This window comes from Mustela lutreola, chromosome 16 (genome assembly GCF_030435805.1).
Source record: "Mustela lutreola isolate mMusLut2 chromosome 16, mMusLut2.pri, whole genome shotgun sequence".
Classification (NCBI taxonomy): domain Eukaryota; kingdom Metazoa; phylum Chordata; class Mammalia; order Carnivora; family Mustelidae; genus Mustela; species Mustela lutreola.
Window position 1 is genome coordinate 16,701,027 of NC_081305.1, and position 507,438 is coordinate 17,208,464.

A 507,438-nucleotide genomic window follows, 5' to 3' on the forward strand; every position below is an offset into this window, starting at 1 on the left:
AAAAAAGGCAATGGCCGAGATAATTCCTAACAACCTTACATTCCTCTCACCTATCAGTATGTATTCTCTGCTCAAGCTATTCTCTTACTGTTTCTCAGAACAATGCAGGGATCGTTGCTACTTATTTATTTATTTATTTTTTTAAAAAGATTTATTCATCTGAGAGAGCACACACACATAGAGTTGGGACAGGGCAAGGGGCAGTGGGGAGAGAATCTTTAGCAGACTCCCCTCCCAAGATCCGAGCACAATGCAGGGGGCTTTATCTTACCACCCTGAGATCCTGATCTGAGTTGAAAGGAAGAGTCCTTTCAAATGACTGAGCCATCCAGGTGCCCCTCTTTTTCATTACTCCTTTAAAATGAGGGGAGTGGATTAGCTTTTTCAATTCTGTAATTTCCTACAGTTCTATCACTTAGGCTCTGATTCTATGCTCTCTCAAAACCCAACGGTCTTTTTCTCCCTTTTCTCCTTCATAGTAGCAGTATATATCACACGGTAATTAAGAGCATAGGACTCAAACTACAGTCTGGTTACTTACTACTATATGGCAACCCGCAAGGGGCTGAGGTCGTGAGCCTCAGTTGTTTGTTTGTTTTTAAGATTTTATTTACTTGACAGACAGATCACAAGCAAGAAGAGAGGGAGGCAGAGACGGGGGTGAGAGGTGGTGGGAAGCAGGCTCCTCGCTGAGCAGAGAGCCAGACGTGGGGCTCGATCCCAGGACCCTGGGATCACGACCCGAGCTGAAGGCAGAGGCTTTAACCCACTAAGCCACCCAGGAGCCCCGAGCCTCAGTTTCTTATTCGGAAAAATTCAGATACCTTCTACTCTAAGGATGGTTGTGAGGGTTGACCAGGAGGTCGCATGTGAAGTGTTTAAAACAGCAGCATCGTACCTGCCTTCCTGAAAGACTTGAAAAAAAGGTACCTGCTGCTGTTATTACTTGTTGAGGTGCAGCAGCAGCAACACTGAAACCTCTGGTAGGAGTCTCAAGTGTAGAGTCTATGCTTTATCTAGAAATGAGTCTGCCATAATTAGCTTTTGATTCCAGACTTAAAAGGCAAATGGCCAAATTAATTTTGGTGACAAACAGGTCTCGTATAAAGCTACATTTCGGCTGAAAGGGAGTATGCATTGCCAAGAGTCCGTCAAAGGAAAGAATTAGTGGATCTGGGGTTTGTTCCAAGGTTTGAATGTTGTGTAATTTCATAAGGAAGGAGGGCCCCCGGCAAAATTGCAGCCCTTAGCAAGCCTGAAGGTCACCACCACAAAGGTGGCCTAATGCCAGAGGAACAAAAACAAGAGCTGCTCAATTACTACTAAAGAAGAGACCAAAGGAAGAACCAAGCGTGTAAGATAACCAATCCAACATCCAACTTTGAAAATTTATCCATGCATGACTCTTTCCCAGTTAGAAGACAGATCAATTGTCCCTTTCAAAGGGCAGTATTCCTTTGCCTTCCAGCAGAAAGACCTTAAAATATATCTTTCTTTCCAGCACAAACATGAAGTGAAAGAGGGAAAGGTGAATATATCCTTTAGCTTATACAAGCACATTTGAAAATTCATCCCGCCAAGATAAATCACTATCTGAAAACCCACAAAAATGGATTAACTATTTCATGCCTTAGGACTACGAAAAGCCACATCTGCTAACCACATTCCTAATGAAAAGCAGCTGTGTGACCGTTTTGTAGCTCTGTGACTTTCTTCTTAGGAAAATATTAGCAAGTAACAGAAGGTTAGTTTCATTGAATCCACTTAGTTATGGAAAATCACCAGTGTTTTTTTTTATTGTCATGGAAATCACACACTTTGCCATGAAATTCAGATAAGTTCCCCAAATAAAAATCCCCTTTCCTTCATTACCAGTTCCAAAAGAATTTTTAGTGCCTCACCGTAAGACCTGGAGTCTTGCAGTCAGCTCCACCTCTCTTCTTTCAGGGGCCATTAAACCCCAAATCATGTTTATCGATGCACATGGTGTTTTTCGGCCTTTGTCCCATAGCTTCAACTCCCTCCTCAGTCGATTAATGGAATAGGCCATTGGAGGGATCATAGAACCCTCTGAGAATCTGCTGCATGTTGTGGGCACGTCTCAGATAAATGCTCACTTATGCAAAGTAGAGTAATCAAGTTTGGGAGCTCACAAAGCCCCTAAAGCCCTTCCACGGACTCTTTAATGGGCTGAATTGTGTCCCCTCAAAAATGTATAGGCTGAAGTCTAACCCAGAGTACCTCAGAATGCATTTGAAGATAGGGTTGTGGAACTATTGGTGGTCCCTGGGACAGGCTATGCTTTCTCTTGCTTCCACTTTTATACTGAGAATGATCTAGGAATGCCTCTTTTCTTCCCTTTTTCCCCTTGACTATTACCACACAATTCCAACTGCTAATTTCAGTGAGGTGCCCCTTGCCTGTACTCACCTCTAATGGTGCCTTCCCGATATACCTGCTTCTTTCCCCAACTAGGCTGTTCTGCTGAAATCATCTTTCACTTGTTGGTGGTGCACGGCAAACAGCAGGCCCTCAATAAACGTCTGTTGAGTATTAAGTCCTATAACTTCCTAAGGACAAAGGGCTGACACAAAGCTAAGCCTTAATATGTACATCTCTGCTGTCCATATATAAAAGTCACTAGCCACATGCGGCTATTTAAATTATAATCAAATAAAATTTAAAGTTCTGTTTCCTTTGTTGCACTAGCTGCCTTTCAAGTTCTCTACAGTCACATGTTGCTAGTGACTAACTATCATACTGTACAGCACAGACACAGAACATTCCCAACACTGCAGACAGTTTATTGGACAGTGCCGACCTGTATCTGTATATACCTTGGACGATGGGAAAAAACCCAACACATTAAGAAAAAAAGGAAAAGAGGTTATGAATATGCAATTTACAGTTAGCTCAAGAGCCAAAACACATTAAAAAAGCAGTATCTTTACTAAACAGACAAAATGAGATACTATTTTTCACCCATTAGATGGGCTACAACTATCTCTATCTCTACACTGGCAGAGTATTAAGGAAATGAGTACTTTCAAACACTGTGGATAGAAATAGAGCCAATCCAAAGGGATGAAAAGTGAAAGAAAAACAAACACTGTATGAACTAGCAATTCTACTCCCCAGAGGAAACACCCCCATGGGAGTACTACTCTGTGATGTACTAGGCCGTTCATTACAATGCTTTATGATTTACACACAAGACTGCCCACAGCATACAGTATTATAGCTAAATCAAGTGCTCATCCACAGTGAGAAATGCTTAAACACTGTCACTGCAGCCTGTGAGATGGAAAAATCTTTGGTGTCTCATGCCTGCTCATTATACTTACAACCGGGTCCTTACAACCAAGAGATAGCAAGGGAAACGACTTTAAGAATGCCACCTTGGCCTCTTATGAACTGTTGTATGACCTGGTCTCTAATTCCATGAGTATAAAAACGAGGCCAGAGGCAAATAGTTCCTTTCACAAATCTGTTTTCTCCACCTCCAACCCCAACAACAGTTGGAACAGCTCCACTTTTAACTGTATCATGTATTACTGTTCAGAATGATGTTCCATTTGAAGAAAGTTTTGATGCTTAAAAAGCCACCAAACTAGGTCTCTTATTTTCAATATTCCAAGATTTCCGTTTCTAATTTGCTGTCATCTTCAGGGTAGAGGGTACATTATCCATTCAGAGATCAGATTACCAACTACTATATGAGAAAAGAGAATTTTTAAAGCATTAGAGTCAGGTTAGCAAAAAGGTAGGTAGTCTCAGATCAAAACTTTTCTGTAGAATCCAGGTAGGAGCCAAAGTCTGCAAAATGCCCGGACCAGAAACATGCAGCTTTTAGGTTACATAGATCCCTAAAAGTAAAAGCACCCCGGAACACATGCTCTGAACTGTTCCTTCTCATTTAATACTGCTTTGCCTTCCCTTCCCCCAAGTTCTCTAACTTGCCCCAATCAGTTTCTGCTTCATTTGTATTCAAAGTTCCTCTACGAAGGAAGAATTTCAAGGCCCAAAGATCTTACTTCCCATACCATTTATGGAAATCCAAATCACTGGCTGGAAATGCTGCAAAGGAATGCTTTCTACTTTCAAAAACTTTTACTTCTTCACTCATGATCTGCAAGCCTTTTCTGGCAGAATTACACCTTCCATAATCCACAAGAATATGTCTCAGTAAATCAAGTCTTAAACTAGACTCCCATTAATAAGGACTCTCTGAATTTATAGCTCTACAGACAGCAAAAAGCAAGTAAGTTAGTATTTAAAGCACCCAGCCTCCCTCTGCTCATACGCAATGAAGATCAGTGACTTGAACTTTATTTTTAATCACGCCAAAGAAGATGGAAAACATTTCTTAGGAAGGGCAGAATCTTAGAGTCTACTGTAAGGTAATAATCCACACTAATGCAGATTGGGAAAATACGCCTCACTAAGAAAATTTATTCAAGTAAGAAGAAAAGTAAATTATTTTACATGGAGGGCCCAAAAAGCTGCAGTTATTTGTTTAAAGTACTCCCATTATGGGAATGTCCATCTATGTGGATTCCCTATATATATGCTATTAAATGTGTTTTTCTCTTGTTAAAAAGAAATAACTTCCATTACCGTAAGGAAACTAAACAGGCAAAATAGAGAAGTGGCATCCATTATAAACCCTGTTTTATCTGTTACCTCTTAGCTAACCTGAAATAGGCTGTCCTATATGTTAAAAAGTACTGGGCTTTGTTTCTCTCTTATTACCTCTCTCTTAATTCTCTTCCTACATATCTACCTTAAATCATCACTTATTATATGCTCTTTCCAGACTGGAGGATAGGGTTCATCTCAGCAAAAAATGTTTTTTGCCAGCATTTTACTCATGATGTCGTCAGAACCCATATCCTTCTCTGCCTATACCATGGCCCTCCACCCCCAAAACAAACAAAACCACACATACTGGGTTTCCACAGGCATGCAACACAATACCTTCATTGAGATGGGAAGGAAATCGATCTGCTCAGTTCAGGTTAACTAGGGTTCTTCACCTTCTAATTTAAAAGATTACATTAAAACTTGTCAGTTGATAACTCCCATGGGAATAACACAAAGCAAGTAGAAGAGAGAAAAGGTAAAATATATGGCAAGCTTTCTGGTTCTGTCCTCCACTTCTACTGTTTACAAAATCCCCGCCCAGTGTTTCTTTACTCTTTGACACTGGCATATGCATATGTATATATAATTTTTATATTAGTATATAACTATAAAATGTTAACACGTATAAGATATATTTTATATATATTACTATGTATATTTATCAGGTGAAAGATGGTTAATGAGATAGATAACCCAAAACCAGATTTTTTTCCCTTTAAATAAGATAAATAGCTAACTGCCAGAGGCCAAAAGCATCAATTTTTGAGATGAAGTATGGCAGTTAAAATTCTTCCTTGAAAAAGGCTGACGATTACTACTGGTAGTGAGGCTATCTTGAGGAAACAAGCGGAGTTCCCCTGCCCTCAAGGGCAATGGTGGGAGGGTCCCACGCCTCTGCACTGGCCCCAGGCTGGAGGCTGCAGACAGTGAAGGTCATCAGCCCTCTGAAGCCTCAGGCTTGTGTTAGGGGAAGAGAAGATAAGTACCATCTTTTTTATTTTTTCCCTGAGACTGTGGTCTGAACAACAGGACCCTGAAAAAGCTGTATGAAATTTGTAGCTGCTTAGAACATTATCCCAACTACCGATACCTTGGAGTTTCTATTCACTGCAGTAGATGAAGTGAAATTACTGTCCCATTATTTTGGAAGGTATCATTCATAATGACTAGTCCTAAAGAATAACTTTGTTTTATTATCATGATTTGTGAAAACAAACAGGGCAGACAGTTCAAGGAAGGACACAGACAGTGCCCTATTTTAAGTCCCAAATTTCTTCTTTTTGATGGGTGGTGGAAGCTGAGCGATGATGTCATCCAGGGGCCGTTCTACTGCCACCAGTGTTCTTTCATCCAAAAGATCCATGAAAAGCAGAGGCTGTAGAGAAATGATAATGACTCTACCAGGAGTTAGGCTCCAGAGCCAGTCCTAAACAGACTGACTAGAGCTAAATGGCCAGCTCAGTTCAAGGCTGAAGGGTTGAATCTCTGACAATCCTTCCTCCCCTAGGACTCAAAATGGTTGGTCAAACTGGGAGGTGTTTTGTTTCGTTTTGTTTTGTTTATTATATCTTATCTATCTATGTATCTGTCTATCTAAAGTAATCTTGGGGTGCCTGGGTGGCTGATTCAGTTGAGTATCTGACTCTATCTCAGGATGGTAAGTTCAGGCTCCATGCTGGGTGTGGAACTTACTTTATTTTTTAAAAGATTTTATTTATTTATTTGACAGAGACACAGTGAGAAAGGGAACACAAGCAGGGGAGGTGGTCAAGGGAGAAGCAGGCTCACCGCTGAGCAGGCAGCCCGATGTGGGGCTCAATCCCAGGACCCTGGTATCATGACCTGAGCCAAACGAAGGCAAACAACTGAACCACCCAGGTGACCTGGAGCTTACTTTAAAAAAACAAAAAAACTCTACACCAAATGTGGGGCTCAAACTCACGACCTTGAAATCAGGACTCATATATATGCTCCAGTGACTGAGCCAGCCAGGTGCCCCAAGGTTAGGAACTTATCTTTCTTCTTATTATTATTATTTTTTTAGTAATCTCTATACTCACTATGGGGCTCAAACTCACGATCTTGAGATCAAGAGTCATATACTCTTCCGACTGAGCCAGACAAGTGCCCCAAGGTTGGAAACTTTTAAATGAGTTCACTAATAAAAGACTTCAACAAGATTTTTCATGTTTTTCTATACAGAACATTTGTTCTCTAATTTCTTAGGAATCAGTGTTAACCAATGGCTTTGGAGCCTGAATTCTTGGCAAACAGCAAGTTACAAATGCATAAAGAAACTAATCATACTTAAATGATTTACAGATGTCCCTCTTTAAAAGAAAAAAAAAAATTCTTGCAGACCCCTGAGAAAATGTTTCAGGACATCCAAGGAACTCTAATCTGAAAAGCATCAATACAGAACTTCCAAGTTGGCACAAAGAGCTCTAGTATCATAAGCTTAACAAATATTTGTTTCATATACAGCGAAAAGCTTAGCCCAGAAAGGGAAGTCACAACAAATTCAATGACTTCCACTTGCTTCAAATTTATCTTATGGAACATGCTGCAATTGTAAGTCACATTTAAAGGCCAGCTTTAAGACAAAGACACCACTCAAGCTCCAACATAATCTCTCAATACCAATGTATTTCATTTTGGGTACGTATGCTGTGCATGCCTCTAATACACTGAGGCAAGAATAATGAAATGCAAACATAAGGAACAGAAATCCTCAGAAAGGGACCTGTCTCCCAAACCAGGTTCTCTGAATATAAAATGAAAGTGCTCTTGTCTGCCTGTTGTGGAGCTTACTACATTTTGATAATATCCCAAGGAACCATCTAGAATATAATGCAAAATGTTTTACCTTATATATCTTAGAAATTTTAAAGGCATGGGCGGTACGCCTCCTGATAACATCTGATTCCTTCGTGGGAGGAAGTGGATTGTAGAGTAAGGTTTTGTCATTTGGAAGAGGCTAAAAAGACAAAGACATACTGTTTAAATCGTTATTTTTATTGGGCTTCTCCAGAACAAAGGACTACTGATTTTTCAAGCAAATACCACCTTTCAACCATCACATTAGACATGACTCTCCCTACTTCAGGAAGAGAGCCATGGCCACTTTTCCAGCTATACCGTCTGGCATATGCAGGAGCTTAGCCCATGCAGGCTCTGCTTTCTAAACTATTCCCCAACCAGATCACAGACAGGCCAAGTGACTAAAGTTCTCCCCAGGCAAAAACCGAAACCACCCCCACTGATCTCACTGACACCTCGAGAGATGGCCTCTGGCCAAGCAAGTGATATTTCATCTCTGACTTCCTTGGGAAATAGCTCTGCCCAGCATGCGGAAGTGATGGACTTATCTCCAATGCTTAACAAAAAAATATGGACGGCCCTGGGCTGAGTTACAGAGCGGCAAGCAAGTGGGAGGGGCCCTTCCTGTCTCACTCATCTTGCAGAAGGCACTTGTCAGCCAGCTCTGATTCCCACGCCCAGAGGACACAGGGCCTGCGAGATAAGTTCCAGTGACACATCATGCACACCACTTTGAGAGCCATCTGCTGCTCTCCCCTTGGTTCCTTCCACCCCCACCTTTACAGAAAGACCAAAACATTGTGTGTTGGTTGCAATCTAAGCCCAAGCACATTACAGGCATGGCCACAACAAATACTGCTCCTAAGAAACAAAGTACCTGCCCAGAGAAGACATGTAAATCTGGGTAAATCAAAACAGCAGCTGGCAGAGGCTAGAATCTAGAACTGAAAAAAATGCTCACATTCCACCTAAATCATAGCCACAAATAATGGAATTTTCCTGTCTGAACTTTTTTTCTTGTTTTTTAAAGATTTTATTTATTTATTTGACAGAGAGAGGGAGAGAGAGAGATCACAAGTAGGCAGAGAGGCAGGCAGAGAGAGAGGGAGAAGCAGGCTTCCCCTCGAGTGCAGAGCCCGATACGGGGCTCGATCCCCGGACCCCAAGACCATGACCCAAGCCTTAAGGCGGACGCTTAACTGACTAAGCCACCCAGGTACCTTTTCTTTTCTTTTTCAAGGATTTTATTTATTTATTTGAGAGAAAGCAACAGAGCAGGAGCTAGGGCGTGGGAGGGGAAACAGAAGTAGACTCCCTGCTGAGCCAAAAGCAGACACTTAACTGAGTCACCCAGGCACCCCAGGCTGGACTTTTTTCAAGCCATTAAGGCCAACTCTTCAGGCTTACAGATACTGTTTCAGCATTTTCAGGCGAGGGGCAAAGTGGTCAAAACCTCAGCCTGTGTCCCCTTTAATAAACCCGTGTTATTCAGTCACCCCAAGGTGCAAAGGTGAAAATAATTCAGCCAAATTGATGGTATTCCCCATGAGTGTTACCTTTCCTACTCAAGTTTATGTGTTCACAGGCAAAGCAGAGAGATAATCAAATCAGCAAAAACCAGGACACAAAGGTCTGCCCATACCCTGGGAGCCTCAGGGGCCTGGGAATGAAAATGAGGAAACTGGCAAAACAAAAGTTCCTCTCCTCCAGATAATTGGTCAGGAAGTTTTATTATGATTCTCTTTTCTCTTAACTCTTTGTACATGTTGATTTAGAACTTGAAAATTCCTAAGTACAGAAAAGTCAGTGTGAGCGCAGGTGGTAGTAGTGAGGAACTTACCAATGACTTGTCAATGATGCAGAACATGTAGGCATCATGAAGAAGGATGTGCATTGGTCTCTTGGGATGAAAACTGATGTGTGTGATGGGAGTATCCCTCTGGAGCCAGAGGTAATGAAACCCCTGCTTCTGGATGGTCCGGCTCCACTCTGTATACTGTTTGTCTGGGATACTGTACTCAAATACCTGAAGAAGGGTATGATACACAAGAAATGTAGGCTGGTACCCAGAAAAACTGGAAGAAATGCAGGCTTGTACCCAGAAAAACTCTCACCCCTAATCAGAAAATATCTGTACAAACTCTGACTGTATCATATTCAGCCTTATGCTTTCTACTTTTTCTTTTAAGTAAAAAAATTTCAAGGTAAATTACAGAATGTAAACAATGAAATTAACACAAAAGGTTTATGAAGTCACCCTGTCGTCTTGACATCTCTCTTCCCCAAGACAAGAGCAGTCTATGTCTTACATCTTTTCGATCTGAATATAATACAAGCTATTCTGCAAGTTTCATTTTTAACTTAGCATTTTATCATGGAGACTGACCCATGTCAGTATCAATAACTGTAGCTATATATCACTCCTGTCCCCTTAAAGAACACATAATAATCCATTCACATTTTGGATGTACCATGATTTACTTATCTAGCCTGTTTAACGGACACAAGTTATTTCCAATCTTTTACTGCTACATACAATGCTGCAATCATTATCTCTGTCTTTCTGTACCACTCAAAGCATACATCTACAGGAAGAACTTTGTTTTTTTCCTTCTTAAAGATTTACTTATTATTTTAGAGTTGGCAGGAAGAAAGAGGGAACACATGCGCGCACACACGAGCAGGAAGGGCACTGGGAAAGAGAACCCCAAGAAGATTCCACACTAAGCACAGAGTCCAACACAGGGTTCAATCCCACAACCCCAAGATCAGACATTTAACCAACTGTGCCACCCAGGCACCCCAGGAGGAACTCTTAAAATTGGAACTTTTGATTCAAAGAGCATGTGGATTTAATCTTTTTTAACGTATCTCAAGTGTCCTCTAAAGGGGTCATACGAATTTGTGCAGGGTACCAAGTGGTGTTTTCCTATATTTTCACAGCATTGAATATTATCAACTCTACAGATCTTTGCTAATGTAACAGGTACAAAAAAATTTCCCACCAGATGTCATGACTGAGGCACCTAAGGGCCAACAAAAGGCATCAGATGGACATTATGTGTGGCAAAGACAAGACTAATCTTCCAGTTTCTGGTCAAGAACACATAACCAGCAAACCAAAATGAGAAATTTCATTTTCTGGATATAACATTTATAGGTCGGCACATGTGAGGGTTAAAACTGCTTATCAAAGCAGCAAGCATTATTTGCCCAGCAATCAATCTACTTAAATGTGCTTCTCAGATCACAATCTTTTCGACAGCTCAGTGAGGAAGGTATTATGCAGATTTTACATATGAGGATATATAAGTATTTATCATTTCACACAACATGTACCATTTCACAATATCTGTAACTCAGATATTTTAAAGATCTTCTTGCAACTTGGTATGGAAAAAAGCACTAGGCTATGCTACTCATTTTGATAACCGTTACCTCTCTAACAGGTAACAGATTTCACTAGGGACTAATTTCCTTATCTGCAAAAGTGAAGGCAAATTACATAATCTTTTAGTCACTTCCAACCTCAAGATCTTATTCCATCCCATAGCCAGTCTAACACCTGGTCCATGTCATCTCTCTAGTCAAAAAACAATCAGTAAAATGAGTACTTCAGAATTCCTCCTCCTTCCACTATCTCCTTACTCTATAATCTCAGAGCTTCATTATTTCATTGTGTCCATCAAGCCAAAGGCTATTACTGCCCTATAATGTACTCAGGCTATACATGCAATCTTTACTTCACACAGGAGAAAACTATCTGTATATCATCCAATATTTTCAAACAAAAGCTCCTCCAAACACAGGCAGCAACCTCTTCAGACCTCAGCCACAGCAACTTCTTCCTAGGTAACATCGCCAAAGGCAAGAGAAGCAAGGGCAAAAATGAACTATTCAGACTTCATCAAGATCAAAAGCTTTTGCACAGCAAAGGAAACACTTAACAAAACCAAAAGACAACTGACAGAATGGGAGGAGATATTTGCAAACAACCTATCAGATAAAGGGCTAGTATCCAAAATCTATAAAGAGCTTATCAAACTCAACACCCAAAGAACAAATAATCCAATCATGAAATGGGCAGAGGACATGAACAGACATTTCTGCATAGACATCCAGATGGCCAACAGACACATGAAGAAGTGCTCCATATCACTCGGCATCAGAGAAATACAAATCAAAACCACAGTAAGATACCACCTCACGCCAGTCAGAATGGCTAAAATTAACAAGTCAGGAAATGACAGATGCTGGCGAGGATGCCGAGAAAGGAGAACCCTCCTACACGGTTGGTGGGAATGCAAGCTGTGCAGCCACTCTGGAAAACAACATGGAAGCTACTCAAAAAGTTGAAAATAGAGGTACCTTATGACCCAGCAATTGCACTACTGGGTATTTACCCTAAAGATACAAAGGTAGTGATCCAAAGGGGCACGAGCACCTGAATGTTTATAGCAGCAATGTCCACAATAGCCAAACTATGGAAAGAACCTAGATGTCCATCAACAGATGAATGGATAAAGAAGATGTGCGCACGTGCACGCGCGCACGCACACACACACACACAGGAATACTATGCAGCCATCAAAAGAAATGAAATCTTGCCATATGTGATGACCTGGATGGAACCAGAGGGTATTATGCTTAGCGAAATAAGTCAATCAGAGAAAGACAACTATCATATGATCTCTCTGATATGAGGAAGTGGTGATGCAACATGGGGGCTTAAGTGGGTAGGAGAAGAATCAATGAAACAAGATGGGATTGGGAGGGAGACAAGGCATAAGTGACTCTTAATCTCACAAAACAAACTGAGGGTGACCGGGGGGAGGGGAATAGGAAGAGGGTGGTGGGGTTATGGACACTGGTAAGGGTATGTGATATGGTGAGTGCTGTGAAGTGTGTAAACCTGGTGATTCACAAACCTGTATCCCTGCGGCTAATAATACATCATATGTTTATTTAAAAAAAAAAAAGCTCCTCTAAAACTGTCATTATCTTAGCTTCTTAGTTACTATCCTAAAAAAAGGAATTAGAAAGCACTGGACTCTCTTACCTGCTGGTCAGAATGAGCAATGACAAGGTTGTTGGTATTGGGAGCGATGGCCAAAGCAGTCACAGGGAAATTATAGGAAGGTACTGTGCAGTGAAGCTGGGAACAAATAACAGACACAAAAGACAACTCTATACCTTCCCTCAGGAAAGACTGGATGGTCTAGGTCTGTTGTTTTTAAGTAGCGTTCCTTAGAACTCAAAGAGTTCTGTGGAAGTTCCTAAAAACATCAGGTAGTACCCCCAAACAATAAACTTTAATTAAAAAGAAAAACATGTTTAACTGCTTACAAAACTGACAGCATTTGCAGAAAAGTTCAGAGTAAAGCTTGTGCTACTATCTCTACATCTGTATGAATTGCTCATAAATATGTCATTAATCAAGGAATCGACAGCTCTACAGTTTAAAAGAAACTAATGCTTAGTCATGGACATTTATATATAGTTCCAAGACATGTGCACCACTACACAGGGACACTCTTAAATGCCAGGCAAGGCTCAAAGAGCAGTGCATGCTTCTGCCACAATGTCATAAAGATTAAGTTATGCAGTTAATAAGCAAATGCATTAAATGTTGCAGTTTGGTGTTGTTCTATAAATGCTTGATGCTTATTTCAAGTTTTGGGTACTTGTATGGTTTTCATAATGAAGATGAAAATTTGTAAAGATCATTAGTAATCCAGTGTGTGAAGAACAAGATCATTACTAATTAGTGAAAAATATTTGCCTATTCCTCTGTCAAACCTCTGTTTAATTTAAAAATACCTTGAGATTACAAGGCAAACGTTTAAAGGAAATTGTTACTATCTGCAACTATTCATCTGGGTAAATTAGAATTTTCCTCCCCACAATACAGAAATAACCTGGATGTGAGGTCATCACTCATAAATCCTTAATTTCACATTTCCATAGAAGGATACTTTCACAGTTCTCACTGACTGATTTTAATGTTGTAGATTACAGTTTTGGGGCTCCCGACAAATAAAACGGGAAATATTCTTAGTTTGAAAAACAACAACAACAACAACAAAACCACCTCAGTAATTTTCCAGGTCATACCAATCTGCCTTGAGTCTTGTAACTGAAGGGTTAACTTGCTCCTGTTTCCTACTACTTAAACCTATGCTCACCTTTAGATGTTTTATGTTGTACACATGGACTCCAGCACTGGTACCTGATGAAGCTAGCCAATTCCCATCAGGACTGACAGCCAAAAGACACATGGACTCCACCGTCCCTGCGCAGAGAGAATAAGTTAAGTCTCTGCATTCAGTGTCCACAGCCAGCCTTGGCCTGATTGCAAAAGCCAGCAATCACAACTAGATAATCTGAAAGTTCTGCAAGCAAGTTATAGATGTAAGTTTACTATTCATTTCTACATTCATTAGCCATCCTTCATGTACAGAGGAGCTAGAGATAAGCCTGAAGGCATCACTTGCTCAAGCCTGACTACTATAGGAATGGAGAATCAAGGTAGCAGCTACCTAAGTCTGTATTTTAGTTGTTTCAAACTCCTTTTCCTATCAAATGCTTTTTGCTTGTTTAAGATTTATTTATTTGAGAGAATACAAGCTAACGTGCAGAGTCAGGGTTGGGGGGTGGTGAAAGGGAGAAAGCAGTCTTAAGCAGACTCTGCGCTGACTATGGAGCCTGACACGGGGCTCAATTCCACAACCCAAAGACCACGATCTTGAACCAAAAACAAGGGTCAGACACTCAAATAACTGTATCACCCAGGTGTCCCCTACAAATGATTTTTATTATTTATTTTTTAAATTTTATTTTCTATATATGTAACATATATATATATGATTTTATATTTAAAAATTTTATTTATTTATTTGACAGACACAGATCACAAGTAGGCAGAGAGGCAGAGCAGGCTCCCCATGGTGCAGACCCCGATGTGGGGCTCAATCCCAGGATCCTGAGATCATGACCTGAGCCGAAGACAGAGGCTTAACCCACTGAGCCACCCAAAAGCCCCTACCAAATGGTTTTTAATCAAAGTTAAACAAACAGCAAGTTTAACAGGCCTGAAGCACATACTTAATTTACTGGGTAGCTGCTGTACATGTGGGCCATCTTTGTCAACAAGGGATTTTTTTTTTTTTAATTCATTTATTTATTTGACAAAGAGAGAGAGACACAGAGATAGTGAGAGAGGGAACACAAGCAGGGGTAGTGGGAGAGAGAGAAGCAGGCTTCCCACTGAGCAGGGAGCCCAATGTGGGGCTCGATCCCAGGCCTGGGATCATGACCTGAGTTGAAGGCAGACACTTAACGACTGACCAACCAAGGTGCCTCCGTCATCAAGGGATCTTAAATCTATCTGGCAAAATGAAGACTCATGTGGTTAAAAATGAAACAGCAAGGCTACATGCCAAAATAAGTGTTGCACACAATGAAAAGGCTTTCTTTATAAGAAGACATATGACAGGTGCTGAAGGATGGGTGAGGTGAGCAGAAAAGGATAGAGAACAACATGAGCTAAGTGAAAAGAACTGGAATACACAGGTTTGGGGGCTGTGAAGAAACCAGCCTGACTATAAGACGACAAGAGATGAGAAAAGAAGAACAAATAAAGTGGTATCTATAATGCAAAGCCTAAGTTTAAAGGGTGCTAAATGCAAAATACAGAGTCTACATTTTTTTAATAAAATCATATACAGATAATCAATACACACTGTCACTTATTTTATCTAACTCTTTACCTGTGGGTTTCTTTTCATATATGCTTCTGGAGCAGCTCAGAACCCTGAGAGTTTAAGTTGAAAGAGCTGAATTTCTAGGCTGATGGAGTCTAAATGACAGTGAAGGTGCTACAATCCAGGCCAAGGGAAGAGCAAAAAGGCCCATGGGAAGTACTGGGTACCAAGTTCTCAATCATGAACTCAGCAACAGCTATACACAGTTACTTACTCATGCATACTCATGCTCTCAAATAATGTTGAGAAATTCAATCATGAACTTTGTAAGTAATGCAACTGCGTGTATAAGTTCAACTTTAATAAAAACAACCAGGGCTGTGGTGTGGTTGGGCGGGTGTGAGGGGGTGGGCGTGCCTGGGTGGCTCAAGCAGAATAAGCATCTTTCTGCTCGGGTCAAGATCTCAGAGCCAGCTGTATCTGGCTCCGTATTCAGCCCGGAGTCAGTCTGTCCCTCTCCCTCCTTGTACTCTGGCTGTCTCTTGTAAATAAATAAATAAATCTAAAAAACAAAAACAAAAAAACCACCACCAGGGAGCCTGCTTCCTCCTCTCTCTCTGCCTGCCTACTTGTGATCTCTGTCAAATAAATAAATACAATCTTAAAATAATAATGATAATGATAATAATAATAAGGGGCGCCTGGGTGGCTCAGTGGGTTAAGCATCTCCTTTAGGCTCAGGTCATGGTCCCAGGGTCCTGGGATGGAGCCCTGCATTGGGCTGCTTGTTCAGCATGAAACCTGCTTCTCCCTCATCCTCTGCCTGCCACTCCTCCTGCTTGTGCAAATAATAAAATCTTAAAAAAAAATAAAAACAACCAACAGGGAAATTAACATGTTCAAAGAAATACCTATTTACAGGGGCGCCTAGGTGGCTCAGTGGGTTAAAGCCTCTGCCTTCGGCTCAGGTCATGATCCCAGGACCCTGGGATTGAGCCCCGCATCGGGCTCTCTGCTCTGTAGGGAGCCTGCTTCCTCCTCTCTCTCTCTCTCTGCCTACTTGTGATCTCTGTCTGTCAAGTAAATAAATAAATAAAATCTTAAAAAAAAAAAAAAAATAGAAATACCTATTTACAAACATGTATCAGAAGTACACAAAAATATTAATGGTAATTATTTCTGGGTGCCAGGATTACAGATGATTTTAACTTTCTCCTTGCCCTGCTAACAAAACTCTGAGAAGGGTGATGAAACTTCTGGCCCCAAATAAGGAATCAAAAACCCAGTGAGAAAAGAGTAGGTGTAAAGAACATTTCAGATCTCATCAAGCGTTTTCACTTGCCAGATATCTCCTCCTACTTTAAATTACAAACATGTGAGTATTTGCAGGGTGGAGAAGAGCATTAGGGAAATCCAACAATGAATGAGGTTTAAAAGGAAAAAAAAAAGATACATCAGAGTCTGACAACTCTCTCCATTGGCCAGTTACCAAGTTCCCACCTGACTGAGGCTGGAAAGTATGCAGGTGCTTGAAGCTTCCTTCCAAGAGCCGAATGACATGTAGAGACCCTTGATTTGATGCCACAAAGAGTTTTGTTGAATCTTCAGAAAACAAAATCTGAAGGGCAGAGCGAAGGAACGCTGGCATTTTGGAAACCTTGGGGTAAACAGGTAATAAAAAAACAGTGAGAAAAGTGACACCTAGAACCCATCAAAAATAACCATAGCCAGGCTTATGAGGCAGTAATGCTTCCTGTATCTAAGGAAGTCAACTGACCAAGGGCCTAGAACAATGATGTGCTACTGTAACGTATCTATCCCTGCCCCCCACTTCATCTCTTTACTGCCACTTTCTGGCACTTCCCTACACCTCCAAAAATATAATTAATTCAAAATGGAAATAAAAGACTGTTTTATAACAGCTGCCTCCAAGTAGTTTTTCACTGAGCAAAGAGTCATACCCAGTATCTTCCACTTCACACAAAAATCACATACTTGTGAAATTTCTTAATGTTCAACCAGACACTGGGTTATCACTTACCCTTTGGAGACTTATGTTGTCATGTTCATAATTCAACCGATAAAGAAAAAACCGAGAAGTTGTAGAATAGGCTATCCAACTTCCACAAGGAGAGATACAGCTGCAAATAATGTTCTCAGGACCCTGGGAATGTTAGGTATCAGGATGAATAACCAGGAAAACTTCACATGATAAGGTTCACTATAACATGAATCCTCAAGCTACTGCCACTGTGGACATAATCACAAATAGCTACACATAATCCCGACACTCATATACTATCACTACAATTATTTCAGAAGTACAGCACCTAAATGGTGTGGCTTGATTTCCAAAACCAAGAACAAAGGTCTATGAATACTATGAACTTATCTCAGCCCTTCGTGTATTTTTTTTTTTTTAAGATTTTATTTATTTATTTGACAGAGAGAGATCACAAGTAGGCAGAGAGGCAGGCAGAGAGAGAGAGGAGGAAGCAGGCTCCCCGCTGAGCAGAGAGCCCGATGTGGGACTTGACCCCAGGACCCTGAGATCATGACCCGAGCCAAAGGTAGAGGCTTAACCCACTGAGCCACCCAGGCGCCCCCTCTTCATGTATTTTAAAGATAGCTTCATTCTAAAGCCTAACTTTAGAAACCTGAGAAGAAAAGCACTTAATGTGGTAAAGTTTTGCAGGGCACGTGACTTGGAAAACTCATTTTCTGGGTTTTGTTTGTTTGTTTTGTCTATGACACCTGCCTTACCTATCTCTAAGAAACAGTAAACAAAAAAAAATCTGCAAAACCAAGGAAAAGTTTAATGTAACATTTATGTAATTTAAAAAACTCACAAAATATCTAAATATATGTACCTATGTACAGACACACACACACACTCTCTGTCACGCAGAAAAAGATCTGGAAGGAGATATAGTGGATCGATTAACAATAATTATTCTAGGAGAGCAGACTAAAATTAAAGAAGAGGTCAGGAACATAAACTATAAATATTGTTTGAATTCTTTCCAGTAAGACTGTATTCACAAATATTTGTGTAATTAAAATAAAGACATTTAGGAGCGTCTGGTTGGCTCAGGCAGAAGAGCACATGACTCCTGACCTCAAGGTTGTGAGGTCAAGCCTCAGAGTGGGTGCAGAAATTACTAAAAAGGGTAAAAACCTGGAAAAATAAATAAAATGGGGCACCGGAGTGGCATAGTCAGTTAAGCATCTCCCTTTGGCTTAGGTCGTGTTCCCAGGGTCCTGGGATGGAGTCCCACATCAGTCTCTCTGCTCAGCCACGAGTCTGTTTCTCCCTCCCCCTCTGCACCTTCCTCTGCTCCTGCTCTCACTCAAATAAATAAATAACGTCTTAAAAAAAAAAAAAGACAATTAAAAGGAAGTTATAGAGCAGTTTGCATATTAATTTTCATCACTGTAGAAATAAAGGATATAACCATATATACACGGGTGGAAAATTTTTTCTGGAAGGGTATACAAGAAACTATTGGCAGTGATTATCTATGAAGAGTGGGACTGGGATTTGGCACAAGGAGGTGGCTCCTTTTTCACTGCATAGTTTTATACCATTTTTGAAATTATTTAAAATTTTTTTTCTAGAGAGTGCATGCAGGAGGTGCAGAGCAGGAGGGAAGTGAGAGAATCTTTTTCTTTTAATTAATTTTTTATTTTTTATAAACATATATTTTTATCCCCAGGGGTACAGGTCTGTGAATCACCAGGTTTACACACTTTACAGCACTCACCATAGCACATACCCTCCCCAATGTCCATACAGAGAAAGAATCTTAAGCAGGCTTCACATTCACCACAAAACTTGACATGGAGCCCTGATCTCACAACCCTAACATCATGACCCAAGCTGAAATCAACGGACTGAGCTGCCTGTACATTTTAATTTTACAAACTATACAAATATTTACATATTAATGCCAAAAGAAATAATACAACTTCCTGTATTCACTCATCCAATAAATTCTGAATGCCTAACTTCGGAAACCCAGTCCTGTTCACACAGTACTTCATTCAAATCATTTAAGATTTTACAGTTTATAATATCAACCTAGTAACCCTCAAAATGCAGAATAAGAGAAATGTTCTGGACTTCAGAGCCTGAATACACAGTTACACTTCCTTACCTTTGTTTTGAGGTGCAGCAAATGATCTGCATTTCTAGAAAGTGGAAGGGTATCCCCATTCTTTCCTGGAACAAGAAATTTCCCTGAGGTTTTCCTTCTCAAAGAAAGATTATTTGTACAGTTTTCTTTTTACTAAAAAGTCATTCCTGAGTAGAATGGAATCTTTACCCCTGGGAAATCAGAAAAAATGCCTGACTTAGTAAACCCATAGTTTCCTGGGTTCATATGACGCAGAAAGCACTGAGCACTTTTTGAGCTCCTATTTGGGTGCCTTGGCTATGGCCCACAGTGTACACTAATTCTTCGAAGCTACAACCTATAGCCAGGCATGCAGGAAGGTACAAGTTTGTGGGACCTCGATTTCAACTTCATTTGCTCATGTTGAAGCCCAAAGCAAAAACCTCTCGTCTACTATAAAACAACAGAGCCCAAACATTTCCTGAACAGGCTGTACAAAAGGCCACTAGGCCATCACCCCAGTAAGATCCATGTGACCTCTTCTATGCAGGGCTGTCACTACCCAACATGAAATCTTCTCACTTTCAACAGCCTGTTTTGATCCCAGGCAAGGCAGGATAAACTGATTCTACAACTCTTACCTCCACTACACCTCGCACTGCACCTTAACAGAATCAACTTTTAACATATGATCCTGCTAATGATTCTAACACTGAAAAACTCTGCTCTGAAGACACAGAAAAATCTACTTCCGTTTTTCTACAATCAGATTTTCACCTACAATTCTAATTTTTTGTTTCTCTCTCCAGTTTTCTATTGGAAAAGACTTTCTCCCCCATTGTACCTGTTGCAACTGTAGATCCCAGTCGCCAAAGTTCCAAGTGATGAGTGAACTGGAAAAGGAGAAGCTGCCTCTTCTTTGAACAGGAAATGAGACGTCGCTGTAATAAAAAAATTGAAAAGTGATAAATAAGCCAAGGTATCCTATCGCCTCAGTGCAATATAGTACAAACATCCCAGCACAGTTTTTACTGTTGAAATCCATGTACTTTATTAAAATGTCCTAAGTACTACCATATGCCAGCACTGTCCTAGGATCTAAGGACATAATGATAAATAAAAAATAGCTACTGTCCTCAAACTTGGTAGTCTAAAAGGACTGACAAAGAATTCAACAGGCAACTGCACTACATGTGTTAAGAATTTTAACAGGGCTAAGCACAGTATGTAATGGAAAAAAGTAAAAAAGATATCTAATCTAACATCGTGGGGGTAAAGACAGGAGCCTTGATTAGGCACATTAGTAAAAACTAGTCAGGCAAAAAAGGTAAGGCAGGTGGTTCCAAGCAGAGTGAAAGCATGTACAACTGTTACAAGTTAATAAGAAAGCATTAGAGGGAATACAAACACTCTTTCCACACACTGAACTGGGAGGGGGTAGAGATGAGATGCAGCAAGGGTTTGACAGGATTTAGTAACAGAAGATGCTGAAGGACCAGGGCCAGACCAAGACAGGTTTCATAGGCCATGCTGATGAATTAGGTCTTAATCATGAAGGCAAAAGGGACTAGCAAAGGCTTTTAAGCATGGAATGATGAGCAAAGCTGTTTTTTAAGTGGATCAATGGAGACTAGGCTGGAATGACACAAATGTAAATAAAAGGAGATTATTTTTTTTAAAGGTTTTTATTTATTTGGCACAGAAACACAGAGTACAAGTAGCCGCGCAGCAAGCAGAGGGAAAAGGAGAAGCAGGCTCTCTGCTGAGCAGGGAGGCCGAAGTGGGGCTCGATCCCAGGACCCTGGGATCACTACCTGAGCTGAAGGCAGATGCTTAACTGACTGAGCCACCCAAGTGCCCCAAAAGGAGATTATTTAATAAGTGAATCCAGATGAGAAGACACTGATTCAAACTAGGATAATGGCAGTGGAGACAAAGAGAAATGACTAAATTCACAAGACAGTGAGGAGACACTCAGTAAGGTTTACTGGTTGAATGGAATGTAGAAGCAGGTAGCAGTGAGAAGTTTCTAGCTTGGGAAGATGTCCTTTTACCTAGGAAGGAACACTGGAAGCCTGGATTTTCCTAGCCCCACCCAAAATAATATAATCCAGTCTTAAAAACAAATGAACTCCCCATAAGCCACAATTATCTGGAAAAGTGAATGATTTCTCCAGAACAAGAGACAGGAGTGCTACTGTAAATCTCTTGGTGCCTGTACAGGTCTTTGTGAGAGCCTTACCTCAAAAACAGAAGGAAGAATGAAGAAAGTAGGCAACAACACAAGTCCTATAGATTTGCCCAGGAAGTGTGAGCTATACACTGTCTTACAGGACAGAGGGACAGTGGGGGCTACGGGGTGATACTTACATGGGGAAAAGTGATTTTTCGGAGAGCAGCATCATAATTCTTAACCTCCACTTTTTCCATGAGAGGACGAATGACTAAATGGGTGTCAGTGCCTAGGGCAGGAGGGGCAGGGGTGGGGAGAGAAGGTATCAGAATTAGAAAAAGTCTTGCATGGACAGGTAAAGCAGCAGCCTAGCAGAGTGCCACCTACCTCCAGATATCAATGCTGTCGGGCTGTGGGCCACGGCTCGAACGTCATGTGTATGATGCTGGAATGGCTTTGTCCGCACCCACTGCTTCTCACTGCTGTTGGAAGTCACAGAGACCAGCTGAAAATGGAATACTGTCCCCTCGGCTGTGCCCACCACGAAACTGTCTTCTTGCTGAGAAATTAAATCATTAGGGAGGTACATTTAAGCAAAACAGGGCCCAGTATGAAAAATATTCCCTGAGGTTTTCTGTCTGCACAGCCTAAGGAAAAACTTATGCCCAGAACTGAAAAGTAAGTTATAGGGTCTTTTTCCTCCAAAGCTGACAATTCCATGGGAGGAGAAAGCTCACATAGGTAATAATGTGCCCCCTACTGACAAAATCAACAATATGTACCTCAAACTCTTATAGTGCTTTCAAATACACAAATTAGACCCCATCAGAAGAGCAACAAAAAAGATCGCCTAGGAATAAATTTAAATTAATAGTAACAGGAATTATCCTCAAAAGATTTGGAAAACAGGGACTCAGAAATGAGTACACCAGTGTTCACAGCAGCATTAGTCACAAAAGCCAAAAGATGGAAATCCAAATGTACATCAATAGATAAATGAATAAGTACAATGCAGTATATATATATAAATAATGAAATATTATTCAGCCTTAAAAAGGGATGAAATTCTGGTAATTGTATAATGTGAATAAAATTTGAAAATATTATGCTAAGTAAAATAACCCAGACACAAAAGGACCATTATTACATGATTCCACTTATATGGAGTACCTAGAAGAGCAAATTCATAGGGACAGAGAGTAGAATAAAGGTTACAAGGGACTGAGAGAAATAAGGTGTTAATTGTTTAACCAGCAGAGTTTCCGTGTGATGAGAAAGTGGTGATGATTGCACAACACTGTGAATGTACTTAATGTCACCAAAATGTACTTTAAAAAGGTTAAAATGGGGGTGCCTGAGTGGCTCAGCTGATTAAGCAACCAACTCTTGATTCTGGCTTAGGACATGATCTCAGGATCATGAGGGCTCTATGCTCAGCTCTGAGTCTGCTTCTTCCTTCTCCCTATTCGTCTGCCCCTCCACACACACACATGCGTGCACGCATACTCTCCCTCTCTCAAAAATAAAATAATTCCTTAAACAAAAAAAGGTAAAATGGGAAATTTTATGTTACGTACATTTTACCACAATAGAAAAAGTTTGGTTTTTTGGGGCTTGCTTATTTATTTATTTAAAAAAGATTTTATTTATTTATTTATTTGGCAGAGATTACAAGTAGGCAGAGAGGCAGGCAGAGAGAGGAGGAAGCAGGCTCCCTGCAGAGCAGAGAGTCCAATGCGGGGCTCACTCCCAGGACCATGAGATCATGACCTGAGCTGAAGGCAGAGGCTTTAACCCACTGAGCCACCCAGGCACCCCTGTTTTGTTTTTTTGTTTGTTTTTTAGATTTGACTTATTTATTTGACAGAGAGAAATCACAAGTAGATGGAGAGGCAGGCAGAGAGAGAGAGAGAGGTAAGCAGGCTCCCTGCTGAGCAGAGAGCCTGATGCGGGACTCGATCCCAGGACCCTGAGATCATGACCTGAGCTGAAGGCAGAGGCTTTAACCCACTGAGCCACCCAGGCACCCCTGTTTTTTTTATTTTTTTAAAGTAAAGTCAGGGCGCCTATGTGGCTCAGTCAGTTAAGCCCCCAACTCCTAATCTTGATCTCAGGTCTTGATCTCAGGGTTATGAGTTCAAGCCTCTTGGGCTCCAACAACAACAAACAAAACCCCCAGTAAACTACTGGGAATGTGGGAGGAAAAAAATGCAGAACTGAAATTCAAATGCTGAAATTTTCAAATTTTCAAACCCTGAAATCCTTTTTCTTTAGGATGAAGAGAAAGCAGGCTGAGAAGGGAAGTGGCCTGGTCAGTATCACACAAAGACCCAAGTTCCTTGGTCCTCAGTTTAAGGCTCTCTTACAAGTATGTTGAGCACTGTGACTTCTCTTAGTTTTAAAAGGTCTCGATGTATCTAGGACACCTGGGTGGCTCAGTCAGTTGAGTGTCCTACTCTCGACTTCAGCTCAGGTCACGATCTCGGGACCCCAGGACTGAGCCACACAGTGGGCTCTGCGCTCAGCAGGCAGCCTGCTTGAGGATTCTCTCCCTCTGCACACCCCGGTTCACGTTCTCTTTCAAATAAATAAATAAATCTTTTATATACAAGTAAATGGTCTTGGCATGTCTGCAATTTTTAAAATTTATTTATTTATTTGACAGAGAAAAGAGAGAAGTCCCAAGTAGGCAGAGAGGCAGGCAGAGGAGGAGGAGAGAGGAGAGAGCAGGCTTCCTGCTGAGAAGAGAGCCCAATGCAGGGCTCGATCCCAGGACCCTGAGACCATGAAGCTTTAACCCACTGAGCCACCTAGGCACCCCTTCCTATGTCTACAATTTAAAAAAATATTCCTTTGTAGTCTCAAAACCATCCTCATTTTCACTCTGGGGGCTCATATAACTTTGAGCAAGGGGGAAAAAAAAAACAAGATGGATGTTGGATAAGGAAGTGAGAAAAGCCAGGAACCTGGATCAGGAGCAGATAAACAGTCAAAGAGTATTAAGATTAGATCAGCCAGTTAAGAGACATGAGATGTCCAAACATGCATGAACATGTAAATGCCACCAACTACATACTAACTGGGCTAAGAATTATATATGAGTAATCTGCAAGGTTAAGTATCGTTTGCCCTATCAGGAGAAACTGAATGACTTTGAAATGGCATAGAAAATACTGGTATTCTTGTCCTGTGAGCCCTGTGACTATGTCAGAGCTATTTTACAACTCTGTAAACTGCAGTAATGAGAGTGATGCGAAAGAATTTTGGCTGGTGGAATGCAGCCACTAATGCCCTATGGACATGAGTTCAGCAAGAATTTGTTAAGTCAATTCATTTCAGCATTCCTGATGACCTTATAGAACTGCGTTTGTTAAACTGTCCTTTGAACTACCTATAACATCTTAGTGGTTTCCTCATTAGTTAATGAGTTACAGAAAATCTCTGACATTTCCATTTCATGTTTGTATGAGTCATGACCTTATCTTGTCCCCCCCCCCCCCAATCATCATTTAATAGCTCTTTACACAGGTAAGGAAACTGAAACTTCAAAAGCATTTGCTCTGGGTATACCACACCACCTCAACCTGTACCAGTTCTCTTTGAGGTAACTTGCAGGCATATGATGTTGAGAAGAAAGGATACAATATTAGTTATACCAGACCAGTCTCTCCCTCATCTCTAAGAATACTATTTAAAGTGCGCCTGGGTGGCTCAGTGGGTTAAAGCCTCTGCCTTCAGCTCAGGTCATGATCCCAGGGTCCTGGGATCGAGCCCTACATCAGGCTCAGTGCCACTGCTCAGCAGGGAGCCTGCTTCCTCCTCTCTCTCTCTCTGTCTGCTTCTCTACCTACCTGCAATCTCTGTCAAATAAATAAAATCTAAAAAAAAAAAAAGGAATACTATTTGAAAATCATTATCCCAAGGAAAAGTGGAGATGTTGAGCAGCTTATGAATTCACAGACTGTACCTCATCTCCAACTAAACAGCTCATTTGTGGGATGCCTGGGTGGCTGAGTTAGTTAAGTGTCTGCCTTCAGCTCATATCATGATCCCAGGGTCCTGCAATGGAGTACCACACTGGGCTCCTTGCTCATCGGGGAGCCTGCTTCTCCCTCTTCCTGACGCTTTCCCTGATTGTACCCTTGCTCTCTCTCTCTGGCAAATAAATAAATAAATAAAATCTTTGAAAATGAATAAAAAAATAAACAGTTCATTTACCACAAAAGGGGAGGACAGTTTGCACAAAATCCCACCAACAGAGGGGGACTAAGAAGGCAACACTAAGGGACACCTGGGTGGCTCAGTCGTTAAGCATCTACCTTCGGCTCAGGTCGTAATCCCAGGATCCTGGGATCGAGCCCTGCATCAGGCTCTCTGCTCGGCAGGAAGCCTGCTTCTCCCTCTCCCACTCCCCCTGCTTGTGTTCCCTCGTTCACTGTGTCTCTGTCTGTCAAATAAATAAATAAAATCTTTAAAAAAAGAAGACAACACTCACTCACTCCACATCATCTTTTCCTGAGGTGGAATCATAAAAGAACTGAAAAGGAAATGAAAGAAAACGGCTCTCTTAGGGTGCAGAGGGAACAAAGCAAGGGGAAAGCTGACCTGGAAAGGGAGAGGGGAAAGTGTCCTAATTCAATTACAGAGCAACTGTTTCACACAGAAAAACAATCTGAAGACTGACCTCTAATGAAAGCAAATGTTCACTACAACTCCCTGCAGGAATCAGTACTCGCCTACTTGATAAGGATGACAGACATCTAAGAAGATCAAAGGACTGGGTACTTGCCACCATTCACTCTTCAGTCAATGAAAATCCATTAAAAAGATATCTAAAAATAATCAGCTGTTCTGGCAAGAGAGTATAGTGGAGAAAAGCCTTGAAATTAGGATCAGTTTCAAAAGAGATGTGAAAATAATGCCAATAACACACTCACTGTGCCAGATACTGCACCTAGCACTTTTACATGCACTGCCTATTTAATCCTCCTCAAGCTCCAGAAGAATGTATTACTGGTCCCGTTTTCACAAAAGAAAATGAGGCTTAGAAATAAAGAGCCTACCCAAAGAAGACGAGTAGCTTTTTAAGTGCTACAGCTGGGATTCAAACCCAAGTCTGCCTTAGTCTGGAGAGTGTGATAAGCATTTTGAAGGCTGGAATTTGTACAATTCCATTTTTTTCCCTTAAACAAACAAACAAACATCACATAGTTCCCTGATTCTCGGGAACATATCTGCCCACATTTAAACATCTCTGAAATGAGGATATCTTATAGCTGTCAACCTGCGCATGAGGGACATGTTCAGATAAAGATCAAACATCAACATTTGCAGAATGGGGGGCACCTGGCTGGCTCAGTCAGTATAGCATGCAACTCTTGATTTCAGGGTCGTCACCTCAGCCCCTGCTGGGTGTGGCACACATTTAGAAAACTAAAATAAAAACAAATTTTATAAAACAAATAAACAAATTTGTTTTATTCAAAACAAAATAAAAACACAACTTGCAGAATGGTTGTCAAAAAAAATCTTGGGACTATAGTGGAGCAGCATGGCTGGCTGGGAGGCATGTGTGGGAAACACGGACCCTGATGACCAAGTTAAAAAGTGAATCAGGGGCACCTGGGTGGCTCAGGGGGTTAAAGCCTGTCTTCGGCTAAGGTCATGATCCCAGGGTCCTGGGATCGAGCCCTGCATCAGGCTCTCTGCTCAGCAGGGGACCTGGTTCCTCCTCTCTCTCTGCCTGCCTCTTTGCCTACTTGTGATCTCTATTTGTCAAATAAACAAAAATAAAATCTTTAAAAAAAAAAAAAGTGAATCAGAGTCCACTTGTGCATGTGAAAAAGTTTTAGGAATACCTTACTCACTTTATGTCACTTATAACTTCCTTGTTATATATGCACAGAGGTGATATAACAAATTTATGCTTAAGTCTCAAGGACCTCTTCAATAAATAAAATATAAATACTATACTTTTAAAAAAAAATTATAGGGGCACTTGGGTGGCTCAGTCAGTCAGACCACTGCCTTTGGATCAGGTCATGATCCCAGGGTTCCAGCATCGAGTCCCCCATCGGGCACCCGGCTCTCCCCACTTCTACCTCTTACCTTCTCCCCTCTCGTGTTCTCTCTCTCAAATAAATTAAAAAACGAAAAACAAACAAAAACAAAAACATTGTAGGGGCACCTGGGTGGCTAAGTTGTTAAGCGTTTGCCTTCAGCTCTGGTCATGATCCCAGGGTCCTGGGATTGAGCCCTGCATCAGGATCCCTGCTTGGTGGGAAAGCCTGCTTCTCCTTCTCCCACTCCCTCTGCCTGTGTTCCCTCTCTGTCAAATAAATAAAATCTTAAAAAACAAAAACAAAAACAAAAAAACATTGTAGAGGCGCCTGAGTGGCTCAGTCGGTTAAGTCTGCCTTCGGTTCATGTCATGATCCCAGGGTCCTGGGACTGAGCCTCAAGCTGGGCTCCCTGTTCAGTGAGGAGTCTGCTTCTCCCTCTTCCTCTGCCCCTCCCCCAGCTCATGCTCTCTGTCTCTCTCTCATGCTCTCACTCTGTCTCAAATAAATAAATCTTTTGTTTTTTTAAGATCTTATTTACTTATTTGTCAGAGACAGAGCACAAATGGGAAGCAGAGGTAGAGGGAGAAGCAGGCTCCCCTTTGAGCAGGGAACCCAATGCAGGGCTCAATCCCAGGACCCTGGGATCATGCCCTGAGCGCAAGGCAGATGCTTAAATGACTGAGCTACCCAGGCATCCCAATAAATAAAATCTTTAAAAAATAAAATAAAATAAAAAACGTACTTCCAATTTATACTATAATAGTTTGTATTACATACTGATAAAATATAACTTATACATTTAAAAAAAGCACTGTCATAGTTTAATTGGTATGGTTTCTTCTTTCCCATGATAACAAAACTATGGCATGTCCTACAATCATTTGTATCTAAGATGCAATACAATATCGTAATTACAAGCACATGGTAAAGAAAGACCAGACAGTATAAAATAGCACAGAGCACAAATTAAGCCTGCCCTCTGCCTGCTCCCTACAACTTTCCTCTCTAAAAATTACCATTAGCATTTTTAATCTTTTCAGATACTGTAAATACATATACTACCAAAACTACAATATACAGAAACTATTAAACATGTAAGTATCTACAAATGCTGCAAACACTACAAAATCTGCCTCTTCCTTTTTTTTTTTTTTTAAAGATTTTATTTATTTGAGAGAGAGAGAGAGAGAACAAGCAGGGGGCGTGGCAGGCAGAGGGAGAGAGAAGCAGGCTCCCAGTTGAGCGGGGAGCCCAATGCAGGGCTTGATCCCAGAACCCTGAGATCATGACCTGAACAAAGGCAGACACTTAACCAACTAAGCCACTCAGGCACCCGCCTCTCTTTTTAAAAACTCTATATTAGGGCGCCTGGGTGGCTCAGTGGGTTAAGCCGCTGCCTTCGGCTCAGGTCATGATCTCGGGGTCCTGGGATCGAGTCCCGTATAGGGCTCTCTGCTCAGCAGGGAGCCTGCTTCCCTCTCTCTCTCTCTGCCTGCCTCTCCATCTACTTGTGATTTCTCTCTGTCAAATAAATAAATAAAATCTTAAAAAAAAAAAAATAAATAAATAAAAATAAAAACTCTATATTAAAAGGAAAATTTCTTGGGGTGTCTACGTGGCTAAGTTGGTTAAGCTACTGACTTTGGCTCAGGTCATGACCTTGGGGTCCTGGAACTGGTCTTGTATCGGGCCTTGCACTCAGTGGGGAGTCTGCTTCTTCCTCTCTCCCTCCCCCTCTGTCCCTCCCCAGTCCGTGCTAATAAATAAATAACATCTTTAAAAAACATGGAAAATTTCTCCTACTTATTTCAACTTATTCTTCATTATAGTTACATGGGACATCTAAATGTTTCACAAGACTTTAATACCCATCAAACTGTTCTCATGGAAAACCTGTTAAGTGGGACAGAAACAACTTATAAGCAAGAAAAGCAAGCATGATTGATCTCTACACTAGATTGCATGTCCACACTTAAGAGAGCAAACAAGTCTCAAACTAAGATGACTAAGAATAAAGGATCTAGTCGGCAAATCTCAGTCACTTTCCATGCCCCAGTGCTGAAATACCCCAAGGTTTCTAAGAATTCATGTTACCAAAATGGAAGAGGCACACTTTTTCAACACAAGTCTGCTAAAGTCATATTAAAAAAGGAGAAATTTATTTTTTTCAAAATTACTATAAAATTATTTCCTAATTTCCTAAGATAGGAAGCAGAAGAGTTACATAAAGAGTGAAAAATAGCACTTCTTGGGCGCCTGGGTGGCTCAGTGGTTAAGCCGCTGCCTTCGGCTCAGGTCATGATCTCAGGGTCCTGGGATCGAGTCCCGCATCGGGCTCTCTGCTCGGCAGGGAGCCTGCTTCCTCCTCTCTCTCTCTGCCTGCCTCTCTGCCTACTTGTGATTTCTCTCTGTCAAATAAATAAATAAAAAAATCTTAAAAAAAAAAAAAAAAAGATAATGAAAAATAGCACTTCTCAAAATTCTTCTAGGGTACTTATGGCCTATCTAAATCAGACTGGATTTACTGGGGGTGGGGGAGTATCTGAAGAAAACTTCTCTGCTAACTAATATTCTAGAGGATATCCTCTAACTAGTTGTTAGGAGAATAAGAGGGTTCAAAGAAATTATGTGGGTTTCAGATGCATTTTTCTGAACTCATCTTCCTCCATAAAACACTGAGGATTAGGGAACATCATGCCACATCACTGATGTGGCCCTCTCTGTTCATCCCCCAGGCTGTAGAGGAACGGCTCCAAACAGGGACCATACTCACATCAGATACCGCAATGGACTGCACATCAGCATTTGCAATGAGATGGTTCTTCACAAGCGTCCCAGTAGCTGAGTCCCAGAACTGCACCTTCCCAGCAGAGTCCACACTTATGACAGTTCCATCAGACAAGAAGGCCACGCCCCATATGATACACTTCCGCTTAGACACACCCATATACTGCCTATCCACCAGCATCTTATGAACAGCGCTCCCTGAAAAATAAGAAAAGCCCAAATTTGAATAGCACTTCTTTTGTCTGCAAAATCCACCTATGGTAGGCATCTATTAAGTTAGCTGCCTGAGCACAGACCAGTGCTATTTAAACAACTACTAAATAGTAGTTATGGTGAACTCAGTCTGGGAACACAAAAATGGTTACCTAAAAAGACTGTGGGGGAGAAGGGAGAGGGGTGGTTGGAGACTGAGACTGGCAGGGGGAAGAGGTGCAACTGAAAGGAGACATTTGGGACTTCACTTAAAACTGCCTAAAAGCAATGTGTATTACACTTGGCTCTTTTCTAAAACCCCAGAAAAAAGGGGAGAGAAGACAACATTTGACAAAATGTTGGGAATGAAAAAGGAAACAGTAGTAACTGACATACCAGAGCCCTGAAACTAAGTCTCAAGTCAGAGTGGTAAGACCAAGAAGCCACTTGATCTATACCATGAAATCCTCAAAAGACTCAGGAACTGTGGTGACCCCCAAAATTGGAAAAAGAAGTGAAAATAGAACTAAAAAGAGAAATTGGTTGAAACTATGTTTAAGAAACTTATAGAAAAAAAAAAAAAAAAAAAGGGACGCCTGGGTGGCTCAGTTGGTTGGACGACTGCCTTCGGCTCAGGTCATGATCCTGGAGTCCCGGGATCGAGTCCCGCATCGGACTCCCAGCTCCATGGGGAGTCTGCTTCTCTCTCTGACCTTCTCCTCGTTCATGTTCTCTCTCACTGTCTCTCTCTCAAGTAAATAAATAAAATATTTAAAAAAAAAAAAAAAAAAAAAAAGAAACTTATAGATCTGGGGCGCCTGGGTGGCTCAGGTGGTTAATTGACGGTCTTCGGCTCAGGTGATTAATTGACTGTCTTCAGCTCAGGTCATGATCCTCGAGTCCTGGGATCGAGTCCCCATCGGGCTCCCTGCTCAGCAGGGAGTCTGCTTGTCCCTCTGACCCTCTCCCCTCTCGTGCTCTCTCTCTAAAATAAATAAACAAACTCTTAAAAAAAAAAAAAAAAACACCACTTATAGATCTTTCAGGTAACTATCTGCTAACTGAAAAGTCAGGCAACTCCCAAACTTCACCTCAAGTAAGAATGGAGATTCATTCTCCGAAGAGAGAGATCAGGCACAACTGAGAGTGGGATTACTATATGGAAAATAAATAAAGTGAAAATTTATTAACTGAACATTGAGAACACAAGTTTTCTTCTCAGAATGCTGATGACCAAGCTTACTATCACCAGGACATTTTTGGGAAATATGACCAGCCCAAGTAAAAAGATCAAAAAAGCCAATGTCTTTGGAGGTTCCCCAAAATAAGACTCCAGCCAAATCATCCTTCAGTGAAGCCCATGAGCAATCAGCTCTACTCATGTGGAAAGGAAGGTGCTCAGAGACACGTGAGCAAAGCCTGAATATGAAAGGCAGAGGCCACAGAGACTACCAGAAAAAAATAAATACCAGGGAGAAAACAGCCAGAGTGAAGAATACCTGACAAATATCCTGAATAACCTCAGAAAGAAAAGTCCGTATACAATGAAACAAAGAATGCTAGAAAAAAGAACCCTCAGGAAACAAACAAGAACTCTGAAAATGGCAGAACTGAAAAGCTCAGTTAACAGGATTTACAGATAAAGACAAGTGGATGCCTAGCGTGCTGAGTCGGTGGAACATGTGACTCTTGATCTCCATCCTGAAGGTTTTGAGTTCAAGCCCCACAATGAGTACAGCAATTGCTTAAAAAAAAAAAAAACAAAAAAAAAAAACTAGGGGCACCCGAGTGGCCCTCATTCCGTGAGGCTGAGTGGCTCAGCCAGTTAAGGGGCTGCCTTCAGCTCAGGTCATGATCCTGGGGTCCTGGGGCTGAGCCCCACATCGGGCTCCCTGCTCAGTGAGGAGTCTGCTTCTCCCTCTCCCTCTGCTGCCCCCTCTTGTTCATGCTCTCTCACTCATGCTCTCGCTCTCAAATAAATAAATAAAATATTTAAAAATAATAATAAAATCTAAATAAATAAGGAAAAGATAAAAATAAAGATAAACTACCAGGAAGCAGAATAAAAAGTCAAAGATATGAAAAATAAGAAGGGGGAAAAAAGACAAGAATATTAAAGAGCCAACATCCAAATAGTAAAATTTCAGAAAGAGAAAATGGAGAAACTCCTTTACCAAATAATTTAAGAATTTTCTCCAGAGCTGAGGGGCACTGGGATGGTGCAGTTGGTTAAGCATCTAACTCTTGGTTTTGTCTCAGGTCCTGGGACTGAGCCCTGTATTAGGCTCTGTACTCAGCTCAAGAGTCAACTTAGGACTCTTTCTCCCTCTGGCCCTCCCATCGCTCCCTGTCTCTCTAAAAAAAGTAAATAAATCTTCAAAAAAGTTGGGGCGGGGGAAGCACCCGGGTGGCTCAGTCGATAAAGTTATCTGCCTTTGGCTCAGGTCATGATCCCAAGGTCCTGGGATCTAGCCCCACGTAAGCTCCTTATTCAGTGGGGAGACTGCTGCCCCCCCCTTTGTGCTGTCAAATAAATAAATAAAATCTTAAGAAAAAAAAAAAATTTCTCCAAGAACTGAAAACTGGGTTTTTGGATTAAAATAATCTACCAATGGGGCACCTGGGTGGCTCAGTGGGTTAAGGCCTCTGCCTTTGGCTCAGGTATGACCCCGGGGTCCTGGGATTGAGCCCCTTGTCAGGCTCTCTGCTCGATGGGGGGCCTGGGTCCTCCTCTCTCTCTGCCTACTTGTGATCTCTGCCTGTCAAATAAATAAACAAAATCTTTAAAACAATAAAATAATCCACCAAGTATCTAATACAATTGATATTAATGGATCCACACATCAAGAAACCTAATTATTACATTTCAGAACAGTAAGTAAGTAAGATCCTAAAAGCTCCTTGGAAAAAAAAAAACAAAAAACCTATACAAAAGATCTTCCAGAATGACATCAGATTTTATAATAATACTCCATACTGAAGTTCTAAGGAAAAATAATTTCTGATCTAGAATTCTTTCTCATGAACCCCTTCTCATGATCTACCAAACAGAGGAATAAACCAGGAAACTGAATGAACAGGGGATTCTACCTGAGAGAGAAGTAAAGGAGATCCACGGAATGACAGAAATCAGGGTTCAAGACCTACAGAGGTACAGCAGGACCAGAAACTGGTACACTAGACTGGAGGTCAGAAGACTCTGGGGAGAGAATCGTTCAAGATAAAAGTGGGAGAAAGAAAATCAGATCTATCCGAACCTAATTTATACAACTGGAAAAATCTGAGGATGAATCTGTAAGACCGATAACATATATACATACATATGTGTGAGTGTGTGTGTGTGTGTGTGTGTGTGTGTATGTGTGTGTGTATATGTATGTATATATATATATATATATATATATGTATATATCAGAAATATCAGAGAAATTAGCTATAGATGGTTGTCTTTGAGGAGTGAGTGAAGGAATATTGGGGGACTCCTGCTTCTTTCTAACAACCCAAAAAGAGTCCTTTGACTATGCATGTATAACACGTAACAATAAAAAATTTGTTTAAGCATGGAGGAAAAAGAAAAATGAGACAAACCTGACCTGTTTTTACTTCCCATGTTTGGATTGGCATACAGATGGGCCCACCTAACAAGCTGAACTCATCACTGAAGTATTCCATAAGCCAATTCTGCAGGCCAAGAATTAAGAAAGTATATGGTTCTCTGCCTTTCTGATTTCATGCCTCACCAATTATGCCACTAAGATCTTATGTTCCTCATAGAGAGGCATCTACTTTTACCAAGATCTGGTATATATAAATAGGTATTCTAACTGGTCATTTGTAGTAAATGTCATTGCTCAAGGGTGAATTCTTAGTAGAGAAAACATACATATCCCATGGAATAACCAGGATTCCCCCAAAACCAGCAGTAGCAATCCAAGAAAGGCGAGAAATTCATGGCTAACATCTCACAAGGTTAATGAGATGTTAGGCCCTAAAGGTCACTGAAAGCACAAAGGCTTAAGGTTTTGGAAACCACCAATGCAAATCTGACAAACAAGACCCAAAACCCAAACGAACTTAAAAAAACAGTCACCTGATTTGACATCAAACACACTAATGTAGTCTATGGAGCCAGCTGCAACGTGGGTACCAGAGGGATGCCAGCAGAGACTCAGGATGCGACCTTGGGAGTTGTACAAGAAAAAGAAAGGGGTATACACATAAATATACAGTAAAAGGTACCTGAGTTCTCCTTTGACCACTATCTATAGGGCTAGAGTTCTACAATCTTAGCTCTCATCTCCTGCACTCCTGTTAAGAACGTTTTATAATGTTTCATAATAGATGAGGAACAACTCTACCTTGGAACCATAACAAAATATATGAAGAATATTACTTTAACAATGTAGAAATGGTTGAAAGGAGTGTAAAAAACCACAACTTTTTGAGGATGATCTGTCACTAACCTAATAAAATTTAAAGTTGCATATTTGGCTCAGCAATTGCACTGGAAATTAATCAAGGAGAAACACTTGCAGGAGTGTTCAGAAATATGTATACTGGAATATATATGCATTGCTGCCCTGATTACAGGGAGTTTGGTTAAATAAATTATGGAACACAATAAAATGAAATGCCATGCAGACTGGCATGATTGACATGGATGGATATCTGTGCTACCCCAAGTGAAAAAACAAACACAAGCACTCCCGTGTAGTTGTTCATACAAATATACAAGATTACTTCCAAAATCTTTGGGAGAAATCCAATACTTCCAAAATCTACTACTGCTTATGAAATAGAAGAGATACTTATTTTCTCTTTCACACTTGGCTAAACACAAATTGTGAATAAGCATTATATCATTTTTGTAATTAAAAAAGAGGGGTGCCTGGGTGGCTCAATGGGTTAAAGCCTCTGCCTTCGGCTCAGGTCGAGGTCCTGGGGTCCTGGGATCGAGCCCCACATCGGGCTCTCTGCTCAGCAGGGAGCCTGCTTCTTCCTCTCTCTCTGCCTACTTGTGATCTATCAAATAAACAAATAAAATATTTAAAGTTAAAAAAAGACCCAAGGGGCACCTGGGTGGCTTAGTTGGTTGTGTCAGTCTCTTAATTTTTGGCTCAGGTCATGATCTTGGGTTTGTGAGATCAAGCCATATGTCAGGCTCCCTGATCAGCAGGAAGTCTGCTTGAGATTCTCTCTTTTCTTCTGCCCTTCCCTCTGCTCATGCGCTTTAATAAGTAAATCTTAAAAAAAAAAAAAAAAAAAAAAAGGAGGGAACACCCACACCTGGTTGGCTCAGTTGGTAGAGCATGTGACTCCTGACCTTGAGGCTGTAGGTTTGAGCCCCATGACAGGTGTGGAGACTACTTAAAAATAAAATTTTCATAAATAAATAAATAAATAAAACAAAACAGAAGGAATCAGACTAGCAGATAATCAATATTACTAATGGACACAGAATACGTAAGACAGGTACTATTCTCTAGAAGGTTCAGCAAGCTATGGTCCAACAGCCAAATGAGGCCCACTAATCATTTTTATAAATAAGTTTTGCCAAAGCAGAGCCATACCTATTTGTTTAACTACTATCTACGGCTACTTTTATGGAATGAGAGTTGACAAGAGTATATGGAAGGCAAAACCTAAAATACTTACTACCTGCTATCTTTACAGAAAAAGTCTGCCAACCCCTGCCCTAGAAGTCAGTGTCAACTGGTCTAAATGGAACATAGAAAACTGTTTAAAAATTCCAGTTTTGGGGGCACCTGGGTGGCTCAGTGGGTTAAAGCCTCTGCCTTCGGCTCAGGTCATGATCCCGGGGTCCTGGGATCGGGCCCCGCATAAGGCTCTTTGCTCAGCGGGGAGCCTGCTTCCTCCTCTCTCTCTGCCTGTCTCTCTGCCTACTTGTGATCTCTCTCTGTTAAATAAATAAAATCTTTAAAAAAAAAAAATTCCAGTTTTAAGACTTTATGTACAACATTAAAACTTCAAAATGAAAATAAGTGAGAATTAACCAAGTGACTTATACAAAACACTAGCTTTCCTATTTTGAATCTCTAGTTTTCTGTAATACTAAAGCAGGTGATCATAACTATGCTACAGGATAAAGAATGCCTGAGTGAAGGACAACTTTGGGCACATACCCTATATTCAGATAAGTCAGCATATGGATAAAATATTACTTGGATGCATGGGAAAACAGCCTATCCCCAGCAGCACAGAAACCTAACTTCTTAAGGCCACTCACTGCCTCACCAAAAATGACCCTTACTTTTCTGCCGATCAAAATTTCTTTCAAACTGGATTTTGTCTGGAGTGATTTGAAACAGCTTCACAGATCCATCTTCACAGCCAACCTATTAGAGAGAGAAATAGAAAACAGAGAAGACAAGCATTTTGTCTAAATATAAATATAAACTAAATATAAATATAAAAATTCCTTCCCTAAAGCTGTCACTTGCTGTGAAAGAGAAAAATACTATGTGAGAGAAGAAAAAACTTATTGGTACCAAGAAATTGATAGTGTATTCCTGGCAGCCTTCACGTCCTAGCTAGAAAACAGGCTAATCAGTGACCTAATTCCTGTGGAGAAAATGGAAAAGAAGTAGGATTTTCACAGCACATATCTTCTAGAGACCCATGGCCTAAATAAAAGACCCATTAACTATACAACCTAAATAGAGACACATCAAGATATTTTATAAATCAGTGCAAATCAAACAAGAATCATAGACTTATCCCAGAAAATGAAATATCTAGAAGCACACGCTTTAATAACAGTGGGGGCGGGGGGGGGGGGGCATGTCTTCTCAGTCTGCACTCAAACAATTTTTGAGAAACACTGTGGCAAAACATAGTTCCGAAAGTTAACTTGTGGAAGGACCTCCCAGAACTCTTAACAGACACTAGTGTGTTGTGAATCTACAGAGGGATCTCACATTAACATGCCATATTCTCAAATGATATATACAATAAAACATAAGGCACAAGACAACAAAAACCAGTCTCCACAGCTCCTAATTCCAACTACAGTTTGAGAAATGCTGAACCAAACTAAGCCTCTCATTTCATAAATGAATAAATGAGGTCCAAAGTAGCAGCAGAAAGGATGCAAAAGGACAAGTGATTTTTAACTCTCAGTATCAACTCCAATCTTTTATTGGGGCTGCTGGAATCTACATCATATTCGAGTTGCTAAACATCATAATATGATTTAACTTTACCCTCCTGTGAACACAGAGAGGAAACTTTAAGTAAGCACAAGAGAAATCTTGCTTAAAATTACTAACAGTTGGGGGCACCTGGCTGGCTCAGTCAGTAAGCGTGGGACTCTTGATTTCAGGGTTGTGAATTCAAGCCCCAGGCTGGGTCACAGAGATTACTGAGAAATAAAATCTTTAAAATTACCAATATTTGCTTACTGACCAAAAGCTGAGAACCATGGGGACTGACAGCCATGCTCCAAATGGGTCCTCCAAAGGCATCCACGGCATACTTGATGTTTAATGCCTGCAAATCATACTCGATAATTTCTCCATTGAGTCCAGCACTAAAGAGTCGCTGTCCTTTTGCCCAACACAGAGCTTCTGTAGCCCGAGACTCATGACCTGGAAAAAACTACAGAAACATCATAACTTGTCAACCCACCATGAATTAATCAGCTAGCAGCACTGAGTGGTCATAGGCAACAAGGTAGTAATTAAAACACTTCTGTAGAAATAACTATTGTGGGGTCTTATTTTATCAGAAGATCATATTAATTAAGATTTTGTTTTTAGATTCAAATTTTAGTTACCTATACAGTTGGTTTTGTTTCTCTAAGAATTTTTCTGCAAAACCTTTCCAGTAAGATAAAGTTTGTATACAACTCTATTTGACATATCCAATTAAAAAATATATGTAACTATCTTGACTGGGTGATGGTTTCAAAGGTTTATGTATGTCAAAGTTATCAATGTATATAATTTTTCTTTTTAAGATTTTAATTATTTGAGAGAGACAGGGAAAGAGAGGATGAGCTGGGGGAGTAGAGGGAGAGGGAAAAGCGGACTCCTCTACTGAGCAGGGAGCCCAATGAGGGGCTCCATCCTGGGACTTTAGGATAGCAACCTCGGCCAAGGCAGATGCTTAACCAACTGAGCAACCCAGGCGCCCCAATGTATATACTTTAAATTCATGCTGTTTATAGTGTCAATTCTACCATTAAAATTTTTTTTTAAGATTTTATTTATTTAATATATAGAGAGAGAGATAGCGAGAAAGGGAACACAAGCAGGGGGAGTAGGAAAGAGAGAAGCAGGCTTCCCGCTGAGCAGGGAGCCCAATGTGGGGTTCGATCCCAGCACCCTGGGATCACAACCTGAGCCAAGGGCATACAGGCACTCAGGCACCCCTAAAATTTTTTTAAAATAAAATAAATGAGGGCACCTGGCTGGTTCAGTCAGAAGAGCATGAGACTCTTGATTTCAAGGTCGTGAATTTGAGCCCCACATTGGGAGGATGTAGAGATCACTAAATTAAAAAAAAAAAAAAAAAAAGGAATAACCTTTTAAAATAAAAAATTTAAAAATAATAAACAACGTAGCTCAATCCAGTGTTTCATTCAAGTCTCGGATTTCTAAGTGTTTTCTTAACACTTAAAAGAGTTTTCAGAGTTGGGGTGCCTAAGTGGCTCAGTGGGTTAGGCCTCTGCCTTCGGCTCAGGTCATGGTCTTGGGGTCCTGGGATCAAGCCCGGCATCGGGCTCTCTGCTCGACCAGGAAGCCTGCATCCCCCTCTCCTTCTGCCTGCCTCTCTGCCTACCTGTGATCTTTCTCTCTCTCTGTCAAATGAGAGAGGGGGAAGCAGGGTCCCTGCCAAGCAGAGAGCCGGACGTGGGGCTCGATCCCAGGACCCCAAGATCATGACCTGAGCTGAAGGCAGAGGCCTAACCCACTGAGCCACCCAGGCACCTCTAAATAAATAAATGTTTTTTTTTTTTTTAAGATTTTATTTATTTGACAGAGAGAAAGACATCAAAAGTAGGCAGAGAGGGAGGCAGAGAGAGAGAGGGGAGGAAGCAGGCTCCCTGCGGAGCAGAGAGCCCGAAGTGGGGCTCGATCCCAGGACCTGGGATCATGACCTGAGCCGAAGGGAGAGGCTTTAAGCCACTAAACCACCCAGGCAACCCAATAAATAAAATCTTTTTAAAAAAAGTTTTCATACACATCAAGGCATTTTATTCTTAAATCTGCTCAGCACGAAAGGTACAATTTTTCCTCTCTGTTGTTAACAATAGTTGGGAAGAGACTATGGAGAAAGCAAAAGATAAGAATGAATTAATTACTGCTGAAAAAAGAAGAGTTAAAAAAAAATAAGAGACACTCAGTAAAGAATGACTGAAATACTCTTTAAACAAGTATTAACTCAGGAGTGGCTCTGTACTAGGCCCTTACTAAATGATGGGAATACAGATATCAATACCAGTGACATAGTCTCAATTTGAAGTTTAGTGGGGAAGAAAAAGATTAAACAAACATATGAACTATTATATAATTTTAATCATCATAATGACAAGAAATATCCAGAGTGCAACAAGCAAGTAGCTAATAGCACATTTTTCATAGTATAGAATCTGGCCTATTTGCGATGATGACCAATTTTTTAACTTTTTCGGTTCTTCCAGGGTCAACTCCATTAAGTCATCCCTTTTCAGGATTCCTAAACCCACATCATCAGAGTAAGGCAATGCTCCACTAAGATTCTATGTCTGTGCTTAGCTTTACCATAAAATTTACCTACTGTTTGGAAACTGTATACTCATATTTCCTCCACTGGACACTGAGCTCCTTCAAGGTAGGGCCTCTGACACTTGTCATAATGCCTAATACTTGCCACTCACTCATTTAGAAACAATTGCAGAATGTCTAAATTCCAAGTACTAGGCTGCTGGGCACTGAATTCATCTATCTATCCGTTCACAGGCATCCACTCAGTGCCTAGGATGCATAACACAATAAATGTGAAATGAATTATATTGTTGCACCCCAAATCAGTAATCAGTGCCTTTGAAGAATGTGCTGCTCTAACAGCCCTCTGCATTCCCCCAAACGGTATTTTCCTCTTTAATCCCACATATAGGCAATTAGATCTACATTCTCTCAGACAGATGAACTTAGAAATCAATCTTCCTACCATCAAGTCACCAGAAAGTTTGATACTAAGACGTTTCATGTTTTTTTCTGAATTGACAATGAAATGGGTACTGACAACACCAGCAGAAAATGTCACCTTATCAAAGTTGCAGTGGTGCAGAGACAGATATAAAGCAATGGTCCTAACAGCTTCCCCCCCGGTTTTTTGTTTTTTTTTTTAAAGATTTTATTAATTTATTTGACACAGAGAGAAAGACAGCTAGCAAGAGGGAACACAAGCAGGGGCAGTGGGAGGGAGAAGCAAGCTTCCTGCTGAGCACGGAGCCCGATGTGGGGCTTGATCCCAGGACTCTGGGATCATGACCTGAGCCGAAAGCAGGCACTTAACCAACTGAGCCACCCAGGCACCCCAACAGCTTCCTTTTTTGTTGTGCCCAAAAGATCCAGCAAATCTGTTTCCAGATGACAGTGAGCCACCACAACCCCTAGATAGTATCTTTCTGACATTACACAGCTCAAAACTTTGAGCTCAGACAAGAGACTGCATATTAACTACACAAGTTACATAGTTCTAAACAACTCCAGAGAGAGTCACTTACTTTTGATCTCTTTGAATACAAAAGACATGAGAGGTAGAACTGAACTTAAGAAAATTAACTCAGCAACAACGAATCAGGCTTCCAAATGACTTACTTTCTCCTGAAAGTAGTTTGCTGACAAGTTATAAATTTCCACAGTGCCATCTGTTCGAGAAACAGCCAATCTGTTTGACTGGTTATTGTAAGCCACGCAGCGGATCCCTGATGGAATATAATTAAAGAAACGTACTCGATGGACCTTAAATTCACCCATTCCTGTTGAGGGGGAAAAAGAGTCATTATTGTTAAATGTTAACAGCAGTAAATCACATGTATTGTTTCTTCTTAGTGTTAACAACAGCATCTCACGTGTATTATTTATTATTATCACCATGCTGGATGGAAGAGTACAACTGTATCTCACTGAGGTTCACTTCTAAATAGCTAAACAACAATGTTTTCACACCCCACACAAGAATCTATGAAACCATCCCCAGAAGCACAGGATGCTTCCGCTAAAAATGAAAAGATCAACAACATATAGAGCATGTTCCAGACTCTTAACAATGCTGCCAATGACCTGCCAATTACCTGAAGAAAGTACTCTGGGAAAGAGGAGTGACATAAAACTGAAAATAACCTCGTTCTCTAATTGGGAGTGCACACATAAAGGAAGGGAAGCACATCGTGCTGACCAGTTTTGGGCACAGAAACTAAGATACTCCTTTCTCTTTTGTGTGTGAGCTTTCTTGGCGGGGGTGGGGTGTGAAGAGGAGGGTGAACACCATTAACATTCTCAAGAAGCAAGAAATACTGACAGCCTAACTAAGTCTCTCGATATCCGGGCCGCAGAACTCCATCAAAATCAACTGGAAAACCGTTTTTGTTTTTGTTTTTTTAAATGCAGGATTCTGGGCCCCACTCCACAGCTCCGGAGTTCCAATCCCTTGGTTGGGGGAGAAAGGGGGTGGGGGAGGAGGACTAGGCATCTGCATTTTAGCGAACACTTCTCCCTAACTTTACAACACGTTTTCAAATTACAGACTCAAGCTAAAGTAGTGAAGTGAGGCTGACGGGGCAGGCAGAACCAAGAACCCCTCAAGGAATGGAAGCAACGGGACTTAGTCTGGCATCTGTCAACTATCCCCTCCCCGACACCGCAAACACACGCATACGACGAAGACAGGGGCCGACTCTGGTTCGGCCCTCACTCTTCCTTCAAGGTTAGGAAGCCGCGGGCAGAGCAGACGCGTTTGGCCCGGCCCGGCCCGGCTAAAAGGGCGTCGGAAGCCCGCGCTACAACTCCGCCGCCCCTTCCCTCTCTGGAAATCTACGGAGTAGCCTCCATCAGGCCTCTGCACAGGGGGAACTGCGAGCTCCACCGGCGCCGGCCTAGGGCAGGCTCCACCCCATCAAATTCCTTTATCTCCCAACAGCTTCCCAGACCCCTTCCCCAACTCACCTACCTACGGATGGGGACTCGCCTCTCAGCCGCGGCCCCACGTGCGCGCGCGCTCGCGTGCTCTGCCCCGGAAGTGCTTGCGGCGCAAGGCCGGAAGTGCGCAGGCAGTGCTCGCGGCGGCGGCGACGGCGGCGGGAGGTTCGGTTGTCGCCCGTTGGCCGCGCGGCGCCGCGCTCGGCGGCCGCCATTGCAGGTCAGGCCGCGGGCGGGGCGCGCGGGAGGCCGCGGGGAGCGAGGGCTGAGTCGGGGATGGGGGTGAGGGTGCGAGGGAGTGGGAAGCTAGGGAGCTTGGGCCGGGTGGGGCGCTCGGCTCGTGGAGAAGAATGGCGAGCCGAGGGGCGGGGAGCAGCGGGCGGGGGAGGGGCGGCCGGGGGAGGGGCGGCCGGGAAGGGGGAGGGGAGGCGGAGAGCCGCGGAGAGGTGGGGGCAAACCCAGAGGGGCCCCCGGGGTGGGAGGGCCAGGAATTGTGGGGGGAAGGGAGTGGTGTAGAGACGGAAGGCGGAGGGAAGGAAGGGAGTGAGAGGGGCGGAGCGTGAGAAGGGCGGAAAGGGTGGCCGAGCGCGGGCGGAGGACGGAGAAGGGGGCGGCGCGGGCCGGAACCTCGAGGTACGTGCGGGAAGGGGCTCTTCCCCGGGTGGGGAGGGAGTCCAGAACGTGAGGTGTGCGGGAATGTGGTAGAACTGGAACCCAGGAAATAGCGGGAATATCAGAGAGGGGACTTGGAGAGGGGGGCCTGGGGGTTGTAGGAATGTGAGGTTTGTTTGAGGGGACATTTTAAGTCGCGGAGGGAAGCTGCTGGGAGAGATAATTGGGAAGGTGGTTAGGAGGAAGAGTGATCCAGGTTCTTTTGTGGGCGGAGTGAGAGACTAAAGAGTGGGGACGGTTCGGGTTCTGGAGGCGCTAAGTACTTGAGATTGAGGAGGGAACGGAACAATTTGGAGAGTGAGGGTGTAGAAGAACGTTTAAAGAGTAATCTTTGGGAGGAGGGTGGACGGTTTGAGGGGTGTCGAAGAATGCAGTTTAAAGAATAGTTTATTTGGGAGATAGGAGAAAGGGTTAAATAGATTGGTAGGAGGTCCCAGCGAAAGTCTGGGGTGAATTGGAGGGGGTTGGGGAAGAGAGGGGAGGCGGATTGAGAAGTCCCAGAAAGTGGGCGGGACTAGACATAGGAAGTGTTTGTAGCTCCAAATGAAGGGATGGGAGGGGGCCGGGGGAGAGGGTGGAGAATATGGGGGTCGGTGGGAGGAGAATCCAGAATGCTGTGAGACCTCAAGCCAGGCTAGAAAGGAGGAGCGGGGAAGATAGGGGGTCATCGCAGTTAGAGAAGGAAGGGTTGAGATGGGGCTGCAGAGTAGCAGAAGATGGAGAAAACTGGAGTTACTCAGATCGACTGAAGCCATCTTTTCCACCCATTGTCTGCAAATACCAGTAATTGATTCCCCGCATCATGGGAATCCTAAAATGTGATGGGAAAGTATCACGTGTATGCATAGTATCCACACATGTTTTTGAACACACTCTTCACTAATGAAAAGTTTGGAAGCATTCATTTCCACCTACCCTTCATAGCCCCTTTTTGGAGGGGAGCAAGCTTCTCATTTGGAAACAGAATTTTAGTACTTAATGACATATGCCTGTCAGGAGACAAGATTTTCCCTTTGAAACTTAGACCATCCCCTTGAGTAACAAACCACAATAACACTGCTAATAAAAATAATCTGATTCATTTGTATATGAAAATTTCCTGAATTGTTCATTTGGTGAAAAGGCACATAGAAATATAGTCATCTTTAGAGAAAAGAGAAGAAAACTTTCAGAACTTAGTCCTTGAAGCAGTTTGGTGAAACTTGACTGTCCTGTTTGAATTGTTCTCCCATCATGTAAACCTGGTTTTACTCTGATAACCTGCTGCTTTTGTAGGAAGGTTTAATGTACTATAAATATTAAAGTGATTATTCAGTATAGAATTTAGACAACTCTTTTGAACATACAATAAGAAAATGCCATGTTCCCCGCCAGTAATAGTTTGATCCTAAAGTCTTACCATGTTACCATGTTTTAGGCACTACGCTGAGGACTTTCCATTCATAACCTCATTAAGTTTCCACAACAACCCTTTGGGATAGTTTCTTATGCCCAGTTGATTAGTGGGGAAATTGAAACTTAAAAGGTTAGATTATTAATCCCATGTCACACATAGGCTAAGTTGCCATATTATGGAGGGGTTAAGGTTCCTTCCCATCAGGTCTGACAAGTTGAGCTCTCAACTGCATTCCTAAACAACTGACCCTGGGACTGAATAACAGCTCAGTAAATGTTAAGTGTGGGTTTAGCAATGTGAAAACTTTTTGTCATATGTTTAATTTTTTTAAATAAAAAATGAATTTTTATGTTAAGAATTGTAAAGTTAACCCCTTTATTTGCTATCTTAAGAAAATACAAGATGAATTGAAAGGTCGTAATGAAAATTTATAAGCTATTACTTAGCTCTAGTAAAATTTGTTTTTAATCACCATTGAGTCCACTTGTTTGGGTAAAAGTTGTATATGTTTTGTTTAATTGGGTCCATACTATACTTCTGCCACATTATATTTTGGGGGCAGTTACCATTATGAGGATCATTGCTCATTAATTCTGTTGTAAGACATTACTAATCTTTTAACAGTTCAACATTTAACAATGCAGAAAGCAAATTCTAAGAGACTGAATTTTGTTGAAGATTAAAATGAATCAGTGACAAAGAATGTTCTCTGTTCTTTTGGTTTATTTTGCCTTATACTTGGTTTTCAAAATCTAAATCTCATCAATTGAATATGATAAAAAGTCTTGTTTGTTTTTTTGATTGCCTACCCCAGAGATGCAATAGGTACTTTAGCTGGTAGTTGTATAGGTTACTTACATGCCATTTTGTAGAAATGAGAAAGGCTGATCTTTGTAATCAGAAGTTATACAGAAATGTGTTTGAGGGGCTGTGGGAGAAAGACTGCTGGAGATGCCATATTATGGAGGGGTTAAGGTTCCTTCCCATCCCACTTCCTAGGTACGTGACCAGTTACTTAACCGTTAGTGCATGTTTCCTCATCTGTAAAATGGGAATAAGAGTGCTTACATCATTAAAATTGATCTCAGCAATGAAAGGAGAAAATCAGATTAAGTGTCCACAGAAGTTTAGCTATGGGAGAAATGAAATTTTTGTATTATAATGCTCTGCCTGGGTTTTTCTTCTCAAATTGTATTTGTACTCTGATTTTTTTCGGGCTTTTTTTTCAGGTTTTTCATAATAATTATAATAGTAACTAAATTCAAAACAGAGGTAGAAGTCAAAGGACAGTTAAATAAGGTATGTCCCAGATTAATACAGTTCCCACTTCAATCTTTTGAGTTTTGGGTAGGGTTCCATTGTGACTCTGGTTTGGTTTTGAAATGCTGATTCTTTTGCTGTGCTGTAGTTTGTTTGGGGTCTTACAGTTACTTGGACCACTGTCCTGAGAAGCAGTAGTGTGTTGACTTTATGCAGGACCTCCATATCTTAAGACAGGATGATCTGGAGCAAGCCATTTCTACAAATTTGAAGCCCCAGAAAAGACCTTTTTTTTTTTTCTTTAAACAGGAAAATATTGAGTGTTAGTTAAGATATATAAAGTACGTTAGGAAAAGTTTGCTTTTGACTAAGTTAAGACTATAAAACTGGATTGTTTATTTGGTGATGTGAAGGCCCAAAAAATTAAACAGGAAAAAATGTCCTCCTTTTTTGACAGATGGGGGTGGAAGGAGTTGAAATCATTTCAGGAGAAAGAAGTTTGGGGGTTTTCCCCCACTTTCCTTGCTCCAGGTCTCCACTAGTTACAGCCGGTGAGACTCCACTCTGAAGTACAGTGAATTAAATGTCTTTCAAAAAGTGACATTGCCAAATTTTTTCCTTGGCTCTACAGTTACACATACTGTCAGCCTAGAGTTAGTGTTCTTTACCTGTGGAGAAGTTGGTCATCACCAAATCTGGGATTAAACTCTTGAGAGAGGTGCTAAGCAAACTCTTCCATTGACTCCTTTTAGTTTCATGATTTATTTTTCAGGCTGTGTCTTCATATGTTTTTAATCTGCAGTTTTTGTACAAGCAGTATCTTAGAACGAACATGTAGAAATTGTTCTACTTGTCTTCATTGTTGGACTTAGCTGAGACTGAAGACTTAGGATTTTTGTTTTGTTTTGTTTTATAGGAAATATAATGTTACGTTTGTTATTACTAGTAGGATTTGATTTGTATTACGCGCTACTCCACCTCTTCGTTTTCCTACTGCCTACCTACTGACAAGGGTATAGGGACAGATTGGGCTGCATGTTACAGATTCTTCTTAGTCAACTCTACATTAAGTGAAATACACATTCGCTGTCACCACCATCAGGTGTGTTCTCAATGAAGTACCCAGGTATACCTACCTACTCTGGCCCTGAGAACAGTTGCCTAGAGTAGTACCTCAAGGAGCAAAAAAAGGAATAATAAAATTCAGGTGATAGCCTATTTTAAGGCATTAAAGTAGAATTTTGAAGATTTGTTTGAGAGAGCATGCATGCATGAGTGGGAGGGGCAGAGAGGAAGAGAGAATCTTTTTTTTGGAAGGGAGACTCAAGTAGATTCTCTGCTGAACATGGGGCTCAGTCTCACAATCGTGATAATCATGACCTGAGCTGGACATTTAACTGCCCTACCCAGACACCCCTAAAGTGGAATTTTAAAATTTGCTAAAAGAATGCCTTCTGTTCTTTCTTACTAACTCAGTAAATACACTCCCATGTACATTAATGTAGCCAGGCCGGTCTACAGGTTCCTGTGAGCTAGACCCTTACAAGTGGGTCTAAACTTCATTTGTGTTCATAGCTGCAGCTTCCCAGTGGGACTAGCATAGGTCTGACCACTCTGACTAGGGACAGCAGCAGAATGGTGAACATGTAGGCCCCAGAATTTGTATTTTTAGGAGCGTTCCTAGATGTTTGCCAGTATCTAGAGATCTTCTGAGGCAGGACCTCCTATATAAGTGGGTAAAGCTCTTCTGATCCAGCTCTCAGACATCTGTTTTCCTTTGCCCCCTTGGGCCACGTTGTGAATTCCTGTTCCAACAGGAAGCTGTCCAGGAAATGTGGAATGCACTGAAAATATCTCTGCATCGCCCTTAAACAGTCTATAGGTACTCCTCTCAGACGTGTTTCCAAAGGCCTTAGAGATTGATTTCCTTCCCTGTTGTGGTCTTCGTAGAACTTGTTTATCTGTGTGAACACTTAATTGCTTCTCAGAAACTACCTGTGTATTACTATAACTATATCCATCAAGAAACATTTAGTGCATTATCAGTCATCAGGAGCTTAGATATAAGAACCCTTGAGTCTGTATGCATTTGTTAACCTTTAGAAACTTTCCAACTTCAGTTTCTAGTTACTGAGGTTTGATTCATGGCTAAAACATACCTACCATTCTCTAAATTACAGTCAAAATTATAGTGTGGAAATACCAATTTGCTTTTTCCATTCTCTTAAAAAAAAAAAAAAGCTGCTGTCTTTAAACCATTTTGCATATACATGGTCTTCACAGTAGTTTGATGAGTCAGATAATCTAGGTGTTAGCCCTATGGTCATTAAGTGACTTGCGTATGATGACACAGTGAAAAGTTCTACACTTACAGGCTGGAACCTGACTTTTAAGTCTTCTGATTTTAAATTGTAATCCTTTTTTCAAGAAACCTTAGAAGAATTTTAAAAGTGCTTTTGGTTCAGTTGATGGTATTTTAGGGACTCCCTATCTTGTCACAAGACCTTTGCCCTTGAGCCCCCATATTTATTCTCAAAACGTCTGACTTACAGGGATGTCTGGGTGGCTAAGTGGGTTAAGCCGCTGCCTTCTGCTGAGGTCATAATCCCGGGGTCATGGGATCGAGTCCACATTGGGCTCCTTGCTCGGCAGGGAACCTGCTTCTCTCGCTGCCTCTGCCTGCCTCTCTGCCTACTTGTGTGTACTCGCTTTCTCTCTCTCTCTCTCTGGCAAATAAATAAAATCTTTAAAAACAAAACAACAACAACAAAAAATCACGTCTGACTTACAGATGCCTTCTTGATCCACCATTGTGCTTCCGACCAGCTCTCCTGTCTGCAGTGCCTGCCTGATGCTTTGATGTATTTCATTCTCACTAGTGCTTGGTTTTCTTTTGGGAGTGTAGGTTTTCTTTTGGGATACGTTCTTTTGGGAACATATTGATTATGAGTATAGATAAAGACAGGTGGTCTAGGTTCTTAGACCTGTACAGCATCTGATTCATAATAAAAATTCTGCAGGTTTTAGCTACTGTTTATATTTGAATTTGAAGACCAGTGAATTGACTGACCTTGTGTTCCCAAGGGATATTTGCTGCTCAAGAATAGAGAAGTTCTGCTGTCCTGTAAGCCAATATACTTTTTCCCTGGAGATCCAAAATGAAGGTTAACATTATCAGTCAAGAAACCTGTTTAACTTTTTAATCCAGTGTTTGCTAAGCTTGTGCACAATTACACCTATTAACATACAGTGCTACAATTGGCAGACATTAGACTAACAACTTTCCACTGAGTTCCATTGATTTATTGGAAACACTTATACAGTACGTGTAGTTTAGATCCCACATCCCTCAGGCCCCTGTGAATCCACCGTTCCTAGAAAGACAAGTGAAGCCAGTTGTCTCAGGCAAAAAATAATCTTTTTAGCCATTTGTTTAGAGTACCACAAACTTGCCACCAGGTGGTACTGTTGCATAAAATGAAAGTTGAATGTCTGAGTATACCTCAATGAAAGATAGTCAAGGCATATAATGAGAGTCATGTTAGATAGCTGCTTACCATTCACCAGAGTTGCCTGAAGGACTTTGCTAATTGGCTTTTGTTAAAGGAGGTCCCTTGAACCTTGAAAGACAACTAGAGTGTTAGAGAGGAAGTTTGAATTTTTATAATACCAAAGGGAAAAGTAAAATCTAAATGAATTTTTTGTTTTTTGTTTTGTTTTTAAAGATTTTATTTATTTATTTGACAAAGATCACAAGTAGGCAGAGAGGCAGGCAGAGAGCCTGATGCGGGTCTCGATCCCAGGACCCTGAGATAATGACCTGAGCTGAAGGCAGAGGCTTAAAACCCACTGAACCACCCATGTGCCCCAAATTCTTTTTTTCTTTTCTTTTTTTAAGATTTTATTTTTTTGACAGAGATCACAAGTAGGCAGAGAGGCAGGCAGAAAGAGAGGAGGAAGCAGGCTCCCCACTGAACAGAGAGCCCGATGTGGGGCTCGATTCCAGGACCCTGGGATCATGACCTGAGCCGAAGGCAGAGGCTTTAACCCACTGAGCCACCCTGGTGCCCCAGTGCCCCAAATTCTTTAGTGTGTGTGTGTGTGTGGTTTTTTTTTTTTTTTTTTTTTTTTTTTTTTTTTTTAACATGCAGAATAGAAAATAAAACATTCTTGAGAAAGGCAGATTAGCATAGTGGTCAGCAGTGTGGGCTATAGTGTTACATTTTATGTTCAAGTTCTGGCTCCTTGACTAGTAAGTACATGACCTTACTTTCCATAGCATTATTGACCCGTGGTGATCTTCAGCAATGTTTTATCAGTTGTATCAGTGTCAAATAAAAAACATCTACTACTTATATAACATTTTTAGGGAAATGAAATAAAATCTGTCTAAAGCACTTAGAAAGCTGCTTCACACACAGTACATGATAAGTATTAGCTATCATTATTATTATCCTAAATTTGTTTTTCCTCTACAGCTTACTTTCAGTTGCTTTTTAAAGACGGAAAGCTCATGGTGCAAATTGTTATTTCCAGGTGAGTACGTTTTGAGACTCTTTTGTTTAGCTCGAATGATGAGGGTGTTACGTAGGTTTGACATTTTCCTAGAAGAATCAGGGTCCTCAGGTGCATTGCACACATCCTTGCATTTCGTCTGTAGATCAGTGCCTAGCACTGCCTAATTTCCCAAGAACTTGTGCTCAGCAAGGAGTTCCTTTGGGCCTTGAATGGTGGTGTAGGACACTATTCATCCTTCACCCCTCAAAAATATTGTAACCGCCAGCCCTTTGCTTGCAGTGCTGGGGCTGGAGGCCTGGCAGAATGGGTGCTGATGGAGCTACAGGGGGAGATCGAGGCTCGCTACAGCACTGGATTAGCTGGAAACCTCCTGGGAGACCTACATTACACCACTGAGGTGAGGGGACTTTTCTTTCCCTGCCTAATGCCTCAGGAAAGCAAGCTACACCAAGGTGGTGCTCCCAGGACCCAGAGTGAGGACTGCCCTCAGGTTTGTTATTCGAGGTCTAGCTAATCTAAGCTCTCTGCTTGTTCTCCCCTGACCCCTGCAATGGCAGGGAAACTTAGCTTTGGGGAATCTGGAAAAATCACAGTTCTAAAAAGAGGAAATTCTCTTACCTGGGGCTAGGAAGAGTAAAAAGGGTATGAGGGTGGTTGTCTGATATGGCTCTTAAACAGCAGTAGAGTCATGCCAGGGAGTGGAGGTGCCAGTATTGCTCGCCAAGAGCATCTCTAGAAGGCACCTGAGTGTTATGACCTTGCCCTGAACCTCAGGCATTTCATTCTTGTTCTGCCAAAGGGAATCCCTGTGCTGATCGTGGGGCATCATATCCTGTATGGAAAAATCATCCATCTGGAGAAACCTTTTGCTGTCCTTGTCAAACACACTCCTGGGGAGCAGGACTCTGATGAGCTTGGCTGCAAGACTGGCACCCGGTACCTGGTGACAGCACTCATCAAAAACAAGATCCTTTTCAAAACTCGCCCCAAACCCATTATCACCAACGTCCCCAAGAAAGTATGAAAGAACCCAGGATTTTCCCTAGAGAGCGGCCAACTCCTTGGACTCGTGCTCAGTTGCCACCTCGAGGACGGCTCGACGGTTCCATGGGACCACAGGGTGGTCCTGTTTTGAACACAGGCCACCCGCTAGGCATGAATTCTGATCCCTTCCTTATGGCATCCAGTTCTCTTGGTGGAAATCTGGCCCCATTTCCAAGGAACCCTTCGCCTTTTCCAACCTCATCAGGCTCATTGGCTTCAAATCCAGCACCTTTCCCTACTGGTGCTCGTGACCCAAGCATGGCTTCTTTTCCAAGAGGGATGAATCCCGCTGGTGCAGGTGCAGTTTCTTTCCCAAGGCCTGGTGGCCTGTTGGGCCCGGGCCCAGGCCCAGGGCCATCCCTAAATCCTAGGGCAGGGGCTCTTCCAGGTCCAGGGCCTCTGTCTAACCCAAGGTTAGGGGGTCTTCCAGGGCCAGGTCCTATGTCTAACCCAAGGTCCGGTGGTCTCCTGGGAACAGGTCCTGACTCCAGAAGTGGTGGCCCTATGGGCCCTGGGTCTGGGCCCAACCTGAGAGCAGGTGTCCTGTTGACTTCTGGGAATGGTCCTCCTAATCCTAGGCCCGTTGGCCTGGGACCAGGACCAAGTCCTAATCTGAGGTCAGGGTTTGTTAGTACAAACCCTGCCCCGAGGTCGGGTATGTTTCCAGGCCCAGGTCTTGGGCCCAGCCCAAGGGCTGGTGGCCTGGGCCCAGGTCTTGGGCCCAACCCAAGGGCAGGTGGCCTGGGCCCAGGCCCTAATATGGATACCAGAGCAGGTGGCCTCCTGGGCACAGGATCTGGTCTTAACTTAAGAATGGCTGGACCTCAAGGCCTAGATCTTGCCCCCATTCTAAGAGCAGCAGGTCTTTTAGGAGCAAATTCAGCTGCTTTCTCACAGGCTTCTGGAAACATGGGCACAAGCCCATCCTCTATGGCAAGAGTACCTGGACCCATAGGCCCAAACTCGGGTCCTGTCTCTCGGGGAATTGGCCTTCCTGGGCCAAACCCGTCTCCCATGTCCAGAGCTCCTGGCCCCCTGGGTCCTAATTCAGCTCATTTTTCAAGGCCAGCTGGGCCCATGGGGGTAAATGCTAATCCCTTTCCAAGGGGGACAGGTTCAGGGGGGCTGAATCCAGTTTCCTTCTCTCAGTCCTCTGGCACATTGGCTTCAAATCCATCTACCTTCCAGAGGTCTGCTGGCCTCCAGGGCTCAAGCCCAGCAATTTTCCCAAGAACCTCTGGGCCACTAGGCCCCAACCCAGCTAACTTCCCAAGGGCCAGTGGCTTACAGGGTCCAAGTCCGGCTGCCTTCCCAAGGTCTACTGGCCCATTAGGACCTGGTCAGGTTAATTTCCCCAGGTCAGCTCCTGGGCCCCTGGGCTCTTCTCCAGCAGGCCCTGTGGGTATCAACCCAGGTCCTTTTGCAAGGCCAACTGGGACCCTGGGTCTAAACCCATCTTCCTTTCCAAGGATGAATGGTCCTGTGAGCAAGACTTTGGTCCCATTTCCTAGAGTGGGGAGCCTCCCTGGCACAAACCCAGCTGCTTTCCCCAGACCAGGGGGTCCAATGGCTGCAATGTACCCAAATGGGATGTTACCCCCTTAAACACCGTTTTCTCTCCAGGACCACTTTGGTTTTCAAGCACCGTGGTTCTGGGCAGGGGCTGTGTTATAAGTGAAAGGGTAGATGTGGAGCTACCGTCTGAAGTACATAGCTGGGGCTCAAGTTCAGATGAGCCATCTTTTTCCTCTGCTTTCTTGACTGAAGGTGAAATGTCCTATGTGGGAGATGGACTACTACAGGTGGGAATGATCCTGGCCTTTAGAGAAAGGATCTCCAGCCCTCCAGAAGCCTGCTGTGCATTTGTCCCACAGCTTTCTGCCCCTGCCCCTTGTTTCTTAACTGGTTTCTTGAATTGTTCACGTGGACTTTTCCTCAGGGATACATTGGCCTGCAGGTCCCAGTTCATATGTAGTCCCCTGCTCACCACTGGAGAATCAGCTCACTGCTCTCTAGAAATGTTGCATTGGTGAACGGACCATGCTTCAGCAGTTCTGACCTGGGCAGCTTGGACCTGGTCATCCTCTACTGCCATACCTTTCCCTGGGGGCTTGAACACAGAACAGGGAGGTGGGCAACCACATTAAAGACCCACCAAATACAATGTCTGCTTGATTGACTGGGCCTGCAGCTTCCTTCTCCTGGGACTTAGAGGAGGCCAGAGTCAAGGCTCCACCGCTCATCTAACTCCTCTCCACTAGTACTCTGATCAAAGAACCTCAAAATTTAAACTGATATGGATGGGAATTGGGGTGGGGGGGTGGGGGGAGAAAGGGGAGAAATCACTGTGCTTCGTTCAGCCTGACGTGAAAGGATGGTTGGTGTTTTTCCTGCTTGTATCTTTTCTTACCGTTTCTTTAATAAATGGGATGACAGGGCTGCCGATGTCACTCCATTTCGTTACCTATTCCCACAGGAAAGAATATTTTCTGCTTTTCATTGTTTCAGCTTGGCCACAGTTCCATGTTATCTGCCAGGTAAAATGCTGTCACTCAAGGAGGAAGCAAGTGCCAACTTTTAACCTTAGCTAGGACTCACTAATCCGCCAGTGATTTCACCAGAGACCTTGCCCATCCTCAGCAATTAAAAAAAGTTAAGCCGCGGGAGGTTCAGTTACCAACAAGGGGAGTCTGCTGTATACTCCAGGTCCAGAGGCAGCTGGGACTACTTACCCTGTTTGAGTTCCACTGCCAACTATCTTGACAGAACTATTTGTATCCCAAGGACCTCTTCTGAAACTGGAATAAAACCAGTTTAAGTACAAGGATAAAGTAGTTCAGAGATAACCATCATTATGTGAGAATCTTTATTTTGACAAATAAGTGCAGTATAAAATATTAGACCTGAAAAGTAAAAAAAAAAAAAAAAAAAAAGTAAAAATAAATATGTTTACAAATTATTGTAGAAAGAATACAAAAGGGTTAAAATTCTCAATGAGGAAAAACCAAAATGTGTCCAGTTGTATAAAGGCTCTTCCCTTGCAAGAAATGGGGATAAAGCTGAAGACCCAGTTTGGTTTCGCTGCTGAAAAAGGTACAAAATAACTTAGAAAAACCAGTCGAGGTCAAACGTTGTGAGCCCACTACTTGTACCTGCCTACTCTTGATTTGAGCAAAGTTGATAACCACAGTGCAAGGCAGAACTGCTGGTAGGACAACGCGGAGTTTTCCATGCAGGAGTCAATCCTACCTTCACCTTCAAGTAAAAGCTGAAGAAAAACAAGCCCTTAGTGAAGTCTGAGCTCTGCAGTTGGCTGACCGGATTTCCTCCATTGTAGTGCTCAAAATAGTTTACTTGGCCAGCAAAAACACGGAAGAGCCTGGAACAACTGCCTTTAGTAAATGCCTGCTGCCTCTTCCAGCCTTAATGGGTCAGGCCCAACACAACCCAGCAGTCTTATCAGAAGCTCAAGGTGTATGTGATGCAGTGGTGTTGGCCGCACCCAGAAAACCCTTGTGTTCATGGGAGATGAAAGAAAGCACCAGGGTTTGCCAATCTGTGGCTCAGAGCACACTTTGTTCCTTTGTAGGAAGCACCTGGGCACACTAGAGGCTTGCCCCCTCAAGTCCTTGTCTACCTTAGTGCTGGTTCTGAGGGCTTAGCAGCCCCTACTGAGAATGGACATTTGGAGAGGGCAAGCAGGCACGCATGCAAGCAAATATCCACTAAGTCAAAGGCTTAGTCGCGATCCCAGGTTTCAAACCCAAGAGCTGAGAATAGTCTGTGGATTGCAAAGCTCTAGAAAATGCCTTCCCTCTTATCCCCCAAAAAGCAGAAAATCAAAGCCTCAAGGGGCATGAGAGAAAGGAAGAACCTTAGGATTTGGGAACCAATTCCATCTCTGAGTTTGGTTTCCGGGAAAAAGCAAGCAAGTGCAATAATGACTTGGCTCTAAGGATTCCCTGGAGAAGCCACTGAGGATAATGCACAGTCTCAAGGATGACCAGCTTGGATTTGAGGCTTCACTTAGGGAATACTGAAAAGCTTTCCCTGGAGATGATTGTCAAGAACTGTAGCCTTAAAGTCATGCACGCTTAGCCAGCTGCTAAGGAATCTGTCCAAGCAGTTTCAAGATTGTAGTTAATTTGGTCAAAGGCTCCTAATCGGTTTTTTCCCCCACCTGCTGAGGGTAGGGGGGCCTGTGGCAGAGGGGCCTGTGAGACCCAGGCTCTGCCTCAGTTACCATCTTGAAAAACTTAACCAATGAGAAAGATGGAAGAGGTGACTGCATCACCTCGAAGAAAGCAAAGGGAGGAAACTCTCTTAGACTCATTGGAGTTTGAGAGAGGAATTCAGAAGTATTCAGGGTGAAATTCCTGAGCCCTCACTTCCTTTCTGAGCATGTTGGGGTTTCACCTTCCTGGGAGATAACTAAAACATTTCCTCTCCCCAGCAGAGATCAGACAAGCTCATCTAGATGTCAGGCAGTTTCCAGGTGAGACCCACTCGGCCCAAGACCTCCTTACAGGCCCTGGCCTTTAGCACCACCGCCATCTTTGTTCCTCCTGGCTGACTTTAGTTTCTAACACAGATACATACACACACTCAAAAACAATTCAGTGCCAGCTCCCTGCTAGTCTAGCTCATCCTTGGGATGTGGAGATGTGGAATGGAGTATGTCCCATAATAAAGCACCATTCCTGGACCCTGTTTTCTGATGCCCAAAGATCAGGCTTCTGGGCCTTGTATCTTAGGCACAATCTTATTGCATTGATAGCTAGATGTGGGGATGGGGGTGGGGACACATTACTAGCTGGTCCAGATCTCAGGAGTTCTCCCACCACCACTAGTTGTGTTCAGATTGTGTGGGAGAACCCCTTGCCACAGGCTGTCACTTACCTATCAGAAGTTGCCACTGATGGGAACTAAATGGTTTAGCACACTTCTGGGTCCCCTTTGGATCCTGGGGAAGGAGATGGAATCTTTCCCAGAGGCCACCACGCATTGCAGAGGCAAGCAGATGGATGGTGTGAAAACAAGTCTGTGGCCCCTGAGCTGGAATGGTGGGGTCTCCTGTAAGCAGAACTGCCCCAGACCATATAGTACAGTCACTGTTCTTTGCACTGCAGACTTGGCCTTTGGACCATTAATACACTAAAACAGCACACCCTCCTCCCTCCCACCCCATCTTTTCTCTTCCATTTCCCTTCCCTCCCTTACCCATTGCACTTTTCCCACTCTGCTTGGGGGGCTGTGTCACACCTCAGCAAAAGCTAAGCTATACTGCTCTGGCTTCTTCCCACATCGCCGGGCAATTATGGCCAGATACAACATGAGGAGGGCCACCCAGTAGCAGCCGTACAGGATGGCCCCAGAAACCAGGAAGGCTAGCTCTGTCTCACTGAACAGATCCTGGCAATAAGCTGTATAGGCCAGCCCCCCTAGAAGGACTGCCACCCAGATGGACACAGGGATGAGGCCAATGAAGTTCACCACAATGGTTTTTCGGCCAGAAGTGCCCCAGCCAGACTTGTTGATGGTAGCAATGGCAAAGATCTTGGCTGGCAGGAGGCTGGACATATAGAGAAGGGAATAGAGGGACATGAAGATCATTTCTGCATTGCCCCGAAGGAAGCAGGCATAGGTAGCCTTGATAATGCCCACCAGCTGCACTGTCAGCAGGAAGAGGAGAATATTCCAGATGCGGCCTCGGTAGAAAAGCTGTATTACCGTGGCAATGAGGAAGAAGGGGAAGAAACCTGTGACCACTGATTCGTAGGTCATCCAGAGGTGGTGCTTATGGAACCACAGCGAGTTGTAGAGCCACTCCCGGAAGTAGGACTTGCTCCAGCGTGTCTGCTGGTTGAGCCACCGGAGGTACTTGGTGGGCGTCTCTGTGAGGCACTTGGAGCGTGCTGTATACTTAGTCCGGTAGCCGAGGCTCAGGACCCGGTTGGTGAGGTGGCGGTCATCTCCAAAGCTGCACTTGCTGCCTAGGAACTTCTGATGGTACCAGTCCTCCAAGAATTGCTGGAGGAGGCTGTTGCGGTACATGCCCAGAGGCCCACTAATGCACTGCACACAGCCAAAGTAGGACTGGCAGGCCCGCTCCACATTGAAGGCCATCCAGTACCGCACACTGCTCAGGAAGGAGATCCACGAGTCATACTTGTTGAGGATCTGCAAGGGAACCAGAGATGCTGGGCCTCCTCACCTGGGGACTTGAGCCCCGGGAGAGAGACACCTGAGGCCCTGAGGCTTCCTTTACCCTGAGTCCTGCAGCCCACTGCTCAGTACCTGGCCATCAGTCCTAACCCAGCCAGAGCTGGAAAACCTGAGGCTCAGAGGAGCCAGCCCTACCTACTCACTCAACCCATGCCCTCGTTCCCCTCTGCACGGACTGTCCCAGTGACACTGCTCTAGCCTTCAGAGCCACCTGCAGTCTCAGGAAACAGCTTGTGGTGGTGGCAGAGAGAAGGGCTTGAGAAGGGTGCACAGCACCCCCCAGGCATCTGTCCTACAGCCAACTGTCTACAGTTGGAAAGCTGCTCAGGAAGACCTGATCTGTTACCAGCAGTACCTTGGGAAGATCTGGCCCCTTAATCTCGCCATACTGCCTTCTCACCATTCAGCGCAACCCTTCCCTAAGAACAAGGCTTTCTCAAGGGTCTCACTTGGGAGGTGCTCATTGCACTACGGTCAACAAGCACCCTCTGTGATCAGTAGCCGCAGAACACCGAGCCCCTCCCAGCAGCATGGGCTCTGCTACATACCTGTTCAGTGATTTTCTTCTTCCTCAGGTTGAAAAAGGCCAGAAAAGAGATTGGGTACCTAGTGTGCCTTTTGATACTAGTGAGAACTATCCAAGAAGAGGCCCTCCCACACACACGTGCACTGCCCTGACACACCACAAACTCATGCACCTCCAAAATAATAGTCAAGATGCTCACTTCCCAGGCATACCCATTGGATTAGGAAGCAGAAGAGTCTGGACCCCACCCCCAGAAATCCCTCGTTACTGCTTACTTGGACATCTCCTCCGACTCCCCCTACTTGGGGGTCCTCCTCCAGGACTCGAAGCATCTCGATGGTGCAGGCCGGATCCAGCACGGTGTCAGAGTCGCACACCTGGGGAGGGAGTGTGTGGTCAGCCCATTTTGACCTCCAGCCAGTGTCCACCGCATGCTGCTCACCTCTTCAGGGCCATAACCACCCTTTGTAGGATTCACTGCCACCACTAGCAAAGAAATCTATGCTAAATAGAATAGGTCAGATGAATAACAAAAAGTAAGGAAAAGGAGAGTTTAGATACCACATTGACAGCCAACTAGGCTGACAAAAGAAACCCTGGAGACTCTGTCAGGGAAACATGCTTAGCGCTGGGCTCATTTTTAGCCTCTATAGGGCCAGGCTCCACAAAAATGGTCTCAGAACATTTCCCTGGAGGAGAAGGAGGTACACACTGAAATCAGATTTCGGGTACAGTGGCTAGACCCGGCTCAGCAGACACACCAGTTGAGGCCAAGAAATGGCTCTTGCCATGAGGCTGCTGTGCTCTCCTAGACTAACATGGTCTTCCCAGTTTCAGCCGCTGATCTCCTGGACAACCCGCAGAGCACACAAGTGAAGGATGTATCCACCCGGCCCTAGGTACCCTGCTAATACCGCTGCAAGGCCCTCTGTGTGCTTTTGGCCAAGTGTCTAAGATCAGGGCATGGTATGTCCAAGGGCTGCTCTCACCCGGTTTCTCAGGAGCCTGAGTCTGGCACCTTAAAGCACTTGGCCACCCTGAACAGCTGCCTCCAACCAGAGCCTAGATCACGTCCTCCCCACTTGCCCACCTTCCCTCGGGAGGCTCATGGTCTGATTCTAGCAGGTAGCTCCCTTATTAGTTGAACCTGAGCTATGAGCACTTACCCTTTTGGCTGACTCCTTATTTCCTGGAATATTACTGAGTTGACCAGGCCCAGATAATCACTGGCAGAACAACAGTATCCACAGATGAGCCTAAACCTTGCTTTGCAAAAGCCTAAAATCCTTTTAGTAAAGTTGCTAATGCCTGCAGGAAGGGGGCTGCCCCCTTCCTTGTTGGGTTTTCTCTTGCCAGGCTGGAAGACATGGTGGCCAGAGACAAGCAGCAAGATGTTGAAAGGGCTCCAGATAAAGCCATCACTCCTGTTCCCTTCTGCCTCCCCACCAGCACACCTTGGGAGAAGGTGCCTTGAGAGCCTCAGGCCAGACTCCCACAGCCCCTTCAGCCAACAGGCCAGGCTTTCCAGTGCTTTTGGTCTCAGGGTTACTTCCTGCCCTGTCCCTAACCCATTCTTCACGCAGCTCAGCTTCCTTCACTCCAGGGTGGTCTTTCTAACAGATCAGGGTAGGGAAGTTAGAGCTCTTGTCCGCCTGGGTTTCCCTACTGGTTGAAGCAGGGCTATCTCCTGTCACACCCACAGCAGGGCTATTGGAAGACAGGCTGAAAGCCACCAAACAGGGCAGAACCCCAGGCTGCCCCAGGCAGTAAGCCCAGAGCCATAAAGAAAAAGGCTGGCTCAGGTGTGTGAGCCTATTTGTTGATCCACCAGAATGAATCCACAGGAAATGATCCGTAAAGGAAGATGTGTGGCAGGTTTAGAGAATTCTGTGCTACAAGGGAGTAGACAAAGTCCCTGTGGCTTGAGCATGTGCCAGGGTTCAAGGGCTTTTCCTGTGCCTGCTGAGTCTCCAGGAAAGCTTCAGTGGCCCTGTGATCCTAGATAAACTGCAGAATCAAATGCCTCAACATCCCTCCGTATAAGGCCCTAGGAAGACAGAAGAAGGCCAATGTACCAATTCATCTGAGGAATGCAACTTTCAAAAAAGCCCAAACCAAAACACCGGTGGCAAGCTAATTTTAGGTGGGTACAGTGGAGAACATTCAATGTCGATATACTCCACATGCCCCCAGCAAGACGGAGCTAGCACACAGGTGGGCTGCCATGACAGCCATTATTCATTCACAGGATGGGCAAGACCCTCTGGCATGTACGGACAAGAAATGCAACAGAGAAGTGGACATGTGGGTGCTGGACCGGAAACTGGGGTTCTCAGTGCAGTTTCTACTTGGTACTGAAGTGTGTGAGCTTTTCATTAGTTCTTTCTAGGTTTTGTTATTTGAAAGTTTGGGAGCTGTGTTAACCTAATAACCTTTCCAGCCTGGTGTCAATGACCTTTTTGACTGGACACTGGGAAGAATCTGTTCAGGGTCCTAGCCGTGCCAAGGACTGCTGCAGGATTAAGCTGCGGGATGAGCCACTGCTGTGTCCCTCCACTTCAAAATACGAATGTGACACTGGGTAGAGTAGGGCTCTCTGGCCCAGAACTGAAACAACAGTCGGGTGAGTTGAAGCATGATTTCTTCTGCTCCTTACCACACTCCTTAGGGACAGATTCTCCTCATGTTACCAAGGGTAAGGCCGAATGGATATGGTCAGACTGCCTAGGCTCAAATCCCACCTCTGCGCCTTACTGCTGTGTGACATTAGGCAAGTTACGTAACTTCTCGGGGCTTTCAGATTTACCTTCTATGAGTGGAAGTAGCAATAGTATTTATCCTCTAGGAATATTATGAGGGTTAAAAGGACTAATATGTAGGGATGCCTGGGTAGGCCAGTCGGTCAAACATTTGCCTTCGGCGCGGGTCATGGTCCTGGGGTGGAGTCCTGTGCATCAACCTCCTTGCTCAGTGGGGAGCCTGGTTCTCCCTCAGCCTGCCACTCCCCTTGCTTGTGCTCTCTCTGACAGATAAATAAAATCTTTTTTTTTTTAAGATTTTATTTTATTTATTTATTTGACAGAGAGAGACCACAAGTAGGCAGAGAAGCAGGCAGAGAGAGAGAGGAGGAAGCAGGCTCCCCGCTGAGCAGAGAGCCCGATGCGGGACTCGATCCCAGGACCCTGAGATCACGACCCGAGCCGAAGGCAGCGGCTCGACCCACTGAGCCACCCAGGCGCCCGACAGATAAATAAAATCTTAAAATAAAAAAAGAATTAATATGGGGTGCCTGGGTGGCTCATTGGGTTAAGCCTCTGCCTTCGGCTCGGGTCATGATCTCGGGTTCCTGGGATCGAGCCCCGCATCACGCTCTCTGTTCAGCGGCGAGCCTGCTTCCTCCTCTCTCTCTGCCTGCTTCTCTGATTACTTGTGATCTCTCTCTCTGTTAAATAAATAAAATCTTTAAAAAAAAAAAAAAAAGAACTAATATGTATGAAGTGCCTACAATAGTGCATGGTATGAATTAGGTCTATCCACTTGGTAGCTCTTATTAGTACTGGGATACCAGGCCAGAGGTGCACACTAAGTCCCACAGGTAGGTAGAGAAGAACCAGGATTCCTTCCCTGGTCTTTATGACCCCAGGACTGCTGTTCAGAGCAGCATTGGCCTCAGTGCCCTCTGAAGTTCAGACGAAGGATGCACACAACACAAAGGACCTCAACCGGACCTAAAATCCCTGCCCAGTACGCCCAGCCCGACGGACACATGCACACCCTTCTGGTAAAGGTGCGCTTACCTGGATGTAGTCCACTGAATCGCCAAGAGCCTTGAAAGCCGTGTACATGACCTCTCGCTTGCCTCCCCATTTCTGCATGATGCACGAAAAGGTGCTGCCTCGCACCACATCCCGCACGCGGTCCATGCCCTCCTGCAGGCTGGCCTCCGTCTCCCCATCCCCCACCTCATGAAAGTTGCTGCGCCACACGAAGAAACCAGCTTGCTCAGTGCCCCCTAGCACCTCGTGGAAGATGTCCAGCATGTAGGCATCCTCCTGGCGATTGCCATCCACCACCATAACCACCTTGAGGTCAGCGAAGGCGATGCGCTGGGCTGAGCGCAGGCACTTGCGCAGGTAGTCAGGGTCCTCCTGGTAGGCGGCGATGCAGAGTGCCACGGAGCGCCGCGACCGCGACGGCACCGGGAGTTTGAGCGGCCGGCCAGCCCGCCGCATCCGCCGGTGCTCCAGGAAGGCGAACAGGCTCTGGATGAGCAGATGCAGGCCCAGGATGGCCCCATACAGGCCGAAAGACAGGTAGTGCTTCTCCGTGTGAATGAACTGGTAGCCTGTCACATAAGCTGCCAGGATGCCGCCCAGCACCGCCAGGGCAAACAGGCTGGTGCCCACCACACGCAGGGCTGTCGTTAGCTGCACCGGCATCTGGAGGGAGACAGAGAGAGGTGTGGAGTCAGGCGGAAGGCAGCAGAAGGCAGCATTTCCAGTCAGTGGGAGCAGGGGCATGTTCTCTGGGCCAGGCCCAGAACAGGGGAAAGAACCCACTCATTGAAACCATTGCCACTGACTGAGCGGGACAAAGACTGTGTGCTGACTCAGAAGCCAGGCCCCCAGGGTTCGAATGCCAGCTCTGCCACTTACTCTCTCTGTGCCTCTGCTCTGCCCCTTAGTTCATTCATCTGTGAACCGGGGACTGCAGCACTAACCTTGTAGCATCTTTGAGGGTGAAATGGATTACATATGTAAAGCGTTTCGAGTAGCATATTTTCTTGTTAGACCAAACCCAGAAAGAGCTATCTGATCCCCACCTGGTGGACAGCGATCCTGGGATCTGCCTGACCCAAAGCTCTTCTAGGCGACCTTCAGGAAGGATGAATCCGAGGCCCCAGGCAGCTCTGAGCACATGCAGGGCCAGGGAGGGGAAACTGGGGGGTGACCAGGGAGGCAGCCAGTAGCCAAGAGCTGCTGCTGCTGCTGCTGCTTTTTTTAAAAGATTTTCTTTATTTATTTGACACAGAGAGAGAGATCACAAGCAGGCAGAGAGGCAGGCAGAGAGAGGGAGAATCAGGCTCCCTGCTGAGCAGAGAGATGGGGGGGGGGGGGGCTGGATCCCAGGACCCTGGGATCATGACCTGAGGCTGAAGGCAGAGGCTTAACCCACTGAGCCACCCAGGCGCCCCTGGCCAAGAGCTTCTACCTGCTCTGTACCCACCAGGGTCCTACACAGAGGGAGAGGAAGTAAAGCACAGCCACCCATGAGGCCCATGAACAAAGTGGGGGAGGAAAAGGTGAGAAACAGCAGGAAACATAAGGGGGGGGGGAGGAACTTCTCTCTCTTGAAACAGCAAAATCACTAAGAGAAAGTTGCCCTGTGTTCTCTGCTATGTCACCTTTTTCTCATTTACTGTAGAGGCAGGAAAGAAAGGGAAAGCAACCGGGAAAAGCAGAGGAAAAGAGGAAATGAGAGCTGGGGTGCTGGTGCTGGTGAGCAGCTCTCCTGGAAACGCAGCGGTCAGGGCACCAGAGGGAACTGCAGCCACCACTGCAGCAGCCTGGGAGAGTGGCTGCTGGGATGCCCCATCCACTTGGTCCTAGTGCCCGCATGGCAGCTCCGTGCTGGTCCACCTGGCAATGCTGCCAGACTCCATCTGCACTCAGGCCTTAGTGCCGCATCTGCCCTGAGGAAAAGAGCTTAGTACTCAGCACTGAAGACTTGAGTGCTTGAGACACAGCTCTCCCCCCTTCTGACTGCTTGACCTCGCCCAAGTGGTCTGAGACTTTGGGTCCCCGCAAGGGGGGGGTTCTAATGGTTTCTTGCTCCATAGGGCTCAGGTAAATAAATACTTTCCCTGTAATTAGAAGCACTTCCTGCTCTGAAGAACTACCCAAGTTGGAAGGCTAATTGGGGAAGAGAGGAGGGGCTGATGATGACAGCTCCCCACTCCTCATTCTGACCCATGCCTTCCCCGCCATCCCCTTTCTTTGCCACCTGCCTGATCTGAAGATTCCCATTTCCAATGCTACCCACCCACCCTCTACAGCCAACAGGGGGTCTCGCTTCCAAGCCAGCCCCAACTCTAGGTCTTACTGGAACCAACCCTTGAGCCCCACTCCAACACAAATGCACCTTCTTGCCAGGGGAACAGTGCCTGTGCCCCTACCACCTGCCACACAGGACAGGTGAGGAACTGCCTAAGTCGGTCTGAGATTCAGGCAGCAGCAGCATTCTAGCAGCTGCGGTCCGGAAAGTACTGTTGGCAGCCTCGCGGCTTCGGGAAGCTCGGCCTCCAGGCGCTCTGCCCCGCCATTCCTGGGAGCCTGCTTCCTCTGCAGGACTCCCCGCCTTCCCTGGTAGCTCCCCACACTCGAATGCGCCTGCGGCTCAGGGGCCCCGAGGCCCTGCACCCCCCTCCAGGAGAGCCCCCTGCCCCGTAGCCCTCTAGACCTTACATGCCAAAGGGGCGCCCCAGGACACCACTGCCCACCTGCGCTCTGGGAGAGGGCCGGGCCGCTGAGGCCAGCCCGGCAACCTGCCGGGTGCTGGCGCCCCGCCTCGGTGCAATGCCGGAGGCGGTGCCCACCAGGTTAATGCAGCCGGGAAGGCACTCGCCAGGCTTCTCACCCCCGCCTGAGCCTCGCCTTCTGGCAAAGGCGGCGCCGGCCACACCCACGTGCCGGTTTCCCACGACTCAGCGGGGAAGGAACGGAAAACCCAAAAAATCAGTCGGACCAGGCCCTGCTCATCTCCTCTGGGCCCCAGCCACCTTGGCAAAGTGTGCCTGCAGACAAAGGCAGCATCTCCGGTGTCGTCGGCCCCTTCCTCTCCCGGGCAGGACCCCCAACCCCGCACACGAATTGGAGGCACTACCCTGGGACCCCGTACCCCACCGAGGACCAAAAATGTCCCGCAGCCAAAACCCCACGAGCAATTAGGTGCTGGTGCGGGCTCTGGCAGAGGCGCCCCAGCCCAGAGAGGGGGCCATGCCACCTCAAGCGGGGAGAGGGGAACCTCGACCACCTCTCACCCACCCCCATTTCGTTCAGAAGAGATCCGCTAGACCTCGGTCCCGTAGGTAATGCGCACCCGGCTTCAAGGACACTACGTTGGGGGGCGCTCCCTAAGACACCTCCCCCCAGGTGACTGAAGGAGAAAACCCTCAGCCAAGGACGCACGCCGCCAATCTACACCCGAAACTTTGCGGGGTTGCCACTGTGCAGCCTCTCCAGCTGACAGGTGTGCCCTGCTACCGGGCCCACACGCGTCGGGATGGAAACTTGCGCACGGGGGCTGGGGCTTTTCCCCTTGCGCCTGGCCGGCCGGCCGCCCTCCCGGTCCCTCCGAGCCGGCTAGGGAAGGGGAGGCCGGGCCCGCAGATCCATGCGGCCGTGGCCCGGCTGACCCGCAGGGCCCAGAGAGCCCGTCATCTTGGTGCCGGACAGGTGCGAACCGCCGGGCGGGAGTGGGGGAGGGAGAGACTCCGACCAACCTCGTGCCCCGCACAGTCGTCCGCCCCCTAATCCATTCACAAAACAGAAGCCGCAAGGGAGGAAGGGAGGCGAGGCTGGAGGAGGAGAGGATGGAGGAAGAATGGGAGGAGGGGTCAGTGGGGAGGGGGCTGCAGGAACCACCGCGGTGAAGCCTGGAGACACCGCAGCCCTCAGCCGGCCTCCCGGCGCCGGACGCAGAGCCCGCAGAGGCTGAGGGCGGCAGGGAGTAGCCGGTAGGGGTCCGCCGGGCTCGGCCAGCGGCACCCCTGGAGCCCGGCGCAGCCCCCGCGCGCCGCGGCGCGGCCCGCCCCTCCGATGTGGCCGGCTGGCCGGGCCCGCGCTCACCGTGCCGCCGGCTGCCCGCGCTCCGGTGCTCAGCAGGCCCGCGGCGGCTCCATGCCCCTCCTCCCGCTCCTTTCCGCCGCCGCGCCTCGCCGCGCCTCTCTCGCCCCGGTGCACCGCCGCCGCCGCCGCGCGCTCCGACTGACGAGCGCCGGCCCCACGGAGCCGCCTTTAAGTACCGAGCGCGTCCCCGCCGGGAGAGGCGCCCTCCTCCGGCCCTAGGGCCGGGAAAGTTGGGAAGAGTGGGAGGGCCCCCCCCCCCCCCGAGGGCCGCGTGGGGCACCCCCTTATTGGCTCAGTCGGAGGGAGCTATAAGCGGCCGGCGCTCGGCGGGACGCGGGGACCCGCGTGCACGCGGCTCCAGCCGGTCTCTGCGCCCGGGGAAGGTGGGTTCTCCCAAGGCGGTCAGAGGACGAGCTCCTCCGCGCTTGCCCCGGGGCCAGCTGCCCAGGAGGAGGCGGTCATTGTGCTCAACCTGGAACCTGGAGCCTTGTTAACTTTCAATATAACCCATAGGGACTTCCAAAACTGTTAACTCACCATCTCTCCATTCCGCCACCCTCGCGCCCGGCTTGAAATCTACTCACTCTGCAAAACCTCCGAGGCGATGGAAATCTTCCCCCGACTGCGGCACGCGGAGGGGCTGTTCGCTGTATAGGGTACTCCCTAAAACCAAGACAGCAGAACCTTCCTGCCCGAAAAAAAAAAGAAAAAAGAAGAAAAAAAAAAAAGCTCATAAGAGTAATTGTCAAATATAAAAAGACTGTTCCAAGAAGGTGTGACAAGCTTAGCTTTAGATTCCGCAGTGGGGCGCTGATGACTTTAAGGGTTTGCAAAAGCTCCAAATGGTTTTGCAGGAATCTTGGAAGTTCCTGTGTCTTAAAGCCAAAACCAACTCCTCCTCCCCTTTTCTTACACCTTTATTTCCGACATCCGTAACCTCCTAAATCCCCAACTGACCTTACAGCCAGTGGTTTCCAGGACCCCAAAAGCTGCTGCTGGACTTGGATGAAATGGGGTGGGGTCAGGGAGAGGTAGGGGAGTTGTCAGCAGAGCAAGTTTAGAAGCAGTTGAATTAGACCCCGATTCCTAAATCTCGGAAAAACTTGAAGAGATAAAGACTAGTAAAAAATGAATTTACATGTCCTCCAAACACACAAAGATAATTTCCATCACTTCTATCCAAGCTGCAACAAATTTATAGCAACATTAGTTGCAGTCTATAAGCTGCTCCTCTTAGAAATCTTAGGGGCTGGGGCACCTGGATGGCTCAGGCAGTTAAGCCTCTGCCTTCTACTCCAGTCCCCACTCAGCAGGGAGTCTGCTTCTCCCTCGACCCCCTCCCCTACTCATGTGCCTATGCTCTCTCTCTAATAAATAAATATAATCATAAAAAAAAGGAAACAAAGAAATCTTAGGGGTTCAGGGACTTGCCTGCCCACCCTTACTCATGCTCATTGCTGAGTTCCTCAGGCACACAAAAACCCCTGGCAAAGACACCTGCTTCACCCCCTCACATCTTGCAGTACAGAAATCAAATCATTTCTTGCTTTGGCTTGAGAAAATCATCACTAATACACTATATGGTTTAAGCATCCTTTGTGTGTGTGTGTTTTTAAAAACTAGTATTGAATCCACAATGGGAATATGTTTTGAACCTGAGATGGGCCCTAAGAAGAGCTAATAACACATATGGAGAGAGGCAGCTTTGGATAAGAGGAAGGCTTTGGAGTCAGTTCTGCCACTAGCTGTGTGGCACTAACCTCAGTGTCTTCCTCCCAAAAATGGGACTGAGTATTTGACAGGGTTGTTACAAGAATTGAGGACACTGGCTGAGAGCAGGTGCTCAGTAAAAATTAACTCCGGTTATCCTCAACCAGAGGACGGCATCTGTTTGCCAGTGTTCTGGATTCTACAAGCTCATTCCTCCAGGATGTGATCCTCAGTGACCAGAAATTCAGAGATCAGTGTCACTGAAAAACACCTTGCCTCCAATGCATGGTGGACTCCCCTAGAGCCCTGATCCACCTCCTCCACATCCAGGGGCATCATCACAGAGCCAGACACTGGAGGAGCTATCTGATCCCACCTCCCACCCAAATCTGAAATCTGCAACATTTTAGATCAGGGAAAACAAGCAGGGTCTTGGGGTGGGGGGACAAAAATGAATGAATCAGCCTGATGGGAGTGAATATCCCATTTGAAGATGTCCCTGTAAGAAGGGTGCAGGTACCCTCTTGTCAAGAGAAATCAGAAATCCAGATATATAGATAGAGAGCACCAGCTGGACGTGGGGAGGGAGAGAAAAGCGGACTCCCCTGCTGAGCAGTAAGCCCAATGCGATGAGGGGCTATATTTCAGAACCTTGAGATCACAACCGACTGAGATACCCAGGCGCCCAGAAATCCAAATTTTTAAAAAAAGTTTTATTTTGGGGGTGCCTGGGTGGTTCAGTTAAGCCACTGCATTCGGCTCAGATTGTGATCTGGGATCGAGTCCCACATCGGGCTTCCAGCTCCATGGGGAGGCTGTTTCTTCCACTGACTTTCTCCCCTCTCATGCTCTCTCTCACTCTCTCTCTCAAATAAATAAATAAATAAATAAATAAATAAATAAATAAAAGTCTTATTTTAGAGGGGGAGAGAGAGAGCATGCAAGCAGGGGGAGGGGCTAAGGGAGACAGAAACAGACTCCCTGCTGAACAGGGAGCTGGACAAGGAGGAACTCCATCCCAGGACCCCAGGATCATGACCTGAGCCAAAATTAAGTCAGCCACCCAGGTGCCCCAGAAATCCAGATTTTTATGTGGAATCTCCTTATTTTTGAGTGTTGGCAACTAATTCAAATGTTGGGAAGGAAAAAAAAAAAAAAAAAAACAGCCCACAGGCCAGGCAAAATGTGTCTGTGAGTCATACACAGCCCACTGACTGCTTATAAGTGACCTGTTTAGAAGCTGAGAGAATGGAGCAGCCAGTTTGGAAAGATCCTGTCTGTCCTCAACACAACAGCATCATGACTTCTCTGGGAGCAAGCTTCCTGAGGTTGTTCCAGGAACATCTCATGCCTAGTTAATTTCTAAGGCTTCAACTTTGTCCCATGGGCTTATTGTCTATCTCACTCAGGTGGCTCCAGGGAGTTTTATAGGCGGTGGGCTAGTCAATTAAAAACTCCTAAATGAACAGCAGGTCCAGGTGCAACATCATTGGCTTGGCCCCCTGACTGGCTTCCCCTGAGAAGCAAATTCTCTTTTTCTGATCTGCAGAGCCAGCGACCCTGTATTATCAGATGGCAAGAAGAATCTTTACCTTTGTGGCCAGTCTGTGCTAGGGAGGATTTGCCTGTAATTAACAGCCAGTTTGCAGTGCCCTATTTGCAATCCTCTCTTCCAGGGGAGGAGGGCAGGCGAATCTTTAAGGGGCTGATACAATAAAGCTCAAGGTTATCTCTGCTTTCCACTGGGGATTGAAGAATAGGACTAATTCCACACCCACTCACTCAAAAACATGAATTCAGATGTTGCTGAACTGGCTCTTACATCGGTTCCGAAGGATAAAGCCTCCCTATTCAGCTCAGCAATAGAAAATGTGTGTTGCATTCCAACATTCATTTGACAAACACTGAACACCAGCCCCGAGAAGGGAATGATGCTTTGGCACCAGGAAGTCTCGGGCTGGTCCCTGTCACCTAGACAGTCATCCATTTTGAAGACAAATACCTTGAAAAGTGGCAGTTTATAATTAGATGTTGATGAGAGAATCCAGCTAGAAGAATTTGAAGATTTCAGGAAAGAGATCTCTGTGAGCTGGAGTGGGCTGAGCAGAGTTCCCTGGAGAACTTGAGCTGACTATGTAGAAAGACAAGAACATTCTAGATGGGAAGAAGAGCTTTAAGAACAAGAGCAGGTAGGGAGGCTTGGGTGGCTCCACTGGTTGAGGGGCCAACTCAGTTTCGGCTCAGGTCATGATCTCCAGTAGGGGGAACTTCCTCATGAGATCGAGCCCAGTGCAAAGCCCCTAACCCCAGCTCAGGCTCTGCACTCTGTGGGGAATCTGCTTGAGATTCTCTCTCAGCCTCTCTCTCTGCCCTCCCCCTGCTCCCACCCTCTCTCTCTGAAATAAATTAATTAATCTTAAAAAAAAAAATGTACACTGAAGAACTTGTAACGGTACCTGCTCCAAGGAGGGCCTGACGAGTTGTAGCTGCTGAGGAGGAGGATGCTAAGGACAGATTCTGGAGCCTTGACTGACTGAATGAGGAGCTTGCATTTTATGTGGCAGTGATGGAGAATTCTTGAAGTCCGTGCAAGGTGGGAGTAAGTTACACGTATTGTCTGGGGACAGCTGAGCTGCGGTTTTGGGGGCTCAGGAGCGGGAACAGGTATCGGAGGTGGGTTAACAAGCCAATAAGCCAGAGCAAAGGGGTGCTAGGGCGGCGGGCACTGTTGGTGCTGTCCTCAGGAAGTGTCCCTGCAGGCAAGCGCTGTCACTCTCTTGGGCACAAGTGAGGGCCGAGATGAGGGGATCATCAAGAGAAAGAGACTTCTATCGTTTGGGGTGTTCAAAGGGCCATTTGCCAAGCTTTGGTGGGTTTGAGGTAACTGAAGCCGACAGGTCCACCAACAAAGATTTCACCTTTCTGCCACTCTTCAAATCTGAACTTGTGAAGGGCTCAAACACCTTGCACCAAGAGGAGTCTGCCATCCAGTGTCCCTTGTCACGGCTGGGGCTTGAAGCTGCAGGACAAGCCTGCCAGGAGTCAGGTGCTGCTCCGCTGCTCTCCTAGCAGAGGGGCCTTCTAGCGCCACAGTGGCCCCCTCAGCCTCTGACCTCACGCTTCAGTGCTCCTCGATGGCGTGCAGCCCAGGGCTTCCAGGGAAGCAGAGGAGACTGGGGGATGGCAGCCAAGCCAGCGCTCCAGGCTCCATCCCATCAACTTCTCTGTGCTGGCCATAATCAAAACCTCTTGAAGCTAATGATGGTGAATTTAAACTGGCCTCCAAAGAATAGCAGGTTTTGTCCCCCCAGCTGACTAAACAGGGCTTCCTCTTCAAGGCAGCTTAATCTGCAACACTAGTTAATACATAATTCCAAGTGGAAAGTATGTGCCTTGACGACAGCAAGGCAGCTATGACCCAACAAAGTTATCCTTTCATAACTTGCCCCTCTTACAGACAAGTACTCTGTAATCAGTACCCTTTCTGGGGGCTCTGTTTGACGAAGCAGGTGTAAGAAGTTTCAGTACCGCAGTTACAATGGTGAGATTTTTAACTCCAGGCTCTCTCTCTCCCTCCTTGGATGGAAGAATCTTTTTCATTTCAAATTAAGGGGCCTCTGCTCTGCTGGCGACAGAGCAGACAGTGCCCACTAAGGGGCGAGGTTCTTTTATGCTGGCTGGAAGGTCAGGATTAGGAGGGCACACCAGAAAGACAACCCCGCGTATCAAACCAGACCTGGAGATGGTTTTCTTGGAATCCTGAACAGCAAAAGCTCTTCCAGGCCATTTTTCCTCTCTCTCCTTCTCCTAGGTGAATGCAGGGGGGAAAAGAAATCCAGAAGACAATTTTCAACCATAATCTCCTTCCTGTTGGGATATTGTGCAGCCACTAAGAATTATGCTCATGAAGAGAACATAGGAATCTGCTGAAATGCTTATGATGCAAGGTTAACTTAAAAAGGCAGGATACAAACTTGTTATGTATGAATGACTACATTTATGTTCTTGTTTTCTTTTAAATCCTATAAATTAAAAGGCAAGAGAGAAGTTCACTCAGATTATCAGGATCAGGTCTTGTCTGGGGTAGTGGAACAATAGATTTTTCTCCCTTTGCCTTTCTCTCTGTAGTCTCCCTATTTTCTATCAATATAATAATTTTGTAATAAAAAGGTACTTTAAAATGATATAAGTCCTGAATTTATACAATTTCCTCCTAAGCTGGGGCTAGGTGCGGTATAGTCTATATTATACACGGGTTCAAGTAAAAAGGGTTTGGAAACCTCAGCAAAGAAAGCGGTAAAGGGGCACCCGGCTGGCTCAGCAGGGCAGACTCTTGATCTCGGGGTTGTTAGCTTGAGCCCCACATTAAGTATAGGAATTACTTTAAAAAAAAGGAAAAAGGAAAGAACAGTCAAGTCAGGAGGGCCAAGATATAGACAGGATTAGTGGTAGTCAAAACATGAGTAATTTGCTTTATTTAAATCCTTCCCTTTGAGAGAATTTAGCAGAGAAGGAAGAAGTATGCATAGCTGTGCTAGCTCATCTAGCACCTTTAGTGAATTATAAAAAGTTTTCTTCCTGGCAGCATAGCTAGGAGCCACGGCACATGTCTTGTGTGGCACACCCCAGCGGGAGTCAGGCCCCATTTATCCCCTCATCCAGGATCGTGGTGATCCTGGGTAAGGGAGGGAGGTGCACGGGAAGATGGGCTCTAGGTGGACCCTGAAAGGATGCTTATCCTGGAAAAAAAAAAAAAAAAAAAAAGGATCTCCAAGAATGATGATGTCAACAGCTTTACACTGAGGCTAGAGGAAGCCCCAGGAAGAGGTTCTGCTCTGGGTGTTATCAAGTGCCCCGCCCCCGCACCAACCCCCCCCTCCAGTGCGCACAAAACTCATTGTATCCAAAATGGACACGTGCACACTTGCTCGTTACACAAGCACACACCCACTTTCTGGACTTCAGTAGAACACAGTCCCAGTCTACCTTCCCCGCCACTGTATCAGCAGCAGGAGAGAAACAGATCCCTTAAGGTAACCTTGTTCCAAATTCACTGAGGTCTGGTTACAATAACATCAACAACAGTGTTTAAATGTGCCGGCATTTCTGCTTCAGTCGTCTTCCACATCCTTAGTCATTGTCACAGAGGAGGTCAAAAGATGGATCTTCCATAAAACCAATTAAAGAAGAGCCAAGGGTGGGGGCAGTTTCCATCAACTCCTTCATGGGGAATGCCCTTCCCCCAATGAAGCATGGCCTACTATCAGATTTTGTCCTTAGCTAGACACCCCCTTAACACACACACAGACACATACTCACACACTTTTCTCACAAGGTAAACTAATGCAGGGGTTTTGGCATCTGGCCGCTGCACATTAGACTTCTAAAACCTTGGAGCTTTTCACAAAACATGACTGCCTGGTCCCTATCCCAGATCAAAAGAATCACTGGGGGTGAACCCCAGGCTTGATTTTTTTTTTTTTTTAAATTCGTTAGGTGATTCTACTAGTTTCCAAGGTTGAGAACTAACACATCCTGAGGATGCTCATCAGCTGAGATCTGCAAGCGCGTCGCTGGCTCCCGGAGGACTGCGGAGAGCCAGCCAACCCCGGAGGCGAGCTCCAGAGCGTGGAAGTGTCTGTCCGTTTTCCTCCAGCACCGTCTTCCTCTGCCACCCCTGTCCGAATTAACTGGCCTTAAAAACTGAACAGTGAATGAATGAGCTACCAAGCCCGAAGGAAAAAAGGAAAAGGAGAAAGGGAGAAACACAGAAGAGGGCCAGAGGGGCAGATCAGTCCCCACAACTCAGCAATATACCTGGAACTGGATTGCCGTAGTCTCTTTGTTGGCAAAGGTGCTGTCTGCCTTTTCGAGGAGAACTGGGGGGTGTGGGGAAGCCAGCCAGACCTTGTTAATGGAAGGACACAAGCTGCCAAAACCTGACTTGGATTATCTTCCAGTTTCTAAACAAAAGAACTTCTGCACTTTGGGGGCTTTTCCTACCCAAAGGATGGGTTAGGGTAACGGATCTGCGTTGCTCTCTTTGGGAGCATGGAGTGCCCATGACCATATCTCTCCCTTGGTCCTGGCCTTGGCCAGGGAGAAATCCCTATGTGGATGACGCTGCAGCCTTCAACTCTGATGCTCACAGTTTCTTTGGGGGAGTTCGCTGACCCCCACCCCCGCCCCCACAGCTCTCTGAGGCATCAGCACCACCATGCTTTCAGCAAAAACAGCCTAATTTCAGGCTGGCCCTTCCCTTGGATTAATATGGTCACCACAGGATCTGAAGTTTTGAAAGTGCTGTGTGGTCTAATAAAGGTGTGTTGTATGTTGGGGTGGGGGAGGGCGGAGACGACTGTTCAAGCTCTAGAGACTCTGCCTGTGCAGAGCAGGTGGCTTTGTGCTCCCCAGCGCCAGACTACCTCCGCGTGCGATGACTGGGGCTGTGCATCAGAAAAGCCCCACCCAGGCACCGTTCAGAGCAGACTTCAGTTCCAAGGCAGAGAGTGAAGATTAAATCTTACATCATTTAATAAGCCACTTAAAGGCCCCCGCCGCTTTCCACAGCCCCGTGGCAGAGAGGGCGCTCCTGCGGCTCGGGAGCTCCCTGCAAACTGCCCTCTGCTGACACCCACAGCTCTCCCTCTGCTGCTCTTGGGGGGAGGCAGGCGTTGGCCGACAGGCTGAGCCTAAGAACTAGGGAACAGAAGAACAAGGTTCTCGGCCCTCGTGCACTCACATCTCCCCTTCCCCTGTCTTTTCCCGTTTGCAAAAACTTTTGTGTCTGGACCTTATTTCTCCCTTCTGCAACAAAGGGCTGTTCATTCCGATCTCATTTTTTTTTTTCTCTCGAGAGAAGGTATGGAATAGAGCTATCAGTGTATACAAGCAAGAAATACAGACGCAACAGATCACAGTTTAAAACGATCCATTGTGATCATTCTGAACAGGCAATCTGAGAACTGACGCCCTGCTTCCAGGAGATGAAAGGGTAAAAGAAGCCAAACCAAAACAACCGCAAACCTTCAAAGGGGATGTATCTGGGCTGTGACTGGATCTATGGGAAGACTTTCCATACTTCCTGTGCTGTATACATCTTGGCCATCTTGGGTGTCTGCTACCTTTGCCACCCCCAGGAAGAAGAACACACCTTTAGACAAGCAAGTTATGACAGCTGTTCAAGTATAAGAGCAGGAGGGCTGGGGAGTTTTAGCAGATCCCATCTCTAGTTGCTGGGTCAACAAAGAGGTCAAACACGAGACACAGAACAAATTCTGGTGTCTGAGCCTGGGTTTGGTGTGCGAGGACACTGCTCAGAGGGAATCATGGCTGATGTTTCGCTTGACATAAGTCGTCCATTTAAACAAGCAGGGAACCACTTTCCTGGTCCTCACTTACATTAAGAACACTTTTTTTTTTTTTTTTCCTTTCACGATTTGGAAATAGATACTCTATGGGGAATAGCAAACACAGTGGTTAAAAGCCCAGCTTCGGGAGCCAGACTGCCTGGGTCCAAATACTGGTTTAGCTACTTATCACTGGGTATGTAATCTAGGGTGAGTAATTAGCCTCTTGGGTGCCTCACTTTTCCCATCTGTAAAACAGGGATAATAATAATACCTACCTCACAGGCCAGGTGGGAGGATTTAGTGGATTAATAGATCTCAAACACACAGAAGAGCACAATAAACTCTTCACAGCGTGAGGATGCTGTTCAGTGATGTGGAATGTGTGGATATCATTTGCTCTGCACGTTACAAGATGAACTTGATGCTCTGAAGGGCCGTCAGACCCAGTGTCCTCAATCTGGTTTGGGAAACGTGGTCCCTATCCTGGGGGCACTGCAAACCCCTTGAGAGGGCATCCCCAAACAACCAGGGTATAGTCTCAGAACTGAGAGTCCAGTAAAAATAATTTCTGGTTTTTAGTAGGCTGTATGCCCAGCCTGGGGCTTCAACTCACAGCCCCTAGATCAAGAGGCATGTCCTCTACCAACAGAGCCCACCAGGTGACCCTGGCAAGAATCCTTTTTAGCAGACCTGTAGAGGCTCAGGATTTCTTTCCAGGAGAGTCCTAATAAGCTAGTGAGTACACCTGCAAAGTGTGTCATTGTGCCGCCATCGGTGGTTTGGGTATACTGAACACTCCAGCCCCTGTGGCTTGCCCAGTCCTTAAATTGTTTAGAGCATGGTCTCCACACTTCTGCTGTGGAGAGTGAACCGGTATCTCATGGGTATTAGAGCAATGCCGACTGAGGAGAGGGGAATGTAGATCAGCACACACTTTCTGGTGGACATGGTGGTACAAACATTTAAAAATGTCCAAAGCCAGGCACCTGGCTGGCTCAGGAGGTACAGCATGCAACGCCTGATCTTGGGGTTGTGAGTTTGAGCCCCACACTGGTTGTGAAGATTACTTAAAAATAAAATCTTAAAAACAAAAACTAACAATGTTCAAAGCAGCACGATCCAACATTGAGACCTCTTAGGACCTATCCTGTAAAAACGCTTCAGTATGCAAAGAGGTACATTGAGAGTTCCTGAAGAATCACTGGAAATTAGAAACAGCTCAATGGACCATCAAGAAACAAATGTCTACACCCGCTGTAGCTCATCTACACTGCAGGAGACATGTGCCATCACAAAGGACAGGGAGCTGTGAGTAGTGACAGGACAGAGTCTCGTAAAGACATAAAACTAAGAAAAAAAATATGTGGGACACTATTTATGGTTCAATCCTATTTTGGCTTTTGAAAGCAGTAATGCAGGCCTGTATTCATTTTCGAGAAGCGTGAGAGGCAAGAAAGATCTGAAGGGACACTGACGACACCGCCAGCGGTGATCCTGGGGTTGGAGTGGAGGTGAAATTGGGCGCATTTTTCTTTTCTTTTCTTTTTTTTTTTGGTTACATGTATTACATTTGTTAGAGTTGATGTATTACATCAACATTATAACATCATATATATATATGATGATGATCAACATTACATTTGTTAGAGTTGATAATAACATATGTGATCGGAAAACACACTCACATACCCGGACACAGCCAGGTATCCGTACTTGAGGTCTCAGTTGCTGGCGGGCATCCTCAGAGGCGGCCCAGGGCAAGCACAGGGTCTTGGTTGGCACCCCTCAGCATGTGTCGGTGGACATCAGACTCTATCTTCATGGGACACACATGCTCGGGCTCACCTGGATATATGAACCGTGAGTTTTCTTCCCAAACTGCAACTATACTCATCTGGAGGTTGGGGAGGAGGCTCTCTAGTATTTAACAAACGTTTGAGAGTCTGGCTAAGACCCAGGAGACCAGGGGTCAAATCCCACCACAGGGGAGTAACAGTAGCTGGCCTCCCTGTTCCAAGAGGCTGTTGTGAGAAGCAGGGGAGGTTTTGGATGCAAAACGGCTTTCCAAATGACAAGGAACGCAGAGCAACTGCTCTTCCTATGCTGTGTCCCACGGGGCCTGCACAGGGTCACAGGAGGGAGGACAGTCCCTGAGCCCTCCTGGCCGCACAGAGCTCCGGAGTCCGGAGGAAGAACCCTACGTAGAGAAGGACAACAGCGGACGACCCTCTGCAGCAGCGGGCACAGCCCCCTCCAGGGCGGGTGGTGAGGGTCTGGGTCTCCTCCTCACCTGCCAGCATGCAGCCCTGAGCCCCGCCAGCAGGGAGGAGTGCCCCAGCCAGCGCCCAGGAAGACAGCTTCCCAGCCCCCAGCAGCACCTCCGTTCCCAGCTGGGGTGGCGCGCACTGCAGTCAGCCGGCGGCATGTGACTGCAGAATGTCTGCAGGACTTGCTGGAGGACACAGCAGCCCAGGTGCCCGCCGTCAGGCACCAGCGGCTACCGTTACCGCTCCACAGCCTGCCTGGAACTCGGCTCTCCTCTCCCCCCCTCGCCCTTACCACCGACATTCCGGCTGAGATGCTGCAATTCTCTGCAAAAAGACTACAGAAGCCAGTTGGGTTTTGTACAGGTCAGATGAATCATCCCCCAACTCCTTCCTCCTAACGGAACCGCTTTCAGATGCCTCAGCCATACCCCTGCTGAGCAACCCAGGCAGCAGGCAGGTGAGGCTCTCCCAGACCAAGGGTGTGGGGAGGGGGTAGACCGGCTTTCCAGAGAAGGGGGGTGGTGAAGAGATGGGGCTTGCCACTTCGTTGTGATGGAGGAAAAAAACCCTTGGGGCTAGAGGCATTTTCCATATTACAGCTTTCAGCCATGTGGCCTTAAGCACTTGACAAAAAGAAGCTGAAGGGGCTGCCCCCGCCTCCTTGCTGAGAGCGGTCTGCAAGGCTCCACGGGTCCCCGTACCCAGCCCCACCAATTCCCCTTCCCTCAAGCTCACTGCCCTGGAGCCAGCCTGGCCTCCGGCCCGTCCTCAAACCTGCCGGACATACTTTCAGCTCCAAGCCGGTGCACTTGTCCTTTGCTTTGTCTGCAATGTTCTTCCGCCAGAACATCTTCCTGGTCACTCCCTCGCCTCCTTCGGATCTGTACGCAAATACCAACTTCCCAGTGAGGCCCTCTCTAAACAACTGATCGAGAGGCGCCTGGGTGGCTCAGTGGGTTAAGCCTCTGCCTTTGGCTCAGGTCATGATCCCAGGGTCCTGGGATAAAGCCCGGCATCGGGCTCTCTGCTCGGCAGGGAGCCTGCTCTCCCCACCCCACCCCTACCTCTCTGCCTTCTTGTAATCTCTATCAAATAAATAAATAAAATCTTTAAAAAAACAAAATACAATAAGTAACTGATCGAAACGTACAATCCGCACCCACCTTCCTGACTTAATTTTTCTCTACAGCATTTACCCTCACTTGACATTCTGTCTCCTGTACTGTTTATCTTCTTTATTATCTGTCTCCTGTACAACAGGAGCTTCCCCCGAGGCAAGTTCAGTCTGCTTTGCCCGCTGCAGTATTCTCAGTGCCTGGCACGGCATCTGGCACACAGTAGGTGCTCAGTAAATGGGTCTCACCGTGGCTGTGATTTGCTCTGCTATCCTCCAGTCCCTGGCACCTTGGCCCTTCTACGTAGATGGGTGAGCAGAGCCACTAGGAAGGTGAAGGGAGGAAGGAGCGAAGTGAAGAGGGGAGAGGAGTATTAGCAAGCGCAGAGAGATGGTACGGAGCCAAGTGACGGTCAGGAGATTTCTGATTAAGGAACAGAGGGCTTGTAGAAGGGCACTTGCCAAACAGGAGGAATCACACGGCAGAGAGGGAGACCCTCCAGAAGACTCTCCAGGAAGGCACCTGAACAAGCAGTCGAAGCTCAGGAAGTAGACGTGGGGCTTGGCTGCAGCCTTGTCTCTTGCTTTGGAGCCATCCTCTGTAGGCCAAGGGGCTACGGACAGCAGGCCTGGAAACAGGAGTAAGAAGCTGGGAAGGGAAAGGAGGGAGATAGGGCAGGACGGGGCCAAGTAAAAGACCACACGGATGGTCTGAGGGAGTCTGTATGGCGGACGGCTGGGCAGTGGAAGGGACCAAAGGGGAGAGGCCGAGGCAAGTTCAGTAGGACTGCAAGGGCAGCAGAGAGAAGGTGGGTGGCCTTGAAGGAGGGGAGAGACGGGAGCAAGCTGGGGGACACTGCTGTTACGTGTTCCAGAGAACCAGACACACCTCATGGGCCCTGTGGAGGGGGGCATCATTGCTGCTCCTCCACGGGCCATGGATTTCTGTCCCTCTTTCCTTCTTTCTTTCCTTTTTTTAGTTTTATGTTTTTATTAGCCCTAAGTTCTTTCTTTCTTTTTTTTTTTTTTAAGTTTGCTTATTTTTTTAGTAATCTCTAGCCAACGTGAGGCTCGAACTCATGATCAAGAGTCACATGCTTCTCTGACTGAACCAGGCAGGTGTCCCTATCCTGAAGTTCTTAATTCTCATGCTCCTTCCTAAGGATGGTAATTTATACATATAAATACTACACACACACACACACACACACACACACACACGCACACACGCACTAAATCTGTAAATATAAGCTTGGAAACTTTTTAATATTTTGGTCATGTTTAGGAGGGTTACATTATGGTGTCTTTCCCCTGAGTTTGGTAACAAGGTCAGAAAAGGTTATTCTTTGAAATGGAATCCATGAAAATCAATAAAGAACAGATGCTTTTAGCCATTTGCCAAATAACTCAAATTAAGAGGCAATTTATAAATGGTGATACAGGGACTAGCATGCTTCCCGAAGCACTCCCTAGGAGAACAGGTTGTGAGACTACAGAGTTTCTCAGTCTAATCAAGGTGATCAGTTAGGATCTATCTTCAGAACTGGAATGCACTTAATGCAAACCAAGTTAATCTAATCACCTAACGTATCCAATCTAATGATCTAAAGTACATTGTGTGGAGTCTAGTGAAAGGCACGCCAAGAAACAAGAATTTTCAGGGTATATCCAGCTGGTCCAACGGAGATTTTTCTCTGATCTAAAAACTCCAATCCTGATTTTCTACATCCTGATTTGGAGAATGGAAACAAATCCAGCTCCCCTAGCTGAATGATACTATTTCTCAAAAACATGTAATCACCTTTGTTCTAATTCTTTGTTTACTAAACTAGCTTATGATCTGTATCTGTAAGAAGGCCACTTTACTTATTTATTTGAAGTATATTTATTTTAAGTAAGCCCCATACCCACCATGGGCCTTGAACTCACCACCCTGAGATCAAGAATCGCATGCTCTTCCGACCAAACCAGCCAGGCGCCCCCGAAGACCACTTAATTTAAAGGAATGCCTACCACAAAGGTTCTAAGCTAAGAACCTCCTCTGTAATCTGGCCAGACAGAATGAGCCTGTTGTTAACTGGCATATGGGCATGCTCGTACACAGCTCCTTCAGTCACCTGTGAGATATGGGAAGTTGTGTTTTGGTTGTCCTAGGCCTGGTTACCCCAGGGAGTGGAGAAAAAATTGTGTACCTAGCTCTGCAAAGCTGAGGACTGGTCGAGAAGCTCCAGGTTAACCTTGTCAAGGTGCTGACATCAGGGAGGGCTTGTCTGAAGCAGTCAGCCTGTTTCTCCTTTTTGTCTTCTCTCTCTCTCTCTTTTTAAAAAAATTTATTTATTTGGGCAAGGGGACGGGGGGAGAATGCAAGCAGGGAGAGGGGCAGAGGGATAAGCAGACTCCTTACTGAGCAGGGAGCCCAATGTGGGGCTCGATCCCAGGACTCTGAGATCATGACCTGAGTCGAAGTCACGCACTTAACCGACTGAGCCACCAAGGTACCACTTTGTCTCCTCTTTTAGCTACAATCAAATTCAGTGGCCACAATATATAAGTGAGTAAAGAGGAGTCCACACAGTGCTACATCTGACATGATTTCAATAAACATGGCACCACGTCACCAATACGCTATCCACTTTCCAGTACACATTTAATCAACCCATTGTCTAAGTGTTCCTCCCTCAAGAAGCAGAGGACCAAATGCAAAATATAAACTCTCTCATCTGAGATGTTTGTGGCTCTTTTGTCCTATAATCAGGGCAACTGAGTGAAAACAGTAGCAGAGGGAGTGAAGAAAATAGCTCAGGGGGACAAACAAAGGGCTTACCCTTCATCTCTGGAAGATTCAACCAGCTTGATGCTCTTTTCTGGAGTTCAAATCCTCCTCAGTGCATTAGCTTTCCATCTCAATAGCGGAAGACCAGATTCAGACCTGTTCTCTCTAGCCAAAAAAATTTTTATTCCATTTTGCATGTTTCGATAACAGTTTCCTTCCCCTCCCTGCCTCCAAATGCATTTGTGTTCTGATCTGCCTCTCGAGCAGCCAAGGATGACCAGCTCTGGCTGCTCTTCATTATTGCAAGGAAGAACAATCTCACCACAGAAGAATAACAAGATATATGACACATGTGCCACTCAGGAGGGTGATCAACCTCTTCAGTTCAAGTGACAAGAATGGCCAATTAGTCAACTTCTACCAGTCATGTTAAAGATACACTTCCATCAAGTAGACTTTCTTCTCTAAATGCCACAGGACACTGAAAAACGTGCAGATAAATAAATGAGATTTGTAATCTTTTGTCTTCTAAGGACACATGCCTCAGGCCAGTTGCAGAATAGCTAAATGGCTGCTTTAGGAAGGTCTCCCTAAAGACACGAATGACCAGAGACATAAAGCCATCCAGGGTCAGCCATATTGCCTGCACCAAAGAGGCAGTGGGGCCACCTGCTGGAACGTCTGGGCACTGCTCTGGCTGCTTGGTCCTCTACCTCCTTGACGTCCTTTGAGCTAGGTCTACGGCAGGACCACAATCTTTTTCTCCAGCTTCTGTGGTGGGAAGAGGAAATTTCTCATTATCTCATCCAGCTCTTCAAGGGCCAACTGGGCATGGAGCTTGGCCACATCATCAGGCTCCAAGCGCACCACGTGTTTCAGCAGGTGGTAGAGATCCTTGAGGACATCCCTCAGCACCTGTATGAAAGAAACAGGGTCATGACTGACTACTGTGCCAGAATTTCTCAGAACAACCCTAACTTTTGCCTGAGAAGTTCTGAGAGGAAACTCACAGTCTTCCTGAAGATTATACATGGCCTCCTCCATGGAAGGAGGGGTAGCTGTACTGAGACAGGCTTCCTTTTGGGCTTCTCATGACCCCTGACACCTCACTACATATGTCTTGGGAGCTGCTACTCCCTTTGATCTCCAGGCCAAAGTAGAGATTCCAGGCCCGTTCGTTCCCTCCCAAAATCAGGATCACAGACAGGTCTTGGTGCCCAGATAGGGTTACCCCTAGAGCAAAATTACCAGCATCTTCCTCTCAGGCTCCCACAAAGCTCTCTGCAGACACCATCTGTGGACATCTATCTTATGAGACCCAGAAGGTTATCTCTTCAATAAGCATGTCTTTCATTGTCACCGTTTTAAAATTTTCCATCCCAGTTCCATTTCCATGCCCTTCCTTAAGTCACTGTAATTTTTTTTTTTTTTTTTTTTTTTTTGCAGTTGCAACGTTGCAACAGGAAACAAGGGAGGGCTGTGTAGATAGAGCCATAGAGACACACCCATCTTTCCCATCCAGTGCTCTCATCTTGGGCTCTGGTATGGAACTGGGAGGGTGCCAAAGCACCTACTCCCAGGAGCTCCTAATTTCCTCCCAAATCCTCTTGGCTTTGGAGTTACAACTTTTAACAGGAAACAGCTTTCAAACAAACAGGTGAACTCAGAGGTAGGGGCCTTAGGGATCATCTAGCCAGACTAGAGACTGAAGCCACCAGGTCATGGGTGTCGTGTGACTTGTCTTCAGCTCCCTGTGAAATTACTTCTGGTCTAGGGCTCTTTGCCTGAAAAGCTACTACTTTTGGATCAGGTACTGTAGGAGGTATTTTTCATATATTATCCAACTTTTATGCGAGTCATATAAAGACATTAGCCCCATTTTACAGATGAAAATATAGAAGATTAGAGGGTTACATAACATCCACAAATTACTCAGCTAAAAAAACGGGGGAGCCAGATTTTAAACATCCAGACTCTGTGTTGTTTATTTTTACTGAAAAGGTAATACAGTACAAAAAAGTACATGTTAAAAAATAAGTCTCGGGGAGGGCTGCCTGGGTGGATCGGTTGGTGTAGAGTCTGATTCTTGATCTTAGCTCAGGTCTCCATCTCAGGGCCTCCTGTTCTAGCCCTGTGTTGGACTCTACATTGGGAGTGAAGCCTACTCAAAAAAAAATTCTCAGGCGCCTGGGTGGCTCAATCCTGCTTCTCCCTCTCACACTCTCCCTGCTTGTGTTCCCTCTCTCGCTGTGTCATTGTCAAACAAACAAACAAATACATAAAACCTAAAAAAACCCAACCAAACAACCCCCCCCCCCCCAAAAACAAAGTCTCTCTTCTACTCCAGGCTCTTAGTTTCCTTTCTCAGAGGGTATCATGTGAGTTCACATAACTGAGAAATGTTCTAGATATTTTTAAGCATATGTATGTACGTGCCTTTCCCCCCTTTAAAACCACAGAACTGTATTTTATGTTATTATATGCCATCATCCCAGCTGACTTATTCTATTTTGAAGATCTTTTGTATAACTGGCACATAGAGAAATACTTTAAAAAAAAAAATGGCTGCAGAGGCGCCTGGGTGGCTCAGTGGGTTAAGCCTCTGCCTTTGGCTCGGGTCGTGATCTCAGGGTCCTGGGATCGAGCCCCATATCGGGCTCTCTGTTCATTGGGGGGTCTGCTCCCCCCCCACCCCACCGCCTGCCTCTCTGCCTACTTGTGACCTCTCTCTCTCTGTGTGTCAAATAAATAAATAAATAAATCTTGAAAAAATGGCTGCATAGGACGAAAGTCACACAATTGATTTTTCTGCCAATGAAACTCATTTTTTTATTTTTGATATTAAAAATATTGCTGCAATAAACACTCTGTTACCTAAGTCTTTGCAGACATGAACAAGTGTATCTATAGGACCAATATCTAGAAATGGAATCTTTGGGTCAGAAGGTGATCCACACATAAAATTGTGACAAAGGTAGCCAGAGAGTTGCAATAATTTACATTTCCACGTCACACTAAATTCGCATCTTTGCTTATCCGCTAAATGAAAAATAGCATCATGCTGTTTTAAATTTACATATAATAAACTCTATTTTATTCTGGTATGTGTAACTGAACTTTACCTTACTGATTTGTAAGAGCTCTTTGTATATAAAAAAAAGGTCTATTATTTAAGTTGAAAATATTATTTGTCATAGTTGGCATTTTTTCTTTGTGAAATTTTTTTCCAGTGGAGAAATCTACATTTTAATTTAATTTCATTTTTAGTTTTTTTATTTTTTTAGATTTCATTTATTTATTTGACAGACAGAAATCACAAGTAGGCAGAGGCAGGCAGGCAGAGAGAGGGAGGGAAGCAGGTTCCCCGCTGAGCAGAGAGCCTGATGTGGGGCTCAATTCCAGGACCCTGAGATCATGACCTGAGCCGAAGGCAGAGGTGTTAAGCCACTGAGCCACCCAGGGGCCCCTACTTTTTTTTTTTAAAGATTTTATTTATTTATTCGACAGAGGGAGAGAGATCATAGGTAGGCAGAGAGGTAGGCAGAGAGAGAGGGGAAAGCAGGCTTGATCCCAGGACCCTGAGATCATGACCTGAGCTGAAGGCAGAGGCTTAACTCACTGCGCCACGCAGGCACCCCCAAATCTGCATTTTTGATGTAGTTAAATTAATTAGTTTTTCCTTTATGGTTTCTGGATTTTGTATTTTGCTTGGAAGAGGATCTATAATCTTAACTACTATGCTATGCTGTATTGCTTCTATTTATTAACAACGCCACCTAACATGAACCAAGTTGGATTTATGTCACTATATGCAAGCATCTCTGACAATAATTGGTCCAAAAGGTCTCTAAAACTTTTCCTCTCACCACTTTGTTTTATTTAGTTATTTTAGGATTGTTTCATTTATTTTATTTTATTTTTTTAAAGTAGGTTCCATGCCCGACGTGGGGCTTGAACTGATGACCCTGAGAGCAAGACTCACATGCTCTTCTACTGACTGAGCCAGCCAGGGACTCCTCTCTGTACTTTGGAACTTCAAGCAATGGCCATACCCTGAAGTCTATGCAATGTATAATTTCCAAAAAGGAGGAAGACCAGAAAAAAAGAAATAGGAAAATGTAGACATTCAATGATTTTTTTCACTTTTGTGAAATCCATGTAAAAAAATATATATATATAATAGCCCATGTACTATCAACATGGACTGTCTCTGAAGAAAAATATATATTACGAAACTGGCTGCTTGGGGCGCCTGGGTGGCTCAGGTTAAGCGTCTGCCTTCAGTTCAGGTTGTGATCCCAGGGTCCAAGGACTGAGCCCAACATCAGGCTCTTTGCTCAGTGGAGTCTGCTTCTCCCTCGGCCTCAGCCTGCTTATACTGTCTCCCTGTCAAATAAATAAATAAAATCTTAAAACAAACAAATAAACAAAACTGGCTGCCTCCAGGGAAGGTAACTGGAGAGGGAAATGGGGGGAATTATATGCCCTTGTCCCTTTTTAATATTGTATTTTATGAAAATATTTACCTACTAAAAAATAAATAAAGCTTTTTACTTCACTGAATTAACTACTAGGCAAAGGTTTTTGTTTTGTCTTGTTTTTAAAGATTTTCTTTATTTATTTGACAGAGAGAGACACCGAGAGAGAGGGAACACAAGCAGGAGGAGTGGGAGAGGGAGAGGCTGGCTTTCCGCTGGCCATGGAGCCGGATGCAGGGCTCGGTCCCAGGACTGTGAGATCATGACCTGAGCCAAAAGACGGATGCTTAACAACTGAGCCACCCAGGCAACCCTAGGCAAAGGTTTTCCAGAACACCATTTGATAAGTAGAAGAGATAAATAGCCTGATCTTAAAGGCTTACTGTCTGGTAGGGAAGGTAAGTCATACACAGAAATAAAGATTACAGAACAAAATACAGTAAGTGTCCTAACAGCACAGAGAGTATAAAGAAAGATCATAGGAAACGTGTCACATTTTAGGAACAGGAAGTGGACTGGAGATGGTGAGCAGAAATGACAGGAACTCATGCTACTCCTGGCCAGTTTCTCACTCAATGAAAACTAAAAATTCTAAGAACATCTTTTTTTCCCTCACCTTAAAGATTTATTTATTTATTTATTTATTTGACAGAGAGGGAGAGAGAGATCACAAATAGGCAGAGAGGCAGGCAGAGAGAGAGGAGGAAGCAGGCTCCCTGCTAAGCAGACAGCCTGATGTGGGGCTTGATCCCAGGACCCTGGGATCATGACCTGAGCTGAAGGCAGAGGCTTCAACCCACTGAGCCACCCAGGCACCCCAAGTTCAATGATCTTATATTTGTATTTAAAACTGGCACTGCACAATATAAAGATGAAGTATATAATTTGTGCTAATAATTTCACATCTAAAATTTTCTCTACTTCGGGCACCTGGGTGGCTCAGTTGGTCAAGTATCTGCTTTCAGCTCAGGTCTTGATCTCAGGGTCCTGGGACTGAGTCCTGCACTGGGCTCCCTGCTCAGTGGGGAGCATTTCCACCATCTGCTGCTCTCCCTGCTTGTGTTCTCTCGTTCTCTGTCTATTAAATAAAAGCTTTAAAAAAAAAAATTCTCTACTTAGAACATTAACAGCAAGTAATACAAAAATGACAAGTTGAGGGAGAGACAAATGGTGAAAGAAAGGAAAAAAACTTGTGGGGGGAGTAGGGGGATGCTATCCTCACTGCCCTTTGGTAACCTCTCTTTCCTTGAGGCTGGCAGTGTGAATAGAAGAGATGATTCCCGAAAGACGATGACTCCTAGAGCTACTGCCTCATGATTACTCACTCATCCAATAATCATTATTAAGGGCCTACTTCGTGCCCAGGCAGTGTGCTGGTGATAAAAGGATGAATAATGCACGAACCCTACCCTCTGGCAGCTACGGCCTAGCAGGGAGAGGGAGGAAGAGAGAGGAGAGAGAGCGAAAGAGAGAGACACACACACACACCCCGGACACTATGATCTCTCTAACGATAAGCTCCACACTTCCGTGGAAGCAAAGGAAGTGATTTCTGCCTGTGGAGGTGGGCGGAGGGAGAGCGTTCCTCACCCTGTGAAAGGGATTTCAGTCTTTTATTTGTAGCCAAAGGGTGGCTGGCACCATGGAGCGGTTTGGAGAAACTCTAGCAAGTCCCTGCAACCTTAAGCCACCTCAAATAAATGCAAATTCGAAGCAAACCTGGCTTGCTTATTATGGGGCTAAAAGACAAGTCTCCTGACATCCGGTCCAATGGCGTTCAGTCCAAAGTGTCTCTTACAGAGAAATTCTAGAGTTCCCACTGTTTATTACAAGGTCATCTTTTTTCTTCTTCTTCTAGAGGAATCTATCTCCTACTCAGAAATATCTTTGAGAATTTTTGCCAGAGCCTCCTAACATTCAAAATAAGGTTAGCTTTTACTTGTTAAAGAGGGAGGTTCTAAGGCATTCTCTTCTGCTAAGGTACACGGCTCCTTCCTGGTGTGGGCAGGAATTTTCCCCTTGGCACTGCCGTGTCCTTAAAATAACAATAATGCTTGTGCAAACACCACTTCATACTTGAGGAGCGCTGAGCTCCTTGTTATCAGTTACCGGATCTCCTTTTTTGGGTAACTGTTAGGCAAAGGCTCCTTCTTAATTAATGGGTCTATTTTAGCAACCCATCCTGGAAAGGCTTCTTCCCAATCCTTGTAACACTGGGGATCCCACACATGACAAGGACTTCCTCTGGACTCCCCAAGGATCAAAGCTTCCTGCCAGCCGGGGATTGTCACCAAATCCCACGGATCAGGGGTTGAATACAAGGAGAGTTCAAAGGTAAAGCTACTCACAGGAGCCACTGTGGTGGGCAGGATATAGGCAATCCCATGGAGGAAACCTTTCATTAAGAATTCAACACACCTGCTCTTCATCCTCCCCACCCCCCCCACCCTCCACATCGAGGCCCAAGGACTCCCAGGAAACGCAGAGGGGGTACAGGTGTGAGTGGGGGTGGGTGCATTTCATCCAGAGGAGATCTGGCTTAGCTTTTTGTAGCTGATGGTTCAAAGAAACATTTCCACCATCCGAGAAGTTCTTAGGCCAGGATATCTTAAGCAAGTACTGAGATGCTTAGTTTGAAAAGTCTCTGGAAAAGAACTGATGCCTGGAGAGGAAGGGGGAGGATAGGAGTGTGTGTGTGTGTGTGTGTGTGTGTGTGTGTGTGTGTGTGTTTGTGTGTGTGTGTGTGTGTGTGTTGCAGAACCACTTTTACAAAGAGAACTTAGGTGGATGAAACTGCTAGTCTTCTGTTATCATGTGGGATCGATAAAACACAACACAAATGGTCCCAAGTAAGACATTTACAGAAATACAAGCTCTGCAAAGATACTATCTAGCAGAGGATTTTCCATCTATAATTTCTTAATATTGAAGGGAAAAATGGGTCGCTAAATACAAAAGGATACGATAGTTAAACGCTAGCATACAATAACTGTACTGAGAGCTTCATCTTCCCACAGACCCAACATGTGAGGCAAAAAAAAGAAAAGATCAGAAGGAAAGAGAGCTCAATTCCGCCCAATCCCATCCCTCACCTCTCGTGGCTCCTTTGTGGCTAATAAATATTGGGCACGAGGACAGAAACAGGGAAGTTAGACACTGAAATAAAAGGGAGGGGCAGACAGGAGAATGGGGGGGCGGAGACTGGAGTTAGTGGTGGGAAACGGCCTGGCAAAAAGATTCTCTAGACTGGCGCCCAGAAGAGGAGGACATCCCAGAATCCGACTAGTTCTGTTTATAACATGCTAGAATAAAAGATCTGGTGTAGTAAGAATCTGTCAGGAAGTCACAGGCCAACTACTAAGGGTCCTCATTTTGACCACTGTCCCTCAGTGTTAAGACCAGTGACTGATTTGGTGGCTAAGGGACGTGAGAGTGGACAGATGGGACTCAAGTAGAGAGAGCCAAGGATCATCAACAGAGCACAACTCAGCCACCTTTTCCCAAAGCGTGTGCAGGAGGCTTTGCTGGACACTCTGGGTAGCAAGGACCTTGGCCCGTCCTTGAGGAGCTCACCTCCAGAGCAGGGAGACTGACGAGCAGAGCTGAACCTAATGGCCCGGAGGCAGGCGAACTGGGCGAGGCGAATCATGGTGCTCGCTCGCAATCACTAGCGGGGGAATCTGGAGCAAACGACCTCAGCTCTCAGAACCTCAGTGATCTCAACTGTAAAATGGAGGAACACTGCCGCCTTTTAAGGATGTTGTAAAGAATGAGAGTTAATGTCTATAAAGATCCAAGCACAGAGACTGGCATGTGGTGAGTGCTAAATAAGTGGGGGGTTGTCGGTCTCCCCATAAGTACTGTAATCTCTGTGTCATTGCTACTCTTCTCTCAGTGAGGCCGAGGACAGAGCCCGGCATGGAGCAGCTCTGCTGTGTACTAAATTTTGGACAAGTAAATGAATGAATGTGTAATAACGATAGCTAAATCTTACATAAAAGCTGTTCCGTGCCAGGTATGGTTCTAGGCATATTCTCTAGGCGCTCACTCACTCCTCACAACACCACAACGAGAGAGGTACCATCATTATTTCTAGCTGCCCCGGTCGCACAGGTAGTAAAGGGCAGAGCCCGGATTCAGACCCAGGCAGCCTCACTTGGAGCCAATGTTCTTTAGGAGCCACTACGCTATTCTGCCTCTTGAAGGGGTATATTACCCTTTGTCAAAGTGGGAAGCAGAAGGCACACTGCCTACCTTACAAGCTGACTGTGGGATCAAAAGAGGTTACGCGTGTGAGGGTGTACTCTGCTATGATAAGCCAAGGGGTGTATAATTCAAAGTATTGTTGGTATTATTATTCCAACACTGAAATAATTGGGGTTACCACCATGGGGCCAAGAAGACGAGAGGAAAGGTACGCCTCTGAAAATGAAAGAGAGTAGAGTCCCATGGAAAGGTGTCAGGAAGATGAATAAGTGGAAAGGAATTAGAAGAAAAGGTGTAAGACGAGGTAAAGAGATTTAACGCAGTCTGAGTGCAGAAGTCAGGGCCAGCGGTGGTCCCGGACGTCTGGGAACACTGAGCATGCGATTTCATAGAGCTGGGGGCACCGGAAAGAACTCTGTGGAGCAAGCAGACAGGAGCCAGGCTCCGAGGTCTAGGATGTGAGCAACCTCTCTAAGATCATGGGCAGGAAAAAAATACATGGGAGAAGCATCATGGAGGTAGACAATTTGGACCTCATCCGGGGAGCTCTGGCCTGAAGAGGAATACGTGCTTTACTGATAAAACCCAAACCTTCACTTTGATGGGTGTGTGACAAAGAAATTAGGGCTGATTCAAACAGAAAGTCTGGGCTTTTGAGACGCCTCACTGAAAGCGAGGGAAAGGTTGGCAAAGAAAGACAGGATTACTAAAGACTAAGAGATTTCTATCCATGCCTGACAGAGAATCTCAAACATGCTGAAGTTCAGGGTAGAATTATTATTAACTGGAGGTTACTGAGCTTTTCAAAACCCTTTTATTTCCAAGGTATTTTTTTCTGCCAGAGCTAGAGATAAATGGCATTTTTACTCTTTCTGGATCATGTCTGGCTCTTAAATGGGGAGGGTCTCTCGAGTGCAAATTGGAGAAGGTGTGGGATGCAGATGCAGGGAGTACCAGCATGATTTTCAGTGAAGAACAAGAAGAAAAACTGTAACCGGTCAAGTGCCAAAAATGCTACAGGTACAAACACAGGTTGGCAGCTGAGGGACAAAGACCAAGCCGGCCAGCACGGTTAACCCCTGGGAGGGGTGACAGCTCAGGAGTCCTAAACAGAAAGCAGGTGGCTGGACTTAGCTACACAACTGGACGCTCCTAGGCTCGCTGAAGCCGCAGCACGCCGTGCAAGGGTTCGATGGGCCAGAGCTGAGCGCCCACAGCGGCTGCCCCTTGCTCGCAGCTGCAGGGCCGGGAGCACCACTGATGGCGCGCGAGGAGCAACCGCCGCAGCGTCTTTCAGAACGTCTTTAAATAGCAACCTGAGGAAGGCAGCAGCCTTCCTTCACCCCCACAGGCACGGAAATAGAACAAAGAAGGCAGGAAAAATGGCCGGAGTGTGTGCAAAGGCAGCGGGCCATCGCTTGTGGAGATTGGGAGCTTTGTCCATAAAAGGTGATTAGCTTTCAAACTGTACTCTATGACCTCGTGTGGGGAAAGGGCTCTGCTTTCCTGGCCCTGGAGGCTCTCTGTGCAGGCACCCTGCTGAGGGAACCCTTGGCCTGTCCCCTCCCGGCGCCTAACGCCTCCCGCGTGGGATCAGACCGGGCCTGCAGAAGACTCACTATGGTCACTGAGTGTTTACTACATTCCAGTCACTGTGCTAAGCCTTTCACATACATTATCTCATTTAATCCTCTGAGGTAGATGTTATTAGGCCCAGTTTATGAGTTAGGGGAGAGGAGGGGTGCCTGGTGGCTCAGTCGGTTGGACATCCGACTCCTGATCTCAGCTCGGGTCTTGATCTCCGAGTCTTGAGCTCAAGCCCTGCACTGGGCTCCAATGTGGAGCCTACTTAAACAAAAAATCAAACAAACAAATTAGGGAAAGGGGTTTTAGGGGGAGGTTCAGTGATTTGCTCAAGGACACAGCTAGAATTCAAACCCACGTCTGTGAAGTCTCACTCTGCAAACTCTGCTTTTAAACTTGTGCAGTTACTAGCAAAACCAATATGCAAGAGGTGGCTGTGGAGAAAATATGACCTTTTCCCCACACCATCAACATTGTTTATCTGGACGGAGCCCGGGCAGGGAGGGGGCCGAGCTGTAACTGGGCTCCTGGCTGGCAGTGAGGTTTGGCTTTTCTTTGGGGCACCAGTTTGCTTTAAGGCATCCTGCACCACTCCAGGTTCAGCCAGGTCACCCAGCTTCAGGACCAGCTTGAGTTGCCCAGAGGGGAAGGACAGACCACTCTCTTGAGGGCGTCTGCTCAAGGGAATTCTAGGTTCTGTGCAAAATGTGTCAGGAAGAAAAGGTTAGAGAACTAGACCAAAGGCCAGAGAAAACCAGTCGGAGACACACAGAGGCACTGGTGGGTTTTGCTTTATGTACTAATAATATATATGGCGTGGACTAGACCAGAAAAAGGAACCCCTGCCATCCACATCGAAGCATGGCTACAAAGCCCAGACTTTGCCTCCGCACAACACCATCATTCTAGTGTAGAGATTCTCCACCCTTGCTGCACAGTACCGTCCCCTGGAGAATGTTTAACATGGCTGGGCCCCCGCCTCACACCTAAGAATCAGAATCAGAGGGGCTGGGACTCAGGACTTTCAAAAAAAGTTTTAATTTGTTTTTATGATTTTTATGCTCTCCACTCTAATAAGCAGCCAGGATGCAGGAGTGTGGGAGGTTAGGAAAAAAACACTGGGTAGGAGATTAAGAGTTATGCCACAGTTTCGAAAGTAACAACATTGCCTGGGAAAAATCTAAGTGCCAGGAACAAGGGTGACGTGAGTTGGATATAACCTATTACACTTCTTGGAATTTTCTTAACTATCAACAATCAGGTTTTTATGTTCCAGAAAGGGAATCCGGTCAGAATCATTTTAAGATTTTATTTTTAAGGGACGCCCTAGGTGGCTCAGTCAGTGAAGAGTCTGCCTTCGGTTCAGGTCATGATCCTAGATTCCTGGGATTGAGACCCATATTGGGCTCCTTGCTTGGCAAGGAGCCTGCTTCTGCCTCTCCCTCTGCCTGCCTCTCCCCCTGCTTGTGCGCTTGCTCTCTCTGATAAATAAAAATCTTAAAAAAAGAAAAAAAAAGATTTTATTTTTAAGTCATCTCTATACCCAATATGGAACTCAAACCCACAACTCTGAGATCAAGAGTTGCATGTTCCAGTGACTGAGCCAGCCAGGCGTCCATCAAAATCATTTTTGATCCACGAACTGGCACTGCATATTTTCTCCAAAATATTTTAAAACTTTGTTCTTAAACATGTGTATACGAAGTGTGATTCTGAAGGAAGAGAAAGTTGTAAGCTATCAACATGCGTTAAGAAAATGAAAGGCTAAAATAAATGCAGCTGCCTCTGTTGCTGGCTTGGCTAGAATTATGGCAGAAACCTCTGCCCAGACGGGAGGAATTAAGGGAAATACAAATGTTAGAATTTTGACAGATACACACATACACTGCTATATATATATAGTACATAGATAGTATATCTATGGTGCGTGTGTATGTGTGTATGTGCACATGCACGTGTGTGTGTGTGTGTGTGTGTGTGTGTGAAGAAGCCAAGTTTTGAAATGCAGAAGGTTCTGGCTGCACATCAGCATTCATCCTGTCACTCTGCTTCAGGACTCCTTCTCCCCGCTGATCTGGGGACAGCAAGTCTGCAACCAACTGCGATGAAAACGTTAGGCGTTTCTAAATAAAGGGAGGTAAAATTCCCTTGAAGTCCCTCGAACTTGTTTGGACAACTTCTGCTCTTGGGAAACATGAACACCGGAAGAGCTTGGAAATCCCAGAATTTTCAGGTTAAGATCTAGGAAATCTATTTATCACAAAGGCAGATACAAAGGGATGAGGAGATGTGTTCCCTGCCTCTCGGAGAAAAGATTTCATGCACTCTCTCAACACACATTCATTAAGCACTTACTTTGTGCAAAGCACCGTCTGAGATTTGAGGAATAGAAAAGTGAATGGAACGAGTAGTCAAATTCACAGAGACAGAGAGGATGGTGGTTGCCAGGGGCCGAGGGAGAGGAAAACGGAGAGCTTGTGTTTAATGGGTGCAGAGTTTCAGTTTCGCAAGATGAAAAGAGTTCCGAGGATGGGTGGCAGTGCTGGAGTGTGAATATGTTTAAAGCTACTGAACTGTATACTTAAAAATGGTTAAGATGGTAAATTCTGTCTTATGTATCTTTTACCACAATTAAAAGAAACTAGTGTCTAGCGTGTTCAGGGACTCACAATCCCCTGGTGACATGAGACATGAACAAATTATTACGATATCTACTCTAGCCCGGAGCTGATATGTGGAGTGCTGCAGAGCCTGAAGAAGGGATTATTATTATTATTATTATTTAAAGATTTACTTATTTTTTTAAGAAAGAGAGAGAGAGAGAGACAAGTGTGATTTGGGGTAGGAGGTGGATGGGACAGAGGGAGAGAAAGTCTTAAGCAGACTCCTCGCTGAGTGAAGGGCATGCCCGGGCTCCATCTCACGACCTGTGAGATCATGACCTGAGCCGAAACCAAGGGCTGGCCGCTTAACTGACCCAGGCACCCTGTGATTACTAATTTTACCTAAGAAATCAGGAAAGGCTTTCCACAGAGTATAGAATTTAAATAGAGTCCAAAAGGATGAATAAAAGCTTATCAGATGGACAGCTGAGGGGAAAAGAAGGCATTCGAGGCATAAGAAATAGTAGGGACTGCTCAGCAGGGAGCCAGCTTCTCCCTCTCCCTCCGCTCTCCTCCCACTGCCCCCCCCCCGCCCCGACTCATGTGCATGCCTGCTCTCTCTCTCTCAAGTAAGTAAAGAAAATCTTTAATTAAAAAAAAAAAAGAAAGAAATAGTAGGGATAAAGATACGGAGGCAATAAACAGTATGCAGGGGGTTTAGGGTTGGCGCGAGGCTGTCAGGGCGTTTGAGAAGGAAGGAAGAGGAAGAGATAGAAGTCAGGGGGATCCAAGACATAAAGAGCTTCGTGCGAAGGAACCTGCTCTTTAGCTCATGGACCAGGGTAAAAAAGTTCGCTGGGGACTGGACCTCAGCAGATGTGCATTTCGGAAGACCTCTCCAGCTGTAGTTCCTCTACTGTGCCGACTGACCGAGTACCTGTCAACCCTGGAGAATTACAGAGGTGAAGAAAGTACAATGGTTAAGGAAACAGAAGTCCTAGGAACACGAGTCTGTCCCAATATACCTGTAAGAGTTCGCCCCTTCCTCAAGTACCATCTCAGGCTGGTTCTAATTAGTTCCGTCCCAACAGCCAAGCTGGCAATGAGGCAGCCTCTATCTGCACCCACTGCTACCTCGGGCTGGCTGTTCGGGCTGTGCATAAATGTAAACATTCTGGACCTCAATTTTCTTGCCTGTAAATAGAGTTAATAAGCATATTTATCTCAAAGGGTTGTTAGGAGGATTCCACGAGATCATGAATGTGAAAACCTGGTGCTTTGCCTGGCATACAATAAGCCCTTGATAAATGTTGTATTATTATTAAATGCTAAACCCCAGAGAACATGCAATTTATTCAGAGCAGATTTGCCAAGAGCAAACAAACCATGGGGTGATGATGAGCAAGGAGCTGGAAGAGACCCCAGGGCATCAATCGTAACTGTCATTTCATGTCATCCTAAGGAGGGTACACTTAGAACTCTGCCCTTTCAGAGGGCAGAGCAAAGACAAGTGGCAACCCACTTCTAATTGCAACCCAGAGGCCCCTCTGATTATCAGAGGAAGAATAAATTCTGATCAGGATGCAGGGCGGAAGGAAAGTCCCAGGAATCTCACTCCCCAGCCTAGCAGCCCTCAAGGTGTTTGGTCTGTTCCCTGCTTTTTTCAGTTCTGTGTACATTATGGGAAGTTTCTGGACGGTGTAGTTGGTGGTTGGCCTGAACTTTTGGCAAGAGATCGTGGAACATGAAGTAGGGTGAAAGGAAGCCAGGGCTGTTTCCTGTCTCTGCTCTCTGAAGAGTTCATTCTGGCAGGTCCTGGGAGGTTAGGGCACCTGGGTCCAAGGCCAGCCCCAAACCCTCTCCTCTCATGGTTCCATCCTTCTCCAGGACAGACAGTAAACAAGCTGTCAGGAGGTAGTCTGGCCCATTTTCCTTTAGAGCATCAGATTTCCAGGATCGGAAGCAGACTTCTGTTAGCCATGATCTGTGCAGAAAACGCCCGAGTGACTTGGTCTCTAAGTCCTTCAGATGACAGTCACTAAACATGGAGTCCTAGAGCCATGCTGCCTGGTTTCTCTACCTCCGCTCTGCCACCTACTAGCTGCCACAAAAGTTACTTCTCTTTTCTGTCTTAGCTTCTTCACACGTAAAATAGGGATATTAATTATACCTAAATGGATATGAAGATTAAGTGAATTAATGGAAAGCACTGAGATATAAGTGCTATCACTAGCAAATGCTCAAAGTATTTTTAGAGTTTCAGTGTACACTGAATTTTTCAGGATTGCAACTACCATATAAACTAAGAGAAGATAGTATTTTCATTTGTTTAGAATTTTACACAAGAGTCATTTACTTTTTTTTTTTTTTAAGATTTTATTTATTTATTTGACAGACTGAGATCACGAGTAGGCAGAGAGGCAGGCAGAGAGAGAGAGAGGAGGAAGCAGGCTCCCCACTGAGCAGAGAGCCCGATGCAGGACTCAGTTCCAGGACCCTGAGATCATGACCTGAGCCGAAGGCAGAGGCTTTAACCCACTGAGCCACCCAGGAGCCCCTGGAGTCGCTTACTCTTTTGAAGATTTTTATTTATTTGAGAGAGAGAGAGAGAGAGCAGAAGCAGGGGGAGAGGCAGAGAGAGAGGGAGAAATAGATTCCCTGCTGAGCTGGGAGCCTAATGTGGGGCTCGATCTCAGGACCCTGTAAATCACAACCTGAGCCAAAGACAGATACTTAACCATCTGAGCCATCCAGGTGCCCCTAGTTTACTCTTTTGGAAAATCAAGTTCTACAATGTACTTCTGAGCTGTTAGCATAAGATACCTGTATGATTTTGTATTTGTAGGTGTTACATTCATTATGGGTCTACATATAAGAGCAACCAGATAGTTCATTGTATCTTAGAGCTAGCCTAGACATTGATGTATTAAAATATATGTTATTTTAGTATAAACAAATGTCCTTTTATTCCTTCTTCATATTATAGTTAGGACATTATATTGATTTTTTAAATATATATGTAGGTTAAGAAGCTAAAATTTCATTTCAGGAGAATAAAGGGAAACACCAAAATATCTGTTATAATAATTTGTTATAAATAAAAGTGTGTTGGGTCTGATATACAGAAAGGGAGATGACAGCAAACATTCCCAAATGTGGTGCTTAACTTGTGCTTCCTTTATGATGTCACCTAAGACACCCTGGAGAAGATGACAAATCTTGTTCCAGGTGAATGAGTGAATAAAGTAGAGGGAAGAGGAAGAGATGCTATCCTTTTATTAGCACTTGGCCAATGTAAGCTAAGCTACCAGGTACAACTGGAAATGAGTGCTAGTTCTTCCTGGCATTAGCTTTGGAAACTTATAACCACTTGTCTCTTCATGAACTTTCTTTCCTCATTCATAAAAGGAGACAGTTGGATTATTTCCCAAGGTATCTTCCATGGAACATTATTACTTGGTATGCTTTTTTTTTTTTTTTAAAGATTTTATTTATTTAACAGAAATCACAAGTAGAGAGGTAGGCAGAGAGAGAGGGAAAAGAAAAGCAGGCTCCCTACTGAGCAGAGAGCCCGATGCGGGGCTCGATCCCAGGACCCCGGGATCATGACCTGAGCTGAAGGCAGAGGCTTTTTTTTTTTTTTTTTTTTAAAGATTCCATTTATTTATTTGACAGAGATCACAAGCAGGCAAAGAGGCAGGCGGAGAGAGGAAGGGAAGCAGGCTCCCTGCTGAGCAGAGAACCCGATGCGGGGGGCTCCATCCCAGGACCTTGGAAACATGATCTGAGCCGAAGGCAGAGGCTTTAACCCACTGAGCCACCCAGGCACCCCAAAGGCAGAGGCTTAATCCTATGAGCCACCCAGGCGCCCACTTGGCATGCTTATAATGAAGAAAGGGTTCCTTGGTAAATGAGTTGAAGAAATTGTTAGTTTTCTTTGCTGAAGGCCTTCTCAGATCCTTTAATAGGTTAACATGTACCTAATCGCCAAGAGGAAAATATATAGTTGTATGCAGCATCTTCCAAACGTATTTGACCATGAAGACCTTATGTCAGAGGAACAAGTCGTAAGGTTAATAAGCCAAGGGAAATTTTTATGAAATACAAGTTAAATGATCTCTAAGGCCTTTTTAACCTTTAACATTCTAAAATTCTCTACACACAAAGAATAATCCAGTCAAGAAATGGGCAGAAGACGGGACGCCTGGGTGGCTCAGTTGGTTAAGCAGCTGCCTTCAGCTCAGGTCATGATCCCAGCGCCCTGGGATCGAGTCCCACATCAGGCTCCTTGCTCAGCAGGGAGCCTGCTTCTCCCTCTGCCTCTGCTTGCCATTCTGTCTGCCTGTGCTTGCTCTCTCCCCCTCTCTCTCTCTGATAAATAAATAGAATCTTTAAAAAAAAAAAAAAAAGAAATGGGCAGAAGACACGAACACACAGTTTGCAAAGAAGACATCCAAATGGTCAAGAGATGCATGAAAAAGTGCTCAACATCACTTGACATGAGGGAAATACAAATCAAAACCACAGTGAGATACCACCTTATACCAGTCAGAATGGCTAAAATCAATGTCAGGAAATGACAGATGCTGGTGAGGATGCGGAGAAAGGGGAACCCTCCTACACTGTTGGTGGGAATGCAAACTGGTGCAGCCACTCTGGAAAACAGTATGGAGGTTCCTCAGAAAGTTGAAAATAGAGCTACCTTATGACTCAGCAATCGCATTACTGGGTATTTACCCTAAAGATACAAATGTAGTGATCCGAAGGGGCACGTGCACCCCAATGTTTATAGCAGCAATGTCCACAATAGGCAAACTACGGAAAGAGCCCAGATGTCCATCAACAGATGAATGGATAAAGAAGATGTGGTATATATCTACACACACACGCATATGTATACACACACAATGGAATATTATGCATCCCTCAAAAATTGACCTCTTGCCATTTGCAATGACGTGGATGAAACTAAAGGATATTATGCTAAGCAAAATAAGCCAATCAGAGAAAAGCTATTCTCATATGATTTCACCTGTATCTTAAGAAACAGAACTTAAGAAACAAGGCAGAGGATCATAGGGGAAGAGAGGAAAAAATGAAACAAGACGGAACCACAGAGGGAGACAAACCATAAGAGACTCTTAAACTCAGGAAACAAACGGAAGGTTGGTGGAGTGAAGGGGGGTGCCAGGGATGGGGTGGCCGGCCAGGTGATGGACATTGGGGGGTATGTGCTATGGTGAGTGCTGTGAATTGTGTAAGACTGATGAATCACACACCTGTATCCCTGAAACAAATAATATATATGTTAATTAAAATAATAATTATTAATTTAAAATAGATAAATAACATTATAAAATTCTGAGTTTGAATAATAATGCTTCATTCTTTGTCTTTCTAGATCAGATAAGAAGGATAAGGAATAGGCTAACCTACAGAAAATAAAACTGTATAGGTCTGATGCAGAAGAGGAAGATGAACCAAGTTCTAACATATGTAGATCTATGTAAATGATTATGCAGAAGAGGCAGAGAGGGAGCAGTCTTAAATGTCAGGGCTTCCAAACTGTCACTTACATTATCACTAGAAAAGGTTGAACATTGATATTTTAGCAGTCGCAGTAAGGTACTGAGTTGTAATCTTTTCAGCTCAATTTCTCAAATCCATCACTACTGTCAAATGGATCTGGCTAAGTTACTATTGAGGAAATCTATGGGACTAACCCCCCTCCTAGGCACTGACCCCCACCTCTTCCCTCATAGATAGGTATCATGGAGGCTGAACACAGTTTTACACAAAACAGCATTTCCACATACCCCACCTGGCCCAACCAAGTTGATGTGGAGATGGGCATCTGATCTTCGCCGCAACATTAAGTTTCTTCCCTGCAACTTTTGCATGTGGGGCCAGGGAGGGACTCTGAGCGTTGGATATAAGAGTAACACTGGGCCACTGTCCGTGGTCATAGTGCTGCCACAGGAGGAAAGCTGGGCTTTAGTGCAAAAGAACAGAGGTGAAATACAGAAGAAGCAGAGGCAAGAAATGGAGCACTTCAATTCCCAATTCTAGGAGTCACGAATAACCAGCTCCATCCCAGCTTTTCCCATGACATGACTGTCAACCCTTCCTTGGATTTGGTAGGCCAACAAGTTCTCTTTGCTTAAGCTAGTTCAGGCTAGATTTCTGTTGCTCAAAACTCAAAGAGTTCTCACTACAGTTACATATATCCTCCATACCTACTTTCTTCATCTATAAAGAAGAAAGAATGGAGGCTGCCATCTGAAAGCTGATGGACTAAACACATGTGTACACTATCGCCCTTTCCTGGAACCCCACAAACGTGACAGTAAAGGGATACAAAATGGCACTAAGGTTTCAGAACAAAAAGCACTAACAAGGCAATAGTAATAAAAGTTTAGATGCAAGAAAGCAGTTGGATGAATTCTAGGGTCACCATCCTGACTTGCCCAGGTTAGTAAGTTTTACATCTGCTGCACTTCCATAATTATTAAGTGTTCTCTTTCACTTTCAGAAGTGTTTTAGTTTGGATGATAAACTGGTTCACTAAATCCAGAAGCAAGCCTAATACAAGCCCAAAAATGTTCCAAAATTGATGAGTATTATCTCTTAAAATGGAGGTGAACAGAAGACCTGATTGGAAGTTTGAGTAATAATCAGGTGACATGGTACCCAGGTGACTGTTCTTCCCTAACCATAACAGAAGCTTAGCGTTTTACCCTTCAGAGGATCCAACCAGAGAGATTCTGGAGACATGCACATTGGGTTCCAATAAGGATGAGTCTACCATGTTGAAAACAGAACAATTAAGTCTTGAAAGTCTACGTACTAAATGGTGAGATTGCCATCCACCTTCTTTCACTCATCTTCCAGAATCCTGGCAGCTAAGTTGGTATCCTCTAGAGAGGAGACAAGACAATTCCACTCTGACCAGCTCCAAAGCAAAGACTTCAAAAGAGTCTTAGAGTCTACCAATGAAAGGAAGTCTCCTGATGAAATGACTTGGCCAGATCATCCTCCTCCTATAAAGCTCACCAGTCCATAAGTATCGCCCCCCCACACACGGCATCATTAACTTTTAAATGCCGTATTCTTAAATCTTGCAGTAAGCTTAGAAAGTAACTGGTCCAGATAAGAGCAAGTGAGTGAAAGGGTAGTAGGAGATACGCCTCTCAGAAGATGAAACTGTTAGAGTACTCGACATACTTGAGCCTTTTAAGAGATTTATGAAAATTTAGCAAGGGGGATAAATTGATAATAGGTTCACATTAAAATAACAAATGTGGGGCGCCTCGGTGGCTCAGTGGGTTAAAGCCTCTGCCTTAGACTTGGGTCAAGATCCCAGGGTCCTGGGATGGAGCCCTGCATTGGGCTCTCTGCTCAGCATGGAGCCTGCTTCCTCCTCTCTCTCTGCCTGCCTCTCTGCCTACTTATGATCTTCCTGTCAAATAAATAAATAAAATTGTAAAAAAAAAAAAAAAAAAGGTAAACCTGAGACATTTATTAACTTCAGAGAAAGCCAAAATTCATACAAGAAAGGAAATGTAATCACAGTATATTATATGGCTCAGCTGTGGATAACAGTTATAGTCATGATAACATAAACACTAAATGCTGTTACAGCAAAAACTGTAATGTAATTATATAGGGAAAATGGGGAAGCAGAATACGTTCGTGGGGAGCATGTTCATAAAAATAATAACACATAATAATACACACTAAATAATAACTAATCAAAAGAATGTATAGATTCTAAGTACTTTACATCATTAAGGACGTTTAATTTTAAAAACAACTACATAAAACGGTACTATTATTCTCCTATTTTACAGATGAGGAAATTGAGGTACACAGATGTCAGCTAACTTGTGCAGTGTCTCACTGCCAGTGAGGTATAATGCCGGGATTCAATCCCAGACATTTTAGCTCTAGAGTCAACCCTTTAAGTCTAAGCCACTATGCTCCTCCGTTCTGTCTCACCACAGGCCAGTCTTCTCCACCTTAGGAACATAATCACTGAGTGAGTCTCACTTTCACCTATTAGATCTAGCAGGAAGTCAGTAAGTGGGGTGAAAAGTCAAGAAATAGCAGTGTAAGCATGCCACTCAGAAATATGGAAGTAAGTATTTAAAGAAATAATCAAGTTGAAAATAGTTGCTGATGGAAAGTGACAATGGTGGTAAGAAAGGAGGATGGGCTATGGATCTTTGAATTAAGTTTTGTAAAACTGTGAATAACATTTTTGGATATAAAAATCAAAATTAAAAAACAAATATGTTAATAGGATGAGTAACCCATTTGACAAATGGGCAAAGATTGGGAACAGACATTTCTCCAAAGATATACAAATGGCTAATAAGCTCATGAAATAATGTTTAACATCTTGAGCCATCAGGGAAATGCAAATTTAAACTACACCACTTCACACCCACTAGGATGGCGATAATCCTAGTAAATGACAGACAATAACAAGTATTAATGAGAATGTGGGGCATCTGGAACCCTCATATATAGCCTGTGAGAATGAGAAATGACACAGCTGGAAAACAGTCTGGCAGTTCCTTAAAAAGTTAAATGTAGAGTCACTGTATGACCCAGCAATTCCACGCCTAGATATATATCCATGAGAATGAAAAAATACATTTGCACAAAAACGTGTACATAAATATTCATGGCAACATTTTTAAAAATAGTCGAATAGAGGAAATAACCCAAATGTCCATCAACTGATGAATGGATAAACAAATACAGTTTACTCACACAACGGATTGTTATTCATCCATAAAAAGTTACGCAATCCCGATACAGGGCTATAATACGGATGAATCTTGACTACATTATGCTAAGCGAAAAAAGCCAGACACAAAAAGGCCACATAGTATGTGATTTCTTTCATATGGAATGTCTAGAAAAGGCAAATTCATAGGTAGAAAGTAGATTTGTGGTGGCCAGAGCTGGGGAATGGGGGTGGGGGCATGGTAGGAGTGACTGCTTATGACTACAGGGCTTCTTTTTGGGGGTAATGAAAGTGCCCTGGAATTAGGTGGTGGTGGTGTTTGAGCAATTTTATAAATATACTAAAAACCCTGAATTGCACAATTTAAACTTCTAAAAAATATTTGTTTATTTATTTATTTTTAAAGATTTGAGAGAGAGAGTGCACGCCCACACACACAAGCAGGGGGAGGGGGAGAGGGACAAGCAGACTCCCCGCTGAGCATGGAGAGTGATGTGGGGCTCGATCCCAGGACCCTGAGATAATGACCTGAACTGAGCCACCCAGGCGCCCCTTATTTATTTTTAAGTATCTCTATGCCCAATGTGGGGCTCGAACTCACAACCCCGAGATTAAGAGTTGCTCTTCTGACTGAGCCAGTCAGGCACCCCTGGACTGCACAGTTTAAAAGAGTGAATTTTATAGATATGAGTTACACCTCAATTTAGGAAATTACGTGAGGAAAAAAATACAAGATATGGCGGGAATGGGGCTCTTGCGCTATTGATGAACACAGCACACTCATTTATCTCCCTTTAGGTAAGCAGCAGAGGCCTGGTGGATGTGTCTTCATCTGCCTCCACCTGGCTTTGCCTTTCTCCTGTGCAACTTCCCTTAGGTTGGCTCTGACTCCAGCCTGGCACCACTCCTCTCCTGACACCTTCTAGCCCTACTCTCTCAGACGCCGGCTCAGATCCTGTGACAAAGACATCCCTAGAAAATGCCCCGGATACTGTCCAGGATTATGTAGCTGTAAACCCTCTTTAACTCAGCGGTTTAAGAGTCTGACTTCTGAGTTGCTATCCCACAAAGAAATCTTGTATTTGACAGACGGTAGAGATCCTTGGAAAAACAAGCATTCATTAATGACTAAACATTTGGTTGTTAATGTGTGGGAATGAACATTTGAGAAGTTGTGCTTCTGGTCTGACTGGGTCTTAGGAAGGAAAAGACAGCAAATTATATTGGGCTTTAACAGAATAAGACAAGCTTCTAAATATATATAACAGGTGTAAAAAATCATCACAGTTTTTTTGGCAACCCCTCGCCACAGAGAAGTGATGAGAACTTTGCTATTTACAGAAAAAGTAGATGGCTGAACGGGAACTAGTACTTGATACAAGTCTCCACTCGATTAACTAAAACGTTACTTTAAATATTCTCAGCATGGGAGAGAAACAGGTGACTGCATAATGGGTATTTTCATCCTCTACTGGTGTAATTATTTGTTTTGAAATAATCTTTATTTGCTCTTTTTCTTTTTTTTTAAAAAGGTTTATTTGAGAGAGAGCACACAGGCACCTGTGAGACAGAGGGAAAGTGGGTAGGGCCAGAGGGAGAGGGAGAGAAAGGATCTCAAGCAGACTCCCTAGTGAGTGTAGACCCTGACATGGGGCTTGACCTCATGACCCTGTGATCATGACCTGAACTGAAATCAAGAGCTGGATGCTCAACCGACTGAGCTACCCAGGCATACCTATTTTAAGTAAACTCTGCATCCAACATAGGGTTTGAATTCCCTTCCCTGAGATCAAGAGTTGCACGCTCTACCAACTGAGCCAGCCACAATGCCCTATTTGCTCTTTCTTTAAAAAAATAAGAAGTTCAGGGGCACCTGGGTGGCTCAGTTGGCTGGGCATCTGCCTTTAGGTCAGGTCATGATCTCAGGGTCCTGGGATCGAGCCCTGTACCCAGCTCCCTGCTCAGCAGGGAGTCTGCTTCTTCCTCTACCTCTGCTACTCCCTTTGCTTATGCTTTCTCTCTTAATAAGTGAAAAATAAAAAAATTTAAATAAGTGGTATTATTATTTGTGGTACTATATCCACTGTTTCATAGTGATAGGGAAGGAAGGGAGAAAACAATACCGCTGGAGGTCAAACCATGTCCAAATGTAGGTTAAATTCTCTGGTTCGATAACTACAAAAGCATCTAGATTCTTCTACGTTTTCCAGTCCAGCTGGTATCCATGAGGAAGAACAAGGTGATATATGCAATCATGAGATCCTCTCACGGAGTCAGAAAGCTGGATTCCACGTACTAAAGCCTGTCCTCCAAAACCTGAGATGACTGATGGTGTGTGCCCGGCATGATAAAGTGTAAGGTTCTGAAAGTTCCAGCCACGAAATGAACTGCCTATTCACTCAGATCGAATATAAACTTATCTTTGGTGGGTTGTTTTTCTTTTTTTTTTTTAAGATTTTATTTATTTATTTGACAGAGAGAGATGACAAGCAGGCAGAGAGGCAGGCAGAGAGAGAGAGAGGAGGAAGCAGGCTCCCTGTTGAGCACAGAGCCCGATGCGGGGCTCGATCCCAGGACCCTGAGATCATAACCTGAGCGGAAGGCAGCGGCTTAACCCACTGAGCCACCCAGGCGCCCCTCTTTGGTGGATTTAAAAAAATCCTTCAAAACCCCAGCAAATCTAAGGATATGATAGTAGCCGTGGTGGTGATGACAGTCGTCCTAACAATCCCACCAGCACCCACGATGAGGACTAATCATCATCACTGTCATCTTCTGCATTTACAATCCTTTACAGTTGCAGAATATCACATGTCATCTCATCTAATCCTCACCACATCTGTGTCAGGGGGATAGGGCTGATGTGCAGATGAGGTTCAGAGAGGTTAAGAGATTTGCACCAATCCCAGAACAGGCACCAAGTCCAAGAGTCCAAAAAATTACTCCATGTGGCTCCTTATTCTTTCAAGTGTCAGAAACAAGTTCTTTCAAGGTAAGGATGTCAGAAACACTGCTTCTCTTGTCTTCCTGAGGCTGGAGTATGTGGTACGGACACTTAAAGGAGAGAGGAAAAAAAAAAAGGAAAAATAGGATGGAGAAGAGATACCCCACACAGAAAAGGCTTCTCAAGATGCAGCAATAATGAACAGGTGGAAAGCATAAGCACAAAAGAGAAGGGACTATGGAATCCTAGGGGCTCAGTATGGGTTAAATTGTGTGTCCCCACTGCTGAAAGATACAGTGAGGGCCTAACCTCTAGTACCTCAGAATGTGACCTTATTTGGAAACAGTCATTGTGATGTGACTAGTTAAGGTCATACTGGAGGAGGGGGCCCTATTCCAGAAAGGAAGAAGGAAGCCATGTGAAGACAGAGACACATGGGGAGAACACACATGATGACAAAGGCAGAGACTGAAGCTATGTGGCTCCAAGCCAACAAATGCCAATGGCCGCCAGCCGAGCACCGGAAGCCAGTGAGAGACAAGGAGGAACTTCCCTACAGGTTTCAGAAGGCATGCGGCCCTGTGGACACTTTGAGTTTGGCCTTCTAGCCTGCAGAAGTAGGAGACAGTAGTTCTACTGTCAGTGGTACTTTGTTAGGCAGCCCCAGGAAATGACTACAGAGTCCGAGTGGATCCTTTCTTCTAAGACTGAAATGGAGCAGCAGCATCTCCACTGTCTGAGAGAGAAGAAGAAAGAGTTTGGGGGGAAGAGACCATTTATAAACCTAGGACTCAGCTGAAAGTCCCTCTAAGCCTCTGTCTCTCTTGGCACTGTGAACAGTGTCCAGCAAAGGCTGAATTCTTATTAAATGTCTTTTAGGAATAATACCAACACTGTAAACAGCCAGGCCCTGGCCAGTAGCAGATGATCGACAGAACTGCTGCCTTGGCCCAGCAGTCGGAGCCCTACGTTCCCAGAAAGGGAGCAGGCTCTTTAATTTCAGTCCTGGAAGGGCTTTCTCTCCCAAGTACTTTTTCAAAGTTTATAGGGAAATAATTATTACCTGGATCTCAGTCATGTTTATATAAATGTTCTTCTCATTTACTCCTCACACAGGGCCTTCAAGCTGTTAAAAAGAGCAATGTGTGAAACTGGCTCCAGGAAGGAAACTGGGCCCGTTCACTGTACTCACAGCATGAAAACCACACCAAATGTTGTCAAAATAACTTTCAGGATAGAACAAAACCAATAAAAGGAAGGAAAAGTTTCCATTCCTTGTGTCCATTTACTTATAACTTGCCATATGTGCTGTGTCAGAGATTAAGGGCCAAGTCCTCCTCGGGTCTCTGTTCTCAGTCTGGACAGACCGGAAACAAGGTGAACCTGGGACTCACTCACCCAATCTTTTGGACAAGACCACAGGTAACTGCTGTATCCAAAAGTGCCTAACATCACACTTGAGCCGGGTTTTTTTGGTTTTTCTTTGGTTTTGTTTTGTTTTGTTTTGTTTTTTTAAGGCCAGGGTATGCATTTTCTCTGACAAAGAACTAGGAGAGTAACCTCTGAATACACAAATGGCACTGAAACCACTCTTCATAATGTTATCAGGAAGAGGCTTAGGTCATCAGAGCCTATCACTGGACTCAAAGAAGGAATTCAAAATCATTCCGGTGGGGGGGGAAGAAGAGGACTCAATTTAGCTCAGAACCTGACTCAGCCATCAGTTTATAATTAATCCCAAACTCTTCTCCCTAAAGATGTTTCCATGGTTTGCTTATTTTCTGAAGACAGGACCGGGTGTTAAGATTTGTTTATCAGGGCGCCTGGGTGGCTCAGTGGGTTAAGCCTCTGCCTTTGGCTCGGGTCATGATCCCAGGGCCCTGGGATCAAGCCCTGCATTGGGCTCTCTGCTGGGCAGGGAGCCTGCTTCCTTCCCCCTATCTCTCTGCCTGCCTCTCTGTCTACTTGTGATTTCTGTCTGTCAAATAAATAAATAAAACCTTAAAAAAAAAAAAAAGACTTATTTATCATCTTGAAAGAATGAATTCTAAAGCCCACTACTTATCTCCTATTAGACACAATATAGACTGTTGGTTTTTTTTCCACCTAAAATGAGTGACTAGAAGGAAGAAAAGCTATGCTCTAGGAATTACCTTTTACTATTAAAAAGTAAGGGAGAGGGGTGCCTAGGTGGCTCAGTGGGTTAAAGCCTCTGCCTTCGGCTCAGGTCATGATCCCAGGGTACTGGGATCAAGCCTGGCATTGGGGGGGGGTGTGTGTCTCTGCTCAGCAGGGAGCCCCCTTCCTCCTCTCTCTGCCTGCCTCTCTACATACTTGTGATCTCTGTCTGTCAAATAAATAAATAAAATCTTAAAAAAAAAAAAAAAAGCAAGGGAGAAAGTTTAAACATAAAATGTTAGCACATTTAAAAAAAAATATTTTATTTTATTTAAGGAGGCTCCACACCCAGTGTGGAGCCAAATGCGGGACTTAAACTCACTACCTTAGATCAACACCTGAGCTGAGATCAAGAGTTGGAGCCTTAAACAACAAAGCCAGCAGGCACCCCTGAAAACTGATCTACATTTTTGGTTTCTGCTTAGGTCATGATCTCAGGGTCATGAGATCGAGCCCTGCATTAGGCTCCATGCTCAGTGGGGAGTCTGCTTGGGATTCTCTTCCTCTCCCTGTCCCTCCCCTACTCCACTGAGTATAGTTTCTCAGTCATACATGAATGAATGAATGAATGAATGATTGATTTTATTTTTCAGTAATCTCTATTCGTATTGGGAGACTTTGAACTCAAAACCCCGAGATCAAGAGTCACATAAATTGCTGTCACATTTAGTCACTGTAAACCCATGTGCAAAGTTCTCAAGTACTTCACAGTTCTTCTAAGAAGTCAACTCTCTGTAAACTGTGTAGAGGACTGTAGTAGTAGCTACCTAAATAAATCTAGAACTACAGTCAGTCCCAAAGTACTCATCCTTTTTTTAGGATCATCAGCTTTTTCCCTACTGCCTACAGCCAATTCTCATTATTTATGGTAATTATGTTCTATAAAGTTGCCATGAACACTGAATTAGTTTTCATGTTCAGTATCAGTGGATACTGAACCATGGCTCCTAGGGGAAATACAGGTTTAGGTTTCTGAGAGCTTCTGGTCACTCCAGATCACTTACCTTTTAAATCTTTTTTTCTCTCTTCTTCAAATTTGATCATCTCTATTGTTCTGCTTTTAATTCTATTCAGTGATTTTTTAAAAAAATCTCAGGTATTATAGTTTTTAGTTCTAGAACTCCCATTTGGCTTTTTTTTTTTTTTTTTAAATTTATTTATTTGTCAGAGAGAGAGCGAACGAGAGTGAGCACAGGCAGACACAGTGGAAGGCAGAGTCAGAGGGAGAAGCAGGCTCCCTGCGGGGCAAGGAGCACGATGTGGGGCTCGATCCCAGGACGCTGGGATCATGACCTGAGCCGAAGGCAGCTGCTTAACCAACTGAGCCACGCAGGTGTCCCCCATTTGGCTTTTTAAAAAACTATTTCTATTTCTTCACTTTTTTTAATTTTTAAAATTTTTTATTTAAATTCAATTAATTAACATATAGTATATTATTAGTTTCAAAGGTAGAGCTTAATGATTCATCAGTCTTACATAATATTTGCTGAGATTTCTATCTTTTTATTAATTATAGGCATTTTTCTCTTCTACTTCATTAAGGATAATTATAATATGGGATGCCTGGGTGGCTCAGTTGGTTGGACGACTGCCTTCGGCTCAGGTCATGATCCTGGAGTCCCGGGATCGAGTCCCGCATCAGACTCCTAGCTCCATGGGGAGTCTGCTTCTCCCTCTGACCTTCTCTTCGCTCATGCTCTCTCTCACTGTCTCTCTCTCAAGTAAATAAATAAAATCTTAAAAAAAAAAAAAAGGATAATTATAATAGCTCCTTTAAAATCCCAACATCAGGATTACCTTGGGGTAGTCTCAGTTTCATTTTCCTTTCTACTGAGAATATTTACATTTTCCTGGTTTTTCATTTATTGAGTTATTTTCGACTATATCCTGGACATTATAAATGTTAAATTAAGAAGACCCTAGAATTCATTCTTCTCCAATTAGTGGTTTCTGCCGCTTCTTCTTTTTTTAAAGTGGGCACTTATCTTGCTCGGTTCAGGGGTCAGTTCTACATGTAGGCAAACAGAATTTGGGATGCCTTTCTCTGGATCTACCCATTCCAGGATATTCCAGGATTTCCCTTCTCTGTCCTGGAGCTGTGGTTTCCGAGATTCAGTGTTCTGGTTTGCCAGGCTAGAAAGACTGTGATAGCTCTACCAGTGCCCCTCCTGCATTGATTGCATGCATTCCCAAATAGCCTTGTCCCTAGGTTAAAAGCCAAGAAAACGGATGGAAACTGACTCTGTCCAGGACCTCTCCTCTGAGCACGGACTCCCTATGAGAGTCTGCAGCTGTGCGCTCAATGTCTCAAGGCGGCTGCTTACTATAGTATGTCCAGAATTTATAGTTGTTATCTGAAGGAGGGCTTGGTAGGCTATTACTCAGCTGTTTCTGCCCCAATTATTCATTATTATCTTTGGAAGGTATTTATGAAAATGGATGTTCTAAACATCTACAATACTTGAAATAAACAAGTCACTTTGCAAAGATCTGGGAAGTTAGTTTGCAAAGACCTGGATAGTTAGGCAGAATTTTTTTCATTCTGTTGCTCAGCTTACCCTCTCCATGCTAGGAGGGCTGCTCTTAATTCTGAGGCCAACAGAAGGCACAGGTCTAAACATACCCCCTCCCCTGGGTACTCCTAGTACATTTAATTTTCAAGAAGGGTAAGGTAGAATAGATTAAAAGGGAGTTCCTTCTGGCTTCTCATGGGCTTCAGGCTATCATGGGAATAAATTAGCAGTTACCAGATATGGTCATAAGGCCAAAACAAGGCTAAGCAGAGAAAATAAGTTTTTCATTAAGAAAATGAATACAAGGGTTGGGGGAACTGTGTGGTGGGTATTAGAGAGGGCACGAATTGCATGGAGCACTGGGTGTGGTGCAAAAACAATGAATACTGTTACGCTGAAAAGAAAAAAAAATTTTTTTTTAAATCATTAAAAAAAAAGAAAGAAAGAAAGAAAGAGAAAGAAAGAAAGTGAATACAGGGGTGCCTGGGTGGCTCAGTGGGTTAAAGCCTCTGCCTTCGACTCAGGTCATGATCTCAGTGTCCTGGGATCAAGCCCCGCATCGGGCTCTCTGCTCAGCGGGAGCCTGCCTTCCTCCTCTCTCTCTCTCTGCCTGCTTCTCTGCCTAATTGTGATCTCTGTCTGTCAAATAAATGAATAAAATCTTTTAAAAAGAAAGAAAGAAAGAGAGAGAGAATACAGTGTCTCCCTCCAGTGTGGATATTGTGTTCATTGCACAAGATTCTGACTGCTTTCAAATGAGTGGGTCTGTGATGTCTCCCCTTTGTGAACCCAATCTACCTCCTGATCTTCTGGACTCTCTACCTCCTCTCTAAGCGGCCAGAACCACAGAGGTCCTTGGCGGGCACATCTACCAGCAAGAGAGAATTCACTGAAACCTGGCATTATCTTTTGGCACTGTGTAACTTCAGAAATAGTGATTAGAAGAGGAAACACACACAGAGACACGCACATACACACACAACTTCATCAGCAAAGTGGCATTTTCATTTCAGCTGTTCCTGAGGGCAAAACAGCAGAAAAGATAAATCCTAGATTGAAAGCTTTGTGGTGATCTCCGTTTCTCATTAAAGTGCCACTGATTATAATCACACCTACGATTACAAGATTTAACACACCTGCTCTTAAGGATGCACCAGGAAAAGGAACTCTACATTCATCCCATCTTTACTCACCGAGCAAGCACAATTTATATATTTCAGTAAGCGCAAGACAGAGCTGGTTTGGAGAACAGGAGAGAGGTTTTCCAGTCACATGGTTTTTTGAAAGTGACAATAATATTCCATGGCCACAATTTATTTTAGCATTGGTGAGACCAGGAGTGTTGCTTTCATTGGCTCCACACAGATGTGAGAAATCTAGATAGAGTTTCTATTTCTTCTTTCACTTGACTAGCCAGATACTTTGCTGTGCACATACACATACACTCACTCTCTCTTTCTCTCACTCATTCAGTAAGGGTGTGTGTACTTATAGAGGTTTTTGTTTGGCCACTTTTGTCAAAATTCATTTTTATTAATAGAAAATAAACATTAATTCCAGTTTTAGTTGTTATACCTAAAGTTGCTAATAAAAAAAAAAGAATTTAAAATAATCACTTGGGGTGCTTGGGTGGCTCAGTGGGTTAAAGCCTCTGCTTTTGGCTAAGGTCGTGATCCCAGGGTCCTGGGATGGAGCCCCGAATCGGGCTCTCTGCTCAGCAGGGAGCCTGTTTCCTCCTCTTTCTCTGCCTGCTTCTCTGCCTACTTGTGATCTCTGTCTGTCAAATAAATAAATAAAATCTTAAAAAAATAATAAATAATCACTTAATCAGGGTGCCTGGGTGGCTCGGCTCAGGTCACGATCCCAGGATCCTGGGATGGAACCCCATGTCACTGGGCTCCCTGTTCAGTGGGGAGCCTGCTTCTCCCTCTCCCTGCCACTCCCCCTGCTTACACATGTGCTAGCGCGCTCTCTCTCTCTCTCTGTCAAATAAATGAATAAAATCTTTTTAAAAATTCACTTAACCATCCTGTTTTGATTAAGACAACTGAAACTGTGGCTTAAAAAAAAAAAAAAGAAAAATTCAGCGGGACGCCGGGGTAGCCCAGTTGTTTAAGCGTCCAACTCTTGATCTCAGCTCAGTATTGTGAGTTCAAGCCCTCCACTGGGCTCCACACTGGGCATGGAGCCTACTTTAAAAAAAAAAAAGAAAGTGGGGGCACCTGGGTGGGTCAGTGGGTTAAAGCCTCTGCCTTCAGCTCAGGTCATGATCCCAGGGTCCTGGATTCGAGCCCTGCATCAGGCTCTCTGCTCAGCAGGGAGCCTGCTTCCCTTCCTCTCTCTCTGCCTGCCTCTCTGCCTACTTGTGATCTCTGTCAAATGAATAAATAAAAATTTCTAAAAAAAGAAAGAAAGAAAGAAAGAAAGAAAGAAAGAAAAAGAAATATTCAGTACCATTTGCTCATAGGCCTTTCAGTATTTGTTCTTAAAGTTCCTGGAACTTTCCTATCTGTAAAGTACAGGGATTACTGAGCTATATGAGGAAGCCTCTCTGGGACAACCAATGAGAAGTTAAGCAACTGTCATAAAAGGAATCAATGTATATTTAGCACGGTGACTTGGACTACACAACGATTCCCTCCCCTCCAAATCAGGAGAGACATGCTTCTAAGCACTGAGGTACAAAGAGTCAGACTGTTATTTGCTGTTAGAATTAGCTAATAACAATTAATCTCTGGCACAGATGCTACTGGTTCATAATATCCTGCGATTTTAGGAAATTCTGTAAATAGTTTGGATTGAATCCACTTTATTCAGAAATTAAACATGTTTAAAAGGTTCACTACTCTGCCAGAGTATCTGTTGGTTTAGTACCCTTATAAAATATATATAATATGTGTCGATAAATCATAGTCTTAAAGTATACTTAGAATACCACATTTTCCAACCCAAAACCTATTTTAAAAAAATGTCTATAATTAAAAGCAGCTGATGAAATGAAATCCAAAGTTATGACAAGGGAGACTCACTCTCACTCACTCTAATCAACACTTGAAGCTGTGTTGCTTAGAGAACTTTGAACAGCATGTGGCCTCAGAGCCATTCAAGGACAGGTTGGGAGACACCCTTTCCTCAGTCTTCACCATAGGACTCCAGGCAAGGATGGGCCAGAAATGAGTACTTCTAAATATTTCAGCAGAATCCACAGAAGTGTTGAAAAGATTTTTAAGAATGTCTCTCTATCTATATCTGTGAGAAGTAATGCTCATCAGAGACAAAAAGAGAGAGGCAAGTCCATACACTCACTCAGAAGTGGGAAGAACGGAGGGACTGTTAGGACATCCTTAGCCGGGGCTTCTGCGGGCTTTTAACTACATGCTGACCACCCGTGTGAGTCAAGTGGACTTTCGTGAGAGAACAGCGTTTGGCGGCCAGGACCTCTCTGGGGCATTTCCTCCTAAGAGGAATACACAACATAAGGAAGTAGGGTAAGTACCACAGGGAAGCTACTCTTCCCAGCTCAGAAGGAGTTGATGAAGCCCGTATATGTATTCAGGAAGCCAGGGGATCTTCTAGCTGTGGACAGTGTTCCTATATGGTGCTCAAAAACCACTGGATAGACATTCATGGGATCCAACGGCCCACAGATAAAACTAATGGGAACAGTTACAGAAGCAAGAGCTCCCAACCAGCATCTTCTAAACTTCTTTCACTGGCTGATGTAGCCACAGAGACTGACAGTAACTAAGTTCTGTCATTGTTGGGTATCCCTGCCTCCATGTTCCACAGCTCCCTCTCAGAGCACTGGGTGGACAGCCCAAAGACTGGGGCAAGTCCTCGGGAGAATACAAAGAAGTTCATCAATCGTGTGAGGATGGGTGACAGAAGGCTTCCATTTTTGAGAAGCTTTTGGAGAAGGAGAGAGCCGTCAACCACAGGCAATATGCCTCTGTTGGATAGCCAGAGACTCTTCACGGTAAGCTGACCCCCTACAGAGCACCCCCTGGGCAGTGATCTCTCTAATCGTGAGCCAAAGTCTGACTCTGTGGTTCTGGAGCCCAAGAGGTGCAAAGGTGCCTCCACAATGCTGACCTGCTCAAATAGGAGGAAGTGATGTGGCCTGATGGATGTCACTGAAGCCAAAGCCCAAGAAATCAAGGGCAATCACTCAACAAAACCTCAGGGTCAGACCTTCCCAAATCTTGTACCGATCATAGCTGGAAGCTGGAAACCCATGTAAAAGCTTATCTCAGGACTTCCAATCACACCCACAGAGTCTTGGTAGAAGTTGTGCCGTCACTTGTAGGCGACAAATTTGCCTGAAGACTGGCATGAGTGGAGAGCCAGAGAAAGTAGGTGGGGGCGGGTGGAATATACGGACAGGCTGTGAGCAGGGGCACAGCAAGTAGCCCCGCCCGGGTCCCCCACTCCCTCATCCTGCGGAGGTGATCCTGCTGCGCCACAGCTGCGTGTTATCCTAAGCAACCCGGCACAACAGTGTGCAGCCCCCAGCTCCCCCGCGCCGGCAGCAGTGCGGGGGCGGCCATCAGCCGGGCACTGCCCGCAGCCCGAGAGGAGTGAGAAGCCCCGGGATGTGCCGGTTGCCGCAGCCCCCTCACAGAGTTGTACAGATATATTTTAATAGTGTTATAACTCACATTTTAAACTCAAATTTTATTTTAAAATAACTTTAGATTTACAGACAAGCTGCACGAGAATTCCTGTATACCCCTCACCTAGTTTCCCCCATTGTTAACAACTTACATAACCATGGTGTATCTGGCAAGAGTTTTGCAGATTTTTTTTTTTTTAAAGTAGATTCCACACCCAGTGTTGAGTCTGTTGCGGGGCCCAACTCACGACCCTGAGATCCAGACCCTGAGATCCAGACCTGGGTTGAGATTGACTCAACTGAGCCACCCAGGTGCCCCAAGAGTTTTGTAGATCTTGACGATGGATGAAAAACACTTTAATTCCCTCTTGTAGAGTAGATTCTCATCAAGGACAGTTGTGAGGATAGCCATTTTTTAAAATTAATCTGTGTTACTGAGTTGTGATCTGTGTGTCCCTACCACCATCAAGGTCCTAAATAATAAAGAGGGGATAACTAATGAGTCCATGCTTGTACAAAAATGGGGTCAGGCACTTGATATGGCAAAGTTCTATCCTGAGTAAAGCCTGAAGGTCTGACAAAACATTCTTCTAAAGGCTTCAGTGGCAGTTAAATACTGATGTGCCAGCCACAGATGAGTACTGTGGATACCAGGAAATAAATTATTAATGTAAACTCTCTCTATAAACTCAGCTGGGAATGAGTTTCCATTAAAATCAAGAGGAAAATTAATTTTGAGGTTACTCATCCTTCACACACATATGGATATATATGCTTTCTTCTTATATTGGCCATACACTGGGGAGAAATCCAGCCAGACCCATTCGGAGGAGGAAAAAAGTTTATGCAGCAACTACAATCTCAGGGATTGAATTCACAGCAAGAAAGGAAGCGTTTTAAGTGAGGTCCTTCAGGAATTCGCTTTGAACAATGAAATGAGACAGGAAGATAAGTCACTGAAGTTCGCGCAGAGGCAGGCTTAATGCGGTCCAGTAAGCGCACGCGGAACCGGCCCCTCTGAGAAGAATGCCAGAACTCAGAGTCGCAACCTAAAAACCAGGGCTCTGGATTTCCTGCAGCAGTAAATGCGTAGTTTGCCTACCCCTACAGAAGAAAATAGGGACTCTGACTAAAGAAGCAAATAGTATTCCTGCTATAAAATAAAAGCTCTGCTGGTGGGTTCATCTGCATGCATCTGTCCAAAGATCTGAGGCTGGAAGACTGATAAACAGATAAAACCCAAAAAGGCAGGGTAGCTGCAAACGGTAAGGAACTGACTCACCTCAGTAGCTTTCTGGCTGAGGCCCCGAAGCAGCAGCACAACCACGTGGACGGCAGCTCTGCGCACTTGAACTTCATGGTCTGTTTTAGCCACAGCTATCAGGCAAGCTGTTACCTAGGAGGGTGAGAGAGAAGTCAATAAAAATCCAGATTGCACAATTACCTAAAGCTTTTCACCTGGGTTCCACTTTCTACACGTTCATCATGAACAATCTGGCTTAGAGAGGGGTGGATAATTTCCCTGTTCTCAATAAAGAGGGAGAGAGCTAGTGGTGGAGATCTTGTTTAGTTTGGTCTTCTGGAAAAGGGCAAAATCCAATTTAGTATTCAGAAGGGAGCATGAGGAAGTTGGAAGGGATATGTATATATAAAAAAGACATGGTAAAATTCAAGTATTTCCTCAAAAATGGGAAGAAATGTGACTTGTCCCCATTTGGGGACACTAAATCGAAGGGCGGAAAGATGGCCCAAACACAAGTGGCTTCTAAGGAACGAGGACCATGGAGATTCAGCTGAGCAGCCTTCCGAGTTCAAGGCCCTGCATGAAGATGAATGCGCCACTGATGAAAGTTACAGCCCAGGGTTAGAGAAATACATAAATATTCAAACTGATCTTCTTCAGCATGTTCAGATGTCCCAGTCTTGCAAGCCTAGTGTACCCCACCGTGTCAGTCACCCGGTGCCAATTTCAGAGTCTCCCTGGGCTTCTGCATGTGTGGAATAGGTCTTTCAATGCTCATTTACTTTAAAAGACAGCCATATGACAGAAAAGACTAGAAATTACTAGCACAGCATGGTGCCAGATATATAGCTAGTAATTATATGTCATAAAATAAGAACGTTTCTGTTAACCACCCTGCTCCCACCCAACTCCTGGTAAGCACAAAAATATTTTTAGACCTCAATAAAGCGATACCACTAAAAACAACGGCAAAAAACCTAGTTGCTAAGGTATTCATCCAAGACTTAAAAATTAAAAACAAAAATCTTCAAAGTGTGGCCAATGGCAGCAACAATCTGAAAGTAAGTCTGTATTATTCAACTGGTCTTTCACATACTTTATTTCATTTACTGTGTGAGTGTACTTCTTGGCTAACCATGGGACGATTCCTAACCATGATAAGAAAATAGCCAGATTGTGTGTTTAGAAACATGTGTAAATACATATTATGTTTAAAGAATGGTTTTTAAAAAGGTTTAAAAAAAAAAAAACACAAGCACAAACGGGGAAATAGGCTTGTGCAGAAATTTTAACCATGCAGGTTGTATTTTTCACAGCTTTTAAATAGTTGGGCATAGTTCAAAGTGTCTAATTAATCAGTGATGGCAGAGAGATTAGAAGAAGTAGCTTGTTCTTAAATATAATTGCATCTGTGATGTATTGGCACTTAATCAAGTTGTACATCTATTAGAAAAACTTGCATCTCGCAAGTGAAGGGAAATCCCAGAAAAGCTCAACTCTTTGGGGGCTGTTTTTCAGTAAGATCCAGCAAGCTGCTTCTGCTTTTGACCTGGGATACCCTGACCCAAGACCATCATCAGTGGCTTCCATGCCTCTGGCATTAACGGTAGAAGCAATCCAGTCCTAAGAGGAATTCCTTGGGTGACCTCCAAACAGGTAACAATATAATAGCTACCTCCACTTGTAGGCTTAGTATTTACAAGGTAAGCGCTGAAATCAGAGAGACAAGTTCGAGCTAGGCCTGAGTCCTTCCTTCTTGACACATGAAGTTCAGCTTATTCAGTCTGGTAACTAAAGCATGAAACCAGCCTGGGCCCACATAATGTGCAGATGCTCCCAAGCCTTTTGCCTGCATCCCTCTGGGTTTAGTTTGGGGCCTCGGTTTCCACATTTAGTGGATCAAGACTTCCTGGCCTAGAACCTTGCTGGTGTCCAGCTTGCCACCTCTGTTCTGCCACACTGGGCTGAGCAGGCTATGTTTGTGCCTCACTCAGTGGCTCTAGTTCTGTTGTCGGGCATTAATTCCACAATTGGGATAGGCAGAAGAATCCTGACTGGAAAAGGGCTTTCCCTGCTAGGCCAATGCCTGACTTCTTGTACCACTTTGAAGGTACGATTGGGAGAGGAGCCCTGCTCTCTCACAAGCCCTGCTGAGATCAGCTGGAATGGCCTCCTGCTTGCTACTGGCTGTTAGTGATGTATGCACTAGAGGGGACACAGCCCATCTGCAACCAGCCATCCGGGACGATCAGGAGGAGGCCTGCTCACGAACCTTCCTCAACACCTATCACAAGAATCAAATCCTATGAACTGTATTATGGTCAATACGCAAAATGTTTTTAAAGCATCAGAATTTTACAATGTTCTTGCAGATACCATTTAGAGACAAGAACAAAACTTCTGTTCAGATCAAGCTCCCATGTCCAGCTTGCAATGTTGCTTTCCTACAGGCCAGTGGGGCAGACCTCTCGTCAAAGCCTCAAGCAGGGAGGATACATGGCCTCTATCTTCCATCTACCCAGTCTGAACAAGTCACTCCTATAGCCAATCTCTCACACCTTCAACCCCAAGGACACACTTAGCATTGCCTTCAACTTCTAAAAGGCTTGGCAAATAGACAATGATGTAAGGTCTTTACTAATTTATGAACTGGTATAATATTTCTATTTTGTTTCTACGTCCTCCCAGAGGGCGAAACCCAACCTATGTGATCTTCGTGTTGCCTGCCTTCAGGATCAGTGCCTATTCTAATAAACCACATTGCGGATATTCTAATAAACTACATTCTCTTTACTAACTAAAATACTTAACTCATATCCACTTCCAAGAGACACATAAAGAGGAAGATGATGATTACTCTGGAAATATTAAAAATCAGTTTAAGCAATTTAACACTTGATAGGAACCAACAGAAATAAGGAAAACATCACTTGCCCAAATGGCTGGCACATACCAAGCACAATCAGAACTATATAAATAAAAATAAAATAAACGGTAAGATTATGACAAACCAAATCCCAGGTGAGAAGGTACCAGCGTTGGTCTACATGTCATGAAAGCATAACTTCAATTTTCAAACTGCATCTTCATCTCTTTTCTTAGAGCTTGCTTTTATTAAAGTTTCAGTTGGTCTGCTAACTTATCTGAAACTAAATCATCTGTCCTTCTATTTTGTAAACAGAGAAACCTTAAGAACAAAAGCAGTACAGTCTCCAATTAATACATGTTCAGCTTGCTCCACTTAACCAGCCATGAAGGAGAACCCTGATGCCTACTGGAGCTTCCCTGGGGTTCTCCAGGACATTTCCTAGAGTCCTCATCTCAGAGGTCCACCTATCTTCAAAGTGCACTTAGGCAACTGCACCCATCACGGCAAGACCGGTAATCAATTTGGATCATTCAGTGGGGTCAGAGGTGATGGCTTTGCATCATACCCCAAAGCTCAGGATTATGGAATTCTGAGCATCACATATAAAGCGGTTTGCAATGGGCTTCTCATCTAGGGTACATCTTACTTGTCATATTGAGGATGGGCCTCTTGCTGTGGTTCCTTTAAATCATATTTACTTCCCATAGAGACTGATAAAGATGGAAATGCTTTTCAAGATTTGGTTTCAGGGGCGCCTGACTGGCTCAGTGGGTTAAGTCTCTGCCTTCGGCTCAGATCATGATCTTAGGGTCCTGGGATCAAGTACCACATTGGGCTCTTTGCTCAGCTGGGAACCTGCTTCCTTTCCTCTCTCTCTGCCTGCCTCTCTGCCTGCCTCTCTGCCTACTTGTGATTTTTATGTCAAATAAATAAATAAAATCTTTAGGAAAAAAAAGATTTGGTTTCAGGGATGCGTGGGTGACTCAGTCAGTTAAGCATCTGCCTTCAGCTCAGGTCACGATCCCAGGGTCCTGGGATCACATTTTCCATCGGGTTCCCTGTTCAGCGAGGAGTCTGCTTTTCCCTCTACCTTTCCCTTCTGCTTGTGATCTCTCTCTCTCTCTCTCAAATAAGTAAATAAAATCTTTAAAAAAAAAAATATTTGGTTTCAAGCAACATAGCTCTTGACAAGAAAAAGGAGAAATAGGGGAAAATAATAATGCTCTTCCAACAGGTTAAATCTTGACATCAACAGGGAGGAAAAACCTGATTTTCCAGTACAGAGACAGATGGGTTGATCCTATCTTTTATATTCCTTCCCTACCAGCAAACACTGTCACAGGACAGACAGTGCCCAAATGTGGACCACCCAGCAGGTAGGACCTCTTTCTTCAGAGGCCCAAGAGCTACAGCTATGACCGCCAATTCAGATCATGTTAGAAGAGACTATGGTTAGTTTGTTCAATTTTATAACAAAACAGATGACATGAGGCACCTGGGTAGCCCAGTCGATTAAGCTGTCCAACTCTTGATTTCAGCTCAGGTCATGATCTCAGTGTTGTACGAATGAGCACAGCAAAGGCTCTGCACTCAGCCCAGGGTCTGCTTAGAATTGTCCCTCCCCCTCCCTGCCCCTCCCCTCGCTGCGCATGCGCACATATGCTCTCTCAGAAAGAAAATAATATAAGTTAGATCCCTTCATTCTTCTGCCTTGGCTTCCCAAATCACTCAAAGTAAGTGCCAAAGTCCTTACAAGGCCCTGCTTAGACTGCCACCACCTGACCCCCTGGCCTTGCTGTTCAGTAGCCTGTCAAGCATGCACCTGCCTCAGGGCTTCTGCACTTGTTGCTCCCGCACCTAGCATGCTCTCTCCCAGGTATCTGCCTGGATTAGCCCCTTGCTTCCTTCCGGTCTTATCTCACTTGTCACTCATCAGTGAAGCCTTTCCTATTCATCCAAGTTCACATACCATAACAAGCTCCCTTTGCGCCCCTTCCCTTACTAGATTTATTTCCTTAGCACTCACTCTATCTGACACAAGATATACCTGTTTACTTCCTTGTTTGTTACCCACGTCTCCTTTCTAGAACTTCACTACGTGAGGAAAGGAACTGTGTTGTGTTCACAGCTGGATCCCCATAATCTGGCACACAGCTTGGTTGTAGTCCCATAACTGGCAGAGAGTAAGTGCTCAATACATATCTGTTGACTGTGTAAACAAAATACATAAAGAACAACTTAAGAGCTGTGCCCAATAGCGCACTTTTTCCATTGGAATGGACATGAGCAGTCTGACTACCAGAGGGCTCAATGGCTGAAAGGCTAAAGCTGTCAGGTGTCCAACCATGTTCAAACTTGTAGTCCACCCAAGGCAGCTGGTTTGGCGCTGATGACACGGCAAGCGTGGGATGCTACATAAGAAGAAACTTCTAAAAAGAAGAGACAGAAATTATGTGGGATGGAAACACCTGGTTTTCCAAGTCAGAGGGAATATATTACCTTCTGAAGTTTCATTGCCAAAAGCAATGGAGCTGCATGACCCTTCCTGTCAGTAGCTTTACTTATATGGCAATACTGCTCCTTTTTAAGGCACAAAAGCATTTTTGGGGGGGGGCACAAAAGCAATCGTATAAATGAACTGAACACATTTATTGGAAGATAATATACAGCACGGTTAAGAGCATGGATGCTGGAAACACCTGCCTATATCCAAATCCCAGCCCTCTACTTCCTATCTGTATGACCTTGGCAACTGATTTAATTTCTCTGTGCCTCAGTTTCCTTTGTGAGAACTGGATCAGTTGACACACACAAGGCCCTCATGAAAGTAGTAAGTGCTTGCTATTATTACTATTTTCAAAACACACAGGAACCAGTCTTCCCCAATAAGCCTTACTCTCCTCTTCATTCAATATTAATTAACAAACAGAGCACCCACTATATGCCAAGCACTGTGAGAGGTGCCAGGAGGATGCCTAGGTAAATAAAAACTAGTTCTGCCCTCACTGGGCTCATAATTTGTTAGTGATCATAAACATGCCTGGGATTTGTGTTTCAGGGAGTCCAGGTCTCAAGAAGCAGGGTAGGGGCTGGCCAGCTGGGTGCCCCCACAGTAGCAGCTCCTCACATGGATGTTAAGGCAGAAACAAAAGGAAGAGCTCTCTTTTTGTGTTAGCACCATGGGAAGCAAACAGCCTACTACCTAGTCACAATTCATTTCTGAAGGCTTAATAAGCAATCCCTGATTCTTGCTGTGAGCCAGGAAGCTGTAAAGCTAACAAGACCCTTCATGATGTAGCCCCTGTCAACCTCTCTTGCCTCAGCGCTGCCACCAACTAGCCTCCCAACCCCGACCCTTCACTCCAGCCTTTTGAATCTTCCAACAGTTCTTCCAACAAGCCACGCTGTCTCACAGCTCGGTGCCCTTGCTGAAACACCTTCTTGGGCTATCCAATCTCTACTTGTTCTAAAGACTCAGGTCCAAGGGTCTTTTCCTCCAGCACATCTTTGCCAACATTCAAACCTGACTGAGGGGCTCCTAAAATGTGTTCCTGCAGCACTTGTCACAAAGGACAGCAACTGTAGTCACCGAGGTCTGTAGCTTCTACCAGGTTACCCAAGCCTAGAAAGCAGGGTGGGATCTTGTAGGGTTTTGAAATCTCAGCCTCTAACAAAGGGCTTGGCACATTGTAGGTGTTGGAGAGATGTATGACTGGGGACATCTGAAGGACACTGGTTACCCCTGTTCTCTCATCTCCTTGCTGTCATGCTTGGCACTGTCATCATCAGCCTCCTTCAAATGACCAAAATGCTCCTTAAAGAAAAATCTTAATTTAAAAAAAAAAAAAACTTCACTCAATTGTCACCTTCCCAAATGAAGTTCACCTTGAATCCCCTATATCACACTGCAGCCTCCCTTCCACCTGACATCATGCTGACCACCATATCCACCTTCCCTTATTTTCCACATATACGTTATCTTTAGATCCTGGTTAAAACTCTGCAGTGTGGGTATTTTAATCTCCTGCCTTTTCTCTTAGTAATCTCTATCCTCCCCGCCTCCGGGGGGGGGGGGGGAGGGGGGCAGGGGTGGGGCGGGGCTTGAACTAATGGCCCGAGATCAAGAGTCACAAACTCTACTGCTGAGCCAGCCAGACGCCCCTTTAATACCATGTAAGCCAGAAACTAAGTTCAGAGTCTAAGTCATGTGCTCAGGTGACCGCAGGTAAATAGGTAGTTTGGAGATAAGTCTTCACTGATTCCCATCCCCAAGTACACCTGGGGGTTTCATCCTCTTTCAACAGGTCAGGTGGTTCTCCAGAGAGATGACACTTCTTGAATGTTATAAAACCTGCTTGAGCTCAATTTTTCTACTCAATCAAACCAAGAATTTTGTCTAATGTCCTGATGGGAAATCCTATGCCCCCAGTATGCTATAGCGTGCTACATTTTCCTTAAGAGAGAAAAGGGGGAGAAGAGTCTAGGGCTCAAAAAGAAACATGGTCTCAGTTTTTTTTGGTCATAGAAGATCATGACGTACTATCTGGGGTCACTGGTTTTAGAAAATGTATGGAATCCTGTCAGACCTGAGCTGATCCACCAGGAGATCTGGGATAAGTTGTTATTCTGTTCGCAGCTCTGTTTTAAAAATTTTGTGATGGCTGCACAACTCTGTAAATAAACTAAAAGTCATTCAATTGTACCCTTTAAATAGGTGACTTATATGGTATGGGACTTCCATCTCAGCAAAGCTGTTATTAAAAACAATAATATTTAGGGGTACCTGGGCAGCTCAGTCAGTTGAGGGTCCAACTCTTGATTTTGGCTCAGGTCATGATTTCAGGGTCACTGAGATTGAGCCGAAGGGCAGGCTCACGCTGGGCATGGAGACTGCTTAAGATTCTCTCTCTTTCTCCCTCTGCCCTTCTCCCCACCACCATGCTCGCTCTCTCTTTAACAGAAAAATGATAATATTTGGGTTTGGTTCAGATCATGGTTTATGGTTCAGTTTGGGTTGAGTCATGTGAAGAGACCGAGTAAATAGAGAAAAAATGCGGGAACCACTTCACTATTTGAGCCAGAGATGTTTTAATAAGCTGAAATCTTTAGCCGCACATCACTACTACCCCTACCCTCTGTGCGGCCCACTGTCCACACAGACCATCCCTGCCTCTCTCGGCTCTGCACCCTCAGCAACCCCTTTCTGGACTGGCCCAGGCCTGGGGAGCCAAGGTGCCTAGCAGGTGCTTCCCTTCTAGAACCAGTGGGAAGAGTAGAGCGCCCAGAAGGCACGCTGGGACCTGGACACCACCCCCAGGAAGACTTGAACGCTTGCAGGGTTCGCTGCAGGGCGCTGAACGACATGGTCTCGCCCCAGCCGAGTCGGGGTGTCCATCCTGCTCATGCTGACTTCCACGGTGCCTGGTGGGGGCCTGGGACAAAGGGAGCCTCCGGGGAGCGGGGAGAGAACACTTGTGAAGAAGTCGGGAGAACTGGTGAGCTACTGCAAATGCCTTCTCTTAAGTGTTACAAGTTCATATATTAACGGACAAGAGATTTGCTAAGCACCATCCAAAACCACTGAAGATCAGGTACCTAACGGTTCACGTACATTAGAGCACTCTAAGGTCTGAAGTTGGTAATGATCATTGCTTCTAAGTTATTTTAAAAAAGGATATATAAATAGGTGATGGGTATTAAGGAGGGCACTTGTAGTGACGAGCACGGGGTATTGTATCTGAGTGCTCAATCACTAAACTCCACCTGAAACTAATATAACACTGTATGTTAACTGGAATTTAAATAAAAACTTTAAAAAAAGAAAAGAAAAAAGAAGTACAAGTTAGACATAGGGGTGTCCCTCATGGAAGAGCTAAAGGAGAGGAAATGACTGATGGATAAATTTCTTAAAAATCTGAAGTTGGAATTTAAGGACATGATTCGCCTTTACTATCAATAAAACAAAGACTATAAAGCTCAGGAATCAGGAAATGCCATAAATTCAAGTGTCTGCAATATCCATGAGTGTATTTCTCTGCTTATTCATAAGACACAATCACCAGACATCAAAGAAAATTCCTTCTCACTAGGAACTTCTTAATACTTGTTGTTCAATATGGTCAACCTCAGCATACTAAATAGTGTAAAAGGAGCCAGAATTATTACAGTTCTTCTGTTTTTGTTCGAGGAAAGTTATGTGCTCTCTCTGGGAAATTTGATCTCTCACAAACAGAAAAATAACACAAACTGTTTTATTTGTATATTTATAATTTATAAGCCAACTTCTTCCAAATGAAGATTTAAGACAGTCATGAGCATTGGCACATGTTAACTGGTCTTTTTCTGTCCAGCATCGTCTTTAAATAGCAGAGTGCCTACCACACAGTAGGGAGTCAGGATATATATTAATATATTTAGGACTAAACAAGCACAAGGTCAAATATAAAATCAAAGAAGCTAGAGGAAGATGTTCGTAGAGGACAACAGCAAGATGCACATTTCATCAACCAGGAGTGTCCAGTGCCAATATCCCGCATGGCTATTGTTGTGGCTGCCTATTCAGCCTTTGTGTACGATGTACCAAGTACTGGGTGTAGAGTGGTGAACAAAACATGGAAGTTAATTTGTCTTTTTGGGTAAATAATCTCATCCCCCTGAACTACAGGGCACCTCTGACCAAAGAGGGCCAATTAGAATATTTGCCTGAGATTTTTCTGTGAACAGAGATGAAACTCACAGATGGCCCACAGACCCAGGGTTTAGTTCCATCTGCTCTTGCTCGAGGTACCTTCAACTCTGTTAGCTATCTTGGAATCTTTATAATAAATCCTCTTGTAATGCATAAGGTAAATTAAGGTGACTTCCTATTACTTGCAACAAAAAAATTCTTTGGTATATAACTTTTGATATACATAGAAGATTAGTGAGGCCAAGGGAGGTTCAATGACTTATCTGATCTGGAAAAAAAACACAGATCTGACTCCCAATCCTATATCATAGGTCCAAGAAAAAAAACAAGCTTTAGAGAAAGGAATTGACATGCATCACCTCATGAACCACGGAGCCCAGCAGGAAATCCAGCCGCTGGCACAGTTCTCCAAGGTTTGATAAGCTGCTGGCTCTGTGAGCACTATCAGGATCTCTTGCTCCCCTCAGGAAGGTGTGGATCAAAGGTTCTCTGTATTTTGAGACCATGTCCCCTACAGGGAAAAAACATTAAAACACGAAATCAAAATCTTTAAAAATAAATTTTCAAGTTCTTAAAAAAGGAATAATGAGGGGCACCTGGGTGGCTCACTAGGTTAAGCATCTGACTTCAGCTGAGGTCATGATCCCGGGGTCCTGGGGTCAAATCCAATGCAGGGCTCCCTGGTCAGCAGGGAGTCTGTTTCTCCCTCTGCCCCTCCCCCAACTCATGCTCTTTCTCCCTCTCTCTTACTCTCTCAAATATATAAATCTTTTTTTTTTTTTTTTTTTAAGAAGGTATGGTGATACTATCATGGTATATAGTATGGTGTTTTATATTTTCAAAGTACTTGCATAACCATTAGAAATCATGCTCAGGGAGAATATTCAATGTCATGTAGGAAGAGGACTAGGAATTGACCATTAGAATGAATGACAATGAGGTCACTGTTGACCCTGATGAGAATGGTTTTGATGGACTAGCAGGGGTGAGAGCAGGAGAGAAGTGACTCTAAGAGAATGCGATAACTGTGCACAGAAAGATCACTTTAGGAGTTTTTCAGCAAAGCAGATCAAGGAAATGTGGTAGCAGCTGGTCAAGGAAGGGGGGGGTCAAGAGAGGTTTTTGTTTTATTTGAAGAGAGGAGAAATAGTACATTAAGACATTCAGAATTGTCATTTTGCATATGGAAACAACTTCTTCCACAGGTTTATCAAGGGCTAAAGATGTTCTGTCTTGATCTAGGTTCTGATCTAGAGCCTAGTTTTGGAACTAGGCTCTAGTTCCAAAACCCAAGTACAAATACTTCACCGTTAGCTTTTTTGTAGCCCTAAGGCTACATGATATCAATAAGGTGACAAAATGGTTTCTGAATAATTGCTTAAAGTCATCTATTCTTAATCATCAAAATGATGAATCACAAACAACAACAACAAAACAAAATACCACCAACCTGGCCTATCAGGCTCAGCTCAAATACCATGTCCTTTATGAAACCTTTCCTCAGTTGGCCTTACGTAGTCCTCCTGGGAAGTCCTACAGTTCCCTGAATTTAAATCACTTTGGCTTAAATCACAAGTGTCACTAATGCCTTGATTCCTGTTTGCAGCCTCTCTCATTAGACTATGAATTCCTTGAGTGTAGAATTTTGTTCCCTTCAGTTCTTAGTAATCTTTGTATGTGCTAGGTACTCAACAAATGCTAACGGAACTGAATTCATTAGTTTATTCAACAAAACAAAATTACATGCTAGGTATCATGCTAATGTTCTAGGGGTAGAATATATAAACATAATCTTTACCCTCTAAGAAGCCCAAAGTTTAGGAGGTGGGTACAAATGGGTAGGTACCAACAGTCTCAGGATTGTGTGATAAAATGCCCAAAGCCATCACAGAATCAAGCAGAGGTTGCCTGCAGAGTCCAGTTTCACTAATCTCAGTCACTCTGGAACGGGGGGGGGGGGGGGGGGATTGCAGGATGAAAGGTAAGAACAGATAACAAACAAGTGAATGTTTACCAACGTAGGAATTTAGAGTTAAAAATGAGTGGCAAAGAAAAGGAACTATGTGCTAGGCACTACGGTAGGCCTGGGGATCCAATCATAAACAAGAAATAGTCCTTGAGAAAAATTTTAGGAAGAACATCGAGAGGTATCTCATTCATTCATCCAACCAATCTTACCTTCTTTTTTTTTTAGTGTTTTTTTTTTTCTTTTTGTTTTGTTTTGTTTTTTAGTAAACTCTGCCCCCAATGTTGGGCTTGAATTCACGACCCCAAGATCAAGGGTCACATGCTCTACTGACTGGGCCAGCAAGGTGTCCCTCATCCAGCATTATTCCAAATTATGTTCTCAGTCTGGAGGTAATAAAACATAAGCAAGAAAGTAAAGGTCCCATCTTCATGAAACCTACTTCTAGTGGGGGAGAAAGATAATAAATGGTAAATAAGTATTCCTGCAGCAGAAACGGTTATGAGGAAAAATAAGGAAGGCGTATGGAGTGGGGGAGACTGAGAGCCAGGGGTGAGGGCGCTCGGAAAAGCTCTCAGAGGAGAAGACCTGAAGGAACAAATCATGAAGGCTGTGGAGGACAGTGAAGAGTAAAGGGACAACAGAAGTTTGATATTCAGTATAGAATCATAGGGTTGTTTCTTATCCTGACATTAATAAAACCACAATTTAACGTCCTGTGTATATAAATTCTGGCCCTGCGTGAGCTTCATTACTACTTTCCAAATGAGCAACCACTTAACTGCAACCTCCACCAATCCCATTCCCAAGAACCTAAGAACCCGGAGGAGACAGCCAGAAGGAAGGTTAGCATCTCAAGAGCCTTGCACTGTACTCCATCACTGGGCTCTGCGCTATGGTGTTGCAGGGTTTGGGGCTAGAAGAGCTGGCACACTGTATCCACTCTGTGTTTCTCAGAGTACGCTGCCATCATGTTCTCTGCAACCCGATCTCCCTCAGGGTCACACACACAGACTCCATTTGTGACACCCTTGCTCGGTCCTGCTCTTCTTCATGGATCTACATCTCTGCTCCCAATTCCTGGGGGCCACTGCTTGCCTCTGATGAAACCTCTGTCCCCTGAACTCCTATCATGCCACACAGCTAGCTTCTCAGGATGGGGGTCACTCCTGACCAGGTTTCTATGTAGAGCAAAATGAATGCATGTAGTCAGAGAATATAGCTTCCAGGGCTGGAATTTGACGCAGGCAGAGATTTTCAAGAGCCTACATAAAGGGTTCTTAATTTTAGTTTTAGGGATCCTTATATGTCACATTTTATTATGCACATCTCATTGGCATTCTCCCATTTTTGCATGTAAATAGCACTCTAATTTTGTTCACATATCCGTCATCTCCCCTGCCCCAATCACCACCCATGTGATTCAGGCTAACGTCTTCAAGGGTCTAAGTGAATCATGGTAGACACATCCCCTTGCCTTAACTGGTTTATGCATGGGCATGTAACCTAGTCTGAACAAGAGGTGTGAAGGAAAATCTGCTAAAGACATTTTATCTCTGCTCTGATAACACCTTAGAGTTACTGCAGTCGACCTGAAACCATAAGGGACCAGAGGATGAAGTCAATAGCTTAGGCTGGCAGAGCAGGAAAATGAAAGGAATGTGAATCTTCAATGTATCACAAAGCCAAAAAATTAACCAGTCCTGGACTTTTTATTTTGTGTAATGATTCATTCCTTATTGTTTAAAGCCAGTTGAGTTGGGAGTTTCTGTTATCTGCAGCCAAAAGCATTCTAACATATAATATGAAAACTGGAATGTTCTTTAAAATTATAGAGCACTTTGGAGCACCTGGCTGGCTCTGTTGGAAGAGCATGCAACTCCTGATCTTAGGGGTCGTGAGTTGAAGTCCCACATTGGGTACAGAAATTACTAAAAACTAAATAAACTTAAAAAAAAAAATTGTAGAGCATTTCTATGTCAGTTCAATGTCTTTAACAGTGCAAAGCCAGAAAAGCTAAATTTGCCAAAACAAAGGAATTTAAGACAGTATATGTTTTTTTAAAGGACTGAAAATAAGTTTCATAACAAAATAAAAAAAATTAAACCCAATAATTTTCTTTCTTTTAATTGCAATTTTAATTGGTACGAAAGTGTAGTACACAGCATGACTCTTAAAATATCAGCATACGCATGTATATATGTATATGACTTTCTCAAAGAGCTAAGTCATCCTTATATATCTGCTAACCTATTAAAACATCAGCATATATATATATATATATATATATATATATATATATCTTTCCCAAAGAGCTAAGTCATCCTTACATATCTGCCAACCTATTTAAAAAAAAAGGTGAGTAACTATTTACAGTAGTAATTTATATGAAGGGGTTATATGCTGAGCATATTTCACAACTACTGACTAACCCATTTCATTACGAACTAAAACCCTGGGCTCTGGGACATCTGCTACTATTCCTCAATTTCTGATTAAGCAACAATACCTCAATGATCCCATCCTGGAGGGGTTGGGTTTAGGGTTTATTTTATTTTATTTTTTAAAAGATTTTCTTTATTTATTTGGGAGAGAGAGAGAGATTGAGCATGAGCAGTGGGGAGAGGGGGAAGCAACTTCCCTGCTGAGCCAGAAGCCCGATGTTGGGTTTTTTTGTGTGTGTTTTTTTGTGCATTGTTGGGGTTTTTTTTTGTTTTTTGTATTTTTCTTTATCCAGATGAGATGTTCTTATTGCTTCAGTTGAAACTTATCTGAACCACAAGATTCCAAAATTCACCTTTCGTCTTTAAGATAGCACATACTTGCGCCCAACAAGAGCAAACAATTCATTACCATCCTGTCACCTTATCCCCTTCACAATACGCATGTTATATGGCTTTTACAAAAAATGGTATTGATTTCTGAATTTCCTCCCCACCCCCACCCCCCCCCATATTCAGAAAGTACCCACCATAGACTACAATATTTGCAGTAAGGGATACCCATGAGGAGTGAAGTGAAGTTAGAGAGACCACCATCTTTTCCTCAGGCATTTCTGAATGGCTTAGGAAAATGAACACAGTAAATCCAAGCTCACTTTTAGAGACTTACTTAAGTAGATGCTAGGCGTTTATCTTAGTTCAGCTCTAATGACTCCTACTTAGTTCAATGATGATGACAACACCTGGCTATTTGCATTTCCATATTCTTCTCAGGAAGTCAGTAATAATCAACCTTACCGAAAAGCACACAGCTGTGTGTTCAAGGAAGCAAGTGAAGGAACTAGATTTGTTTGAACAAACCTGATAAAAATGAGTTGCTTTGGAAGGTGAAAAATCAAGAGTATAGTGAAAAGAGAGATGAAAATTTTTTTAACCTGCCTATGGCTTACTTGTATCAATTGTCATCTATGTGAAAAGATTCTTTTCATATATTAGGATTTGGAAGATTTTTATCAAGCTTTCCAATGGAACTTTCAAGTCCACACTGATAGATTAATTTACGAGAGCCCATCTTCTTTCACAGAAGAGGTGAGATGATTTGCAACGAGAGATACTTATGTAGTGGAAGAACGCTATCAGATCTGAATTAATGCAGACACTTCTGGAGCCGGGGGGACCTGCTGATTTCAAGGGCTCAACCACTCCCCTAGTTAACTGAAACAGGCCTTAACAGTGAAATTGAGAAAAACTGAGTGAGAAAGCAAATGCCACCCCTGGCCAAATCCTTACACCAGCCTATTAATACTCCATTATTAATGTCTGGGGACTCCTCTATTCCTTCTTTCTTCCCTCCTTTCTGTCCTTTTAATTAAAAAAAAATTGGGGGCACATAGATATGAACACAGATAAAACCATTCCTCAGTACTCTATTCTATCTACCAGTAGGAAGTAACTAAGAAATATCCAGTCCCGCTGGCTAAGGTGCTGCTGCATATAATCAGTTACATTTCTCAAAGACCAAATGATCACTTAGAGCCAGCAGCACTCCTTAGGAGTTCATTAGGAAAATGAACTTCTGTGATCAGAAGTTTATATGCATGCTGAATGTTTTAGTCCAGTGTTTCTCAAACATAAACAGAGGCACTGAAATTGTGCAGCGCGACTTGATTGTAATGTGAATCCAGATGATTCAAAATTATCAGTAAGATGAAATCACAACATTTACAAAATTCTTTTAGAGAATTCACAGACCCCTGAAATAGATCAGATTTAATCTCCAGGCTTCAGTTTGAGAAATGCCCTTCCAACTAGCCAATTTAATGAAAACATTCGATATGTACTACTATGGGGAGGGATTCCATACAGCACTAGAGATTGAGAGAGGAAGGACATTTTGTTCTTCTAGTAATTTTTTTTTTTAAGTAGGTTCCACTCCTAGCATGGAGCTCAGTGTGGGGCTTGACCTCATGAACTTGAGATCAAGAGTTGCCTTCTACTCACTGAGTCACCCAGGTGCCCTTGATAATGCTTTTTTTTTTTTTTTTTAAATAGACACTATTTTTTAGAGCAGTTTTAGGTTCATGGCAAAACCATGAACCTAAAAGGCGGGTAGAAAGTACAGAATTCTCATATACTTCCAACCCCTCTTTCCCCAGACTCTTCAACTAGCAACATCCTGCACCAGAACCAGACATGTGTTTCAGTTGATGGACCTATAAAAACACAGCAAAATCCCCAAAGCCCACAGTTTACATTAAGGTTCACTCTGGTGTTGTACACTGCAGGGGTTGACGAAACGTATAAGGACATGTATCCATCACTGTGGTATCATACAGAAGAGCTTCACTGACCTAAAGATCCCCTGTGCTCTGCCTTATCTCTCATCCTTATCTCTCTTTGGAGGCTAACTCCTGGCAACTACTGATCTTATTGTTTCCATAGTTTTGGAGAATCTCCTATTGTTCCAACAATATCATATGGTACATAGACTTGACTTCCTTCACTTAGTAACAGGCTTTTATGGTTTCTCCATGTCTTTTCATGGCTTGATAACTCATTTTTTTTATGTGCTGAAAAAATTCGTCTGTCTGGGTGTACCACTATCTATTCCAATCACCGACTGAAGGACACCTTGGATGCTTCCAAGTTTTGGCAATTATGAATTAAGCTGCTATAAACATACACAGGCGGGTTTGTGTGCAGATATACGTTTTCAACTCAACTGCGTAAATACTAAGGAGCATGATTGCTGGCTTATATGGTAAGAATATGTTTAGTTTTATGCGAAACTGCCAAACTGGCTTTCCAAGTGGCTGAAGCATTTTGCATTAGCAGTTCCCCACTGTTCAAATCCTTAACTTCATGCCCCCTATGACATGACCCTACCTATTTCTGGTCATATTTACCTAGCAGCATACCCTTTGTTACAGTAATCTGGTATAGCTACTTTAAATAATTCAGTGGAATATTATTTGTCAGTAAAAAGGAATGAGGTTTGATAAATGCTGCACCACAGATGAACTTTGAAAAGATTACATGAAAGAACACAGTCACATACCAAAAAAACACACATGTATTATTTCATATATGGAGATGGAAATGACCCCAGTAAGTAAATCCTTAGATAGAAAGTACACTTGTGATTGCTTGACTGGTAATGGGTATAGAATTTCTTTCGGAGTAATGAAATGTACTCAAATGGACTGTGGTGATGGTTCACAACCTTGTGAACACACACAAAAAATCCTGAACTATACACTATAAATGGGTGAATTATATGGTATATGAATTATATCTCAATAAAGCTGCTTTTCTAAAAAGCAAGTTTTGAAAGTAGGAAGGGTAGGAGGACTAGAGAATCTATTTTACAATAAACCTGGAAAAAAATAATATATAAAAATCTCAACATATTAGAAGAGAAGAGGTATGTAGAAGCAGAATCTGGTGTACACTGCTGCTTTCGAAAAGCTCAGAGACCAAAGGCTTGGGGTGAATTCTTCGGACAAATCGCAATGTCTGCTCCCATCAAACATAAGGCGGGAGAGCCAGGTTCTTTGATGATATGCCCACTACAAGAACCAGATTCTGCCCTTGACCACCAATAAAGCAGAACTCAGAACTTTCCCTCTGCTTTGTGAATGGCATTGCTTCTGCCAGCTCTTTGCTTCCTTATTTGTCAGTAAAAGATGGTGCCAATACAATTTCAGTCTTTACTACTTCAGAACTGGCACTTTAAGGAGTGACATTTTTAAAAACCTTCTAAATTAACTTCCAGCGCATCAGTCTTTTTAAAAAAAAAATTCAGTGTAATTCAAAAGTCTCTTAAAAGAAGCAAGAAAAATACTGAAGATTTAAACCTAGAGATCCTTGTATATAATTGGCCATTTGGTCCAATATTCCATCTCTACGCATGGCTGTGCCAAACCACATGTGATAAACATTAACGCAAGATGTCCTGCAAATATTTTAAAACCTCTGTGCTCCAGCCCTTTTATTTTGTCTAAATCAAATCTCTTTTGCTCTTTATTTCCCTGCCCTGTATGGACCCGACTCAAGTGGAGATAGAGAACTGGTCTTTCTCTGCATATCTTTGAATCTTAATCTTATCTTTGTAAGCTCCCAGATCTCAATTACAGTGTTTAAACCCCCTCTGTAATCCAACCAGTTCAAGTACGCTCTTCCTTTCTCCAAGACAATACTTTCTGTATTTTTAGTTTTTATATTAGTTATGTGGGGGAGAAACTGCAAAACAGTTAAATGATACAATTCACACTTAATTTCACTAAATTAGGGTGCCAGGGTAGGGCTCAGTCAGTTCCGCCACTGCCTTCCGACTCAGGTCATGATCCCGGAGTCCCAGGATTGGCTCTCCATTAAGTCTGGTTCCCTGCTTGGCAGAGGGTCTGCTTCTCCCTCTGACCCTCCCCTCTCTCGTGCTCTCTCTCTCTTTCACTCTCTCTCTCAAATAAATAAATCGATCTTAAAAAATTTTTTTTTCACTGAATTAGTTACTGAAAAAGGATAGAGAGAAACAACTTTCCTCGCATCTTGAATTTCCATTTATTCTGGAATGAAAATGGTCCTTAGGGGTGACATTATGGACAGCCACATGCCCTTACAGAAATACTGCTTCTGATCCAATCAGTGAGGAAATAGATAAAATAGAAATCTAATTCTGTTCATGGACCCTATTATGTCTTCCCTAACGTCTATTCCTTTTTCCTCCCCTACCTATTATGTCTTCCCTATCCATTCCAGCACCTAGACCTCTACTTCACTGTTGGAAGCAATACAGCAGAACTCCCAGTTGCTTGTAACACCTCATGTACACACGTCACTGTGCCGTGTGGACCAGAGTCAACAGATTATAATTTCTGTCAAGGTCAGAAGGAGATTCGATTGAAGCCAGGGACTAAGGCCTTAAAACACTGCACAGATCCTGACAGGCAGGATTTCCCCTCCAAAAGCTATTTAGAGAATTAAATAATTTAAATGCAATTAATTTTTGAAGAAATTCATCATTTAAAAACTCATAGGTAAATTTTTATCTATTAACAACAATTACCTTTCGGCCCTGAATTTCCCCTGCAGCTCTTGGGAAATCATCTCTTTTCTGATTCAGGTCTCCCTCCCCCACAAAGCCCTTTATGAACAGGGGAGAGGTTTTAGTGAAGATCAATTATGCAGCTACAGATATAAAATGCCGGGGAATAAAACAGTGTTGAGCACACTTGCAAGCCTTTTATCTGCAAAGCCCTGTGTGCCTATTATCTTGTTGGAGCCTCACAAGAATCTGAGGTAGGCAGGAAAAAAGTCCTATTAACTCTGTATTACAAACAAGGAAAGAAAAGTTGAAAACAGGCTGATCCTGGGGCGCCTGGGTGGCTCTGTGGTTAAGTGTCTGCCTTTGGCTCAGAGGTCATGATCCCAGGGTCCTGGGATCTGGCCCCACGTCAGGCTCCCTGCTCGGCAGGAAGCCTGCTTCTCCCTCTTCCACTCCCCCTGCTTGTGTTCCTGCTATCGCTGTCTCTCTTTCTCTGTCACATAAATAAATAAAAATCTAAAAAACAAACAAAAAAAACCAGGCTGATCCCAGGTCACACAGCTACTGAAGGACAGACAAGTTTTCAAGACCAGGCTCCTGTCTCTAGACAGAGGGTTTTTCCTACTGCCATCAAGATCTTTACTTGGCTCTCCATTAAGATCAGCAGGAACTTCCATTCTGAAACAAAGGACATAAATGTGGTCGATGGATTCCCCCACATCGCTGACATTTCAGTCCTTGCAATTTTGTTCTTTCTCTATTTAACTTTATAAAGCATGGGCAGAAGAGAAGCCAGGGACTAAGGCCTTAAAACACTGCACAAGCTATAGTGTGTGATGGGGATAAGTTCCTCTGGTCCGTGGGCAAACACCAGACTTGTCACTATATTGTCTTGTGCAAGGGTGGGCATCCTATTAATTCTAGCCTCCAGAGAAGGACAAAAAAATTCCCCTCTTCTTCCCCATTTTCAAGGGGGAAAGAACTGAACACTTTCGATTTCCTAACAATAGGAGATGACTGACAGCATTGTGAAAGCTGCTGAACCTCTCAACCTGATGCACATATTAGGGTGCTACAGCGGGCTGCAGCCAAACCCACCGTCTCATCTTGATAGGGCTTGCCAGGGAGGCAGGTCACAGCCGTCACTGGGCAAGAATGCTGGGGAGTCCCTGCATAGATTTCCCCCTACTGGTGCCTACTTGTCAGAACCCATGTTTCTCCCTCAGGCTAATTGTTAATCTGCTGCTTTTGGTTTTTCATTCATACTGTTATCCTTTTTAAGGTAATGTAACCAAGATGTGACCCTGAGCTATGAGCAGGTTAGCAAAGATTTCCCAGGTTCTTGGTCCTCCCTTTCCTGGGTCTAGTTTCATTGTACCGCATCACACAGCCCACAGAAACAGGGATAGTTTACATGCAAACTGTATGTAGACAGACTTTGATAGGCTTACATGTAACCAGAGGAAGACCTCTGTGGGACAAGTTATTAAATTAAAACAAAACTGTCAGTGGGGCTATTGTTGGTGCGAGTGAACCCCCCCCCCCCCCCCCGCCAAGGCATGTCTTAGAGAGACAGAGAGACCCTCTTGTCTCCAAACAGTTCTTCAAATAGCAAACTGTACTGTCTTGGAGTCTACTTAAGGATTAGTACTTCATTTCTTTGGACTACACAGCCTCCTTATTAAAAATGCAAAATCAGGGTGCCTAGGTGGCTCAGTTGGTTAAATGTCTGCCTTCAGCTCAGGTCATGATCCCAGGGTCCTGAAATTCAGCCCAGTGTCAGGCTCCCTGCTCAGCAATGAGCCTGCTTATCGCTCTCCCACTGCCTACTGCTCCCCCTGCTCTCTCTGTCAAATAAATAAATAAAATCTTTAAAAACAAACGAACAAACAAACAAACACAAAATCATCCCAAGAAGGGCAGCCCAATAGAAGGCTGCCATCCATCCCTTAGTAAATATTAATATACCTGCTACCTCCTTTTTACAAGCTGGGAAGGAACAAGAAAGATTTGATGGTGAGATAATTTCTGAAATTTGGTTACTTTGTAGTGATGGTCAAGCCTGAGTAGGGACCTATAAAGGGAAGTTTTAAATCAGAGGGGAGAAGGGAAAAGGAGTTAAGTGAAGTGCCTGGGAGAAGGAGAGACCCTACCTAAAACTTTGACCTGGACACGGATGTTTTCTTTCCTTGTCTTCAAATGACAAACTGATGTGTAAATAAGAACCACAGATTAGTATCTTTGGGACAAAGTAAAACAATGCACAGGAAATGCTTTGTACCAATGGATTTTTGGCAACTCAATGAACTAAAGTAAAATGGAAACAAAGAAAGTTTGAAATAGGGGATGCCAAGACTTCTATAGTTAGATATTAACTAGATTACTCATTCCATTTCATCAGCCCATTGAACTTCAAGACCGGTTTCATCAGCATATTAACTATCAGTTTACACAAAGTCACCCTGGGAGGAAATCTGCAGTAACTGACTCTGCCCCTCTGTATGTTACTAACAAAACAAATAGAGTAGTTTTCCCAAAAAGTGTGCTTGAGAGAGGAACAGATTTCAGAAACTTGGTGGAGTTTTCTGGAAGGGCAGAATTAACCAAGTACAGCACAGAAATGTGACCACAAGGAAGGAAAAGTTCCAGGTTTATGGCAAGTTATTTTAAAAGATGAAAGAAGAAAAAAACTTGGTATTTTAAATGAAGGAGATGCTCTTTACCATTTTGTAATGATGAAAGTATTAAGACCATTCCACTGACTTAATTAATTTAATTTTCTACATAAATGTTCAAACTTGTTAAAGCATGCCCAAGTGTTGGTTAGCCTCATAATATTGACAAACACAAATCAGGAAGCCTGTGGCCTGAGAACACAACTTCATGTTTAAATTATTAACAGAACATTCCTCAAGTGCTACGAAATCAGGTCAAACAAAAGGAAAATTAAATTATAATTTCTTTCTAAAGGGAATATTATATCTCAATTAGATTGCTAGTGTACTCTCTTGTAAGTCCATAAGTCAAAATGAATGCAAGAATCTATTTCAAGATTTGCAAAGAAAGGAAGAGAATCAGGTGCTTCTCTGTCCTGTATCCTTTCACATACACACTGAAGGATCCAAATTAGTGCTTTAATTTGCTCTAAATAGGAATAGGGGAGTGAGATGAGAAGACAGAAGTATTAAGACACTGAAAATAAAAATAGCAGAAGAAAACCCTGAAGCATTCAAGTATACTTAATATTGTTATCTTTGAAGAAAGGACCCTTTTTGCTAATGATACCTTGTATCTTCTGAGCCAATGATTCTCACAGTTGTTGATTTTCACAAATGAAATGCAGTATCTACTCAAATATATTTAAAGAGAACTAATTACAAAAGGTAGTATTTCTGTTGCTTAAAGTAGAATATAAAGCTTGATTTGGGGAGGAAAAGGACTTAAGAATGATCTGGAAGGACAAGCCACTCCCAAAGACAATCAACTGAAAAGCAAGTAGGAAGGTCTGTCAAAGAAACAGATTTATGTCCTGGGATCATAGTTATCTTAGAATAGAGGTCAGCAGACTTTTTCTATAAAGAGTCAAAGGCTTTCAGGGCCATACAATTTCTCTTTTTCTTTTGAAGATGTTATTTTACTTGAGACAGAGAGAGAGAGAGAGAGAGTACGTGCAGGCAGAGGGAGAAGCAGGCTCCCCACTGAGTAGGGAGCCCGATGCGGGGCTCAATCCCAGGACCCTGAGATCATGACCTGAGCAACAGGCACATGCCCAGCCAGCTGAGCCACCCAAGTGCCCCAGGGCTATCCAATTTCTGTGTAACTACTGAACTTTGTCATTGTGGTGCAAAAGTAGCCATAGACTACTATTTATAAGCAAATAAGCATAACTGTCTTAATAAAACTTTATTTATAGACATTGAAATTTGCCTTTCATAATCTTACCATATCACAAAAGATGATTATTTTGCTTCCTCCTCTCAACCATTTAGATTTTATTATTTTTTTTTTTTTTAAGTAATCTCTACACCCAGGCTAGAACTTACAACCTCAAGATCAAAAGATGCAAGCTTCACTGACTGAGCCAGCCAGGAGCCCCTCAACCATTTAAAAATGTGAAAACTATTCCTGCTTATAAGCTGTGCAGAAAGAGGCAATAGGCTGGATTTGGCCTAAGGGCTGTAGTTTATTGACCCCTGCGATCTCCCAACATAAAAGCCACACGATTTTTTTTGTTATAGAAATTAATTCCCCATTGCTACTGCAGTCAACAGAGTACATTCTGCTTCTTAGAGTTCATGCCAATATCAGGCAGCCGGTTTTCTAATTTCACAGTATAATTTGGCTTTTATAGTCTCCATATCAATTAAAATAAAAATTTTGATTAAAGCAAACAACAATTTATTTATGACAGTTGTGATTAAGGGCCCGGACCCAGCATCAACTAGCAGTGTGACCCAGGGAACAGCTTCTAAACCTATTACCTTTTCTATAAAATGGCAATAATATTAAGAAGAATCACCTTGTTGGGCCACCTCAAGCATTGTGTGAGAACATGCACATCAAGTGATTAACAGAGAACCTGTCATGAAAGAAGTTCTCAACTTTGATTTGTATGCTGGAATAAAACAGGATGATCACTTATTTTACTTGTCTGCAGTTTCTACTTTCTCAGGGTTGGCCTTGGGAAATGAACGAATATGATTTACTCACTCAAAAATAACAAGAAGATAATAGCAACCAACATTTCTTCACCCCTTACCATGAAAGACACTGGTTCTGAACACTTTACATATATTATCTTTCATTACTGCCTTATCAGGTAGTTACTATAATTATCCCCATTTTACAGCTAAGTTACAGAGAGATAATGTAAGTTGTGCAGAAAAATTAAAATGTACTCCAAGGTGAAGTCTATATGTCAAACTCTTACTACCTGCCCAATGGGTGCAACTGTCAATTGCCCAACCTCTCTACAGGAATTAATACAGTAGTAGGTATATCTCTGGAATGACACTCAAATATCTGTAAGAAATATCATACATATTATACCATTTGAGTCTCTCAACATTTCTATGAGAGTAATAGCTGCTGGGTGGATTAGAATTCCATCTTCATTAAATGCTAAAAAAAAAAAATGACAGTCTCTTATTTCTTCCTCTGAATTGCCTAAAATATCTACTTCTTCGGGGCTTCTGGGTGGCTCAGTTGGTTAAGCCTCTGACTCTTGTTAAGCCTCTAACTCATGATATCAGAGTGATAAGATCGAGACCCATGTTGGGCTCCAGGCTCAATGCGGAGTCTGTTTGAGATTCTCTCCCTCTGCCTCCACCTCCTGCCCTGCTTGCATGCTCTCTCTCAAATAAAATAAATAAAATCTCTTTTAAAAAATCTACTTTTTCTCACCATTCTCACAGACACCCCTCTAAACGAACTCCTCATCTCTTTGTGCCAAGGAATACTACAACAGCCTCCCAGAGATCTCTCTGGCTCCAGGCTCTCCTTTCTTCATTCATCTTTCATGCCTTTGCCAAGCACACCTACACATCTCTCATGTTGCTTCCTTTCTTATGAATCTATAGTGATTACCAAATGCCCACCACATCAAGTCCAAATTCCTCTGTCCAGCCTTCAGGGCTCTGCCCCACTCCCCTATTTAGCCTTACTTCCCCAAGGCACCAAACACAACTTGCTATAGAAAGACAGCTCTTGGGCGCCTGGGTGGCTCAGTGGGTTAAGCCGCTGCCTTCGGCTCAGGCCCTGATCTCAGGGTCCTGCGATCGAGTCCCGCATCGGGCTCTCTGCTCAACAGGGAGCCTGCTTCCCTTCCTCTCTCTCTCTCTGCCTGCCTCTCTCCATTCATACCACATGCCTTCCACTTTTGTTCTGTTCTCATGCTTTCCTTCCTATCTGGGGACATCTTTTCTCCTCCTTTCTCACATGTAACCCCTAGCTGGGTATCCATCATCAATTTTCTTGCCCAGATTACTCCAACAATATACTAAGCAGGTCTACTTTCTTCTAGTCTTGTTCCAGTTTCATCCTTCATAGGGCAGCCAAAGTGATTTTGCTAAAATGTAATTATGACTAATTCTTTGCTCCTTAAAAATCTTTCAGTGGCTTCCATTGGCTTCAACAGAAGTCCAAATCCCTTAAGCACAAGAAGGTCTTTATGATCTTGGCTTGTTGAACTAAGCAGGCCATGGAACCTTGTCTGAGTCTGAAGAAGAATGAGAATCGTGATTTCCTCTCTTCTTAAAAAAAGAAAAAAAAAAATTATTTTATTTTTAGTTACTTATTTTTAAAAATATTTTATTTATTTATTTTTGAGAGAGAATATGCAAGCAGGGTGAGGGACAGAGGGAAAGGGAGAGAGAGAATCTCAAACAGACTCCCTGCTGAGCATACAGCTCAATCTCACAACCTGAAATTATGAGCTGAAGCGAAATCAAGAGTTGGCCACTCAACTGACTGAGCAACCCTGGTGCCCCATATTTATTGAGCCCAACATGGGGCTCAAACTTAAAACCCTAAGGGCAAGAGTCACATGTTCTACCGACTGAGCCAGCTCTTTTTTTAAATTACTCCTAAATAAATTTAATTTAAATAAAATTAAATTTAATTAAATGTAATTTTCTTTTAACTTACTCCTAAAGAAGCAATCATGCAGGACAAAGATACATGAATAAGGTAAGGATTCAGGTGAGAGAATACAGTCTCCCACTGTCTCTTTTATTTCTCAGGGAGTGTGCTAAATGTGTAGACCAGACTCAAAGCAGCTTGCAGCTAAGGCTAAAGAACTAAAGAGAGATCTGAACTGCTGCACATCACAGGCAAGACGAAGTCTGCAGTTTGAGCCTAAGTTAACTGCCTAGTTAAACAAAAATTTAGCAGTGTTTGGTGGACTACAAAAGAACCATATATAATGCCCATAATGTATAGGGCATAATCCAAATTTGATTGTTATACAAAAATATAACTCATTCTCAAAGAGAAAGATCAATCAACAGAACCCAATACCGAAATGATACAGATATTTTAGGTACCGAAATGGATTTTAAAGCAGCTACTGTAGGGACGCCTGGGTGGCTCAGTTGGTTGAGCAGCTGCTTTCGGCTCAGGTCATGATCCCGGCGTCCTGGGATTGAGTCCCACATCGGGCTCCTTGCTCAGCAGGGAGCCTGCTCCTCCCTCTGCCTCTGCCTGCCATTCTGTCTGCCTGTGCTTGCTCTCTCCCCCTCTCTCTCTCTGATAAATAAATAAAATCTTTAAAAAAAAAAAAAGCAGCTACTGTAACTATGCTCAAGGAGGTAAATAAAGGAAAATAAACATAATAAATGAAAAGATAGGAAATCTCAATAGAGAAATTGAAAGTATAAAAAGAACCAAATGGGGAATAAAAGAACCCAAAATTTGAAATTCTAGAAATGAAAAATACTAAAATAAAAAATTCACTGAATGGGCTAAAGAATTTCTGAACCTGAAGATGGATCAGTTGAAACTGTCCAATCTGAAGGAAAGAGAAAAGACATGGGGGATAAAAAAAAGAGCAGAGCCTGAGAACGACAGCAAAGAATTCTAGCATACATTGTAACTGCAGTCCTAGAATGAGGACTGAAGAGTTAAAACAAAGAAGCAGTACAGCTAATAAGTCAAGAGTGGAGTTTGAAAAGGATAAAATATACTTGATCAACCTAAAAGCAATAAGAAAAAGAGGAAAAAGGAACAAAGAATAGATGAGACAAACAGTAGGATGGCAGTCTTAAACTCAACCATGTCAAAAATTATTTTAAATATAAATAATCATGGGGCGCCTGGGTGGCTCAGTGGGTTAAGCCTCTGTCTTCAGCTCAGGTCATGATCCAGGGTCCTAGGATCGAGCCCCACATCGGGCTCTCTGCTCAGCAGTGAGCCTGCTTCCCCCTCTCTCTGCCTGCCTCTCTGCCTACTTGTGATCTCTCTCTCTCTGTCAAATAAATAAATAAAATCTTTTAAAAAAATAATCTAAACAATTTGAAAAGATAAAAAATTGTTAAACGGGCGAAAAAAAAAAGCAAGATCTAAAAATAAGCAATATCCAATAATATGGTGTCTACAAAAACCCACTTCAAATATAAAGACATAAAGTGATTAAGAAGTAAGGAATAGGAAAGTATATACCAAAAATCCCCCACTAATCTTAAGAAAATGGCAATACTAAAATCACAAATAAGTAGACTTTGGAACAAGGGATACACAACAAGGAGAGATAAAACACCATCAAGAAGAAAGACATAACAATTCTAACTGCCTGCACACAGTAACAGAGGTTCAAAATGGGTGAGGCAAAATTAACAGAATTGAGTAGAAATAAGATGCAGCTACAATTAGAGTTGGAGATTTCAATCTCCTTTCTTAGTAATTGATAGGACAAGTACACAGGAAATCAGTAAGGATACTGAAGATGTTAACAAATTATCAACCAACTTGAAATAAATGGTACTTATTTTTTTTTAAGATTTTATTTATTTGATGGACCAAGATCACAAGTAGGCAGAGAGGCAGGTGAGGGCATGGGGGGAAGCAGGTTTCCTGCTGAGCAGAGAGCCTGACATGGGGCTTGATCCCAGAACCCTGGGATCATGACCTGAGCTGAAGGCAGAGGCTTTAACCCACTAAGCCACCCAGGTGCCCCGAAATAAATGATACTTACAGAACACACTTCCAAGTGCACATGAAACATTCACCTGGACAGACCATATCCTGGACCATAAAAAAGACACAATAAACTTAAAAAAACTGAAATAATATACAATATGTCCTCTGACCACAAAAAAACTTAGAAAGTAATAATAAAAAGCTACCTGAAAAATCAGTAAATATTTGAAGGTTGTTTTTCTTTTTTTTATAAGATTTTATTTATTTGAGAGAGAGAGAAAGAGTGTGTGAACAGGTGGGGAGAGGCAGAGGGAAAGGGAGAAGCAGACTCCCTGCTGCTCAACCCGAGGACCCTGAGATCATGACCTGAGCCGAGACCAAAAGGCTGATGCTTAACCGACTGAGCCACCTAGGCACCCAAAATAAAGCTTAAACAACAAACATCACACTTTTAAGTAATCTATGGTAGAAACAGAGATCATAAGCAAAATTAGACAATATTTTGAAATGTGTAAAAACTGAAACACATCAAAATTTATGGAAGGAAGCTAAAGTAGTTCTTATGAGTTAATCTGGAGTTTTTAATGCTCACTTTAGAAAAAAAGAAAGGTCCACAATCAGTGATCTAAGCTGCCACCTTAAGAAACAAGAAAAGTAAACAAATGTTGAAGGCAACCCCTAAAATGGTACCCTGTGACTTTCATCTCCTAATATTCCTGCCTTGTGTAATCCCCCCCTCTTGAGCTGGGACTAAAGCTAGTGACTCACTCATAACAAACAGACTGTGTGACAAATGTGATGGGATGTCCATTCTGAGATTAGGTTGCAAAATGACTAACACTTCCACCTTGCTTGTCCTCCCTTGTTCTCCTGCTTCCTCAATCGGAGGGCTAACTGCCACGCTGTACGCTGCCCTATGGAGAGGCCCATGTGGCAAAGAACTGAGGGAGGCTGCAGGTCAACAGTCAGCAAAGGACTGAGGCCTTCAGTTCAATAGCTCACCAACAACTGAATCCTACCAACCATGTGAGTGAGCCTGAAAATGGCTCTGTTCTCAGTTTATTCTTCAGATGAGACCACAGCCCAGCCAACACCTTAAGTGCAGCTGTGTGAGAGTCTCTGTGGCTGAGACACCCAGTAAAGCCATGCTTGGATTCCTGAATTATAGAAGCTGTGAGATAAATGTTGCTTTACTCTGGTAAGGTTTAAGGCAACTTGTTTTCTACCAAAAGGTAACAGTGAAAAAAATACTGAAGATAGGACAGAAAACCAAAAGACAACAGAGAAATTTAACTAAAGGCTGGTTCCTTGCAAAAAAAAGAAAAAAAAGTTAATATAATCGATACACCCCTTGCTAGACTGACCAGGTAACGAGCAATGTGTGCATGGCAAAGAGGACAGGATTAAGGACAGAGAACTAGGGGATTCTGACCTTTGGAGATCTGGTAGTGGGGGATGAGCCAGCAAGGAAGACTGGGAAAAATAGCTATGAGGTAAGAGGAGAATCAGGCAATTCTACTGTCTGGAAGGCCTAGAGAGGAAGGTATTTCAAAAAGGAAGCAGTGGTCAAATGCATCAAATGCTACTGGGTAATTATGTAATACAAAGCTGAAGAAGGGGTCAACAGCGTTTTAAATATTTTGGTTGACAAGGGAATGCTGAGGATGAAAGGCACCACTGGACTGACTAAAAAAGAAAATGGTGTGGGAGAAGTGCAGCGAGCAAATCCAGATGACTTTTTCTAAGAGTTTTACTGTGAAAGAGACCAGAGAAACATGGCAATAGTTAGAGATACAGAGCTCAGAGAAGTGTTTTGTTTATATGTTTAAAGATCTATTAAGTAATGTTTATATGAAGATGGGAATAATTCAATAGAAAGAAGAACCTGATGATGCAGGCGACCCGGTTTAGAACAGTTCTGAACAGTTACTTCACAAAAGATATACAAATAGAAAATAAGCACAGAGAAAGACATGTGCTCAACATAATCAGTCATTCAGGGAAATACATATTAAAACCACAACGAAATACCAGTATAGAGCCACTAAATCGCTAAAACAAAGAAAAATATATAGATAGATAGACAGATAGATAGCCAGATACCAAGTGTTGGGGAGGATATCAAGTGACCGGAACTTTTGTACATTGCTGGTCATAATGGTACAACTACTTTGGAAAACAGTTTGGCAGTTTCTTATACACACACTGTATGACCTAGCAATTCTACTCTTAGGTACTTAACCAAGAGAAAAAATACACAGACCTTCACACACAGATTTGTACCAGAATATTCAGAGCAACCACACTCATAATAGCTCAAAACTGGAAATAACCTGAATGTCCGTCAACAAAAATGTGCGAACAAATTGTGGTATATTCATATAAAGTGATACCACTTTGCAATAGAGAGTAGTGAGCTACTGATAGACACAACAATACAGATGAATCTCGAACTCACTATGCTGAGCAAAAGAAACCAGACACACAGGGGTATACATCGTATGATTCCAATTACATGAAACTCTAGAAAAGACAGATCTCATCGATGGTAAGAGAATTCGTCGGTGGTTTCCTGGGGTGGGGTGTGGAATGGGAGATAATCTGGGGACAAAGGAACTTTCTGAGGTGATGAAAATGTTTTCTACTTTAACTGCAGTGATGGTTACACGGATTTCTATCAAACCTCACTGAAATGCACCCTTAAAATGAGAGCATTTTATTTTTTATTTTTTTTTTTAAGATTTTATTTATTTATTTGACAGAGAGAGATCACAAGTAGGCAGAGAGGCAGGCAGAGAGAGAGGAGGAAGCAGGCTCCCCACTGAGCCCGATGTGGGACTCGATCCCAGGACCCCAAGATCATGACCTGAGCCGAAGGGAGCAGCCTAATCCACTGAGCCACCCAGGCGCCCGAGAGCATTTTATTGTATGTAAAGTATACCTTGGTAAAGTTGACTTCAAAGAAAGAAAATTACAAATTAATAGGATGTAGTAATAGTAAGTGTAATAGTAATAGTATTAAAATCTATTCTTGTGAAAGAGTGGAAAAGCCCATTCACATTTGCATACATCTATAGGAGCACAGGGAAAGGTATGACAGAATGTATACCAAATTATTATCACTGTTTACCTTGGGAGGTAAGAAGAGTAACTGTAACTAATATTTGAGAGAGACTGATTTTCCTCTGTTTGTATTGTTAGTGCAGCCATAAGCATGCACTCCTTTCGGTAGTGTGTGTTTAACATACAGATACGGCTGCCACCACACCACCCTTGAACACAATGCTGTTTCTCTCATAAAATATTAGAGGCTACTTCCCTCTCCTTGAACCTGGGCTGGATTTGTGACTGACTTTGGCAGAAGAATGTGGCAGAAGTCATTGTAAAGCCAGTTCTATGTTTAGTTCTTGATAGGCATGGTAGCTTCTGTTTTTGCTCTCTGGGAAACCATTCACCATGCTGAAAAGGAGTTTGGGCTTGATTACTAAATGTTGAGTGTCCGCATGCAGGGACAAAGCAAAGCCACGTGGAAGAGCACTAAGTTGCCCCAGTCAGGATTCCAGCCGAGTGTAACCTCCTTGGGTGGGCCCAGGCTACACCACGTGCAGCAGCTCCGCCAGCTGAGCCCAGACAACACCAGGCGAACCAAGGATGAGCTGTCCCTCCCAAGCTTTACACGTATTACAGAATTCTGAACAAATGAATGCTTGTTGTTTCAAACCATTAAATTCTGGGGTTGTTTATGTCACAAAAGAAGACCAAGACATATATTATGAAAGAAAAAGCCCATAAAGTAAAATTTTTAATCAGTAAATTAAGTTAAACTGTTTCTGGAAACTACCTAATTAGAATGCTCTTGAAGTGAATGATAGAATGCTGCACCTTTAAATGAGTTTTGTTGAGTAAGATACTTCTAAGGCTGACCTGTCATTCCTTGACCAGTTTTGTAAATTACTTAATAGCAAAATGTATTAATAATGTGTTTCTTAAAACAAGACTTTTTTCCCCTTTGCAATGAAGACAAGCAAAATAACACTCCCAAAAGAACCTTCTTATTCTGTTCCCTTTGAAAAAAACAATTTTCAAAAGATATTTTTCTCTGACAACAGACATAGCAGGGGGTCCAAAGAGTCCTACCTCACCAACAATTTTAGGACATAACCTGTCAGTATATTAACAGTTTAAAATAGAAACAGTTTTTGAGACCGTGATTCCACTTAGGCAAATACCAATCTTCCAGAAATAAAGGCCCAGTACTTCAGCATGCACATATATATATGGAATATGCATATATAAGTATTAATATATATTTCTATTGGCACACATCTATGAGAATTTATATTGCATTGCTGCATACCATAGGAAATACAAAACAGAAAAAACTAAGGTCCAAGGGCAGAGGAATGGCTGACTAAACAGTATAAACTGTGGTATATCTATATTCTAATATTAATTATAGCCATTTAAAAGCTCCTCTCCTCGTCTTAATTCCCAGGCCAAGCCAACTGGAAATCAGAGTAGCCTACTAGACAAATCCAACTAGTCCATTTTCCTTTATCTTCTACAACCGGCTAGAAAACGATTGTCAGAGCAGAATCTCGGGCTGAGTTAACTCCTCTCTGGGAATGTGACAGGTTTTCTGTTATTTTATTTATTTATTTGTCAGAGACAAAGCGTAGCAGGTGGAGGGAGAAGGGCTCGATCCCAGGACCCCGGGATCATGACCTGAGCTGAAGGCAAACACTTAACTGACTGAGACACCCACAGGTCCCAACAGAACAGGTTTTCTAAAGTCAGATCATGGGCTACATCGTGGAGCTGGACGGGATCATGGGTTGCTCACCACATGGATGAACTCTAGGGCAGCAAAGTGCTGAACTAAAACTTGAAAATTAAGCAGGTGATATGGAAAAGTTGACAGAGTACATTAAATAAGGATGTTTTACAAGCTTTAAGAGTGAGAAATACAGGGCATCTGGGTGGTTCAGTGGGTTAAGCCTCTGCCTTTGGCTCAGGTCATGATCTCAGGGTCCTGGGATCAAGCCCCGCATTGGGCTCTCTGCTCAGTGGGGAGCCTGCTTCCCCTTCTCCCTCTGCCTGCCTCTCTGCCTGCTTGTGATCTGTCAAATAAATAAATAAAATCTTAAAAAAAAAAAAAGAGTGAGAAATATACCTTCAAGCCCAGGACCCACCCTTTTCTTGGAATATAGAGTAATTTGAGAAAAGGTGCCTTTTAACCTGTAAGTATAAGCTGCTTTGCCCAAGTATTTCTGGGTGAGATTCTACTTGCCATAGCACACTCCATTCAAAACAGGAGCTTTAGGACACCTGGGTGGCTAAGTGGGTTAAAGCCTCTGCCTTCGGCTTGGGTCATGATCTCAGGGTCCTGGGATCCAGTCCTGCATCGGGCTCTCTGCTTGGCAAGGAGACTGCTTCCCCCTCACCCCACCACTGCCTGCTTCTCTGCCGACTTGTGATCTCTCTCTGTCGAATAAATAAATAAAATCTTCAAAAAAAACAAAAACCCAACACACAATAGCTTTAGTTCTCTCTCCTGATTCTTCATTCCAAATACTAATTCTTGATCTTCCCTACAGAGTTCACTGAAGGTAAACTCTTCTTCAGATGGAGCAACGTGAATATGGCTTTCTATTTTCGCTCTCGTTTTTTACAAGTTTCTGACCTAAACTGGAACTTGTCTGAGCTTGCTGATTAGAAGACTACGTTTTGCCTCTAAAAATAATTGAGTACTGTTCTTTGTGTATCATGATGACACTGGCAGATCTGAGGTGCTCTTTTGGAGCAGCGGTGGGTTCACACTGAGTCACGCATCCACCCTCCCCTCCATCAGTCATTCCTTCCCTCCGCTCTCCCGCCTCCCCTCCTGCCCCCTCCCTGTCCCATCTTCTTCCTTCCATCCACCCGCCCACGGACCAACATTCTCTGACACGTTCTTCCATTCATTCTGGGAGCAAAGGTACACATTTTGGAGATGTCCGGTCAAGGTTAGAAGTCTGCTCTGAAGCCACAGAAAACGTTTTCTCTGTGAGACCTTAGCAGTCTCATTCACTACTGACAAGAGTACACATTTCTGGAGGGCAACTTGGCACTGAATATCTAGAGCCTTAAGTGCATGCGTATACTTGGACCCGGTAATTTCCCTTGTAGGAATGAATCCTAAGGAAAGACTTAATGATTTACCAAACGAACTTATGTATAAGAATAATCAATAGCGAACCTCATAATCCTCATAAAGTTCCTCATAAAGTAAGGAACTGAACTGGAAACAACCTAATTAAACAATAATCTTTCTAAAAGATAATTAATAAAACAACCAATAAATCTTATATTTTCAAAAACTACTTAATGACATGGAAAAGTGCTTATTATAAGTAATGTTAAAGGAAAGAAAGCAGTATACAGATGGTATAATTACAATTATGAGAAAGAAAAAGAAACGAGAAGGAAACATCAAAATGTAAACAAAGAGTGATTACTTCTGAACAGTGAAACTGCCAGTGATCACCTACTTTTTTTTAATACTTTTTAATATTTTCCAAACTGTCCAAAATGACCATGTGTTACTGAAACAATTAGGAGGAGAAAGGTCTATAAATAGATTTTAAAGTTACCTCTCCAAAAAAAAAAAAAAAAAAAAAATGACATGAGGAAGAAAAAGAGGAGGAAGATGAGAAAAAAAAAAAATTATTCAGTCTGGGCTTCAACCTTCAAATCTGGCCAGATTAGTATTTCCAATTCACTCAATAAAAATATTTGTTAAACTGAACTATACTGATGCTAATCTAGGCAGATTTGGCAAGAAGCATTTCATCGGATCCTCTGAATTTTGCTGAAAATTTCTCTTTTTAGAATATGAAAACTCTAATCCTGGACTATTGTTTACTGCTGCCGAAATCTGTAAGTGCTCAACTCCCAGACTATCCAATTATTCACTGTCCAACCTATCTTTTTAGTTCACTTCAGACCTATGCCATGAATTGAAAATCTCTGAAAACTATCAGACGAAAGCTATTTCTCAAAAACTGACCTGCTGTGCTGGGAGAAGGATGGGGAACTGAGATAGCCCTGTAGCACACTGCCACACTCAACTGCAGGATCTTGAGAAGAGAAAGGACAAAGGCCATTTCCCCTGTACTCCCACAATCCCCTTCACCAGCAGGTCACTTTATAGATATCTGTGTATGACATATTCTCTCCTTCTAAACTATAAGCTCCTTGCAGGAAGAAGACTGTGGCTTTTTCACGTCCCTATTTCTAGCCCCAGGTAAGGAACGTGCCATTCAGAAGCTAATCAAAAAATGTTTCTGAGGGACGCCTGGGTGGCTCAGTCAGTTGAACGGCTGCCTTAGGCTCAGGTCATGATGCCGTGGTTCTGGGCTGGAGCCCCTGCTTCTCCCTCTTCTTCTGCCTCTCCCCACCAATTCTGGTTGTTCTCTCTCTCTCTTTTTCTCCCAAATAAATAAATAAATAAAATATCTTTTAAAAAGTTTCTGAACTGAACTACATTGATACTCCTATCCTCGAGATTAAGAAAAAAAATTATGTTCAAGATAAACACACACACACACACACACACACACACACAATTTTGAGCATGAGGAAGAGCTGCCAAATAACCCAGGAATTTATATGATTTAGAACTTGAAAAAAGTAGGAAATTAAGTTAGAATTCAGAGAATCTTTGGCTATTACTATGGGAAGAGGTGGAAATTGTTTTTCCGTCAAGGACCTCTGATCCAACTTTGGAATCAAATGAGTGCAACACACAAATAAAAGGCAATTTCATCTATTTTTCTTTCTCTTTTTCCTTAGAATAATGAAATAAATATTGGTAAAATATATAACATCTTCCTTAAACATAAGGGGTAATTTAAAAATATACTTGAGTTCATGTTATGGTCCATTAAATGTCAAAGGAAGGCAAGAAAAGGAGGAGGCATATATTAATAACCTCAACGGTGGCCGGCCACAGACTTTAAGAAGGACAACTTCCAAATTCAGCAGACATCAGAAAAGGTATCACTAAAGCTTATGCTCATAAGATTGGCATAATATAGATAAGATTAGCTATGTGCAGAAGTTCCCATATCCAAAAGGATGCATAAATACATTAGAAGGAAATTAATAACTTTCAACTCTCTCCTATGAGATGGCAACCTAAAAACGTGAGAAGACACTAGAATCTAGTTCAGGCCACCGGGATGGCTGCGTAGGTTGAGTACTGTACAGCTCCAGGGTACACCACTCCTACAATAATGCCTTTTGGAATTTTTAGGGCTGTAAACAACCTGCGTAATTATAAGTGGCAGTCCTCGATCTAATTAACAACGGATAATGTTATAAAGCAGAAACAGAATGGTCCATGTGAGCCCTACAACTGGGTGTATCAACAATGGGCTCTACTGACATTCTGGGCCAGATCATTCTCCATTGCAGGGGGCCTGTCCTGCACACAGTAGGATGCTGAGCATCCCTGGCTTATAGTTATTAAATGCCAGTAACATCCCCAGGCCCCTGGTTGTAATAATTAAAAAGGTCTCAAGACACTGCCAATGTCTCCTAGGGGGCAAAAGTCTTCCCCTACTCCCCTATTTGAAAATCGCTAAGCTAAAGAACAAAGAAGAATGGGGTAATGTTGTTCAGCCCCTGCTGAAGAGAAAGCAGATATTGCATCTGGCATATGTGAGAAAGCCATGTCGTCTGCATCAGATCCGGGATAATGCTCAGGACAGTCTCAGAAGGAAATACCCTCACATATGTATCCAATTCCCTTCACTTAAATTCTACTTTTCAAGTAATGTCTCAATTACCAATTCATTATCTTGCACAAAGTAATTCAATGTCATATTTTGAAAAGAAGTTTTAAAAAGTACATTGACATGTAATGGTCCCCAGGTTATTGTCAACACCAATGTTGGGCCATAGAGGAGTAAATACATGGAAAAACATTTGGAGTGACTGGTAATTTAGCAATGTGTTAAGATTAAATTTCTGGAAATACAATAAAAAACCAAATAGTTCCTTAAATGAAAGAAACTAAACTAAAATCTTTCCACAATATTTCCTACATTGAAAAGCCGAAATTAAAATATATAGATTAATATTTATATAATCTTCATTTGAGAAAGCCTTACACATGAAAGAGAATCCATACAGGAAAAGATTTGTTTATATCAAAATAAAAAGTTTGTGTTTCAAAAACAAAATGAAACAGAAAATTTGAACAAAACTAAAATGAAAACAATCCAAAGCAAATAGTCACAACATAAATTTCAGTGGTTCTTGATTTTTAAATAAATATAGCTTTTATAAATCAAAAAACAGGGGCGCCTGGGTGGCTCAATCGTTAAGCGTCTGCCTTTAGCTCAGGTCACGATCCCAGGGTCCTGGGATCAAGCCCCACATCAGGCTCCCTGGTCGGTGGGGAGCCTGCTTTTCCCTCTCCAGCTCCCCTGTGGTTTGTGTTCCCTCTCTCGCTATTTCCCTCTCTCACAAATAAATAAAATCTTAAAAAAAAAAAAAATCAAATAACAAAATCAATACCCCAGTAGAAAAATGGAGAGGGGTGTCTAGGTGGCTCAGCTGGTTAAGCATCTGCCTTTGGCTCGGGTCGTGATCCTAGAATCCTAGGATGGAGACCTATACTGGACTCCTTGCTCAATGGGGAACCTGCTTCTCTCATTCCCTCTACATGTGCTCTTTCTCTAACTCTATCAAATAAATAAATAAAATCTTAAAAAAAAAAAAAAAAAGAACAGAATCAGATAATTCACAAACACACAATTTAGCCAATAAATACACAGAAAACATTTAACCTTATCAACTGAATTAATGGAAATCAAAACAAGACAGCATTTCTTGATATACATGTGTTTGATTAACAAATACATAGCATATATAGTACTGATGAGGGTACAGACAAATATTCTCAAACACTGAAATTGAGACTGGCACAATCTCAGGGGGATGGGCAAAATGGAGGAGGGAGAGTGGGGGGTATAGGCTTCCAGTTACGGAATGAGGAAATCACAAGAACAAAAGGCACAGCATAAGGAATATAGTCAATGATATTGTAATAGTGTTATACGGTGGCAGATGGTAGTTACACGTGTGGTGAGCACAGTATAATGCATAAACTTGTCAAATCACTATGTTGTATGCTTGAAGCTCATGTAACAATGTATGTCAACTATACTCAAATTAAAATTTTAAACAAGTAAATAAACAAACAAACCAATAAATAAATGGGCATGATCTCCCTGAAAGACAACTTAGCAATAAATATCTTTTTTAAAAAAGATTTTATTTATTTATTTGACAGACAAAGATCACAAGCAGGCAGAGAGGCAGGCAGAGAGAGAGGAGGAAGCAGGCTCCCCGCCAAGCAGAGAGCCCAATGTGGGGCTCGATCCCAGAACCCTGGGATCATGACCTGAGCTGAAGGCAGAGGCTTTACCCCACTGAGACACCCAGATGCCCCAGCAATAAATATCTTTAAAAGTATACACATGCTTTTGGGATACCCGGGAGGCTCAGTCAGTTGAGCATCTGCCGTCAGCTCAGGTCGTGATCCCAGTGTCCTGACATCAAGCCTTGCATCCGAGTGAGCTCCCTGTTCAGCAGGGAGTCTGCTTCTCCTTCCCCCTCTGCCCTCACTCATGCTTGCTTTCTCTCTCTCCCTCTCTATTAAACTCTTTAGGGGAGCCTGGGTGGCTCAGTCATTAAGTGCCTGCCTTTAGCTCAGGTTATGACCACAGGGCTCTGGGATCAAGCCCCATGTTGGGTTCCTTGCTCTATAGGGCCTGCTTCTCCCTCTTCTACTCCCCCTGTTCGAGTTGCCTCTCTCACTGACTCTCTGTCAAATCAATCAATCAATCAATCAATCAATCAATTTTTTAAAAAAATAAAATAAAATCTTAATAAATAAATAAATAAGTACATGCTTTTAACAAGTTCTTCTCTTAGAAATTCTTCCTTGGAGGGTGCCTGGGTGGTTCAGTGGATTAAGCTGCTGCCTTCGGCTCAGGTCATGATCTTAGGGTTCTAGGATGGAGTCCCGCATCGGGCTCTCGGTTCAGCAGGGAGCCTGCTTCCCTCTCTCTCTCTGCCTGCCTCTCTGTCTACTTGTGATCTCTCTCTGTCAAATAAATAAATAAAATCTTTAAAAAATAATAATAGTAAATATTAAAGAAATTCTTCCTTGGAAATGATCATGAATCTGCACAAAGTTTAGCTACAAGAATATTCACCTTAATGTAATTCATAATAGCAAAAACTTGGAACAACCTGTAAGTTGGTCAGCTGAAAAAATTATGGTACATTCAAATGATATATCATGCAATCATTAAAAATTATAGAGGATGTGGAAAACGACCATGTTAATGACAGGAAAAAGATGCTTAATGACATGGGAGAATGTTCAGGATGTAACGGTGTTTTCAGTAAGAGACTGGGTCTGGAGTCAGACTGTCTGGATTCAAATTCTGGATCCACCATTAATTAGCTGTGTGACATTAGGCAAATTAGTAACCCTCTCTGTACCTGTTTCTTAATGTGTAAAAAAATATAACCCCTAAGAAATAATTGATTTAGGCTATAATTATCAATGGCTACTTAAAGCCATAGGAGGAGGGTTGATGGGGAAGTTTGTAACAGATATACCTGACTGGAAACACCACTAATCAATCTCAACATCAGTAAAGTGAGATAAGCAGACATTATATGCCTCCTACTGTGACACAACAGAAAATACAGTATACACCATGCCTAGGAAGTATTCTTACTCTCCAGATTTGAACTGAATTTACCCAAGTGTCTAGATCCCTTAGCATACCATAAATATGGAGATTTAATTCCATTAAAATGAGGTTCAAGAACAATCTAAAGAAACTGATGGTGGTAAAAAGTCAGAATAGTGCTTACCTCTGGGGCAGGTATAGACTAGGAAAGGACAAAAGGAAATTTTATGGGTTACTAGAAGTTTTCTATATTGACATGAGTGTACTGTATAAATTCTTTGCTCTGTCTATGTGATTGCTTGGTTTTTAAAAATGGAAAGAAGAAAAGCTCCTGCTTTTCTCCACGGTCTAGTGGTAAGAAGACAAGTAGGCACGGTGAGGGAACCAGACATGAGGCCAAGAGAAAGCAGCAGGATCCTGTGCCAGGCTCCCAACTGTGGGCCTTGTTCCTTGGAATTCCCTGCTGTTGCCAAGAAGAGCTGGAGGTGGGAAGAGAGCAAAGCTTGGCCCAAAGAAACTAGGGTACTTTTTAGGGAAGTCTTACAGAATGGCTATTCGCAAGGATTTCCACATCACTAGTAAACTAAGTATACTGGCTGTTTTGTAAAAGTGGCCTTTAATTTGCACTTAAGGGATTTCAACACACCACCTCACCTATGCACTTGGACACATGGGTAATGTGAATTAGAAATTAGCAGTTAAGGGGTGCCTGGGTGGCTCAGTGGGTTAAAGCCTCTGCCTTTGGCTCAGGTCATGCTCCCAGGGTCCTGGGATCGAGCCCCACATCGGGCTCTCTGCTCCGCAGGGAGCCTGCTTCCTCCCCTCTCTCTGCCTGCCTCTCTGCCTACTTGTGATCTCTCTCTCTCTGTCAAATAAATGGATGGGGTCTTTAAAAAAAAAAAAAAAAAAAAACAACAAAGAAAGAAATTAGCAGTTAAAAGAATAAATGAAACAAGATGGGATCAGGAGGGAGACAAACCTTAAGAGACTCTTAATCTCACAAAACAAACTGAGGGTTGCTGGGGGGAAGGGAGTCGGGAGAGGGTGGTGGGGTTATGGACATTGCAGAGGGTATGTATGGGCTATGGTGAGTGCTGTGAAGTGTGTAAACCTGGCGATTCACAGACCTGTACCTCTGGGGCTAAAAATACATTATATATTTATAAAAAATAAAAAATTTTTAAAATTTTTAAAAATTAAAAAAAGTAATTAAAAAAAAAAAGAAATTAGCAGTTACAGTTAAGGCAATGTCTTATGGCTGGCTGGTTGGAAATGTAGGCTACAGAAACATTAGAACTTTGAGAATTGATGGAGTTCGCTTTGAAATGCCAGAAGACTGTTTTGGAAATCGGGCTAATTATAGGGACATGTAAAGTTACTGGGACCAAGCCTCCAATGCATTGGGCTCCCCGCTCAGCGGGGTGTCTGCTTCTCCATCTTCCTCTGCCCCTCCCCCTGCTTGTGTGCTCATACTCTCTCAAAATCTTTAAAAAAATTAAAATATAAGAGAGCAATCTTTCTTCTTAGCAAAAAATAAAAATTTACTAAGCCTATACAGTACACCCAATACTATTCTAAATATTACCTTATTTAATCCTTACAAAAAGCCATCTGAGGGAAGTGCTATTAATATCTTCACACTCTATCCTACGACACTGAGGCACCAAGAGATTAAGAAATGTTCCTATGGTCACATGGCCAATAGCAGCCATTTGGGATTTGAACCCAGGCAGTGACTCAAGAGCTCATACTCTTACTACTCTCAGTCTATGTTGTCTGGAGCGACTTCCTTTGAGTTGGAGGGTTCGAATCTTGGCACCACTTTAGTTAGCAGCTGAATGAGTCTTGGACAAACTGCTGAAGGCCTCTGCACACAATTTTCTCATCTATAAAATGGGTCTAACAACAGCCTCTCGACACGATCTGTTGGGAATATTAGATGGATTTTATATGCAGACAGCCTAGCACACAGTAGCCATTCAACAAGAGTTAGCACTATTTCTTCCCTGTCTGACATTCCTCTTCTTTTTATGCTCACTGCTGCTCAGCAAGTGTGAAACTTCTCATTCCAGCTCCAATGAAAGTCAGGTCCCAGCATAGCTCAGGAGAGGAGACCAAGCAGTGGTAGGAAGATGGGCACTACAGCTGCCAATCCCTTGAAAGGCATGTGGACATTTGCTAAATCCCTGAACAGGAAGTAGTTCTTCTCATCCCTGAAACTATCCTCACCAAGCGAGCATAAGAAACCTCCAAGGTACACAGAGTTGGGTTTGAAAGCCACACTGCCCCCTCCCTTTTCCAGATGATGGAAAACTCACCTAAAGCTCTGACAATTCGCATCAGGACTTCCCCAACTTTCATTCTGGTCTCCGCTGTGTGCTTGTCTTTATCACTGTCATACTGAGCCAACAGGCCAAGCAAGATTTTCTCAGGGTATGCATCTGAGAGCAAGGCAACCCCTGGGATTAAAAATAAAAAGAAAGGATTCATTATGATTTGAAGTTGGAAGGCATATAAACCCAGACAGCCTCTGATGAGATGAACGCGGAGATACTTAAACCCATCCCTGCAATTCTACCAGGAAGGGCTGCCCTTTATTTGGAATGACAACATAGTGAGTGCGAAGAACATCGGTCTGGGAGTTCAGACTACTGGATCTTTCTGGTCTCAGTCCTATATGAGCTCTAAGATCATTTCCAACACTGATTCTGTGATTTATGGATCCTAGAGTCTAAAAGCAGAGGCTAGATGATTACATATTGTGGCAGGAATTCACACAGCAGCAGGAGAAAACTGGATTAAATACCCTCTAGGGAGCCCTCCAAGTCTGAGACTCCAAGGTTCTCTGACTACCATCATCCCTGCCAACATAGCAGCCGAAGCACGGTAGCACTTCCTGTCTCTGCGGCAGTTCTCTGTTCCAATATGAGCACTCTCCGTACAACTGTCAACGAGTAGAGTAATTTCCACAAGGAAATATCTTCAGAGGATTCTGGGCATGATCGGTGGAGACCCATGCTTACGGCTGAGTTCCCTGATCAGAAACGGGGAAGGTCCTGCTCTTGAGTCCATATTCCAAGGACAGTAGTAGACCCCCGCCTTATCTGCAGGGAATACGTTCCAAGACTCCCAGTGGATGCCTGAAACTGTAGATAGCTCCAAACACTCTATATTCTTCGTTTCTTTCCCTACATACCTACCTATGACCAAGTTCAATTTATAAATGAGACTCAGTAAGAGATTAACAACAATAACGAAAATAGAACACCTATTTGTGAATGGGATCTTTCTCACTCTCAAAATACCTTATTGTACTCTACACACCCTTCTTGTGCTGACGTGAGATCATAAAATGCCTCCACGATGAGATGAAGTGAGGCGGATGACGGAGGCATTGTGACAGAGTGTTAGGTTACAACCGACCTTCTGGTGGTCAGTCAGTCAGGAGGAGGCTTCTCTGCTTCCAGACCACAGGTGACCTCAGGTAACTGAGACTGTGGGCTGTGGAAAGCAGAACGGCAGGTAAGTGGGGCTGGCTGTACTTGTCGACCCCTTCTGCCATCAAGTTAGCATCTCCGAGTTAGGTCATGGTCCGAGCCCCGCCCCGTACTGAGCAAACTTCACAGGGGTAGAGAGAGGAGGGGAGATAGGACCTAAGATAGAATCAGAAATCAAGATCCTGGTCTCCAAACTATGCTAATACAAGTTCTGTTACTTGGGTGGAACACATTACACACTTCTAAAGAATATCAAGAAGAAAAGAAAAACAGACAAGGGGAGGAAAAACAAACAAGGGTTTCAAAATATATGTAGGGGGAAATGCTTCCTTTTACCACCTCTACCTCAACTACTCTGGTCCATTATTTGCGGCCTGCTGCTTTTCTTCTCTTCCCCAGGAGGCTCTGGTGTTTTACCCGATACCCTCACTGCAGCTGGAACCACCTGGTTAAAACAAGTCAGGCCCCAACACTCTTCTGTGCAAAGCCCTCAGTGGTTTCCCTTCCACCCTGAATATGAGCAACCCCACACTGCCACCTGCCTTTGCTCACTCTCTGACCTCAGCTTTGACCATATCTTCTCCCTTGCTCACCGTCCTCAGCGATTCTGTTCTCCTCACTGTTCTTGGAGTAGACCAAGCTGCTTTGGGCCCATGGTCTTCCCTGGCATCCCCTCTGCCTAGGCTGCTCCTCCTCCAGGCAGGCTTACAGCTTGCTCCCCGAACCCCATCATGTCTCTGTTCAAGTATCACACTTATCACACAGAACATAGAACACAGCAGCCTCCTTCCCCGACCGATCTTTAAAATCCCCTTCACCCTGCTTCCCTTTTCTTCTCAGCACCTATTATTACCTGGCACGGTATCTAACAGTATGTGTTTCTTTACTGACTGCTCTCCTCCTTAGAATGTAAACTTTACAAAGTTATGGATTGTTTTTTGTTGTTCTCTGCTGTAGCCTCAATGTCTAGAAGAGTGCCAGCACATAGCAGGTGCTCAGTACCTACTGTTCTACTCAGTATGTACTTGTTCAATGAAGTCATAAAAGGCTCGAAGATACAGTCCTGATATAAATCTCAGGAATTAAGCAAGAGAAGACAGGGAAGGAGTAATAGAAATGCTTAAGAGAGGAGGCGTGAGGGGATGGGCGAGCCTGGTGGTAGGCATTAAGGAGGGCACGGATTGCACGAAGCACTGGTGTGGTGCATAAACAATGAATCTTGGAACTCTGAAAAAATTAAATTAAATTAAAAAAAAATTCTCAATCATTTTTCATCTGAGTTTACCAATCTCCCATTTTATTTTTTTTTTAAGATTATATTTATTTATTTGACAGAGAGAGAGAGAGAGATCACAAGCAGGCAGAGAGGCAGGCGGGGAGGTGGGGGAAGCAGGCTCCCTGCCGAGTAGAGAGCCCAATGCAGGGTTCGATCCCAGGACTTTGAGATCAGGACCTGAGCCGAAGGCAGAGACTTAACCCACTGAGCCACCGAGGCACCCCAAAATGTGATTTTCATTAATTAATGGTGTTGATACCTTTCTCTCACCTTTTCTTTTAACTTGACACTCATGCAGGCAAAGTCTACATACTATTCATACTATATCCTTTTTTTTTTTTTAAAGATTTATTTATTTATTTATTTATTTGATGGGGCGCCTGGGTGGCTCAGTGGGTTAAAGCCTCTACTTTCAGCTCAGGTCATGATCCCAGAGTCCCGGGATCGAGCCCTGCATCGGACTCTCTGCTTGGCAGGGAACCTGCTTCCTCCTCTTTCTCTCTGCCTACTTTTGATCTCTGTCTGTCAAATAAATAAAATCTTTATTTTTAAAAAAATTTATTTATTTATTTGAGAGAGAGAGTAAGAGAGAGAGAAGAGGGGCAGAGGGAGAGAGAGAATCCTGAAGCAGACTCCCTGCTGAGCGCACAGCCAGATGGACGCTGGCCTGGATCTCAGAACCCCGGGATCATGATCTGTGCTGATAAGAAGAGTCGGATGTTTAACCAACTGAGCCACCCAGGCACCCCTATTTTCTATGTGATAGGTTGTGATTCCATTGTATTATGACTCAGACAGGCACAAAGGCAGTACACCTGGTGAGGGCTGCACCTGTCTGCCTCTTTTTTACCTTCCCCACCCCTATCTTTTCATTGCTTCCAAAAAGCCTGGAAAGTCCCTGCATGTGGTCCTAAGCCACATCTTCCTTTATGTGGCCTCCAGTTTTGTACAAGCAGAAGCTCTGCTCTTAAGGAAGTTTCAGACTATGGCAGAACCTGAATTAGACAGTTACCCTGTTGGCACAATGTGACCGTGCACTTGTAGTTAGCTCCATTATGCAAAATGATGGGGAAGTTCTTGGAGGTCCAAGGTGGAGTTAAAGATATTTTGCCATGGGGAGAATGTCTGTGGCTAACAGAAAGATAAATAAATTGTTTACTAAGGGAGAGAAAGGAAATAGCTTCCAAATCTTCCAAAAAGCGCAAAGCAAAAGTGAATCAGTAGTTGGTAACTGGCGTTCTGGCAGCCATCGTATCACTGACAACTGCAAGGCCTGGTGTATATCAGAGATCTATGGCAATCAGAATCTACTTTTCATCAGAAGTTCCCAAGTCAGAAATCTGGCAGATTTGTTTGCTTTTCGGAATATAGCTGTGATTTTATAATGGAGATTGGTGGGAACATGGGATTTGGTTTATAAAACTTTGATCTATATCTAGCTTTTCTGAAAAACATTTAATTCTAAGTCCCTCCTACTGTCATTTATGCCTATTTTCTCTCATTAATCTTTAGCAGAAAATAGTTATTTACTTCTCACAACATATCCTGCTACATACATCAAAACCAAATGAGCTCTTGATTTCCTTGCTGTAGCAGACATACATTTTGGTTGCACACAGCATCTACTCTGTCTTCTGCTAGCAAAATCTGGTGGTCCTTTGGGAACTATCTCTTTCCTATCCTTAGTCTCTGTGGTGTGAGTGGAGCTAACTACCAGCTTTCTCCCCCTCCACGTGTAAATTCATATCCCAGGCTGGCCAGTTAGGACATTCCATCCCATGCCCACGCAATGATGGGCTCAGGACTGGGCAATGAGACTCAATTCTGGAGCTCACATCGGAACTACTGGGAAAAAGAAAAAAAGCTTTTTCCCCACTTCCCTGTTGAAATTATTAGCCTGGAGCTGCCTGTGACCACTATGGGGAGAAAACCCACCCAAAAATAAAGTCAACACAGAAGAAGGTCAAGCCAAAAAAGGGAAGGAAATAAGGAAGAGACCTGATGTCATGCTTTGAACCTCTGGATCCAACTGTATTTCCACCCACTAAACTCTCTGCATACATGAATCAAAACAAAATCCTTTTATGTATATGCCAGTTTGATTTTTTTTTTCATCCAAAGGAATCCTAACACATTCTTCTTCAGATTAAAAATTTTTTTTGAAATTTTTACTCACTTACGTACTTTTCCTATAATGCCAAACTTTTAATTCCACTAGGGAGTTTTAAATTCTTCCACTCCTGCATTAAAAGGTTGCCAATAGCAAAGCCCAGTTTCCTTGCTTCCCACAGTCCCATGTTAGCAATTGTTTATCTTCTTGATGGCCTTTTCCCCAAACTGCTGCCAAATGGCCCGCTCACTGTTTTGAGTTTTACCTTCTAGGACACAGCTGCTACCTACGAGTTTATAAATCCCTAGAGGACAAGGGCAGCTCCTGCCTTACTCTTACGCCAAAGCAGCAAAGAGAATCACATACGATGGTTAAGACTGTGTAACAATTAAAGAGATGAAATTTTGTGCGGCTGTTTTTGCTTCATATTTGAAAATGAATTTTGACAATGAGGAAGCATGGCCATAACCCTCACATGACCCTTGGTCTCTCGCCCTTGATAATTCCTTTGTAATTTAAAAGTGCGGTAATTTCTGGGTCAGCACAGGCTTCAAGGAAACATGACACATCAATCCCTTTGGCAAAAAGAACCAAATGACTGTGTGAGAAATACCTGTTCCAGCTCTGATCACAGGAAAATGACTACGTATTTCAAGATGTGGCATAACAGATAAGTTGCACAGAAAGTAAAGGTGAACCTAAAACGGCCAAGGTTCATGAAAACATTCTGATCTGGATTTTCAGGCAAAGCATAGGATATAGGCAAATTAACTCAGGTGAAAAAAATATTAATAAAAGCACATTATGCATCAAAATAGAGCCTGACAACTCTGTAAAACCATCATTTGTCTCCCCAAAAGACTTTCTTCACAAAGCTGGAAATGTATTCTAATCCCAACAGTGTTGACTTCCAGATGATTCCCAAAAAGGTGTTCAGTGATTCTGCAGACCTTCGTCAGTAAAAGGAGCCTAGGTGTTGTCTTACCTTACACAACGGTCTTGCATTGCAGGAAAGATAGTTTAACTCTTTGCTAGTTTAAGTCTTTGCTGACTGGCTCTATCCCAAGAACGTGCTAAGCCAATCTCCACTTTAAAACTAACCTGCCATGTTCTCCTGGACACGTAACAACCTATCTCCCAAAATACTCACATCAACCTGGAAAACCACCTACTCCCTCAAACTTCTCAGGTATTTCTGCTGACAAAACTGTAAGAAACACAAAACTCCACATATTGTGATTCCATTTACATGAAATGCCCAGAATAGGCAAATCAGAATAGACAGAAAGTAGATTTAGTGGTTACTTAGGGCTACAGGAAGTAAGAGGAAATAGGAAGTGACTGCTAATGGATGTGGAGTTTCTTTCTGGAGCAATAAAAACCTTCCAAAATTGATTGTGGTAATGGGTACACACTCTGTGAACGTACTAAAACCACTGAATTGTACACTTTAAATGAGTGAATTGGATGGTATGTGAAATATATCCCAAAAAGTTATTATTTAAAAAAATATCAAAAAAAATATCAAAGCTTTTTCATATCTATCCATTTGGGTTTCTAGAATAGAAGAAAAAAGGAGAAAATAATATAGCTCATCTTAAATATAAAGGGAAATCCAGTGCTACAAACAAAAGTATCACCTTCCTTTTGTATCAAATCTATTTTGGTTGCCCCTGTAGGGTGAGGGTGGACAGACAGCAAAGCAAAGGATTTTTTATCTGAATGAGGAGAAAGGTCAAGTACTTCACATTTCACAAAACCTAACATGTTTAAGAAAATATATTATGCTAAAATTCTAAGTTCTATGTTAAGCCAGAAACTCTAGGAATTTGTCCTAGCAGCTATGCTAGCACAAACAGAAAATTATTTACGTACAAAATCATCACTGAAGTACTACCGGTAAAGAAAAGACTGGAAACAAATTAAATATTTATCAATAGAGGACTGATTAAGTTGTAGTCAGTCAAATAATGGGATAGAATGTATCCATAAAAAAATTTAAAAAGCTTTTTTTTTTAAATTTTTTTAAAAGATTTTATTTATTTATTTTTCAGAGGGAGAGCGAGCACAGGCAGACAGAGTGGAAGGCAGAGTCAGAGGGAGAAGCAGACTCCCCGTGGAGCAAGGAGCCCAATGTGGGACTCGATCCCAGGACGCTGGGATCATGACCTGAGCCGAAGGCAGCTGCTTAACCAACTGAGCCACCCAGGCGTCCCAAAAAAAAGCTTTTTTTTTTTTAAAGATTTTATTTATTATTTATTTGACAGAGAGAGAGAGAGACAGATCACAAGTAGGCAGAGAGGCAGGCAGAGGGGGAGGAGGAAGCAGGCTCCCTGCAGAGCAGAGAGCCCGATGCGGGGCTCGATCCAAGGATCCTGAGATCATGACCTGAGCAGAAGGCAGAGGCTTTAACCCACTGAGCCACCCAGGCGCCCATCAAAAAGCTTTTTAAGAACCGTTATGGAATACATTATAAGATCTACTGTTAGGTAGAACGCAAAGTCACAAACTATGTGTACAGAATTCAACTATTTCTGTACAAAAGGGAAAAACATACTCATAAAATATTTCTGGAAGGATACACAAGAAACTCATGGTTTTGGTTGTTTCTGGGGAGGGAAATGGGGAAAGATATGAGAGAAGAAAGTTTTTCTTCTGTATCTTTTTGTACCTTTTGAACTTTGAACCATGTGATGTATTATCTACCAAATATAAATTCTAAAAATGTAAGTTGAAAACAGTCTGTGATAAAGGACGTGGTCTTTTAAAATAGACCATCCTCTTTTAGAGCCGAGAATGTAAAAAGAATTTGCAATCAAGTGTTGTAGAATGACCACAAATGTTTCTATTTTATTCCTCTTGAACTACGAAAGTAACAACTGAGGAGTAAAAAGGGTATAAACCCAAAGACAAGAATAAAGAGAACAGGACAGGTGTCAAAGGCTGAGTCTGCGTAAAGAGAACGAAGACGGGACAACATAATGACACATATTCAATATGGCTGTTAAATCATTTGGAAGAAGTGAGCAATAATTACATAGAAAACTAAACAAAAGGATAAGGAAGACTGAACACTAGGCTCAGCAATGAGTAATACCCAAATAGTCAACAGTAAATACAGCCTAATGAGGTAGCCCAAAATCGACGCGGAAATGGCAGGAGGGGAAGGCCACGGGTGTGCATGTCTACGTATATGTGTGCATGTGTTAAAATCCTCATCCAACATACAGAAAATGAGTAGATAATGCCCAAAGTTTTTTTAAATCAAGAGAAATATGGGATGCTTGGCTGGCTCAATCAGAGGAGCTTATGACTCTGGATCTCAGGGTTGTAGGTTCGAGCCCCGTGTTGGTGTAGAGATTACTTAAAAACAAAATCTTTAGGGGCGCCTGGGTGGCTCAGTGGGTTAAGCCGCTGCCTTCGGCTCAGGTCATGAACTCAGGGTCCTGGGATCGAGTCCCGCGTCGGGCTCTCTGCTCAGCGGGGAGCCTGCTTCCTCCTCTCTCTCTCTCTGCCTGCCTCTCTGCCTACTTGTGATCTCTCTGTCAAATAAAAAATAAAATCTTAAAAAAAATAAAAAATAAAAAAATAAAATCTTTAAAGGAAAAAAAAAAAGAAATACATGTGAACATTCTATTAATAAATGGGAAGGTAATCACTAGAAGAAACTATTCAAAAGGGGTGGGAAAGGAATGGTTATCTTTGGGGACTGGAACAGTGAGGGGGAAGAAGCTGGGCAGGAGATAAGCTTTTTGACTCATTACAAACTATGTTCAAAGTAATTAATGAAAGCAAGTTTATTTTAAAAACTAGAAAGAAGATAAAAAGCATATTAATGTACAGAGGAAGCACAGTGCAAGAACAGTGATGCGTAAGAGAAGAGGTCAGGCACAGGAGACTTTTCCTTTGATTACAAAAAAAATCATCACCGATCTGTACCTGTCCTCTCTTGCAGCTTGATGACACAAAGATACGAAAGGCTAAAACCTGAAGAGAGGGAAAATATCCTTCCTTAGCAGGGTACTTCAGTTGTTACACTTGAGACCTTTCATTATGATGAAAGCCAACAATAATTTCAGCTCCAAAAATCCAGGAAGTTGCACAAACTGGGGAAGTTGGTTATTAAATCAAGGAAGTGTGGGGAATTCAACTGGATGGCTGGTCTGTCTTTGTAATTACAGTAAATGGCAATGTGTCTAGATGCCAATTTGACGTTAAGTTTCTCTACAGCTCCAAAGCTGTGCTAAGTGTGGACAAGCCCCAACAAATTTATAAAGATTCAATATGAGTGAGTGTTATGCAGGCCTGAAGAAAAAACAGGGTTAGACTAATAAACTGTCACAGTTAACAGCTAAAGATCTGGGAGAACCATACCTAGGGTTTATCTCTCTCTCTCTTTTTTTTTTAATTTTTAATTTTTAAAAATTTATTTTTATTTTTTTAAAGAGATTTTTATTTATTTATTTGACAGAGAGAGATCACAAGTAGGCAGAGAGGTAGGCAGAAAGAGAAAGAGAGAGAGGGAAGCAGGCTCCCTGCTGAGCAGAGAGCCCGATGTGGGACTTGATCCCAGGACTCTGAGATCGTGACCTGAGCCGAAGGCAGCGGCTTAACCCACTGAGTCACCCAGGTGCCCTTTTTTTTTTTTTTTTTTAAAGATTTTATTTATTTATTTGACAGACCAAGATCACAAGTAGGCAGAGAGGCAGGCAGAGAGAGAAAGGAGGAAGCAGGCTCCCCACAGAGCAGAGAGCCTGATGTGGGGCTCGATCCCAGGACCCTGGGATCATGACCTGAGCCAAAGGTAGAGGCTTTAACCCACTGAGCCACCCAGGCGCCCCTAGGGTTTATCTCTTTAAGTCATGATCGAAATAATACATTTGAAGTGTGCCTGGGTGGTATAGCCAGTTAATCATCCAGCTCAGGTCATGATCTCAGGGCCGTGAGATTGAGCCCCATGTCAGGCTCAGCATGGAGTCTGCTTAAGACTCTCTCTCCCTCTATCCTCCATGCTCTTGCTTGCTCTAATAAATCAATAAATCTTTAAATAATAAATTCAAATACTAAAATAATGCCAATGTGTTTTGCTTAAATTGTTCTCTAGTTCCCGTTTTTGAGGGGAAATGTTAAAAGGAGTGCATCTCTATTTGCTCATAGTTAACTATACTTGCTGGAAACCAGGTGGATCACAAATTATTACAATAAAAAAATACCTAATAGCAAAGATAGTAATAACATTCCGAATATTTACTCAGTGTTTTCAACATGCCCGACTGTTCTAAGCAATTTTAATGCATTCATCCATTTAATTCTCCCAAGAGTCCTTTCAAGTAGGTATTATTCTTATCCCTAATTTTATGAAAGGAGAAGTTAAGGAACACAAGGGTGAAAAATATGACCCACAATATTTGGCACATGGCTGAGCAGAAGTGCAAACCTGTACTCGGCTATGCTGTGGGCCCCCCAGCAGCAGTGCCTGGGAGAAAGTAACTGCTGGAATAATACTAGCTTTGCAAATCCTAACCCCAAAGATAGCAGACCTTACACTGTCAAGTATATGAAACGGCCTTACTCCATAAAATATATTTTTTACTGAACTCCAAGGTCAGAGGAAAGAGAGGCACTCTGTACTCTGCATCCCATAAGAGAAAGGCCAGAATTCTCTAGACTCTAGTGGGTCTAGTGGGGCTTCATAGGGACTGCTTCATTCATACTCAGTATCTTTATTTAGCCTGTCACAAAGGGAGGTGACTGATGTTAATGAAATTCACAAATGATTCTAACTCGAGATGCTGCTGACATTAGTGGTAACTGAGGAGCTGTACAAAAGGAAATTGAGAACTTGGATTTTCAGGAGTTCCCGTTTTTAACCAGTGATCCTCACACATCTCCATTCTACTCGATACTGAAAGCCCCCTAGATCTCTTATTCTACCCTCCCCGAATGCGCAAAATCCAAAATATCTCTCAAAAGCTTAGAGTCCACCTTGTCAGAGCTGCCTCTATCAGACTCCTGTGAGCGATAGAGAGGAAGGGGTAAGGGAGAGAAAGAGGAAAACGGAGCCTCCAGAAGCCGCCACCATCAAGGGTTCTGTTCTATGTGCAGAAACACGAACAAAGCTGCCTGAATACTGGCTGAAGGCAGAAGTGAGGAAGGAAGGACAGGAAAACAGCAATTACCTCTGCTTTCGGGGTAATCACTGCCCTACTCATTCCAAGAAACCCACATTTCAGCTGTTTCGGGGTGAGAACTAAAGAAGCAGGATGTCATTCATTTAATTCTCTTTATGTAGCTTTCCAAGAGTAAAAAAAAGGACATTAGCATTCTCTTTATTTATTTATTTTTAAGATTTTTATTTGAGAGAGAGAGAGAGAGAGCACAGGACAGAGCAAGAGCGCACAAGCAGGGTTGGGGGAAGGAGAGAGGCAGGCAGAGGCAGAAGGAAAAGCAGGGGGACGCCTGGGTGGCTCAGTTGGTTAAGCAGCTGCCTTCGGCTCAGGTCATGATCCCAGCGTCCTGGGATCGAGTCCCACATTGGGCTCCTTGCTCAGCAGGGAGCCTGCTTCTCCCTCTGCCTCTGCCTGCCATTCTGTCTGCCTGTGCTCGCTCTCTCTCTGATAAATAAATAAAATCTTTAAAAAAAAAAAAAAAAAAAAGAAGGAGAAGCAGGCTTCCTGCTGAGCAGGCCCCCCCCACTCCCCCCCCCCCCGGGCTTGGGACTCAATCCCAGGACCCGGGGATCATGACCTGAGCTGAAAGGCAGACGTTTAACCAACTGAGCCACCTGGGTGTCCCAACATTCTCTTTACGATATCAAACAGTTACTGGTTAAAAAAGAAAAAAAGGCCTTCCAATTTCCCATAAAATAGTGAGTAGTTCCCTTTTAGCTGACTCTTGATAAGAAAATAAAACTCTTTACATCTCCTAAAGACCCCAAGATGGGTGGTCCTGGTGGGAGGAATACAAACTAAACTGCAGACTCATTTTTGCCAAAGTTTTCTACCGGCATTTCACCCCAAGCACATGCAGAGAGAAGCTGCAGAATCAGCAGAGCGGACTGATGCGTCAGGTTCTCCTTCGTCTGATGGAGCCAAAGCCTCCCCGGGGAGTTGTCACCTGGCCTGCAGCTCCAACAAGACAGGGCTGATCCTTCCCGTTCTCCAGTGTCTCAGGGCTAGGAGACTTGCTCTGCGCTTTGGGCACCAAGCAGTGACACAGGCGAGACACCAACGCTAATGAAATTGCTCCTTTTTTCCTGCATTAAGCCTAGCACAAGCCCTGATGAAAGGATTAGGCGAGTCTCTGTGATAGGCACTCCAGGCTAGGACTTGCTTAGAAAGTTGTCTGTTAAGTCAGTAACCGTGACATGCAGAGCTTAAACTGTAGTTTCATATGGAAACCAGGCAGAGCTACTATACATTTCATCCAAAGAGCCCCTTCTCCCCTGATAAAGGCACACACACACACAAACACTCTGCCTATAAACCTAGGCATGGGCCTTCTAGGAGTCCATACAGCCCTCAGGTTAAAATCCCCGTGCTAAGTAGGGCACCCATAAAGCGGAAAGGAGAAACCTTTAAAAAATTTGCTTGCACTATCAGAAGAACGTTTCTTATTCCCCTGGTGGCATAAATAATACATGGTCACACTGAAAGATTCAAATACTAGAGAAAAGCAAAAGAAGAAAGTAAAATAAAAATCATCTTTGGGAGGTATGGGAGCATTGAGGACTTAAGGGGAGAGAATCTCTTTAAGATAATGAAGATGTTGTAAAATTAATTGCAGTAATAGATGCACAACTCTGTGTGTATACTAACAGCTATTGTATTTTACACTTAAAAAGGGCATACTGTATAGTATACGAATCATATTCCAGGTAAGCAGTTTTTTTTTTAAGTCACCTGAAATCAACACAAATATTTTCACACCCTCTCATTCATACACCATTTCCTAAGTCACACACACACACATACACACACTCTCTCTCTCACACAGTTTTTATTGTGGATAACTTCATTTTAACAGCTTTCTTTTTAAAGGGAGGTTGGAGGGGCCCCTGGGTGGCTCAGTCAGTTAAGCGTCTGCTTTCAGATCCGGTCATGATCCAGGGTCCTGGGATCGAGTTGGAGTCCGCTTCTTCCTCTGCCTCGGCCTGTCTCCCTCCCACTTGTGCACTCTCTCTCTGAAATAAATATTTTTTTAAGAAAGGGAGGATGGGGGAGTTTATCACCCCAGATGACATCACTTTTACACTAGGTAACTTGAGGTGGTTCAACAATAACACTGAACACTTCAATAGTAATATTATAAGTCATAGCAATAAGGATGATAGAAAAAGGATTTCTTTCAAATTTTACTTCAGTTAAAAACACGGAGGGGCGTCTGGGTGGCTCAGTGGGTTAAGCCGCTGCCTTCGGCTCAGGTCATGATCTCAGGGTCCTGGGATCGAGTCCCGCATCGGGCTCCCTGCTCGGGGGGGTGGGGGGGCCTGCTTCCCTTCCTCTCTCTCTGCCTGCCTCTCTGCCTACTTGTGATTTCTCTCTGTCAAATAAATAAATAAAATCTTTAAAAAAAACAACAACAACAACACGGAGATAGGGAGGCATCTGGCTGGCTAGGTCAGTGGAGGATAGACTCTTGATCTCATTGTCATGAGTTCAAGCCCCACATGGGTATAGAGATTACTCAAAACAAAACAAAACAAAACAAAAATAACAAAACAAAAACAAAAAACTTTAAAAAAGGTGGGGAGGGGCACCTGGGTGGCTCAGTTGATTAAGCCACTGCTATCAGCTTAGGTCATGATCCCGGGGTCCTGTGATCCAGCCTACATTGGGCTCCTTGCTCAGCAGGGAGCCTGCTTCTCCTTCTCCCTCTACTTGCTACTCTGCCTGCCTGTGCTCTCTCTCTGCCAAATAAATAAATAAAATTTATTTAAAAAGGTGGGGGGAGAGGAGTAAAAAAACAAACAAACAAAAATCCCAAACCTAAATCAGTTATGTAAGAATATATAGAAGTACTCTGCAGCTATGGCATAAACCATGTTTGGAAAACATCTTTAAATAAAGGCAATGGAAAAAATTCTTTCATGCATTCACCTATTAATAGAGTATGTACTATGTGCCAGATACTGTTACTAAGTGATACAAATATAATAGGACAGTGCCTGTCTAGAGAAAGAGACAAATTAGCCAATGATTATAAGACAGTGCGGTTGAGGGGCACCTGGGTGGTTCAGTCACTGTCTGTCTGTCTTCGGCTCAGAGAGCCTGCTTCTCCCTCTGCCACTTTCCCTACTAGTGCTCTCTCTCAATCTCAAAAAAAAAAAAAAGTGTGGTAGATAGTGCGAGTTAGGAATAATGAGAGCTTAGGGAGGGAGGAGTCAAAAAAGGGTATAGGGCAGGGTAGAGCTTGCTGGAGAACGAGCAGGAAAGCTGTGCAGCAAAAGACACTGGGTCCTGCAACTCCGAGCTACGTCTGGGCCCAAGAACTAACAGCATAATTATTCAGTGTGAAAAAAGTTCCAGAGAAGTTTTAGCTGGAACCACACTAGGCACCCACCCCCTACTTATGTCTTAGCGTGGATTCCCCAAACAGAAATAACTGGCTCCAAAGGCATGAACATTTCAAAGCGACATTGCAAAAATGTCCCCAGTAGTTTTCCCACCAAGAGCGACCAAGGGTGCCTCAGTGAGCGCTGGGTAGTCTCATTTAAAAGACAAAACCGTGTTTTTTGAAATGTCACAAAAAGTTACATTTAATTATTATTTTAATCTACCTTTCTTTGCTTATTAGAAAAGTCAAATATTTTACCAAAATTATATTAGTTTTATTCCTCTACCACGAATCGCCTATTTATTTTTATCCATTTATGTACTGGATATTTTCATCAATCTCTATGAGCTCTTTATGCAATGAAGAAATTAACTGTTTGCTTGTCCCTTCTGTAAGAAACAGGTTTACTGAGATAGAATTCCCATGCCATAAAATTCACGATTTTATTTATTTGTTTTTAAGATTTCATTTATTTATTTGATAGAGATCACAAGTAGGCAGAGAGGCAGGTAGAGAGAGGAGGAAGCAGGAGCCGCACTGAGCAGAGAGCCTGATGCCGGGCTCGATCCCAGACCTGAGCCGAAGGCAGAGTCTTTAACCCACTGAGCCACCCAGGTGACCCAAATTCACCATTTTAATGTGTGCAATTCAGTAGTCTTCACTATATTCATGTAGTTGTGCAACCAGCATCACTATTTAATTCTAGGACATCTGGATTACTGCGAAAAGAAACCTCCTACCCATTAGCAGGCATTTTCTTTCTCCACCCAGACTCACCAGCTCTAGGTGACCGCAAATCTACTTTCTGTCTTTAAAGAATGATGCTTGTCCTTTTTGTTGCCTATTTTTCTGTATTATATTTTCATTTTAATAAGGCTGTTTTTGACATAAATGAGTTTTAAACTTCTAAGAGACCAAATCCATTAATCTTTCCTTTTTGACTTCTCCATCACAGACTAAATATCCTCTCTCTGTGTTACACCCAGCCTAATTTTTCCCTTTCTACTTTCTGGTTCATTAATTCTCTCTTCAGGTGTGTCTGTTGTAAAACCCATCCACTGAGTTTTTAATTTTACTTATTCTATCTTTTTATTTTCAGACATTCTATTTGTTTTTGTTTTCCCAAATCCGCTGTATCAGTTTTGGTTGTTTCCTATCCCTGAAGACATTTTCAAGTTTGTCTTGCATTTCTTTTACTATCCTAAACCTGGTTGCTTCTTAATTCGTGTGTAACAATTCTAATACCTAAAATCTTCTTGGATCTGGGATGCCTAGGTGGCACAGCCATTTAAGCATCTGCCTTCAGGTCAGGTTATGATTCTGGGGTCAACAAGTCCTAAGTCAGCCTCCCTGCTCAGTGGGAAGTCTGCTTCTCCCTCTGCCCTCTGCCAACCCCCACTTCTTCTCTCTCTCTCATTCTCTCAAATAAATGAAATTTTTAAATAAATAAAATAAGAACTTCTGGGATCTTGTTTCCTTGTGCTGGGTATTCTGTGACTTTGTACTGATTATTGTTCATACAGAAATATAAAATAATTTTTATGAGGAGTGAATGGGGAATTACTGCTTAACGGTTATAGACTTCTGTTTGGGGTGATGAAAATGTTTTGGAGGGGTGCCTGGATGGCTCAGTCAGTTAAGTGACTGAGCAGGAAGTCTGTTTTGGATTTTCTCTCTCCTCTCTCTGCCCTTCCATCCACTCATGCATGTGCATGCTCACTCTCACTCTCTCTCTCTCGCTTTCCCTCAAATAAATGAATTTTTAAAAAATTTTGGAAACAGATAGTTATGATACAACATTGTGGGTATATATGGTTAAAAGAGCAAATTTTATGTTATATATATTACCATGATAAAAATGTTTTATTACTAAAAAATTAAAAAATAAAAAGAAATTATTGGGGGGGTTTCTTTGGGGTCTAGGATGAAGGTGCCTTCCTCCATAGGAGATATTCTTTTGTTTCTACAAGATACACACATATATTACCACTACAGAAATTTTAAACTCTGCGGCTTCTGGGTGGCTCAGTGGGTTAGGCATATGACTCTTGATTTTGGCTCAGGTCAAGATCTCAGGGTCAGGAGACCAAGCCCTATGGCGGACTCCAATCTGGACATGGAGCCTGCTTTTAAATGCAAATTTGCAGAAGATGTAGTCCATTCAGTGATTACATCTTAGGGCCAGGTTTTCTTTCCTTCCTGCTTCCTCTACTTAGTGCCAAGACAATGCCCTCTCCTCCGATCTGCCTGAAGGTGTATTTTTTTAAATAGATTTTTATTTATTTATTTATTTGACAGAGAAAGACACAGTGAGAAAGGGAACACAAGGAGGGGGAGTGGGAAAGGGAAAAGCAGACTTCCCCCTGAGCAGGGAGCCCAATGTGGGGCTCGATCCCAGGACTCTGGGATCACGACCTGAGCCAAAGGCAGACACTTAACAACTGACCCAACCAGGTGCCCCCGCAAAGGTGTATTTATTTGGGGTCTAAGCTTAAAGTTGGAGGTCTTCTATTACACTCCCCACTTCAAGATGGGTTTGGGCCTTCATCTCTGCAACTCGCCCTTCAAAGCCTAGAAACTCACAGCTTAATTTCATCAAACGCCTTGAGGGAAAATGAAGGTTCTTATGATCAGCTTACCTTTCACGATCCTGTCTTTTTCTTAAGATGTTGGTTTGGGCACATCTGTGCTTTCTTGTTCGTTCTTTAATGCTTTTTAAATATTTTAAATGTTACCCTACATAATGATTGTTTTCAGCTGACTTGTCTTGTCATTATCAGAAATGGAAGGCATAAATACATTTTCTTCTGGGTTTTGCCAACTTTGATTTTAAAATGTAATGTCTTAATTCACCTGACAAATACGGTACATGTTGAGGTTTCTTTGTTATTAGTAATGGTTAGCATATCGTATTTTCCATAAATGGTTATCCTACGAAAGCATCTTCACTCCTGAGGCGCCCCCCTTTAAACTGCTGTCTCACTGAGCTTAACGTGAAATGAAGTTATTTTCACATTTTATAATTTTTGACCCACTGACCTAACTGATCCTCTCAGCAACCTAATAAGTGTTACATGTCTCGGCTCCTAACACATGCCGCTGAGAGATCAAACATGCTGTGCCACTAGAGAAGCACAGTTAAGAGAAGAGCAGGGTGGCTCTCTGAGCTGTCATTTTCCTTGTCTGTCCTTGTTACGAACATCATCTGGACAGACGCATCCGGATGAAATTTTGCTACAAATTTAACCATTTGGTTGCTGAACTGCAAGGCAAGAAACAATGAACATGTTCAATTTCATCTGATTAGAATTCTCAGAATTAATAATTTTTCAAACTGAGTCTCTTTATAAACTAAATATAGAAAAGTTATTATTATGGTCTGGTTTCTAAGCAACCATTTCATTAAGAAAAGCTCCACTTGGGAAAAACATCTGTTTGTCAGTAAGGTTTCTGCTGTCATCATACGATATCATAGTGAAAAAGCCATGGTCACCCTGTGCCTCAGTAATCCCCAGTTGTGAAAAGGTCAACAGGGGGTACTCCAACAGGGGGAGCCATCTGTTTCAATCTCTGCTAGTCCCGGAACCTCGTTACCATGAAACAAGTCAGTTTTTCTCAGCAGCCACATAATTTAAAAAACATTATGTTCTGATTATAAAAGCAATAAATTTTCATACCATAAAATGTGAAAAATACAAGAAAAAAAGGCATGAAGAAGAAAATAAAAATCACTTAAGTTTTCGACACCATATTAGATTTCATTTCAAAAATGGATTCTATTGCTAAAAAAAAAACTATTTGAAAACCACTGGCCACAATTAACTCCATGGGGGTTTTGCCTTTTTCATCTGCAATGAGGATGTTTTTCATAAGGTTAAGGGCTGTGTGCTGAAGCAGAGCTTGGAGATAGACATTTGTTGTTGCTTTAAAATCAACAGAACTGGGGCACCTGGGTGGCTCGGTTGGTTAAGGGGCTGCCTTCGGCTCGGGTCATGATCCCAGAGCCCTGGGATCGAGTCCTGCATTGGGCCCCCAACTCCATGGGGAGTCTGCTTCTACCTCTGACCTCCCCTCTCATGCTCTCTTTCTCAAATAAAGAAAATGTTTAAAAGTAAATAAATAAAAGCAACTGAACCTTGTTTTCACAAGATTTCTAAAGATTTCACAATCTTTAGAGGAGACTCAATGAAATAGAGAAGAAAGCAGAGTCCTCTAGTTAGAGTGGGGCTGACTGGGGGCCCGAGCCCACCCAGCCTACCCCTTTCTTCACTGATCTTAGGGTCCTATACAACACAGGCACTCATGTGGGCCCTACTGCCTGCAGGCTCCTCCCTGCCACAGTACTGTGCCTTTGCTGTTCCCTCCGTCTGGGGCAATCTTCCCTCCCTTCTTTACTAGGCTCATTTGTAATCACCCACCAGACCTCAGCTTATAGGTCACCCTTTTCTTCCCCTCTCTGTCAGGTGAAATGTCCCGAACACAGGCTTTGATGCCATGCTTAACTGTTTCTCCACAGCACCCGTCAAAGCCACACTTCACCTCTGTTCATGTATGAGTGGATTGCTCCCTGCCTCCCACCCTCTCCTCTCCTCCCCACCAACAAATGTAAATTCCACGAAGGTAGGGAATGACTTTCTCAGCAATGACTGAGCGCAGCAGCACCCTCACACACAGTACTTGCTCGATAAACATGAATGAATGAATAAACATCTTAACCCATTAAGAAAAAAAGTCACCATTCTTTTTGCCCTTATCTAAAGTCAGGTTACTAATAATGGAAAATAGAAGTCGGACATCAAGTGCAAACCTGCTTTCAAAAACAGACTTCCCCTATGAAAGAAAACTTTAGCAATCATGCCCTGGCAGGTGGACATGAGGAATGACCTAATTAGGTCTTTGGTAGCTCAGTGCCTGTGATCCATTCCCTGAGGCTCAATTCATTCCCAACGTTCCAGCTTCCTCAGGGACAGCAGAGACACCACTAGGACAGGAAAACCGAGGACAAAGGTCTAACGTAAGACTCTAAAGATGAGTTGCCAAAACCGTATGGACATCATTTACATGCACTTTTCCTAAGTACACTGCCCAAGATCTCGACGTGACCAAAGAAGGAGAAACTGATGCTTCAATCAGTTAAAAACGTTAAACTTATGACTCAGCAACAAAATGAACTATGTCAGGGTTAATAAAAAGTATAATTGGGCTTATTAAGTGTGTGAACAGTTTCAAGGATCATCTTAATCACACCTGGTGAGATTACGAACTTTAATTTGTATTTGAAATAAAGGGGCACACAGGTTGCGTGCTGTCTGGTCTGAGAGGAGCAAGGCCAGGGCACCCTTCTAGCCGCTACCTCAGAGCGGTCCCAGTAAAACAGATGGATTCCTTCTAAGAGTCAAGTAAATCATCCTTAAACATAAGTCTAAGGAGGAACTTGCTATTTTACTTGTGAGTTCTCTCACTACTCATCTTCCTTAACTTGCCTTCAAATTCCAACCTTCCTAAAGACAGGGTGGCTCCAGGGCAGAATTTAAATAGCTGTTCTGTAGAGAAAGTACTTACACCTTCTTAATACCTTGTGAAGTTGACATCGAAACAACTGACTATCCCACGGTATCTCACAACTACCTTCTTGGTACTGAATCCTGCCTTTGTGACTGCTGGCTTGCATGAATTGGGAGGTAAATGAGCCCTGGAAACCAAAAAGTTAAGAAGTATTTACACGTGGGGCGCCTGGGTGGCTCAGTGGGTTAAAGCCTCTGCCTTCAGCTTAGGTCATGATCCCAGGGTCCTGGGATCAAGCCCCGCATGGGGCTCTCTGCTCAGCAGGGAACCTGCTTCCCCCTCTCTCCCTGCCTGCCTTTCTGCCTCCTTGTGATCTCTGTCTGTCAAATAAATAAATAAAATCTTAAGAAAAAAAAAAAAAGAAATATTTACACACTTAGCTGAAAATGTCAAGATCTACTGATTCCAGGGCTTCATTTATTGCCTGGGAGAGCAAAGGCCATGATGATGAGAGAAAGGTGAGAAAACGGAATGGAGAGAGAAGGGAGGTCCCGAGGAGGCAGAGCACTGGGCTCTGGCGTTGACTCCAGTCTCCGTCCCTCAGTGGTTGGCTTTTTATTGATAACAGCTTGGAACTTTGGTTTCTCTGTCTGAAAAATGGGGAGATGGAAGACGTGGACTCACGGTGCTGTGTGTTTTCACGAGTGAAAACAAGAACAAAGGAAGCACAAGTAATAGCCGTCAACAGGCATGGTACTCTCAAATCCGGGAAGCCCGGCACCAAGACATTACTGATGGGGTGCAACGACAGCAAGCCTTTCAAGGCTCCCTAGAGCCCACACAGAGCAGCTCGGATGCCTTGCCTTGGCATTCCAACAGCTTCCGCCTTCCCGTCCGGTCCCACTCTTCCTCTTCACGCTCACTTTGCTTCACTAACAACATGAACTGCTCATCTTCCTCTGTTCTTGCCCCGCTCCGGCACAGCCTCCTCCTGCCTCTGCTTTTCTTTCAGTCGTGACTCCCTCACCCTAGCTCCGCTCATCTAAATCCTGTCTGTTCGTCCTTCAGAGTTCTAGGCGCTCCATGGAAACTATGGTTCCGAATTTTTAAAGTTTATTATTGTGTTTTTAAAAGTGCAGAATTCACGGCTTTTTTGGTGTATTCACAAGGTTGTGCAACGATCACCACTATCTAATTCCAAAACATTTTCATCATTCATTTCTGTTATCAGTCACTCCGACCACACCCCTTACCTCCCATCCTCTGGCAACCACTGGCTGATCTACTTTCTATCTCTATGGCTTTGCCTATTCCCAACATTTCATATAAAGGGAATCATTCAATACGTGGCCTTTTGTGTCTGGCTTCTTTCACTTACCATGTTTTCAAAGTTCACCAATTTTATAGCATGAGTCAGTACTTTATTCCTTTTTATTGGCAAATAATATTTCATTGTGTAAGATGCACCACATTTTAGTTATCCATTCATCAGGTGGTGAATATTTAGGCTGTCTTTACTGTTTGGCTATTATGAATACGGCTGCTATGAGCGTCCACATATAAGCTTTTGTATGGACGTATGTTTTCATTTCTCTTGGGTATGTATCTAGAAGTGGAATTGGTGGGTCATATGGTAACTATGTTTGACTTTTTGAGAGCTGCCAGACTGCTTTCGAGAGCAGCTGCACTATTTTACAGTTTCCACCAGCAGAGTATGAGGGTTCCGATTTCTCCACAGCCTCATCATTTATATCATTTTAAAGTAAGTTATTTTTAAATGTCATTTATTGGAATCAGAAAGGCAACAAATATCAAAAGCTCTAGACAGAAAGCTCCATGTTTACCTGACTCACAATCTCTGCAGATACAGTGCTGAAACAATCACGATCATCAGCAGGAAGAGACGCAGGCAGTTTGAGTCACACACTCACATTCCACTAATGCAAGATGAATTTCAAAGATACACATAAGGGTTGCTTAAAAAATAGTACTGTACACATTGCCAAATGAGCAAAACCACACACACACACACACACACACACACACACACCCTGAGCAAACATGAGATCAGCATATTATTAAGTTACAGAAAGGGCTGATTTATAGTGAAACCATTTCCCATAGGGAGGCCTAGTTCTCCTGTACCTAAGACCACCTGGGAACTCAGCCCTTATACCAAAGTACAAGAGCAATGCGTGCACTGGGACTGATTACTCTTTCTTGCTGCAAGAGCATGAACTTCAGAGCCAGAGAGATTTAAGAATCAGATTCTGATGCTGACCCTTAGTATCAATGTTACTTTGGGCAAGTTTTTAACTGCTTTGAGTCTCAGTTCCCTCATCTGTAAAATAGGGCTAATACGGAACGTGCAAGGTTGTTGGGACTGGCACTTAACAAGTGGTAATGTCTATAATATTTACTACCATGTCTCTTACATGACAATTACCCAGGGCAATCTTGGGGAATGAAAATAACTTATCTCCAAGTACTCAATTCAATCTTTTACTTACAGGTAGAAGTACTAAACTGCTAAATATTTTTCTTTTTTAAACATTTTATTTATTCACTTCACAGAGAGAGAGAGAGAGAGGAAGAAAGTGCACAAGCACTTGACAGATATTTGAAAAAAGAGGCTAATATAAAACTCAAGTGTTCTGGGCTTTTTTTTTTTATTAAGATTTTTAAAATTTGTTTGACAGACAGAGGTCACAAGTAGGCAGAGAGAGAGGAGGAAGCAGGCTCCCAATGCGGGACTTGATCCCAGGACCCTGGGATCATGACCTGAGCCAAAGGCAGAGAGGCCTTAACCCACTGAGCCACCCAGGTGCCCCTGTTCTAGGCTTTGAAATGCAACCTGTAACTGGAGGGAGAAAGAAGGCGATACATATATACACACATATGTGTGTGTGTACACATATATATGTATATGTACACACACACATGTGTATGTATGTGTGTGTGTGTGTATATTTCACCAGGGCTGCAGTAAGAGGAACAGTGGACTGAGACTCCCTATGGAATGGATCTCTACCATCCTTCCGACTTTTGCAACTGTAGCAAAGTCAATTATTCATCTATAGAAGGATTACCATATCTGCTTTTATTATATTTCAGGACTGTTGACAGAGTCAAAGCTTTCTAGATAATTCAGCATTATTCAATTTTAATAAATTGATAATCATAATCATAATATCTGTTTTTAATCTTAAAAGCACAAAAATAGTGTCAATTTCTACCATTATTTCAGAAGTTCTAAAGAAGTAACCAAGTGTACTGGAGAGAAAAAAAGATTTGGAAGCCATGAACAAGGGTTCAAGTTGCTTGGTATGTCCTCTCAGAAAAAAGACTTCCGGGGCGCGTGGGAGGCTCAGTTGGTAAAGCACCTGTCTGCTTTGGTGCAAGTCATGATCCCAGGGGCCTGGGCTTACTCAGCAGGAAGCCTGCTTCTCCCTCTCCCTCTGCCTGCTGCTCCCCCTGCTTGTGCTCTCTCTCTCTCTCTGTCAAATAAATAAATAAAATCTTAAAAGAAAAAAAGAAAAGAAAAATACCACGATACCACAAGATACCACGAGATACCACGGCTATCTAAATCTCAGAATGTTTAGCTATAATGTGGGAATCTCTTCACACTTTCAAATTAACTCACAGAGGATCATGGACCTAAATGTAACTGTGAAAACTATAAAACTCGTGGAAGAAAATCACATAAGTAAATCTTCATTAGCTTGGGCTATGCAGTGATTTCTTAGAAATGAAGTGTAAGCAATAAAGAGAAAAACTGGTAAGCTGGGCTTTATCAAAAGTAGAAAGTTTAAAAAAAAAAGTAAGAAGTTTTGTGTTTCAAATGTACCATTAGTAAGAGAAAAAGACAACCCACGGATATTTTCTGCCATTCATATACTGAATAAAGAACCTGTTTCCAGAATATACAAAGAACTCTTACAACTCAATAAAAAGACAAAATATATAAATCAAAAATGAGCAAAGAATCTAAATAGACATTTTTCCAAAGAAGATAAAGACATGGGCAACAAACTCAAAACAAGATGCTCAGCATCATCAGTCATTAGGGAAAAGCAAGTCAGAATCACAGCAAGATACCACTGCTCACCCAGTAAGACGGCTGTAATGAAAAAGACAAGAGTAGGGGCGCCTGGGTGGCTCAGTGGGTTAAAGCCTCTGCCTTTGGCTCAGGTCGTGATCTCAGGGTCCTGGGATTGAGCCCCTCGTAGGGCTCTCTGCTCAGCGGGGAACCTGCTTCCCTTCCTCTCTCTCTGCCTGCCTCTCTGCCTACTTGTGATCTCTGTCTATCAAATAAATAAATAAAATCTTAAAAAAAAAAAAAAGACAAGAGTAAGTATTGGTGAGGATGTAGAAACGCTGGAACCCTCCTATATTGCTGATGGGAAAGTAGAATGGGGCAGCCACTTTGGAAAACAGTTCGGCAGTTCCTCAAAAGGTTAAACAAAGAGTTAGGATATGACCCAGCAATTCTAATCCTAGGCATAAACCCATGAGAAATGAAAACATATGTACAAAGACTTGTACATAAATGTTCATAAGAGCGTTATTCATAATAGTATAAAAGCAAAAACAACCCAAATATGACATCAACTTATGAATGGGCAAACAAAATGTGGCTAATCTATACAGTGGGACATTATTCAGCCATAAAAAGGACTAAGTACTAATCCATGCTTAATTAACATGGAGGAACTCCAAAAACATGCTAAGAGAAAGGAGCCAGACACAAGACCATACACATGTAACATCTCAAATAGGCAAACACATTGAGACAGAAAGTAGTTTAGTGGTTTCCAGGGCTGAGGGTAGTAGGAATGGAAATTCACTAATACTGGATATGGAGGTTCTTTTTGAGATGATGAAAGAGTTCTAAAATTAGATAGTAGTGATAATTGCACAACTCTTTATTTTATTTTATTTTTTTAAAGATTTTATTTATTTGACAGACAGAGATCACAAGTAGGCAGAGAGGCAGGCAGAGAGAGAGGAAGAAGCAGGCTCCCTGTGGAGCAGAGAGCCCAATGTGGGGCTTGATCCCAGGACCATGGGATCATGACCTGAGCCGAAGGCAGAGGCTTTAACACAGAGCCACCCAGGCGCCCCGCACAGCTCTTTAAATACACTAAAAACATTGAACATTTTAAATTAGGGAATTTAGGTATAAATTATATTTCAAATAAAAAGTTTTAAAAATAGGGACAATTTTCTGCCTAGAACCACTTCAAGAATTTACCGAGACAGCATCTATGAGAGACATTTACTAAATGCTCATTTGTTAATTAGGTGGTACAAAAACCAGGTCAGGACATAAAAGTAATCTTCCCATTTCAAGGACATAAATGGAGATGATAAACTTCACAAGACTGCATTCCAAATTTCAATGCCAGATCCAATTAAATGGTCCTTCAAGGGATAGAATTATTTTCAGCTAATGGTTTCCCAACTTACTTTATTTGAGGTAGAAATCTGAGCATGAGATAGGGAGTTCAGCTTCTGACAAGTTAAGACTTGCAATCCTGCTCAGTTTGAAACTCTGTAAAAACAATTTCACCTTGTATCCACCTTCCTCCCCTTACCGGGCCTTTTGCCTTCCCCTCCCCTTGGCTCTTTCACCAGAAATGAAAATTCTTCTCTGGCGAGAAAGGGTAGAAGAGTTAGTGAGATGTGTTAGGGCATGTCAAAACGTCTAGGTTGTCCTCACTACACACACGGGTATACTTTCACCTCCCATGCTTGGCTCAGAGCCTAGGGTTTTGGGTTTTGGTTTTGTTTTTTTTTGTTTTTTTTTGTGTGTGTTTTTTTTTTAACTTTTTCAATGACTCTGGTAGTTTTTTCCAAAGATCCTTCTGACTGACAGGGATCACTTGGATCCCTGAAATGCATCGGTCTCTGGTATTGCTTTCAAAATGTCCTTGAAATAATTTAAAACGACTGAGAGGATACATGAGCAGATCTACAGTATGATAAATAACCTGACTACAGTATCTTACTAAAAGAATATCACTTATTTGTCATATTCATTATTGAACATCTATTTCAAAACTGAAATGTGAAAAATACCTCAACTATCTAATATACACTATGGGACCCTTAAGGACATATCTTAACTCCTATTTTGGAAAGGAGAACTCCTACTTTTTATCTTATGTACTTCCCTGTCAATTAAATTTTTTAGAACAATGAAAATGCATTAATTTGTGCAACAATAATAATGTCTTAACAAAGAATGAAAAAAAAAAAGAATACCCTAAAAAGGAGAGACACTTAATGGCCACAATCTAAGATTAGGTCTGCTATTTATGAACTCTGACTTGAAACTCAAACTCCGAAATTTGGTACATAATTATCTGCCTAAAGAACTTGCTACTATGGGGCGCCTGGGTGGCTCAGTGGGTTAAAGCCTCTGTCTTCAGCTCATGTTGTGATCCCAGGGTCCTGGGATCGAGCCCCGCATCCGGCTCTCTGCTCCGCAGGGAGCCTGCTTCCCTCTCTCTCTCTCTCTCTCTCTCTGCCTCTCTGCCTACTTGTGATCTCTGTCTTTCAAATAAATAAATAAAATCTAAAAAAAAAAAAAAAAAAAAAAGAACTTGCTACTGAGTACCCACCTCGGAGCAGCTGCTGTGAGAACCAAATCAACCACCATTTTCTCAGTAGGACTAAAAGTAGATGCAAACCATCTTTCATAAAACTAAAATTTAACTCCTAGGGAATTTAGTTCTCAGATTGTTGTGATGCACAGATAATACACACACCAGAAATTCTTACATCAGGTATCGATAAGTATCTGTTGAGTGAACGAATTTATTTACTTCCCCTCTGCTCTGCTGGTAGACTGCAAAGTTGGTGAGAAATGATAAAAGAAATCCAACTTATCAACAAATTAAGCAAAAGATACGTTGTAATTTTCACATGGAGACACTTAGACAGTCTAAAAAAAGAAACTTTAAACACAATTATGCGCATCACACACACACCCTCCCCCACAACTAATTGCTACTCAAACTACAGCCCAATACCCCTTGTACTGCAGAACATTTCCAAGTAGCCTGGTCTTGTCTGACTGGAAGTCCAAATGGCCTGGCTCCTGGCATGCTTTATGCCTGGGCAAATGACATTGGCAATGCAGGTGGGAAAATTCAGCTCTTTCCTTTCTTAATGGGAAATTCACCTAAGGCCTTGGCCTTTAAGTGCATGTTACAAACACCAAAACATCAATTAATTCAAACTTGTCCATTGTGGGGAGCTGAGAACAGAAATTACACCTCTACCTCCCATGTTCTTCATCGCCAAATTAGCTACTAACTGATTAGCACACCTATTAAAATTACTAAAAACAAACATAAAACCAACAGTTGTGATTTTTATAGCAGACCCTAGAGGCTAATGAGCTCAATGAGTTAATCAGCTAAGAAGCTTATTCCAGACACCAATGTTGCCTCATGAGAACCATATACCTCCTCTTCTCCAAAAACGCTGTCCTTAAAAAAAAATTAATCAATAAGAAATAATTTCTTATAACAGTATGACAGTTTCTTGAGAAGAGTACCAGGTAAGTTATTTTCTAAGACTTCTTAATTATAGACATTTGAGGTTCTTGCCTCATTGATTTATCTTGCTTCCATAAGTACCATTCATTGTCCTGTGACTTCCTGAGCCCTAAAAGTTTAATTTATCTCAATCCAAGGCCTCTTTGCCCATTCACCCGCAGATAGTTACTTTCTCTCTTGAAACCCTCTACTCTTTTGGCTTCTGCTCTCACCTACTTGTCCTTTTACTGGGAGGTCATTTTGTCACCTCTGAGGAATCTTCTTTTTGCTTCTTAACATAGGCAGGACAACTCACTGTTTAAGTGTTTTGTATACAGTAGGTGTACAATAAACGTTTGCTGAATAAAGAATGAATTCCAAGGCTCTGGCCTTTATCCCCATATGCTATGCCTTCTGCACTCTCTCTTAAGCTTTAACTACTAAACATGTACAGAGCATACCCAAATTACGCCAAGAACTAAGTAGCCGATTAAGATCTAAGCATGCCTTGGGCTCACAGAAGACCTTGCCTTTTGCAGACAAATAGAACACATCAGTGCGAAGGACTACATGACTGGCTTCGCTTCTTCACCTCTCCCTGAGTTCATGCCCTTTGCTCTATGTCCTGGCAGTTTGTCCCATCAAGGGAAACATCCCTGCCTTATGACTTTTGCTAGGTCACATTGACTTAGGTTAGCCAAGAGAATGAGGCAGAAGTGAGAGGATGCTCGTTCCAAGCTTAGGCCTGAAGAAGCCTCCTGAGTTTATTCTTTACCTCTTCCACTTCTGCCATCACCACAAGACGCCCTGGTTGGGCCGCTGGGCTGGGGATGACCAGGCAGAGGTGCGGCAGATGCGGCAGCGGGCCCACAGAGCCACAGGGAGGAGCACGGCCATCTGCCCAAACCCAGCCTACATCAGGGGAACTCCCTGAACCCCCATCTACAGATGCCTGAGTGGTAACACAGGATGGTGTTTAAACTATGGAGTGTTGGAGCAGTTTGTTACACAGCAATAACTAACTGACAGAGTCTGCCTACTTAAACTTCAGATCTGAGAAGTTACTGTATCACCATATTACCTAGCAGTCTAACAGCAGAAGCAGTAGTGATACGATGATGATGCCAACACTACATTCACAACGGCTGACCTTATTTGAACACTTATTATGTGCTAAGCTCTTTCTTTTTTTAAATTTTTATTTATTTTTAAAATTTCTTTTCAGTGTTCCAGAATTCATTGTTTATGCACCACATAAACAATGCTCCATGCAGATTTTATTTCTGCAAACAGTGCTCCATGCAGATTTTATTTCTGCATGGGAAAGAGAGAGCGAGCGTGTGTGTGCGAGCAGGGAGAAGGGCAGAGAGGGGGAGAGAGAACTTCAAGCAGACTCCATGCTGAGCGTGGAGCAATGCCATGCTTGATCTCATGATCCTGAGATCACACCCTGAGCTGACATCAAGAGTCGGACACTTGACCGACTGAGCCCCTAGGTGCCCCTGTGCTAGGTACTTTCAAGTGACTAACTCATTTAATCTTAATATTAACCTCCCTTTATAGACTTTTTACGATAGAACGGTTTTAGATTTACAGAATTACTGAGAAGACAGCACAGAGAGTTCTCATAAATTCCACACCCATTTGTCCCTATTATTAACTTTTGCATTAGCGTGGTCCCTTTGTCACAATTAATGAACTAAGAGTGATATATTATTATCAGCTAAAGCCCATAATTTACTCAGATTCTCTCTGTTTTTCCTGAATGCCCTTTTTCTGTTCCAGGATCCTATCTACCACATTACATTTAATCATCATATTTTCTTAAGCTCTGACAGTTTTACCCCTCCCCACCTTTATTAAATTTTAATTTTTCTGGTAATAGTTTATTGAGATTTAACTCACATATCATAATATTTGCCAATTTAAAGTATACAATTCAATGGTTCCTACAATACTGACAGAGTTGTGCAATAATCCTCACTGTCAATTTCAGAATGTTTTCATCACCCCAAAAACCAAGCCTTACCCTTCAGCTATTACCTCCCAATGCTCTCCCCTTTCCCACCAGCCCTAGGCAACTACTTATTTAGTTTCTGTCTCTATAACTTTCCCTATTCTGGAAAAAAAGATTTCCCTATTGTGCATATTTCTTTATAATTTCTTATAATTTCCCTATTTTGCATGTTTCTTATAAAGGAATGGTATAATATGTGGTCTTCTGTGACTGGCTTCTTCCACTTACGATGTTTTTCAAGGTTCATCCCTTCCATACCATGTTTCAGTATCTCCTTTTTGTAAGGACTGAATAACATTCCACTGTATGGATAAAGTACAGTTTGTTTCCCCATTCATCAGCTGATGGGTATCTGTGTTGTTTCCACCTTTTGGCTCATTCATGCTCTCTCTCTCTCTCAAAATAAATAAATAAAATCTTCAAAAAAATATTTGGAATCTACAAATTAATGGAGATGGGGAAAAAAGAATCACAAAAGAGAAATACAATTATTGCAAAAAACATTTTGATGAAAAAATTCTATATACTATGAGATTCTTTTATGAGCTTTTTTTTTTTATTATTATTATTTTTTTAAGATTTTACTTACTTATTTGACAGAAAGAGCAAAAGCAAGGGGAGCAGCAGGCAGTGGGACAGGGAGAAGCAGGCTCCTGCTGAGCAGGGAGCCAAATGTGGGGCTCTATCCTAGGACTCAGGGATCATGACCTGAGCCGAAGGCAGACGCGTGACCAACTGAGCCAACCAGGTGCCCCCACTATGAGATTCTTTTAGTTTAAAGAGAAAGCAAGGATGCATTCTAGCAGTAGTCAAGTACATAAATGGTTAAGGTAATGAGAATTCATGTGTGAGCCATTTTTTACCTCCTTGAATGGGAAGAAATGTACTTTAATCTAAAGAATAATGAATGGGGTGCCTGGGTGGCTCAGTGGGTTGAGCCTCTGCCTTTGGCCCAGGTCATGATCTCAGGGTCCTGGGGTCGAACCCCGCAGCAGGTTCTCTGCTCCACATGGAGCCTGTTTCCCTCTCTCTCTCTGCCTGCCTCACTGCCTATTTGTGATCTCTGTCTGTCAAATAAATAAATAAAATCTTAAAAAAAAAAAAGAATAATGAAGACCTCCTCATCATTATCACTGAAATTCTATGAGAACCCTTAGGGAACCATCCAGGAATATTGTTATTATGACTTAAATAGCTAGGGGGCAGGAAGATGGCAAAATGACCTTGTGGTTCCACGACTTTAGAGATTTTGTGCAAACATACATGCTACAATATTTGGTCCACAGACTCCAAGTCCTTTAACCAGGACTAACTTACCCTGAATAGCAGACAGATATACAAAGGTGTCTTCATGCTCCAAGTTCTCCAAGAATATCTGGAACCACAAAAGAGAATAGTGATATGATTCACAAAGAGCAAGCAAGATATGAGACCCCTTAGAGCATCCTCAAAAGAATAAATGCTTTTCTTCTTGTTTGTCTTAGCTAGACATTGGTCTGACTTCACAATCTTACAGGGAAAACAGCATATATGGTTGAAGTCCCATTTTTATAATAGCTAAAGAAGGGTGGCACGTTTAGGGGAGGTACTTCCTGAAGTGGCTAAGTATATACCAGATGTAGGCATGGAAACCAAAATCTGGAAGAAAAATCCTCAACATCTTCTCCACTACTGCCCATGGTAGACAACATTCTCATCTGTGTTAAGATACATTACAAGTCATGACACACAAGATGCCATGTTTGGAGTTAGGTCCAATCGATGGCATATTTGCTATAATTTGATCCTTTTATCTTGCACTCAGAAAGTTTATGGGAATAGAAGTGACAGACAGAGATGTTATTGGAATAAGAATGTGTTCTAATTTATTTTTTTAAACCTTTGCAAATTTCGGTACTTCAATTGACCTTAGGTACATATTATTTTCCAAAGATTATCTCACAGTTTAGGAACACACCAGGGTGTGTCAATTACGGAAGGTACTGTTTATCTAGAAAATATGATAGCAACATGTTAGGTTTAGGCCCTAATATGAGTGCCAGAGAAAGATGGTGGCCATGTACTCAAGGGCCTCCTGCTTGGTATCTGGGGGAGGAAGGGGTATCTGTTTCATTTACAGTGAGGCATCCTTTGCTGGCATAGTGATTCTTGATAGCAAGTTGATGCTGCTAGTCTCCACATCCGCAGCATGTTAGGGAGAGCCTACATTAGTGAAACTAGAAAGAGGGCCAGGTTGGAAGGGGTGGGACCAGGTGAAGGAAGTTTAATCCAGGGTAGTGACCACAGGAATAAAGAGGATATTTTTGATGACTGCTCAAAGGAGATATATACTTTGATGTTTTCAGCAATATTTCAAAGGCAGCAGATCCTTGGCACATTTCTGGGCCTTGGTTTGCTCATCTATAAAATGGGGATAATACTAATATTGCAGCTGTTATGAGGACTGGAGATAATATCTAAAAGATACACGATCTAATAATAAACAGCAGCTGTTGTTATTATTATTACTATTAAGTTATTTGAGGCAGGGAAGGGAAAAGGGAAAGGGATAGAGAAACTCAAGCAGACTCTGCACTGAGCACAGAGCTGGATGCGGGGCTCTATCCCACGACGCTGAGATCATGACCTGAGCTGAAACCAAGAGTCAGACACTTAACTGTGTGCCACCCAGTGCCCCCAACAGCAGTTATTATTATTATACTATTGGTTCTAATACTTTAGTGAGTAAAGATAAATGTTTTCAATCAGAATTATAACTCTTCATCTAATAGCTAAAGTGTACGAAAGAGATGATAATAATAATGATAATGACTGAACCATTACCGGATCCTCATTATATGCTGATCACTAGAACTAGTGCTTTACACAGACTGTTTTTTCTTCTCCATGGTGTCAGCAGGGCTGCATTCATTCCCTCTAAAGTCTCTTACTTTATTTTTATTTTTATTTTTTAATTTATTTTAAGTAAGTTCTATGCCTAACGTGGGGCTCAACCTTAAAACCCTGAGATCAAGAGTTGCCTGCTCTACCAACTGAGCCAGCCAGCGGCCCGCACATGGACTATTTTATTTTAAATCCTTCTTTTTTTTAAGATTTTGTTTTTAAGTTATCTTTACACCTAATACGGGGTTCAAACTCACAACCCCATGATCAAAAGTTGTATACTGTACCGACGGAGCCATAACGTGGGTCCTATTGCCCTATTGTTATTACCCTCACTTTACAGATGTAGAAATTGAGGCTCGGAAAATTTAAATGACTTGTCCAAGAAACTCATCTGGGATTTGATCAGTAGTCTCTAGACCTTGCTCTTTTTTTTTCCCCCCTAAGATTTTATTTATTTATTTGATAGAGAGAGAGACAGCAAGAGGGAACACAAGCAGAGGGAGTGGGAGAGGGAGAAGCAGACTCCCTGCTGAGCAGGAAGCCTGATGCAGGGCTCCATGTCAAGACCCTGGGATCATGACCTGAGCAGAAGGCAGACGCTTCATGATTGAACCACTCAGGTGCCCCCAGCCACTTTGCTCTTAATCTCTAACCCATATTAAGGTCAGGCAAACTCCCTCAAAAGGGAAAAGATCCTCAGCTCAACACACATTTTCTCCCACATACATCTTCCATGTAAAGATTAGCTTCTTCCCCGTGATGGAGGGAGAAGGCAGGGAGGCTTGGGGGAAAGGGAAGGCCCAGTTCTGTATGAGTCTCCTCTTAAAAGGGGCCCAGAAAAAACAGGGGCGCCTGGGTGGCTCAGTCAGTTAAGCATCTGCCTTTGGCTCAGGTCATGATCTCAGGGTTCTGGGATGGAGCCCAGCGTCGAGCTCCCTGTTCAGCAGAGAGTTGCTTCTCCCTCTCACTCCCCCTCTGTGTGTTCTCTCTCTCTCATTCCCCGTCAAATAAATAAACAAAAATCTTATATATAAAAAAACAAACAAACAGGTGGCTTCTTGGAAATATGGTCATGATGTTCCATCCCCTTTTCTTCCCTGTTCATGCTCAACTGAGTGGTCTCAGGTGGTTATCTAAGTCTTCCTTGTGTCTAAGTCTTAACTCATCAGAACAATTATAACTTCCCTCAGGGTAGTCCAGGGCAGTGTTCGATACACAGTCAAGGCTCCTGGAAAGCTGCCCCAGTCTGTGTGCGTGTGTTTTGCCCCTGTGTTCTACTCACCTTGAGAAGCTTCTCTTGCATCTCAAGGGCTTTTGCTTCTCTCTGCTCTATCCAGCAGGAAAGAGTTCGCAGAGCAGCAGCCCGGGTTGGAATCTGAGGATCATAAGCTGATAAAAGAACCTCCTGGAGCTGGTCTGTGGTTACACTTCCAGATTTCTGGTTTGTAGTGGCTCTGGGCTCACTGACCTCCTGAGGAATGAGTGGAGCACTAGATTTCAGGCCCGTTTGTTTGGATTTCTCATGGCCTTGCTGTTGTTTGCGGTGAGACTCATCGTTGTAACTTTCATGACTGGTTTGTTGCTGCTCTTCTATCTTCCCTTCTGGATCCTTTTTGTTCAGGGTACTCTGGGCAGCCACACTGACAGCCTCGGTGGAAAAGGCCCCATGGGTAGAGATGGTGATACGGAGATCAATGGCGAGCTCCTGGATGACAGGGTCTGGGTATACCTTGGAGACCTTCTCCAACAAAGGCAGCAACTGCTTCAGGACAGCAAAATCACTTGACTTCAACTACAAGATGAAATGAAAAAATGCCAAACCGAAATTAATATAACAGATGTTAACAATGCGTGAGCACAGGGAAACAGATAGTCTGAGTTAGAGGGGCAGGGAGCATATCTTATTCGTGGTGTGATCAGCATAGTCTAGCTCTCGGCAACTATGGCTAAATAAACACAGCTAATACTTACTAAATACATACCCTGAGCAGGTACTTTTCTGAGTTAAAAATACACCAGTGATGAATATGATTACACTTAATTTTTACAACCTGGTGGGAAAAACATGGTTATCTTATGGTTTTAATTTTCATTAGCCAGACTACCTACCAGGGCTGTTAAGCATCCTTTCATGTTTATTAGCTGCTTGGATTTCTTTTTCTGTGAACAGCTTGTTTACATCCTTTGTACACACTTATCTAGTACAGCTATTCTTACCTTATCAGATTGTAATACCCAGTCAGATGGTGAAATTCTTTTCTAGATTATTATATTTTGATTTTTATTATCTTTTTTCTCATTCTATTGTTTTTTTCCACTTTTATGTACCTTTTACTATAAAAAGGCGAGTTAATATTAGCACTATTACTTAGTGTCCAACATATACTGCTATGTAAATGTTTTAAGACAAAATATGATAAACAAAAAAACCCACACATATTCATATCCCTATGACCTAGCTATAATTACTATCTACATTATATAAATGGTGGAAACTGAGACACAGAAGAGTTAAGTAACATGTCTGAGCTCACACAACTGGAAGATGGTAAGATATGAATTCATTAAGTCTGGCTCCAGAGTCTGCACCCTTACCTAATCCCCTATACAGTCGCGATTGAATAAATAAAACAGCTCTTAACAACATTTTCTAAAGTAGCTGGTCAGCACTCAAGGACATCATACGTCTGGAAGGGATTGGGACAGTAACTAGCAAGAGGGAATTTCTCCCAGGAAATGAGAGTGAAATTACGTAAGGTTTTATTCTCTCCAGAAGCTCTGTGCTATAATGCCACATGCCTTACTAGGAAAAGTACATGTGCAGTCAGTAGAGAAACAAGAATCAATGATAATCCTTTTCTGTTTGAAAACACTAGGAATATTATCATATGAGGCTTCATTAGTCCCTGATATCTGAAAACCCTGCAGATCTTAAATCCTTTTTAGAACAAGGTGAAATTATTCATTACTTACTCACTCACTTGTTTCATTATCCAACCAACCAACCAACCAACCAACCATCTTTGTGAGACCTATATAATGTTCTCATTTAAACTCTACATGCACAGAACTGTAACTGTTTATTTCCCCCACCACCTCCCTTCCAAGTAAATGAAAACCTGAGGTTCATGTCAGGCTTGTACCTGGAGAATTTCACCATACGCGTCCCTCAGATTTCTGTGTTTAAATAATTAGGAACTATGCAAAATGGACAGACAGTAAAATTTCTAGCTTTGCAACATATGTTAACCTATTTTTAAGTGTACGACAACTGACCATTCCAATATTACCCTATCTTAAAGGAAGAAGAGAATATGCATGTCCAGAATAAAAATATATGTTATCCAAGAAAAGGACCAATTTCATCAGGAATCTGTGGAACTGGGAAAGATATTTTAGTAATAGATAGTAATCATAGACATTTGTTTTTTCTTTAAGCATCTGAAATGGGAGTATCTACTTAAAGCTATAATGCATAGCCTCTTTTTATCTCAACTGTATACAGTAATTTATTCTTTAAAAAAAAAAAAGACAAATAGACCAATGGAACAAAATAGAGAATTCAGAAAGAAACCTATATATAGTCAATTGATCTTTTAAGTTTTTTTAACTGAAGTACAATTGACACACGATGTTACATTAGTTTCATGTGTGCAATTCAGTGATTCCAGCATAGTACTAACAAAAGAACAAAGTTAACAAAAGGGAGAAAAGGCAGACTTTTCAATAAGTGGTGCTTGAACAACTAGACATTCATGTGCAAAAAAATGAATTTTTTTTTCAGTGCAAGAAGGTGTTTTTATTATAGCACAGGGACAAGATCCGTAGGCAGAAAGAGCTGCCAAGAAATGAATTTAGACACAGACTTTACACTATCACAAAAATTAGCTCAAAATGGATCACAGACTTACATGTAAAATGCAAAACTATAAAATTCTTGCAAGATAACGTAAGAGAAAATCTAGATGACTTCGAGTATGGCACTGACTTTTTTAGAAAAAATATCAAAGAAAAAATCCATGAAAGAAATAACTGATAAACTAGATTTTATTAAAATTTTAAAAATTTTAAGCTTTTACTCTGCAAAAGACAATGTCAAGAGAAAGACTTACGGACTAAGAGGAAATATTTGCAAAAGACGTATCTGATAAAGGATGGTTATCCAAAATACACAAAGAACTCTTAAAACTCAACAATAAGAAAACAAACAACCCAATTTACAAGTGAGCAAAAGACCTGAAGAGACTCCTCACCAAAGAAGACACATTAGATATACAGGACACTAAGAGAGGCTCAACATCGCAGGTCATCAGAGAATCGCAAATTAAACCAAGATCCAATTACACACCTCTTAAAATGACTAAAATCCAAAACACTGACAACACCACATGCTGGTGAGGATGTGAAGCAAGAGGAGTTCTCATTCATTGTTGGTGGAAACGCAAAATGGTACAGCCACTTTTGCAAGACAGTTTGGCAGTTTCTTACAAAACTAAACATACTCTCGCCATATGCTCCAGCAACTGAGCTCCTTGGTATTCACCCAAATGACTTGAAAACTTATGTCCATACAAAAACCTGCACATAGATGTTTATAGCAGCTTTATTCATAATTGCCCAAACTTGGAGGCAACCAAGATGTCCTTTAGTAGGTGAAGGGATAAATAGATTGTGGTACATCCAGACCATGGAATATTATTCAGCACTAAAAACAAATGAGCTATCAAACCTGAAAGACATGGACGAACCTTAAATGCATATTACTAAGTGAAAGCAGCTAGTATGGGAAGGCTACATAGTATGTGATCTCAGCTGAGCTACATTCTGGAAAAGACAAAACTATGGAAACAATAAAATCAGTGGTTGCCAAGGGTTTGATGGGAGAGATGAATCGGCAGAGCACAAAGAATTTTAAGGGCAGTGAAACTGTTATGAGTGATATTATAATGATAAACACATGTCATTATCCATTGGTCAAAACCCACAGAGTACACAATACCAAGAGTGAACCATAATGTAAACTATAGACTGTGAGTGATAATGATGTGTCAAAGTAGAATCATTGATAGTAATAAATGTACCACTCCTGTGCAGAATGTTGCTAGCGGGGGAGGCTGTGCTCTGTGGGGCAGGAGGTATGTGGGAAGTCGTACCTCCTGCTCAATTTTGCTGTGCATCCAAAGCTGCTCTAAAAAATAGTCTAATAATAAAAAACCCAATCATCTTCTCTTCCAATTTTCAAACTTCTTAGTCATTGTGGGATTCCTCTTATTCAATTGGGTAACTTCTCTAATCATCATAGGCAAGTAGATGGATTCTCAATCCAGTAGTTTAAAAGGCTTAAGATTAAAGTTGTGCATTCTTTCAGCTTCACAATTCTACAGATTTCCCACTATGAGAATAATCAGGGAGATCCCAAGACTACAGGTGCCAACTATTTTGTTCATAAATGTTCAAAAAATTTTTGAGGTATAAAGTAATATTCATTTAATTGATAGATGAGAAAATGGAACCACTGAGTAATTCTTATTTTTCAAGAGTCACCGAGGACCATATCAAAATTGAGAATTAACCATATAGCCTTCATTTCTAGTCTTGTCACTGCTTCTCAGCACAGATCTCATATGCAGACTTCAGAATTCTGTATAGAAGGCCCTGAGGCCTGAAGCCCTCAAGCGAGTGACAGATTTCCTTTATCTGGCTGTGTTTCTTCCAGAGTCTCTGGAATACTTCAGGAGTGGAATGAGCAGGGCTATGTCAGCCTACGTCTATGATTTCCTTCAGGGTGTCAGGCATGAACCAGTTAGATGGGGAGTTCTGAAATTCTGCAAGTTTTCAAATTAAAGAACTGGGGATTGGACCGGTACGGATGGGAGTGAGAGTCGGGAGTGGTGGGAGGGAGCTTGCTAGCGGAGGTAAACATACGAGAACCAACGGACAGCCAGAGGAGGGCATGTGTCTACTGAAAAAGTCCTACATGAGGCTTTGCAAAGTTCACCTATGGGGCATACAAATTCTCATCCTGCTTTGTCCTGCTCCAGTGAGAATGACGATTTTGGAAGAATCCAAGAATCTCTTCTAGGAATAAAATTCTGACCTAAAAATTCCTAGTTCCAAGAATTACTTATGTTTATTCTTTGTGTTCTCATTTCTTTGTATCATCTATGTTTCTTCAGATATTTAGCTGAGTAGTTTACATGTCCAGTTCTTATTTATAATGTCATGAACTTATTTACAAGTGGTATTTTTGTTTTGGTTCTAAGTCAGCATGCAGTACAGCCTGTTTTATAATGAGCAACACATGAGATACGGAAAGGTGAATTTTTTTTTTTTTTTAATTAAGAATTCACTGGCTTGGGCGCCTGGGTGGCTCAGTGGTTTAAGCCGCTACCTTCAGCTCGGGTCATGATCCCAGAGTCCTGGGATCGAGTCCCACATCGGGTTCTCTGTTCAGCAGGGAGCCTGCTTCCTCCTCTCTCTCTCTGCCTGCCTCTCTGCCTACATGTAATCTCTCTGTCAAATAAATAAATAAATAATCTTTAAAAAAAAAAAAAAAAGAATTCACTGGCTTAATTATAGCCACTAGAAGGTAAACTCCATGAGGACAGAGAGGCACATAATAAATATTTCTTGAATGAGTTCACTCTATGATACTCTCAGAAAACGTAGTATGAGATCTCAAGATTTGGGTTCAAGTCCCAGTCCCACCACCCTAAGCCTCAAGCTCAGATCAGCTCCATGCAGCAGTGCTTTAGGGGACCTGATGGACCCTGGAACAACATTAAGAAACTGTTTCCTGGGGCGCCTGGGTGGCTCAGTGGGTTAAAGTCTCTGCCTTTGGCTCAGGTCATGGGATAGAGCCCTACATCGGGCTCTCTGCTCAGCAGGGAGCCTGCTTTCCCCAACCCTCCCAACCCTCCACCCCCCCCACCCCCGTGCCTGCCTCTTTGTCTACTTGTAATCTCTGCCTGTCAAATAAATAAATAAAATTAAAAAAAAAAAAAAAAAAAAAAAAAAAGAAACTGCTTCCTAAAGGGACAGGAAAGTTACTGATGACCAAGTGTGAAATTTAGAAAATGAGTTTGGAATAACACTTGTCTAGTTAGCAATCCTAGACCTAGGCTTTCTCCAAATTAACTCCTCTTCCCAGACACTATGTTCTAATAATCAACTTAATTACACAAATTGGAAAGGAAAGAAAGGTTTAAATGCTGTTAGATTCTGTTTCATTAGCTAAAACGATGAACTCTAATCGGAGGTAGGTATAATATAATCTAGACTCTGAAGCAAAAGCCTTTGCCTGACAGTGACTGTCAGAAAACATAATTAAGAATCATGACTTTTTCCCCTAATACAAAAACAGAAAACCCAGCATTACTATAGAAGCCCCTTATGAATTCATGGATAAAAGAGGAAAAAAAAAAAAAAAAACCAACAGATCTAGGGCAAAAGTAAAGGGGTAACGTGTTTAAGTTCACTTAACTAAATGCAAAGTCAGAAGAATCCAGGATGTAATCAGTGAGTCAGGATGGCTCATGGAAGGGCAGGGCCAGGTAAGGGATGTACACTGTATCAGTCAGGTGAATCTATCTCAAAACATGACTAATTTATATTGCCAGTCCCCCAACAACGGGCCTCTAGAAAGGGAAATAGAAATATCTGTGTTCCCTTTTCCATTTCGGATGTGACATAAAATTCTAAGTGTTAAATAAGGGAAAAGCACAAAAACCCTCAACTTATGGAAACAAAACTATTCTTAACACTCAACCAGAAAAACAAAAACCAGTCAGGCCAACTAAATCCAATAACAACACAACCTAAGAAAAACTATTCCGATGGTGAATCCCTCCTTGGTAATTCTAACAGCAGGGATATAATAGGACTTGAGAAACAGAACTAAAAATGATTTGTTCAAACTACTTGGAAAATATAAATCTGAAGTACTGAGTAAATCAACCAAGAAATGGGCTTCACCTTACAATAGGCCCAAATAAAATTATTTTTTGTCTTAAGGACAGGCTAAAAGGAGGCAAATTCTAATATATCACAAATCAGTATCAGATTTGAATTTTCAAGTTAAAAAATCCATTCCCAGAGGGCTCCCCTCTCATTGCTAACAGTTATGACCAGTCTGATTTGGGGTCAGATTTTATTATACTTGCACTAAGCTTATTCTGTTTTCTCAGTTTCCTAACACACACACGCACACACGTGCACGTGCACAGCCCCCTCCCTTCTTGTCCAGCACTGCTCTGACCCTTGGTCTCTACAGTTCAGCTACACTTATATCCCAGTATTTAAGGATACTGAACTCTTTCCTGCTTCCCAGCCTTTGTCTGACTGAAAGAGTTGCCTCCACTTGCACCACATATACAGCCCCAAACCCCTACTCATCGTTCAAGTCTCAGCTTAAACTGGTACCCCCTCCGTGAAACCTTTCCAGCCTACGTTAGATGTTAAGCTCTCCTGGTACCCTCCTCTTCTCTTTTCAGGCACTGCATTCAATTCTAAGTATATTTTTTGAATAGTCATTTAGTGTCTGGCTCCTCACTGCCTATAAACTGCAGGGTAGGGAACATGTTTGCATCATCCACGGCAGGATTCCCAGGCCCTCAGCAGGCACATAGCAATAAGCAACAAATATTTTTTGAGTGAATGAATTTAAATATTATAAATTAAGTATGTAAAACGTACATGCACTTGGGGCACCTGGGTGGCACAGCTGGTTCAGTGCCTGCCTCTTGGTTTTGGCTCAGGTCATGGTCTCAGGGTCCTTGGATCGAGCCCTATGTCAGGTTCTGCGCTCAGTGTGGAATCTGCCTGAGATTCTCTCTCTCTCTCTCTCCGCCCCCTCACTTGTGCTGTCTCTCTCTCACTCTCTCTAAAATAAATAAATCTTAAAAAAAAAAAATAGATGCACTGGACACAAGGCTTTAACATGCTGCATGTGGAGTCCCACGCAATCAGCAGTTTACACAAGTTTCCCCCCAAGTACAGCAGGAGGGAGAGGGGCTGAGCTGTGGAGAGCCTCTTATTATTTTTTTTTAATTTTATTTTTTTTATTTTTTTTTAAAGATTTTATTTATTAATTTGACAGAGAGAGATCACAGTAGACAGAGAGGCAGGCAGAGAGAGAGAGGGAAGCAGGCTCCCTGCTGAGCAGAGAGCCCGATGCAGGACTCGATCCCAGGACCCTGAGATCATGACCTGAGCCGAAGGCAGCAGCTTAACCCACTGAGCCACCCAGCGCCCCTGGAGAGCCCCTTTATTAAGGGACAGAGAAGCTAGTATTCTCCAGAGATGCACAACACCGTGCCGAATATTTTCAAACGAGGCTTGTGCCAGGTCACAGAGAGTCCCGCCCTTCTGATAGTCTAGGCAGGTGATAAGGTGGAAATGGTACAATTTTCTTGTCCTCTACTTCGGCGAGAATTCTCATTAACAACCTGACTTGTTTATCCTCGTTCTCCTAAGTGCAACGCCCACTCTGATTTCTCACACGGTGAGAAGGGAAGCAACACGCTTCTCTCTTCTCTTCCCCCTCCATCCAACCTTGGCTCCTGTCTGCCACTCACCTGAACCGCTCCTCCCAGCATGACGGCCACCAGCCCCATGGACATGCTCAGTGTCTGCGACTCCACGGTGCTCTGTGTCTGGTGGGCCAGGCTTGCACACGCTCGCTGCAGCGTGGCTGCTACAAAGTCCACAACCTGAGACAGAAACGGAATTTAGAATTGGTGAGGACTAAGAAAAAGAATGTCGAAGTTCTCTTCACATGTCAGGTCTACATCCTCACCGTCTTCCTCATCAACATCATGAAGGCAAGACCCTGCAAGAACAGGCACGGTGCTCAGTGTCCTGTGCTCAGTGTTCTAAGTGCCCAGTATCACCTACGTATCGTGTCAATTCTAGGAGGTCAATGTTCCTGTCCTCACATTTTTTAAAAAATATTTTATTTATTTATTTATTTGTTTATTTATTTATTTATTTATTTTTAGAGATTTTATTTATTTTATTTGACAGACAGAGATCACAAGTAGGCAGAGAGGCAGGCAGAGAGAGAGGGAGGAGGAAGCAGGCTCCCCACTGAGATTTAACCCACTGAGCCACCCAGGTGCCCCAAAAATATTTTATTTATTTATTTGATGGACAGAGATCACAAGTAGGCAGAGAGGCAGGCAGAGGGTGGGGGAAGCAGGCTCCCCACTGAGCAGAGAGCCCGATGCGGGGCTTGATCCCAGGACCCTGGGATCATGACCTGAGCTGAAGGCAGAGGCTTAACCCACTGAGCCACCCAGGCGCCCTTCACTTTTTTTTTTTTTAAGAGTTTATTTATTTGAGAGAGAGCACAAGTGGGGAAACTGTGGAAGGAGAGGGGCAGAGAGAAGCAAAATCCCCAGTGGACAGGGAGCCTGACACAGGACTCGATCCCAGGACCCTGGGATCCTGACCTAAGCCGAAGGCACATGCTGAACAGACTAAGCCACAAAAGTGCCCCCTCTTTTTTTTTTTTTTTTTTAAGTAAACTCTACTCCCAATGTGGGGCTCAAACTCAGGACCCCATGATCAAGAGTTGCATGCTCGACCAACTACACCAGCCAGGCACCCGCATCCTCATTTTTGGAGAATCTGTGAGCTCGTTAAGGCCATGCAGTCAATAAAGGAGAAACCTCACTGATATTTTCCCAAATGTTTTAATATACTAATCTAACATCCTTGACTTTTATTGAATTTTGCCAGGAAATTAAAATGAAAAATGACTTGATACTTTCTGACCATCTTAGAGGGTCCTCAGATCTGCTTCTCATACTGAGGCTTCCTTCTCAGGGACCCGCCTGACCCAACCTGGTTATGACAGTCTGATTCTAGTAAGCAAAGAACGGGAGAAGAGGCGCTCAATTTTATCCAGAACTGAGTCCCCAAACAATCTGTACAAGTGATCCAGAGTCATTTTTTTTGGAAGTTTCAGATATTTTTTTAAAGGATTAAGATTATTATTTAAGATTTTATATAGCATTTGGCTAACAACTAAGCTTTAAATGGAATTAATTTGGTCAGCATCATTTTAACGGCACTTGTGTTAACCACCTTAAGTAGAAATACCTCTAAATAAAAGCAAACACACACACATCCGGGCGTACATGCACACACACGTGCAAGCATGCACACACGCACACATATTCAGGATTAATGGCTCAAAAGGGAAAAATCATTTTGAAAGCGGTACAGCTGAGATAGGTCATAATAAGCCTCTAAATACCATGCAAGCTTGCATGTTTAATTCTCTGGGCAAATCACAAGCTATGCTAGAGTCTTTATTGCAAGCTTAAAGTCAGGAGGATGGCTTGTTACCACTTGTCTTTGGAGCAAGGCAGGAAACTAGAAAGGTTATTAAAAGTTCCACTTACTGAAATGAACAATGCTGGTTATGGCAATTTTCACCACCCTCTCAAGCCTAAGACTTTACTGATATTTGAAGTTAAGGACACTGGACTTTCTAGAGAAAATGCTACATTTATCATCTTGGGCCACCTATTTTGCCTCCAAAGAGTTTTCTAAAGCACCCTTGATTACAGGAATCTTCTACTTCAGCACAAATGTATTGTTAAATTGCTAGAAAAGAACTATCTAGCCTTTCCACTTTTTCTAAGGCCTTCCTAAAATAAATAAATAAATAAGATGCTGCAAAACTAGCAGTATGATCCTATTTTTATTAAGAAAGAAACTGTTTTGGGGCGTCTGGGTGGCTCAGTGGGTTAAGCCGCTGCCTTCGGCTCAGGTCATGATCTCAGGGTCCTGGGATCAAGTCCCGCATCGGGCTCTCTGCTTAGCGGGGAGCCTGCTTCCTCCTCTCTCTCTCTCTGCCTGCCTCTCTGCCTACTTGTGATCTCTGTCTGTCAAATAAAATAAATAAAATCTTTAAAAAAAAAAAAAAAAGAAAGAAACTGTTTTGGGGCACCTGGGTGGCTCAGCAGGTTAAGCCTCTGCCTTCAGCTCAGGTCATGATCTCAGGGTCCTGGGATCGAGCCCTGCATCAGGCTCTCTGCTCGCTGGGGAGCCTGCTTCCCTTCCTCTCTCTCTGCCAGCCTCTCTACTTGTGATCTCTCTGTCAAATAAATAAATGAAATCTCTAAAAAAAAAAAAAAGAAAAGAAAAGAAAGAAAGAAACTGTATGTATGTATATTTAAAAAACAAACAAACAAACAAACATAAAAGCAAAACACCCAAGGAGCTGTAAACTGTGTATGATAGCCAGCTGTTACTGTCATCCATAATGTGCCCTTTCCTCCAAGCTTTTTTCTTGTAGCAGCAAAACCACCGTACCCATCTGGACAACAGCTCCTCCTGGCTACTACTCATTTCCTGTGACTGGTGGGGCTGCTAGCCACAAGGATAGGTATGTTACTGAAGCATGTTCTAGAATTTACATACGTTATAGAGAGGAGAGAGGGACTTTCACTTTTTTTTTTTAAGATTTTATTTATTTATTTGACAGAGAGGGATCACAAGTAGGCAGCGAGGTAGGCAGAGAGAGAGAGAGGGAAGCAGGCTCCCTGCCGAGCAGAGCCTGATGGGGACACTATCCCAGGACCCGGAGATCATGACCTGAGCCGAAGGCAGCAGCTTAACCCACTGAGCCACCCAGGTGCCCTGGGACTTTTACTTTTTACTTAACCATTTTTGTAATGTTACATAGTCTAAAAAGCCACATATTCCTGAAAGTTTATAATGAAAACCAGCAGTGCCCTATCCCACTTGTGGCTCTATGGAGGTAACCACTTCCAATGGTTTAGGTGCTTAATTATAACATTAGACATTTACTATTTACCAGGTACCATTCTGAACACATTGCAGACAGTAATTCCCTAAATCATCACCCTCTCCCTATGGGATGTTTAACCATGATGCCAACATCCTGGCAGTCGAGTGGGCGCGGGCTGAGGCCTCACTGTCGAGTCTGTAGATAGGAACCTAACCCTCTAGCTCTTCAGCCTGCTGTTGCCACCCAAGTTCAGCCTCTCTCTTCCCAGGCTTTCGCTGGGAAGGGCAGGTATTTGTACAAATTTGAGGATGGAATCAAGGGGTCTACTGAACCTTGCAGAGCCTTTCAACCTGTTTTAAGCTCTAAATTCAGTTGATCTAGCTGATCCAGTCCTTCCAGTATTCTGCAATGAGAAGTAGCTTGTTGTTGTTTTTCCTTTTCAAAATAAAATGTGAACAGCTCCATTGATATATAACGCTCTGCTGCTTGACTCTCCCCGACGCAGGCACATAGCTCCCCATTTTCTGAGGTGCTAGGTCAGCTATTATTTTCCAGTTTCCAAATGTTGTTATTCTCTTTTATCTGCTGTCTCTCCCCTCCTGCTCTGTTGGCCCCTGTGGCTTCCAGAAGGAGCAAATAAACACATGTGTTCAATATACTATCTTCAATCAGGAGTCCATACTTAAGTTATGCTCTTTGTTGTTTAATGTTTCTACAGTAAGCATGTGTCACTTATGTTAAAGTGCTTTTAATATATGAGGAAAAAAAATCACATAAAGCCCTTCTACTCTGCCAAGTGCAGAGATCCAAATAACGAAAGGTGCAAAAGGTAGCAATTTTCTGAAAGGACAAAAAAAGGAAACGCTGCTCACTCCACTCCATTTACACTGGCCTCCTGGCTGAGCGCTCCACACTGGAGACATGCTCCCTCTTGGCTGGAACGCTCTTCCCTGAGGTATCTCCATGGCTCCCTCCTTGCCTGCTTCCAGATCTTCGCTCATAAGCCATTCTGTTGGGGCACCTGGGTGGCTCAGTAGATGAAGCTTCTGACTCTTGATCTCAGCTCAGGTTCCATGTCAGGGTTGTGAGAGCAAGCCCCGGGTTGAGCTGCACGCTGGGTGTGGAGCCTGCTTAAGATCCCCTCTCCTCCTCTCCCTCTGCCCCTATCCCACCCCACCGCTCACACACAGACACACACACGGCTCACTCTTTACAAAAAAAAAAAAAAAGCCATTTTCTCAGTGAGGTTCTCCATAACCACTCCATCTTCCACACTGTCTTGATGTCCCCTTTGATTTTTCTCTCCAGTACTTAATACCACCTAACACACTGTGGGCTGCTGCTTACTTGTTTACTGTCTCTCTCTCTCCCATGTGAATGTAATCCCCTGAGGATAGATACGTGTGCTGTTCACTGCTGTGTCCCTGGTACCCAGAAGAGTATATGGCACACACTCTGTGGATCTTGACTACGTATTTGTAGAATGAAGAAATCGGGTTGGCGGGGGCAGTATGCCTGGGTGGCTCAGCTGGTTAAGTGTTTGCCTCCTGTTCAGGTCATGATCCGGGAGTCCCAGAATCAAGCCCTGTATCAGACTCCTGCTCAGTGGGGAGTCTGCTTCTCCCTCTCCTTCTGTTCCTCCCCGCTGCTTGTGCTCTCACTCACTCTCTAATAAATAAAATCTTAAAAAAAAAAAAAAAAAAAAAAACTAACTAACTAAATAAAATTAAATTTCTAAAAAAAAAAAGGAATGACAGAACTAGGCTGTTGGTACAGGGTTCTGTATCCATACAAGACCACTGAGAGGGGGCGCCTGGGTGGCTGAGTGGGTTAAAGCCTCTGCCTTCGGCTCAGGTCATGATCTCAGGGTCCTGGGATGGAGCCTGCATCAGGCTCTCTGCTCCGCAGGGAGCCTGCTTCCTTTCCTCTCTCTCTACCTGCCTCTCTGCCTACTTGTGATCTCTGTCAAATAAATAAAATCTTTAAAAAAAAAAAAAAAGGACCACTGAGGGGCTCACTCCTCTCTACATCTTCTTGTACGTCATCTGCCAATACATTTTATTGAATTTTTTATCTTTTATCCATAAATACTTCAATATACATTTCGAACAAGGAGATTTTTTTCTTTTTTTAACAGAAGTACTGGAATACCAGGGGCACCTGGCTGGCTCAGTCAGTGGCGCATGCAACTATTGATCTTTTGATTCTAAGTTCAAGACCAAAATTGGGTGCAGAAATTACTTAAAAATAAAAATCTTTAAAAAAAAAAAAAACCCACATAACTACCATACCATCATTACACTCAATAAAAATTCCTTATACCTTCTAATACTTGGCCCATAACTGTTGCAAAAATGTCCTCTCATACAATTGATATGTTTGAATGAGAATTCTCACCATGGCATTTGGTTGATACGTCTCTTAAGTCTCTTTTAAGCTACAGAAGCCCTGCCCCTTTTTCATGCCATTTACTTGATGAAGAAACTGGGTCATTTGCACTGTAGAATGTCTCACATTCTGAAATTGGCTGATTTTGCTTCTTCATGGCATAACATTGCTGTACCCTGAGCTTCCTTTTTGAGATTCAGATTCACATTTTATGGACTTTTTTGTCTTTCATTTGCTTGTTTGTGGGGTTTTCTTTGTTTTTTGGGTGAAGGAACATTCCCTAATGGTGCTATGTACCTCCTACTACACTACATTAGTTCTGGTGATGTTGAGATCGATCATTCCAGGCTGAAAATATGTAGGGGAACATACACTGTTATCTACACTGACCCTGAAATCCACCAAAAATTAAATGGATAGACAGATGGGAAAATATGGAAAGACAGATGGAAACATAGACAAATATGTAATAAAGCGAAGATAATAAAAGCCTAATAATAGAATCTAGGTTGTAGGTATATAGGTATTCACTATAAAATTCTTTCAAATTTGTGAGAATTTATAATAAAATGCTGGGGGGAAGAAGGATCAGTTGATTTGGATGTATTTGGCCTAGTTATATTCATTATACAGTACCTCTAACAGTTTTAGCAAACACTGATTGTCACCTAGATTCATTATTTCATTAGGGGATTGCAAAATATAAATTCGTAGGTCTCTTTTTTTAATGTTTTAGCCATGATTCTTATATGAAGAAAAATTTTCCACCAGCTATTTGTTTACGTTGAAATACAGTGCTGACAGAAAAAGTAAGATAGATGTTTTACTCTTTCATTTATGAATTTACAAAATAATGAGTTGATGCCTTAGCAACTTCCAGTGACATCCAAAAGGGATTTTGGGGGATGGGGGAAGGGGAACAGTGGCTTAGGTTTTTATAACTTGGATGTGTTTCAGTGCATTGCAGGTATTATTCTTTTTAATGCACAAAATGCCCTATCTGTGGCCAAGAGGAGATCTTTCAAGTTATTTCCTGGGTACTACTGACATGACTTCATTAGTCCCGGACACATTCCTTTTATTTAGGCATAACAAGATGTCCTGAGGCTTACAGTGTATAATACCTGCCCTAGACCTTGAATGAACTTTTCCTCCAATGAGTTCTGTGTTCTTCCAGCAGGACATGATATTTAGAAACTACTGTCCAGCACGAAGGATGCTCAGGGCAGCTGGACTGTCACTGCTGCCTGGCATGGACTGTGGAAGGAGCAAGGGAATATCTATTTTTTAAAAAGAAAAAAATATTGTGAGTTTGTATGAATACTTCTCATTGAAATTCAGTATTATAGGAATTTTAGTCAAGTTCTTTGATTTTATATTCATAACTTTTTTTTATACTGAAAATCTTGGTTCCTAATGATATTAACAAAATCACTTATAACATGTATTATTTATAACTTATCCATATGTGTGTATATTTCAAAATAAATACTAAAATTATCACTAGCAGTAAAACTCCTAAATGCAATTTAATAGTTTTTTGTGGTTCTTTTCATCTCGATAGATCTTAACCTTAGCTGGAGGATGATTTAAAAGGACAAGTCACTTTTGTATCAGCCTAAAACCATTATTCTTTAATGAGGAGCAAAGGGAGCTAAGTGTAAAAGCTCAAGCCATACAGTTTTTAGGCCCTTTTCCCTTCACCTAGCATGTTGGGACAAAACCTAAGGTCTGGATGAAAAAGTCTTTAGGAAATGGATATAAACACAGGAGAAACAACACCCTACTGGGTAACACAGGGTCAGTGAACTGAAGGAATAAGAAGCCAGGAAAGAAATCATGAACATAATTCTCATTAAACAGGCACGGTAAGTGGGAGCTGACAGACAGCTGCAAATTTTCTCAGCAGGAGCTATAGTGAAATGCTGCTTAGCAACACCCAAAGGCAGATGACAATGAGGGCGATACAAAGAGCGGGAGGATCACATGTACGCGTGACAATCATACCATCTTACAACGGACTCTTTACCAGCCAAGCAACAACTAATTCCAGTAAGAACAGTAAAAATATGGTGACTACATTGCCTACATTTTATTACTTCTATTTCCTGGGGGTTTTTTATTTTTATTTTTTTTTCTTTTTAAGTAGGCACCACACCCAATGGGGGGCCCAAACTCACGACCCTGAGATCAAGAGTCACATGCTCTACCGACTGAGCCAGCCAGGCGCCCCTTTAATTTCCTATTTTTCAAAAAGCTGGCAAATATAATGCCTGAGCCAACAACATTCAGGCACTGATTCACATCGTTATACTACCCTGCAAAGATTTTTACAAACATCTTCAAAGTTCACAGACTGCTATGGAGGCAGGCGGTCAGGTTGATCTATAAAATTCAAAGCGGTATTATCATTAGTGATTTTTTTTTCAAATTTAAGTATTCTAATCATGTTCAACTTTTGATATACATTAGAATCATTCATGGGGCATAAAAAAATACACATGTCCAGGTGCTAATGCAGACACGCTGAATCAGAATCTCTGTAAGTCGTGGGCCGAGCATCCGTATTTTAAAAAAGGCTCAGACAATTCTATTTGCCCCAGTAGGTGTTGGCTCAAGCCAATCTCTGAAGAACTTTTTTTTTTTAGTAACATTTTTTGGAAAACATGTAAAAAAACTAAAATAGACAAATACTACCAGCCTGGGATCTAGAATATGGCAGCCACTGACCTGAGCGATGTTTGTGAATATCTGCTCGGACATCCTCTCGCACAGAACAGCCAACAGCTGTAGAACCAGCAGCTTCTGCTGCTGGCCTTCCACAAGAGCTTGGTGCTCCTCTGATTCCAAGAGGCTTTTGCTGGAGAAGGGCTTTGTTTTTAACTCTGCTTCATCTTCCACAGCCAAATGAGTCAACTCCTATTAGCATGAAGGAAAGAAAAAGTGAAAGAAAGACTGTAGAACTAAGGGCTTCAACAACAGTGAGAAAACTCTGTTTGAAATGCATACAGAGGGTGCCTGGGTGGCTCGTGGGTTAAGCCTCTGCCTTTAGCTCAGGTCATGATCCCAGGGTCCTGAGATGGAGCTCCACATCGGGCTCTCTGCTCAGCAGGGAGCCTGCTTCCTCCTCTCTCTCTCTCTCTGCCTGCCTCTCTGCCCACTTGTGATCTCTCTCTGTCAAATAAATAAGTAAAAATCTTTAAAAAAAAAAAGAAAGAAAGAAAGAAAGAAACGTATACAGAACTAGTCAAAGCATTCACTGCAGCAATATTTATAATAGCCAGAATAAGAGAATGAATAAATAAATAAATAAACTGTATTTTTTATATCTGAGTGGTTGAAATAAATAAACTAGATATGGACATCAACCTCAAGAAAGACCTCAAAAGGGGCGCCTGGGTGGCTCAGTGGGTTAACCGCTGCCTTCGGCTCAGGTCATGATCTCAGGGTCTTGGGATTGAGCCCCCGCATCAGGCTCTCTGCTCAGCGGGGAGCCTGCTTCCTCCTCTCTCTCTGCCTGCCTCTCTGCCTGCTTGTGATCTCTCTCTCTGTCAAATAAATAAAAAAGAAAAGAAAAGAAAGACCTCAAAAACAGCATTGAGTGAAAAATGGAAATTGCAGAATGATATGTATATTATGATATCACATATATGAAGACTTAAAACTTCACAATAAAAAGCAACATACACAAAGAGAACTAGTTTGATAGACTACTTACTTTCTCAGTATTTTTCAGGATCTAGTCTACCACTAGCCCTGCTTAACTGAGACCTCAGGCCATGTAACATTTCCAAAGCCTTTTCAGAGACTATTAAATGCTTTCAGCAACTTTTCCCCTAAGATATTTAAAACTAAATCTCTACTAATAGATAATTCATTACTGTAGGTTTTGTAGGTTTTTCCGCTATACTTCACAATGTAAATTTCCTTGGGAAGGGAAAACCTTAAGTTCCTTAATAATTAATGCTTTACCAAAGTAAGTCACAGTTTAGAGCAATGGTTCCCAACTGTGCCTTGGAATTTCTGCTCCCCGGGGACAGTTTGCAATGTCCGAGGACATTTTTGGTTGTCATAACTGGGAAGTGATAGAGGTCAGAGATGCTACTAAACATCCTACAAGGCAGCATAGGAAACCCCAGGCCTCCCGGCCAAAATTACCCATTCCAAAACGCCAACAGTACTAAGGTGCAGAAACCTTGATTTAGAGCAAAGGCCTCTGTGTTTTTTTGTTTTTATTTTGTTTTTTTAAGGGTTTTATTTATTATTTATCTTAGAGAACAAGCATGGGGTGGAGAGGACAGAAGGAGAAGAAGATAGAGAATGTCAAGCAGGCTGCATGCCCAGGGTAGAGCCTCACACAGGGGTCAATTCCAAGACCCTGAAATCACAACCTGAGCCAAAATCAAGAGTCAGTCACTTAACCAAGTAAATCATCCAGGAGACCCTGATTTTTTTTTTGTTTTTTAAACAATTTTTTAAAAATTCTCACATTGGGGTGCCTGGGTGGCTCAGTGGGTTAAACCTCTGCCTTGGCTCAGGTTATGATCCCAGGGTCCTGGGATCAAGCCCCACATCGGGCTCCCTGCTCATCAGGGAGCCTGCTTCCTCCTCTCTCTCTGTGATCTCTGTCAAATAAATTAAAAAAAAAAAAATCTTAAAATTCTCACATTAAGAGCACCCTCCTAGGAATATTATTTATAATGAGTGGCTATGTAAGGGGACAGAACGTGAACAGAGGAAGGGACGCCCGGGTGGCACAGTCAGCTGAGCGGCCGACTCTTGGTTTCAGCTCAGGTCGTGGTCTCAGGGTCATGATCTCGGGATTGTGAGATCGGGCCACACTTCGGGCTCTGTGCTCAGTGCAGAGTCACTAGAGATTTTCTCTCCCTTTGCCCCTTCCACTTGTGCTCTCTTTCTCCCTTTCTCTCTCTCTAAAATAAATCTTTTTAAAAAAAAGATGAACAGGGGCGCCTGGGTGGCTCAGTGGGTTAAAGCCTCTGCCTTCGGCTCAGGTCATGGTCTCAGGGTCCTGGGATCGAGCCCCGCATCGGACTCTCTGCTCGGCAGGGAGCCTGCTTCCTCCTCTCTCTCTGCCTACTTGTGATTTCTCTCTCTGTCAAATAAATAAATAAAATCTTTAAAAAAAAAAAAAAAAAAAAAAAAAAAAGATGAACATAAGAGGTGAGAAAAGCATCAAAAAAGTGGCCCTGACTTCAAGTTCTAGAAGCGTTAGCCCTGATTCCCTTCTTGCATTTCCCCATAACCACACCGACCTCAAACTCCACAGACACTTAATTTAGGGAAAATAATGGAGAAGGCAGAGCTGGAAGACAGAAACCAGAGATCCCCCCTGTTTGCCATTCTCAAATGGTGCAAATAAGGAGTACAGTATGGGGCAGAAGTTGCTGTCAGAGATTAGAGCAAGAGGAAACACAATCACCAGCACTAAGAAACAGACCCGGAAAAGGTTTCAGGTGGTTACAAAATGAAATGAGAAAGGCAGAACTGCTAAATCTCCTTTCCAAATACCTGACAAAACAACAGTCAGAAAGGATAAAGGATTACTCCATAACTGCAAAACCTGCTATTAACTTCAAAGGAGTACTTGCCAGTCAACACAGAGCAAAGATTAACCCTTTCATAGATCAATAGTTCTGCTTTGGTCATCTCTTAAAGTTCAGGGCAGATCATCTCAGGAAATAGTTCGATCACATGTGTACTGCTAAAGGTAAGTTTTTTTTTTCTTTTTACCAACCCAAAGGCTTCTAAAATAGAAGTTACTCTTGGATCCTCTGATTATTTCATAGATTAAGACCTTAATTTTAGGAGCTAAAAATTTATGACTGCCCTGAAAATTCAAAGGGGATCCCTGTACTACCCCAGAATAAAGCTGACCATGTCCTTACTACATGTAGTTCTTACCTTCAAGCAGAAGATGAAGAAGTCACCTGCCAAACCGCACTCTTGCCAGTGGGACAACAAGTCCCCGAGATGCTCTACCCGGCTCTGCTCTGAGGACACCTTCTGGTACAGGGCTTCATCCTCATCTTCACCACTGCAACACGGGGTAAGATTTACCTTGGCAGTGTCGCTCAGAGATTTTTTTTTCTTGAAACACCAAAATAATCTCCTAAAGTAACATGGTACTTTCATACAGTAAATCATTAGAAAGATCTCAAAAATTTGTTTATATTACTCTCCTGTCCCTCCATGCTGGAAAAGTGTTTATTCTCAGAAGGCAGGGTACCATGTCCTGTGCACTCATTTGCTCAGTGGGGAAAAGTCTCACGAAGGGAAGTGGCTTTTCAGATGGATGCTGAAGAATGACTATTATTTCAATAAACTGAAAAAGCAAGGAGAAATTAAAGTACAGGTTGTAGGCAGATATTCTGATTCCCAAGGAAGAAGAGAGGAAAAGAAGTGTACAAAGGAAGGTCAGATCATAGAGGGCCATCATGAGCACTCAAAGAAAGCTGGACTTTTTTTCAATGAGCCACTGAAGAGTTCTGGGCAGCAGGAAAAGACACTATCCTTACAGGAGAACATGCAGGCCATCTCAACTAATAACTAACTAGATGAAATATGAAAATGCATAAAGACTTGGGCAAATCTCCAAGTAAAAGCAATGCTACTATTTCTGCAAAAAACTTTAAGAAACTTCTCATGAGGTACTAAGAGTCTCAGTTTTATTGCAGATCAAGTGAAAAAGCAAAGATACAATATTACTATTTTATATCATGTAAACAAACACAGTGGCACAAAGATGTACTAGAAGACAAAAACACTAAAAAAACATGAATAGTGACTAGGATTATAGCTACTTTTTGTTTTCCTCTTTATGCTTTTTTTGTGCTATACAAAGAAGGAATGTACTCTTGTGATTAAAGAAGGAATAAAATATTTTCAAACTAAACTGAGAAAAAAATGACAGATGTTGCTTCATATCATTGAAAAGTATAATTATGAAGTAACGTTGATTTGGCCATCCCATTGGGAAGTAAGTTCCAATTTACCAGTTCACTAATAACATGGCCTGTATACTCCTCTAGTAGAAAAAAATAACCTATAAACTAAACTTAAGGTCCTTTCTTATATTCCCAGAATCTCCCAGCATCCTTCACATCAGCCATGTATCTACACTGCATTTTATATCAGAAAAAAAACTGAAATGGCTAAGAGTCACATCTAAGCCTCTGTAACCACCCTGTCAAAATGAAGTACTAGGGCGCCTGGGTGGCTCAGTTGGTTGGACGACTGCCTTCGGCTCAGGTCATGATCCTGGAGTCCCGGGATCGAGTCCCACATCGGGCTCCCAGCTCCATGGGGAGTCTGCTTCTCCCTCTGACCTTCTCCTCGCTCATGTTCTCTCTCACTGTCTCTCTCTCAAATAAATAAATAAAATCTTTAAAAAAAAAAAAAAAAAAAAAAAAAAAAATGAAGTACTATATTTAAATACTTTTTTAAAAAGACATGACAATAATTACCTTATGTAGTTGTATTTCATTCTTAAAATTTCAATGAAAGTCAGTTCCAAATACTGTAGCTATACTTAGTTCCAGAAAAATTAAAATTCTAGATCCAAAGATCATGAAAGCTAAGCTACTTTTTAGTGTCTAAAGTTAAACAAACTTTGTATTGATAACTGGGGCTCCTGGGCAGAATGATAGGGTACAAAAGGTAAGTGGTGAGACTGACTTGCCCTTAGGGGACTGCCACCAGGAGCAAGATCTTTAGAACAAAAGATAAATCACACACACACACACACACACACACACACACACACACACACTTCTTTAATATAGTGAAAGTCAACTTTCTGGAGATACAGAGTATCAAATGAAAATATCAAATGAAAACTATGGACCCTATTTTCAGGGGAAAAAAAAAATTCAGGTTTGCACACAAAACATTTCTTGTATATAATTTCAAAGGGACCGTGGACACCTAGAAGTCCATGTAGAAACCCTGAGTTAAGGGTCCATTGCTTCAGGCAGTAGATGGAGATTCAGTCAACAACTGTCTACTCAGTTTTCTCCTCCATGAAGATAAACTATAGTTTCAGCAAGAACCGTCAATTCTGGGGGCACCTGGGTGGCTCAGTTGTTAAGTGTCTGCCTTTTGGATCTGGTCATGATCCTGGGGTCCTGGGATCAAGACCCACATCAGGCTCCCTGCTCAGTGGGAAGTTCGTTTCTTCCTCAGCCGCTACCCCTGCTTGTGTTCCCTCTCTCATTGTGTCTCTCTTTTCAAATAAGTAAATAAAATCTTTAAAAAACCTGTCAATTCTGGCATATGTGCACTTACGATGTACACTAGAGGCGTGTCACGATAGCAATTAGTTTTAACTACTGATAAGTTAAATACTACGAATTCTCTATGTGGTCACTGAAGTGGTCCCAGATTAAACTGTTCCAAAGTGTTTTAAAAATAAACATGTGAAGACACTTTAAACTCTTTCAGTACAGGGGCATAGTTATGGTCACAAAGCCCACTAGTGCTCAACAACTCTCAAGAAATTGGGTAGCTTGCATTTGTACTGATAAATTCTGCTTGCAGTCAATGTGTGTTTTCCAGCATATTGAAAGGGTGTCTTATAACTTTACTAAGTTAACTATGAATAAGAAAAAGTATTTACACCTTAACAAAGAGCCACCCTTTGAATGTGATGTAAAAATCTGAACCATCAGCTAAGAACTCTATGGGACTCTGGTCAACAGGAACTTACACTCTGAGGCAATAATATTTACACGTATCACCCAAAAAAGAAAATAATTTAAAATAGATTTGTGAGGCGCTAGAGAAATAAGTGATCCATTCCACTAATATTTAGTAAGCACCTTCTAATTGCTCTCCAGGAGAAAGAAACCCCCACCATAAAATTAACATAAAAGATAGCTATCAGACAATTTCCCTAAGGAGTAAGTCTGACTGTGAACACACACGGAGCATTTAGAGAGTCAGAAAGAGAAACAGATCGTTATGGTGCTGACGGTAAACATGTGACTGCCCTTTACTCTGATTCTCTGGCAAAGACTTTGAGAAGTGGGCTTGTGATGCAGAGCTGTGAGGCTCCAGCAAATTGCACCTACTATTAGCTGGCATCTGGGGAAAAACTGCAGGATTATTTAAGGTGCCCACATTTCATCTAGAGATTATAAATAGCAGCACCTCAGCGGCTTAAAGTTCTAGGTCCCGTTCTATCAGCGCCCCTTAGCGGACAAGTCCGGGAAGGGCCTCTGGGGTGCAATTGTGTCAGAAGACAGAGGGTGAAGGCTGTGTGGACTCACCAATTGGCCTCTTGGATGGTAACCATGATGCCGCCTTGAGTGGCGGCTCTAAACTGACACAGAGAATGAAGAGAGGACGCAGTTTTGTCCAATCCTGCAAATCCTTTCAGGCTGGCAATTGCCTTCTTCCTCTCTAGCTTCCCCAGAATCCATAATAAGATCTCTTGGCAAAGTGACCTGGCAGAAAAAGCAGTTATAAATGAGCTTGTCATCTTACTCTACACATCTAACAAGCTAACATAAAAAAAGAAAGGAAGACTGTCAGGTTCCACGGCATTCTAAGTGCTGGCACAACCACCTAGTACTACTGAAGTGTAGGACTGGAAACTCTGCTTCCTGTGAATTTCAGAACATATCTAATATCCTGAAGTTCAGTGAGTGACTGGCTAATCTTTGGCTCTAGAAGTAACCCTGATAAGACACAGAAGCCTCACACGGTTTTAAAAAATAATCATTTCAAGTGTATCATTGCCTTTGATCAGGCACTGTGAAAGAAAGTTTATACCGATAAAACCATCTACCAATGGGACCAAGAGTTGGTGACCAAGAAACACCACACCAACAAATTCTGGTTGATTCCTCACCCCCTTTTATCTGTGCCAGTCAACTAGGATCGATCGGGATGGAATAAAGGTTTGCTTCTTCCTTCTCAGTCTCTAAGGAGGACATGAAAGTGCTGTGAGGAGTTGGGTTTTGGAACTGTAAGTTATTATATGGACAGTTCTTTGAAGCCAAATTCACATATTTCTAGTCTCTATCTTCTTCTGTGTTCTCTCTTGTCACTGCTCCTGAAGCTGTGGGCTGCAAGGATGTGCTGACCAAAAGTTAGAGTCCAAGGTAGATGGGAGCTTTCCTTCACCAATGATGGTAGCTGTCTACTGAGTTTATGATTTTCCAGGGACAGTGCTAAACTGAACTCTATCATCTGTCTTCATAATAACCCTATGAAGAAGGTACTATTATTGTATATCTGGTCACAAGTGGGGGATTTCCAAACCCTAAAAATCAGAATTCTCTAGGACGTAAAAAAGGATATAAACCCTTACAAGGAAGAAGAAACAACGTAAGTATCTGTGAAAACAGAGGCTGACACAAAATGAAGCCTACTTAAATTCCAATACAAAAGATTATTTTCTGGATGATTAAGAAATAAATCCCTTCATTCCAAACAACACTGAGCAGCACTCACACCAGATCCAAGTCTACATTACAGAGTGCCACATTCAGATCCAGATTTCCCCCGCTTGATTTCTCACTCCCCACAAAGTTCTTATAATCCATTCTCCATTTCCTCCTTCCTAGACATGTAATTCCAGTATTTCTCATGGATCAAACAAGGACATGTTTACACATGTAAACAGGGATTTTGTCTCTGAAGTCTAGGACAGAGGCTGAGGAAAGCCATTCTAAAAATTACATCCAGTCCCTTGAAGTCTGTAAAGCTCTCCTTCTTTTACAGATGAGCCAAGTAAGAGGATCCCTAAACGTTTTATTGATTTTGGAAGAAACAAAATTACAAAGCGGCTTAAGTTTTATTTTCAAAATAAGAATAAGAACATACAATAAAGATTTCACTATAAGGTTCTCTGGGGTTTTTTTGCTTTTGGGTTTTGTTTTGTTTTGTTTTGTTTTTACCTTATGTGAGACACACTTTGTTTGGTAAAACAGTAGAGAGAAAAGAGCACTCCCAGGACGGGAAACAGGGACTCCATTAAAACTGTCACAGGTTCATTCCCGACCACATATACCTAGGGAAGAGAAAATGGTGAGGGGTACCATGAGTGCAAGGCCAGAGCAATGGGAATCAAATACCATACACATCCTAGCAGCGAGGAGAGTCTTATCTTAAGCAACACTTTAGCCCTAAATCGAACAATTTTAGCTCTGAGGCTATGAAAACCATTTGAGATTGGCAGACAGGCTGAGACACAGGGAGCCTGCGCTGGAGCAGCGCCCTTCCGTGTGTGCAGCCTGAAGAACTACAGGGGAAAACGTGTAAATTAACCCATCTTTTGACCCCTTCCTTTCCTGCTTTTGATTACCTTTTTATCTCTTACTAATCTGCCTATTACTCATCTATACACTAATTCTCTAATTACTGAAGGCCCCGCTCTTAGGAATTAACAAGCAAATAATGCCAAATAGAAAAACTTAAAACTAGATTTGAAAAATAAAAACAAAGCTTCCTCTGGGTTTGTCACTCTTCAGATCTAACTGCCATATGGGCATGTCCTATAAATGTTAAAGATGTACACCTAGCTCTGCACTGACTTTATAGGGTTAAGCGCATAAGGATGCTGATTTTTGTTAACGGTAATTGTCCTTTCAAAAAGGACAGCACAAATGCCTTCAACAACATTTATGTGACTACCCACTGGAATCCAAGCATTGTCCTAGGCATTGTAGTGAATAGAAAAATGAGTTTTAAGAGTTGTTCTCTCTAAATTGCTTGTGGTCTACCAAGAAGAATAAAACAAGTAAACCAATTATAATAATAATGCTTGAAAGCAGGCAATTTAAAGAGTTAAGAAGAGCAAAATGCTATTTTTTCCAGTATTCTTTCTGTAAATAAGGGCTTCTTTAAGTTTCCCTTTCCTCATCCTTTAAAATAGGGCTAAGATTGGGATGCCTGGGTGGCTCAGTCAATTAAGCATCTGCCTTGGGCTCAGGTCATGATCCTAGAATCCTGGGACCCAGTTCCACATCAGGCTCCTTGCTCAGCAGGAAGCCTGCTTCTCCCTCTGCCACCACTTCTCCTGTTTGTGATCTCTCTCTCTCTGCCCCTCCCTAAAACACATAAATAAAAATAAAATCTTTTAAAACAAGAATTAATCTCTTTCAGTTCCTCATCTTTTTCCTTTCATCATCATTATCTGTGTCTACACTATCAGATTTTAGTTATTAATTAAATTGTGCTTAATTGAAGTAGAAATCAATGCCGTTTATTTTTTTTATCAAAGCTGTTTATGGAATACTAAAGGTCATGGAGGCACAAGCTGGAAAACTCTCTGTGCTTTTCCAGGGAACCCTGGCCCTTTAAATCAACCCTAATTTCTCATACTCCTTAAGCCTCCCAGCTCTTCTGTGGAGCCTGATAACCGAGGAGCCAGTTTCCTGTGCATGATCTAATCTCCATAAGCCCAGCTAAATGAGGTGCATTGTATGGCAGTGTTCACAAGTAATATGCAGGCCTAATTATGATATCACCAATTACAAGTGGTAAAAAAAGAGATTCACCCAGATAACGTAAGGGCCTATTGTTTGGTGTTGTAGCCTGTGTTCCCAGAAGTAATCCCTGTGGAGCCATCCTTCCTTACCAGCATCTTTTGTACAAAAAACAAAAACCAAACGGAGTTAAATCTCCATTATTTACTGGCTTGACTTGGTCAAAGCACCTCAATTTTTTTTTTTTTTTAAGATTTTATTTATTTATTCGCTAGAGAGACCAGCAGGGAGCCTGCTTCTCCATCTTCTTCTGCCTGCTACTCCACCTGCTTGTGCTCTTTCCCTGTCAACTAGATAAATAAAATCTTTTTTTTTTTAGAGATTTTATTTATTTATTTGACAGACAGAGATCACAAGCAGGCAGAGAGAGAGAGAGGAGGAAGCAGGCTCCCCGCTGAGCAGAGAGCCCGATGCGGGGCTCGATCCCAGGACCCCGGGATCATGACCCGAGCCGAAGGCAGAGGCTTTAACCCTCTGAGCCACCCAGGCGCCCCTAAATAAAATCTTTTAAAAATGAATAAATAAACTTCCTCGATGGGAGGACATTTATTTTTCAAAAGCTTTGGATGGGCCATCTGAAAGTTCTACCTTTTCCACAGGCCTACGATTTATTTGACTGTTCCAAAGGTTCACCCACTCATTCACTGATTCAAGTACTTAGGAAGCATCTGGCCACCACTAATGACTTGTCTCCTCTAAATTCTAATAGTACTTTAAGGCTTATAACATAAAGTCAGCCCATAAGTACATAGTTCTCACTCCCCTCTTCAACTAGCCCCTCTCTTTCTCTATTTCAGCACCTATCAGGATGGATGATTAAACTGTGTTACCTGAATGCCTGGTGACTAAGCAGTTGTTACAGAAGTATACAACTTAAAGGAACCCCACTGCTAACCGTTTTCACAAAGCCAACAGTAACTACCATTTACTGCAATGTCTACTCAAGAATAAACTGGGTTATTCAGCCAAACATTTAATATACAATCAATTCTCACAAGTCCTGAGGGTTAAGCATTTTTATGCCCATTCTAAAAATGTGGAAAACAGGCTGAGAGAAGCGAAGTTAGTTGAGCCAAGGTACTCTTAGTAAGTAGCAGAGCCAGGATGAACCCAGATCGGCCTGACATAAAATCCACGCACAGTCCATAGGGACAAGACGGAGAGCAGATGAGGAGGACGGGAAAATGGGGACGGATCACTTAATGGGTAGATGGTGTTTCCATTTGGGGTGATGAGCAAGTCCTGGAACTAGACACTGATGATAACTGTGTGAGTAAGAATGGACTAAATGCCAGAGAACTGTATACTTGAAAGTGGTTAAAATGGTAAATTTTATGTCATGTGTATTTCACAGTTTTAAAAAGAATAAAGCAAGTACTCCATGGCCTCCCACTACTCACTTCCCCATGTGCCTGTTTTCGTTGCTTCAGTCCCTAACCCACACCAACTTCATCCCAGCCACCTTCCCGCAGAATCAGTGGGCCCCAGCTTGTTGGGCTGTTGATGACTCTAGTCCTGGTACTTCTGCAAAGTCGGGCGAGAGTTCCTGAGTGGCACCATGGACAGCGGCTTCTGCACCACCTCCCCTTCCTCCTACTGAGACTCTTAGGAATCATACAGCCCCCTTGTACCAAGCCTTCCAGTAGATCTCCAGGGACACACTGTGGCCAGGCCTTTCCAAGGACAGTGCCCTCCTGCCAATCTCTTGCCTGGCACTCAACTCATATATGGGTTAACAATTTGGTGTACACCTCACATCCAACATTAGCCTCTATATACACACCCAAAATGGAATCTGGTCACTTCCCACTTCCTGTGGACTCCGCAGATCACCGACTTATACCTGGTGTTTAGTGACCTATAAAGGGACACAGGAGGCCACACTGATTCATCCAATGTTACACTGTCATCTCTTGCTGACTGCACTGACAATGACCAAATGCTCTAGGAAAACAAAACAAAACAAAACAAAACAAAAAAATAGTCCTTCCAATAAAGTCCTACTACATATGGAAGAAACTGTTGGGACCAGTTCCTCCCAGTTTCCTCCACACTTAAGCTGGTGACAGTACCCACTGAGGAAACAGTGAAGGCCCAACAGTAAGCTGTTCCTGCCCCACAGTGGAGAGGGTCCTACAACCCCGAATCGACATCCTAACAGTGGGGTGTTGTGGAATTTCCTTGGACTGTGCTTATTGTAGTCTCCACCTAGTTGCAGTTCTTTCCTGCTCACCGAGAGGCAAAGTGGGATTGGAGTTCAAGTTTTGAAACACAATCCCTGCTTTATGTATTATTTTGACTGATGGAAATTCCCTCTTCTCAGCAGTATAACAACTGGGTATGTTTCAAGTAGGGCTGCTTGTAACACTCCTACTGACCATTTACAAGAATTAACACTAATCAACTGACTTCTCTGAGTCTCAGTTTCCTTACCTAGAAAACAAGGAGGTTAGATTAATCGAGCTTTGGTATCTAATCTACCATCCCCTGACCTGAGTGCAAATTTGCTCTCTTCTTCTGTACCCTTCTGGTACCTCAGCAATTAAGAGGTAAAACTAGTTGCAAAACATGAACCTCCACGATCCCCAAAGTTTTTAAGCACTGAAATTTGACCAAGTTGTACAAATTTCTAACCCTCCCCACATGCTTTCCCTCCTATCAGTTCTGAAGTTAGTACTTTAAAGATGAAATCCTGTTTAGTTGAAAGGTTTTCTTGTTACTTGAGGTATCTGTAGGGTCTAGGGACCACCAAACAAAATACCAAGAGGTGGGAAAGCTGAAGCAGGGAAGGTAGAGACAGGCTCTCAAGGTATGTTTTCAATTCTTTGGTGTGAGAAAGCCTCTCTGAGAGTAAGTGAAATGGCGCTTTGAAGAAAAGATGAAGTTTCAAGTCTACCCGTGACTTTACCGGTATAAATATGTAGGACATGGTTGATGGACAAAATAAGAGGAGAGTATGGGTCTATAAAAATCATAATGGCTCAGAACAGATCACATGAGAAAACAAATGGGTACCAATGACCCTACTGGCAGCTTGGGGATTTCCACAGTCCTTTCCCAACGCATCTTGACTTTCTATCACAGATCCAGCCATGAGAAGAGGTGTCTGCGGTTAGGCCTTACAACCTTCCATTGGAGCTTAGAAACTACTCTTAACAAATAATAGAGACACGTTTCTAAATATTCTTAACAAGAGATCACACACTACCTATAACTGCTTGACTGGGAGCTCCCTGAAAGCAGTAACTGGCTTTTAATGATTTCTGTGTTTGTAAACCTAGAAGAGTATCTGCCATTCTGTATGTACTTCACAAAAATGTTTTTGGTGACTGATTAACTGAATCAAAGAACGAATGAATAAAGTACACTGAATGCTTTTTATTTTCTCAAAAGCTCCGTTTTTGTGGGGAAATTAGAAAGCCCTCTGTACTTTCTCTTCTTCTTCTTTTTTCTTTCTTTTTTAAGATGTAGCTAGAAGCTATTCAATCAATGTTAATTAACTGAAGCATCACAGAACTTCAGCCATGGAAGGGGGAGTAGATTGAACAAAAGGAGGTTTGCTTTTATTGTACTGGCTTACCCAACACCTATGTTCAATATCTGAAAGACTGAATTTCTCTGGAAGGACTAACTAGAAATTTAAATTAAAAAGGAAAGGAAAAACCCAGAGTCCAAATGGTCAGAAGTATTAAAAATAAACATGTGTTTTTGATTCAAAGCAAAACCAAACGGAAAGCAGCCCTCACATCCCCTCTTTCTCATTTACTAGACTTCCATTACATGGTTAAGTACATCCCTCTGGGACCACTGTAGGGTTGAAAGAGAACCAGGAAGGCAGGAAACAGGAAACAGGTATGAATTTTGTTTCTGACACCTACATGATTGCCCAAAATCACGTATTAAGTGAGTGAACATGGGTAAGACATTTAAACTCCTCTAGGATTCAGTGTCCTCATTTATAAGGCAAGTGCTAAGCTTTTGGCTTAAAGACCAGCTAAGATAATTCATGTTAAAATATTTTGTAAAACATACAGCCCTGTGCAAATGTTACATTGATCCCTAAATACCTGCTGATACAGCTATAAATGGGACTGTCTCCTTAATTCATGGCCTTATCTTTTATGGGGATGTAGACGTGTGGAAATACAAACATGAATCAAGCTGACTGAATCCTAACACTGAAATTCAGTACAGGCTGGAACTTGATTGTACCCCTGTTAAAGATTAAACTAGTCAAATGCTGCCTTCTAAAATATCACAGTGATCCTTTTGATAGTCATGTTCCAGAATTTCTAATGCACTTACTGAGTTTAATTAAGACTTGTGAGAAGGAAAAGGACAAGGCAAGTTACCTAATAGAGTATTTTGCGCCGTGCATGCTTTCAGGGTGTATTACATAAAATAATCTTTTTAAAAAAGTGTTTCCTTGAACCAAAAGAGAACTGACAGTTTTCTGAGCCAAATTATTTGCTAAAGTATACAATGAACCTTCCACAAGTTACCTTGTCTCATCCCTACAACTCAAGCGTTAAATAAGTCACCTGAAGTCACATGGATCATCACCCTTGAGCCAGATTCCAACCCAGGTCTATTGGACTCAAAAGCCCAGGTGCTTTTCACTACACTATACCACAGAATCTGAATGTACCATCTAACACTTGGCTCTTCCACAGCTTTGAAGGATACTTAAAAATATTTATTTATGGGACGCCTGGGTGGCTCAGTTGGTTGGGCAGCTGCCTTCGGCTCGGGTCATGATCCCAGTGTCCTGGGATCGAGTCCCACATTGGGCTCCTTGCTTGGCAGGGAGCCTGCTTCTCCCTCTGCCTCTGCCTGCCTCTCTGTCTGCCTATGCTCGCTCGCTCTCTCTCCCTCTATCCCTGACAAATAAATAAATAAAATCTTTTAAAAAAATATTTAAAATATATATATATATATATATATATATATATATTTATTTATTTATTTTAGTCAGGGAAGGCAGTGGGAGAGAGAGAAAATCTCAAGCCAACACCTTGCTGAGTGTGGAGCCCGATATGGGACACAACCTCACAACCTTGACATCATGACCTGAGCCAAAATCAAGAGTTGAATGCTTGCGACTGAGCCATCCAGGCACCCCAAGGATACTTCTTGTGGTCCTCTGCATGTTATTCAAGGTTACAGTTCAATTAGAGTTGGAAACATCCAGAAAGAATGACTGCATTTAGGGAACAAACTAACTTTTTACTGGGAGAAGTAACTAACTTTTTACTGCAAAGCCTTTTGTAGTACTTCTTAAAGGTGTACCATGTACAAATACTATCTTTTCTCAACACAGTGAAAGGGAAGGGACAAAAGAATTGGTTCCTGGACCAGATCTGGCACTCACGAGTATGACTTAGGACAAGTCACTTCACACTCTTCTGGATTTTGCTTCCTTTTACTGTAAAATGAGGGACTAATTTGTCAAACCCAAAGAATATACCACACGAAGAGTGAAACCTAATGTAAACTATGAACTTTGGACGATACTGGTGTGTCAGTATTAAGGGTCCTCAACTGTAACACAAAACCTACTCTGATAGGAAAGGTTACCTGAGGGAGAGGCTGTGCACATGTGGGGGGCGGGAGATACATGGCCCTCTGTTCAACTTTTCTGTGCACATAAAACTGCTCTAAAAAACCATCTATTCAAAAACCAAAAAAATAGGGGCGCCTGGGTGGCTCAGTGGGTTAAAGCCTCTGCCTTCAGCTCAGGTCATGATCCCAGGGTCCTGGAATCGAGCCCCGCATCGTGCTCTCTGCTTAGCAGGGAGCCTGCTTCCTCCTCTCTCTCTCTCTCTCTCTCCGCCTGCCTCTCTGCCTACTTGTGATCTCTGTCAAATAAATAAATAAAATCTTAAAAAAAAAAATAAAATAAATTATTTCTATATTTCCTTCCAGCTCCAAGAGTCTTTTATTTCATTTTACTCTATTAAAAACAATTAAAAATTTAGAAAGAGGAGTCAATTGGCCAGTCTGAGAAAGTAAATTTAATTAGAAATTTGTTAAGATTAAATGGAGGAAAAAAAAAAAAAAGACTTGTATAATTAAAGTCAGGATTCCCTGAATCTGGAAACAGAGAGATAAAATGGAAATAAGAATAAAGTATATAAACTAATTAGGTACCTTCTAGCCTTTCCTACCCTCAAATTTCTTCTGCCTTTAGGAAGTCTCGGCAAGTACTGTGAGGAATACTAAAAGGAAACATCGCCTACACCCTCCCAGTCCCACCTGGTATCAGATTCTGGCAGGTTCTCTTAAAAGCAAGAAAATGTCCAAATTGTAAAGAATTTTTACAATTCTCTTATCCTGCCCTACCCAGAACCAATTTCTATGAAGCCTAGATCTCTCTTTACCTCTGCAAGCACAGAAAAACCATTTATCCCTCTTGTACCAGAGAGGACAAAAAAAAAAAAAAAAGGTTAAGTATTCTAGGGATAGGACCCCAGACATTAAGAGTCAAAAGGAAAAAGAATAGGAAGCCATTGGACTAAAAGTTATTTGAGCTACAAATCCCCTTCTCAGCTTAAGTAATTTTACCAGATGTAAGGTACACACATAGAAATCATGAGAATTATTTATGCACAAGTACAAGTGGCTATGCCAAATTTTCAGTTCAATTCAGTGAGCATCTACATATACACCTGTATTGTTGAGAACTTTCCACCTGGCCACCCAGAACCACACTGCTCCATTCTGTGCTGTATGTAAAGGATGCAAGCATAAAAAGACCTTCTTTTGGGCGCCTGGGTGACTCAGTGGGTTAAAGCCTCTGCCTTCAGCTCAGGTCATGATCCCATGATCCCAGGGTCCTGGGATCGAGCCTCACATTGGGCTCTCTGCTCAGTGGGGAGCCTGCTTCCTCCTCTCTCTCCCATCCCCCAACCCATCAATGAGAAGAAAGACAACCCAATTTAAAAATGGGCAAAGGATCTTAATAGAAATTTCTCTAAGGAAGACATGCAAATGGCCAGTAAGCACAAAACTCCTGTCAGTAAGACTTAGGTAGTTTAACTTGCTTCCTTTTAAAATATATATATATATATATATTTTATTATTCATTTACTTACTAAACTTTTTTTTAAAAGATTTTTTATTTATTTGAGTGCGGGGAGGGGCAGAAGAAAAGGGAGAAGCAGACTCCCCATTGAGCAGGGAGCTAAACTAGGGAGAGATGGTTAACCAACTAAGCCACCCAGGTGCCCCAAGAGTTTAAGTAATCTTTACAACCCAACATGGGGCTCAAATTCACAACTCTGAGATCAAGGGTTTCATGCTCTTCCACCTGAGCCAGCAGGGCACTCCGAACTAACTTCCTAATCTACTACTTCTAATTCCACTACAGTCTTAAACAGAAAACCAATCTGATCTGGATTGTGTATAAAGTAAAGAAGAAACTGGCTCTGAGGAGCTAAGGCGCTCTGCAGTTAGGTGCTGAGATGGCAGCCAGATAGGCGCTAACACGATACAGGTAACACAGAACATCCGACTGGAAATGTCAAATGAGGTTCTGAGACAAAATAAACTGAAGCACAAAACAGGCTTTTTAACATCATTAGTCATTGGGGAAATGCGAGTCAAAACCACAATAAGATACTGCTCCGCGCCCACCAGCAAGGCCATCATAATGGAGAAAAGTTGGGGAGAGATGGAGAAGGGGAGTTGGAGGAGACAAGTGGTCTGGTAGTGGGAATGGTGGGCAGAGACGATAAACTGGAATTTTCATGCTCTGCTGGCAGGAATGTAAAATTGTGCTGCCGCTCTGGAAAACAATCTGACAGAACCTCCAAAAGTTGAGCACAGTGCTACCATATGATCCAGCGATTTCACTCCCAGCTTCACTCTCCCCACTCAAGAGAAACAAAAACATATGTCCACACAAAAACCTGTACATGAAGGTCTCCAGCAGCATTGTTCACAAGAGACAAAATGTGGAAACAACATGTGGTGTATCCATATAATAGAATCCTACTTGGCATTAAAAGGAATGAAGTGCTGCTGCTTCATGTAACGACAAGATGAATCTTTAAAAAAAATCCTGCTGGTAAAAAGTCAACTACGAAAGACCACATGTTGTGTGAGTCCATTTACATCGAGAATAGGCCAATCTATAGAGACAGAAAGTAGATTTTAGTAGTTGACTATAGCTAGGGGCAAAGTTGGGAAAATGGAGAGTGACAGCTAATGGGTATGGGGTCCTTTTAGGGGGTCAATAATATTCTAAGATCAGATTTGCCATAACGGTTACATAACCCAGTGAGTATATGAAAAGCATTGAGTTGGACACTTTAAATGCATGAGTGGTGTGGTATATGAATTATATCCCAATAAATCTGTTAGGAAGAAAAGAAGAGAAAAAGAAAAGCAGAGCTGGAAATGTTCCCAAATGTTTCTCTAAAATTAAACACCCTCTTGTACCCTCCCGCTACCCAGTGTGTTGCTGGATCAATTCAGCGATCCCAGATGTTTTCCTTATTTCCTGCCTTTGAGCTGTGCTCTATAATTTAGTATTAGCAGAAAGTTAATAAAGACAACACATCCTTTGTTGCTAAACTTTACACAGTGTTTACCATTTTCTTCCAACATACACATTTCCTCTGTTTTCCCATTGCAGCTGAGCTGCCAAAACCTTGTAGGGAGAATGATTACCCTTCTGCACCCCTTCCTGCTTTCCTAACAGTCCCAATCTTTTGTGCATAATCAAGTGTTTATAGCAAACTAATGTTCTGCTTGCCTCTCCAGGAGGTTTTAGATTCACCAAACTGTTCACCAAATTAGGAGGGTTTTTTCCCCTCCCCCCCCCCCCTGTTTTGGGCAAGAATAGGAACAATGGCAGGATTCACTATTTCTGGAGCTCCATTTTTTAGAGGCTAATCCACTTGCCAGAAAGAAGTTGTTTTGCTTTCTTTTTCCTTGAAAAGCAAAAGCAACTTTTTTTTTTTTTTTTAATTTCCCAGAAATACTATGCAGGTTTTTTTTTTTACCAAAGTTTATTCAAAATTAGTTCTACCCTCAATACCACTTTCAAGTCTTTCTGACATTCCACACCCAACCATTTAACGATTTTTCATCCTGATATTCCTTAGATGGTATGTGACTGAAGACAACCTTTCTGAAAGTTAGCTGGGCCTTGTTCTCCGATTCAGAACATTTGCCTTCCAGACTGTTCTATATAATTTCTTCTTTCTATAATATAAATGTCCTTGTCTACGCATATGTAGAATAGGATATAAAAACTTCCTTTTCATAAGTCTCTAAATAAGGCATTTAAAAAAACAAAACCAGCATTATATTCAGTAAGTCACTGTGTCATGTTTTATCTATAAACTATTTAATTCTATATTTGTATGCCAGGTCAACCCTCTTAAGGATATTCTCTTTTTTTTTAACAGTGAAATTAAATGAAAGGGTAGCAAACGTCCTACTTTAGTAAAAAGCTGAGTGTTGAAGAGATTGAGTTTTGAATTTTTTCAGCATGCATTTTATATCTACAAATTATCACTTTTTTAAAAAAAAGATTTTATTTATTTATTTGACATAGAGAGAGATCACAAGTAGGCAGAGAGGCAGGCAGAGAGGGAAGGAGAAGCAGGCTTCCCACTGAGCAGAGAGCCTGAGGCGGGACTTGATCCCAGGACCCTGAGATGGCAACCTGAGCCGAAGGCAGAGGCTTAACCCACTGAGCCACCCAGGCACCCAAATTATCACTATCCTACATAAAGTTTAAAACAAAAGAAAAGCATCGGCCTTCTTACCTGAAAGAATATAACTTAAGATTTACTCTATACCCTCAGAAGCTGCTAGAGAGAATGTAAAATGGTGTAGCCACTTTGGTAGTTCTTCAAATGGTTAAATACAGACTGACTATAAGATCTAGCAATTCTACTCAGGTTTAAACAGTTACTGTAAGATCTAGCAACATACCCAAGAGAAATAAAAACATGTTACACAAAGACTCCTACACAAATGTCTGTGGCAGCTTTAATCACAATAGCCAAAATGTAGAAACAACCCAAACATGCATGAGAGGCTGAGTGAATTACAAAATACTGTCTATACCTACAACAGGATACTATTCAGCAATAAAAAAGAATGAAGTCGGGGCGCCTGGGTGGCTCAGTGGATTAAGCCGCTGCCTTCGGCTCAGGTCATGATCTCAGTGTCCTGGGATCGAGCCCCGCATCGGGCTCTTTGCTCAGCGGGAGCCTGCTTCTCTCTCTCTCTCTCTCTGCCTGACTCTCCGCCTACTTGTGATTTCTCTCTCTGTCAAATAAATAAATAAAATCTTTAAAAAAAAAAAAAAAAAAGAATGAAGTCTTGGGGCACTTGGACGGCTCTGTCAGTAGAGCATGTAACTCTTGATCTAAGCGTTGTGAGTCCAAACCCCTTGTTGGGTGTAGAGATTACTTTAAAATAAAAAATAAATAAATAATGAAGTCCTGGTTCATATTACAATATTACAAAGCTAAAAAAAGTCATGCTAAGGAAAGGAGGACAATCACAAAAGACTACATATTGTACAATGCCATGTACATGCAATGTCCAGAATAGGCAAATCCAGAGAAAGAGAAAGTAGATTAAGGGGCTTGAGGGGTGAGAGGGCGGGAGAGTGGAGGGAGGGAGGGGTGGTGGAGGGCTTTGGGAGTAGTATGAGGTTTGTTTTTGTGTGATGAAGCATCCTCAAATCCGTTGTGATGATGGCTGCACAAACCTGTGAATATAATAAAACTCCACTGATTTGCATACTTTCTTTTTCTTTTTTTTTTTTTTCATTTTTTAAAAGATTTATTTACTGAAAGAGAGAGTGTGAGGTGGAGGGGAGGAGGCAGAGGGAGAGGGAGAGAGAATCTCAAGCAGGCTCCCCCACTGAGCACAGAGCCTGATGCAGGGCTCAGTCTCATGACCCTGAGACCATGACTGAGACAGAATCAAGAGTCAGACACTTAACCGACTGAGCCACCTAGGTGCCCCATTTGCACAAATGGGTGAAAAGTATGTGAATTATGTCTTACAAAGCTGTTTCATTTTTATTTTTTTTATTTAACTTTTAGTTGGTTAACGTACAATGCAATATTGGTTTCTGGAGTAGAATTCAGTGCTTCATCACTTAGATACAACACGCAGTGCTCATCACAAGTGCCCTCCTTAATATCCATCCCCCACCTAGCCCATCTCCTGCCTGTCTCCTTCCATCAACCCTCAGTTTGCTCTCTATCGTTAGGAGTCTCTTATGGTGGGGTGCCTGGGTGGCTCAGTGGGTTAAAGCCTCTGCCTTCGGCTAAGGTCATGATCCCAGGGTCCTGGGATCGAGCCCCACATCCGGCTCTCTGCTCAGCACGGAGCCTGCTTCCCCCGCCCCCTGCCTGCCTCTCTGCCTACTTGTGATCTCTATCTGTCAAATAAATAAATAAAATCTTAAAAAAAAAAAAGTGTCTCTTATGGTTATAGACTCTTAATTGTAGGAAACAAACAGGGTTGCTGGATAGGAGGGGATAGGAGGTTGGGGTAACTGGGTGAGAGACATTAAGGAAGGCACATGATGTAACAAGCACTGGATATTATGTAAGCCTAATGAATCACTGACCTCTACCTCTGAAACCAATAATACATTATATGTTAAATAACTGAATTTAAACTAAAAAAAAAAAAAAAGAAAAAAGAAAAAGAAAAAATTTAAAAATTTTAAAAAGTACAAAAAAAAGAGTCTCTTATGGTTTTTTTCTCTCTCCTTTTTTGTTTTCTCCCCTCCCATTTGTTCATTTGTTTTTTCTTAAATTACACATATGAATGAGATCATATGATATTTGTCTTTCTCTTATTTCACTTAGCATAATACCCTCTAGCTCCATCCACATGGCTGTAAATGGCAAGATTTCATTCTTGTTGATGGCTGAGTAATATTTCATTATATAAACATACCACATCTTCTTTGTCCATTCATCAATCAATGGACATCTAAAGTTATTTTTAAAAAAAAGAAAGATTTACTCTATAGTCAAAGGTCCATCAACTAATGAACAAATAAACAAAATGTGGTATATTCACACAATGGAATATTACTTAGCAATTAAAAGGGACAAAAATAGTGATCTATGAAACAATCTGGATAAACCTTAGAAACATCATGCAAAGAGAGGGGCAGGCGCCTGGCTGGCTCAATTGGTAGAGCATGTGACTCTTGATCCCAGGGTTGTGAGTTCAAGCCCCATTTTGGGCACAGAGATTATTTAAAACAAAAGAACAAATAAACAAACGAACACCACTAGGCTAAGAGAGAGAAACTAGCCACAAAAGATCACATGTTGCACGGTTCCCTCCCATGAAACAGCCACAAAAGGCCATTCCACAGAGGTAGAGAGTAGATTAAGGCTTGCCTAGGGCTGAAGGTAGGAACAAGGAATGACTATAAATAGGCACAGGAATCATTTTGGGTAACGGAAATGTTCCAAAATTATATTGTGGTGACAGTTTAACTCTGTAAACTTACTAAAAATCATTATACACTTAAAACATTATTTTATGTTTTAAGTATATAAACAGTCTTGATAGAACCGTTTTATAATAAAAGGTTATTCTAAAAAAATTCTGAAGAGGTAAACAAACTAATTTTTTAAAAGCCCAAAATATATGATGAATAGGCAATTTACAGAAGGGAAAATTATGGATGAGCCAAGAACACAAAAAGATGTTCAACTCACTAATAATAAGAGAACTGTTCATTAAAACCACAATGCACCTTCAGGTAGGAAGTAAGGGAAGTGTGACCAGAGTAGGCAGATCGAAGATTTCAACTGAATTGGTAATGTTTAATTTCTTAAGCTGAGTGGTGGGTACATAAGTATTTCACTATTAATTTTTTTGTATGTTTAAATCATTTCATAAAAAACTAAATATTTACTCTAAAATGTTTAATTTATTGCTATAGAAATGGGAAATGTAGAATTTTTAAATTATTGATGAATAATTCATATGCCATAAAATTTATTCTTAAAATGTACAACTGGCTGTTACTGTATTCACAAGGTTGTATAACTATCACCACTGTCTAATTCCACAACTATTTCCTTATCTCAAAAAGAAACCCTATACCTATTAACAGCCATTTCTAATTCCCCATCTCCAGGTCCTCGCAACAACTAGTCTACTTTCTGTCTCTGTGCATTTGCCTATTCTGAATATTCTATGTAGATGGAATTATACAAAGTATGGTCCTTTGTTTTTGGCTTCTCTTAAAGTTTAAAAATTTTTATTTTTAAATGTTTGTGTTGTGGCATGTGTCCATACTTCATTCCTTTTTAGGGCTAAAAAATATTTCACTCTATGGATATATCACATTTGCTTATCCATTTATCAGCTGATAGACATTTGGGCTGTTCCCACATTTTGGCTTTTACGAGTAATGCTGCAATGAACATCTGTGCACAGGTTTGTGTCTGAACATGTTTTCATTTCTCCTGGGTATATACCTAAAAGTGGAATTACTGGGTCATATAATACTAATCCATGTTTAACTTTTTGAGGAACTGCCAAACTATTTTCCAGAGCAGATGTATCTTTTTTAACATAGAATATAATTTTGAAAGGTGTTTACTACTCTGGATATTTTTAATAGTAAAATACTATTACAAATTTATTGAAATAAACTTTAAAGAATATTTACCCCAGCTCCATCTGGCCCTCACACAATGAATTTCATTTTTTTGTCTCAAAATTCGTGTTTCATATGTATTTATAAACTGTAATCATAGAAGGGGTGCCTTCTATGTGTCTTCAGTGTGGGATCAAGCCCCACAGTGGGCTCCCTGCTCCACAGGAAGCCTGCTTCTCCCTCTTCCACGACCCCTGCCTGTGTTCCTTCACTCAATGTGTGTGTGTATCTCTCTCTGTCAAATAAATAAATAAAATCTTAAAAAAAAAAAAAGACTATAATCATAGTCAGCATACCTTTCTTTTTCATTTTCAGTAATATATTTAGATAGTCATTTGCAATATTCATCTACTCAGATGTTTTATGATGGGGATTACTATCAAAAGATACAAAGTAAATTCAATACTATCATACAGTTTGGGAAACCTAAAGCATTGTAAATGCCACCGTTCGCTTCTTCAAAAGACATGCTTTTATAAGTTGTATGAATCAGTTAGAGAATCTAAACTGTTTAACATTCAGAGTAAATGATGAAACTGACAGTTTCAAAATGTATCTTTTTTTGTTTTTTTACTAACAGCTTATAGTTTTCACAATGAAAAAAAAAATATTGGTCATTTGGAATTCAGGATTAGTCACTCCAGTTCTTGAAGTACTGATTAAAAAGGCAAAACTATTTTAAAAGACTAAGTTTAAGTATTAGCTAAAAACATTAGTGACTCAAATTACCAACCTTAAATACATCCTCAATACATCTAGTAAGTTCTTCTTCTGACACCAAAATGATCCCTGGCACCATGTCACTCTCTGGAATCTCTAGAGAACAAAAAACAAAATTACCCATACTCAGTGCCTGACTGAATAGGACTCATGACTTGAGAAAGAAGATTTTACTAGATAGTTCTATAAGTAACATCTAAAATTAGAGATTTGTCATACATACAATATACAACACCAAATACAGTATTTCATGAAATCTATTACGCCAATGATTATAAACATTCATTATTGTTTTATATATCACTAAAAAAGAAAAAAACAAGTAACCTATGAAACATTGTACCTTGAAATTTTACTTGTAAATTTAATGAATAAAAAGTTGGGGACTGGACTAAATGAAAATGACAGAGCCAATGGTTAAGTGATTGATACAAAGGAATTTATTAAACTTTTCTCTACAGATGTGATTGAAAATTTCCCTTTAAAAAGTTTTAAAACAGGGCACCTAGCTGGCTCAGTCAGTAAAGCATCAGACTCTTGATCTCAGGGTTGTGAGTTTGAGCCCCATGTTGAGTGTACAGATTATTTAAAAATCTTTTTTTTTTTTAAAAGATGTTACTTTATTTATTTGACAGGGAGTGGAGGGGGAGGGAGCACAAGCAGGGGGAGCAGTGGAGGATAGGAAGAAGCAAACTCCTGGCTGAGCAGAGAGTCCGACATGTGGCTTGCTCCCATGACCCAGGATCATGACCTGAGCCGAAGGCAGCCGCTTAACAACTGAGTCACCCAAACACCCCTAAAAATAAAATATTAAAAAAACGTTTTTTACTAGAGTTTTTAAGAAAGTATTAAAAGAGGGGAGGTGGGTAAGGGAAAGGGTGAAAGAGGCGCCGGAGATTAAAGAATATGTTTATCATGATCAGCACTGAGTAACATACAGAGTTGTTCAGTCACCATATGGCACACCTGAAACTAATTTAATGCTGTATGTTAATTATACTGGAATGAAGACTTAAAAACTTAATTAAAAAAAGTATTGAGGGACGCCTAAGTGTCTCATTCATTAGGGATCTGCTTTCAGCTCAGGGCATGATCCCAGGGTCCTAGGATGGAGCCCCTCGTCGGGCCCCCTGCTCAGCGGGAAGCCTGCTTCTCCCTCTCCCACTCCCCATTTATGTCCCCTCTCTCGCTGTGTCTCTCTCTGCCAAATAAATAAAATCTTTTTTTTTTAAGCACTGAGAATTGTTTTAGATTATTTAAACAGTTCTAATATATATCATTCCTTATATAAGCTATATAATTAGGATAAAAATAAGAAATTCTTGAAACTTCACATTAAGAGTCCAGCTCTTCTGAAACATTTGAACGCCATTACTGATGCCCATATTTTGCCAGAATATATCGCCCCTGTGCCACCAAGGGTGAGGGTGATGTGACATTTCTAAGAAGTTCTCCACTCTACTACTGTCTTCATGATTTTTTCCTAAATTGCTGATGTCCATTCTCTAAGTTTTAACATTCATTTGCATTGCATGGCAATGCCATGATTCCTATCTGGCCAACAATAATTGTGAGATGCATCTTTTTTTTTTTTTAAAAAGATTTTATTTATTTATTTGAAGAGAGAGATCACAAGTAGGCAGAGAGGCAGGCAGAGAGAGAGAGAGAGAGAGAGAAGCAGGCTCCCTGCTGAGCAGAGAGCCCGATGCGGGACTCGATCCCAGGACCCTGAGATCATGACCTGAACTGAAGGCAGCGGCTTAACCCACTGAGCCACCCAGGCGCCCGTGAGATGCATCTTGATATCAGAGTTGTTAAAAATGTGAAAAATACTTCCAAAATTAAGGTCTTTTTACGTGAAAAGCATGTGCACCTTAGAATTTATAAAATATGGGTATTCATCATAATTGCCACAGTATTACAAATGTGATATTGGTGGCAATGATGGAGCTAACTATCTAAAACCAGCCAGACTATTATATAGTCCTTTCTGTTATCCATATACTGTTGATGCAAAACATATAGCTGGTGTTACAAATATAATCTAACACATGAAGAAATGCCTGGCAAACAGATGTCCAGTAAATATTCCTAAAATGAATGAAGAAGGTTCAGGACAAAAATAATTGATCCACAAATGGACTGAATCGAGGCCTCCCAAGAATAGTGCTCTTAGACTGGGACTCAAACTTGGACACACAATTGAATTATCCAGAAGGGTCTGTTAAAACACAGATTGTTGGGGCGCCTAGGTGGCTCAGTGGGTTAAAGTCTCTGCCTTTGGCTCGGGTCATGGTCCCAGGGTCCTGGGATGTAGCCCCACATCGGGCTCTCTGCTCAGCAGAGAGCCTGCTTCCTCCTCTCTCTCTCTGCCTGCCTCTCTGCCTACTTGTGATCTGACTGTCAAATAAATAAATAAATCTTTAAAAAACAACAACAACAAAAACCACAGATTGTTGAGACCAACACCAGCATTCATGATTCAGTAGGTCTGGGGAGAGCCCACTTATATTTCAAATAACTAATAATGAAGTTGTATTTCTAATAAATTCCCGGGTGATGCTAGTGCTACAGGCCCTGAGACCACACCATGAGAACCACTGCCCCAGGCTAGAACACCTAATCAGACACAGACTAGAGAATAGATTAGTAATGAGGTATAGTCCCAGTACATGAGATTAGGTATATAAGAATTCCTAGACCCTAAAGCAGAAGGCCAACAGAAATAATATTTCAGGGGTGCCCGACTGGCTTAGTCGGTGGAGCATGACTCTTGAGGTCAGGGCTGTGCATTCAAGCTCCAGGTGGGGTGTACAGAGTACTTAAAAAAAAAAATCTTTAAAAAGAAAGGAAATAATAATTTATTTTTTGAAAAATATACTGATTCTAGACTAGATTTCTATAAAATATATAAAGGAAATTTAATTACTTATTCAAGTATCATGTTTAGTTTGGGCCTATCCATAGATATCAAAAATATATATATAAATAAATAAACACACACACACACACACACACACATATATGATATTTATCATGTCTGAATAATCACAAATTTTACTTTGCCAGGCTCAATTTGGTGAAGTTTTACTATGCACCAGAATTAGACTTTCTTGTCTGTTAAACATCCAAATCTTTTTTTTTTTTTTTTTAAGATTTTCTTTATTTATTTGACAGAGAGAGATCACAAGTAGATGGAGAGGCAGATAGAGAGAGGGGGGGGGGGGAAGCAGGCTCCCTGCTGAGCAGAGAGCCCGATGCGGGACTCGATCCAAGGACCCTGAGATCATGACCTGAGCCGAAGGCAGCGGCTCAACCCACTGAGCCACCCAGGTGCCCCAAACATCCAATTCTTAACCTCAGCTCAGGTCGTACAGGGTTATGAATTCAAGACCCTGGACTGGGCTCCACACTGGGTGTGGAGACTACTTTAAAAAAAAAAAAAAAAAAAAAAGATGGGGCGCCTGGGTGGCTCAGTTGGTTAAGCAGCTGCCTTCGGCTCGGGTCATGATCCCAGCGTCCTGGCATCGAGTCCCACATCGGGCTCCTTGCTCAGCGGGGAGCCTGCTTCTCCCTCTGCCTCTGCCTGCCATTCTGTCGGCCTGTGCTCGCTCTCTCCCCCTTTCTCTCCCTGATAAATAAAGAAAATCTTTAAAAAAATTTAAAATAAAAATAAATAATAAAAAAAAAAGAGCGAGACTTTCTCTATCCCTGGCCACCTCCCTGCCACCACACCAGCTCAGAAAAAATTATAGTACAAGTAACTTTTTGAGAAAGTCTAGGGGCGCCTGGGTGGCTCAGTCAGTTGAGCCTCTGCCTTTGGCTTGGGTTGTGATCCCAGAGTCCTGAGATCGAGCCCCCCATCCGGCTCCTTGCTGAGTGGGGTGGCCTACTTCTCCCTCTCCTCCCCACTTGTGCTCTAACTATTCTTGTCTCTCTCGCTCCAATAAATAAATAAAATCTTAAAAAAATAAAACTGAAAAATTCTAGACAGAATGAAATTTGGTTTAACCACAAGATTAAACTTCTTCATTTATAACCTTAGAACTACTACCGAGAAAGGTTTTTCTTTTTTTTTTAAAGGAAGAATTCTGAAATAATACTCTGTATCCAAGCATTAAATTCAGGAAAGTAAGCGGGGGGCGGAAATTCAGTAAAGTATGAAAACATACTAAGGGAAGTGGTAAAAATGTCAATTTTCTAAGACATTAAAACAACTAAACCCCACCAAATATGGGAAAATCTGAGCATCAAAATGAACGACAGGAATGCCTGGCAGCCCAATGAATAAAAAAGAATCTCTGAGTCTATTTTTTTTTTTTTAATATGGAACACTACACAAACTTGTGAGTCATCTTTGCACAGGGGCCATGCTAATCTTCTCTGTATCATACCAATTTTAGTACCTGTGCTGACGAAGTGAGCACTCTCTGCCTCTATTTGATACTTCAATAATTTGTTTTTTAAAATGAGGTGGGACACCTGGCTGGCTCAGTCAGTAGAACATGAGACACTTGACCTTGGGGTCATGAGCTAGAGCTCCGTGCTGGCAGGGTAGATTGTACTGAATTTTTTTTTTTAATCTTAAAAAAAAGGAGGGGGAATGAGGCAAGAAGAAAGGCTCTTGCTCACAGAAGAATACCAGCCTAACAAATTAGAAATAACAAAAGAAATAGAAAGCCACCTGGCAATAATCATTAATGGTCACCAAACCACAGCATGAAAGACTATCGGGAAACAGAATACATACAGTCAGTCTCAGACCATCATCCCATAGATTACTTACTAATTACAAGTAAGGTATTTTAACAATGGAGGAATATGGCTACTAATGAAATGACCAAATTTAACATCATTAATAGGACAAACTGATAACATGTGTCTCCAATCTGATGGAAACTGAGGAAAAATAACCTTTATCCTATGTGGTACTGCTGCTGAAATGTTTAACCTGGATCTAATCATGAGGAAATAATTAGACATACAAATTGAAGAACATTTTATTATCAAGGCTCTTCAAAAATACTGTGAAGAGATATGCCTTCCCTCCTCAGCTTGGTCTGAGCGCCTGGCCGGACTCCAGCCACGGGGTGTTGCTACAGCGGCGAGAAGAGGGACATGAACCAGGACCTAGAGGAGCGGAAGCTGCTGTAGGACCCTAATGGCCCCCTACCAAAGCCCTCAGTGGAGCTGAGCCCAACCACAGCTGGCCTTCCACTGGCTCGCACAGAAGAGGGGGCCCTGCTCTCCCCCTGCCTTACTAAGACAGCAACAACATCACCAGAGCGTCTGCTGCAGACTGCCAGGGCATGGAGCAGCACAAGCACAGGGACCCAGCACGGCAGGACAGCACCGGCTCAGCTGAGCCCTGCGGAGCAATGGGCTGACCCTCCAGAAGAAGGAGCCGTCGTGGGGCACCTGGGTGGCTCAGTGGGTTAAGCCTCTGCCTTTGGCTCAGGTTATGATCTCAGGGTCCTGGGATCGAGCCCCGCATCGGGTTCTCTGCTCAGCAGGGAGCCTACTTCCCCCTCTCTCTCTGCCTGCCTCTCTGCCTACTTGTGATCTCTGTCAAATAATAAATAAATAAAATCTTAAAAAAAAAAAAAGGAGGAGGAGCCGCCGCACCCATCGCTCACCTGCCAGCCGTGCCAGCCCTACCAGACGCAGGCCAGCAAGCCCCGTCCCCTCCCTGACTTGCAGCAGGCCTCCAGGACAGTTGCAGTTCCCCAGATCAGAGTGGATGTAAGAGGAGCTGGTTGCATAATTTGGGATCCATGAAGACAGGGATCCTGGGATGGCTTTTCTCTCTTCACCCCAATTCTACCCTGCCTTTCCTAGCCCCCAGCCTCACCGTGGCTCACACAGCACCCTAACCTGCCATGAATCACAGAAAAGAATGTAGAGAAGGAGAAAAGTGAGGTCGGAAGCCTGAGCAAGTAAGGACAGAGCACAGGAGGGCAGAACCATCTGGGACTGGCCTTCAAAGCCCTCATCAGGGATAGGGGTGGTCAAAAGGTTAGGGCCTAGTAGTTCTTCACTGTCACTGGGAAGAGGGAAGTACTACCGTGAGGGTGATCCCTAGGGAGCCTGTGGGGACCCCATCCTACCTTTTCTCTTGGCCTCACTCCTGTCCCCTTCTCCCTGCCTTGGTGCTCATATGCATCTCACTAGGGTTTGTGACTGTGGTCTGCACCAGTATAAATTCAAATGAATGGAGTTTGTATTTCTAGCACCCTGGGTTTTTAAATGTTTGAGGTTTAGGGGCTTTGCTTTAGTTTGTCACCCTTGATAAAGGAATAGTATTTATCTGGAAAAAAAATTTGTCATGGTGAAAAACAAAAGACTAGGGAACTATTCTACTTTAACACAAACTAAAAAGATATAACAAGTAAATGAAGTGCATGGTCCTTAAATGGATTCTAGATTTTTAAAAAAATAGCTTCAGAGGAAATTCTTGAGACAATTAGAGAAATTTGAATCAAGTCTTTATATTATTTTTTTAACTTTATATATTTTTAACTCATCTCTATGGTCGACATGGGACTCAAACTCATGACCCCAATATCAAGAGTAATGTGATCTTCAGATGAAGCAGTCAGGTGCCCCGAATCAAGCATGTCCATTAGATGATGTCTGCAACTAACTCTCAAATGCTTCAGAACAAACGTACATGTATAAAAAGAGAAAGATAAAATGAATATGGCCAAAATGGTCAATCCAGGTAAAGTGTATATGGGTGGTTCGATGAACTGTTCCTGAAACTTTTGTTGAGATGGATTTTTTGAAATAAAAAGTTGGGGAGAAAAGAAAGCAAAACTAAAGTCACTGAAAAACTACAGACTTAAATCATTTAAATCTGAAACACTGAGGAAGAACCTTGAGAAGGACACCCAGCCCCCAGACTTCCTTCTTTACCTGCTGTATTTAAACATCGATAGAGAGGAGCTAGCACTGGCTGAAGCAAATACTTGAAAGCCAATTGTGGGCGTTCTCTTGACATTGTTATAAAGGTACTGGTGGCAACTCTTTGGAACTGCCGCGCCGTCAGTTTATCTTGAAAGTGAAATAAATCTAGAATCTACAAGAAAAAGTACATGCGGTAAACACAGGACTCTTTGTAAGAAGCATTACATTAACTAGAGAAAGCACTAATGTCTTTAGACCAAAAAATAAGCTTACTGCAATAATACTGATTCAACAGATTTTTTTTAATATTTACTAACGCAGTATCAGAGGGTTTGAGAATCAAGCTATGCTTTTATCAAATAACGCTATCAAATTTACAAAATACATGTTCATCATAGAAAATTGGTAAAAGAAATTTTTAAGAAGAGGGGGTGCCTGTGTGGCTCAGTCGTTAAGCGTCTGCCTTTGGCCCAGATCTTATCCCAGGGTCCTGGGACTAAGCCCGTCATTGGGCTCCTTGCTCAGCAGGGAGACTGCCTCTCGCTCTAACCCTCCCCACTGCCCTTGCACTCTCTCTCTCATTTTAAATAAATAAAATCTTCTTTTAATTTTTAAAAATTAAAAACTTTTAAAAATTTTGCTATTATAAATAGCATCACTAATATATAGCATCACTAATGAAACTCCTGAATCAAGCCATATAAATATATTTAGAGTCTGAAGAACCTGTAATGCCTGAACTATGCCACAAAGGAATCTATTTTACTCTCAAAGATAAATACAGTTCTCCAGTGCCTACGAGTGGTACGCTCTAGTATGAGCAATGAATAGAAAAGCGCATTTCTAGGGACACCTGGGTAGCTCAGTCAGTCAAGCATCTACCTTCGGCTCAGGTCATGATCCCAGGTCCTGGGATGAGTCCCCCATCAGCCTCCTTGCTCAGTGGGGAGATTGCTTGAAAGATTCTCTCCCTCTCCCTCTGCTGCACCCTCTGCTTGTGCGCATTCCCTCTCTTTCTCTCTCTCTCTCTCCAAAATAAATAAATAAATAAATAAAATCTTTAAAAATATATATATTCTCTCTCTCACTCTGACCCTATCCCACTCTCTCCCTCTCTTAAAAAAAAAAAAAATTTATAAAATTTAGATACTAACTGCAGCATGGTTTGAAGCAGCAAAAGAATGGAAACAATTCAATGTACATTAATAGGAGGCTGGTTAAATAAGTTATGGTACGTTAATATGGTGAAATACTACACAGCCATGAAAAGAATGAGGAAACTCTTTATAAAATGAATCTATATGACATGATCTCCAAGGCACGTTGTTAAGTTAAAAAAACAAAAAGAAAAACAGTGTACGTAGCACATTATCACTTACATAAAAATTAGAATATATATACAGATACATACACATATAATTGGATATACATTAATACATTGGAGAACAAATAAGGAATTGGTAACAGTGACTACTTCCAAGGAACTAGAAAAGAGAAATGAGAGGAAGACTTTTTTTTTTTTTTTTAAGATTTTATGTATTTATTTGTGAGAGAGAGAGAGAAAGAACACATAAGTATGGGAAGCAGCAGGCAGAGTAAGAAGCAGGCTCCTTGCCGAACAAGGAGCTGGATGTGGACCTCAGTCCCAAGACCCTGGGATCATGACCTGAGTTGAAGGCAGATGCTTAACCGACTGAGCCACCCAGGCGTCCCAAGGAAAACTTATTTTTGCTTACTCCTCTATGCTTTTTAAATTGCATACCATGAAAAAAAATGTTAATTTATTTTTATAAATATTTTATAATTTAAAAAAATATAAAAAATATTTTTATAATTTAATACCATATTAATTTTCTTTGTTTTCTTAATACCTGTTTTTTCAAACTAAGTAAAAACACACAGAAAAGATAACGAACAAGATGAAATTTTATTTTCATACTCTAGCTCTGAAAGCAAGCGGGGCTACTCATTTGACAACCGGAAGGCGTTCTCAAACCTAACAATTAGGCAGGTCTCTTCCACAGGTGTTTACTCACTTATTAACAAGGCCCCTCACTGAACAATAAACTTCAATGTTATGTTGCTTTTACCTCCACATTAAAGAAACATTAAAGTCTCCCTTCTGTGAATCAGCATAATAATCCTCACACAGTGAAAAGAAACAAAATTGTTTACCTGGGGGCAGATATCCCTGTAGTAATCTTCTGGTGAAAGAGACTGCTGGGGACAAGAGGCCAGAATCTTGGCAATCAGGTCACACTTCTTCCAGTCAGCAGCCGCTGCCTCGGCGTCGCTCCCGCCAGCTGCCCCAGCTGTCAGAGATGCACAGAGATATCAAAAACTCATACCAGTTTGCCCTCTATGGTCCTTAAAATTTCAGCAAAAAAGTGTCTTTTCACTCCTGAAAGCTGTTTATTTCTTTTATAAAATAATCTACTACTCTGCACTTCCCATCCTGATTTCTGGGAAGTTCAGATGTAAAAGTAGCACCTCATGGTTGTAATGTTATTACTGACATAAGTTGAATACCAGCTTCTTCTCAGTGTTTATCACTTTTATCATTATTATTACCGTTTTGTCTCTTTATATGCATCATGTCATTTTTTAAAAAAGATTTTATTTATTTATTTGACAGGCAGAGATCACAAGCAGGCAGAGAGGCAGGCAGAGAGAGGAAGGGAAGCAGGCTCCCTGCTGAGCAGAGAGCCCGATGCGGGGCTAGATCCCAGGACCCTGCGATCATGACCTATGCCGAAGGCAGAGGCTTTAACCCACTGAGACACCCAGGCGCCCCTGCATCATGTCATTTAAACTACCTTAAACCAAAGGTATGCAGGAATAGGTACCAGATTTATCTTACTACCTTATATTATTAGAAAACTGAACAGAATATATAAACAATGGTTTTCAGACACTGAGCCACAGGCAGCCGAGAACAATGACTCCTGAGACAATAGTAAACAAGGTGAGCTCCATGAATATCCTATCCTACTGCCTACAGAGATTTTTGAGGCCACAACACTGCAAAGGTGAGCCCAAACAAAGCCTAGGATCTTACTGAGTTAAAGAAAGATAGTTGAGAGTTCAGAGAGGCTGAGGCAGCTAGAATTTTCAGGGTAAAATATCAGAGAGGAGGTATGTAAAGAGAGAGTGCCAGAGATCAGCAGAGGAGTCCTCGTTCAAATCTTTAGTAGGTTATAACTTGTGTATATGTGAAAAAAAAACAAAAAAAAAAAAACAAACAAACAAACAAACAAAAAAAAAAACCAAGGCTGAGGCAAGAACCACCAGAAAGAAACAGAGGAAAAATCCCTAGAGTTCACACAGGGCTGGGTATAGTTTGTGTTCCCACTAGTGAGCATGGAAACACCTCCTAATAAATAGGACATCCAGTAAAATCTCAGAATGGTACTGGTTTAGAATTGGGGTCAAATTACCTCAGATTAAAGACTACCCTAGACACATAGTAATAGGGCTTAAAACCCAGGATCAAAGAGCTCATACTGATTCTAAGAAAATTGACTGCATCCCAGAACAAGGCCTAAAAAAGAAATTCAACAAAATGGAGCAGCCAGTAATATAAAAAAAAAGTTCAATATCCATTCAAGAATTTCCAGGCATATGCATACAAAGGAGTATTATTCAGTCATATAAAGTAATAAAGGACTGATTCATTGCTACAATACAGATAAACCTTAAAAACATACTAACTGAAAGAAGTCCAACACAAAAGAGCACATATTGTATGCTTCCATTTGGACTAAACATCCCAAACAGGAAAATCCACTGAAACAGAAACTAGATCAGTGCTTATAAGAGGCTGAAGGAAGGTAGAATGGGGAGTGATTGCTAATGGGTATGAGGTTTTTTTTTGGGGGGGGGGGGGTGAGACAAATGTTTTGGAATTATATTTTGGTGATGGTTGTAGAACTTTGTGAATACACTGAAAACCACTGACCTGTACTCTTTCAACAAGTGGATTTATGATACGTGAATAATAGCTCAATAAAAAAAGATACAAGGCATGCAAAGAAGCAAGAAAGTATGACCTATAACCAGGAGGAAGTATCATAGAAATAGACCCATTAAAACAGAGACAACAAAATTCGGAAACAAGAACACTAAAACAGTTGTACAAATTTGTTCCTTATTTTCAAAAAGGTGAAGAATGATCATGATGAGAGAAATGGAAGATATAAAAAAGACCAATATGGCACCTCTATTAATGAAAAAGAAAATACCTGTAGGATGCCTGGATGGCTCAGTTAATTGAGCATCTACCTTTGGCTCAGGTCATGATCTCAGGTCCTGGGGTCAAGCCCTGTATCTGGCTCCCTGCCCAGTGAGGAGCCTGCTTCTCCCTCTCCCTCTGCCTGCTGCTCCCCCTGCTCTCTCTCACTATCTCTGTCTCCTTTCTGTGTTCAGCTTTTTTGATTTTTTTCTTCTGTGGTGTCTAATCTGCTGTTAATCCCATCCAGTGTATTTTTCATTACAGGTATTTTCTTTCTTTTTTTTTTCTTTAATACTTTATTTATTTACTTGAGAGAGAGAGTGCACAAGTTGGGGGGGTGCAAAGGGAGAGGACAATGTTAAGCATAATATTAAGCACAAATCAAATTCCAAAAAGAGAGAAGAGGGGCACCTCGCTGATTCAGTAGGTAGAGCACGTGACTCCTGATCTGGGATGTCATGAGTTCAAGCCCCACAGTAGGGCTTGTACTTTAAAAAAAAGTTTTAAAAAGACAGAGAAGAGAGGATAGAAAAAAATATTTGAAGACAATGTCTGAGAAATTTTCAATCATGACAGAAACTATAAATTCTCAGCTCTAACAAGCTCAAGAAACATTACACAGAAGAAACATGAAGAAAATCACCCACACCAAGGCATACCATAATCAGATTTCTAAAAACCATTGACAAGGAGAGAAAATTTAAAAGAAACCAGATGAATAAAGATATAGCATGTATAGAGGAACAAAGACAATAATGACAGCAACAATATTTTCAAAAAAGAAGGTGAGATAAAGACTTTTTCAGATAAATAAAAGCCAAAGGAATTCACTGCCAGCAGACCTGCACTACAAGAAATGCTAAAGTTCTTCAGGCAGAAGGAAATTTGAATTAAGATTTGGATCTACACAAAGAAATGAAGAACACCAGAAATGGCAAATGTGTGAGTAAATATAAATTGCCTCAAATCAGTTTTGAGAAGAAACAAGATTTAAATAGATAACAAAAAAATATATACATGCATAAGTAGAGGGGAAAAAAGCTCATAGCAAAAATAGGGCTCTAAGTGTCTTAGAGCAGCTCTCCAATCTGCATGACCTTGGGTGAACTCTAACTTTTCTTCAGAAAAAGATTTGCAAGGACCTCTTTGCACATGGCAAATTCTCTCAGGTAACTGATCATTTTTCACTTCATTGACCCTAGAAGCCAAGGCTGGCAGAATGGAGGGGGGGGTCTCTATCAATGTCTGCCTACCACACTGACCTCACCTTTGTCTGACAGGACCAAGGTACATTTACCACACTAGAAATGGAAAGTCAAGATGGATTCTTCTGTCTCTCCTCCATCTCCCCACATATCTAGCCTTTCATTAAGTTCTGGCAATGCTGACTCTCTTTTTAAATTAACTAATTGAGAGAGAGAGAGAACGAGCACACTTGCAGGGAGAGGGGCAGAGGGAGAGGGAGAAAGAATCTGAGGCAAATTCCACACTGAGTGTAAAGCTCCAACCAGGGCCCAATCCCATGACCCTGAGACCCTGACCTATGACCAAATCAAGAGTCAGATGCCTAACCTGCTGAGCCACCCAGGCGCCGTGGCAATGCTACCTCTTAAATACCTCTTACAGTCATTTATTTCTCTCCCTGTCTATGGCCACTGCATTGATCCAAGCCATTGTGATCTCTCAGATGACTACTTCTTAACTCATCTCCCTGCTTGGGCTCTTACCCAACCAATTCTTCACATGACATCAAGATAGATATTTCTAAAATGTAGATTTGATCACATCTCTCTCCTTCTTAAAACCTTCCAATGGTTTCTCGTTGCCCTCAGAATAAAGTTAAAAATCCTGGACACCACACTCTGCCCTCACTGCTCTACTCACACTATGCTTTTTCTACGTCAGTTCCTTCATACATGCTATTCTCTCTACCTATGTTAGTCTTCTCTCACTCGTCAACTAGTAAATTCTCATTCAGCCTTCAGGGCTCAGTAGAAATGTCATTTCCAGCAAAAAGCCACTAAGTGTGTGGTAACTTGTTACAGTAGCGAGAGACAATGAATGTGCATGGGATACTGGAGATAAGGGACTAAACACAAAACAAAGGCAAAGGAATCACCAGGATAAAGGTGAAGGGAGATCCCAGGAGCTCTGCTGTGCAAGAGAAAACTAATTCAGGTTAGAGAAGACTCAGAAGAGGCGTCCCCAAGATCAAATTGACAGAATATTGGGTGGATTCAAATATGCTGAAAGGAGACTTAAACAACTGGGAGAGAATTAGTCCTGGGGCTCAATCCCATGACCCAGAGATCGTGATCTGAGCCGAAGGCAGACACTTAACCATCTGAGCCACGCAGCTGCCTTGTAAACAGTTTTAGAAAAATACTGTTTTAGAAAAACGGAAAGAAAATGAGTTTCTGTGAAAAAGAAGTTCATTAAGGTTTCCTCTCCAAATTCTAACCTCCTTTATCTCCACAAAGGCAGAGATTAGTCACAATCAGGTTTGCAGCCAAATGATAAAGACCCTGACCTGAAAGAAACTGGAGACCAAAGTAACAGAAATGTTTTATTTCTTACCACCTGCTCCTTCAAGAATGCCCCGGACTACTGCCTGAACACCACTGGGTCTCATCAACCTTTCGGAGAGCAGCTGTCCACATAGACGCCGAAGCCAAGCTGGGGCCTGACACCTCACTTGTGTCTTCTCATCTGTGCAGGACTGAAAAAGAAGGAAAAGGCATGAATTCAGTGTCAGTGAAATAGAGAGGATGTGTAGAAATCATTAAAATATGTAAATATATACTGAGTCACACTGACAATTAACAGTATGATAAACAGACTTAGCAGAGTGGCATTTTTTTCCAAAAAGAAACCTCCTTCAGCATTACTTCTAAGAAAGTGGATATACCAAGAAACTTCAAGTGAAATTTCAAACCCAGGAATAGACACATAGGTGAATAAAGTATAGATCTTAGAAATAGAAAGTTAATGTAACCAATCTCTGAATGCAGTCCTTCCAACCAAATCTAGCTTCCATATGATCCTATGAATGTAACTCACCACTAAGGGTACAGTTCGTGACAGTAAGAGGTCATGCTAGTCTGTGCCTCCATGGTCTCAGCTACTTTGACTCCTTGCAGCACAGCACTTGGAAAAAAGAGTTGAGGGGCATCTGGGTGGCTCAGTGAGTTGGGCCTCTGCCTTCGGCTCAGGTCGCAATCTCGGGGTTCTGGGATTGAGTCCCACATCAGGTTCTCTGCTCAGCAGAGAGCCTGCTTCCCCCTCTCTCTCTGCCTACTTGTGATTTCTCTCTGTGTGTGTCAAATAAATGAATAAAATCTTTAAAAAAAAAAAAAGAAAAGAAAAAAGAGTTGAATTTCTTCAAGCACTCTTTTTTGAGAGCTTTGTGGAGTCACCATGAACAAAACAGACTTGGGGTCTCTTGTTTTGGGTCTAGAGTGTGAACTATGTTGCTGTCAATCATGGTATGAACTATGTGAACATAAAAACCAGTGAGAGAAAACATTTAATCCTAACTAGCCTATCCTCTCTCCTTTATTTAAGGAGGACTAATAATTACCACTTATTGAGGGGGTTATGATTTGCCAGGCACTGCACTAAATAACTCACATAATCTCAAAACGGACTTGCAAGGAGTTACTATGCTATCATTAAGGAAACTGAGAGACGGAAAGGTCTACTAATTCACATAACTGCACACTGCAATGTGCTCACCTCCAGAGTATGCTGACCTCCAGAGTCTCTGCTCTTCATCATGCTCTTATAATGCACAGATTTAATCTGGCAAACTGTGGAGGCATCCGGAGAAGTCGAGTTTGAGGCCAGAGGGGCCCCATGGGAGGCTACAGTAATATTCTAGAGATGAAACAAAAATGACTTCATCTAGGAGATATCTTTGTATGCCCAGCTTCGGCCGGTCCTTCCTCCTGACAGACCACTAACTCCTTTGGCCCCTAACTCTTTACTCAGCTATGGTCATAACTAAACATAGATACTATAAGCAAATAGGTAACTCCATCTAAATCATCAAATTAAAACACTGCAGGTAGGGGCCCCTGGGTGGTTCAGTGGGTTAAGCCTCTGCCATTGGCTCAGGTCATAATCTCAGGGTCCTGGGATCAAACCCCACATCAGGCTTTCTGCTCAGCAGGAAGCCTGCTTCCCCTCTCTCTCTGCCTGCCTCTCTGCCTACTTGTGATCTCTCTCTCTCTCTCTCTGCCTGCCTCTCTGCCTACTTGTGATCTCTCTCTCTCTCTGTCAAATAAATAAAATCTTAAAAAAATAAAATTAAAAATAGGGGCGCCTGGGTGGCAGGGTAGGTTAAGCCTCTGCCTTCAGCTCTGTTCATGGTCTCAGGGTCCTGGGATTGAGCCTCGCATCAGGCTTTCTGCTCGGTGGGGAGCCTGATTCCTCCTCTCTCTCTGCCTGCCTCTCTGCCTACTTGTGATCTCTCTCTTTGTCAAATAAATAAACAAAATCTTAAAAAAATAAAATAAAATAAAAATAAAACATTTCAGATAAATTATTATTTTTAAGAAAATATCTTATACCTACCAGAATATATACTATTGTGTTTTCAAAGGAGATAAAAATAGTCCCAATGATAGCACTAATGTTAATGTCTTGACTATATATATATTCCATTCAAAGAGTAAGATGTCTAAACATTTCTTCCCAAAGAATATATTATCAAACAGCTAAATTTCAGTGTTAAAAAAGAGCTTCAGTTTCAGAAATTTTTTTTAAGATTTTATTTATTTATTTGAGAGAGAATGAGTGAGAGAGAGCATGAGAGAGGAGAAGGTCAGAGGGATAAGCAGACTCCCCAAGGAGCTGGGAGCCCGATGTGGGACTGGAACCTGGAAGTCTGGGATCATGACCTGAGCCTAAGGCAGCTCAACCAACCAAGTCACCCAGGCGCCCAAAGAGCTTCAGTTTCAGAATGAATAAAATACATTTTCAATAAGATTGTCATATTCTAGTTAAATTTTTAAAATGAACAAAAATTCAAAGCAAATAAATAAAAAGGCCATATCCTTGGAAAAAGCGGCCATCATTCCATTAATAGAAAAATCCCTAAAAATTATCCTAACGGCTGGGGTGCCTGGCTGGCTCAGTTATTAGAGCGTTCAACTCTTGATCTTGGGCTCATAGTGTGAAGCCTCACAGTGGGTGTAGAGATGACTTTAAAATAAAATCTTAGGGACACCTGGGGGGCTCAGTCGATTAAGCCGATGCCTTCGGTTCAGGTCATGATCCCAGGCTCCTGGGAACAAGTCCCACATCAGGCTCCTTGCTCAGGAGGGAGTCTGCTTCTCTCTCCACATCTGCCTGCTTGTGCGCCCTCTCTCTCTCTCTTTGACAAATAAATAAATAAAATCTTTTAAAAAAAATAAATAAATGAAATAAAATCTTTAAAAAAATTATCCTAAGGGTCAGTGTAACTTAGTTTTACAAATACCAAAGACTCAACTAGATTATCAAATCTCCCAGGAGAAGACAACACTCTGCACATTATCACTAATGATTCACCCACAGGAGCGCCCAGGCCGGAATACCTGGGGTGGTCCTCCCTGGAGGAGAAGTAACTCTCGGACTGCTAGTGGTTGATATGCTTGATCCAAGATATCTCTCAGGGCCTCTCTAGATAGCGTTTTTTCCTCTTCTGTTAAAACCTAAAAGAAACATATACTTGGCTTTAGCAGGCACTAGAAGGTAATGTTCACGGTACTGTACGAAAACACTGACGACAAGACAGGAGAACAGGCTTCCTTCTCCTGACTCCCTTCCACATGGAGGAAGTAATAACACCAAAACACTCCTGGCACCCTCTGCATCCCCTCACTCACCTCGGGGCAGGAGATTTTAGGCACTTACCTTATTGGTGAATCTAAAATAAACTTAGTTACCTACCAGTGAGCGTTGGCAGGTACAACTTGGCTCATTTGTCTTCTGCGTCTTGGGAGCAAGTGTACATTCTGCTCTGCCCTTCCTTGCTGTGGATTTTACAGGGGCATATCCCCTGCCACGGGGGAGCACAGGGTGCTACAGTTTTCTAGCACTCCTTACAACTGGTAATAGTAAGTGTGTCTAGGGGCACCTGGATGGCTCAGTCGTTGGGCATCTGCCTTTGGCTCGGGTCATGATCCCAGGGTCCTGCGATCGAGTCCCACATCGGGCTTCCTGATCCGTGGGAAGCCTGCTTCTCCCTCTCCTGCTCTCCTGCTTGCATTCCCTCTCTCGCAGTGTCTCCTTGTCAAATAAATAAATAAAATCTTAAAAAAAAAATAGTAAGTGTGTCTAACTCTGGAATGCACTGTTAGGAAGCCCAACTTTCTCCATCAATAAGCTATATCCCCAATTTTGCACTTAGGAGCAGGAGAGATGACATTTTGAGTTTTTAGCTCACTTACTCGGTTAAATTTTAATTCACTCAGAAGTTGGGCAGCAAAGAGGAGTGCTATTTGTTTTTTGTTTTGTTTATTTAAGATTTTATTTATTTATTTGACAGAGAGAGAGAGATCACAAGTAGGCAGAGAGGCAGGCAGAGAGAGAGAGAGGAAGAAGCAGGCTCCCCGCTGAGAGAGAGCCCGATGTGGGGCTCAATCCCAGGACCCTGAGGCCATGATCCAAGCTGAAGGCAGAAGTTTAACCCAATGAACTACCCAGGTGCCCGAGGAGTGCTATCTGTTGGGTCTCCTTGAACCTCAACTACTGTTCCCCTTCAGTAACTTGGTAAAGCAGTCAGGATTGCGCCCAGTACCATTTAGTAACGTGAAGCACTCGCACTGTTTAGAGCAGCTCCTGATGCTGGGACTTGCCCAGCTGTAAAACATGTACCCCCCGTGTTTCCCCTTCTATCAACTTCTCTTTCCTTCCTACTTGGTCCTTTCTGTGTGCTTCCCTTTTCTACCTCCTGCTTGACACCCTGGGGCACTGCTTAGGTAATAGTACTAACACCTGTCAATCCAGGCCCCCCCACCTTATCTTAGAGCCCTGGAAACAGAAGCATGGAGAGAAATGCCAAGACTCACACCCTGTCGTAAAGAGCACAGTGCCCTGCTCCCACAACATGAAGCCACCGGGGGAGCTCATCATTTCATGTCACTGCTCGGATGACAGCAGCTTTTAGACAAATGTTTGTGAACATATGCAGGAGAGAGAACAGAAAAAGGAACAAACAGAGAAGAACTACGATTAGAGCGTGACACAGGTGACAGAGAAACGAGGTGGGTGGGCATTATGAATCTGGCTGCAGGGGCGAAGGAATTAGCCCACATTCAAGACACAGTGACCTTCAATACATTTAGATCTTAAGAGCTCCTTCTCACTAGGCTCCTATGCTGATGCTGGTGGCCTTCTCATGAGGAACTCGGGGTCTCTGCTATGTTGTACTTACGCATCTTGTCTCTTCAGTTAATGTCTTTTGCTTCCTTAACCTCCACAGCACCTTTACAATACAGGTACCAAATCCTTACTATGTCAGCATGAAAAAAACCAGGCCAATACTCCTAACAGGTAATACTAACAATGAACACTGATTGAATTATGCCATGATCCAGTGCTTTACATACTTAATTTCATTTAATCTTTCCAAGAACTTAATGAAGGACAGACGAATAGTTTAAAACTAGTATTAGTAGTAATTACTTTTTTTTTTTTTTTTTTTTTTTAAAGATTTTATTTATTTATTTGACAGAGAGAGATTACAAGTAGGCAGAGAGAGAGAGGAGGAAGCAGGCTCCCTGCTGAGCAGAGAGCCCGACGCGGGACTCGATCCCAGGACCCTGAGATCATGACCTGAGCCGAAGGCAGCGGCTTAACCCACTGAGCCACCCAGGCGCCCCAGTAGTAATTACTTTTTGATGAGCACTACTGGAGATTGGGCTAGGTACTTTACACACATTATCCTTAATCCTCACAACCACCCTCCAAGGCAAGTATGATTATACACATTTTATTAAAAAAGAAACAGAAGCAAGAAGAAGAAGAAGAAAGGAAACAGAGACTCAAGAAAGAACCTGCAATCATTGTCACAAAATGCCAAGAAGAAACAGGTAAAATGAACTCTCTAGGCACGCTAAGGACTAGCATCTAATAAATGACGTGCCAACCTTCTAAAAAGATTCATTTATCCACTAGATATGCTTTGGCATTCAACAGGAATTCCAGGTCTTTCCAAAAGCCCTTTTCCAAAGACCTAAGAATTGTCTTTTATAACCATACACACAAATATACACACATTCACAAAGACACACACACACACTCAATGTGTGTTTACCTCGCCCTCAGGTTTCGGTGGTTTTCTCTTGGTTGAGCAGAATCCCAGCTGGCACAGACCGGCAGCAATATCTCCAAAATGGCGGCAGAAAATCAAGCTCCCCAGAGATGCGTGACGCGCAACATTTAGAAGAACCTTGCAGCTGGTGTACAGGCGCCGGGTCGCATGAGGAGGAGCCTCGTGGCACACCACGTCCTGAACCACGGCCCCAAACTCAGTTCTGCGTCTCAAAGGGACTCCAACTCCAGGCATGAGATAGGGGCAGATACCCAAGGTGACTACAAACTGCAAGGCTGACTGGACAGTCTTCTGCTGAGAGATGCTAAGTGTATCTGGGCTCAGGGCAGGAGCAGCTTCTGGAGTCTTCAGGTTGGGTTTACCTGGAGTGAAATCAGCTGCAAGGTGGATCATGGTTTCCTTCAAGCACAACAGCAACAATAAGGCTTGAGAGGTAAAACTCCAGGTGACATCCACAGAGTTCTGTGGCCATTCTGCGTTATTAGCGATGTCATCCCTTAGGAGTTTCAGTGTCTTCCAGTGAGGATCCGTCAGCAATTTGTCCTCCAAAGCAGACAGGTTAGAATTTAAAGTAACCAACAGGACATCGTGTTTTGTGATCTGTAGCGAACTTGAGTCTGATCCTTTTGAAGGGGGAAAAAAAAAGGGATCACATACACGGGAAACAAATTGTACTTCTCGGTGTGTGGATGCCTTACCCACTCCAGCTCACCCTCTGGGGCCTGGCCTAGATGTCCCTGTCCCTGGAAAACTTTCCCCAGTCATACCACTCAAGCCTAGGCAGAATTCAAGACCCCATTTTCTGCCTTCGCAAAGCACTCTGGAATGTGGGCAGAATGGCATATAACACATTATACTTCATTGAGTTTGTCTCTATTCCCTGTGTGTTCTGAGGGCGGAGGCCATATCTAGTCATCTTACTGGGCTTAAATTGTAGCCAGAACTAAAAAATAAAAGGCTGAATGTTTACCACAGAAGATTCATCCAAACTGTTCTAGGTGCCAGCGATAAAGCACTAAACAAAACAAAGTCTCTTCTCTCATGGAACTTACATTCTAGTGCAGCGGATCACAATATATGGGCCTAAGGGTGGGAGGGATTCATTTAATCACCTCCCCCTGAAAAAATATCTATTTTCAATCCCCTCCACCGAAACCTTTCCTAAAATGGTCTTTTCTGCCCTCTACTGGTAAAGGAGCCTAACATGCTCACAGCAGTATCTGACAGAGCTGACAACTCCCTCCCTGAAACACACTCATCCCTTGGCTTCTGAGACATCTCAAGGGCCGTGTCTCTGCTGCTCGGCCTTTCTCTACCAGGCCTCTACATTGTCCTGGGCTTGTCCTGAATTCCACACTCTCTTCCTCAAGGATCTTCTCCAGGCCCATGTCTTTAAAAACCAGCTCTGAACTACGAACTACAAAATTCGTACACCCAGCTCATGCTGACTCTCCAAGTACCAAAGTAAGTAAAAAGAAAATCACATCTAGGCATATTAGAGCCAATTGTTAAAACCAGAGAGAAAGAGAAAATCTTGACAGCAGCCAGAAAAGTATGGAGTACTATATAAGAGGGACAATGCTGTGAATGACCATGAACTTATGAACACTGATAAAATTGGTAGAAAAACATCTTTAAAATACTGACAGAAAAGGGGCACCTGGATGGCTCAGTCAGTTAAGTGTCTGACTCTTGATTTCGGTTCAGGTCATGAGCTCAGGGTCATGATCTCAGGGTCGTGAAAAGAAGCCTGACCAGGAGCCCGCTTAAGGTTCTCTCTCTGCCAGGGCACCTGGGTGGTTCCGTCCGTTAGACAAAAGTCTCTTTGTTTTCAGCTCAGGTCATGATTTCAGGGTTGTGAGATTGACCCCTGCATCAGGCTCCGTGCTCAGCATGGCGTCTGCTTGTCCCTCTCCCTCTGCCCCTCCCACCACACACACTCTCTCTCTCTCAAATAAATAAAATCTTTAAAAAAATTCTCCTTCTCCCTTTCCCTTTGGCCTTCCCCCGCTGCTCATGACACTCTCTCTAGGAAAAAAATAATAAAATACTGACATAAGAAATAAGATGTCGGGGCGCCTGGGTGGCTCAGTGGGTTAAGCCTCTGCCTTCGGCTCGGGTCATGATCTCAGGGTCCTGGGATCGAGCCCCGCATCGGGCTCTCTGCTCAGTGGAGAGCCTGCTTCCTCCTCTCTCTCTGTTTGCCTCTCTGCCTACTTGTGATCTCTCTCTCTGTCAAATAAATAAATAAAATATTTTTTTAAAAAAACAGAACACAAATTGTCTTTAAAAAAAAGAAATAAGATGTCAACTTGGAATTCTAGATATAGTAAAAATAACCTTTAAAAATGAAAGTAAAATAAAGACATGTCAGATCAATGAAAACGAAGAGAACTGTCAGCAGTCCTGCACTACAAACAAATGGTAAAGGAAATTCTTCAAGCGGAAGGAAAATAATACTACATGGGATCTTTGGGAAGGAATAAAGAACATCAGAAACGGTAAATAGGTAAATATAAAAGACTAAGTTTTTCTCTTAATTTCTTCAAATATATGTATGTCTAAGGCAAAATCTATGGAAGTGTATTGTATTTATAACTTCTATAAATATAATAAACATGAAAATCATAATAGCATAGGGGCACTTGGGGGACTTAATCAGTTAAGTGTCTACCTTTAGCTCAGGTCATGATCTGGGAGTTCTAGAATCAAGACCCATGTCGGGCTCTCTGCTCAGCAGGGAGTCTGCTTCTTGCTTCTCCCTCTCACCTTCTCTCTCCCTCTGTGCTCTCTCTCAAATAAAGAAATTAAATCTTAAAAAAAAAAATCAAAAATAAATAAATATTTATTTATATTTATATTTATATTTATATTATATATTTATATTTATATTATTTATATCCCTTGCTCGGCAGGGAGCCTGCTTCTCTCTCTGCCTCTGCCTGCCATTCTGTCTGCCTGTGCTCGCTCGCTCTGCTCTCTCTCTCTGATAAATAAATAAAGTCTTAAAAAAAAAAAATCATAGCATAAAGCCCAAGTTGGGGTATGGGAGCCATAAAATGGCCCTTATAGTTGCAAGGTTCTTAACTGTTCATGGGAAGTAGTAACAATATTAACTCCAAGCAGATCGTGAAAAATTAAGGATATGTACCATAATTCCAGGACAACTATTAAAAATACAAGGCGGGACGCCTGGGTGGCTCAGTTGGTTAAGTGGCTGCCTTCGGCTCAGGTCATGATCCCAGCGTCCTGGGATCGAGTCCCACATCGGGCTCCTTGCTCGGCAGGGAGCCTGCTTCTCCCTCTGCCTCTAGCCTGCCACTCTGTCTGCCTGTGCTTGCGCTCTGTATCTCTCTCTCTAACAAATAAATAAAAATCTTTATAAAAATACAAGGCAAAGAGGAGGGTTATGGTTAGAAAATCATAATAACACACTGACACTGTAAATGAATATAAGAAGTAACACACTTTAAAACTAAAACACCTTCTAAGAAACACATTAGAAAGAATTAAAATGGGATAACTAAAAGAGTACTCAGCAGAGCATTACTTATAATAGCATAAAATGAGAAGTATATATTCACTAACAGGAGACCTGATGAGTAAATAACCGTCTACCTGTACCTAACATACTACATGTAAGTGTAGTATTTATTTTGTTTATTATTTATTGTCTCTTTGCCAACTAGAATAAAAGCTACTTGCAGACAGAAATATTGCTCTGTTTCATTCATTGTTGTATTCTCCTTGCCTGGAACAAGGCCAGTCAGATAAAGTAGTGTTGATCAAAACAGGTAGTAGATGAACAAATGAGTAATGGAATATTTGTAGCCATTAAGTTATCTCAAGGGACACCTGGCTGGCTCGGTCCAGACAGCATCTGACTCTTGATATTGGGGTCATGAGTCCAAGCCCCAACTGGGTGCAGAGATTACTGCAAAAAAAATTTCACTGAATATTATTTAAAGACATGCTCATTCAATATATTCTAAATAAGGATATTCTAAAGTGAACAGAGGGGTGGAATGACTGGATGGCTCAATGGGTTAAGAGTCTGCCTTCAGCTCAGGTCATGATCCCAGGGTGGTGGGATAGAGTAGCTTATAGAGCTCCTCGCTCAGCAGGGAGCCTGCTTCTCCCTCTACCTGCTGCTCCCCCTGCCTGTGTATACTCTCTCTCTCACACACAAATAAATAAAATCATAAATAAACAAATAAATAAATAAAGTGAAAAGAGATGGCGCCTGGGTGGCTCAGTCAGTTAAGCGTCTGCCTTCGGTTCAGGTCATGATCCCAGGGTTCTGAGATCAAGCCCCATATCAGGCTCCCCGCTCAGCAAGGAGTCTGCTTCTCCCTCTTCCTCTGCCTGCTGCTCCCCTTGCTTGGGCCCTCTATCAAATAAATAAAATCTTTAAAAAAAAATAAAGTGAACAGAGTATGAAATACTATATGAGCAAAAGATATGAACAGTTTATAGAAAAAGAAATGCAAATGACTTCTAAACATAAAAATATGATCAACCTTGTTCGTAACAGAAAAGTAAATTAAAACTATACTGAAATAGCACTTCCCATTTATCAACTGGCTAAAATCCAAAAGTTTTATAACACATTATGTGGCAGGGTTTTGGGAAATCACGCACTGTCATACATTTCTGGAAGAAACGAAAATGGTAACATTCCTGAAGAGAGCAATTTGGCAATATCTAACAAAATTATATATACGTATTTAACATTGGGCCCAGCAATCCCACTTTTTAGGAATCTATCCTATAGATAAATACACAGGCAAAAATGCGAAATTACATATACACAGGCTATTCATTGTAGTGCTTCTTGTATTAACAGAAGACCTGAGACAACCCAAATGTCCATTAAAAGAGACGTGACTGAATAAACAATAGTATATCCAGATAACGGCATGCTTATAAAGGAGGAAAATTGCTGTGAACCATGATGTTGCAATCTCTAAGACATTAAATATTAAAAGTAAGGTATAAGGGGCACCTGGGTGACTCAGTGGGTTGAGCCTCTGCCTTTGGCTCAGGTCATGATCTCAGGGTCCTGGGATCAAGCCCCGCATCAGGCTCTCTGCTCAGCAGGGAGCCTGCTTCCCCCTCTCTCTCTGCCTGCCTCTCTGCCTACTTGTAATCTCTCTCTCTGTCAAATAAATAAATAAAATCTTAAAAAAAAAAAAAAAAAGGTACAAGAGAATGTCTATCACATGCCACCTTTTGTCTAAGAAAGGAAACAAATATAAAATACATTATTTGCTTTTATTATCCAAAAGGAGTGAAAGAACAAATTAAAAAGTAAAATGAGTTATCTACAGAGAGAAGAGAACTGTGGGGAGGAGCTAGGGACAAATTCATCCAGTTTTAGAGTTTTTCTTTTGAAACACTATATGTGTTTTTCTTAGTTAAAAAAAAATTAAGTAGGGCGCCTGGGTGGCTCAGCGGGTTAAGCCACTGCCTTCGGCTCGGGTCATGATCTCAGGGTCCTGGGATCGAGTCCCACATCAGGCTCTCTGCTCAGCAGGGAGCCTGCTTCCTCCTCTCTCTCTGCCTGCCTCTCTGCCTACTTGTGATCTCTCTCTGTCAAATAAATAAATAAAATCTTAAAAAAAAAAATTAAGTAAAAATTGTTTTTCAAAATAATTCCTAAAAATCCATACAAATGGATCTAATAACTCTGTATTTTATGCCCACAGTTGTCAAAGTATAATCTGTAGATCAAATCTGGTGCACCACCTTTTCCATAAAGTTTTATTGGAATGTAGTCATGCCCATTTATTTATATGTTACCTATGGCTGCTTTCAAGCCACAGCAACAGCATTGAGTAATTGTAACAGCCTATATGGGTCACAAAGCCCAAAATATTTACCATCTGCTCCTTTACAGAAAATGTATGCAGACTCCTCCTGCTCTATACCAAGTTAGCAGCATAAATGCAGAGAATTATTTCAAGTCACTTGAAATACAAAACTTCAGGGGCACCTGGGTGGTTCAGCTGGTAGAGTGTGCAGACTCTTGATCTCAGGGTTGTTGACTTAAGGCGCCACACTGGGTAGAGAGATTACTTAAAAATAAAATCTTAAAAAAAAAAAAAGAACTTTATACATCCTGAGGACAAAAAATAAAAATCCCCTAAAATTAGTAGGATTGTAGAGGCACCTGGGCAGCTCAGAAGTTAGGCATCTGCTTTTGACTCACGTTGTGATCCCAGGGTCCTGGGATGGAGTCCTACATCAGGCTTCCTGCTTAGCAGGGAGTCTGCTTCTCCCTCTGCTGCTTCCCTGCCTTTGTTCTCTCTCACTCTCTCTGTCAAATAAATAAAATCTTTAAAAAAAAAAAAAAATATGGGGCGCCTGGATGGCTCAGTGAGTTAAGCCTCTGCCTTCAGCTCAGGTCACGATCTCAGGTTCCTGGGATAGAGCCTGGCATCAGCCTCTGCTCTGTGCAGGGAGCCTGCTTCCCCCTCTCTCTCTGCCTGCCTCTCTGCCTACATGTGATCTGTCAAATAAATAAATAAAATCTTAAAAAAAAAAAAGTAGGTTTGTTGATGATGGTGATGCAGGATTTATTTTAAAATATTATATGCATGTGTGTGAATGTGTTAAGCAAATACCTATATATGTATGTATATGTACAAAATAAGTAAACTACATTAACTTCATTGGAACCCATATTTTCAGATAAAAGAAATATAAATATAAAAATATAAAATATAGAAGAATGGCTAGGTGGACAAATATGGAATGAAGAAAGACTCTAGTTCGGGACCACCTGAGTGGCTCAGTTGTTAAGTGTCTGATCAAGCCCCACGTCAGGCTCCCTGCTCAGTGCGGAGCCTGCTTCTCCCTCTCCCTCTGCCCCTGCTTGTGTTTCCTTTCCCACTGTATCTCTCTCTGTCAAATAAATAAATAAAATATTTTTAAAAACCGAAAGAAAGGGGGCGCCTGGGTGGCTCAGTGGGTTAAGCCGCTGCCTTCGGCTCAGGTCATGATTCCAGGGTCCTGGGATCGAGCCCCGCATCGGGCTCTCTGCTCAGCAGGGAGCCTGCATCCTCCTCTCTCTCTGCCTGCCTCTCTGCCTACTTGTGATCTCTCTCTGTCAAATAAATAAATAAAATCTTTAAAAAAAAAAAAAAAAAAAAAAAAAAAAAAAAAAAAAAACCGAAAGAAAGAATCTAGATCATGGTATATGGGTCACTATAAAATTCTGTCCACTTTTCTATATGCTTGAAAATTTTCATAAAATGTTGGGAAAAATTTAAACTCCATCATATTTCATTTTAATTGGGGTATCAATAAGAACTGTGGATTTATGTTTTGTTTTTTGAAAATCCATATATTTCCTAGCTTTAATAATTGAAAAAGTCTGTAAGTAAGGACACCAGGGACAATGAACAGGCCTAGTATCCATACTGTAGTAGACTGTAGTCTCTAATACCACTTCTCCTTCGGGGCACCTAGGTGGCTCAACAGGTTGAGCATCTGACTCTTGATTTCATCTCAGGGTTGTAGGATCAAGGCCTGCACTGGGTTCTGCACTGAGTGTGGAGACTGCTTGAGAGTCTCTCTGCCCTCCCATCCCCACCCACTCATGCTCTCTCTTTCTCTAATAAATAAATAAATACCACTTCTCCTTAAAGACAGTTGTTTTCAAGCATAGGGCAAGAAATGTGTAAGATGAGTCTGGAACATCTTGTCATGCCTGAAAGCGAGAAGGCTATCAAAGACTACCAGGGTCATGTCAAAGAGCCCTGGAGGGGCGCCTGGGTGGCTCAGTGGGTTGAGCCTCTGCCTTCAGGCTCAGGTCATGGTCTCAGGGTCCTCGGATCGAGACCTGCATTGGGCTCTCTGCTCAGCGGAGAGCCTGCTTTCTCCTCTCTCTGCCTGCTTCTCTGCCTACCTGTGATCTCTGTCTGTCAAATAAATAAATAAAATCTTAAAAAAAAAAATCTTTAAGATTTAAAGAATAATATTTCCCAAAATGCAACCTCCAGATAGTGGAGATTAAGGTCATTTTATTTTTCTTCTTCTAGTTTCCATATATTTTTAAAGATTTTTAAATCTTTGGGGCGCCTGTGTGGCTCAGTGGGTTAAAGCCTCTGCCTTCGGCTCGGGTCATGATCCCAGGGTCCTGGGATTGAGCCCCACATCGGGCTCTCTGCTCGGCAGGCGGCCTGCTTCCTCCTCTCTGCCTGTGTCTCTGCCTACTTGTGATCTCTGTCTGTCAAATAAATAAATAAAATCTTAAAAAAAAAAAAGATTTTTAAATCTTTAAAAAAAAAATTGTAGTCATTATTCTTGATGCTCATATTGCCGCATTTGTGGCTTGTAGGAGTGGCTCCTACAAACCACAAATGCGGCAATATGAGCATCAAGAATAATGACTACAATTTTTGAAACATATCATATATACAAAAAAATCTATTAGCTCATAATAAAACAAAGAAATTACTTCATTGGTTACCTTTGAAGATTAAGACACTATCATTCTGAAAACTGATCAATAAAGGAACACTAGGAACCTGTTATTAAAATATGTACATGGGGCGCCTGGGTGGCTCAGTGGGTTAAGCCACTGCCTTTGGCCCAGTTCATGATCCCAGCGTCCTGGGATCAAGCTCCGCTTCGGGCTCTCTGGTCAGCAGGGAGCCTGCTTCCCTTCCTCTCTCTCTGCCTGCCTCTCTGCCTACTTCTGATCTCTGTCAAATAAATAAATAAAATCTTTAAAAAAAATTAAATATGCACATGTATATACATATGTACACACACAGAAAAGATTCTCAAAGGTTATACTTCAAAGTATCAAGTGATGACCTTTGGGTGGGAGGGTTATGGGTAATTTTTCTTTTTTACTTAACTACATTTAGAAGTTTTTTTCTGAAGTGAATATATATATATATATATATATATATAGTTTCTGTACTTAAAAGAGTTATTTTATTTTAAGGTTATAAAACAGTATGTAGTCTCTCTATGTTTATCAGAAAGAAAAATATTTCCCAAAATGCAACCTCCAGATAGTGGAGATTAAGGTCATTTTATTTTTCTTCTTCTAGTTTCCCTATATTTTTAAAAACTTTACTATAAGGAATATCAACTACTTCTATATTAGTAAAAGGAACATAACACTACTCGTTAAGAATAATGAGAATCAGAAGTAAAAGAATTTTTTAGTACTTCTCTAAAACCATTCAGGGCAAGTGTTCTGATTCAGTAGCATGAGTCTCTGGTTCCTTTAGCTACTACCTAAAAAGGAAAGACGTGTTCTCCTAACTTGTCACCACTAACCATTAAGACCACCAAACAACCTCTAAGTGATTTCCTGCAACTTTGTAAGATCTTTGAACCCAAAATGGGACACAAAGAAAATGATTTAAACAAAAGCTATTAGCTGTTTTTCAAGAGCCCTTTCATAGCATAGTCTTCTCTGCCCTCTGCTGGTGATAAATAATTAAAATCTGCTTGAAAATAACAAAGGCATCCCCTAAGGTGGTTTTCAAAATGGGGTATATGGACTCCTCAGGGACTCTGCAAGTTAAAAATTATTTTCATATTAATACTCGGCCATTATTGTCTTTTTCGGTCTCATTCTCTCATGAGTGTACCTACTGTGAAAAGTTCATTCAGTTCAGATTCCATATCCCAACTAACCTTTAAGAAATTACCTCTTGGGGGCGCCTGGGTGGCTCAGTGGATTAAGCCGCTGCCTTCGGCTCAGGTCATGATCTCAGGGTCCTGGGATCGAGTCCCGCATCGGGCTCTCTGCTCAGCAGGGAGCCTGCTTCCCTCTCTCTCTCTCTCTCTGGCTGCCTCTCTGTCTACTTGTGATTTCTCTCTGTCAAATAAATAAATCTTAAAAAAAAAAAAAAAAAAAAAAAAAAAAAAAAAAAGAAATTACCTCTTGGGGACGCCTGGGTGGCTCAGTTGGTTAAGCAGCTTCCTTCGGCTCAGGTCATGATCCCAGCATCCTGGGATCGAGTCCCACATCAGGCTCCTTGCCCCGCAGGGAGCCTGCCTCTCCCTCTGACTCTGCCTGCCACTCTGCCTGTGCGCTCGCTCTTTCTCTCTCTCTGACAAATAAAAAAAAAATCTTTAAAAAATAAAAAAAATGTAAAAAAAGAAATTACCTCTTGTTCAGTTTCAGTACACTACGAGAAAATATACACAATTATTGGAAAAGGCCATTGAGTTCTTCCTTTTCCAACTACATATCTATGAGGGTTTAGATTTTCTTCATCTATTTCAATCAAAACAACCCATCGTGACAGACTAAACAGTGAAGCGAATATGAAAATCCAGCTGTCTTCTAATAAGCCAGATGCTAAAGAGATTTGTAAAAATCAAAACAATACCACTCTCCCTGGTAAGTTAGCTCTTGATCACTACACTACACGACAGAGCCTCAAAATGCTTCTATGTACCACCTAAAACCATCCCTATCATACTTCGGGAAATGCCGCTCTCAGGCAACCAACGTTATTTATTCCTCCCAATCACCAATTTAAATGCCTATGCTGTGTGACATTTAAAATCAGACTCCACAGTTTGTGTAGTACTTTTTATTATGTTCAAAGTGCAAAGCAATATGGCATGCAAAATTAAGTGTGGTACAGCTTCATTATTTACAAATTATCAAGATTTCCAGCTCCTTCCTGACAATGTAATTCAAATTTAATGACAGAGTTCACTGAATATATATTTAGTATAGAAAAAATTCATAGTCAGGAAAAATATTGCTGAGACGGTTTCCATTTCTTACAAATAAAACTTCACTAAAATTGACAAACCCCTATGTGGCTCAGTCGGTTAAGCTTCCGACTCCTGATTTTGGCTCAGGTCGTGATCTCAGGGTCATGGAACTGATACCTGTGTTGGGCTCTACACAGAGTGTACCTGAGATTCTCTCCCTTGTTCTCCCTCTGCCCCTCCCCACCCCTGGAAATAATAAATCTTAAAAAAAAAAAATTGACAACCCCCTTTCAAATTCTGCTTAACACATTTCCTAACAAAAGAGGTAGAGATAACTATTATGTGCCCCATGACTGAGAATAGAAATGGAAGGCAGAGGAAGAGAAAATGCTTGATGTAGAGTATTTCATGGCTCAAAAGTGAAAGACCACTGGCATCTTTCTTCCTTTCTGTTTAATTCCCATCGAGACTGAATTCCTCTTCCTCTTACAGACCTCCACAGCTCCACTCCTGCTAACTACTCCCCGATCCGGGTGCTATCTGCAGCATCCTTCACCACTAGCATTATCCCGCCATGTTTAATCTCTCTTGGTCTATATGCATAGTACCATCTCCCCAAACAGACAAGATACTTGGGAGCATAAATTTTTATGTAATTTTGTTTCTCCAGTAGCAGTAAGGTCAGGCTACTATATACAGAAGACTCCCAGTAAGTATTACCTCAAAGGGAGTCAAATTTATTTTGTTTGACAGACAAGTAGGCAGAGAGGCAGGCAGAGAGAGAGAGGAGGAAGGAGGCTCCCCGCTGAGCAGAGAGCCCGATGTGGGGCTCGATCCCACAACCCTGGGATCATGACCCGAGCCGAAGGTAGAGGAGGCTATAACCCACTGAGCCACCCAGGTGCCAGCCCTAAAGGGCATCAAATTTAAAGGCAAATCAAAAAGAGTTTAATCCAGCTGGATATAATTTTGGCCACTACTTTCATCCTGACTTCTCAATACCCTCAGTCCATCAGAGACATCTGAATATTCATGATGCACAGAAGTGTTTTCAATTCCTTCAGCAGCTGATATGATAAAAAGAAACAGCAGGCAGAGGCAAACAATACATAACAGACTATATGTGCAACATCTTATCATTTACCACAGTAAACTTTTTCAAAAAGGAATGCTTGAATTCCTGTATGTTAAATGAGTACAAGTATGTATGTTATTCCACCACATATTCTTCGAGATTTAAGCAGAGTCGTACAGCGGAAGCACGCTGGGCCCGTATTCTTCAAGATTTAGAGAGGGTCTTTTATAAATGTGCTTTGCAAGCACCTGGGTGGCTCAGTTGGTTAAGCCACTGCTTTTGGCTCAGGTCATGATCCTGGAGTCCCAGGACAGAGTCCCACATTGGACTCCTTGTTTGGCAAGGAGTCTGCTTCTTTCTCTGACCCTCCCCCTTCTCATTCTCTCTCTCTCTTTTTCTCTCTCAAATAAATAAATAAAATCTTTAAAAAAAAATAAAATAAAATGTGCTTTGCATGTATGTGCTTTGTGACAGATTACTTCCAGATTTTTTGCTCATTTAACCTCGTTGTCAGTCATTTCTAGATTGAGTTGCTAGACAAGTGACCTCTCAATTAACAAGTTTAGACTTTATTTTGCAGTTTACTTCTTCATTAGTGCAAAGTAGTATAGTTATCATACTATAGTGGAAGGCATCGGAGTTCAAATACTGGCTCTATGAAAAAAACAAAAGTATCCAAAATATATAAAGAACTTATACAACTCAACACCCAAAAAACAAATAACCCAATTTAAAATGGGCAGACTCCATGAACAAACATTTCTCCAAAAAAGACATCCGGGGGTGCCTGGCTGGCTCTGTTGAAGAGCAAGTGTAGAATCACTCCCGATCTTGGGGATGTGAGTTTCAGTCCCATGTTTGGTGTAGAGATTACTAAAAAAATTAAATAAACTTAAAAAAAGCTATCCTGATGACTGACACATGAAAAGATATTCAACATCACTCATCATCAGAGAAATGCAAATCAAAACTACAATGAGATACCACTTCATACCTGTCACAACAGCTAAAATAAAAAAACGTAAGAAAGTATTGGCGAGGATGCAGAGAGAAAGCAACCCTCTTGCACTGTTGGTGGGAATGCAAACTGGTACAGCCAATGTAGAACTAAACAGTATGAAGGTTCCTCAAAATATTAAAAATTTTAAAAAGTAAAATTTTTTTAAAAATTAAAAATAGAACTACCCTACAATCCAGTAATCACACTACTGGGTATTTACCCAGAGAATACTCAAACACTAATTCAAAAGGATATATGAACCCCTATGCTTACTGCAGCATTATTTACAATAGCCCAATTATGGGAGCAGCCCAAATGTTATCCATCAATAGATGAATGGGTAAAGATGTGGGGGATGTGTGTGTTTCACTCAGCCATGAAAAAGAATGAAATCTTGCCATGCTCAACAATATGGATGGAGCTAGAGAGTATAAATAATGCTAAGCAAAGTAAGTCAGAGAAAGACAAATACCATATGATTTCACTCCTATGTGGAATTTAAGAAAGAAACTAGCAAAAACAAGCAAAGAGAGACAGACGGACAGACAAACAAGAAACAGACTCTTAGCTATAAAGGAAAACTGATGGTTACCAGGGGGGAGGTGGATGGAAGAATGGGTGATACAGGTGATGGGGATTAAGGAGTATAGTTGGGGTGATGATTCGCAGGTGTTGTATAGAACGGCTGAATCACTACACTGTACACCTGAAACTAATGTAACACTGTATATTAACTATACTGGTACTTATACTGGTACTGGTATTTATTTAAAATAAATTAAAGGGGCGCCTGGGTGGCTCAGCGGGTTGAAGCCTCTGCCTTCGGCCCAGGTCATGATCCCAGGACCCTGGGATCGAGCCCCGCATTGGGCTCTCTGCTCAGTGCAGAGCCTGCTTCTCTCTCTCTCTCTCTCTGCCTGCCTCTCTGCTACTTGTGTTCTCTGTCAAATAAATAAATAAAATCTTAAAAAAAAAAAATTAAAAAAAAATAAAATAAATTAAAAAAATTTAAAAACCATCCTAGCTATAGCCATTTGACTAAGTGGATAGAGCATGCCACTTTTGATCTTGGGGTCTTGAGTTCAAGTCCCACACTGGGCATAGAGCCTACTTGAAAAATAAAAATAAAAAATATCCTGGCTCAGGCACCTGAGTGGCTCAGTCAGTTGGGCATCAGTTCAGCAGATCCCAGGGTCCTGGAATCAAGCCCCCAGTCCCGCTCCCTGCTCAGCAGGGAACATACTTCTCCCTCTGTGTACGCTCTCTCAAATAAATAAAATCTTAAAAAAAAAAAAAAATCCGGACTCTACCACTTACTAGACTGACACTGTACCAACCTGGAAATGTACCTGAGCCTTGGTTCTACAGCTGTTAAAGAAAATACAAGTAATACCTATCTCATGGGACTGTCATGAGGATTAAATAATATACATGTAAACAGCATACTATTGGGTCTGACACTTAGTAGGCTCTCAGTTACTATTATGAATGACCTCTTTTCACTTCTCCCAGGTATGGTACAATGTTTGTGGGAATTTGTGCATTTGATGGCGGGGGGGGGGGGGGCGGTTATCGCAAAATCTGAGACTTTTAACAGTCACCTCATGGCCTTTCATGTACCTTACCCTGCTCACCCTAGAAACCCCTTCCTGCACACACACAGTTGTGTCCTTTCTCAAAGCTTCGGAAACAGCAGAGGCTCCATACCGAATAATCTATCTACCTTTTATCTGAGAATGGAATTCAGCAGACCTCAATTCTGGGTCTGTGTTCTGCCCCTAATTTGACCACATGATCTGAGGCGGGTTACTTAGTATCTTCAGTGAGTCTTAAGTGTCCTCAGGTGTAAAAAGACAGTGCCAGGTTGAACCACTGCTAAGGTCCCTTCAGATTCTAACCCTGGAGGTCTTGTCAAGATAGAAGTGACTCTAAGTCCCTCCTACAGACTATATCCCTAAATACTCTCCCCAAACCCAGCTCAAACACCACTGCTTCCTTTTTTGTACGCCTCGGCATTCTGTATAAATCTGCATCCACATTAAACCCTGCGCATTCAAGAGGATGAACCTCCCGTTCCGCGTCACAAGAGTCTAACCTTTTCTAAACTCTTGCCGCAGTCCCTACCTCAGAGGCTGACAGTAAGGACTGAATGGAACCATGTACCCAGGGCGCTTAATAGTGAGTGCCTGGCACAAGATAAGCGCTCAAGAGACGTCGGTTACCATCAGTATTCTGCGGATCCCATCCCCTTTTTGATCTTGGGCTTCCTCAAGTAAAATGAGGCTGGCCGGACAATGCCCGAAGTCCCCGGGAGCGGGGCCGGGCGGCCTCAGAGCTGGGGGTTCCAGGGAGGGCCCGAGGGGCGCACACTATGGAAGTCAGGGCAGCCCGGGAAGACTGGCGGCCCTGAGAGTGCAGCCCCGCGCCGAGATCCGTCCTCTCACCTCCCGGGCTCAGCAGCAGCTTCAGCGCTTCCAGAATGCTCTCCAGACCGCAGGTACCCAGAGCCTCGCCGCCCGGTGCCTGTCCGGGGGCCGCCATGACTGGAGTGGAACGCGCCACTGGCGACCTGCTCAAGCGCCTGAGCCGACCGCAATGGCCGCCATATTGAATGTGGCGGAGGCGCGAGGGGCGGGGCCCGCTGCAAGGGGTGGGGCCTTAGGGCGGGGCCGATGCTGTAGGATGGGCCTTTTACAAATAGTTTCTCAGGCCCCTTTTTACTCCGCTGGGGGGAAAAAAACAGCTAACGCAACCTGCCTACACGCACAATTTCAGAAATTCAATATGATTAAACACCAAATGAAGAACGGAGAGGACAGTAGCTGATCATGAAATAATACCTATCAGTATGAAAATAATCGGGTACCCAAGCACCAAAAGACATAGTGAAGTAAACAGATGCTGTGCCTATTATAATGAAGTTTGGATACATAAAACAATATTCAACTAAATATTGTTGAATTTCTAGGAACGCCTGGGTGGCTCAGTTGGTAAAGCCGCTGCCTTCGGCTCAGGTCATTTTCCCACGGTGTTGGGATAGAGTACTGCATAGGTCTCCTTTCTCCACAGGGAGCCTGCTTCTCTCTCCGCCTCTGCCTGCCACTCTGCCTGTGCGCTCTCTGTTGCTCTCTCTCTCTTTCTCTCTGACAAATAAATAAACATATTGTTGAATTTCTTTATGAGTGATATTTAAAAACAAGTACTGGGGGTGCCTAGCTGGCTCAGTTGGTAGAGCATGTGATTCTTAATTTCAGGGTCCTGAGTTCAAGCCCCACTTTGGGTGTGGAGTCTACTTTAAAAAAATTAAAGAAGTGCTACACACAAACGCGTCCATTTTGAATAGCTACAAGTATTGCTACTAGTGATATAATATTTGAAATGGGCCAATTACAGTTCCCAATAAAATTTAAATCTTTGTTCTTTTTACATTCTTGGGAAATTCTGTGTATATTAAAATCATGCCCCCCACTGCCCTCTTCAGAATGTTAATGCAGAATGAATGCAGAATGCATTCATTTGAGAGTCAGACCATCAGAGACAGGTTTTCACCTATGTGATTACTGGTGGGACTTTTTTTTTTTTTCCAGACTTACTCATTTTAGAGAGAGAAAGCTGTGGAGGGGCAGAGGGAGAGGGAGAGGAAGAGAATCTCAAGCAGCATCCCATCTGAGACTGGAATCCCACACTGGGCCAACCCTACAAACTTGAGGTCACTACATGGGGCTTGAACCCACCACTCTGAGATCAAGACCAGAGCAAGATGCTTACCTGACTTAGCCACACAGGAGCCCCTGAACAGTCTGAACTCATGTAGTCTGAAAGTCATGCTACAAATCTAGCAGAGTACTTCTGAGGGTAAGACCTCAGTGTGTGCCTGCCTCTCCCTTCACTAAAGGTCAATAATCTCTCAATCATTCTCAAACCACTTTCCGGAAGTTCTCCCAGATGGGCAGTCCTGCCTCTCCTTGAGATCCCCTGAGCTAGGCTGAGTTCACTACTGAGGACTGCCCTTCAACATTTAGCTGCTGGAAGTCTTAGGAATTAGGATGGGCTCTACTGCCAGCCCCTATCACTGGAGAACGAAGCTGGTCCTTTAAACTCCTTTCTCAGACCCCTCCTGGCACTCCCAGGACTTCCGGCTCCAGGCCAAATCCATCAACCATTTCTTCCTCTCTAAAGTGAGCAGATACAGGACTCTTTTTACAAAGCTATCCTAGGGAGTTAAAGTGATACTGTTCTGAGGTATTTAGCATTGTCTGTCATGGAGGGGGATGCTTTAAAAATTGTGCCTGTATTTTACTCTCCATCTCTTCAAATAAAATCCTGTCAAAATATTTTTTAATTGGAAAAACATTTTTTAAAGATTTTATTTACTTATTTGACAGAGAGATATCACAAGTAGGTGGAGAGGCAGGCAGAGAGAGAGGAGGAAGCAGGCTCCTCGCTGAGCAGAGAGCCCGATGTGGGGCTTGATCCCAGGACCCCGGGATCACGACCCGAGCCGAAGGCAGAGGCTTTAACCCACTGAGCCACCCAGGCACCCCAGAAAAACATTTTTGAAGGGCAAATAGATGACCCCTGAAATTATCACATCAATCTTTTCATTGTTGTTGGATATCGCACCCTAGACTGTCAATTTTTCTTCAGTTATGTGTGTAATCAAGTTCATTTTAGGTAATAAAAAATTTAAGGTCTCCCTCATAAGGGCCACTGGAAAAAAAAAAAAAACAACAACAAACCAAAAGCTCAAAACCAAAAACTTTAAGGTCATTTCAAGATACTAAACATTTAGTGAAGTGGGTGTAAAGCATTGTGTAGGAAAGACCTACCCCTAAGATTTGTGGGCATTAGGGTAGAAATACAAGTGGAAGCCTTCATATCATATGCCTAAGTATTTCAAAGTACAAATCAAACTAACGACTAAAATAAAACATCTCCTGTTCTCCTACTTTGTTTTTGGTTTTTTTGGTGGGCAGCAAAGCAAAGTTTATTGAACGGTAACACAAAGCTCCCAAAGAGGGAGGAGATCAGGGAGGGCTGCCCTATTCTCCTTTGGAAAAATGTACCAGGTTGGAATTGAGACTTGTCAGACTTGGCCTCAGAGTTCCATATTAGATGTGGCACTAGGGGGGAAGCCAGCCCCCCACCTCTGGCCCGACCCTGTTTTCTCCTCACTAGTGTCTCCATCCTGAATTCACACAAATGGACACCACCGCCTAGATGTGTACACACCCCTAAGAAACTACCACTTGCCCCCCGCCAGGGTTAGGGGTACACACACAGCAGGCATAGGTACCTCTCAGAGGGCACACCAACTGAAGAGGTTCACACAGCAATGATAGCAGGTTAGAGATGGCTGAAGAGGAAATTCTCAAGTCCCAGAAGTTGGGAGTGAGGCCTGGGAGAAAGGTGAGGATTTGGGGTAGGCAATTACCCTAGGACTGGCATATTCCTGGCGTGTTCATAAAGATACTCATCATGGAGGAGCTCAGGTGGGACCTATAAAGCAGGCGACCCAGGATGGGAACCCTACTAGCCAAGTCTAAGGGTGGTACTGGTGTGATTTACAAAACATGGTAAGAAGGGCCCCCGAGCCGAGAACCCTTTATCCCAAAGCATTATGGCACCAGATTTTGTCACTTGGGCACTAAAGGCTCAGACACCCCAAAATAATACGCCTAATTTCAAAGGCAGTGTCATAAAAATCTTATAAAATTTTTCCAGCAAAAAAAATGGATGCCGCTTAATATCACATAATACCACTTAAAAATAGGATGCTGGAGGCATGCCTGGAGCCTGTAGGGTTATAAATAGGTTCTGCATCTGAAAAAAGGGAAGCATTCTCAAGCTTGGCCTGACTTTTAAAAAATCATTAAAATTGGCTTTTAATTACCCTACATCCTTAGAATCCGGTATTTACACTTCGAGGATTTTAGTTTATAGAACTGGGTTCTGGCAGCCCCTTCCTTGGTTTGCTCTGGGCAGCTTTGTTAAAACACTCAAGTATAGTGGGGAAACTCCCTCGCAATATGCTGTTAAATATCCACCACAACCAACATGCACAAGAGCTCTATGAGAGAGGCTGCTGCTTCCCGGCAACGAACCATCCATCCGGGAATGTTCAAGACATACTGAGGTCTGCATTCACAGAAAGCGGATTCCATTCATTTGAAGTTGACCAACATGAAGTTGACCATTATCAGGGACTTGAGGGACAGCAGTTAAACATCTTACCCAAGCTGATTGGGATCTGCTTGCCTCAACCCAGAGAACTAACAAGTCTAATGGCACTCAACAGTTATCAGTGGCTGTTTGACAGAAACATAATTCCCAGTAAAGACCAGAGCAAATTAAAAGTTCATATGGGTACTTATCTTCTGAAGCCATGGAAGAATTGGAGTGGCTGCACCCCATTTTCTCTAACTCACCCCTAAACTCCTACCCTACCCTTGTCAAAACTTGACTCACTGTGATCATTCTCACGGCTCCACAAAGAAGGAGTCCCGAAGCTCATTAATTTTTCACTTACTTTATTTTTAGGGCATTTTTAAAAATTAAAGATTTTAAGTACTCTCTACACCCAATATGGGGTGGGTGTACATACAACCCTAAGATCAAAATTCTCGTGCCCTACAGGCTGAGCCAGCCAGGCACCACAATTTTCAACTATTTTAAAGGAATGATTTTTTTCTCTGTATTACCACTCGTAAGTATTGATCAGATATTTATGGGAGAGGAAGAACTTACCTCTGTCCTCTTGGCTTCTCAGTAGGGAGGCCTGGGAATTAAACTGACAAAAGACAGATTAGTGAGAGAAAAGACAGGTTTTTATTCACATCCAAGGGAGCTCACAGAAAAAGGTAACTCCAAAGGACAGTCAGAATATGGGGTTTAGGGCACCTGGGTGGCTCAGTGGGTTAAGCCGCTGCCTTCGGCTCAGGTCATGATCTCAGGGTCCTGGGGTCGAGTCCCGCATCCGGCTCTCTGCTCAGCAGGGAGCCTGCTTCCCTCTCTCTCTCTCTCTCTGCCTGCCTCTGTGTCTACTGTGATCTCTCTCTCTCTCTCTCAAATAAATAAATAAATAAATAAATAAATATGGGGTTTATACTCCATATTACTAGAGAAAGGGTGTGTGGGGGGCAAACAAATGATTATAAGAAAAGATGAATGAGATGGGAGATAGGATTTTTGTGGCAACATCTGTTTAGGTGGTTGTTTTTGAAAGAGACCTCACACACAAGAGCAGGGGTGTGGGACAGAGGGGGAGAGAGAGCGCTCAAGGATATCTGAAGTAGACTCCATGCTGAGCAGAGGTGGGGGGCAACACAGGGCTCAATCTCAGGACCCTGAGATCATGACTTGAGCCAAAATTGAGTCAGACCCTCAACCCACTGAGCCACCCAGGTGCCCCTGTTCAGGTGATTTCTTTTCCTGGGGTGCCAATGTCTCATCTCCGGTAGGAGGACTCAAACCTCCCTGCTTATGAAACTCCCTGGGAGGGAACTGACGGCTGATGAATTTGTTCAGGACACTCTGCTTTTAGGCAGATAAGGGGAGTCCAGAAAAAAATCCTCTTTACAGTGCTCTATTCTGGATCCCTTTGTTCTTATTTCAACAGCCAGAGGCTTTCTATTGTCTCAAGGTACCCATCCCCCCACCCCCTCACCCCCCACCACCCGTCAAGGCCAACTCCTCAGTCCTGCAAACGGACGCACCTTCACAGAATGCCACTTTGGGTCACATAGTTGTCCTAATCACACTTCAGTGGTTCTGTCCAACCCACTAAATCCAGCCCAAAACAGAACACTTGGCCTTTACTCTCCTAATACCCTGCGTTTGCTTAAGTGATTCTCTCCACTCCAAACTCCCTCGCTGTGCCCCTTATTCAATAATAAAAACGAGCTCACATTTAAGAGAACACTGCCATGCGCCAGGCCCTCTTCTGAATGCTTTATGCGTACCAACTCAGAGCCCACAATCACCCCATGAAGTAGGTCCAGTTCTCGCTGTGGAGATACGGAAATGGAGATAGAGAGAGATCAAGTAGCTTACCTAAGCCCATAGGTGGAAAGGTCAGAATCAGGATTCGAACTCAAGCTCCCGGGGGAATGTGTCTTCTCCAAAGACTACCTCCTTAGACAGAGTTCGTCAGACCTCGGCATAATGTAACGGCGTCAGATCTTGTCAGACATCGTCAGACCTCGCCAGAACCAGCAAGAGGAAAACAGGCTCAAATCACATTCTCTGTTGTCTCTCACGAGTCACTGGTGTGACTGGTGTAACCCTCTGCATGTAGTAGGTACTTTGTAAACATTGTTTTCTATAGAACCATTTTATTTGATCTCATCGTATTTTGTTTTTCCCTTTTTTAGGATTTTATTTATTTAGCAGAGACAGGAAGAGAGAATGCAAGCAGGGGGAGAAGGAGAAGCAGGCTTCCCACAGAGCAGGAAACCCAACGTAGGGTTCAATCCAAGACACTGGGATCATGACCGGAGCGGGAGATACTTAACTGCTGAGCCACTCAGGCACCACTCATGTTTTTAATTATAAGAAAAGTACAACATAATGCCAAACCCAGCATCATGATGTCTATTTTCCTGAGGGTTTTGTAGGTTTAACCTGTACATTTTGGGTCTTTGATCCATTTTGAGTTTGTTTCTTATATATGGTATAACAATACATCTAATTTCATTCTTTTGCATGTGGACAACCAATGTTTCCAGCACTGTTTGTTGAAAACGCTGTCCTGGGGGGCCCGGGAGGCTCAGCTGGTTAAGCATCTGCCTTCGGCTCAGGGCATGATCCCAGGGTTCTGGAATAGAGCCTGCCATCCAGCTCTCTGCTTCTCCTCTCCCTCTGCCTGCCAGCTCTGCTGGCTTGTGCTATGAAACAAATAAATAAAATCTTTGAAAAAACAAAAAACACTGTCCTTTAGCAGAGCATGAGGAAAGTGGTGATACCGAAATAGCAATAGAACAGGACAGAAGGCAGCTACACTTGTGGTGAACATAGCATAATGCATAAACTTGCCAAATCACTAAGTTGTCTTAGCACCCTTGTAGAGTATCATTTGACTATCTATGCAAGGTTTTATTACTGGCTTCCTTATTTCTCTCCAACTTTCAATTCTGAAATACTTCAAACCTGAAAAAAAAATACTGAAAGGCTAGTACATGAACACTTGCATACCCTTCACCTGATTTAATGCCCTTCAGCTGATTCAGTCGTCATGCTCATTTCATCACACTTGCCTTTGTACTACCACTCCTGACATACTTCTTTGTTGAACCATTCATTTCCACATGTCACAACTTTATCTCTAAATTCATCATCATTTATCTTCAAATGAGGTTCTCCTAGTAAACTATGTCCCCAAGAAAACTTGTATTTATTCAGGAATATCATCTACTCCAAGATCTGTATTAAAATTTGCCCAATTTCTGGGGCATCTGGGTAGCTCAGTCAGTTAAGCATCTGTCTTTGGCTCAGGTCATGATCCCAGGGTTCTGGGATCAAGCCCACCATCACATCAGGGTCCCTGCTCAGCGGGGAGTCTGCTTCTTCTTCCTCTGCCCCTCTCCCTGCTCACGCTTGCTCTCTCTCAAATAAAAATCTTAAAAAAAATTTTTTTTTGCCCCATTTAAAATAAAAAGTCTTTTTTTAAAATTTTGTAAAGATTTTATTTATTTGACACAGAGAGATCATAAGTAGGCAAAGAGAGAGGAAGGGAAGCAGGCTCCCTGCCGAGCAGAGATCCTGAAGCAGGGCTCAATCCCAGGACCCTGGGATCATGACCTGAGCTGAAAGCAGAGGCTTTAACCCACTGAGCCACTCAGGTGCCCCTAAAATAAAAAAGTCTTTTATGGATTTTAAATTTTTACTCCTGGACTGAATCTATGTCTATACATTGGCAGCTTCTCAAACTATACATAGAATTTCCAATATAACCTAGCAGATAGCCAGAATCGAAAACAGCTTTCATATGCTAGTGTTCACTGCAGCAGCATTCACAACAGCCACAAGGTAGAAACCACCCAAGATGCGTAGGTCCGTAACAGGAGGCATACTTACGCATAATGAAATATGCAGTCCTGACGGGTGCTGTAATACAGGTGGCCCTGGGAACCTTAAGGCCGAGTGAAACAAGCCACTTTTAAAAGTGCATGGATCACATGACACCTCTTACATGAAACACCGAGCAGAGTCAAATTCATGACGACAGTAAGCAGAACAGAAGGCGTGGGGGCTCGGAGGGGAGTAACAGGGAGTTATTGTCCAGTTATAGCATTTGTTTGGGTTGATGCAGAGGTCCTGGGAACAGAGGTGATGGTCATACATTTTGAATGTACTTAGTATCACTGAACTGTATCCTTGAAAGTAACATATTCTGTAGAAACTATACTTCAAATTTTGATGTTTTCCTGGGTTTCCTGGGCTCCTGAGATATGGTTGGCTCTCTAGTGATGCTGTCGGTCCTGTGATCAGGAAAAGTACACAACCAACACACTTAAAACCATTCAGTTTCTCACTGTCACTGTCCATATTCAATAAATCACACTAGTTATTCAACACATGTGGTAAAATAAAATGGGTTTTGGGGCACCTGGGTGGCTCAGTGGGTTAAAGCCTCTGTCTTCGGGCTCAAGTCATGATCCCAGGGTCCTGGGATTGAGCCCCGCATCGGGCTCTCTGCTCAGTGGAGAGCCTGCTTTTCCCTCTCTCTCTGCCTGCCTCTCTGCCTACTTGTGATCTCTCTATCCGATAAATAAAAAAATCTTGAAAGAAAAGTAGGTTTTGTGCGAAACGATTTTACTCAACTGGAGTAAAGTAAGTGTTCTGAGCACACTGAAAGTTGGTTACGCTCAGCTATCATGTCTGGTGGATTAGGCGTATTATATGCATTTTTGACATATTCTCAACTTACAATGGTTTATTGGCAGGTAGCCACATCCAAGTTGAGGAAGATCTATACAATTCACCACCACGTAAAAAAAAGAAAGTGTACACACACACACACACACACACACACACACAATTCTACCCCTCCCACAAGGGAAAGTCAGACAACAGGGTTTTTCAACAGAAGCACCACTGACATTTTGACCCTGCTGGTCTCTGCTGTATGTGGCTACCCATGTGCTGCCAGGTTATCAGGTAGCGACTCTGGCCTTGACTTGATGCCAGTAGCACCTCCTCAGTCACCACCATCAAAGTAGCTACAGAAATTGCCCCATGTCTCTGGGGGAGGGGGCCAGAGTCTTCCCTGCTGGTGGACATTGGATTATACAAACTTTGCTGATCAACTGAATGTTGTCTGAAGCTCCGCGGAGCTCCCTCAGCTCTGTTCCCAGTTTTTCCATTGACAAGAGAATTTTAAATGTTTCTCCACATACCACATGGATAGATAGTCTTCAAATAAAGTGACATTCGGAATGCAGTTTCCCCCCCTCTGCCCACAATAGAATGACACCGAGCTCTGAAGGAGTCGTTTCAACATGAAGACTCCTCCACGTTTTCAGGGGATTCAATGACCCCTAGTCTTGCCTGGAACTGTGGTGTAATGAAATAAAACAAGTGTTTGACAATGGTTTAACAAAATTCTTTAATAAAATTTATAAAAATGAATATTGAAGAATTTCCTCAGCCTAAGTTGTTTTCCTTTTCCACCCCAAAAGAAAATACAAAAATTATCCATACCCACACACATATACACTCAAAACTGTAGTAGCATTCTCTACACAGGTCTACACTGGAGTTTAAACTGCTGAAAAATCAAGAGAATTCCAAGTGATTGCAAGGATGATTTTTTTTTTCCTTTGAAAAACAGCTGACAGACAGTAAAGAAATTCAGATAAAATTGTTCTCCGTGGTTGTCAAGTTTCTTGAAGTTTGCATTTCAGTTAGAAGAAGATCCAAATCAAAGTTCTCTCTATCCTCCCCATGCTAACACCCTTCAGGGCACATTTTCTTTCTGTTCCTCAGGGGGAAAAATCGGATTTCCTAAATATTCTTGGTTTTCTACACACGCTTGGAATTTGCGGCAGATGTGTCCAGATGAACCATTTTCTGTAGACATCAACAAAAGCAGGCACTTGGGGATTCTGGGTTTCAGGTACAAACTCTGGCATGAGGACCCTGACAGGACACGCATGCTGACGTTCTTCCATTCTTCAGAATTTTCAGAACAGAGGCAGAGCCACCTCAATCATTCACAGTCTCCGTTTGCTAAATTGCCAGGATCAGTGACACATCTCTCCTGCCACCTCCAAGCCCGTTTCTCGTGCTGCCCTCAGCTGTGACAAACCTCCTTCTGCCTTCAGCTGCGGCACTTGGGCACTATCTTAAATGTCAAAACAGATCACTCTTTTGAGTGATAAATGAACATGAGAAGTTGAGTGGTACCTGAAAACTCATCACCTTTTCTGCTCAGTGCTCCCTGTTGAGAACCAAAGTACCTCCATAAGGACATACACATAACAAACATACTTATGCAGAACAAGTAAGTGGGTGGACACCAATTTCAAGTTATGTACTTAAGAAATTAAAAAGGAGATCCATCAAAGGTCTTAGGAGTCCATGATACTCAGTCACACTATAGCCAGACTAAGACCAAGTCTCCTACCCTGAAAGGGCCCAACAATTTCTCCAACAGAGAACTCTTGTCTGGGGCAACAGAAGTTCAGGAGGAGTAAGAGTGGGTATTACAACAGGGGACACCAGTGCACTGATAGGAGAAAAAAAGAACACAGATTAAAAATAATTACACATATGTACATACACATACACACAAAATAGGGCAGGTGAGTCTTCCCTTACTCTAAAAAAATGAGACGAAAATCTGTAAGTTGCTAACACAATCTCCTGGAGACTGAAGCTATTCTTTTGAAATATTAAACATGTGGGGGGGGGGTCTATGGGCAGCATCACCATTTAAAGAACGATGAAAGAAAAAAAGCTTCAAGTAAGAGGTCAAAATCATTCTAATACACACAGATTAGATCTCTAAAGTGGTAATCCTAACTATTCTAACTGCATCACCGAGCAGTCTCTCTTCCCCGGAAACTCATCTCAAGTGAAGGGCGCTGGAAAACCATTCTTCCCCCTGCATTTTCCACCAATGGCTTAAGGACCCTTCTCCTTCCCCATTTGCCTCAAGTCCCCTAGTCGTCCTCGCCGCCGCCGTACATGTCCGCCAGCTTCTTGAAGCGATTGCCCCATTCGTTCAGGTAGTCATAGTCCTGGTCCTGGTCTGACTCTGAGGAGTTCAAGGAGCTCAGACTAGCAGCTTCGGAGCCACTCCCTTCATAGTCAAACACCAGCAGAGAGTCGTAAGGAGGAGCGGTGGGGTCAGTGTCCGCTGCCTTCAGGTTCTAAAGAAGAAGAAGATGGTAGGATCTTTCAGTGAGAAGAATCACACACCTGTCAGGCAAGATGCCTTCTCTAGGTGACTCCAGCAACGCGTAATGCACGGTAACACGGCCATCCTACAGAACACCAGGGGCAGTCAGCACCAGTAACATAAATGCATACAAACTGGCAGGGAAGACCGACAATACACAGGTGATGAAGAGAGAACATCACGGGTAAAGATGCAAAATGTTTTCCCCTAAACGAACGATAAATTTTACGTAGGCAGGAGAGAAACCAGCCAGTCAGGACAGACAGAGGCTGAAAACAATGAGGACAGTTGTGCGGGTCCATATAGCATTTCCACCTGGAAAGGTCTGGAAGGATAAATGCCAAACTGTTAACTCTGGAGAGTTGGGGGCAGTAAGGAAAGACTTGCATTATGTTTTCTTTATATACATTTTTAACGTTTATTATTTTATTCTAGGTAGCAAACACTATTTTGGTAATTAAGAAAAAAAGGAAACTACCATCCACCAGCTGTGATGACACACAATGAATGTTAATGGAGGAAAGCACCCGGATTCATATTTATCTAAGAGGGAGGTTTTAACTGGCCCTTCCCATTCCCAGCTTCCTAGAAGATCCAGCCTGGTCACTTCCAGCACTGCTGGTTTTGTGTAGTACCTAGTGAGGACTCCCAGAGCAACTAAAGCAAAACCAGCCTCTGCCACAAAGACTCACCGAAGGCCACTGAACCATCAGACAAGCCCTGAAAATCACTGTAGTAACTGAGCAAGGGTTCGGGTACATAGTTTAAGGAAACAGATCCTGCCAAACTATTATCTTACTTGATTCTTTGCTCATCCCGACCACCAATCTGTCCTCATCTTACCCTAAGCTAATTAAACTTAATGCCTTATTTCTCATTCTCCCTTGCAGACAGTTCTGGCCAGTAGCATATAGGGTGAACTCCCATACTTGCATTAACCATTGGCCAGAACAAAGATTTCTGGCCTCTGCTCAGCCCTTCCTACTTCTTCTTGACTGGAATACAGACCCAAGGCCTGGAAGTGCGGCAGCCATCTTGTGATCACGTGACAGCAAACATGAGAACAAGGATTTATGAGGTTAATCTCATAGCTGTTTAAGCTTCTGGAATTCATACCTGAATGAATTTCTGACATAAACAAACTGCTGCTCGACTTCTGGCCCTTAGGCAGCCCTGTGATACACATTTAATATCACTCAACCAGCAGTGGGATGCAGGTGACAAAAAGGCCTATTAGTGAAACCAAACTGGATCTCTTCTGAATCTCTTTTAGTTTCATTTCTACTTCTACTAAATCCTTACAAGCAATTCTCAGTTTCGCCATATGGATACTGCAAATTCACTATGAACAGTCTGAAGTGCTTTTAGTTCTGAAATTCAGATGAGACACAAATAAAAAATAGCACTCAGGGATCAGGCAAGGAGAACACGTGGTAAAGGAAAGAATCTAAAGACATTTTCCTCACTTTCAACTCAGCTGTGCCTGAGTTTAGAGACAAGCTGCACCTTGGCGTTTGACTTTGCTAACTTACTTCATCAATGAAGTTTCCAATTTCATCAGGATTGGCAGGGCGGGGTAGGTAATGGGGCACACTCAGGAGGGTTGGCGCCACATCATTGCGAGTTACTTCCGGCCGAGCTTCCAGGCCCCTGTGCAACTGGCTCAAGTCAAAGTCCTTTGGAGGAAAAGGTAAAAATAGAACAAAGAGTATTAAAAAAAAGAAAAAAGGTCACACAAACCCAGGGCTATATTTGGGTACAGATTCCGTTATCAGATAATGCTCTTTCAACTGTGTGACAGTGTAAGCATGTGCCAATGTAATCCGAAATGACAGTTTTCAACCTAAGAGTTTCCAACATAGCACTAGAAGGAAAAAACACCATGAAAGAATTGTGAGGAACAACTGGGGACCTGGATGTAGACTGCTGTACCTTACTAAGTCTCAGGCGATCTACAGGTTCTGGAGAGCCTTGCTGCCCTAGACTGATCGTCTCTTGCCAAATCCACACACTGAAACCTAATCCCCAGTGTGGTGGTATCTGGAGGGACAACTTTTGGGAGGTGATCAGGTTGGGAGGGTAGATGGAGCCCTTGGGAACAGGATTAGCGCCCGGATAATAAAAGATACACTAGAGTTCCCTTGTCTGCAATGCTGAGTACATGTGAGATTATGTATGACTGTGAGCCAGGAAGCGGGACCCCACCGAACACCAAATCTGCTGGTGCCTCGATCTTAGACATCCCAGCCTCCAGAACCATGAGAAAGAAAATTTCTGTGTTTTTTCAGCAACCTGTCTGTGGCATCTGGTAATAGCAACCCACGAAGGCACTAGCTGAGATAAGCAGTTATCCCACAGATGCCTGAAGAATATTTCTCTATACTCACTAGTATGTTCTACAAAGCAGGAATTGATTTTTTTTTTGAAGATTTTATTTATTTGAGAGAGAGAGAGAGCACGCGCGCGAGCGAGCATGAGAAGGGGGAGGGTCAGAGGGAGAAGCAGACTCCCTGCCAAGCAGGGAGCCCGATACGGGACTCAATCCCGGGACTTCAGGATCATGACCTGAGCCGAAGGCAGTCACTTAACCAACTGAGCCACCCAAGCACCTGGGAATTGAATTTCTAATGAATGGCTGTTCTTCCAGACCACAGAGCTCAGCAAAGATGCTCATGCATGGCCAGAGTCAAAGCAGAACTCTGACAGGGGGCCTGGGGTTCCCTTTCTAAATGGAATACACTTTCAAAATTCTCCAAAAGACTCCTGGCCAGCCCAGTCAGTAGAGGATCCAACTCCTGACCTTGGGATTGTGAGTTTGAGCCCCATGCTGGGCACAGAGATTACTTAAAAAAAAAAAAAAAAAAAAAAAAGTCTCCAGAAAACTCTAGGCAAAGGCAAGACCGTATTCAAAATAAAGGAAAATAAAGAAGGCCTAAAGATTTAACATGTACAAAAAGGAAGAAAAGAATTTTAGCATACCTATAAGCTCAAGGGAAACAAAATATTACAATAGAGTAGTTGCTTTACGGCAACAATAATTTGATGTTTGTGGCCTGAGAACAGCAATGAGAAGACTAGGCTCTGGAGTCCAACTACCTGGTCCTCGCGCTTCCTACCTGCCTCTGTGACTATCGGCAAGTCACTTACCCTTTGCCTCTGTTCATTCATCTGGGTGCTGAACAGAACAATACTATTGCAAAGGCCTACCTTCTCCTGACCATTGCATTTCCCAAATACAGAGATCTCCATTTAGCTTTTTATTTATCATGGTTTTATTTTATTTTTTTTTTAAAGATTTATTTATTTATTTATTTGACAGAGAGAGAGAGAGAGAATATCACAAGTAGGCAGAGAGGCAGGCAGAGAGAGAGAGGAAGGGAAGCAGGCTCCCTGCTGAGCAGAGAGCCCGATGCGGGACTCGATCCCAGGACCCTGAGATCATGACCCGAGCCGAAGGCAGCGGCTTAACCCACTGAGCCACCCAGGCGCCCTTATCATGGTTTTAAAGATGTACCTGATCCTCTTCTCCGCCTCCTTCTTCGTCATAGTAGTAAACGTTGTCCCGGGTGTCATCTTCCGGGGGCAGTAAGGGCTCTTTGACCACCCCTCTCCTCCGAACAAACAGCAGAAGCAGCAGAATGAGGACTGGTGTGGAGGAGAGAGAGCGAGGACAACCACAGGTCAAGACGGCCATAAAAAGCCCCTATCACAGAGCATTGCCGCCCTGCCTACCAGACAGATGGAAGCCACACAACCCATTGCTGATGCTCACACACTGGAAGTTAGTGTATGCGGTCAGTGTAACATCGTGGACAACTGCATGGGAGCTGAAGTGTGGTCTTTAACTAGCCTTAAACCAATCAACCATTTCCCAGCATCTGAGCTAAAATGCTCCCAGCAGAGGAAATGAGGGACCAAGGCCCTGAGGCAGGAGCATGATGGGCAGGACTAAGGAGAGGCGAGGTCAGCGTGGCACACGTAACAGGGTGAGCGAGGGAGGGAGAAGGGGACAGGAGTTTAGAGGGTTGGCAGGAACGTGGCAACTACTGAAAGGTCTTTGGGTTTGATTCTGAACTGGAACCACTGAAGGTCTGTGAGCAGGGGTGGGTCAGCCTAAATGTGGTGGACAGATGCGTATTATTTTTCATCAGTTCCAAGGAATGGGACACAGACCATTCAATCACCTAGTATATTCCTTATTTTCTCTTAAGAATCGCATAAGCAAGCACTAAAATCTGTTTAATTTTCCAAGTTTTCGTCTGACCTTGGGATACTTGTGGGATATATACAATTAATAATTAATTGTTAAAAATTTTTGACTATTTCTTGTGACTGAAAAAAGTATGATTCAGTGTGTGGTTTTTTGTTTGTTTGTTTTTGTTTTGTTTAAATAGGTGCTTGTGCCCGATCTCTAAAGGACACCTACTGAAGCCATCTTGCACTGAAACAGGAGGCTGCATAGATTTGGGGGAAAGATTTCTTGCAAGTATCCAACCTTCCTATTGTTTTTTGAAATCAGCAAGATTCCCAGACTTTCCACAGATAAACAATGTAACTTCACTGACCACAATTCACAAAGAGGAATATGGAGTACTTGCTCCATGGGCCAAGATAGGTCTCAGCACTGACGATCCAGTACCTAACACCACGTAAGATGCAGTCACCATCCTGGTGGAGCTTCGAACCACTAAAAGCACTAAAAGGTTTATTGTTTCCAAGAAGACCCTACTTATCCAACATTACTTAAATGTCACTTAAAGTACATTATCACTCCAGGAAGTACTGCCCCCCACCCTGTACCACCACCTCAGCACTCCCACAGATCTCCATAAAGCCTGGCACCAAGCAAGCAACCTAACACTAAGGGATGCCAAGAAAACCTTCATATCCTGGCGTCTTTCTAATGTAATCTTCGTAAGTTTATAAGTTCTATGTTGGCCCACAGGGAACAAGGAGTTCTAAGTCTGAATGCTGGCACTGCCTCTGCTCTCAACACTGTTCCACATCTGAACATTCTGCAGTGTCACTCTTACCCCTGTGCCTAATGCAATCTATCCCAAACACATTGAGGTAATGCTATTACTCAAAAGTCAATTATTTTCAGTGTAATAACGATCTTTAACATATTCAAGTACTACTTAGTAGCTGCCATCCCCAAAGCTGACCGGCCTAGGTGTGAGGGGAGTCGGAAGGAAACGGCCAGACAGGGCTTGTACAAGGGCGCCCATGACGATGGCAGAGGAAGGGGATTCACCTCATCTCACAGTGGCAATAAAGCCAGGTGAACTCTGAGGAACAGAGGTCCAGAAAGCTCACTGAATTCTGAATGACACTCTCCTTCCTTCTCAGTTTTGAGGGAACACAAGTAGCAGAGGGCAGGAGCAAAGCAATCTGTGAAAGCAGCAAGCAGTGGGATTAAGAACGTCTGTGTTGAGTCTAAACTGAAACCCCAGGGTTTTTGCCACTGCTCCCTCTAAGAACTTTCTTCTACTCCAGCCTCACAGGCCTCCTCTTTGCCCTTCACAGTGCCATCGAGCCTTCCTCTCTGTGCCTTCACTAGTGTGGGAACCCTCACGAATGCCTCCTCTGTCCATCTGGATGCCACCCGCCTCTGTCCCAACCATCCTACACCTTCCATCAAAACTTCCTTGAGGGTTAACTCACATCCACCCTTTCTGATAGTAAAAGCATTCATGAGCTGGACCACCCTTTCCAGCCCCGAAATTATAAACTATTTTTGAAAATTTTCTAAACAACTTGCCATCACCAAGTTTTTAGAAACCGTCACGGCAACCGTAGGGTCCAGTTTCTAGGTGGGACCAGGTGGTAACAGTTTCAAAGACTATGGCAGGAACTGACACAGCTCCCCCCAGTATTTTTTTCCCCATTCTGTCCTTTCAGTCACGGATACTCACTGTTCACCCTTCATTCCACCCCCACCCGATGCCAAGGTTTAAATGGGCACACGGCCATGCACACGGAAATTCTCAGTGTGGCTGTGTTTGGGCCATTGGGATGGGACTGAGGGTGACTCATGTCATTTCCAGGTATGTCCTCCCCACGTTCTCCAGCAACCCTTCTCCAGGATGGAATGTGGACTGTGGAAGCAGAAGTGGTGGAGGTGAGCTGGAGAGCTTGGACCATGCTGATGAGAAGAAGACCCTCAGGCCTTGCTGCTCTAAGCTGGTCCAAGGACCTGCAGCTCCTGCACCACCAGGGAGCTGGTGACAAATGTGGAATCTGTGGTTCCCACCCCAGACCCCTCCCAGATGACCAGCTCAGAATCCTCATGCAGCTGACTGCATGTCCTCTGCATGACTGTTATGTCCTTGAGCATGAGCAGCACTCCCGAGGGACTGACAGAACAACACAATAGAAGGACTGGGCTCCTAATGATCTCATGGAACAGGGCCACCTTCCAGTCTTGGCCAACTTATCTCTGAACCATTCAGTAAGGGACAGAGCTTCCCCGTTTTAGAAGCCCAAGGCTGAACCGCCTGGCAGGCATACGTACTTAGTAAAGCGAGGATTCCTCCGAGAATGCCCAGAATGGCAGGAACCTGCAAGCCTGCCTCGGCGTATGGCGCCACCCTCTTGCAGTTGTTGGTGACCCCTTCGCAGTCGCACACGTACACATCCAGGGTGGTCACCTGGTCCTTGTTCTGGTTATCCGTGAGCTTGAGATTTATTTTGTAGTCACCCAACTCTAAGGTTTTTCTCGGCTTCAAAATTAGAGATTCACGGGCTGGAGAAAGCAACAAAAATGAATGATTGGACAAGGGGAGAAAAAAGCCTCATTCTAGCATAAAATTACTAGGGTCAAGAAAATGGAGCTGCCTGGGTCACAGATTACTGGACAGTACTTAGCAGAATCAGATACCAGAAAGGAAAGGGCTCTTTGGTGCACGCCTCAGATGTAGAAGGGGTTAAGTGCACACACGTCAAACTGAAGGGTGGCGTCTGGAAGTTAAGAAGGGAATTTCAGAAAGGGGGAGGGTAGGAGCAGGGACGGGAACAGGGAAAGCATGTGGTCAAAGTTCCTGAAGTAAGATTCCAGTTCCCACCTTGGTCATTGTACTCAATGGTCCAGTTGACACTTGCCCCATGCGTTAGTTCTGCTGTGAAGGGAGATGTGTTGGGCGGAAGATCTGGGTCAATGATGTTGATGACATGAGGCTGTGGATTCTTCTGGCAGAAGTCCATATTTCGAGGTTCTGGTACAGGGCCATTGTCATTCACATCAGAAAGGATCAGGAGGAGGGTTCCCGTTCCAGTAGCAACTGGAGAACCTAAGAGAAAATACACAGGAAATACTATGGCTCAAGAACATTCATGGGGTACCTGGGTGGTTCATTGGGTTAAGCCTCTTCAGCTCAGGTAATGATCTCAGGCTCCTGGGATTGAGCCCTGCATCAAGCTCTCTGCTCAGCAGAGAGCCTGCTTCCTCCTCTCTCTCTCTCTCTCTGCCTCTCTGCCTACTTGTGATCCCTGTCTGTCAAATAAATCAAGTAAAATCTTTAGTTAAAAAAAAAAAAAATTCATGAAGCTCTACTGCCTCCCATCTGCCCAAATCCCAATCTTGGTTTGACTCCTTAGGGACCCATCAGCAGGCGCCCCCCCCCCCCCCATCACGGGGCATCTTCACTTCAGCTCTGGCTGCTTTCTGACATGCTTTTCCCCTAGTCTGACAGCAATTATTCAAATTATGCTCACACAAAGGACACCCCCTTCCATCTTCTACACATACCTTTACGCACCCATTAAACTTTAACCCCTCTAAGAATTCCTCATTCCATTCCCCCCCACCCCATAATTCTCCCTTTTCAGAGCTTCTATGGCTTGAAGGTCATTATCAAAGAGTTGAGCTTTTTAAATTGCTGCAAGGTGCTTTTGTAAATAGATTGAGGGTGGGGGAAGACCTGGCCATGTCTGTGTGGATTTCTTTTACCTTCTGACATAGCATCTAGCATACGGTGGTTAAAAAAAGTAAACACTCAAGTATAACCATCCATGTTAGATTATTATGGAAAAAAAACACAGGGCTCTTATCTTGAACCTAGAAAGGGTTATACCCGGGTAGCAAGACTATAGTGCTGCTGTTGTGTGTGTGTGTGGTTTTTTTTAACCCTATAAAAAAAAATCGTAGTTAAAACAAACCACATAGTATAAAATTAACCATCTCAACCATTTTAAAGTTCATTTCACATTTTAGGTTCAACAATGTAAGTATGTTCCCACTGCTGTAGAATAGCTCTCCAGAACCTTGTCATCTTGAAAAACTCAAACTCAGGACCCATTTAACAACTACCTACTTTCCTTTTCCTCCTAGCCCCTGGTTACCACCATTCTACTTTGTCTCTATGAATCAGACTGCTTTCAGACCTTAAGTAAGTGGAACCATAAAGTATTTGCCTTTTAGTGACATGGCTTTTAGTTAGCATAATGCCCCCAAGATTCATTAAGGTTTTAACTTGTGACAGGATGCCCTTCCTTTTTAAAGGCTTAACAATATTCCATTGTATGCATATACCATATTTTGTTTATATATCATCAAATCTTTTTTATCTTATCGTATGTATTTAAAAAATAGGTAGTGTCATTTACAATTTTTTTTCTTTTTTAAAGATTTTTATTAATTTACTTGACAGAGAGATCACAAATAGGCAGAGAGGCATACAAACAGAGAGGAGGAAGCAGGCTCCCTGCTGCGGAGAGAGCCCGATGCGAGGCTCGATCCCAGGACCCTGGGATCATGACCTGAGCAGAAGGCAGAGGCTTAACCCACTGAGCCACCCAGGCACCCCTCTTTTTTTTTTTTTTTTTTAAGATTTTATATATTTATTTGACAGAGAGAGATACAGGGAGAGGGAACACGAGGCAAAGTGGGAGAGGGAGAACCAAGCTTTCCGCCAAGCAGGGAGCCCAATGCAGGTCTGCATCCCAGAACCCTGGGATCATGACATGAGCTAATGGCAGATGCTTAATGACTGAGCCACCCAGGTACCCCTAAAATTTTTTCTAATTAAAAAAGAAGCTAATAGATTTTTTAAGAAGCCTCATTCTTCTTCCTCGTAGACTTATATTAAAAAGTACTGAGTCACGCACAAAGTGACACTTAAAGGAATCATTCGCCACCATCATACCTGAGCCACGGTTATGAGGTCAGGGGTCAGCCAACTAAGATCTTCCAGGCAAATTAAGAAACATAGCTGTGCTCATTCCCCCTTTACAGATTACCTATGGATGTTTCTAGGCTGGAAAGGCAATCAAGACCACATGGCCCGTGGACACTAAAATACTTATTCCCTGGCCCTTCGTTTACAGAAAGTCTGCCAACCCATGTTCAGGAGCCATTTCCTCCACCTACTTCCAGGCCAGGCTGGAGAGGCTGTTTCTAAATAGCCAGCCAAGGGAAACACTTGCACGCAGAGGTCATGGACAAGGATGTTTCCTTACGAAACTCAGAGGAGTATCGAGTAAGTAAGTGGAAACCACCCCAAGTGTTCTTTGATGTGTGAATGATTAAAGTATGCAAATCCAGATAACATTAATACAAAGAGATAGATTTATAAGGTGTCAAAATATATCTGGGTCTTTAAGACATATTATCCATAATAATAAACTAAACAGCAAATAAATTCACTTTCATTTAAATCAACATATACAAAATAATGGCTTTTTAAAGTTTTTTGGAAGATGATTTTTATTTACTTATTTGACAGAGAGCGAGCGAGAAAGGGAAGACAAGCGGGGGAGTGGAAGAGGAAGAAGCAGGCTTCCTGCTGAGCAGTGAGCATGATACAGGGCTCGATCCCAGGACCCTGATCAGGATTATGACCTAAGCCAAAGCCGGACGCTTAACAACTGAGCCACCCAGGCACCCCCAAAATAATGGTTTTTGTAATAAAAACAAAACCAGGCTGTAAACTAGATAGTGGCTTTATAATAAACTCTATTTCTATATGCATGTAAATGTATTCAAATACAGAGTCTGGAAGGAGCCACATTTTACTACTAACGATGAGGATAAAAATTACGACAGTCCTGATAGAGCATACTCTCTTCTAGGGCACTTTTACATAAATGAACTCATTAAAAATCCAGATGGGGGTGCCTGGGTGGCTCAATGGGTTAAGCCGCTGCCTTCGGCTCGGGTCATGATCTCAGCGTCCTGGGATCGAGTCCCGCATCGGGCTCTCTGCTCAGCGGGGAGCCTGCTTCCCTCTCTCTCTCTGCCTGCCTCTCCAACTACTTGTGATTTCTCTCTGTCAAATTAAAAAAAAAAAAATCTAGATGGGATATTATCATTTTACCAGATAGAGGAACAGAGGGACATAAGCTTTTGTCTTAGGATCTAGACCAAGGTAGGAAGGGTTCAGGTGTAATTATTTGTACTTTGAAAACCATATGCCTTTAAGAAAACAAGGAAAAGAATGAACTCTGGCCTCCAAAAGCAGGGTATGGGGTAATGGAGCACACCGGCCAGGAGGGTGTGATGGCAAAGGTCACACACTAAGGGCAGCCTTACCATTGTCAATGGCTATGATGATGGCCTCGTACGTGCTGTTCTTCACATGCTCCGTGTCCTCTCTGTCCAGCTCAGCCCGAGTGAAGATGGCACCAGATTCTGGATTAATCTCCAGCCAACCGGCAGCATCCCTCCAAATCCGGTACCTGGGAAGGCACAAACTCTGCCTTAGAAGAGTACACTGGACAGCACCTCGGTGAAGAAGGCTAAGGTTCCTCAGCGCTCATCGGTCCCATCGACAGCCAAGCATGACCACCCATGTCCCCTTCGAGTCGCAGACCTCACGTTCTTTCACTCAGAAATGCTTCAGCGTGTTAGCCCCTAAGAACAGAGGCATTTTCTTCCATGATGATGATTTAATTTCAGGAAACAGAACTTGGATATCATACTCTTATTTAATATATGGCACATATTTAAATTGTCCATTTCCCCAAAACTGTCCTCCAGAACATCCCTGCCCAGATTCTGGATCCATCCATGCCTGACATTTAGACGTCATGTTTCCCTAATTTGGAACTAGTCCTTAGCCTTTCTTTTCTTTCTCAACACTTTTTGGAAAAGTGTAAGCCAGGGGTGCCTGAGTAGGGCAGTCAGTTAAGCACCTGACCCTTGGTTTCTGCTCAGGTCATGACTGGTCAGGAGATCAAGCCCCACATCCAGCTCTACACCCAGCACGAGTCTGCTTGAGGGTCTTTGTCCCTCTTCCTCTGAAGTAAAAAAATCTTACAGCACCAACAACAAAAAAGTCAAGTACAGGCCACTTGTTTTGTAGAAAGCCCCTCAATTTCGGTTGGTCTGATCATTACCCCCTAAGTAGTTTTTCTTATTTTTATTAAAAAAAAATTTTTTTTAAAGAGTTTATTTATTTATTTATTTGAGACAGAGAGAGAGCAGGAGCGGGGAAGCAGAGTGAGAGGGAGAAGCAGGCTCCTCGTTGGGCAGGGAGCCCGATGCAGGGCTCGATCCCAGGATCCCAACCTGAGCTGAAGGCAGATGCTTCATGACTGAGCCACCCCGGCACCCCTCCCTCCTAAGCAGTTTCACATTATATGAGGTAAAGGGAAGCAAGAAGAGTGTGGAGATAATATCAATTATATAATCGTATCAATCAGATTAGGAGGCACGTGAGAGCTATCCTTTTCTTGGTGATGTTCACTTCCATCACTTGGGGAAGTGACAGGCAATCAGAACTCTTTACAGCAAAGGTACCTTTTTTCTCACGGTAATTAATCTATGACCTGAGAGGAGAAAATGTCACAATAGCCTGTTCACCAAAGTTTCATCCAAGAGATTTAACATCGATGGACAATTCTTGCCTGAAGCAATGAATACTATCCTATGTGTGTGTATGTTTGTTTTAAGATTTATTAAGCATAAGCAGGGGAAGCAGCAGACAGAGGGAGAAGCAGGCTTCCTGCTGAGCAAGGAGCGTGATGCAGGACTCAATCCCAGGATCCTGGGATTATGACCTGAGTGGGAGGCAGACGCTTACCCAACTGAGCCACCTTGATGTCCTGAGCTTTTTTGTTTGTTTGTTTGTTTGTTTAATATTTTATTTATTTATTTGACAGAGAGAGAAAGACAGTGAGAGAGGGAACACAAGCCAGGGAAGTGGGAGAGGGAGAAGCAGGCTTCTTGCTGAGCAGGGAGCCCAACCCAGGGCTCAATCCCAGGACCCCTGGGATCCAGATCTGAGCTGAAGACAGACACAACCAACTGAGACACCCAGGCACCCTGATCCTATGTGTTTTCTAAAAGCAGACTCTTCCAGACCAGTTACCCAAGGGGTACGGTAGCTCACAAACAGTGGCAACATGTCCCCCAGCACCCCTACCATGAGCATGAGGAGGTCTGGGTTGACACAGTGGCCCGAGGGTGGGATGCAATACTGGCCTATGTTGGTAGGTGCCAGAGAGGCTCAAGTTCCTTCCGGTCTTACACAGTGAGAAAAAAGTTTTACTCAAAAAATCCTGTTAAGCTACACCTTATTAAGTATACCAGAAACATTCAGTCAGAGAACAAAGGCGTGGAAGACAGAGATGGGGCGCCTGGGTGGCTCAGTTGGTTAAGCGTCTGCCTTTGGCTCCGGTCACGATCTCAGGGTCCTGGGATCAAGCCTGCAGTTGGGCTCCCTGCTCAGTGGGAGCCTGCTTCTCCCTCTCCCTCCACTTTCCCCCAACCATGTGCTCTATATAAATAAAATCTTTAAAAAAAGAAAGAAGAAAAACAGATACACTGCTCAGTTATCTGCCAGGGTCATGGAAAGACTCAGAAAAGGAAACAAATAACTTAAGGACACAAGGACCTTGGATACCCGTATGTACATCCTCACCTCTTTACAAGTGCAAAGCCTTGAACCACAGAGTGGTCTTTACTCCAGGGGTTAGGGCCTCTACACACAATAGTAACACTTGGTCCCTGCACTTAGTCCAAGAGAAGGTTGTTGTTGTTGTTTAAAGATTTATTTATCTGACAGAGATAGAACGCACACACACAACTGAGGGAGAAGCAGACTCCACACTGAGCAAGGAGCCTGATGAAGGATTCGATCCCAGGACCCTGAGATCACAACTTGAGCCAAAGGCAGACACTTAACCGACTAAGCCACCCAGCTGCCCCTCAAACAGAAATTTAAAACTGCTCATCTCACTACTGCAAGCGAAGATGGTGACCTGGCCTTGAAACCACACACTCCAAGGCTTCATCACTGAACAAAAGCCCAACAAAGTTGTCCCTGGTTTTCCACTCTACTTTTCAAGTTTGATTATAAACACATCTTACGAAGGGCGCTTGGATGGCTTAGTTAAGCATCCAACTTTTTTTTATTTTTTTAAAGATTTTATTTATTTATTTGACAGACAGAGATCAGAAGTAGGCAGAGAGAGAGGAAGGAAGCAGGCTCCCCGCCGAGCAGAGAGCCTGATGCGGGGCTCGATCCCAGGACCCTGAGATCATGACCTGAGCCGAAGGCAGAGGCTTTAACCCACTGAGCCACCCGGGCGCCCCAAGCATCCAACTTTTGATCTTAACACAGGTCTTCACCTCAGGGCCGTGGGTTCAAATCCCACCTCAAGCTCCCCACTCAGTGGGGAGTCTGCTTGAAATTCTCTCTCCCCCACTTCTCCAGCGCCTTTCTCTCTAAAGTAACTAAATAAAATCTTTAGGAACATAAAGAAAAGCACACACTATGTTAGTGGGGCACCACGAGTTGTAGCGTCTGTTGCTATCTGGACTGTGGGGTGTGGCTTGGGGCGTCCAGCCGTGGCTCTGCACCACACTATCTCTGTGGGACTCAAAAAAGACCATGGGGTGACTAAGAATGTGTGGAGGCCAAGGTATAGCCGCTGCAGCAGGCGCCCCGTGAGGGACACCAAGTTCGTGCAGGGCAGGACCCGAGAAGGTTGTGCCTCTGGCCTACATGAACAGCGTGCCAGGTGAGTGGCTCAAGGTCTCCAAGAACACGTGCACCCTCAGTTCATCAGGTAAAGGGTGAGGAAACACATCCACACCAAGAGGAAGACAGAGGAGCTCAACCATGTCCTGGTGGCCACAAGGAAAGTGGCAGTCAAGAAGGACTGAGCCCCTCCCCTTTGTATATAATAAAGCCTTTTTGGAACTTGGAATGAACACACACACATACACACACACATTATTGGCCCTTTTATTTTTGACCACTTAGAAGAAATCTTCAGATTATGATCGTATCTTGAATATGTGGATGAAATGAAGTATTTTATGTATTTTAAGATTTTATTTTATTTTTTTAAAGATTTTATTTATTTATTTGACAGAGATCACAAGTAGGCAGAGAGGCAGGCAGAGAGAGAGGAAGGGAAGCAGGCTCCCCGCTGAGCAGAGAGCCCGATGTGGGGCTCAATCCCAGGACCCTGGGACCATGACCTGAGCTGAAGGCAGAGGCTTTAACCCACTGAGCCACCCAGGCGCCCCTTAAGATTTTATTTTTAAGTAATCTCTACACCCAATGTGGGGCTCAAACTCACAAGCTCAAGATCAAGAGCTCCACTCCACTGACACTCCACTGACTGAGCCAGTCAGGCAACCCTGAAATTACAGTCTATTTTAAAGCAAATCCCAGATGCCAAAAGATTTCTCCTCTGGGGATGCCTGGGTGGCTCAGTTGTTAGGCGTCTGCCTTCGGCTGGGGTCATGGTCCCAGCGTCCTGGGATCGAGCCCCTCATCAGGCTCTCTGCTCAGCGGGAAGCCTGCTTCTCCCTCTCGAGCTGCCCCTGCTTTTGTTCCCCTTCTTGCTATATCGCTCTCTGTCATAAATAAATACAATCTTTAAAAAGATTTCTCCTCTAAATATCTTAGCACATATCTTATATAGGAAAAGTTAAAAACAAAAACAAACCAACAATCAGAATGCCACTAACACATCTTACAAAAACAATTACTTAATGTCATTGAATGCCAACTCCATGTTCAAATATCTCGAATTGACTCAAGGGTGTCTTTATAGTTGGACTGTTGAATCTATATTCAAGTGTCATCTACACATTGCCCTTGGACCGCCTGCCTGTTAGTGCTCTCTTCCTGCACAGCAGTCCCCCTACCCTTTTGCCATTCACTGATTTCATGGAAAACATTGCCATTTGTCACAGAGTTCCTACATTCTGTGTTTGGCTCACTGCCGCCTTGTGGCACTTAAGTAGTTTCTTCATTCTCTGCATTTTTTTAAGATTTTATTTATTTATCTGACAGAAAGAGAGAGAGAGAGAGAGAGAGATCACAAGTAGGCAGAGAAGCAAGTTGAGAGAGGGGGAAGCAGGCTCCCCGCTGAGCAGAAAGCCCACTGCGGGGCTCAATCCCAGGACCCTGAGATTATGACCTGAGCCAAAGGCAGACGCTTTAACCCACTGAGCCACCCAGGCGCCCCATTCTCTGCATTTCTTCAAAATCGGATCCTAATGCTTGACTACTTCCTGTCCCAACTTTTGTTTTCTCCAAAACCATTTCCTCAGTGGCACTGTGCGCACACCGCTAATCACATGAGGTGGCTGGCACGTTATGTCATGCTGTCCTTGCCTTTTTTTTTTTTTTTTTTTTTGGTAATAGTAAATGTTAACATTGATCAGAAGGTTTTGGTGTTATTAGTCTCCATTGAAAATTTCCCCGTCACCCTTGATGTAAGGACTCAGTTCTAGCAGCCTTTAGGATCACTACCTGCCCCCTTTGTTCAGTTCATTCTGTAGAGGGCACATCCACCGTCTAGAGGTATTTAGGAGCTCTTTCCCTTGGTACAGAATCGGCAATAAAAAGTCTCCAGAATAGAAGCACCTGGGTGGCTTAGTTGGTTCATCATCTGCCTTTGGCTTCAGTCATGATCCCAGGGTGCTAGGATCAAACCCCACATAAGGCTCCCTGCTCAGCAGGGAGTCTGCTTTCCCCTCCCTCTCTGCCTCTCCCTGCTGCTCGTGCTCTCTTGCTCTCTCAAATAAATTGATAAAATTTTTTTTAAATTCCCAGAATAACCTTAAAAGTTGAAGTCACACTTAAAAAATCTTTTTGTTTGTTTGAAGTTTAGTAAGTGAAAAGCACTGATATTAAAACACAAACACCCCTCAAAATAAGAACATACTCAATTAGTAAGCAAGACGGTACTCCAGATTTGTAGAACGTTTTTTCTAAATAGTTCATTGTTACAGTTTTCCTCTAAAGCAAATATTAACAGGTAGGAACCTCTCTGTGAAGAGGAAGTGGGCTCATTGGCCAAGCCCTGCTACCCCCGGAAATCACACTATTACTAACAAAGACACATGTGTCATGTTGGGATTTGGGCTCTAGTAACTTTTTCCTAGCCAAATCCAGCCCTCAAAAGATGAAGGATGTTCTTTGTCATACATGGTCACGGGTGCTGCTGTTGGTGACCACATGTGTTTTCAACGTGGGTGGGTGTGATTTAGATTACAGAGGCGCCTTCCAGTTTAAAAGGAGAGGAAATCATGAACTACTTTTAACACAACGGCATTCATTTCAATTAAAAGCACATTCCTGCCTCACTGCATTACCTTGAAGAGAGGAAGCACAATAAACCTAGAATGGCTATCTATGGAGGGAATGGAAAAGATGTGAGGAATGGGAATTTAAAAAAATAAAAAAAAAGAAAAGAGCCAAAAGAGAAGGGTCTTGCACAGACCAACGATGATAAAGCTCTATGAACTAAGTATTTTATACACATTCACGCAAGCGCGCACAAACACACACAGAGTTGCTGCCAGTCTGTTGAAAAATTCTCCAACTTACGTTATGCTCTGTTCCATGAACTGGTCTGGGTCCTTGGCAGTGTAAGACGTGATTTCCAGGCCCACACCAAAGTCTTCAGGTATGTTCACTTCCTTTGGGCAAGGCACAAAGACAGGGGCTTCATTCACGTCCTCCACGTCCACAGTGACAGTGGCCGTGGAGGTGGAGAGAATGACCTCAAATGGGGCTACATTCACGACGGTCACATACAGAATATACTGCCGCTTGGCCTCGAAATCCAAGCCCTAAGGAGCAGAAACAAAAGGGGTTAAGAAATACATTCTTTGTTAGTGTTTAAAAAAAAAAAAATGACACGCTTAACTACTGCTGTGGCTGGCACTATGTCATGGGTCTCTGATCTGGCTGCATTAGGAAAAAGTTAACTTGAGAACTTCTGAAGAAAATAAAGGCCTACACCCTGACCCAGGGAACAGTAATCTCCCCCCCCGGGGTGGGGGGCAGGAGGTGATGTTTTTCAAAAGCTAAATGCAACCATATTAAAGATAAGAACCCTAGAGGAACCTGGCTAGCTCAGTCCTTGAGTGTCTGCCTTCGACTCAGGTCACGACCCCAAAGTCCTGGGATCGAGCCCCACACCAGGCTCCCTGCTCAGTGGGAAACCTGCTTTCCCTCTCCCACTCCCCCTGCTTGTATTCCTGCTCTCACCGTCATTCTCTCTCTCTCTCTAATAAATAAAATCTTTAAAATAAATAACAAGAGGTAAGAACCCTAGCAGAGAGTAACAAACTATGTGAAGCCTTGAACAGCACAACCCAGTAAGCAAACACTAGCACCTTAAGTCATCTACTATCCAAGACTAGTAAGAATGTTGGTATGCTATGTGACATGTGGTCTGTGCGAGAGCAGATGGACAGAAGACCCTACTCCTGACCTCGCTGACCTCAATTAAATTTAGCGACAACATGCAGTTCAGTTATCAGCCAGCAACAAGGTCAAAGTCCAGGTGGGCCATTTCCCAGCTGTGTGGTCCAGGCAACTATATCTCTGGGTCTGTTTCCACACCCAGATACATACGAAAAAGAACTAGTAGGTAGAGTTCCTTTAAAGAATAAACTGGAAACTTTTGTGAGGGACTTCGTGTATGGTAGGGGTTCATTTTAGTGGTTTCTTTTGTTGGTAGCATAGACTATGTTGATATCAGTGTTCAGTGGGAGATAAGGTTATGTAGAAAAGGTGCGGCAGAAACGAACAGTCTTGCTCACCTATTCAACAGGAAGTCTATGTTTAGGGGCTGGATCTCTTTTAACCAGAGATCTGCTAACTTTGAATAACTTTAACAAGAGAATCACCCAACTTCTTAGTTTTCAGGTTTCCAAGACATCTTTTGAAAAGTCATGTGTCCCACTTCTAAAATAATCCAGCAAAATAGCAGAGACCAGTAAACCCTTCTTTCTTCTCATTTGCAAAATGGATATGGGGGTAGGCAAATGTTTCAGAGAGAAAGCCTTTTTAAAACAGATGGTACTTTCTCTCTCCTTGATTTCAAGGGGCTGCGTAGGAGCTTCTCACATGTGCCTGAAGAGTTGCTGCAAACCCCAAATGGCTCGCCAGAACCTGGGACAGCTGCCCACTCCTAACCCACCAACACCATGCTACTCTACTTCTGAAGGGACACCGAGGGACAAGGGAGCAGGCAACCGGCTGAGATGTCAGTTTCTGCATCTTGCCAGGCACCATACAAACCTTAGCTGTTTTCAAAATGCCGTCGTTGGTTACTGGGTCTGTGGTGACAACAAACTGCTCATCGTTATTGTTCAAAATGGTGTACACGGCCTGCCATGCTGGGGTATTGGGGACATCGTCATCAGTGACTTTGAGTACGGCGATTTCAACGTTGGCCTTGTTCTCAGGCACTCGCCCCTGGTACTACAGAGCAAAGGAGAAGATGAGTCACTTATGACATCCCGACACCTAATAGATGAGCCAGGTCCATGAGAGCTAAAGGAACCCTTCCAAGCAGAGTCTTGGAGAAAAGCCTACTCCACCAGAAGAGCCCCTACTTCCTGTTGGGGGAGCAGCCAATTCTGCTCAAGGTGCCTCATCCTTCAAGACTACCTGCATCCGTTTTCCAAGGATCTGACTATCTGAGCCCTCAGCACACTCTAGCCCAGCTGCTGACTGTGATCATAATCAAACTCAAGACACTGTGGCTTACCCACTACTCCTCTCCTCTGCCACCATTCCTAGTGGCACCGACAATTTTCATAAAATGGATGTCTGGTCAGTACGGTCCTCTGCTTAAAACCCTTGATGACATCCCCTTGCACCAGGATAAATTCTAAAATTCTTAATTCCATCTCCAAGGCCTGTAGGACCCAACCTCATTTGGTTGACTACGGAGCCTGTTTTTCAGTTCTTGACAATTTTTTATTGATTCGGGGCATTTTGCATATGATGATCCCTCTGCCTAGAACACTCTTCCACTGCCCCCTACCCCACATGGACAACCTCCTTTCAAGTCCTACCTTCCTATTATCATGGCTATTTCATATTTAATGAGACCGATATACATTTCACCACTTCTTGAGATGTAAACCTAACATAGGACTAAGAACGGAGGATACTAAATGGGGTAAAGCAACCACAAATTTACTGAGTAAACCAGAAAAGTACGTAAAACTCTGGGTTGGAACCAAGGGAAAAACCTGTTCACAGCTGAAGGGAGTCCTTGGTTTCTAACAAAAATCTCCTGAAGACTCTACTAATACAAAGGTCATTTTCTAGAAAAACTAGAACTGCACGAAAGCCCATTAGGCAGGAGAAATGGGCAAAAAGGAAGGCCAGGAGCTGTGGGGGTGGCCGGTCTATGGCAGGCATGGCTGGCCTAGCGGGTGCGGCTCGGGCCCAGGCCCTGCAGGTGGGAGCAGGCTGCAAGAAACCTAGAGCAGAGGTTGGTGGTGCGTTCACCCCAAGCCCTGGCTTTCCAGTCAGTCTCTAGGATGCTGATGCTTTCCTCAGACCAGACCTTTCAAGTCTTACTGTAAACATCACTGGCTTTGTGAAGCCTTTTTGTATTCACAATGCCTAGATTAGGGTGGCAGATACTGCTAATTGCCTAGTAAATATCCACTCACCCCTTCTTCACAAATTATATTGTTGGGGGCAGCAATGTGCCCAGACAAAATATTTTATTTCCCATCTTCCTCGAAGACAGCAACTGCTACTAAGAGGTAAAGGAAACTTGTGGGATGGAACTAAGAAGCCTTGACTTAGCAGCAATGCCTTTTGCTCCCCATGCCCTTGCCTCCTCCCTGAATGAAGCACGGAGACAGCTGGAGCTGCAGCAGCCATCTGGGGCCACTGAGGATGGAAGCCATGCCCCAACGATGGTGGGACAGCAAGACGGAGTTTCCTCTGAGAGTGTAGATACTCTAGCTCTAGGCACTTTGTGACACAAGAGAAAGTTTACCTTATTTGTTTAAGGTACAAGAGTCAAGTCTCTGTTAATAACCACTGAGATTATTTCTAACTAACACGGTAAGATTTAGCATTCTTTCATGTGGCTTTTAGTACCTTCTATCCATCTCCATTTAACTGCACACTACAGTTTGTACAGGTTGTCCAACATCTCCCTAACTAGACTATCAACTCCAATGAGAACAGAAATTTTGTCTTATTGTGATAGTATCTCCAGTACGTAACACAATTCCTGTTAAAAACGTAGAAAATACTTGTTCAGTGAATAACCAAAACCTGCTAAGATTTGCCAGCAGGATGCACATCATGAGGACATGAGCGCAACAGGTGCCTTTTTTTCTTTTTAAACTGCTCTCTTGAACTCACAACCCCAAGATCAAGAGTTGTATGCTCCATGGACTGAACCAGGCAGGCGCCCCCAGGTGCCATCTCCAACTCTGCAAACCTGGGTCAACAGGGTCCACGCTGGGAGGACAGAGACGACTCCCTTCCCAATCTGCTGGTGTCTGAAAGCTCACAAGTCTGGGGAAAATCTTCAAAGGGTTCACCCAGGAGCAGCTGCAAAGCCAGGGAGGACCTTTCTCTGGAAACCATGCAGGGGGCTGCAGAATTACCGTGGTGGGCTGGAAGACGGGGGCGTTATCGTTGATGTCAGTGATCGTGATCAGAGCCGTTGCGGTTGTACTCAACCCTTCACCTTGCAGGTCGGCAGCCTCGACCACCAGGGTGTACATGGGAATTTTCTGCAGAGATCAAAACCTGTGAGTCAGGACCAACAGCCACATCAAGCCCAGCCCAGGACATGGAAACATTTATTTGATCATTTGCTTCAATGCCCGCCTGCCTTCTAGGTATAAAACCTCTAGAGAGCTGTTTAGATGCAAAGCTCAAACCGTAAACATAAAGCAGCAAATGGCCTCAGCAGAGCTTTGTACTTTCCATGCGATGTAAGCTGATGTGTTTGCCCTCAATCCCCTCCAGAACCTCTTGACCCCTGACCTCCCGGTCCAGCCCGGTGGTGAGCACGCTGATGACTCCTGTGTCCTTGTTGATAGTGAACATCATGCTGCTAGGCAGGAGGGGGTCTTGGGTGACGATGCGGTAAGCGATGGCGGCGTTGTAGGTGTTCACGTCGTCATCCGCATCTGTGGCCGTGACCTGCATCACGGAGGTGCCTGGAAGTGGCGAGGGAGAGAAGGAGTCGGTTCGGCTGCACTTTGATTCTGGTCAACGGAGCTCAGCTCAGTTCTATCCAGAGTGTTACAAGAGGAGCCCTGGGGATGGTGCTGTGTTATGGCTCCATTCTCTGACTTCCAAAAATTTTTACCAAAGTGGTAGGGGAGGAAAAAAGCATTCCATCCAGTGAGCAGTATTCCAATGACTCTGCTTTTCCAACAATTTTGGATGGGGGTTGAAGGTGAGGACGATGGGGAATAAAGAACCTTCAACTAAACACTGTTCCCAGTCTCCCATAGTGAGTGAATGAGGTGGAAAATAGTGAGTGAGTGAGTGAGGTGAAAAAAAATCCCACCAATATCCCCACGTGGTGTCTGAGGCACAGCTTCACCAGAGAGAATGGTCACTAGAGATCACAGCCTTTAAGGTGGCAGAGAATACTTACAGCACATGTGACGGCCAAAGGACTAGTGCCCAAGACATCAACAAAATCCCTTAGGGCTCCACAGGAAAAGGACAAATAGTCCAAGAGAAAAATGGAGCAAAAGACTTGAAGAGACAAGTCATGAAGAAGAAACCCGAATGGCCAGCAAACATAGAAAATGCGAATAGCCCATTAATAAATCAGAGACATGCGATTTAAAATTGTACAGAGATACCAAGTGCACACTCAACAAAGCTAAGAAGTCTAACAATTCTAGAATATCAACTGCTGGCAGGAATATCTAGTGGTTCAACCACTAGTCACACTGAACAGGCATATACCCCAAATAACCGAGCAATCCGCCATTATGGACACACACCCTGGACAAAGCCTCATGAGTATGCATCAAGTCATATATTAAAGAATGTTCTGAGAACACTATTTCGAATAGCAAAAAACTGAAACAAGCTCAAGTTCCCTCAACAGGGGAATAAAGGGCTTTCTATAAATATAAAAATAATAAATATGATGCAGCAGTGAGAATGGATGACCTTGACTGCTATGGGCACCAACACAAAGAACTTTATGTCCGTAAAGCTGAAGGAGCAAAGCACATCACAGAAATACATGTCGAGTGTGATTCCGTGTATACAAAATCTGAAAACATGCCCAAAAACCCAGATATTATAGAGGGATACATATAACACATGATGCACAAGATAAGGGGAAGCAAAGGAATGACTACCACCAAAGTCTCCTTTACCACGGAGAGAAAAGAATGCATTCAGGAATGGCAAAGATTTGTTTATTAGAGAAGGTTCTTAAACTGATCCTTTTTGTGGGGAGGGGTGAGCTCTATGCCCAATGTGGGGCTAGAATCCACAGCCCCAAGATCAAGAGTCACATGCTCTACCAACTGAGCCAGCCAGGCACCCCTCTTAAACTGCTCCTATATATAAATTATTTTTATAGATTATTTATTCATTTACTTTATTTACTTACTTTATTATGTATTCATTTGACAGAGAGCAAGAAGAGAGCACAGCAGGAACAGCAGCAGAGGGAAGAGGAGAAGCAGGCTCCCCACTGAGCAGGAAGCCCGATGTGGGGCTGGATCCCAGGACTCCTATTTTGTCATACACATTTCTGCAGAATGATGTCACACACACTCTCTCTCTCTCTCTCTCTCTCTCACACACACACACACACACACACACACACACACACACACACACACACAGGCTTCCCAAAAAGTTCTGTTCTTATGAAGGACCTGACCCCAAACACTAGTCCCAACACTTTGAGGTCTGAAGAATCTAAGTGTCATTCTGGGTATTCAGCATCTTGACACTGGCCATACCTGGCAGAGCACCTTCCATGACAGATCCTTCAAAGACCTCCTGGGTGAACTCAGGCTTGTTATCATTCTGATCTGTCACAGTGATCACGATCTCCATTGGGTCTTCAACTGCATTCCCATTAGAAGACACAGCGTGGGAATAGAGCTGTAACAATCAAGTGAGGGTTATTTGGACCCCAACAAGGAGGAAGAAATGGGAGAAGTCATGTGAGGAGAACTCCAGCTGGCCTCCACTCCCTCCCACTCTGCAAGACCCAAGGATGGACAGCCCCCCGGCCCCACAGAGAACTTTTCTCATACATGTGCTGCTGCTTCAGTGATGTCATGACACTGGCTGAAGTCATATTATGTAAAGATTCATGGGCTGCAGAACACAACCACCAGGTCAGAGTTCCCCTTTTCCACAGGAAGGTTGGGGAGCCAGACCTAAGACAAGACCGGAGGCCTAAAACACTCTTATTCCCAGCAGGGTAAAATTTGCTCTGGCTTCTCCCGTCTAGTGTCTCCCCCAGATTTTTCTGCATTTGGCCCCATGTACTACCCACAAGCTCCCCAAGCTCACAAAGCTACCAAGGCTCAGGAATGGCTTTTGCTCCCCAACATTGTAACTGGCCTCTTCGTTTGGATCAGGAACTTTAAGCCCCAGGAGTAAGTTGATATCTTCTGTCTAAACTCGTGTATGGTCCTAAGACTCCCCTCTCTTTAATCCTAACGGGAAAAAATCAACACCCCTCCTTCCCTTTTTCCAGATTCTCCTGTCATCTGCCCTTGTCAATGGGCATAGAGATATCCAATTAACAAGCCTCATATGTCCAGAGCATCTGTTCTTGGGATCCAACATGGGTTGACCAAAAAAATTTGGAAGGATATGACCCCATTATTTGCATGCTTCTGAGAGGTACTCACGATGTACTTGGCGATTTGTTCTCTATCCAGAGGCTCTGTCACCTTCAGCCATCCCGTTTCTCTTTCAATAACAAATACACCAACCGGAGGTGTGTCAGCTCCTTGACCAGTGATGCTGTAGAAAACCTTGATTTCTTTGTCCCTGTTAGATTTGATCTGAAGACCAAACAGAACAAACAGAACTATCAAGGAAGGGTCCTGACATTGGGGTTTTCCCCCCGTTTCCTTCTAGGTCCTATTTTCTGCCAAACTGCTCCCAGAGAAATAGAGAACTTCTTTCTCTACCTGAACCAGATTTTTAGGAAATGGGCCTTTCTCGTTTTCTGGGCAGCTGATAGGAGGGATAACCCAGTCTCTCTTCTGCCTTCTGAGACCACGCTGGGAGCTCGGAAATGTGAGCACTTCGGTCTGGGTTTCAGAGGTAGCATCCTAAAAAGAAAGGGGATGAAGAACAAAATTAGAAAATTCAGGAGAGGTAAACAGGCCAAAACCAGTCCCACCTAACCAGCCAGCATCTCCAGCCTTCTCGGGGGCAGGTAATGGTTTTAACTTAATAACAAAACACAACACAATGAACTTCTCTGACATATCATAAAAACGGTGTTCCCTTTTGATCCTTCTAATGTCCAGAGTTCAAGTAATCATTATGTACACACAATTCTACTTTTGAGAGTTTATTATTATTTTCCAAATTATTTCAAGCTTAAATATATCTATCGTTTTTAAAAGAACATTACACTCTGATGATTTGAATGTCAGAGTTTATTCAACTGAATATGCAAGCGTTTCAATTTTCTTTTCTGTTTTTCCTAGGGGCGGAAGTCCCCAAAGTGGAGTTCTCAGCCTGGATGAGTTAAGGTTTAGAAACTGCTACTAAGAACTACTTTGTGATCGATACCAATTCTATAATCTCATTGTATCATTTTATCTGTTTGGTTTCCATTTGTTTTAATAGAAGCTGTTGGGATGGGAACCAAAAACACCCTTTGAGACTTTTATTGAACAGTTTTCATGTGTGATAAAGAAAACTTTATGCACACACAGGGAAATAAGATAGTGGAAGATGGAAGAAAAATATCCTCCAAATTGTTTAAGTGCTTTAAAGTGACTAGTGGTAATACATAAAGGTTCTAGAGTACAATTCCATCTCCTACTCCCCACATAATCACTGATCACTGTTTGCCGAAGGTGATTCAAGTGCTACTTTGTGGCTTTTCACATCTGATTCAAAATGTACAAGATACAACTGCCAGTGCAAGACTTCTTCCGGGACGACAACTACCCTGCTGGACTACCCGAACCCTCGGTGCCCAGAACTGCCGAGTAGCGGGGACCATCATACTGTCCTAGAGCTCCCCCTGGGCTTTCATCCCCATCCAGGGCCCAACTATCCACCCTTCTGGCCAGACCAGATGCAGCCATAGGTGCCATGGCTCCATTACCAAGAGCCCATGCCCTCCGGTTCCTGTAAGCCGCAGGAGCCAATACCAAAGAGGGGAAGAAGGTCGTGGCCCCGGAAGAGGACGGCCACTCACATTTGTGATTATGTAGGCTGTGGCAAAACCTGTATGAAGAGTCCTCACCTCAAGGCACACACCTGGAAACCCATACAGCTGAGAAGCCCTGCCACCTGATTGACACTGACGGCTGTGGATGGAAATATGCCCGCTCGGACAAACTGACCAGGCACCATGGCAAACACATCGGGCACCGACCCTCCCAGGGCCAAAGTGCAACTGGACCTTCTCCAAGTGGGACCAACTCACCTTACACACGAAGAGGCGCTTTTAAAGCCCAGAAGGGTGGATATGCCCCACCCTACCAGGAGAGAATTCAGTATATATACGTATTTTTTAACCTTTTAAACCGTACCCCCTTCCTCCCCAGGGGAAGGGAGGAACCCACCTGGAAAGCTCTATAACCACGGACAAGTTCCCAACAAGCCAACTTGTGAATAGATGATTGAGAGACACAAGGACACCAAAAGACAAATCAAAGAACCGATGAGGTCTGTGACTGGGTCTTCTATGATTTCAATGCTAAATCCAACTTGAATATTCCTGGACTTTAAAAACACCAAGTTTGGGCGCCTGGGCGGCTCAGTGGGTTAAGCCGCTGCCTTCAGCTCAGGTCATGATCCCAGGGTCCTGGGATCGAGCCCCACTCTCTGCTTAGCAGGGAGCCTGCTTCCCTTCCTCTCTCTCTGCCTGCCTCTCTGCCTACTTGTGATCTCTGTCAAATAAATAAATAAAATCTTTAAAAAAACAAAACAAAACAAAAAAGAAACCCCACCAAGTTTGTGACTGGAAGGTGTGGCTATCAGGGTAATCAGGGTATAAATTAGAGCCATGAGTTGGGGGGAGGAGGGACAACCAGAATTCCTTTGAATTGTGTTTCGATGCAATGTAAGTACAAATATCACCGTGTACTCTCTTTGCCTTCTAAAAGCCATTATGATGATATTAGAAGAAGAGGAAGGAATTCATGTACAGAAAATGGGTTTTTAATAACATAAATGATGATGCCTGGTGAGCTTGGTTCTAAAGGCATCAAACGAGGAATCCCAAGTTCTCAAAGCTGCATACTTTGACAAGCAAAATCTTGTTTTGTCTTTCAACCTACATTTATGACCTAAGTCAGGTAAATACACCCGGTTTACTTCTTTAACAGTTTTATGCAGAGGGGCGCCTGGGTGGCTTAGTCCTTAAGCATCTGCCTTTGGCTCAGATCATGACTGGGATCAAGCCCCGCACCGGGCTCCCTGCTTGGCGGGAGGCCTGCTTTTCCCTCTCCCACTCCCCCTGCTTGTGGGCCCTTTGTCTCCCCCCAGGTCAAATAAATAAATAAAATCTTTAAAGAAAACAAAACAAGTATTTTTACGCAGTCTGTTATGCACTGTGATTTCAGATGTGCAATAATTTGTACAGTGGTTTATTCCCAAGTATGCCTTAAGCAGAACAATTTTTGTCTATATAGTTCTGCTATATAGAAATTTCTCTAAATAGTTCTGCTAATACAAATTTTTAAAAATGCACAATACAGACATGAGTTAAGATGAGGTATCATCTCAGAATCCTTCCCAGTACTGCATTCCCACATACTGGTTTTATACACACACACACACACACACACACACATACACACACACACACTCTCTCTCTCTCTGCGTCCTTGGATTATTAATATTCCAGAGAAGTCGTCCCTCCTGAGCCAAGGGCAAGCTGCAGAACCAGGCTGCCTATCAGTGAATCCTCACTATGGCATTTGCAACTCCTGGGGACACTGTTTTACTCTGTTCCACAGTTCCCTAATATGGGGTATCATTGGAAGGATTAAATGAGTTACTAGTATTGCAAATAAAGCTCTTAGAATAGCTCCTGAGGGGTGCCTGGGTGGCTCAGTGGGTTAAGCCTCTGCCTTCGGCTCAGGTCATGATCCCAGAGTCCTGGGATCGAGCCCCACATCGGGCTCTCTGCTCCGCGGGGAGCCTGCTTCCTCCTCTCTCTCTGCCTGCTGCTCTGCCTGCTTGTGATCTCTGTCTGTCAAATAAATAAAATCTTAAAAAAAAAAAAAAAAAAAAAGAGTAGCTCCTGAAACATATAAATGCTCAACAAATAGTCATAATGACAGTTAGTTTGGCAAACACTGAGCTGTGGTTTTAATGGATGTGAGTTTGGGATTAGATACAACCCAGGAACAAAGTCTTCCAAGGACTGTCTGCAAATGTATCCTAAGCCTAAACAGGGCCATCTTGCACAGCCACGTGAGTGTACAGCATCAGTACGTGAACCCAGGTTCATCTGCCACACTGAAGAGGAAGACAAAGGGCACGTGTTGCTGACATCAGAACTGCGGAGTGTTTTCAGAGAAAAAGAATAAAGAAATGATGAACACTGGCAAGAGGACATTAATATCTTCATGTGATTTTAAAGAGAACCATGCCTAAACATACTGAGCATGGAATTCGTCCCTCAGAAAAAAATCATACCAGACTGAGAAAATCTACCCGAAGATTAAAAAACCAGAAAGTTAAAAAGCGTAACTGACAAAAACTGTGTGTGTAGATATTTATATACATAGTACATAGCATGTTTTGATATATGTAAGATCTATGTATTTCATATGAATTAAAGAAGTGGGAGTGTCACCCTTCCTTTTATTTTTTTTTAAGATTTTAATGTAATTTTTTTTTTTTAAGATTTTATTTATTTGACAGAGATCACAAGTAGGCGGAGAGGCAGGCATAGAGAGGAAGAGAAGCAGGCTCCCCGCTGTGCAGAGAGCCCGACATGGGGCTCGATCCCAGGACTCTGGGATCACAACCCAAGCCCAAGGCAGAGGGTTTAACCCATTGAGCCACCCAGGTGCCCTAAAGTAATTTCTACACCCAACATGGCACTTGAACTTACAGCCCCAAGATCAAGAGTTGCATGCTCTACCAACTGAGCCAGTCCAGGGCCCCCCAGTACCCCTTCTCCTAATGCAGGACCCACAGGGTCTCTTGAACTAGAAACGAACCAAAGTGAACCTCAGCAGCTATGTTGCCACGTACCACTCAATATCCATTCTCCCTTTCTTATTTAAAAATGAACAAACTCCCAAGTATCTATACCTGTCTCTCTCCATATAGATACAGATATAGTTAGTTTTGTATCCAGCACTGTGTTCAAGTAAGAGAGTACATTTTCTTCACTGCATTTACAGCTAGGTATGGCCATGAGGTCAAGTTCCAACCAGTGAGATATAAGCCTTATTTGCTTAAGAATTCCATAGAGGTGGTGGGGGTGGGGGGGACTGGGACAGGATGCCTGGGTGGCTCAGCTGGTTAAACGTCTGCCTTCAGCTCAGGTCATGATATCAGGGTCCTGGGAAGCCCCTGCATCTGGCTCCCTGCTCCATGGGGAGCCTGCTTCTCCCTCTCCCTCTGCCTGCTGCTTCCCCTGCTTGTGCTCTCTTGCTATCTCTCTGTCAAACAAATGACTTTAAAAAAAAAAAAAAAACATTCCACAGCGTGAGTGTCTGGCTACCTCAGTTACAAGGCCAAGCAACGCTAGATCTCGGAGTTCTAAGTTCAAGCCACATGTTGGATGTAGAGATTAATTTTTTTAAAATTTTTAAAAAACGTATTCCATAAAGACTTCTTTAAAAAGGTAGGCAGACAATTGAGTGATGCTTTTGTTCACTTTCTTCCTTTCTCCTTACCATCCAGAATGAAGATCTGATGACTAGAGCACCAGCAGCCATTTTGGATCATGCGGTACCCTTGAGGATGGAAGCCATATGTTGAGGATGGCAGAATAGAAAGGAAAAGAGTAACCTAGGCTCCTAATGACTGTAGAGTCTCCATACTGCCACAACTTACCCTTGAATTTCTTCAACTTGGCAAAGAAATACTCCATTTTTGAATAAGCCACTGTCATTCATCATTTTCTGTAATATGCATTTGAACCTCATCATGATACAACAAAAAGAGAGGCAGAGGCAAAACTGGCAGATGTAGGGAGGAAAAGTTTGAAAAAACCAAGCTCAAAACTTATCTTTTGGTCATAGAAGCCTTCCACACACAGTTGTCCAGCAATAACTCACCATGCTTAACTTACATAAATGATGGAATCAGCTGGAGACTTGAGTCAAGGAGTTATGTTAATAAACTGCTACTAAGTTCTTCATTTTTCTGGTCTACCAGAAAAGAGGTAGATGTGGGAGAAGAGAATGTATCTATCAAGACTATTAAGCTCCTGCAATCTCAACTACCTTTGGGGAGAAAAACAGAAGCCAGCCTTAAAGACCTTGGTACTTCCAACATGTTCTGTATTTTTAAGGCAGTACCAGAATACAACTAGAATGGCCTCCAGAAAGACATTCTGGTAGGAAGCACGATGGAAACAGTTTAGAAACTAGCAAAGGTGTCTGCTTGGGTAACAATACCCAGAAACACTGTTGCCAAGAACTGGGCAGATATATATCCTTTCATTCATGGCCTATTCACCCATCTGTCCATTCAATATTTACAGGGTTCCTGGTGTGAGCCAGGCTGTGGGACAAGCACTACAAATACAACAGGGAAGGATCTCGTGCAGATTACAGTCCAACGGAACAAAAGCTTCCCGCTGATTCTTCTCACCCCATCCCAAGACCCTCCCCAGTAGAAACACAAAGAGTAAAATGAAATGGAAAAAAGAAAAGACAAAAATGTTATCTAAGTATTAAAATAATAAAACAAATAGAATGATCAGAGAATAGATCTCTTATTCATTCTTCCTCTAAGAAAAAGAAAATGAGCAATGACTGAGTACTTACTGTATGCCTAACATATTACAGCATTTCACATGTATTAATTCCTGCAGTCACTCTTCTCCACGTTACAGGTAACCTCTTTGTGATTGAAATTCCTTACGTGAACTCTCCCCCAGCTACTCAGGTAGTGAGTGGCAGGATTGTGATTCAATCCCAGACAGTGTCCACATTTCTTACCCACTAATTTCTATTACTGACAGAAAGATGATTAACAAACTTGCCGTCATTCCACCTGATGCCTCCCTACCCAAACACAAAAAAATTCCCAGCAAGAATTAGTTCTTAGCGCCTGGGTGGTTCAGTGGGTTGGGCCTCTGCCTTCGGCTCTGGTTGTGATCTCCGCATTCTGGGACTGGGCCCTGAGTTGGGCTCTCTGCTCAGTGGGGAGCCTGCTTCCCCACCCCCGCCCCCGCCTGCCACTCTCTCTGCCTACTTGTGGTCTCTCTGTCAAATAAATAAATAAAATCTTAAAAAAAGACAAAAAATAGAATTAGTTCAGTGAAACCAACAGTCTCAACTAGGGGGATTCCACAACACCCCCCACCCCCACCAGCACTGGCACTGGCCATGCCTGGAGACATTTTTGGTTGTGACGTCGAGGAGAGTGCTACTGGTATGTGTCCAGTGGGCTAAAGGCAGGGAGGCTGCTGAAGGTCACAAGAAAAACTCCAGCCTCAGATGTGAAAGGTGCAAATGACAGAGAAGTCAAATTGGGCAACAGACTTCAAATAAGAGTGAACTTCCAAGAAACACTCCAACATACATGATGGTGGTGGCGGTGATGGTGGTCACGGTGCTTGGCTGCCTTCAGCGTGACTCTGGCAGAGAGCTTCCTGCGGCTGGAGTCCCAGGCGTGGACCAGAAAACTCAGCTCCGGTTCATGAAGTTGTAGAGGCCGCTTGACGGTCACCACACCATCTGCGTTCACTTTGAATCGCGTGTCATCAGCATTGTAGGCTGTCCCTGGCCGGCCAGTGCATCCTTCAAAACTCACTGTGGGGCATCAATCACAGGGATTAGGAAATGGGGCAGCGTCAAGACAAAAGCATCCCTTCTCTCCTAAGTGAACTTGGTTTACCCACCAAAAGCCTGACTCACACAAAACAAACACAAGCAAAACAACCCAGGGTGGGGACAGAACAGAAAGATGACAAAGTCACCAATATCATTATGATGTTGCTCAGCATCCCCGGGGGACTGTTAAACATGGTCTCATTTCTTTCTTAGCTGCTTGTAAAATGCAAACAGTAACCTGTTTACTGTTTAGAAAGTTAGAAAAAAAATTAACTTTTTTTCAAAAGCCAAAAAGAGGCCTCTCCTTCAGCTGGCTCCTGACAATATGAAAACAGACCACAGAATCAGAAAGACAGAATACTTACGAAGTTCAATGGATAGAGACTAAAGTACAGTGAGACCTTGTGGAGGGTCTACAATCAAATAAGAGTTTACATTTCAATAAACAGTGGCATAATAAAAGAGAGGCACATGGCATGATGCTTAAGAGAGGAAGAGAGTACCTGTGTTCAAGTCCCAGCTCTGCTTATTATTAACTCTGTGACCTTGGGCAAAGTACTTAACCTCCCTGCGCCTCAGACTACCCAACTACAGAACAAAGGCAACAAGAGTGACTCCTCTGAGACTGAGATTCTCTCTCTCCCTCTACGCCTCCCCGCTACTAGCGTGCACATATGTATACTCTCTAAACAAATAAAATCTTAAAAAAAAAAAAGAAAAAACCTTTAAAAACAAATGTAGCTTTGCTTAATCATTTATTCAACCCTCATGAGTATTCCACAAAAGACACTGATCACCCCAAATACGTAGTGAGTGCTGACTATGTGCTTATCTAAAGCATCCAGAGGTAATTAAAGCCTGCTTACAATCTGCTGGGGGAAGGGAAACTGATCATCTGGGTAGGAGAGATAATGAGTTATCTTCAATCTGATCACGCACAGCAGCAAATAAATGCAGAAGACAGAGAAGGATTATAAAAGAGAGAGAGAGAGAAAAGGACTACTTGGGTGGGGGAATGTTATGACCAATGATTTCAAAACTCTACTTCAAACTTCATAGCTATGGACGTATTAAAACTTAAGAACTACCAATACCCAAAGCTGGAGATGTTGTGGTGAAAAATGTTTACACTAAACATCAGAATCCCCAAGAACTCATTCTACAGGGTTCACCAAGCCAAATGCCAGAAACTGTGCTGAACTCTAGAGACAAGCTTGTCAACAAGACCGACAATGCACCTGCTCTCACTGAGCTTACACTGTTGTGGAAGGTATGAACAATACAGAAATCAATAACTTCAGGTAGTGTTGAGTGACAGATATAAAGGAATTAAAGACAGTGATACAAGAATGATGGGGAGGTGGGGGCCACCTGGGTGGTTCAGTAAGTTAAGCATCTGGCTCTTGATCTCAGCTCAGGTCCTGTTTGTTTGTTTGTTTTTAAGATTTATTTATTTACTTATTTATTTATCTAAGAGAGAGAGTGTGTGGGGGAAGGAGCAGAGGGAGAGGGACAAGCAGACTCTGCGCTGAGCATGGAGCCTGATGTGGGGCTCGATCCCAGGACCCTGAGATCATGACCTGAGACAAAATCAGGAGTTGCATGCTTAACCAAATAAGCCACCCAGGCACCCCTCAGCTCAAGTCTTAATCTCAAGGTCATGAGTTCAAGCCCCATGTCGCACCCCAGGTTGGGCTCCACGCTGAGCATGGCATGTATTTTTTTTTTAATTAAAATTAGGGGCGCCTGGGTGGCTCAGTGAGTTCAGGTCATGATCCCAGGGTCCTGGGATCAAGCCCGGCATCCAGCTTTCTGCTCAGCAGGGAGCCTGCTTCCCCCTCTCTCTGCCTGCCTCTCTGCCTACTTGTGATCTCTGTCTGTCAAATAAATAAGTAAAATCTTTAAAAAAATAAATAAATAAAAATTAAAATTAGAAGATGATGATGAAGAAGTGATGGGACAAGGGGATTCAGAAAGGTGTGACTCTTACTGGATGGTGAGCACAGGCCTCCCTCGGTGGAGGTGGCAGAGCGGAGATCTGAAGGGGCAAGTCTTGCAGAAACCTGGCTCAGGGGCCCAAGAGGCAGAGAGAACAGCCAGTTAAAACAGTTTGTTCCCAGGGCACCTGGGTGGCTCAGTGGGTTGAAGCCTCTGCCTTTGGCTCAGGTCAAGATCCCAGGGTCCTGGGACTGAGCCCCACATCGGGCTCTCTGCTCAGCAGGGAGCCTGCTTCTTCCTCTCTCTCTCTCTCTCTCTCTGCCTGCCTCTCAGCCTATTTGTGATCTTTGTCTGTCAAATAAATAAATAAAATCTTTAAAAAAAAAAAAAGTTTGTTCCGTGAAACTCTCAAGGTGGCCTGTTCTCATCCTTTTCAAATACTTGCCCTTCATTTCTCCAGTGAAATTTCTATTCTGTCCAAGTGATCTTTTATAAAAATTCCTCCTCTTCAATCTATTTTAACACAGCCAGACACTTCTCAATTCATGAGTATGAGGTCTCTGCCAGAAAGTCCTACAACCATCCTCCATACCTGGGTTGCAATTTTCCATTTTTTCCACCAGGGGCCACCCTTGCAAATGTTTCTGAAGCCAACAGCCCCACCCTTGCCAGAGCAGCCAGGGACTGTGGTGACAAGGTGAGCACCACCATCATCATCCCCTTTTGAAGACTGAGGCAAGGAGAGGTTAAGAAATGTGCCTGACATCCGGTAAGCAGGTGAAGGGAAGAGCGGGGACTGGCCCTCAACCTGAGTTACTCAGTGTCATGGTTACAGTCCGCTGCCCTGAAGAGACCCTGTTAGGCCTTGGTTATTTGGAAGAATCGTTTTGCCTCCTAGCTAGAATCCAGGGAAATCTGGGGCCACCTTGTACTGGAGTTGCTATCTGGCCAAACAAAGAGAGAGTTCACAGGAAGGGAGCTGGATCCTCAAACAATCACCCACCCAACCCTCTCTCCCTGCTGTTTGCAAAAACAAAAATCAAAACCGTGCCTTCACCCCTACCCTCATGTCTAATTCTGGTTTTATTTATTTATTTATTTATTTATTTATTTATTTATTTAAAGATTTTATTTCTTTATTTGACAGACAGAGATCACAAGTAGGCAGAGAGGCAGGCAGAGGGCAGGCGGTGCTGAGCAGAGCGCCTGAAGTGGAACTCGATCCCAGGACCCTGAGATCACGACCTGAGCTGAAGGCAGAGGCTTTAACCCACTGAGCCACCCAGGCACCCCTAATTCTGGTTTTATTAACTCACATCGCAAACTTGAAGGGGTGAGGGTGGGTGAGCAGGGGAAGGCTGCAGTAAATGACAGTAAGAGCGACAAGAAGAAAGGGCCGGTCTGAGTCTTGTGGCCAAATAATAAGCCCAGATCCCACCATGTTCTGCTGAGTGCCCTTAAACAACATGTTTAACTTCTCTGGGCCTCAGTCACCATTACTGATGGAGCCGACCTCTTCAGGGTTTTTGTGAAGATTAACAGAGGCAGTGAAGGTGATCACCATTCTGAATGTGGAAGAGCAATGCGAGTAGAAAATGATAATTATTATTCCTGTGCATTTGGGTAGACAAACCTGAAGTATTTGCCACAAGTCAAGTATCTGCTAAACAAGCAGAGAAACCATAAAATGACAAGAGAAGCAAGAAGAAATGCAAAGTCCTTCAAGGATGGGCAGATACTGCCTTTTATGTCAAACATAAGAATTCCATCTCAAACCAGCAAAACAAGATGTTTTTCAAATAACCCTTCCCCCAAACCCATCCCAGCAGAAGCAATGGGGTGAGTCTGGAGGATCTGGGGGCTGTCACATAAACAGGGAGCAAGAGCTGCCCCTGCTTATCACAACAAATTAATTTCTCCCCCCAGCTGGCCCCAGCCCCAATCAGGACAGTGAAAGTTAGGACAGGCAGGACTAGACTTGTCCAGAGGGCGGGAGCCTGAAAAACTGAAAATGGTTTTGCAAATAACTTTGATCCAAGGTGCTTAACCTGTTTGGGGCATCTTGTCTTAATGGTGGCTAAGCCGCGCCCTTTGAGAAATGACAAAGAAGTGTGTGGAACCCTAACTTGAATTTCCAGGTGCTCATTAAGGCCCATTATCTTTCTGTGCAACCCGATCCTCTGGGCTGATAAATCAGAAATTACAGGCAAGATGAGGGAATGAATCTCCAGCTCCGGGAAGGCTCTAGGACGCTTGCTTCACCCCTGACAAAGGCCGGGCAGTGTCTCAGAGCCACAGTGACCACTACCACCAGCCTGTGAAGGCGAAGAAGAACAGCAAAGATTTAAAAGGACTGGACATGGGAACTGGGTATATTTTAACGTTTCACAATAAAAAATTAAACAAAAATAAAACTAGCAAGGAATTAAGTGTTCTTTAAGTCAGGATGATCTCCTTTCCTAAAACCTGTCATTTGGTCACTAGCTCTAGAAACCAATCCCAGTAACAAGAGCTAAGAACCCAGGTGGCCACCTCTAGGTGTGAAACCTTTTTTTTTTTCTTAAGCTCTTCCTTATTTGAGATAAAGAACAAGGTGGGGGGGTGGGGAGGGAGGAGAAGCAGGCTCCCTGCTGAGCAGGGAGCTGATGTGAGGCTGGATCCCACCACCCTGAGATCATGACCTGTGCTGAAGGCAAATGGTTAACCAACTGAGCCCCACAGGAGCCCCTGAAAATCTTTTCACCACAATAATATCATCACCATCAAAAACCACAGCCTCAACTAATAGCTTCAACTACCTCTGACCTCCTGTTCTCTTAATACATTTGAACATTTGTAGAACATATGTGCCAGGCTCCAATCTAAGCCCTTTACCAGTATTAACTCACTTCACCCCAGACCTCTATGAAGTGGGTACTACCAGTGTTCCCTTTTTACATGTGGGGAAACTGAGGCAGTTCCTAAACTGCAGAGCTGAGATTAAAACCCAGGCAGTCTAAGAATTCTCGCTCCTAAACACTGCCTCACACCACTCCCTGCAAGCCATACCCTTGCACTGAAGCTCTTTAAGTCCAATTCCTCCAGCCACCTCCACTTTCTTTGTCCTAACATACATGCTTGTGAGGGGAGGGGCTGGACCGTCTAGCTCCAAGGTGAGTGTTCTTCACCACTGTTTCCTATTGGCAAAATGGGGATATGCTTCCTAGCAATAATAAAAGGAAACATTTATTAAGGGGGGAAAATGTTTAAAAACATCCCAGAGCAGTAGGGAATTCTACCCACCAGGAGGTTAATGGTAATTAGGGTGGAGGCTGGAGGCGGGAGATTCAGAGTGTGGCTGGGTTTTTCCCCCAACATATTTTTCCTTTTTTAATCTTTGTACGTATTATATTGTACATTACGATTAAAGAAAACTTATTTTTAAATGACAAAGATGACTTTTTGAAAGCGTATTTTTTAAATTTTTTTAAAAATTTTATTTATCTATTTGACAGAGATCACAAGTAGACAGAAAGGCAGGCAGAGAGAGAGAGAGAGAGGACAGGCTCCCTGCTGAGCAGAGAGCCCTATGCAGGGACCTTGGGATCATGACCTGAGCTGAAGGCAGAGGCTTTAACCCACTGAGCCACCCAGATGCTCCTGAAAGTGTATTTTTTAAAGATTTTATTTATTTGAGAGAGAGAAAGAGAACACATGTGGGAGAGGGGCGGAGGGAGAGGGAGAGGCAGACTCCCCGCTGAGCAGGGAGCCCACCATGGGGGGCTCAATCCCAGGACCCTGAGATCATGACCTGAGCCAAAGTGAAATGCTTACCCCACTGAGCCACCCAGGCACCCCATGGAGGAGCACAGCGTGGAGAGCACACTGGAGAAACACATCATGATTCTTCTGCGTTACCATCCTGTTAAGTGCCCTATTTTCTAACTCACTTAGCAGAAATGACTTAAGTTCAAACTAAAAATTAAACCCGAGTTCATGAAAAGCTTTTGGTCCCAGGGCAGGGCTTTGAGTGCTGAGCAACATTCTTTGCTTGCAATTGCCATTGTGGCTCAAACAGTCCTTTTTTAAGGATTCCGTTTCTTCTTCCACCACCCGCCCCCCGCCAAACCCCATAGCTGGAATGTGAGTGGGTAGAAACCAGACAGTCTCAAAAGCCTTCATGTGTCTCTGGGAGATGCTGAAATTTAAGAACAGGGACCCACAATCAAAGCCAGCTAACCATAGTTGAGTTATTTGGTAACCAGTGGGATAACCCAGTCTCTTAGCAGCAACTGCTTAAAAGCAGTGTTTCCCCCCACACACACACAAAGGCATGCATTATGGATTGTTTCTCTCTTGTTGGAATACATTTCCCACAGCCAACACCATAGAACCCTGCATTTAGATTTATTTCAGGGACAATTTGAACTTGAGCACTCAGCCTTAAGAGAAGGTCGCACACACAAGATCAGAGAGCCTTCTGAGGCTCCTGGGGGTCGTACAGCCACTGCATACCCCAAACCAAGGACTTTGGTTTCTAACTTAAATACTGAAGATAAAAGACAAGAAGTTTAACTTGATGGACAAAAGGAATCCTGGAGAGACAGACATTATCACTTAGTTAGGCAGGAGCTTCTTTTTGCTGGGTAGGAGTGGTGTTTCTAACCACAAAGCCCTAATTCTCCGCGGATACCACCGCCTATAAAATTTCTTTCTAGATTCCATTTTCTTTGATGCCACTGCGTGACTCTGGAACATCCTCCTTTGATGGGTGTCCATGAAATTACTCAACCTTATAGGTTCACTGAGCACCCCGGATCAGCACGCGTGCAAGGACACACACACAGTATGTTTAATAAAGGCGACTAGGGTGCCTGGATGTCTCAGTCAGTTAAGCATCTGCCTTCAGCACAGATCATAACCCCGGGGTCCTGGGATGGGACTCCAGGGTCCTGGGATGGAGCCCCAGGTCGGGCTTCCTGTTCAGCGGTGAGTCCGCTTCATTCTCTTCCTCTGCCCCTCCTCACCACTTGTGCGCTCTCCCTCACCCTGTCTGTCTGTCTCTCTCTCTCTCTCAGATTTTATTTATTTATTTATTTATTTATTTATTTATTTATGAGAGACAGAGAGAGGAAGAGGCAGGGGCAGAGGGAGAAGCAGACTCCCCACTGAGCTGGGGAGCCCAACACTGGGCTCAACCCGGATCATGACTTGAGCTGAAGGCAGATGCCCAACCGACTGAGTCACACAGGAGCCCATTCTCCCTCACTTTCTTAAATAAATAAATAAAATCTTAAAAAAAGAAAGAAAGAAAGAAAGAAAGAAAGAAAGAAAAGGAAAGGATGATCAGGCCCCCAGGCTGGTTACATTCGGGGAAGACTGGGAGTCAAGTTATACTAGGAAGATGATCTTTTCAGCCCTGATAAGTATCTGTATGTGTCCATTTGCTACCAACTAAGCAGCCTGATATTACAACCTAATAGCCACTGGGCCTGGGTGGTAGGAATTTAGCGGCCCTGGCTAATAAATGAAGAAACTGAAGCTCAGAAGTCTCAGTGCTGAGACCTGACCCAGCCACACAGCCACGAGGCGGCAGAGCCTGTGGTGTGAGGCCACTGTCAGGAGTTAACCCCCTTCAGTACTGATAAGCCACCTGTCACTAGTTCCTAACTGAATGGATGCCTGCAAGTTAGTTCCCACAAGGGAACAGGACAGGTGGAGTATCTGTAATAGTAGTAACAAAGCGTCCCTTATCACGATCTCTCTCTCTCTCTCTCTCACTCACACACACACACACACACTCTCTCTCTCTCTCTCTCACTCTCCCTCTCTGCCCAGTCTCGAGGCCACAGAGAAACAGGGACAGTCAGAGAGCCAAGCGAAAGAGGAAGCTAAATTTCAGATCCAAGAATGTTCCGCTGTAGATCACCACATTACAGAAGCTAAAATAAGTCGAAGTTCCTCTCATCAGTCAGCACAAACCTCAAGACATTTTTCTGGGGGAAGGTTAGCAGCTTGCATTTTCCTGGTAGACGAGCAGGACTTGCAGCTGTGTCCACAAAATCTGGGTGATGTGCTCCCCGAGTGCTGTCGGCTGGGGTGCCCACGCCCCACCCAGTCTCCCAGGTTGACAGGCAGCTCCCATGGGATCTCAGGGATGGGAAGTTCACTCTCATGAAGTCTCCCACATCCATTCTCCCAGCCTCCCAATATGTCTTTACTCAGAACAAATTATACGTGGTCTCACACGTAGATACGGTGTGTCTACACATACACATGATGGAACATTACTCAGTCATCAAAAAGAATGAAGTTTTGTCACCTGCAGTGACACTGGTGGAAAGAGTGCATTACGGTAGGAGAATAAGTCAGAGAAAGACAAATACCCTATGACTTCACTCACCTGTGGAATTTAAGAAATGAAACAGATGCACATAGGGGAAAGAGGGAAAAAAGGGAGAAGGCGGCAAACCAGCAGAGACTACTAACTACAGAGGACAGCTGCTGCAGGGCAGGTGGGGGAGGAGCTAAAAGAGTGAGCTAAAAGGTATTAAGGGGAGCACTTGTGATGAGCACTGGGTGTTATAAGAGATAAATCACTAAGTTCTACTCCTGAAACGACTACTACACTATGTTAACTAATTACAATTTCAATAAAAACTTGAAACAAAACAAATAAACAAATACACGTTTTAAAAAGTGTAGTAAGTGGTCTCTATATTTAATGAACACCCTAAAAACAGACATCAATAATGAACCCCACGTGGGTAGGAAGTTAGGAACCGGCTCCTTCACATGTTTTCCATTAAAACAGGCTATGGGGGCACCAGAGTGGCTTAGTCTGTTAAGCATCTGCCTTTGGCTCAGGTCATGATGCCAGGGTCCTGGGATTGAGTCCTGCATCAGGCTTCCTGCTCGGTGGGGAACCTGCTTCTCCCTCTCTTTCTTTCTTTCTTTTTTTTTTTTTTTTTAATTTTTTTTTTTAAGATTTTATTTATTTGTCAGGGATAGAGGAAGAGAGCGAGCGAGCACAGGCAGAGAGGCCTGGAGAGGCAGAGGGAGAAGCAGGCTCCCTGCTGAGCAAGGAGCCCGATGTGGGACTCGATCCCAGGACGCTGGGATCATGACCTGAGCCGAAGGCAGCCCCTTAACCAACTGAGCCACCCAGGCGTCCCTCTCCCTCTCTTTCTAACAAACAAATAAATGAATTCTTAAAGGTGAGGGGGGGACAGATTGAAGTCTGGGGTGCCTAGCTGGCTCAGTTAGTTGGCTCAGTTAGTAGAGAATGAGATTTTTTTTTTTTAAGATTTTATTTATTTATTTGACAGACAGAGATCACAAGTAGGCAGAGAGGCAGGCAGAGAGAGAGGAGGAAGCAGGCTCTCTGCGACTCGATCCCAGGACCCTGAGATCATGACCTGAGCCAAAGGCAGCGGCTTAACCCACTGAGCCACCCAAGCGCCCGAGAATGAGATTCTTGATCTTGGTGTAAATTTGAGCCTGACACTGGGTGGGAGATTACTTAAAAATAAAATCTTAAAAACAAAACCACAAAAGACTCAGGTGGGGAGCAGGGCATCAGTACAGACAGAAAACTGAGGTTACAGATCAAGGAAAAATTAGCTGAGGACCTTCGAATGGGTGCTAGCAAGGTTAAAGCGGTGACCCATCACCCTTATTTCTCCCACTTTGTTTTAAGGTGAGTCATGCCGCCCGGGTCACTCTGGAAGTGGAATTTTGTTTCCTACTCACGTTGCTGCCCAGGCTGCTGTGGTGTTTTCTCAGAGAGCAAACACCATGGACGCTGATCAGCATGGCAAAAAACGCCATAAATGGCACATCTGGAGTTGGTAAAAAGCTAGTGCAAATACTTTTATGGTTGCACATTTGTGTGAAGGGGGTCAGACCCAGTCAGGTTCAAATCCAGCTTTGATTCATTCATGACACCGTAAGCAAGTTACTCTGATCTCCCTTGAGCACCCGTTTCCCCATTTTGGAAATGGGGACGTCCTCACCTCCTCGGAGGGATTGTTTCAAGGATTCTCTGTTCAGCAAGTATTTACTAGGCCCTGACTCTTTGCCAGGCCTGATTCTAAGGCCTGGGAAGTAAAGCATTAGACCAAGTAAGGTCCCTGCCCTCAAAGGGCTTCATTCCAGCGAGGAAAAGGTAATTACCAAGTTACTAATAAGTACCCTACATGAATCAAAAGTGCTAATACAGAAAAACAAGCAGGTAAGCAAGTTCTAAGGCTTTACGCAGAGCCAGGGTGGAGGGGACAATTTAAGAAAGGGCATTTAGGGAAGGCCTCAAGACCAGGCCTGTGAAAAGATTGTCCCAGTTTCTGGCTGCATGCCAAAGCAAGGCAGGGCGCCGTATGGCAGGGTGGGGGGCAGTCCCGGGAGCCTGCTCAGGCCCCGCACACCTAACACACCTGCGCTGTTCTGGTTCTGAAGACTCAGCCGTGAACACAAAAGAGGACAAGCCCTGTCCTCCCAGGCTGACTGTCCAATGGAAGGAAAATGACGTTAGCACGGGGCTCCCACACAGCCTGAGCACACAGCACCGGCTCCCACTCCTCCGGTCTAGAAGGGCCAGGGGGCCTCCCCGTTCCCCGCGTCCTTTTGATAATCAAGGCCAGAAAAGAACTCAGGTTTCAGTCTTTTGTCTTCCCGGGCGGGCGGGCCCCCACTGGACAGTGCAGCAATGAGCCAGGAAACCTCCCTCGGTTTCCTCTCAACACTCCTGTCCTAATGGGGCTCCAGAGCTCAGCTGGAGAGGCTGGGGCTGCTGCTCCGCTCTAGCCGGAGGAAGAGGGCTTGGCTTCAGTGTTCCAGGGTGAACACTCACCAGCTACAGATCCCGACTCCGCTCACTTCAGAAAGGGAAGCGGGCAAACACTGAACTTCACTCTCACAGGAGCCGGCTGGCAGCTTGCCGGCTGTGAGGTGAGGCAGGGACTTCTCCCCTGACCGAGGGAGGGAAGCCAGTCTGGTTTCATCAAAAAGAACAAAGAGAATCGGGGGGGGGGGGGGGGGAGGTGGGGCAGCCCTCCAGCTCCACACGAGTTTCCTTCTGGCTGTAGGTAACTGTGCAAACACCCAGCCCGCCTGCCCCAATAGTGGGGCGGTAATTGATCATTCACACAGGCCGCAGTCCAGGATGCATTCCTGTGGCCGGCCTGGGCAACTCCAGGAACTGTTTGCTCATCGATTAGAAAGAAAAGGCGCCCCCTCACGCCACAGTCATTGCCCATTCTTCCTTTCTGCTGCTTTCCCTGAGGCCAGGGAAGGCCCCATGTTCCAAATTCCAAAGCAGCTGAACCCTTCCTCCCTCTAGCTCCTGCTGACCCCTCACAGGTAAAGGCAGATGACAGGCCTGGGGTGGGGGACCAGATCCTAGGCCTAGGTCCTTAATGCAGCAAGAAGGGTTCCCTTGGTCTTAGCTGCCCACCTGTGCAATAAAACACCTTGACCAAAATATGCCTAACATCATCTCCAACCAGGGTCTAACATGCCCTACACACAGATTCTCTGGGATATTTTTAGAAATACCGAGGCCTGGGCATATTTTAAATCTTCCCCGGGTGCTTACAGCACCCAGAGGGAGCTCCCTTTGTGCAAGAAAAGAGATAGAATATGCACTTTTCATTATCACAACAACCAGTTAGGGAAGGATCACTTCCCATGTCATCAGTAAAGGCTCAGAGATACTAAGTGTCTCTCCCAAAGTCACACAGCAAATACAGGTCTAGCTGAACCCTAGGACCACAGTCTTTTTTTTTTTTTTTTTTTTAAAGATTTTATTTATTTATTTGAGAGAGAGAGAGAGAGAGACAGTGAGAGAGAGCATGAGCAAGGAGAAGGTCAGAGGGAGAAGCAGACTCCCCATGCAGCTGGGAGCCCGATGCGGGACTCGATCCCGGGACTCCGGGATCATGACCTGAACCGAAGGCAGTCGTCCAACCAACTGAGCCACCCAGGCATCCCATAGGACCACAGTCTTAATCCTTGCATAGTCTTGCTTCTCCACAGCCAAATCTGTTTTGGGACCTCCTCTTTTCTCCATCACTGTCTGACATAGGGTATGGGCAGATGTAGTGAATTCCCTTCCATTTATACTGGGCCATCGGATGCTAACATAATGGGGAAAATGCACACAGCTCACGTTTTCTCAATCACTTTTGGGGAGTTTTCTTGTTTTGTTTTGTTTTTAAACATTTTATTCGTTTATTTATTTGAGAGAGAGCATGAGCCGGGGAGGTGCAGAGGGAGAGGCAGACACCATGCTGAGCACAGGGCCATGCAGGGCTGGATCCCACCACCCTAAGATCATCGAAATCAAGAGATGGACGCTTAACTGACTGAGCCACCCAGGCACCCCTCTTCAGTCACATTTTCTATCCTCTCCCCAAATCCTAGTTGTTGTTGTTTTTTTATTTTCAAAAGCAGCACCTTATATCCCTCAGATGAAGAAATTAACCGAACACACATGATGTCACAGCATTATTCATAATAGCCAAAAGCGGAAACAACCTCAACTGACGGATGAATCAAATGTAACCTATCAGGGGCCTGTTTGTGTTCCCTCTCTCGCTGTCTCGCTCTCTGTCAAATAAATAAATAAATAAAATCTTTAAAAAAAAATGTAGTCTATCCCTGTAAGACAGTATCATTCAGCAATAAAAAGAAATGAATTACAGATCCATGCTACATCACGGATGAACCTGAAAACGTCTCACTGAGAGAGAGAAGCCAATCATAAAAGCCTATGTTTTGTATGGTTCAATTTATATGAAATGCACAGAGTGAGTATAGCTATAGACCAAAAATCAGTTAGTGGCTGCCTAAGACTGGTCTGGGGGTAAAGACAATTGAGAGGTGACAGCCATGGGTGAGAGATTTCTCTTTGGGATGATGAAAATGTTTTAAAATGATCTGTGATTGCACAACTGTGACTATATTGAAAAGCCACTGAAGCCTACACTTGACTTTTTTTAATCCTACACTTTAAATGGGTGTAATATATGATCTGAGAAGTATATCTCAATAAAAACTTTTAATTTAAAAAAAAAAAAGGACAAGCCAAAAGCACAAAGCCCTCAGGGTCTCATCCATACAGAGAAGACAAAGACACTCTCTATGCTTGTAATGTATCCCTCAGACTCTGTTCTATACTCCTCTCCTAATTCATTTATGTGCCCTGTCCTGCAATCCCGATAGCCTGTTTTTTCTAAAATTAAAGTACGGGAGTGCCTGGCTAGCTTAGTCAAAAAAGCATGCAAGTCTTGATCTTGAGGTCATGAGTTTGAGCCCCATGTTGGGTGTAGTAGAGATGACTTAAATAAAAACTTAAAAAATGAAATAAAATTAGGGTATGGACACTACTATTATTTTTAAGAACCTTCTTTCCTAACTTTCTTCTTTCTCTCCATTTACCCATTTAAAAAAAAAATTAACCTATGCATGGTATAACTACTCTGCAACAAAAGGGAACAACACACTACCAAGGGCAAAAGCATGATGAACCTTAAAAGCATTACACTTGGGACACCTGGGTGGCTTAGTCGTTAAGCATCTGCCTTCGGCTCAGGTCATGATCCCAGGGTCCTGGGATCGGGCCCTGTATCAGGCTCCCTGCTCAATGGGGACCGTGCTTCTTCCTCTCCCACTCCCCCTTCTTGTGTTCCCTCTCTCGCTGTCTCTGCCAAATAAATGAATAAAATTTAAAAAAAAAAAAAAGGGCTTTACACTCAGTGAAAGAAAAAGACCAAAGACTCGAGAAGATCACCAGCCGTGGAGATCCAGACTCAGTTAGTTTGGGGCATGGCATTAAAGAAATTTAAGAAAGAAATTAAAATTTCATTATTATATGAAAATCCTAGAATATAGGAGAAACCAAGCAGATCAGTGGCTGTCTAATGCTGGGGGTGGGGAGTGGATTGCAGTGATGCCCCACAGCTGGGTACATTTATAAAAATTACCTCCCTGTACACTTGCAGTGGTAAACTGCATGGTATGCAAATTACATTTGCATGAACCTGCAACAAAAATAAGTTACTTGGGTCTCCTCTGGGTCAAAGTCCCATGATTCAAAAAAGATGCAATCCATGCATCCAATAATGCCAAGGTCATAGTCACAAAAAAGTGGGGAGGGAAAAGAGAAGCCATAAATAATTCTTAATTAATAATAATTAGAGGGGCGTCTGGGTGGCCCAGTGGGTGAAAGCCTCTGCCTTCGGCTCAGGTTGTGATCCCAAGGTCCTGGGTCAAGCCCCACATCCGGCTCTCTGCTCTGCGGGAAGTCTGCTTCCTCCTCTCTCTCTGCCTACTTGTGATCTCTGTCTGTCAAAATAAATAAATAAAATCTTTAGAAAATAATAATTATTATTATTAGAATAAACACTCAATGTAAAGACAGTCATTGCGTGCAGGCATTGTGCTGAGCATTTGTGCGGAGCCTTCGAGAAACCTCGACTCCCAAGCTGCTATCAAGCAGGTGAGGTTCTTTAATCCCTTGATGCTGATGAGCCAGCCAGAAGCCCAGAAAAGCTTCAGTCAATTTGCTCAAGGGCACAGAGTTGGTCAGTCTCTGAAGCAGAATTCATACCCAGGACCAGCCATCACTGGCTGAGCCACCAAGCTAGCAGTGCTCTGCCTTGAAGAAGGAGAGAAGCTCCAGGGGCAGAGGAGTGACGTGAGCCGCTGCAGACCCAAGCTGGGTGCAGAGGCAGCCCGCTAAAAGCAGACTTGTTCCCTGTAATGAACACAACCTGGATAGCAAAATGTGCCAACCTGGGGCAGCATTTCCCAAGCCCTGAGTGACTCAGAAATGTGCTGACTCTGCTTGCGGAAACCCAGAAATCTGCTGTGGGGTTCGGAATGTGCAATCCTTCAATGAACTCAGGAACAAGGGCTGGAAATCTCTTTCACAACACAGAGAAGGCTTGCACCTTTTCCAAATGTGGGCTGTGCTAGAAAAGCATGGGGCCTTTCTCTGACATTTGCAACAAAACTCCTCTAATGGTTCCAAAGATCAGCGGGAAGCCAAAGCTGTAGAAGCTGGGCATTTCCCAGAGAGTCTCTCGGTCACATGCGTTTGCAGATGACTCCGAAACAAGTGCTCACTTGTCCAATAAAGCTTACAAGGGGAGGCTTTCTCTTTCTTAATAGATGCTAGCATCATTTTTCATTATCAAGAACAAATAAGCATTGATGCGAAAGGCCGCAGCTTCCAAGAACATTTGCTAAATCTGCTCAGCGGGCCCCAAAGGTAACTGCTCAGCCCCCGTGGGTCCCTTTGCACGGGACCTGAGAAAGCAAGCCCGAAACCCATCCTGCTCCCCTCCACATGCCAGGAAAAAGCACATGTACCTCTCAGATCGGGGTGCTTACTCCAGGAATTCCAAGCAGAGAAAACAAATGAAAAGGACACGAAGACCAACCCATGGGCTCCAGATGTAGGCTCTACCATCAGATGTGGGCTCTACCATCAGATGTGGGCTCTACCATCAGCTGCAGCATGGCCATGGGCGCCATAGGCCACACGGTCTCCTCTCACAAGATGTATGCTTGCCGCTGCCACAAGGACCTGTGGCACCTCTCCCACCAGCACTTCCCAGACTTTTCATTTTCCTGGTTGCAACTCTTTCAAGACGCCATGGAATGTTTACTCAGTCTCTTCCCATTTTCCACTGTGATCAAAACTGGAATGCTGTGCACACACTAAATGACCTATGTACAAGGTTACTCACTACAGCATCATTTGCAGCAGCAAAATCATGGGAGACAACTCAAACAACCATGAACAAGGGATTAAACTGCGGGGATTTTCTCAGTTTCCAATGAAATGAAATACTACTGTGGCTATAAAACAAATGAGAAAGCTCTTTATGCACTACCATAAAACAAACTTGAAGACACATTACTAGGTGAAAAATGTGCAAAGCAGCGCAAGGGATCAGACTATATATTCACGGGCACCTGGGTGGCTCAGTTGTTATGCATCGTTAAGCAACTGCTTTCCGGTCAGGTCATGATTCTGGGGTCCTGGGATCAAGCCCCAGAATAGGCCTGCTTCTCCCTCTCTCTCTCCCCCTGCTTGTATTCCCTCTCTCGCTGTGTCTCTCTCTGTCAAATAAATAAAATCTTAAAAAAAAAAAAAAAGACTATATGTTCATATTTGCTTATGTTTGCATACAGAAACCTTGGAAGAAATCAATAGGCAAAATGACAGTGGTGGGAGATGGGAGGTGTGACTGGACCAAAACAGGACAGGGCAGGAATACAACTTTTCACTGTATATACCTTTTATATTGGTTCATTTTTTTCGGCCATGTGAACATATTACTCATTCATAAAAAAGAAAAAGAATTGTAGGGCACCGTATATAAACTGTTTTAGTAGAAGAATTTCTATTTTGGCAAGTGCTCAAAAGACTTGTCTCCAGGAGACCAGAACTCCCGAGAATCTCAGCAATCCAGGAGGCAGGAAACCCTAGGGAGGGGTCCACATGGGTCTGGGACAGGAGGAGATGACCCACACATGACCAGAGAAGGAAGGGGGCTGCAAGGAAGAACTCCAGTCAGCTGGTCTAGTCAGAAGGCCGGACGCCAAGTCAGGTGACCAGATTCTCTGGGGAGGGGGTGGTCAGGAACACAGCACTCAAGGCAAGTCGTCTACATTCTCCCTATGTTTTCCCGTCACACACACACAGTCTGAACTTTATCAGCAAAGATGTGGGCTTGAAGGCCTTCTTGTTAGACCTCACGGCAAGGAAAACCGCAGTACGCCTTCTGTGGAAGGCATTCTGACCACGTTTGTAGACTTTTCATTGTTACTACTTCTTGTCTAGCAAAGCCCGAGGCTATGACTTCATCCCACAGCTGGACTCACACCTGTGAACAAGGACAGATATTTAAAGAGAGGCGCTACAGGCGTGGTCAAGTGGCAGGAGACAGAAACAGCACTGACAGAGGAATGGTGAAATGAACAAGAGGCATCCACTCGAGAGAAAATCAGGCAGAAATGACAAAGAACAAGACAGTCGTTAAAAAGAATCAAGTAGGGGTGCCTAGGTGGTTAAGTGGTTAAGTGACTGCCTTCAGCTCAGGTCATGATCCTGGGGTCCTGGGATCGAGCCCCACCTCAGGCTTCCCCTGCTCTGTGAGGAGCCTGTTTCTCCCTCTCCCTACCCCTTACCCTGCTTGTGCTCTGTCAAATAAATAAATAAAATCTTTTTTTTTTTTAAAGATTTTATTTATTTATTTGACAGAGATCACAAGCAGGCAGAGAGGCAGGCAGAGAGAGAGAGAGAGAGAGAGAGAGAGAAGCAGGCTCCCTGCTGAGCAGAGAGCCTGATGTGGGACTTGATCCCAGGACCCGAGATCATGACCTGAGCCGAAGGCAGTGGCTTAACCCACTGAGCCACCCAGGTGCCCCAAATAAATAAAATCTTAAAAAAAAAAAAAACATAAAAACATGAAAATCTACCTTTAACAATAGGGGAGGAATTTGTCTTTAAATAAACACAAAAAGCAAAATGGGCTAAAGAAAACACTTAGAATACCTTAGAAAGATACGAAAGACTGGTAAACTCAGGTTGTCTCCAGAGGCGACCTGCGAGGGGAAAGCAGCTGGGAGACTGGCATTTAGGTCGTTTTGTACCACTTAAACTGGTTCATGTTTGCTTTCTATCGTCACATAAACCTGTATTTCTCTTTTCTTTAATGAGAGACTTAGGCTGAAGGAGGGACGGTGTTGAGTCGACTAACTTCAAAGGCCAAGACGGGCATGCATTCAGCCCTCCCTAATGCAGCCTTCAGCTACATTATCAGAAACAAGACACTCAGGAGATGAGAGGCTAGCTGGTCCTGTTCTGTTCAATTCCATCTGTGGTTTGAGAAGTACATTCTCAGGGTTACCATCTAATGAGCAAAATGATGAATGCTTTTTTTCTTTCCAGAAGTCATGCTTTCAAAGGGACACTGACCCATGGAACCAGTCCAGAGGCAAAGTGGCAAGGATGGCAACTTGCCCTCTCAGAGGGAGGAAGAGGCCGGCTGTCCCCAAGATGTGCGGGGTCGGGGTGCCTGGGTGGCTCAGTGGGTTAAAGCCTCTGCCTTCAGCTCAGGTCATGATCCCAGGGTCCTGGGATCGAGCCCCACATCGGGCTCTCTGCTCCGCGGACAGCCTGCTTCCTCCTCTCTTACTCTGCCTGCCTCTCTGCCTACTTGTGATCTCTGTCTGTCAAATAAATAAATAAAATCTTAAAAAAAAAAAAAAAAAGATGTGCGGGGCTGACTCCTTCCCTAAGTGTCCGTGACAATGGCACCAGAGGGCAATGGAAGGGCCAGCGGGAGAGTAGAAATAGGGAAACCACTTGAGAGAAGGGAGCTGTCTTAGGCTAAGAGCTACCCAAAGAGAACTGGGCTGCCGGCCTCCCGAAGGCCCCTCACTCGCTCGAGCACCAATGGCTCCAGCCGGTGCAGCCTCCCCCAGAGCACGTGGGTTCAGGGCATAAGCCTGGCGTTGAGAGAGATCTGGATTCTAATCTCAATGATGCCTCTACCTGGCGGCATGACTTAAGGAACATTAACTCCGGAGTCTCCATTTCCTTGATTTTAGAAAGAATGGTCCCTACACACCATGCCATCTGTTGGGAAGAGTTCTCCTCAAGGGCTCCATCAGTCTCCCATGTAACTGACCCTGGGGACTCTGCAGGGTTACTGCCACATACAGATACACGGACCTGCAAGTTCATGCAGCTGCCTCTGAGGCCACGGGGCAGGTGAGGCAGGGCTGTGGAGGCGACAAAGGCTCTGGGGCCCTCCCAGGAAACTCAAATCCCATCCATGCCTCCCGCTGGCCTCAATCATACCCCTCAAGACCTGCCGTTCCTGCTTTTGGGTGTGGGGCCCCCTTGCCTGTGGGCAAAGTCTAAAGTTGAGAAAATCAATCCTTTCCTACCTTTTCTGAGGAAAGATAGGTCACATCGGGAGCAGGGTCTCTCCCTTCTCAGGCCACCTGGAAACATCTCCATGCCAGTGAAAACAATCTCCTTTACCTGACCCAAACCTAAGGACACAGCAGTGACCACCTCTGAACTGAATCAAGGTTCTGGGCCAAGAGGCATCAGGGGAGGTGTGAGCCCCTGGAATTACCAATAAATATGCGGACCCCAGTAGCAGGTTCCACGGCCTTTGATAATTTCCTCAAGGGACCAAAGATCCCCAAAGCAGAGCTCTGGCCTAGAGACACACTAGGGGAGTGCTGGGAGGGAGAATGGGAGAATGAAGGGGCTCAAATATGGCCACGATGACTGTTTCCAATGCCACCCAACCCAACCCTCCCAACCCCACAGAAAAAAACCCCACACCTCCTGCCTGAATGCTCTGAGAGCTGTGAATAATAAAAAACAAAGCACAGGTGAGGGTTTGGGGCAGGAGGTGAGAGAAGAACCCAAGACAGCCAAACAACCCTTATTTACCCACAGATTCAATCCATCTTTTTTTTTTTTTTTTAAGATTTTATTTATTTGTCAGAGAGAGAGAGAGAAAGAGTAAGCACAAGCAGGGGGAGCAGCAGAGGCAGAGGGAGAAGCAGGCTCCCCACTTAGCAGGGAACCTGATGTGGCACTCTATCCCAGGACCCTGGGATCATGACCTAAGCCAAAGGCATACACTTAGCCAACTGAGTCACAGGCGTCCCCCAATTCATCTCTTAATGCCCAGACCAGTGCAGTAGCCTCTACTAGGTCTTCCTAATTCTGGCCCAGGTCCCTAGCACCTCTGCTCTACCCAACGGCCTGTTAGAACCAGTCAGATCATGGTCTGTTGGGTCTGTCAGATCATGGTCACCCCTTGTGATCTACTCACAGTCCTCCAAGAATCCCCATTTCTTCCCCAAGTAAAAGCCCAACTCCCTACTGTCAGGCCCCAGTTACCTCTCTGACTACCCTGACCTCATTCATTCTGCTCCAAGCCAACATGCTAATATGCTCCTGCCCAAGTCATAGGATTTGCTCCTCCCTCTGCCCAGACAACCGGGCTTCTCAGGGCTCCCTCCCTCCTTCCTCCACTCAAAGGTTAAGGTGAAGGTCACTACTGATGCAGGCCCTGAACATTTTACTTAAAATAGCACTCCACTGCCTCTAGTATTCCCTCTATGCTTCTTCTCTGCTTTATTTTTCCCTTATAGCATTCCCCACATCGTATTTACCAGACCTATTTACTTATTTATTATTTATCTACTACCCTCCCAGTAGAATGTAAGTTTCATGAGGACAGGAGTTTTGCCTGCCCCTGAAAAATGTTTACTACTATATCTCTACAGCAAGTACATCACTGCCAAGCATTTAGTAGTCAACGAACATATGTCAGGTAAATAAATGGTGCCTTTGTCTTCCCCATACATTGGTCAGATCCTACAGCCCAGATGGCCCCAAAGCCAATCTGAGAGCAAGTAAACCCTGAACAAGTAGATCAACAGAGGTAAACATCCTTTCCAGAGACCACGGTGAAGTGTGGGAATGGCCAGTAATTAAAGGCTTTGAATCCTCAGTTTTGACACTAAGGGATCTGGGGTCAGCCCCAGAGTTAAGGGAGACAAAGATGCTCATGAGCCAAGAGTACCGACCTTAACTTCACGAGTCTTCCCAAGCAGGCTAAGACAGCATTTATCATCATCATGATTTCACGCCTATGGTTACTAATTAAGTGTTCCAGTACTAACCCTCTCATAAGCACCGTACACATTCTTAATCATCACAGCCCTAGGAGGTAGATACTGTGGTCCCATTTTACAGGTGAATAAACCAAGACTCACAGAGATGACATGACTTGGCCATGGTCACACAGTTAGCTAACAGACAAAGAGGAAAACTGGACTCAGGCCAGCCTGACCCCAAACAAAGCCTTTAAAACTTCCATTTTTGCCCCACCTTTCTGATCTGTTCTGGTAACGGGTCTCCTCCCTGGTTCTATCTTTTCACTTCCTGCACAAGGTCTCCAAATGGGAGTGCTGGACAGGAACGGTTTGTTTCCCAAACAAGCCACTGGGACATCTTATTAAATCCGACACTCTAGGTAGAGGCTAAGTGCTGATAGGGCAGTCCATGTGTTGACATCTGACAAGGTCCATTTAGACAAGGTCTTTGGGGAATTCCAACAGCACAGGAACCGGCTTTAAGAGCTGTAAATAAAGTTGGCTCCCTCAACACCTTGGCTGGTAATAGGGTTCGCTGACCTTGGCAAACCTGGAGGGGCCACCTGGCCATCCCCAAAGGCTTAAATGAGAGTGCAACTTTCGGATATTAATTCCCAGAGAACTTCTTTCTTGTCTTTTGACCTAAAGGAGGCATGCCATGCCAGAGGAGCCAGGAAGAGAAGAAAAACCTCCTTACCTCCATCGATAGCATGAAGAGCTGTGTGTTAGCAAATCCTGTACAAGGCAAACACATGCCGCTGAGGCCAGCTTTAAATACTTCCCCTTCTTGCTCTTAATGCTGTTTCTGCTGACCGGGCAGCAGGAGTGCAGACCAGTCAGGATGCCACTGTAAACACCCTTTTAAGCCATTAGCTTATTAGGCTCATGTGGAGAGCCTGCCCTCCTTTTGATTACACAATACATCAAACTGATATTGGGTGTTCATTCTCTTCAGCAAGTAGGGGGCTGTGGTTTCCCAGAATCTCGTGTGTTTATGAGATGCCTGCAAACCAAGCTTCTTCAGGGGACGGGGCCGTGCGGAGTAAGAGGCCTACTACCTCAAACTGGAACTGTTTCACTAATTAATGATCTCATTTTCTGCCCCTTGGCATTTTTTAAAAACCCAGATATAATTCAGATATGTATAAAAGCCACCCATTTGCATTTGTACATAATTTCAGTGGTTTTTAGGTTATTCCCTATGTTTTGCAGTCATCACTACAATCTAATTCCAAAACATCTCCATCACTCCGAAGAGAAAACTGCACACATCAACAGTCCCAGTCCCCTGGCAGCACTCATCTATTTCCTGTCCATATTAATTGGGTTATTCTGGACATTTCATATAAAATGGAAGCAGACACTATGGGGCCTTTTGCGTCTGGCTTCTTCCACTTAGCCTGTTTTCAAGGTTTATCGGTTCATCTGTGTTGTACCAGACATCAGTGTGCTCTTTTTCTTGGCTGTATACTATTCCATTGTATAGAGCGCCCACATTCTGCTCATCCAGTCACCAGCTGATGAACACTAGGGTTGGGTTTTGTTTTGTTGACTACCAACAAACACTGATGTGCAAGCTTTTGCATGGACCTATGTTTTCAAGTCTCTATGGTCTATACCTAGGCATGGAACTGCTAACTTGAACAGTGATTATGCTCAGCTTTTTGAGGAAATGCCAGAGGTCTCCCACAATTCTACATTTCCACTAGTGCATGAACAAGTTTTAATTCCTCTACATCCTTGCCAACAGCTGTCATTTTCCGGTTGTTTGTTTTTTAGAGATTTTATTTTTAAATAACTTCTACACACAATGTATGGCTTGAACTCACAACCCTGAGATCTGGAGTCACATGCCCTACTGCTTAAGTCAGACAGGAGCCCCTGTTTTTCAAAAGATAGCATCCTAGTGAGTGGGAAATGATATTTTACTGTGGTTTTGCTAATGATCTTTTAAGGAAACCTGTCATCTCCCCTAGAAAATCACAGCCTCACAGGGTTGTTTTGAAGGCAATCCTGGCTAGAGCGTTTTGGTGGTGGTTTAACAGCAACTAGTACTATTATTTCTACCACCAATGCTTTCTACATCATGAACTATGTGCCAGGCTCCTTATATTAGACACTTAACCTTCACAATAACTATAACAAGTGCTATTCTTATCTCCATTTGACAGGTGGGAACATTGAGGCACAGAGGGGTTGAGTAACTTGCTCAACATCACACAGCTTGTAAGTTACTGACATGAAACAGGAATTAGAACACAGGGCAGCCTTGGCCCCACAGCTCTGGACCACTATGCTTTCACAGATAGGAAGCACAATGCCAACAAGCCTGAACACCACAGCCTGTTACACACCTGCATTACATTTGTGACAGGGCTATTCATGGGAGGTGGGACCACCTGGTGGTAACAAGTGGTAATAAGTGGCAGCTGGAAGTCGCGAACACCGAGGCTGACCATTCAGCTCTACCACTCAGACCACCCGTCCAAGTGAGGTCATTTGCCACCCCCATTCCTCAGTTTCCTCATCTGGGAGATGGGTCTAATGGTGATCTCTAAATCTGAGACCTGGGGTGATGATTAAATGAGAAAGTGTGGACGAGAAAAGATCAGCACTCTAGCTGACGTACAAGCCTGTAAGACTTGGATCTTTTGCACAGGTTGTTTTGCTAAAAATGGTGCATAACTGGGGGCACCTGGGTGGCTCAGTCAGCTAAGCACTGGCCTCCAGCTCAGGTCATGATCCCGGGGTCCTGGGAGTGAGCCCCACATCGGGCTCCCTGCTCAGTGGAAAGCCTGCTTCTCCCTCTCCCACTCCTCTTGCCTGTGTCCCCTCTCTCGCTCTGTCAAATAAATAAATACAATCTTTAAAATAAGAAACTTGATTTTTTTTTAAAAGGTGCATAACTCAAAATGTGCTGAGTTTTTCTGTAAAAGTAGATGTGAAGGATTCCTAGTCTTTTAAAGTTGCAGACAAAATGAGACTTTACTATGTAAAAATATTATAGTGCTATTTCCACTTTGAATGAGTCAAACCCGCACGTGAGCGCACTGTACAGTGGCATGGGTTGTACTCTGTACCCGTCAGGCATTATGCTAAGCACTTTATCCTCCATGTCCATAGAGAGCATAATTAATCAAAACAGCAAAAATGGATGAGCTGTCCTTGCTACCTGCTACTACATTAAAAGAAATCGAAAATAACTATTTGGGCACTTAATAATTTTCACTGCTCAATTCCTCCCCTTTTGGAGGTCTGTGGAAGATAGATAAAAAGTGGAAAGGGGGTGCTCAGCTAATGCTAAACACCCAAGGATCACGAGTGAGTGTTTTGGAAAATGCTCACACCGGATCTTACACTGTCTTGACCTTGAGGTCTAACTTACTTCAGGGCTTATTAAAACATAACCTCTATTCCTTTTGAATGCAACATGCTGACGCCACCACCTCAGTTTACTTCAGATCTAGAAATGCCAGCTCTGCTTTATTACAGCGGAAAGAAATATACTAAGTCTTTTTAAATTACAAACTTGAATTCCTTGTGTGGCTGATACAGCTTACATGAAACTCATGTGCTTATAAACACAAAAACAAAAACTTCCATCCTCTCAAACTTTTTCAAGTTCTATTCCCACAGCAGGACAACAAAAGGAGGCCAGTGGCTCTGATCAGAAGAGAAGAATGCCACCATTTCTTCTCACATTCCCTACTGCATACACTGTGATCACAGAGGCCAACATTTTAAATGGCTTGCATGCAAGATTCTATAATAAAACACATTCCTGGGAAAGTTGGGGCTATTTTGAATACAGAGTGACTATTAGATGAGACTGTACATTTTCTTTGTTGGGACAATGGTGACTTTTAGTTGTGGTTCAAAAGGAGACTGTCCTTACTCTTAGGAGATGCAGGCTAAAATATGTGATGGTGAGAGGTCTTATGACATACTCTGAGATGGCTCACAGGACCAACAAACCCAACAAAGCCCAAGTAGGACCATTCTGATAGTAAAATAAAAGTACTCGAGTGTTCACTGTGCTATTTCTCAACCTTTATGGATGTTCTCAGTTCAGTTTTTCATAGTTGAAACAAGTTGTGGGAGTGGGGGAAGGTTCTAGAGGAAGACCTAAACTCAACACCCCAAGACTGGGTCCCAACTAATTGACCATGTATTTACTGTGGATGGAACCAGGACCGCTGTTCCGCTAGGACTCAGGACACAGCCACACCCACAGCAGATTAGCTGACCAAGTGCCCCATCCACGGGGAAGCAGCCTCCCTAGTGAGCCTCCTGGAGGCTTCCCCCATGTCCACCCTCCAGCTGCTGCTCAGGATCTATCTGTTGGAACACGAAATGCCAGGCATCCGCTTTGACTACAAAGGGTCCATATTGTACCACTCATCGTTCAACATTTTAAAGCATCCACTCCCGAGCATTCGTAACTACTGGCCATTTGCCAAAGACCATTCTTTCTCCTTAGCTTCCGTAATCTCTGCTCTACGCTACCTCGGACAGCCTAACCTGCTTCCCTTGCCTGAGAACAGGGAGAGCCCTGTGGCACAGAGGGTTAAGCTCTGATGCAGACTTGAGTTCAAATCCCAGCGCTGTCATCTCCCAGCTGCATAATCCCGAGCCAATCACTTTTCTCCTCCAGGACTCGGTTTACTTCACAGCAACACTGAGATATAGTCAGTTCTACTTGTTTCAAAAATGCAAATGTGTTCCAACATGAATGACTTATTAGGGAACAATCTGAGCGTAACTCAAATTTCAAGTTTGCTCATGTGTGTAATTTTGTCTGTGAGAAACACTAGGCGAATGCAGAGCAGTGTACTCTGCTGAAGGGTAGGAATGCACAAAACACACACAGATCTCCCAGCCACACCCATCCCCATCTGGTGTTACCACTTTCCATCTGACTTCACCTTAGCCTCCTTCCACAAGAACTCACAAGACGCAGCCCCACCAGACTTACTCCCACAAGCAAACTTTTTTTTTTTTTTTTTTTTACGTATTACAATGAAGTTATTGAGTGCCGTGCTCCCAGTCATTTCCCCACAAGCCCTGTGGCGTTTTCCTGGGCGATTCTGCAGTGTGGTGGTTTTCAGGAAGGCCTCTGTCCCATTACAGTGCAGTTGTGAGTGCAGTCGCTCCCCCCAGAGTGTGGTGAGATGGATATGAGACACAAGCCCCCGCCGGCGGGGGGAGGGGACGACAACTTGGTTGGAGGAGCATGGGACCCAATCTTGGAGTGTTGAGTTTGAGCCCCACATTGGGTGTAAAGATTACCTAAATAAACTTTAAGAGAGAGAGAGAGGAAGGAAAACTAAAAAAAAAAAAAAAAAAAAAAAAAAAAACCAAACCCAAAAAACAACTTAAAAAAACAACTTAAAGAAAAAAATCCACACAGGGAGAGGGGAGCTCCACGCTGGGCACACAGCAGTATTCGATAAATGTTGGCTCATGGCGGTCTCTCAGTCTGAATGCAGAGTCCAGTGCATTAAAGATGCTCAGGTATATGGTCAATTAATCTCAGTGGACTAATTAAAGAGACTTGTCCTTCTCTCCCGAGAGGTTGGGAGGGGCGGCAACTGTCAAACTGCAAATCAGAGATGGGGCTTCAAAGAACTAATGGAGCCCTTCCCTTCATGACAGGAGTCATGAAGACAATGACCCTCCCTGTCTGCAAGGAGTCCAGGTATAAACTCTTGGCCATCATCGGGCAGTGTAGTATTAAGTGATTAAGAGCCCAGGTGAGAGGTCAGGTGACTAAGTTCACACCCCGACTACATCACGCCCACGCACTTCCCTTACCTGCAGAGCAGGGAGCACCACCGTCCCTGTCTCCTACAGGGGTGAGAGGATTCAACACGTAAAGCCCTTAGCACAGGTGCAGACACAAGAGAAGTTCAATGAACACCAGCTGCTATCCCAGGCCTATTAAGGCAAAGCCACATGCGACCGGCCACAGAGCTAGAGCAGGAAACCATACACATGTACAGCAGCCAGGGGAGGCTGGTTTTAGCTGAGAGACAGGATACAGTGGGTACAAACTACTTTTCATCAACCATCCACCCCAAATCCCCTCTGACACACAGCCTGCACTTAGCTAGCCGCAGTCACTGAATAAAACTTAATGTTCTGGTCTCTCGCACATCATTTCCTAAAGAAACAGACCGAGCCTCCTCCAACTGAGGACAAAGGTTCCATGATTAGCCAGAAGGAAAAATCAGTTGAATGGAATGGTTTAATCACTTCATCTGGGTGGAAGCTGACACAGTGGTATTTATCTGTCTTTCAGAAGAGACTCTTTATTCAGTCATAACAGAAGAATGGTATCTTGGGGCACCTGGCTGGCTCCGTCGGAAGAGCAAGGGACTCCTGATCTCAGGGTTGTTGAGTTCAAGCCCCATGTTGTAAATAGAGATCAAAGAGGGGGGGAAAAAAGAGAGAGAGAGAAATAAATAAATAAATCTTGCCATTTGCAACAACACAGGATTTAAATATATATTTAAGTGTGGATGAATGAATGAATGAATGAAGAGGTCATCTGACCAAGAAACAAGATCTGGCCTCTGCCTTTCCCTCCAGGGTGTCTCTCACCTGTTACCACACTGCATCCAGCAGGCCCTTGCCCTCAGGCCTCTTCCTCCCCTAGTAAACTGTGCTCTTTGCTGTCTTGGGCTCTTGGTCCTGCCTGTTTCCTTTGGTTCCAGCAGTTCTTTTTATGGCACCTGCCCCTGCAGCACTACCCAGAACACGCTTTTCCTCATGACAACCCACCTGACCCACTCAGCTCCATTAGCCCACCTCCCCACTCTAGTTACTCTCCACCCCATTTCTCTGCTTCATTCCGTGAAATCCTATTCATTTACATGTTTCATGTCTATTTACTTATTGTTTGTTTATATATTTTATTTATTTATTTATTTATTTTAAGATTCTATTTATTTATTCGACAGACAGAGATCACAAGTAGGCAGAGAGGCAGGCAGAGAGAGAGAGAGGAGGAAGCAGGCTCCCTGCTGAGCAGAGAGCCTGATGTGGGGCTCGATCCCAGGACCCTGGGATCATGACCTGAGCTGAAGGCAGAGGCTTTAACCCACTGAGCCACCCAGGCGCCCCTGTTTGTTTATATTTTAAAGATTTTATTTATTTGACAGAGATCATAAGGCAGGCTGGGGGGCGGGACGGGGGAGGGAAGCAGGCTCCCTGCTGAGCAAAGAGCCCAATGCTGGGCTCCATTCGAGGACCCTGGGATCATGACCTAAGCCAAAGGCAGAGGCTTTAATCCACTGAGCCACCCAGGTGCCTGTTTCATGTCTATTTAGACACTAGAACTGAAGTTCCCTGAAGGCACAGGCCTGGTATGCTGTCCCTTCTGTGGTACCCCAGTATGAGCAAAAGGCAGGCCCAGGATAAACATGGATTGACTGATGCCCACCTCAGGGCAGATGTGGAGTCATTCATCCATCTATAAATGCTCCCTGAGTACCTACTAAGTGCTGAATATTGTGTTCGGAGCTGGGGGGTCAAGGTCAGATAGAGAAGAGACCCACATCCTTACCTCTGGGGTCCTTGCAGTCCCACGGGGAGGATATAGGCAAAGGGAGCCTGGCCAGGGCTGTCATCCATGGAAGTAGGCCCAAGTCCAGAAGGTGACATTCTTGGGACAGGAGGCAGAGCTCCCTGGGGCACATACCTCATGGTAGCCAGCAAGACTCTCAGGCCAACAGGTAGGAAGCTTAGCTTGACCATCTAGGCCAGGGAAAGGACTAGACTAAGATGCCCCCAGGAGTCCCTCCAACTCTGGAACTACTGATCTTCAGGCAAAGGTGAATAAAACATAATAGTGGCCAAGACAGTCCTAAAACCTGTCTGGAACCACAGAGGACCCCTAAGAGTCAGAGCCATCTTGAAATATAAGAATAAAACAAGGTATCACAATCCCAGATGAGATATCCTACACAAAGCTATAGTCATCAGAAAAGTATGGTACTGGTACAAAAACAGACACACAGATCAATGGAACAGTAGAGAGCCCAGAACTAAACCCAGCGTCTCATGGTCCATTAATCTACAACAAAGGAAGAATATACAATGGGAAAAAGAAAGTCTCCATAAATGGAGTCGGGGACACTAGACAGCTACATGCAAAAGAATCAAACTGGACTCCTTTCTTACACCCTACACAAAATAAACTAAAAATAATAATAAACCCAAAACAGACTAAAGACCTAAATATAAGACCATAAAATTCCTAGAGGGAAATACAGGCAGTCATGTCTCTTACATCAGCTGTAGAAACATTTTTCTAAATACGTCTCCTTTGGCATGGGAAATAAGCAAAATTACTGGGCCTACATCAAAATAAAAAGCTTCTGCTCAGCAAAGAAAACCCACTGAATGGGAGCGATACCTGCAAATGATACATCGAATAAGGGGTTAATATCCAAAATATAAAGAACTTCTAGCACTCAACACCCAAAAAACCAATAATCCCACTTAAAAATGGGCAGAAGACATGAACAGATATGTCTCTAAAGATGTACAAAGGACCAACAGACACATGAAAGGTTCTCAAATCACTAATTATCAGGAAAATGCAAATCAAAACCACAATGAGGGGGCACCTGGCTGGCTCAGTCAAGTGAAGCCTATTGACTTTTGATCTCAGCGTTATGAGTTTGAGGCCCATGGCAGGTGTAGAGGTTAAAAAATAAACATTTAGAAAAAATGTAGAAGGGATGATCCAGTTCATCAGGTACGATCATGAAAAGAACAAAATGGCCTTAAGACTTTCTAAGCAGCAGATCTACAGGTTATAGTGAACCACACACTAAGTGAACTCTGGGCCTCAATTTCCTTATCTGAAATGGAGCAGAGAACCTACTCCTCCCACCCAACGATCAGGAGAATTTGATGTTACTGTACAAATACTTAGGGCAATGCCTGGCACACAGTAAGAGCTTTATCAGTGTTAATAATAAAAACAGTGATTATGTTTTACAGTTATCAAGAACAGCATAAGTACTACTACTTCTGAATGCCCAATGCATGCCTGACATTCTGTATTGCTCCCGTTTAATCCCCCCAATAATCTCTCAAGTAAGTACTACTAATCCCATTTTTTAAAAGATTTTTATTTGTTTATTTGACAGACAGAGATCACAAGTAGGCAGAGAGGCAGGCAGAGAGAGGAGGAGGGGAAGCAGGCTCCCTGCTGAGCAGAGAGGCTCTGCTCAGCAGGGAGCCTGATGCGGGGCTCGATCCAGAACCCTGGGATCATGACCCAAGCAGAAGGCAGAGGCTTTAAGCCACTGAGCCCCCAGGAACCCCTAATCCCAGTTTTTGAAAGATATTTATTTGAGAGTGAGAAAGCACAAACAGGGGGAGGGTCAGAGAGAGAATGAAGAGCAGACTCCCCACTGAGCAGGGAGTCCAGATTGGGACTCAATCCCAAAACCCTGAGATCATGATCTGAGCCAAAGGCAGATGCTTAACAGACTGAGTCACCCAGGGTCCCCCTATTAATCCCATTTTGCAAAGGACCAACATTTAACAGAAAGAAAAGACTCCCTTAAAAAAAATCTTTAAGAGTTTCCCAGGATTAGACCTCCTAGAGCTCGGACAGCCTAAGGACAGCCTTCCCTTCTCAAGGAAGGGAAGCTATGCATCCCAGCAATCAGATGAAAATTGTGAATCCTTGCCCTGTCACCAAGCAGCCAAGGGGACCTCACCTCTTTGAGTTCCAGTCTCATCTATAAAATGGAAACTATTAATAGGATTAGTGCACAAAATAAATGAGCTTACAGATGTAAAAGCAAGTGCCTGTCAATAACTGAAAGCTTCTCGATAATGGTCTTCAATTATGGACACTTCTACTGAGGGCGATTTCCTGAGAAGAAGGCACAAAATATAAAGAGAAACCAGATCCAATTGTAATAAGGAAATTCCTCATGAGAGAAAAATAAATCTTTAAAACGTGTTAAGTGTCTGAAAGTCCTAACGTGTCCAGAAATACTTTTTTAAGGAGATAAATCACCTTAAAGCCAATCTTTTTAATAACCCACGATTGTCCTCTAAAATATCAAAGAGTGCATTCAGAATCACATTTCTGAAATGCCTTACACATTCACTGGTCCCTGGCCCCCCACCCCCAAAGTCGAAAAGCACCTGTACTCCCTGTGCACAGTAAGGAAAGTCCCTAAAATTCTTTCTTCCTTGGCCCAACCTTAAAACTGAAACTGCAGCTGCCTTATCTCCATGTTGGATCTGTTTTCTGCTAGGCTTGAGTTTCACGCCAGCTTCTCCAGGACAGCCGCAGGGCTCCGCCATGCATCTAAATATTGGCTGGGCAACTCATTTAACTCCTCGGTCCAAAACCAAGTTAAGTTATTTGTCAAATTACCCACTAGTCTGGATTATCCAGGCTACCCTTCTGGGCCTACCAGTCTGGAAACCCCAGATGCCCAGTGACTCCCTGAAGGTAAGAGGGGACCATGAGTGAGAGGGAGGAAGGACGGGAGGGAGGAAAAGCTCAGTGGGCCATCCCAGCTCTCCACAGACAATAGAATTCTTGCTCTGCCAAGAGTTTTTGTCATTCCATCCACATGTCTTGCATATTTTGCTCATATCTGCTTCTCCAAGAAAACACGGGGAGTTCAAAGAGCTCAATGTAATTCCTCTTGCCCTCTAACTTGACAGATGCAGGCAGGCCTCTGAATGCCTTTTCAGGGGGAGTTGGAGACCTCAAAGCCTGATGAAAGCTCTGGACCCAATGAACCCAAAAAAGGCTTGCCAGTGCGCTATGTGAACCCTCCCCTTGTTCACATCCCGGTGGGTTCATGGATTCATGGATGCCCCCCTCCCACCAAGTCCAATCAAGAATCTCCTTTTTTTTTTTTTTTTTAATGCTGCTGTTCCTCTCAGACCTCTTGACTCTGGATCTCTAGCAGGGAGGCCCCTCCAAGTCCGTATTCCCTGCTGTCTGGGGGAGCCCAACTGTAGCCCAGGTTTGGGATGGGAAGGTATGGACCAGCTTCCTTTGAAGTGCAATCCCGGGACCTCCATCCAGGCAGAATGGGTTTATTTAAAAATGCCAGATTCTCAGACCCCACCCAGATTTACAAAAGGGGGTCTCTGAGAGGGATGGGGCCCAACAGTCCACATTTAATTACACAGGTGGTTTTGAGGCACCATAAAAACTGAGGAACTGTTCCCAGAATTACAGCTCAAGACCTGTAAACAACTGCTAATTAACGAATCAGCATGTCAAACGGCAGAGCACTGAGGGTGTCCACATTCCGAGGAGGAGGGAGAGGCGCAGGGGACATCCCCCACTCCAGTACCGACGTCCCTCCCCCACTTCCAGGTCCCTCTCCTTTCCTCAGCCTCCCAACCACATCCTCAACTAACCCTCTGCACACCCTTGCATTGCTAGCCGCTTCCCTCTCTAAACTTGTCATCTGTGTAATCGGAATGGGGAGTGGGCATGATGGGACTACAGGAGCAACACCACCACCACCACCACCACCACCACCACCACCACCACCACCACCACCACCACCACCACCCACCCCCCCCCCCAGCCCTATCCCTCCCCACCCTCCCCTGCTTTACTCCGGTCTTTTCCCCAGACTTCCTTGTAACATAGTACTTAACTCAGTTTATTGTCCCTCCACCTTCTAGAATGGAAATTCTGCACAGGGGGTGGTCATTTTCATCTGAGGCCCTGGCTTCCCTGGAGTGCCTGGCAAAGAGCAGGCAGGCTCAGTAGGTTGAAGAGTGACAAAGTTTTGAGCTAAGGTGCTGCCTGATGCCAAACGCTCTAGAAAGTAGTAGATATCACCGCAATTTCCCTTCAATGTAAAAAGGGAGAAACTGAATACCTTAAACTGCTTCTTATTATACCTGATTTATCTTTTAGAAGCAAATAGGGGGCGCCTGGGTGGTTCAGTGGTTTAAAGCCTCTACCTTCGGCTCAGGTCATGATCCCAGGGTCCTGGGATCGAGCCCCGCATCGGGCTCTCTGCTCAGCATGGAGCCTGCTTCCCTTCCTCTCTTTCTGCCTGCCTCTCTGCCTACTTGTGATCTCTCTCTGTCACATAAATAAATAAAATTCTTTATTAAAAAAAAAAAAAAGAAGCAACAGCAGCAAATAGTAAGTTGGCAGGGGTGGGGGGGGATGCAAAACTTTTTAAATGTCCCATGACTGTTTAAAAGAATGGCCAGAGGGATCCTATCTAAGGATCCCTAAGGATCCTATCACTGCTTACTGAGTGCCAACTACATTCCAGATGCCATGCTGGGGACACTTCATGGGGCATCGAGACTGCTGGAACAGAGAACCTGGGGGATCCCAACCTAAAAAGGGGTTGGGGGCAATGTCCTGACTATCGCCTTGGGGGCAGAAAGTCAGAGAAGGCCTCCTGGAGGCAGCACCAACTGAGCTGGCCCTCAGAGATGAGTGCGCGAGGCAGAAAGCTCAGGGAAGTTGCTGCTGATGGAGGGGACAGAGTCCGGCTACTCTGCAGATGGACCAGAAGCACCATTAGAAATCTGAATCCCTGGGCCTTACCCTGGACCAAGGTCTTGAAACTGAGCAGTCATGGGCCAGGGTACAAGCTTCTGACCACCAACGTAATACTCACCCACTGAACAGCCTTTCATCAAACAACTACTTACTGAGTATTGCACTACCTGGAATGGAGAAGGGAAGAGGCAAAGCAAGAAGACAGGAACTGGTGGGGGGATCTGCACTGAAGGGGTGGAGAGGAGCCAGGAGTTAAAAACGAAGTCCTCACAGGCCTTCCTCTGGGACATTCCCCTCTGCCCTTCCATCACCCTCTCCACCTTGGTCACTCAAATCCAGGCGCACTGGCCTTCTGCTCTTCCACTCCACTTCAAGGCCTGGGACCTTCTGTTCCCCTGATCTAGACCACCCTTCCCCACACTGCCCAGCCCTTCACCTCTCTTGGATCTTCGCTTGAATGTCCCTCTTCAGTGAGACTTTTCTCAAACAACCCCAACTGCTTCCCAGCAAATACTTACTCAGATTCACTTTTCTTAAACATCTGTTGCCACCTCAACACCCTAAATGCTTTACATGTTTATTATGTTTACTGCCTGTTCCCACCAATATCGGAGACTATAAACTCCACCTGGGTGATCTGTACCTGGCTGGTTCTCTGCTGCATCATCCCCAGTCCTGGAACAGTGCTTGCCACACAATAGCTCTTAATCATTATTTACTGAATGAATGAATGAATGAATGAATGAGGAAATGAATGAATAACGCAAACACGGACAGACAGGATGGGAGGTGCCGTCTGCTGAGATGAGCCCCTGGAAGAAGCAAGGCGGGGGAGAGCAGAGTGGACTTTGGATAAGCATTCAAGTGGGGGGAGGCTGGGTGAACGCCCCGGACCGGATACTCCAGGCCAGACCACGCTGGCCTCTCTCCCGGGGCCATGTGGATGGTATAGTTCTTTCCTGGTTCTGTGGCCCACTCCACACTGCTCCAGCAGAGTCCAGGAGTGACTCGGTCAACCAGCCCCAGGGCAGGCAAAGAGAGGAGAACCTGCTGCTCCTGTTCTCCGAGCTCGCCTGGTCTTTGCCAACACGGCCCCACCCAGCCAGCCAGCCAACGGCAGCCGCATTACTGTCCTTCTATGGTCCTGTTAGGCCCCATCAGCCCGGAAGGCCAGGCCCGATTTGTCAAGGGGCTGTTTCCTCATAGCCCCCCCACCCTTACAGTGCCACTCCAGAGCTGGGAGCCAAGTTTCATCTCAGCTCTCTGAGACACCAAATACCCGCTTTGTCATGTTTGTAGCCCCCCCAGAATCTGCATGGGAGGATCCCTCCCCACCGACCTTGGCTAAGGGTACCCCTCTCTCAGCCAACAGGCTCCTCTCCACCCTCCTGCTCACATGCTACCCAACACCCCAGGCCCAGCTCCATCAGACTCCCCCTGCACCCCCAAGAAGTTCTGCCAGCAGCTCCAGCCCACACAGGTCTTACCCCACCTGGATTCTGAATGTGCCTATTGTCTGAAAACCTGGCGTCTCAGCATTTTCTGACGCTCCTGGACAGCTTACCAAAAACCCCACAGGACAAGAGAATCCTTGTGACGGACAGATCACACAGTAGGCCCTCAAACACCGTACTGAGGGAACGTGATCGTCTTCTAGGATGCTAAAAATACCTTCCTCAGGTTAAAGAGAAGGGGGGGGGGGGGGTAGAGTTCAGCCACAGATGGGTAAAATTTTCCAGGACATATTTAAAAAGGATGAGCAGGAGAGGATTATGCTTTGCAGGACAATTCATATTTCCATTTATGGAAAAACTCTAAAAGGGGGAAAAAAACACAAATAGGGCACACGTGTTCTGTAAGTGTTTAGAAAAATATCTGGGTTAGGGTACACACCCAATCGCCAACAGCAGCCACCTGAGAAGGGGAGAGAACTTTGAAAGATGTTTAAATTTTCTATTACAGATTCTTCAGGTTTTCCTTATAGAATGTAAGCTTTATAGTAGGGAATTTCGAACATGTCCAAGAGTCGAGGAAACAGTGTGATGAGCCCCACAGATCCAACGCACAGCACCAACAATACCCAACGCGTGATTTCACGTATACCCCAACCCCCAACTCCTTACCCATCCCAGATGGCTCCTTCCATCTGTAAATAAATCCTTGTCAACCACTGGAGGATTAAGATTGCTCCCCACCTCAAAAAAATGATCCCTAGGCACAATTACTGTTAAGGTTTTTTAAAAACAAAATAACTTTCCGTTGGATCCTGATTCAGAGGAAGATCAAGGAAGCTGCGGCCCTGTTCACACAGTTAACAGGTTTAAAACCTCTCCCCGCCCCCCCCCCCACCAAGTGATTAAGAAGAAACTTTAAGTAGAAAAGGAAAATGTAATAATTAGCCTAAGCAGCTCTGAAATGGTGGCTTGCAAACCTGTTGGTTTGCCGCACTGGACGGTTCAGATTTAAAAGGGAGCTCAAGAGCAAGGGCAACACCCCCTTTCATTCTGAGCTTCCAAGGGGGAGGGAGCTTGAAGTTTCATTTACCCCAAGGGCTCAAGCTAGTCAAGGCTTTTGAAGGCTGCAGTGGGTGGACCTTGAGTCTCCTTTTTAGGCCACAGTGAAGAATCTGGAATGCAGATATTCCCAGAAACCGATATGAGTACCGTACCAGTAGGGTTAAAAGCTGGCCAGGCCTCTGCCTCTAGCTCTTGTGATCCTGGGCTGGTCAGTAACCTCTAGAGGCTTCCGTTTCGCTATCTGAAAATGGGACTGTCATACTACCTACCTCGATGGTTAGTATGGGGATTAAAAAATGAGATCCCACATCAACAGCTGAACTCCATCAATACATGGGTGCAAGGATTAGTAGGGTATATATAGTCTAACAATTGTTACTTTCTGACACTACCAGCTGTGTAACTCTGGCCCATTCAAATAACCATACAGAACCAGCCAATTCACGTATAAACTAAGAAACTAGAGGATTCCTGGGGCACATGGCTGGCTCAGTGGGTTAAGCGTCTGCCTTCAGCTCGGGTCAGGATCCTAGGGTCCTGGGATGGATCCCCACGTTGGGCTTCTTGCTCAGCGGGGAACCTGCTTCTCCCCTCTCCCTCCCCCCACCTTGAGCTCTCTCACACACACTGTTTCTCTCTCAAAGAAATAAAATCTTTAAAAAAATAAGTAAAGGAAAACATCTAATAATAAAAACTCAGCACTTCAAAGCTTTTGTTATAGGCCAGCCACTGAAAACGCTTTAGACATGCTAATCACAGCATTCTCTGTCAACCCTGTGAGGCAGGAAATATAATTTCATCCCCTTTTTAGAGGTGAGAGCACTGGGGCACAGAAAGGTAGAGCAACCTACCCAAGGTCATAGGGCAAGTAAGACATGAGTCAGAACCCGAACCCAGTCAATCCTGCTTCTCCTGCCTTCCCCAGATCATCTTTACTCCCCCCACTCAGGGGGCTCAAGGAGACTCTTTCCTTCACTTCACAGGATAAAAGAGAAATAAATGCTCAAGATTAAAGTCACAACCTTGACGTCAAATCTCTGTTGAAACCGGGAGCGCAACCTCACACACCTGGTAAATGAAGTTGGGTTTCCTTGGTTGAACCACCCCCCAGGTATTTAATTCCTAAAGTTTTTAAGCACTCCCGAGGTTCAGGTGAGAGGATTAGCAGAAAGGAGGAAGAAAAGAAAAAAAAAGGGTGAGAAATTCTAACTAGATTCTAAAGTCCAAAGAAAAATCAGCACAATTTACATGAAAGTTTCCAAATCAAAGACTCTAATGACAAGCTCTGAAACAGCCATCTGCAAGGCACGCGAGAGTGTTTCTTTATCAAGGCAGACTTAAGTCAGAAGGCACAGGAAGTACACCCACAAATTCTAATTTCTCCAGAAAGATTAAGTCATTACAAGCCCAGAAGCCAAGGTGGTAATGAAATTGGTCACGTGAACTTTACCAAGCAGCTGTGGAGCCCTGTCATTTCTGCAAAACCTCGGGTCCCTGCTCGCTACGAGGAGAAAGACCTACAGGCCAGTATCCTGGGAGTTATGACTAAAAGCGGGCACAAGTACCTGCTCCTAGGAGGATGAGGTCACAGATTCCAGCGGCTCCTGATAACCTCACCAGGAGAGGCAGCCTGGCCAGTGATTCAGAGCTCCACCCCACCTGGCAATAAGCAGCCAGGCTATTGTCCCAGGGCTGACTCAAGAGGTGACGTTTTCTACACAAAACACACTTTTCCCACAAATAACCTGGTCCTCTTGTTCCCTTTTCAAACACTCCTACACAACCAGGATGAAGAATTTGCGGGGGAGTTAGTTTGCGGCCTTTGAACGTCCCCATACTTCGTTCTGACTAAGCAGGTCTTGGGACACCGATATACCTGTGACCACCCCACCCCCAACACCCAATGTGCCCAAGAGTCATGATGCCTTTAGGACAATTTCATCCCCCTGCATGAGGTTAAGAGAACCAGATTTCAAGCCCTATTCCCCTCGGGCAACACACCAAGGATGGGTGGCATGGAAAGCACATTAGATCCTGGTTTCAATCTGATACCTTTTAAAGAAGATGTAGTGACAACTAGCTCTTGAGACTATTCCTCCAGAAAAATACCTGCCCAGTGATTAGCCACCCCCCATCTTTTTTTTCCCCTCTGGGGTGTAGTTGACATACAATATATTCTTCTCAGATGTACAACATAGTGAGTTACATTTAAACACTTCTTACAGAGAGATCAACAGATAAATCTAGCTACCATGTGTCACCATATAAAGTTGTAAGCTACTATTAACTATATTCCCTATGCTGTACAGTGTATCCTATGTCTTATTTTAATAACTGAAGTCTGTACCTTTTAAGAGAATAGTCTTTTCTTTTTAATAGACTAGTCTTTAAACTACATCAATATGGACTTTTAAAATAATACGGGAAGCCCTGCTCCATCAAAGACCTAGGCCAGGGGCGCCTGGGTGGCTCAATGGGTTAAAGCCTCTGCCTTCAGCTCAAGTCATGATCCCAGGGACCTGGGATGGAGCCCTGAATCAGGCTCTCTGCTCTGCGGGGAGCCTGTTTCCTCCTCTCTCTCTTTCTCTGCCTGCCTCTCTGCCTACTTGTGATCTCTCAGTCAAATAAATAAATCTTGGGGGAAAAAAAAAAAAGACCTAGTCCAATCTAACACCTCTTGAGCACACACTTCAAGTCTTCACATAAATGTGGTTTAGTGAGGATTCTCCCAGAACCCTCCACTCCGACACTTTTAGTTCTGTCCCCTTTCCTCCTGTATTGTTCTCCTTCCACAGACCACCATGCTGTCTCCTCCTGTCTCCTCTGACTAGAAGAGAAGTTACACAAGGGCAAGGATTTGAGGGTTTTGTCCTGCTATATCCTCAGTGCCCAGCTAAGCACAGTACTAGTGTTGGCAAGTGCCCAACAAAAATTTGTTCGGTGCTCAGACAGATGACCGCCATCTGGAAGGACTTCTCTTCCCCCTGAGACCTTCAGAGCAAGAATTACCTACCCAACCTCCACACTTGGTCGATCACAGTCTGGTTAGTTGCCTTGTCTTGCTGTAAAGAGCACAGGCTTTGCTGTGCTCTGGAGTCCAAAAGCCACCGGAACACCCAGCCACAGAACACCCAGCCAGGCTCTCCCCTTTCATGTCTGCCGGACCTGCACTAGCTTATCCTCTCAGAGCTACAACGGTCACTTCTCACGGGTTGTGGAGGTTTAAGGAGACAGACAGCACATGGGAAGATCTGGACACAGAGTAAGTACCTGTCAGTGCAATGTTATGTATGAGATCAGAAGATGAAACAGTAATGATTTTTTTGGTAAGTATATCTCAAATATTGCATGGGACATAGTAATAAAAAATTAAAACCACTACTTCTCTGAAATTCAAATATAACTGGGCATCCTGTACTTTTATTTGCTAGCCCTGGCAACTCTACAAATTAGGTTGCTACCCTCCTGAAGACAGGGTGATGAATCTTATATAATGATTTCTAACATTCTCTCTGACAAATAAATAAGTGAAGCATTTTAAAAGGTTTTACTTACTTATAAATAAATATATTTGAGAGAGAACAAACAAGAGAGTGTGAGAGAACTCTCTTGGTGGGGGTCAGAAGAGGGGGAAGCAGGCTCCCCTGAATAGGGAACCAATCCCAGGACCCCGGGATCATGACCTGTGCCAAATGCAGATGCTTCACTGACTGAGCCACCCAGGTGCCCCACCTTCTCAACATTTACTGATTCGATGGATTTTGTAGTTGTGAGATTTGTATCTTGGCCATGAGCTAATTAAGATGCCTTGAATTTCTGTATTGAGAGGTTTTTTTCTTTTGCATTTCACAAGTTTCTCCCAGGTTTCTGTGCATTGCCAAGAACCAGAAGAATGGATACCAGGTCTTTAACAATTAATGGCCCTGAAGGATGCTGCAGATACCCAGGAAGAAGGTGTTGGGTGCATCTGGGAGTCTCGCTCAAGGAAGGTGTTACCCAGACAATAGGAAACGAAACAGATGGCTCTGCTAGGCTCAGATCTCTGTTCAGATTTTGATCTGGTGCTTCCTTACACCCAGAAGTGTGGGGCAGAAATGGCTCCTCTGACCTTTAGACTCTAGATTGCAAGCTGTTTTGTTACAAGACAATTAGGTAAGGTTACACTAGGGGTGTGCAGGGCTCAGAGAAGCAGGGGAGTGCCAAGCAGAGACACATGCCCTGTGACTATCCCCTCCTCCTGTCCTTCTATGGCTCATACTGACAAAGTTATAGCTTTTCTTTAAAAACAAAAGCACCCCAGAATAGTTTGTTTTTGTTTTTTAAATTAACATATACTGTATTCTTTGCCTCAGGGGTACAGGTCAGTGAATCATCAGTCTTACACAATTCACAGCACTCACCATAGCACATACCCTCCCCAATATCCATAACCCAGCCACCCTATCCCTCCCCCATGACCCTAGAATTGTTTCCAAATACAAAAAGTATGTATAGTTCTATACACACACTCTGAAACCTCCTTTACTCATTCAGCAAACACTTACTGAGTACCTATTATGCGCCGGGCACTGTTCTAGATTCAATAAAGCCTGAAACTAAAACATGAAATTCCTTGACCTCCAGGCGCTTCTATTCTCCCGGGAGGAGAGAGAAAAATGGACAAAAGAAATAACTTGAAATACATAGCATGCCAGATGATGAAAAGTGCTCCAGAGGAGAATAAAGCAAAGGAAGAAGAAGGGAAGTGCGCGAAGGGGTAACTATCTCAAATAGTTTCAAGGGTTTCAAGGAGGTGACGTGTTAGCAAAAACTTGGATCTAGGGGTGCCTGGGTGGCTCAGTGGGTTAAGCCTCTGCCTCTGCTCAGCAGGGAGCCTGCTTCCTCCTCTCTCTGCCTGCCTTTCTGCCTACTTGTGATCTCTGTCAGATAAATAAACAAAATCATTAAAAAAAAACAAACCTTGGATCTAAATGAGTAAGCCATGAGTGTCTGTCAATAGAGCAAACAACTCTTGATCTTGGGGTCATGAGTTCAGGCCCCATGTTGGGCATAGAGCTTGCTTAAAAGTAAGTAAAATGAGGGGCACCTGAGTGGCTCAGTGGGTTGAGCCTCTGCCTTCAGCTCAGGTCATGATCTCCGGGTCCTGGGATTGAGGCCCACATCGGGCTCTCTGCTCAGCGGGGAGCCTGCTTCCTCCCCTCTCTCTGCCTACTTATGATCTCTCTGTCAAATAAATAAATAAAATCTTAAAAAAAAATAAGTAAAATGAGCGAGCCAATGTGGATATCAGAGAAAAGTATTATAGACACCAATAACAGCCAGTCAAAGGCCTTCAGGTAGAAGTGTGCCTGGTGCATTCTAGGTACAGTCAAGAAGAAATGATGGTAAGGGGTGGGGGGAAGTGCTGGGGGTGGGGGGACATCATGAAAGTTTTGCACATCACAGAAAGGACTTTGATGTACATTCTGTGTGAAATGGGGAGCCACTAGTGGATTTTGATTTTTAACTTTTTTAAAGAGTTTTTTATTTGTTGGAGAGTGAGCAAGCAAGAAAGCACAAGGAGGGGGAATGGGAGACAAAACACGCAGAGGGAGAAGCAGGCTCCCCAAGGAGCAGGGAGCCAGAAGAGGGACTCTGATCGAAAGGCAGCCACTTAAGCAACTGAGTCATCCAGGCATCCCTAACTTATTTTTTTGATTGAAGTATAATTTGCATATATTTTATTAGTTTCAGGTGTGCAACATACTATTCCCTATTTGTATTAACTTAAAATTTTAAAAACCCATCACTCTTGGTGGCTGGATGAAGACTGTTGGGGGAGAGGCAGAGGACACAGGGAGACCAGAAAGGAAGCTGTGGCATTAACCTAGATGAACACACTCTTAAAACTTCTTTTGGGAAAACTCTTCTGGGAACAGAAAAGGTGTATGAGTATGTCCGAATGCCAAACCACAGAAACAGGTGTTTTCCCTAGCCTTCAACTTGCCTAGGTACCATAAATCTGAAAGGCTTTCGGCTTATTACAAGCTCTCCTAATTACAAAGCCCACTAATTATTATCTAGGCCTTGGCCAATTATCTCACAGGGTCCTGTGCTGGCCACTGTTTATGATTTTGCTCAGGGTGAACAAGTTCAACCCTTCCAGTCGGGCTCCATTAGATCCCAGCAGTAACACCTGAGCTCACAGGATCCAGGCCCAGATCTCACTCACACCCTGAAAAAGTCCCAGTTGGAACCTTGGTAAATTTAGGACGCTTTCCCTCCCAACCCCTCAATCTGAATGCCACCTGAATTCCATTTTCAGAGACCCAGAAAGTTGAAGACACACAGAAAGGAAAAGAAGTGCACTTCAGCTAGCATTTATTTGGAAGGGGGAAAAAGGGAAACAGGACGGAAATGACCCACATGTGAAAGACAAGTGCCCCTTCAAAAGCAAAAGCAGCTGAAATCCAGCATCACAGTTAAAATTAGTGAGATCAGGAAGGTGTAAAGACACCTCTTCCAAGGGGAAAGGGAATTCCTTACCCTCAGATAGGTGACTTGGATTCCACTGGAGATGCAGCTGGGCAACAAGACATAGGAGGGGCATGATGAGTGTGGGTTTTGAATGATAAAAGTGTAAGACCGTTGCCCCACCTCTGCCACCTCCTGGGTCAGGGTGATAAGACTTTTTTACTGTAGACCACATATGTATTAACAAATAATAATAATAATAATAGAAAAGTAGGAGGAATAGAAAGAGAAAAACCAGGGCACCTGACTGGTTCAGCAGGTGGAGCATGCAACTCTTGATCTCAGGGTCGTGAGTTCAAGCCCCACTTTGGGCACAGAGATTACTTAAAAAACAAACAAATAAACAAACAAACAAAAAACGAAAGAGAAAACTCTGTTAACTGCAGACTAAAGTCCAAGGCCTTGGGATACTCTGACTTCAGCCTACATAGGCAGTCACATCCTGGGGTCCTCTCCTGCCAGCCACCTGTCCAAGAAAGCACAGCTCCAGCCTGGCTCCTTTATGCCCCGCCATGCCTTTGAGCACCCCAGTCCCAGTTCCTGGACAGTCTGTTCACCTTCTCTGTCTGGCTGAAACCCTCTCACTCACCAAAGTGATTGCTGAACACTTCCCCACCACACAGCCCTTCTCAGAAGGTAGAAGGTACTCGAATTACCCTCTGCAGGGGTCTCAAGAGATTTTTGCAATTTCCCTGAGAGCAAGAGCTGGGTCTTAAGTCAGTAACCCTAACACTGGCTACACAGTGGGGAGGGGCATGTGTACTGGCTACTTCCCTGGGTCCCCCATTCCTAGCCCATCAGCCCTTTTCTATACCCACAGAGCAGTCCTTTGCCAGCACGGCAGAAGGACCAGCCTTATCCCTTCTGGATCCACGGTGCCCATGAATCCCTGGCCTTATTTAAGCTGGACAGTCAGATGTTCAGACCCTGGCTGGCACCAGGTATCTACTCATTCAACATTTCTGACCTAGCTACTTGGTTGTCAAGGGCAATGAACCTGGTGGCAGCAGCAAACACCTGGGGAGCTTTTAAAAAAAAAAAAAAAAAGCCATATCCAGAACCCCACTCTCAGAGACTACAGCTCAGTGAGTGTGCAGGAGGGCAAATCTGCATCTTTGAGGTGTTCCAGGCGATTCAATACTTAGCCATGCAGGCGAGCCATACTCTCAGGGGCCGGGGCAGAGCATTTCTGGCAATGGGGAAACAGTATCCTCAAAGTACGTGTATTATGAAATAATTTTATTTTTTAAAGATTTAAAGTAAGCCACAACATGGAGCTCAAACTTCCAACCTGATATCAAGAATCCCATGATCTACCAACTGAGCCAGCCAGGTGCCCCATGAAAGAAATTTCGAATCAGAAGGGGTGTCTGGGTGTCTCAGGTAATAGTCTGCCTTTGGCTAAGGATGTGTCCTGGGGGGCCTGGAATTGAGCCCCATGTCATTGGGCTCCCTGCTCAGCCAGGAGTCTGCTTCTCCCTTTCACTCTGCCCCTCCCCCAATGCTCTCTCAAATAAATGAAAAAAAAAATAGAAGCTGACGATTTCAAGGTCATTTTGATCTTCCCATCCCAGCTGCTCCTTGCCCGACTCCTCCCACTCCAACTGCAAACAATATTCACGAGCAGGTCCACAGGCAGCCCCACCCAGGACACTGCACAGCGGCAAACGCCACAGAACTGCCTTTCCTAGCAAAGGGCATTTTGGTCTAGTCACTGTTTGCAGAGCAGTGTTTGCTTTAATGCAGAGCAGGGAGAGTGAGGAAACTGGTTTGGCTGGTTTACTGGGTGGGAAGAACAGAGGGAAAAGTTTGAACCGAAGGTAAAACACACAGTAGAGACTCCAACAGAAGGCACCGAACACTCCGAGGGCTTCAATATTTAATATTCATTGTGCACCTGGTACTACTGTGCCCATTTTATAGATGAGGAAATGAAGGCTTCTTTAGAGGGTAAAGTCATTGGTCAACATCTCAGCCGGCAAGGGGCATTCCTTAGGTTTCAATCTAGGCAGTCTGACTCAAGAACCTTCTAAATGATGGAAATGTGCCTGGGGCGTGGTGGGGGAGAGAGGAGGACTGGAGGTAGATTAAAGGAAGGAAAGGGAAGAGGAAATGTGCAAAAGAGTGGCTAAGCCCTCCCAGTGGTAGCAAGCATGAGCTGAGGTGTATGAAAGGTAAACTTAAATTAGTAAGAGAGAGACAGGAAGAAAGGCTACCTGGAGAATTTCTCTTAAATGACCAAAGATGACAAACACTTCAGAACGACTGCCCTTCCCCTTTCAGATTCAGGTTTGAGGGCTCCCACCTCTGTGCTCTGCCTCTCAGATGGAAGCACTCAGATGGAAGCACTTAATGAGGCAGTCCAACTTCCAGAACCACTAAAAGGGTGAGCAACCCTCACACGAGTCTTAGAAAGTTCACAGACTCACCTCTAACCAGTCCATTTGGATCAACATCTAGGGCTGGCCTGAGGCCAAAGATTTTAAGAGGTGGAAAAAAAATAAGAAAATGTATTTATTAATTCACTCATTTGTTTAAAATATCTGCGCGCCTACTCTGTCCCTAAGAAATAGGAGGCACCGTCTCATGGATCTTGGTGTCTTTGTATCATCTCACCTGCTTTATGTTCAGCCCACATCTGCTGATTCATTACTGCAACTCCCAAGTCTAGCCCAGGGCTTGCACTCTTACTTGTTGCCTAGCCAAATACACAAACATACACATTTAAGTCTCACAACAAACCACTTAATATTATTGCCCCCCCTTCACAGGGGGAACTGACGTTCACTGAAGTGATCTACCCAAGGTCACACAGCTAGAAGCTGAAAGGCAAACCTGGATCTTCCTTTTTTAAGATTTATTTACTAGAGAGACAGAGAACAAGTGGGGGAAAGGGCAGAGGAACAAGCAGACTTTCAGCTAAGCATGGAGCCAGGCTAGATCCCACCCTTGTGATCATGACCTCAGCCTGAAGTCAGACACTTAACCCACTGAGCCATCCAGGCGCTCCACACCTGGATCTTTCATGTGCTTACTCAAACTATCCTGACCAGCCAAACAGACTTCATTCCCCTCCTTGAAAGCCCAAAGCCCTGAAAGGAGATGGGAGTTGAGGCAGAGTGGAAACCCAGAAAGCCTGAATGGTGACAGGTGCCTCTCGGGGATTTAGGGTTTTGGCAGCTTCTGGGAGATGTGAGAGCGGACTGCTGGCTTATCTGGGGCTACACTTGGAAGGGATGTGTAACAGACACCAAGGTGAGCATTTCGGAAGAAAAGACTCACCCAATATAAAGCCCCAGACAGCGGAAAAAGGGATTTCCATATCCACCTGGCAGAGGCAGGGTGCCCCACGGGGGTGGGGGAGCAGCAGGCAGACTTCCTTACATAGGAAGTATGTAGGGAAGCCTCCCTCACAGACACAAAGACAAGAACAGGAGGAGGCAGGTCTCCTTCCTCAGTGAGCTCAGCACCAAGCCTTATCACCGATGTGAGTAATGGGGAAGTGAGTCCGAGGGGCGGGAGAGAAGGGATCTGATGATGTAAGGGAGATCCCAAAGCAGGTTTCTGTATTTGTATTTTTTTTTTTAAGCCCAGTTGAATTAGAAGGTTTGTACACGGTTTCTACCACCTTTCAGCACATCTTTGAGAAACGGGAAATGGATGTACTTAATCCACACACGTGGGTGCTTGCAAGCTAGGTCAATCCGTCTAGCAGCCAGAGCCCAAACCCAAAACATAAACCCTGTTTGCCCAAAACCAGGTGGTAGAGGAAGCAAAGCAAGGAAGTCATCGGTCTGAACATCTGCAGGCTCCCCCCGCCCCTACCCGACGCAGGCCTCCATCAAACTAAGGGCACTATGATGGTACTTCTCAGATCCCATACTGTCTAACGGCCTGGGTTTCTCAAACCAGTTTGTGCTAGGAAAAAGAAAATCAGAAATTCTAGAGAACTGGGTTATAGTTGTTTTTTCAAATACTCTCCATTCTAGAACCTGGAGAGAAACCAAGGAAATAAATATAAGGCTGAGACTATAGGGTCAATCATCTCACAGAGCACAACAATCACCCCAGCGAACCACCCCAGAGTCCCCGGAGTTTGGTTCAACTCTATCTGTGACACTCTATGGCCACTGGTGGACAAAAAGGAACAGGTTCCTTGTTTTCAAACTCCCATGAGGCAAAGTGTTTGTGGAGCCAATGTTTAAACCCGGTGCTAATGTCACATCCCTCCATTTCCTTGGATTCTCCAAAGACTGAGACCACCACCTTCCTTAGGTGCCTTTTTAAAATCACAAAGCTGGGACGCCTGGGTGGCTCAGTTGGTTAAGCAACCGCCTTCAGCTCAGGTCCCGATCCCAGCGTCCTGGGATCAAGTCCCACATCAGGCTCCTTGCTCAGCAGGGAGCCTGCTTCTCCCTCTGCTTCTGCCTGCCACTCTGCCTGTGCTCACTCTCTCTGACAAATAAATAAAATCTTAAAAAAAATAAAAATAAAAACACAAAGCCAGGGGGCGCCTGGGTGGCTCAGTGGCTTAAAGCATCTGCCTTCTGCTCAGGTCATGATCCCAGGGTCTGCATCAGGCTCTCTGCTTCCCTTCCTCTCTCTCTGCCTGCCTGCCTACTTGTAATCTGTCAAATAAATAAATAAAATCTTTTAAAAAATAAAATAAAAATAAAATCACAAAGCCAGTTCTCTGAGGTCGCACATTGATTTTACCAGAAGGGCACTCCTATCCTGGGCTAACTGGGTCATTCTACACAGGACTGGTAGGAAAGCCCAAAACAGGGAAATGTCAGAAAATCTGTTGAGTGGGGTGGGTCCTGGTTAGAAAGAAACTGAAACCAGCCACCCTACCGAGGAGCTCGCAGAGGCGGTCTCTCCCATCAAGATCGCCAGCTGCTGACTCCCTGCACTTCCTATGGAGTGTGACCCATCTCCATCACCACTACCTCCTCTCCTCCGGGTCCTGCCACATCAACATCTCTGCTCTCTCAGGCACACAGTGAAGATAACATCTACTTCACAATGGACACTACTTCCCCAAATGCCATCTTTCTCTCTCTCTTTTTTTTTTCCCCAGATTATTGAGCAGGTAATAGAACAGAAGACCAGCTGCGTGTCTCTGAGCAGATTACTTAATTGCCCAGTTTCCTAACCTGCAAAGTCAACCAAATAACGGTGCCTACCCTGCCCCAGAGTTTGGTTCAAAAGGAATAGGTGCCGCTATTAATAATAATGGCAGGGGTGCCTGGGTGGTTCAGTCGGTTAGGCGTCTGCCTTTGGCTTGGGTCATGAACCCGAGGTCCTGGGATTGAGCCCTGCATCTGGCTGCCTGGTTAGTGGGAAGCCTGCTACTTCCTCTCCCACTCCCCCTACTTATGTTCCCTCTCTTGCTGGGTCTCTGTCAAATAAATAAATAAAATCTTTAATAATAATGGTAATTTTTATATTATGTAGTAATGTTAGTGGGACAGACCAAGACCAAGACCCCTTGTCGGGGGAAAGGCAGGGTGCAGGAGCAGTGAAAGCCAGATTAACCCACATCTGGAGCTACCAAATGTCCTGAGGTACAGGAAAACAAAGTGACCAGCTCTTGTCTTGGACATCCCCATAGAGAGAAGCACTCACACTCCCAGTTTCTAACCCCTGCCTCAATCTTCAAGGCTGGGTAAACTGCCTCCTCCAAGAAGCCAGTCCTACCCACTGGTAGCCATCAAAACATCCCACGCCACCCACATTCTTTGGCACCTAAATGCCCACGTCCCACAGTGCCCTCTTAAGTGGGTCCTGGGACATTCTCCATAATCTGCTGGAATGTGACATGCCAACAGGCTGGAGTGTCCCTCTATCTCTTCAATTCATTCCTGGGTGCCCTGAACAGGGGTGGGCAGAATATCAACCATCGGCTAATGGCGGACCCACTGCAAAACCACACAAACACTTCCTTTCTGACTCAATAGAGAGCTCCACACAACACCAACAGGACCCAGAAAAGCAAATATGTTTAATCAATAAAACTGCAGTTTCTGTTTAAAAAAATGCCACCCACTGTTGGAACAACTTCCAAAATTCAAACAATCTTCACACAACAGCATGACTGCTGCTGTTTTCACGTGACCAAAGACTGGAAGAAGAAATGCAGTGAATTTCCTCTGGGAATCGTGGGTGATTTCTCACTTTAACAAGTGTTTTATAGTTACAATACTTGCCCCATCAACTAAAATCAAGAGGAAGGAGAACTCGTTTGGTAGAAAAGAAGCATCTGGGAAGTTAGTGAAACCAGAAGAGAAACCAAGCTTCCCTTGCTCTCTCACTCCTGCGAACAGTGAAGTGAAATAAAGCAAACCCTATAATCCTGATTATCATGGTGATACCGCCCAGAAATACATTGTGTGCTTTTTCATTCCCGGAATCAGAGCTATCTGGCTTTAAAAAAAAACAAACATTATTCCTTAGGGGAATGGTACCTGTATCGAAATTTTTCACCTCTTTGGGCAAATGCCAGAACCTAATAACCAGGACAGGGCACTTCGTAACTGAGATGGTGCAGAATGGGGCCTGGGAGTCAATTCAAATTCCTGCTCTCTGACCTTGGGCAAGTGGACTCCACCCTCTGAGCCTCTATTTCCTTATCGGCAAAGGGGAATTACTAAGCCCTCACCACCCTCCATCACACCAGGTTTCTGCAGTCTCAAATGACAGACTATCTCACAGGAAAGGCCTCTAAACGTTCCCTCCCCAACATCCCCATACAAGGGTAGCCCTCTCACCCACAGTGCTCAATCATGGCTAAAGTTGAGATCCCTACATCTGTGTCAACTCCAAAGGGGTATCTTTTGAACCAGGTAAAAGGGGCTTTGCCCAGGGGTGTGGGAGTACAATTTCCCAGACCCTTGCCACTCCCACCACACCCTGCTCAGGACTTACCTCTGCCCAGGACTCGGCCTCTCTCTAAATGTCGCCGGGGCACTGTGAACGTGTAACTGTCAGAGCCAAAGCCAGGACGACAGGGCCCTGGCTCCTGGCAGAGCCACGATGAGACCTAAGTAGGGAAAAGGTATGAAACCAGGGTGACCTGGGCGCGGCGGCGGAAGGGGGGGGGGGGGTCCCCTCCTGCCCACACCGAAACCAACTGCGCCTCCCCTCCCTCGCTCCCACAGTCGGCATTGTGGGAGGGAGCCACCCGCACCCCCAACCCCCAGGGCAAGTAGCCTCGCCAAACCCCTTCATTCCGAAACCTGCTGCCGCCAAGCCCCCAGGTACTCCCGGGAGAGGGGGCTGCTCTGTCAGCTGCTCCCCACCAGGCCACCAGGTGCCCCTTTCCTTCCCGTCTCCTTTTTCATTTCACTGGAGGCATCTTTACCCTACCCCACTTCACTTTCCACACACCGGGAACGCCCCCACTCCTAAGTCTACCTCCTCACAAGGAGGGGCTCTTCAACACCTTTTGAGTCCTTTATTATCCCGGTGGCGCCTCCAAACCTGTTTACAGTCTTTTCTTTGCACGGCAGGTGCCTTTATTTCTATTGATTTCCCTTCCCTTACCACAGGGGTCGTCCCCTTGACTTGCACTGGGACTCCTCTTCTCCGTATCCCGACGCCCCACGTCCCTCCACTGCCCGCCGCCAGCGCGGACTGCGGCCAGCCCGGGGGTCCCCCGAGTCCGCAGCGAGGGTCGCCCCCGCCCCCCACGCCTCGAGTATTTGCGGGAGGGAGTGGGCAAAGTCGCGCTCGCTCTCCACCCGCTCCCACTCCCACCTCCGTGGAGCCCAAGAGCGCGGCGCAGCCTCCAGGCCGTTCTCGAAACTAAACTTTCTTGGAAGAGGAGGGGGCGACAGGAGAAAGGAAGCGCCGACGACAGAGAGACTGGGGGCCGGGAAGCGTGGCGTGGGGGCCGGAAGGCGTCCCCCGCCCAGCCAGGGGACGCGACGTACCTGTAGCAGCAGCAGGAGCGCGGAGACGCTGGGGTACCGAGGGCCCATGGCGGGCCGAGCAGCGGCCGGGTCCTGCGGAGCTTGGCGGGGCGAGAGTGCGGCAGGACTTCCGCGAACTCACAGGTGCTCGGCAGCTCCCGGCGCGGACCAGCCGGGTAGCGACGCGGCCTCCAGGTGAGCCTGGACGGCACCGCCCCCGGCACCGCTGATTGGCTGAGGCTGCACCTGCCGCCCACGGCCAATGAGCGGCGGGGCTTAGGCTCGGCTTCCTCCGCGGATTCGGGGGTGGTCGGCTTCCACCCTCTTCAAGCCGCTGCCGCCCACTGACTCGCTACCCGCACTTGCTAGAATCAGGATGTGGGATGGGGGTTCCACCATCCCTGTCACCTCCAAGTTCCCGCCCAGCTTCCTGGTGCCTCACAAACACCTGGGGACAGAAAGGAATTTACTCTTTATCTAGTTTTGGCCTTTTTTTTTTTTTTTTTTTTGAGTAGACTCTGCTCTCAACGCGGGGCTTGAACTCGTGACCCTGAAAACGAGTCACTCCTACAGAATGAGCCATCCAGGCGCCGCGTTAGCTGTGCCTTTTCTTTCTATCTTTCTTTTCTTTTCTTCTTTCTTCTTCTTCTTCTTTTTTTTTTTTTTTTTTTTTTTTTTTTTTTTTTTTTTTTTTGACAGATTGAAGAAAGGGAAGGGCAGGGAGAGGGAGAAGCAGGGTCTCTGTTAAGTAAGCAAGGAGCCGGATATAGGCAGGAGCCCAGGGTCCTGGATCATGACCTGAGCTTAATCGACTGAACCACCGAGGCACCCCCCCATCCCCCCCCACACTTTTTTTTTTTTTTTAAGAGTTATTTATTTTAGAAAGAAAGATCAAGAGCAGGGTGGAGGGGCGGAAGGAGAGGAGGAGAGTCCCAAGCAGGCTCTGAGCTAAGCACCGAGGCGGGGCTGATCTCATGATCCTGAGATCAGCACCTGAGCGGAAACCAAGAGTCGTTTGCTTAGGTGGAGTAGCTTAGGTAGCTTAATCGACTGAGCCACCCAGGGGCTCCTAGTTCTGTCGAAAATTTTTTTAACTCCAGGTTTCCATAGGTTGTGAGTGTGCAAATCAATCCACTGGGTGGGACCCACATTTCAAAAACCTCAATATCTCCATCTTCCAAATGGCATGCCAGGCTCTATGTTAAACATTTAACATGCACCCTCTCCTTTAATCTTATCTCAAAACAACCCAAGAGCTGTTGTTATTCCCGTTTGATAGGCCAGTAACTGACGCATAAAGAATTGGAGACCAGTAGGAGGTGGTGGAGGACTGGAACCCACCCCCTCTCATTCCAGGACCCTTCTTGATGTTAGCTTCACCTCTTGTAGACCCCAGACCATCTTGCAGCTGGAGTGGTAGCTTCCTTTTTCTTTTTCTTTCTTTCTTTCTTTTTTTTTTTTTTAAGATTTTATTTATTTATTTGACAGACAGATCACAAGTAGGCAGAGAGGCAGGCAGAGAGAGAAGGGGGAAGCAGGTTCCCAATCGAGCAGAGAGCCTGATGCCGGCTCGATCTAAGCACTCTGAGATCACTATCTGAGCCGAAGGCAGAGGCTTAACCCACGGAGCCACCCAGGCGCCCCTCCTTTTTCTTTTTTTTAAATTTTATTTATTTATTTGACAGAGAGAGACACAGTGAGAGCGGAAACAAAAGCAGGGGGAGTGGGAGAGGGAGAAGCAGACCCCCCCACACACCAGGAGAGAGCCCCATGTCCATGGGATCATGACCTGAGCCAAGGCAGATGCTTAACGACTGAGACACCCAAGCGCCCCTGGAGCGGTAGTTTTCAATCTTCGATGTTATCCTGGAAAAAACCTTTTAAAGATCATCCAAACCTGTTATCTGCAAGTAAGTTTCAATGTCCCATAGCAAGTCAGTATCAAAGCCAAGACTGGAGCCTAATCCCCTGATCCCCAAATTGGGGCTCAACACCACACTATTGTCTCCACTGCCTTCTCTAGAGAATTCTGTCCTTAGGTAAATAATTTTAGAGTAAAAAAAAGATTAGACATGCAGATGTTTGATCAGAGAGCTTCTGTGTCTGACTGCCAGAGGCCAGCCTCGTCTGCCTGGTTTGGCTATCCCAACATCGAAACTATGTTTCCCTCACCCCCCAAGCATGTTCAGAACTACTAAACACTGTGAAGCAAACTGCTCACCAGCTGCATGACCTTGGGCAGCTAGGGGCTCTTATCTGTGTAAATGGGCCAATGGGAACTATGCAAGAAAATGACTAAACAGAATACTTGGCACCTGGTAGTGCCCACTCAGTAAATGTTTGGTGTGTTGGTTGTTCTTTGGAAAGAGCACTCCCTTTCCCTCTTCCTTACGGGGAAGGCCACTTTCAGCATACTTCACTAAATATTCACTAAAGGTGAATCTGGGCTCACTGAGGCTACTTTCTTAACCCAGAGGAGGGGTATTGCTGCAAACCAAGAGAGTGTTTTGAATCAGCCCAGCCATCCTGCCCCACATGTCCCCTCAGTTTTAAATGGGTTTCCCCACCTGTCCCCTCAGTTTTAATGGGTTTCTGAGTACACGCCCAGGCCATTTGGATTTCTGCATTTTGGCTCTCTCTGCCTCTTAACCCACCAGGAGGCTCACAGGGAAAGGGCTCCAGTATTTCCTCTCCCACTGAGGCTCCTGCCCGACTGTGCATTAAACAAGATAATGGAAATACAGAAAGAGGCGTTTCCCCCATGGGGCAGCTGGTCCGTTTATTTTTTTTCTCCCAGTTATGTAAAAATACATATTTTATACCATTGCTCAGCCCAGGGAGCCTTTAGGGCTTTGCTTTTCTCCACCCAGCAAGCCCTGGCCTTGTAACTTTGAAGCAGCTCTCATCGACTCTTCCATTACACTCTGATAATTCAATAAAAAGGATTTTAGAAAACAATTAGGGGCAGTGAAGACAGGTCAGCATGATGCTCTCTTCAGACTTCTCAGCAAGTCCTTCAAGTTCCAGAAACAGTCGTGAAGGGCTCCCGGCTCTCAACGGTCCGGAGTGAGGAGGGAACACCCAGGAGGTTGGAGGTAGAACACGGAGTGACTATGGCTTGGTGAATTGCCTCAGTTTCCTCTTCTGTCAAAAAAGGTTTCCTTTGGGGCTCCTCCGTGGCACAATCAGTTGGGCATCTGACTCTTGGTTTCAGCTCAGGTCATGACCTCAGATCACACCACGCATCTGGCTCCACCCTCAGCGGTCTGCTTGTGACCGTCTCTCCCGCTTTCTCCGGGCCCTCCCTAACCCTAAAATAAATAAATAAATCTATTAAAAAAAAAAAAAAAAAGGATTCCTTGGGGCACCTGGGTGGCTCAGTTGGTTAAGCATCTGCCTTCTGCTCTGGTCATGATCCCAGGGTCCTGGGATCGAGCCCCCGCATCGGGCTCCTTACTCACTGGGGAGCCTGCTTCTCCCTCTCCTTCTGCTGCTCTGCCTGCTTGTGCTTTCTCGCTCTGTCAAATAAATAAATAAAATCTTAAAAAAAAAAAAAAAAAAGATTGTGAGAATCAAAGGAGCTGATACATTGGGCTATGCTGCTGGTGCCCTTTGACCTCAAGTTGATGGAGGCTTTACATTCTCCGCTAACTGGGGAGGGGGTAGCAAGTGTCTTGATCCTTTCCAGTCTCCGTTTCCTCTTCCATATAAAATGGGGATGCTGGGCGCCTGGGTGGCTTAGTGGGATAAAGCCTCTGCCTTTGGCTCAGGTCGTGATCCCAGGGTGCTGATCTCTGCTCAGCGGGGAGCCTGCTTCCCTTCCGCTCTCTCGGCCTACCTGTGATCTCTGTCTGTCAAATAAATAAATAAAATCTTTAAAAAATAATGATTAATAAATAATATAAAAATAAATAATAATAATAAATAATAAAATAAAATAGGGATGCTGATAGCACTTAATTCACAAGATTCTTGTGAGCACTGCATAAAGTCAGCCCTTAGCACTCTCGGCTCAATACATCCTCTTCCCAAACTCTGAGCCGGTATGAAGCCTCCCCACCGCCACCATTAAAACCTCATAGGCTAACTTTGGCTGCTGCGCAGAAAAAACTCTCTGACACCGTCTGGTTAATCTTTTCAACCTTCCCAAGGGTCATTTGCATTTTAAAGAGGGCTCTAGGGTGTGCTTCTTTCAAATGAATGAGAATTGGGGAGCTAGTAAGCTCAGCCCAGGGTTCTTGGAAGGGGGTCTGTGGAGGAGCCGGCCTCTGGTAGTTCCAAGAACCGCAGAGATCATCTGCAATCATGTCTGCGCAGGTCCACCGCATTCATTAGCTTCTCAACTGAGGGGAAGAAGAGTCACAGTCTTGGAGTTAGATCTCTCTGAGGGCCAGTCCAATGTTAACAGTACAATTTCAAGTATCTACAGTGAAAAGAAAGGTTGGCCAGGGGCCTTGCTGGTGGGTGACAGCCCCCACTGCTGATGCAAACCAAGCATGGGTCGCTGGGATGAGAATTCCAGGTTTCCTTATTACAGGGTGTGTCTCCGATGAACTTCCATTTCCTGGGTGTCCCGGCCCCAGGTCAGCCAGGAGGTTAATGATGACTCCTCTGGGTAGTCTTTTCCCTTTCATTTCCTGCAATAGGGTGGCAATAGCGGTGCACAGACCAAGTGGGATACCGCCTCTCTAAGCCTCTCTGAGAAGAGCTTAACCCCTACCTCGCTGGAAAGGCATCCCAGGGAAACTGAAATTGCCAGGGTCTGCAGTCAGATCAAGCTCCCAATGGTGTGGGGGAGAGGAGGCTCTGTACTAGCTGCTCCTAGGGGCTCCTGAAACCTCTGCTGGCCCAGATTGCCTGCCAGCACATAGGGGAGGGAGCTGGATATCCAGCTTCAGCTTCCTGTGAAAATAACGGTAACTGAAAAAAAATAACGGTAACTGATAGGGGAGCCACCCTGGCCCCTGCAGCTCTGCCCCTCATGTCTGCAAAAAAAAACGTTGTTCTTTCAAACACAAAGAAAACAGTACACTGCGTACCATGTAGGGTAGAATGAAACACCACATAGCTATCATCTAGCTTCAATAACTGTTTTTCGCTATTTTTTTTTTACAGATTTTATTTGTTTATTTGACAGAGATCACAAGTAGGCAGAGAGGCAGGCAGAGAGAGATTGGAGGAAGCAGGCTCCCCGCTAAGCAGAAAGCTGGATCCCAGGACCCCAGGATCATGACCTGAACCGAAAGGCAGAGGCCTTAACCCACTGAGCCACCCAGGTGCCCCATTTTTCACCTTTTTATAATTTTGTCATTTGTAAAATCTTGTCTCATCTTTTCACCCTTGCATTAAAAAAAAACAAACAAAACTATTTTTAGAGCAGTTTTATGTTCACAGCAGATTTGAGAGGAAGATACAGAGATTTCCCCAATACCCCTTGCCCCACCCCCATAGAGAGGCTCCCCCAGCATCCCCCACAAGAGTGGTACCTTTGTTACAGCTGGTGAACCTGCACTGACACTTCATAATCACCTGAAGTCTACGTTACAGTTCTGTGGGTTTGTACAAACGTCCAATGACATGTAACCATTATAGTGGCACACAGTCATTGCATTGCCCTAAAAATCCTCTGTGCTCAAAACAAACAGAATCCTCTGTGCTCTGCCAGCCTACCCATCCCTCTCACCCTGCTAACTCCTCAACCATTGATCTTTTTTACTGTCTTGTAATTTTGCCTTTTCCAGAATATCTGGGGCACAAGTCAGCCCCCCAAATACACCATTTTGGCATACTGATTATTCTGAATTACTTAAGAAAGAGCCAGTGCAAAAAAAGCCTCTCTGGCTCCCACTTTGTGCTCTCTCTCCCATGTGAAATGTTCCCTCCTTCTACCAGGAAAGGGACATCCTTATGGGAGGACGCAGAGAATTCAGGGCCAGGGAAGCTTTTATAAATAAAACTGATCGGTTTTACTAATTTACTACCCCCAGCCCAAAATCTGTTTAAAACCCCCTACTAATTGGTACTCTCAAACATAAGTTTTCTTTATCCTGTCAGTTCCTCACAATGTATATGTCTTAACCTAAAATGTGTAAAAGCTTGGGGTGCCTGGATGGCTCAGGCAGTTAAGTGCCTGACTCTTGATTTTTGGCTCAGGTCTTGATCTCAGGGTCTGAGATCAAGCCCTGAATTGGGCTCCAGGCTAAGTAAGCATGGAACCTGCTTAAGATTCTGTCTCCCCTTCTCCCTTGGCCCTCCCCACTGCTCACATACTCTCTCTAAAAGAAATACAATAAAATAAAAGAGGGACGCCTGGGTGCCTCAGTCAGTTAAGCGTCTACCTTTGGATCAGGTCATGATCTCAGGGCCTTGGGATTGACATATAAATAAACAAAATCTGAAAATAAATAAATAAAAGATTGTATATATTTATTTATTTATTTGATAGAGAGACCACAGAGGGAAAGTAAGAGGAAGAAGCAGACTGCCTGCTGAACAGGGAGCCCAATATGGGGCTCGATGCCAGGACCTAAGATCATGCCCTGAAGCCAAAGGCAGACACTTGACTGAGCCACCGAGGCGCCCCAAAATCAATCCATTTTTTTTTTAATCTTTTTTTTTTTTTAAGATTTTATTTATTTATTTGACAGAGATCACAAGTAGGCAGAGAGGCAGGCAGAGAGAGAGAAAGGGAAGCAGGCTCCCTGCTGAGCAGAGAGCCCGATGCGGGACTCGATCCCAGGACCCTGAGATCATGACCTGAGCCGAAGGCAGCGGCTTAACCCACTGAGCCACCCAGGTGCCCCCCAAAATCAATCTTAAAAAAAAAAGAAAGATGTGGAGTGTGTGTGTGTGTGTGTGTGTGTGTATATATATGTGTGTGTATACATATACACACATATACATATATATGTATATATGTATACGTATATATGTATACAGTGTGTGTGTATACATATATATGTATACATATATATGTATATGTGTGTATATGTATACACACACACATATATATATATGTATACACACACACACACACACAATGGGATATTACTCAGCCATAAAAAAAAGAATGAAATCTTTTCATTTACAATAACGTGGATGGTTCTGGAGGGTACAATGCTAAATGGAATAAGTCAGAGAAAAACAAATACCATATGATTTCACTCATATGTAGAATTTAAGAAACAAACAAAGAAAAAATATAGACTCTTACATATAGAGAACAAACTATTGGTTACCTTGGGGAGGTGGTAGGGGAATGGGTGAAACAGGCGAACTGGATTAAGAAGACACAGTGGTGAGCACTGAGTAATGCATAGAGCTGTTGAATCACTATACTTCACAGCTGAAACCAATATAATACTCCATGTTAATTATACTGGAATTAAAATTCATAAATGTATAAAAGCTGCATTCCTTGATCATTTCTTTGGGTCTCTATTTTATGACTGAGCCTCCATGTACATGTAATTAAACTTTGCTTTTCCCTTGGCACTTTTTTTTAGGTTCTTTAATTTTTTATTTTTTTAATTTATTTAAGCAATCTCCACCAAACATGGGGCTTGAACTCACAACGGCAAAATCAAAAGTCACGCTCCCTTCCAACTGAGCCATCCAGGAAATCGCTCCTTTCCTTCTGTTAATCAGACTCAGGTCAATTTGATTCTTAAACCACCTAGAACCTTGAAGGATAGAGAAAAATACTCCCTCCCCAGCTGTTGGAATGATAAGGTCTATAGACTTTTCAGATTGACTTTTTTATTAATAATATTCAATAAATAACACTATTAATATTAATAAATATTTAATATTTTACTTTTAACAAATTTTACTATTTTAACTATTTAAATTATTTTAAAATAATTTTAATAAGTATTTAATATTAATAAATATTTCCCCCATGTCTTTTTGTGTCTTGATAGCTCATTTTTAGCATAATTTTTAGCATAATTTTTTAGAATAATATTCTATTGTCTGTATGTATGCAATCTATTTATCCACTTACCCCTTTTATAAATTTATTATTATTTTTTTAAGATTAAAATTAAAGATTTATCTATTTGACAGAGAGAGAGACACAGCAAGAGGGAACACAAGCAGGGGGAGTGGGAGAGGGAGAAACAGGCTGTGGGGCTGGATCCCCGGACCCTGGGATCATGACCTGAGCTGAAGGCAGACACTTAACTGCCTGAGCCAACCAGGGGCCCCAAATAAAATCTTAAAAAAAAAATAAGATTTTATTTATTTATTTGAGAGAGAGAGAGAGACAAGCACAAGCATGGGGAGCAGCAGGTAGAAGGTTAAAGAGAAGCAGGCTTCCCGCTGAACAGGGAGCCTGATGCAGGGCTCAATCCCAGGGTCCCAGGGTCTTGACCTGAGCCAAAGGCAGATGCTTAACTGACTGAGCCACCCAGGCACCCCAGGATGTCTTGTGTTTTGTATTTGGTTGAGTGCATCTTCACAGTGTCATGTAACACATCCCTCTATCCTATATGTCATGCATACTGGTCCTCAGATCTAGAGGCTTTATTTGATTCGGATTCAATTTTTTATTTTAATTGTTTTTAAAGATTTTATTCATTTGCTTGACAGAGAGAGAGCACAAGCAGGCAGAGCGGCAGGCAGAGGGAGAGGGAGAAGCAGGCTCTCCCCTGAGCAGGGAGCCCGATGCGTGACTGGATCCCTGGACCCTGGAATCATGACCTGAGCCAAAGGCAGATGCTTAACTGACTGCCCCCAAGGGACCCCAGATTCAATTTTTTAGACAAAAATATTTCCTGTGTGGTTCTAAGAACTTCCCACAACATCTTACCAGGAAACGAGAAATTGTCTGGTTGGCTCTATTACAATAGTAAGATTCAGTTAATGTCAGCTGATCCCCCATTAGCAACTTATCTATCAGCCTTTTACCTTGTGGTTTTAGCACTATAAATGATGGCTGACCAGATCCATTAGCTCATTAGGGCAAAAAACAAACATTTATTAAGCACTCCCCTGTACTCTGCTCAGCACTATGGACACAAAAGTAAACAAAATATGTTTCCTGCCCTGAGCCTGCCTGGCTAGCTCAGTCAGTAGAACATGCAACTCTTGATCTCAGGGTTGTGAGTTCGAGGACCATGTGCGTTGCAGAGTTGACTTAAAATAAATAAGGCAGGTCCTTGGTGTCTTCTGTCTCAGAGTTGCCCATGGCAAAATATCTTCAGGGACTACCAACTTCAAAGCCACAGCTATTATGCCAAACGGCCAGTTCAAAGACATCAGACTACCTGACTACAAAGGCAAATATACTGTGTTCTTGTTTGACCCTCTTGATTTTACCTTTGTAAAGGGAGATCATTACTTTCCAGTGACAGGGCAGAAGAATTTAAAAACCTCACCAAGCGATGAGTGCTTCTGTGGATTCTCATTTGTGTGACCTGGCATATGGACCAACACACCCAAGAAACAAGGACTGGGACCCATGAACCCTCCCTTGGTATCAGACCCCCAAGTGTAGCATCACTCAGAACCATGGAGTCTTTTTCTCTCTTTTTTTTTTAGGACGATGGAGACTTAAAGCCTGATGAAGGCCTCTCATTCAGGGGCCTCTTTATCAGTGATGAGAAGAATATCCTTTGGCCGCTCAGTCTAAATGACCTTCCTGTCAGACGCTCTGTGGATGAGACTCTGAGACTAGTTCAACCAATTTACTGACAGCCACGGGGAAGTGTGCCCAGCTGGCTGGAAGCCGGGCAGCAATACCATCAAGCCTGATGTCCAGAAGAGCAAAAAATATTTCTCTTAACAGAAGTGAGAAGTGGGCCATTTTAGGACTGGGCTGCAGTGGGTGTCCATGAAAACAAAATCTCTTTTGTACCAGTGTCAGGCTTAAAACACAAGACTCCATGCAGATGCGGTATGGGACGGGCCACGCCTTTCCTGCAGGGGCTGGGGAGGCCAGGCTTTCTTTCTCTGGGGGGCATGGCCTGAGCTGTGCTGTAGGCCAGGCCACCTGATGGGCACAGTGGGGCACCACTTTTGATCTTTAGTTGTTTCTATTAAACTTGAACTGAGAAAAAAAAATAATAATCGAAGTTTAAAAAAATTGTTTCCTGGGGCGCCTGGGTGGCTCAGTCAGTTAAGCATCTGCGTTCAGCTCAGGTCCATTATCTCAGGGTCCTTGGATTGAGCCCTGAGTCAGGCTCCCTGCTCATTGGGGAGTCTGCTTCTCGCTCCTCCTCTCTCTCTGCCCCTCTCCTGCTCGTGGTTTCTCTCTCTCGAGAGAGATTTTTTTAAATCTCTTAAAAAAAAGTTTCCTGCTCCTAAGAAGCTCAAAGGTAATGAGGGATGCAGACAGGTCAACATTCATCCATTTCTTTATTGAATGCTGACTGCAGTATACAGTATGATTAAAAAAAAATAGCTATCATGCCTTGGAGCTCATCGTACATTATATGCTTTCCTCTGGGTACTGTCACTGCTTCCATTTTCCCCATTTAGAAGCAGAGGCTCCTAGTATTTATCCAGGGTTACCCAGTAAAAGGGATAGAACTGGAATTTGAACCCAGGGCCCCTCCTCTCCAAGGCCTCTTAATCTCCATGCTGTACTGCTAAGGTCAGGGCAGGCTTTTACTTAACAGGTAACTGTCCAACTGAGAGGTAAACCTTGCTTAATTGAGCAAGAAATAATCTGTCAAATTGACCTGAAATTCCAGACCCCAGGGCAGCCAGGAGAAGCTGGTAAGAGCAGAGCTCAAGTTGCTGATCGCTCAGCAGGGCTGGAGCTCCTCTCCACCATGGGGTGGGGTGGGGTGGGGTGGGGGACCCACACAGCTGCAACCAGAGGGGCCAGCCCCAGGTGGGCCACGTGGTTCTCTGACCTGCCGCAGAGCAGAGCAGAACGTGTTATCCCCATTTTCCCGAGGAGCTGAGAGTGAGGCTCAGAGGGAAGGGCCAGCTCCCAGCAGAGGCAGGCTTGAGGCTGGTGCCCCAGCTCCAAGACCAGTATGGCAAACCGGGTCCCAGCATAGCCGTAGGCACTCACTGCCTGAGTCTCAGCCTTATGCTTCCACCAGCTAGTTTTAGGTATTTAAATGAGCCACTTAAACTCCCTTTGGTCCTCAATTTCCTCATCTGTACAGATGGGGATCACAGTAGCACCTACATTGTTGGCTGGTTGTGAGGAACCCAAGGGAACAGGGCACCCAGGAAGTGCTAGACAAACATTAACTATTTCCACACTTCCCGACGCTAAGGGTTTCCCCGAGTGCAGTCCGTGGGCCGTGGGCTCCCCGCAACAAGCCTCTCCCGGCACCAGAGAAGACCTCACTCCTTCTCCCCAAGCTCAAGACGTCATCCACAGGGATGGCTGGAGAAAGCCCCTCCTTCTCGAACTTCAATTTTTTTCTTCCACCACTAAAAAGTAGGACTTTGTTGGGGAGCCTGGGTAGCTCAGTCGGTTAAGCGTCTGCCTTCAGCTCAGATCATGATCCCAGGGTCCTGGGATGGAGCCCTGCTTCTGGCACCCTGCTCCTTTGGAAGCCTGCTTCACCCTCTCTCTGTGCCTGCCTCTCCCTCTGCTTGAGCTCGTTCTCTCTCTCTCTTTCTCTGTCAAATAAATACATAAATCTTTGGGAAAATATTTAAAAAATAAAAGCAGTAAAAAGCCATACAACGGGGGGGGGGGGGGGCTGGGTGGCTCAGTGGGTTAAGACTCTGCCTTCTGCTCAGGTCATGATCCCAGAGTCCTGGGATCGAGCCCCGCATCAGGCTCTCTGCTTAGCTGGGAGCCTGCTCCCCACACCCCCCAACTGCCCGCCTCTTTGCCTACTTGTGATCTCTGCCTGTCAAGTGAGCCACCCAGACGCCCCAAGGGAGTGTGGGACCCTTAATCTCAGGGTTGTAAAAGCCCCACATTGGGGTTAGAAATTACTTACAAATAAAATCTAAAAAAAAAATTTTTTTTAAAGATAAAGTAAAACCAATAAGGAAGGGCAAGAGAAAATATAAGATAAAATGAATAAGATAGAAACAGAGCAAAAATAAAAAAGCATTTGGTCTCTGCCTCCACAAATGCAAACTTGTTCTGACTAGGCTAAGTGTTTAACCCTTTCTAGATACACCTAACAGGGATTAAAGGAGGGTGGTGGGGCATTAGCTAGGAGAAGGAATGGAGCTCTGCTGCCCACTACCACCTGGATGAACCTTGAAAACATGATATGCTCAGTCAAAGAAGCCAGACACAGAAAGCCAAGTACAAGTCCATTTTTATGAAAGGTCCAGAAGAAGCAAATCCATAGAGACAGAGAATAGATTAGTGGTTGCCTAGGGCTGGGCAGGATTTGGGGGTAAGAGGGACTTTGAGAGTGACTGCTACTGGAGTTGGAACCTTCCTTTAGAGAGGGAGGCATATGTTCTAAACTTAGATTGTGGTGACAGAAAAAAAAAGAAAAGAAAAGATTGTGGTGATGATCTCACAACCTTGTAAAAAAAACGAAAACCCACTGAATTGAATGCTTTAAATGGGGAAACTGTGTGGTTTATGAATTTTGTCAGAATTAAGCTGTTTTCTTTCTTAAGTGGGGAGGAGAGTTTTGCTAAGAGCAAGCTTAGCAGAGGGGTGACTTTTGTAGTCCTCTACCTCCTACTGGTTTTGTTTCTTTCACAAATGGAAAACTCTAGAAACCTTTCATCCACACACATATATAATTATAACAGCAAAAATGGCTCTCATTTACATAACACTCAGTGTGTTCCAGGGTCTAGTCCCAGGCACTTTTATTGTTACTGTCTCAAGCACCTCTGTGAGGAAGACACTATCCTGCCCCCTCTTGAGGAGACCAAGAGGTGAAATGATTTTTCAGGGATAACAAGTGGCAGAGCTATGGCAAACCCACCATGTGCCAAGTCCTGGGCTCAGCACCAGCAATACAGAACCCCATCCTGAAGTTCGTCACCCCTCCACTGTCCATGAAGAATGAGCCAACCAACCCAGTGCTAGAGAGACCATCCCTGTTTGCCAGGGACCGTCGGGGTTCCTGGGGTGTAGGACCCTCAGTGTTGAAACCAGGGAAGCCCAGGGTAAACCCCACTGAGGCAGTCAGTCACCTTACCAGTCAGTGGGCACGTTGACAGTCCTGGGCACGCATGGCTGGGTTTGCTTGTGCCTGTGTGCACATGTGTGCTTGTCTGCTCATGGGTTCGTGGAAGAAAGGGATACGTCTCCATCCTCCGAGGATCAGCAATTCTCAGCGAGAGTCCAAGTTGCATAGGAGGGGAAGGTGAGGCTGAGTCAGATGGTGGCGGGTGGGGGGGAGCCTCCTGCAGGGGTGTAGACCAGCCGAGTGATAAAACCTGGGCAAAGAGCAAGGTTTCCAACGCAAGAAGAAACTCTGGAGTCCAGACTGAGGGTGAGGAGGGGCCCAAGGTTTTGCAGAGTGACTCTGTAACTTCTCAGGCTGCTTTCACTCACTCACTCATCCGTTCATTCATGGGGTAAGTACCCACTGGGCACCTAGCATGTGCCAAGTGTTTTCCTGGTGAGGGGAGTGTCTTTCTGCCCTGAAGGAGCTTTTGCTCTGGTGGAATAAACAGACAAGGGAAGCAGGTATTCACAACCGAGGGCGAAAAGCGAGAAGGACAGCACCAGACCACTCAAAATAAACACCAGCCCTTAACACCAGAGCAGGGGGCCCCGGGCCCCTACCCTTTTGATTACTGGGTGACAGGGATGTCTGGGGGGTATGAAAGATAGCCCCCCTGGTATGGGGAGCACTTGAGGGACTCAGGGAACCAACTGATTGCCAATGATACGGAAAAATTTCAATAGAGTATCTTAGCACCTAGAATAGCCATGAGCTATTAGACTAGAGCTTGGAGACTAGAGCTGGTGGTAATGATTCAAGATTAACAAGTCACACGATAGGAGGGCATAAGGGGCTCAGGGAAGGCTTCCTGTGGGAAGTGACATCGGAGTTAGCCAGAGTGTCTGAAGTCACCACCTGGGCAGAAGCCCAGAAAAGAGGGCTCAGCATTTTCAGGCAGTTCAGTCTAGCTGGAGGAGGGAGATGCAGGAGACGGGGCCCAACAGGCAGGTAAGGAGACTGCTGGGTGCTGGCACTCACAGTCAGCAGCTGGGCCTGTGTCCTCAGAGCAATGAGGAGCCACTGCAGGATTTTAACTAAAATTAGAGGAAAAACAAAAAACATATATAACAACTGAACTAGATAAAAGGCAAGGTCCTTTCTCTTTTCTAAAGATTTTAAGTAATCTCAAAAAAAAAAAAAAAAAAAAAAGATTGTACATAATCTCTACACCCACCCAACGCAGGGCTCGAACTCACAGCCCCGAGATCATGAGTCCCATGGTCTACTGACTGAGCCAGCCAGGCACCCAAAGTATGGAAAGTCTTTTAAATTCGAGCCACTCTAAAAGTTGTATGGTGGTATATTATTCTGGTTTACTTTGTATTTACTCAACGACTAATGCTGAGCACCATATATTTTCCCTTTCTTTTTTTTAACGTATTTTTAAAAAGATTTTATTTATTTGAGAGAGAGCAAGAGTGAGAGAGAATATGAGCAGGGGGAGGGGCCAAGGGAGAGGGAGAAGCAGGGAGAAGCAGTTCAGGGAGCTGAACATGGGGCTCGAGCCCAAGACCCTGGGTCATGACCTGAGCTGAAGGCAGAAGCTTAACCCACTGAGCCACCCAGGCACCCTTTCCCTTTCCAGAAGAAGAAGAAGAAGAAGAAGAAGAAGGAGAAGAAGGAGAAGAAGGAGAAGAAGGAGAAGAAGGAGAAGAAGGAGAAGAAGGAGAAGAAGGAGAAGAAGGAGAAGAAGGAGAAGAAGGAGAAGGAGAAGGAGGAGAAGAAGGAGAAGAAGGGGAAGAAGGGGAAGAAGGGGAAGAAGGGGAAGAAGGGGAAGAAGGGGAAGAAGAAGAAGAAGAAAATTATACAAGTAATAAATATCCACAGTAGAAAAAAATTTTAGGGGTGTCTAGGTGGCTCCGTCAGTTGACCGTCAGACACTCGGTTTTGACTCAGGTCATGATCTCAGGCTCGTGAGATCAAGCCCCATGACGAGGAGTCGGCTTGAAATTCTCTCCCTCTGCCTCTGTCCCTCCCCCACTGCAGCCCCCCCTCCCTTCCACCACTGGTGTGTACACGCATGCTCTCTCTATAAAATAAATAAGTAAATAAATCTGAAAGAAAAAAGAAAAAAATTATTTTATTTTATTTTGGACAGAGAACGAGCATGTGCACACATGTGAGAAGGGGAGAGGCAGAGGGAGAGGAAGAGAGAGAATCTCAAGCAGACTCCCTACTGGGCATGGAGCCCGACACAGGGCTCGATCTCATTGCCCTGAGATGGTGACCTGAGCTGAAATCAAGAATCGGAGGCTTAACTGACTGAGCCATCAGGCGCCCTTGAGGTCCACATTTTTGATGCTGGTTGGGTCCAACGCCCCAGAGTGAGATCCCACAGGACCAGCCAAGAAGATCCCTGGCTTCAGACAGGATAGAAATCAAACACGAGCTGAGAGGAAGTGAGAACAGAGTTTATTGACGACGTAGAGAGTATAGATTTGTCCAGGAGACTCAGAAAGGACAGGAGAGTGAGTCTCTTTTTTTAGGATTTTAATTATTTACTTGTCAGAGAGAGAGAGAAAGAGAGAGCACAAGCAGGGGGAACGGCAGGCAGAAGGAGAAGCAGGCTCCCCACTCAGCAAAGAGCCCCGTGTGGGACTCATCCCAGGACCCTAGGATCAAGACCCAAGCCAAAGGCAGATGGATGCTTAAACCACTGAGCCACCAAGGCATCCCCAAGAAAAAAATGTTAATGCAGAGATAAACAAAAAAGAAAACTAAAATAAAAATCACCTATTATCCTAGAGTTAACCACAGTTGACATTTGAGTTATACCTAAGATATGCTCAGATATATATTTCCTGATATATAATTATTACTAAGTAATACAGATATATAGATGGATATGATTGTAGATAGATAGATATGGTTATACCTATCTATACGATTATATACATCTATATTTGAGTAACTAATGTACCTGGTACATGGTACAAAGTCTGAGAGGAATGAAAAGTTAAGTGCTGAGAAATAAATCTCCCACTCATTCAGCTGGCAAAGGTAAGAACTCTAACTAAACAGGGTAGCAAAGAACATGAACTAACAGCATCCTTTCATGTGCTGGTGGGAGTGTCAACTGGCGCGATTCTAGTGAAACGGAACATTTACAAACCCTGTACCCCAGCCTCTACCCTACAGCCCCTCGCTCAGCATTTAACCAGAGAAATCACCAAAAACATGTGCAGCATGAGAATCATACAAGAATATCCATAGCTGTATTACCGTAAGAGTAAAAATGTAAAAAAACAAAAACAAAAACAAAAAAAAACCTAGATGTCCATTGACAGGAGAATAGGTATTTATTTTTTTTATTTATAAATCCTATTTTATTTTATTATTTCATTTTATTTTTATTTTATTTTATTTTATTTTGTCAGAGAGAACAAGCAAGCACAAGCAGAGGAAAAGCAGGCAGAGGGAGAAGCAGGCTCCCCGCAGAACAGGGAACCTGATGCGGAACTCAGTTTCAAGCCTCCGAAATCACGACTTGAGCTGAAGGCAGACACTTAACCAACTGAGCCACCCAGGTGCCCCAAGAATGATTTTTTAAAATGCAGCATATTTGGGGTGCCTGGCTGACTCAGTCAGAGGAAGGTGCACATCTTAATCCAAGGGTTGTAACTTTAAGACCCACGTTGGGTGTAAAGATTACTCAAAAATTATTCTTAAAGGGTACCTGGGTGGCTCAATCATTAAGTGTCTGCCTTCGGCTCAGGTCCTGATCCTAGGATCCTGGGATGGAGCCCCAAGTCGGGCTCCCTGCTCTGCGGGAAGCCTGCTTCTCCCTCTCCCACTCCCCCTGCTTGTGCTCCCTCTCTCGCTATGTCTCTCTCTATCAAATAAATAAATAAAATCTTAAAAAAAAAAAAAAAAGTAACTCTTCTTCTCTGGTCCCCCAGCCCCTTTGTTCCCCTCCCCAAAGGCAACTGCTGTTACCATCCTCCATGTATCCTCCAGGAATAAACTACCCCATTCTATAGTTTATAGAAGGTTACTTTACTTCTATAAAGTAACCTGTGTTTGTACTCTGTAACTGCTCATGGACAGCCTACCTTGACAATAAACATAGATTCCTAATAGCATTTTAATGGTTGTATTATTTCCCACTGTTTAGATACCTATAATTTATTAAACTAATAGCCTTCGGGTAAACCTGGGTTTTTTCCCAGTGCTTATTCTTATAAACAACGTTATGAGGAATCCCTTTATATATACACCTTTGATGACCTGTATGGTAGGTCTTGAGGATAAATTTCTCCAAGGGGAGTTACTGAGTCAAAGATAATGTGCTTCTTTGCAGGATTTTGAGCCATTCCTTGTGCCCCCCAGCAGGGAGGGGGGGATGGCCTTGAAGAGCTTTAGCAGCAGGCTCAGTGCTACGAGGTTTTTTTGTTCCTGAAGCTACTCCAGAGGTTAATTCTCCAGCAAAGCCAGGTTAGCCATGGCCAGGCTGTCCCTGGGGGGGGGGGGGGGGGCAGCAGGAAATGGGGTGGCTTCTCTGGCAGAGGAAAACAACAAGTCTTTATTAAAATGCTATTCGCCAAGAAGCTTTATTAGCACAGATCTTGGCCTCGTATTTGGGCAACTCCCTGCAGTCTGGCACAGGACTCTATCTCCTGGGGGAAGAGGAGCAGGAGTCCAGGGTGTGCTGGGCTCCCCTTCCATCAGCTCACCTCTGCAGTTACTATGGTGCGGTGGATAAGAGCCAGCCAGAAGCCAGACCGCCTGGACTAAAATCCCCACCTCCTGGCTGTGCGCCTTTGGGCGAGTTTAGAATCTCTCTGGCTTCAGTTTGCGCTTCTGGGAAATGGGGCCAATAATACCCACCTTGTGGGGTTCTTCTAGCATTTAAATGAGTTAATACACAGGGGCGCCTGGCTGGCTTCGTTGGAAAAGCATGGGACTCCTGATCTCTGGGTCATGAGTTCAAGCCCCGCGTTGGGAGAAGCGTTTACTTTAAAAAAAATTTTTTTTTTTAATATGTGAGTATATGTAAAGTGCTCAAAACACATTGGACATGCTGAAAGTGCTCTCTATTAACTATCACAAGTTACTTGCCCTGGGCGAGACCCACAGTTACTGCCCTTGGTTGGAGGGTGGGGGATGTCCTTAGACTACTGGAGGAGATAGATAGGTAAAGAGGCATTTATAATTCAGGGTGATGAGTGCATTAATGTAGATGCTAAGGCAACGCTCATAGGAGAAAGACTTCAAACCCAAAGATTTCCTGGAAGAAAGAACCAAGAAGGCAAGAACCAAGTCCCCTATGGGCTAAAGGAGGGGCAAAGTGGTATTGAGACTTGAGAGACCAGCAATTAACTCCTTTTACTGAAATGTGAAGATGGGATTCAGAGGTTTTCAGTCTTGGGTTTCAGTTGAGCATTTCTCAGCACCTGCCTGGGTCCCAGGTCCTCTGCAGGGTGCTGCAGCACGAGTGTGGGCTGGAGGGGCGCCTGGCTGGCTCAGTCAGTGGAACGTGTGACTCTTGATCTCGGGGTTGTAAATTTGAGCCCCATGTTAGGTGTAGAGATTACTTTAAAAAAAAAAAAAAAGCAGAACTCTCTATTTATTTTTATGTAAAATCTTTCAAAAGAGATTTATTTATTTATTTATTTGACAGAGAGAGATGGTGAGAGAGATAGCAAGAGAGAGAGAGCACAAACAGAGGGAGGGAGAAGCAGAAGCAGGCTCCCCACCGAGCAGGGAGCCTACAGCAGGGGGAAGAGGGGCCTCGATCCCAGGACTTGGAGATCACAACCTGAGCCCAAGGCAGCCGCTTAGCCAACTGAGCCACCCAGGCGCCCATCAAAATAAAAAACTTTAAAAAAAAAAAAAAAAGAGTGAGCTGGGGATGTTAAAGGCAGAGGCTCTTAGTGAGCATTTGACCTAAAGAGGGAGACCCTCATGAGCTCTCCTGGAGTAAGGAACAAAAAGTCGAGGGAGCAGGCAATTCTTACTCTCCCAGGAAAGTATGGAAGGCTCTGCGGAGGAAATGCTTGTCAGAGTTTATCAGATTCAGGGAGGGTGAAGAAGGTAGGAGAACAGCACGGGCAAAGAAGAGGCAACAGGAGAGCCTATGTTCCGGAAGAGTGAGTTGTCCCTTGTGACCTATGGGGCCTGCACCCAGGGAGATGTTATGGGTGGGCAGCAATTACAGCTGGAAGGTCAGTTTAGGTCAGGGTTTTTGGAGGGCTTCACATGAGAGCCTAGTTCGACTTCATCTAGTAGGTCATGGGAACGGAACAGAAATGCTTAAGCAAAGAAAAGGGACATGATGAGATCTATGTTCTGGAAAGGTCATTCTGGCACACATGGGGGGAGGGATAGTTCTTGGGAGGCAGCGACACTCAAAAGCCACTGTAATTGTCTAAGCAAGAAATCTGGTGGGCACAGAGGGGCCGGGGAGCGTGTCTGTAAGCAGTCATCTGAAACACTTGAAATTAAAAACCGGAAGTTATTCCCTGGTGGCTCATGAGTCAAGATGGCTAATACGCCTGGAAAAATAAGCTTGCTCCTGACCCCAGCCAGCAGGAGCATGAGCAACCTGATCTACTTGTTGATTAGGATTAGGGGAACTTCTCCTCTTTAACTGAGGGTCAAGTGAATTACTAGGGGAAGTAAAAAAAAGAGAGCGACAGATATCTAAGGATGGAGTGACTCGGCTTTATCGTTTTTTCCTGAATGGAAACAACACATGAGATCTACATTTAAAATATTTCCCAAGGAGCATAAAGTGCATTCCACCAGAAACGGTCGTGGCTTCATTTCCATTGAGACGGTGACAGAAGGAGAGTAGAACGGAAGGGTGGAGAAGTGGGGGGAGGGGCAGACAGACACTGGCCAAAGGCCGCCAACAGCGGAGGGAGCGAGAAATGCCAGGGAAGGGAGGATGAGGCACTGGGCCCAGAAATGGGCTGCAGTATAAGGACCTTGGGATTAAGAAGTCCTGAGTACAAATCTCTCCTGTTTCACTACCTTTCTTATCCCCCATTTTATAAAAAAAAGATTTTATTTATTTATTTACTTGACAGAGAGATTACAAGTAGGCAGAGAGGCAGGCAGAGGGACAGGGAGAAGCAGGCTCCCTGCTGAGCAGAGAGCCCAATGCGGGGCTCGATCCCAGGACCCTGAGACCATGACCTGAGCCAAAGGCAGAGGCTTAACCCACTGAGCCACCCAGACACCCCTCTTATCCTCATTTAAAAAAATTTCATATTTATTTTTTTAAGGTATTTTATTTTTAAGTAATCTCTGTCCCCAGTGTGGGCTTGAATTCACAACCCCAAGATCAAGAGTCCCACGCTGCGCTGACTGAGCCAGCTGGGTGACCCTCTCTATATTCTCACCTGTCAAATGGGGGTTATGATATCCTTATCCTACGGTACAATGAATGTTATTGGATCTGTGTCTTTAAAAATTTTATTTATTTGACAGAAAGAGAGAGAGAGAGAGAGCACAAGCAGGGGGAGCAGCAGGCAGAGGAAGGAGCAGGCTCCCCACTGAGCAAGGAGCCCCATGCAGGACTTGACCCCAGAACCCTGGGATGTAACCTGAGCTGAAGGCAGACATTAACCCACTGAATCACCCAGGCGCCTCAAATTTGTATCTTAAAAAGATTAGATTGCTCTGGCCACCTGCTTAGAGTGGGATAAAGGGGAAAAGAAAGTACACTGCAGATTACCTGGCTTTCCCAAGTTTTCTTAAGCTCTTGAGACAAGGGGATTTTTATTATTACTCTTATAGCTTTATTTATCATTTCTTTTTGAATTTCTCGTTGGCTCATTGAGATTCAGCTTTACAGCTGTTCTTGTCGAAACGTTCATAGACTCACTGATTCCGTGGGGTGGGGCCGCTGGCATCTTCCTTGCCCGTGCCCACGTGTTCTCACCACCCGGCCTGCGAGGAAGCACCAGGGCGCAACACGATGTCTTGTTGCTCTTACTTCCGCTGCCTCCCAACTGCCTGGAACCTCGTGAAACGACACAGCTGGGTCCCTGAAGCACTCTCCCCCGCCGCCTGTCCTCAGGCCTCACCCCTCCGCTTTTACTTCTCTCCCCAGGCAACCGCGCCACAGAGATGGGAACGACGAAGTAAAGCCCTTGAAGGGGCCACCACTTCTCCTTTATTCCTTCCTCTCTAACCGGGGAAGCAGGATGATGTGGGAAGCTGGCGCCCCTCCCAGCCAGCGTCCCCGGCCTGTGGGCAGCCCAGACCTCTCCCCACAGCCTCATTCCCTGGGACTCCCCTGCACCTGACCATCTGTGTTCACACGTCCCACAGGCCCCTCCAAACGCTCAGTCCAACACCAGACCTATCATCGCTCTTCGCCAGCCCGTCCGTTTTGTTTTCTTCATTTCAGAAAGCGGCACCATTATTCAACAGCTGCTCAGGCCAGAAACTTGAACATTTGGTAACTCCTTTATTTATTTACTTATTATTATTTTAATAAAATCTCCCCCCCAATGTGGGGCTTGAACTGCCAACCCCAGGACTGAGAGTCACATGCTCTACAGACTAAGCCAGCCAGGCGCCCTTCTAACTCCATCCTTTCGCACACTGATCAACCCACCTCTGATCACTCACCCAATCCTCAAATATCCCTGCATCTACCCACTTCGGTCTACACCCTTGTCCCACGCATCGTCACCCCCACCTGGGTGACAGCATCATCTTCTGAGCTGGTAATTTCCCCTTTCCACAGGTGGCTTTTTAAAGTTAGGGAGTTAGTTCACTGGTTTGTTCGTTCATTCATTTATAGGTAATTTCTACCCCCAACGTGAGGCTGGAACTCATGACCCCAAGATCAGGAGCTGCATGCTTTTCCTGCCAGGCGTCCGTCCAAGTGTGGCTATTTAGATTTAAATTCAATAATTAAGTAGGGGTACCTGGGTGGCTCAGTGGGTTAATCCTCTGCTTTCGGCTCAGGGTCCTGGGATTGAGCCCCACTAGGCAGAGAGGCAGGCAGAGAGAGAGAGGGGGAAGCAGGCTCCCCGCTGTGCAGAGAGCCCGATGTGGGGCTCAATCCCAGGACCCTGTGATCATGACCTGAGCCGAAGGCAGAGGCTTTATCCCACTGAGCCACCCAGGCGCCCCTCTTTCTGCATGTTAAAAAAAAAAAAAATCATACAGTCTCATTTTCCTCCTCCTTTTTTACACAAAAAGTAGCACACTTTACACACTGTTTTCCAACTTGCTTTTTCACTCGGCAAGCAGTGCCTAAAGAGCTTCCTCCTTTGCTTTCGGTGGCAGCATAGCCATCCCACCATGCTGTGAGTGTGGCAGAGTTTATTTAAGCAACCCCCACCCCCGCACAGACGGAAGGTTGCGAGGGGTTGTTACCAACCTCTTGCTCTTACAGACAGTGGAACAACAACAAGGGTAAGTGGCCTTGTCCATCTGGAATTTTGCACACACGCAAGTGTATGGACGACACATGCTGGAGGGCTGGCTCTAGGGCTGGCTCTAGAGCAACAAGTCCTTCATGGCCCTGACCCTGCTGAACACACGCTGCTCCTTCTGCTCTCCTTCTCTAGCCCCCGACCAACTTCTCCAGCCCTCAAGTATCAGCTTGGGTGTTGCCTTTTTTTTTTTTTTTTTTTTTTTAAGATTTTATTTATTTATCTGTCAGGAAGAGAGAGAAAGAGTGCACAAGCAGGGGGAGCAGCAGGCAGAGGGAGAAGCAGGCTCCCTGCTCAGCAGGGAGCCCAGTGCGGGACTTGATCCCAGGATCCTGGGATCACACACTGAGCCCAAAACAGACATTTAACTGACTGAGCCACCCAGGCGGCCCATGGATACTGCCTCTTCTGGGAAGCCCTCCCTGACTCCACACTAGGTCAGGCTAAGATCAGCCTGCACTGTAATTGCCAGGTTCCTTCTTGTCTCCTCCCTCAGTTTAGAGCTTTATGAAGGAGGCCTGGGGTGGGGTTGTCTTGTTTTTCCATATATCCCGGGGGCCTGGCACTTAGCAGAGGCTCTATGCATATTTGCCGAATGATGAGGCGGACACCAAGTTTTAGTAGTTGTTCTTTCCTGTACTCCGTGGGCTCCCACACCTCATGCAGTTGGAAAGGAGAACCCCTGGAGAGCGGGTGATTCAAAAGGGAAACTGAGGCACAGAGGTGGCAGCCTTTCAATCAGCATCCTTGACTCCAACCTCTTTTTTTTTTCCAGCCCACTCTATAGTTAATAATAATAACAAAAACTATACGGATTAATATTTATTGAGTATCTGTTATGTGGTAAGTGCTGTTCTAAGTGTGTTACATCCATTAACTAATCTGATTGTTGTAGCAACTGTGTGAGGAATGTACTCTCATTACTCCCTTCTTAATGAATAGAGAAATTGATAACTTGTCAGGAACGGCAGAGAGTAACTGGCAGTGGGGCTTCACAGCTCATGCTCACGCTCACTGTCCGCTCTTCTTATAGGCTTCTCCCCTTTCCCAAAGCCCACTGTGACTCCTTACTGTCTCAAACCCAAAACTTCTCTTGTCATCTCTTCCCCACTCCCATTGCCACCCTGGTCCTTGTTGTTCCTACCTTACTCTGCCACCCTGGTCCCGCCCTTCTTGGCTTACTTTATTTTCTACTTCATTGGGTTCCCTCAAGACTGAAGTCAGACTGGGCTTCCTATCCCTTGCTATTATAGTACTGTCTGAGTACCAGTTTTCTTATCTCTACAAAGGTTGATGGCACATGAAAGCATGGGACTCTTCTTTCTTTCAGCCCTTATCTAACTCCGATATATCCGTTGAGGCCAACTCAAAGGGCATCCTCCTTCAGGAAGACTTCCTGGATTTCTCCAACCCCTAAAGTTCCCTCCTACTCTCCCCTGAACTCTAGGCAACTTCTAACACCCAGATTAGAGCATAATTCTTCTTTTACTTTCTGGGTGTAAATTGTTACCCCCATGCAAAATGAATATTCTTTGAAAGAACATAGAAAATGTAGAGCGTGGATTTCAATTATACAGCTTTATTTTTTGAAATACCATCTTCACTGTTTATGGCATACCTGAGATCTAACTTTACTAATCTTTACTTAATATTGTTTCTTTAAATGGGTTTAGTATTTAAAACTTAAGGAAATGTATTATTATTATTTTTTAAATTGTTTTAATTAAAAAAATTTTAGGGTGACTCAGTGGGTTGAGCCTCTGCCTTCAGCTCAGGTCATGATCTCAGGGTCCTGGGATCAAGCCCCGCATAAGGCTCTCTGTTCAGCGGGGAGCCTGCTTCCCCCTCTCTCTCTGCCTGCCTTTCTGCCTACTTGTAACCTCTCTCTGTCAAATAAATATAGAAAATTAAAAAAAATTTTTTTTAGGAAATGTATTTTAAATTAAAAAAAAAAAAACAAAGAAAAACATTAACAATAGTGTAAATGAAAAACCAGTATCATTTGCTACAACTAGAAAGTACATATCAGGGGCGCCTGGGTGGCTCAGTGGGTTAAAGCCTCTGCCTTTGGCTCAGGTCATGATCCCAGGGTCCTGGGATCGAGCCCCGCATCATCGGGCTCTCTGCTCAGTAGGGAGCCTGCTTCCCCCCTCTCTCTGCCTGCCTCTCTGCCTACTTGTGATCTCTCTCTGTCAAATAAATAAATAAAATCTTTAAAAAAATAAAAAAAAGTACATATCAATAAAATGATAGAACAATGTTGTTTCTATTCTAGGCTTTCTCTGGTTAAGAGAGAGAACTGTAAGTCTGACGGCATCAGACTTGCTAAGCACAAAGAGGACTCTCCTTGATGCAAGCAAAAGGACTGAAAGAAAATTGAAAACACTGTACCTCTTTCTGTGTGATTCAGGATCATTTAATACTTCAGTCCCTGCCTCATGTTATCACCTAATACCAGCCCACCTTGCAGGAAACAATGGCTTGGTCAGAACAGACAGAGCCAGCTTCCTCACCCATCTGTGCCCCTCTCTAGCCTCAGTTTGCTCCTCTGTAAAATGGGCTGTTCACGACTGTCCCTTGGACAGCTGTCGGGATTAAATGAGATGTTATTTCTGAATTCTCTCAGCTCTGCTGCTTACCATCTGCCCATGAGCATGGGTGACTTGCCCTGCCTCCCTGGACCTCAGTTTCCTCATTTCCAAAAAGGAATGCATAAAACCTGCCTTGGAGAGTTGTGAAGCTCCTTTAGCTAATATTTCCTGAGTACCAACTATGTCCCAGCGACCGTTCTGGGGGTTGAGGACGGAGCAGTGAAGAAGAGGGACAAAAATCCTGCTATGGTGGAGCTAAGCTTCAAAGGGTGGGGGGAGGAGGAAAACAAGATTGGTCAATAGATAAATTACATAGTACGGAACGGGGCGGGGGATAATAAATGCTACAGAAAAATAAGGCAGGATGGGTGGAGGGCAGGGTTGCCACCTCCAAAGACAGAATTCCAGGGACGGAGTCTCTGACAGGCTGACAGTTGGACGGTGTGTGAAGGAGGTGAGGGAGCCCTCAGATATCTTGGGGGAAACAGCGCATCAGGCAGAGGGCACAGCAAATGCAAAGGCCCTGAGGTGGGACCTGAGGTGGGCGATCTCCCAAGGAGCAGACTGATGGAGTCACAACAAGCTGATGGAGTCACAACAAGAGCCTGAGGGAAGACGAAGGGCAGCAGGAGGTGAGGTCCCAGGGGCAAAGGGGTTGGATCCTGGGGACAATGTATATCTCTGGTTCTGATTTGGAGTGAAATCTAGCATATGGCCTGGTGCATAGTAGGTTCCTAAGTCATAGGAGCTCTAATGATAACAATTCCTGGCATCACTTAGCATTGTCTCCCCACAGAGCTTTGGCTGTTGCGCTCCAGAAGGACACACGGTGACACACACACCTGCTTTACCCACTGGCCCTGCTTTACTGGAAGGCACGGGGACGGAATGGATGGAGCCCAGCCCCAGCATTCCTGCCCCACCCATGCCCTCCACACCCCCGTGGCTGGCGGGGCAGCGGGCACAGGATCTGCTGAGGCAGCCGCGGGTGGGGCCGAACTTGGAGGAGGCCTCAGGACCAGGAGCGGCAGCAACAGCGCCGCCTGCTTTCCAAGTATTCCCTCCCGGACATCCCTTTCCAGGTCTCCGAGAGAGCGGCTTTCTTAGGAAACTAAGGCCAGGAGAGGTCACACCCTCAAGTGAGTCACTCCCATTCTGCCACCTCTAGGGGCTGCGCTTCTCACGAGGACTCCGCCCCAGTGAGCTCTGGGGACCCTTTCCATCCAGGCTCCCCTCCTGAGGGAGAAGATCCTCAGATCCTGCCTGCCCGTCTACAGCTGCCTGCAGGCCTGGACAGGTCCGGGCTGGTGCCTCCTCAGTGGATGAGGATGGAGTGGAGGGGGAATCAGGTTTTGCCAGCTCCAGGATAGAACCCAGGTTGCTGAGTCAGGCTTCTCTCAGGGCTTCTTGGACTCTGCCTCCCGCCCTGGAGTGGGGGCAGCGGCTCAGGCCTGGGCACCCTGGACCCCCTCCTTGCCTGTCTGATTTCATCTCCCACAGCACTCTTGCTCTTTCCCCGCTCTGACCACAGTGGCCTCCATTCTGAATCCCACCAAGCGCACTCCTGCCTCAGGGCCTTTGCACTTGTTCCTTTTATTCAAACATACCTGCATACTTGCTCTCTAGTATCCTCCAGTCTTTTGGCACACGCCACCTTCTCAGTGAGTCTCGCTGACTACTAGAACTGAGCCCCGCCCCCATTCTGTCCTTCTTGCACCCTATCCCAACTTGATCTTCCTCTAGAGCCTCACCTTTCACTGTTCCATGTATTTTGTCTTGCTCACGGTCTCTCTCCCAGTGAATGTTGTTAGCAGGATCGCCCGTAGACTGGGCAGGAAGGGCCTCTGCATTGTGCTCTAGAAGGCCCTGCTCTGGCTCTCCCACCCTTCCAGGAAGCCGAGTTGTGACTGCTAGAACCTGGGTCCCCTCCCTGTCCTCTACACCATTCTTTGCCCAAATGGTCCCAGGCCCTCCCCAGGATTGTCCAAAGGATAGCCAGCATAGCCCGGGTACACGTTCCTAGGCCCAGGGGATAGAAGGCTGTCTGTGAGGATCAGTGGACAAAGCTTGGATGCATGATCTGGGGTGTACACACAGGAACCTCATGGTGTGGGTAGAAAAGTGGGTTGAGGGGCGCCTGGGTGGCTCAGTGGGTTAAAGCCCCTGCCTTCAACTCAGGTCATGATCCCAGGGTCCTGGGATTGAGCCCTGCATCAGGCTCTTTGCTCAGCAGGGAGCTTGCTTCCCCACCTCTCTCTCTGCCTGCCTCTCTGCCTACTTGTGATCTCTGTCTGTCAAATAAATAAAATCTTAAAAAAAAAAAAAAAAAGAAAAAAGAAAAGAAAAGTGGGTTGACCACTGCTTCTAGGCTGAGGGCTAACTCTGCCTGAGCTGTCACATTCTGAACCAGTATTCCAGAGGTCTGAAAATCCAGATTAAAACCTGGCTTTCGGGGCGCCTGGGTGGCTCAGTGGGTTAAGCCGCTGCCTTCGGCTCAGGTCGTGATCCCGGGGTCCTGGGATCGAGCCCCGCATCGGGCTCTCTGCTCAGCAGGGAGCCTGCTTCCTCCTCTCTCTCTGCCTGCCTCTCTGCCTGCTTGTGATCTCTCTCTGTCAAATAAATAAATAAAATCTTAAAAAAAAAAATAAAATAAAATAAAACCTGGCTTTCCAGATGGCTGTGAAAATATCCTTGTTCCAGTAGGAAGATATAATATTTTTATTTAAGAGTTTAGTCAACTCGTATGGTATGTGGGCTCTACACACAATTTTGCCCAGAGCCCCCAATATATTAGGGCTGGGATTTCTAATATTTTCTGCATTTCTATATCTCCAGCACCTAGACTAGTGCCTGGCACAGGACACATTCTTGGCAAATAGTTAAGTGAATGAACAAAAAAGCCCTGCGCTGATGTCCCCACATACTCCCCAGAAATGGGGCCCCAGAAATGGTTGGACATGCTGTGGGTTTTCTATGCCAGAGGCTCAGAGTCTCAGGGTCAGGTGGGGTCAACTCTGCCTTGCGTGGGGGCCTCTCTGCCATATATGAAGACCCTCTCCCACTGCCTCTCTGCCCTACACCCTGTTATAGCTGCAATAGAAAGACCCATGCAGATCTCAATCCCAGGATCCTGGAATCATGACCTGAGCCAAAGGCAGACGCTTAACTGAGTGAGCCACCCAGGCATTCCTATTCATTTTTTTTTTTTTAAGACTTTATTTTTAAGAAATCTCTACACCCATGGTAGGCATGGATCTTACAGCCCAAGATCAAGTCTCAGGCTCCACCGACTGAGCCAGCCAGGCACCCCTGGGATTTTTATTCCTAATAGTAAAAAGAGTTCATACTTGGGAATCAAGGAGATCTGGACCCCAAAACTGTCTCCATCACTTCCTGTCTATGTATGGCCTTTACTCTCCTTACCCTCAATTTCCTTTTATAAAGGAAGCATGAAAACGCTCTCCCAGGGCTGCTGGTGGGAGAATGTAGGTAACTGACCAGACACGGCCGGATACTGACTGCCGCCACCGCCTCCATTATCACCACCAAAACGTCCAAGGCAGTTGCTGGCAAACCGCGGACTCCTGTGCAAGGTGCAAGTCAGCCAGTGGGCTGGCCCTGCCCTCCGACTCCCTTCCTGTAGACCTTGCCCTCCGTGTCCATGCTGGAAGGCGCAAGGCCAACCTGAGGTTCGGGTGAAGAGTGCCCTCTGCTGGGCGCTTGGGGGAAGGGCTTGAGGGGAAACCACTACCGCTCTCACCCCTGAAGTGGCTTTGTGCAGATCGAAATGTCTCCCTCGGGGTGGGACGTGCAGTTTCCACTCAGAGGAGATAAAGGAGCAGTAACTGGTCCTGTCAGTCTGTCAGCAATCACCACAGTAGAGATAACACTTAGGCGGCCTTGCATTTAGTCCTCCATCTTAAAGATGAGAAGAGCGAGGCGCAAAGATGTTAAGAGATTTGTCTAAGGCGTCATACACTGGCAGTGCTGGAATTTGAACCTGCGCCCTGAACCATGCTTCTTTAGTGAAAAGTGGAAATAGCTCTACATTTAGCCAAAAAGGAGTTGGCTCTCTGTTTTGGAAGTGGACATACACGGTGTGGGCTGGAAAAGGGGCTTTCCATTGTGACTGCCCTCACCCACCAAGCTAAGCTCAGGGCCCCCTGCTGACTGGACATCCCTCAGCATTTCCTTTCCCAGATCTTCTCGCCGCATCCCTGGTGGACTGGGAGTCAAGGAAAGTCTGTGCTGAGAACAAGAGGCAATGAATTTGAGGCCTCAGCTACCTGCCTACCTTCCAAGGATGAGTCATTTCCCTCAAGCTGCCTCAAGGGCCTGGACAAAGCTCACCTGGGGAGATCGGTCCTATCCGCAGCCCATCTGCTCAGGTTAGCAGCAAGGGAAAATGCACGAAGGGAGGCCTGGGCTCTGCCCATCTCAGCCCCGCTGGACGGATCCCGGAGAGTGCCTCCTTTTGGAAACTCTTCTCTTCTCCCATCTGAAAAATGACCGGGGTGGATTGGGGGGCAGGTATCAAACTGCTCTGCATTTGGAGGTTAAGGAGAAACACCAGGAAGATGAGGCCAAAGAGGCAAGTCTCTCAGCCACCTGACGCCCTCCTCCAACAAGTTCATTGAAAAAATTAATTTTTTTAGTAATCTCTACACCCAGCGTGAGGCTTAAACTCAAGACCCCAAGATGAAGAGTTGCAGGCTCCACCGACTAAGTCAGGCACCCTTACAATTTCATTTTTCTTTATTGGACTAGGGATCTGTGACTTTGGATTTTAAGCCTGGGGTGGACATCCCTTAACAGAGTGAGCCTGAGGGGATCCTTTCAACAGAAAGCTGTCATCCTGGACTGACCCCTCCACTTGGAAGTGGGCAGCCTTGATTCCAAACAAGGCCACGGGGACCCCTCTCACCCATCCCTAGTCACGGGAGGACTGGCTCTGAAGCATTTGCAGGGCTGGGTGCTCCAGAGTTTGTTTCAACATTGTTAAGGAAAAAGACTAGAATCATTCACGTCCATGCGTGCTGGTGAGTTCCAATAAATGCTAACCCATCCCGACTGGGTTGCAGACATTAAGGCAGCCTCCTCAGCCCTGTTATGAAAGGTATAATGCAAAATGTATGTGAAACATGGGAGGGAGACGTTGGAAGGATGCATACCGAATTGTTGCACCACAAAATAGGAAGGATCCACATTCCAGGTATGTCAAGTCAAACATCCAGGCAGTTGCCACTGGTATGGCCAATGACACTGATAATTTATGGGTGCTAAACTCTGAGTGGTTAGCACTGGTGACTTAACATATTTTGACTTATTACAGGCCCGGGTTTGTTGGTTTTTTTGTTTTTTTTTCCAAATCTCTCAGAGTTCCATTGCCAGGGGAATCTAGATCCATGAACAGAGCCCAGGCTTGGCTAGAAAAGGCCACTTTTCCTCCTCAACACCTTCCAAAACTCCCAGGGGAGGGAAGGCCAGCCTGCACAGTGGCTGTTTGGTTTTATTATTAGTCTCTGCTGAAGATAGAGTTGCAGGCCTTATTCAGGTTTTTCAGAGAGGAGTTTAAGATAAGGGGCAGCAGGTGTTTGCTGGCAGAGACACCTAATCCTCTCACTTTATCTGCCAAGAGCAGCAGGGCCCTGGTGGAGGGAGATCCGACCCCCGGAGCCAGAGGCTGCAGCGGGAGGGAGGGGCAGGAGGTGGCCCGGACCTGCAGTCTAAGGTGCTGCCCACCAGGGACGCGTGGGAAGGTTTCTCACCCAGTTGAGTTCCCCTTTGATTTCCCATCCAGGGCCTAGGTTTCAGGACACCCTCAGTGTCTTCCTCCAAAGCCTTGGTCCCAAACTTGACTGTGCATCAGAATTTCCTGGAAGGCCTGTTAAGTCACATTTCGGGGCTCACCTGCACGTCTCTGATTTCGGGCACTCATGCTGCTGCCGCCCATCCAGGAACTGCATTTTGAGCGCCATTGCTTTAGTCACTGTTGTGGGACGAAAACTTTTATTTCAAGTCCAGCCATCCCTTTGGCTTCCTTCCACATGCTTTTCTCTTACTTCATTGCACATAAGTTAAACTTCGCTTTAACACAGGCTCATGTGGAACTGTTCTTTCCCTGCTGTCTCTTCACACCACCACCCCGTTCCTGCTTCCCTGTATTCTTACGGAAAGTCCAATTTCATGGACATCCTGGGCGAGTTCTCTAATTTGCTGTCTGGCTTGATTTTGATGATGATCAGGTATCATTTTAAAAAATACAATGAAGGCATTCTTTCAGGGAGGAAAATCCCCTCTGAGGATGATTGTGAGGATTTGTTTAAAGGAAATAATTGAAGTTATTTGGCCCTAAAGTGTATTAAAAAAATGGTAGCTGTTACCAGTGAACACAAATAGCACTTACAGCGGGCCAGATAGGAAGTCATTTAATCTCCATAAAAACTCCCCATGGGATACATGAAAAATGTGAGGCAAATTGAGGTTAAATGGGACTTGCTAGAAGTAGCAGACTTGGACCCCTCCCTGCCTTTCGATGCGGAGCTCCACCCCTCAGAAGTCTGCCCAAACTGCAATACCAGAATGCAGCCACACTCTGCCAGAGGAGAGTCGCCAGTAGCTCTGGTGGGGCTCAGCCCAGGGGTGAGGGGGTTAATGGCTCTCCCACACACGACAGCAGCTCAGAATTTGTAGAGAGAGGAGTATCTGGCTGGCTCAGTCAGAAGAGCTTGTGATTCTTGATCTCATGGTTGTGAGTTCAAGCCCCACGTTGGATGTAGAGATTACTTAAAAAAAAAATTGTAGAGAGGAGGGTAGATTTACCCTTATTAGGCCCAATGGGCATGTATACAAATCCTGAGGGGGCACCTGGGCGGCTCAGTGGGTTAAGTCTCTGCCTTCGGCTCAGGTCATGATCTCAGGGTCCTGGGATCAAGCCCAGTAGGGCTCTCTGCTCAGCAGGGAGCCTACTTCCTACTCCCCCCTTTCTCCCTCTGCCTGCCTTTCTGCCTACTTGTGATCTCTCGCTCTCTGTCAAGTAAATAAATAAATAAGGCCAGCAGGGTTAAAAAATGCTCACTCCCCTTGATAATTCTAAAAACCAATGAATTGGGCACTGAAGTAAGTGAATGGTGTGGTATGTGACTCACAGGGCAATAAAATTCTAATAAAAGGAAGTTCACTCCCCAAGGCACCTCTGGGAAAAATTCCTTTAATAAAAAAGTTGTAGTACATTTATACGATTGTCATCACCCTTTATCTACAGCACTCAATAGGGAAAATAAAAAACAAAGGACAACATAGTCACGCTCAGTATAAAAACGCAGGAATCCATTCCAATAGATCTTGTTGCTTGGAGAGGAGAGAGAAGTGGCGGGGGCACAGGAGCCGAGCAGCTCCGGCTGGGGCGTCCGGAGCAATCCGAGGGACTGCTGAGAATCCGCCTCTAACTTTTTGAGGACGGCATTTAAAAAAAAACAACCCAGGTTGCGGTAAGAGGACTCATTCTAGGGAGAAGGGTCCATTCCAGAGAGAACCTCTTCACTGGAGGGTTTGGGGGCATGGGGGATGGTCAGAGTCGGTCCGGACATTTATGGCAGGTGACAGACTCCCAGAAATTTGGCCTCGGAGGCAACCCTGGCCTAGTCTAGAGGTTTCCGGAGGTGAAATCAAACTGCCCAAATCCCTCCATTCTGAAAGGCTTAGAAACCAGCCCTTCGTGTCAGATGTGAGGGCCTCTCTCCTCCGAGTCGCTAAGGCCACTTCTTGACAGGCTCCCAAGTCCTTGGATGAGGGGAGGGCTGAAGCTCCTTTGGAGAAGCCGCTGCGGCCCAACCTTGAGTCCCTGGTCCTGCGGGCAGGCGGCCTAGTCGTCCTGGCCGCCGCCGTACATGTCCGCCAGCTTCTTGAAGCGGCTGCCCCACTCGTTCAGATAGTCATAGTCTTGGTCCTGGTCAGAGGCTGAGGAGGTGAGGGAGCTCAGGGAGGCGGCGTCAGAGCCGCTGCCCTCGTAGTCAAACACCAACAGGGAGTCGTAGGGCGGGGCCGTGGGGTCTGTGTTGGCCGCCTTCAGGTTCTGTGGCGACAAGAGCAGACGGTTAGGAGCGGCGCCCGGCCAGCCGGCAGCTGCGGGGCTCGGGCGAGTGCAGCCCACCCTGCGGAGCCTGCGTCTCCTCCACGAGGACATCTCTTCCCTTCAGGAAGGTTTTGAGAGGTGAAATGAAGTAATGCACATAAATGCTGAGCACCGAGCCCAGTATATGCCCAGTGCACGGTGGGACAGGCCAGAAGTCAAGGGCAGGGACTCTGAAATCAGACAGCTTGGGTCAGAACTCAGGCTTCACGCCCTGGTTTTGTGACCTTGGGAAAACCCCTTAACCTCCAGGCGCTGTTTTTGTCTTGTCTCTAAACTGGAAGACTTCATATGGTTTTAGAGGAATAAAAAGTACATGTTAAATATACGTAAGTGCTTGTTAGACTAGTACCTGGCACACAGTCGAACATGATCTCCTCATTTGTAAAATGAGCTCCTTCTCCAAAGGAGCTCCAAATGAGGAAACAGGATTCCCTCCCCGCAGCTGGTGTGGGGACTGAATGACACCGTATTTGCAAACTATCTAAACATCTGTCCAGAGATGTTCTGGAAACGGTCTTCATCTGACTGGAGGGAAAAGTTCCAGGTATTTAGCTCCATGGTACTTTCTCAAACCATCTGCTCTGAGCAGCCTTCCCTGGATGCTTTTGTATCTGCAGCACGCTCAGATACGCTCCTGCTGAAGAACAGAGTCCAACCACCAGGCTATTTCTAGAAGGCAGGAGGCCAGCAGAAAGGTTCAAGGCAGGGTCAGGTATCTTGACTGCCCACCAAGCCCTCTGCCACTGCTGCTTCCTCACACTCCCTAAGATCCATCCATCTATGGCGCCTGGGCAGCTCAGTTGTTAAGCGTCTGCCTTCAGCTCAGGTCATGATCCCAAAGTCCCGGGATCCAGCATCGGGCTCCCTGCTCAGTGGGGAGTCTGCCTCTCTCTCCCTCACTGCTCTCTCCCAGCTCATGCTTGCTCTCTAGCTCTATCTCAAATAAATAAATAAATAAAATCTTTAAAAAAAAATTATCTTCCCCCCCCCTCGATCCAGCTATCTTTTCCTCCCTCCTTCCTAGACTTCCTTCCTTCCTCGTATTAAGAACCTCCACTTATGGGGCACCTTGGTCGGCAGAGCATGCAACCCATGATCTTGAGGTCTGTGTTCGAGGCCCACATCAGGTGTAGAGCTTACTTAAGGAAAAAAAAAAAAAAAGAGGTGGGGGGCTTAGGTGGCTTAGGGGGTTAAAGCTTCTGCCTTCGGCTCAAGTCATGATCCCAGGGTCCTGGGATCAAGCCCCACATCAGGCTCTCTGCTCAGCAGGGAGGCTGTTTCCCCCCCTCTCTGCCTGCCTCTCTGCCTACTTGTGGTCTCTGTCTGTCAAATAAATAAATAAAATCTTAAAAAAAGAGAGAGAGAAAGAGAGAAAACCCTTCGTTTATTGCTAATGAGGTACCAGCCTGTGAAGGCACCTATAATTTATCTCCTATGTACTTAGTTCAGTGGTTCTCACAACCCTGGCTGTATATTCAATTTTTAGCTTGGGGAACTTAAAAAAAAAAAAAAAAAATCAGAGCCTGAAAACCAAATGAATCACTGCATTCCAGGCATCACTGTTTTTCAAAATCCTTCAGATAAATCAAATCTGCGACTAGATTAAAAGCACTGGAGACACTCAGCTATTATCAACAATAACTATCATTGCTTAGTAAATGCTACTTGTCAAGTCAGGGGTTCCTAGACTTAAATTACTTGGGATTTTTTTTTTTTTTAAGATTTTATTTATTTATTTGAGAGAAAGAGAATGAGCAAGAGCAAGTGTGCATGGGGTGGGGAACAGAGGGAGAGGGAATTTTTTAAAAATTCTGAAGCCTTGGGGCGCCTGAGTGGCTCAGTTGGTTAAGCACCTGCCTTCAGCCCCGGTCATGATCCCAGGGTCTGGGTTCAAGCCCTGCATCAGGCTCCTGCCCAGCAGAGAGCCTGCTTCTAGGAAGCCTGCTTCTCCCTCTCCCTCTGCTGCTCCCCCTGCTTGTGCTCTCATCAAATAAATAAATAAAATCAATTAAAAAATATTCTGAAGCCTAGGTCACATCCAGATCAATTGTATCAATCTCTGCAAGGAGTTAGAGACATCAGTAGTTTTTGAAGTTCCCCAGGAGAATCCAATATTTGGGAACCACTGTTCCAGATGTGGGTGGCTCAGCTGATTAACCACCTGACTTTGTTTTGTTTAGTCTTTTTTTTTTTTTTAAAGATTTTATTTGTTTATTTGACAGACAGATCACAGGTAGGCAGAGAGGCAGGCGGAGAGAGGGGAGGGGGCAGGCACCCCGCTGAGCGGAGAGCCTGATGCAGGGCTCAATCCCAGGACCCTGAGATCATCACCCGAGCCAAAGGCAGAGGTTTAGCTCACTGAGCCACCCAGGCACCCCAAGCACCTGACTTTGGGTCAGGTCATGATCTCAGGGTCCTGGGAACAGGTTGCTTAGGGCTCGGTGCTCAGCAAGAAGCCTGGTTCTCCCTCTGCCTCTACCCCTGCTTGTGCGCCACTCTCTCAGATTAAGAAAAAGAAAGAAAAGAAATGAAAAGAAACAAAAGGAAAGAAAAGAAAAGAAAATGCCACCTAGAACAGAGGGCCCCAACTCTGCTCCACAGTGGGGTCACCTGGGACATTTAAACATTCAAACCTAGGTAGTCTGGCTGCACAGTTTTCTAACAACTGTTTTATTTGTTGAAAAAAATGAATAAATCATTCCTAACCTATTGTTAACTACTCTGCAACTTAGAATTTCACGAAGGAGAAAACTGAAGCCCAGAAGTTACTCAAATATGCCAGAGGTCCCACAGCTGGTTGATGAGGGAGGTAAGATTTGAACCCAGAGCCAAGACCCCAAGCCCACGCTCTTTCTTCCATGCTGCTAATGCTTGAATAACAGGTTGCCCTCAGTTGGCCCCCAGGCCTCACCTCGATGATGAAGTTCCCAATCTCATCTGGGTTGGCTGGACGCGGACGGTACATGGGTGTGGGAATGAAGGTTGGCGCCACATCATTGCGGAGAATCACCTCAGGACGGGCCTCCAGACCCCGGTGCAGTTGGGTGATGTCATAGTCCTTCATGGAAGTGAAAGAGAGCATGGGATTGAGAACACAGCCCCCCATCATTTATGCTGTAGCCCACTCCCCTGCCACATGGGTGTCCTGGTTCATGGGTAGGACTTAGAAGACAATCTTTTTTTTTTTTTTTTTTTTTTTAATCTGACAGAGATCACAAGTAGGCAGAGAGGCAAGCAGAGAGAGAGGAGGAAGCAGGCTCCCTGCTGAGCAGAGAGCCCGATGTGGGGCTCGATCCCAGGACCCTGGGATCATGACCTGAGCCGAAGGCAGAGGCTTAACCCACTGAGTCACCCAGGTGCCCCTAGAAGACAATCTTCGTCAGACATTTCTGAAAGCCCCTGTTTCCATAGCTCTTCCTCCCAAGGTAAGCATAGGCTCGAGCCCACTCTGACTAGGATCACAGCGACCGCAGCTGTGGACCAGACACCCTCTCGGAAGAGGAGAGCTGGTGGTCAGTCCTGCGTGAAGACCGATGCGTTCAGCCAGAGTCTGGTCAATGCAGCTAATGTGGTTTAATTGGTTGGAACAATGACCCCTGCCAGTGGCCCTGGAGGCATCCAACTCCCCCCCCCTAGACCACTCAGTGCCTCACCTGGTCTTCCTCACCACCTCCCTCTTCACCATAGTAGAAGACATTGTCACGGGTGTCATCTTCTGGGAGCAGAAGGGGCTCCTTCACCTTCCTCTTCCTCCTCACCAGCAAGAGGAGCACCAGCAGGAGGACTGGAAGAGTTAGGGAGGGTAAATATTTTCCCCCGCAATCACATAGCTGGCCAATACCCCCAAACCCTCAGAGCCCCAGCTAATTTTAGATCCCTCTCCTTGGTAGCCAGTGTTTTAAATACTTCGATAGCTGCTCTGCACCTAGGAAAATCCCTAACTCTTTATCCAAGTGTACAGGAGCGCCCCCTGCCTGTGCCCGTACATATACGCCGGTGAGCGGGTCTAACACACCGGCCTCCTTGGAGTGCCTCAGATGCACCCAGCACCTTCAGCTTTGGGGGCTTCACCTGGGCGCTCCTCCCTTGGAGCACTTAGCACACGCGCAGCTACAGCCTAGTACCACTCCCTCTTGGCAGCAATCGGACCTTGTCCCCCCCACCCCCCAAAAGAGTCTGTATCATTTACTGTCAGTCTGCCCTCATCGGTGATACTGGTTCTCAAGGGACTCTCCCACCAAATGTTATTTTTCCAACAGGACTCTTTTCCAGTCCCCAGGTGACCCCTAAATTAGGCACAGACGTTAAGTTAAAAGCAAGACAGGGCAAGTCTGATGTGGTGCAGGAACTGGAACACAGGTGCAAATGCTATGTTGGTGTTTCAAGAGGAAGACTGGCTTTTAGGTGTATGGTTGGAAGGGCCAGCAGGCTACTGGGACATGGGGGTATATAGGCCAGCAAACGCCCGGCTGTTCTCCCTAATGCCAGGACTGCCTCCAGTTAATCCCATGTATAGAAGGGTCCCCAGGAACCTCTCTGTAGCTGTTAAGTTGACACAATACGGCCACTATTCACCTTTATCACTTTGGCCTGTTGACAGAACTGACGTCCATCTCTGGCCCAACACAACAGACCTAGTCTTCTTGGGGAGTCTACAGTTCTCATATGAATCTGAACAGATTCTGCCTTAAAATAGGACCATCTCTCATTGTCTCACCCCTAGATTACAGCAATAGCTCCTTAATGCTCTTCCTGTCTCTACCCTTACCCCTGCACATTCTGTTTAGTAGGAATCCTGTAAAACTCAAGTCAAATCACATCACTGCTTTGCTATAAACCTTCTGATGACTTCTTTCTTCCTTCCTTCCTTTCTTTCGGATTTATTTGGCAGAGGGACCACAAGCAGGGGAAACATGAAACAGAAGGAGAAGCAGGCTCCCCACCAAGGAGGGAGCCTGACATGGGGCTTGATTCCAGGACCCTGGTATCATGACCTGAGCCAAAGGCAGATGCTTAACAACTGAGCCACCCAGGCGCTCCAATGACTTCACACTTCATCCAGACCCAGCATGATGCTCCACCACAGTCATCACCTCTCTGACTCCATCTCCTACTTCTTTCCCTTTTGCTTTTTCCACTCTAGCCATTTGTTGTTTCCACACACCAAGTACAGTGCTGCCTCAGGGCCTTTGCACTCGCTATTCCTGAGATATCTTCATGACTTGTTTCCTCACCTCTTTCAGGTCTTTACTTGAATACCCCTTCTCAGAAAAGCCTTTATTACCCAACCTACTTGAGATGGCAGACCTCCTCTCTGTGCTTGCTTTTTGTCCATACCAACACCAATTTCTCTGCCAGCTGATTCGTCTGTTCTCTGCACTGGAAAGTAAGCTCCATGAGGGTGGAAAGAGGTCTGTTTTATAAAGTGCTGCACCCCAGAGCCAGAAATAGTGCTGGGTGTGCAGGATGTGGATTAAAGCTTGCCCTTGTTAACTTCCTATTGGACTGCATGTGTTTCTGTGTAAGGACCAATTCAGAGAGTGGAAAAAGCCAATGGGAAAGGTTCTACCTTTAAAGAACTTAGTTTGTAACTAAGCACGTCTGCCCCCTAGACCAGGGCCTCTCAAACTCTAGCATGCAATGGAACCCCTGGAGGGCTTGTGAAAACACAGATTACTGGGTCTTAGCCCTAAGCTTCTGAATCAGTAGGTCAGGATGGGCCTGAGAACTGGCCTTCCTAACAAGTTCCTGGCACTGCTGATACTATTGGTCTGGAGATCGCACATTCAGAACAACTGTTCAAGCCTCTAGACGACATCACAGCAGGGCTCATTCTGTCTGTTCACCACTGTTTCCCAAAAGCCTAGCGCGTTCCAGAAGCGCCATAAACATCTCCCCACTGAATGACACCCCAAGAATTAAGAGCATCAGGAACAGATGGGCAATGTTGGGGACGCCTTTGTCCTAGCAGTTCAGGGTAGAATTGGGTCTTTGAATTACCCCATCCTCGGAGGAGAAAGAGTGTGGGTACTTACGCAAGAGAGCCAGGACAGCCCCCAGGATTGGGAGGAGGAAGCCACCCTTCCAGGGGTCGGGGCAGGTATTCACATGGCCATGGCAGTCACACACGGTGGCCTTGATCACTGTCAGCTGTTCATTGTTGCCACGGTCAGTCAGAGAAAGGTGTACATCGTAGATGTCTTGCTTGAGGAACTTCTTCAAGGACAAGGCCACTGTGTTTCCTGGAGGAGACAGATAACGTTTGCCACAACAGAGAGGCCACATTACCTTCTTCTTCTTCTTCTTTTTTAAAGGACATTTATTTACTTAAGAAAGAAAATGAAAGAGCACAAGGGGAGATTGGGTCAAAGGGAGAAGCAGACTCCCCACTGAGCAGGGAGCCCAGCCCGGGGCTCGATCCCGGGACTCCAGAAAAATGACCTGAGCTGGAGGCAGTTGCTTAACCACCTGAGCCACCCAGGTGCTCCCATTGTCTTATTTTCTTAAAATCAAATCGATAGTCACAGTATCTTTAAAATAATGAAGGTTTTAAAAAGCCATGTCATGCAGAGCCGATAATTTCTCAGCATCATTAGCTGCTCAACTGTTCTCAATGTGAACCCACCAAAGTACATTATTCCCGCGATAACTAATTCTATCTTTTAGCATTCATGCTGACTGACCACCTGTTTTCCTACCTGAAAGTTCACTACCTTTTATTATTACAGCATTTTGCCACTGTAATAGTAAATATGTTTATGCCTCAACTGTCAGATACAATTTCAGTACCTGAAACACCGATATTTCTGCAAAAGCATTATTTTTTTCATAGATTTATTTATTTCAGAGATAGAGCCCAAGGGTGCAGGGGGAGGGGGAGAGGCAGAGAGCGTCTTACGCAGACTCCACACAGCACAGAGCCTCACAAGGGGCTTGATCTCAGGAGCCTGAGGTCATGACCTGAGCCAAAATCAAGGGTCTGATGTGCAACCCACTGCACTATACAGGCGCCCTGAGAGCATCAGTTATTAATAAATGCGAACGCACATGGCTGGTGATGTAACAGACATCGGTGAGCAGGTCGGAGAGGCTACCAGGCTGCGCTGTCACAGCATCAGTGATGCACACGAGGTTTGGGGGTGCTGGTGGCAAGGCTGCAGTGGGCACAGGGCTAACCTGCCTTCCAAGGCCCAGGGCGGGTGGCAGGTTAACCTCAAAGCAGAAGCCAAGCCAAGTGTCAGTGGGGGTGCACAAGTGGTCCCACTCTGGGGGGGCTGTGTGGCGGTCTGAGAATGGGGAAGAGGGCTACGTTTGTGGGTGAGAAATACAGGGTCAGGGGCTTCTCTGAAGAAAGGCTTTCGTTTATTTATTTTTTTAAACTTTTATTTATTTGACAGAGAGAGACACAGCAAGAGAGGGAACACAAGCAGGGGGAGTGGGAGAGAAAGAAGCAGGCTTCAGGCTGAGCAGGGAGCCTGATGCGGGGCTCGATCCCAAGACACTGGGATCGTGACCGGAGCTGAAGGCAGACGTTTAACAACTGAGTCAACCAGGCGCCCTGGACCTTCAGTTTGGACTTGTTTCTCATGGAAGGAGCCATTAGCCAGGGTAGCATGACTTCTCCTCATGCAGGGTCCTCACCGTTACATGCTAGCAGTGTCCCCTCTCACTGGGGCAACCAAAATCCACCTCATGATGCAAGCTCCCCCACCCTCAGGCTTGCTGGCCTATTTCAACACTGACCTCAGGCCACGTTTTGTTCAAAGGTTTTGCATATTTGCTGGGCTCCTCTTAGTAAGAAAGCCTGAAGGGAGGGTGCCTGGGTGGCTCAGTGGGTTAAAGCTTCTGCCTTCAGCTCAGATCATGATCTCAGGGTCCTGGGATTGAGCCCCACACCGGGCTTTCTGCTCAGTGGGGAGCCTGCTACCCCCACCCCTGCCTGCCTCTCTGCCTACGTGTGATCGCTGTGTGTCAAATAAATAAATAAATAAATAAATAAATCTTAAAAAAAAAAAAAAAAAAAAAAGGCCTGAAGGGAGACTCCGCCCTGTTCCCATGCAGCAATGGCAGGTGGACAGGGAGCTCTGCGGGCTGAATGTCCGGTCCACAAGTCGAGGCCAAGGTCGGGTATTTCACCGGAACATCCCTACCATCAGCCTCCGCCCACGTGGAGGGTGAATTTCGCAAGGGATGAGGGCGGTGCTGGTGACTAAGCGGACACCGAGTGGGAGTGAGGCTCTCCTCTCATCTCCACCGCGGCTTTGGGAGGAGGTACCTCTAGCCTCATTTTACCAATGCAGGAATTGAAGCTTAGGGAGGCTAAGTAACCAGACTGAGGTCATGCGTGGGTAAGGTTTGGATTAATTCCCCTGACAACAAGGACATGGTCAGGGAGAAAAAAACTAAACTAAAAACCAAAAACCAGGGTCACGTGGATGGCTCAGTCAGTAAAGCATCTGACTTCGGCTCCGGTTATGATCCTGGGATGGAGCCCCACACCGGGCTCCCCTGCTCAGAGGGGAGTCTGCTTGATCCTAACCCCCAGCCCTCCCCTTGTTCTCTCAGTCAAATAAAATATTGGAAGGAAGGAAGGAAAGAAAGGGGGGAAAGAGAGAGAGAAAGAAAGAAAACCAAAAAACCCCAGAACCAGGTATCAGTACTATCACCGGGTGACGGTACCACTGGACGTCGGCCACATGCTCACACCTCAGCGAGCCAGACCTGTGATTGCTGCCTGGGAAGAATGCTGGTGAAGGTGCTCGCTCACTTCTACGGAGCACGGAGTACCAGACAAGAGGCCTCTGGTGAAATCACTTACTTCATCTTCACGATAACTGGATGGAAGTTGTTACAATTATTGGCACCATTCTATAGATAGGGTTTACTGAGGAACAGGGAGGTTCGGTAACTTGTCCATAATCACAAAACTAATAAATGGCGGGAAAATGGCTTCTAGGCCACAAGGGAGTGACAGGAGACCAGCTTGGGTTCCTCAAAGGAAAGGTGCCAGGCATACCTACCCAGGTGACAGAAATCATAAAATTGAGACAATGTGGGTATCTGGGCTCAGCAAGAACAGACACTGAGCACTGGGTTCCTTCGGGGCAGAGCCCGTGTGCACCGGTTCCCTATTTCCTCCTGGTGGAGGGAAGGGTCCAAGAGGAAGGGGAGACGTTTTAAACCAAAGTGAACAGTGTCTCTCCAGGGGCCTCACTGGCTTTTGGGGCTGGATCTTTCTCACACATCAAGTCCTCACTCACTTGATGCCACTTGACCCCTCCCAGGCCAGTGACAACTGGAAAGCCATGAAAGACTGAGACACTCTGGAGGGAACGAGAAAAAGAAACGACAGGTAGGTGGACGGGAGCAGGTGCGGCTTCAGCTTCTGGTCCACACTCACACGCTCTGTGCCCTTGGGCACGCTACTTAACCTCTCGGAGCTTCACTATCATCAGTAACTCCAGATAAAAGTACTGCCCACAGAGCCGCTGCCTTCGGCTCAGGTCATGATCTCGGGGTCCTGGGATCGAGTCCCGCATCGGGCTCTCTGCTCAACGGGGAGCCTGCTTCCTCCTCTCTCTCTCTCTCTGCCTGCCTCTCTGCCTACTTGTGGATCTCTCTCTGTCAAATAAATAAAAATAAAATCTTTAAAAAAAAAAAAAAGTACTGCCCACAGAAGGTGGTAGAAACATTACGTAAGGAACGAAAAGATACCTTGCGTATTGTCAGGGGTCAATAAATGATAAGCGACAGAACATCAGTGGTAATACACAGTGCCTAGATTCAAATTGTGAATTCAAATTGTGGCATCATTTTCTAGCCAGAATGCCTCTGGCAAGATACTTAACCTTCTAGAAGCCTTGGTTTCCTCATCTGTAAAATGGGCACACACTGATGTATATATGTGGGTTGCCGTGAGGGCTGAGCAACCTCATCTATGAAGCGTCTGTAGTGCTCTCTAGCACACAGCAGGCATGCTCCGGCCATGTGGGCTATCATCACTGCAGGAGTCCTGGCTCTTTCATCATGTGCGACTGAGAAAGTCAAACCCTCTCTCCCCCTGCCTCAGTTTTTCCAACTGTACTGGGAAGTGGTTGGACTAGAATATTCTTAAAGGCTTACACTAAGTTAATTAAGCAGCATTTGGTTGATGTTCTTAACTCAGGGGAATGTATGCGGGGTTCTGGTATGGGGCACATGCCCACCTACCGCCAGCACTCACTCACCTTTCTCGTTGACCTCTGCTGTCCAGTAGATGTCCGAGTCATGTGTGAGCTGGGCCTGGAAAGGGGAGGTGTGGGGGGACAGGTCCTTGTCTGTGATGTTCAGCACTTGGGCCACCGGGCTTTGGTTGCAGATGGTGATGTGACGGGGCTCGGGGATGGGGCCGTGGTCGTTGATGTCCATCAGAGTTAGCAGGAGGGTCCCAGTGCCAGTGGTGGGAGGGTTCCCTGTTTATAATTACACACAGGAGCCCTTTCAACATCTGCCCTTGGTTGGGGTGACAGATGAATGTTAAGCTCTCTGATCTACCCAATCAGTCTCAGGATGTCCCCACTAATAGCCCAGCTGTAACTTTTCAAGTCCCTCCACGTCCTGCCCTAGTCTCATCATAGATCAAACCAGTGAAGGCAAATCCAGGACAATCATGGCATCATTCTCAGCAGATTTTCCTAACTGATCACAGCAGCTAGAGCCTCTACTCATCTGTCCCAAGGGGAAACCTACTGGCCACCTCAGGGATGACGCCATGTTTGCTGATGAGCTCTGGGGCCAGGTCCCTTCACAGTCCTGCCGTGACTTCTCACCTGCTTCTCACTTGTTTCATCATGTCAAGCAAAGACATCAAATCACGTCACAACCCCCAGCTCTGTCACAGTGTGACATCACTCATCAATCACGCCACTTTCCAGGCAGCCCCTTCTAATCAAATCACAAGGGGAAACGGACAGGCCGACCCGGGTGTCAGTGAACCACACACTTGGGATGAAAGAAATCCTTCTCCTAATACGTGGGTCTTAGGGAAACCCATAGCCAGTTCTAGTCTTTAAAAGTCTCCTCTGCAGGTCCCCCGTGGCCCTCCAGATTGGTTTGTTGGTAGACCCCCTGACCCCCTACTCGGTCCGGGGAGGGGATGTGCTATGCCGTGAGATTCAAAGGCACCCAAGCGGACGGGCTGGGAGGAAGCTCTCACCGTCGTCTGTGGCCAAGACCAGAACTTCATAGACATTGTTCTTCACGAACTGTTCATCCTCACGGTCTAAGACCCCTGTGGCGGTGACCTGCCCACTGTCTGGGTCCATTGCTAGCCACCCTGCTGGCTCTCTCAGGATGTGGTAGCTGGAATGGAAAAGGTGGGAAGAGTCATACCCAGTACACTTAGAATTCTGGTTGTCATTCCAACTGGCAGACGCTGTCATGGGACTTGGGGCTCCCAAGCATGATCACATGAAAAATGCATCTCCCCGCCAAATGGGAGCCCAAGCAGCAGGCAGACATCCCAGCAGGGACACATGATAGAGAGTGGCTATACCTGCCCCCTGGATCTCTGCTCAGAGTCCTCAGCCTTGGGGAGGATAGGAAGGGAAGTCACTGTGCAGGGGTGATGGTCAAAATATGTAGCAATCTTGACGGTAATCGGAACAAGCGCTGACCACAGCAAACAGCCCCTCTGATGCTACTAGTGCTTCTGGATGCTTCCAAGCCCGCCTCCTGGTTACCTGATCTTCTGATCCCCCTGGTCAGGATCCTGTGCTGTGTAGGTGCACACAGGCTCCCCGACAGAGATGCCCTCCTGGACCTCAATGACTTTGGAGGGTGGGACAAACACAGGTGCCTCATTCACATCGTCCACGTGGACCACTACGGTGGCTGTGGAGGTTGGGAGCTTCACCACAAAGGGAGCCTCATTGGTCACTTCAACGTACAGGACATGCTGGTTTTTGGCCTCGAAGTCTAAGCCCTGCGGGAGAAGAGGAAGGAGGATCTGAGCTGCCAAAGTCTGAGGAGGACCCATGCAGTGCTGTGATGTCAGAAAGAAAGGGCCTGTGGCCAGGGGCTGGAAGCTCCCAGCATCCACAGTACTGTCCTTCCCGGGACGCCTGGGTGGTGCAGTCGGTTAAGCATCTGACTCTTGGTTTTGGCTCCAGATGTGATCTCAGGGTTGTGAAATCCAGCCCCATGGAGAGGCCAGCATTGAGCTCCATGCTCGGTGCTGGGTCTGCTGGAGTTTCTCTCTCTCCCTCTGCCCCTCCCCTGCCTCTCTCTCTAAAACAAATATATATTTAAAAAAGAAATGGTGTCTTTTCCATAAAGCCTTTCTTGAACTTTTTTTTTTTTTTGAGAGGGACAGAGAGAATCTTAAGTAGGCTCCACGCCCCGGTGCCGAGCCTGAGTGGGACTCGATCTCACAACCCTGAGGTCATGACCTGAGCTGAAATCAAGAGTTGGGACACTTAACCATCTGAGCCACCCCAGTGCCCCATCCTCCCGACCTTTCTGAGTGGCTGGTAGGGCCTTTCAGACTACCCCTAGACCTGTAAGCCCTAGAGCTGGCTCCCAAGAGGGTGGCGCAGGGCATGCAGTAGAAACCTGCGGAGGCCTTTCTGGTTGTCATAATGATGGGGATGCTCTTGGCATTGATAGGCTGGGGTAGGGACAGAGAACTGTCCCACAGGCCATGCGACTTGCCAGTAGCCCCTTGGACGTTCATGTATTCATGGGTGTGAAAACTCTTGTTTACTATTTGTCTTACATATAAACTAAGTTTTTGGTGTTGTTTTAATATATACTGACTTTTTCAGGAATGCAACTTCTTTTTTTTTCTTTTCTTTTTTAGACTTTATTTATTTGACAGACAGAGATCACAAGTAGGCAGAAAGGCAGGCAGAGAGAGCAGGGGAAACAGGCTCCCTGCTGAGCAGAGAGCCAGATTCCGGGCTCGATCCCAGGACTCTGAGATCATGACCTGAGCTGAAGGCAGAGGCCCAACCCTGTGAGCCACCCAGGTGCCCCCGACTATCCCTTCTTGCAACAAAAACTTTGCAATGCCCTCATTATGAATTTCATTAATAATGTAACTTTTATAACTTATACAATTCTAGAAAAATAGAATACCCTAACTGTGAAATAAAGGAGAATTTTATAGGAAAATTACTGATAATAAGATATTTCTATATATAAGCTTTGGGATACATACTAGAAAACATAATGAAGTAGTCAGTTACTTGCATCTCTTTGTGGAATCGTCCAAATGAGGTGGAAACTGCATGTCACTAAGGCGGCTCATGCGTACCACAGGTGTACCAATGTTTTCACCGAACAGCAAATACACAACTTTTAGGAAAGGCCTGGACAAACCAAACTATAAGCTCCCCTCAGAAGTTGCATTCCTGGGGCACCTGGGTGGCTCAGTGGGTTTAAGCCTCTGTCTTCGGCTCAGGTCATGATCTCAGGCTCCTGGGATCGAGCCCCGAATCAGGCTCTCTGCTCAGCAGGGAGCCTGCTTCCTCCCCTCTCTCTGCCTACTTGTGATCTGTCTGTCAAATAAATAAAATCTTTAAAGAAAAAAAAAAAAAAGGAGATGGTCGCTAAAATAAAACCCTGCTTCTCTAAGTCACTTTTTTTTTTTTTTTTTTAAAGATTTTATTATTTGAGAGAGAGACCAACAGCACAAGCAGGGGGACCAGTAGCTCCCCATGAGCTGGGAGCCTGATACAAGGCTTGATCCCAGGACTCTGGGATCATGACCTGAGCGGAAGGCGGTCGCTTAACCAACTGAGCCACCCAGCCACCCCAGGCTATTCTTCATAAAAAAAAAAACAAGAGGTTAAAGAAATCAAAAAAATGATTAGGCCCATCTTCTTCTTCTTCTTCTTCTTCTTCTTTTTTTTTTTTTTTTTAAAGATTTTATTTATTTATTTGATAGACAGAGATCAAAAGTAGGCAGAGAGGGAGGCAGAGAGAGAGGAAGGGAAACAGGCTCCCCACTGAGCAGAGAGCCCGATGCGGGGCTTTATCCCAGCACCCTGGGATCATGACCTGAGTTGAAGGCAGAGGCTTTAACCCACTGAGCCACCCAGGCGCCCCTAGGCCCATGTTCTCAAAGTATCAATTTTATTCAAAGACTTTTTGAGAGGCAAGCATATCTCTAACTACTAAGTAACTTAAAACATTTTACTATGCAAAAACGTAGATACATATTATGGATTCAATGCAAAACTAGCAAGAATTCCAATAAAACAGAGACCCTCTGTGTGAGAAGACTAACTGCGGGCAGCCTCTGGGTGCCCGGATCTGGAAGGAGGGGCTCTACTCATCTGCCTCCATCAGAGCAGTGACTCTCACCTGTATCATGGATGGAGTCCCTCGGTAAGATAAACTTGGAACAAACTCATTCTTCAACATGACAGGGATGGCAAAGTGACAGAAGGCACAGGCCTGCTGCACTCCCTGGTGAACATTCCAAAGTAGGTGTCCCACGGCAGGTGGTACACTGACTGTCCCTTGTCTAACGCCCAAATGGACTCACCTTTTTGGTCGTCAGGATGCCCTGGTTGCTCTCGGGGTGGGTGGTGATGGCAAAATGGCCCCCTTCGTCGCCGTCTAGGATGCGGTAGGTGGCGCGCCATGCCGGCGAGCTAGGGGCATCCAGGTCAGTCACCGTCAGCCTCTGCACCTCCTGGCCCACCGCGTTCTCAGGTACTCGGGCCTCGTACTGTCGGCGCGGGAAGCACAGCACCATCAGAGCAGAGACTGACCGCCCACCCAGAGACTGTTCCCCTCTTCGCCAGCTGTGGATCCTCCGGGCAACTCACCTTCCTGGGACCACCCACCCCACACCCCACGGTTTCAGGACCCACACAGATGCAGCATGTCCTCACAGCTGCTGGGAGAGGCCACAGGGACCTGTTTTTCCTACATCTGAGGGCAAAATACTCCCGCAAGCTCGCTGGGTCTGGATGCCCTGAACCCTGCCATGTGTGGCGTCCACCTAGCTGAGATCAGAAAGGTATGAAGACGGTGGCAAGAAGGACTAGGGGCCTGATGGCTCTATGGCCCGGATCAGGAACGTTTCTGGAAGTTCTGGGAGAGGTGGCAAACACTGGGAGCTCAGCTGCTTGCAGCAAATTTTTACTCAAGCCTAAATCATGTTTAGGAGCCAGTTATCTCTGCTCCCCCGCAAGAGTTATCTAATGACAGAAGGGGGTAAGTTGATTGGCACGGAGTCCTCTGTCACCGGAGGTGTGCAGAGCATTCTCGGGGGGAAGGTGGGCACGTACAGCCGTGAGGCCAATTCTAAGTGCTCATACTGATGAACACTTTTCTTTCTTTCTGCCTATTCTTCTTCCTTTCAGTAAACTCCACCCCCAACGAAGGGCCTGAGCTCATGACTCGGAGATCAAGGGTTAGTCACATTCTCCAATGACTGAGCCAGCCAGGTGCCCCTCAACACGGCTTTTCATATCGAGCACTTCTGTTCCGGGAATGGCGTTATCAACTGTTCAGAGATTATTCCTTTCAACACGGAGAATGAGGCAAGGAATATCATTCTCTTCATTTCACAGATTAGGAAATGGGGCGCAAAGACGTTAGGCAGTTTGTCTCTGGTCATACACCCTAGTAAGCGGTGGGGCAGGACCAGAAGCAAAGCGAGCTCGTTCCAGAGTTTCATTAGAAAGAAAAACCTGAGCCCTTCATCATCTGCGGAGGGAAGGACTGACCAGGCACTCACCTTCTGAGGCTCAAACACGGGAGCGTTGTCATTGGCATCAAGGATTTCGATTATGGCCACTGCAGTGGTGGTAGACCCATCCCCGTCCATGTCTGTCGCCTGAATGGTCAGTGTGTACTCGGGGACTCTCTGGAGAGGAAATGAGTTCAGGTCAAGGGGCGCCTCATCCTGGGCTCCCAGAAATACAGCCCTGCGTGCATGTGGAGGGTAAGGGAATCTCTCCCCATCTCCCATTGTTCTCTTGAATCCCCGCCCCACAGCTCACCCACCATAGGGAAGAACGGAGGTAAAGGGTGGAGAAATGCAGACCCACCTGGTTCTCCTGGGCCAGCCGGCAGTGCAGTCTGGGGACTGCCCCCGACCCTGGGCTGATGCACAATGGGAGCTTTGAGTGGGCATTTGGGCAAAGGTATTAATTAGGAAACAGTGGGCGACTCTAGCATTCATTGAGCTAATTCTACTTTGTAGCACACAAGGGACAAATTTGGGCAATGTGCATGCTAAGTGAGCCATTCCAAGAGGAAATGAGAACCCCTACAGAAAATATCAAACGCCTGCATTTTACTGCTGCCTCCTCAACCTTAACGAGATCATTTGGCACCATGCCGCTGGCTTCAGAGAGCTGTGGGACATCAACACGGGAACACAGCAGCAGCCATCCCAGCTGACTTGGATTCTCGCTGCTCTGCCTTAGGCTGTGCGGCATGGACAGGGGCTTCCTGCTCTCGTGTTAGGCCCCAGCCTGAGCAAGGCTGGAGAGATAGCACTTTCTCTAGGAGCTACTCACCTCCCGGTCCAGGCCACTGGAGATGACGCTGATGGTGCCCGTGCTCCGGTGGACAGTGAACATGAGGTCATGCGGATCCTTTGGCTCTTGGCTATGGATAGAGTAAGCAACCACCCCATTGTACGTGTTGATAGCATCGTCCTCATCTGTGGCTGTCACCTGCATCACAGAAGTGCCTAGAGGAGAGAAGGCACGAGTGAGCATCCTTCCTCCTTGCTCTAGTCCCAGCCTTGCCCACTTCTGGAATTCTGAGAGGCTCCATTCTGTTCATTGACTTGGACCCATCTTCCACTTTGTGGCAGATTGCTAGGTGGGGTCTGTTTTCCATTCTCTGCTCCTTTCTTAGAAACGAAAACCTCAATCATGTTAAGCTGAGCACAGGCCTGCCTGGAACAAAGACCATCTATTTCCCAAGAATGAAGCTCTGAGATTAAGAACTTGCCCAGGGTCATGGGTGAAGAGGCAAATCAAGATTCAAATCAAGATCTTTGTAGCTCCAAAGCTAGTGGTTCCCAAACCTGACTGACCATCTGAATCTTCTGGGAAATTTTTAAATATACAGATTCCAGGCTATACTCTAGGAACACTCTTATTCAGGGTTCTTGGGATAGAATGAGAAAAATCTGAAATTTTTAAAAAGATTTTACATATTTGACAGAGTGAGAGACAGTGAGAGAGGGAACACAAGCAGGGGGGAGCAGGAGAGGGAGAAGCAGGCTTCTCCCTGAGCAGGGAGACCAATGTGTAGCTCGATCCCAGGACCCTGGGATCATGACCTGAGGTGAAGGCAGACGCTTAACGACTGGAGCACCCGGTGCCTGGAGATTTTTAAGATGATCCCAGGTGATAGGATGCACACCTGAGAAAATCAGGTAAGGAGGGTTCTTACAGGCTTTAGGTGCCTGGTCTGACCTCCAGATGGTTCCAGAAGTTGACCCAAGGCTAGGTCTGGGCCCAGCAGACCTCCCCAGCTATCTGCCGCTCCCCAGTTCTCTTACCAGGTAATACCCCTTCCAAGACACTCCCTCTGAAAACATCCTGGGTGAACTTGGGCTTGTGGTCGTTCTGGTCTGTGACAATGATGGAAATGTTCATGGGGTCTTCCACTGAGGCACCATTCTCTGATACGGCGTGGCCAAAGAGCTGTGGGTGCACAGGTATAGGGTCAGCCTGGCCCCACCAACCCACGGGGTCCTGCTTCTTGTCGGATGCTACAGGTTACTTGCCTCATACTTCGCAATTTTCTCCCGGTCCAGTGGCTTATTCAACAACAACCAGCCTGTTTCCTTCTCTATAGCGAAGATACCCTCGGGGGGACTGTCTGCTCCAGGCCCTGTGATGCTGTAGAAAATCTTGGTACCTCTGTCCTTATTAGATTTGAGCTGGAAGCAAAAGAAATTGGCAGCTGACAAAGTATCAACTATCTCAGGATGGCAACAAAGGTGAGGAGGGCTGGAGAGGCACTGCCTTATCAGAAGCCAATCCTGTTACCAAGGCTTTCAGGAGCAAGAAACCCCACTGGCAGGCCTTTGGGTGAGGGTCCCTGCAGCCACCCAAGACTCTAGGGAGAAGGCACAGTCATACCTGATTCAGCCTCTGAGGGAAAGGGCCCTTGCCATTCTCAGCGACAGATATTGGTGGAACCACCCATTCTCTCTTGTGTCTTCGCAGGACGCGGCTGGATGGGGAGATCTTCGGTGCTTTCCGGTCCTACAAGGAGAGGAGACTCCGTAACACAAACAGCGCACAGCTGGAAGACACCCGACATCCTCGCACTTTGAGGGGTTATTAAGGGTGAGGAAAGAGACCTAAAGGGGTTTACTGCGAAAGACAAATTGAAAATAATCCTAAGCGTTCATTTGGAGAGAACCAACTGAACACACATTATAATACTTCCATCTAGTGGAACTGCTCTACAGCTCTAAAAATGAGGAATGAGGAAGTCTATGTGCTGACATGAAAGATCTCTGTTATATGCTGTTAACTGAAAAAGAACAAGGTATATTAAACTGTAATTTGGTTTCGTATTTTATTTAACAACGTCATATGGTTAATATGTATCGTCTTCTGTGTGAAAGGGTAGGAAAATAAGACCGTGTATTCATAGTGGTTCACATATAAACAAAGTCTGGGGGCAGACACAAAAGAAACTAACGACAGGGTTATCTGTGAGAAGGGGACAGGCAGTATACTGATCTATTTTTAAGTGAAGAAAGAAGGCACAGACATGTGAACAGCATGCTGGATTTTGCATAAAAGAGAGGATGAAAAAAGGTCTGTGTATTGGGATGCCTGGGTGGCTCAGTTGGTTGAGCAGCTGCCTTTGGCTCGGGTCATGATCCCGGCGTCCTGGGATCGAGTCCTGCATCGGGCTCCTTGCTCAGCAAGGACCCTGCTTCTCCCTCTGCCTCTGCCTGCCACTGTGTCTGTATATATATATGTATGTATATGTATATATAAAATACATAACATATGTTTAATATAAATAAATATATAATATATAAAGAAATTTCAGAAGGAAAAAACTGGTAACAGCGGTTATCTGTGTTTTGGACAGGGCATTAGGTAGATGCACAGAAACAAAGGGAGGTTATTCATTGTGTAACTTTTTATTATTATTATTATTATTTTAAAAGACTGAGAATTAATTATTATTATTATTATTATTTTCTGAAGATTTTATTTATTTGACAGACAGAGATCACAAGTAGGCAGAGAGAGAGGAGGAAGCAGACACAAGCCTCGATCCCAGGACCCTGGGATCATGACCTGAGCTGAAGGCAGAGCCTTTAACCCACTGAGCCACCCAGGCGCCCCAACTTTTTATTATTTTTTAATTTTTTGAACCATGTGGCTATATTAGGTCTTTAAAAAATTAAAAGAGAAATGTGGCCAAGTGCCTCGGGTTTGTCTTCCCAGAGGCTCATGGGATCGACATCCCTTCCCCCCGGGGGTTTAGCCAGATGATATGAGAAGGAAGGAAAGGGAGGTGGAAAGGGAATCCCTGGGGCGAAGGGCACTGCCCCGCTGGCTTGACTCTCTAGCGCCCCTAGTGGGAGGTTATAAGCTGTGGGCAACCAAGGGCCAGGACGGCCTTTTCTGAAAGGGCAACATGGTTCATAATGGCCTCAGCAACCTCAAACTCCTGGCTAGCAGCAAGCTGGGCATGCACAGAGAACAGCTTTCTCCTGTGTTGCAAGTGTACGTGGTGTTTTACCTGAACTGTTCTATCATTCTGCCCGGTGAAATCACCATCAGTGCCAGGCAGGGCTGACTCTTCCCCAGGGCAGTCCACGCAAATCACTGTGGGGAAGAAAGAAAGAGAGTATTAGGAAAGAGGGGGCTTCTGGAAGCTATCCCAGCGGAAGCAACACCTGACAATAGTCCTCTGACTGTATCAAGGGCTGATCCAAGCCAGAAGGAGACTGGCTTTTGTCTCCATTGTGATCAATTATGAATTCCAGATGGGGCTTCCAACTTTGGTCTCGAGAGGGACAATCACTTTGTGGTTTGTGAACCGAGGCCCTTTCTTTCCTCATGACACCTGAAGAATCAAGATCATAGGCATTCAGCCCATCAGCCCCAGACAACCTCATGAGACACAAGGTAAACCCAAGGTCATAGCTGGAGGCAGGAGGTTTTCAGCATTTTGGAAGACCACGAGTCTACCTACATGCAATATACATCCTGCTACCACACAGATGGTTCTGGACAACCTCTAGCTGTTCCAGTTTATCACATTCACCATGTTTTAGTTTATCATGCTCCCTGTAAATCCCCTCAGCTTGGCCACCATTTAAATAAGCACTCGGAGGTGCTAACTACCATTCACCAAGCCAGAGTCTGGATCCATTTCATCCGGACAACTACCTTAACCACCAAGGTAAGTATTAGTTTTTTTTTTAAAGATAAGAAAACTGAGGTTCAGAAGCCACATCGGCCTGACTCTAACATATTCGCTAGAGAGTGTTCCCTGATTCTGGCCCAGATACCAATGTGTCCTTTCACTAGGCTGCAGCATGACAAGGCCCACAGGGACAGTCACAGAAATGTCGGCGTGAGGCCTCCCAACCGTCCTTTTTATGAAAAATTGTCCTTCAGTCTCAGATGATGATGATTGCTTTATTTTCTCCCCCTCCTTTCCTCCTCTACGATGATTGTTTAAAAAAAATCCTTTCTTGCGGCACCTGGCTCGCTCAGTTGGCAGAGGCTGCAACTCCTGATCTCGGGGTTGTGAGTTCGAGCCCCATGTTGGGTGCAGAGAGGAGTCTGCAAATAAGGAAGGATAACAGATTTTTTTTTTCTTTCAGATTTCATTTTTAAGAAATCTCTACATTCAGCGTGGGGCTCAAACTCACAACCCTAAAACCAAGAGTCGCATGGTCTACCGACTGGCAGAGCCAGGTGTCCCAAGAGATGAGTTTTTTTTTTTTTTTAAACTACAAAAGTAATGTGAACACAATGAAGTATTCAAACAGTATATGAGTATAATATTAAAAAGTAAAATTTTACTTTTTTTAAAGTAGGCTCCACGCCCAGAGGGGAGCCCAATGCAAGGCTTAAACTCATAATCCTGAGTCATGACCTGAGCCAAAACTAAGAGTTGGACAACTTAACCAACTGAGCCACCCAGGTGCCCCTAAAAAAACTAGAATTCTAAGCTATAAATATCCATAATATAAAAAGAGCTCCTAAAACCCAACATCAAAAAACAAATGTCCAAAGAAGATACAAAAATGGCCAATAAGCCTATGAAAAGATGCTCAGAATCATTAGTTATTAGGAAAATGCAAGCATAAAGCTCAACGTGATACTACCCCACACCCACTAGGAAAATGATTTTAAAGTATTTTTTATAAAAGATTTTATTTATTTATTTGACAGAGAGATCACAAGTAGGCAGACAGGCAGGCAGAGAGAGAGAAGGGGAAAGCAGGCTCCCCGCTGAGCAGAGAGCTTGATGTGGGGTTCCATCCCAGGACCTTGAGACCATGACCTGAGCCAAAGACAGAGGCTTTAACCCACTGAGCCACCGAGGTGCCCCAAAACTATTTTGGCAGGGGTGGGGAATAACAAGTGCTGGCAAGAAAAGAAGAAACTGGAACCTTGTGGCACTGGCAATGGAAAATGGGCAGCTTCCCTGTGAAATAGTCTGGTGCTCCTCAAAACATAAACACAGCCAGCCGCAGGACCCCGCAGCTCTCTTTCCAGGTGCACACCCCAAAGAACGGAAAGCAGGAACACACGCAGGTACCTGTATGACAGTTTCCACAGTATCTTTTTTCACAGTAGTTGAGAGGAGCGAACCACCCAAGTGTTCACCGAGAGATGAACGGATCAACAAACTGGTATATCCACGCAGCAGAATACGATTCAGTTTTCAAAAGTAACACAATTCTGACACGGGCTATAATATGGAACACCCTTGCAAACGTCACGGTACGTGAAATAAGCCAGTCAGAAAAGGACAAACACTGCAGGATCCCGTGTATATGAGGTACCAAGAACAGCGGAGAGAGAGGAGACTAGAGGATCCCGGGGCTGAATACGGGGCAGATGCGGAGTTCTGTCCAATGGGGACAGAGTTACTGTTCAGGATGACTAAAAAGTTCTGGAGATGGATTACGATGCTGGTTGCAAAACACTGTGAGTGTGCTTGAGCGCCACAGAATTATTTACTCTAAGATGGATAAAACGGTCAGCTTTATGTTATGTGTATTTTACTTCAATAAGAAAAAACAGCAGAAGTCTGATGTGGGCGTGTAAAACGGAACAGTCATTTTGGAAAACTGTTGGGTAGTATTTACCACAGCTAAATATGCACATTCCCCAAGACCTAGCAATTCCACTTCGTGGTAGAGACCCAGCCAACACACACACTCACCCGAAGGCACGTGTTACAATGTTCACAGCAGCACTGCTTCTAACAGTGAAAAGCTGGAAACAGCCCAAAGGTTCATTGAGGCAGAATGGATAGGAACACCATGGTATATCCACATAATGAAATTAATCAGCCACAAGGACAGATGATGACCGGGATGAATCTCACACACCTACAGCTGAATGAGAGAGGCCCAGTGCAGGGTGCCTGGGTGGCTCAGTAGGTTAAGCCTCTGCCCTCAGCTCAGGTCATGATCTCATCAGGGTCCTGGGATCGAGTCCTGCATCAGACTCTCTGCTCAGTAGGGAGCCTGCTTCCACCCCACCCCCACCGCCCTCTGCCTACTTGTGATCTCTGTTTGTCAAATAAATAAATAAAATCTTTAAAAAAAAAGAGAGAGGGGGGTGAGGTGAACCATGAGAGACTATGGACTCTGAAAACAACCTGAGGGTTTTGAAGGGGCTGGGGGTGGGAGGTTGGGGGAACCAGGTGGTGGGTATTAGGGAGAACATGTATTGCATGGAGCACTGGGTGTGGTGCAAAAACAATGCATACTGTTACGCTGAAAAGAAATTTAAAAAAAGAGAGAGAGAGGGAGAGAGAGATGGGGGGGGGGGGCCTGGTGTGAGAGAGGACCGCGTTGCGCGTTGACATGAGGTTCAAGAACAGGCACAACAAACCTAAGTGAATGAAGTTAAGACACAGGTCATCCTTCCAGAAAGGGGGCAGTGAACCGAAGGAGGACGAAGGGAGGCTTAAAGGCATACAGAGCGCCTTCAGCTCCACAGAACTCAGTGCCAGCTCGCTAGACGCCAACAGCTCACAGAGAGCAGCAGAATCTGGTGGGGGAAAGCTGGAATGTGCCTGTGACAAGGAGAAGATACTTTAGACCCCAGGTCCCCACTGAAGAGTGGTGGCCTGTGACATGCTTGGCCAGCAGGAGCGGAAGGAGGGATCTAGGCCAGAATCAGCTCCAGAGGGTCCTGGAGGCAGCAAGACTCCCAGGGTGACCCTGCCCTTCACATCCTGCACACAGCTGTAGAGACCCATCTTCTGAGGATTCTGGCTTTGCCCGAGGGCTACAAGGACCAGAAATGCTATATCACAAAGGTTAAATCACCTTTAACCTTTGTGATAGGCAATGGTTAGATAATCTATGGAACGCTTACTCCACAGATTATTCATGCAAGTATGCAGAATTATAGCAGAGTTTTTAAGTTAACTAGGGAAGTTCTTATGCTATGAAGTGAAAGACAGTGAGCAGACTGTAGAAAGGAATATATGCAACAATGCACATTTCAAAAGACTAGAAGGAAATGAAAATTTCCAATAAGTGCAGTTACCAGCAACTTCCTTTTTAAATTTTTCTGTCAGGGGGCGCCTGGGTGGCTCAGTGAGTTAAAGCCTCTGCCTTTGGCTCAGGTCATGATCCCAGGGTCCTGGGTTCAAGTCCCCCATCGGGCTCTCTGCTCATCAGAGAGCCTGCTTCCCCCTCTTTCTCTGCCTGCCTCCCTGCCTACTTGTGATCTCTCTATCAAATAAATAAATAAATAAATAAATAAATAAATAAATATTTCCCCCAAAGCCCTTACTTGGAAACATCAATATACTGATAGGGAAACTGAACCAACTTATTAGGAATTCAGGTTCTCTCCTTTGGAAGATGGAAATTAGACTTCACAGAGCCATCTTTTCTTTTCTTTTCTTTTTAAGATTTTATTTATTTATTTGACACACAGAGAGAGATCACAAGTAGGCAGAGAGGCAGGCAGAGAGAGAGGGAGAAGCAGGCTCCCTGCTGAGCAGAGAGCCCAGTACGGAGCTGGGCTCTGAGATCATGACCTAAGCTGAAGGCAGAGGCTTAACCCACTGAGCTCTGAGATCATGACCTAAGCTGAAGGCAGAGGCTCAACCCACTGAGCCACCCAGGCACCCGCCATAGAGCCATCTTGAATATCAAATAAGATAAATCTCGCACCACAAATTTGTGAACCCCAGAAGCTTACACAGACTCTTAAAACAAACCAGTAAACAGATTCAGAGATGAAGATACCCCAAGGTCACACAGCTAATGAGCGAAAGTGGAGACAGAACCCAGGGTGCTCAGATTCTAAAGCCAGGTTCCTCAATACAGCTGCTGATTCAAGAGCTACTTAAATACCTCCTAAGTCCCCAAACACTCTTCTAGAAACTAGGGATGCATCAGGGAACAAGTGTCTATCCTCATGTACTTTTAAATTTGTATGGGGTACTGCCTCGTCTCCAAAATCACTTTTCTACTGAACTATGCAACGAGGCACTGATTGTAATAGCAAAATCCCAGACAATGCCAATGTCCATCAGTAAGAGATGAACCCTGTATTACAACACTGTCTATACAAGAGAACCCTACGCAGCTGCAGCTACACACACACACACACACACACACACGCTACAGATGATGAGGAAGCACCTAGTTATTGATAAGGAAAGATTTCTACGACATACCATTAATTTAAACAAGAGACAAAGATCAATATAGTCTATGTTAACATGCTAACATTTGTTTTTTTTTATTGTAATTTGAAAAATACCTCCAGGAGGTGACCCAAAAAACTAGGCTTACAAGTAGAAAAACCAGCAGACAGGGAAAAAAAATGAAATTTTGTTTTGTTTTGTTTTTATTGAATATCCTTCTAAATTCTAACCTGCTTGAATGCATTAGCTATTCAAATACTGTTAAAAAAAAAAAAATTAACAAGTCCCAGGGCACCTGGGTGTTGTGGTCAGTTAAATGTCTGGCTCTTGGTTTCAGCTCATGTCGTGATCTCAGGGTTGCGAGAATGAGCCCCACGCGGGCACTCAGCACGATGTCAGCTTTAGGGTCTCTTTTCCTCTTCCTCTGCCCCTCCCACTAGTGTTCTCTAAAATAATAAATAAATATTTTTAAAAATCAACAATAAATAAATAAATAAATATTAAAAAAAAAAAAAAAAAACAAAAAAAAAAACAACAAAACCCAACAGTCCTGCCTCACATTCTCAAAACAGCCTTCTTCCTAAGGGAAGGTCTTCAGGTAGCAGGGGTGGGTGGGGCCAGGTAAGTCTGTTAGTTGTTTCCTTTAACAAGAAGACTAGGAGTTCTCCAATCCTTTCCTGTCAGGTTATAGAGCTAGAGGCTAATGGATTGACCCCCCTCCCCAATCAGAAGCATTAATCCCCTAAACTCTAAAAGCTGCCAGGAACACAGAAAACCTCTCCTTGTTTTCTACAAAAGCTGCCTCACCCTGTCAAATGCACAGGACATTTCAGTGTCCTGTCGCTGGCACATTTCCATTATCGTACAGTTCCACACACATGTAGTCGGCTGCCTATCCGTCTATTAATAGAGACGACAGTGCCAACAATCAAGAAGAAGTCAGTAGTCCTGCCCTCCAAGTGTACGTGCCTGTACTCTGGCTGCGTATTCCAGCTGCATCAGAGGGCCCTGCCCCCTCGGCTCTAACCTGTGTTCAGCTGGATACAGGAAACAACCTGGGGCCATGAGTCATGCAGGCAGGAACAGGCTTTCTTTAACCCACTCTGCCTGAGACACCCAGCTTAGTGCTTTCCTATCCAATTCCTTAGAAAATAACCTACAAGGTGAATATTACTGCCTCCATCTGACAACCCAGAAAATAAAACGCTGCCTGGAACTGAAGTGCCTCAGAAAGCAGCTTCAGAGAGGGAAGGCAAGTACATGAGGCCCCATTAAATAGGAAGCAGTAGGACCAGATTTCAAATCCTAAAGGCAAGTCAATGATGAAGAGCATGGGATTTAAAGTCTAAAAGACCTGGGCTCAAATCTATATTGTGTGAGCATATGGAAGCCGTTTCCTCATCTGAAAATGGAATTACTACGACTTAAGTCCTAAGATTATTTGGAGGATTAAATAAGATAAAGCTTGCACACACTGAGCATGAGGTCTAGCTCACAGCAAGCCCTCAGTGAAAGGCACCTCTAGCCTACTCACAACTAATTGAGGTTTCTGATTCTAACCCCGGTCCTCTCCCTACAGCAAAGAGAAGCCATTTCTCCAAGTGGGCAAGGGGTTAGCCACAGCTAAATGCTTTACCTGAGGGATGAAGCACCAAAGCCAGAAGGAGATACACAGGACCACAGAGCCTAAAAGGGAGCTGGCTCAGTCTGCGCTAGGAGAGCACTGTTTTATAAGGGATGCTCCACGGTTTACGGGGGAGGCAGAGGACAGCCCCCTCACAGACCAGCTAAACTGCGCAGGAAAACTTGCTGAGGCACCTGTAGGAACACGAGCAGCTTCTTCTGCAAGCCAGGAGTCACGGAGAGGCTACAACATGGTAAGCCCTGGGGCAGATCGTGACAACCTCCTCCTAGATGTTTCCTGGCACCCCTGGGCTGGACTACTGGTTTCAAAATAACTTGATCTGCAACCAGGTCTCATCATCACTCATCCTCTTCTACCCCACCTTCCAACAGCTAGTGAAGTCAGCTCGTTTCCATTCCTGACTGTAGCCTAGCTCCACAAGGTCACACATCTTGGCCAAGTCGTGGCGGCATGAATGGGCTTGTGTCAAACTTTTTCTGGGGCAAGTTGGTGAGCACTGGTGAGCACATGGGGCAACAGTTCAGATCTTAAGACTGGAAAAGACACCTACACGTAGTTCTCCACACCCGCCTGGGATCTTAAAGCCATTTAACTAACTGCCTCAGACTCAAGAGATCCTGAACCACAAAGCCAAGGAACCTGATGGAGAGTTAGGTATTTCTATAATATAAATTGATGGCTTTCGGCACTGAGCCTTAGTACACAATTCCTAGAATATTTGGGGGGAAGGGAGTTAGTAAATTGAGACTGCTTCTAGAGAAATAATAATCAGAGCTCTGTGTATCTGCATTACATAAAAAGACATCCAGTAGAAGTGGGAGTCCCTGGCCTGTGCTCAAAGCTCCTCTCTCTAAAGACCATGCAGCCAAGCCTGACCTCAGATCCGGAGCTGGCACCATGATAAAAGTTGGGTGAGAAGAGTCAAGTCCCCAGCTGTTGAAAAAAAGAAAGCTTCTTAAGCAGACGCATAAGAACTGATGGATACTGCACTGAGAACTCATTCCAGTCCTGCCCTTAAGTTTGGAATTGCTTAGACACCTCCCAACTGCCAAGGAAACACCCTTGAAGGGCAGAAGATTGTCTTCTCAGCCACGACATGGAGGTACTACACAGTCTCAATGTCCAACTTTACTGGATGTTCTGACAAAATAAAGCCGCCATCTCTCTGGGAATAAAATGTCCTTCAAGTGATTAGTCTTGGCCAGTTCCTCTGTTGATCTTTGGGCATTTAAACTAGAAGGGAAGCGGGGTGCCTGGGTGGCTCAGTCACTAAGCATCTACCTTTGGCTCAAATCATGATCCCAGGGTCCTGGGATCAGTACTACATGGGGCTCCCTGCTCAGCAGGGAGCCTGCTTCTTCCTCTCCCACTCCCCCTGCTTGTGTTCCCTCTCTTGCTGTCTCTCTCTATAAAATAAATAAATAAGATCTTTTAAAACAAACAAACAAACAAACTAGAAGGGAAGAATATTATCAGTTTTAAAAGTATTGTGGCCAAAAGGTAGCTTGTGGGGGATGCAAGAGAGACAAACAAGTCTCATTCTGGCTTGGCTTAGGGATACATCTAGCTCATGAAGCAAACAAACATGTGCTTATAACTACTATCACTTTCTGTTAATGGGCTGGGATAACAAGTTGCTTGGGTAAGTAATACAAAACTGCCTTAAAAGAAGATTCTGGCATTTTCCCAAGTAAAGCTACATATAGAAAAATAGTTCACTAAAAACAAATTAAAAGAATGAGTGTTGAGGAATACTTTGGAAACAGGTGCTGCTATATACTGCCAGAGGGTGGGGGGGTGTGAATTGGCACCTTGTAACAATCAAGAAGGCTTAAACAAGCCATGTGACCTAGGAATTGTGCCAGAAAGTCATTCCAGGGAGGACAAAACCGTAACAGGAAGGATATCCGTAACTATTGCTGCAATTGTATAAAAAAATAAGTCAGTCACAACAACTTAACTTTCAAAAAAATAATTACGTGTGCTACTGTCACTCAAACATCTCATATACAGCATTAAATGTCGTAAAAGAGGGCTGCCTGGGTGGCTCGGTGAGTTAAGCCTCTGCCTTTGCCTCGGGTCATGATCTTAGAGTCCTGGGGTCAAGCCCCACATCAGGCTCTCTGCGTAGCAGGGAGCATGCCCCCCACCCCGCCTCCTTCCCTGCCTGCTTGTGATCTCTCTCTCTCTGTCAAATAATAACTAAAATCTTTTAAACAAACAAACAAATATCAAAAAAGAAAACCTATAGGCGCACCTGGCTAGCTCAGTCCAAAGAGCATGCAACTCTTGATCTCAGGGTCCTGAGTCTGAGCTCCATGTTGTGTGTAGAGATTACTAGGATGAATAAAATACTTAGAAAAAGAAAATCTATCAAGGAAAAACTCTGCTCTGCTGAGGGGGGAAAAAAAAAAAAGGCCAGGTCACAAAACAGCCATTTACTTATTTATAAAAGTTTATTTTTAGTAATCTCTACACCCAAGGGAATGAACTCACAACCCCAAGATCAAGAGTTGCACGCTCTTCTGCCTGAGCCAGGCAACCCACAAAACAGTCATTTACAGACAAAACATAAAATATTAATATTTTTATACTTATAAAAGAGAACAGGGGAAAGGGGGTTGAAAAGACAAAGCCAGAAAGAGAATGGGGCTGAGCCCTGGCACCAGGAAGGTGGCCTAGCTTTCCCTAGAACCGACTCTCCCAGAGGGAGAAGATACCCAAGATGATGGACAGTGAGCAAGACCTAGAGGAAGGCGCTCCCCGGGGAGAGGGAGTGGGAGCGAAGGATGCTGGCGCTAGGGGAGGGGAGGGGTAGGGCCGGGGAGTCCACGCGGCAGGCTGGGAAGCCGAGGGGTTCACTGACCCAGAAGGCAGTTAGTGCCTTGCTGGGAGATAAGGCTCTTGAGGCCCCTGCATGGCTGTCGTCAGAGGACCCAGACTCTTGTTCTCCCAAAGCTGAGAGCAGAGCTAGCAGACTCACTGCCATGGAGGTGTTTGTGATGACTCATCACCACCAGATCACCTTTTTTCCGGGCATGCCGAGGAGTCAAGCACGGTGCTGGAGCCGAAGGCTTGGCGGAAGGCATTCGTAAGTGGCCAGCTGTGCAGCAGTGGCTTCACACAGCCTGACTGCTGCCAAGTGTCGCTCTACCTCCCACATGGCCCCGCTCAGAGCACCGCTCCCCCTGGACCTGGAGCTTCCAGCAGAGGGAGCCCTAGAGGCTTCAGGGGGCTCTTAGCACGGAGCCATGAAGCTGGACTTTAAGAGAGCAGGACTAGAGGGGGAGCCCTGAAGCAGTGAACTCTGGCCCTACCCCTCGCTCAGATCAGTCAACGAACACTTGGTTAAGGAAATGGCCCAGAAAGATCTAGTGAAAATGTTCATTTGAAACGACAAAGGGGGGCGCCTGGGTGGTTCAGGCCGTTAAGCGTCTGCCTTCAGCTCAGATCATGATCCCAGGGGTCCTGGGATGGAGTCCTGAGTTGGAATCCCTGCTCGATGGGGAGCCTGCCTCCCGCTCTGCTGTTCCCCCCTGGTCGTCTCTCTTTCTCTAATAAATAAAATCTTAAAAAAGAAAGAAATGACAGAGGTCCTTTATGGATGGTAGGCTTCCATTCTGCCTTTCTTCCAGTTTTTCCATAAAATATATTCGATCTGCTATCAGAATGAGATGTTGAGATCCCCTTCCCCCTTTACTAGAAAAGTTCTATAACCCCATGTTGTTGAGGAGAAAGCAATTCTTTCCTGGAGATTTCTTTTTGCCTCTCTGTTGAAAACTTTTTGCAAAGAACTGCATTACTCAGGTTCCTCCTTACCCTTGGGAGCTGGGTCCTCCTCAGGGAAAAACCCAAGCTGGGTTTACTCCACAGCACCCTGGGAGTTTGGAATAGGGCTGACTCAAAGTTCAGCATGAGGTGTGCTGCTTGGCTTGTGGATTCCCACCCTCCAAGACCAGAACAGAGATCCTAGTGATCACCCTGGGATATCTGGGATAGCAATTAAGGGTCTGTTGGGTAAAGGCACTGGTTCCCAAACATAGCTGAATGATTCACCTGGAGAACGTTTTCAAAAACCCAGATATCCTATTTCCAGCCCACCCATCACTTCTGAATCGGTTTCTGAAGATGTTCTCAGGGAGGCAGTTTACTGGTTTTTAAAAGTTTCTAGTTGTCTCATTTATTTCTCCAAAGTAGTTAAATTGGAATGGCTTTTTGAGGGCACTTCAAAAGATATTATTATCAAGATTTCAAATATCCAGATCCTTCTTCTGAACACATGTATCTGTCATGTCTGCTTATGCAGTATTTCCGCTCGACGTTTTTTTTTTTTTTAAGATTTATTTATATTTGACACACAGAGAAAGAGCGCACACACACAAGTAGAGGGAACATCAGAGAGACAGGGAGAAGCAGGCGTCCCGGGTGCCCCAAGTGGGGCTCCATTCCAGGACCCTGGGATCATGACCTGAGCTGGAGGCAGATGCTTAACTGAGCCACCCAGGTGCCCTGGATTTTTTAAATTTTTTTTAAAAGATTTTATTTATTTATTTGACAGATAGAGATCACAAGTAGGCAGAGAGCAGGCAGAGAGAGAGAGGAGGAAGCAGGCTCCCTGTGGGGCTCAATCCTAGGACCCCGAGATCATGACCCGAACTGAAGGCAGAGGCTTTAACCCACTGAGCCACCCAGGCGCTCCTGCCCTGGATGTTTTAAAGATATCTTGAAATCAATTTGTTGAAAAGCAAATCTATGATATTTATTCTTGGCCCAAATATGATCCTTTTTCAAGGTCCCCAGCGAATGACATTATCATGTGCTCAGCTACTCAAACCCAAAATCTGAGTCCCAGAAGCAGCTCAAACTACCTGGGCTGAAATGAAACTGTGGCTCCATCACCAACTTTCAGCAAGTTTGTTTCCTCACCTATAAAACTGAATGATGTTAATAATAGCTGACTCAGTTAAATGAGTTAGTACTTTGCACAGTGCCTGACATATGGTCAGCTAGCAACATCACCTTCCAGACTCCCTTTCCCAGTCACCAAGATTCATGCCTCTTCATCTCTACGCCCACTTCTTTAGTACATACCACATCATATTTAGCTTTAGTAAGTGCAAAAATCTCCATTAAAAAAAAAAAAAAAGGATCTTTTAAAGTGCAACAAATCATACATTTGAGAAAATGAGATGACCAACTTTCTTGTTTGAAACTCATCAACGGTGTGCCATTGTTCTTAGGATAAAAAACAAAATCTTTAATGCGCTCAGTTCCCTGACTCCACTCTCTAGCCACGTTAGTGCTCTTCTTAAATGCAGCATAACCCCCTTACCACAGGACCTTTGCCCACCCCCAAAACAGTGTCTCTCTACACTTCCTGCTCCAATTTACCCATTTAACTCCTAACATCTTTCAGATCCCAAAGCAAGTTACTTTCTCAGGGAAGCTCTATGTAACTGCCACAAAATTTATTACAACTGTAATTGTATGTTTACTTGTTATTATCTAATTGTCTATCTCCCTTACTACTCTCAATAGTGCCCAAAGGCAAAGACTATGTTAGAATTTGCTTATCACTGTATCTCAATACTTAGCTCCGTGCCTGATACAAAGTAGGTGTTCAATAATGTTGAGCCAAATATGAAAGTCCTGTGACCCAGCAGTTTTGCTTCCATTCTGAAGAAATACGTATACAAACTATTACCATTGTAAGAATACTGCTACTTTACCACCGCTAACACCTAAACATTTATTTATTTACTAAAGGCTTTTTCATATACTAATGCATTAAATATACACTAGAGCCTTATCAGATTCCCATAATTATCCCTTTACAGATAAGGAAACTGAGGCACAGAGTTTAAGCAACTTATCCAAGTTTCCACAGCTAGTTAGACAGATTTAACCCCAGCACTCTGCAACTCCAGCTCAGGCACTCTACACATTATAACATACTTGCACCTTACGCAAATTTCAATTGTAGAAATTTGAAATGGTGACATAAATATTCAAGTTGCACTTTGTATGCAAAGTTTGAAGAAGTGCAAATCTCCCAAATAATGTAAAGTCACATAATTTCACAACTGTAGAGACTAGTGAACTGTAAGCACTGCTCTAGCTTCCCTACCCCAAATACATACAGTTCACATATATTCACATGAGAATATAAGTCTTCAATCATGAGAGTTATGAATTATTTGAGGTTTTCAAGAATTTATCTTTTAAATCATGCAACTGGGGGCACCTGGGTGGCTCACTGGGTTAAAGCCTCTGCCTTCGGCTCAGGTCATGATCCCAGGGTCCTGGGATCGAGCCCCGCTTTGGGTTCTCCGCTCGTGGGGAGCCTACTTCCTCCTCTCTCTGTCTCTGCCTGTCTCTCTGCCTACTTATGATCTCTGTCTGTAATAAATAAAATCTTAAAAAAAAAAATCATGCAACTGTCCTCTACAATACTGTTTATTACAGTGTTATTTGGGTTTAAGAAAAAGTTCATAAGCACTGCTTGGAAGAAAAGAAGATCATAAATGAATATCCTCTTCAAGAATGGAAACCCGGGGGGTACCTGGGTGGCTCAGTCATTAAGCTCAGATCAGGATCCTGGGATGGAGCTCCATGTCAGCCTTCCTGCTCAGCAGGAGGCTTGTTTTTCCCTCTCTACCTCTCCCTGCTTGTGTTCCCTCTCCCCCTGTCTCTGTTAATAAATAAATAAATATATATTTTAAAAATGGAAACTGGGACACCTGGGTGACTCAGTCAGTTAAGTGTCTGTCTGCAGCTCAGGTCATAATCCCACGATTCTCAGATGGGGTCCCATATCAGGCTCCAGTGGGGAGCCTGCCTCCCCATCTGCCTGCTGCTCCCCCTGCTTATGCTGAGTCTCTCTCTGACAAATAAAATCTTAAAAAAAAAAAAAGGAAATCAACTTTTCTTTAGCAAAATGCTTGCTACCTAGATTTTGACATCTAACAAAACTGAGAAAATTTCCATTTTTGCTTTGACTGAATGTCACATTTTCAAAAACTCTCAACACCCAAGGAAAACGATGCAAGCGCTGAGATTTTACAGTTTACTTATGAGTTAAGCAGCTTACATTTTTTCAATTTTTTGATGACTTCAAATGCTTCTGAGACAATCAGATAATTAAGTCATCAAACAATGGTTACTGTGAAAAACGAATGCTTTTTTAAGATTTATTTGTTTGAGAGAGAGGGAGAGGAAGAGGCGAGAAACAGATTCCCTGCTGAGCAGGGGGTGCACATGGGGCCCGTATTCCTCACCCTGAGATCATGACATGAGCAGAAAGAAACCAAGAGTCTGGCGCTTATCCCACTGAGCCACCCAGGCGCCCCCAAACTAATGGTTTTTAAATGGCATAGTAACCTTATTAACTTTACTGCAAAGCCTGTCATCTTAAAGGTGTTATTCAAACAGAAAAGTTTAATTTATGTGAATGGGGTTAAGATGAACAATTCATGTGATCATCCTTCTACAACAGTCTTTCCTAATAAGGTGATTCCTGATAGTTAGGTTTCTGAAAATCCAAACACTTTACAATTTTTATGTTAGCTCCTCCCCACTTCCACATCTGTAAAAGATAAAAACAAGGGCTTAGCTAAATAAATCATAGTATATCCACCATGTAGAAGAATGTTAAAAATAAGATAGATGTGTTCTTAACAATATGGAGAAAGATGCCTGTGATTCATTAAGTTAAAAAAGCAAGTTACAATGTTTATATGCTTGAGATAGCCCAATTCTTGTTCTAAAAATTCCTGAATGCACACATAAATTTCTTGTCAAGAAAAAGGTCCACAAAGATTCACATTAAACCACTGGATGTGCTTATCCTTAGGTAGGAGAACTGAGGAAGAGAAAAACTTTCCTGTGTTTCTGATTTGGTTCTGTTCAGAGGCAGTGGAGTTCAGTGGTTAAAGCTTGGGTTGCTTAGATCTGAATCCCAAGCTTTTTATCAGTTGTGTGATCGTGGGCAAGTTACTTAACCTCTCTGGTCTCTTTTCTCATCTGGAAAATGGGGATAATAATACTACCTACTCCAAGAGGTACTATGGTGATTAAACATGCTAATACATATGAAACGCTAAGAGCTGTACCTGTCACATACTAAGCATTACATAGTTTATTGAAAAACAGGGTCTTCTACAGTGAACATGTATTTATGTATTAATGTAAAATTCCAACCAACCAGCCCAACCCTACATAAACAGTTATCAGTAGTACCTAGGAGGGGGATGTGATAGAAATGAAAAACTCCCTAGGCAAGCCTGGTACTCAGCCAAGCTTGCAAACTACTGACTCAGGGGCTAAAGACCACTAAACCAGTTGGAGTGTAGTTGAGTCCCCGCTGGGGAATGCAGGAGCATTCTGGAAGCGGAAAAAGACCATAAAAGACAAGAAAATTACAGGTCAAGCAGCCCTGGTGGGAAGCCCCAGCTCGGGCAGACTCCACAAGGAGAGGGCAGGGTGTGGGCCCCGCATCTTGTTCTGGCTTGTGTATGAGGAGCCCACAAGGAGCTGACTTTCCTCTCGGCCTGAAGCTACAACAAGATGGGACTCGTTGTGAGAAGGCAGCCAGCCTTAAGCAAGGCACCCAGAAGAAGAGCAGAGCGCTCCAGTCCTGCCTGTTAATGACCAACCAGCAGTCCACCTCCTCGTAGCTCCATGGACATGAAGGCACGTCTCACACACAGGACAGAGTCAGAGCCTCATTGCTGAGGAGCTGGGAGCAGAGTGACTTGCCTCAGGCCACATAGGTTGGGTTGAGAAACCAGGCTGAGAACCCCATTTTCCGCTGCCCAGATGTCCGCCATCAGGCCTGTGCCCCGCACTGGGTTTGTTAAGACTCTGAAGAACCGAATGCACCTGAGCTGGGGACAGGGAGGGGGTTGGGGAGACAGTGAGGAATAGGCTACATTTCCCAAATTAGGGGGCAGAACCTTCTCAGAAAAATACATATGCATCTTGTATACAGTTAATTCCAGAGGAACAAAGACTTCCTCAAGCTGATGTGAGACCCTGAGATCAGAACTCTGGGCCAGATCAACCTACTTCTAGCCTTCTATGCAGGTTTAAGTTTTCTTGGTAAGAGAGCTGTAACACGGACCTAATCTTATGTGCTCTTAAGCAAAAACTGGAGTTCTGGGGCTGAGAGGAAAAAGGAAAGCCTGGGACTGTGCCTCCCTGGCCCCATCTCCCCATCCAGCCCTTGAGATCAAGCCTTAGGGTCTGGTGGAGAACAGATCTCCCCTCGCTGGGGTTCTGTGTAGCCTCAGAGGTGCTCACGATGGGGAAGAAGTCACCAGCTTGCCCACCTCCTGGCTCGGAGGCCCTCTCCCTAAATGTCAGACAGCAGAGGAGTCAAGAGTTGTGAGTTCCAAGGTGAGGCATGGGGAAAAAGGAAGATGTCTGTCTGCTCTATTTCCAGGATAAGGCATTTTGGTTTACTGAGAGAACAGCAGCATCCCAGCACCCCGGAAGTCTAGCAGGGTCACGGCTGCCATAGCCTGGAGAGGACTCCGTCAGCTTGAGGAATTTGCAGACCACCGACGCTCTAGTCACCCAAAACGGGAAGGGTGACCAGATCTGGCTGAGGCGAGGGGAGAAAGGCAGAGTGTATCAAGCTCCTCCACTCTGAACAAGGTAGGGGGAGTCCTTGAGGGCAGGGGAGGGGGCAGGAAGGTGGGGGGCGGGGATGCGGAGAAGTAGAAGATAACCAGCCAGAAGCAGATTCTCTGCTGAGAACTGTCAGTGAGAGCGCTAACAGGCCTGGTATCTGAACGAGCCCTATCCCCCCACATCCTAAAGAGGAGGCCAGGGGTCCTGGATAGAAATGCCCCCTCCCCCCAACTCCAGCTCCTGGTGATTAACAGAGGCCTGTGGAGGGAACAGGAATTCAAAGCCCTTGGGTCAGAAGTTAACTATTTCCAATCTTCCTCTAGCTTGACTGTGGCCAGGACTCACAACGTGGTCCCGTCTCTAATACTTAAGAGTGTGGTTAGTATCTCACACCTAGGGAGACCAACCTGGGTTCAAATCCTAATTCCACAACTTACTATCTGGGTGACCTAGGATAGGTTGCAGAGTTGCAAGCCTGGGTTTCCTATTCAGTTAAATGAAGCCAATTCAACACCCGTCCCCCCACGGTGGGGAGGGGTGGCTTTTAGGAGGATTAAAAGGGCTTATTACATAAAGTACATAGTGTAGTCTCTAGAACTCAGTAAGCTCTTGGTAAGTGGTATTTAGGTTGCTTTGTTGTTGTTGTTGTTTGTTTGGAAGCCCTTCCTTGGCGGGTAGCCCCGCTGCCTGGCAATGACAGGTAACTAAATGAAATGAGGGGGAAAATTTGACTGAGACTTACAACATTCTTGGGTCTGGGGAAAGCTGGGAAGGGGAGGCAGGAAGGGGGGATGCTGGAGGTGGAGCCCAGGGTCCTGGTTCCAGAGGAGACTTCAGAGACTCTGGCCGCCAGGAGAGCACAATTGGGACTTCAGCCCCATCTGCCCTTCCCAAACACCCTACTGCCTCTCTGGTGGGGTGGGACACATTCCAAGCTGGACTGGACCCTGCCTTTTGCCTCTTCCCACCTTATACTCCATAATCCAACCAGACGAAACATATTTAAGTTCCTGGCCCCCATACAGTTCCCCTGCCAGGAACACCCCTTTGCTAACTCTCCGGCCTGAACCCCCTTGCATAATTCTTCCCCAGCCTTCAGCTTGGACATAACTTCCTTCAAGTCCTCCTAAGAACATGTTGGCAGCCCTCCTATGTGCCTCCATATTTTTTTCTCTCTACGTCCTGCTCAGATCATGTGACTATATAACATGTTATATATTATATATATAGAACATATACTATATAGTATCTATACACTTATTATATATACTATGTTATATATACTACATTATACACATACACACACAACTTATTTTGTCTGTCTTCCTTCACCAGCAGGAAAATGGCCCACGAAGATTGGGTTCTGGGCATGTTTTGCTCACCAACATAACCGAAGAACTTGGAACAATAGTATCTGGCACTTGGTAGGTGCTCAGTAAATAACTGTTCAAAGTCAGATTCGCAATTAAAATTCCTGGTGGCTGATCTGCTTCTGCCTCTAGTTGGGGAGTTCACTGACATTAACGAGCTAGGAGTCTGTGTCGTCTCTGAACATCTCACACCCAGTAGGTACTCTGACATTTGTTGGCTTCATGACCAGTCAACTTGTCCTTGGGTCTCAGACACCTCATTGCCTCCATAATGAGAGAGGAGCTGGACTTGACCACCGTGTCCATTTGAGGAGGCTGCTCCCCACGCACACACTGTCCAGGATAAAAATGACCCACAAAGACCTCACCTAAGAAATTCAGGTCCATTTCCAGATTGCCTTTCTATTTGGCGGGAAAATAATAAGGATTGGCTTAAGGACAATTAAAGGGGAAGGATTTCTCTCCCAACACAAAGGATGTAGCCAAGGACAAAATAAAGACTTGCTGTCTCTTGAAAATCAAGAATCCAGAAGGGGTCTGGTGAGGACACTGTTGGAGGAGGGGATGGTAGAATCCAGAAGAGACTCTGCTCCTTCAAGACCGACAAAAGCTGACTCCTCAGTACACAGCCCTAGTACTGAGATTGTCAGGTAATCCTCAGTTAACCCAGCAATTATGCTCCCAGGTATGTACCTAACAGACAGTGTATACCAAGACTCCTCATCAAAAGACTGGAACAATAATCTTCAAGCAGTACTAGTCATAATAACCAAAAATCTGAAACTCCTCAAATACCATCAATAGAAGAATCATCACATAATGGAATGCTACAGGACACTGATACTCATCTACAATACCTCCAGAAATATAGAAGAATCTTACAAGGTATAATGACCCAAGAGGATATATGATTCTTTTACATAAAATTCAAATATGGGCAAATTAATCTATGGTATGAGAAGTCAAGACAGTGCTTTTCTTGGTGGGGAGGATAGAGAATGGGAAGGAAGGGGCATCTGAGGGGCTGGTAATGCTGTTTTGTTTGTTTGTTTGTTTTAACTAATTTCCACACCCAGCATGGAACCCAACATGGGACTTGAACTCACGACCCTGACATAGGCTGAGATCAAGAGTCAGATGCTTAACTGACTGAGCCAAATAGGCACCCCAGTAATGCTGTTTCTTTCTTTTTTTTTTTTTTTAAGATTTTATTTATTTATTTGACAGAGAGAAATTACAAGTACACTGAGATGCAGGCAGAGAGAGAGAGAGGGAAGCAGGCTCCCTGCTGAGCAGAGCCCCCGATGTGGGACTCGATCCCAGGACCCTGAGATCATGACCTGAGCCGAAGGCAGCGGCTTAACCCACTGAGCCACCCAGGCGCCCCGTAATGCTGTTTCTTGATCTAGGTACAACTACATGGGTATTTCAAATCTCTGGCAATCACTGAGCTGTACACTTATGATTTGGGCACTTTCCTCCATATATGTTATTCTTTAATAACAGTGGTTCTCTGGATGGAGACAGTTCAGCCTCAGAACTAAAGCCTCAACTGATTTGAGCAGGGAAGGTCCTCCTCTCCCTCCTCCTCCATTATCCTCCAAATGCTGTGCAGAGCTATAGTTTCCAGCCCTAGAAACTCAGTAAGCAATGCCTTCCTTACCCACGGCAGGGAGGTGAGGGCACCCTGCACTGGGTAACCTAGGAACAGAGTGCCATGTGAGGAGGTGGGGAGACGAGAGGTTTGGGACCTGCTCCCCAGGCACAAGCTAACGGTGATGTGCAACAGGCTTCAGCAACCAACCCCTAGTCCACTGTTGAGCCAGGAAGGCAGCCAGCTGGGCTCAAAGCCCTAGCCCTAGTTTCCAAATATTCATTACTGAGGCAGATTTACTGGGCACCAAGGAATCCCCCTGGATTTAAAATCCTGGCCTTGGGGTAACTGAGAGGCTCAGTCAGTAGAACATATGACTCCTGATCTTGAGGTTGAGTTTGAGCCCCATGCTGGGTATAGATATTACTTAAAAAAAAAAAAAAAAAAAAAAAAAAAAAACAGCTGAAAATTAAAATAAAATAAAATCCTGGCCTCAGTTCTGACGACCCCAGCGACCTCACGTCAAGTTGCTTATCCCCGTTCACAGCAAAGGAGAGTTACCACTACCTGCTTCGCAAGATGATTATAACCATAAAAAATATTAGACTATCAGCTCCCCAAGGGCAGGAACTTGGTTTTGTCCATAGCTTTAGCTGTAGTTCTAGAACACTGTCTGACACATGCAGATGCTAAATATATGTTTACTGAAAGAATAAAATATAGAGGGCATGGTCCAGAATGGAGGCCCCAAAACAAAAGGCAATTTTTACACAAGTTGAAATAGGCAAATTCATGTCAAAGTTAATTCATGTGCAGTCAAATTCATTACTGAAACTTTGAAGTTACCTACCAAAGCTAATGTGGGTTAGCTTTAATCTTACTGAAACACTGACTAAGGGTGAGTTAAACCTGCTGAGGGCCCATAATGAAGTAATGGATTTTTTACTGTAATTAAGCTGCCTCTCTCGACTGTCCACCATTAAGGATGTATGACCACGTTGGGTCAATCACTTTTAATCACTGTCCTAATACCATGCAAATTCCCCCCTCCCACCTCTTCTTTGTCTTTGCTTCCAGACCACACTTGGAGGCAGCCCCACAGACTGTGCAGTTGTGGTTGTTGGGGGGAACATTCCAGCTCTGCCTCCCTCGATTAACCTCTTGCCCTCGGTCGAGGCAAGCCCAGCATCACTTGACCCAAGCCCCATCACTAAGACACCGAGACACTGTATCTAAGCCAGTTTCCCTACAGGAATGTTTCTGGAAAACCTTATGATAAGAATGAATAAATGACAAATTGCTCTTTGGACAGGGGTTGCTGTTGGTGTCTGTGGGATCTGGCGCTCCAACACTCCACTTCCTTTCCTCCACCTCCCACTTTCTGGTAGTGATAAAAGTCACAGAACTTAGGAATCACAAACTTCTATTCAAGTCCCAGCTGGTTCCAGTAGTAATGCCTCTGGTGAAGCCACAACCACTCAGGCTTCATGGGTAAAACAGGCAGACCTTCACAAGATTGTCAGGGTTCATGCAAATACCTTCTGGGTGTTCTGTGAAGTATCGGGTCCAGAACTAAACCCAAAGGGAAAAGTCATGTTTGTGACCCTCAAGGTAGCTCCTGAGCTATTCAGCCTACAAAATTGAATCCATTAAGCTGCTTCTGTGTCTCCACCTTTGAAACCTCCAGCAGAGCTGGGTTACAGGCTTTCTGAAGTACCAACTCTGAGATTAAGAGCTCAAGCTGTTTAATAGTTACCTTACCAGCTTCAAGAGAGCGTCAGGAGGACAAAGCAAGCTCAGAGTTGTGGAAGTGCTTTGAAGAGCAAAGTGCACATGCAAACAAGGTATTAATTATATCAGATAATTTCTTTGAGCTCAACTTCATAGACACCTGTGATATTCATAACCCAGGGGCGAACAAGAGGGGCAATTGTTCTTTCGCACTAAGAAAACTTGGCTGCTTGGCCAAACTCGAGAGAGTTTGTATGTACCCTCAGGATAACCCTTTCAACATGGCTGGATCCATCCTGTGCACAGAGGACACAGAGCTGGGATGGAGGTGGGGAGGTAGAAAGATGTCAGCAGCTGAGGACTAAGAAGAGAAGTATCAGTATTTTTTTGTTAGGGTGTGTCAGTTTATTGGAACCCACTGGACCCAGAAACCTGCTTTTACTTAAGAAAGAAGGCAGCAGCCTACTTCACAGGAAAACTACTGTAAGAACCAGTCATGTTGCAGGGCGGCTCAAGGTTAGCTAAGCACATTAACCCACTCTTTGTTTTATAACCCAGGTGTGCTCTTGGCATGAACCCACCATTTTCACAACCATAAAGCAGACATCCAAGAAGGCAGAATTTTCTCAAAAGGTTTAAAATGCCTGACATCACCAGGAAACACGCGCCAACCGGACGGTGAAATTGAAAACCTGATAACTGCTTCCCCCCAACAACCCCAAGCTTAGCGAAGTGACAGTTAATCTGATATTTCTTGCTTCGGTAAGAAAGATCCGGCACAATCAACACTCAAAAGCCATGAGACTGAAGTTGGGAGAACTTGACAATGCGGGGGAGGAGTACAGATTTGGCAGAGGTCTGGTTAGCAATAAAGCTTCCTCAGGGAGCCGGAATTGGAGTTGGGGCCCTGCCCAAGTTAACATTTTTACAGGTTGGCTGAGTTGCAGTTTGTTAGCCAGTCAGTAATAAACCCATGTGCAAGAATTTAAAGTTTATGAGGCATGGCCTCTTAATGCCTTTGCTTGGCTCCCTACATCCCAGAGTTTAAGGAGCCTGGCCTAGCCAGGGTGTTAATTGTTTTGTCAATCTGCAAGGTTGTTTGGGAAAAGGGAAAAAAAAGTCTCCCACAGACTCCAGACCCCAGTCCTCCAGTGAAGGAACAAAGGAGAGCCATTCTGTCCCCTAGGCATTAGTACTTCTACATTCAAACTGGTAATTTGTACCTGGGGTGAGGGGTTTGCTGATGAAGGCATTAGAAATAGGCTAGGTGGCAAAGGTTCTTAATTGTTTTGAAAGCCACCTAAACTGTAGATCCCCTTCCCAGAAAAATGCACACACATGTTCTTAAACAATTTTCACAGGTCAGGGATCCGCTGGAACCCCAACCCAAGGATCCTGGGTTACACCTCTGTTTAAGAACTTGGGTTTGATGGGTGTAGAAACCCCCACTGTCCTGTCTTGGATAGAGGGAAAAGAGGCCCCCATCAGCCCGCAGCTGCTCAGATCTCATAACGCACTGGTTCTCCGCACCAAAATGTCTCCCCGCTCTCAAGATTTTCAACTTTGTTGGGGTTGGGGGTACTAGTATACTAAATGATCAAAAATGTTCTTTGATCCCCCTATCCACCGCACCCTCGGCTCAAGACCTTCCGGCTTGGGACCCCCTCCCCACTCCCCCAACATTCCAGTCCCAAGTTGGGGGTGGGGGGCAGGGGTGTCCCACTGCGTGATGGCCCCAGCCCAGGTGTGCCAGACCCAGTTTCCACGCAGGCTGCAGGGGCGCAGGCCCTCCGGGAAGGGCAGGGTTAAGAGTGCATTCCAGCTGCCGGGGAAGAAGGGGGGGGGGCGGGGGAAGGGAGCACGAAGAAGAGAAACAGACCCGGTCTGTCCGTCGGAGACACAAAGCACGGTACACAAAGGGGGCCCGAGAGGGGCGAAGGGGGCTGCCCAGGGCACGGCTCATCCCCACACCTGCGCGGGGGTTGGGGGAGGAATGTGGACGACGCATTCCTTTGCGGGGGCCAGTGGGGAGAGAGCTTCCCACGTCCCGGCTGGGTGAGGAACTCAGCCGCCCCGCACCCCGAAGGTGTTCTAGGTAAGCCGCCGCAGCGGGGCAAGGAGGAGTTGCAGGTCGGACGGCGCTGTGCTCTCCATCCTTCTCTGTCCGCCATCCACCCCCACGCTAACCCCCGAGATGCTTTCTGCTCCTTCTCCAAACCCGAGGCGGAGGCAGCGTCGCCAGAAATCCCCCCCGCCCCAGCCTGGGCACCCCTCGCGCGGACCACTGGAGCAGCCCACGTGCGACCCTCGGCCCCGCGTTTCCATCGGGATACCTCGAGGAAGGTCTTACCTTTGCTCTGCGCCTGGCCCAGATCCACCTTGGCGCCTCCAGCCACCAGCGTCACTTCAGCTTCCCCGAAGCCCGCCCCGCACGGCTCGGAGGCCACGCAAGGCAGCCAGCAAACCTGCGCCTTGAGGGAAGAGGAGAAAAGGGAACGGCTGGGTCACAGGCGTGCCCGGTTCTGCATACCCGGCCCGATATCCCTCGCGGGGCTCTGCTCCGCCACCTTGGCCGCAAGTAGCCCAGCAACTCTCTCCCCTCGACGCCGCCGACGCGTGCGGACCCGCCCAGCTGGACCGCTCCGGCGGGGGCAAGGCAGTGGAGTACCTTAAAGAGGAGGACGAGGAGAAGGGATGCGAGAAGCCCACTAGGGAGCTCCATAGCTGGAGAACGAAGGACGAAGAAGCAGCAGCCTCCCCGGGACAGTGGTTCGCCAAGCTTTCCCGGTGCCTTTGAGCGCCTCTGCCCGCTGGCGCTAGCGGGGTGGGGGTGGGGGCCAGGTGAGCGCAGGTGGGTGCTGATTGGTCCGGCGCCGCAGGTCCCGCCCCCTCGCAGGTGGGGCCCCCGCAGGCGTGGTGGGGACGCCCACGATACACGCCCGTATTCGCGTTAATGCAGCAATTCTGAAATGCCCACGGGCGTCTCCGGAACTGCTACCCGCCAGGACCCAGGCTGTGTTCCACAGATTCTGGGTTCGAGGTTAAAAACAGAGCAAAACCCACCCCGCTCCTCAGTCTCCGCAGCACTCGAAGAAAAATGTTTTTGTGCCTTGCAGCTACAGTGAGAAAAAAGTGGAGACGCTTCTGAACCCGACTGGAAACCGAGGCGCCCCATTCATACTCCCCCAAGGCACTGTTATCCAAAGCTTTGATGAAGGCCGGGTGTGGACGCCCCACAGCCGGCTACAGCGGGGGCTGCCCCCTGCCTCTCTCTCCACCTCCCATGCCAGGCCGCTGAGGACACAGGAGTAAGGCTTAAAGCTGGCAGTGAAGTGCTGAGAGGCCGTGTTAGGGACTTTGCAGCAACTTGCGGAAGACTCATTACTTCCATTGCACAGCCCAACAACTGGAGGCTAGGAAAGAAGGCCCCAGAGTTCAGCGGCTGTTGTGGAGCCAAAGGGGGCGAGTAGACCGCGGTTATTAGCGTCATCATCTCCAGGGAACCCCTCCCCCATTAAATACAAATGTGACACTTTCTTAACTTTATATAAAATGTAAATACTTTTAAAAAGTCTTTTTTTTTTAAGATTTTATTTATTTGATAGAGATCACAAGCAGGCAGAGAGGCAGGCGGAGGAGGGGGGGTGGGAAGCAGGCTCCCTGCTGAGCAGAGAGCAGGAGGCGAGTCTCCATCCCAGGACCCTGGGATCATGACCTGAGCTGAAGGCAGAGGCTTTAACCCACTGAACCACTCAGGCACCCAAGTCTTTTTTTTTTTTTTTTTTTTTTGACGAGGCTGTTATTGGTCTGAAATACTGAATATAAGTAAAAACTTCGTACTAATCAAGCGGCCTTCTGGGAGCCTCTCACATAAACAGTTCTCCTACCGAACCCCATCCCCACCCCTTCTTGAAAGGTGGAGGAGCTAGTATTCGTCCCTCTACTTTTTTTTTTTTTTAAGATTTTTATTTATTTGAGAGAGAAAGAGATCATGAGTGAGAGCGCAGAAGCAGGGGGAGCAGCAGAGGGAGAGGGAGAAGCAGGCTCCCCACTGAGCAGGAAGCCCTATGCGGAACTCGATTCCAGAACCCTGGGATCACCACTCAAGCAGCAGGCAGCCACTCAACTGACTGAGCCACTCAGGCGCCCCAACTTTTTTCAAAAACTTTTTTAAAGATTTTATTTGACAGAGAGCAAAAGTAGAGGGGAAGCTGTAGAGGGAGAGAGAGATGCAGGGTCCCTGCTCAGCACGGGGAGCCTGGTGTGGGACTCCATTCCAGGACCATGGGATCATGACCTGAACTGAAAGCAGACGCTTAACAACTGAGGCACCATGCACCCCTTGTCCCTCTACTTTAGACCTTGCTTTCCCCTTCAGGACACACAAGTGGGCTCCGGACACAGAAACCCTCCTGGGGGCACCTGGGTGGCTCAGTAGTTAAGCGTCTGTCTTTGGCTCAGGCCATGATCCCAGGGTTCTGGGATCCAGCCCCACATCAGGCTCTCTCTCCCACTCCTCTTGCTTGTGTTCCCTCTCTGGCTGTTTCTCTCTGTCAAACAAATAAAATCTTAAAAAAAGAGAAAGAAACCCTCCTGAGACTCAATCCCTCTACCCTGCACACCCTCTCCCCACCAAGCTGAGCTTTCCAAAGATCCTGTTGCCTGAGGCCTCTCCCTGGAGCCTCTCCCTACTTTCCCTAGCTACCCTGAGAACCCAGGCTGACACCTCCTTCCTTCTCCCCAGCTCAGATTCCAGGCTTTGAGGAGCCTGGAGTCTGTAATTATAGATTCTCTGGCCCTTTAGGGACAACCTGGTGGCTTGCCTATCTTTCCACCCATTAGGCCTGTGGCTAAGAGGAAAGCGGTTCGCGCTGGGACAGTGGTAGTCCTCTCTCCAGCTGAACACTGGCCATACCGCCTGCGTTCAAACCGGTGTTCCACCATGATTATTAGTACTGAGGCCTCCGGCAAGTGAAATAACCTCTTTGAGGCTCAGTTCTGCATGCATTAAGACATCTGATTTCTAAAGTACTAGGATTAAATGAATTAATACATATAAACTAGGATTAAATTAATTAATACACTTAAAACGCTAAACTCTGTACCTCGCACATAATAAGTGCCAGACATTGCCTGGTATTGCTTTAAGATCTTGGCTTAATAGTCCTCTGCCTCGTGAGTGGCTTCTGTCCTGCTTAGCACCCTCGCATTCCCCAAACTAAGAAATGTAACCCTTCAGTTTCACCGCTGATGTTTTGTATTGGCATCTGGTATTAAGGGAGAGCTCGGTTAACTGGCTTATGGTCCCAGCGGCTGGGACAATGCACTGGACAATGCACTGGAAAAGCCAGAGGCAGCTCGCTGAGCTCTGCACCTCGCTAGCCTCGGTCTACCACAGGGGTCGCTTTTCTTGCTCTTAGGGAAGTTAGCTACGGGTGCAGGAGCACATCGTGACAGGGAAGGCCCCAGATGGTACCCAGTGGCTCCGCCTAGCCTCGCCTGGCAGGTTCCGCTGAGCCCGCGCGGAACTAGATGAAGCTATTAAGTGGACCGTTAAACACAGAGGAGCCTCGAGATACAAGCCCTAATTAAGTAAACACCTGGCTGGAGGGCCGTTGAACTCGCTCATTTCCGCCTCCTTCTAGGGCATTCAGCATTCTTGGCGAGGGGCAGAATGAGGGGCAGAGGAGAGAAGAGAAATTGAGAGTCAGCTCTTCTGCCTTCAACTTGGACCACGCTGCTGTCTCCTCCGAGGCTCCCCCTTGTCGCTCACTCGCTCGTTCGTTCATTCATTCATTCATTCAGCAAATTACTTGCTGGTAGCCTGCTATGTGCCAAGCACTGGAGATACAATGGTGAACAAAACAAGCAACCCCCACCCCCACCCCCGCACCCTTGGACAGTCCTTCCCTGACTGTGTGTGCGCAAGCGCGGGGGTGGGGGACCAGGTTGGGGAAAAAAAACCAAGTAAGTAAATGTTAGATCATACGTGCTGTGTGCATGAACAAAGACGAAATGGAAGTGCAAATTTGTGAGACAAAGTAGGGGCACCTGGCTGGCTCAGTTAGTGGGACCCCGTGACTTTTTTTTTTTTTTTTTTAAGATTTTATTTATTCATTTGAGAGAGAGCGCGCCAGCAGAGGGAGTGACAGAGGGAGAAGCAGACACCCTGCTGAGCAGGGAGCCCAACACGGGACTCTATCCCAGGACTCTGAGATCATGACCAGAACTTAAGGCAGAGGCTTAACCATCTGAGCCACCCAGGTGTCCTGAGCCTGCAACTCTTGATTTCAGGGGCATGAGCTGAAGGCCTGCAATAGGCAAAAAGATGACTTAAAAAATCAAAAATCAAAAAACACACCAGACAGAAGGTAGGGTTGGAAATTGTACATAACATGATCCAGAAGGTATTTCCAGCAGAATCCAGGAAGAGACAGAATCATCCAAGCTTGGAGGGTTCAAGTCTTACTGAGGGGCCTAGAGGAATGGGCAGGGTTCAGAGAATCAAAAGGGATATTGAGGCTCTGGGGACCACCACCAACAGAGAGGCCTTAGAACTTTGAGGACTGAAGGGCAAGGGGAGGAAATGATGTCACTGAAAGTTGGGAGTTGGGGAGAGCTGGAGAGTAGGGGAAGGACTCCCCCTGCCAATGCAGCTGCTATCTGGCCAGGGCAAGCAGGTGGGATGTAAGAAAACGCCAACATCTTTCTCCTTTTGCCATTCATCTCCCAGTAGCACTTCCTACGGGTCTAACCCACCCAGAAGCCTTTGGGCAGGAGAGCCCAGGTGCTATGGTCTCTAGGGGTCATTTCTCCAGTCACAGGGCAGGATGGAGAAAACAGAGAATGGATGAGGGGTGGGCGAGCAATGGGGAAAGCCAAGAGGCCTCACTGAGAAATGGACATTTGAACAATACAAGGAAGTGAAGAAACAAGTTACAGTAAGGATATCTGAAGAAAGAGTATTCCAGGCCGACAAACCCAAGCAAAGGCCCTGAGGCAGTGGATTACTTGGGACAGAAAAAAATTAAAAAAATAAATAAATAAAAGGAAGAATGTCTGGAGTAGAGTGACAAGTAGGAAATGAGTCAGAGTTAAGAGGGTGGGGAACAAATCTTACAGAGCATCACAGGCCATTGTAAAAACCTACTGAGTGGGAGGGGAGGAAGACCCTGGAGTCTGTAAGCAGAGGCATAGCCTTGAGACCACAGGGAATGAGGGTAGAAGTTGGGAGGTCAACACGGATCCTGCTGCAATCATCCACACAGAAGCAGAAACAGCTTGGTTTAGGGTAGACGCTGTAGAAGGGATAAGAAATGACCAGATTAAAAAGTACCCAGAAAATAACAAGTGTTGGCGAGGATGTTAAAAAATTGGAACACTTGTGCGCTGTGGGTAGAAATGGAAAATGGTGCAGCTACTATGGAAAACAGCATGGCGGTTACTAAAAAAATTAAAAATAGAATTTCCATATGAGATTGCAATTCCACTTCTGGTTACATACTCAGAAGAATTGAGAGCAGGGATGCACAGAGATATGTGAACATCCATGCTCATAGCAACATTATTTGCAATAGCCAAGAGGCAGGAGCAATCCAAGTGTCCATCCACAGACGAATGAATAAACAAAATGTTCCCTAGGTACAGAGTCTCAGTTTTGCATGATGAAATGAGTTCTGTGGAAGGATTGTGGTGATGGTTGCGTGACCGTGTGAATGTACTTAATTCCACTGAACTGTATACGAGTTTCACCATGACTTTTAAAAAGTTTCTAAAAAAGTAATTAGATTCTGGGTGTATTTTAAAGCTATTGCCAGGGTGCCCGGCTGGCTCAGTTACTAGAACATGCGGCTCTTGATCTTGGGGTTGGGAGACAGAGCTGAAGTTGGGCGTAAAGAAGACTTAAAACATTTTTTTTTTTAGGGAACCTGGATGGCTCAGTTGGTTAAGCATGATCCTGGAGTCCCGGGATCAAGTCTTGCATCAGGCTCCTGACTTGGTGGAGAATCTGCTTCTCCCTCTGACCCTCCTCCCCTCATGCTCTCTCTCTCCCTCTCTCTCTTTCATTTTCTCCCAAATAAATACATAAATAAAATCTTTAAAAATTAAAAAATATATATTGCAAATAATAATATTACCCAAAGGATTGGCTATGAGTTCGAGAGAAAGAGTGCGTCAAGGATGACTCCAGCCTTTGGGGCCTCAGCAACCAGCAGGATAGCAATGCCATTTCTTGAGTTTGGGAAGGTGTGTGGAGTAACACTATCAGGGTACTGCTCAGACCCTCCCTGGGACCCCTTTAAAGTTTTCTGAGTTCCCCTTTCTCAGCTTCTGTGAGCTGATGCTCCTAGTACCCTGCACATGTGACTCTCCTCAGAAGCCTGACCATAGACTCTTGCGGTCCCTTTGCCCTTGCAAGGAAGTGCCCAGGGTCATGAGTTCATGCCCTGTACTGGACTCCATTTTGGGTGTGGAGCCTACTTAAAAAAAAAAGGGAGGGGGGCACCTGAGTGGCTCAATCAGTTAAGCCCCTGACTTCGGCTCAGGTCATGATCTCAGCGTCTTGAGATCAAGCCCTGTGTCAGGGTCCCTGCTCAGCGGAAAGTCTGCTTCTCCCTCTCCCTCTGTAGTTCCCCCTGCTTATGCTCTATCTTTCTCCCAAATAAATAAATAAAATCTTTTTAAAAATTAATAAATAAATCCTGAATCCAGCTCTTCTGATATATGAGACCTTAGGCAGGTGACTTTCTACTTACTCTCTGTGCTCCAATATTCTCATCTATAAAATAGGATAAATATAGTAACACCTTCCTCATTGGTTATATCACTATTTTTGTAAAACACTTTAGAACACGATAAACGTAAGTGTTAAATTGTATTAATTGTCCCTCTCCTTTCATTGAGGATTTCCTCAATGAAAGATAGTTTTTGCCTGCTTTGTTTACAGTGCAGAACAGTCTAGCATAGGGGCGCCTGTTTGGATCAGTGGGTTGGGCCTCTGCCTTCGGCTTGGGTTGTGATCTCAGCATCCTGGGATCTAGCCCCGCATGGGTCTCTCTGCTCAGCAAGGAGCCTGCTTCCCCCTCCCCCTCTGCCTGGCTCTCTGCCTACTTGTGATCTCTGTCTCTGTTAAATAAATAAATAAATAAATAATATCTTTAAAAAAAAGCCTAGCATAAAATACTCAAATATTTATTGAATGGATGAAATCAACAAGATGCAACTTATAAGCATCTGACAGGGTGCTAGATGCATATTAGAAGCAAAACTCGTGTGGGTTGCCTGACGCACCTCACAGAGCTGAGGAGAGATCCAATGTGCTAACATAGGGCTAAGTATTTAACAAAGAATCATACAAATAATACAAGTCATAATAAAGCCAACTACTACCATTTCCTGAGATTCAGATTCTGTACTAATTACTTTTCATGCATGAACTCACTCAAATCCTCACAACTCTACACAGTCATTCATATTATTATCTTTCACTGATGAGAAAACAGGTTAAGTCCCTTGCCCAAGACCACACACTAAGGCAGAAGCAAAGCCACAGTGTAACAGAGTTCTGCCTCACTCCAAAACTCACTGTCTGAACCAGTTGCCAAGCTGCTATCTGTCAATATTTGCTGGAAGAATGAATTTGTGAAGCAGGTCTTCGGTACATTAGGAAGAATTCCATAATATCCGATCCTTTCTCTTAAAAACCTCTTAAAATAAACTTATTTGCCCCTGATTCAAGGTTAAATTCTGGGTCCTGCAAGAAACATTTAGAAAGAGCTTTTCTGCCCATTTTTGGTAGCAAAATTCCCAGATCTCCCCTCCCACACAGCATACTTAGGGGGATGTGTCCCAAAGACAAGCGGGTATTTTGCAGTCTTTTTCTAGGAAGGAGCCTTAAAACAGGGTGGGGTCCTATTTCCTGTCCCTCCCCTCCACTGCCCAGTGCTCTGCACAAATGATTCCATAGTCTTGCTTCTTTATATTTGTTCTTGATTTCTCTGGGACCCTCCTTTTTGTCTGGTGATGTCACTGGCTAGCTCCTTCCATCTATCACTTCTGAAGACTGCAAGGTGCTGAGGCAGCTGACCCCAGCAAGAAACCTGATCCATATACCTTCCATTTCCTTGAGTCTTTGGAGGGGCTGTGCTGCCTTTAGCATCAGTGAATTTCTGCCAAGGCCTGAGCTGTCAGTTTCCAAAGACCAGCAGCCAAGCATTTATATATGTGTGTACAATGAGCACACAGAATCAATTAATCAATAAGCACTCACAAAACCCTGAAGACCCGTGGTTGGCTAGGGTCTAGAAACTTTGAGTACTATAGGGATGGAAAAGGGCCTTGAAGAAAACAACAACAACTACAACATAACAATAATCTGTCCTCAAAGGCATTCTTCATCCTTCCCCTGAGAGGCACTGATGACCCTCGGATTAGGTTTCCCAGGCTCACTTGAGAGATGACTTCCTGCTGGGATCAGTCAATGGGAAGCACTAGGAAGCTTGGAGGCAGGACAATGAAAAAGCCAGGGTATTTATTCTCCTGCATCAGTGTCGTGGCAATGGCTGTGTCTTGTCCATAGCTCCAGCTATGGGTCCAGGTTCTAGTAACACCACCTTTCCCCTCTCTTCTTCCTGCTAAGTGGTGGATGACTTCTTGCGGCCTAATCTATAGGTTGCATCACTGTCCCCTATTTGACTTCTCAGCCTCTCTGTCACCTCTGCATTAAGTTCCCTCCAAAGACTCACAGTGGTTTTGCTTTCCATATTGGATGTTGATTGATAGGACAGTTAAAACACAGTACTTGCTATGGCTGAGACAGTGTTCTAGATACATTACATAAATTAACTTACTCAATTCCACCATCTGAGGAATGATTACATTTTACAGATTATAGTTTACATTTACATCTTACAAAACTGAGGCACTTAGAGTTTGATCTACTCTAAGTAACATCCCAAATCTGGATGCATATCAGAAATTGCCCAGGAGATGCCAGCAATGTTTGATTTCTTGTTCTGGGTGGTGTATACATGTCTGTGCTCACTTAGAGGAAATTTATGGAGCAATAAATCCATGGTTTTATACTCTTCTGTGTGTATACATGTCAAGAAAGATCCAGTTTGTAAAATGGCATTTAGCAAGGAAAAAGACACTGTTTTCAAGATGTTTGTGAAGAGTTAATTTTTTCACCTAAAATGACTCAGAAAAAAAGTAACATTTTGAAAGTACCATATTTCCTTTATATAGTTTATGATTGTAATCATATGAAACAAAATTAAAATTAAACATTTTAAGTAAAACAAAATAGTTTTAAATCTTATAAAAATAGGGGCACCTGGGTGGGTCAGTTGTTAAGTGTCTGCCGTTGGCTCAGGTCATGATCCTGGGGTCCTGGGATTGAGCCCCATGTCAGGCTCCCTGCTCAGTGGGGAGTCAGCTTCCCCCTCTGCCTGCCACTCTGCCTGCTCCTGCTCTCTCTTTGTCAAATAAATAAAAATCTAAAAACAAAAAATATTCATCATAAATATAATCTCTGATGTCTACTGTTAGATCAACATTTGTTAACCCTTTTCCTCCTGTAGGACTGGGTAATTTTAAACTTAAGGATATTATTAAAAATGCTACAATGGGGGTCCCTGGGTGGCTCAGTGGGTTAAAGCCTCTGCCTTTGGCTCAGGTCATGATCCCAGGGTCCTGGGATCAAGCCCCACATTAGGCTCTCTGCTCAGCAGGGAGCCTTCTTCCTCTCTCTCTGCCTGCCTTTCTGTCTACTTGTGATCTCTGTCAAATAAATAAATAAAATCTTTTAAAAAAAATGCTACAGTGAAAAAAAAAAAATTGCCCAGGAAGCCAATTAAAGTTACAGCAGGTGATGGATACCATCCTAGCCCTACTGAATCAGACCTGCCAGTCCCTGGGGCCCAGAAATCTGGATATTTAAAAGCTCCCCAGGTGATTCTGATGCAACTAACTCAGCACCCCTCCACGAACTGGTATTCAGGGAACCCTGACCTTGTTTTGGTGATGAGGACGCATAGATCCAGGTAGGGAAAATGACCTGCCCGTGGTTGCACAGCAAACTCTATGGGAGACAAGAACACTGCCAAGGACAGCAACTTCAAGGTCACATGACTGGCTTCTAATGTTTGGACTCGTTTTCCCTAGGAGCCATCTGAAGCCACTTACTATTAGAAATGTTTTGGAAAATTCAGCATGTAAACAGACATGTGCAGGATTGCTGAGTGGCTGATCAGTGTTTGGAAAAGAAAAAAAAGAGGCAGTTTCATCCATTTAGTCTTATTTTCAGTCCTTTCTGAATAAGTTCGTTAATCCTGCCTCCATTCTAACCTTCCCCATTCTGACCAAGACTGTGGTTGGGCCAAGAATTCATACTTTTTAACAGGGGCCTAAGGTAATCTGACAATTTGGAAAATATGATCAAAATCCAAAAAGCCCAGAATCTAAATGGAGTTTGTAATAACCAACCCTATAAGGGTTAGATTTTTGTCTCCTCCCCATTCCCCATTGCTATATTCCCAGCACCAACGACAGTGCCTGGCACACAGTAGCAGCTTAATAAATATTTATTGAATGAAATAATAATACTATTTTTTTCTTGCATTTTGAAAATATTTTCTGTACCATTATTCCCTGATCCCCACAATGGACAGAATAGATACTAGGGTCCTCGTTTTACAGAAAATAAAACTGAGTTCAGAGAGACAAGGTGACTTATCAGATCACATAGCTAGGCAGAGCCCGCATCGGGCTCTCTGCTTTGCAGGGAGCCTGCTTCCTCCTCTCTCTTTGCCTGCCTCTCTGCCTACTTGTGATCTGTCTGTCAAATAAATAAATAAAATCTTTTAAAAATATATTTAAAAAATTAATAAAATAAAATAAAATAAAATTCCTAAAGACCTCCCCACTGTGCTCTGTCAAGGTTCTGCATGGTCTAGTCCCCACTTACCTCTCCATTCATTACACTGAAGAAATATTTCCTGAGGACCAACCACATGTTAGATACTATTTTGCACATTAGGGATGCAGGAGTAAATCAAACAAGGTCCTTGCTTTCATGGAGTTTATAGAAAAAAAAGTAGATAAATAAACAAATTAGATAATTACAGACTCCTGAGAGTGTTTAGATGGGGGTGCCTGGGTGGCTCAGTCAGTTAAGCATTGGACTTTGGCTCAGGTCATGATCCCAGCATCCTGGGATTGAGTCCTGCATCAGGCTCCCTTCTCCATGCTTCTCTCTTTGCCTCAGCTACTATCTCTCTGTCAAATAAAGAAATAAAACCCTTAAGAAAGGATGAAAGAGTGAGCTAAGATGGAAATAAAGTAACAAGATAGTCTCTGGGGAATGGTCAGGACAGATATTCTAAGAAGGCAACACTGAAGCTAAGACCTGAAGGTTGAAAAGAAGCCAGTCATGGAAAAGTTGGGAGAAAGTATTCCAGGCAGAAGGAACAGCATGTGCAAATACCTTTGCTGAGGTAAGCAACTTCTAGAAACCAGGAACAAAGTAGACAGTTGTGGCAGAAGTAGAGTGAGTCGGAGAGAGAGAGATGAAGTAAGACTGGAGAAAATAGGTGAGAGCCAGATCATATAGGGCTCTGCAGCAATAGAAACTGGTCTTCTATTCCATGACCAAAAAAAAAAAAAAAAGCTACTGAACAGAGGAGGAATATGAGCTGATTTATATTTTGTAACAATCCTCCTAGCTCCCGTGTGAAAATGAATTGGGGACAGGAGGAATGAAAGTAAGGGACAAGAGAGGAGGCTGGTGCTAGGCCCAGAAAAGAGAGGACAAGCTTGTTGGGACCTTAGGAGAAGATGGAGTAGAGCGGTCAGATTCCCGATAGAGCTTCCAGGTGAAGTTGACAAGACTGGATGATAAACTGGTCTTGAGGATGAAGGGGAGGAGGAGATGGTGCTATTTATGGAGGAAGAATCAGGTGCAGGAGGAATCAAGAGTTCCATCTGGATTGTGAAGTGGGAGCTAGGCACACACAGATACTGAGTTTACCACGGACCATGGATGGGTATCTCTAAAGAGATGATACTTAAACACCGTAGATTAGCCCTGATGTGCTCTGACATTTGAAGACTGAGCAGAAGAGGAGGGACTAAGAGAGGTAAAAGTAAAACCAGAAGATTGAAGTCCACAGAAGAAAGTGTTTCCAAAAAGGAAAGGAGGTGACCAGCTCGCTCAAAGATGCTGGGAGGCCATGAAAGGTGTGGTCAGGGATATGTCCATTGAATCTGGCTGTTTGAGGTCATTGGAAGCATAGTTTCATGAGAGAATCACGCCAGAAACCAGATTGGATTAGACAGAACAGTAAATTAGAGGTGAGGAAGCATGGATAGACAATTATTTTCAAGTTTTCCTTCAGCGGGGGTGTAGCTGCTGGTGTGTGTGGAGGCAAGTGAAGGTTTGTTTTTTTAGATAGAAGTTACTAGAGTCATGTTCTCCAAACTTCAGTCACTGAAGAATTGTCTTTGTTTCTGCCCCATCCTTACACCACAGGTACTCTAAATTTAAAATTCGTCTTATTTTTAAAAAAGATTTTATTTACTTATTTGACAGAACGACAGCAAGAGAGGGAACACAAGCAGGGGGAGTGGGAGAGTGAGAAGCAGGCTCCCCACTGCGCAGGGAGCCCAATGTGGGGCTCAATCCCTGGATCCTGGGATCATGACTTGAGCCAGAGGCAGATGCTTAATGACTGAGCCATCCAGGCGCCCCTTAAAATTAACTCAATTTTAGGGGTGTCTGGATGGCTCAGTTGGAATTTCAAAGAAAAAAAATTTTTTTGGTTATGGTCCATGTGATTTAAAACCACCTAATACTGGGATTATATTCTGAGAAATACTTCCTAGAACATTTCTTTTTTTTTTGTCGTTGAGAAATAACTTATGCTTGGTTGAGTGAGCAAATCTTAAATGTAGAGCTCGAATAATTTTTGCATAGGTATATACCAGTGTATTATACAGTTCAAGCTCAGGAGTTTTCTTTCTCTTTTCCTTCCTTCCTTCCTTCCTTCCTTCCTTTAAGATTTTATTTATTTATTTGTCAGAGAGAGAGAGAGAGAGAGCATGCACAAACAGGCAGAAGGAGAAGCAGGGTCCCCACCTCCCTGAAGGCAGATGCTTAACCCATGGAGCCACCCAGATGTCCCAAACTCAAGAATTTTCTACCAAGGAGGCCAGGATCAGCCTTCCAACATAGCAAAGTCCTCATGGAATCAACAGTTTGCGCCTCATAATATTCCTAGTGCCTAGCACAGTGCTAGTGCGTCATAGGTACTCTCTCTTGTTTCTTTTTTTCTTATTAGTTTTCTACAAAGAGCATGTGTTATTTTTGAGTTAAAAAACCAAGTCCTAGGGCCCCTGGGTGGCTCGTTAGTTGAGCGACTGCCTTCATCTCAGGTCATGATCCTGGAGCCCCAGGATCAAGTCCCACATGGGCCTCCCATCTCAGCAGGGGGTCTGCTTCTCCATTTGACCTTCCCCCTTCATACATGTTCTTTCATTCTCTCTCAAATAAATTTTTAAAAAAATATATATTTTTTAATTTTTAAAAAATCTAAAAAAAAAAAAGTCCTATCCAGGGTACCTGTCTGGTTCAGTTGGTTCTTGATCTTGGGGTTGTGAATTGAACCCCACATTAGGGATAGAGATTACTTAAAAATAAAGTCTTAGGGGGAAAAAAAAGGCTTATCTGAACTCCAATTTTCCAGAGTGTCTAATCCAGAACTTATCAATGAAAACCAGAAAGAACATCAGGATCCGCCTTTGGATGTTAAGCTCTAGACTGAGAAGACAGACGTGTCCAAACGGAGCATCCAGGAGTGGGTATCCTGATTCCAAGCCTCCCCCTAGCTACTAATCTGTATTTTGTGGGTCTTTGCTCTCACACCCTCATACACAATAGTTCAGGACACCAGAACCAATTCACTAAAACAGGGACAGCAAGACAAAACATCACCCATAAGTCTTTAAAAATTTAAAGAGTCTGAGAGAGTCCTCCACTTGGCATCTGTCACGAAAGGAAATCGCCTGGGGCCTGGGCCTCTGTTGTTTTCCCTTTTCCAGACACCTTCTGTACAAACGCCCCTCCCTGAGGTTTACCCTCAGCTGCTGGTAGGAGGGTGTCAGGGCCTTTTGCAGGAGAAGTTGTAGAATGGAGAAGCCCTTTATATTCAGACAAGTGAAACTAATGAGTTGATATTCCCCAAGCAAGTTGAGGATCAAAGTCAGAGATCTGAAACTCTGGCAAGGATACAGACATCTGTGGGCACGGGTGGGCCCAAGCTGGGAGGCCCTGGAGAGCGCTACCAGGGGCTGTGGACACCCGGTTGGGCTTGCCTGCGACCAGACAGGTGTCAGGGCTGGCTGGAGAAGGCCAGGTCCCCAAGCTGAATGCAGGAAGGAAGAATTTGGAACCATTGTAATTAAATTAATTACAGGAATTTGTGGCGTAGGGGTGGAAGTAAAAGACAAGGAAGAAGAAAACATTCCACCGAGCCAAATTAACCAATGTTAAGAGTTTTAACTTTTGCTCCCAAAAGGATGAAACCAGTGTTGTTTTTGTATAAGAAATAAGAACATTGTGATTAAAGTAAAAAAAAAAAAAAATACTTGATTTCTACTTAGAAATCCATTCCTATCTTTACCTTCAAAGAGGCAAACGCTCCGAGGTGGTTTATGTGCTCCTCCCTACATTTAAAAATACTTTTACATAATTGTACCAGCATGACAGCTTGCTTTTTCTATACAATCTTATTTTTAAGAATTGTCCGATTTGATATACATGAATTTACTCCTCCTCCAGCACATGCATAGACCACATTTTGCTGGTGGCTATGTGGTACCAAGAGCCAACACTTAATAGCATGCCTCTTGACCAGAAAGGATCCCAAGTCCTCAGAAAGGGCCACAAGTCCCCTTGAATTCTTCACCTAGGAGGACATAGGGATAAATCAAATTTCTCATCGTCACACAGCTGCTAAGTGACAGGGTAGGATTTGGGGCCCAAGTCTGCGACCAAAGTTCAGGGTCCTCTCTACTGCACCATCCAGCCTGTCCTTGGGTGGCTTCCCAAGCTTTAATGTTTTAGGCAAGTGGCCCCAGTACTGTATAAATTAACTATTGCTGGTAACAAACCATCCCCAAAATGTAGTGGCTTAAAACAGTAACTGTTATTTCTCATGATTCTGTAGGTTGACAAGATGGGTCTTCTGATCTTACCTGGACTCACTCAGTAGCTGTGGTCAGCTGGCAGCTTGGCTGGTTGGCCTACGATGGCTACATTCATATGTCTGGAGCCTCAGCTGGGATTTCTGGCCTTCTCTTCCAGCTGGACTTCTTCAGAAGGTGGTGGAAATGTTCCAAGAGAGTGAGAGCAGAAGCGGTAAGGTCTTGGCAACAACCCTTTCTGCTGCATTCTTTCTGTTAAAGAAAGTCACAAAACCAGCTTCGATTCAAAGGGTGGGAAAACAGACCCCATCTTACATGGGAGGGAATGCAAAGAATTTGTGGCCACCTTTAATCTATTAAAGTTAGGGCGCATGGGTGGCTCAGTCATTAAGCGTCTGCCTCTGCCTCGGGTCGTGATCCCAAGATCCTGAGATTGAGCCCTGCATCAGGTTCCTTGCTCAGTGGGAAACCTGCTTCTCCCTCTCCCACTCCTCCTGCTTGTGTTCCTTCTCTTGCTGTGACTCTGTCAGATAAATAAATAAAATCTTTAAAAAAAGAAATCTACTAAAGTAACCATCCTTATATATACCTCTAGTATATAGGCAGTGTGTGTGACTCTAAAGTGTGTACCAAGAAGTAGAATTGTCAGAATTGGGTTTTCCAACTTGAGATTTTTAGTTACTCAAAGATTTTTTATTGCAATATAATCCATATATCATAAAATTCACCATTTTATTTTTATTTATTTATTTATTTATTTATTTAAATTCACCATTTTAAAAGGGTGTAATCAAGACTTTTTAGGTTGTGCAACCATCACTATTATCTAATTCCAGGACATTTCTTTGACCCAAAAGGAACCTCCTAACTCATTAGTAGTCAATCTTCACTTCCCTCCTCCTTAGCCCCTGGCAAACACCTATAGATTTAACTATTTTGAGCATTTCATATAAATGGACTCATATAACATGTGATGTTCTGTATCTGGCTACTTAAACTTGGCATAATGTTTTCAGGTTCATCTACATTGTAGCATGTATCATTACTCCATTCCTTTTTTATGGCTGAATAATATTCCACTGTATTGATTAACCACAATTTGTTTATTCATCAGCTGATAGACATTTATGTTGTTTCTGCTTTTTAGCTGCTATGAATAATACTATTATGAATGTTCATGTACAAGTTTTTGTACAAACACACATTTTCTCTTCTCTGGGATATATACCTTAGAGTAAAATTGCTGGGTCATACAGTAATTCTATATTTAACTTTTTGAGGAAGTGCCAAACTAGTTTCCACAGTGGCTGAACCATTTTACATGTCTACCAACAATTCATGAGGTTTCCAATTTCTCCAAATCTTTGCCAACACTTGCTATTTTCCATTAAAAAAATTATAGCCATTCAAGTGAGTGTAAAGTGCTATTTTGTTGTGATTTTGATTTGCGTTTCTCTAATGATTAATGATGTGGAGCATTTTTTCATGTGCTTATTGGCCATTGGCATATCTTCTTTGGAGAAACATCTACTGAAATCCTTTGTCCACTTTTAGAATGGGTTGATTTTTTTTTTTAAAGATTTTATTTATTTATTTGACAGACAGAGATCACAAGTAGGCAGAGAGGCAGGCAGAGAGAGGAAGGGAAGCAGGCTCCCTGCTGAGCAGAGAGCCCGACGCGGGGTTCGATCCCAGGACCCTGGGACCACAACCCGAGCCGAAGGCAGAGGCTTTAACCCACTGAGCCACCCAGGCGCCCCAAGAATGGGTTGTCTTTTTATTGTTGAATTTTAAGAGTTCTTTTTTCCTTTACGATTTTATTTATTTATTTGACAGAGAGAGAGCAGGGGGAGCAGCAGGCAGAGGCAAAGGGAGAAGCAGAAGCAGGCAGAGGAAGAGGGAGAAGCAGGCTCCCCACTGAGCAAGGAGCCCAATGTGGGGCTTGATCTCAGGACTCTGGGATCATGTTCTGAGCTGAGGGCAGATGCTTAACCAACTGAGCCAACCAGGGGCCCCTGTAAGAGTTCTTTCTATATTCTGGGTATTAGACCCCAGTCAAATATATGACGTACAGATACTTTTTTTCCAATTTTGTGGGTTGTCTTTTCACTTCCTCTACAGTATCCTTTAAAACACAGAAGTTTTTATTTTCATGAAGTCCAATTTTTCTATTTTTTCTTTGATTGCTCATGCTTTTAGTGTCATATCCAAGAAATCATTACTTAAACCTAGGTTATGAAAAGTTACACCCATGTTTTCTTCTAAAAGTTTTACAATTTTAGCTCTTACATGTAGGTCTTTGATCCAATTTTAGTTTATTCTTAAATATGGTGTGAGGTAAGGGTCCAGCCTCATTTCCTTGGATATCCAATACCATTTGCTGAAAAGACTCCTCTTTCCCTATCGGGTTGTCTTGGGATCATTGTTGAAAATCAGCTGGGTACCATTACAATATCAAATGTTACAGCCAGCATCCTTGCCTTGTTCCTAGTCTGGGAATAATTCTATTATTTCACCATTATGTATGTTGTTTGATATGTGTATTATCAGGCACAAGAATTTCTCTTTAATTTGGATTTATTAATGCTTAATCATAAATGACTATTGAATTTTATCACCTACTTTTTTCTGGGGTTATTGAGGTGATCAGATTTTTCTCTTTTAACCATACCATATGGTGTATTACATTAATAGATTATCTGTTGTTGAAAGGCTTCTGCAATCCTGGGACAACTAATTGCAATTATTTTCTATTCTGAGTTCCTTTTCTATCTCCCTGTCTCTGATCATGCTTTGGAGGGTCAATGTTGTTTCCTGTTCTACGTCCTCATCAAAAATTCCAGTTTCCTAGTTGAAATATTCTCTTAGGAGTTTCCGGAAGCTTGGATTTGCTCATTAGTGATGTGGTAGGGGTGGCTGAGAGGCTCCAGGGCAGAGCCCAGGGCTTTAGACTATGTATTTTCCAGAGGAGCCAGATGAAAGTCAGGGGCAGAGCAAGAAGCAGCCTTCCAAAGTCACCTACTTTGGTCATTAAGCAGCAGAATTCAAATTCTCTGTCCTTATCTGTAAAGTTTATTCTGTCTCATAAACATTTTCTGATGAAAAGTATAACTTTTCTCATTTCACGTTCTGAGCACTTCCTATAAGCCAGGCACTGTGCTCTGTGATTTATATATGTTATTAATGATGCTACCATTAGCTACCATTTACTGAACCTTTAGCCAGCTGTAGGCACCGTGTTAATCATTCTACAATAGTATTTCACTTAATCCCCTTACCCACGCTATGGGGAGGTATTATCATCTCTAGTTTGCAGAAGAGGAAATGAAGGTTGAGAGAGGCTGAGTTGCTGGTGGTCGTTAAGACAGAGCCGAGGTTCAAAATCAGGTTCGTCTCACTGCAGAGCCTATGCCTTTAGCCACTGTTGTACATGCTATGCATAATTAGCTCCGTCAGCCCAAACTCCCATGATCAGTATTAAGTACCAACAGCTCCGTGTGACCAGAGCGTGACCAAGCATTGTCAAGTGTGATTGGCTGGAGTCACTTGTGGTCTGATTGGTCTCGGTTTCAGGCCATGACACATGCTCACATGAGGTGTTCTGCTGTAACAGCTCCCTTAGGGAAAATGGTATGTGCTTTTCTTTTTAAGCTTCTAAGAAATAGCAGCTTTATCTGTGATGTAATTAATCTACCATATAATTGTCCAATTTATAGTGCACAAGTCAGAATTTTCTGTGTATTCACAGACTTGAACAACCATCACCATAATCGATTTAGGAATATTTTCATCACCCTCACCTTTTCTGGATATTTCATCTAAATGGAATCATACAACATGTGGCCTTTACAGGCCATCTTCTTTCACTTTAAATACCATCTGAAGGCATAATTACCCATGTTGTAGCATATACCAGTACTTTCTTATTTCTTTTTATTTTCAAGTCATATTCCATTGTATGGATATACTACTTTTATTCTCCCATTCATCCGTTGATTGACATTTGGGTTGTTTTTGGCTAATAAATAATGCTGCTATGAGTATTTATATACCAGGTCCTAATGCAGACCTGTGTTTGATTTTTTATATGGTATATAAGCATTACTTCTTCTAAGACAATCTTTGTCCTTGTCCAATTCAACCTTTTACATTAAAAAATGTTCAAAAGCATTTCCTTTAACAAACCACTGAAAAATGTTTTGGCAATGGGTTCATTCACAAACTACAAGTGGGAGACTGAGGTAGAAATGGTTTCCCCAGGCAAGGGGATTATACTGATTATACCTTGACTGCGTCAGTCCCTGGCACACCAGTGGCCCAGTTACCTTTCAGTTACCTCCAATGGCCCTTGTAGCTAACCCCAGCTATTCCAGATTTAGCCTTGTTTCTGTTCTCACTGTGGTCTTCCCCATCTCAGCAATGGCAATTCAGTACTATTGTTCAGGCCACAAACCTTGAGGTGGTTCCCACTCCCCTCTTTTCTTTCCTTCACATCCTAATCCAAGCAAATCCTGTTGGTTCTATCTTCAAAATACAACCAGAAGTCAAGCCCCTTTCACCCTGGATTATGACAATGGTCTCTAATGGTGTTCCTGTTTCTGGTCCCTAGTCTGTTCTCCCCACAATGGCCAGATCATGTCACTGCTCTGCTCAAGTCCCTCCTATGGCTTCCATCCTCCTTGGTGCAAAAGCCCAAATCCTTACAATGGTTATAAGGTCTTATGAGATCCCATCTCTGTTTTCTGTCAGGGTTCTTCTACTTCCTTCTCATTCACTCCTTTTCATACATGGGCCTCAGAACTGTTCCTCAAGCAAGCTGGAGTATACCCCTGCCACAGGGCCTTTGCCCATGCTGTCCCCCTTGCCCGTCATACTCTTCTTTCAGATACCCATAATGCTCCCTTCCTCTGAGGAGGTCCTTCAAGTTTTGACTTCCTTCCACTGAGGACTTCCCTGACTTCCCTATTGAACACGGTGCCCTCATCACATCATTTGCTACTTTCCAACTCCCTCACCCTGCCTTAGTTTCTCTTTGGCACATCTCACTTGCTAATATAATATTATTATTATTATATTATATTATATTATATATCACTTGCTAATTTCATATTATTATGTTCATTGTTTTCCCCTCCTCCCACTCTGCCATCTGCACTCTTGCCAAGTCAGCCCAGGGAAGGCTGAGATTTTTGAGTGTTTGTTTTTTTTTCCCAGACTCTGGAACAGGTCTGGCACTGTTGAATGAATGACCAAGTCCCTTGGTGGGATCAGCCCATTCCAAGTTGCTCTCTTTCCTCCGTTTCTCTCTCCTGATACAAACCTGTCTTTTTTTTTTTTTTTTAAAGATTTTATTTATTTATTTGACAGAGAGAAATCACAAGTAGATGGAGAGGCAGGTAGAGAGAGAGGAAGGGTGATACAAACCTGTCTTAAGGACACTCTTAGGTCCTTCTTTTTCAGCTCCCCACTCTCAGACCAGCTAATTTCCCACCTGCAGGCAGCGCCTGAAACCTCCTTTCAAGCTCCACTTCGGTTTAATGGTTTAACGTTTTCATAGAGGAAGTCTCACATTTTTGTTTAGCATCTGCCAGCCCTCTGGGCATGCCAACTGCACAGGGGAAAGTAAAACTATCATACCCAGGGCCACCTTCTGAGGAAGAGGCCCTGGGGTTCTTCCCACATACATTTCTACAAACAAAAAACTTGGGTTCATTCATTCATTCACAGACAGATCTGGGGTTTAGGACCCTGAAGAATCTATAACTGGGGAACTCCTCTTTAAACCAACCCTCCAAAATTACAAGTACAAAAGTAGGTACCTAACTTTGTATTTATTCAGAATGAGAAAATAAACCACTACCAACCACAAATTTAGAAGAAACTTATACCATAAACATTACAACATTTTAGAAAAATGTAATTTAAAAAAACAGATTTTTATTTACTTATTTGAGAGGGAGCACAAGAGGTGGGAGTGGCAGGCAGAGCAGGCAGAAGGAGAAGCAGGCTCCCTGCTGAGCAGGGAGCCTGAGGTGGGGCTCCATCCCAGGACCCTGAGATCATGACCTGAGCTGAAGGCAGAGGCTTAAGGCAGAGGCTTAATCCGCTGAGCCACCCAGGCACCCCAAAATGTGATTTTTATTAATTAACGGTGTTGACACATCTTTCTCTCACCTTTTCTCATGCAGTTTTTGGTTGCAAACTCTTCATTCACCTCCTCACATGATGGCCATTTTGTAATATTCTCTATTGAGAGAATAGAAAAATAATTTAGTCTTTTTCTAGAATGGTTGATCAAAAATTGTTAATTATCATTAACAGTTTAAGAAGGTTTCCTGCTCATTTTTAATAAGTCAATTTTTGTTATTTTATATATCAAAAATTTTTAATACTTTTGTATTAAAAATGAGTAAATTTTTGGATTGTCCAGTTTGGGACAACTTTACTAAATTTCTTTCATATATGAACTAAATAATTTCAGGGTGTTTTGAATTTTGCTTGTGTAGTCACTAATCTTTGAAGTGACAGGAATGGCATGTTCTAAGTTTTAGGTTATTTTCATCAATGCCTGCCTATTGTATCAAATAGCAAGGGATTTAAACACAAGCATTCTGATAAATTTTATTTCACCAGATTCTCATAAAAAAGAGAAGTTTATAGTACATTTGTGTGTATATGCTATGTATCAGTTAGTTATTATAACAAACCACCCCCAAATTAAGGGATTTTTAAAAAGATTTATTGATTTGTTTATTTGAAGAGAATGTGTTGGGAGGATAGGGACAGAGGGTCAGGGAGAGAGAGAGAGTCTCAAAAAGACTCCCCACTGAGCGTGGAACCCCATATGGGGCTTGATCCTATGACCTTCAGATCATGACCTGTTCCAGATTCAAGAGTCAGATGCTTAATCGACTGAGCCACCCAGGCACTCCCAAAATTCAGTTCTTTTTTTTTTAAAGATTTATTTATTTATTTGACAGATCACAAGTAGGCAGAGAGGCAGGCAGAGAGAGAGGAGGAAGCAGGCTCCCCGCGGAGCAGAGAGCCTGATATGGGGCTTGATCCCAGTACCCTGGGATCATGACCTGAGCCGAAAGCAGAGGCTTTAACCCACTGAGCCACCCAGGTGCCCCCCAAAATTCAGTTCTTAAAACAATAACCATTTTATTAACTTATGCTTCTGTGGGACAGCAATTTAGGCTGCCATCAGCCGGGTGATTCTTCTGTCAGTATCATCTGGCATCGGTCAGGCAGTTACAGTTACCTAGAACTGGAAAGGGACTGTAGAACCTAAGACAGCCTCATCCACATGTCTGGTGGTTGGTGCTAGCTATTGGCTGGGACCCTCTCTCCCAAAGATCTCTAATTTTCAGGAAGGCTGGCCTGGGATTCTTTACATGGCAATGGAAGAACTTCTTTTTTTTTTTTTTCTTTAAGATTTAATTAATTAATGTATTTGACAGAGAAACAGCAAGAGAGGGAACACAAGCAGGGGGAATGGGAAAGGGAGAAGCAGGCTTCCTGCCAAGCAGGGAGCCCCACACAAGGCTTGATGCCAAGACCCTGGGATCATGACCTGAGCTGAAGGCAGATCCCTAACTACTGAGCCACCCAGGTGCCCCAGGACTTCTTTTTCCTTAATTAATTTATTTATTTGAGAGAGAGTACATGTGCACGAGCCTCCAAAGAAGCAGAGGGAGAAGGAGAGAGAATCTTAAGCAGACTCCCCAATGAGTACAGAGCCAGATGCAGGGCTCAATATCACAAACCTAAGATCATGACCTCAGCTGAAACCAAGAGCTGGTTAGTTAACCGACTGTGTCACCCAGTCACCCTGTAAGAGCTTGCTTATATGGGAAAGGTCAAGAGCAGAAGCTACATGGCTCCTTGAGTTCTGGACTTGGAACTTCTGCTTCACTTCTCCTATATTCTATTACTCAAAGCATATCACAAGGCCATCCCAGATTCAAGAGGTGTGGACAGACTTCACAGCTTGATGGGAAAAGCAACAATGTCATATTGCAAAAGGCATTTGTGCACTGATGGGAAGAATGATTGTGAACATTTTTGCAAATGATCTACTATGTCTTAATAGGAGACCACAAAGAATAAATGCCTCCAAAAAGTTACGTCAAGAAATATCATTTTCAAACTATAGAAAGCCAAAGATAAAGAATAAAAACTAAAAAATAAGCAGACAAATTCTAAAAGTAGCCAGAGGGGGGAAAAATACCTTATTTATTCAAGATCAAAGTTAAGAACTAAATTCAACATTTCCTCAGAACCATTCAAACAAGAAGAGAGTAGTGAAATATTTACAGAGTTGAGGGAAAAACTCCACCAGTGTAGAATTCTATACCCTCTGAAATTATCTTTCAAAAGTAAAGGAAAAATAAGGTTTTTCTCTGACAAACAAAAATTGAGAATTTGCTGCTTTGCAAGAAATGTTAAAAGAGTTTCTTTAGAGAGAAGGAATACTATAGGTGTGCCTGGGTGCCTCAGTCAATTACATGTCAGACTCTTGGTTTCGGATTGGGTCATTATCTTGCGGTCCTGAGATAGAGCCCTGTGTTGGGCTCTGCACTCAGCACGGAATCTGCTTGGGGTTCTCTCTCTTCCTCTCCCTCCCCTCCTGCCCTTCTGTCACTTGTTCTCATGTACACACTCTCTCTTAATAAGAGAGAGTATAGGGGCGCCTGGGTGGCTCAGTGGGTTAAACCTTTGGCTCAGGTCATGATCCCATGGTCCTGGGATTGAGCCCTGCATCCGGCTCTCTGCTCAGTGGGGAGCTTCCCCACTCTCTCTGCCTGCTTCTCTGCCTACTTGTGATTTCTGTCAAATAAATAAATAAAATCTTTTAAAAAAAGAGAGAGTATAAATAAGTAAATATAATTAAATAAATCTATTTGTTTAGATTTATTTCTTATACATGAATAAATAAAATCTATAAAAAATATTTTAAGTAAGGAAGGAAAATTATATAGGTCAGAAGCCCAGATTTATGTAAAGAAAGAAAGAGCATCAAAGAAGGAATCAGTGAAAGTAAAATAAAAACTTTTGTTTTTCTTATTCTTAATTGATCTACAGATAAGAGTTTGTTCAAAATAATAAATAACAATGTATTCAATTGTGTATGCTTATGTATATGTCAAATAAATAACATCCGTGACGCAAGGAACAAGAAGGAAGATTAAGATTATTTTGTTATGGGGTATGGTCTACACGGGTGATGGGTGTTAAGGAGGGCACTTGTGATGAGCACTGCGTGTTGTATATAAGGATGAAGCACTGAATTCTATTCTAGAAACCAGTATTGTACTGCACATTAACTACCTACATTTTAACAATTTTTATTTATTTATTTATTTGACAGATCACAAGGAGGCAGAGAGGAAGGGAGAGAGGAAGGGAAGCAGACTCCCTGCCAAGCAGAGAGCCAGATGCGGGGCTTGATCCCAGGACCCTGGGATCATGACCTGAGCCGAAGGCAGAGGCTTAACCCACTGAGCCACCCAGGTGCCCCTAACTACCTACATTTTAAGTAAAAAAATAAAAAAACTAGTGATTTTTAAAAAAGATTATTTTATTATTATAAGGCACAACCTGTAGAGCAGTATGCTGTTATTTGAAGGTAAACCTGGATTAGGTATAAATGTGTATTGCAAACTCAAGAGCAACTACTATAAAAGGTTAAAAAAAAAAGAAGTAAACTAAGGGCGCCTGGTGGCTCAGTGGGTTAAAGCCTCTGCCTTTGGCTCAGGTTATGATCTCAGAGCATCGGGCTCTCTGCTCAGCAGGGAACCTGTTTCCTCCTCTCTCTCTCTGCCTGCCTCTCTGCCTACTTGTGATCTCTGTCTGTCAAATAAATAAATAAAATCTTAAAAAAAAAGAAGAAAACTAATATGCTGAAATAGGAAAGAAAATGGAATTATATAGAAAGCCCAATAAAACCCACAAAGGCAGAAAAAGAGTGGAAGACAAAAATAAGAACAAAGAACAAGGAGAGAAAATATAAAACAGTAGCAAATATGGCAGATATTATTCCAACAACATCAATAATTACTTTGAACATCAATAGTCTAAATGTACCAATTAAAAGACAGATTGTTGGGGAGGATCAAAAAACAAGATGCAACTATAGTCATCTATGAGAACCCTCCTCTTTAAATATAAAGATATATATAGATTAAAAGTAAATGGATGGAGAACTGTATACCACACTAATACTAATTAAAAGAAAGCAGGAGTAGCTATATTAGCTTTAGACTGAATAGACAAAAGAGCAAAGAAATTGTTCAGGGATGGTGCAGCCACTCTGGAAAACAGCATGGAGGTTCTCAAAAAGTTAAAAATAGAACTACCTTACAACCCAGTAATTGCACTACTAGGTATTTATCCAAAGGATACAAAAATACTGATACAAAGTGGCACATGCATTCCAATGTTTATAGCAGCACTATCAGTAACAGCCAAATTATGGAAAGAGCCCAAATGTCCATGAACTGATGAATGGATGAAGATGTGGTATACACACACTCAAACATGCATATATATATATGTATATATATATACATATATATATATATATGTATATATACATATATATATACACACACACACAATGGGATATTACTCAGCCATCAAAAGAATGAAATCTTGCTATTTGTAATAACATGAATGGAATGAGTGTATTATGCTAACTGAAATATATCAGCCAGAGAAAGACTAATGTAGGATTTAAGGAAAAAGGGGCACCTGGGTGGCTCAGTGGGTTAAGCCTCTGCCTTTGGCTCAGGTCCTGGGATTAAGCCCTGCATCTGGCTCTCTGCTCAGCAGGGAGCCTGCTCCCCCCACCAACCCCTGCCTGCCTGTCTGCCTACTTGTGATCTCTGTCTATCAAATAAATAAATTTTTAAAAAATCGTAAAAAAAAAAAAAAGAAATTAAGGAACAAAACAGATGCAAAGGAGAAGGGAAAGAAAAATAAAAAAGATAAAAACAGAGAGCGAGGCCAACCATGAGACTCAACTATAGAGAACAAACTGAGGGTTGCTGTAGGAGAGGTGTGGGGGGTTGAACTAAATGGGTGATGGGCATTAAGGATGGTATGTGTTGTGATGAATACTAGCTGTTATATGTAAGTAATGAATCACTAGCTTTTTTTATAAAAAGATTTTATGTATGAATGTATGTATGTATGTAGAGAGTACACATGAGACTGAGAGAGGGAAAGGCAGAGGGAGAGGGAGCATTTCTAACAGACTCTGAGCTGAGCGTGCAGCCCAATGCAGGGCTCAATCCCACAACCCCAAGATTATGACCTGAGCCAAAATTAAGAGTTGGATACCCGGGGCGCCTGGGTGGTTCAGTGGGTTGGGCCGCTGCCTTCGGCTCAGGTCATGATCCCAGGGTCCTGGGATCGAGCCCCGAATCGGGCTCTCTGCTCAGCAGGAAGCCTGCTTCCTCCTCTCTCTCTGCCTGCCTCTCTGCCTGTTTGTGATCTCTCTCTGTCAAATAAATAAATAAAATCTTAAAAAAAAAAAAAAGAGTCGGATACCCAACTGACTGAGCCACTCAAGTGCCCCATGATCACTAAATTCTACTCCTAAAATCAATACTATGCTATATGTTAACTAACTTGAATTTAAACAAATCTTGGAAGGAAAGAAACACTAAAACTTAAAAAAAAAAAGTACTGGAGAATACAAACAAAAAAAGCTGGTATTACAGAATTCTGTACCTAGAAAAAAATGAAGGCAAAATAAAAATATTTTCAGGCATACAAAAGTTGAAAGAATTCATCACCAGTAAACCCAAACTATAAGAAGTGTTAAAGAAAATATTTTAAGAAAAGGATCTGGGGTGCCTGGGTGGCTCAGTGGGTTAAGCCGCTGCCTTCGGCTCAGGTCATGATCCCAGGGTCCTGGGATCGAGTCCCGCATCGGGCTCTCTGCTCAGCAGGGAGCCTGCTTCCCTCTCTTTCTCTCTGCCTGCCTCTCTGCCTACTTGTGATCTCCCTCTGTCAAATAAATAAATAAAATCTTTAAAAAAAAAAAAAAGGATCTGAATTAAAAAAAAAAAGAAAGAAAGAAAAGGATCTGTGCTTTTATGAATGAGCTATATTAATATATTAATTAAGACCATAGAATCTGGGGACAGACTCCATTACTTCCCAACTTTGTAACTTTGGGCAAATAACGGCTTTGTGTTTCAGTTTTCTCATAAGTTGGAGATAATGATAGACTCTAATTTAAAGGGGCACCTGGGTGGCTCAGTCATTTCAGTGACAGCGTTGTGCCCAGATCATGATCCCAGGGTGCTGGGATCAAGTCCCCTGTAGGGCTCCCCATTCTGTGGGGAGCCTGCCTCTCCATCCCCTCTGCCTGCTGCTCCTCCTCCTTGTGCTCTCTCTCTCTGTCAAATGAATAAATAAAATCTTTAAAAAATAATAATAATCTAGGGGCACCTGGGTGGCTCAGTGGGTTACAGCCTCTGCCTTCGGCTCAGGTCATGATCCCACCTGGGATCAAGCCCTGAATCGGGCTCTCTGCTCGATGGGGAGCCTGCTTCCTCCTCTCTCTCTCTGCCTGCTTCTCTGCCTACTTGTGATCTCTCTCTGTCTGTCAAATAAATAATTCCCCACAAGCTTTTCCAGAGGAAGACGGAAGCAGAGAGAATACTTCCTACCTCATTCTGTGAAGCCAATATTAATACCAAAACCAGACAAAGATATAAGAAAAGGAAACTAAAGACAAGTATCTCTCATGGACATAGATGCAAAATCCTCAACAAAACATTTGGAAGTCAAATTCAACAGTGTGTTACAATTATACATCATGAGCAATTGGGATTTATCCCAGGTATGCAAAGCTGGTCCAACATTCAAGAATTGGGATGCCTGGGTGGCTAGTCAGTTAAGCATCTGCCTTTGGCTCAGGTCATGATCCTAGGGTCCTGGTATCAAGCCCCACATGAGGCTCCCTGCTCCGTGAGAAGGCTGCTTCTCCCTCTACCTGCCACTCCCCCTGCTTATGCTCTGTCTCTGACAAATAGGTAGATAAAATAATAAATAAAAATTCAAGAATCAATTAATGTAATCCATCATAACAGGCTGAAGAAGAAAAATTACATAGTTGCATCAATAAATGCAGAAAAAGCATTTAACAAAATTCAACTCTCATTGCACCTGGGTGGCTCAGTTGGTTAAGTGTCTGCCGTCAGCTCAGGTCATGATCCCAGGACCCTGGGATTGAGTCCCTCATTGAGCTCCCTGCCCAGTGGGGAGTCTGCTTCTCCCTCTTCTGTCATTTCCCCTTCTCATGCTCTCTCTCTTGTATGCATGTGCGCTCTCTCTCTCAGATAAATAAAATCTTCAAAAAATATTCAACACCCATTAATGATAAAAATTCCTGGGACGCCTGGGTGGCTCAGTGGGTTAAGCCTTTGCCTTAGGCTCAGGTCACGATCTCAGGGTCTAGTGATGGAGCTCTGCTCAGCAGGGAGCCTGCTTCCCCCTCTCTCTCTGCCTGCTTCTCTGCCTACTTGTGATCTCTCTCTCTCTCTGTGTCAAATAAAACTTAAAAAAATTCTCAGTAAACTAGGAATAGGGGGGAACTTCCTCAACTGGGTAAATAGTATTTATAAAACATCTGCAGCTAACACCATAGTGTTAAAGCTTCACCACTAAGACGAGGAACAAGGCAAGATTTCCCCTTCTACTACTGCTTTTCGACATCACACTGAAAGTCCTAACAAATGCAATAAGATGAGAAAAGGAAATAAAAAGGATACAGGTTGGAAAGAGAGAAATAATACTGTGTTTGTTCGCAAAGGACATGATTATCTATGGAGAAAATCAGAAAGAATCAACAGAAAATTTCTGGGAACCCCCTGATTAATAGCAAAGCCTCAGGACATAAGGTTAATTATATATACACACATACACACACATATATAATATATATAAATACATAGATATACACACACATATAATATACAAATATATATGATATATAAATATATATTATATATACATATAGAAGTCAGTTTGCTTTCCTATGTTATCAGCAATGAACATGTGGAATTTGAAATTAAAAACATAATACTCTTTAAGTTAGCACTCCCCAAAATAAAAATACTTAGATATAAATCTAACACAATATGTACAAGATTTGTACAAGCGGGGCGCCTGGGTGGCTCAGAGGGTTAAAGTCTCTGCCTTCGGCTCAGGTCATGATCCCAGGGTCCTGGGATGGAGCCCTACATCAGGCTCTCTGCTCAGCAGGGAGCCTGCTTCCCCCTATATCTCTGCCTACCTCTCTGCCTACTTGTGATCTCTATCTGTCAAATAAATAAATAAAATCTTTAAAAAAAATCTGTATGAGAAAGACTACAAAAGTCTGACAAAAGAAACCAAAGACATAAATAGATGAAGAGATATTTCATGTTCTTGGCTAGGAAAACTCAGTATTGTTACAAGTGTCAGCTTTTCCCAACTTGATCTATAGATTCAATGAAATCCCAGTCAAAATCCCAGCAAATTATACTTGTGGATACTGCAAACTGATTCTAAAGTTTAAAATTTTTTTTTTTTAATTTATTTGACAGACAGAGATCACAAGTAGGCAGAGAGGCAGGCAGAGAGAGAGGAAGGAAAGCAGGCTCCCTGTCAAGCAGAGAACCGGATGTGGGGCTCGATCCCAGGACCCTGGGATCATGACCTGAGCCAAAAGCAGAGGCTTTAACCCACTGAGCCACCCAGGCGCCCCTGATTCTAAAGTTTATATGGAGAAGCAAAATGACAGGGAAACTGAAGGGACCCCATGAAAAACTGTTTTGGTGGCCTCTACTCTTGCCCTACTACACACGCTTATGGTAGAGACAATGTATGTCCTCCTTGTAAAGGTGAAGGAGTTAGTGATTTCTTTGGAGTCTCCCAGCACCAGAGGTAACGTCTAAGAAGTGACTGGGTGAGGTCATCATGTACCTCTTCCAAGACCACAGACTCACGAGATCCTCGGCTCTAGAGCATAAGTGGCTTATGGAGGACGCCTAAACACTTTGTTTTAACCAGTTCCTGGATGCCTGAGAAGACACGTCCCTGGAACACAATCATCAATAAAAACCCCAGATCCAGAGCAAATACAAGACCCCCTTTCCTTTCTGAGTCTCCTGGGCACTTCATTCATATCTACATTCTCTTTATCTCTTTAATAAACTCTGCTCTCATTTCCTCTCACTTTGCATTTGACTCCCATCCTGGGAGAAGCCAAGAATCCTCTTGGCTGGTCCTGCAGGACCCCCACTGGGTTTTGGGCCCAGCCAGGCTGCTTTGAAAAGACCCAGAATAGTCAATACAATATTGAAGGAAAAGAACAAAGCTGGAGGACTGATACTGACTTCAAGACTTACTATTAATCTACAGCAATCAAGACAGTGTGATATTAGCCAAATCATGGACAAATAGATCAATAGAACAGAACAGAGAGCCTAGAAACAGACCAACATAAAAATAATCAATTGATTTTTGACAAAGCAGCAAAGGCAATACAATAGAGAAAACAACAGTCTTTTCAACAAATGGTGCTGGGACAACTGGACATCCACATGTGGAAAAAAAATGGATATAGACACGACCTTACACCCTTCACAAAAATTAACTGAGAATGTATCACAGACCTAAGGGTGAAAAGTAACACTGTAAAACCCTCCCAGAAGATAACATAGGAGGAAATCTGAATGGCTATAACATAGGAGGAAATCTGGTTTGGCAATGATTTTACAGATACAATAGCAAAGCCATGATCCGTGAAAGATAGAATTGATATGCTAGACTTCACTAAAATTAAAGAAGTTCTGCTCCGTGAAAGACTCCTTGAAGAAAATGAAAACTCAAATCACATACTGTATTTGTAAAAGATATATCTGATAAACAGCTCTTATCTAAAACATAGAAAAAGCTCTTGGGATGGCAGGGTGGCTCAGAGGGTTAAGCCTCTGCCTTCAGCTCAGGTCATGATCTCAGGGCCCTGGGATCAAGCCCCGCAGGTGGCACCATCATCATCATCATTATCATCGGGCTCTCTGCTCAGCAAGGAGCCTGCTTCCTCCTCTCTCTCTGCCTGCCTCTCTGCCTACTTGTGATCTCTCTCCCTCTGTGTCAAATGAATAAATAAAATCTTAAAAAAAAAAAAAAAGTTCTTAAAATTCAACAAGACCTGAGAAGAAGATAAACATATAAGGAAATGAGCATATAAAAAGATGCTTCACATCCTGTCATCAGGGAAATGCAAATTTTTTTTCTTAAAGATTTTATTTATTGGGGTGCCTGGGTGGCTCAGTGGGTTAAAGCCTCTGCCTTCTGCTCAGGTCATGATCCCAGAGTCCTGGGATCGAGCCCCGCATCAGGCTCTCTGCTCAGTGGGGACCTGCTTCCTCCTCTCTCTCTCTGCCTACTTGTAATCTCCGTCTGTCAAATAAATAAATAAAATCTTTTTTTTTTTTTAAAGATTTTATTTATTTATTTGACAGTGAGAGAGATTGAGAGAGAGAAAGCACTAGTTGGGGGGAGGGCAGAGGGAGAAGGAGAAGCAGACTTGTCCCTGAGCAGGAGTCCTAGGATTTTGACCTGACCTGAAGGCAGATGCTTAACAGACTAAGCCACCCAGGTACCCTGGAAATGCAAATTAAAAACAAGATAACACTACACTTATCAGTATGGCCCGCAGGCAGAATGCTGATAACACCAAAGGCCGACAGGGATATGGAGCCACAGAAGGATGTCTCATTTATGAGGATAGAACCCTCACTGCAAGAGTTTGGCAAGCAGGTGGCTTAGTCGTTAAGTGTCTGCCTTTGGCTCAGGTCATGATCCCAGGATCCTGGGATCGAGCCCCCACATCAGCAGGCTCCCTGCTCCGTGGGAAGCTTGCTTCTCCCTCTCCCGCTTCCCTGCATTGTGTTCCCTTTCCGCCAAATAAATAAGATCTTAAAAAAAAAAAAAAAAAAGAGAGAGAGGGAGGGAGAGAGAGTTTGGGAAGAGTAGGGTTTAGCTTTCCTACATCTCCAACTAGAAGCGGGTGGACGAGTCATTTGGAGAGCCAATCCACTACACCCTCCGTAGATAGGACACGGTATCTCACTCCCAGCAACAGAGAACCTATTACCTCTTTGAGCTTTACCGATCTAACACATGAAAAACAGTACCTTGTTGTTTTAATTGGCATTTCTCTTATTTATGGGAGAGGCTGACTGTCCTCTCTGATAGACCATCACAATGTGCACCTCTGTCAATAGAATTCCTCGTGAATGCTGCCCCCTGGAGTTGTGTAATATGGTTACATACCATTTGCATTTCCTTTTGTGAATTCTTCATGTACTTTGCCCACATCCTGGCTTCCTTTTTTCTCGATATATTTAACAGGAAACACATGGGGCCTGAGCATGTGGCATCCCAGTACCACAGTTTTCCAAATCTAAATCTTACCCAGTGTGATGGTTAATTTTGTCAACTTGGCGAAGGCATGTCCAAAGAACTGGTAAAATATTACTTCTAGACGTGTTTCTGAGTGTGTTTCTGGAAGGGATTAGCATTTGAATCAACAGATTGAGTCAGGAAGACTGTCCTCACCAGTGCTGGTGGATATCATGGAATTCACCGAGGGCCTGACTAGAGCAAAATACAGAGAAAGGGTGAATTGGCTTTCTACTTGAGCTGGAGACCTCCATCTTCTCCTGCCTTCAGATATCTGCCCTCCTGGTTCTCAGGCCTCTGCACTCAAACTGGGACTTATACCATTGCCCCTTCCCACTTCTCAAGCCTTTGGGTTCAGACCTGGAACCACATCACCAGCTTTCCTGAGCCCCAGAGTACAGACGGCAGACCATGGGACTTCTCAGCTTCCATAAATACATGAGCCAATTCCTCATAATAAATCTCATTCTAGGGGCACTTGGGTGGCTCAGTCAGTTAAGCATCGGACTCTTGAGCTCAGCTCAGGGCTTGCTCTCAGAGTCATGAGTTCAAGCCCTGCACTGGGCTACAAGCCCAGCATAGAGCCTACTTAAAAACAAAAAACAAAAAACAAAAAAAAACCACACCTCATTCTATTGGGTATGTTTCTCCAGACAATTTTAACTAATACACGAAATGACCGGACAACATTTTTCCCCCTTTGGGTCATCTCCCCGCAAAGGGATGTTCCCAGGGAAGAATAGGGAGGAATAGCTTCAACTTAGAATGTCACAAGCATTTCAAGTTCTGGAGCTCTAGAACTTTGAAGTTAAATTGTAGTCAAAGTGCTTCCCCTGCACCAGTTTATACAAAGTCTAGTTTGCCTCCTGCCTGCTGCAGATTTAATTATGAATCATGCTGGATGGATGGGGACACAATGTGCCCAGTGAGCTGGGCGGCCATTACTGCCTGCTGGGCTTGTGTTCTTGCGGTTTATAATGTCTTCTCGGGTGAATAATAACCTCGTGTTCATGCCAGGCCTTTAGGTCTTTGCTGATGACCTATAGAGGCTGGAAGCCTGAGATCTCCAATTCAACAGCAGGCCTTTTAAGCCTGGTCAATCAATCAGGCCACATAGAGCCACAGAAAGTACAAGCTGCTGATGCAGAAGGACCCAAGTACTCAGAGGAACATACTGCCTGCCTGGAAGTGTGGGGCTGAATTTTTTTTTCTTCTCTTGAAAATGCCCAGTTCCTAGGGGGGGCTCAGGTGCTCAGTAGTGGCACCAGCTAATAAGTATACTTAGGGCTTTCCTCTAAGTTCTGATCTGATGTACCAAATTCCATCTTTTTTTTTTTTTTTTTTTTTTTTTTTTACCAAATTCCATCATTAGTTATTCATTTCTTTGGCTTAAACCTTCCCCCAGAAACCGAGTACTGCCTCCTGACTTAGTTATTATTTTCCACTTGGTCAGGCTCAAAGTGTCCTAGTCATTTTTTTAAAAAAGATTTTATTTATTTATTTGACAGAGAGATAGAGAGCACAAGTAAGCAGAGCAATAGGCAGAAGGAGAGAGAGAAGCAGGCCATCTGCTAAGCAGGGGCCCTGATACGGGGCTCAATCCCAGGACCCTGGAATCATGACCTGAGCCGAAGGCAGCCACTTAACCAACTGAGCCACCCAGGCGCCCCTGTCCTAGTCACTTTTCGTCCCATCCCGTCTTTTCCCTCCCTCCCCTCCCTCTTCTAATTAATCATGAAGGCTCCTCAGTTATTCCTTCAGAGTATTTCTGGGGAAGGCCTACTACTGGAGTGGTTAGAGTACTGGTTGTGTAACCTTGAGCAAGTGATTCCACCTCTCTCTGAGCCTTAGTTTCTTCACCCATAAAGTGAAGCTGGCAATATCCTCCCTTACAGGGTCTTTTGTAAAGATAAAAATAATACATGGTTATTTAAAGAAAACATACATGCCCACACACAACACCATTTCCCCAGAAGCCTCTCTGACTGACTATTGTCAAGCTTAGAGATTTATAAGATTCTTTGTATATCTTTTTAAAACACATACACAGCTAATACATGGTCTTATAAAAATGAGATCATATTCCATGTTTTTAAAAAAGCGGCATGGCCCAAGCTGGTCCTTTCCTTTCTGTTCCCTCCTCCACGACCCCAATTCAGGTCCTTATTCATTTCTGTGACAGCTTCTTCCACTTCTTAACCAGCTCCCTGCCTGCAACCCTACTTGCAGTTTTCCTCTCTTCAAAACATCCTCCTTTGGGGCGCCTGCTTTCGGCTCAGGTCATGGTCCCGGGATCCCTGGGATCGAGCCCCGCATCAAGCTCTCTGCTCAGCAGGAGGCCTGCTTCTCTTCCCCTCTCTCTGTCTGCCTCGCTGCCTCCTCCTTGTGATCCCTGTCTGTCAAATAAATAAAATCTTTAAAAAAAAACAAAAACAAAAAAACAACAACAAGAACAAAAAAAAAATCCTCCTTCTCACTGCTGTTGCTCAGGTTAACTTTAATAAAACACTCTTCAGATTATGACCTGTGCACGCTCAGAAACCTACAGCTCCCATTGCCCTTGAGTATCGGGTCCCAACTCCTGGCAACGAAGGCTCCCTAAACCGGCCCAAACCTGGCGGGCTCAGCAGGCATCTCCCTAGTGCCCACTGCGCACCAGCCTCAGGCTTGGCTCAGGGATGGAGATGCAGCAATGAATAAGCCGCAGTCTCCTCCGCCACCTAGAGGGAGGTCAGACGGGTTAACAGCCCATTTTCTTTTTCTTTTCTTTTCTTTTTTTTTTTTTTTAAGATTTTATTTAGTTATTTGACAGACAGAGATCACAAGGAGGCAGAGAGGCAGGCAGAGAGAGAGAGAGAGAGGAGGAAGCAGGCTCCCCGCTGAGCAGAGAGCCCGATGCGGGCCTCGATCCCAGGACCCCGGGACCATGACCCGAGCCGAAGGCAGCGGCCTAACCCACTGAGCCACCCAGGCGCCCCTAACAGACATTTTCTATGATACCTGGTAAATAGTAGGATAAAGGTAATCCCCGGAAGCTATAGGACCTTCAGGAAGCGTCCACCTTCCTGGCCACGTTCTCATTCCCTCTCATCCAAATCCTCCCTAGTCTATGACCCACACATATCCTGGAGACTCTGTCTTTACCCTCAGGTGGGTAGGGCCTGGTGACTCAGATAGTAACACCTGCTGCACATTATTCCATTCATTTTTGGGGCCACCGCCAAGACTGCATCTCTTCAAGGGCATCCACAGGAGAATGGATAAATCAATAGATTCAGTTAGTCTGTGGAACATTGCAGCGCAGCGAGATGAATGGGTTACAAGGCCGTGTAGTAACATGGATGAATCTCGCAGACCTAATGTTGAGTGACCGAAGCCAGATGCAGAAGGGTACATAGCCTTATGATTCCATTTACATAAATCTAAGTATAGGCAAAGCTAATCTGTGGTGTTAGAAGTCAGGATACAAAAGTTTCACGGAACACTGCTTACTCTCATTATGTGTGATGTGTTCTATTGTTTCTTTTTGGTTCTATTTCTTTCCTTCTTTTTTAAGTGCTGGTCATCACCCACTGAATTGACCTGATAGAGAACCAAAACGCACACTTTGAAACACACACTACTCTAGTATCCCCATCAGGAAAAGTGAACTAAGTAGTCCTCCTCCAACCTCACTTTTTCCTTGAGCTCCTGGTCCATAGCATGCTTCCCTTTCACAAAAAGAGCTTCTGCCCACAGGGAAGTCCCTCTCCTTCTTTCTTCGCTCTGCACTGGCTAACGTTGACTTCCCTGTTGCATTGAATCCACTCTGGCAACCAATAACCGCCATGCCGCCCACCCAGAGGTCACTTCTCTGTTAGCTCTGACTTTGCTTCTCAGTGGCATTAACCCTTCTTGGCATCTGTGATGGTGAATTTTACGAGTTAACTTGGCTAGGCCGACAGTACCCAGATATTTGACCAAACATTATTCTGGATGTTTCTGTGAGAGTGGTTTTGGGTGAGCTTTACCTATAAATCAGCGGACTCTGAGTAAAGCAGATTGTTGTCCATAATTTAGGTGCCCCTCATCCCAACAGTTAAAGGCCTGAATAAAACAAATGGTTGACCTCTCCTGAGCAAGAGGAAATTCTGCCATCAGACTGCCTTTGGATTTCATGCACAACAATGGCTCCTCCTGGTTTGCCAGCAGACTGCCTTTGGACTTGAACTGCAAATCTTTCCTGTGTCTCCAGCCAGCTGGTTCTCCCAACAGATTTTGGAGTCACCAAGCCTTTGCTATTGTGAGCCTATTCCTTAAGAGAAATCTCTTTCTATGCATATTCACATCCAATTAGTTCAATTTCTCTGAAGAACCTTGACTATGACAGTATCTAACTGCATGCCCTTGTCTGTTTCTACTCATTGGTCTCTGAAGAGATTCTTATTTATTCAATAAATAAAAAATTTAATAAATAGACAATATTTTTTCAAATACACAATATTTATAAATTGAATTATTATTCTCTTTAGAACCCATTTCCCCTTGTATGGAACCAAAAAAAGACTCCAAATAGCCAGAGGAATATTGAAAAAGGAAACCAGGGGCACCTTGGGTGGCTCAGTGGGTTAAGCGTCTGCCTTCAGTTCGGGTCATGATCCCAGGATTCTGGGATTGAGCCCTGTGTTGGGCTCCTTGCTCAGTGGGGAGCCTGCTTCTCCCTCTGCGTGCTGTTCCCCTGTTTGTGTTCTCTCTTGCTCTCTCAAATAAATAAATAAAATCTTAAGAAAAATAGTTATTAAAAAAGAAAAAGGAAACCAACTCTAGTGGCATCACAATTCCGGACTTCAAGCTCTATTACAAAGCTGTAATCATCGAGGCAGTATGGTAGTGGCACAAAAACATAGATTGATGGAACAGAACAGAGAGCCCAGAAATGGACCCTCAAGTCTGTGGTCAACGAATCTTAGACAAAGCAGGAAAGAATGTTCAATGGAAAAAAGTCTCTTCAACAAATGGTGTTGGGAGAATTGGACAGCCACATGCAGAAGAATGAAACTGGACCATTTCCTTACACCACACACAAAAATAGACTCAAAATGGATGAAAGACCTCAATGTGAGACAGGAATCCATCAAAATCCTTGAAGAGAACACAGGCAGCAACCTCTTTGACCTCAGCAGCAGCAACTTCTTCCTAGAAACACTGCCAAAGGCAAGGGAAGCAAGGGCAAAAATGAACTATTGGGACTTCATCAAGACCAAAAGCTTTTGCACAGCAAAGGAAACAGTCAACAAAACCAAAAGACAACCGACAGAATGGGAGAAGATATTTACAAACAACATATCAGATAAAGGGCTAGTATCCAAATCTATAAAGAATTTATCAAACTCAACACCCAAAGAACAAATAATCTAATCAAGAAATGGACAGAAGAGGGGCGCCTGGGTGGCTCAGTGGGTTAAGCCTGAGCCTTTAAAGAAACAGCACAAGGCACCTGGATGGCTCAGTTGGTTAAGCCGCTGCCTTCAACTCAGGTCATGATCCCGGGGTCCTGGGATCGAGCCCCGCATCGGGGTCTCTGCTCAGTGGGGAGCCTGTTTCCACCTCTCTCTCTCTGCCTGACTCTCTGCCTACTGTGATCTCTTTCTGTCAAATAAATAAATAAAATCTTTAAAAAAAAAAAAGAAAGAAATAGACAGAAGACACGAACAGACATTTCTGCAAAGAAGACCTCCAGATGTCTAACAGACACATGAAAAAGTGCTCAACATCACTCAGCATCAGGGAAATACAAATCAAAACCACAGTGAGATACCACCTCACACCAGTCAGAATGGCTAAAATTAGCAAGTCAGGAAACAGCAGGTGTTGGCGAGGATGCAAAGAAAGGGGAACCCTCCTACACTGCTGGTGGGAACGCAAGCTGGTGCAGCCACTCTGGAAAACAACACGGAGGTTCCTCAAAACGTTGAAAATAGAGCTACCCTACAACCCAGCAATTGCACTATCGGGTATTTATCCCAAAGATATAAATGCAGTGATCCGAAAGGGCACATGCACCCAAATGTTTATAGCAGCAATGTCCACAATAGCTAAACTAAGGAAAGAGCCTAGATGTCCATCAGCAGATGAATGGATAAAAAAAAAATGTGGTATATATACACAGGAATATTATGCAGACATCAAAAAGTGAAATCTTGACATTTGCAACAATGTGGATGGAACTAGAGGGTATCATGCTTAGTGAAATAAATCAGAGAAAGACAATTACCATATGATCTCAATGATATGGAGAATTTGAGGAACAAAACAGAGAATCATAGGGAGGGAAAAATGAAATAAGATGAAATGAGAGAGGGAGAAAAACCATAAGAGATTCTTAATCTCAGGAAACAAACTGAGGGTTGCTAGAGTGAGAGAGGGTGGGAGAAATGGGGTGGCTGGGTGATGGATATTGGGGAGGGTATGTGCTATGCTGAGCCTATGAATTGTGTTAAGACTGATGAATCACAGACCTGTGCCGCTGAAACAAATAATACATTACATGTTTAAAAAAAAAAAAAAAAAAAGGAGGGGTGACTGGGTGGCTCAGTGGGTTAAATCCTCTGCCTTCAGCTCAGGTCATGATCTCAGGGTCCTGGGATTGAGCCCCGCATTGGGCTCTCTGCTTGCAGGGAGCCCGCTTCCTCCTCTCTCTCCGCCTGTCTCTCTGCCTACTTGTGATCTATCAAATAAATAAATAGAATCTTTTTTAAAAAAAAAAAAAAGGATCTATTTTCCCAAAGTACTACTCTCCAACTGACTGTTCGTTCAGTGGGGAAGTACCTTCATCATTCATCATTCTTCCTTTCTTTTCTTTTTTTTAAAGATTTTATTTATTTATTTGACAGAGAGAGACACAGTGAGAGAGGGAACACCAGCAGGGGGTGTGGGAGAAGGAGAAGCAGGCTTGCCACAGGGCAGGGAGCCCGATGCGGGGCTCGATCCCAGAACCCTAGGATCAGGACCTGAGCTGAAGGCAGATGCTTAATGACTGAGCCACCCAGGTGCCCCTCCTTTTTTTTTTTTTTTTTTTTAAAGTAGGCTCCCCATCCAGCATGGAGCCTAACTTGGGGCTTGAACTCATGACCCTGAGATCAAGACCTGAGCTGAGATCAAGAGTCAGATATTTAACCGAGTGCCCCCAAGTGCCCCTCCATCATCCAGGTTTCTGAATGTCCAAATTTATCCCCAGTATGTTCACAAGGTAGCGCTCCTTTCTATTTTTTACATCTTGTTAATTAACTAAATGCCTGTCATTTACTAGCTGTGAGATTCTGAGCAAATTATTTACCTCTCTGCCTCAGTCTCCCCATTTATAGGATGGGGACAATAGGGGCACCTGGTTGGCTCAGTTGGTAGAGTATGCAACTCTTAATCTCAGAGTTATGAGTTCAAACCCCACGTTGAGCATGAGGCCTACTTAAAATAGAATAAAATAAAAATACGTTAAATAGAATGAGGCAATAGAAGAACCTACCCCATTAAGGTTGCTGTGATAATGGAATTAAAAATGCCCAGCACACAGCAAGCATTAAATAGTTGTTTGCTAAGGGTGTTCTTTCCTCTGGAGCACTGGGGTCATCCCAGCCACCTCCCGCCCTGTCTCCTCTCTAACGGGCTGTATTGGGTAGCTATTACTGTACAGTAAACCATCCCCAAACTCAGTGGCTGGAAACAATTGCTCGTGGATCTGTGGGCCAGACGGGTAATTCTGCTGACCGGAGCAACTTCACCTAATCTCTACCAGGCCCACTCATGTATCTACAGGCAGCCAGCAGGCCGCTGGTGGCTGGTGGGTCCAGGATGGCCTCGTCTACACATGTGGCTTCTGGGTGGGCAGCAGGGCTGACTGGGTCACGATGCTCCAACAGTCTAGCCTGGGACTGTTTTCACAGAAGAGGCAGTGTGCAGAGAGAAAGCTGGAGTAGGCAAGTTTTCCCGGGGCTGAGGTGTGGTCCACCATCCCTAGCCCCTGGACTCTGAGTCTGGTCTGGATTCAAAGGCTGCAGAAATAGACTCTGCCTTTAAGATGGAGGAGCTGCAAAGTCATCTCATGAAGGAAGAAGTCACGGGGAGGGATCAGGACGGCCAGTTTCGATATCAAAATATCGCTACAGCACTGGTGTCTCCTGTGGGGAGTTCGGAATATACAAGCCCCTTCAGGTGACAGGAGTGTCACCTCCCAGTTTCCCAGTTTTGAGGCCAGATCAAACTGGATTTAAATGCCAGCTCCATCAACTACCTGTGAGGTCTGTGGGTGACCTACTCTACATCTCGGAGCTTCGGTTGTTGTGGGGATTAAACAGGGCTCTACAGTGAAAGGGCTGAGCACACGCAAGGTGCCCAGGGCACAAAGAGCACATATTCAACAAAGAGGTCACATTCTTAGAGCACAGGCCCATCCTGCGTTGTGCTGAATCCTACCCACCTCTGCTTCCCTAGGCTGAGGAGATGGAAAGCAGGCTAAGCAGGATTTCAGATGGAGAACCATGAAATGGCAATTACAGAGTAAGAGCTTAATGATAGTTCTTTGGGGAGAAAAAGTGAGGAATGCAATCTGGTGGGGGAGAGGAAAGGGCCCTGGGCGGAGGGGCAAGAGGAGGGGAGAGAGAGAGAGGCAGGACAAAAAAGGAAAAGCTGAGCCATTGGAAAGGCATCTCTCCTCACCCTCTAAAAATATATATATTCATTATATTTTTCTTTCATGTTTTGTTGCTCTACTTACAAAATTAGTGTGTACTCCCTTTAAGGAGTTTAAAAAATACGTCCACTGAGGGCATTATGCTAAGTCAAATAAATCGTAGAATGACAAATACCATATGCTCTCACTTATATACGGAGCCTAAAAACAAAAGCAAAACTCAACTCATAGACACAGGGAACACATAGGCGGTTGTCAGATGTGGGGTAGGCAAAACGGGTGAGGAGGTCACAACACACACACTTTCAGTTGTAAGGCCTGTGCTGCACAGTACGATAACTATAGCTAATACTGTACTGTGTATTTGAAAGTTGCTAAGGGAATACATCCTAAAAGTTCTCCTCCCGAGGAAAAAAAAAATGTGTAGCTACATGTAGTGATGGATATCACCTGGGCTTGTTTTGGTGATCACAGCTCAGAATGTACAAATGCTGAATCATTCTGTTGTACGCCTGAAACTAATATAATGCTCTACGTCAATTACATCTCAGTAAAATATACATCGACTACTTCACCCACCGTCCCACCTAATGGCTGGTATTTATGTGAGCCTCAGGGGCCTGAGCCCACACGGTCCCAAAGGCTTTAGACTCCAGTGACTCAGGTGACTCCCCTTCCAGTAGGCTCTGCTCTCCCCACCGCACAGGGGAGGGCGGGAACAGGGACACAGAGACTGTAAGTAACCCACGTAGGGTGTCATGTCTCGTAAAGAGCAGAGTGTGGATTCCATCCATGCTCCCTAGGGCTGGAGGCCTCACATGTCACCGCTGGGTCCCAGGACCTCCTGGACGCCCTGACACTTGGTATACTGCCCTCCACTTTCTTTCACTTTCAGGTTACCACTATTTTATTACCTTTCAAAGGCTGTTTGAAAGAGCTTGTCTTTCTCGTATCTTCTTTTGTAGTACTATTCCCAGAGGTGTTTATGTGTGTGTGTTCCCTTCCATGTCTACTTTATTAATTTACAATTTTGATATAACTTCAAGCCTATTCAAAAGTTGTAAGAATTGTACAGTAAACTCCCAGAAACTCTCCTGCCTATATTAACCAGTCATTTGCCATTTGCATTATCATTTTCTCTATTAGTGTAAATATTTATATAGGCATGTGCATTTTTCTGAACAATCTGAGATTAAATTGGAGACATTATGCCCTTTAACCCCTAAATACTGCAGTGTGAATTTCCTAAGAGATTTCCATCCCTAACCACAGACCAATTAGCAAACTCAGGGCATTTAATATTGCAACAGTACTATTATTAACAGTACTAATCTACAGTCCATATTTAAACCAATCAATCAGCTCTCTCTCTATTTATATAACCTTTTCCCATGCCAGTATCTAACTGGATCTTGCTTGGCATGTAGTTGTCATATCGTTTCAACCTCCTTTAAAGGGGAACAGTGTCTTAGTCTTTTTCTTTCTTGACTTTGACTTTTTTTTTTTTTTAAGATTTTATTTATTTATTTGACAGACAGAGATGACAAGTAGGCAGAGAGGCAGGCAGAGAGAGAAGAAGGGAAGCAGGCTCCCCGCTGAGCATGGAGAGCCTGACGTGGGGCTCGATCCCAGGACCCTGGGACCATGACCGGGGACGAAGGCAGAGGCTTTAACCCACTGAGCCACTCAGGTGCCCCTGAGCAATACTATTTTTAACCTGGCTTTTTCACATTCTAGATCACTGAAAGTTTTGCCCCAGCATCATACTTAATGATTTCAGAGTATTTCATTCAAAAAGTGCACCATGATTTGTATGGTCAGGGCCCTGTGTTTGGGCATGTAGCCGGTTTTCCATTTTTCCATATAATCAATCATACTGTTTATGAACATCCTCCCAAACAAGCAGCAGCACAGGTCTCAAAGCTACCCTGCTGGGATATCAATCTTGAATCTAATGCTCTCTGACTTCAGGCACACTGCTTCATGGTTTGGAGCTTCAGTCTCCCCATCTATAAAATAGGGGGGAAGATAATCATGATAATGGCACCCATGTCATCTGTTGTAAGGATCTAAGTGTGTTAATAGAAATACAGTGATTAAAACAATGCTTGGCACAAGGGAAATGCTCAGCAAGTGTTAACCACTATTATGAGTCACTGGGAATGTTTTCGAGAAGTTAAAAAAAAAAAAAAGCACATTAAGTTGACCCCAAAAGGCATTCAGGTTTTTTCCTTTCTGTATGGTATTTGTCGGTAAAGTCACTGAGTGGGATTCATGTCACGATATGACAGAGTGAGGAAGGCCCAGACTGCAGGGCACAGAGGTCTGAACCCCAGCCTCGACTTGTTAGTGAAGAAGCTGCTGTGTGATCTTTGAAAAGTACTTTGATGTCTCTGAGCTCCTGTTTGCTCATATGAAGAGCTGGGACAACGCAGCATACAGTAGAGTGTAAGGTTAATTAGCCTGGCTTTGGGGTCATGTAGAACTGATTTGCAGAAATTATCTGCCACTCACTCTCCTAAAACCCTCGGGTAAGTTATTTAACTTACTTAAGCCTACTCCCAAGGCTGCTGTGAGGACAGGAAGGTGCCAGGGGCCAAGCATGTGCAGGTTCACCACAGCAGCTGTTATTAATGTTACCAATTCTAGCCCCGAATTAGAGTATGAAGAAGTTGCAAATTTTCAAGTGTTACTGAAGTCAAGAGCATGAGCTCTTAAATAGAGACAGAGTGGCAAGTCAGAGTGAAATAGCAAACCACGGAAGTTTAACCATTTGTGGGGAAGGGTTTAAATAAGGAGGGCGCCTGGGCGGCTCAGTCCTTAAGCATCGGCCTTTGGCTCCGGTCATGGTCCCCGGGTGCGGGGATCACTCCCCACATTAGGCTCCCTGCCCAGCAGGAAGCCTGCTTCCCCCTCTCCTACTTCCCCTGCTTGTGTTCCCTCTCTTGTTGTCTCTCTCTTTGTCAAATAAATAAAATCTTAAAAAAAAAAAAGAAGGAAAATAACATCAAATTGGACCCCTCCCATTTCCCAAACTTTGCTGATTATAGGACTTACCCAGAGAGTTTTAAAAAAATATAGGTTCTAAATAAATAAAATCTTTAAAAAAAAAAAAAATGGGGGGGGCACCTGGGTGGCTCAGTGGGTTAAGCCGCTGCCTTTGGCTCAGGTCATGATCTCGGGGTCCTGGGATCGAGTCCCACATCGGGCTCTCTGCTCAGCAGGGAGCCTGCTTCCCTCTCTCTCTCTGCCTGCCTCTCTGCCTACTTGTGATCTCTCTCTGTCAAATAAATAAATAAAATCTTTAATAAAAACATATAGGTTCTGATCATTGGGTCTGAAGTGGGGTGCTGGAATCTGTATTTTTAACAGATGCTGCAGATAATTTCTACAAATCAGGCCATTTTTGGAAATAGTAGGTTCTGAGGGGCTGGAGTGGCGTGGACTTGTTCCCTGGAACAGCCAGGAGCAGCGGGGAGGGTCAGGGAACTCCACGAGGAAATCATTCACCAGGCACCTACTAGTGTCCTGTAGCAAGCTCAGCATGTTCCTATAATATTGTTACAACAGTCCTAAGAGACAGAGATTATTCCACGTTATTATTATTATTATTATTTAAAGACTTTATTTATTTATTTGACAGACAGAGATGACAAGTAGGCAGAGAGGCAGGCAGAGAGAGAGGAAGGGAAGCAGTCTCCCTGCTGAGCAGAGAGCCCGATGCAGGGCTCGATCCCAGGACCCTGGGACCATGACCCGAGCCGAAGGCAGAGGCTTTAACCCACTGAGCCACCCAGGTGCCCCAGTTATTATTTTTTAAGTAGACTCCACACTCAGGATGGAGCCCAATATGGAGCTTGAACTCAGGACCCTGAGATCGTGACCTGAGCTGAAATCAGCAATCAGTCACTTAACTGACTAAGCCACTCAGGTGCCGCGACACAGAGATTATCATCCAGTTTTACTGATAGGCAACCTGAGGATCAGAAAGTTAAATGATTTGCCCGAGGTCATAGATGGCAAGATATCCAGGTGTCTCTGATTTCCAGTCTTAAGAACTACCCTAAACTGACTGGTCAGAACACTCAGCTCCGTCCATTAGGCTAGATGACCCGAGATGCAGGTGAGTATCACTGGGCTCATCGCTTTACAGTTTTCAGAGCCCTCTTAAAAAAACAGCTTTATTAAGGTATCACTTACATAAAAAATTTGTCTATGTGAAGCACGCCATTCGCTGGTTCTTAATATATTCACCGAGTTGGGTGAACATTACCACGATTCATTTCAGAACGTTTCCATCACCCCACACAGAGGCTCGTGTCCATTCACAGTTACTCTCATCTCCTCCCCAGCCCCTGGCAACCACTACTCTATTTTCTATCTCCATGGATTTGCCCACTCTGGACGTTTCATATAAACACAGTCACACCACATGTGGCCTCTTTGTGCGTGGCTTTTTTCACTTAACATCATGTTTTCAGGTTTGTCTCTGTTGAGGCAGGTTATCTGTTGCCAAACTCCATTACTTTTTATGGCTGAGTAATTCTCCAGTGCATGGATATACCACATTTTGTCTTCAGCTGATGGCATTTGGGCCATTTCTACTCTTTGGCTATTCTGAATAATGTTGCTATGAATGTTTGTCTACAGGTTTTTCATTTCTCTCAAATACATACCTAGGAGTGGAATTACTGGGTCATACAGTGACTTCACATTTAATCATTTGAGGAACTCAGAATTTTTTCCAAAGTGGCTATGCCGTTTTACCTTTCTGTCAGCAGTTTCTGAGGGTTCCTTCCAGAACACTTTTATAAGTACAAACTTGGTTAATCCCCACAACAACCCCAGAGACAGGCATCCTTACCTGCACCTTCCCAATGAAGACACTGAGGGGCAGAGAGGGGACGTGACTTCTCAGAAGACACCAGCTATGAGGGTAGGACTCCAATCCTGGCACTGGACTTTTTCCTCCAAGAAACCTGATTTGGGGCCAATTCAGTGGATTCTAGGGCTTTAAGAAGTGATGTGTGATGGGCAGAGAGAAGGACTCTCTCTGGTACAAAGCCTTGGAATGGAAATGGAAGCTTCCAGGTTTCAGGATGGAGCCATCAAAGCCACTGCTGTTTGCGTTTTAATAGGCGACAGCTGGAGCCAGGTTCTGACTAATTAATGATGATCAAAGTGCTCTGAAAAGACGGAGTGCTCTGCAAACGCCAACCATGAATTATTCACAGCTGGTCTTCTTAGCTAGAGGGGAGGAGGCTGTCCAGGAGAAGAACCAGAAGCCCTCGCTTCCTCCTCATCTTGCAAGAGCCTGAGCCCTCTCGCAGGACTCAGTTTTTCAGTCCAGAAAATGGGGTTGTGAGGCTCTCATGCCTTTATGCTCCTTGGTCAGGACCTGGCAGAGAGGGGCTGGCAACCTGAGTCCTGTTCCCATTGAGGCAGTACCTACCAGAGCTGCCTCCACCAAGGAGGCATATTAATTATTAATAAATAATTAATAATAACGACACCAACCTAGAGTTCAGGAGTTGGCAAACATTTTCTATAAAAGATCAGATCGTAAATATTTTAGGCTTTGTAGGCCTGTCACGTTACACAATTCTACCACTGTAGCTCAAAAGCACCACAGACGACACGTGAAGGAATGACATAACTGTTCAGTGAAACTTTATTAGTGGCCACTGAAATTTGATGTCTAATTTTCACGTGTTGCAAAATATCATTCTCCTTTTGATTTTCCCAACCATTTAAAAACATTAAAAAAAACAAACAAACCCAACACCATTCTTAATTCCTGGAGGGATTAAGACATAAAACAGGGGTTAATTTGAGGCAGCAGGGGTTGCCTCAAAATGTGATACATAATTACTTTTTGACCCAGCAATTCCACTCCTCTATCCAAAAGAAATGAAGACAAAATGTGTGCCTCAAAGTTTAGAGCTGGGCTACTCACAAAAGCCAAAAAGTAGAAAAAAACACACATGCCCATCAAGTAATGAACAGAGAAACAAAATATGGTAAAGCCATACAATGGAATACTGTTCAGCTGTAAAAAGGAATGAGTTTTATATATGCTACAATACGGATGAGCCTTGAAAATATGCTGAGTGAAGGACAAAGGGCATATTGTAGGATTACACGGAGAGGAAATGTCTGTAGCGACAGAAGGCATAGGAGTTGTCGCTGGGGTGGAGGGGGTGAGGGGCCGGGCGGTGATGGCTGAAGCACATGGGGTTTCCTTTGGGGTGGTAAAAAGTTCCAAAACTGATTGTGGTGATGGTAGCACAGCTCTGTGAATATACTAAAATCCACGGACATATACACTCCAAACGGGTCAACTGAGTGGTAAGTGAATTAGGTCTCCATGAGGCCTTGAGAGAGGCTTGACGGGAGGTGCATTGTCATTTGCTGACCCCAGAGGCGGCCTGTCCTTGTTTAGACTTTCACAAAGCACCTTTCCTCCTGATGTCACAAACAGCCAGGCATGAATCCCTGCCGCCTCTGAGAAAGCCAAGGCCCGAGAAGGGACTGACTTGTTCTAGGATGTAGGTAACCAACCCAGAGGTATGCACAGAGCCCGGGTCTCTTCCCATTTACTACATTCAGAGCCGAGGTCGTCACTCCTCCAAGCCCCGGCGGAGAGGCGGTGCCGGAGCAGACCCCTCCCCAGACCTGCCGCTCCCTGTTCTCGCTCCTCTGCCACGCCCCTCTCCCTTCTTTCCTTCCCAGCACTGCTGAGCAAGGCTCCCCTCCTCCTGCCTGACTCAGGGTGCTGGGAATGGATGGAAAAGAGGGAGGCTTCTGCAGAAATTCCGCCCGTATGACATATCTGGAAAAGGACCTGGGAAGGGTAAGGAACGGGTCCAACGTTGTATAGCTGATACCTGACCTTTGATTTCCTTGACATGAACGAATAGAGAGCATTCGGGGCTGGGGTAGGACCATCCTATTCCTAATTCTTTTCCCCACAATACTCCTTACCCCAACATCTCCTGATTTTATTTTTCAAAGGCCTCAGTCACTACAAGGAGGCTAGGGTAGGGAGAATCCCTTCTAAAAAAAATAATTGTAGACGAATCAGGAAATAAGGATCACCCTGGTCTCACTCCCCAGGAGTGAAGATACAGATGACTTTGGGGAATATTTTGTGGTGAGCTCGCTGCCTGGGTTCAAATCCTGGGCTCGTCACTTACCATCTGTGTGATCCTGGGCAGTTCATTTTGTCTCTTGACCTCAGTTTCTTCACCTGTAAAATGGGAATAACAACAGCCAAATTGTTCTGTGAGAATTAGGTGAAGTTGTAAAGCACTAAAAACAGCCCACAGCCCATAGCAATACATTAAAACATTTTCCCAGTGTTTTCTACTCACCTATATATTTTCCTTATAAAAAGGGGGTTATTCTGTATCCACTCTGGATCTCTCCCCTCCATCTTAAGTGAATTATTAAAATTTTTCCATGGTATTAGAAGTCCTATAGAATATCTTTTTTTTTTTTTTTTAAGATTTTACTTATTTATTTGACAGATCACAAGTAGGCAGAGAGGGAGGCAGAGGGAGAGGAGGAAGCAGGCTCCCTGCTGAGCAGAGAGCCTGATGTGGAGCTCGATCCCAGGACCCTGATCCCAGGACCCAGAGATCATGACCTGAGCCGAAGGCAGAGGCTTAATCCACTGAGCCACCCAGGCGCCCCAAAATATCTTTCTTAAGATAGCACATGTAGAAGTCCATCCCCTAAAGTGGGAAGTTGGGGAGTGATTGTTTTCCCCCTGAACCACCAAACACGTTTCTCCTGGCCTTTCGTCAATTACTGTTTCCCGACAAACTCCTAGGAAATTTGCTGAGTGAAAAGCAGGTGTTGAAGGCTTCTGCCACATAATGGTCAAACAGCCATTTGGAAAGGTTTAGAACTAGTTTCCCTTGCACCAGCTGGAAAAAGAAGGCCAGGTTCTCTCCAGCATCTTGCCTCTTATTGTTTAGAAACATTTTCAATTTGACCCAGACGTGCCGTTTGCTGTCTTCCTCCGATTCACAGTCCAAGCTCTTCCCAGCGGTGCTCAGCTTCAGCATCTGCTCAAGCCCATAATCCCCGTGGGTGGTCCTGGGCTGGTAATCAACCTCCCGGAACCAGGAGTCTCAGTTATAGTCCCTGAGTATTGGCCTTCTACAATGAGATAATATACATAAAAACCCAACCCAAGGCCCAATTCTCAGTATTTGAAACATGGAGATTTTCAGAAAAGCTCTGTAGGTAATGGTGGTGCATGGTGGGGAAACAGGCCCAGGAAGGGGAAGTCTTCCCAATAAGAAGTCAGAAACGTCTAATGGAAAAATGGGTGAGGAACACGAATAGATAATCGAGAGCAGGAACTTAAATTGAGGTTAGCATACCAAGAGATGTTCACATTTGTTAGCTACTAGGGAAATCCAAGCCAAAACAAGGACGAGATACCAATTCAGATCAGCAAATGTTAGAACGTTGGAAAACACCACGTGTCAGGAGGATGTGGAGGAATGGGGCTTCCATGCTCTATTGCGGAGTGTAAACCAATACCCCCGAACCCAGCAATTTGAGGCAAATATTCTGGGGATCTTCCCACATAACCAAGGAAGTTCGCAGCAGCTGTTGCTTGTGGTAGCTGGGAATAGGAGAGAAACAAATACCCCTCAATGGGAACCGATATGCAAGGTATGGGATATTTTGGAACTATGGAGTCATTATGCAGTGGTTCAAAATAACGAAATAGACCAAAACAATGAAATAGACCAGCGCTCAACGCACACAGGTCTATGGGCCAAGTTTGACTTGTCCTGTCTTCGTGCAGCTTGGCTCATGAGCTAATAATGATTATTACATTGTTAAATGGTGGGGCAAAAATTAAGAGAATATTTTGTAACACATAAAAATGCTACGAAATTCAGGGCCATCCTGGGTGGCTCAGTCAGTTAAGAGCCTGACTTCAGCTCAGGTCATGATTCCCAAGTCCCGGGATCAAGCTCTGCATGGGGAGCCTGCTTCTCCCTCTTTCTCCGCCCGTCCCCTTCACTTGTTCTCTCTCTCTCTCACATAGATAAATAAAATCTTTTAAAAAAAAAAATGTTTACTAGACAGAGTTGGGGAGGTGGGGAGTCTTACACAAACCAACAATGAGAGTGAACTCAGATAATTAATTCAACTCTCTTTCCTCAAGTTCTCCCTTCCCCCCAAAAGAGGGAGAGAGATTGAGAAAACAGGTTCTTTGTCCAAGATCATAAGAATCCAGCCGCCCAGGGTGCCTGGGTGGCTCAGTCGCTAAGTGTCTGCCTTCAGCTCAGGTCATGATCATGGGATGAAGCCCCACATGGGCTCCCTGCTTAGCAGGAAGCCTGCTTCTCCCTCTCCCACTCCCCTGCTGTGTTCTCTATCTTGCTGTGTTTTTCTCTGTCAAATAAATAAAATCTTTTAAAAAAGAAAGAAAGAAAGGAAAAAAAACGAAAGAAAAAGAACTCAGCCCTAACCCAGGTCCCCCCCCCCCCCCCCAACAACCCTCATTCAATTCAGGGTTGACCTGCAATCTTCAGAGAGCTCCAGTTCCTGGCTAAGTAGGGAGGATTTTTGCCTGAGGGCAGGGGTGTGGGAACCAGAAGAACCAGCCTGGGAAGAAAAGGCTTAGTTATTACCCAAATAGTGGTGCTGGTGGATTGCTCACCCTTCCTGCCAGGATTCTGCCTTTTCCGGAGACAAAGGACTCTCACAGCCCAAAGCCCCATGAACACCCCCAAGTCCAGCCTGTTGGTGGTTAAAGAACTGAAACTCTCATTAAAAAAATATATATCGGGGCGCCTGGGTGGCTCAGTGGGTTAAAGCCTCTGCCTTCGGCTCGGGTCATGATCCCAGGGTCCTGGGATGGAGCCCCTCGTCGGGCTTTCTGCTCAGCGGGGAGCCTGCTTCCTCCTCTCTCTCTGCCTGCCTCTCTGCCTACTTGTGATCTGTCTGTCCAATAAATAATAAATAAAATCTTTAAAAAAAAAAAAATATATATATATATATATATATATATATCTTGTGGCTCGAGGCCTTGTGACTTCTTTTATTTCTTTCTTTTAGTCTTCATAAGCTGGCCAGGTAAGAACCGTTATTTCAAGATGCCTAGAGAAGGGAGTTGAATAGATTGTTTTACCTCCCTGTGAATTCGCTCATTCATCCATTCAGCAAAGACTTACTGAGGACCTACTATGTGTCAAGGTTGGGGATACAGCAATGGATACAGCGGAGGGAACCCCTGCCCTCAGAAAAGCTCAGCGTAATGGGAACAGACATTGGACAGTAAACAAACAAAGTAAAGATAAAGTAAAAAGGGGTGAAGAAGAGTTATTTTGTTATCAGGGAAGACTTGTATTTGAACTGAGACCTGAAGCTGAGAAAGAGCCAACTCACTGAAGGGCAATTTTGGAGAAGAAACAGCAGGTGTAAGAGCTCTGTGGTGGGAATCAATGGGCTGTGTCTGTGCCGATGAGGGAGGCTGGCAGGCCCCGGATCAGACAGTCGCTCCAGCTATTTGTCAAGAGTCTGGAATTTGTTCTGAGCATCAGATGCAACCGGCTCCGCCATCATTGTTATATGATTTCAGGCAAGTTGCTTCTCTCCTCTGAGCCTCAGTTTACCTATCTATAAAGAAGAGTTAATAATAACTCATTCAGGGCGCCTGGGTGGCTCAGTGGGTTAAGCCGCTGCCTTCGGCTCGGGTCATGATCTCAGGGTCCTGGGATCAAGTCCCGCATCGGGCTCTCTGCTCAGCAGGGAGCCTGCTTCTCTCTCTCTCTCTCTGCCTGCCTCTCTATCTACTTGTGATTTCTCTCTGTCAAATAAATAAATAAAATCTTTAAAAAAAAAAAATAATAACTCATTCATTGTAGTAGGCAGCCTCCAAAGCACCCCCCAACAATCATGCGTCCTGGTGTTCACAACCTGTGAATGTTGGCTGATTCACTTCTAACCAGTCCAATGGGGCCGAAGTGATGGTATAATCATTTCCTCTTCCAACTGGAAAATAATCACCACACACTTCATGGCTTCAAACAGCACACAGCTACGACCTTGGAATTCTGGAGGTCAGACATCAACATGGGTCTTACTGGGCCAAAGTCAAGTTGTCCACAGGGCTGTGTTCCTTCTGGAAGTTTCCAGAGGGAATCCATTTCCTTGCCTTTTCCAGCCTGGAGAGGACGCCTGAGTTCTTCTGCTCATGTCCCCTTCCTCATCTTCACATCACTCCAACCTCTGCTCCCACAGTCACCTCTGCTTTTTTGTCACCAACTGCTCTGCTCCCTCCTTCTTAATAAGGACTCCGTGATTACTTTGGGCCCATGGGGCTAATGCAGGATAATCTCCCTCACTTTAACAAAAGCCTTAACTTAATCTGCTGAATCCCTATGCCATGTCAGGTAACATATTCACAGGTTCTAGGGATTCGGACTTGAACATCTTTGGAGACCGTGATTTTGTTTGCTACAGATGCTAAGTCACTTTTGTGATAAGGTAATAAAAGACTGTAAAAGACTGTGTCTTTTGTCACAAGTGCTTTTGTCCCCTCCCTCCCTCTTTCCTCTTTTTCTTTCTTTCTCTTCCCTGCCTCACTTCCACTCTCCGTCTCTCCCCCTTCTTTCTTTTCATGCTCTCATCACCTTGGGGGAAGCCAGCTGCCATGACATGAGACAGCCCTGTGGAGGGGCCGCTGTAGCTAGGAACTGAAACCTCTGGCCAACAGCCAGTGAGGAACGAGGCTGGCCTCCAACCATGTGTGTGAGCTTGGAAGTGGGATTGACAGCCCCAGCCAGGCCCTGTGACTGCTACAGCTCTAACAGCTTGACTGTAGTTTCATGGGGAAACCTGAGCTTGAACCGCCCAGCTAAGCTGCTCCTATATGCACGACCCTCAGAAACGATATGAGTGAATGCTTGTGGTTGAAGTTGTAATTTGTAACGCACTAATAGATAACAAATCCATCCATTCGCTGATTCAGCCTATATGTATTAAGTGCTATACCACGTACCAAGTTGTCTGAGGTGCTGGGAATACAGCAGTGAATAAAGCAGACAAAAATCCCTGCTCTTTTGGTGTTTACATCCTATTGAGGAGAGACGGACATAGTAAGCCAATAAATTTTGGAATCTGTCAGAAGGTGACAGATGCTAAGAGGAAAAAGTAGAGCAGGGTAAGAGAGATAGGTTAGTCAAGGAAGGCTTTGCTGGAAAGGTATTCTCTCTCTCTCTCTCTCTTTTTAAGATTTTATTTATTTGAGAGCGAGCATGAGAGAGGGGGAGGGTCAAAAGGAGAAGCAGACTCCCCATCAAGCCCAGAGACTGACGCGAGACTCCATCCCAGGACTCCAGGACCACAACCTGCGCCAAAGGCAGTCATTCAACTAACTGAGCCACCCAGGTGCCCTTGGAAAGGTGCTCTTTGAGAAAAGACCTGAAGGAGGTGAGGAAGGAAACTGTGCTCTTCATAGGGAAGAGATTCCAAGTGGAAGAAACAGCAAGTGCAAAGGTCTTGTAGCAGGACAAGGCCACACTCTTTAAAAAGGCAGTAGGAAGCCCAGTATGATTGAGGTGGACAAAGGGCAGAGTGGTGGCAGATGAGGAGAGAAATGAGGTGATGATTAAAGTCAATTATGTATGTTGATCTTTTTGAACCTAGTAGTTCATGGCAAAGGACTTGCTTAATGAATTAAGGCCTTTTTTTTTCCTTTAAGAAGCTACGTTTTATTTATTTATTTATTTATTTATTTTCTAAAGTAGTCTTTGTACCCAAAACAGGACTCGAACTCACAACTCTGCAATCAAGAGTTGCATGCTCTACTGACTGAGCCAGCCAAGTGCTTGCTATACCTTATTTTTCTAAATGTGTGAAATATTCTCAGGAGAACACACAAAAAGGAAAGTTGGTAACATAGTGAGCACTATTTAACTATGACCTACTCTAAGAAATAAAACCCAACAGCTGTTGAGTGAAGCCTCCTATGTGCCTTTCCCTATCCTAACCCCCTGCTTCAAACGTCACTCCTCGATGACACTGGTCATTCCTGTACACGGCTTTATATTTCCACTCTCTGTGCATGTATCTGTAAACAATCTCTAGCACTGTTTTTCAGGAAATAAATAAATAAATCTGATAAGGGATGAATATCCAGAATATACAGAGAACTCCTGAAAGTCAACAATAAAAAAACCAAACAGCCTCAAAATGGGCAAAGGACTTGAACAGACTTTTCTCCAAAGAAGATACATGAATGGCCAATAAGCACATGAAAAAGATGCTCAACATCACTAACCATTAGGGAAATTTGGATCACAGCTACAAAGAGACACCACCTCACATCCATTAGGACAGCTACTCTTACTATTAAAAAACAGAAAACAACAGGTGTTGGGGCATCTGGGTGGCTCAGTCAGTTAGGTAGCTGGCTCTGGATTTCCACTGGGGTCAGGATTTTAGGACTTGGAATTGACGCCCACGGCAAGCTTCACGCTCAGCAGGAGCGTGCTTGAGGATTCTCTCTCCCCCCAATTCCCTCTGTCCCTTCCCCGCTCGCTCTCTAAAATAAATAAATCTTTTTTTTTTTTTTAATAAATAAGTCTTTGGGAGTCTGCTTCTCCCTCTGACCTTCTCCTTGTTCATGTTCTCTCTCAAATAAATAAATAAAATCTTTTAAAAATCATTTTAAAATAAATAAATCTTTAAAACAACAACAATAGGTATTGGTGAGGATATGGAGAACTTGGAACATTTGTGCACTGTTGGTGGGAATGTAAAATGGTACAGCCTCTGTGAAAAACAGTATAGAGTTTCCTCAAAAAAATAAAAATAAAAATAAAAAATAGAATTAGTATATGACCCAGCAATTCTTCTGCTTCTTTGATCTTCTCCCCACACATACCATAGCATAGATTGCTGGAGAAACTGTGATATTTGTCACATCCTGGATTTAGCTGGTTGCTTCGAATAGCATCTTGATCTGATTCAGTGTTTCGGTGCGGCAATAAAAGGAAGGACAGGAAGTTCATAGGCAGCCCAGTGCCCAAACTTAGTGTCACCAGAGTGCTACAAGTCTACAATGGGAAATAGATAGCAAGGCCTATGTAATATTTTACCTAAAGGGATGTACCTGAATCTAACCATGCAAGGATGTTTGTTCATTGCACAGTTTTATTTTATTTATTTTATTTTTTTTTTAAAGATTTTATTCATTTATTTGACAGAGAGAGATCACAAGTAGGCAGAGAGGCAGGCAGAGAGAGAGAGAGGAGGAAGCAGGCTCCCTGCTGAGCAGAGAGCCCGATGTGGGACTCGATCCCAGGACCCTGAGATCATGACCCGAGCTGAAGGCAGCGGCTTAACTCACTGAGCCACCCAGGCGCCCCTCATTGCACAATTTTTAAAACATTGCACAAATTTAAAAAATTTTCTATTGGTTCAGGATCCTAACCATAGCTGACACTGATGCCAACCTCCCTTCTTGCCGAGTACTTCCGCTCACCCACCCCAGTTGCAGAAGCCATGGTTGGAGGCCAATGCTGTGAAATTCCAAACACTGGAGAAGGAAGAAAAGGAGAGGCAGGCAGGCCACAGGCTCAAACGGTCTAGTCGCTGCCTGGTCCCTGGCGCCCTCTGCAGTCTAGCACCGCCCCCTTGTGGCCGCCGCATGCATACCTACCCCGCCGGGAGGTGGGCAGGGCCTTGCAGCCCTCGCTCCTACCAGGGTGCTCCTGGGGAGAGCTTCCCCCATCCCCGACTGAAGGCTAACGCCCCAATAATCCTAGGCTGACTTGGAACCACACTTTTTTTTTTTTTTTAAGATTTATTTATTCACTTGAGATAGGGAGCGAGAGCAGGGAGGAGCAGCGGGAGATAAGAAACTGGCAGACTCCTCTCCGAGCTCAGAACTACATGTGGGGCTGGATCTCATGAAGCTAAGATCATGACCTGATCAAAAACCAAGATTGGGAAGTTCAACTGACGGCACCACCCAGGGGGCTCCAGGACTGCACATTTTAAAGCATTCCCAGCATGGTGCAAAGTGCTTTACAGATGTTAACTCAGGAAAACCTCACAGCATCACATCAGCCCTTACAGGTGGGACTATGGCAGCCCCCATTTTAAGGACAAGCTGAGAAGCAGGGAGGGGAGGTGAAGTCCCCCAAAGACTGTACAACTAATATCACATTTTCTTTCTTTTTTTATTTATCTGACAGAGAGAGAAAGAGCGTGCACGAGCAGGGGGCGGGGCAGAGGGAGAGAGAGAAACAGGCTCCCCCCACTGATCAGGGAACCCAATGCAAGACTCAATCCCAAGACCCCGGGATCATGACCTGAGCCGAAGGCAGATGCTTAACGACTGAGTCACCCAGGCGCCCCTAGTGTCACATTTTCTAACTCAGGTCCAATGCTGTGCCCGATACACCCCAGTTGCTTCCAATGATGATGATGATGTGATGATTAATTACAACAAAATAGTAGCAAGACACATCTACAGTGTTATGAGCCACATACTATCCAACAAGTTAACTCATTTAGTCCACAACAACCTTAGGGGGTAGGCTCTAGGAATGTGCCCATTTTAAATTGAGGTACAGAGAAAAAAAAATGAGGTACAGAAGAGTACTAAAAAATGTATCCCAGGTCACTCGAGAAAGTAAAGAATACTGACTGGGGAGGCATCGGGGAGACTTGGAATTGTCCATTAGCTCTGTTCATAAATCTTTTGAGCACTTGCTAGGTGCAGGACCCTGAGCTAAGACCTGAGTGTGCAGCACAGAGGAATATAAAACAATGCTATTACCTTGAAACATGAAAAAAATTAAAGAACAGGGCACCTGGGTGGCTCCGTGGGTTAAGCCTCTGCCTTCGGCTCAGGTCATGATCTCAGGGTCCTGGGATCGAGCCCCACATCATCCACTCTCTGCTCAGCAGGGAGCCTGCTTCCCCTTTTCTCTCTGCCTACTTGTGATCTCTCTGTCAAATAAATAAATAAATAAACAAAATCTTTTAAAAAAATTACAAAGAACACATCTATTTACAAAAAATGTATTACAGAAAATGAGATACTCAACAAGGAAAATGGTTTAAGATTGTCAGGGAAAAAAAAAAAAACTTGAATAACTGACCACTTCTGGGGGAGAACAGGATAGTTTAAGGACATACAAACATTGTCACTGCAACATGCTAGCAGAGGTAACACAGTGGTAAGTCCTAATTTAAGGCTTGGCTGAACATTTGCTTTGAAGAAAAGTAAAATAGGGCACTGCCAATTCTCAGAAATTCAGAAAAGGAGTAGCATTTTATCTTTTTTTTTTTTTTTTAAAGACTTACTGTATTTATATTTTTACTGGGATGCGGGAGGGGAAAGGGGGAATCTCAAGCAGACTCAGTGTTGAGCACAGGGCCCCACGTAGGGCTGAATCTTACAACCCTGCCGTCATGACCCAAGCCAAAACCAAGAGTCAGACACTTAACCAACTGAGCCACCCAGGTGACCCCTTCTTCCTTCCTTTCTATCTATCTATCTACTTATTTATAGAGCAGGGGAGGAGCAAAGGGAGAGCGAAAGAGAGAATCTCAAGGAGACTTCGCCCCAGAGCGGAGCCCTTCTTGGGGCTGACCTCATGATCCTGAGATCATGACCTGAGCTGAAATCAAGAGTTGGTTGCTTAACCACCTGAGCCACCCAGATGCCCCAGAAGTTGCATTTTAGACATGGATTAAAATTCGTACTCCTAAAAAAACACAATCTGGTGATTCAATCTGACTTTCAGAGAATGCCATTTGACCACCATCTCCAACCAACCCTCACTGCCAAGCTTGGGGCCTGTGCAGAGCAGCTGCCCTGAGGTGCTCTGGGATTCCCCTCTCCAATTCTATGTAACTCCCCTGTCCTCTTGCCTCAACACCTAACCTCTCCCTCCTTCCAATGCAACCCAAGCCTGCTGCTGCACAGGACTTCTTAGGAAGACTCCAGACTTGGGCCTACTGGTCCGTGGTCAGAGATACACCCTTCTTACTTGGGCAAGATCCCAGGGTAAAGGGGCCATCTCAAGAAACCAGGTCTAGAGCTCACCATGAAGTCACCCGCACTACACGGCTGCTGAGGCTGGGTTTGGAGCACACTCTCAGGTCCACCGCGCCCCCTGCCAACACACTTTTTTTCTTTTTAGCTTAAGTAGTCAAGCAAGATACTTGAAATTTTGTAGAAAAATGACAGGCACAAGGTCTTACTTTCATTTAAAAAAACACACTTTATTAAGGTATTAGTGGCATACTTTAGCTTTCCATAATGTATACAATATGTTGAGTTTGAGTATCACTTTTTATTGAAATTTAATTGACAATGTTACAATGTTTTATTAGTTTTCAGGTGTACAACGTATTAATTCTGTGCTAACCTCCATTAGTGTAGTCACCTGTAACATTATTACAATATTATCGACTATATTCTTTATATTGTACTTTTCATTTCCCCAACTTATTTTTAAGATTTTATTTATTTGAGAGAGAGAGCATGAGCAGGGGAAGCGGCAGGCAGGGGGAGGTGGAGAAGCAGGCTCCAAACGGAGCAGGGAACTCCCCACGGGGCTCCATCCCACGACCCAGGAACATGATCTGAGCCAAAGGCAGACAATCAACTGAGCCACCCATGTGCCCCTCCCTAACTTATTTCATAACTGGAAGTTTGTATCTCTTAATCCTCATTATCTATTTTCCCCATCCCCCTCTCCCCTCTGGCAACTACCAGTTTGTTCTATTTAAGGGTCTGGAGTATCATTTTCATTCTTGTTATTCTTATTATTTTGGTCTACATCCTCCATGAGATGCAGTTTGGACATATCTGAGGAAGGGAGAAGGCTAGAAAAAATGGCTAAGAGTCTGAATAAAGTGGAGGGGAATGCTTGAAAAACAAAACAGAGCATCCCTAAAAGTAGCTGTATTTCTGATAACCTAGATTAACAGTACTCAAAGTGTCGTCCCTGAACCAGCAGTGTCAGCATCATCTGGGAACTTTTTAGAACTGCAAATGCTCCAGATCAGACATGCTGAAAAAGAAAACAGCAGGCTGGGGCTCAAAAATCTGTTTCAACCAGTGCTGCAAGAGATTCTCACATATGTTCAAATTTGAAAACCACTGTCCTACACAATGACCAAATCTCCTGTGCATTCCGTGACATTTTAAAAAAATGAATTTATGGGGTGCCTGGGCGGCTCAGTGGTTAAGTGTCTGCCTTTGGCTCAGGTCGTGATCCCCAGCCCTGGGACTGAGTCCCTGCATCAGGCTCCCTTAGTGGAAAGCCTGCTTCTCCCTCTCCTACTCCCCCCGCTTGTGTTCCTTCTCTTGCTGTGTCTCTGTCAAATAAATAAATAAAAATCTTTTTAAAAAATGAATTTATATTTCCCTAGTCCTAACACTCACTTGTGTTTGAGGCATAGTGGAATGAGGAGCCTGGTGTGGAGACAGAGTTTTCCCACCCATCTCTCCTTGAAGTAACAGGTAGTGTGAATTAGACACATCCAGACGGGTTGAGCAATGTCAGGGATGTGGTTTCTTAATCCCCACCCCGCAAAGTGTTTGTGTTGTGAAATTGGAAAATAACTTGAAAGGGGAAAAGAACCAAAAATGTCCTTCCTGCCAGCTGATTTGGCCTGCTAAAGGTAGGAGGGGTGGGCATGGAGTCGAGAGGGTTCCTGAAGTGTGCTCGAGACCCCCCCCCCCCTTAACTGAACACCCCGGAGCACCCAGGAAGGGTTCCCTGGGGGTGCTTTTCTGGTTCCAACCCCTCTGTTCCTTGTCCGCCTCTCCCCATCCCTTCTTGCTCTCCTTCTGACCCTTAGGGTCCTTTTTCTCCAGCTCCAGCTTTTTACTTCCCACCCCCCTCACTCCGACCCTCTCCCCGACATACGCTCCTGGGTCTCCAGCTGCTGACTCATCAGCACAGAGGTCATCATCTCCTTTTGAGCCCTACATGCCTCTTCAAGGACCTCAGCGGCAGATGACAGAGACTGTGCAGGTGGAGGAGAATATGCAGAATCCCACAGGGCCTACAGGTGGTTCATGAAGCTCCCAATATGGAAGCTGCTTTGTCCCATGGAAGGGCCCCAAGGCCACAAGTTTCTTGGCAGACTTACCACTGCTGTTCTGCTCGGTGAAGTCACCCCCACCTCTGAATTGGATCCACGCACCAGGAAATGCCACCAACCTGTCAGCTTCTGGGGAACGTCACACACTAAGAGAGGAGGCAAAGGAGTGCTTTTCTCTCCCTGCCTCTGGCTTAGTCCCTGGCCACCCACTCTGGAGGACACAGGGACTATTTTTGGGCAGAAGTGCAGTAGGTGAAAGCCACCTCTTTCCAGAAGCTGAAGAACTGCTTCTGGGTTAGGTTGGAGCTGGTGAGGCAGGGTGTTTGTGGCTGTGGCATTCTGGGATTTCTCTGGGCTAGAGATGGCATCCAGCCCATTACCCTCTGGTTCAAGCTCAGGTCAAAGATGAAATTTCAACCCTCCACTGACTGCTCAACCACGGTGACTCCTCAGCTGGATTTGCTGCACTTGTGGGTGTTCAGGAGGCTCTTGGCAAGTTCTTTCTCACCTTCTGAATTAATATTTATTTAGTTCTCTCCATTAGCTTGCTAGGTACCTGTGGCGTTTTGTTTTGACCATTCTTCCAGTATTTTCTCTGCAAATGTAAAATGTATTTTTTTTCCTTTTGCTGCTTTTAATATTTCCTAGTCTTTTGTTTTTCAGTCATTTTACAATGATGTGAGTAGGTACTGTCAACTCTCCCAGAGGGGCATGGAGAATGTTGGGCTTATCTCAATGAGCTTCCCTTCTCTTTGGTATCTTGGATCCTCATTCCTGGCTCCTTTGGGAGCTCTCCAGTGCTTTGGAGACTTTTTATTTATTTTGCTTTTTATTTTATCTATGTGTGTGTGTGTGTATTTTACCCAGCTCTTCTAGCTATTTCTATTAGAAATGTTAGTTTATGACAAGCTATTCTGTTATAGCTAGCAATGGAAGCATTAGTGTTTTGGATTTTAATTCTCTATGTTTAAAAGCTTTTAAATAATATTGTTGTTTTGTACAGTTAACCATTTAGTTTATTCACATTTGGCCACTTTCTTTGAGCTTTTTTTTTATCTTTGTGTCTCTGACCATCCATCTGGGATTATTTATCTTTCATATGAAACACAGCATTTAGAATTTCCTTTCCTTAGTTAGAGTCTACTCATGATGAAATTCCTGTTTGTACAAAATTTCCTGTTTGTATAAAAGGGACTTGTGTCTCCATTCCTGAATGACTTTTGCTGTACAGAGCTCTAGGTAGGCACATATTTTCTTTTAAGTACAATGAAGATATCGTTCCTCATTCATGTGGCTTCCACTAACGCTATTTGGGAAGTCCAATGTTACTTCTCTGAAGTTAATTGATCTTTTTGTCTAATTGCTTTTAAGATGTTACTTACCCTTTATATTCTACTGTTTCACCAGGATGTATAAAGTTTTGGACTTTTTATGCTCTTTGAGTTTCATTGGGCTTTTTGAATCTGTAAGCGTGGTATGTCTTTCATCAGTTCTGGAAAACTCTAAGTCATTAATTCTCCAAATATTTCTTATAGTTTTTCTTTATTTTTCTCTGGGAATCCAAATTATGTTAGACTTTCCTGACCAATGATTTCATGTGTTTTAGTCATGTTTCTGCCTCTTCTGTCTCTTCATCTCACTGTCTCTGCCCATGAGTTTCTACACAATTCTTATCTATACTCCAGCTGATTAATTCTTTTGGTAATTTGCTATTAAAACACAGTTTTCTTATTTTTAATTAGCTATTTTTTAATGTTGTTTGGTTACTTTTACAAATCTGATTATGTCAACTTCTTAAGCTTTCTTGGTTTTATAGATATTTTCTAACTTGTTTTTTCTCTCTGTAAAAATTACAAAAATTGCTATTTTATACTCTTTCTGATAAATCTAGAATCTGGAATTTTTGTGTATTTGTTTTCTGTTATCTCTTCATGTTTTTTCACGATGCCTTACTTCCTTGTTTATCTGGTTATTTTTGAGAATGTGCTCGAAGTTACTAAGAAAAGAGGTGTGTGTGAACACTCTGATGTCTAAGATAACAATACCTTTCCCTAAGGTATTTCTATAAGGTACTGTATTTTCATTTGCTTTTGTCAACACCTGGGCACACCATTAGATGGTCCATACTGAAGGCTCAGTTTCCTTACACCTCCAAGATAACCTGAATTTGGGATACATGTCTACGCTAGGGTTTACCTCCAGTTCAACATTTTCTTGAGGGTACCTTCATTTTGGTGTTCTCTGTTCAAATGTGGGGTGATTATCAAACTCCCAGGTTTCAGCACTTTTATACTTTTGTTGAGAGAGAGAGAGAGCAGAAGAGGGGCAGAGGGAGAATGAGAGAGAGACTCTTAAGCAGGCTCCACACCCAGCACAGAGCCTGATGTGGGGCTCGATCTCACAACACTGAGATCATGACCTGAGCCAAATTTAAGAGTCAGGTGCTTAACTGAGCCATCCAGGTGCCCTATACTTGTACCCCTATATATACATACACATAAGCATAAACATACATATATAATAATATATAATATATATATGTAATATATATCCAAGTATACTTGGTTGCAAGTCCACCAGACTTACAGCTGGGATTCTCAGGTGTCACTTCCCATCAGCACATGCCTTCAGGCAAAAGCAGTTTGAGTGACAGGTTTAATGAACTCAGTCTCTTGCTTCTCCCAGAGTTTAAGTCCTAATTCTTCACTCTCTTGTTAGCTCTTTGGAAGGCCGTCGCTTCAAAACATTCCAACCAGCTTAGCTTATATTCTATGAAAGAGTTGCCCTAATTACCTAGACCACTATTACTGGGAGTGTGGTCCTTCACTTAAGGCTTCATCATTTTCACTCCAGCCTTCCTGCACGGGACCGCTCCTATCTAGAATAAGGGAGCAGAAAGGGGGCGGAAGAGATGGTGTCTCTGGTTTCAGGACCTTGTTTCAGTGGAGTAGAAACACGCTTCCTCAGGAAAAGCCAGACTTTTTCAGAAAGATAAGATATGGTTACCTGGAGTTTCTCCACTTACCTAGACAGTCTCATTTGATTCAATTTACCCCCATTTTGTCGGGTAGGATATCCTGTCACATGATAGAAGACGGCAGTGCCCAACTATGGGGCAAAGCGCGGGAGAAGACCGGCGGGGCCGGCCTGCGATGTTCTGCCGTGGGACACCGGCCACTGGAGGTGGGTGGCCTGGCCCTGGCAGTCGGACGCTGGGCGCAGTTCGCACAACCACTCATGCTCTTGATCCTCTGCACTCCGTACACGGACCGCTGTGCACAAGCCCATGCAATCTGGGACTGCCCGCGCCAGTGGCGCAGCCTCACTTCTCCCCCTTGAGGGCCGGAGATAGCGACGGAAGATGTCCGCTACGGAGGCGGAAGTGCGCCGCCCCCAAGGCTTTCGGGTAATGTAGTCTCCAATCCCCCGCGCAACTCAGGCTCTCAGAGGCCAGGGGTTCAAGGGCTAGTGGACCACGCTTCCCACCTAACGCTCCTGAATTGTGGGGGTGATGTAAATGGGCTTCCTTTAACGCCTCTTTAAAAGGGCACACCCAGAGGCGTCTGGGTGGCTCAGTTGGTTAAGCGTCTGCCTTGGCTACGGTTGTGGTCCCAGGGTTCTGGAATCGAGCCTCACATGAGGGCTCCCTGCTCAGGGGGTAGCCTGCTTCTCCCTCTGCCTGCCACTCTGCCTATTTGTGCTCTCTCGGTCAAGTGAATTTAAAAAAAAAAAAAAAAAAAAAAAAAAAAAGCCTACCATGTCCTCCTGTTATTCGAAATTTGGTGGTACAAATCCTTCTAACCTGTGTGGTCTCACCCCGCGACGCCGTCAGATCCCCCAACAGGATCCCTAAACTTGAGGGAAAGCAAATTTGTGCTTACTTACCGATACAGAAACTTCGTCTAGACCACTTTAAAACTCCAAACTCATACCTTATTCTCAGATGCCTGAACGCCCTGGCGGCTATTCCGCACGTGGGTCAGGGGAGAGTGAAGGAAAAGGAAGGTGCGGGTCCTCCAGTCTGGTCCTGTTAAGGGCCCGGTGGCTTGCCCGACAGGAGTCCCCTCCCTGGGAGACGCGTGGCTGTCTGGCAGCTTTACCCCAGGTCATTCACAACTGGGCGGTCTCCCTTCTCTTTGGCCCCATACAGTTCTTGCCTTTAACCCTTCTCCAGGTGGGTCATCACCTAGTAATCACTGGGACACAACCTTATGGCTCCTGCCACCCTATCCTCCTTTTTCTGGGAGCCCCAGGTACAGAGTAGAGGTTTTTCTGATTTTCCAGTGCCGCTCCAGCTTGGGATGGGTCCAGATGGGTCTTGGTTTTGACCCATCACCTGGTCACGCTCTTCGGGATCTGCTGAAATCCTGTCTTGTGATCTTTGGCAACAAAGAAAACAGAGTCCTATTTCTTGCTTCCTAGACACAATATAAATCCAGGGCTTCATGCACTCCTGGTAGGAGCTACTCTAGCAGCAGCTGCCTCTTCTTCAGAAATCATCAGTTTCAGGCCTGTGTTTGGTTCCTCCCCACCCCTTTACCACGCATATACACTTTCCAGGGGTACATGGAAAACTCTCCCAAGAAGAACGGGGCCTGGAGTTTCGCTGGAGTGCACACACCAAGCTCCAGTAATTTCAGATGCCCCAATATCTCCACTTATTCTCTCATTACCTGAGTCCCCTAGTCCTGTGAAGAGGGCAGGGGCCTCATCCCAGGACTGTAAGGCCCCTCCCCTCTGGATCTCAACGTTGCTATATGCTAACCTGTCAGTGGAGGCCCAAGAACAAGACGTTCTGTAAATCTTACACCTCCTAGATACTCCTGGACAGGGTTTCCAGGCCTCATGGTACCCTTTAAAATGCAGGGAACACTGAGATTTTGCTTTTGGGGTTTTATCAGCAACTCTAACCAACAGAAAAGCTCCTGTCAAAATCCTGTGATAACTTCTGAAAACAAGCATTAAAATTCAAGAACAATTGTTAATTGCTAGTTTCTTAATGCACACAGTAAAACAAAAACCCCATTAATTATTATAATTAATACTCATCTGTTCTTAGCACAGCAAAATACCATGTATATTTTAGGTCCAAATTTCTCAGCTCTTTTATCCATTAAAATTTTCATCAAAAAATGTGTCCCAAAAAGTGTTTTTTCCAAAATTGCAGGGTTTTCGCTGAAATTTCTTAGCAAAAATCAGTTTTCTACTTCCATCAATTCTTGCAAATAATCACTTGGGTTCTGTATCTCCTACAGAAGTCTTCTGCTCCTCCCCTCCCCCCTTTTTAACTTTTTTTTAAAAAAATATTTTTATTTATTTACTTGACAGACAGAGATCACAAGTAGGCAGAGAGGCAGGAAGAGAGGAGGGGAAGGAGGTTCCCCGCTGAGCAGAGAGCCCGTTGCGGGGGCTTGATCGCAGGACCCCGGGATCATGACCTGAGCTGAAAGCAGAGGCTTTAACCCACTGAGCCACCCAGGTGCCCCCTTTTTTTACTTTTAAAGATTTCATTTATTTGACAGAGAGACAATGAGAGAGGGAACAGAAGCAGGAAGAGTGGCAGAGGGAGAAGCAGGCTTTCAGCAGAGCAGGGAACCTGATGCGACGCTCAAACTCAGGACCCTGGGATCATGACCTGAGCCAAAGGGAGACACTTAACGACTGAGCCACCCAGGTGCTCCCCCCACCCCCGCCACTTCTTTTTAAGTGGTCCCTAAAGAAATTTTTTTAAAAAGATTATTTATTTATTTATTTATTTGTCAGAGAGAGAGAGGGAGAGAGAGCAAGCACAAGCAGACAGAATGGCAGGCAGAGGCAGAAGGAGAAGCAGGCTCCCTGCCGAGCAAGGAGCCCAATGTGGGACTCGATCCCAGGGTGCTGGGATCATGACCTGAGCCGAAGGCAGCTGCTTAACCAACTGAGCCACCCAGGCGCCCCCCTAAAGAAATATTTATAGGGAGTGGCAATGACTTTGCTTGATCTTGACAGTGCCAAGACCCTTTCCTTCATTCTTAGGCTTAGATCAGCTTCTCACCCTTGAGAAAATGAATGCCTATTTTCCCTCTCCTAAATTCTTTGGGCATGCTGGATGTTCAGGTCAAACACGCTCCTGCCATGAGGGAAACCAAGCAGGTGGCTTTGTGGGCTGAGAGACCCAATAAGAGCAAGGAGGCCGACTTTAACTGTAAAAGAGTTTGAACATTCAGAGATGCACATAAGACAGATATCTATGCAACATCCTCTCTTAACAAATGTTAATGTTTTCCCATATCTGCTATTAAAAAAGAGAAATAAAATGACAGTTTAAGCTTTCTTTTATTCCTTCCTACCAGTCTCCCCTGTAGCTCCAGAGGAAACCACCACTCTGAAGCTGTCTTTCAAGGCTTTCCTACTTTTACTTCTTACGTGTTTATTAAAACTAGGTATTAATAGATTTTTAAAAAGTTATATCACACTTTATGTATCCCTCAACTTCATTTTCAATGTTAGCCTTAGTAATACATGTACAGCCGGTGCAACCATTTACCACACATTTACTCCCATACCGAGGACATAGCACTAAGATACAAACATCGCTGCCCTGCGTCACCAAGCTGTTCACTTGCTATTTGTGCATTTTTCTCTATGTTATGCTTCAGTAAAGTGGCCTCCCCCCAGATCCCTACTCTTACGTAGCTTAGTACCTTCCAGAGGACATACAATAAACAAGTAAAATATTTAGGTGGTGGTATTACAGAAAAAAATGAAGCTGAGAAGAGTGATGAGGTGTGCCATGGAAGAGGCAGGCTATTTTGATAGGGTAGTCAACAAAAAGGGCTGTTAGGAAAATCGTGGGCATAGATTTGCAAGAGATGAGGGACTAGACTGTTTGTCATCTAGGGCAAATGGACTCCACCAAAGGGAACAGCAAAAATACGAGCTTGTTGTGTGTGTAAGTTACTGCAGCAGAGAGGTCAGTGGGCCCAGGGCAGTGAGAAGGAAGAGCTGGGGAGTCAGAGAGAGAATACAGGGCAGCAGGTGGTAGCGATACTATGTAGGGCTTTTCCTTTAGCTGTTCTTCAGTGAAATGGAAAGCTATTTCAGGACTTTGAGCAGATGAATGACACGATCTCAGGGTATTAAAGCATCACTCTAGCTGCTGAACTGCAGCCACAGGGAGGCGAGGATGGAAGCAGAGAAACCAATTAGGAGGCTGTTGCAAATATGTGGAGCAGAGATGACTGATGATGGGGACGTGGGCGAGGGTGGCAGAGGGAACAAGAAATGATTATCCACATTCATCCTGATAGTTAGCCGACAGGACTTACTGAAGCTGGGAAGTGAGGAGCAAAAGAATCCAGGACAGTTCTCAGGGTTATGGCCTGAGCAACTGGAAAAATGGGGTTCGTTTCCTAGAAGGAAAGGACTGGGGGAAGAATATGATTATGACCGGGGTGGATGGGAGATACCACGAATTAGTTCATCTTTGGACACATTAAATTCAAGATATGTTAGGCATGCAAGCAGAGAAGTCACATATGCAGTTGATTACATGGGTCTGGAATCCTGGGCTAGAGATACAATCTTTGAAGTTGCCAGCAAGTAGATATTTAAAGTCATGAGACAGGGTGACGGCCACAATGAGGGCTGACCATAGAAAAAAATAAGTTTAAAGATTGAGCCCTAGAAGAATTTTCATGTCTAGAGTAAAGAAATAAAGGAAAAAAAAAAAAAACCTGGGAGAAGTAGCTGTCAATAAAGTACAAGGAAAAGCATGATAGCCCAGAAGCCAAGTGAAAAAAAAGGCGTCAAGGGTGAGAAGTGATGAATTGTACCGAATAATGCCGAAAGGTCAAGTAAAAGGACTGAAAAAAAGTACATTTAGCCACAGGGAGTGCCTCAGTGTCCTTCAGCAAGAACGGAAATAAAGGCCTGACTAGGAGGGGTGCAAGAGAAAACAGGAGGAGGAGCACCTGGGTGGCTCAGTGGGTTAAGGCCTCTGTCTTCAGCTCAGGTCGTGATCCCAGGATCCTGGGATCGAGCCCCACATCGGGCTCTCTGCTCAACAGGGAGCCTGCTTCCCTTCCCCTCTCTCGGCCTCCCTCTCTGCCTGCTTGGGATCTCTGTCTGCCAAATAAATAAATAAAATCTTAAAAAAAAAGAGAGAGAGAGAGAACAGAAGGAGAGGAAGTGGAGACAATAAGCACAGGAATATTCCTAAGTGAAGCAAGAAATGGAGTGGCAGGCGGAGGGGGATGCAGGATATATATTTACAAATACATATGTTTAAGATGAGAAAAACTACAATTATGCTACTGGAATGATTCAATAGACAAGAAAAAAAAAAAGATGCAGAGGAGAGGACACTCGTAGGAATGATGTCCTAGTTTAAGGATGGGATCTAATGCAAGAGAAGTTGGCCTTAGATAAGGGAACCAGGTATCACCAATACTAACAGGAAGAACAGGAAGAACACAGAGACGAGATGCACACAGGAGACAGTAGTTATCTTCTGGCTGCTTTAATTTTTCTCAGTTAACTAGGAAAGCAGGTCACCAGCTGAGGACTGGGTAAAATGCTGGAGGCTGAGGAGAGAAGCTATAAAACTATAGTTCAGGAGGCTGGCACCTACGAGACTGGGACAATGCACTAGGCAAACAGATGCTTGAGGTTAGCAGTCAGGAATTTAAAGTGGGGCTGCTCACTGCAGCTCTGTTTTTCTGCAGCCACAGCTAGCCACACGGGGACAGGAGTGGTATAGGCAGAACTAGAATGGTTTTTTTTTCTTCTTTTTTTGGTGAGATGCCCTGGTTCTTTCATTTCAATATGTATTGCATTAAATTATAAGAATATGCCACATTAGCTCTTTCACTTAACTGACAGACATCTATGCTGTGTCCATCTCGTTACTCCTTCAGACACTGCAGCAATAAGCATCCTTGTGCGTGTCTTTGTGCTCACACAGGAGAATTTCTAGTCCAGCGTATAGATCTAGAAGTGGAATTGCTGGACCATATGTGCTTAGACCATGATATGTGCTTAGCTTCACTCTAACTGCATATCGCCAAATTACTCCTCAAAATGATTATACCAATTTATCCTCTCACCAGCAGTGTACCCAAGTTTTTCCCCCCTGCCAGACAGACTTCGAAATTTTTGCCACCCTAATGGGTATGAAATAGCATCTTATTGCCTTAATTGGCAAAATTCTGGTTTCAGGATCGAGCACCCTTTCATTTATAAGCCAGTCTGCTTTGTCTAACAGATCTCTACTCCATCACTCACTTAGCAAGATTACCTTAAGTACCTACCCTGTGACTGGCATTCTGATAAGCAGGGGAACTAAGAAATTACCAAGAGACAGAGACCCTGCTTTCCTGGAAATCACGATCTGGTTTCAGGTGAGAGTGGGGAGAAACCCAAATAATCACAAATACAAACCGTGGTAATGTAAAGCACATTAACGGTAAACTATGAGAAATTAAAAGAGGGTGATCAATTAGGTGAAGGTAGGGCAGCAGAACCTGACGTGACATTTTCATTTCAACAGCTGAGCAAGAAAAAACCAGGCCCACTGTCAGGCATACACTGTCCTGTCTTCCCAGGCCACAGAGAGGTAAAGTATTTCTTATTTCCCATTAGAAAATGAGGAGACATGTATTGCGTTTCTCTAATATAAACAACAGAAATCTGACAAATTAGCTTAATCAAAAAGGAGTAAACTGGACCACAGTGGAGAGTCCGCTGAACCCGAGGAAGAGTTTCAGAAATTGAGCCAGGTCCAAGGACCTCAGGATTAGCAATGAGAACACCAACGTGTTGGCTGCATCTCCTCCTCCAACGGACCTTTCCTTTCTGGTAAGGAACTGGACTCTAGGCAGTTTTAGGCCTTCACCTTTCCAGTCTAGCAACAGAAAATTAAAGTGTCCCTGCCAAATCTATTTAGAACATTTTCTGGCAAAGGACTCTGGCTCAATTAGGTCACATACTTGCCCCTAGAACTATCATTAAGCCCCAGGGATGTTGACTTAGTTCCTGGGGTCAGTACAGCAGAAATGTTACAAGAAAAAGAGGGAGAAAAAAGGTGGGCAGAGACAAGAGCCACCATAAGACCTAGAACAAGGAATTGTAAGGATTAAATGAAATGACGGCTACGAAATATTTCAGATGATTTCTTTCTAGTAGTAAGCATGAATAAATGGTAGCTATTATTAACTCACCTGACCGTGATGAGTTTAGCAGTTAATCCCTCCTCCTGGATGCACCATACTTTAATCTTAGCCAAGTTCTGAAAACTGAAACAGACAAACTGACATCCATTCAACTTAGAAGGCTATTTATTGAAATAATACAATGATGTTACAAGGATCCATTTCATGTTGCTTAGGAAGCTGGGTATTCCTAAGTGCATGTGCCTGATTGCTGGAACTAGAAAATCCTCTGTTCAATCAACCACACATACCACGGACACTCTGGGCTCCTTCTCTGTCAATGCTGATGTGCTGAGATTCAGAGACTGGTTGGATCTAGGCCAAGTTCCACACAAATGCCAGCAGTTTTCTTTGAGTCTTCTGGACCTAAGTCTTTACAAACTTCCAAAGAAGTAGGATAGCACTCAACTAAGTTACAATTTATGTCATTCTTGCAAATAGTCCACTAGGGGAATCCCCAAATACTCAGCAGCAAATTATTCTTGATAAGCATGATAGCCACAGGGGGGGGGGGGCAGGAGTCTGTATAGAATTACCCATTGTCAAACAATGTATCAGACAACACAGGGTCTTGGCACTGTGTGTGTGTGTGTGTGTTAAGCATGGAACACCACAAACCAGGTATTTTTTGCATGGTTAAAGTCTTGGAAGAGCAGATTCCCATCTTGTTCCATTTGTGATGGACTACTGGGCTAGACATTACACCTTTCAGCCCCCATGCACATTCTTCCTGCAAAGAATTATGAAGACTATTTGGGAGCTACCTCCTGTTGTCCAGGATGAGACAAGGATAATGGATCCTGCTACTTGGCATGCAAAGAAGGCAATAGGAAACGTTTACCATCAACATCACCCATATCATTCCTCTCCAGGATTCATCAGGGTGGGGAAATTTACTTGGGAAAGGCTGTTGTGTCAAAGGGGTCAAGGTCCACAGTTGCTTCCAAATTTATCTCCAGATAAATTTATCTGGAGATAAATTTGGCACCTTTAGGATAATCCATGGGAGGCATGAGAGAACACTGGGATTGGGTTGGGCTACTGATGCTGATCTCATGCCTTACTGATGGAAGAGCAGCATAGAACTAAAGAAGTTGAATTTTTCATAATGAACTATTTCCTTGGCACACAAAATGGGTCATCACATCGGTTCTCAAAACTGATTTAAAGACAAGATTTTATGACAATGGGTAATTATATTTATACTTCTCCACAGTAAAATTAACTTGGGGAAATTTTTTCCTCTTTAGTTTTGTGCTGTTTTC

General features: G+C 44.1%; 7 protein-coding genes, 1 non-coding gene and 2 pseudogenes across 17 annotated transcripts; 3 read left to right on the forward strand and 7 right to left on the reverse strand.

Annotated features, from left to right (window-relative positions):
• Positions 1 to 5,817: 5,817 nt before the first annotated feature.
• Positions 5,818 to 42,870, reverse strand: UTP4 (UTP4 small subunit processome component). 2 transcript variants are annotated; one of them, XM_059153127.1, is made up of 17 exons: positions 42,674 to 42,870; positions 41,323 to 41,483; positions 37,922 to 38,113; positions 36,768 to 36,852; positions 34,587 to 34,676; positions 30,291 to 30,502; positions 21,843 to 22,014; positions 21,653 to 21,744; positions 20,127 to 20,223; positions 19,325 to 19,389; positions 17,209 to 17,331; positions 16,668 to 16,824; positions 13,650 to 13,756; positions 12,524 to 12,619; positions 9,305 to 9,490; positions 7,511 to 7,621; positions 5,818 to 6,019 (listed from the first exon to the last, which is right to left on the reverse strand). In XM_059153127.1, the coding sequence occupies exons 1-17, from the start codon at positions 42,855 to 42,857 to the stop codon at positions 5,903 to 5,905; spliced, it is 2,247 nt and encodes a 748-aa protein (XP_059009110.1). In that variant the 5' UTR covers positions 42,858 to 42,870; the 3' UTR covers positions 5,818 to 5,902. The 2 variants fall into 2 exon arrangements, with proteins under 2 accessions (XP_059009110.1, XP_059009111.1); XM_059153128.1 differs by having other exon boundaries at positions 42,670 to 42,750.
• Positions 42,764 to 51,512, forward strand: CHTF8 (chromosome transmission fidelity factor 8). The gene is made up of 4 exons (XM_059153136.1): positions 42,764 to 42,862; positions 50,449 to 50,506; positions 50,768 to 50,885; positions 51,288 to 51,512. The coding sequence occupies exons 2-4, from the start codon at positions 50,484 to 50,486 to the stop codon at positions 51,510 to 51,512; spliced, it is 366 nt and encodes a 121-aa protein (XP_059009119.1). The 5' UTR covers positions 42,764 to 42,862; positions 50,449 to 50,483.
• DERPC (DERPC proline and glycine rich nuclear protein) lies at positions 51,509 to 53,970 on the forward strand. Its single transcript, XM_059153134.1, has one exon. The coding sequence runs from the start codon at positions 51,509 to 51,511 to the stop codon at positions 53,135 to 53,137; it is 1,629 nt and encodes a 542-aa protein (XP_059009117.1). The 3' UTR covers positions 53,138 to 53,970.
• A 340-nt stretch (positions 53,971 to 54,310) lies between these two features.
• Positions 54,311 to 81,505, reverse strand: HAS3 (hyaluronan synthase 3). Of its 5 annotated transcripts, none has more exons than XM_059153129.1 (5): positions 81,398 to 81,505; positions 66,715 to 66,818; positions 62,081 to 62,722; positions 58,559 to 58,660; positions 54,311 to 57,712 (listed from the first exon to the last, which is right to left on the reverse strand). In XM_059153129.1, the coding sequence occupies exons 1-5, from the start codon at positions 81,402 to 81,404 to the stop codon at positions 56,789 to 56,791; spliced, it is 1,779 nt and encodes a 592-aa protein (XP_059009112.1). In that variant the 5' UTR covers positions 81,405 to 81,505; the 3' UTR covers positions 54,311 to 56,788. The 5 variants fall into 5 exon arrangements, with proteins under 5 accessions (XP_059009112.1, XP_059009113.1, XP_059009114.1 ...); XM_059153130.1 differs by lacking the exon at positions 81,398 to 81,505 and adding an exon at positions 76,882 to 76,986; XM_059153131.1 differs by lacking the exon at positions 81,398 to 81,505 and adding an exon at positions 70,297 to 70,908.
• On the reverse strand, positions 81,204 to 267,161 carry TANGO6 (transport and golgi organization 6 homolog). Of its 2 annotated transcripts, XM_059153126.1 has the most exons (19): positions 266,992 to 267,161; positions 251,754 to 252,394; positions 249,031 to 249,147; positions 246,029 to 246,170; positions 241,396 to 241,532; positions 239,230 to 239,392; positions 232,328 to 232,410; positions 216,333 to 216,445; positions 214,698 to 214,874; positions 211,333 to 211,465; positions 208,141 to 208,329; positions 199,835 to 199,969; positions 191,542 to 192,051; positions 188,691 to 188,748; positions 158,182 to 158,322; positions 126,379 to 126,530; positions 116,502 to 116,615; positions 82,060 to 82,261; positions 81,204 to 81,511 (listed from the first exon to the last, which is right to left on the reverse strand). In XM_059153126.1, exons 1-18 carry the CDS (start codon positions 267,086 to 267,088, stop codon positions 82,085 to 82,087), a joined length of 3,279 nt encoding a protein of 1,092 aa, XP_059009109.1. In that variant the 5' UTR covers positions 267,089 to 267,161; the 3' UTR covers positions 81,204 to 81,511; positions 82,060 to 82,084. The 2 variants fall into 2 exon arrangements, with proteins under 2 accessions (XP_059009109.1, XP_059009107.1); XM_059153124.1 differs by having other exon boundaries at positions 81,506 to 82,261.
• On the reverse strand, positions 113,073 to 115,064 carry LOC131818547 (mesoderm-specific transcript homolog protein-like; annotated as a pseudogene).
• On the reverse strand, positions 236,635 to 236,741 carry LOC131818987 (U6 spliceosomal RNA). The gene has a single exon (XR_009349001.1). It is a non-coding gene; the product is annotated as a U6 spliceosomal RNA (small nuclear RNA).
• An 8,966-nt stretch (positions 267,162 to 276,127) lies between the features above and the next one.
• Positions 276,128 to 359,646, reverse strand: CDH1 (cadherin 1). The gene is made up of 16 exons (XM_059153711.1): positions 359,475 to 359,646; positions 358,468 to 358,582; positions 309,107 to 309,336; positions 302,332 to 302,475; positions 302,047 to 302,202; positions 301,141 to 301,285; positions 299,180 to 299,355; positions 298,795 to 298,923; positions 296,447 to 296,629; positions 294,743 to 294,987; positions 288,478 to 288,623; positions 285,014 to 285,238; positions 284,464 to 284,694; positions 281,464 to 281,594; positions 279,482 to 279,625; positions 276,128 to 277,920 (listed from the first exon to the last, which is right to left on the reverse strand). Exons 1-16 carry the CDS (start codon positions 359,520 to 359,522, stop codon positions 277,711 to 277,713), a joined length of 2,658 nt encoding a protein of 885 aa, XP_059009694.1. The 5' UTR covers positions 359,523 to 359,646; the 3' UTR covers positions 276,128 to 277,710.
• Positions 359,521 to 369,249, forward strand: LOC131818731 (peroxiredoxin-1-like; annotated as a pseudogene).
• On the reverse strand, positions 362,378 to 437,058 carry CDH3 (cadherin 3). Of its 4 annotated transcripts, XR_009348698.1 has the most exons (18): positions 436,203 to 437,058; positions 435,885 to 436,005; positions 412,441 to 412,526; positions 410,808 to 410,933; positions 410,450 to 410,605; positions 410,222 to 410,366; positions 409,224 to 409,399; positions 408,437 to 408,565; positions 407,234 to 407,419; positions 404,424 to 404,665; positions 403,898 to 404,043; positions 402,930 to 403,154; positions 398,739 to 398,945; positions 396,357 to 396,487; positions 395,615 to 395,761; positions 388,920 to 389,067; positions 372,548 to 372,755; positions 362,378 to 362,764 (listed from the first exon to the last, which is right to left on the reverse strand). XR_009348698.1 is itself a non-coding variant. In XM_059152178.1 (17 exons), the coding sequence occupies exons 1-16, from the start codon at positions 436,254 to 436,256 to the stop codon at positions 388,954 to 388,956; spliced, it is 2,391 nt and encodes a 796-aa protein (XP_059008161.1). In that variant the 5' UTR covers positions 436,257 to 437,058; the 3' UTR covers positions 362,382 to 362,764; positions 388,920 to 388,953. The 4 variants fall into 4 exon arrangements, 3 of the variants coding, with proteins under 3 accessions (XP_059008161.1, XP_059008160.1, XP_059008159.1); XM_059152178.1 differs by lacking the exon at positions 372,548 to 372,755 and having other exon boundaries at positions 362,382 to 362,764; XM_059152177.1 differs by lacking the exons at positions 362,378 to 362,764; positions 372,548 to 372,755 and adding an exon at positions 380,352 to 380,476.
• Positions 437,059 to 507,438: the final 70,380 nt, after the last annotated feature.

Bases quoted from the DNA above. Each gene is read 5' to 3' on its own strand.
- UTP4 (XM_059153127.1), bottom strand. From the start codon at position 42,857: ATGGCGGCCGCCGAGCGCGGCGCCGCGCGGCCAACGGGCGACAACCGA. The intron at 17,332-19,324 runs GTAAGGAAGTGT...TAACATTCCCAG, and splicing joins TGCTGCACCTCAAAACAAAG to GGTCCTGAGAACATTATTTG. The intron at 16,825-17,208 runs GTAAGTGATAAC...GTTTACCCCAAG, and splicing joins ACAACATAAGTCTCCAAAGG to GTTTCCAAAATGCCAGCGTT.
- CHTF8 (XM_059153136.1), top strand. From the start codon at position 50,484: ATGGTGCAAATTGTTATTTCCAG. The intron at 50,507-50,767 runs GTGAGTACGTTT...CTTTGCTTGCAG, and splicing joins GTGCAAATTGTTATTTCCAG to TGCTGGGGCTGGAGGCCTGG. The intron at 50,886-51,287 runs GTGAGGGGACTT...GTTCTGCCAAAG, and splicing joins ACCTACATTACACCACTGAG to GGAATCCCTGTGCTGATCGT.
- DERPC (XM_059153134.1), top strand. From the start codon at position 51,509: ATGAAAGAACCCAGGATTTTCCCTAGAGAGCGGCCAACTCCTTGGACT.
- HAS3 (XM_059153129.1), bottom strand. The intron at 62,723-66,714 runs GTGAGTAGATTT...GTCTCCCTCCAG, and splicing joins CGCCTCGGAGGTTTTGCAGA to ATGCCGGTGCAGCTAACGAC. The intron at 58,661-62,080 runs GTAAGCGCACCT...CTCCCTCCCCAG, and splicing joins ATTCAGTGGACTACATCCAG to GTGTGCGACTCTGACACCGT.
- TANGO6 (XM_059153126.1), bottom strand. From the start codon at position 267,088: ATGGCGGCCCCCGGACAGGCACCGGGCGGCGAGGCTCTGGGTACCTGC. The intron at 214,875-216,332 runs GTAAAAACAAAA...TTTTTCTGCCAG, and splicing joins CAAAGTGTGTCTCACATAAG to GTCACTTTGCCAAGAGATCT. The intron at 199,970-208,140 runs GTCAGTGGCTGC...TTTCTGTCTCAG, and splicing joins TATTCACAAACATCGCTCAG to GTTGTGGACTTTGTAGCAGC.
- CDH1 (XM_059153711.1), bottom strand. From the start codon at position 359,522: ATGGGCCCTCGGTACCCCAGCGTCTCCGCGCTCCTGCTGCTGCTACAG. The intron at 358,583-359,474 runs GTACGTCGCGTC...TTCCCTACTTAG, and splicing joins CGCTCCTGCTGCTGCTACAG to GTCTCATCGTGGCTCTGCCA. The intron at 279,626-281,463 runs GTACATCTTTAA...TTTCCTCCAAAG, and splicing joins GAGGCGGAGAAGAGGATCAG to GACTTTGACTTGAGCCAGTT.
- CDH3 (XM_059152176.1), bottom strand. From the start codon at position 436,256: ATGGAGCTCCCTAGTGGGCTTCTCGCATCCCTTCTCCTCGTCCTCCTC. The intron at 409,400-410,221 runs GTAAGAGAACTG...TCTCTCCTCTAG, and splicing joins CTTGGAAGGGGTATTACCTG to GCACTTCTGTGATGCAGGTG. The intron at 396,488-398,738 runs GTAAGTACCCAC...TAACTCTTCCAG, and splicing joins GGCTGTCCTGGCTCTCTTGC to TCCTCCTGCTGGTGCTCCTC.